The sequence below is a fragment of the Staurois parvus genome, unplaced genomic scaffold (assembly GCF_062004578.1).
Source record: "Staurois parvus isolate SC_StPar_1 unplaced genomic scaffold, SC_StPar_1.0 ptg000080l, whole genome shotgun sequence".
Classification (NCBI taxonomy): Eukaryota; Metazoa; Chordata; class Amphibia; order Anura; family Ranidae; genus Staurois; species Staurois parvus.
In genome coordinates this window covers 1-503,842 of record NW_028317876.1, presented here as the reverse complement: position 1 = coordinate 503,842, position 503,842 = coordinate 1, and the positions used below count along the sequence as shown (strand labels likewise).

Genomic DNA, 503,842 nt, shown 5'->3' with positions numbered 1-503,842 from the left:
CACCTCAAGCAAAGTGCGTCTTTAAAACTAATCAATAAATGCGCGTATTTTTGAAGCTAAAATGGTGCATTGATTAGTTTTGTACAGTGCAGGCGGTAAAGCATTGTAATCACAGCAAATCATGGGTGCAATGTGTGGATCCTGCAGACTCAGCTGAGGTAGTTACTGAACAGCAGGGAGAATCCATGAACTACAAGAGTGCTCCCCAGCTCCCTCACTGAGAACTACAACATATTGACCGCGACAGCCAGTAGTACTTGTAGTTCCTTCATGTGACCACAGCCTGCATAGCCATGCGGAATTCAAAATGTGACAGCGGGGAGAAAACCCCCGCCTGCTGTCACAAAGCAGGGAACGTGGGAGGTGGGTGTATTGGAGCATGTTATACCCTAAATATGAGTGTACCATGTAACATGCTCCCAAAGGTGAACTTAGCCTTCAGAGGCGGACTGTTCATTTAGAAACTCGGGCACTGCCCGAGGGCCCGGGGTCAGTAGGGGGCCCCATGAAATGCCCCTGGTACCTTTTTCATAGGCTTTTTTGAGTTTGGGCAAGGACACAGGGGCACCATGATCCCCTATTGCCTGGAGGCCCCATGAGTTGTCAGTCCACCCCTGGTACACACACAGTACACACAGTACACAAAACATGGAAATGCAATTATTTTCGCAAATTTAACCACTTGCCCTCTAGAGGATTTACCCCCCTTCATGACCAGGCCTCTTTTTGCTACTCGACGCTACACTAATTCAACTGATAATTGCGCGGTCATGCAATGCTTCACCCAAACAAAATTTATGTCCTTTTTTCCCACAAATAGAGCTTTCTTTCGGTGGTATTTGATCACCTGTGCACTTTTTATTTTCCGCGCTATAAACAAAAAAAGATCGAACATTTTCAAGAAAAACAATATTTTTTACTTTTGGCTTTTTTTACATTTTTAGTAAAAAAAATCCCAATAAGTGTATATTGATTGCTTTGTGTGAAAGTTATAGCGTCTACAAACTTTGGTATAGATACTGCAATTTATGCCATTTGTTTGCTATACAGCGCTGCGCTAGTTTAACTGACAATTGCGTGGTCATGCAATACGGTACATAAATGAAATTTATGTCCTTTTTTCACACATATAGAGCTTTCTTTTGGTGGTATTTTATCACCTGTGTGCTTTTTATTTGTGGTGCTATAAACAAAAAAAGTTTTGAGAAAAAAAAACGATATTTTCTCATTTCTGTCATAAAAAATATCCAGAAAAACTAAAATTTCATCATAACTTTAGGCCAAAATGTATTCTGCTACATGTTTTTGGTTAAAAAAATCCAAAAAAGTGTATATTGATTGCTTTGTGTGAAAGTTATAGCGTCTACAAACTATGGTATAGATAATGGAATTTACACATCTTTTACTTTCTGACTGCCCATCACATTTCTTGAGATGCTAAAATACCAGGATAGTACAAACACCCTCAAATTACCCCTTTTCGGAACATAAACACCCTAAGCTATCTGCTGAGAGGCATATTGAGTCCATGGAAGATTTATTTTTTTCCACAAGTTTCTGGAAAATGACAAAAACGTTTTTGTTTTACACAAAGTTGTCATTTAAATTATATATTTCTCACACAAGTCATGGGTATATGTGGAATTACATCCCAAAATACATTCTTCTACTTCTACCGAGTATGGGGATATCACATGTGTGGGACTTTTTGGGAGCCTAGCCACATACAGGAGCCTGAAATCCAATGACCACTTTGAAAGCCTGAAGGTGCGTAACTTCCTCATTTCACTTCCTCACTACCTATCACAGTTTCGGAGGCCCTGAAATGCCAGGATAGCACCAACCCCCCCCCCCCCCAAATTACCCCTTTTTGGAAAGTAGACACCCCAAGGAATTTCAAAAGTTGCATGGTGAGTATTTTTCAGATCTCATTTTTTTCTCACAAGGTTTTGAAATATAAAAAAAGAAAAGAAAAAATGTTTTTGTGTTTTTTCTTCAATTTTCAAAAACCCGTGGCAACAAACGAGATCTGCAAAATACTCACCATGCTTCTGATCAAATTCTTTGGGGTGTCTACTTTCCAAAAAGTGGTCATTTGGGGGGGTTTGGTGCTATCCTGGCATTTCAGGGCCTCCGAAACTGTGATAGGTAGTCTGGAAGTGTAATGAGGAAATAAAGGCCTTTAAAAGCATGATGGTGCTTATTGGATTTTGGGGTCCTGTACTTGGCTAGACTGTCAAAACGTCTCTCACATGTGGTACCCCCATACTCAGGAGAAGTAGCAGAATGTATTTTGGGGAGTAATTCCACATGTACCCATGGCATGTGTTAGCAATAAATCAAGTGACAAATAAATAAAGTGACAATTTTGTGCAAAAAAAGACATTTTTTGTTTGTTCTTTTTTCAATAATTTGTGGTAAAAAAAATAAATTCTTCTATTGATTCAATATGCCTCTCAGCAAATAGTTTGGGGTGTCTACATTCCTCAAAGGGGTCATTTTTGGGGTTGGGGGCATTTTATGCCCAGCATTAGAAGTTTATGCCACACATCATTCACTCTTCTAACCACCTGAAGGCCAAGCCTTTTCTGACACTTTTTGTTCACATGAAAAAAATCTGTATTTTTTGCAAGGAAATTAATATAAACCCCAAACATTATATATTTGTTTTAAAGCAAACACCCTAGTGAATAAAATATAGGGGGCTTCAATTTTTTATGTCACATAATACGCAGCAATTTTTCAAACATATTTTTTTTTTAAAAAAACACTTTTTTTTACTTTAATGCACAAAAACACTACATATTGGCCAATTATTTGGTAAAATATAACAGATGATGGTATGATGAGTAAATTGATACCAAACATGACATGCTTTAAAACTGCGCATGCCCCGTACAATGGCGACAAACTGCATACGTTTTTAATATCCATAGGAAACGTTTTAAAAGCCTTTACAAGCTACCATTTTAGATTTACAGAGGAGGTCTAGTGTTAGAATTACTGCCCTTGATCTGACCTTCACAGCGATACCTCACATGTGTGGTGCAACCGCTGTTTCCATACTGGCACAGGGTCAATACTCACGAACGCAGATGCGCGCGTGTGCAGGGGGGCAAGGGTACTTTTTTTTTAAGTTATTTTGTTTTTTTTAATTATTTTTACACTGTTCCTTCATTTTTGTTTTGATCACTTTTAATGCTATCACAGGGAATGCAAATATCCCCTATAACGTCAATGGGCATTGTCATATATTCTTTTTTGAGAAATCTGGGTTCTATCAGACTCTAGATATCTCCTCTGCCCTTACATTATCTAATCAACCAAGATCGGTGTGATCAGATGCTTTCCCAATTTACAAATGGCGCTGTTTACAGTCAGGTCCATAAATATTAGGACATTGACACAATTCTAACATTTTTGGCTCTATACACCACCACAATGGATTTGAAATGAAACGAACAAGATGTGCTTTAACCACTTGCCTACCAGGCACTTATACCCCCTTATTTACCAGGCCAATTTTCAGCTTTCAGCGCTGCCGCACTTTGATTGACAATTGCGCGGTCATGCAACATTGTACCCATATGAAATTTTGATCATTTTTTTCTCACAAATAGAGCTTTCTTTTGGTGGTATTTAATCGCCACTGGGCGCTTTACTTTTTGCGCTATAAATAAAAAAAGTGCAAAAAATTTGAAAAAAAAAAAAAGTTTCTTTGTTTCTTTTATAAAATTTTTCAAACAGGTATTTTTCCTCCTTCACTGATGTGCGTTGATGAGGCAGCACTGATGGGCACTGATAGGCGGCACTGATAGGCAGCACTAAAGGGCACTGATAGGCAGTACTAATGAGGTGGCACGGATAGGCGGCACTGATAGACAGCACTAATGAGGTGTCACGGATAGGCGGCACTATTATGCAGCACTGATAGGCGGCACTGATAGGTGACACTGATTATGGGTACTGATAGACGGCACTGACTGGCATCACTGCTGGGCACTGACTGGCGGCACTGACTGGCACAACCCCTGGGCACTGACTGGTGGAACTGACTGGCAGCACTGCTGGGCTGCACTGGTGGGTGGCACTGGTGGGTGGGCACAGATGGGTGGCACTGGTGGGCACAGGTGGGTGGGCACAGGTGGGTGGCACTGCTGGGCACAGGTAGGTGGCACTTCTGGGCACAGGTAGGTGGCACTGCAGAGTGGCACAGGTGGGTGCACTGCTGGGCACAGGTGGGTGCACTGCTGGGCACAGGTGGGTGATCTGCTGGGCATGGGTGGGCGGAGCTAGTGGGCGCACTGCTGGCCATAGGTGGGCGGAACTTGCGGGTGGCACTGCTGGGCACCGATCATCAGGGCACTGATCATCAGTGCCCTGATGATCGGTGCCGATCCCCGCTCTGACAACTGCCGGTTCTCGGCAGTACTTTCCTCACGATCTGACAGCGTGAGGAAAGTGCAGCCGAGAACCGGCACTTGCATTTCCCTCTGATCAGCGTGTCATTGGACACCGCTGATCACGTGGTAAAAGGCCGCTGTGATTGGCCTTTTACCACATCACGTGATCAGCTGTGTCCGTAGGACACAGCAATCACGGAGATCGCCGGGAGAGCGCGTTCTGGGAGGACGTCATATGACGTCCACCCAGAACTGGCCGGCCGCAGTGCAGCCGTCATTCGGCTATCTGCGGTCGGCAGCTAGTTAACTTCAGACTGTCAGCTTCAATTTGAGGGTATTTACATCCAAATCAGGTGAATGGTGTAGGAATTACAACAGTTTGCATATGTGCCTCCCACTTGTTAAGGGACCAAAAGTAATGGGACAGAATAATATTCATAAATCAAACTTTCACTTTTTAATACTTGGCTGCAAATCCTTTGAAGTCAATTACAGCCTGAGGTCTGGAACGCATAGACATCACCAGACGTTGGGTTTCATCCCTGGTGATGCTCTGCCAGGCCTCTACTGCAACTGTCTTCAGTTCCTGCTTGTTCTTGGGGCATTTTCCCTTCAGATTTGTCTTCAGCAAGTGAAATGCATGCTCAATCAGATTCAGGTCAGGTGATTGACTTGGCCATTGCATAACATTCCGCTTCTTTCCCTTAAAAAAACTCTTTGGTTGCTCTTGCAGTATGCTTTGGGTCATTGTCCATCTGCACTGTGAAGCGGCGTCCAATGAGTTCTGAAGCATTTGGCTAAATATGAGCAGATAATATTGCCTGAAACACTTCAGAATTCATCCTGCTGCTTTTGTCAGCAGTCACATCATCAATAAATACAAGAGAACCAGTTCCATTGGCAGCCATACTTACAGTTGCAAGAAAAAGTATGTGAACCCCTTGGGATTACGTGGAGTTTTGCATGAATTGGGCATAAAATGTGCTCTGAACGTCATCTAAGTCACAACAATAGAAGAACACAGTCTGCTGAACATAATACTACACAAATATTAGATGTTGCCATGGTTTAATTGCACATAACATGTAAACATTCACAGTGCAGGGAGGAAAAAGTATGTGAGGCCCTAGCTTAATGACTTCTCCCAGAGCTAATTGGAGCCAGGAGCGAGCCAACCTTGACTCCAATCAGTGTGATGATATTGGATGTGTTGCTGACAGCTGTTCTGCCCTTAAAAAACACACACCTTTTGGGTTTACTGGTTTCAAGAAGCACTGTCTTATGTGAACCATGCCTCGCAGAAAAGAGCTCTCAGAAGACCTACAATCAAGAATTGTTGACTTGCATGAAGCTGGAAAGGGTTACAAAAGGATCTCCAAAAGCCTTGATGTTCATGTGTCCACGGTAAGACAGACTGTCTACAAATGGAGAAAGTTTAGCACTGTTGCTACTCTCCCTAGTCGTGGTCGTCCTGTAAAAATGACTGCAAGAGCACAGCGCAGAATGCTGCATGAGGTAAAGAAGAATCCCAGAGTGTCAGCTAAAGACCTACAGAACTCTCTGGCAAATGCTAACATTTTTGTTGACACATCTACAATAAGGAAAACATTAAACAAGGATGGAGTACATGGGGGGACACCACGGAGGAAGCCATTGCTGTCCAAAAAGAATATTGCAGCACGTTTGAAGTTTGCAAAAGAGCACCTGGATGTTCCACAGCACTACTGGCAAAATATACTGTGGACAGATGAAACCAAGATTGAGTTGTTTGGGAAGAACACACAACACTATGTGTGGAGAAAAAAAGGCAGAGCACACCAACATCAAAACCTCATCCCCACTGTAAAACATGGCGGAGGGAGCATCATGGTTTGGGGCTGCTTTGCTGCCTTAGGGCCTGGACGGATTGTTGTCATTGATGGGAAAATGAATTCCAGAGTTTATCAAGACATTTTGCAGGAAAACGTACGACCATCTGTCCGCCAACTGAAGCTTCGCATAGGATGGGTGATGCAACAGGACAATGACCCAAAGCATACAAGTAATTCAACAAAACAATGGCTGCAACAGCACAGAATATGCCTTCTGGAGTGGCCCAGTCAGAGTCCTGACCTCAACCCGATTGAAATGCTGTGGCATGACCTTAAGAGAGCGTGTCAGGGATCGCGGCTCCGTGGTCCACGATCGCGGCTCTGTCCCCCGCGCATGCGCATTGACGGCAGATCGCGCCAGGACACAGGCACTAGGTCCCGGCGAGCCACGGCTGACAGGACGCCGCGCATGCGCAGTAGGTGCCGCGGGCGCGCCTCAGGCGTCCAATGACAGCTGGGGGCGCGTCCTAGCCGGCCAATGACAGTGCAGGGCGCACTATTTAAAGATGCCCTGCACTGTCACAGATTGCCGCAAGGATCTTCCTGTGATCCTGAGTTCCTGCACCTGTCTAGTGACCCTGATTGACCCTGACTACGCTGCCTGCCCCTGTGATTGACCCGGATTGCCCTGACTATTCTGCCTGCTCCTGCATTTGACCCGGATTGCCCTGACCATTCTACGGATTGACTTTCCTGCTGACCCTGCGTGTGACCCGACTACTCTTCGCCTACCGATTCTGTACCCCGCTTACCCTCACGGGCCCACGATCCGTTACTACCCTGCTGGGGCTGCCATCCTCTTCATATCTGGCTCTCCCGGTACCTGTCCCCAAAGGTCTCCTCAGCCACTGGTGGGCCTGCTCGGAGGTCGTGACCTGGCCCGGGACTGTTTCAAGTCCATCCCCACCATCAGGGGCTCTGGTGAAAGCACAGCCCGGGCTTAGACCCCACGCTCTGAGTAGGTCTGTCAGTTGGCAGCCTGAGGCACCACCTGGCGGATCATAACAGTACCTTGCGGCCATGACAGAGCCAGGAAGTGGACCGGCGTCCCTAGAGGATATTTGTCAGCACCTGGCAACCTTGACCCAGGCTTTCCAGAACTTCCACAGTCGCTGCGCCCGACTGGAGGACCGCATGGAGTCATTAGCTTCCCTGATTCCCCCTGCTCAGAGTCCTCCACCTGCAGAACCTCCCGCTAACCCGGTATCCGGAGCGGTTGCCACACCCCTAGCTCCTGAACCCCGCGTTCCTCTGCCGGAACGATTCCGTGGTGACCGGAGCCGCTTCCGAGCCTTCTGGAACGCTTGCACCCTGTACTTTGACTTACAGCCCCGCACGTTCACCACAGAGACCGTCAAGGTGGGGTTTATAGTCTCCCTCCTTCAGGATGAGCCCCAGGATTGGGCTCACCGTCTGATGGAGAAGCACGACCCCCATCTTGACTCCGTGACCGAGTTCTTTCGGGCCATGGCCGTCTTGTATGACGACCCTCAGCGAGCTGCTTCCGCAGAGGCTACTCTATACTCTCTGCGGCAGGGCCGCCGGACAGCCGAAGAATACGCGTCCGATTTTAGGCGTTGCATGGGAGACACCAGATGGAACGATGCGGCCTTATGTCACCAGTTCCACATCGGGCTGTCTGAGTCTCTCAAAGACGAACTAGCACGAGTAGGCCTACCTGACTCCCTGGAAAAACTGATTGAGTTGGCCATTCAAATTGACCGTAGACTAAGGGAACGTCGGCTGGAAAGGAGCAGCCAGGGTCAAAGGGTGGCATGGATTCCATCCAGAGATACAGCTCCAACCCCAGGGAACCATCCGCGAAGCACGGAAACAGGGGACAACCCGGAACCCATGCAGCTGGGATTGGCCCGTTCCCACTTATCGGTCGAGGAACGTCAGAGGAGACTATCACAGAACCTATGTCTGTACTGCGGGGAAGCTGGTCATCAGGTGCGCTCCTGTCCTGCTAAAATGAGTAAGTCCACGCCCGTTTCTTTTACTTTACCTGCAGGAAGGGATGATCAGTCGAGTTACCTGGCCATTCCTGTGTCTTTACAGCTCCCCGGAGGAACATTGTCGGTGACCGCAATCGTTGACTCAGGAGCCTGTAGTTGCTTCATCGATCTGACTTTTTCCCACCGGCAAAAAATCCCTCTCCAGACCAAAGAAAGGGGGTTCAACATCTTCTTGGCAAATGGGTCCCGTATAAAATCAGGGGTGGTGGACCAGGAGACACCACCCATTTTCACCACAATGGCAGACCATCACCAGGAGTTCCTCCGTTTGGATGCCATCGCATCCCCCCTTTTTCCAGTCATTCTGGGGCTCCCTTGGCTGAGGGCCCATAACCCCCAGATTGACTGGGAAAAGGGAACAATTCAATTTCGCTCACCCTATTGTTTGAGTCACTGCCACGTCACAGGATCCGTGGTTCCCCGGTTCCTCCTGTGCTTGGATGGCGACAATAATCTATCCAAGGTTATTCCTCCGGCCTACCATGACTTCTTAGACGTCTTTAGTAAGCGAGGAGCTGATGTTCTCCCTCCGCACCGTTCCTACGACTGCCCCATAGACCTCCTACCCGGATCTGAAATCTCATTCGGCCGTATCTTTCCCTTGTCCGAAACAGAATCGGGAGTACTGAGGGAATACATTGACGAAAACCTTCGGAAGGGATTTATTCGTCCATCCACATCCCCAGCCGGGGCCGGGTTATTCTTCGTAGAGAAGAAGGACAAATCGTTACGGCCCTGCATAGACTACCGTGACCTGAACAAAATAACAGTAAAGAATCGTTATCCCTTACCCCTAGTCCCCGAGCTCCTCCAGAGATTGAGATCGGCAACGATATTTACTAAATTAGACCTGCGGGGGGCCTATAACCTTGTCCGTATCAGGGAGGGGGATGAGTGGAAGACGGCGTTCCGTACGAGATTCGGTCACTACAAGTATTTGGTGATGCCGTTCGGGCTCTGTAATGCTCCGGCGACCTTTCAGCACTTTATCAACGATGTTTTTCGTGACTTTCTCGATATTTTCGTGGTGGTTTATTTGGATGACATCCTAATTTTTTCCCCCTCACTGGAGGTTCATCGGGGTCACGTGATACGGGTATTAGAACGGTTGCGTCAACACGGGCTATACGCGAAGGCAGAAAAGTGCTGTTTCGAACAGCACGAAATCACGTTCTTGGGACTGGTTCTCTCTTCCGCGGGGGTCGCGATGGATCCCCAGAAAGTCACGGCGATCTTAGATTGGCCAATACCCGCCGACAAAAAGGGGGTACAGCGTTTCATCGGTTTTTCCAACTTTTACAGGAAGTTTATTAGGAACTTCTCTGGTCTGGTCTCCCCGATCACGCAACTGACGAAACAAGGGGTCCGCTTTAAGTGGACTCCCGAAGCGCAGACAGCATTCGAAAAGCTCAAGGAATTGTTCACCTCTGCTCCCATTCTCTGCCATCCAGATGCTTCTCTCCCATATGTTTTGGAAGTGGACGCCTCCGAAAATGCGGTAGGAGCGGTTTTGTCCCAAAGGAATGGTACCAAGGAACTACTGCACCCTGTGGCGTTCTTCTCCAGGAAGTTGACACCAGCGGAACGTAACTATGACATTGGAGATCGGGAGCTCCTGGCCATTAAAACTGCTCTTGAAGAATGGAGGTATTTACTGGAAGGAGCCACACACCCAATCCTAATATTCACAGATCACAAAAACCTTGAATATTTAAGAACGGCAAAACGACTGAGACCTCGCCAAGCGAGATGGGCTCTTTTCTTCTCTCGATTCTCATTCCATATAACGTACCGACCCGGTACTAAGAACACTAAACCAGACGCTCTGTCCCGCATGTTTGAGGACCCCGACGACGCTGTGGTACCTGACACCATCTTACCTTCTGGGAGTTTCCTCGCTCTACAAACGGAACTTTGCTCCCGGCTTCTCGATGCTTCTGTAGGACTACCAGTTCCGTCTGGGTCACCCCTCCAGAGCCATGGTGGGCTATTTTGGAAGGAAGACCGGATCATGGTCCCAGAAGAAGTGCGAACCTTGGTCCTAGGGCACTGCCACGACCATCCAATGGCGGGCCACTTCGGGGTAACGAAAACTCTGGATCTACTACGGCGCTCGTTCTGGTGGCCAGACATGATCAAGGATTGTGAGCATTACGTCCGAACTTGTCCCACCTGTCAAAGGAACAAGCCCTCCAGGAGCAGGGCATGGGGATTGTTACATCCATTACCCATACCCAAGTGGGCCTGGCAAATGATAGCCATGGATTTCGTGGTCGAACTTCCACCATCCCAGGGCTACACTGCAATAATGGTGATCGTCGACCGCTTCTCAAAGATGGCACATTTCGTGCCCCTGGAGAAGACCCCATCAGCACCAGAAACGGCACGGATCTTCATCAAGGAAGTGGTGAGGCTTCATGGTGTTCCCGAAGATATAGTGTCAGATCGGGGGGTCCAATTCACCTCCAGGTTCTGGAACGCCTTATGTAAATCGCTGGGAATCAAGCTGTCGCATTCATCCGCCTACCATCCACAGACCAACGGCCAAACTGAGAGGACAAACCAGACGCTGGAACAGTACTTACGGTGCTACACATCCTACCTTCAGGAGGACTGGCTGTCGTTGCTGCCTTCCGCGGAATTCTCATACAACAACTCGAGTCACTCAGCTACGGGTCAATCCCCGTTCTTTTCCAATTACGGGTATCATCCCACATTCCTCCCTGATCTGATGCCTGAGAATCCGGTACCGGCATCTCAAGACATCTTGAACTTCTTTTCTGTCAATAACAAGACAATTCAGGAAGCCATCGCTAAAGCCCAAGAGGACAGTAAAAGGGCATTCGACAGAAAGAGAAGAGGAGAATTACTGCTTCAACCAGGGGATCAGGTTTGGCTAGCAACAACCAACTTGAAGATGCTGTGTCCTTCAAGGAAGCTGGGACCCAAGTACATTGGCCCATTTCCGATAAAACGAGTAGTTAACGAGGTGGCCTACGAACTCGAGCTTCCGCAGACCTTCAAGATACATCCTGTGTTCCATGTATCTCTCCTGAAGCCATCCAGACCGGATCCCTTCCCGGACCGTGAATCCGGACCTCCCGAGGCAGTCACCATAGGTGACCAGGAGGAATATGAAGTGGAGACTATCCTCAGTTGCCGAAGGAGGGGGGGCCAGACACAGTTCCTGATAAAATGGAAGGGGTATGGCCCTGAGGAGAACTCATGGGAACCCGCCCAGAACGTCCACGCACCCAGGCTCATCCGGGAATTTTGTCGTGCTCACCCGCGGTGGAGAGATCAGTGGGGCTCCCGGAGGGTGCCCATTGGGGGGGGGCAATGTCAGGGATTGCGGCTCCGTGGTCCACGATCGCGGCTCTGTCCCCCGTGCATGCGCATTGGCGGCAGATCGCGCCGGCTAGGTCCCGGCAAGCCGCGGCTGACAGGACGCCGCGCATGCGCAGTAGGTGCCGCGGGCGCGCCTCAGGCGTCCAATGACAGCCGGGGGCGCGTCCTAGCCGGCCAATGACAGTGCAGGGCGCACTATTTAAAGATGCCCTGCACTGTCACAGATTGCCGCAAGGGCTTCCTGTGATCCTGAGTTCCTGCACCTGTCTAGTGACCCTGATTGACCCTGACTACGCTGCCTGCCCCTGTGATTGACCCGGATTGCCCTGACTATTCTGCCTGCTCCTGTGATTGACCCGTATTGTCCTGACTACTCTGCCTGCTCCTGCGTTTGACCCGGATTGCCCTGACCATTCTACGGATTGACTTTCCTGCTGACCCTGCGTGTGACCCGACTACTCTTCGCCTACCGATTCTGTACCCCGCTTACCCTCACGGGCCCACGATCCGTTACTACCCTGCTGGGGCCGCCATCCTCTTCATATCTGGCTCTCCCGGTACCTGTCCCCAAAGGTCTCCTCAGCCACTGGTGGGCCTGCTCGGAGGTCGTGACCTGGCCCGGGACTGTTTCAAGTCCATCCCCACCATCAGGGGCTCTGGTGAAAGCACAGCCCGGGCTTAGACCCCACGCTCTGAGTAGGTCTGTCAGTTGGCAGCCTGAGGCACCACCTGGCGGATCATAACAGAGCGATTCACACCAGACATCCCAAGAATATTGCTACACTGAAACAGTTTTGTGAAGAGGAGTGGTCCAAAATGACTTCAGATCGTTGTGCAGGTCTGATCTGCAACTACAGGAAACGTTTGGTTGAGGTTATTGCTGCCAAAGGAGGGTCAACCAGTTATTAAGTCCAAAGGTTCACATACTTTTTCCTCCCTGCACTGTGAATATTTACATGTTATGTGCAGTTAAACCATGGCAACATCTAATGTTTGTGTAGTATTATGTTCAGCAGACTGTGTTCTTCTATTGTTGTGACTTAGAGCAGAATTTATGCCCAATTCATGAAAAACTCCACGTAATCCCAAGGGGTTCACATACTTTTTCTTGCAACTGTATATGTGAATTTAGGTGTATTATTAATTATATTTTATTCTAGCGCTGCATGCACTTTATTTATATTTGGCAGCCATACATGCCCACGCCATGACACTACCACCACCATGCTTCACTGATGAGGTGGTATGCTTAGGATCATGAGCAGTTCCTTTCCTTCTCCATACTCTTCTCTTCCCATCACTCTGGTACAAGTTGATCTTGGTCTCATCTGTCCATAGGATGTTGTTCCAGAACTGTGAAGGCTTTTTTAGATGTCGTTTGGCAAACTCTAATCTGGCCTTCCTGTTTTTGAGGCTCACCAATGGTTTACATCTTGTGGTGAACCCTCTGTATTCACTCTGGTGAAGTCTTCTCTTCATTGTTGACTTTGACACACATACACCTACCTCCTGGAGAATGTTCTTGATCTGGCCAACTATTGTGAAGGGTGTTTTCTTCACCAGAGAAAGAATTCTTCGGTCATCCACCACAGTTGTTTTCCGTGGTCTTCCGGGTCTTTTGGTGTTGCTGAGCTCACCGGTGCGTTCCTTCTTTTTAAGAATGTTCCAAACAGTTGTTTTGACCACGCCTAATGTTTTTGCAATCTCTCTGATGGGTTTGTTTTGTTTTTTCAGCCTAATGATGGCTTACTTCACTGATAGTGACAGCTCTTTGAAACTCATCTTGAGAGTTGACAGCAACAGATTCCAAATGCAAATAGCACACTTGAAATGCACTCTGGACCTTTTATCTGCTCATTGTAATTGGGATAATGAGGGAATAACACACACCTGGCCATGGAACAACTGAGAAGCCAATTGTCCCATTACTTTTGGTCCCTTAACAAGTGGGAGACACGTATGCAAACTGTTGTAATTCCTACACCGTTCACCTGATTTGGATGTAAATACCCTTAAATTAAAGCTGACAGTCTGCAGTTAAAGCGCATCTTGTTTGTTTAATTTCAAATCCATTGTGGTGGTGTATAGAGCCAAATATGTTAGTATTGTGTTGATGTCCCAATATTTACGGACCTGACTGTATATCTCCTAGATTGTAAGCTCCAAGGAACAGGGCCCTCGAACCCTTTGTGTATTGCATTGTTTTGTTATTGTACTGTCACATGTTCTGTCTCCCATTGTAATGTACAGCACTGAGCGAACTGTTGGCGCTTTATAAATACTGTATAATAATAATAATAATATCCTGTGAAACAGAAGTGATGAAATGCTCGTAGCTTCCGATTTCTTAGGCTATAGAGATGATTGGCACCATTCTGGTTTCCAATCAGCTCTATGGTCAGCTGGCAAAAACACCGGCTGCATTCTCAGGTTGCCCTGATGGCACGGGACTGCCTGAGAAGGCAGTGGGGGGGGGGGGGGCATTGTCTTCTGCTGCTTGTAAAAACAATCCTGCAGCTAATTAGCCACTAGGATTGCTTTTACATGAAAGCCGATCGCCGGCTGAAAGGCAGCTGTAGGCATCATCCTGGTATAACCATTCAAAGTCCAGTGATGTACCAGTACCTCGGTTTACGAATTTAATTTGTTCTGCAGGACATTTCATATAGCGAAAAATTTGTAAACCAAAACACTGTTTACCATAGGAATGCATTGAAAACCAATTAATTCCGTTCAGAAGGTCAGAAAAACAGTAAACGCTACTAAAATACTGCATGAGTTATTTTATTAACGCATGCAGTATTTTAGTAGTGACAACCATGTGTTAATATTGCAATGTAAAAAAATTTTTAATTGCAGGTAATTCACTCAGCTGTCAGGTGCCAGTTTTTATATGTAATTACCGTTTTTTTTGCCCTTCACTATACAGTAGTTAAGAAATTCAGCAGTTACTTTCCCCCTCCAGCTGAAAGAGAGAAAGTTTATTTTAGTTTTTTTCCCCAAGTTAAAAGATACAATGTTTCCTTTCAGTTTCTTAAAATATACAATGTATCCTTTCAGTTTCTTAAAATATACAAAGTATCCTTTAGCTTTGGGAAACTGATATCTAATGTTGTGAGCTATACTGAAAAAAAAAAAGATGGCAATTGCATTTAAAAACCAGCACTGATACACTTACTATTGTGAAAAAAATTAGTAAAACATTTGTAAATCGAGGCATTATTTTCAATGGATTTTCATTCGTAAACAGAAAATTACGTTAACAGAGGCATTCGTAAACCATGGTATTACTGTATATGATATGTTCTTTTTTTTTGTATGCAGCCTGTGGACTGAATGAAAAAAAGAGAAGAAATTTCTGCCAGAAAAAGTGTGTGGTATGCCCACCATTGGAATATACCACCCTGCATCCACCCACTTCTAATGGTGGGCACACATTAGGTCACACTTTGCCACATGCGCCAGTTCCAAGATTGTACAAATGTCTAAATAGTGGCATGCTTGAATAAAAATTGTCAACGTATAAGTAGTACCCCATATGGAGAAGGATGACACCAAGTCCCAAACTATCTTGCCACCTCTCCCTATGTAGTCTTGGCATCTGGGGGGCTCCACGTGACTATCTTTTCCCTCATAAATGTGAACAATACTTGTGCTCACCACCGCACCAGCTTGTACTACACTTATGGGACTCGCCATGTCACCAAGTCATACTGCAGTGCTGGTATTAATATTATTATACAGGATTTATATAGCGCCAACAGTTTGCGCAGCACTTTACAATATAATGGAAGACAAAACAGCAACAATACAGTTCAATACAAGAGGGTTAGGAGTGCCTGATCCTGGGACCTTACAATCTAAGAGGTATGTGAAAGACCAAGATGTACTAGACCGCTGGTGTCGCCAGTTCACAAAAAGGTAGCGCGGCACTAGTACTGGCACTCTGCTGCATATGAGAGTCATCAAAATTTACCGACAAGTGCTAGCAGAGATCAGGCCTGATTCTGCCAACACTGCGGTTTTGTGTGTAATGTATCAAGTGACAGTGACCTACTGGCACTGCACTTGCTGGGGGAGAAGGGGGGGGGGTAAGCGTAGGGGCTAAACGCAGGTGTTGGCAGGTGCAGGGGCTGATCCCGCTAACGCTGCATTTTTGGGGATGCTATACTAATGTGAACGCTGGTATAGTGCTGATCTGATCAGAGATATTGATCCGTTCAGACACTATACTAGCAATGGAGGTTTATTGTGTATGAGCGTGCTCCTGGCAATCAAGGGGTTAAATGTGATGACTGGTGTACTGACGGGCAATCTGACACCATGTGATAGGGGCGTGAAAACCACAGGAGCACCAATCACGTATATATATGTGATTTTGTGCACCCGTGCCGCCCTGTAGCAGTATTTCTGCTACAGGGTGGTCAGGAAGCGGTTACATAAGCGGTTTGTGTTACGTCGCTGCGTTACTTTAACTGACAATTGCGCAGTCATGCAACGCTGCACCAAAATAAAATTTACATCTTTTTTTCCCCACAAATTGAGATTTCTTTTGGTGGTATTAATCGCCAGTGCATTTTTTATTTTTCGCGCTATAAAAACCAAATGACAGTTTTGAAAAAAAAAACATATTTTGGACTTTTTGCTATTAAAATGTCCAGTAAAAAAATTTAAAATCAAATTTTGGCATACATTTCAGCCATAATGTATTCTGCAACATGTCTTTGCTAAAAAAAAATCCCCATACGTGTAAATTAATTGGTTTACGTGAACGTTATAGCATTTACAAATGGCGGTATAGATACTGGATTTAAATTTTTTTTTATACTAATAATGGCGGTGATCAGCGACTTATGGCGGCGATCAATGACTTATGGCGGGACTGCGGGACTGCAGCGGACCTTCTGACACTGGGGGGGAACTGACTTGGGGTCACTGACATCCCCAATGACACCAATACAGTGATCAGTGCAAAAAAAAACCACTGACAGTGTACTAATGGCACTGGGGAGGAAGGGGTTAACTTTTTTAGGCAATCAAAGGGTTAACTGTGTGAGAGGAGTGTTTTACTAGTGGGTGGGGGGTGTGTACTTCACAGGAACACACTAATCCAGAGAGCTAAACTCTGCTCTCACGAACAGTGTGTTGGGAACTGACAGGGAGCAGAGCTGCATTGAAAACGATGCAGCTGTGCCCTGTGTCACTGCCGGCAATCGCCGGGAACCGGCGGGTAATGACCGGCTGGGACCTGGTGATTGACACCAGCAGCCGCGATCGGCAGCGCGGGTAGGGCGGTCACACGCCTCGTGCCCGCCCCCTACCTGTTTTGCAAAATGACGTTTTAACACGTGATTTTGCGCAGCGATGCCGCCCTATCGCCGTTTATATATGGTGGCTAGTCGGCAACCGGTTAAACTGCTAAATACCTTTTCTCATCAGCAGTATATAGCTGTCAGGAATGGACTGGCCAGCAATGGTGGGACTCACCTGCCTTTTGATCTGCAGTACCAGGGCTGGCCAGCGGATGCTCCCAGCAATCAGAGACTCAACTTTGCAGCCAGCTAACACCTGGAACTGATTATGCTGGGGTATTTAAGGGATGGCCAGACTCACAGACTCTGCCTTGGTGTTGTGTTTGTCCTGGGCCCTGTATCCTGTGTCTGTCCTGCATCCTGTTTCTGAACCGCTGCTGACTTCTCCTGCTCTGATCCCGGCTCGCTCCTGACCATCCCTCTGCCTGACCCTCTGTACCACGCTGCTTGCTACCTGTTCTGATCCCTGGCTTGTGACCCTGACCATCCCTCTGCTTGACCCTCTGTACTACGCTGCTTGCTACCTGCTGAACCTGGCCTGTGACCCCGACCAATCTCCGCTTGCTCCCCTTGTACCTACCTGCCCTATTGATATTGACCCGGCCTGCCTGACAACGCTTGCTTGTATGTACTGTTATCTGTGGGTGGTTGGTTTGGTTTGGTTGCACTGTATTATGTTTTAGTATTGCACTGCGTTTATGTTTGTATTGTTAGTGTTAATAAATTATATTGTTTATAACATATCTGAGGTCTGCGTTTCCCTGCGTCAGCCACACACCTCTGGTCACACCTGGGAGCCCTGACATTACACTTAGGCCAATCCTGACCAGAAGTGGCTGCACAGGGAAGCCATCTTGGCTTGTTGCTGGGAAGGATGGATCTGGATGAGGTTGTGTATTTATATCTGCTAGTGTTTGATGACAGGGAGTATGCTTATCAAACTCTGAAGGAGTATCCCAAGGATCAACTACTAGAATGTATACGGCTCGCTCATGTTCTAGTAGATCAGGGCACAGAGTTCTCTGAGGTGCAGCCTTTGATTGAGGTTTGTGCTGAGTTGGTTTCATCTGGTTCCCCCGAATGCAGGGATGAATTTTTGCCACCATTTAGTGCAGACCAGGTAGAGTCCCTGGTGTGGTTATTAGAGGATGATGTGGGTTACTTTCTGGAGCGTTATTCCACATGTTCACCACAGACACTAAGAGATTGTATAAACGCAGTGCAGTCATTGACCAGACAGGCTTTGTGTAAGCTCAGCTTTGTTCAACCCCTACTGCAGACATGGACAGACTTGTTGCACCCAGCCCCAGTCAGCTTACAAAAACCCAGTCCTGCTTCTAACTTTACTCCTGTATTCCCACCAGCTCCTCCAGTTACAGCCCAGTATACTTGGCTATCTACCGCATGTCAGTACCCTGTTCCCACTCGCTGCACCTATCCTGCCTTTAACCCTGTAAAAAAGCCCTCTGTAGCAACTGCTCCCTCTCCTGTTCCATCCTCCAGTTTTTCTCTGTCTCCAGCTGCTCCATTCGTTTGCAGACCTGCGTTTACTTGCAGTGCTCCAGTAGTTAAAACCAGAAAAAAGCGAAAATTCTTTCCAACCAATACCATCCTGCCAGTATCCAAACCGGTGAACCTGCCTTCCGTGACTCAGCCTGAAGCCTCTACTCAGCCTGAAGCCTCTACTCAGCCTGAAGCCTCTCTTCAGCCGGATGCCTCTCTTCAGCCGGATGCCTCTCTTCAGCCGGATGCCTCTACTCAGCCTGAAGCCTCTACTCAGCCTGAAGCCTCTACTCAGCCTGAAGCCTGCATTCAGCCTGATGCCGCTACTCAGCATGATGAACTGATCCAGCCCGACGATCCTATTAGGCCAGTTGACTCGATGCCCGCTGTTGATCCAGATGATCCGGTACCTGATCCAGTGCCCGCTGTCGTGCCAATTGACTCAGAGCCCGCTGTCATACCTGGTGACCCGGTGCCCACTGCCTTGCCAGATGACGCGGTGCCCGCTGGCAAGCCGAATGACCTGATGCCTGGTGACCCAGTGCCCGCTGTCATACCTGGTGACCCGATGCCCGCTGTCGAGCCAGACAATCCGATACCTGATGACCCGGTGCCCACTGTCGTGCCTGTTGACTCAGAGCCCACTGTCTTGCCAGACGACTCGAAGCCTGCTGTTCCGCCAGTTGGCTCGGTGCCCGCAGTCTTGCCAGACGACTCGGTGCCCGCAGTCTTGCCAGACGACTCGGTGCCCGCAGTCTTACCAGACGACTCGGTGCCCGCAGTCTTGCCAGACGACTCGGTGCCCGCAGTCTTGCCAGACGACTCGGTGCCCGCAGTCTTGCCAGACGACTCGGTGCCCGCAGTTCCGCCAGACGACTCGGTGCCCGCAGTCTTGCCAGACGACTCGATGCCCGCTGTTCCGCCAGTTGACTCGATGCCCGCAGTCTTGCCAGACGACTCGGTGCCCGCAGTCTTGCCAGACGACTCGGTGCCCGCAGTCTTGCCAGACGACTCGGTGCCCGCTGTTCCGCCAGTTGACTCGGTGCCCGCAGTCTTGCCAGACGACTCGGTGCCCACTGTCGTGCCTGGGGACTCGGTGCCCGCCGCTTCGTCTGGGGGCCCGTGGCCTGTCGCCCCGCCCGGGGGCCCGTGGCCTGTCGCCCCGCCCGGGGGCCCGAGGCCTGTCGCCCCGCCCGGGGGCCCGGTGCCTGTCGCCCCGCCCGGGGGCCCGGTGCCTGTCGCCCCGCCCGGGGGCCCGGTGCCTGTCGCCCCGCCCGGGGGCCCGGTGCCTCTGCCCGGAGTCCAGCCCGATGTGCCTCTGCCCGGAGTCCAGCCCGATGTGCCTCTGCCCGGAGTCCAGCCCGATGTGCCTCTGCCCGGAGTCCAGCCCGATGTGCCTCTGCCCGATGTGCCTCTGCCCGGTGTACCGCTGCCCGGAGTCCTGCCCGGTGTGCCAGTCTTTGATATCCCGCCAGTTACCAGACCCGGGCGGTGGAACATTTTTCCCAGCTAGGACTGTTTGGAGCGTCCTGAGGCCGCTCCTTGAGGGGGGGGTACTGTCAGGAATGGACTGGCCAGCAATGGTGGGACTCACCTGCCTTTTGATCTGCAGTACCAGGGCTGGCCAGCGGATGCTCCCAGCAATCAGAGACTCAACTTTGCAGCCAGCTAACACCTGGAACTGATTATGCTGGGGTATTTAAGGGATGGCCAGACCCACAGACTCTGCCTTGGTGTTGTGTTTGTCCTGGGCCCTGTATCCTGTGTCTGTCCTGCATCCTGTTTCTGAACCGCTGCTGACTTCTCCTGCTCTGATCCCGGCTCGCTCCTGACCATCCCTCTGCCTGACCCTCTGTACCACGCTGCTTGCTACCTGTTCTGATCCCTGGCTTGTGACCCTGACCATCCCTCTGCTTGACCCTCTGTACTACGCTGCTTGCTACCTGCTGAACCTGGCCTGTGACCCCGACCATTCTCTGCTTGCTCCCCCTGTACCTACCTGCCCTATTGATATTGACCCGGCCTGCCTGACGACGCTTGCTTGTATGTACTGTTATCTGTGGGTGGTTGGTTTGGTTGCACTGTATTATGTTTTAGTATTGCACTGCGTTTATGTTTGTATTGTTAGTGTTAATAAATTATATTGTTTATAACATATCTGAGGTCTGCGTTTCCCTGCGTCAGCCACACACCTCTGGTCACACCTGGGAGCCCTGACAATAGCAGTCTTGTGGCTTCTATCACTTTCCAGCAGAGCACTGGTTAAAGCTCGTAGGAGGAGTTTTCATTCTGCTCTGACTGTCCTATGAGGCTGTCTCTCTTAGGCACATGTGCTCGACCGCATTCCCAGATGCTTGAGTCTATGGGTCATTTATTGGTCACCCATTTTTTCATTCAGTTTCCATATATGTATGTATATATATGTTTTTTAACAAGAAAGCAGTTACTCATATGGACGTGTTACACACACACATGTGCGCACGCATGTGGTCCAGTGAGCTCTCTCCGGGCACTGCTTTCTCGTCATGCAGGTGCTTGTTCCATAACACCTTTGACATCCATATATAATTCTTATATATAACAAACCGTATGCATATCTTTTATGCATTTTTTAAAATTTTTTATTTATTTCTTATATATTTTATAATTGTTATGCTTCCATGATTATGCATACACACGTATACCATACATTATACCAATTGTACCAGATATTATATTATATTGTAACATTATTTATTACATTTTATTTTATTTACACTTTGTAAACCATATTAAGAAGTTTTTTGCAACATTTTATATTAACATTTATGTTTATACCAGTGATTTATCTCCTTTTTCCTCATATATAATATTGCATATGTACATCCATCTTTGGTTCACTGCATTGCCACACATGCTTCAGTTTCATCACATACGACTATACTAGAATAACAGTACACACCCTGTAGGCTGCATTTCTATAAATCAGGGGCGGACTGACAATTTGGAAACTTGGGCACTGCCCGAGGGCCCGGGGTCAGTAGGGGTCCCCATGAGATGCCCCTGGTACCTTTTTCATAGGCTTTTTTGAGTTTGGGCAAAGACACAGGGGCCCCATGATCCCCTATTGCCCGGGGGCCCCATGAGTTGTCAGTCCGCCCCTGCTATGAATTAATAAGTGTCACTGCTGGGTTCCAGATCTACTCTCTTCAATAAATCCATGTCCCATGGTTGTCTATGGCAAGCAGAGCACTAGGCAGCATCGCAGTGTTGTTCATCCATCCATTTATTTAAATGCGAGCGGTGCAGTGCATCATCAGGGAAGGATTTTTAATAAATATATGTGTAATTTTTTTAAAAAAAATTTTTGCACACTTCTAATGGTTCTTATGAATTTATGATTGTCACCAGTTTCAGTGATGTTATTTATATATATGTATATATTTATATATTTTTATAGATCTTTTGTGTTTACTTATACTGTGTCAATTGCCCCTGTGACCCCTTCCCCTGCATAGGGGAGTGTCCAGGATGGCTCATGTGACCTTTGGTTCAGCTAGTAGTGTGCATATAAAAGAGGGAGCAGACATTTGGTCAGTTGACTCTGAGGAAGAGGCTAGTCCTCAAAACGCGTCAGCCTGTTGGATGTCTACACTTCCTATTGCGGACTGTTACTCAGCGCAGTGTTGACCAAGCTGTTTTTTTATGACGTGCCTTGACTTTATTGTTGTTTGTGAGTACAACACCTACTTTATTTCTAATTAAACATTTTTTATGGTACTGCACTAGGTTTGTGCACCCTCTGTTTGTTCTTTCAGTATATTTGGATTACCCCTAACCCTCTGTCTGGAACTGCTGGTTGGCCCTTTGCTGATCACATGCACCTTCCCAAAAAAGAAAACCTCTCTAGCAATGCACACGCTGATCATGTGCATAGTGTCTCCTAGAGCTCTGTGCTATCAGAAGATGGTTTGGGGACAGTAGAAGGGGATGATCAGTGAAGACAGTATCAAACAGCCTCTACAGAAGATTAACCCCTTAGGTTCCACAGTGAGTATAACAAGCATGCTTTACTGCATATACAGACTGATTTTACTGCTGTGGGTTTAGTAACACTTTAAGGAAGGGATGTCAAACTGGTGGCCCTCCAGCTGTTGCGAAACTACAAGTCCCATCATGTCTCTACCTTTGGGAATCATGCTTGTAACTGTCAATCTTGCAATGCCTCATGGGACTTGTAGTTTGGAAACAGTTGGAGGGCCGCCAGTTTGACACCTGCGCTTTAATGTCTTTGGCACATGGACACCTAAACTGCAGCATTTTAAGGCGTTCAGGCATTTTTTTACTGATATTAATGCAGCCCATTGTTTTTGATGGGCCTCTTCAGGCAGCTGCATAAACCTGTGCTGCACATAGATTAGTAAAAAAAATAAATAAAATTATTAATCATATACTCATTTGTATTTTATGTCCTAAATAAAGAAATGGCAAAAAAAAAATCTGTGTTATTGGACAGTATTTTGTGAATGTCATCCATGCGTACATGGTCTCACACTCAGGGTGCCAGTAAACACAGCCCTGCTTGGGGCATGGATTAAAATGCCCTGTGTGAATGAGACCTTATAATGGACATAAATGAAACAGACGTAAATGGAGGACAACTGCTTACTTGTGTTTGGATCCATTCAGATCAGTCTAAACGGGAAAGGATGCAGGCTTGTTCCATTTTAAAAAATGGCTCTGAGGGAGCGTGGCCAGCTTTGCATGCAGTAGGACCTGTGCTCGGTGAGCTCCGCTCTGCATCCTGTTAATTATCCTGAGTGGCACCTCGTTCTCTGGCTACTTATCCTGGCCAGTTATCCTGATCTGAGATGGCTAAAAGGGGGAAAGAAATTTGAGCCTTGCCTGAGTCGGCTGGGCAAGATGGCAGTACCCCGATCCATGCATCCAAGGAGAAGCAGAGGGAGGCTTCTCAAAAGTTCTTTGCCAGGCAGCTCACCAGGGAAACATCCCAGAAACTACTTTTGGACTCCACTACTGATCCAGACAGACTGTACAGGCTGTACTCAGACCCCTCTTGCACTGGCAGACTGAGAGGTCCCATCCTGCAGTCCCGCAGTTAGTATCCCACCATCCCAGTCTCATGGGACACAGCCTGCTGTTTCCATTGAAGATCATCCTGAGCACACCCTTAGAGAGATTCTCTTCACAGTCACTACATGCACCTCATCTGTGGCGGTTCTTACAGGGGAAGGTGTAGGGGATGAGGATGGAATTGACCCTGGTGCGTCAAGATATGCAGAAACTGTGGGATCGCACTGCAGCTTTGGAGGGGAGAGTGAGTACCCTGGAAGATGATTGGCAACCATTACATAGGGACCTGCAATATGTGCAATCAATCGCTTCTACTAATGCCTCTAGATTGGAAGATTTGGAATATCGGTTACACCGCAACAATGTGCACGCAGTGGCGCGCTGAAGGTAAAAATCCCAGGGGCGAACTGACCATTTGGAAACTCCGGCATGGCCCGAGGGCCCCGGGGTCAGTAGGGGCCCCATGAGATGCCCTCGATACCTTTTTTGAGTTTGGGCAAGGACACAGGGGCCCCATGATCCCCTATTGCCTGGGGGCCCCATGAGTTGTCAGTCCGCCCCTGAAAAATCCTGTAGCCTTTATTGAAGCTTTGGCATTGATGCATTCTCCCCTATATTTGCAGTAGAACGTGCACACAGAATCCCAGCATGTGCTCCTCCGGTCGGCGCTCCTCCTCGACCCACTTTGTTCAGACTCTTCAATTATCAGGACAGAGATACCATTCTCTCCAGGGCCAGAAGCAAGGGCAACCTGTCAGTTCACAATGTTCAAGTATCCTTATTTCCAGATTTTTTTGTGGAAGTTCAAAAGCAATGTGCAAAGTTCCTGGATGGCAAGAAACGTTTTCTGGCATTTGGCCTTCAATATTCCATGCTATATCCGGCTAAACTTTGCGTGCTTGCGGATGACACTTCTCACTTTTTTGATAATCCTAATACAGCCTTACAGTGGTTGGATGGAGCAGAACATCGCCTGGCAAACTCCCCTGAACCTTACCTTAGGAACCTGGTTGATCCTTAGTGCCTTAAACTCAGCTTAGCAGAACAGCGGGGTATTGCTCTCACATTTCCTTCCCTTTTTGTATCAGATTTTTTTCCCGCTTAAGTTGGGGCTCTTCCCCTTTTGGGCTTTCCTTACATTTACCTGCTGTGTGCTTGTCTACGAGACATTGTGCAAACCCCAACCTGCATTTGGTCCTGAGGGGACCTTTTGGCCTCCTGCCAGTGTCTTCAGTTATTATTATTATGGCTCTCTTGGCCTACATGCCAGTAATAATTTCAGTATTCTTTCATGTTTTGTTGATGGTTCACCTGGGATGTCTGTGTTTAGTGGAGTGCATGTTGCTGAGTTTATCTTCCCTGCTTCCTGCGGCTGTCCTCCTGGTCACCCGGACCCATGTGATCTGGGCCCCTCCTACTGCCTACCCGCTCATTGCTCCCCTCGGGGGGCGCTATATCTGTCCACGATTGAGTTATCCTTCCCATTTTACACATATGTATTATGTCTGTCTCCCATAAAGAATTGATGTTTTTATCCTGGAATGTAAGGGACCTGGGTGATAAAACCAAACGGGGTGCTGTCTTCCATGTACTTAACCCCTTCGTGTTGATGTCACATAAATATGCGGCCTCACAGATCTGGGCTTTTTTCCATGGGGCTGCATATTTGCATACCTGTCATTCTGCTGGGAGCGTGTCGCAGCACAAAGACCGGGGTGTTACATGATCACATGATCGCGGTGATAGCCTCTGATTGACTATCCCAGTGATAAGTCACTGTATAGCCTGCCCCCTTGTTTTTTTTATCTCTATGAATGGAGGAGAGAGATACATTGTATCTATCTAACTCCTGGCATAGAGAAGAAAAATGTTTGATAAAAAAAAGATAAACAAATATTAAAAAATAAAGAAAAAATACCTAGTTCAAGGTTTGATCTAGTTCAGTGCTTTGTGTCTAGGTCAGGGTTAAAGGTCAAGGTCAAATGGTCAGGGTCAAAGGTCAGGATTTTTTTTTTTTTTTTTTTATTGGTATCAGTGTCAGTGTGTTTTCGGTAAAAAAAAAAAACGAAAACATAAAATGTGCACTATTTTTTCTGGGCTGTACTACGGGTACAAACAACAAATAACAGACACATACATGGTATCACTGCAATCGTCAAGAGCTGGAAAATTTATTTTTGGTTGTTCTTTGGTGGTAGGTTATGGTAGTAACAAGAAACACACAGCTAAATTTAAAAACAATTATTTTTTTTACAATTTGGGCCAGTTTTCCTTTGATGATAAAAACAATCAGGAGATATCCATTTACCACCAAATGAAAGCCCAATTTGTCCTAAAAAAAACAAGATATAATCCACCTGGATGTACAGTTGTGATGATATGTACGGTTTTACTAACACATGTCAAAATTGCAAAATTGTGCTTAGGCATTAAGATTTGTTTTACCCTTAGGCACGAAAGGGTTAAACATTTAAAACCATCTGTAGTACGTTTGCAGGAAACCCATTTGAAATCTGACACTTTCGGTACCCTCCATTCTCATTGATTATTGGTAGTATCGTACATAAAGATCAATTGGGGTTTATTCTGTCAGCACCTGTGGTAGTGAGCTCTTATTGGTCTTCAACTTGGGGTTCTCCAGGGCACGGAGTCTAAGCCCCAGCTTGCTTGTTCACCAGAGCCCCTGATGGTGGGGATGGACTTCCAGCAGGCTGGGACCAGGTTGCGGCCCCCAGGTACACTCAGCTGAGGTGGAGGAGACCGTACGTGGGAGCAGAGTATAACGGGAGAAGACAAGGGAATCCAATAGGCAGGCCGAGGTCAGGACAGTTGGAAAACAAGCAAAGTCAGGAACGAAGCTGGTGTCAGACAATATAGGATTCACAGCAGAAACACACGGGAGCTCCAACAACTAGGAAGTTGCTCAGGCAAAGTGGCCTAGTCTGAGCATGTCTTATATAGACAGGCAGACAAGGAGGCGGGAAAAGAAGTGATGGAAGGGAAGGAAATAAAACCCAGAGGACAGCAGACGACGCCCATAGGTGAGCACAGACAAACACATGAGAAGGAATCAGGAAACAGGGCTGTAGCAAAAAGGTAAGAACACAAACAAACTGCAGGCTAACTTGTGACAGTATTCCCCCCCCCCCCCTTATGAGGTCTCCCCACTCTTTTAGGGCCAGGCTTAAGGGGAAACTTCTGATGAAAAATTTCCACCAGACAGAGTGCAGGAACATCAGAGGAAGGAATCCAACACCTCTCCTCAGGACCATATCCCTTCTAGTCAATTAGATACAAGAGCTTCCCTCTGATGAATTTTGAATCCAAGATTTGCTTCATACTGATCCAAAGTACTCGCTATTGGGGAAGGATGATGATGACGACTGGAAAATCTGTTGACATTAGGGATTCTCAAATGTGAAGGGAGGCGAAGTTTAAAAGCAACATGATTGACCTGGCGAAGGATGGTAAAGGGACCAATGAACCGAGGAGCAAATTTCATAGAGGGTACCCGTAGATGGATATTCTTGATAGAGAACCAGACCTTGTCACCAGGGAGAAATTTGGGACTCACGCAGCGATGGCGATCTGCAGCCGTTTTGTACTTGAAAGCTGCCAGATGTAAATTCTTGGAAACCTCTGCCCAGATGGAATTGAATGATCATTGTTAATCTGCAGCCACGGGTACTGTAGAGGAGATAGGAACAGGAAATGGCACCGAAGGATGATGACCATACACCGTGAAAAAGGGGGACTCACCAGTACTGGCACTGGCATGGTTATTAAGGGCAAACTCAGCCCATGGTAGAAGGTCTACCCAATCATCCTGATAGGCCGAAATGAAGGCACGAATATAGCACTCCAAGTTCTGGTTGACCCTTTCGGTTTGGCCATTAGACTGCAGATGAAAGGCTGAGGAGAAGTCCTACTCGACTCCGAAGGACGTGGCTAGAGCCCTCCAGAAGCGAGCTGTAAATTGAACACCTCTATCAGAAACAATGTGTGAAGGCATACCGTGAAGATGGAAGATTTCCTTAATTAAGTTGGAGGCCAACATGACGGCCGAAGGAAGTCCTGTAAGTGGAGTTAGGTGGCACATTTTTGAAAACCTGTCCACAACCACCCAGATAACCGTGGAACCAGCTGAAGGGGGTAGTTCAGAAATAAAGTCCATGGAAATGCATCTCCAAGGTTCATCTGGAACAGGTAGAGGTAAAAGGAGACCTGCTGGAGCAGACGTGGGGGAATTAGATTGCACACAAATGGAGCAAGCCTGGACATATTCTTCAACATCCTTCCGCAGTGAGGGCACCAGAAATGACGCTGCAGGAAGGCACAGGTGCGTTGCACCCCAGGATGTCCAGAAAGTTTAGAGTCATGTGTCCATTTGAGTAGCTTGGGATGAAGGGTAGGGACCACAAAGGTCTTTCCGGGTGGGATGCGTTTAGGCTGAAGATGAGTGGTGGCCAGGATACGATTGGCAGAAATGATAGGCTCTGGTTCAGTATGACACACTGACAAATGATCTGGACAAGGCATCTGCATGGGCATTTTTGGAATGTAGTGTCGAAATTAATTCTGGCAAAGAAGAGGGCCCATCGTGCTTGTCTGGGGGTTCAAACGCCGGGCAGACTGGAGATACTGGAGGTTCTTATGATCAGTATAAATCAGAATGCGATGTGGGGATCCCTCCAGCAGATGTCGCCATTCTTGCAGTGCCAGCTTTATTGCCAGCAATTCCAGATCACCGATGGTGTAATTCTTTTCAGCATCCGAAAATTTCTTAGAGAAGAAGGCACAAGGATGGAGCTTACCATCATGCATTTGGAGCAGGACGGCCGCCACTCCCAAAGATGAAGCATCCACGTCCAAGAAAAAAGGCTGAAAAATGCCCGGACGTATGAGAATCGATGCAGAGAGAAAGGTGGACTTTAATCTGTGGAATGCGTCGACTGCCTCAGGAGGCAAGGTTCTGGCGTTGGAACCCTTTCGAGTCAAAGAAGTGATTGGGGCCACCAGCGAAGAATAGTCAGGAATGAACTGGCGATAGAAGTTGGCGAATCCCAAAAAACTCGGTGTGGCTTTCAACCCAGAGGGCTGAGGCCAGTTGGAGATGGCTTGGAGTTTGTCAGGATCCATAAGCAGCCCTATAGCTGTGATTATGTAGCCTAGGAAAGGAACCTGGGTTTGTTCAAAGAGACACTTCTCCAACTTTGCATACAGGTGGTGGTCCTGAAGACATAGGAGAACAGTACACACGTGCTGACGATGAGTTTCTAAATCTGGAGAAAAAATGAGTCATCCAGATAGACAATGACACAAACATACAGAAGATCAGAAAAAATGTCATTAACAAAGTTCTGAGAGACAGCTGGGGCATTACACAAGCCAAAGGGCATTACAAGATATTCATAATGCCCATCTCTGGTATTGAAAGCTGCGGATAGATTATGTTAATTCTTTACTCCCACAGGAGAAACTCACATACCAACATCACAATGCTTATTGTAAGTTCCAGCAGGTATGGCAGGGTTGGCTGGATACACCTGGGCTCGCCCCTCCTCAATTGATAGCTGGACCAACTTTTGTGTGACATTTTATATCAGGTGTGTGGCCCCACTCCTCCCCTTGAGGGAGTTCATGTGCATCTCCCATTCTTTCTGATGAGACATTTCTGGTGAACCAGTGGTTGTTAATATGGGGTTTTTTGTATTGTTTGAAGGCATGTCTTGGGCTTTGTTCCTTTCCCCCATTTCTGTTTACATCTGGACAGGAAGGAATAAAAAGGAAAGAGCAAGGTATTGTCAAGAAATTTTTGGATCCTTATGGTCTCTGTTTTGTTTGATTACTATTTCTGTTATTATTTCCATTACGGGATCTGCGTATCCATGTTTTTCTATTTATGTGTAATCCTGCTGTTGCAGTAATGTCATTGTGGATTCTGTAAGTACTGTTCCATTTTCTCTATTATCTTGACAATAAAAGTTGTTTGTGTTGAAAAACAAATGGCTCTGAACAGACATGGATGTAGGCAGATGTAATCAAATTATCATCTATTTACATCCACCTGCCCATTGACATACATTGTGGTACAGTCTGGATCCATTTGAAAAACTGACAAACAGATCTTGACAGAACGCCCATGAGAATGCCCTGAAAGGACAGTGAGAGCTGATTCACACATGTGCGGTGCAGATTGAAGCTCAGGTTTCACAGCTACAGTTGTGACCAAAATTATTCAACCCCCACTGAAATTGAGTGTTTTGGCCAGTTTGACATTGCTTTTGATCATTCAGTCATCTTGCTTACATTTACATTAAAGAGGCACTTGTAGGTCAGACAAATATAACATAACAGTTATAATGAAATAACCACAAATGTCTTTTCTGTGCTCACAGCATTATCAGTTTTATTCAACCCCCAAGTGACATTCAATCTTAGTACTTAGTACAGCATCCTTTTACAGTTATAACAGCTTTTAAACGTGAAGCATAGCTTGACACAAGTGTCTTGCAGCGATCTACGGGTATCTTCGCCCATTCTTCATGGGCAAAGGCCTCCAGTTCAGTCACATTCTTAGGCTTGCGCACTGCAACTGCTTTCTTTAAGTCCCACCAGAGGTTCTCAATCGGATTTAAGTCTGGTGACTGCGATGGCCACTCCAAAATGTTCCAGCCTTTCCTCTGCAACCATGCTCTAGTGGACTTGGAGGTATGCTTGGGATCATTGTCCTGTTGAAAGGTCCAACGTCTCCCAAGCCTCAGGTGTGTGACGGACTGCATCACGTTTCCATCCAATATCTCCTGGTACTGAAGAGAATTCATGGTACCTTGCACACGCTGAAGCTTCCCTGTACCTGCAGAAGCAAAACAGCCCCAAAGCATGATTGACCCTCCACCATGCTTCACAGTAGGCAAGGTGTTCTTTTCATCATAGGCCTTGTTCTTCCTCCTCCAAACATAGCGTTGATCCATGGGCCCAAACAGTTCTAATTTTGTTTCATCAGTCCACAGAACACTATCCCACAACTTTTGTGGTTTGTCCACATGGCTTTTGGCATACTGCAGTCGACTCTTCTTATTCTTTGGAGACAGCAAGGGGGTACGCCTGGGAGTTCTGGCACGGAGGCCTTCATTACGCAGTGTGCGTCTTATTGTCTGGGCTGAAACTTCTGTACCCACATCTGACAAATCTTTTCTCAGTTCCTCAGCAGTCACACGGGGACTTCTCTCCACTCTACGCTTCAGGTAGCGCACAGCAGTCGAAGTCAGCATCTTCTTTCTGCCACGACCAGGTAGCGTTTCAACAGTGCCCTTTGCCTTGAATTTGCGAATGATGCTTCCTAAGGTGTCTCTTGGTATGTTTAACATCTTTGCAATCTTCTTATAGCCATTGCCCTTCCTGTGAAGAGAAATCACCTCTTCTCTTGTCTTCCTGGACCATTCTCTTGCCTTCACCATGTTTGTAACCACACCAGTAAATGTCTAGAAGGAGCTGAGTATCACAGTCATTTTAAAGCTGCCTAATTGGTGCTTATTATGCTTGATTGCTGCTCGGTGACATCCACAGGTGTTTTCAATACCTGATGGAAAGCACCTGTATGAACCTCTGTTCTTCAGAGTGGTAGTCTTTAAGGGGTTGAATAATTGTGGCAATGAAGAAACCACATAAGAACCATTTACTACTGTATTACATAAACAATTGATGTCATTTTAGTTGCATTTGGGTAGTTACAACGTCCTTGTAGGATTTGATTCTGAATACAATTCCAAATGTACACTATAGTCCCTAAACCCCTTTACAGCATTGGGGGTTGAATAATTTTGGTCACAACTGTAATTGATACAGTAGTTGTTCAGCGGTTCAGGTCAGGTTTACATGAAGTTCAGGACAGGTTTTGAGTGCAAACCTCCTTCCATCAGCAAGGGCATTGAAGATGAAACGTGGCTGGGTCTTCCAACATGACAATGATCCCAAACATACCACCCGGGCAATGAAGGAGTGGCTTCGTAAGAAGCATTTCAAGGTCCTGGAGTGGCCTAGCCAGTCTCCAGATCTCCACCCCATAGAAAACCTTTGGAGGGAGTTGAAAGTTCATGTTGCCCAGCGACAGCCCCAAAACATCACTGCTCTAGAGGAGATCTGCATGGAGGAATGGGCCAACATACCAGCAACAGTGTGTGCCAACCTTGTGAAGACTTACAGGAAACGTTTGACCTCTGTCATTGCCAACAAAGGATATATAACAAAGTATTGAGATGAACTTTTGATATTGACCAAATACTTATTTTCCACCATAATTTGCAAATAAATTCTTTCCAAATCAGCCAATGTGATTCTCTGGATTTTTTTTCTCATTTTGTCTCTCATAGTTGAGGTCTACCTATGATGCCAATTACAGGCCTCTCATCTTTTTAAGTGGGAGAACTTGCACAATTGGTGGCTGACTAAATACTTTTTTGCCCCACTGTATGTGAACAGGCACCATAGGAAGCAATGGTATTTCACATGACATGCGGATTGGATGTGGTTCAAACCACATCCAATCCTCATATATGTGAACTGGCACTCAGGCAAAATTCACATGGGTGGGCAGGAGCGCAGAGTTTTCTGCTTTCAGAGAAAGCTAATGGGTGCAAAATCACAGTTAATGACTGGATCACCAAGTGAAAATACAGAAAAAAAGAAAACAAATGCAACCACCACATTAAAGGACCAGTAAGCCGTACTCTTAAGAAGTTAGCCACAGAGGCAGTGCATTTTTTGTATTGAGCAAGCTGACTCAGAGACATACATTGTGGGAAGGAGCAGTAAAACAATAAGAAGAAAAGAAAGCTTGTATATACAGTATGTAATGAGCAAATATGGCTGGCCCATGAGTGTATATAAGGAACTATACATAGAACCATGTTGTTAACAAAGTCACATTGATAACACTATTTACACCAGTATAAAAAATTATTGAAAAAAGCATTCCTCATGGTGGATCAACAATGGTCTCTATAGAATAGCTCCCTTTATAGACCACAAGGGAATTAGACAACCCTCTTATTTACAGAATACCCTACAAATGTCCCCTTCAGAGACTTTCCACCTTTGCCAAATCATTCATTTTTTAAGGACTTTGTGTCTAGATCAGAGGGACATTACTATCAGAACCCTACATGAGAATAGATGCCTGCGCAGCCTGGGCACTCGCGGCAGTACCTCAGAATTATACTGCCTGTTTGAAGACCAAGGTCCCAAACTTTCCTACCAAGCAGTTTGGGAATCGGAGTTAGAGGAATCCATAAGAGGAAGGAATTCTTGTTTCACTGGTCAACTGTGCTGCACAAGGGAATCCTCAATGCCTCCCTAGTGGAGGCAAATTAAAAAGCATTATCCCAATGATATCTCATTCCGGCACAATTAGCTAAGATCTATCCTGATGCCTCACCTTATGTTTCAGGGGGTGTGGGCAAGAAGGCACTATGTTCCACATATGGTGGAAATGCACAAAGGTCCTGTGGTTTTGGACCAGAATATTTAACCTACTTTATTCGGTAACTGGGGTGAATATCCCCAAAAATGCCAAGACAGTGCTATTCTCAAACCTGTCGAGTGAGTTGCCCAAACACCTCAAATCCTAGCCTTCTACTGTATATCTTTTCAGCGGCCAAGATCACAGTGGAACAAGCATGGTCAACCTTGCACTTGACAAACACAAAATCTCCTGGATTATGATTAATGAAAAGCTGGTCAGTATCCTCCAGGACAAACAACCTTGATTCAAAAATATTTGGAATCCCTGGATCAGGTGTCTTCACTCTCCCTAGTGGGCAGGGTGGCCTGGGGGTTGATAGGCAGGGACAGAGTGATCGGACTCATTCTTTATCTTTCTTTTCTCTTATAACTATTTTATTCCTCCTTTTTTCTATATCTTCATTCTTCTTCTGAAGAAGTCCTAACCCAATATCATGATAGCTGGTTAATGGGAAGTTCATGCAGTTGCCTAGATATAGTTTACAACATTTATTAGTTTCTTTACATATGGACCTCTCAGCTACTCTGTGATACTTGAACCTCTATGTCTTCTATCTAGGCATAGATGCGTCCACTCTTGTATAATCAATAAGAATTACCCTACTCCTTAAGGAGTAGTTAATGATAGTCATCATCTCCATGATGCTGTCCTGCTGCAGAGTGAGGATTGGAGGGAAGGATCCTGTCTTGATGATTAAAGAAATGTAGTGGGTATCTGTCATTTATTTTGTTGGATCCTGTACCACACTGTCTTGAAAAACTTGTTTTCAATAAACAATTACTGAAAGAGAAAAAAGCATTCCTGCCCTGAAATCCTGACTGAACAGTAAAGAAGCAACCACAGACTGATGCACTTAATATTTTAATTATTATATAACTGTATTCCTTGGCAATTATTTATATTTGCCTGGCAGCCAGTTGTAAGTCAGTTGTAAAATAAATGTTAAAAATGTGTTTATTTTGAAAATAATAAAGAAACTAAGACTATATATACAAAATTATTATACACAATTATAATGTAATAACATGAAGTTTCATATGTTCATTTTTCTCATCACTGGAAACCTCATTTTCACAGTGAAAAAAATAGTTTGGTAACACAAGTGCAATATTCAACATCACCACTAGATGTCAATGTAAGCCAACACTTACTCTGGGTGTTCACATCCCCACAGCTTAGTTATGAGGGCACAGTGGGGGAGATTCTACTAAGGGCTCATGTACACTGCAGCTGATAAACTGACATTCACGAGCTTTACTGCATTTTTTTTAGCAGCCCCTGAACTCTCCCTAATGTTTTCCTATGTGTCCATGTACACATAGCCGTTTACAGGCAGTTGAGTTTACAGTAGTTTTTTTGAATGCTCCAAACTTGTGTTCAGGAGTAGATTTTACCGGTGTTTCAAACGCCAAATGCTTGAAAATGCGTGTAAACGCAGCTAACTACATTTAAAAGCGTTTGCATGTAGAAGCATTTTTTAACTGTTCCATATCCAGATGCTGTCCAGAGCAGGGGCGGACTGACCATTTGGAAACTCGGGCACTGCCCGAGTGCCAGGGGTCAGTAGGGGGCCCCATGAGATGCCCCTGGTACCTTTTTTATAGGCTTTTTTGAGTTTGGGCAAGGAAACAGGGGCCCCATTCTCCCCTATTGCCCGGGGGCCCCATGAGTTGTCAGTCCGCCCCTGGTCCAGATGCTTTTTTCATCATCAGAAATGCATGCAAAGTGCTTTCCATGTATTTAAAGGGACCTAGTATACCAGCACAGTAATTTCCAGGTTTTGCATGAAGGAAAAAATGGTAGAACGTGCTGCATTATTCTCGTGATGGGATCCAGAGTGAATACAACCAGAAGAGACAGGCAATCTCAACACATACTGCTCTCTCTGCTTCTGCTCTCTCTATTTCTCTCAAAATGTCTGAAATAGTTAATATTTTACTGTTTTTCAGTGCTTTCTGGGCATTTTGGAAGGTCTCCTGAGGTTATCTTTAAAAAACACTTCTAAACGCAAACGCTCATAAACACGCATAAATGCCGTATGCAAACGCGGCTAAACAGACGTTTTTTAACCTACGTTTTCCAGCAGTCAGTTTCCATCGTTCAGAAGAGTTTTCCAAACGTCCCGTGTACATGGAGTCTAAAACTGGTGTACACAGGATCTGGAGTAGCTGTGCCAATAACCAGTAAGCTTCAAACATAGGGTTGTTCAATTTAGTTTTGGTACTAAAACCTAAAAGCTGATTGGTTACTTTGCACAGCTGCACCAGATGCACCGGTTTTAGTAAATATCCCCAGCATGTATTTTTGGTACTGGCCTATGCGCAAAGTGTTTGGTTGTAATTGAGCAAGTAATGTTATGTAAACTCCCATTGTTGTTTTGCATTAGCATGTACATTCATGAGGCTCCTATTAGTCAATGATTACACAGCTCAACAAAAAAAAATCTTTTTTCTTGGTGTCTTGCTTTTTAGACCTGTTCTTGGGGTTATTTGTGATGTTTACATTAAATTACATTCACTAGACTGCACCAGCTCTAGCTTCTTAGATATGGTTGAATTTTTATAATTTTTACTCCGTTTTTGAAAAGATCTTGCTGATGAATTTGTTCTTCTGTTACCTAGTTTGTGTTTTGGCGTACAAATTAGAAGATATAGTGAGTGTTTATATATTTCCAACTGTCATTTTACATCGGAAACATTGTATGTTAAAGTGTAAGTTATTACACTGGTGCTGTGAATTCCGTACCGCATCAGTGTGAACCAGGGCTTACACTATTATAGTTATGATCATATAGGAGGTGTGTGTATATTGTCACTTATAGCTTTACATTTTTGCAGATCCATCACCATAGGTTATGGTGACATTTTATGTTTCTTTCATGCTACAAGGAGATTAAATAAAATGCTACATTAAAATATCCTGATTGTTGATGGGCTACCAGAGTGAAGAGTGGTATATGACATTATTTTATATATCAAAAACTAGAGCTGGTAGGGAATAATTGGTGCCATTTTTGGAATCAGCAATCAGGTCAAATATAATCAGGAACAAGTCTAACATTTGAGGCACCAAAATGTGTGTTGGCCTCTGTAATGTGACAAGATGTTGGAGCATTTAACCACTTAGTAAACTAAGAAATTGCAAATGAGTATTAATCTTAGGGGTCTATTTATAAAACAAAATGTGCTGTGCGAATGTCTGGTCATTTACAGAAAAGTAACAAATAATACCGGTAATGTTTGTAATATGTGTGTAATGTCAGTTTCAGTTTGTTGCCTTTTGCCATGGAATGTAGCATTCACTCATCCTAAGAGAAAATGGCCATAAGAAAATGTGACCATAAGAGTTAAACAACATTCACAAAGACAGAAAATAGCCTGACACTATAGAATTAGAACATTTGACCAGAAGAGGAAATAATATGAGGGAGATGTAAAAAATGTACAGTTTGCACAGCCTATGAAGATTCTAGTGCAAACAGCTGAACTAATGGGTGTTTGGCCGAGCAAACCTACAGTTGCTTGCAGTTTGAAGTGAAAAATGATTACAATATTATTATTGCCACGGCTAAATGTGACAGTTTCCTGCTCAGGACTGTACCCACCTACATGCTAAGAACCAGTGACTTACCTTTCTTCCGAAATATTCAGCTTGTCAGCTGGGTAACATTTGGTAGTAAACAAAGGGATAGTGTAAAAACAAAAAAACGGTACCCTCCCCCAGATAAAATCACATTGGAAGGCCCCCCCCCCCACAAAAAAGAATGCATGATTAAAAAAAAACCCATACCAGATCCGTATCAGAGACTGCAGCCTGGCTGGCCATCATGCAGCTTCCTTCCTTCTGAACAAAACCAGGCCATATACCCTCAACATGGAGAGGTACCTCTCAAATGAGGATTACCAGTGCTTGTGGGGGTCTGCAGGTCTGCTTATGGGAATCTGGAAGACCCTTTTAAATAAAAAGGGGCCCCCAGATACTCACACACACACACGTAAATGGGGGGAGGCAACATTCTCTTAGAATTTGAGGGACATCTATGATACTTAAAGTGGAGTTCCAATGAAAATAAAAAAAAAATAAAAGTCAGCAGCTACAAAAACTGTAGCTGCTGACTTTTAAAAAATGGTCACTTACCTGTCCCTCGATCCCACGGTGTCCTCCCCGCAGCCTGTTTCACCGGCCACCCTGTGTTCCTGGTGCCCGCATCTTCAGTGTGGGCACCCGGCTGTGACAGCTTGCGGCTTCCCAGCCAGGTTCTCACTGCGCATGCACAAGTAGCACTGTGCTTTGTGAATGGTCCCGTAGTCTTCTACGTGTCCCAGAAGACTACAGGAGGGAGGGGGGAGGACAACTTCGCAGCGGAAATGGGAGCAGGTACCTGTCAATAACGGGTACCCATTCTCCCCCTGCTCCTCAAAGGTGCCAATCTTTAATGGGGAGCAGGGGACCAGTCCTTAAAGCAGAACATCTCCTTTTAGGTGGAGCTCCACTTTAAGCTGCCCGTAAATTATACAATTTTCTAGTTCAATTACCGTCAAATACTGTATGTAGTAGAAGAGTCTGCCCAACTGCACGCAGATTGGAAATGTTTAGCTTTGACCTTTAGTTTTGGTAAATCTAAAGAAAAATTGTACAAGAAAAATGTATAATGTATGGCCAGCCTTAGTGCTATCTAGTGGCCAATTGCAGTATTTTCTATTTTAAATCAAAAACATACCACCAACACAGGAAATAGCCTAACAACCAGGGGCAGACTGACCATTTGGAAACTCAGGCACTGCCCGAGGGCCCGGGGTCAGTAGGGGGCCCCATGAGATGCCCCTGGTACCTTTATCATAGGCTTTTTTGAGTTTGGGCAAGGATACAGGGGCCCCATGATCCCCTATTGCCCGGGGGCCCCATGAGTTGTCAGTCCGCCCCTGCTAACAACATTCACATTCCCTGGGTGAATCGCTATGCATTTATTTAATACTCACCTAAAAGTTGTAAACAGGATCACAAAAATCTTCAGCTATTAAAAAAGGGCAAAGAGCAATATATGCAGCGTAGCATCCCAAAATAGTCTGGAAGCATCTCAGTACTACTATCTGTATTCCTTGTTATGGTTTACAGCAATTGCAAATTGCAGATCATCGCTGCTCATCAACAAAATAAATGGGCATAAATGAACATATCATCCCCTTTATTCTCTAACTTCTATTAGTTATTTCTTACAGCGCCTTTAAAAGGTTTTATAAGCTTTAGGTTTGATGTAATCATTTTCCCTCTTGTGTATTAGAACCTCTTGCCCATGTCATGCATTCATTGTATTCCCTGTGAATTTGGATAATCCAAGACATTCTTGGCCCCTGACTCACAGAAAATCTGTTTTACTGCATTGCTTAACCAGCAACATAGACAGCAGAAGTTTGGAAAAAGCAGAGACACAACACCGCAAAGAAAGAAAAAGCACAACATTCTGACAGGAGGGTAAGACTCTTTTCTTTCTCCAGTTACAGTACTACTGCATGTAATTGTCATAATATGCTTGCAGCTCACCAACAATTGGGACTGGGGTCAGTATGAGAATCTATGGACTTAACATATATCGTGTTTTACATTTAATATGGTGTTTTACTATGAAAAAAAATGTATTGTCAAAACAACGGGCAAAAAAGTTAAATGACCTACATCTCAGGGAATAGGCGCACAGTGCCACATCCCAAAGAACCAAACAATCCACAACGGAGGAACAAACCTTCAAAAATGAAGGGACTTTAAAGGCATCACACATTTGTTAAAATACATTTAATTTATAGAAGTCCATTAAAAAGGTGGACAATATATACCACCATATTATGCCTAATTATATGATTTTAATGTTTAATACTTTATAATTCTATGTTACAATGTAAGCATTGGGTGGTATCTATTGTCCACCTTTTTAATGGACTTCAATAAGTTATGTGTATTTTTAACAAATATTTGATTCTTTAGGCACAGTGCCTTTAAAGTCCCTTAATTTTTGAAGGTTTGTTCCTTCGTTGTGGATTGTATTGTTAAAACAACAGAACACTGCAAAAGTAGCTTTTTAAAATTAAAAAAAATTTATGATGCAGTAGGCACCATAGGTACCAGCATCTCTCCAGCTTATGAGGAGAGCACTTGTAATTACACTATCATAATCACAAACAAAAGTTCAATGGGTTTTTTGTTTATTTGTTTACATACTTTCTTTGTTTTTTTTACTAGGGAATAACATTCTATTATATTTCAGGTTGTTTTACTAATATTATGTTATTATTAATTACGATTAATGTCATTATTCATACTTTTAAGAAAAACAATTTAACTACTGTAACGGTGGGGCAGCACAGTGGCTGAGTGGTTAGCACTTCCGCCTGGCAGCACTAGGGTCATTGGTGCAAATCCCAGTCTCGGCACTACCTGCATGGAGTTTGCATGTTCTCCTTGTGCCTGAGTGAGTTTCCTCCCAGCACTCTAGTTTCCTTCCACTCTCCAAAGACATTGTCAGGGCTCCCGGGTATGACCAGAGGTGTGTGACTGACGCAGGGAAACGCAGACTTCAGATATGTGATAAACAATATAATTTATTAACACTAACAATACAAACATAAACGCAGTGCAATACTAAAACATAATACAGTGCAAACAAACCAAACCAACCACCCACAGATAACAGTACATACAAGCAAGCGTCGTCAGGCAGGCCGGGTCAATATCAATAGGGCAGGTAGGTACAGAGGGAGCAAGCGGAGATTGGTCGGGGTCACAGGCCAGGTTCAGCAGGTAGCAAGCAGCATAGTACAGAGGGTCAGGCAGAGGGATGGTCAGGGTTACAAGCCAGGGATCAGAACAGGTAGCAAGCAGCGTGGTACAGAGGGTCAGGCAGAGGGATGGTCAGGAGCGAGCCGGGATCAGAGCAGGAGAAGTCAGCAGCGGTTCAGATCAGGCAGGGTCAGCAAAGGAACAGAAACAGGATGCAGGACAGATACAGGGCCCAGGACAAACACAACACCAAGGCAGAGTCTGCAGGTCTGGCCATCCCTTAAATACACCAGTATAATCAGTTCCAGGTGTTAGCTGGCTGACAGGTTGAGTCTCTGATTGCTGGGAGCACCCGCTGGCCAGCCCTGGTACTGCAGATCAAAAGGCAGGTGAGTCCCACCATTGCTGGCCAGTCCATTCCTGACAGACATGCTGGTAGGTTAATTGGCTCCTGTCTAAATAGGCCCTAGAATATGTATGAATGTGAGTTAGGGACCTTAGATTGTATGCTCCTTGTGGGTTAGGCACTGATGTGAATGTACAATATATATGTAAAGTGCTGCATAAATTGGCAGAGCTTAATAAGTACTCGTAATAAATAAATAGAAGCCTCCTCATGAGAAATAAGATATCCGTGTAGACCTACTTGGAGAATGCTATCCAAAAACAGCATTTTGTTAATGGTTTTAATATTTATGTGTCTATAAAAATGAGTGGAATTATTGAGGATGGAAGATAATACAAGATGCTATCTACAATTGGTACTGAGATTCAACAAAGACCATATTGCACCCCTTGTTTTCTGTTCAGTCTTTATATTGAAAGAGTCTTTAAAGGTACAATGGTTTCAAGTGTGCAATTGTAGAACATTGGTTGAAGAACTGCACAACGTAGACCACATAAAAGTTTGAGCTGCATATGTATCTGGACTAAACCTGGTTCGTTGTCTTCTATGGCGGCATCCACCTACTTGCCTTATTGTTGTATGTTTTTTCTGTGAAAAAGCTTTATAAATAAAGAGTGTTCAAGAAAAAAAAAAGTTTGAGCTGCATAGGTAGCGTAATGGAGGTCTTATATCTAGGTAGGGCTGCAGCAGTATTCATGTAGAAAAATGAAGGAAAAGGAATATAGTAACATTGGTCAATGTAAGGTAAAGTGTCAGAAAGTGTAGCTTTGGGGCAGGTCAATCCACTGATTAAGTTAGAGCATAGAGCACTACTGTTCTAGATGAACAAAGCGCCTATTGAAGTATGCAGGCAGGAAGCACATTTTTTCATAAGGGGTCCCAAATATATTTAAAGTTGGACATAATTGGGTTGGTTTATTAAAGGCAAACAGCCTGTTCATTTTCCAAGGGACATTATCCTGTGCAAACAAATTATCCCCAGAGCTTAGTAAATGGAGTGAAGCTCTGTTGATGTCCATCATCCAATCATGTGCAAGCAAAAACGCTTTTTTTTCTATTTTCCTTGTGCATGATTGGGTATCCCTTGCAAAGTGAAATTTCACCACTTTTACTAAGCTCTGGGGAAAATTCCCCTGCAGAGTGCAACTTCCTTTGCAAAGTGAACAGCCTATTTGCAGTTAGTAAATCAACTACTGATCTTTTCAACAGCAGCTGACCAATCAGATGCCGTCTAGCCTGAACTGTCATCGCTGCAAGTGGAGGTAAGAAAGTGGCAGGGATTTCAACTCTCCACCGCCTTCTCTCCTCTCCTACCACTGACACTCAGCATGGGATGGCTGCTGGCAGCTTTCCCGCACCACTCTGTCTAAACTCGAGCTAGGAGATGCCTGTGTACACACAAGAGCAGTGGGGAAACTGCATGTGATTTGGACAGGAATCGCATTCCTGTTCAAATTGCATGCTATTCTTTGTGGTGCAATTTGCACCCATTAATGCAAATTGCACTGCAAAGTATTGGTACTTGCTATTGGCGAGTACTTGACAAAAGTATCAGTAGTACTCGCCAATAAAAAACTGGTATCAGTGCATCCCTAGTGTAAACGTTTCAAAGATGGCTCTACGCCCGCCAATGTCAATCCCGGTCATAGTGGTTCCCAGCCCACAGCACTCATTCCTATGAACAAAACAGTGGAAGAATGTGGACTCACCACCACCAAAAAAATTTTGAACAATTGAGTCTGCAGGTAAAGTGATGGCAAGTATTGTTTGGGACAACTGTGGCGTTATTCATGTGGATATTTTGCTCCATGGTGGCCACTATCAACAGTGAATATTGCTGTTGTGTCCTGAGTGATGTGCATACGTGTCTGCGAAAAAAACAGCCTGGTTTGACCATTAAGGGCGTCCTATTTCTCCAGGAGAACACACAAGCTCATACTGGTCACCACACTACGTGCACATTACAGAAACTCGGCTGGGAGGTATTGTCACATCGCCCTTACAGCCCGGACCTTGCTCCAAGTGATTTCCACCTTTTTGGACCCCTTGTTATAGCTGTGGTGATGGGCAGTGCCTTGCATTGTTACAATGCAAGGTACCATTTACCGTTTTTCTTTTTGTTTATGCTGCTGTGGAAACAAGGGTAATAAGAAAACAATTGATTTCCATTTATTCTTGTGGTGAGCAGATTAACACAGGTCACCACTGCACATGGTATGAATAAGCCCCGATTTCTGATTGATAGTATGAATCAGGACCAGGAGTCAGCAAAAATACAGTCTCACAGGTAGGAGCTCACACAGTTGCATGCTCCCTACTGTGAAAGACGTTGTAGATTGATGTTCTCTTGCCACAGGACATCATGGAGGAATCTTAAGATCATAGTCTTGAACTGTTTAAGTGTTCCTCAAAATGATTGCAAAACTACCTTTCTCAAATAAAAACATTGTATAAACAAAAGAAGGAAAACATAAGATAATATATAATCATGCTTACTTCTGTTGCAGATGTAGCGCCCTCTAGTTTAGCTAGATAGGATTTTTGTGAGTCAGAGGCTTGCTAGAAGCCTGGGATGAATCCGCCTGGGGGTAAGGTAGAGAGGTCACCTCAGGAGAGACTGGGAGGCTTTACAGGTCAGGGCTCCCGGAGTCTGCTGAAACTTTCTGGAAAAGGGGTGGAGGCCCAGATTTGCATGTTTAAGGGAACTTGGCCAATCCCCAGGCAGGAGACCGGGCTATGAGCAATTCTTAAATGTGGCAGAGCCTGTGCAGCAGGGGAGTCATGTGGAAAATTAACTGAGAAAAGGTGTTGGAGTGTGGAGCCTGGGAGGGGTCCCTTAGGGAGGGGTACCTAGCTAGATGGAAGGATCTCCACTGTGCTACAAGTCTCCTAGGGAGGACATCCTGTCAGCAGGGAAGGAGCCAGCCCAGGGTAAGGTCTGAAAGCAACTACAACCCAGTAATCTAACAGGGCAGAACAGTGTGAGTACTTCTACTCCCGCTGGGCCAGAGAAGGGAGAGGACAATCAGGTGCAATACCCAACTAGTTCTCATCTACTACTTAATTGCAGATCTTGAAATCTCTTGACAAGGGATACCCGCAGAACAGCCTGGTGAAGGAGGAATGATTCATCTGAGGTCTGAGGAGGTACACCAAAGGGGAAATCAGTTCTTCTTAACCACTGGGGGACCGCCCACAGTACATATACTGCGGCAAGGCGGCACCTGTGCGCAGAATCACGTTTATAAACATCATCCTGATTTCAAGGTAGGGGGCGTGCACAAGTTGCATGACCGCCCTACCCGCAGCACTGATCGCGGCCGTGGGTGTCAATCACCGGGTCCCGGTTGGTGATTACCTGCCGGAGCCTGGCGGTTGCCGGCAAACACTGCCAGGGAGCACAGCTGCATTGTTTTCAATGGAGCTCTTCTCCCTGTCAATTCCAGGAACTGGAACTTCTCCACTTCATCAGGAGCTAAATTCATTTGCAGGATCCCTGTAGTGTTCACTTACCACCACCAGAGGGACGGAGCTTTGGATTCTGGCTGATAACCATACCATCCTTAAGGGGACCTCCGGACCTCTGATATACCTTCCCAGGCTGATTGATCCACAGATTGGAGTTTACCCTCTTCATCTACTTTAAGGATTCCAGGGGATATTCATTTATGCGCATTTTCCATGCGCGTCCGGTGAGTGCGCACTCTTTCCATTGTTTCCTGGTCTTCATCAGCTATTTCTTGGGACTTATTCATTTATATTCATTTAATAACCACGGACTATTTGCTTTTGCACTTATTTTTTAGCGCTGCACTCTGTTTTTATTCTGTTTTTTATGGGTACACTGTGATTACCTTTAGTGCTATAGCTGCTTGGTCAGGAGCGCTCACTTTATACCATTTTTATCAATCACATGACATGTGCATGTGACCTGCTGTGACCATTCACAGCTAGACACTAGTATACAATGGATGGCATGAATGAAGCCATCCATTGTGTACAACTGTCATGTGACCTGCTGTGATTGGTCACAGCAGGTCACATGGTACCGGCAACAGGGGCCGGTACTCAGATCTGTCATCGGCCATGTCCGAGGTATATGGCCGGTGAGAGATCACGCCGCTGCGTGGCTCTGCAACCTCGCGAACTGCGCATGTGCGGGAGGACGCCAAATGGCGTACACCCCGGAAAGGTAATGCATTTTTGCGGACGCCAAATGGCTATAGGCCGGGCGGCAAATGGTTAAAGACACCTGTCCACCCCACAGTCAGTCAGACACCAACTACTACCATGGGCAAGACCAAAGAGCTGTCAAAAGACACCAGAGACAAAATTGTGGACCTCCACAAGGCTGTAAAGCATTCCATCATTTCAGTTTCGCAGGATATAAACAGCGCCATTTGTAAATTGGGAAAGCATCTGATCACACCGATCGGACCATTGGACTATCACAGTTTCTGAGGCCCTGAAATGCCAGGATAGCACCAAACCCCCCAAGTGACCCCTTTTTGGAAAGTAGACACCCCAAGGAATTTGATAAGAAGCATGGTGAGTAATTTTCAGATCTTGTTTGTTGCCACAAGTTTTTGGAATATGAAGAAAGAAAACAAAAACATATTTTTTTGTTTTCTTTTTTTATATTTCAAAACCTTGTGAGAAAAATGAGATCTGTAAAATACCCACCATGCCTCTTTTTAAATTCCTTGGGGTGTCTGCTTTCCAAAAAGGGGTCATTTGGGGGGGATTTGATGTTATCATGGCATTATAGGGACTTCGAAACTGTGATAGTGAGGAAGTGAAATGAGGAAGTTACGCACCTTCAGGTTTTCAAAGTGGTAATTGGATTTCAGGCTTCTATATGTGGCTAGGCTCCCAAAAAGTTTCACACATGTGGTATCCCCATACTCAGTAGAAGTAGAAGAATGTATTTTGGAGTGTAATTCCACATCATATCATTTAATTGACAACTTTGCATAAGGCTAAGTTCACACTAGCTTTGTCAGCAGGCGTCAGACAGACTTTTGGGAAGCGTTTTTAACACTTCTCAAACGCCTCTGAAAATTCTGCACATGGCAGCACATAGTGCTGTTCACACGGAAGCGTTAGCCTCTAATTGAGTCAGGAGGAGTTGAAGCCTCTCATTCAAGTCTATATTGCCGCTCTGCAAATGCCTGGCCAGCAGTTGTGGTGCGGTTGTGACGCGGTTGCGAGGCATTTGCGGAGCGTTAATACCATTTAAACTTCATTATAGGAGTTTGTGGTGCGGTTTTAATGCTTGGCAAATGCCTATTCAACCGCCTCAAAACCATGCATAGGGCATTTTGGGAGCGTTTGAGGAGCATTAAAAATGCTTCACAAATGCCTAACGCTTGTCAAATGCTATAGGGGCGTTTGGCAAAAGTTAGAAATAAAGTCAAGTGTGAACGAGCCTTAAAAAAAAAATGTTTTTGTAATTTTCCAGAAAAAAAAAAAATCTTCCATGGACTCAATATGCTTCTTGCAGATAGCTTAGGGTGTCTACTTTCCGAAAAGGGGTCATTTGGGGCTGTTTGTACTATCCTGGTATTTTAGCACCTCAAGAAATGTGATGGGCAGTCAGAAAGTAAAATCTGTGTAAATTCCATTATCTATACCATAGTTTGTAGACGCTATAACTTTCACACAAAGCAATCAATATACACTTATTGGGATTTTTTAACCAAAAACATGTAGCAGAATACATTTTAGCCTTAATTTATGACAAAATTTTAGTTTTTTTGGATATTTTTATGACAGAAATGAGAAAATACCATTTTTTTAAAAAAAAAACAATTTTCTCAAAACTTTTTTTGTTTATAGCGCCAAAAATAAAAAGCACACAAGTGATCAAATACCACCAAAAGAAAGCTATATTTATGTGAAAAAAAGGACATAAATTTTATTTATGTACCGTATGATGTAAATTTCATTTGGGTGCAGCATTGCATGACCGCGTAATTATCAGTTGAATTAGTGCAGCACCGAGTAGCAAAAAGAGGCCTGGTCATTAAGGGGGTAAATCCTCAGGAGGGCAAGTGGTTAAAGAGACAGTTGCTACTTTTTTTGGTCCACATTTTTGTACAATGTACAGTGTTTGCTGAGAAGTTGTCTTCAAGTTTTACAGTTCCTTGGGCATCCCATATACCCCTAGACTCTATCCAAGTTGTTAACCCTTAATAAAGACAACAAAAACAAGCTCAAGGACTGTTTTACTGCCTCAGAGAAAAAAAGTGTGGAGAATGCGTGTTGCCTGGCTGTGCGGAGCTTAGGGGACACACCCAACTCAGCGGCCTTTAAGAGGGTAAGCGCTACACATTTATTTTTTTAAATATTGCAGTAGATGTATGAACTGTTATTCCTCAAAAGGAGGAAGGAACGATGGCTCTTACACTTACCGCAAAGGTAAGTTGTAGTAGGGCAGTGTTTTACTTTCACTAGCAATATCATAATACAAATGGTGGCATTTTGGGGGGAAAAAGATGAGCCTTTGTTGACAACCTCTAAAATTTGAAGTGTGTTAAGGAGATATATTCCTCTATACCAGCCAACTTTTGTTTTATTGGGGGAGAGAGTACAGACAGGAATACCAAGTTGGAATAATTCCACTGAAATTGTGCTCACCACTGAAAGCAAGAATGTGATATTGTATATACATTATGGTTTCCGTTTATGAACCAGCGATAAATGATCGCTGCTCAGTTCTCCGGCAATCTCGGAGAACACAGTTCTCCTGTGAATGCCTTTTATGAAGCAGTTCTTTGAACAAAGGGAGAATGGTCTCCAAACGCTGGAGAACGGTCTACAAATGGTGGAAAACGGCTGATTTTACTATAATCTCGCGAGATTATAGTAAAAGATCAGTTTACTAAACAGAGGTAAATTATCGCTGCTTAGTTTGCGGTCCCTCTGATTCTCCAGCTCTGAGCTGGAGAATCTGGAGGGAGAACACAGATCTCCAGTGAAGGGCTGAACATGTTCTCCACTGATCTTCTGAGTGTCATAAACTGTGAATGACCAGATAATAGCTGCGATCCTCTGAATCGCAGCTATTCTCTGTGTCATAAATGGACACCTATATTGCCAAAAGTATTGGGACATCCCTCCAAATCATTGGATTCGGGTATTCCAATCACTCCATGGCCACAGGTGTATAAAATCAAGCACCTAGGCATGCAGACTGCTTCTACAAACATTTGTGAAAGAATGGGTCGCTCTCAGGAGCTCAGTAAATTCAAGCATAGTACTGTGATAAGTTACCACCTGTGCAATAAGTCCATCTCTGAAATTTCCTTACTGCTAAATATTCCACAGTCAACTGTTGGTGGTATTATAACAAAGTGGAAGCAACAACAGCAACTCAGCCGCCAAGTGGTAGGCCATGTAAAATGACAGAGCGGGGTCAGCGCATGCTGAAGCACACAGTGTGCAGAAGTTGCCAACTGTCTGCAGAATCAAAAGCTAAAGACCTTCAAACTTCATGTGGCCTTTGGATTAGCACAACAACAGTGCCTAGAGAGCTTCAAGGAATGGCAGCTGCATCCAAGCCTTACATCACCAAGTGCAATGCAAAGCGTCGGATGCAGTGGTGTAAAGCACACTGTCTTTGAACGCCAGAGCAGTGGAGACATGTTCTCTGGAGTGACTAATCACACTTCTCTGTCTGGCAATCCGATGGATGTGTCTGGGTTTGGCAGTTGCAAGGAGAACGGTACTTGCCTGACTGCATTGTGCCAAGTATAAAGTTTGGTGGAAGGGGGATTATGGTGTGGGGTTGTTTTTCAGTGGTTGGGCTTGGCCCCTTATTTCCAGTGAAGGGAACTCTTAAGGCGTCAGCATACCAAGACATTTTGAATAATTTAATTCTCCCAACTTTGTGGGAACAGAGTGGGGATGGCCCCTTCCTGTTCCAACATGACTGCGTACCAGGTCCAAAAAGACATAAATGAGCAAGTTTTGGGTAGAGGAACTTAACTGGCCTGCACAGAGTCCTGACCTCAACCCGATAGAACACCTTTGGGATGAATTAGAGCTGAGACTACGAGCCAGGCCTTCTTGTCTGACATTAGTGCCTGACCTCACAAATGCACTTCTGGAGGATTGGTCAAACATTCCCATAGACACACTCCTAAACCTTGTGGACAGCCTTCCCAGAAGAGTTGAAGCTGTTACAGCTGCAAAGGGTGGGCCAACGCAACATTGGATCCTACAGACTTAGACTGGAATGCCATTGACATTCATGTGCGTGTAAAGGCAGGCGTCCCAATACTTTTGGCAATATAGTGTACCTCTTCAGTTTACAAAACCTCTGATTATGAATAAACAATAGAATAGAACTGTGTAGGTTTTAATTGTCTCAGCTCGTGTATAACATAAGACCATTCCCACTTCCATGGAAAATCCTGCATTTAGTATTCCACATAGACATGAAGTTAAATTCTAGTATAAGAATGTGTTTCAAGTGAACTGGAAAGATATGAAATAAGAGCAACAAGCTGTGGATTCAAGATGACGTCTGAAACTCGACTATTGCAACATTAACTTAAATGGGAAGCATATGTGCCTAGAGAGACCCACACCCTGGAAATTGGGTCCAGGTTTGCCTGTGCTGACTTTTCTTGGGTATCAGAAAAGCAAAACAATCCATTTCTCAGAGGACAAAGCCAATACATTAAGTCTTTGTGGCACCTCTTTAAAGAAAACCAATTGAACCAATTACAACATTCAAATGCTCTCCAAAGTATTGATGTAGAGATATAGTTTTAATACTGTTCTGTACTTATTTCTAATCAGGGCAACTGAAAATGTTTATTTTCATCTACTCCCTATGTTATATTTTATTTGAAGTGAGAGCAGGTCTCTGTCAATTTCACCTTGTATTTATTTTGCCTCTAGACTGTTGTATTGATTTCTATTACTCCCAAGGCCTCATCCACACTTGCTTTTCCCTCTCAAGTGTGATTCACATTTTATTGCTTTCCAGAGGGCAGGTGGCGAGGGGGCGTGGAGAATACTGCCCACTGTCACATGACAGTGAGCATCATTTTGTAGCGCTGATCTGCAAAGCATGGCATATGTATAACCCCCTCCGCTGCTTTTGCAGTTTAAGGGGGGGAGTGGTTGGGCATTCAAAACATGACTCAACTGCATGTTTTTACCACCCTTCCCTGAGCCACAAGTGTAAACGTGCCATCGAATTGGCCTCAGATCTTATTCTGAACCTGCAACCCCTTCCCCCCCAGTTCTCAATGGAGCTTAAAAGTATTTACACTTTAATATTCAAAGCCTGAGGATAGTTGCCCTTTCAATTTGCAAAGATATACACCATGTTATATAATAAACACATTCAGGGGAATTCAAAAAGAGTGTCTACAGGTAAGTAAATCTGGGGCAAGCACCACCTGCGGAGGTGATATGAAGCTGGAGTACAGTGTTCCCTCCTTGCCACTGTACCTGTCACAGAGACAGTGCATTAGACACAGAGTTTTGAAGCTGAGTGAGTGGAGTCTGATAGGAGAATTAGTATCTTTGAATCCCCATCAGGTCCCCTCCCCTTGTAATTGACAGCAGGCAATGGGAGGATCCCTAGCCAATAGACAGCCTGAAAATGGCTATAGAATCCACCCACTGCCTGCTCTCAATCATAAGGAGAGGGCAGACTTGATTGTCTGAGCTTCCCCATCAGGTGCCGACCACGGTCATCATCACTGGATGCTATGAGCCTGTCAGCTATGACGCCAACAGCATCTTTAGCAGCTTCCTGCCTGGCCTATAATAATATGAGGGCCAAGTGGCAGCGTTACCATCCTGCTTGGAAGTCATATGACATCCTCCCAGGATCGGACCAAGCGGCAGCATAATCTATCAATCACCAGCTGTGTCAACTGGGCACAGCGGATGATAGATCAGTGTACTGGATCGCTGCCAATACCATGTGATTGATGTGATCAATCACAGCAGATCACATGGCAATAGTAGACAATGAATGGCTTCCATTCATAGCCTTTCATTGTGTACTATTGTGTTGATCTCTGTTATTGGTCACAGTAATCACATGGTACAGACAGGGCCAATCACAGTGTATCTGTACCATGTGATAGCTGTGCCCAATCACAGCTTCACAATAGTGCACACTGGATGAATAGATGTCATTCATAAAAAATGGTTGATTATCACTGTTATAAGCAATCAAAGTGTGTGATCACCTCCCCAGAGTACAATGTGCTATGGTAACACTGTTTCTCTGGTCACAATATTTTTTGAAAAAATCTTAAAAAAAAAAAAATTGTAATAAAAAAAACTTTTTTCAAAAAATTGAAAAAAAAAATATTTTTTTGTTTTTACCTAATGTCTCAAGTTTCCCTGATCACCAGTACACCTGTTTTCTGAGGATGCTGAAAAAAAAAACATTTTCAATTTTTCCCAAAAATTATGACAAAAAAATTGCTACTTCAAAAAATGTAAGCCTTTTATTAACCACTTGCCTGTCAGGCATATTTACCCCCTTCCTGCCCAGGCCATTTTTTCAGCTTTCAGCACTGTCGCATTTTGAATGACAATTGCATGGTCATGATAATGTGTCCAAACAAAGATCAATTTCTTGATAGGAAGACACTGAAGAAGATGCAAATCAATCACAGGTGCTCTTCAAATACCTCAAAAAACAAAATCTCAACATAGTATATTACCTTTTAAATCCCAGAACTAAAGTGCCACACGTGTATCATGCAAAAAAAAAAACACTCCAGTGTCACAGCACTCATGTGAAAAAAAAATAAATTAATAAATATCACTGCAAACTATATATAAAGTGCATAATTACCCTAAAACAAACAGATTCCAATTGTAATCAACCACATATGTACAGAGTGTCCTTAGATTGGTATCCTCTTGTTCCTCAGGACCTCACAAACAGACCAGGAATCAATATGTGAATTATAATCATATATAAAATTTATTGTAGCCACTTACATTTAAAAACAATAAGATCAGCAAGACAGCATCAAACTCCTCATGCCCAGTATACGATCCCCTTTCCGTGTGTAGAGGGTCTCCCGATCACCAGGTAATTCCCCCTTGCTACTCCTATCCAGCACTATCACTTTGTAGCTCTGGGGGACACCTGAAGTGCTCCGTTACTCTCCAGACCTCCAACACACAGGGATTCCAGAATCCAAAATGGCTGCCGCAGCACTTCCGGGAACGTCACGTGCCCTGGACGCGTTTCGTCTCTTCCGGACTTTGTCAACAAGGATGTTGACAAAGTCCGGAAGAGACGAAACGCGTCCAGGGCACGTGATGATTTATTAAATTTTTTTTTTTTTTTCACATGAGTGCTGTGACACTGGAGTGTTTTTTTTTTTTGCATGATACACGTGTGGCACTTTAGTTCTGGGATTTAAAAGGTAATATACTATGTTGAGATTTTGTTTTTTGAGGTATTTGAAGAGCACCTGTGATTGATTTGCATCTTCTTCAGTGGAGTAGGAAGTGTCTTCCTATCAAGAAATTGATCTTTGTTTGGACACATTATTTGGACACTTTGCATATTGGGACTTTATTTTATTTTTGTTCTTTTATATATATTTGATATTTTTGGGTAATCTCTTTGGGTCTTGATTTTTTCACTATAATTGTGGGTTTTTGGGTTTAAGTCAATGAATATATATTTTATTAGTACTTCAGGGGAAGGATATTGATATGACTTTAAGGGATTTCTGAGGATTTTATATATATGTGTGCTGATTTATACTTATTCAATTGCACGGTCATGCAACATTGTACGAAAACAAAATTTTTATCATTTTTTTGAGACAGAGCTTTCTTTTGGTGGTGTTTAATCACCACTGGGTTTTTTTATTTTTTGCTAAACCATCTAAAAAACTAAAATTTTGGAAAAAAGGTTTTTTCTAAGTTTCTGTTATAAAATTTTGTAATTAAGTAATTGTTCTCCTTCACTGATGTGTGCTAATGAGGCTGCAGTGATGGGCACTGATGGGCACTGATAGGTGGCACTGATGAGGAGGCACTCATATATGACACTGATAGGTGGAACTGATGGGCACTGAGAGGCGGCACTTACTGCCACTGATAGGCGGCACTGATTGGAACTGTTAGGCAGCACTGATTGGCACTGATAAGTGGCACTGATAGACGGCAGTGACTGGCACTGATAGGCAGGACTGACTGGCCGCACTGACTGGCACTGATAATTGGCACTGAAAGGCAGCTCTGATGGGCACTGATATGTGGCATTGATGTGCACTGATATGTGGAATTGATGTGCACTGGTATGTTATATTGATGGGCACTGACAGGTGGCAATTATGGGCACTGACAGGTGGCACTGATGGGGCTACACTGGTCATCAGGGCACTTATGATTAGTGCCCTGATAATCAGTGTAGATGTCCCCTCTGAGGAATGCCGCTTACCTGCTCCCCTCTCCTCACGCACTGTCAGCGTGAGGAGAGGACTGTCGATAACCAGCATTTCCTATTTACATGCGATCAGCTGTGATTGGACACAGCTATTCACATGCTAGAGCCAACATCATCGGCTCTTTACTATGATCGGTGATCCGCTGTGTCCCAGGGACACAGCGCACCACCGATCACCGAGCAGCGTGCCCCCCAGGGACGCGCATGTGCAGCTAGAGTGGGAGGACATCATATGATGTCCTCCTGCAACGAGAGAACCGCTGCCCTCCCATCATTTCCTTATGTGCTGGAGGCAGTTAAATACCTTTAACTATCTACTTTCCAAAAAGGGGTAATTTGAGGAGTATATGTACTGTCCTGGCATTTTCGGGCCTCAAGAAATGAGATAGGCCATCAGTACAGCAGGACTGATCAATTTTTAAATATACATTCCATAGTATGTAGACTCTATAACTTTCCTACAGACTAAATAATATACATTGGTTTGGGTTGTTTTTACCAGAATATAGCAGTATACATTTTGGCCTAAATTTATGAAGAAAGATTATTTATCTACAAATATTTATAACAGAAAAGAAGAAAAATACATTTTTATTTTAAATTTTTTTGTGTCATAAGTCAACAGCTATGACTTCATACATGGCAATAAGGTAAATTTCTCAAATTGGATGCAGATGATTAAAATTAACAAAAATTCCTGAACCTTAAAGTAACAATTAACGATATCCTTATTTTCCCAAAAAAATAATCCATACACATTCAGTAGTTAATGTGTTTTTCAGGAATTTATTTCTTGCTGTGTTTTTCTGCCTTTACTGTGAGTTCCCAAACCTCTTCTTTTGTCTATCACCAAGCAGTGCAAATTAGTTGTGGTCATGTGCACAGGTCTATACACACTACAAATCTTATAGTTCATAGTACGTCTCCAAAGTGAGCAAAAGACAGTGGCTACCTTCCTACATACAGTGGGACTATGGAGAACAAATGTAGTAACAGGAAGATGGACCACCACAACAAAAAAAGGAGGAGCATTTTTAGTTCAGAACACTTGACTAGAATTTAGTGTCATTTTAACCTTTCCCCACTGTATCCAAAATGAAAGAAAATGTTTGCCTTTAGATACAATTTAGTAATTAGCATTTAACAGCTCTTTTTATGCATTAACATGTTAACATTATGTCATTTGTTATTTTTCTAGATTTCTTACAATGGAGATTTATCATTATTCACAATATTTTGTGTGCATCCTTGCCTTTTTTGGACTGGTTGCACAGGTAAGGTATTTTTTTCAAGTACCTAAGATTATCATATCATAAAATATATTACAAGTAATGTGGTTGTCCCCAGAGGACTGATATGTTCTCTGTAGAAAAGGAGAGTGGTTGCTTCTGGCGTGAAGGTAGTGGTGTTACAACTGGAAACTGTGAAGGAGGAGGTGGCACTGGCAGCATGGATTATAGGGGTTGTCTGTGTGCATGGGGAGGACAGAGAAACCCCTTGATGGACGCCCCCAAATAGAGACCCCCATTCTCAGGGTCATCTGTGTGTAAGAGAGAGTAAGAGACCCCCTAATAGACAACTCCCGATGAAGACCCCCAGATGGAGATTCCCATTCTCATGGGTGTCTGTGTGTATGGGGGGGGTATTATTGCTGGGGACATTGGGGGTTATTTTTGCTGATGGGGTTGTTATTACTGGGGACAGTGAGGATTATTCTACTTGGGAGTTGTTATTGCAGCTGGGGGTTATTATTTTAGGGGGCAGCAGAGGTTATTATAGCTGGGGATGATGGGGGTTGTTATTACTGCAGGGGTATATTATTGCTGCTGAAGGTTATTATTACAGTGGGGGTTGATTTTGAGGATAGTGAAGTTTATAATTACTGTGGACAGTGGGGGTTATTAACTTTGCTGGGGGTTAATATTGCTGCGGGAGGTTATTATTGCAGTGAACAGTGGAGGCTGTTATTTTTGGTGGGGACAGTGGAAGGTATTATTGCTGCTAGGGGTTATTGTTGTGCTGAGGGTTAATATTGTGCAGCAGGTTACTGCTTGTCCTGACTCTTCCTGTGGTTATTATTGTGTGGTGGATTATTGCTTGCCCAGACACTTACTAAGAGGGTTGGGCTGTTAATTGTGCTGGTAATTGCTGGGGATTTTCATTACTGACCCTGGCACTTGTTGGGAGTTATCATTTCTGGCCCTGTCACTTTCTTGGGGTGATCACTGCTAGCTTGGGGAGAATGGTTTAGCATAACATCATGTATATTAGACAATAGGGTTGATTTACTAAAATTGGAGAGTGCAAAATAGTCGTCCTCTGTGGCCCTCCCGCTGCAGTGGGCGAGCACGTTTACTTATCTTAGGATAGTGATCTCCCATAATGTTTCTGATTTTAAATTGCATAATTTACAACCAGTCCTGGATGAGGTCAACGGTAAACCTAAATGAGTTAATTCTGCTTCCCTGTTAGAGGCTGCCATTCTTAACTCAGTAGAAGCCCTTCAGTGTCTGTAATTTAGAGGTTCAAAAGACCCCTATACATTACCCCATCCATGCACAATACACTAAAAGCCTGGACAATGGGCCTACGGTATGAGTTTATCCCACTTAGTACACTGTCCCCTCTTACTCTTCTCTGGCTCAACCCTTCTCTCTACCACTTCTACTGCGTGGGCCAAATACAAAATAAAAAATTAGAATATATTGTTGAGAATCATAGACTGCTACCATTTTCCTCTCTAAGAGTTAAATTCAACCTTCCCTTCCACTATGAGTTAAGGTACTTTCAAGTTGCCCATGCCTTCAGTGCCCAATTCCCAGGTCTTCGGCTAGTACTCTTCTACTCAGAGTTGGAGTCTACCTTATGAGTGCCTGACTTGGAGAAGCCCACATCTGAGCTATACCGCTACCCGGTAAATGCAGATTTACCTGAATTGACCTCACTTAACCAGAAGTGGAGTACTGATGTACCTGAGTTGGATGATGAGGTCTGGTCATATGGAGCTGGACTGGAGATATGGGACTTCCCCTTCAACCATCTGGTGTTCGCCAGAGATAAACTGATTCAGTTTAAAATTATTCATAGACAATATTTTACCCTATACAGGCTCCATAAGATGGATTATTCCACATATCCAGCTTACTGGAGATGTTCAGAATTGTGGGGGACTACATACATGTATTTTGGTCATGTCCTGCAATTGTTATGTATTGGTGGCAGGTCCTAAATGTTATCACTTCTGTGGTTCATGTTCCTATTGCCTTATCACCAAGTTTGTGTCTCCTAGGCCTGGTCAAAGAACTGGCCCCTAAGCTATCAAGAATTCTTTTAAGTCTCCTTTTTAACACCCGAAAAATAATAGCCCTCCATTGGAAAAAAACCCTCTCCTCCCTAAGTCTCTTTTTGGATGAAATTGATTAACTCAGTTCTACCCTGGTACCAAGACACCTACCATAACATGGGCTGCCCGACAAAACTCCTGTTGGTTGGAAAATTCTTCCACTGCTACCCCATCTGATACTTAAGTATCCGCTACCAAAACGTTTGGTGACATAGTCTCTGACTGCTTATTGTTCCTGTATGTGACTTTATTTTGTGCTTGAGCCTTGCAAATTCATTTAGTTTGTTTTGCTGTCTTATGTTGTTTTCCATGTACCATTATATGTCTGTAAATCCAAATAAAAAAAAAATGGAGACTGCAAAATGTGTTGCAGCTGTGAATGGTAGCCAATCAGCCTTAAACTTCAGCTTAAGCTTTGACAATAAAACTTTGAAGCTGATCGGTTTCTATGCAGAGCTGCCACAGATTTTGCACTCTCCAGTTTTAGTAAATCAACCCCAATGCCTCCTTCATATTGCATTAACCCAGCACCTGGCTACATATAGTTGTGTTTGGGCCTGGAGTGCGGCTTCATTTATGACAGCATGACTCCTGGAACACTTCTTATGGTTCTTATGAAATGACCTTACTGTTTTTCCAAGCTGTTGGTTCTGGAGAGCTTATTACAAGAATGTAAGCATTTCCTGGGAGGTCTGTTTTCACTCACGACCACAACACTAAAACTTTTCAAATGTCACCGGTAAACATTTACCGGATGTGGATTTATGTTCCCATTAATATGGATAGATCCGTGGTCAGGCCAGAAGAAACTTTATTACCTAGCCAAGCAACATAGTTCTACTACAGTTTTGAATTTGCCAAAGTACATCTTGGAACTCATAATTCCACAGCAGAGTCCTGCAGCATTAAAGCAACCAAAATAACAAGATTAAAATTAATAGCCCATTAAAAGATACCACAACAAAACTATATTTTGCCAAATTATTCTTAATGGAGCTTTATTATTATTATACAGTATTTATATAGCGCCAACAGTTTGCTCAGCGCTGTACATTATAATGGGAGACAGTACACGAGACAGCACAGTAACAATACAATAATACACGAGGGGTTCGAGGGCCCTGCTCCTTGGAGCTTACAATCTAGGAGGGGGGGATAGTGGTACAGGAGGAAATAGGTGTGGGGGATGGAGTGGTAGGAAGAGTGGAGGAGATTGGCAATTAGGTGAGGACGGGGTAGGCTTCCCTGAAGAGATGGGATTTCAGGGTGCTCCTAAAGGTGAGGAGGGTAGGTGACAGTCTGATGGATTGGGGTAGTGAGTTCCAGAGGATGGGGGAAGCCCTGGAGAAGTCCTGGAGACGGGCATGGGAGGAGGCGACTAGGGAACTAGAGAGTAGGAGGTCTTGTGAGGAGCGGAGAGTACGTTTTGGGTGGTAAATGGATATCAGGTTGGTGATGTAGTTTGGGGCACTGTTATGAACAGCTTTGTACGTCAATGTTAGTAATTTGAATTTTATGCTTTGGGCAATGGGAAGCCAGTGGAGGGATTGGCAGAGGGGGGTGGCGGATACGGAGCGGTTAGTAAGGTGGATGAGTCTGGACGCAGAATTCAGGATAGTCTGAAGCGGAGATAGTCTCAAATGAGGTAGGCCGGTGAGGAGGGAGTTACAGTAGTCAAGTCGTGATATAATAATAGTCGTGATTATTGCAGAGATTGTTCCTGAAGTAGTTTTTCTGCATCATTCAACCCCCTTCCTCCTAGCCCTGGTCATTCTGGACCCTCAGAGAAAGACCCAACTGATGACTGTGTCCTGACAAGCTCAACCCCAAAGTTATGTTGGACTTCCTCTTTAAATTCATAAGGCTAGGCTTCTTTGCAGCTTTGGGACCCTTTCTTATGTGCTAATCCCATTTCTAATAAAATACTTGTTGCAAAGTGCAGATACATTTTTTTCACAATAGCCATCTACTTGGTGACCTTGATTAGTGCAGTACATACAATATTGATATTGGAATTATATGCTACTGGGGAATGCATGCCTATTATTATTGTTGTTTGCATTATCATTCAGTTTATTTTATTTAGTTGCTTAATACCCCGTTTTTCTGTTATGGAAGGCTTTGGATGCCTGTTTACAAGAACAGCTGAGACTAAAGGCCCAAGTGAGACTTCTTGAGCAGCAAACAAAGTTGCAGCAAATAAAGATTGAGAATCTGTTACGAGAAAGGGAACTGCAGTTTATGGACCGGGGAGATGAGATGCTAGTTAACAACTTAGGAGAAATCCGAAGTTATGCAGGTAAATTCATTCTACTTTCTTCTTTTAACCGTTTGCATAGCATTTTCCACTAAGATCATTGCACATATTTAGTAAGGAAAACAGCAGTCTATACTGTACAGTAAACCAGAGCAACCAATGAGAATTGTTTTTCTGATCTGACAATGACAAACTAGTTATGAATAATTACTAAGGGCAACTGTAGTTTGTGCATCATGGTTACTTTGTATAACTCTTGACTAATTTGTCCTTAAAAACCTGTATTTTTTTTCCAATTTATGTCAAAGTAATAGGTTTTCTTTATAGCCCACCTCTGAAAATAATATTTACCTTCCCTGTGCTTCAATGCTATTTTGTTTGCTGACTGGAGACATTGGAAATACTTGGTACTTCTGAGCATGGGGAGCATGATTAAATACAGTAACAGGCTCATACAATGTCAAATGAGGGCTGGGGGAAGATTCAGTGTAAGCTTCAAAATAAATAGCGGTCCTTAACACAGATCTCCTCAATTCACAAAAATGTGCCTGTGCAATGCATGGTGTAATGTATGGCCATACATTATACAGTTTTCTTGTTCAATTCCCTTTATATTGACTGGTATCAACCTTCCTTGATGACTTCCCTGCCAGGCTACCCTACGTTCTCTCTTCTGAAATCCACACAATCATTCTTCGAGAATGCTAACACTTCTGCTACTTCTAAATTTCTCAGTCTAACCTCCTCTTTTGACCTGAAGCAATGGATACATGTTTCTACTCATTCTGACAGCAACACCCTTGACCTTGTTTTGTTCTACCTATGCACTCCGTGCAACCTCAGCAGCAATCCTTTCCCTCTCTCTAATCACTACCTTATTAGCTTTGCTCTCTCCCTGTATTCTACCTCTTCTCCCTTCAACCGCCTAGCAGTTACTCACTGAAACCTCCGCCACCTTAACCTTCACTTCTCTACTCTGCTACTGACCAAATCTATGACAAAATCTCACCTCTGTTCTGCCCCAACCTTGCCACTTTTGTCTATAATAGTTCTTACTACAAACAGAATCAGGTCCCAAACCCTACAACCTTAGCAAGCAGATAACACCAGAAGTCTGAAAAAATGTAGCCGTGCTGTTGAGCGCCTGTGACGCAAGACTAGGTCTCAGAAAGATTTCAACTAATATAGATCTGCCTTCAGAAATACTACTACTGCCTCTGCACTGCCAAGCAGACCTATTTTATCACTCTCATTAACACCTTCTCATACAGTCCCTGTCAATTCTTCTCTACCTTCAACCCTTTACTTCGTCCTCCACTGCCTGCACCCACTACCTCAATCACTACCCAGGTGATCGCCAATCGCTTCAAAAATAAGATTGATATAATTTATGATGAGATCTCCACTGTACAGACATCTCCCCCACTTATCACTCCATGTCTACAGGTACACTCACTAGTTTCCTCATTCAACCCTGCTACTATAGATGAGGTTGCTAAACTTTTTTCTAATGGCCACTTAGCCACTTGCCCCCTGGGCCTTGTTCCCTCACAAATGCTACCATCACCTGCTGGCTCTATCCTACAATCTCTAACTCACATCTTCAATCTCTCCCTCTCTTCTGGCATCTTCCCTAACTCTCTAAAATATGCACTAGTCACCTCCATACTTAAAATGCCCTCACTGGACCCCACCAACCTTAACAACCTATGACCTATCTCCTTGCTCCCTTTTTCCTCCAAACTCCTTGAGCACTTAGTCTACAACCAAATGAGCGACTATCTTACTGAAAATAACCTTCTTGATCCTCTTCAGTCTGCATTTTTCTCTCAACACTCCACAGAAACTGCTCTCCTAAAACTCACAAATGATCTACTAACAGCTAAAACCAATAGACACTATTCTGTACTCCTACTCCTGGACCTCTCTGCTGCCTTTGATACAGTGGACCACCCCCTCCTCCTCACAAAACTCCACTTCATTAATCTCTGTGACTGTACTCTTCACTGGTTTTCTTCCTACCTATCTCATCGTACCTTCAGCATCAATTACAATCTCACTTTCTCCTCTCCTCTTCCTTTCTCCATTGAGGTCCCCCAAGGTTCTGTTCTTGGACCTCTCCTATTCTTCATCTACACCTCCCTGGGTCAGTTGATAGCCTCCCATGGCTTCCAATACAGTTTCTACGCTGACATCACCAAAATTTATCTTTCTGCCCCACAGCCCACTCCATCAGTCTCCACACGCATCACTAATCTACTAACGGACATATCAGCCTGGATGTCACACCACTTCCTCAAACTCCATCTATTCAAAACTGACCTCTTAATATTTCCTCCCCCACGCGCCCCTTCCCTTGACTTGTCTGTCAGGATTGAAGGCACAACTATCAACTCGTCCCTGCATGCGAAGGTTCTAGGTGTTATCCTGGACACTGATTTATCCTATGGGCCTCACATCCAATCACTGTCCAAAGCTTGCTGCCTCAACCGCCGCAACATCTCAAAATATGCCTCTTCTTAACCAATGACACCCCAAAGCTCCTCGTCCACTCTCTGGTCATCTCTAACCTTGACTACTGCAACTCCCTTCTCATTGGATTACCTTTACATACAGTAGGCTAGCCCCTCTTCAGTCCATCATGAATGCTGCTGCCAGACTCATCCACTTTAGCAGCCATTCAGCGACTTTTACTCCTCTTTGCCAGTCCCTCCACTGGCTTCCACTCTCCCAATGAGTTCAATTCAAAACAGTAACAACTTACAAAGCCATCCACAGCTCGGTGCTCAGCTACATCACTACCCTAGTCTCAAAATACCAACCAAATTGTTCTCTTCATTCCTCCTAAGACATCCTGCTCTTTAGCTCCCTTGTCATCTCCTCCCATGCTTGCCTCCAAGACTTCTCGTGAGTCTCTCCCATCCTAAAGAATTCCCTACCCCAATCTGTCCAATTGTCTCTTACTCTGTCTACATTTAGACGGTTCCTGAACACCTATCTCTTCAGACAAGCCTTTCCTGCCCTCACCTAATAGCTGTACTTTATTTTATCCATCAGCTCATCCCCCACAGTTATTACCTTTTGTATCAATTGACCCTCCCTTTTAGATTGGAAGCTCTAACAAGCAGGGCCCTCTGTTTCCTACAGTATTAAAATGTATTGTAATTGTACTGTCTGCCCCTCACGTTGTAAAGTGGTGCGCAAACTGTTGGCACTATATAAATCGTGAATAATAATAATAATTTACCTTCAATCAGGGCCTGTCTAATTGGTTAAAATTGATGGTGTTTAGGTTGGACCTCATATTATATCGGTCTGGTAAATCTAAACAAAAATAATACAAGAAAATTGTATAATGTATGGCCAGCCTAAATGGGTTCTTAGTGTTTATTGCAGTTTGCATTGGGTTATATTATTTTTCTAGTCTAGATGTAAATAATGCTAGGTGGGGTTCTTCTTTAGCCTGGGTCATATGCCCAAAGCAGTTCCCTGCAAAGGAAGAGAAAGTATATTTATTACCCTGGCGAACTATTCGTTCAAGTGTTGCAGCCTCCGCCAGACATTTCAGCATTTGACACTTCTGCGACACTTCTGCTATATGCTGTGGTTCCATCAACTAACCTCCACATCTCTACAGGTGACCTAGGACTGAAGGATGGAACCACAGCATATGTAAGGGTCACTCCCAGGTAAAAGATAGGAGACATGAGCCTCTGAACAGATAAATATACTATTTCTTCTTTAACAGGGAACTGAACAATTTTTGGGGCAAAGTCATTTTAACCAGCAGTACAATATTAGTATTGTTCTAGCCATTTCTTTGATCATCCATCAACATGAAAAAACTATTAATCCAATAGTAGCTCTTTAGGAAGAATAATTTAGCATTCTATTAATTACTGTCATTTTTTTGTAGATGCTAAAGAGTTAACACTAAACTCCAAGATAGAGAGAAACGTTTGGACATTACTGCACCTGTTCATTAATCATTTTAGTGACAGTTCACATATATGCGGATTGGATGCAGTTTTGAACTGCATCCAATCTGCATGACATGTGAGATAACATTGTTTCCTATGGTGCCTGTTCACATACGTCCAGTGCACTGGCAGTGCGGATTCAGTGCAGATTGAAAAAGAGTGCTGTCCCATTTCTGAGCAGTGTGGTCTGGTTCAGGTATGGATTACAGGCTATTGACTTCTATGGGGCCCGCTTCTATACCGGATATGTCATCAGTTGTGAACAGGATTGCAGTTCAGGATCAGGATTTCAGTTCAAGATGAGGTTTTAGCACAGGTTGCTCTCCTCTCCACCTCAGCACAACCAAAAAAGCCTTGCAAAACCACATCCAAACCGGCCTTAAAGCTGTGAACAGTACGAACCACAAACACTGGTCCTAAACTGGCTCTGAGCCGCTGAACAAGTAGATTGCTAATCCACACTGAAACCTGACTTTGAAATCCAGGAAGCACATGTGTGAATCGGCCATCAGGGTCTCAGAAACAGCCTTGTTTTCTCACCTATATCCACTGTTACGTGATCAGCAGCAGCACATTCCGTAATGGAAACTGGTCATTGCAACCTACTCTCTCGGCAAGTGACCAGGCGCTCTTTAATGTCTTAGTGTTCACTACAGTACTCTTGGATAGAGTAGCTTCTCAGCAAATAGGCAAAGTCCACATCAGCAGGAAGTAGCATAAGCACTAGTAGAACTCTCCTTTCACATTATATTAGTGGTGCCCAATTATATTACTGAGAAAAAGCAGCTATTTTTATTCTCTCTATATAAAAGAATCAGAATATGTAAAAAAATGCAAACAAATTTGGCAATTATACATCAAGGAGTCACAATCTTTATTAGTCACTAATTTATTCTTTTTTTTTTTTTTGCTTTTTGTGCAGACTGTGGTGACATTTACAACGATGGACATAAACAGAGTGGTTTTTACAAAATTAAACCATTGCAAAGCCGTACATCATTTTATGTGTACTGCGATATGTCTGATGGAGGGGGATGGACTGTTTTTCAGAGACGCTTGGATGGAAGCCAAAATTTCTTTCGGTAAACCTTTTTCTGAAATTGTGGCATTTTATAGGTACATTTTTGGGTGATGCTGGAACACACAAGTTGGGTGGTAACACTCAGGACTCCCAGGTGGACAAGAACAGAGTTGGTATTGTTGGCAAGAAGATCTCAATAATGAAGCACCTGGGACATATAAGAAGCCAGAGGCTGACAAGCCAACCTAGCTCTATCTACAAACAGATCTCACTTTTGGCTATGCCAAAATATTCTACCCTTACCTAGGCTGGTTAAATTTAGTTTTTGGCTCTGCTGTAGCTAGCTAAGCAGCAATTTATTTTCTTTGTCTGGTAAGGTCTCCGTAAACCTGGTGGTTGATTACTCCTACCTGCCTTTGAAGAAGCTTCCAGAAATATCTTAGAAGAGTCAGCCACTGGGTTATGAGTATTTATCAAATCCCAGCTAATCGCTGGGAGTGGGGCCCAGATGTGGCTGGGCAGAAGGTAAATGTTTTGGCAGGGTCTGTTCAGCTCTATTTCTCTCCTAGGCAGCCATTAAAGAGCTGTTGCAGTTAGGCCTCAGCATGTGCTTGGCTGAGGGTCTTGAAGTAACCTGGACTTAAAGAAACTTGCTAGAGGATACTAAATTAGGAAGCTGGGCAGGAGAAGGGCCCCTTTCACTGACGAGTGTCACAAGGGAGCTGGTTATGTGTAAGACCTTTCACCTAGAGGTCCAAGTGTGCTTGTGTTTTGAGGGTTAGATGCCAGAGGTTGCTAAAAGGACTGTGGCCGCTCTTACAGAGTCACAGACTAGCTGGATGTCCCCTCTACCTCCAGCAATACTTAGAGCTGCTATTGAAGGGCTTTGCTTAAGAAACTCTCCAGTCCTCTTATAATTGTGTTTTGGAGTATCCAGTACCCTTATCCCTCTACCTGCTTGTGTTTAAGTACTGCAATCTACCTTCAAAAAGACACCCTTAGATTGAGCCTGTGTTTTGTCGGTGTGCTCTGATATTGGTATCTGGGCCTAGAAGCCATTGAACTGGTAAGGGAGACCCAGTATATTTCCAGCGGCCCCTTCAGGGATAAGTGCTACATACATAACTATGAAAAATACTGTATATGAATTTTTCAAATTCAAGAAGCTAGCAAGTGGAGCTTAAGAGCTATGGCTCTTTACCTCTATGCTGCAAGGAGACAGCTCTCTTGACATTCAGGTTTGCTGTACAATACACATGCTAAATCAGAGACATAACACCATGCTTGCCTTTAGTTTATGGAGTATCAATGAGACAGGGACAGTTTACAAGTGAAAAGCTACTGCTGGTCATCTTATTAGAAAGCTCAGCAGACAGTGTTATTGAAGCACTTGTAGATTTTATGCAAATAATTAAAAAATTACATACTGTAAAGAAGCCGTTCTCAACCAGAGTGCCAAGGCACCCTGGGGTGCCTTGAGGTTTCTTCAGGGGTGCCTTGGCAAAATATCTAAAAACTGCCCAAAATTTGTATACAAGCCAGCGGGTGGAACAAGCCTGCCTTTTAGTTACACAAAGCCACAGGTTTTCATTTTACACCATTAAAACCTTCTAGCCACCAGCATCCTGACAACCAATGACATCATCAGTTGATGAGGATGTCAGCTTCCTGCACAGCATCCTAGTTTAACCCTCCCCTGCCCCTCTCCATCAGTGCTGGGGTCACATTAGTTGAGTGATGGAGAAAAACTGAGGGAGAAAAAAAACATGGGAATACTAGTCATTACCAGTGAGCAGGGGTGGACTGACCATTCGGGCACTTGGGCACTGCCCGAGGGCCCTGGGTCAGTAGGGGGCCCCATGAGATGCCCCTGGTACCTTTTATAGGCTTTTTGGGTGTGCTTTGAGTATGGGCCAGGACACAGGGGCCCCATGATCCCCTATTGCCCAGGGGCCCCATGTGTTGTCAGTCTGCCCCTGCCAGTGAGTGAAAGTGTATTTTCTTTGGAAGAATAAATCACCTCTAATGTTGGGTGTCCTCCGTGTGTGGATGTTGCTGCATTATATAAAACTATTAGAATAGTTTTTCCCATTTTAAAATGGAGTGCCTCAAGACCGTCCATAATTTGAAAGGGTGCCTTGGGACTGTGCATAATTTGAAAGGGTGCCTTGACTGAAAAAAGTTTGAGAAACACTGCTGTATAGGATCAGTTTCTAAAATTGCAATTATTCAAAAACTACTAGAAAAGTTGAGCAAAACCATTATATTTTTCTTAACATGGGGCCAGTTTTGCCTGACCATGGATTAGCAAACAGATATTAGCTTGCATCAAAATTCTTTTGTGTGTTAATAAGTATCATGTCCATTCATCCATCCAGCTGCAAAATAAATATTTAAATATTGTAGATAAAATAAAACTATAATTGTAGATATTAAACATACACATAAACACTTTATTTTCTGTTCCATTAGGAATTGGACTGACTATAAACAAGGATTTGGGGATTTCGCTTCAGCGAGGGGAGAATTTTGGCTAGGAAATGATAACTTGCACTTCTTGACATTGCAAGGTACTTTACATTACCATTTACAGACCTATTATTCTGCCACCTATTAATGACTTGAATCCCAGTCTGAATTTAAGGACATAAATCTGATATGCACATTTTCATAGATTATGTAAAGAAAGCAATTTAGTGTACTACTACTACTACTGATGGTGCTGAACTGTAAGCAAGAACTGTATTTTTTTTTTTTTTTTTTGCTAGGGTTAGGAAGTATGAGGATGTTAGAGTTTCCTCGTATGTTCTGTGTATTGCTTTGCAAGAATGGGTCGTCTTTTGTGTGGTAGAGGTTTGGGTACTTGATCAGGTGGTGCCATTTTGGAAACATGGGACATCTACCATCTACAGAACGGGAAAACAATTATCAGTGTGACTGCAGAATTCTTATCTACTGACCTTTTCAATCAACTCCAACCACTTAACTTTCTTAACAATACTTCTGATTAGTAAATGATAAGATTCAGGGAAATCACAGCGTGTCTAAAGCCGGCCATAGATGGATAGAATCTCCGCCGGTTCAGCAAGAACCAGCCAAGATTCAATCTACATATGAGAAGGCTGGTTGTACTGAAGTCAATCCATCGATCGACTTCAGTACAACCAGCCTGTTGGATTTTTTTGCATGCGATCACTGCCAACAGCTATAGCCGCTAGCAGTGATCATTTTGTTCTGCCGACAGGGAAGGCTCCCCACAGGCAGAACACAATAGGACTGCAGGAGGTATTCCATCATTTACACTGACTATGTGGATGGGGAAATCAAGTGATTTTCTTTCCTGCAACCTGTGGTTGCAGGAAAGAAAAGTGCATCATCTATGGCTTGCTTTAGACACCCTTTAGAATTTTGACATGCTTCCACATGACAAATGTCAGTGTGGAAGACAGATTCATATTGTAGACAGGTACATGAATCCAGGGCATGCAAAGTATGTGGAAGCACACTAAGATTGGGGCATCCATATGGACACTTTGCCCTCAACTCAGTGTCAAGGTCAGGGGTTAGGCTTGAAGACCAGTAGCTATAGCAGTAGAGAGGTTCAAAAAGACCAGCAGGATAAGTATACAAGTAGGTCACCCTGGCAGATGATGCTGGCTCACCTGAGGAGTGGGGTATAAGCACTAACTGGTCTTCAGCTGAGCTCCTGATGGTGGAGATGGGTATTGCTGCATGCTCATGCCAGGTCATGGTCCTCAGGATCACCTTGCCAGGTGATGAGCAAGCTGGGTCCGGTGACAGATGGAGCAGGTAGGGAGGGATAAAGCAGAAGTGAATTCAGTAAACAAGCCAAAGGTCAGTAACAAGCGCTCGCAGGTTGGGATCAAGCAAACACGTAGTAAAGAAACAAGTCAAAGGTCAGTAACACATGGTTGCAGGTTGAGATCAAGCAGAAGTGTAGTCAAGGAACAGGACAAAGTTCAGTAACAAATGGTTGTGAAGATACGGATGGCAGCATGAGTGAAAGGAGCAAGATATTGGCTGGAAAGGAGCACAATAATCTGGCAAACGGGCAATGCAGAGGCATGGCTTAAAGCAGAACTTTACCCAAAAAGGGAAGTTTTGTCTATTTGCATCCTCCCCCTCTTTAATATTTGTCACTTTTTAGGAGAGTGAGGAGCGGGTACCTGGTTTTGACAGGTATCTACTCCCACTTCTGCTCCAACCGCCTAGGCAATTGGAGTGGAAGTTCAGCCCCTCCTCCTTCCCCTGCAGCCTTCTGGGACACATCACAGGTCCCAGAAACCTGCGGGATCATTCACAAAGCGCAGCATGGCTCACACATGCATAGTGGGAAACTGGCTGTGAAGCCATGATGCTTCAATGCTTGTTTCCCTTAGTTAAGAAGCTGGACCCGAAGCCAGTTAAAGAATCGACTCAGGTGAGAACAGCACTGGATCCCTGGATAGGTAAGTGTCCTTATATTAAAAGTCAGCAGCTAAAGTATTTGTAGCTGCTGACTTTTTATTTTTTGGGGGGGGAGACTGGAGATTGGCTTTAAATCAGGAAGTTTATGAGAGGAGCAAAGAGTTTAAGGTTCACCAGAAACAAGACACAAAGCAAGCATGTCCAAATCATCAATTAGGGAGCTGCCTAGCATTTCAGGTGGCATAGAGAGAAAAAAACACAGCCAGACACCACAGAGATTCCTCCTCACCACTGCACTTGTCAGAAAGCACAGCAGCATGGAATTTTGTACCTGAGGGGGCGGAGCCTGATGGGGATTCACAGATATTAGTTCCCCATCAGGTCTGCTTTTGGTTGGTAATTGACAGCAGTCAGTGGCCCGATCTTTGGCCAATATCAGCCTGCTGTTGGCTATAGAATCTGCCCACTGCCTGATGTCAATTACAAGACAAGAGAGGACATGATGGGGAACTAGTGTCTCAGTTTCCCCTTCAGGTTCTGCCAACTGGTTGCTAGCAGGTCGATAGCTGCGAAGCCGACAGCTTCACTAACAACTATTGATGGGGAGGGGGTAATGTAATATGCATAAAGGAAAAGACAGTCTGCCTGTCTCTGTACACCAACTTAGAGTAGGTCTTAATTACCTCCAGCTTCTTTATATACAAACTGGTGGTAAATATGTTTTAATTTGTTGAATTAATAGCACCACTTTGTAAAAGAACTACCAAAGTTACCAAAATAGTTAGTATGGATTTTTTTAATCAGGACAGGCCCTTTTAAAGGGCAATAGCAATAGAAAACTATTGGTAGTGCTTTCTAGAATTCTTTGAATATGTTTTACCACTGGGATGTTGTAGTTTTAATTTTCTGCTTTTTTTTGTTAAAATAAAACATGTTTTACTGTATGTTAAACTAGGAGGGACACAAATAGGCCCTCTGCTAGTTCACTTTATAAATTAAACCACAATTATATTTAGGACAAAAAAAGCCATAAAACTATCATACAAATTTAAATACCAGCAGTTGACTAGTAAAATTCTGGTTTATGCAGCTGGTGATGAGATTTATGTCCAACTGGTAGAGAGGTCCAGTATATTTAGGAGGAACAATACTATAACTTTTTATAAAATTACACCAATTTTTAATTTAAAAAAGATTGCGGCTCAATTAAATAACAGAGGCTGGCTACATTTTTCATGGGTCATTTAGTTTTCAACTGGTTGGATCCACATCTCTCATAAATACTGAAGTAAATATGAAATGTATTTGACAATGGGTAGCAAAGTAAAAAACAATTGGTAGCAAAGTAAAAAATATCTGAAATCAAAACTCTAAATTAGCATTTTACACACCTCAAAAACTTGCGTAAAGCAATCAAAATGTCAGCAAAATGGATAAATGATATGATTTTAATAAATTTAGGATGCCCTATAGGTGTGAGCTTTTATGGTAATATTATACATCCCATATTTGTCTGCACATGAGCTTGCTGTCTGAAATAACTATATCATTAACATCACACCCTCCAGTTATAATACTCATGAAAAATGAAAGAAATTATTCATACAGATAACAATACTTCATTTTCACATATCTTGTGGGCCTGTCCGAGCATGTCCTAGTGTTGTTGTGCATTTAGAATGTATTTTTACCAGACCAAGAGTGTAACATATTTTTATTGTGTTTTTTTTCGTAACCAGATGACTACATATTAAGAATTGACCTCCAGGATTTTGAAGGACAAAGACGAACTGCTGACTACAAAAGTTTCAGAGTTAGTGATGAAGAGGTAATGGAAGGATTGGGAAAACTTAAAATGTATCTACACCTTTGGTGCAGTTACACTTGTATTGTAGTTCTTCCAGTCACTCCCATAAGTCTTATACTCACCTGTTCCCAGTCCACTCAGCCATGACTAAATCTTCCTGACCAGTCCATCTCATGTACCTTGCACTTTCATAGATACCTATAGATCAGGGATCCACAAACTTTCTCCTTTTTTGGTAGGCTAACAAGATTTTTTGGTAGGCTAACATTGCTGGCAGTCAGGCATAACAGGAAATAACATCCACAGAAGATAAGGTGGTAGCTAATGAACAATCTCAAAACATGGGGCCACAGCTCCAAATGGAAATGGAAGGGGTAATATAAAATGGAAGAATAGAACAACATCTGTATTCTGAGTGAGATAGAGGGGTATAAATGGATCAATACATTTAGCTGTAGTTTATCGGGGTGTTCGCTCCCACTGAGTGTGGTAGAAATATATAAGGAGGCTGGTGGCATGGGAGGGAAAACTCAGGTCTGCAAACTTTCCAAACAGTTTAGTGTTTTTCATACTTAAGGGGGGGCCAGACTGTGGCCAGTGGGAGTAGAAAATGCATCAGCATCAATGAGAGTACACAATGTCCCAGGATTGGTGATTAATGGGAGTAAAAAAATTATAAAGCGCCTGTGATCAGGAATCAGGAGGAGGAATAGTGCCCCATCATTCATGTCAGTTGGAGATTTGGTGCCCCATTGTTGGTATCAGTGGCGGACTGACAACTCATGGGGCCACCGGGCAATAGGGGATCATGGGGCCCCTATTTCCTTGCCCAAACTCAAAAAAGCCTATGAAAAAGGTACCAGGGGCATCTCATGGGGCCCCCTACTGACCCCGGGCCCTCGAGCAGTGCCCGAGTTTCCAAATGGTCAGTCCACCCCTGGTTGGTATCTGTGGAAGAAATAGTGCTTCCTTGTTGGTGTCAATGGAAAGGAGTAGTGCCCCACCGTTGGTGTCAGTGGAAGAAATAGTGCCCCCTTGTTGGTGTCAATTGAAGGAATAGTGCCCCATTGTTGATGTCAGTGGAAGGAATAATGCCTCAAGGGTTGGATAAAAGCAAACAAAGATTCACATCTGGCCCCAGGACTGCAGGAGACAACTGCCTTAGAACATCACCTACTGGGTATAGTGCCACCTGCAGGAGTAGGACATTAGGTACAACTAAAAAAACAAAAGACAGTGCAGAAGTAGCCCAAAACAAGACTGGAGTCATATCTGGGAACCACAGCCTCTGCTCTATAAATTCGATGGTCTGGTCATTGAACATTGAGACCAATTATAAGGTGTTAATGCAAGTGCACATGTTGTCCTACAGGCTGACCAAATTTATTCCTGGGGCCTCTGCTTGCTATTTCTGGGGATGCACTGCCATGGGCACATTCCTCCATGTCTGGTGGGACTGGACTGCCCTAAAATTAGATGCTATTGCATAGGTGTCTACCCAATGATATTTATATGATTTTTGGAAAAATATCTGGAAAAAATTCATGGAATTTTCTGTTAATTCTAAAACCAGAGGGATGTTCTAGCTCCAAACTTGTACATTTTGTCTTTATGGCTGCTAACCAAAAGCTTGGAAATTTACTATCTCAATACAACAATCTCAAAGGTACAATAAGTTATGTAAAGATATCTCGGAAGCTAATGAGAAACGTTTTGCGATACCACTTGACTCAATGCATACATTCCAAAGGGTCTGTACACTATGAATAATGCATTACATATCTCCAGACTTTGACCAAAATATTTCTCACTAGATGAAGAGCTCTGGGGTTTGTGTTTGGAAAGACTTTACCACCCCAGGCTTCCTCCCCCTCCTCCTTCCCACTTCCCTTTGTTTCCCTTTCCTTCTACCCCCTTCCCTCTTTCTCTCCTCCTTTCCAACTATCTTCTTGTCCCCATTCTCTTGTTAGTTTTTATCTTCCTCACTCTCTGCACCTTTATCATTAATTTCTTTGTTGTCTCTCCTTATTTAGATCTATGCTGGCACCATGCTGGCAAGCAAAGGGCCACATGTGCAGTTGGAGACGTGATAGATTGCTAGTCCAAAACAGGGCTTGCCAAATCTGCTTTGAATCTAGGAGCCAGCTAAAAAAGTTAGGAGCCAGTTTTTTTAAATTGGCTGCCTGTTCCCAGAACTGCATGTATGGGGCATCGGGCAATAGGAATTGCTCATATCTGGATTTGGCAGAGGAGTTCTATTCTCCTCTCTACTGCTGAGACAAGGTGGGAGCAGAGACAAGGGGGTACCTGCAGGTGAGGTACAAGGGCCACATAAAATGGCTTGGAGGGCCGGATTCTTGTGTTTGACACCTGTGCCGTAGAGAATCTGTGGGGTATTATCAAGAGGAAGATGAGAGACACCAGACCCAACAATGCAGATGAGCTGAAGGTCGCTATCAAAGCAACCTGGGCTTCCATAACACCTCAGCAGTGTCGCAGGCTGATTGCCTCCACGCCACACCGCATTGATGCAGTAATTTATGCAAAAGGAGTCCCGACCAATTGTTGAGTGCATACTATACTGTACATGGACAATACTTTTTAGCAAGCCAACATTTCTTTATTAAAAATCGTTTTTTATTGGTCTTATGTAATATTCTAATTTTCTGAGATACTGAATTTTGGGTTTTCACTAGCTGTAAGCCATAATTGTCACAATTAAAAGAAAGAAATGCCTGAACTATATCACTCTGTGTGCAATGAATCTATATAATATACGAGTTTCACTTTTTGAATTGAATTACTGAAATAAAAAATGTTATGATATTATAATTTATTGAGATGCACCTGTATGTGCTCCTTTTATTCTTTGTAATAACCATAAAAGAGCCTTTGTCTTACTGGATTTAGTTGCAAATGTCCAGAGAAGGATATAAAAAAAATAAGGAATAAGTTCTTACAATATGTACATTTTTAGGCTTTATTCTACCCCCTCTAATGTTGTTGCACTAAGCACAGGCCTAAAAAAGTGGAATTATAGTGAATACAACCATGTAGTGAAACATGATCTATAAATAGAGGTCTGCATATGTCTTTCTGTCATAAAGAATCATTAAGGGGCACTACTGTTCTCAGCACACAATATAGCGTCAATGTATCATTTTCATGTACAAAGTCAATACATAGACACTTTTGGTCTGAGAGGGTTGCCTTCAAAGATGACCATAAGAAGTCTTAGTTTAGACCCCCAAGTTATTATTATTATACAGGATTTATGTAGCGCCAACAGTGCTTTACAAAATGAAGGTAGACATTACAGTTACAATACAATTTGGTACAAGAGGAAATAGAGGGCCCTGCTCTTTAGAGCTTACAATCTAGGAGGAAAGTTCTATATTGCTTTAAAAAACAAATTGAAAATAAACAAGTAGGTAAAAAAAAATTTTACCCACATACATTTTCAATTTTATAATGTGCATCAGATATTGAACTATAACATCCTTCATTGTTTTCAGAGCGGTTACCAGATTAGTTGTGGAGTGTATTCAGGTACAGCTGGAGACTCTCTCACTGGAGGATTTAACCCAGAAGTACAATGGTGGGCCAACCATAATGGGATGAAATTCAGCACTTGGGATCGAGACAATGACAACTATGAGGAGAACTGTGCTGAGCAGGATAAAGGTGGATGGTGGTATAACAGGTAACATTTGGATAGGAAAGATAATATACTGTTAAGTTCCCTGTATTATTCTTTTTCAAATACAGTATTTCCAACATTTGAATGTAACATTATTGTGGCCTTACCACATCTAGCTGTCATCTGTAAACCTGCCATTCCCAATTCAGAGTAACTTCAAAGAGTACATATACTGTGTCTTTTGAGTTGTACATGATAACTCAGCCACTTGATTGATGTGACATTGCAGCATGAGCTTATTAGCCAAATATGTTGGTAAAAGCAAGCAGTTCTTTTATTTAAAGAAAGACAGGCAAACTCTCCCTCACAGATTGGTGCTGTTTCCTCTTCCTTTTCTGGACTCAGATGAACACAGGTTAATTCAGGACCAAAGTCTTTGTAGTCAGGGTTGAAGGTTCTGTCGCACCCAAATATCTCCCCAAACTTCCAAATTCTGGGTCCCAAAATGAAGATTTATTAATCCAGAGAGCACTGAAAGTCAGTCCTCTCTTTTCTATCTGGACTACCCTGGAAACCGCTCACCCTGCATGGATGAGAACCACTGAGTACTAAAAATGTCTCTCCAGCAGCCCTGTAATAGGACCACAACCCAAATTGTGGGGAAATATATCTGCCATCCAGGACCCATCCCTAGTGTACACTACACAGACTCTCCCACCTGCCCTTCTCATTATCATGCAGATATCTTATTGTCCTGGAGCCATGTTATCTATCCAAAACACTACCCACTCCAAAACTGCAACTGGAGATACATTAGCAGATTATTTCAGTTTGCTCTACAGCTAGTGACAGCTAGCCCTCATTATGCCAATGAAATTATAATACTGTTGTCCTTTCAGATAGAGAACCTTCAATCATCAATATCAGCCAACTGGAAATAAAAGTTCCACATTTTGCTCTTTTTATCTGCTAGAAGTGTATCTATATCCAACTTAAACAAAGTTGGTATAAATATCTAGCACATTTCTCAAATAAATAAATAGGAATCTCAGTAAAGCCTTCTACTTTAATTAGTTCCAGACTTTAGTTGTGCTACACACACCCAAAAAAGATCATCATTGTACACAGGGCATGTGTAGCAAGCCTAGTTATTCTGCCCTCCCCCTCCAGTGCACAGCAATTCTGATTAATCAAAGCCACATTGATGTGTGTACAATACACAGTAAAGGTTGGCAGCTTTAGCTGTCAAAAAAAGCAGTCTGACAGTGTTTATAAATAACACTTACTTAGAAGCTACAGAAAGATACAATTGAACATATAGTTACTTTTGTATCATCCTGTTTATTCATCTGCAGATGAAAGGGATAAACCTTGATCTGCAGATGAGGTCAGTTAAAGCAACCTAACAATTTTATAAATAAAATGTTTCTCTGTTTAACCCCTTATTAACCCTTAGTCTACTCTAACCAGCCCTTATTATTTTCTTATTCTCATGCACCCAGATATTATTTTCCTTCTGATTTAGTTTTTTTTTCATTACTATTTTATTAACCACTTCAGCCATCGCTAAGTTGAAGTGGTATTACTGGGATGATACAAAAATTGGTCACTGCCCCAGTCTATAACTGGCCTTCACAGCAAGGAACACATGGACGGGAGACGCATGTCAAACAACAAAAGAGAAAAGTTCCCAGCTCAACTTGCCAGTCAGCCTGCAAACAAACCGAATTAACCTGTCTAACAGTATGTGTTAAAAACAGGGGTTTAGTTAGCACACATTTGCCAATACGTATGTAAGCTACAGAGCCACATCATGGCACCCCAATATTCTGTAGTCCTAACTCTACATATTTTGAGAGCCCCATAGTAGAGGCACATGTATATAATGGATAGACCAAGGGCAGGTGGACCTGAGAGAGCCCACCCCTCCTTAAAGGGACAGGAGCTCACTGGACACCCAGCATGAAGCACAATTGTAGCTAGGGTGTCCAGTGCTCCCCCTCACCAACGATTCAAAAGTACAAAAAATGGCCGCCGCCCCAGTCTATAACTCAGTAAAATAGGCCGAACTCAGTAAAATAGGCCGAAATTGCACTGGATTGCACAAGAAGTAGTGTATGCAATACTTTGGAAAATTGCGCAGTACCACATTGCATGGCACCGTGGTACCATGTGATTTGACAATTACAGTATATAAACTATTGCATAGTCTTTGCATAGGTGATTTGATACAGCAGGTGCAACACCTCTTAGAATTTGTCTTACAGCATTGTTCAATTGGACCATGGAAAATGTGACAATATTTACAGCATGCAATTTATTTTTAGCCCCCCCCTCTCCAATGCAGCAATTTCATTACATTGTAATTAGCTGCAGATTTTACATGTAGATAGTAGCTATTTCCTAAGATGTTGCCTGAGAGTCCATTCACATTTGTGCAACTTGCCATGAGACTTTGAACAAGTCGCACCCCATGTTTCCCAATGAGTACCATTCAAATCTGTGCGACTTGCAGTGACGTGAAAGTAGTTTCTGCACTAGTTTGATATTACTTTTGATGTGACTTTAGTCGTAATGAATATGAATGTAAAGCTAGATCAAAGTTGCACCACAAGTCACATTCCAAAGTTGCACTGGAAATCACGTGACTTTGGAGACGCTCTAATGTGAATGGAGCCTAAGGCAGGAACTATAGCTGGTGATTGTTTCTGACTTTAGCAGCCCCTGTTCTCTTTAGGAAAGCAGGCCTACTGGTACTTGGTTGCCCCCATTTATATACAATGCTGTTGCACCTGGCAAGACGGTACCAGGATCAAATTAAAGTTGTAAGATACGGTATCTGTAATCCTGAGGTTGGTAAGAGCAGGTCAGGGGCGGACTGACAACTCATGGGGCCCCCGGGCAATAGGGGATCATGGGGCCCCTGTGTCCTTGCCCAAACTCAAAAAAGCCTATGAAAAAGGTACCAGGGGCATCTGATGGGGCCCCCTACTGACTCAGGCCCTCGGGCAGTGCCCGAGTTTCCAAATGGTCAGTCTGCCCCTGGAGCAGGTGTAATCCTGTTAACAATTCCAAGGTCATGTCAGGCAGCAATCCAAAAGAGTGGTACAAGACAAGGGTCAGCAAGGAGTAGTCTACCAATAAGTAGCCCAGGAGGCAGGGAACAAGGGGTAGGGAGCTAGGTAGCCGACCTGGGCTTGTGATGCTTAAAGTAATTGTGAACCAGGGGCGGACTGACCATTTGGAAACTTGGGCACTGCCCGAGGGCCCGGGGTCAGTAGGGGGCCCCATGATATGCCCCTGGTACCTTTTTCATAGGCTTTTTTGAGTTTAGGCAAGGACACAGGGGCCCCATGATCCCCTATTGCCCGGGAGCCCCATGAGTTGTCAGTCCACTCTGTTGTGAACCCTCACCTTGTAAAACAACTCATTTAGTTTAAAATAGAAATGAAAGGCAAACACACATTAGGAGAGCAGGCTGAATTGAACACACTGTGCTCTCCTGTCTAGTGTGGTCAGTTTTTAATAGGAAAGCAGAGGGACTGGCAGGACCACCAGGGATTTCACACAAAGGAAGTAATACAAAGAGAAGAGGATACTTATTCATACAAGTACATGGTACAGCAGGCACATATCAGGAATGTGAAATGTTAGGTTTACATGTGAAATGTTAGTTTTTAAATAAATTACCAGGAACACAGCCATCCAGGGGCAGGAATCAGAATCAACTCCTGATGTACACCTAATTAACCTTAATCATTTTTTTCTTCTCTCCTAATTTTTCAATGAAGTATTTATTTTTTGTGTGTTTTTTTCTCATTTTCATTTCTTAATTCTTTTTTTTTTTTTGCATGTTTATATAAATAAAAAATGTAATTACAAAAGATGGTAAATGCCTTTGCCATGTTTTGCACCACAAAGATAATTTTCGTGTAACAAAAAAAGAGACAAAAGAGTAAAATACAATTTGTTCTTTGTATCTACAGTAATCCTAATTGTTTAAAACCTTAATTTACTGAAATTCAGTAGATTTGCTTATTAACATTGCATAATTATTACAAATATTTTGTAGCTATTTTGTTAGTGAACATTTTATACTTCACATTCAGATGCATGAGTAACCATTCTTAATAATAAAATACTGGATTTAACATTATAGAAATGATCACTTAGTCTATGCTAAATCTTTTTCATATTTCCACCAGGTGTCACTCTGCTAATCTGAATGGTCTGTACTACAAAGGACCTTACACATCCAGAACAGATGATGGGATTGTTTGGTACACATGGCATGGATGGTGGTATTCTTTAAAATATGTTGCCATGAAGATAAGATCTGCAAACTTTGAACCAAATGTTGTCTGAGTTCTTTTTTTAACCCTAACATTTCCAGAGGTCTATTTAGTAACACACTTGTAATACATTTGGGGTGATACTCTGTATTATGCTGTATGAAGCATATGGTTACTCTTAGAGATCTCTAGCTTCATCTGTTAAATAAACAGAAATGAGGAATTATATATCAACCAACAGCTTCTCTCCTTTCCTATAAGCCCTCTTGTAAGTATAGACTAGATACCACAACTGTGGATCATTCAACTGCACATGTTCTTAAGGCCAGTTCACACTACAAAAACGCACTCCAGATGCATTTTTGCTTACAGTTCACACCACACGCAGTTCTGGTGCAGTTTTGATGCAGTTTGCTATGTTCCGGTATGATTCTGTGCAGAAAAACTGCAGCATGTTCTACTTTTGTTTCTGCACCGGAAACTGACTGGGACTGACTGCACGGGTGTGAACTAGGGCCATTGGAATACATGGAAAACACTGTGCATGCATTTTTGATGCAGAAAAAAATGCACTGGACTGCATCTAGTGTGAACTAGCCCTTAAGGTCTATATATATATATATATATATATATATATATATATATATATATATAGATAGATAGAGAGAGAGAGAGAGTATATACATTATGCATTTAGTGTATATACTATATATATATATTGTTATGAAAGTGGATAAAAGTATTTAAAGAAATACTAAAATATACTTTGGTCACCTGTAGTTTTTTTAAATATTAACATATGTTTTATGTACTATTTAATTACACATTAAAAACACTTTATTTTATAAATAAATCTTTATTACCTTTTACACCTGTGACATTCAGTTTGCAATACTGAGCATTTTAATAAGAAAGTCTACCATTGCTTGTACTTTGTGGCAGCCTCTTTATATTCATTGGTCAGATTCTTATGGTGGGTGGGTAAGTGTATGCTATTAAGATCTGCTTGTAGCACAACAGCTCCTCTCTATGAAACTTCCCATGCCATGGGGACTCTGGTATAGAGCTCCACTTGCTTTCAACCTTTCAACCAGTCATATATATATATATATAGTGGTATATATAACATGTTTGCATACAATTTTTTTTTACATTTACCTGATTAAAAGTAGGTTTGAAGCTTTTATAAGTGCAGAAAATAATATCTTAGGGAAAAAATATACACATATATATTACTCTTCAATAATTCTTCATGGGAGTGAAGCAAGAGTCAACTCTCTACAAATTTTACTTACACACATAGGTGTCCGTTCATGAACCAGCGGTAATAGATCGCTGCTCAGTTCTCCGGCATTCTCGGAGAACACGGTTCTCCTGTGAATGCAGTTTATGAAGCAGTTCTCCGAACGAAGGGAGAACGGTCTCCAAACGCTGGAGAACGGTCTACAAACTCTGGAAAACGGCTGATTTTACTATAATCTCACGAGATTACAGTAAAAGATCAGTTTACTAAACAGAGGTAAATTATCTCTGCTTAGTTTGCGGTCCCTCTGATTCTCCAGCTCTGGGCTGGAGAATCTGGAAGGAGAACACAGATCTCCAGTGAAGGGCTGACATGATCTCCTGAGTGTCATAAACTGTGAATGACCAGAGAATAGCTGAGATCCGTTGAATCGCAGCTATTCTCTGTGTAATAAACGGACACCTATGCCCACTTAAAATACCCATATTTCTTCCATCTACTAATGCTGAAAAGGCATTTGCCTGTGTAGATTGCTCTTTGTGTTTATGACTTTCCTATGTATGGGCCTGAGATCTAACATGCTGTCTAATATAATGGCCTTATATAAACAACTACTGATCTTTGTAATGGCACCAGGCAGAATTTGCTTTTTTATATCTCACTGGAGCCTTTGTTGGCCACATTATGCCGTAACAACAACATTAGAAGAGACTACAATCAGGGCAAACTGTTTATAAGCTGCCAGCGTTTATTGACAATGTCCTATTATATCTACATGCCCAAAACCAAGACATATTTCTATTAGTACTAACATATCATAGAGCAATTATAAGCTCCTTGGGACTCAGTCTGTCTAAGTAGATGGGACTTCCAGACCTTGCCATTGTGCCTAAGGTGCGGACTTCCCCTTGTACCATTTCTCATATTTGATGGGTGTTTTCATTACTAAATCCTTTTGGTGACAAATTGTAAATTTAATAGCAAAGATCAATACAGTGACTATTTCACATGACCCATTGGTACTATTATTCCATGATACACCCATGTCCAATCCCAAATATGAGAAATCAGTGACTCCCACCCTCTTAAATGCAGCCAAGAGTCTGATCCCAAAATACTGGAAGACTTATAGATCACTAGTATCTAAACAGATACTGCAAGTAGGTAAAATATACTTAATGGAAAAGACTGCTGTCCTAAAAACACTGATTATGAAACTTGCTATAATACTTGGGTGAGCTGGTAACATTTTAAAAACTCTGATTGTGGTGGATCACTATTGAAGACAGCCTCACATCTCATTTTACAGTAACAAATATTCAATCAAAATTCTGATTGTGATGGATCATTATTGAAGACAGTCTCATTTTACAGTAAAATGTGTTCAATCACATACCCAGAGAGATAAATAAAAATCACCCCACCCTACAAGATCCACAATCAAAACTAGTGACCCAGGTGCTTAAGCAGAGATATTTTCCTTTCCCACAGTCCTTATGTCCACTTTGTCTTCATGCCATATATATATTTCTTGTTTAAATATTTTGTTTTTCCCATGCAATGTATGCAAGAGCTGTAAAAAAAAAAACAACTACTATTGTGAAACTGCTTTGCTTTTTTATATAATTTCTATTCCATGTATCCATAAAAAGGTAATAAAACTTTATTATGAAAACAATAAAAGGTAATAAAAAAGAAAAATGAAAAAGGGTGTTAGTGGTGATAAATACGTATACAACCAAAACTGTCAACTTAAAATTAAGTTTTTGTCAAAAATTATTTAGCACCTTAAAAAAATTAGAGCTCATGAAAAAAATATCAAAATCATTATTTAAAGGTTGTAATACATTTATAACATGTGGATTATTCCAAGCGGGCAAATGCAGACCATCTGAATCCACATGTTTGGATGATTAAAGTCAGCAGATCTTCCCTCATCTACTAAGATCTGTGCAACAGCACTTCCATAGTGCACAGTCTTTTCGCCATTAGTAAATTCATCCCTATGTCTAAGCCTACCTTAAAGAAGAACTTCATTAAAATAGTCAGAGACTGCCTAATAATTTGCAACTGTGTGCAGTGGTCAGAGGTATAAAATGCACAGGTATAAGTGATATGTTACACAAAGGGGTCAGGGGTGTGTAAAACACAGAATGGGTCAGGAGTATATGATTAGTATGTGTTGTAGAGAGTGCAAGGGTCAGGGTTATGTAACTGTGAGTGATGAATGGTGTGTAATGGTGTGCAGAGGTCAGGGGTGTGTAACACACTGAGTGCAGGGGTCAGTGGGGTACAACATTCCTGCATGCATGGACACTTCTCCCTTTGCAAGCCAAAATTCCCTTCTTCTGGTACAATTATTCCCCCCTCTGCTGAAATTCTTACTCCCAGCACAAATCTCCCCTCTGAAATCTCTCCTCTCAGTGCATGTCTTCACTCTCCCCAAAAAATTATTCCTTCCAGCAGAAGGCTTTACCCCCCCTAAAAAAAAAAATTAAGAGCCAAAGATTATAAGCTGTGAATTTTATTTCTCTAACAAACAGTGCAGGAGGGCTGCTGCACTGGTGAGCAGTCTCAGTTTTGCAACTCAGAGCACCCGGCAAGAGATGTGGTGCAAGCATCTGATTGCATGCACTGCCTCCTACCTCACCAGTAAATCCATTATATAAATTGTACCTTTTACTTATGCTGTGCCTCATGATTTTTGGGCCAATGCACAACATTGATCATTGGTAATGGATTATAAACAGTTTACTCCAAATCAAGCATGACCACGTTTTGAGTTTCTGGAAAGGGAACAATCCTGTAGCTGAAAGATTATCCAATACTACAGGTCTGCCTACATTACAACCACCTGGTCAGTCTCAGTGCTGTAAAGACAAAAGGAACAAGAAAGGTGTAATACCAGGTGCCCAGAGAGGGAAGCAGATTGTGCCCCAACGACTTTTGTTAAAGATACCTTAATGCAGAGACAGTAACTTAAATTCTGAGGATCCCATGGAAATTATTCAGGTGGTCCATATGCTCATATAAATGCTATAGAAATCATGAAGCTGGGTAGTCAACTCCTATATACATTAAAGGTGAGATTTATTGAAAAATCATTCTTTTATTGTTGAGATATATGTGTTTTTTCACAGACTTGGAATTACTTCCCTGGTAACTAAAATGAAAAATGGAGAAGATTTTTTTGGCCAGAGATGGAGACACAGAAATGTTTGAGCACATCACTGCTTTATATGTTAGAAAAACTTGTGTTTCTGTCAGTGCTTTGTTTAACTGCTTAAGGACTGCCCTATAGCAGATATACTGCTACAGGGAGGCACCTGTGCACAAAATCACATATAAATAAATGTACAAATTTACAAACAATTTTCCTCCTTGTTAACTTGAGCACACTGCTCGGGATGGCTACGCACAGTACAGCCATCCCGATCAGTGTGCTTACAGTGAAGAACACCCCACCCCCTAGTAAAACACACACAACACAGTTAACCCTTTGATCGCCCTTCACATTAACTCCTTCCTACCCAGTGCCATTAGTACAGTGTCAGTGCTTATATTTAGCACTGATCACTGTATTGGTGTCACTGGAGATGTCAGTGACACCAAGTTAGTTCACCCCCCCAGTGTCCACCGTAGTCCCACTAAAAGTCACTGATCGCCACCATTACTAGTAGAAAAGAAAATCCCATTATCTTTACCGCCATTTGTAAACGCTATAACTTTCACATAAACCAATTAATTTACATGTATTGGGATTTTTTTTAGCAAAGACATGTAGACGAATACATTTTGGGCTACATTTATGATGAAATTTGATTTTTTTAATTTTTTTACTAGACATGTTTAATAGCAAAAAGTCCAAAATAATGTTTTTTTTTTCTCAAAATTGACAGTATTGTTTTGCTTATAGTGCAAAAAATAAAAAACGCACATGTGATCAAATGCCACCAAAAGAAAGCTCAATTTGTGGGGAAAAAAAAGGACATAAATTTCATTTGGGTGCAGCATTGCATGACCGCACATTTGTCAGTTAAAATAATGCAGCGCCGTACAAAAAATGGCCTGGTTATGAAGGGGGGTAAATCCTCAGGAGGGCAAGTGGTTAAAGAAAGAGGAAATAGGAAATGTGGCCAGCAGAGAAATGAGGCAACATGAAGCTCTGATGGAAAAGCTGAGTTCCCTGTAATCGGGGTCATTAGACCCACTTGGGAAGAGATAGTACAATGTCCAATCATATAGTCACTAACCTAATTGACAGAAGGGATGGAGACAAGAAAGAGGAATGGTGTTGTCCATGCTTGGGGATGACTCCATAGTAGAGAGGCAAAAAAAGAGTAAAAAAGAGCATACTGGTAGTTTTGGTAAATTTACTACCTCATGTATTTTCTTGATGATAAATATAATAAGTGAATACCACTTTTTGTCTATTCTACAATCAAGCTTTCCTTTATCCCTTATAATAAGAATATTAAACCAAATAATGAGACAATTACAGAAAAACAAAGTTACAGATAAAGAAATGATGGAGTTGTTACACAGACATCCTTATGTTACATCGTGTGGCTAGAGCAAAAAATATTTGTGTTCTGATATTATATACGCTTGCAAAGGCCACCCCTATACCCACCCATCCAGGTATAAACACACCCTTCTAAATATTTCAATTTCAATTCCTGCAGAAAGTTCTATTACAATACTTCCTAGGAGGTGTTAGAAATGACAATGAGTCCAGGGCTTACTTCTTTAAATCAGCTGGGTGGCCTGACCAAAAGAAACTCCTTCAAAAACCCTTCCAGTGGTGTTTAATGGTGACAAAGCTAATGGTAAATTGCTGTCTTTATGACCCCTATTCTGAGATTTTCCAGTTAATGTCCAACCAGTGTATGTTGTGAGTGAGCCATAGAGCCCTGTGTCAAAAGTTTACTATGTGCTCCGGTTCCCTCCGACACTCCAAAGACATGCTGGTAGGTTAATTGAATCCTGTCTAAACTGGCCCTAATATGTGTATGTATGAATGTGAGTTAGGGACCTTAGATTGTACACCCCTTGAGGGTTAGGGACTGATGTGAATGTTCAATATAAGTGTGTAAAGCGCTGCGTAAATTGACAGCGCTATATAAGTACCTGAAATAAATAAATAAATATTAATAAAATTCACGAAAGCAAAAAAAAAATCATTGTAGGCGCATATTTCCACTTCACCACAACTTGTCTTTACCATGGAAAATCCAGTCCAATATATGAAGTGTATTAAGGAACAATGTGTAAGGAGGCCCCATCCTCCTAGTTGTTTTGACCTAGCCAGTATATCATAACAGAAGCACCCTGGGGTGTTTACCCAAACGTATCACAGAAATGCTGATTTCAAAGTGGAAAATAAACTTTGTAAGACAAAAATCGTTCAAAAAAGACATAGAGCATATATGGTAGGATTCATTTTAAAGAGTGCTTTTACGGCTGAACCAATAGTGTTTATTATCCGACTACTCCCTAAGTCTGTTAAGTGACGTATGTAAGGGAAGTGTTTATTTCAGTCTATATAAGTGTGTAAGATCAGAATCTGCACCTCTAAATACCTATTTGTTGTGGAAACACATTGGAAAGGAAAATGACCTATGAGATGTTGCTTATGACCTTTAAGGAGGCAGATGTCAAGCATGACTGATTTGTAGGCATTGACCTTAAAATTACCAAAGGCCTCGAATGTGGCAAATTCCCAAATGATAACAAGAAAGGCTACGGTAGGGTTGGAAACAAAAAGGAGGAGATGATCTGTATGTTAAGCTATTTTGTGGTACTGTTTGCCTATCCATATACCCTGTGTAATTTAACCCTTCACGACAACTCGGAGGATAAGGCGGGAGTGGACAACCTTGGAGAGTGCCATTGTGAATCATGACTGGGTCAAAAGGGATCCATTAACACAAGTAGTTTCTTAATAGAGAATTCTTAAAAAGTCATTATTTTCTCAAGTAAAGGTTGGGGCATCCCAATTATTCTCTGTTTTCCTGGGTTATGGGCGGTATTTTCTCTGGCTAACAGTGGCTGCAGGACAACCTTACAAGTGTCCTATATTTTCTCTCTCTCTCCTCCTCTCATTGGTAGCCAAAGAGAGGAAGAAAAGCTGTAACACTGGCTGTTGTCAGTGAGAGATTGTCATTGAGAATGTTGCACATGCTGCAGTAGCTCACACTGCGGCATGTGCAACACTCTCAATAACAACCTGGTCTGAGCAATGGCAGGCAGGAGTGCCATGGACCCGGGCTACAATTAGGATCAAGACCAAGACTGAAGCTAGAAATCCAAACTCGTAAGGGGATACCAACAGCTCATAGGGTGATTGGGGAAGGAGGGGTCTAGGTAACTCAAGCAGGGACAGACACATGACACTGCAATCTCTGCACTCTTATAGAAAGGTCAGAACTTTATGTAGCACCCTCATAGGTAGGCTGCTAGGATGTAGGTAGTTTAGTATAGCGTGATCTCCTGCTTAACAGGAGACTGATAGGCAAAACATAGCAGCTTTTCTGCTTAACAGGAAGCTAAAATTGTTAATATCATCATGGGTGTCCATGGGAGGAAAAGTGCCCCATCATTGGTTTCAATAAGAGGAATAGGGCCCCATAATTGGTATAAATAGGAGGAATAGTGCCCCACCATGGGTGTCAATAGGAGGAATAGTTCCCCATCATTGGTATCAATAGGAGGAATAATGCCACATCATGGGTGTCAATGGGAGGAATAGTGCCCCATAACTGGTATAAATAGGAGGAATAGTGCCCCATCATGGGTGTCAATAGGAGAAATAGTTCCCCCATCATTGGTATCAATAGGAGGAATAGTGCACCATCATTGGTTTCAATAGGAGGAATAGTGCTCCATAATTGGTATAAATAGGAGGAGTACTGCCCCATCATGGGTGTTAATAGGAGGAATAGTGCCCCGCCATTGGTATCAATAGGAGGAATAGTGCCCCATCATGGGTGTCAATAGGAGGAAATGTGCCCCATCATGGGTGTTAATAGGAGGAATAGTGCCCTGTCATTGGTATCAATAGGAAGAATAGTGCCCAATAATTGGTATTAATAGGAGGAATAGCACCCCATCGTCGGTATCAATAGGAGGAATAGTGTCCCTTTTGTCAGTGTCAGTAACTATGAGGGGAATAATGCCCCAAGGGTCACATAAAAGCAAGCAAAGGGTCACATCCAGCACTCGGGCCACAGTTTGGAGACCACTGATCTAGAGGAAAGCCCGAGCAAGATGGGTAGCACTACATTTAGAACCCTCTAAATGGTAGAAAGGAGGTTAATACAAGATGGGTTCCAACTTAAGGCCCCAAAGTCCTTCCTTCTATTTGGTGGGGGTTGGGGGTGGGGGGCACAGAGCAGCCAGAAAATGAGAAACAAAATGTTAAGGTGCAGGCATGTACACCACTCACAATGGAGCCACAGCTAAAAAACATGTAGGAGTGACAGAAATGGGGACGCAATGTATGTATGTGTATCGCACTTAATAAACATAACCATTCCCACAAAAAAGCAATACCAAGGAAGGAAATGTTACCTTAAGTAAGAACCATTCTCAAGCAAAAGTCTTATAGTAGTGGGACATATTCCATGGTAAGAGAGCACAAGGAGTTTTTATTATAAGAAGAATATATTACAAAGTGGTTTGTAATGATACCTGTATATGTTACATTGATTTTATAGTGAAAGTGGAACAAAATCCCAAATAAATGCCAAATGAAAATGCTACATTCTTTTCTTCCCAGCAAAAGGAAAACAATCTGATATACAAATAGATTGTCACATGAGTGGTCACATGCCATCACAGGATAATTAATTTAGGACACAGTTAACTAGCAAATCAATACTTGGAAGGAGAACACTGGAATCACACCAATGTTCTGTACTGTGCCTGGTATTGCAGGTCTGATGTAACAATTCCTGACAGGCTCAGACATGCACAGGAATCAAATGTTCTGAACGCCAGCCCTCGCTGTGCTGAAGGATCAGACCCTCTTACAATAAAACCATGCACAATCTAATCAAGCATGTCAACAGCGTTTACATAATGAACTGGCAATGCGCTGTGCACTGAAGCTCAGCATGATAAATCTGATTGTGTTGCAATAGTTCTGGTATTTTAGCCTGTTTTGTAAGTTGTGTTGTAAGATGCTTTTTTATTACTATAAAACTGTCATAGAAACAGTTCCTAATTCCCAAGGACTGTCAGGAGTTATCACATCATGTTGTTGAAAAATGGCACAGTTTAACCACTTGCCCTCCAGAGGATTTACCCCCCTTCTTGATCAGGCCATTTTTTTTGCGATATGGTGCTGTTTTACTTTACCTGACAGTTGCACGGTCATGCAATGCTGCACCCAAATGAAATATACAGTATGTCCTTTTTCCTTAAAAGTGGAGCTTTCTTTCAGTGGTATTTGTTCGCCTCTGCGTATTTTATTTAAACAAAAAAAGACCGACAATTTAAAATAAAAAAAACAATATTGTTGACTTTTTGCTATAAAACATATCCAGTGAAAAATTTTAAAAATCAAATTTCGTCATAAATTTAGGAAAAAAATGTATTCTGCTACAGGTCTTTGCCAAAAAAAAAATCCTAATACGTGTAAATGAATTGGTTTATGTGAAAGTTATAGCATCTACAAATGGCGGTATATATACAGGAGCTTTTGTTTTATACTAGTAATGGTGGTGAAAAGCGATTTATAGCGGGACTGTGGCAGGCATTCTGACACTGGGGGGGGGGAACTGACTAACTGTCATCCCCAATCCCCAATGACACTAATACAGTGATCAGTGATAATAAAAAGCATTGACACTGTACTAATGACACTGGGCAGGAAGGGGTTAACATCTGGGGTGATCAAAGGGTTAACTGTGTGCTGTGTGTTTAACTGTGTAAGCACACTGCTTTGTAGTGCTCTGCTATGCAGAGCACTACAAAGCAATGTGCTGGAGCTGACAGGGGCCAGATCTGTGTTGTTTATATACAGACCTCTCCCCGTCAGTGTTCCTTGACGATCGCCGGGTGCTGGTGGGGAATCTCCATCCGGGACCCAGTGACCAACAGCTGTAGCCGTCATTGGCGACGTGGGTAGGGCGTGCTTGCGCCCCCTACCCAGAAATACAAAATCACATATATATATGGGATTTTGCACGGCCCTGCCGCCCTGTAGCAGTAGTTCTGCTATAGGGAGGTTGGAAAGTGGTTAAAAGGAACCTTTCCATGCCCCAAGCATCTAACCTTAGTAGTACAGTACCTGAGGTCCAAACAGACTAAATCACAATGTTGTGCACACTGGACATTTTTAACACTGCTGTTAGGGGCGTCTGGCTTTTTTTTTGTGCCTCTAAATGCCCCTATATATTTGCCTATGTGTTCATGCACACATAGGGATTTAGGGGCGAGTCAGAAAAAAACCACAACCAGTGCATCCAGGTGCAGCAGCGTTTTGGAAAAAAAAAAAACGCTTTTCTGTAAATTACTATTATGGCCAATGTGTTTAATTAACACCAAAGTGCTTGATGAGCCAAAACGCATTTACATGCATTCAAAAGCATCAAGCGTTTTTTCTGCCAAAACGCTGCTGTCAGGAGGAAAGGCATCTGATAGCAATTGACACCCCGGTCACATTGGGTGCGACTTGGCATGCGATTTGCATGCCATGCAACTTGGATATCGTATGCCAAGTTGCATCCTATTGTCCGCAATGACATTGGTCAAATCGAATGATTTCTAAAGTAGTACATATACTACTTTTGGTGTGATTTGCATAGACATCTGTGTCAAATCGCACCTGAAATCAGCATCTCACCTGACTCACTCAACTTCACTGTAAGTCGCACGATTTCAAATTGCTCCACAATTATGCAAATTTTTCCTTTTCAACAGCTTGTTTACCACCACTAACCACTTGCCCTGACCATTGCTGTGCAGAAGGATACACATTTGTCACAGGCAGAACTGGGGGTTTTAATGTGCAGGCTGTAGCTGACAATTTGGATTCTCCATCTCAGTGCTGTTTTAAAAGACAAGATGGTAGCCCCAGCAGGAGAATAAATGTGTCTCTGCAGAAAGATGAGCTTAGTTTGTGTTCACTGATTACACACTAGTGATTTGTTTATCAGTGTATATTTTTATATTTATTGTATATACTGTAGCGGTGGTCTCTGGAAACACTGGTAAAAAAATATGGTTGCTTAAGGGCCAGTTTACATCACACCAGCGATTCACATGAGGCTCTGTGCGGTGCGATTTCCAGCTCATTCTTTTTGAATGGGCTCAAATGGCACCATGCCAGAAGTAGTGCATGCGCTACTTTGTAAAACACACTGTAACCGGATCACATTGGACAAAAGTACCATGCAATCTGGTGTGAGCAGGTTTGGGCAAACGCACTGCATTCGTGACCTGCATTTGGGGTGTCATTAACATTTTATTGACACCCTCTGCAGATTGCAGAAGCAGTGCATTTTGAATGTGGATTGCATCAGACAGGAAAGAACAATGTGTTCCTGTGTGATTCTAGTGTGGGCATGGAGTGAATGGGCACTTAAAGGGTATTTTGGCTTATGATGAGAAAAAAAGAAAAAAACAATTCTCCCCAATCTCATAGCATTGCAAGAAATTTAGCAAACCCAAAGCTGAACTTTAGGCAGATGCAAAAAAAAAAATATGAACGCGGGTGTTAAAAAATGATTAAAGTATGTAATCTCTCACCTTGTAAAACACCCCTCCCTTTTAACCCCTCCCCACCCACCACCGCCTCCTGGCCCTTCAAGAGTTTCTAAATGCAGGGAGGTGGCGGTGGGCAGTCCGATCATGTGACAGCTGTGACTGGCAGTCATAGTGGTCACGTGATCAGAAAGCTCCCAAATCCAAGTATGCATTGAGAGCTTTCCAGTGCCCGCCAGTAACTGTGTCGATATAGTGCCCACCGAACAGCACAGAGGGTATAATTCCTGCTGCGGCCGCAAAGCATTGAGGCCCTGGCATATGTTAAGGGAGCTCAGTTGAGGAGTGGTAAAAATGTGGCTTTGCATCCCCCAACTGCAAGTGTAAATGAGGCCTAAGTGTATTTTTCAAAGCAGCTAGTGTAAGTACCTGAATTTGACTTGGTATCAGCCTCTTGCAATCCCCTAAACAGTAGTTCAGACTGAGATATGGAGTCTGCTGATTTTTCTTCTTTGCCACTCACAGGTTGCGGGCAAGGAGGAGATGTAGTATTTTTTAACTATAGTAAAGGCCGGGTACCAGCCCGGCTCCGCTGTCTAGGAGGGCTGTGTACATTTTAGAAATGTATGAACATGGACAGGGGCGGACTGACAACTCATGGGGCCCCCGTGCAATAGGGGATTATGGGGCCCCTGTGTCCTAGCCCACACTCAAACCACACCCAAAAAAGCCTATGAAAGGTACCAGGGGCATCTCATGGGGCCCCCTCTGACCCCAGGCCCTCGGGCAGTGCCCGAGCTCCCAAATGGTCAGTCTGCCCCTGAACATGTAATTACTGGAGCGGCGTTGATTATTTGCAGGCTTTAAAGGATAAGTTCACCTTTTGTAACATGTTACGTGTTATACCAATATTCAGAGTGTAAAATGTAACATGTTACGATCGGACCCCCCCTCTGATCCTCATTGTGACAGCTACTGGGGAATCTTCTCCTCCCCACTAGCTCTCCCAATTTTAGCTCTCTGCCTGCTTGGCTGCTTCACTCATTCACAGTATTCTGTGAATGGGAAAACTACAAGTCCCAGTAGCCTTTGGGGCTGTTGGCTTGTAGTTTTCAAAGAACTACCATGGTGCTCCACAGCTCCATGGTAGTTCATTGAGCCTTGCTATCAGTAAGTACCTGCTTGCCCCAGTGGTGTATTTAGGTTTTGTGCTGCCCCTGCAGAAAGAGCCTGACATTGACCAACAACACCCCTGCCTCCCACCCAAGACAGCCTTTCACTACCACTGCCCCCAATACACCAGCCACCAGAGAGTCGGGCTGTGCATACACCATCATGAAACCCGCAGCCTCTCTCGGAACCCACCAGGTCCCCATGCCGCGTGCGTCCCTTCTTCCGTCCCTTCTTCCAAGGGGCAGTGCTGCCCCCCCTGAAAAATGCCGTCCTAGGTAAATGCTTTGCTTGCCTTGTGGTAAATACACCACTGGCTCGCCCGTATGGGACGAGAGGAGTCCGGAAATGAAGAGGACTTTAGACCTTAGTAGACATAAAGGAGTCAAAGTTAGAAGAGAATCTAAAATGAGACCATACCATCCACGTGAAGTTGAACGAGTCAGCTTTATCTTCATCCTTTGCGATCATCCATTCCATGTACTCAATCTTCTCCACCTCACAAGCCCGTTCAGCTAATGATGGAGCCTTGGTATGGCGCCAACGCCTGGCTATCACAGAATGAGCAGCTGTGATAAAGTGCCTAAATAACTTCCTTTTGATTTGTCTCCAGGAGCCTGGCAACATAGACAATACAGTAATCAACCAACTTGTCTAACAAATGTAATATTCTAGCCCAAAATGGGAGAATTTTGGGACAGGTGCCCCAAATATGGGTCATGGTGCCAGGCTCCCGTAGCCATCTTGGCCTACATTTATGAAGAAATTAGATTTTTAATTTTTTTTTATTGAATATTGTGACATAAATGTGACATGAATGTACAGATTTGAGTAGATAAGATGTGACTTGTAGCAATAAGTAATCGTAAATGTAGTTGCATGCCTTGTCAGTAAAGAAATATTCAGTCAGAGGTACTCAGACAGAAATGGTCATCAATTAGCATCTGAAAAGCCTAGCTTCCTCTGGAAGTGGCACCTGGGTGCTAATAAGATTTTTTCACCTTCTGGGGAAACCCGTTGGAAGGAAACGGCTGGAGACAGGTTTCTCCCTGACATCGGGAGCTCTAAAAGAATATACATACATCAAAGGGGTATGTTTTATCCTTCATAAAAGCTAAAATATTAGTTGCAGAGAGATGAAAATACTTCCTTCTGATGGGGCATTCTGTGGGTCACATTGACATATAAAAACCGTATTTGTGGATTAGGTAGAATACCAAGAAAATGCAGGAAATGGTTATGTGGCGCTGGAGTGTGATAGCCAAACAGTGATTGGTACTGTCGCGATCGGACTGATGCACTGGTGTCAGAAATCCAATCCCCGACTTGGTGATTCAAGCCGGTCTTGGTCCAATTGACTTTGGGCAGTTCGGCACCCAGAACATCCTGTGGGCGGGTACAGAAACACCCCCCAGGGTCAATTGGCCGAGGACTAATGTGCCACCTATGTCCATATCCCCATAAATTGAGGTCACGGACATTTGGGCAGGGTAATTCATATGGAGCCAGTTGTATTTGACTGACGGATTGCTGACGCTCTGACTTGCTCCAGTTGCAGGGTAAATCTTGGTAAAGTTTTATTCTGTTTTATTCCCTTTTATTTTATAGTGAATAGTCTATGTGTGTCTTCTTGTATTTTTTGTACCTTTTTATACTTTGTACATATTTTATGCACTGCCCAGTTTCGGGATATTAAATCTTAAAATTAATAAGTGACTTGTGTATTTAAGCATGTGCTGATATCTCCGGAGAGATTAGATTGGAGAGATTAGATTGGATTAGATTGTATTGTATTTTAGTGCCTTTAAACGCTCGGTCAAGCTAATTGCCAATGTGTATGCAATTGCACTGCATGTGGGCAGATTGCGTGCAGATTGTAAAAGGTAACAGATCTGCCAGACGGAGATCTATGTGTGTGGGGTGTCCCAGCAGACCGTTTTGCGGATAAACTGTTGGGTGGTGGCAGGCTACCTGTTGTTGTGTGTCTGGTGTGGGAGTGTTTGGACAGTGGAAGAGTGATTAACACCGGGGTTCTAGCTGTAGGATAGCTGGAGGGATCCTAGACGGGTGTGTGATTGCTAAGCTGCTCCTCAACTCTAATCAGTGCACCAGATTGTATATAAGATTTGTATCTGCCAGCGTGTGTGGTCGACCAGCTGGACTGGAGTGGAGTCTCCCTCCGGTGGTGGCCAAGCGGTAGTGCGGGCTGTGAAAGTGTATCACGGCTGGTCTTATATACGGTTTTATATATGCAAATTAAGTCCCCTTTTTTCCCTCTTACCCCAAGTCACGGCCACATGTGCGCTCCTCGGTTAGCTGGTCGCTATGAGCGTGGCGTGTGGGGAATCCGTGACAAATATGTTTTATAGCTGAAAATAAAAAATATTGTGTTTTTTTTTCAAAATGTTTATTTTTTTGTCTATGTAATAAAAAATAATTTAAAAAAACCCCCAGTGGTGATCAAATACCAACAAAAGAAAGCTCTCTTTGTGTGAAAAATTGATATAAATTTCATTTGGGCCCAGTGTTGCATGTCGGAATTGTCAGTTAACAACTTCCCGCCCGGCCTATAGCAGATTGACAGCCAGGCGGGACACTCGCTGTTATGACTAGGCGTCATATGACGTCCTGTCAAAACAAGCAGCTCATGTGGCGGTAGGGCCACACAGCTGCGCGATCTGTCACCGGCTGTGTCCTGTGTACACAGCCAATGACATATCACTACACCAGGCCGTTGTCAGTGTCATGTGATCGCTGTGACCAATCAGAGCAGATCACATGTCAATTGTATAGAATGGATGGCTTCCTGTTATGCCATCCATTCTATACAATTATGTTGTTAGCTGTGACTGGTCAAGGCAGTCACATGACACAGACAAGGCCAATCACAGCCCATCTATATCATGTGATCGGCTTTGCCCAATCACAGCTAATCACAACAAAAGACTGAATGAATCAGTTTCATTCAGTAACAATGATTGCAAATATCAAAGAAATACATTAGTATTAGTAATCATAATGTGTTAAAAAAAAAAAATCCTGATCACCTGCCCCGAGTAGATTAATGTTACTATGCTAACATTGTATTGCTTTGGTCACAGTGTGCTGAAAAATAAAATAGTAAAAAAAAGAAAAAATGTAATAAAAAATAAAAAAATAATAGAAACATTTGAAAAAAAAAATACAAATTCAATTATTGTTATTCTCACCAAAGAAATGTAGCAGAATATATTTTGACCTAAATTTATGAAGAAATTATATTTATTTGCAAAATTTTATAACAGAAACAAAGAAAAGTGCATTTTTTTTTCAAAAGTTTCAGGTGTTTAATTGTTTTATTTAGCAAAAAATAAAAAAAATTCAGTGGTGATTAACCGTTTCAATACCGTGCAATTTTTCACCTTCCTGCCCAGGCCATTTTTCAGGTTTCAGCGCTCTCACACTTTGAATGACAATTGCGCAGTCATACAACACTGTACCCAAACTAAAATTTTATCATTTTCTTCACACAACTAGAGCTTTCTTTTGGTGGTATTTAATCACCGCTGGGATTTTTATTTTTTGCTAAATTAACAAAAAAAGACCAAAAATTTTGAAAAAAAACCACATTTTTCTTTGTTTCTGTTATAAAAGTTTACAAATAAATAATTGTTCTTCATAAATTTAGGCCGAGATGTATTCTGCTACATGTCTTTGGTGAAAATAACCCAAATTAGGATGTATTTTTTAGTTTGTAGGAAAGTTATAGAGTTCACAAACTATGGTATAGATCTGAATATTGATCAATCCTGAAGTACTGACAGCCAATCTAATTTCTTGAGGTCCAAGAATGTCAGAATAGTACAGATATCCCCCAAATGACCCCTTTTTGCAGAGTAGACAGTCCGACGTACTTCATAAGAGGAATGGCGAGTTTTTTGAAGTTGTATTTTTATGTCATAATTTTTCGGAAAATGAAAAAATTAAAAAAATTATTTTCACTATTTTTTTTTTACATACTGTCACCAGTGCAGTACAGCGTCATCATATAACTGGCATGGCGGTTAACAGGGACACTGACTGGTGACAGTATGAAAAAAAAAATATATATATATATATTTTTTTTTTATTATATTTAATTTTTTATTAAATTTTTTTTATTTTTTTATGATTTTTTTTTCATATTTTACTATGACTAAAGTAGTACAATGTTACCATAGTAACACTGTACTACTTTGGGGAAGTGATCAGTATTTTTTTTTTACACAATTTGCTTATAGCAAAGAATTACTTTGCTATAAGCAAGCATTTACCTGAATGAAATCGATTCATTCAGCTTTTTTTTTTTTTTTTTTTTTTTTTTTTTGTGCTTAGCTGTGATTTGGTCACAGCTAATCACATGACATGTGCATGTGATTAGCTGTGACCATTCACAGTTAGGCACTAGTATACAATGGATGGCATCATGAATGAAGCCATCCATTGTATACAACTGTCATGTGACCTGCTGTGATTGGTCACAGCAGGTCACATGGTACCAGCAACGGGAGCCGCTACTCGGATCTGTCATCGGCCGTGTCCGAGGTGCACGGCCCGTGACAGATCCCGCTGCTGCGCCGCTCTGCATTACCGCAAGCGGTGCATGTGCGGGAGCACGCCAAATGGCGTGCACCCGGAATGAAGAGGCACGTCTGAAGCCGCCAAACGGCCATTGGCCGGGCGGCTAATGGTTAAATACCACCAAAAGAAAGTTCTATTTGTGTGAAAAAATTGATACAAACTTCATATGGGTACAGTGTTGCATGACCGCGCAATTGTAATTCACAGTGCGACAGCGCTGAAAGTTGGCCTGGGCAGGAAGAGGGTATAAGTGTCCGGTATTGAAGTGGTTAAAGTAACATGGTGCCACAAATTGGCATGGTCATGAAGGGGATCAAATCTTCTGGAGGGCGAGTGGTTAATGTAACCGCACATACCATCTCACTGTACAGTCTCCTTTAGATTTATTAGCACCTCTGTTGTACAATCCATTCACTTTACATGGTATTTGACAAACATGCACTGCATAGTCGGCAAATCTGAAGGGGATTGTAGTGTGTGCGGCCAGTTTTAGTCTGTAACTTAGAGATGGTCTGTCACATAAACTGTAAAATTAGTAGGTGGATTAGAATAATGAAGACTGGTTTTCAGTTGTCATTAACTCCGTGAGTCACCGCTAAATCTTCCCTTCCATTAGTGTACACACCTCCACTGAGTAAGCGTGTTCGTATGTGCTAATAGCTTAAGCTGTCATTAGCAGATGTATAAGGGCTAGTAACCTGTGAGCCACAACCTGCACGCATGTAGGGGAACATGTCGTGTACCTGTACACCAGCAATTTGATGGCTGGCTGTTAACACATTGAAACCTGCTGTAGATGTTCATGCAGTTGTTGGCTATTTATGATTCACATGATGGAGCTCCTAGTGTTATTATTATTATACAGGATTTATATAGCACCAACAGTTTGTGCAGCACTTTACAAAATGAAGGTAAACATTACAGTTACAATACAATTTGGTACAAGAGGAAACAGAGGGCCCTGCTCGTTAGAGCTTACAATCTAGGAGGAAAGGTTGAGTGATACAAACGGTAATAGCTGTGGGGGGGATGAGCTGATGGAGGAAATAAATGGCGGTTTACTAGGTAAAAGCAGGATAGGCTTCTTTACAGAGAAAGGTTTTCAGGGATTGTCTAAAGGTGGATAGATTAGGAAACAGATTGGGGTAGGGAGTTCCATAGGATGGGAGAAGCTTGGGAGAAGTCTTGGAGGCAAACATGGGACGAGGTGACACGGGAGCTAGAGAGCAGAAGGTCTTGGGAACATTGAAGAGAGCGGTTTGGTTGATATTTTGAAACCAGGTTAGTAATGTAGCTGGGGGCAGAGTTGTGGATGGCTTTGTAAGTTGTTGTTAGTATTTTGAATTTTATTCGTTGAGCGAGTGGAAGCCAGTGGAGTACTTGCAATGGTCATCTGGAATGCTAAGGACACTGTGCTTGCTGCATAAGGTTCGTTTCACACTGCCATGACTTGGGATCTGACTTGTGGGACCCCCAAGTCGCATGACATGTGAAATCCCATGTTAGTCAATGACAGCTGTCACTTGCCCTCCAGAGGCTTTACCCCCCTTCCTGATCAGGCCATTTTTTGTGATACAGCGCTGCGTTACTTTAACTGACAATTGCGCAGTCATGCAATGCTGCACCCAAAAGAAATCGATGTCATTTTTTCCCACAAATGGAGCTTTCTTTTGGTGGTATTTGATCACCTCTGTGGTTTTTATTTTTTGCGCTATAAACAAAAAAAGACGGACAATTTTGAAAAAAAACAATACCTTTGACTTTTTGCTATTAAACATATCCAGTAAAAAAAAGCAGGACTGCGGTACGTGTAAATTAATTGGTTTATGTGAAAGTTATAGCGTTTACAAATGGTGGTATAGATACTGGAATTTTGTTTTTCTTTATACCAGTAATGGCAGTGATCAGACACTTATAGCAGGACTGCAGCAGGCATTCTGACACTGGGTGGGAACTGACTGACACTGACATCCCCAGTGACACTAATACAGTGATCAGTGCTAATAAAAATGGGAGGGGTTAACACCTTGGGCGATCGAAGGGTTAACTGCGTGCTGTGTGTTTTACTAGGGAAACATGCTGCTGTGTATTTCTCTGCTGTGCAGAGAGATACAAAGCAGCATGTCCATGCTGACAGGAGAGAGACCTGTGTTGTTTACACATAGGTCTCTCCCCTGTTAGCTTTCCCTGATGATCGATGAGTGCCGGCGGGGATTCGCCAGCTGGGACCTGGTGTTTGACATCTTTAGCCGCCAATAGCGGCGCTGGTAGGGCGGTGCGTGCGCACGTGCCCCCTACCTGGAAATGTAAATCACATATATATATATATATATATACGTGATTTTGCACAGCCCTGCCGTCCTGTAGCAGTACTTCTGCTATAGGGCGGAGGGCAAGCGGTTAATAACCACTACTGAATTTGCTCCGACTTTAGAAAAGGCTCCTGTATTACTTCAAGGCAGCTTCTACCCGACTTGCACCCATAGTCTTTAATGGAAGTCATCTCCAAGTCGGATCTTCATCTATATTGATGTGGTTTGGATCAGACATTGCAGGAAGGTTATCCAGGCAAAGTAGCATGGCATGAAAATCGCCCATCAAGTTGCATCAAAGTCATACTCAGGTCACATCAAGTCACCAGGAAGTTGCCTGGCAAAGTCGCACCGTAAGTCACGTGACTTTCAGGTCGCAGTAGTGTGAACTGAGCCTTAAGGTTTTTTTTGTGTTCTGAAACCCAGGAAGTGATAGGAAATGTCTAATATGGGAACGCAAACAACACTATAACACATAGAAGTTGGAGCCCAATTCAGTCCAGGGCAGGGGCGGACTGTCCATTTGGAAACTCGGGCACTGCCCGAGGGCCCGGGGTCAGTAGGGGGCCCCATGAGATGCCCCTGGTACCTTTTTCATAGGCTTTTTTGAGTTTGGGCAAGGACACAGGGGCCCCATGATCCCCTATTGCCCGGGGGCCCCATGAGTTGTCAGTCTGCCCCTGGTCCAGGGGTTTTAGATGGTGTACTGCTTTAAATGATTAAGTCCACCTTTACCAAAAACTGCAGATATGGAACATCTGTAGATAGAAATAAACTGTGCAGCTCTGTAATAATGCCCTTGTTATAGGTGTGCAGTACAGACCAGTGCAGAAAAAATGCAGCATGTTCTACTTTTTTTCTGGAACTGGAAAGCACTGGAACTGACCGCGCTGGTGTGAACTATGCCATTGGAAACCATGTAACCTACAATGCAGAACAAAAAACGCACTTGACTGCACGTGGTGTGAACTGGCAATAGGGGACGGTGCACACTCTAGAAACGCAGTCCAGATGCATTCTGGATGTGTTTCTGCATGCACGTTTTTGATGCGTGATGCGCTCCGGTGAGTTTTTGATGCGTTCCAGTACATTTTTTCCCCTCTTTTTTTGCATCACAACGCACATGTCCCTATTTAAATTGCAGAAAAAGAGAGAGGGAAAAATGAACCGGAACGCATATAAAACGCACCATAATGCACCAAAATAAATGTTAATAATAGCACCGCAAGGGTGATATGCATTTTGGCGCGTTCTTGAAAACACGCCAAAATGTGCATTGCGCTTCGATGAACGGACGGGTGTGAATGGGGCCTGAATAAACACTTGTATACACGACGTATGCTGGCACTTATGTACTCTGGTCTGTGGGTGACGTGACCCCGGGGGGCTGCTGACAGGTATGGGACTGCAATGTGGAGGAAGAAACTTCTCTTCTGTCAGCAGTGAGTGCCGTGTCCTGCAGGGGGCGCCAGTGTCGCAGCAGGAGAAGTGATTTAAATGAGGTGGGCCGTGTGTGTGCCGGTCTCTGCAGGAAGCTGAGCTCAGCACTTCTCACGTGTAAGTGGCCGGCATCTCCCGGGGGCGCCCCCAGCAGCAGCACGGATCAGGCAGGTGCAGTCCCCTGCTCATTCCCTTCTTCCGCCATGACCTTGCTGAGTCCTTTGTAGGTGTGTGATCAATGGAGGTCGGGGCACCTGGAGCCTTAGCACTGTCCTAGCGGTGCCCTCCATCCCGGTAATAGAGCTACAGTGTACGGTCACCTGATCTCGGTGCACTGTGCCGGAGGTTATAGAGGACAATTGCTGGCCATTGTGTGTGTTGGGTAGGGAATACATTGCCCGTGATGTGGGGGGTATACGTTACGCGTGATGGGGGGGTATACGTTACACGTGATGGGGGGGTATACGTTCCGCATGATGGGGGGGGTATGATACGTTGCGCGTGATGGGGGGGTATACGTTACACGTGATGGGGGGGTATACGTTACACGTGATGGGGGGGTATACGTTACGCGTGATGGGGGGGTATGATACGTTGCGCGTGATGGGGGGGTATGATACGTTGCGCGTGATGGAGGGGTATGATACGTTGCGCGTGATGGGGGGGTATGATACGTTGCGCGTGATGGGGGGGTATGATACGTTGCGCGTGATGGGGGGGTATGATACGTTGCGCGTGATGGGGGGGTATGATACGTTGCGCGTGATGGGGGGGTATGATACGTTGCGCGTGATGGGGGGGTATGATACGTTGCGCGTGATGGGGGGGTATGATACGTTGCGCGTGATGGGGGGGTATGATACGTTGCGCGTGATGGGGGGGTATGATACGTTGCGCGTGATGGGGGGGGGGGTATGATACGTTGCGCGTGATGGGGGGGGTATGATACGTTGCGCGTGATGGGGGGGGTATGATACGTTGCGCGTGATGGGGGGGGGGGGGGGTATGATACGTTGCGCGTGATGGGGGGGGGTATGATACGTTGCGCGTTTTGGGGGGGGGGGGGGGGTATGATACGTTGCGCGTGATGGGGGGGGGGGGGTATGATACGTTGCGCGTGATGGGGGGGGGGGTGGTATGATACGTTGCGCGTGATGGGGGGGGGGGTGGTATGATACGTTGCGTGTGATGGGGGGGGGGGGGAGGGGTATGATACGTTGCGCGTGATGGGGAGGGGTATGATACGTTGCGCGTGATGGGGGGGGTATGATACGTTGCGCGTGATGGGGGGGGTATGATACGTTGCGCGTGATGGGGGGGGTATGATACGTTGCGCGTGATGGGGGGGTGGTATGATACGTTGCGCGTGATGGGGGGGGGGTATGATACGTTGCGCGTGATGGGGGGGGGGTATGATACGTTGCGCGTGATGGGGGGGGGGGGTATGATACGTTGCGCGTGATGGGGGGGGGGGGTATGATACGTTGCGCGTGATGGGGGGGGGGGGTATGATACGTTGCGCGTGATGGGGGGGGGGGGTATGATACGTTGCGCGTGATGGGGGGGGGGGGTATGATACGTTGCGCGTGATGGGGGGGGGGGGTATGATACGTTGCGCGTGATGGGGGGGGGGTATGATACGTTGCGCGTGATGGGGGGGGGTATGATACGTTGCGCGTGATTGGGGGGGGAAACGCATTGCGTGTGAGGAGCATTAAGTATGATGGAGGAATACATTGCATTATTGGATCCCTCCACTCTCCTCAGTCCCAGACAATGGCTCTGCCGCCTCCTGTTTCCGGACCTCCTACAGAGGAGAGCAGACAGGTAATATACAGGCACTGATGGCGGTGGCCCCAGGTCCTTGTCAGGAGGGCCCCCTCTATACCAAAATATCATGAAGGATTTTATGATCTCAGGAAATACTATTCTGCCTATAGTAGTTGTGGGGTCACTTGCACCACATGTGTTGGGTGGCATTGGGATAATGCGTTCTTAAAGTGATAGTAAACTGCTACCTAAACCAAAAAAAAACCCTGCAAGACCTTAAGTATGCACCGCACATGAACGGTTTACACTGACAGGACTTCCATCTTCACTCAGCCTTCCTTTCAGGTTTGCAGGCTCCGGCTGTTTGAATGGCCGAGCTGTGATGAGGTCACTCTTGCGCTTGCACGTGGGAGTTTCAACCACAGCACACGGAGCTCTGAAGGGATGGTACAGATATCCGGTCCCCTCAGAGCACATATGCTGGTGATATCACTGGCTACATGCAGTGCGATCATCTCCTAAACACTGCAAGATTAGAAGATATTCAGCTCCTACAGGTAAGCTTTATTATAGGCTTACCTATAGGTACAAGTTAAAGACTTTACTTACACTTTAACCACTTCAGCTCTGGAAGATTTTAACCCCTTCCTGACCAGGTCATGTTTTGCTTTTCAGCACTGCAGTACTTTTACCGGTAATTGCGCAGTCATGCAGCACTTTACCTGCATGAATAGAGGTTTCTTTTGGTTGTATTTGATCACCACTTGACTCCAGGTGGGAATTGACTAAATGACCCTGACATCTCCAGTGACACTGTCAATGTACTAATGACACTGGCTGGGAAGGGGTCGACATCTAGGAGCAATCAAAGGGTTAACTGTGTGCTTAAGTGTGTGCTGTTTTTGCTAAACAATGTACAAGTTTTTACTCCCTGCTTTAAATGGAGGAAAAAAAGGTAAATCGCTGCTGTATGTAGAGAGCCATGTGATTACCAATACAGGGTTCTCTTCTGTCATTTGTTCAACCGATCAGTGGGTCCTGGCCATAAATCATTGCCGCTGATCGGCTTGTGCTGTAGCGAATGACCGCACAGTCTTCTGGGTCTTGTCTTGGAAATTCGCTTTAACGAATTTCTCCTTACCGTGAGTACTCGCAGTTGGATGCGCAGAAATCCCCCATAAAGCTGTGCGAATCTCGCTTACCACGACTGCAGCCAAACTACACGATTCCTGCCCATCCAAATACTTTGGTTCTGTTGAATTTGTGGGTGATTGGAGCTCCGTTACCCTAGAATGATCACACGACACTCTAGGCTGGTTGCAATCCACATAAGGGCCGGCTTTAGGCTCAGCTCTCTGTTTTATTAAGAATACACACATGCCCCCCACATGAATAAAGTCAATCCCTCCCACCGAACAATACAATGGGGATTGCCTATACAGAGGATGTACATTCCAATTGGAGCATAGCCTTTGCTATTATCTATCACTGGTCCTCCCCCATGAGTCTTCTGAGGTCAGCAGACTTCCTCCCCTTCCCCCCTATGAGCCATCTGAGGTCATATTTCCTGTCCTACTAGCTTCTATTGGTATGCAAAATTCTCTGCACAAGCATCTCCCTAAAAATATCAGTCTGTACCTGGATGGGCCCGATACGATCTTTATTAAAACACATCCATCCCAGATACAGTTCAGATTAGTAATGGGTTGTAAGATATGCACAAGCCTACACGTGGAGTTCACACCGCTTGCGCCTTGCGTTATGAAGCCCACGTGGTACCATGCTGCTGATATGTGGATACAGGCCCACGGTCTACTGACAGCAGCATTCGCATGGAATGCCGTGGTGGTATACACGCCGGTCTATAAGCGCAGATCTGCCATCTCATCCATTACCAAGCTGAGTACTGTAATACATACATTGTACATGCGCATGGCCCAATTGCAGCCTTCAGAGCTTTAATTAAGCCACACGAGAGACATATGAATAACACGAATATATGACACATTTAAAGTTCGACCAACAATACAAAATTTCCATGACAGTCTGTGCGCGTGCACAGCTGCACCGGACTGCGTGGATTGTAAAATTGTATCACCTATAGAGGAAAGTGCAACAGGGACCAGGGTTGGGAAGGGTGTAGGCAGGGCCGGTGTTTCCACTAGGCAAACTAGGCGGCCATATAGGGTGCACTGCCACCTAGGTGCGCCTGGGCGCAGCTCAGGCCGGTGCTCTCTTTGTGGGATGCCATCACGTCCTGAATGATCCTCCAGCTGAGAGCAGGGGTGGCAGAGGGGAGGAAGATGCCCGGTGTCTGTGGCCAGTGTATCAGCTATTGCTCCTTCCAGTGTTCCTCTCAGATTCAGTGCCTTACTGGAAGCTGGTTGGTGGCTGCTGATCACTGTGAAGTTCCAGCCCTTCTCTTCCCATTCATCAGCGTTTGTGCTTGTGTGTGTGTCACAGCATTTTATCTCTCTCCCCCCAACCCCCCCCTCCCAATTGCCTGGCAAATTCCAGCATGGGATCTGTCAATGTGGATCCATCATCCACCACTCACTACAACTGACACCTTGCCACAGATACAATCTGTCCGTGACATTGATTATGTCTTTAATGACCACCTGCCTACCGGGCACTTATACCTCCTTCCCACCCAGGCCAATTTTCAGCTTTCAGTGCTGTCGCACTTTCGTGGTCATGCAACATTGTACCCATATGAGATTTTTATTATTTTTTTCACACAAATAGAGCTTTCTTTTGGTAGTATTTAATTGCCACTGGGTGTTTTTATTTTTGCGCTGTAAACAAAAAAAGCAAAAAATTTGAAAAAAATAGTTTTTCTTTGTTTCTATTATAAAGTTTTGCAAACAGGTAATTTGTGTCCTTCACTGATGTGCATTAATGAGGCTGCACTGATAGGCAGCACTGATGGGCACAGGTTGGCGACACTGATGGGCACTGATCATCAGTGCTGATCACTTCTCTGACAATTGCTGGTTACCGGCAGTATGTTCTCGTGAGGAAAGTGCAGCCGATAACCGGCAACTGTATTCACTCGGTGATCTGCTGTGTCATTGGACACAGCTGATCATGTGGTTAAAGGCTGCTGTGATTGGCCGTTTACCTTATCACATGACGACACAGTGATCACTGGGGGCGTGTTCTGGAATGACGTCAGTGGATGTCGTCTCAGAACTTTTTCTGCTGTAGCTGTCTTTCGGCTATAGCACGGTAGGGAAGAGGTTAATATTGGTGCTGGTGGCATCTTGCGGCACTTACTTGCAAATTAAAATAAATTTAGCAGCTTCATGTTTTGTTGATTTAATACTTTCCACTGTTTTTAAAATTTATTTTTTTGGGGGGATACAAGTAGCTGGTCTTGCCTAGGGTGAAAAATAGTCTAGCACCAGCCCTGGGTATAGTTTTAATTCACCTTTTAATTTTTTCTGCAAAGTTGATCTAACAATTTTAGGGCCAATTCACAATAGACTGCAGTGCAGGAAACTGTTCAGTTTGTTTTTCCCACACCACATTCAAAACACACTGCAGTTTCTATCTGCAAAAAGTGTCAATGTAAACTTAATGACACCCCGAATGCAGGTCACACACAGTGTATTGCCTGCAGTGGATCACATTTTACATTAGTACCAATTGCTCTGCATTTTATAAAGTAGTGCATTAGTTACTCTAATGAATGGGCTGAAATTGCACTGCACATGGATCGCAACTGAATCACACAGGAACACACAGTGCGTGATGTGAACTAGCCCTCAGACATTTCAGATGGGCATTGGCACCATCCTGGGTTTAGGATGACTTTGTTTTTGCACCTTGATTTGCCCCAGGCTGTGTGCAGGCAACCTGTAGAAGTGTACGCATATGCAGCAGCTGCGCACACTGTCTGCGTTCAGGCTTGTGCATAACTGTCAAATTTTGACACGTGGCTTTGTCCATGTGTACCTCTATGTATTCTCTGCCACGAATACACCCTATATCACAGAGCTCCCTGCGATATATATCTTTCAATTTGGGAAGCTTTGGGGCAGTCACAGGTACTCTGCATGCACAGCAACGTGTCATCAGGACCTGGGAGAAAGAACATAAGAAACACCCGGCCCCCTGATGTTATAGAAGATGACAGCCCAGGATGTGGAGTGTAGCACTAAAGGAGGGGGGAGTTTCAGCAGATAATACTGGATTCAATGGCTGTGTGAGTATGATTTGTGAGGATAAACAGCCATACAGGAAACACCGCAAAGCCGCTCCAGGTGAGTAGTATGGATCATCCACTGACAGAATGAAGGTGCACTCATCGCTCAGCTGAAACTGAAAGGTAAAGAAAATCCAGAATCTGCGTCACTCTTTAATCTTTATTCATTGTAAGTAAAATCCATATCAGACCGTGTCGGGGACAAAAAGGTTCACATGTTTCATGCTAAAAGCTAGCTCCAATTCATAACCGCAGAGTGGTTGAGATTGAAGAGTGCAGCGGATTCTGGATTTTCTTTAGCTAGCGGTACAGGTAAGAGGACAAGAGGACAAGGGGGGAAAAAAGGAAAAGGATATTCTTTATTTCAATTTTTATGGGGGTAAATCTCCAGCAGTGGTGTCTGTACATAAGGTGCAAATACCAAAATCTCACTAGGGCCCCTTCTGGTTACTGAGAGTTAGTTGCCTGGTCTCCTCTGGTTGCCGACCAAAAAGAATTATATAGTTAGTGAAGTCAGAAATATTAAAGTTGGCCTACATACAGGCTATCAGTTTTCTGCATACCGTAGCCAGGTAACTAGCATTTTCAACAGTATAGGTCACGGTTGAGCACAACAAAGATAGAGTAATGACAGGATAATTTGACTGTACGGAATATTTGGTGGCAAGAGTTGTGTAGCAGTGTGTGTGCACCCAGTATATCTTGTAAAAACACTTGTTTTATCTGAGATTTCCAGTGATATTGTATAGTGTGGTGTGACAGATCTGGGCAATGGGCCACCATTCCAGGTTTGTAGCTGCGATCTGCAGGATGACTTTCCTGTATTTGCGATAAATACACAGCATGCAAATACTCTGGGGAATTGAATAAAGCATGTAACACATTTCTTAAATCTATCTGCACCTAATTCAGGCAAGAATTTCCAATGCTTCAGTAACATTACTGGCTTGTGGGGTACGTCTAACTGCCCTCACTGCCACGATGGCAACCGGTTCCTAAACAAATTAACAGCAGCTCTCAGGCAATTAAACTGGCGGTAATTTAAATATGCGTTCACCTTTTTGTAGATAAAATAAATGACTGCACATCTTTTTTTCAGGTGAAAAAAGTGCATTTATTATATATCTATATAGATATTTTTTATCAGTAGCCTGATTGCGCTTGCGATCAGCAGATCGCCGATGCAATCTCAGGCTCCTGTGGACTGTCAGTTCAGCTGTCTGCTTGCAGCTCCTACAGGCAGGCAGTTAATGACAGGAAGATTCAATTAACTACTAGAGTGTTCACCAACACTCTCCGGTAGTTGATTGAAAACTACAAACCATCAGCCACAATCTCTAATGGTAGTTGTGGAACTCTATAAATGATGCGACTGGGTGGGTGGAGCCCTGCAAAATTTTTCTTTTCTTTTTTTTTTTTTTTTTTTTTTTAATTGTGACAGTAGGTGCAGGGAAAATATCTGCAGCCTGCTGTCACGGGGGTTTGGGGGGGGGGGGAGCTTGCTGCGTCAGTAACTTTTTACATATTCCCCAATGAATACAGGTGTAACATGTTGGGAAAGGTGAACTTATCCTTTAAGATTAGCATTGACTTCTGGTTCCGGCGCCATGTGAGGATGGAGTGATCGGTCGCTGCTCCACCGACCTCTGCACATTGAAACCGCGCCAGAACTCCAGCCACCTGGGCGGACCGTGTACCCCCCGCCCTAGGAGACCGGATGGATCACTATTTGGAGAGCTCCGCTCCTCGACCATCGCAGGGATCCCGGCAGGATCCTGACTTCAAGCCTGAAGTAACATCCAAGATGGCTGCCGCTATACAGCAAGCACAGCATATGGATGTTCTTATTCCACCATCTCTACAGCAGGTGGAAGACAGCGCTTTCTCACACACCAAGATTGCTCTGACCATGGCAAACATACTCCACTGATCATTGAAGCGGTCAACAAAGCGGTGCAACAAGGCGTGGAACAGCTGCGGCAGGAATTTCACAGATCCATAGACTGGAGGATGCAGAACAGTTTTTTTTTTTTTTTGTTTTTTTTTTTATCCGTAGAGAAGCAATTACACCAGGTAAATATGACCCTTACTACACAGGGAAGTGTGCCCCAATCAATCCTTAAAAAAAAAAAAAAAGATTTGAAGAACAGATCTTATAGGAATAACCTACGTATTATCTGTTTACTAGAAACCTATAAGCCATCCTCTTTAATGGAGCTCGGCAGTCACCTCATCCCTGAGGCTTTGGGTCTTCATTACCCCTGCATTGTGGAAAGAGCCCATCGGGTAGGACCACCGCAAGACCCAGATCAACAACTGAGACCCAGACCTGTTCTTGTTAGATACCTCAACTATGCGAACAAGCAACTCATTCTACAATATTACCGCAAAGGTGGGAACTTTTCCATAGACAATCACAAATTACTACTGTTTGCTGACTACTCTGTGGAAGTGTCGAAACTAAGCAAATTTTTTGCCTCAACCTGTTTGCTTCTCTACCAGCACAATCTGTGGTTCTCCTTAGCCTACCCGGCGGTGTTACGCCTGCGTTCTCCTGAGGGAAACCAGCTATCGTTCAACTCTCCTGAGGCGGCTAAACAATATGTAGAATCTATGCTGGCCAGTGAACTGCCCTCCAATCATCGTATGAACGATGCCATTACAGATATACCACCTGTGGGAAACAACCCCACCAAACACCACAGTAGTCCAACGAAGCATCCATCCAAACGCTGACGCTATGCTACTGGCTGTAAACAGAGGGGAACTACCTGACGTGATCAGGCTGTGTCTGCTTATCCTATTGAGGGTTTGTTCTCCCCCGGCCATAACGTGCCTAAATGTCTTCTGATGTTTTTCTTTTTTTTTATAATCACCTCGTTGTATGCGTGTATCATGAAAGTTTTCTTCCTTTGGTCCTACTGTATGTATCATATCCTGTCGCATTGACATTAAGTTGTAGCACTATTTTTATCATTATGCCCTCCGCATTGGCTTAGAATATTTAGCTTCAATACCATGGGGCAGAGCGCCCACCCTGCACGGTATGATTCCTGGCGTTCTATATATCTCATTATTGTGAGTCCCTTTTCAACACAGGGGTCTGGAAGCTGGATGTTCTGATTGTGGAGTACACCTCACATGGAAAAAAGTGAAGTCCATGGACCTTCTCAGGTTTCCTTGGTTATTGCTTTTACTTTTGATTTGATGTTTTTGTTCTTTTATACGCCTACTCATTGTGATATTGTCTCTGCTTGCAAGTTGCACCCTATACCATTTCTGATATCTGTTCTAAGGAGGGGACCAAGCCTACGGTCCTCGTTTTTCTTTCCAGCACTGGTGTATCTACCTCACCCTGGGAGCTCTATACGGATATCGCACTTGGTTGAGTCTTCTCCCTGCCCCCCATCCTCTTGCCTGGGAGCACTATTTTGGTATAACGTGTGATTACTTTACCAGGTATCATGCGGGTTATCTCCTGGAACATTAAGGGCCTTCACTCTCCAGGCAAAAGGATGAAAATCCTACGGCATCTAAAACGCCTGAAGGCGGACATTGCCCTTTTACAAGAGAATCTGATCTCCATGGTCTCAAACTATATGGGTGGGGGGCGTTATTGGCTCCTCGGGCACAGGGTGGGTGTGGCCGTCCTTTTATATAAACGTTTTCCTACTTTGTTCGCTTGATAGTAATCAAGAGGGACGTAAACTTACCGCTCACTTGTCTATAGCATCCAAAGACATAGCTATTACTAATATTTATGCTGTTAACTCTCCAGGTATTTCATTTTTCTACCTTGTGGGACTTGCGCTCACCTGAATCCCTCCATCTGATGGGCAGGGATTTTAGTAGTCTAATGCTTCCTGTTGAGGATAAAAGCTTGCGACATGTGGGACCTCATTTGCTGCCCTCGAACATCCTCGCACTTAACAGATGCTTTGTCCCATTTACACATGGCAGGCGTCTGGCGCCTCTCTCACCCAACTGATGGGGAATTCAGATACTACTCGCCTCCACATGACAGCATGTCCCGTGTTGATTTTTTCCTCTGTTCCTTCACCCTGTGGTACGACACTCAGAGATTTTTGAGATGACTATCTCGGATCACAGTCCTGTTGTAGTTACTCTTGACGATTTCCAACCCGGTGGTAACCCTCCCCCCTTGCGGTTCCCCTCTTATCTCGCGGATAATGAGGTTTTTTGCCATATGGTCCTCAATGCTTGATATGATTATGCCCTCACTAATGCGGAACATGCTGCTGACCCCAATCTATTTTGGGAAACGGCTAAGGCGGTCTTGCGGACTAAAATTATATCCTATGTTTCCCGGTATAAGCGTCACTCCTTGGACCAGTTTTTTGCCAGGCTAGTACAGCCCTTTGGAATTCCCAAATAGAGCTATGTCAAAATAGATCCTCGAAAGCGAGAAAGCAATGGCAGGAGGCCACGAGATGTTTTGAGCTGTGGGTGGAGCAAAGGAAGCGAGTTAAATTCTTATCGTTCTCTGCAATTCCATAAATATGGGAATAAAGCTGGAAAACTTTTGGCCAACCTCTGTCACGGTCCCTATGCCCCTACCCATATTATGGCGCTTAAGGATCCTAAGGGAACCCTGACGACCTCTTTGCACGAAATATCCTTTTTATTAATGCATTTCTACCAACATCTGTACTCGGAGGAAGCAGTGGATATGGACAGGGCGGAGTCGCTTCTGCAGTCCATTCATATACCCCATCTTTCCCAGCCTCAACGCACTGAACACACCCATTTCCTCGGAAGAGATTTTGGTGACCATTGCTAGCCTTTCCAATAGTAAGGCCCCTGGCCTGGACGGCTGTTCTTCTGAATTTTATAAATTGTCCAGAGATTGTATTCATCATACATTATTGTAAGTGTACAATAATATATGGCAGGGAGGACCCTACCTCCCTACGGGATCCACAGCATTTATAAAGCCAATAGCCAAAAAGGGCAAAGACCCCACTCTCCCCGGTTCATACCACCCTATCTCGCTTATCAACGTTGATTTTAAGATCTTGTCCAAATTTGTCGCTTCATGTTTGGCGGGCATCCTCCCTGCCCTTCTACACCCTGCTCAGGCAGGGTTTGTCAAAGGTAGATCAGCTGTTCTACATATCTGCAAAGCCATTATGGCTCTAGAACAGGCTAAGCTCCATCCTGATCAAGACACGGCCATCCTCTCTCTTGACGTGGAAAAAGAATTCAATAATAATCTTCAGTGGCTATTCTTGGTGCTGAGGAAATTCGGCTTTGGAAATCTTCAGTTTCCTCCAGGCATGGCCCATGAAGCCTTCGTTTCCTGGGGGCTCAAAGTTGTCACCTCTTTATGGGATCCTAGATCTTGTGCTCTTCGCTCCTTCACGGTGATTTCCCAACGGTTCTGCCTCCCCCCACACCACCTGTTCCACTACATGGAACTGGCCAATTTCCTTCGGTCACAAATAAGAGGAGGTTGGATGAATTTTGCTCTCCCACTCTTAGTGCACTAAATTGCAACCAGTACTCTCTTCCTTGGATCCACAGCTTTTACGATACAACTCGTCCTTGGTTTGTGGCTCCCTTATTTCAAGGCTGGTCCAAGGACATCCTGGAGCTGGATGATTTCACTACACTTCTGGGGGGGTTACAACACGATACGTAAACTTCTTATTAATGAACAGTGGAGGGAAACCCAATTTTAAACTTATGCACAGGGCATTCCAGCATTGGACGGGTCATCCCTGTCCCTAGCAGTGTGTCCTTGGTGCGGGGTCCCCAGGCTCACCTATTCTGACATACTGGACTAATATTGTGAAGTATATTTTTGGAATCCTCAAAATACATGTTCCCCATGACCCGCTACTCTGTCTTTTCAGTATCTCGGTACAAATGCCCAGTGCCACACACAGCACAGTTAAGCCCAAGCCCTTACCCCTGTGGATTCATTTGTGTCTCTTATCTGTTAGGAGAGTGCTATTGAGGGCCTGGATCTCCCTGCACAGTCCAACATTATCATCTGTTAAAGACCTTGAAGTCTTTTATACCTGTAAAAATTGGATACCCTGGTTTAGAATTTTGGTCCCACCAAACTTTTTTTTTCACACGATGGAGGGCATTTATAGAACATATAGAACGGGAAATAAAACGCCTTATGACCACTTTTCAGTATACTGCTTGGTATGCTAAATCCAAGCTGGCAAACACATTAGGTCGACTGAAAGTTTGACTCCTCACCTACTGTAGGGAACGACCCCCCCCCCAACCCTGGGGGGATACTTACTACACCTATTGGGTAAACAGAGAAGGAGTTGGGAGTCCTGGACCCCTCTTTTCCACCAGGAGCCTTTTTGAACTGGCCATTACGAACCTACTTGACTCAGATAGACCCTTGAACATGTAAAGTTAACTTGTGTTATCATGAGCCCGATTATGTGCTAATTTGGGATGGAGCTGATGTTTCCAGTCCCGAGTTCAACCTTCCTTTATACATATCCCTGTATGCTATGTCTCTAATTGGGATGGTAGGCCTCCCATTGACTATGATATGATGTGCAACTTTCTTTGTTAATCTGTCGCTTTTTTTTTTTTTTTTGACTATTTCTTTTTTTGTTTCCTCGTTTTTCTTTTTTTCTTTCTATGATGGGAAATATGACCGCTCACAACTGATGTTTTCTTTCTCCCTCAATATGTAAATTGCAAGTGCTGTATGGTATGCCTTCTACCTGCTTCCTCTCCATCAGAATTTGTATTTTCTTTTCTTTTTGTTAATTTGTGCAAAACTGTGAAAATATGAATAAAGATAACTTTAAAAAAAAAAATGATTAGCATTGAGTTGGTGTACAGAAAGATGCCAATGCCCAAAACTGGGTATGTCTGTGCAGTTGAGTGATCAACAATGTGACCGCTTCCCACAATCATTCACTGCATGTTTTAGATGTAACTGTTTGGGAAACCGTTGAATCAATGGGTTTAATTCCACTTAAGTGTGAACGGGGCATATAGACAGCAATGGTATTTGCCGTGTCCTTGTGTTGAGTTTACATTCATCAACGTACTAGTTGTGAACGATCCCTTAGGGATCGTTCACATGATTTTGTGAATTGCTCATGTCTGCCTTGATGGCTGCAGTTGCGTTGTGTATACTTTATTCTGTAACATGAAGACTGGTATTTTCACAATGCCAAGCTATTAATGTGCTTTTATTTTGACGAGTAAGCTGTAAATAGGATTTATATAAATATATATTGAATGGCAGAATAGGCCCTATTCCTGGAGCTGCATGTGTCATAGGGTACACTGTTGTAGGTCGTGCTTTGTAAGAATCCTGTGTCTCATTACCCCCTTGTGGTATCAATTTACAGACCTTATTTAATAGTTAGGTAGAGGTCAGGTTACGGGATGTATGGATGCCGTCTGGATGCATTCTTTATGTATAAGATTTCAGCTGCCAACTCTGGTGGTAGACAGGAATTGCTCTTACAGCACAGGAGTCTGCTATGGCATGTCATGAGGTCAGTGCGGTGTATAATCCGTCAAGTGACTAAAAGTGAAAAATCGAGTGTTGAGTTTCTTTTATGACCCAGGATTGAAATAGCATTGTGTTTTGATGCCTTCTGCAATTTTCAGAAGAGTTGTGGCTGGTGTCCTACATAACAGGTTTCAGTGAAAGTCTGTGTTGGGTTCTAGCTCTGGAGTAGATCTTGGTGGGGGAGATTTGAAAATGCATTACTTTCCCAGATCTGGGGAAAAAAAAATAAAATATATATATCATCTTTTTTTTTTTTTTTTCTTTGCAAATAATTCATGTTCACATGTGTTTATTATGGAGAGCGAAGCAACACTTATTAACTTGCCTATAGCTTGTTTTTGTTATGCTTTTTTTTTAAAGCATTGAAAAAGCAGCAAGAATTGTTAATAGCACATGAAAGTCTTTAAAGGAGAAGCGATTTAGAGGAAATGATCTGCTTTGCGTCTTTAGGTTGTGGTATGATAGACATTTTGTGAATTATCTGCCAAATGGGTTTGTCTACATTGATCTTTGACTCTTGGCTTGGTCCAACTCAAGAGGATCATAGAAAGATTAGCCTATAGGAAAAAGAGGAGGGTGTTGCAGTGGTATTCGGGGTCTTTCAGAGAGTTTACAAGGGACATTTCCATACTCTTTACAAACTGAAGGCTTACCCCCTAAAGTTCTTTGATTATACCAGCATGAAGGTTTCCACGTTTGATGCTCTCCTTGTGATTGATGCAAGCGTCAGCTGATCCTGTGTCAGCAGAATATTTAAATTTGTCATCTCTAGGTATTTTTTATTGTCATTTCTGAAGACAACCACCCCATCAAGTCCATCTGCTTGTGATTGGCAGTGATCAGATTCCATAGTTGATATTTATCTCAATGTTAAGTTTTCTGCTCACTGCCCACCTCTTTTAGAAGTATTACTACATTAATATCGGCCATCTTAACACTTGCTGGCACCATCACTTCCATGTACTTGACACTTGCTGGTGAGGTCGCTTGCTGGCCCTGACACAAAAAGCTTTGCCACTGGCAATTGTGCTTAGTGTCTCGGCTTCTGCCTGGCATTGTCCGTATTGCTGGCTGGTAATGCTTTTGCCTGCACACAGCTGTTCTGTAGAACTGGGAAGTGGCTGGAGCTGTTTTGCTCTAGTTTTTATTTCACAATGCATTCTCGGTTGCAGGAACCTCCATTGCCTCTCCCATAGTACCCAGCTAACCCTTCATGCATGCTTCACTAACCTGCTGTAAATGCTATAGGCGTGGTTACTGTACACTACTATTTAACGTACTGGAAACACCTTTTGAAAGCAATATACTTCTTAATTTTTAACACAACACTACCACACCTATGTGTACTGCACTGTGCGGTGCCCATTGTAATGTTCATGGCAGGCATTGAAGGGCAGGTATGAGGCTTAAAAACTTCTTCTTAAATGCTGCTTAAACACAGGGTAGTGATGCACGTGAGAACAAGCCCTTAGAGATAACTGAGATTTAGTGAAGAACAGCTTTTTGAGCCAATTGAAGCTAAATCTATGTTGCTCAGCATTGTACTCCTCTCCTTCAAGGTGTTTTAGAGGCAGGGAGAGTAGACGGATGACACTTGTGCAGATAATCCACCTTGTTCCATGGACTTTAGTGGGCTGGTGACACGGCTTTGTTTAACTGCAATAGTGGAAATTAATATCACAAGATTAATTGCTGCCTGGCAGAGGTGTCTAAAGGAGTAGATGAACAGAATTGGGACTTGTGCTGATGGACAAGCTGATATGGGCCACCGTGCCCTTGCAACCATTGATAGTGTTTTTTGTGCCATTTCCCTGTATTTTTGACTGCAGTTTCTTTTTCCCATTGTAAAACTTGGAAACATAATCATTTTTGTACAACAATTGAAACAAGCTTTCGAGTACGTTCAATTTGCATTTTAGATTTGGGAAAATGCTTCAGAGTTCTTTCAGTATTCCTTCAGTTCCTTTTAACCAGTGTTCATCTTTCAAGCTACTTTTGCATCTCCATTGGGTTAAATTGGGGACAAAAGCAGTTCTAACATAAACAAAAGCGCCAGGATAGAATTCCACACAAACACTTTGGCAGTTATCATGGTTCCCATCTATGTAATTCATGTCCTAGAAACATCACCTATGACTTAAACTAAAATGCCAATGAGTCCTATCCTGTAGCCTAACACCGTAACACTTGATCCTACACTATCTCAGAGCTAACCTTCAAGGGTCCATGCACACTAGCTTAACTTTCTTTTTATTTAATAATCTTCCTTCATATGTGATTTGTACTTCATCCACCAAATGTCATCCTCAAAAGAAAGAAAAACACCGCACATAGTGTATTATCCTTAATATATTCGCATAGATCATAGGAAATACACTCTCAAAATCTGTGAAAAACCGTCCTAAATCATTCCATCATGTGTCCACTTTCATGTGTCTATAATCCTTACTCTTACCCTCAATAAACTTGAAAAAGGCATTGTGATATGATATATTCCTCCAATGGTCTCCTTCAAACGATGTACCTCTGGAAAAAGTAAATTATAGTGCACTATCTTCCAAATCCTTCAACTATGTGCACCCGTGCTCTCCTCACTCCTCAAACGTGATGACCAGTGCTGCGTGGGTGAACACTCCACCACCTCACAAACCATGCACCTTATCAGACAGCTATGGTCCACAAGCATAAGATACAAATGGCTCCTCTCAATCAGTAATATTTCCGGTTTCCAAATGGCATCATATCATGTATTAGAATGAAAGGCAATATAGTGCAGTTTCTTTAAAATTCAACCATTTATTAAGAAAAAGAGCTTACAGCCAGCATGTAATGCACATCTCATCTCCAAATTTGCAACAGCTTTTGTTAGCTCAGAACCACTTCCAAGATGGCCACTCCGTGACTTCCGGTCCAACATCTGACTTCACATTCTGATGTGTTTTGTCACTTCCAGCTTTCTCAAAGGATCATACCATAATTGCCTTATCTGCAACATAAGTTACCACTGTGCAGAAATCAAGAAATCAAACCCCTAATTGCTTGAAAATTGGGACAAGAGGCGGGGGGGGGGGGGCAAGTTGGTGTATTTGTGGCCTTTGTAAACATAGTTTTGGGTCATTGTACACTGTTGGGCAAAAGTTTTAGGCAGGTGTAGAGAGATATTGAAAATCAAAGTGCTTCAAAAATGTTTATTTTGATCAGTTTACAAAATGCAAAATGAGCAAACCGAAGAAAAATCTAAATCAAACAAATATTTAGTGTGATTACCCTTTTTGGCATCAAACTAACCTTAATTCTTAAACTTGCACACTGTATGCTTGTACAAAGTCAGGAATTTTGTGGGATTAGAGTCAGGTTGATGGTTAATAAGTAATACCAAGCAGGTGCTAATGGTCATCTAACACTAACTTTAACAAACAGTTGTGTAGGAGGCTTAAATTTGGATGGGGAACAGTCAAACTCTGCTAGTAAGGTAAGGTTGTGGAAGACAGATTCATGTCACAGGTCATCACCATGGCAAAACTGAGCACAGCAACAAAACACAAGGTAATTCTACTGCATCAGCAAGGGTTCTCCCAGGCAAATATTTCAAAGCAGGCAGGGTTTCAAGATGGTGAGGACCATAGATACAGTGGTCAGCCACGGAAGCTTAATACACCAGATGAGACACGTCATGCGTACTTCACTTTGACATCAGAAGATGTCCAGCAGGGCCATCAGCCCAGAACTGGCGGGACCTAGGTACACCCATCTACTGTCTAGAGAAGTCTGGCCAGAAGTGGTCTTCATTGAAGAATTGTTATCAAAAAGCCATTCCTTCACAATGGAAACAAGGCTAACCGACTCAACTATGAACGAACACCTAGAAACTGGGGTGCAGAAAAATGACGGTAGGTGCTCTGAAATGAGGAATTAAAAATTTTAATCTTTGGCTGTAGAGGGAGGCAGTTTGTTCCCCAAAGGGCTTAAGAGTGGTACAAAGAGTGTCTGCAGGCAATAGTGAAGCATGGTGGAGGTTCCTTTCAAGTTTGGGGCTTGCTTCTGCCAATGGAGTTCAAGTTTTGGTCAGGATCAATGGTGTCCTCAATGCTGAGCAATACAGGAAGATACATATCCATCATGTTATACCATCAGGGAGGCATGTGATTGACCCTAAATTTATTCTGCAGCAGGACCAACCCTTTAGCCTAAAGAAGAAAAAGGAGTCCTGAAAGTGATTGGCCTTCACAGAGCTCTGATCTTAACATGAAATCTATCTGGTGGAATTACATGAAACGAAAGGATATGTGGCTGCCTACACCCACAGAAGACCTGTGGTTCCTTTTCCAAGATCTTTGGAACAATTTACCTGCTGAGTTCCTTCAAAAACTGTGCAAGTGTACCTAGAAGAATTTATGCTGTTTTGAAGGCAAAGGGTCGTCACACCATATTTTGATTTGTATTACTCTTCCACTTTGATAAAAAAATAAATAAAAATAAACTATTAACACTTCTATTTCTGAAAGCATTCTTCTTTTACAGTATTTTTTAAAACTTGCCTAAAACTTTTGCCCCAGTAATGTATGTTTTTGCCTTTTGACTTGTTTTCGAAAGATAGGCATTTATTACATGCCAAATAATTCAAAGAACACTTTTGGTTTTCTAAAAAGAGCATAGCAATAGTCATGTGCTTTTAGGTAGGTTGTCTCATTGACTTCAGAGGAAGGGGGTGAGTTGGCATAGTCACTGCTCTGACAAATGCACTTTGTGTAAATTGCAGCTTGAGCTGTTGAAACATGCAGAGCAAAGCCATAAATGCTTCCTGGATAAGAAATCACAATATTTTTATTCATAATTTCAGATTTACCTGATTCAATTTTTTTTTAAACATTTTATATATAGTTCTGACCTTTTTTAAAAAAAAAACAAACAAACAAAAAACGCATATACTGCTGTTTTACATTCCCGTTCACAAACTAGAGCTTACCTTCAGTGACAACTGCATGATTTGGGGCTCGTTCACACCAGTGCAAGCTAGCGGCAATTTACCTTTCTTTTTAACTTTTGGAATGTCACAAAGTGAAAGTTCATTCATTTCTATGGTGGGGGTGTGGTACTTTAAAACAAAACAAAAAAAACTATTTTTTAACTATGCTTCTCAACCCTTCCTTAAAGTGTTACTAAAGCCAGGACCCTGCATTCACTATAGCTTCTTTCCCACAGTACACAGAACATGGAAATGTATTGTGTTAGTAAATATAAACTGCTAAATGCCTTTTCTCAGCCGTTAGAACAGTTTTGTGACTTCTAGAAGTGTTTGGCAGAGCACTGGTTAAAGCTGGTAGGGTTTTTTTTCATTCTGTTCTAGCAGTATGCAGAACCCCTGACCTCTGGACAGTGCTGATTGGCCCTGTACTGATCACATGCACTCTCCCAAGAAAAAACTCCTCTCTAGCAATACACAACAAACTGAGCATGTGCAGAGTGTCTCAACATGATATGTCTTGAGATGGGCACTGGAGTAAGGGGAGGATCAGAGAAGTCAGGATCAAACCACATTTTTACACAAAGAATTAACCCCTTAGGTTTCACAGTGAGTATAACCAGTATGCTTTACTGCATTTATAGACTGATTTTACTGTTGTAGGTTTAGTAACCCTTTAAAGGACAGCATTGTGGCAAGAACTGGGAACTTAAACATTGCTTTTCTATGTACCCTGGTATTGAGCTGGGAAAATCAACTCTGTTCAACTTATGCAGTCTTAACTATCCGTTAACAATCAGGTGTGGAGAGGTAAAGTAAGAAGACCTGTTACAGAAGTAAAGACTTGCAATTTATTTCAGCTGCCTGTATATTGGATTTACAGATTTGATTTTTTTTTTTTTTTTACGATTTTGACCTCTGCTTAAATTACTTTGGTTTCCGATGAGCTTTTAAAACAGACCTTTAGTGAGAGATGGTGTCATCAAAATATTCTGTGTTTTAGAGTATAGTGAAATACAAGGGGCGTTCAAGTCAAACCGGGACTTTTGAGTTTGTATAATAAAAACACATTTCCAGGAGTGAACATATTCCCCTGCTACATTTTAACACTTATCTCAGCCTTTATCTAATGCTTGGAAAGCTTCAGCGTAGAAGGATTTGTCAGTACGCCTGAACCATCCTAGGACAGCCTGCTTCACCTTATTGTGTTCAGCGTTCCCACAGAAAGATTTGTCTCTTGTGCAATTTCATGACAGGTTATGTGTTGATTATCCAGGATCAGGCATTCCACGTGCTAAATGTTTACAGGAATGGCTGCTATGGGCTGGGAACCACCATGGCTGGTATTGTCACTGATGAACGTGTAACCATCTTTGAAACGTTTACACCATTTAAATGTCTTACTGCGGTTGAGTGTCTCTTCACCATACTGTGCTTGAAGTCTTCTGTAGATATCCGTAAGTTTTATGCCTTCATTATCGTATGCTTGTCCATGCACTCACTAACACTGTTGTCTTCCATGTTGATTAATGGTCTCTGGACTAGCCCATGACTTGTGCTCCGCCTATCAGTATTAGGACACACTTGCCACTTACTGCTGTGTTTTACCGCCGCGCTTTCATCCTTTTTATACCTTTTAAATTAAAAGAACCGGTTTGACTTGAAGGGCCCTCATAGCTGGAAAAATCACTTTGTTGTAATAAAGGGTGACCTGCACCCCAAGGCATTGGTAATGTGGTCTTTGCCAGAGAATTTTAGGAGCTGACAGCAGGACATCTAGGCAGAATCACACTGGTCGCACAACCAATGTGCTGGACTGATGCAGAATTTTCTTGTTTGGTTGTTTTCTAAACTTATTGCTTTTACTGTGCAGGTAGAATAGTAACATACCCCTGCCTTCATTTCTCCCTGTAGGTCCACTTTATAACTTTTGATAAGGGAACGTGGGTGACAAGGTAATGGAGCTCCAAGTAGCTAAGAATCTAAACAAATTGCAATTTCCCTGTAATTGGCAATAAAATCTGTGCACACTTACTGTATTTTATATATGTAATATTTAAAGATGGATTTCCCTACCTGGCTTGTCTGGAAGCCTGTGCCCTCTTGTCCTTATTTTTGCTGCTGCCCTCTGTGCTTGGAATGTATCTGACAGTTAATATGAAGACACTATTACTCTTCATTTTCTATCTGCCTTTCAGCGCTCTGCTCTATTTTCAGCTGTTCATTCACTTTCTAAAGCATGAAGACTTGTCTCTACCTGTGTGCTTGTCAGTGGTAGATTTGCCACATATCTCCCTTTTTGATTGTCTCCTCCCTTCTGCCTTCGTGTTTTGTGCACCATCACATCTGCACCCTTAATGCACAAGGTCATTTTGTACATTAAACGTTGTATAGCATCATTGCTGACTGAATTGTATTAATACTATAACTAGTATTTCAGCTTTATATTGTGCAGTATGCCATTTGTTCTCCCCAGAATTCTTTTAGTCCAATGCAATGCAGTTGTCCGTGTCAACACATGGTTAGAGGATGTCTTCTCATTTTCATGATCTGTGTACATCTTCTTGGTAAGGATTCTAAAAGTATTAAAAGTAGAGATGAGGTCAGCAGAGGTGGCCTACATATTTTTTCAGTACAGGCACGCGTTTCTTTGATATATACCTTTTTTATGCAGTGGACAGAATGACAAACACTTGTTAGTCAAAACCTTATAAATTCTTTCTACTCTGTGACCACAGACAGTGGTTTCTTCTCTGTGCCTCTATATCCTGCTATGCCCTCTCTTCCTTAATGGAGTTGCCAAATCGGTGTCCTTCTCACCCCTGCCTAGGCTGAGATGATCATACCTGAAAACTTTATGGATTGAAGCGGGGAACTCCTGGCTAATTAATTACTGGGACTCCCAGACAGAACTTTCACCAGTCCATTGATCTTCTTACTGGCTAACAGGAGTAATGACATCAGTTTCACGATTGCATTTATGTAGGGGCTGCAACAGTGAGCTACTTCTGTAGTGGAGGAGAGAATCGAAAAGAGGTACCTGCTGTTTTCTCCTCACAACGAAGGATGTGTGCAAGGAACTACAGAATCAGAAACCTGGAACGTGGGGTGAAAACTAGGCTGAAGTTATTATTTTGACTGGATGTGTAGTTTCATATTTGCTTTGCCTGTTTAGTGTCATGTTAATTAATTGGTACGCCACTATAATTAAAGACATACAGCCAGGCACTGTGCAAGCATCAAATTTTACATCTTTATCTCTGCTTGAGAAGTAGGTCTTTGACGTACAGCCAAAGCTCTTTTGGCTGTACTTCTCCTGTGAAACACAGGAGTGCAGTGTGTTCTGCACTCCTGTGACCCATTTTCAGTGGGCTGAAACCTGCCGTTGGCTGATGTCACTCAGCCTATCCAGGCTGGGGAAGATCCCGACTTCAAAGCTGGGATCCACTCCACCCCAAAGTCTGGAACGGCACCTGGCTCAGCCTCTCAATGAGCCTGAGCTAGCCTCTTCCTCCCCGTTCCAGTGTGCGCTGGGGGGGGCAGAGAAGACAGTAGTGACTTAGATACCGCTTTCTGCTTGGAGTGGTTATGAGAACTCAGGAATCAGTGGTCATGTTATCGTTTAACTCCTACGCTTCGAGCCGGCTGGGGGACAGATGCTGCATCCAGTTAGGTAACAATAAATAGGGGGGCACACTTCTTTTAAGCTATACACTGATCAACCTTAACATTAAGATCACTAACATGTAAAGTGAATACCATTGATTGTCTTTTTACAATCGCATCTGAAATTGGGTGGGATATATTGGGCAGCAAGTAAACGCCTTGTCACAAGGTAATGTGTTGTAAGCAGAAACATGGCAGACCAGTCAGGGTGCTCATGCTGACCCGTGTCCACAGCCAAAAGTGCCTACAATGGGCATGAGTACATCAGACCTGGACCACGGAAAAATAGGTGGTGGCTGATTTTAGGTTTTCTTTTACATAATGTGGATGGCCAGGTGTGTGTGCGTGTCACTTCCCTGGGGAAGAGATGGCACCAGGATGCAGTATGGGAAGAAGGCAAGTTGGTGGAGGCACTGTGATGCTTAGGGCAATCTTCTGCTGGAAAACCTTGGGTCTTGCCATTATTTGGATGTTACTTTGATACTCCTCCCCTACCTAAACAAACATTGTTGCTGTCCAAGTACATCCCTTCATGGAAATGGTATTCCCTGATGGCAGTGGCCTCTTTCAGCAGTATAATGCTCCCTGCCATACTGCAAAAACAATTCAAGAGTGGTTTGGAACATGACAAGTTTGAGGTGTTTGGCCTCCAGATCTGAGTGGAATGGAGCATTTGTGTGATGTGCTGGAAAAACAAGTCTGATCCATGGAGGCCCCACCTCACAACAGGACTTAAAAGGTCTGCTGCTGACTGCTTGGTGCCAGATACCATGGCATACTTTCAGAAGTCTATTGTTCATGCCTTGATAAGCCATGGCTGTTTTGGAAGCAAAATGGGGGGCTTCTTATTATTAAGTGGGTGGTCATAATGTTATGGCTGATCAGTGTATGTTAGTAGTTTAACTTATGTAGGGTGTCATTAGAAAACTGGGTATGATATTCCATAGATGTAAGAATTTGTATGTCTAGAGGAAGGTAGTGGTAATTGGACCAACAGCTTATTTGACCATATTCCATTTTTCTAAATTTTTCATGTATGAGTTCTGGTCTGATGACATTCTTTTACAGTCAAAGTAGAGAAAACATGGTAGCCGTGTAGTGGATTGGGATGCCACCAATAACCATACAATTTGAGATCTAGAATAGTGCAGTCTGGGGACTTGTATTGCATGGTTAGAATTCACGTATAATTATAATCATTAATTTTCTTGTATGTACTTGCTCTGGAACATGCAATGTTTTTGTCAGTAAACCAGTTTTCTTTGTTTGCCGTCCATTTTTCTAAATTATTCAGAAATTAGCTAGGTCTTTAACGGTTGAAAGACTGATTAGCGATGTTTATTCTGTTTTTTGTGTCTTTTCGTTATGCTTTTTATGTAAACCCCTTTTCACATTCTGTAAACTGGGTTGCAGGTAACATTTTCTTTGTAGCTGTGACACACTTCGGATTGGATTTCTATTTTAGTTGCATGCAAATGCCAAGGCAAGTGTACCTAAAATGATTAGGAAAAATTTTCATCTGAAAGGTTTAAATAAAGTTCAGGAGGATCATTTAATTTTCTGTTGTATCGTTGGCACAGGAAGTAAACCAGGTCATGGCAAAGAAAACCTTATTTTTTGTATATTCTGGAAGGGTTGGACCTGTAAAGTGTCTCCATAGTCAATCTTTTTATTCTGTAATATGATCCATGTGCAGGCTACTATAGCTGACCACCTTCTTATAATGGCCATTTGCCTTGCTAAGTCTCTGGCTGTACTGCTTTGTGACATTATAGCAGAACAAGTATTTACTGTAGAAAAGATGCTTTAGGCTCCATGCACGTTAGCGGTTTTTATAAGCTCAAAAAAACACTAGAAAAAAAGTTGGATGAAAACCGCTGATAATAGTGTTTTCCCAAGTCATCTTCCAGGGCTGCTTACATGAGAGGTTCCTCCTCCCACCATTAAACACCTAATCCACTTTTTCCACTATAAGTAGCCTCTATATTTCTGGGTCCTCCGTTTTGGTGTTTCCCTCTGGCCAGGTTAGACACTACCCCTGTTTATTTTCTAGGTTGTCTGGCGGGGTACAGAGGCCTCCTGGATGTGGCAGCCCTTCTACCGGGCAAGGCAGGGGCTTTGCGGACAGACTGCATGCAGGAAAATCCCTAGGAATTCCCTTATTTTCCAGGAAGACTAGGGGGGTACCCTTCTCTTGTAAAGCTCCAGGCAGGCGCACCAGGGGTGTTATTGAGCCGCATGAGCCTTGGGTACCTGAGGGCCCTGCCATCTTTATCATCTTTATCTTACTAAGGATACTAACAGTGATTCCTTCATGAATAACTCTGCATCTTTACATATGGGCATTTCCACTGTGAATCTGTACATGTTCACCACTCACTCGTGCCCTACATAGGTGCTGCATTTCTATCATTCCATCATCCTGCCATTATAGGAGCATCCGAACCCCCCTTTTTACATTTCCAATTTTTTCACCCACATTGCCTTGATTGGGTTATTGGTCATTTCATTAATATATGGTGCCTGTTATCAGCCGTTATTGCGTAGCGTTGTACAGTATTATACCTGATGGTACAATTTTTTGACACACCCCCTGCTGGTGGTGTAACCAATATGTTGGTGCTGCAAATGCACTAGACAGGTTTCTGTCATTGCGTATGCAGCACATTTATATTAAGACCGGTCATGATGTTCCTTTTATGTGATTTTAGGTCTGTGTGTATTATCTCATACTGAGGTGATGGTGAACCAGGGTATTTACCCTATTGTCTATAATTCTTTTGTAATAAAGCATAATTTTTGGGAATTCTTCTGAGTATCGCATTCTGTCCATGATGTAACCACTTTTTCTGTGAATTTGTTTTCACAACCCCTCTTTTTTGTATGCATGTATTTTGGTTACTGGGCAGAAACCATATACTGGGTGATACAGCATATTTCTGAACCTCTACCCTCTTATTCTTTGTGTTATTGAGCCGCATGAGCCATGAGTGCCTGAGGGCCTCATCCCTGTTGGTGCTTCCTACCTTGCAGCAGAATGCCGGCTTGCTGTTCTGCGCCATCGTGGCAATGTCAGAGCTCTGGACCGGACGTTACTTCCAGTTTGCTGGCATACACGTGATATCACTTCCGGTCGTGCATGTGCTCCGTCAACAAGGAAGTGCCCGCCACCATCTTGGAATTTGTGTACAGGACACCAGCCCACGCCACAGCTGCTCATGATCCACAGTGGCTGTGAGGGGAGGTCAGTGTCACTGGACCAGGGGCGAGGGCATGGCCAAACATATAAAATCGCCGCTGAGGGCGGCCATTGACCACAATGGAGGCAGATCTGTTAGAGCAGGGGGAGGCCAGCACCAAGGTAGGAGCCGTACGGTTGGCTAAATGCTTTTCCACTGTTTCAGCATGCCAGTTTTTTTTTTTTTTTCCTGTTGTCTCACTGTGCAGTAGTTGCACCTTTTTTTTGTGTTTGCAAGGTGGAACCCCTGGGTGGCAAATGCAAGAGTGCCCCAGCTTACTAGGGGATTCTGTGCGCTCCGTTTCTCCCGTTAGGTGACCTCTTTAGAGGAAGAAAGGAAAGAGAAAGAGGGCCTAGAGGAGGCTAGATTGTTAAGCTCATGGAAAAAGCAACTTTGCCAGGAATGCATCAGCAAGCTGGTTAAAATAGAATCGATGGTCCCTTTTTAAATATTTCCTGCATTCCGTGACTAAGGAAATGTCTAAAACCTTCCAAAACCTCAGGGAGCAAATGCATGAGTCTGTGCCAGATGAACCTCAGCAAGGCACATCAAGAACCTACTTACAAGTCAAAAAGAAAAGACCAGTCCCTATACCTGTGGACCCAGATGAAGAATCTTACAGCTTCGTGGACTCTAAGAGGGTGAAATCGAGAAACCGGACCACAGGGTTCAAAGATTCCTTTTCCTGGCGGAGGACAGGGAAAGCCTCCTAAAAATAAATTGACACTCTAGATGTAGAAGAGGAGCAGCAAGATCTTAGTCCAGCTGTATGCAGGACTCCAAAAGAAGGGAGGTCGCACATTTCCGGTTCATGCCACCTTATGGGACACCATTAAAAGGGAATGGAAAGAACCAGAAAGGAAAGCGTTCTTCCCCAAAGATTTGAAGAGGAGATTTCCCTTTAGGGAGGAGGATGCCTCAATTTGGGAAGCCTGCCCAAAACATGACGACCAATGGACTGGAAAGCCGATATTTTCATCAGTAGAGTTCGGGAAGCATCTGCGGTAAATTTTAAAATGGTGGCATCCAACTGTGTTGCACGCATGCTGGATGTGTGGCTAGGTCCGCTCTGGTTCCACCTAGAACAAGGCACCCCAGCAGAGGAGATTGCCAAATCACTTCCGGTGCTGGAGAAAGCGGTAGCCTACATAGCAAACGCATCGACTGAGACCATTAAATAACGGCCAGGTCGATCAGCCTTATTAATTCAGCAAGAAGGGAAATTTGGCTAAAGTCTTGGCAGGGAGGCACAGCATCCAAGTCCAGACTGTGTGGCCTGCCCTTTGAAAGAAAACTCCTCTTTGGTTCAGAATTTACCTTCGTGCTCAAAAGATTGGCCGATAAGAAAAAGGGATTTCCTATCCCCAACAGGCAAACAAGAAGGAAGTTTTTTAGTCCCTACAGGCAGCAGACGACGAGAAACCCCAAGGCCAAAAGAAAAACTGGCTTGGCAAGAGACAAAGGAGGGTTCCTATTCAACCCCAACCAAGACAAACCCAAAAGTGAGCCCAAATTACTGCCAGGGCCAGGTGGGAGGAAGCCTAGGTAACTTCCACACGCAATGGCTACACACCACTTTGAACGCATTTATACTGGACATAATCAAGAATGGTTACAGTATAGCGTTCTCACCTTCCCCATCGCAGGTTCTTTGCGACACCCCCCCCCCCCTTTACCGAAGTAAAAGGCAGAAGCACTAGTAAACCTTCTGGAGGAGATGCTCCAACAGAAGCTGATAAGCCTGCCGTGAGAAGAAGAGAAGAGAGCAGGATTACACTTCCATTTTTTCCTGAGTAGGAAACCATGAGGGAAATACCGAATGATCCTGAACCTGAAAAAAGTGAACGAATACGTCAAGCTCAAAAAGTTCTGGATGGAAATTATGTATACAGTCAAAGAAATACTCTACCCGGGCGTGTTCATGGCATCCATAAATTTTAAAAGATGCTTACCTTCCTATCCCAATAAGAAAAACCTCAAGGAAGTTTTGAGGTTTGCGCTAAAAGGACCCGAGGAGACCCTCTTGTTTCAATTCAACACCCTTCCCTTCAGCCTATCTTCAAGCCTAATTATGTTCACAAAGGTCTTGGCGGAGGCACTGCAAACTGTGAGACTGAAGGGGATAAACATCATCCCCTACTTAGATGATCTCCTCCTATTAGCAGACACGAAGGAAGTATTAGAAAGTCAGGTAGCGGATACAATATCTTTCTTGACGAGCCCAGATGGCTAATCAACTTAGAAAAATCCCAATTAGTACCTTCCAACAGAATTACAAATTTGGGGTACATCCTGGATTCAACGAACTCACAGCTATACCTGAAAAAAGAGAAAAAATTCTCAAACTGCAAGACACAGGAAGTTTCATTGAAGCATCAGACTGTACAATCAGGAACGCGATGAAGCTGATCTACAGGATGACTGCAGCCATACCAGGGGTGCAGTGGGCACAATTTGCACTTGAGAGTAATATAAAACCATGTGCTCTCCCTCTGAGATGGCTGCCAAACCTCTCTGGACTCCAGGATTCTGCTAACACAGAAAGTGAAAGCATCACTGCCATGGTGGAACAACACACGGACCCTGGATTAGGGAAGGAAATGGAAACGGGTCAATCCTCTGAAGATCACAACGGATGGGAGTGGCTGGGGAGCTCATACAGAAGAGCGCCTGGCCCAAGGTAAATGGGATCCAGAGACAGCAAGAAGTTCCTTAAACTTCAGAGAACTGATTGGTGGTCATCAAGTGCTTCAAGGAAAAGGTAAAGGGAAAAGTTCAAGTCCTGTCGGACAGCATAACCGTTGCCTACCTAAACAGGCAAGGGGGTACAAGATCACGAAGCCTAATACAGCTAGCTGGGACCCTGTTGGCTTGGGCGGAAGAAAACTTAGTCAATTACGGCGATTCATCTGAAGGGGCGCCTGAACTTGCTGGCAGACCAGCTAGGTCGAGAGGAAATCAACCAGTCTAAGTGGGGCCTCAGCCAGGAGATATTCGACTGGATTTGTGACAGATGGGGCATTCCATCAATAGACCTCTTCGCCAACAAAAAGAATGCGAAATTAGACATACTTCTGCCTACAAAGAGACTCCAAAGAGAGGGCACGGACGCACTGGCCCAGTATTGGAAGGGGGATCTCCTCTAGGCCTTCCCACCCTTCAGGCTGCTACCCAGAGTCTTACAGAACATACAGTTGTCTCACACCAAGGTCATCCTAATAGCCCCCTTCTGGCCGAAGAGGTCATGGTTTTCCCTAGCGAAGAAACGAAGTATGACAGACCCCTGGATAATACCACCCAGAGCAAAATCATCCTTTTAGTAGCGGTAGTCTTGGCACGCAGAGTCACCGAATTACAGGCGCTATCAGTAGTGGAACCATACTGCATGATTATCTTGATTAAGATTATTCTAAATACAGACCCTACGTTACTGCTTAAAGTGGCGTCTCGCTTCCATAGGAAGGAAGACGTTGTGATACCATCCTTCTGCTGGAACCCTAACCGCACCAAAGAGGAGTGCTACAACAAGATTGACGTAAGAAGGTGCCCAATCACGTATATCGAACCTACAAAGGAGTAGAGGAACTGGAGCTGCCTTTTTATCCTGTTCCAAGGTCCAAGGAAGGGTTTCCAAGCCTCTAAAAGTACCATAGCAAGATGGCTAAAGGAAGACATCTCAGAAGGATGTAAAATTGCAGGCCTGACCCCACCACCAGGTCTCTAGGCACACTCAACAAGAGCGACGACAGCCTCATGGTTGTAAAAAGCTGGAGCCTCCCCTGGACAGATCTGCAAGGCAGCAACATAGTCCAACTTCAGTACGTTCGCCAGGCACTACCGGTTTGACCTAGCCAATAGAACAAGCATTTGGCAGGAAGGTCTTACAAGCAACAGTCCCACCCTAATGTATGTATTTCTATTAATCCTCTCATGTAAGCTGTCCTGGAAGATTACTTGAGAAAATGCAGTTATTACCTATTAACTGCATTTCCAGGAATCTGACAGGACAGCGTAATTCCCGCCCGATTCATGAAGTGTTAGGAGTGGTCATGTTGTCATGGGAAAGACCATCTCTATATGTATACATGTATACATAAATGCTGTTGCAACTGTTATACTCATCTCTCCTAGACCTTCGGTTATATTCCTATACTGAGGACCCAGAGATGGAGATGACGCTTATAGTGGAAAAAGTGGATCAGGTGTTTCCTGGTGGGAGGAGGAACCTCTATCATGTAAGCTGTCCTGGAAGATTCCTGGAAATACAGTTAACAGGTAATGACTGCGTTTTTGTCCCAGCTAATAGCGTTTAGGAGCATTTGCGTTTAGTGTTTTTACAGTGCATGGAAAAAAAAAGCTTTTAGGAGTGTTCAGCATTTTTTTTTTTCTTTTTTTCTGCTGCAAAATGCTCCAAATAACTCTACAAAAGCAATTTTTTTTTTCTGCCCCTAGATGCTGAAGCTCAAAATACGCTAATAGCCTAAAGTAGTGTGCATGGACACATAGAATAACACTACCTTCTAGGAGCAGAAAAATATGCTAATAGCTTCAAGGAGCTTAAAAAAACGCTTGTTTATCGGAGTTATGTAGCGCCAACAGTTTGTGCAGCGCTTTACAAAATGAATGTAGACATAAGTTACAATACAATTTGGTACAAGAGGAAACAGAGGGCCCTGCTCGTTGGCGCTTACAATCAAGGAGGAAGGGTTGAGTGATACAAAAGGTAATAGCTGTGGGGGATAGGCTTCTTTAACTACCTCCCGCCCGCCATAGAAGGAAATGACGGGCACAAGGCAGTTCTCTCGTTATGGGAGGACATCATATGACGTCCTCCCACTCTAACCGCGCGTGCACGTCTCCGAGGGCGCGCAGTGCGGCGATAGGTGGTGCATTGTGTGCCTGGGGCACAGCGGATCACCAATCAACGGAAAGCGCTGAAGATGTCAGCTCTGTCATGTGATCAGCTGTGTCCAATCACAGCTGATCGCATGTAAATAAGGAAATGTCGGTTAACGGCATTTCTCTCCTCATGAGCTGTCACGCGGACAGAGGAGAGCTGGTAATCTGCATTCCTCAGAGGGGACATGTACACTGATCATCAGGGCACTGATCAGTGTAGCCCCTGCAGTGCCACATCAATGCCACATGTCAGTGTCCATCTGTGCTGCCTGTCAGTGCCCATCACTGCAGCCTCATTGGCGCACATCAGTGAAGGAGAAAAATCACTTTACAAAATTTTATAACAAACTAAGAACTTTTTTTTTTCAAAATTTTCAGTTGCTTTTTGGTTTAGCAAAAAATAAAAAACCCAGAGGTGATTAAATACCACCAAAAGAAAGCTCTATCTGTCTGAAAAAAGATTACAATTTCATATGGATACAGTGTTGCATGACTGCGCAATTGTCTTTCGAAGTGTGACAGCGCTGAAAGCTGAAAATTTGCCTGGGCAGGAAGGGGGTATAAGTGCCCAGTAGGCAAGTGGTTAAAGAGCGGTTTTCAGGGATTGTCTAAAGGTGGATAGATTAGGAGATAGACAGATTGGGGTAGGGAGTTCCATAGGATGGGAGAAGCTCGGGAGAAGTCCTGGAGGTGAGCATGGGAGGAGGTGACATGGGAACTAGAGAGCAGAAGGTCTTGGGAAGATCCAAGAGAGCGGTTTGGTAGATATTTTGAGACCAGGCTAGCGATGTGGATAGAGTTGTGAATGGCTTTGTACGTTGTTATTTTGAATTTTATTCATTGGATGAGTAGAAGCAGTCTGTGCTCATCTCCTGTAGTGTGTCCACAGTCTCTGGTCATCTCCTGTAGTGTGTCCGCAGTCTCTGGTCATCCCCTGTAGTGTGTCCGCAGTCTCTGGTCATCCCCTGTAGTGTGTCCGCAGTCTCTGGTCATCCCCTGTAGTGTGTCCGCAGTCTCTGGTCATCCCCTGTAGTGTGTCCGCAGTCTCTGGTCATCCCCTGTAGTGTGTCCGCAGTCTCTGGTCATCCCCTGTAGTGTGTCCGCAGTCTCTGGTCATCCCCTGTAGTGTGTCCGCAGTCTCTGGTCACCCCCTGTACTGTGTCCGCAGTCTCTGGTCACCCCCTGTACTGTGTCCGCAGTCTCTGGTCACCCCCTGTACTGTGTCCGCAGTCTCTGGTCACCCCCTGTACTGTGTCCGCAGTCTCTGGTCACCCCCTGTACTGTGTCCGCAGTCTCTGGTCACCCCCTGTACTGTGTCCGCAGTCTCTGGTCACCCCCTGTAGTGTGTCCGCAGTCTCTGGTCATCCCCTGTAGTGTGTCCGCAGTCTCTGGTCACCCCCTGTAGTGTGTCCGCAGTCTCTGGTCACCCCCTGTAGTGTGTCCGCAGTCTCTGGTCACCCCCTGTAGTGTGTCCGCAGTCTCTGGTCACCCCCTGTAGTGTGTCCGCAGTCTCTGGTCACCCCCTGTAGTGTGTCCGCAGTCTCTGGTCACCCCCTGTACTGTGTCCGCAGTCTCTGGTCATCCCCTGTAGTGTGTCCGCAGTCTCTGGTCATCCCCTGTAGTGTGTCCGCAGTCTCTGGTCATCCCCTGTAGTGTGTCCGCAGTCTCTGGTCATCCCCTGTAGTGTGTCCGCAGTCTCTGGTCATCCCCTGTAGTGTGTCCGCAGTCTCTGGTCATCCCCTGTAGTGTGTCCGCAGTCTCTGGTCATCCCCTGTAGTGTGTCCGCAGTCTCTGGTCATCCCCTGTAGTGTGTCCGCAGTCTCTGGTCATCCCCTGTAGTGTGTCCGCAGTCCATTTTGGTTCAGAATATTTTTTTTTTTTTTTCCTCCTCTAAAACCTAGGTGCGTCTTATGGTCAGGTGTGTCTTATGGAGCGAAAAATACGGTAGTTTCTAGGAGCAAAAAAAAAAAAAATGTTAACATCTTTTAGGAGCTTAAAAAAACGCTAGTATGCATGGAGCCTAAAACCTGGAGACATAGATTGATGGGTGAGTTTGCTTTGAATATAAAAAAATTAATTGAATAGTGTTTTTTGGTTTGTTGTGCTCAGATGCAGTGTAGTTCCACTTTAAAGGATAAGATTACTTTATAACAAAAAATAAATGCACATTTTTTTTATTTGTTTGCAGGTAAAAAAATGTGCATTTAGTATTGTTTTGGGAGCCTGTAAAGAATTGCACCAGTAATCGGCAGATGGCTTGTGCCACAGACCTGTCAGTGTTATCTGCTCGTACATCGTATGGGAAGGCAGATACACATTGACAGGAAGAATCAATGAACCATCACAGCACTCAACTGAGCCATAATAGCTCATTGAGAAATGCAAGCAAACGGCTGCAGAGGCTGTTGGAACTGCGAATGAGTGATGCTGCCAGGTTTTTTAAAAATTGTGACAGATCCCCTGCTGTCTGTCACGATGGGGGACTGTCCTTTTTTCGTTACGTGTTACACCTTGAATATGGCTATTACGTGTAACATGTTATGAAAGGTGAACTTCTCCTTTAACTTTTGAAATGGACCACCAGGTTGGGGTAAGTTTATATATGTACTATGTTTAAAAAGATATAGAAGAGAGAAAAGGGTCACACAACGGAAACTCAGGGAAACACACTGGTTTTCTTTCTGAACTTTCTGAATCCAGGCAGATTAAATCCTAATTTAATCCATGTATCTGTAAAAAAAAAAAAAAAAAATGCTTGCTATGTTTTCACATTAAACTAGCATAGGCTCCTGCATCTGACTTTAAAAGCATGTTCTATCTAAAATATAATTGCACCCGCATTAATAATAATAATAATAATAATAATAATAAAAAAAAAAGTGCCGATCTTAATGCTGGACTACACTGCACCTGAACACCGCAAACCAAAAAATGCTGTTTATTTTTACTATTCAAAGAAATCTCACCCATCCACCCATGTCTACATGCTTTATTTTGCTGAGAAACCACTTGAATCTTGAGTAAGGGCAGATGATTTATGTAGCATTTACTTCCTGGGATCCATCTGCCCTTAGCTGAGGCATGCAGGCAGGAGGGTGTGCTAAGGTGGCAGACCCCTCCTCCCCTCTTGAAGACTTCTTGGGATGTATGACATTTGTTAAGCATGGAAACCAGGAATAAAACTGAAGAAATTAAGAAAAAAAAAAGTTTATAACAAGTAATTATGATCTGCTTTCCTCTCTATCCTATTTACAAATGCTAGGAGCATAAGAATTAAAAAAGTCCATGTTGATTGAGAGAGTGAAGTTACACTTTTAAGTGCTTTTCATTTTGATAATATTTTGGTATATTCATTTAGGTTGCTTTTGTTACAAAAGATATACCACTCACTGCTTGTGACGAGTATATGAACATCTTGTCATAGATTTCCTAATCAGCAGGAAAAGTACACTTGTAAACATGTCTAAGAGGAAAACCCTGCCAGGAAATATTATGAACTTTTTATACACATGTGCTATTGGCAGCATTCTCTTTTCTAAGCCCCATGTACACTAGCGTGTGTGCTTTAAATACTGGCATTTCTGGGCACCTGGGCATAGATGCAGCATCCAGCCCCATAGCCAGCACCCTGTCAAAATCTATGACAAGTCAATATACGTTGCAGGAGGACACTGTTGTACTCTGTGCATTGGGCCATATGCATTTAGGATTTTAGTTATACACACCAGGCATTTATTAGTGGCTCTGTTGGTACAATGAAATGGCAGAAAACTGCAATAAAGACTACTACTGCTGGCTATAGATTGATTGCATTTCGGCTGGTTCAGCAAGGACTGGCAAACTTTTGATCCATCTATGGCCGTCCCCACGCAAAAGAAGTCCCTTTTTAACAAAAGACAGGAATGTTTGAAAATTTTCATTGGATCAGCAGCTGCAGTGCTGACCAGTGTATTTTGACAATGGAGGATTCCTGCTTTCAGAATACAGTAGCACAGCAGGGAGCATTCCTCCATCCACTTCACTTGTGTGGATGAGGGAATCTGTTTGTTTTTGATGCTTTGATGTTTTGCTGGCTAATTGATAAAAATTACCCATATCTGGGCATCCTTAATGGGATTTGGCGTGGGGGGGTTGTTCTTTTAAGAGACTCTAACTTTGCCCTGAATGGTCAAGAGTAATCCGTGATAGTCAAGAGTAATACAAGGGTTTCAACACCCTGCAGGCGTCTTTGCAAAAATGTAATACTTGGATTCTCTTAGCTTGTTATAGTCAGTGTTTATTTTTAAAGTGAACTTGTGAAGGTGCAGATATTGGAGCTGGCTTTTCTAACTTGCTTTGCATAGGTGCAGCTAGTTAAGTCTGAAAAGTATTGAATTGGGTCCATAATCTGCATTTTCAAGGGATCCGGATTTGTAATGTGTACTTATTTAAAGTGTTTAGCCACATTAGTCCACCTATCTGCTTTAATATCTTGTAGATGGTCTTGTAATCTATCAGTCTTTTTGTTATGTCTTGTATTGTAGTTAACGGTTTGATCTTGTGTGTTTTTCTTGTGGATTTGGGGACTATATCATGGGCATGTCCCAAATGGTTACACCATGAACATCTGGTTCCTCCATATCTATTAACACCTGAATTTTTGACCAATCACTGCCATCCATCTTAGGCTTGGTGATCATGCTCCCCGATGTTAGGTGTTTTGTAAGACACAATCTTTAAGGTGATTACTGAGGCCATCTGACGTTGGCCATGTGTGTACAGTTTCTTCTCAGCCTAAAATATTGGCCCCTCAGAATTGCTTTATTAGTGTGTGGCGAATGGCAGCTATGTGTATCTACCAAACCTTTTGGCTATAAGTTTCTTTAAAGTCCTAAAACAAATCTTTTAACCAAATCTCCTTGGATCACCAGATCTAGATATTGGTGGTATATGGGGGGTGTTTACCTTTTTAAAATGTATATTTAAGTAATTTATGTTTAAATAATCCAAACTTTTCTGGCCATTCAGATCTGCATCCACTATAACTACAAGTCCCATGAGGCATGGCAAGGCTCACAGTCACAAGCATGACTCCCAAAGCCTATAGCGTGATGGAACTTGTAGTTATGCAACAGCTGGAGGGCCACAGGTTGGGCACCCATTCACTATAAAGTTGTGGTCATTTTGTGTGTAGTATAGCTTGATGTACTGAATGGATTTTCCTCTCTCGAGACATAGTGCTGTTCTCACCAACCCCTAAACAGGTTGGCTTATGTGGGCATCAATTTGGTCCCCTTCAAAGCGCTGTGTTTCTGAAGAGAGAACACTCCATCGAATTGAAAGTAATTGTGTCAATATCAAGTGGGTGTAACGGAACCGGAACCCAGACCGCACTGAGTTTTTCCGTTATAGCACAACTTCCCCTGTCCGAACACCATCCACGGACCACACCCTTGAAATCCCTCAGGAAAAAGACAGCACCCAACTCTTCTTAATACAGGAAGCCAACTCTTTATTTTAACACAAAACACAGAATATATACAGAGGGCGGGGAAACACAACCAGGAACAGGAAATACATCATCAGCCCGCCCTATCAGTGGGAAGGGCTACAGGGAACCACCCCAACCAACCCAAGACACAGAACAATGGGATGCAGCCATGCGGCAAAGGACATTGACCAACCCCCACACCAATACACAAACAGTACATCCCATAATAGTTTGCTGGACAGGAAGGCACAGCACCATGGGGGGGAGCACATGGTAAACAAACAATGGACAGCCATGTGGCCTAGACAAAGGACAACACACAAATGCACAATACTGGGACATTCACATGTACACCCTGTACCCTTAAACAGGCACAGGGTGGGTTAAACATAACGATTTGGGGAGATGATACAGGGGTCCCCCCACCCCCAAAAGTCGCTCTCGTCACAGTGGGTTCCCTCAATAACATTTTGCAGATCCTGTGTACCTCAACACTACTTTTCAACATGGTATTTCAACACTCTTAAGGCCTAAATCATGGGGAATCAAAGAAACTGGCGGCTGTGTTTTTATATGTTCTTCTGTAATCATCCTTTTACTTTTAATCAATTTGTTATGATAGGTTGACATTAACTTGGTTATGATATTCATATATGTATTTTTTTATGAATGTTGTGTGAAATGTTTTAAGATTACCACAAGTGAATAAGAACCCTTCTTTTGGATTCGACACAATGTAGCATTCTAAATAGGTCTGTAACAATTTGGAAAATTTGGTAACAATGGGGGGGGGGGGGGGGGAAGATCCAGTAATGCTGCTGCACAATTTTTTATATGCTCTTGCTAATGTGTTGCGCTTAATTTAAAAAAATTTACAGCAGTTTTTGGTTTTAATGGCTTGCAACTCGTGCATCAAACTTGGGTAGTTAAACTTGGTTCAACTTTTACACTATGGCCCAACAAATCCAAAATAAAATACTGACAGTTCATATCTTACAAAAGAGGAGTTAATGAAGTCTAACTGTCTTTTGGCATACAGAGACTTTTGCAAGTGTGTTTTTGAATTTGTTCAAGCATTCACCAAATACAAGTTGTAGACAGGTACATGAATTAGGCGCATGCTGTTACTTTTAGAATGCATGTGATATACTTTTTCTAAGTCTGTCTGTACCAGTCTGAGTTCCAGGGAATGAGTTTTTGGGAGGAGTATGTGTTAGACACTTGCATTGGTGCACGTTTAGTAGGAGCGAGCTGTCCATCCAGCATGTTCATTTGTTTTTAGTGGTCACAGCTGGTAATGATGCAACTCTACTAATATAAGGGCAGTTTTTTACCCTGAGACCTTTACCATATAATTATACTCTGTTTTGAGCAAAACCATGTTAGAGGTTGTATATAACAGGAGGCACAGCCAGCACGATGGAGAGTTCATGTGTGAATAAACCTGCTGCTCTAAAATACACTATATTGCCACCTGCCTTTACACGCACAAACTTTAATAGCGTCCCAGTCTTGGTCTGTAGAGATCAATATTCAGTTGGTCCACCCTTTGCAGCTATAACAGCTTCAACTCTTCTGGGAAGGCTGTCCACAAGGTTTAGGAGTGTGTCTATGGGAATGTTTGACCATTCTTCCAGAAGCGCATTTCTGAGGTCAGGCACTGATATCAGACAAGAAGGCCTAGCTCACAGTCTCTGCTCTAATTCATCCCAAAGGTGTTCTATCGGGTTGAGGCCAGGACTCTGTGCAGGCCAGTCACGTTCTTCCACCCCAAACTCGCTCACCCATGTCTTTTATGGACCTTGCTTTGTGCACTGGTGTGCAGTCATGTTGAAACAGGAAGGGGCCATCCCCAAACTATAAATATAAAGTGCAGCGCTCTCCCTAAACTAATTATATATAAATATAAAGTGCACACTTAACTGAAAAGTGCTCTACATAATAACACAAAATACTAAACATATGTGTAAAAATGGTGCATTTACAAATATGTGCATAAGCAAAAGGTAGTGCAAACCGTGTGCTTCAAATGAGAATGAAGTGCAATCAAAAAATGAGAATAAAGTGCAATAAAATCACTCCAATCATCTATTATAAATAATGATAAATCCAAAGTAAGATAAAGTGTCCAAATGCAACAAAAAGACTAACAATCTTCATGCATGTGTCACACGTGTCCACACTGTGTGAATCCAAACTTTGGCCGTGATGTCTCCTCACCTCCTTGCCAAGACCCTACAGGGTCAGCTCGCTTTACAACAGGACACCCTTTAGATGACTCACCAGGACCTTCCCCGCCTCTTACACTCTAACAGCAATCTCCTCCTCGGTTCATATACAAACAAAAACTCACATAGTGTAATCCTGTTTATTAGGTCAGTAGATGTATAGTAAAATTGCCCACTCACATTTAAAATAGTCTTGTAACAAGCCTTCAGTACCCCATGCTATGAATCTCCTGCATGGGTATATGAATACAGGGGTTTCAAATATGGCCGCCACGCCGGAAATTACGTCACCGCGCTCCCAGAATCCTCGCGTTCCGACGTGTTGCGTCACGGTAACACGTGACTTCCTCAGGGTTCACCCCAAACTGTTCCCACAAAGTTAGAAGCATGAAATTGGCCAAAATGTCTTGGTGTGTTGATGCCTTAAGAGTTCCCTTCACTGAAACTAAGGGGCCAAGCCCAAAGAAACAACTCCACACCATAATCTCCCCTCCACCAAACTTTACACTTGGCACAGTTCAGTCAGGCAAGGAGCATTCTCCTGGCAACCATCAAACCCAAATGCATACATTGGATTGCCAGACAGAGAAGTGTGATTAGTCACTCCAGAGAACACAAGTCCAGTGGCGGCATGTTTTACACCACTGCATCTGACGCTTTGCATTGCACTCGGTGATGTAAAGCTTGGATGCAACCGCTCTGCTATGGAAACACATTCCATGAAGCTCTCTACTTTGATAATATCACTAACAGTTGACCATGTAATATTTAGTAGCCGGGAAATTTCATGGATGGACTTATTGCACAGGTGGCAACCTATCACTGTACCACTCTTGAGCTCCTGAGAGCGACCTGTTCTTTCACAAATGTTTGTGGAAGCAGTCTGCATGCCTAGGTGCTTGATTTTGGGTGTCCAATACTTCTGGAAGTATAGTGTAAATATTATATATTATTCATGTAATAAATGCAAATGTACTATTTTTAAAACAATTGTCAGTTGCTGTGGGTCAATCATGCAGTCCCTTTGCTAATGGATTGAATTTAACTTTTGGGTACATAGACAGCAATGGCAACCTGACAGCAGGTACAACACATCGCCACTCTGTCCAAAGCTAAAAAGGAAAAGGTTTAAGCTTTTCATACATTATGTAGCTTCACATCTTTTCTGTAGCATTCAGTGTAACTGGAATAAGTGAAGGTTTACAGTTACAAAGTGTTGGTATTGAATGCATCAGCAAAGCTGAATACAGCGTGGTCACCAGAGCTATGTATATCCAGTGTGGTTTGGCTGGCTGTGTTGTGCTGTGTGTTTATCTGCCTGTCATTCCATAGTACATCTACTATATATAGCAGAGAGTTGGTAATAGCACTGTGCCATTCATGGTGAGGGCACTAGGCATACACTGCTGTTTTATGAAAAATAAAAATGTCTCTGGGTGTCGGCTTTTAAATGCAAGAGCTCTAAATTGTTTTCTGAGGTGGACTATTGGTACTGTTTCCAAGGCAGGCTGTATGCATGTGTGTATAAACTATAATACAAAGAATTTGATACAGTGTTTAGGTCTGTGGGGATTCACAGTAAGGGTTTGTTCAGAGACGTGGCCAAAGGTCAGTAAAATCAGGCAGTGGTGCTTTCCTGCCACCTCCAACCACCCGACTAAATGAGGGCATGCAACTGCTCAAGGTTGTACACATGTCATGTGTGGTTTTTTTTTTTTTTTTTCCTACAGCCCATATCTTCATCTAATCGGGTCCCCCACCGGCGTTGCTGGCCCCTCCTGCCTGTCAGGTGCCCCCTTAGCAAACCACTTGCTATGGGGGCACCCGAGCAGGCGTGCTCCCAAACCACATGACTTTTCACATACAGAACCATGGCTCAGCCCCACCCTTCCCTCTCCTGATTGGCTCACTGGCTGTAATTAACAGCAGTGGGAACCAATGGCTCCCGCTGTTGCCTCAGCCAATCAGGAGTGAGTGTCCCGGAGAACTGAGGCTTTCGTGGACATTGCTGGATCAAGAGGGGGCTCAGGTAAGTGTTGGGAAGGTTGCTGCACACAGAAGATTTTTTACCTTCATGCATAGAATTCATGAAAGTAAAAAACCTTTATTTTAGAACCACTTTAAAACCGGTGGTGAAGAGAGGATGTGCCGCCCCCTCATCGTGTACCTAATGTCTGGCTGTTGGGGCACAAGTGTACGAGCCTAAAGGGCTCTTTGACCCTTAGCTGCGTACTAAAATGCTGCCTGGTAATGTGCAGACTGCTGTTCCTCTGAAGATCTGTGATGGACAGTGTGGGGTTTATTTACTAAAGCTGGAGAGTCCAAAATCAGACTCCCTTCTGCATAGAAACCAATCAGCTTCCAGGTTTCATTGCCAAAGCTTCATTGAACAAGCTGAGGTTAGAACTGATTGGTTTCTATGCAGAAGGGAGTCTGATTTTGGACTCTCCAGCTTTAGTAAATAAACCCCTGTGTTTGTTAACCACTTCCCGACCGGCCGTTGTATATAAACGGCCGGACGGTGGCACTGCAGGGTCGGGTGGCCGTCTATAAACGGCCTCCCCGCACCCTGCTTGTGCGCGCTCCCTGGGAGCATGCAGCACCGCGATCCGGTGCCCGCTGTGTCCTCCGGACACAGTGAAACACCGATCGTCGGACGGGACCTCTGTACGAGGTCCCAATCATGTGATCACTGATTGGCGAATCAGTGATCACATGCAAAGTAGTAAGCAAGATGTCACTTCTGACATCATTGCTTACTATGTGTTAAATCTGTGAATGATCACAGAGGTCACATGGTACAAGACTGTTCACAAAAGCCTTGTACCATGTGACAAGCTGTGACCAATCACAGCTCACTCTGTATTTCTCAATGAGTGCAGGAATGCACACAGAGAGAAAGAGAAATGATTGCTTTTACATCCTATATGGGTGTAAAAGCAATCAGTGTAAAAAACAAAAAAAATCTTTATCACCCCCCACAAGTAGTACAGTGTCACCATGATGACACTGTACTGCTAGGGTGACAGTATGTAAAAAAAAAAAAAATAATAATATAAAAAAATAAAATAAAAATGTAAAAAAAAATATTTAAAAATTATAATTTTTGCTTATAAACTAATTTGGATTTTTTTTTTTTTTACTAAAAAAATAACGGAATAAATTTTGGCTAAGATTTATGATAAAATATTATTTATTTGCAAAATTTTATAAAAAAAACACTTTTTTAAAAAAATTTTGGACATTTCATTTACATAGCAAAAAAAATACAAATTCCAGTGGTGAATAAATACCACCAAAATAAAGCTTTATCTATCTAAAAAAAAAGGTAAAAAATTCATTTGGGTACAGTGTTGCATGACCGCGCAATTGTCATTCAAAGTGTGATAGCGCTAAAAGCTGAAAATTGCCCTGGTCAGGAAGGGGGTAAAAGTGTCCGGTCTGGAAGTGGTTAAAAAAAAAAAAAAAAAAACTTTATTCAAATCTGTATGTTGCAGTATGGCAACAAGCAGCTCTGTGCAGTGTGCTGAGAGAAAATGCAGCATGCCTGCAGTCTTCCACAGGAAATGGTGCTGCACATTGCGGTGTGTAAGTAGTATACAGGAAACCATTGTTTTCTATGTGCCCTTGTGACCTGCATTGGTCCATTTGTGGGTTGATGCCAAGTTACTGCATATGAACGAGCCCTAAAGAACATAAAAGGATACTTGTTAAATACAGCCATTTTTGTGGGGTTTATTTTACACAAGATTCATTCAATGTTTTACCCAGGATTTATCGAATCAAATTTAAAGTGTGAATCTTAGGCTACATTCACACCAGCGATTAAGGCCAGTGTGGATTGTAGCTGCAGTTCCTGCTGCGGCTCTCAGTAGCTAGGTGCAGCTGCTGACCCCACTTGCTATATTGGCAGGTCACCAGCAGCTACAACTATTCGTGGTGCTCTCCACAGCCAACAATTATCTGCGGTAATCTCTACTGGATGCGTTTTGTGTGCATGATCATTGCAAGTAATTGCTGGCTGTGCAGAGCTGCAAATAGCTGTGGTTACCGGTGACCTGTGATTATTAACAGCCAGTGCAATTCATGCCGGTGTGAGTAAAGTTTTAGGTGAAAACATAAATAGACCCGATACGGTTTCAACCTGTGTTCTATGTTTCTCTTTTGCTAATCTTCGCCTTTGAAGAAATCAGAATGTAGCTTTAGGTACTTTAGACTTCAGTCACAGGAAATGTTTAGGCCACGTTCTGTACAATGTTAGTTCAGCCCATAGAATACATTCTTCCATAATGTCCAGTACTCATGAAGAGTCAGTATGATAAACATTCCAGACAAACTAGAACGTTCAGCAATGAGTCATTTATTGGGACTTTACTGCAAATTCAGTTACTGTCAGTTGTGAGTAAAGCAAGCAAAAGGACTGACTTGGTTTACATGTCCCCCTCCTGTATAGTGCAAGGCTGAACGTTAATGATCAACAAGGGACGTCAATCAATTTCTAGTGACCTGTCACGGTGGATGTTGTACCTTCTGTGTAGAGTCCGGGCCATTGTGCCATTAGAATGATTGTACAAGGTGTACTCCCAGCTGGTTGAGGTAAGCCCTGTTTGTGAGAAATGCATTTTTGTACTTAGTCTTACCATGTTTGTGTACCAAAATTCACTTTTACGCTTTGTTCTTTAACTTGTTTTGTGCTACAGAGCATTCCCAGCTGGCACAATAAATGTACTTGTATAAATATTTCATGAGAATGTTCTGGTTACAAATGCTGACAGACAACTAGTCACATTTGTAACGTTCTGCAATTTTTTTCTTATAAGTTTCTTGAAGTGTGAAATATTTTGTAATTTGAGACTCCACTGGGTTCTCGGCCTCACTTTCTCCCTATTTCAGGAGAAAATGGAATGTTGGGTCTCGCACACTAATGGCAAGGGCCATTGGGCACTTATAGCTGAAGTCACTGAATCATGGTGCCCTAGTTATTGTCTGCCAGGGAAGAGTAGATGTGCAGATATGTAATCAAACTTTGCTGCTTTTTCTGACGAAGCAGTTAAAAAAAAAAAAAAAAAAAAAAAAAAAAAGTGCTTCTGAAACGGAGAGTTGGTAAATGGTGAGACCTGGTTTATTGTAACGTATCTGTTTGCCAGTAGAAGTTATAAGGGGGAATTTTCTAGACTTGAAGATTACTACTATTCTGTGAAAATGGGAAGGACTCTGCTAAATAGAATATTCAGAGTATAATATAATATGCCTTCACAATTGATAACTTTTTAATAAAAGGTTTTTAAAGTGATTGTAAAGGGAATTTTATTTTTTTTCTAACAAACATCTCATATTTACCTGCTCTGTGCAATGGTTTTGCACAGAGCAGTCCAAATCCTCCTCTTCTGGGGTACCCTACTGGTGCTCCTCCTATCTGAGCCTCACAAACTGAAAGTGCTATTTCATTATTTTTTAATTATTAAAAGTAAACTCATTCATTCATCTGTCCATGTTCCCATGCTTTTTTGCTGGGAAATAAATTTGAAGAATACCCTCTAGCATTTCAAATCATGGCCATCATGAATCAGGATAGGTGATTCATGTAACACTTTCTGGAATCCCTCTGACTTTGGATCAGACATGCTTAGCTGAGAAAGCTTCCTCCTCCTTCTTTGAGACTTCTGGGATGTATATACTTTTGGCCTAGGCCAAAAACCAGGAAGCACCTGAAGAAATATAAAAAAAAAAACAAGTGTTTAAAACCCGTAAAGATATAATTCTGCAACTCTTCTCTCCCCTCAATTCCTGGTCTGTCTTTATTAAGCAGGAGCTACTGACAAAGCCAGTGACGATGGAGGGGGGTAGTGGGACTGAGTCCCACTGTGTGCCTATAGATGCAAGCATTAGCGGTTCAGGAGCAAGCCTGCACGAGTGCCTTCATAGGAAGCTGCTTCCTATGGAGCACTAACCAGGGAGGAGGAGCCAGGAGTGCCAGTGTGGGACCCGAGAAGAGGAGGTTCGGATTCCACTGCACAGAGCAGGCAAGTGTAAACCCATTCTTTTAAAAATATTAAATTTGCAATCACTTTAATGTTGATTGAGTCAGTGAAGTTCCTCTTTAACTGGAGAGCAATTTTGCCGTTAGGGGTTCAAAGACTATGGCAAATGTGGTTTATTTGGGAGTTGAAAGATTGAGGTTTTGTGATGTGATGAATGGCTGGTAAGTGCTTGTTGGAAGCTAGAGAACCACAGTGGAAGGAAGGTGGTGGGGAATAGGATTCATACATGCTTAAATGGCAGAGGACTATATGACCCCTTCTACTTTCACAGTGAGGTGAGCGAAGGCCTGCAACCTAGTGGATTTCTGCATCAAATTGTCTCTATGAAGAACTAGAGCGCAGAGAAGAGCATGAGAAGAGCAAAACATATGAAACCTGAGGGGGGTAGTAATAGGACACGGCACAGAGAGGCAGTCCACATGGTAATAATATGGCACAGCACAGATGAACAGTTCACAAAGTGGCTATATGGCATACCAAAGGGGATGAGCCATGGGACAGTAATGAACAGCAAGGGTTAACAGTCCATGGAGCGGAAATATGGCACAGCAAAGGGAGAGAGTCCATAGGACAAATGCAAAGGGAAATTGTCCTTGGTGGTAATATGGCACAGCAAGGGCAGAGAGACTGGAGGGTTTGGGGACTCACGGTCCCTGAATGGCACTGTAGGGGCGTGCGTTAGCACTAGTCTGATCATTGGAGGACATGCAGGCTGTTCTCCTAGCACAGAAAGAAAACTGGCTACTCTGGGATGGATGTACTAAGAAAGCAGGGGACTGGCAAGATCAGGCATTTCACACAAAGGAAACAATACAAAGAGAACAGGATACCTTTTAACCCAAGTACAAGATACAATAGACACACATTAGGAAAATGAGATGTTGGGGTAACATTTTTTAACCACTTGCCTACAGGGCACTTATACCCCCTTCCTGCCGAGGCCAGTTTTCAGCTTTCAGTACTGTCGCATTTTGACTGACAATTGCGTGGTCATGCAACACTGTACCCATATGAAATTTTTATCATTTTTTTGAGACGGATAGAGCTTTCTTTTGGTGGTATTTATTCACGTCTGGGTTTTTTATTTTTTGCTAAACAAACCAAAAACAACTGACAATTGTGAAAAAAAATTTTTTTTTCTTAGTTTTTGTTATAAACTGATAGGCTGCACTGAAAGGTGGCACTGATGGGCACTGATGGGGAGGCACTAGTAGGTGGCACTGATGGGCATTGACAGGCATCACTGATGGGCACTGAAAGGCGGCACTTGTATATGGCACTGTTAGGCCGCACTGATGGACACTGACAGGTGGCACTGCTGGGGCTACACTAATCATCAGGGCACACTGATCATCAGTGCCCTGATGATCAGTATACATGTCCTCTCTGTGGAATGCCAATTACTGGCTCTCCTCTCAAACTGTCAGCGTGACCGCTCATGAGGAGAGAAATGCCGATAACCGGCATTTCCCTATTTACATGTGATCAGCTGTGATTAAACACAGCTGATCACATGACCGTGCTGACATCTTCGGCTCTTTCCGTTGATTGGTGATCCAAGAAACACCGCACACTACCGATTGCCGCACTACCAGAGCCGCGCACGTACGGTTAGAGTGGGAGGACGTCATATGACGTCGTCCCAGAATGAGAGAACCACTTTGCGCCCGTCGTTTCCTTATATGGTGGGCGGGAGGCAGTCAAAGTGATAGTAAAGTTGACAAAAAACCCCTTCCTCCTGCACTTTAAGAGCATAATGTCGTAGTATGCATCGTATACTAGTACAATATGAAAGACTTTCCTTAAAATGAAGACCTCCAGCAAAATGCTATCGCTGCTGACAGCTTCCATCTTCACCTGATCTTCCTTCTGGGTTTATGGGCTCCAGTTATTTGAATGGCTGAGCTACGACGATGTCACTTCTGTGCATACACACAGGAGCCAAGATTGCAGCGCACTGAAGGGGCGGCATACTCACTGCGCTTCAGAGTGTAGTGACGTCACCAGTTGCAGAATTAGTGAATATCTTCTACAGAGTGTACATTTAGGAGCAATTCCTTGTACCTACTGGTGAACATTATTATAAGCTTACCTGTAGGTACCAAGTGGGGTTTACTGCCGATATAATACATTTCACATCTTCTAAAAGTCATCTGTACCACTACAAAACCTATTGGATTCTATGGAGCAAAGCATGCCACAGGTTGAAAACTAATTCTGCATATAATATTCCATGTGTTTGCTTCCTATAAACAATCTTTTCACAATATCGTGTGTAACTGATATTCAAACATGACAAATCTACCAATTGAACACGCATAGTTCAGCAGAAAGTAGTTGTTTTGAAATTCTTGAAGCCATCCTATATTTATAAAATATTACCGTGCCTGAATGTAAATATCCAGGGTTCTGTGTGCCATGCATATTTAAGCCATGAAGCATTCAGTACGCAGCTGTCTGTCACCGGGTCGTTTTGCGGCTGTGCCTGAACACGATCGCTTTGTGCTTTGTTACATATGTTCTATTTACACATGGTCTTGGAGAAACCTCTGATTGTACGTAATAACGCTGTCCTGGATTCCTCCTCCGTCAGTGTTTACTAAAGCCTTAATGGGTCATGTGACTTGGCTGTCAGCTGCGTAGGATGTTGGCTGTGTGTGCATGTCCTAGCCATGTGTATTCACACGTAAATAAGCAAATGGCTCTGTGTTCTGTTACTATGTTACTCATGGTCTTTGCTCATGTTTGTTGTTGCTAGTTGAACTACATAATCAGCCTCTCCCTTCGCTTTTAGGTATTGAATACACCAAACTGAAGCATATCAACTTTCAGTTTTTGCCTGCTGTCATCGCTGATTTGTTTTGTTTTTTTTTTGTTTTTTTTTTTGTTTTGCTTGTGCTTATAAGGAAAAAGTGGTGTTGGACATATTGGGAGGAAGTGGCCTAGCGTAATGGCCTCACACACGGGTGTAAAGGAGTGCTCTACAAACAATGCTGATGTATGGAGAGAACCCAAAGGTCCGGTCACAAAGTGTATGGGCACAAATACAGTGAGAAGTGAATGCTCCAAAACTGAAAGAAAATAAATATATTGCAGTTTATTAATCCTTTAACCACTAGCCTACAGGGCACTTATACCCCCTTCCTGCCACTGATAGGCTGCACTGATGGGCATTGACAGGCATCACTTATGGGCTCTGAAAGGCAGCACTCGTATATGTCATTCTTAGGCGGCACTGACTGGCACTCTTAGGCGGCATGGGTAGGCGGCACTGATGGGCACAGATAGGCGGCACTGGTTAGCAGCATTGATAGGTGGCATTGATATGTGGCACTGAAAGGCAGTTCAGATGGGCACTGATGTGGGATTGATGTGCACTGGTAGGCACTGGCAGGTGGCATTGATGGGCACTGGCAGGTGGCACTGCTGGGGCTACACTGATCATCAGTGCCCTGATGATCAATGTACATGTTCCCTCCGAGGAATACCGATTATCGGCTGTCCTCTCCTCATGAGCTGTCAGCGTGACAGCTCGTGAGGAGAGAAATGCCGATAACAGGCATTTCCCTATTTACATACGATCAGCTGTGATTGGACATAGCTGATCACATGACTGAGCCGACATCTTCGGCTCTTTCCGTTGATCGGTGATCGCCACGCTGAGAGCTTCCAGAACGAGAGAACCGCCTTGCGCGCGTCATTACCATATATGGCAGGCGGGAGGCGGTTAAATGTGTTTGGTTGCATTTGCTTTCTGTTTTGTTTTTTCTTTTTTTTTTTTTTTTCACTTGATGAATTGACCAGTAATACACTTCCTGTCTTGTGGTGGGTGTCTCCACTTTACTGGAGGAGCAACGGAGACCCCTTTGGACATCAGCATTGCCAGTTTGAGAAGAGGGTGGTGTTGGATGGACTAGAAGATTTAGATTAACTTGATTAAAAAAAATCAAAACCGAACTCCAGCTAATACTTGCTAAAGAGTAAGTTCCCTTTCACACGAGCGGACCGATAAGGTCCGCCTGTCTAGTTGTCAGGCAGACCTGATCAGACCACCCATTGTCCTCTATGGGAAGGCAGATGCATACAGGCATGTATCTGTTTACACCCACCTGCATCCGATCCTCCAGAAACAGATGGATGGGGGTATGTTCCCCATTTGGCGATCAGAAGATAGTCTGATGTAAACAGACAGTCCATTTCCATCTGACTGCCCAATAGAGAACGGTGAGCTTGTGCAGTGCAGACATGAACCTGTCCTCCGTCTGCTCAATGGGATCAGCAGACAGATCCCCCACTGAGCAGGCCGATCCACTTGACTGAGTCTGCCCCATGTGAAAGGGGCCTTGAAGTAACAGTTTTTTCCTTTTTGGAGATTAAGGTTTTACTAAATGAATAAAAGCTGACCATTGTAAGTGCTTCGCTCGTGTTAAACTGGAACTGAAGTTCCTCTTTAACCCCTTGACGCCGACCGCACGCAAAGTAGCGGCCTCACAGAACTGGGCTTACATGGGGCCGATAATTTTGTGTACTGGGTTTTTTTTTTCTTTTGGGACCTTACCGGACTGTGCTCTCCCATCACAAAGACCAGGGTGTCACTGAGAGCCCGGGTCCTGTTCGAACAATTGAGACCCGGAAATCCCACATCCGGATAACCTGATCACTAAAATAGCCTCTGGTTGGCTATCACAGTGATCGGGAACTGTGAAACCTGCCCCCCTTGTTTTCTCTCTGAATAGAGGAGAGAGATGCATTGTATCGCTCTCTCTCCTCTCTCGCTCTCTCTTTCTCTCCTTTCAGAGAGAGAAAAAAAAAAGAAAGGGTCAGTTTTCTATTTATTTTATTTTTTCTTTGGTCAGGTTTTGTTTTTTTTTTATTTTTTTTTTTAATAAAAATTCGTCTCAGTGGCAGTTGCTGGATGAAGAAAAAAAAAAAAGCAAATTTTTTTTAGTTTCTTGGCTGTACTACAGGTACAAACAACTAACATACACATATGTTGTATTTCTCGTCATGAGCAGGAGAATTTATTTTGGGTTGTTGTTCTTTGGTGGTAGGTTATGGTATTAGCAAGAAATATATAGTTACATTTTAAGTTTTTTTTTTTTTTTTGTTTGCTAATAAAAAGAAAAAAAAAATCAGGAGATATCCATTATTTACCACCAAATGAAAGCCCGATTTGTCCAAAAGAAAAACAAGGTATAATCCACCTAGATGCACAAAGGTAGTTATGATATATGTACGGTTTTGCTAATAGATGTCAAAGTTGCAAAATTGTGCTTGGGCATTAAGATTTGTTTTACCCTTAGGGAGGAAGGGGTTCAAGTGGCTGTAAAGGCTCAATTTTTTTACCTTCATGTATTCTATGCATGAGGTAAAAAAAAAAAAACCTGTGTGCAGCAACGCCCCCAGCCCCTCTAAAACTTACCTGAGCCATATTCCGATCCAGCAACGTGCACGAGAGCCTCGGCTCTCCCAGGTCTCTCCCTCCTCATTGGCTGAGATAGCAGTGGTAGCCATTGGCCTCTGCTACTGTCAATCACAGCCAGTGAGGCAGAGAGGAGAGAGCAGGGGCAGAGCCTAGCCATGTTTTGCTTGTGAATGGACACTTAGAGCAGCGGCTCAGGAGCAAGCCTGCTCGTTTGCCCCTATAGTAAGCTGCTTGCTATGGGGGCATTAGGCAGGAGGGAGGGACCTGGAGCATCGACGGTGGGACTCGAGAAGAGGAGGATCAGAGCTGCTTTGTGCAAAACCACTGCACGGAGCAGCTAAGTATGACATGTTTAAAAAAAAAAACCAGAAAAATACCCCACCAAAACTTTGTTACTTTAAGAAACTGAGAGCAGGTAGGTTTTTTTTTTTTTTTTTTTTTTTTTTCCCAGAAGACACATATATCGTCTCCACTGCAATTAAAAAGACCCTGCCTGCCTGCTCAATATCTTCTCCAGAGTTGTAAGCAGAGCTTTTATTTCAGCCTATTCTTTTTGAATGGGCTGAAATCATACCACACCAACTACTTCTGGATATTCACTGGATACTCCCTGCAACCCCATCACATGTTACTTCTGTACCATATAATCCGGTGTGGGCAAACGCATTGAGTTTGCAACTTGTTTGGGTTGTCATTAAGTTAATATTGACACCTGCTGCAGAGGGCATATGCAGAGTGTGTTTTGAACGTGGTGTGGGAAACATGTATGAAACACTAGTTTCCCGCACCACGTTCTGGTGTGAACAGGTCCTAAATTGTTTGTCTTAGCGCCAGTTCACACCAGAACGTAGTGTAGGAAACCCAGTGTTCCGTATGCGTTTTCTGCACTGCTTTTAGAACTCACTGCACTTGTGATCTACAGCGAGTGTTTGTGCAATGCTAACACCCCAAATGCAGGTTACAAATGCAGTGCCTTTGTCTCATCGGGTTTTATGATACAGAAGTATCAAGTGATATGGATGCTCTGCATGTTGTAAAGTAGTGTATGCACTACTTTTGCTATAGTTCTGTGCAACATCAGCCTATTCAAATAAATGAGCTGCACTGCACCTGGATCGCTTGTGAATCGCACAAACTCACAGTGCTTTTCTGTGCAATTCATGGTGTGAACTGGCCCTTAAAGCTCTAACTGCCACTTTTACTGGAAAGCTTGGTCTCTTAAAGCAAGCTGAAAAATAGAACTTGCTGGGCAGAAAGCCAGGTGGAAATGAAATGGCAAAAAAACCCCACATCTAAGAATTGGTCAGTTGTAATATATTAAAGTTTGGGGTTTAATACTGCTTTCACTTTGCCCAGTGGCACCTTACAAGTAAAAGTGCTTCAAGTTTGTTTCACCAGAGATCTCACAAGAAGGATCTGTAGATGTAGATGATGACCTAGTGCCTGGACACAACACTGCCCTCAGTTATCAATGTAGACCTGGTTTATGGTAGTGCCTATGGTGTTCTTGTGTTTTTTTTTTTTTTTCTCCTGGAGGCTGTTCAGCTTTTCATATCTAAGAAATGCATTTTCAAATAATGCTTAGAGAAGACTCCTCCTTTTTACACCTTCAGGCTACTGAACTTTAATCAGTAACAAAGCCAGCACACCGCACCCCTCTTTCACTTTCCTGCGCCAAGTTCGCTCGGTGTCCTGTAATGATTGCAAAACCTGATTCACCGCTAGGCATGCAATGTTTACGTGGTATAAGTTTGCATTCCTTTCTCTCCCTGAGATCAATGCTTCATGGTTTTTTTTTGTAATCTTCTGTTTACTTAACCAACCCTGTTTCTATGCATTACTGTCAGATGAGACCAGGTAGAACACAGGTACAAGGCCTTTTGGCTAAGATCAAGTGTAGTATCTGTTCTTATCAGTGTCCAGTAGGGGTGCTCCACCATCATTCCTGCTTGCGGGGATGTTTGGTTGTATAGTACTCCTGCTGGTAGTATGGGGGTCCTGATGGTTAATACAGGGTGGAACAGAAACTGAGGTGCCCACAGGCAGTTGGGGCCCGGGAGTAATTCCCCCCCCAGGAACGCCAGAGGGGCCCAGTTCCTCCTGGTTTGAACAGATCTACCTTGGCTGGCCAGGGGTCGGGGAGGCAGAGAGTCCGCAGAACAGTGCCCCCTGAGTGGTCGCCTCAGGGGTGCTCTTAGTAGCACATGGGGATTGGATCCCATGTGTGAAACGTGCACATGGTCACTGATCCAAACTACTTTTTCTGCACTGCGCCTTTTAGGGCTAGGCCTTTTGGCTAAGTCCAGGGCAATTTTTTTTTTTTTTTTTTTTTTATGTTACAGTCTTCAGGGCCTAGCCAGTGCACAATTGCACGGCCACTTTTTTATTTTTCTTATTTAATTTCTTTTTCTCCCATGTTTGTTTCACTTACGTGTGTGTTTTCTTTTATCACGGATGGTAGGGTGTGGGTCCTCGGGCCTACCCTGAAGTCTAGGGGGAGGATGTGTGGCCTTTTGGTTCCTTCCTCCCCTGTACCTAGGGGGTTTTCTCTTTGGGAGAGCCCCCTTACCTAGTACTTGGTGGCTGGCTTAGGCTAGCCACAAGGAAAGGGGTCCACCAGGCCTTTTGGCTAGGAGGACCACATGGGAACCTTAGTCCCTGTCAGGAGCTTCGTGCCCCGGGGGATCAGGGTAAAGATCCTACCCCTTCGGGGGGTGGACAAAGCACACCCCTAAGTGCACTTTTTTGTGTTTGGTTTTGCACTAGCACGTTCTTTGTTCACTTACGGGTTTTTGTTTTTCGCACTTCCGCGGACTTAAAAAAAACAAAAAACAAACCGGTACAAGAAAAGGATTAGTTAAACTCCATTTTCCTTCTGTTCAGGTGGACCCATATTTACCCGATACTTTGAAGGCAGTACATATGCATAGCAGATTATTGCTAAAAAAGTTTGGAAAGTTTCCTTTCATTACTGAGAAAACCCTTGAAGTGTCATTCAGGTTGTTATATGAGAAGTGCCTAGGGCCTAATGATGTTCTTATGTATGCTGTGCATGTGTCAGTTATCTAAAAGGCAAATTCTCTGTATAACAGACGTGAGGGACATCTAGTTTAGCAGTAATCACAGCTGTTCTCAACATATCTGAAATATGAACTGTCTGTATTGCTCACAGGACAGTAGCCTAGTGGTAAGCTACCTTGCTTTGCAGCTCTGGATTCTTAGTGTCACTTCCCACTAGCGCCATTCTCTTGAAGCAATTTGAATTTTCTTTTTTGGTTTTCCTTGGCCATCTAACCTCCTAAACATTTCAAAACATCAGTTATGTTATACCCATCCCACAATTGTCCCTTCCTCTATGTTTCTGTGTGGCGTGGTTTATACAGGCTTCAGCTTCTACAAGAAGAGTGTGTACAGCAAGCTTTTTGCTGAGCATTTGTCAACCTTTTTTTTTGTAAGTTTCAAGAAATGAAGACTGTGAGGCCCAACTTTGTTTAAATCAACTAAATTCCATTTGCATTATAACAAAGGGTGTGCAGAGTTTGGTGTTTCTGTATGTAGCCTGAGAGAAGAGCCTGTTCCCTAGCATTAGGCGGCAGTAGACCTTTGCTCCATTCAGAAGCAGTGCAGAAGACTCCTTACAGAGTCAGGCCTATAGAATGCTCTCTGCAGATGTCCCATTGCTGAGCCAGTCCTATAGCCTTATGCAAAGAGAGGGTGCAGCGCTAATAGATTAAACAATATCAAAGTATCAATATAAACGCATATATAAGGTGACAAGTTGCAAATGCATAGGCCACTATATGGTGGTCAAAAGTGCTAAAGGGTGTAGACTCCGTTATACAGTCCAGAAAGAAGAGGTGCTCTTGAGATTCCCAATGATCTCGGATGTCCAGTGATCCAGACCACGGATCTGGTGATAAATAATAAGAATGCACTCTCACCAGATACGCATTTTTAAATGCGTATAAATAGTAGTAAGCCTCTGGTCATCCAGATGTCATCACAGAATTAGTCTGGTCAGATCAAGTCAATCCTCATTCTCTGGCGATGTTGTTACTCATAGGGGGTCTCCACTTAATGGATACAGCCTGCTCACATGGGGTCCCCTCACAAGGATGTAGCTGGTTCTCATAATCTACAGAAATAGCAAGACTCACATTCCCAGTGACAGCATTGCAGCTAAAGTAATATGAATCTAATCCTTCTAAGACATATGTCAAGGTGTCACCATCAGCATCTGTAGCAGGGATATTGAATATATGTGCCCCTGTTCCTCGCTCCAGCGCTGTACAGTCTTCCCACGGCGGCTTCTGTGACAGCCGGTTGGGCACCTTGACATGATTGGAGAATTCTAGCTTTTTTTTTAGGGTGTGTTTTTCCAAGGAGACTGGCAAGCCCCCTGTGTAGTAGTGTAATGCAGATGACAGGTCCTCTTTAAGGATAAAATTGTGGTCTATTAGAACCTCTGTCACCCCTGCACTCTGCTGAAGCTGATTGAGCACAGACTGTGGTTGATCAGCTGTTTCCCCAACCAGAGCTGCCTATATTGAACAACTGAACCTGGAAGTTCTCAGAGCTTTAGAATACCCAGGGAAGATCAGCGAATGGAAGTTCACTGTTCTCCCACTTCTCTTCATCCAAATTGGTCCTTGCTGGACCAATGTAACTACAGGTTGCCATAGTTAGAATTCATCTTTAAAGTCTTCATCAAAGTTCCATTAAAGGAGTAGTAAACTCACCTGTATGATTTTTACCTACAGGTAAACCTATAATGCTGTAAGCATCTCCTGAACGTGCGCAGGAGATATTTTAGTAGCAGCTGGTGACCTCACCGGCACATCCGCACTGGCTGTGAATGGACTATGCCATCCATTCAGAAGTCTGTACTGTGGCCGTGACTTCTGCGCGCAATGGCAGGAATGTCGTGATCGTGGCTCTGCCATTCATACAGCTGAAGCCCGGGAACCCGGAAAGAAAACCAGGTGAAGATGGAAGCGCCTATAGCGGTGACAGTGCTCCATTGGAGGGCTTTGTTTCAAGGCAAGTCTGGCATCATGCTAGTATGCGATGCATTCTAGCACATTGACATTATCCTGCAGGAACCCAATTTTTTTTTTTTTTCAGTTTACGCTTTAAAGCTCTGCAAATGCTTGCAAAGACTTGCTGTACAAACTGAAGCCCATTAGGAAGGGCAAGCTTCTAAAAGATCAGGGATGGATACGAATTTGTGTTGTGTAAAATGCAGCATACAGTAATTTAAATCCAGTAGAACAAGCGTCTACATATCCTCCTCAACTTCAGTTTTTCAATGTAGATTAAAATTTGGGGTCTCTGGGTAAATTACTTTTTCTTTTTTTTTTTTTTCCTCCAACTGTTTTGTATTGGCATCCATATAACCAATTTGAAGTTTTATTATGGGAATATTCATTCATTGTAGGAATATTTTGCATTAAAGTGAATCTGTGGATTTAATAACTATTTACATATTCTTAACAAGGAGTGCATCAGTTTTACCAAAGGCAGACCTCTTTTGATAACGTGCGTGTGCACAAAATGCGTCGAGGAGCCGTACACCTTGACGTTCACGCCATCGGATCCTCACAAAGGTCCAGCGGCCATCTTAGAGAGTGGCTGTTAAGCCCCATTGATTTTATACTTGGATTTTTTGCTTCATTCCACGTGGAAGGTTTATAACTTTTTTTTTTTTTTTTTTTTTTTTACTCAATAACTCGGAAATAATACTACATTTTGAGCGCCTTCTTTTTTGGCTCTTTATTGAACTAATTATTCCTAGGACCCCAGTGGGATTACGGTTGCTGAGTATTCTCATCCAGAGGAGGGAGTCTCTTCCCATGCTGTCTGGTCCATCTAAAGGGGGCTTCCTGCAGATCCTTGGTTTATATACCGTTCAACATATTACGCTTTAATTATGCGCATCTGGTGAGTGCGCATTTTTATCAATCTCCCGCATGGATAAAATTCACGTAGAATAATCTGATACCACCTGTGCAATAGGACTCTTTTGCAACACTATATTCTGACCGGTGCATGTCAGACCTTCACCATCTTATGAACACTTTTTGCTTGAAGACTTTCACAGCTGCACTTATTTTACTGCGCCAGTCATAGCACTTCATCCACTTATATTTGCTATCATGTATATTGATTTATTATTATTACTATTATTTTCACTAATTATTTTTGTCCTGCACTGTATTATATATTTTTTTTTATCTGTATTATATACAAGGTCTAGGGTTCCTTTTTAGTGCATTTGCTTCTGATCTTATTGGATCCCTGAGTGCTCGCTGTCCTGTTCAGTTTTTATCCAAACCTGCTTTTTTTTTTTTTTTTTTTTTATTGTCCAAGTTTACAGTAGAAGCACCGGAGTCATTCCTTTCAGAACTCAACCTGCTTATCCCTGAAGGTTCTTTCTCTGGTCTCTATACGCATCTATGATTGCGTACATTAAAGTGTTACTAAACCCAGGGGCCTGCATTCACTATACCTGATCTCCCACAGTACACAGACCATGGAAATGCAATTATTTTAGTAAATATAAACTGCTAAATACCTTTTCTCATTAGCAGGTAGAGCAGTTTTCTGACTTCATCAGAGCACTGGTTAAAACTTTTTGTAGGAGTTTTCTTTCTGCTCTAGGAGGATGTGAAACCTCTGACCCTCTGTCTGGACAGTGCTGATTGGCCCTGTGCTGATCACATGCACACTCCCAAGAAAAAAACCTCTCTAGCAATACACACCAAACTGAGCATGTGTATGTGGCTACGGATTCAGTCTGTATCAGGTGGTCATTTCCACAAGAGAAGGGGCAGAGAAGAAAGGATCAAACCATCTTTTTTACACAATGCAGAGGATTAACCCCTTAGGTTCCACAGTGAGTATAACAAACATGCTTTACTGCATATACAGACTGATTTTACTGTTGTGGGTTTAGTAACCCTTTAAATAGTCTGAGGGGAGAACTGTAAAAAAAAAAAAAAAAATGGATATTCACTTGGGTAGTTAGGCAAATCCCTCGCTGGCTCTAAGACTGAGCACTGAGCGATCAAGCACTTCTGATCAGTCAGTCATGGCTCTTTGCTCAGAGCGGAGTGGAGAACTGTCGCCAGCTCTCTGCTCTGCCCCTCCAGGGCTCACTGGAGTGCTGGGCTGGGGAGGGAGTGACTGGCTCAGTCTCCCAGCAATGCAGTTGAGAGGCTGAGTCAGCTGCTAGGCCAGGTATTTGGTCCGTTTTGACATCAGCCCGCTGTCGCCTGAAAACAAGTCACAGGAGTGGAGAACGAACCTAGTCCAGATTACCCTTCAATCGTTAACTTTCAGTTTACTGGTAAAACAGATACAAATGAATGTGACCTTCAGGGGACCACTGTGTCTTCTGGGGAATGGAGAGCCCTGCATGAAGTTATGATTACATTTGAAATTGCTTAGAAAAGCCCCACAGCTGCTTCCGAGACCATGTAGGCAGTAATCTTTCAACAGCATCCTAAGATTTGCTGATATCACTCACACACAATGTCTCATTTCATGGTATTGTTAGTAGTTGCTAGGGAAATAATGAGCTGAATATTGTATCTACAGTTGCTGTCAGTAATGTGCTCACTGAAGCGTGGATTTATTTCCCATTTTCTCTTCTTTTTACATCTTATATATGCAGCACAGTGCGTGTCATGTACAGTGTTTTGTAATTTCAGAGTTTTGTTTGGATTGTACACACTCAAATATCAGCCATAGAAGTTGTTTGGTGTGCTGTGATTTATCTACCGGGTACGCTACTGCCAAGATCCCTGCACAGTGAAATAACACCTTTTTGGATTGAGCAACTTCAATCCAGCCTAGAACAATAAGTGATTGTAGTTTCAGAGCTGTCACTAGCCAGTTGGTGCCTTCTGTGTGTGTGTTGGCCCTCAGATCCTTTGTTACAGGGATTTCTCTTGTGCAGAATAAGCTGTACAACTTTGCCACTCAAACAGGGTCTGGAATAAAACTCATTGGGTAGACCTTTCAGGAACTTTACATTTTTACCCTTTTAAATATAAAAAGCATGACTTGCCACAATACAAACCTATCCTTCTTTTTTTTTTTTTTTTTTTTTTTTTTTGGAAAGCAGTCCTTAAACCTCAGGTAAAGTTGAACTCTAGGCAAGCTGATAAAAATGAGTACTGTTTTAACTGCTTAGTGATTTCTATGTACTTTCTTTCCTGATACTTGCACAGCTCTGGCAGTTAACATAGGCAGAGCAGTATTAGACCCACAAGCAAACATTTATTATATTGCAACCTATCAATTCTTAGATGTGATGGCTACATTCATTTAAATTTGTAGGCTTTCTTTTATTTTCACCTTGTGATCCAGAAAAAGCTGTCCTACAGATGTATCAGTTAGACATGAGACAAGTCATCGAATACTGACAGGGGTGCTTGCAACGGTCAGCTTTTATTTATGTGAAACCTTTATCCTAAAAGGTAAGAAAATAACTGTTGTAACTGCTTATAAAGTATTAGCTGGAGTTTGGCCTCAATTTGTTAGGACTAGCAGATTTAAATACACTCAAAAGTTGCACTGCACCATGTTGCATTGATGTGAACAGGTACGAATGAAAATTGATTTCTACTGCTCCATTGGCAGCGTGACCGCAAACGCAGGAGAACTTGCACTAGTGTGAATGGGGTCTTGGTGTGCAGGAGCAGGCAGCCTGCCCTGCCTAGACTTTTCTGAGCAGGACTGCAGATAGTGCACAAGTAAGCAATTCCTACATGCCTTTTCCCCATCTGATCACATGGCAACGTTGTATCAATATTACAGGTCAAAAAGTGAGCTGTAAAAGCATGTGGTGATCTGTGTTGAAACACATTTAAATGTTCAAGAACTGCATGGACAAAAGGATTTTTAAAGAGAAGTATGACCAGAACTGCTGTTTTGGGTTGTTGGGAGTGCCCTAACTTTTTTGTTTTTCTTTGAGCCAGAATCAGCTGACAGCAGGCTGTAGCCCACATGACAGAGCTGCTCCAGTCTCAGGAAGGATCCTGACCATATTGTCTGGATCCACCCAGTTTCTGATTGACAGCTGGCTTCGGGTCTTAGGTTGTCATAAGAACAGGAGTTTAGGAAAAATACCTTCAAATGGGTTCTGCAGTTCTAGTGACAACATTCTAAAGGGATGTCTTTATTGTCATTTGAGAGACACCGGAATGTAGTAATTGTTTGACTTATGGGTTTTACTTCTGCTTTCAGGAGGTTTGGGCATGGCCCAAAATATGGGAATTAATCCAGCCTCTGTATAACTCCACCTGCATGCGTTTTTTTCCTTAACTCTGCTGAGAAAGTCTAACTACAATTTTGCATTAGTTGCGAGTCAACTGAATCCATACCACTGTGGACAACTCTCTTAACCAACATGGGTCCATCAGAAGGAAAAACTTTTGTGTCCTGGAGCTTTGAAACAGTTGACTAGTGCCCTGCATTTTGGTTGCGATGGTCTCTTGCTAACATCTGTGCTTGTCTCTTGCATGGGCATAGTGTCAGTCCATATGAGTAGGGTGTTTTTTGCTTTGTCTGGCACCTTGAGGATATGCTAAAGAACAATTAAAAGCAGAAATGAAGGTCCACTGTAAGAAAGCAGGCTTTTATGGCAGAAGAGACAGGCAAGATCTCTTCAATAAAATGCCCCTACCTACCTGTTTGCTGTTTTTCATCAGCTTACGGTGCTGGGATGAGTAGCTTCAGCACATGTGAAGGAGTGACATTATCCCTCACTGGTCTATGAAGACCACTCGGGAGAAGGTGGCGGTGAAAGAACCTTTTTGACAGGTCAATATTTTAGCTTTTAGTTCTGCTTTAATTCACTTTTCCTTTTGGGGGAGTTGTATTTGGTTCTGCTGTTATTTCTGATGCCTCGGGTGCTCAGGATGTGCACTTGCGTGAACGCAAGAGATTTTGGAACAAGTTCTCCGCGCCCTGGAATATCTGATTTCTACCGAGGTAAAATGTTAACGTTTGAAAGTGGTATTCTATTTATTCCCACACTCCTATCTGCATTGGAGTGCTTCAAGCACACTTCCTGCTGCATCAACAGGGATCAGTTCCCACTACACCCTTGCCTTTGTGAGACCCTGATTCATCAGTGTGCTTTTGCGCCCTACCTGCTGAACAGAGTACCATATTCACTTTAGTGCACCTTTCTATCTTCACCATTGTGGGAATGCTTGAGGGGCTTTCTGACGAGAACCGGTGTCCTAGCTTTTGAAATTTCTTCTAAGCCAAGGATCATATCTCTTATACTCTGGACATTAGCAGATTTTTTATCATTTTACCTTTGTAGGTACTTATGGGATTGTGTTGGAGTTTTTGTTTTTCTTCAAGCATCTGATACTTGAGTTGCTCTGGTCCACCAATATCAGGGGACATGCAGTCCTGTCAATTGTACTTTTCACTCCACTGTGCTGTGCAATCATAGCTCTGACCCTTGCACTAATCATTTCTATCGTAATCCTAGAATCAATGGATAAACTTTTTTTTTTTTTTCTATTGATGGGGCATGGAAGCTTTTTACAAGAATTTACCGGGCCCTGGTCTTACAAATGTTGACAACCACTGGTCTATACTATTTCCTTCCTAGACTTGAGTATTACTTCCAGGTTCTTGCATTAAAAAGTTTCATTCTCACGATGGTGCATTCTTTTTTTTCTTACAAGGAAATGTCCATCTTTCAAAGCCCTGTACTTCCTATAAGGTCAGCAGACAAGACCTTCTTGCTGTTGAGTTCCCCTCAGTGGGATAGATGTCTGTAGGCCTTTGTGGCGCCTACTCTTCTATCCTTTATCAGGCTAATTGTTCTTTGTGGCATTGCATGTATACCTATGGGGAGATCTTTGCCCATTAAAAAAATTATAATTCAAGTTTCATGATTCCAAGAATCATGGGCAGGCTGGTTATACTATGACTGCCACCCCACCCTGTTAACACACCTTTTGGGGTTCAGTTAGAGGGTCTCTTTATTCTCGTGCTGCAGAGGGCTGTTTACATCCATGCATATCTCTTGAGAGAATTGTTATTTATCCAGATTACCTGTCCTTTCTCTGTTCAATAAGTTGTATAAAAGGTTAAAGCATACTTACTGTAGTGAACAGTCAGATTTCTGAATATTACATGACGTGGAACCTCTTTGAGAAAAAGGGTTACAGTAATGAGGTTATGTTTGGTCAAGAAGATCCCGCAAGAGAAGTAGTGCTCAAAGACTTAACTGTGCAAATTCACACCGTTTGAGGCAATGAAGTGTTGGCAGGAAAGGAAACAGGTGGGATAAGAGTGGGGGAGGGGCAATAGTTGGTCTGTAGGTGATGCAAGGTTTCAATCTACTCGAGTGTTTCATTTAAATTGTATGGCTGTTAACAGGTTAGTTGTTTTGTGTGGACATACTTTTTGTTTATCCTTCTTTTCCCTGAAGTAAAAAGTAAGGGGGGGGGGGGCACTTTGGCCTACAACATTTACTTAGTTGACCTTTTTTATTTGAATACAAATTGTCTGTTTAACTTTTCCTTTACTTGCAGGCAATAGGCGATTTACCTTTACTTTAGCCTTTACCCCAGTAAACATCCTTTCTGCTCATTCAGAAGATATTTCCTAAAACAGGCAGTGAAAAGAAATCTCCCCAATGGGACAGCAGAAAAACCTGACCAGTTGGTTAACTATTCTTTTCTTATCCAAAGAAAGCTTCGGCTCAGGATCTGCTTTAACGTATAGACAACATATCCATGCTATGCAAGGCAGCTGCATAGAAGGCTTGATAAAACTCTCAAATACCTCCAGTAAAGCCTAGTACACATAGACCGAATGTCGGGCGGCAACCGCAGGTTCAACAGAAACCAGCTGACATTCGGTTTGTGTAGGGCAGCCGATCCAACAGAAGCTGGCTATTCGGCGGCATTCCCCCCTATCAGAACACAATAGCAGAGAAGGGGAGATCGCCGCACTAACATGTATGGTTAGTACAGAGGCTTCTCCTGAGCTGTCAGTTTTTTTTGTTTTTTTTTGTTCAGCCCGCTGAGTTGAATGAAAAAAGACTAGTAGTGTGTGCCAGGCTTTAGGCCCCTTTTACAATGACTGTCCGGTCGGGTCTGCCTGTCAGGTTTTCAGGCAGACTTGATTGGATCAGCCATAGTCCTCTATGGACCTGTCGAAATCCAATCCTGTACACTAAAAACAGACGGCTGGGGATCCGTTCCCCATCTGTCTGTCGGATCTGCATGAGAGTCAAGTGGAAACGGACAGGTGGTTTCCATTCAAGTGCCCCATAGAAAACAGCAGGCTGTGCCTGCACTGCAGCAGCAGAGCAGGCACAGACCTGTCTTCCGCTTGCTTAGCTGAGAGATCACCCGCTGAGCGCACACACACACGCGCACGCGCACGCGCACGCACACGCACACGCGCACACACACACACGCACACGTCCTCTTATGCTGGGTTGATCCTAACTGCAAATTGGCACCCTCTCTATAGGATGCTCTTGTGATTCCAGGGCAGAAGTGGAGCTGCTTAGTCAGGAACTACATGTGTCACACATCTTTGTGTAATATGGAAAATGTGAAAAGATCACAAGATTGGCTATACAACATTTTCAAACCTGTAAAAGCTAAATCAGTTAACCTATATACAAGGAAGACTGACCATTTTTGTCCTGAGGCAAACGCTGTCCTTTCACAGCAAACTGTAGAGTGTATTTAAATGTGGATGTGGTTTCACATATACATGCTATGTTGAGAAAAAAAAATATTGGGAATTATAAAGGATGCATTTTAAATGTTAAGTATCTTTATGAACTAAGCAAGACCTCTCCTGTTAGAAAATTACCCATTTCAAATAAATGGTCATGTGCATCCTAGTGCAGGGTTGTTTTTGTGTCCCTATATCATAAAATGTTAGGCATCAGAGAGTATGAGAGTGGTAAGTGAGAATGAGAGAGAATAGTGGCAAATAATGGAGAACCAGATTATGCGTTAATGGAGGGGGGGGAGGAAGGGGCAGCATAAATGGATAGTGGATAAGAGAGCAAAGTGTGCAACATAATTATGAAAAGTAGAGTGCATGAGAACGCAGGGAGGCTACCCTTTTCGGGTGGGGGAAAAGCAGCAAAGAGACTTTTTTAGAGGAGGCGGCAAGAATGGATTGTGGAAGAGAGGACAAGGAGCAACAAGATCTGTTTGTGGTTAAAGGCAGTGAGACCGGGGTATGGAGGTGGGAGGGTGGCAGTAAGCTTGGATTATGGATGAGGGGCAAAAAAAACTGCAAACTTTTGATGGTCTGACAGGGGTCTCCAAACTTTCTTTAAGGGGGCCTGACTGTTCCTAGTGGCAGTAAAAAGTGCCCTGATATCAGTGCCCTTCATTTGTTTTAATGGGAGGAATAGTGCCCCATCGTTCTCAATGAGAAAAATGGTGCCCTATTGATGTCTCTAGGGGGGAATAGTACCCCAAGGTCAAGGAGCATAACAGAAGAGAGGACAAAACTGTAGAAGAGGGATAGAGAAGGCTGCAAGCAGGGGCAGACTGACAGTTCATGGGGCCCGTGTCCTTGCCCACACTCAAAGCACACCCAAAAAAGCCTTTAAAAGGTACCGGGGCATTTCATGGGGCCCCCTACTGACCCCGGGCAGTGCCAGAGTGCTCGAATGGTTAGTCTGCCCCTGGCTGCAACGCTATACTGTAGAGGAGGAGAGATTATTGCAGGACTGGTTTGTGAAAAGTTGAGCAGTGAGAATGGATTGTAAAAGGGGGATCAGAAGTATGGATCGCAAGGTGGCTCCTCCATTTCCATTGCATTGGGTCTCACTAATATACTACACCCTAAAAATTGTTTGATAGGAGTATTTGGTGATATAACGGTCTCTAAATATGTAAAGTGTCTGCTGTGAATCCTGTGTTTTTGATGTGGTTTTTTTTTTGGTAAAATTTTTTTTTACTATACTGGAAAAAGGGGTATCTTTTTCTATATTAAGCCCCTGGCTCAAACTGATATTCTTCCTTTTGTACAGACTCCCCTTCGAACATACAGACCAAAACTTGGATAAACTATGGGTTAAGTGGATTTTTAGCTAGCTCGTGCTAACCTCTCTAGCTCTAGGATACTAAAATTGGTTTTTGACCTCTAATATTGTAGTACCCAAAGCATTAATAGTTCTTGTGGTTTATTTGACTCCATGATCCATTGTTGGTTTGTTTACTGTATTGGAAGGAAAGGAGAAGACGGCAAGATTAGATAGTATAGTATAGGAGTAGAGATGTGATACTGAGATCAGATTGTAAAGGAGGGAGGAGAGGGATACCTGTTTGGGAAGGAAAGAGGGATGAGGTAACAAGACTGGTTGTGGAAGAGGGAGGAGAAAAGAGACCAGAGAGACCAGATTACAGAGGCATAAAAGAGGAGACCATTTAACTGGACTGAAAGATGGAGAGACGAGGCAGCAAGGTTAAAGTGAAAATTTGCTAGGATCTGTTATGTAGTATGGGGGAGCAAGTTGTAGGAACAGCATCTATCACCAGCTTAGGGTGCTGCTGCGAAAGAGGGCTGTAGAGAGAATGTTACCATTCTAAACTGTTGGTGGCTGGCCTAGTATTGCAGAGAAACAATTAGGAGTGTTCTACATTGGTAGGTGAAAACATTTAAGAGGGAAAATGTGTTGGAGTGCTGATAGGGGAGATTGTTTACTACTGGAATTCCCAAGAAATACAAGATGAGTCCTTAGCCCACCAGCACCCACTCATTAATGAAAATGGACTAGAAATTGCAAATTTTTGGTTAGACTTGTCCTTGTTAATGTTGCTTAAGGCAGGGCTGGATTTGGAAAGGCAAATACTAATAGGGTCTATAAAATCAATAAGGTTACCAATAGTCATCTAAAGCTGGCCATACATATCAACCGATTCCCGACCGCCCTATAGCAGATATACTGCTATAGGGCGGCAGGGATGCACAAAATCACTTGTGTATACTGTATATACATGATTTTGTGTTTCTGGGTAGGGGCACGCGTGCCCTACCTGAGCTGTGGCTGTCAATAACTGGGTACCAGCTGGCGATCTGCCACTGGCGCCCGGTTATTACTAAGCATCTCCGATGGGGAGAAAGACTGCTTTGTTTACCAACAGTCCTCTTCCCTGTCAGCTCGGGAAGAGGACTGCCATCCAGAGCAGTGTGATTACAGTAAAGCCCACACACACCGCCCCTATGTTAAACACTTCCTGCACACGATTAACCCTTTGATCGCCCCTCATGTTAACCCCTTCTTGCCCAGTGCCATTAGTTCAGTGTCAGTGGTGTTTTTTTTTTTTTTTTTGTTAGCACTGATCACTGTATTGGTGTCACTGGGAATGTCATGTTAGTGACACCAAGTCCATTCCCCCCATTGTCAGAATGCCCGCTGCAGTCCTGCTATAAGTTGCTGATCACCACCATTACTAGTAAAACAAAGAAAAATTCCATTATATATGCTGCCATTTGTAAATGCTATAACTTTCATGTAAACCAATTAATTTAATTTACATGTATTGGAGTTTTTTTTTTTTTTCAAAGACATGTAGCATAGCAGAACACATGTTGGCATAAATTTATGACGAAATTAGATTTTTTTTACTGGACATGTTTTAATAGCAAAAAGTCAAAAAAATTTTATTCTTCTCAATGTTGTCCTTTTTTTTTTTTTTTTTTATAGCCCAAAAAATTAAACCCACAGGCGATCAAATACCACCAAAAGAAAGCTCAATTTGTGAGGGGAAAAAGACGTAAATTTCATTTGTTTGCGGCGTTGTATGACCGCACAATTGTCAGTTAAAATAACGCAGTGCCGTAACGCAAAAAATGGCCTGGTCAGGAAGGGGGGTAAATCCTCAGGAGGGCTAGTGGTTAATATATCTCTAGTTCAGCCCTGCTAGCTGAAATTCTTCATGCTAAACAGCATGGATGGATCTGCAGTACAAGCTATTTTATTCTGTCAGCTGGCACCTATGACTCTCAGAATACCTGAACAGTGCCTGCATCTAATAGGAAGAAGCCACCGTGCAGCTGAAAAATTTCTGCCCTGCTTCAAGTCAATTTGGAATATAGGTTTTGTCATGATGAAATTAGTCAAAATTTTGATCTTTTAGAGGTAGGTGTGGGATTTGAAGTATGTATGAGAGCATCTCACTTACTGCCCAAAATCGGGAAGCACAGGCCTGTCTTTAGTGTTACTAAACCCACAACAGTAAAATCAGTCTGTATATGCAGTAGAGCATGCTTGTTATACTCACTGTGGAACCTAAGGGGTTAATTGTGTAAAAAGGCTGTTTGATCCTTTCTTCTCTTTTCCTCCCCTTTTTCAAGTACCACCTCTTATTTCCAGACTGAACCATAGACATGCACATGCTCAGTTTGGTGTGTATTGCTAGGTTTTTTTCTTTTTTTTCTGGAGAGAATGCATGTGATTAACACAGGGCCAATCAGCACTGTCCAAACAGAGGTCAGAGGATTTCCATCCTCCTAGAGCAGAAAGAAAACTCCTTCTACAAGCTTTAGCTAGTGGTGGGCTGGACACAGAAGTCACAAGACTGTTCTAACTGCTGATTAGAAAAGGTATTTAGCAGTTTATATGTACTAAAATTGCATTTCCATGTTCTGTGTACTGTGGGAGACCAGATATAGCGAATGCAGGTTCCAGGGTTTAGTAATTTAATGTTGACTTGGTGTGCCAAACTTCACCAATGGGAGCCTTTTAGCACACTTATTAGCCTCTGAACTGGTTTCACTGGACAGGGAGGTGCTAGGTCAGGGGTGTCCAAACTTTTTTCAAAGAGGGCCAGATTGGATGAAGTGAACATGGTGGAGGCCGAACATTTTTCCAAACATTCTTTGAACCATTACAATTAAATGCAAATAAATTATTTTATGCCAAGTTACCGTATTTTTCGCCGTATAAGACGCACCTAGGTTTTAGAGGCAGAAAACAGGAAAAAAAAATTCTTAACTAATGGACTGCAGACACAGTACAGGAGATGACCAGAGACTGCGGACAGCACAGGGATGACCAGAGACTGCGGACAGCACAGGGATGACCAGAGACTGCGGACAGCACAGGGATGACCAGAGACTGCGGACAGCACAGGGATGACCAGAGACTGCGGACAGCACAGGGATGACCAGAGACTGCGGACAGCACAGGGATGACCAGAGACTGCGGACAGCACAGGGATGACCAGAGACTGCGGACAGCACAGATGACTGCTGACCTTTGGGGAGGTGGGGAGCGGGTACCTGAATTTGACAGGTACCCGCTCTTACTTCCGCAGTTGTTCTTTGATCTTACCTGTTACTCGATCCAGCCGCGCGCTGTCTTCCCGGCTTCTGTAATGGCGCTCGGCATGACATCCGGGTGCCCAGTGCGCATGAGCGAGAAGCACTTGCGCTTTGTGATTGGTCCGGCGGCTTCTGGGATCTGTCATGTGTCCCAGGTACCGCCTTACCATTCACAAAAAGCACCACTTCTTGCGCATGCGCACTTGGCACCCGGCTGTCATGCCCAGCGCCCACACTACAGAAGCCGGGAAGACAGCGCGCCGCTGGATAGAGGAACAGGTAAGGTCCCGCTGCAGAGCTGAGCGGCCGGCCCGGTGTTCTGACACGGCCGCGGTGGAAATACCTGACCGGCCGCTCCATATTCGCTCCATAAGACACACTGACACACTGACATGGAGGGCCGTATTAAACCGACCCTCGGGCCGTAAATGGCCCGCGGGCCGGACTTTGGACATGCCTGTGCTAGGTGGATGGAATCAATTAATTAGTATTGGGACTAGTCTGGAGGTCAGACCCTTAAAGTGATACTAAAGCTTCAGGTTTTTATTTTTGTTTAAATAACCTTGATCCTCTTCATTTCTGGTCCCTGCCAGAAACCCACTCGCCCTGGCGGCACTGCTGCGTGCCCACCCTTGAGCTGCTGCTCTATTCGTCCATAAGACACACAGAGCTGTGGCTCGGCCCTGCCTCCTGCTCTCTCCTTATTGGCTGACTGGCTGTGATTGACAGCAGTGGGAGCAAATGGGCAGGGAGGATTCCTCAATCTACCTTGCTTGGATGGTGAAATCAACTTTTTTTTTTCTTTTCCTTTTTTTTTTTTTTTTATCCATCTATGGCCAGCCTTATTTACAAGCTAGGGTATATAAACCCTGCATTTCACATTTCTGATATATGCCTGCTGTACCATGTACTTGTATGAAAAAGTATCCCGTTCTTTGTGTTGCTTCCTTTTGTGTGAAATTCCTTCCAGTCCCTCTGCTTTCCTTTTAAAAACGGACTACACTAGGCATCAGAGCAAAGCTTGGTCACTTTTCTAGCTGTGCTGTAAACTGTGCCCTCTTCCAGTGATCAGACTTATGCTGACATTCCCATCCAAACACAGCCATTCACTGGGAAGTTTGGTGTGCTGCTATTTTTTCCTCCCATATCTCTCTGTTCTCAGCTGCATAAGGAGCTTAGAGGGTATGTGATCACTTATAAAAGAGGTGTATATATAATGTGCTTTATTTCTATAAATGTTTTCTTTTCATTAATGTTTTAAACTGAATGGGTTGTTTTACATATACTTTAAAGCAGACCTCCACCCAAAATTTTGCTCCCGGTGAGGAATTGGCACCTTTGGGGACCACCTAGGCAATTGGACATGGAGGTTGTCCTCCCTCCCCGTAGTCTTCTGGGACACGTGATGGGTCCCAGACTACGGGATCATTCAGAAGGCACAGTGCTACTTGAGCATGTGCTGTGGGCACCCGGCGGTGAAGCTGCAAGCTGTCAGATGGATGCCCGCACTAAGGATGCCAGGGAGCAAGGACAGCCGATGAGTGCACTGCTGGATCGGGACAGGTAAGTGGCTGTTTTTTAAAAGTCAGCAGCTACAGTTTTTTTTTTTTTTTTTTTTTTTTTCTTTTCCATTTTAGGTTTGTCTGGAGCTCCGCTTTAAAGCAAGAACAAAGAGTGGTTTTCTGAATAGGCGATATACATTCTTTGTGGTACTTGCTCATTAGACGAGACCCTCTGCTTTGGTAGAACTACAGTGCATCTGAGCACCACAAACTAAAATACTATTTAATATTCCAAGCAAACTCACCCATCTATCTATGTTTCCATTCTTTATTTTGCTGAGATCACTTTGAAAAACATCCCTCTAGCATTTCTGTCCACAGCCATTTTGAGCAGGGACTTATGAATTATGTTGCGTTTACTTCCTGGAATCCATCTACACTTAGCTCAGGAAGGAGGGTGTGCTTAGCTGAGAACTCTTCCTGGAGACTCCTGAAATGTATAAAGACATTTGCCTAGTCCTGGAAACCGGAAGTAACTGAGGAAATGTATGAAGGGGAAAAAAAAAAAGTTTAAAACCCGTAAATATGATATACTTTCCTATCTATTTATTAATGCTAGCAGCATAAAGATTAAAAATAAACAATATTGATTGAGAGAAGTTTAGCTTTAAAATTAAAATAAATGTTTCTTAGGTTTGCCTAAAATAAAAATGTTTCATAAGTTTGCTTTAAAGTGTTGCCCCAAACCAATCCACATTGGCTGTAGTTGTATATTTTGTGTGTGGGTCCACTACTAGATAAATTGTAGGTTTTCTTCATCATCTGATGTCTGGCACAGAATCCGGTGTGCTCTGCCTTCCCTTTTTAATAATGCAGACATTTCCTATGCCAAGCATTAGCTGGAGTTGTGGGAGGTAGAAAACGCTTACTCTGCATCCTCTTTACAAGACTGTACAAGGCAGATTATAATTAGACACAGTTGACTAGGAAGCTGGAATCGCTGGTGGCCTCTCATTTAGAAAGACTCTATAGGACGGCATAAGATGAGATTTCCTAGCTTCCTAACTTTTATTCCATCTCCCCTTTCCCTCCACCTCTTTCATTTAATGCTTTCTTTCAGAGTGATCAGTGTCATTGCTAGGCAACTGGGAATGCTGATATGCCTGGCCTCCCGTCCCTCCCCCTTTGTCCGACAAGGATAGACTCTGCCTTTGCCCACTTTGAAAGGCAGCTCTCTCCCTGCCACACATCCCACGGTGGACCTTGATCTTGGAATGGATGAACGTCAATGTTTTTCTATGAAAGAGCGAAGCGTGTGCTCAGTCATCTGGCAGAGGGTATGACTAATGCTGGCAGGCTTTCTAAAGGAAATTCTTGTACAATCCAGGAGCAAGTCACTGATCTGCTCCTGCACACACAGCTCACAAAGTGCCTTCTGAATTCCTTCCCATAAGCTGGGAATACTGCAGAGCTGGAGCATCTGTGACTGCAGAAGAGTGGTGCTCCGACACCGCGTACCGCGTCTTTGTCTGCGCATTCTGGGAGGAAGGTGAGTGCCGTGTACCCTTACTGGTGTCATGCATGCAGCTGTATTCATGGAAGGGAAATGAAGCCTGCAAGGACTTGGATTTACTAAAATGCAAGGACACTGCAGTGGGGTCCTGCTGGCTCTGCAGCAGCGGGACTGCTTACAGGGAAGATAGGGCTTTGTGAACATGGAGGGAAAAAGAGTTAATATATAGGATCTTTGATGCCATTGCCACAAGGGTAGATTTATTGCCTTTACCAGTAGCAACCATTTGAACTTGTGTCATTGGTGCGGTTAGACCAGTACTGGTTCCCGTAAATGACTATGATCATTATGATGTCTCTGCACTGCCCTGGTTTTCACAGCAGAACAAAGTTAGTCCTGAAATGTTCAATAACATAATGTAAACACATTAATCCTGTTGGATTCTCTATGATCTTTGTATACACTAAACTGGCCATGACAGGGTTTTATAGACTCCAATGCCGGAAAGAATGCTCTTGGCTCTGCTTTCATAACAGTGCTCTGAAAAGTGATGCGTGTCCCATGGAAGACGCGTTAGAAAACCCACGGTTCGTCCAGACAAGTAAGGGAGTGTGGTGTGCTAGGATGCAGATATTTGTGTGTGGAGATGGGTGTGCTAATGACGCTGTGTGTCACTTCTATTCTAATCCTCATCAACACTTGCCACTGACAGCACATATTGGAATGTTGTGTTCATGCAGAAGAAAACACAGCTCTGGCTGGTGTGTTGTCTCCTCTAGAGTGTCCCCTCTCTGGATGTTCACCCTCCTTCCACTAAACAGCCAGCCTGTGATCTACCAGTGAGGCGAGGCGTTCTTCTACTACATGGGGTAATACCTAGAGATGGGTTAGCCCTGGCCTAAAGGAAACTTGTACAGAGAGGCATATGGAGACCGCCATTACTGTCACTCATTTCAAAATACTAGATGCCTGACTTCTAGAGTTATCAACTTTCAAAAGTAAAGTTGGTAATATCAGAGCATCTAATGTGTTTGTTTTAGGTAAAGGACTTGGAAAACATTGACTTTATTGGGTCTGCATGGTAGCATTTTCAAGGTAAGCAATGGAAGCCTGCACCTCCCTACTGCAGAGTTTTGTGTAAGTAGACCATGCATGGCAAAGCTGGTTCATGTAGTGGACCTACACAGCATCTGAGCATCACAAACCAACAATACTTTTGTTTCTTTTTAATACTCTGAATAGGTGATATACACCATTCTTTTTGGTACTTGCTTATTAGACAAGACCTCTGCTTAGTAGAATTACAGTGCATCTCAGCACTACAAACTAAAATGCTATTTAATATTCAAAGCAAACTCGCCCATTCATCCATGTCTCCATGCGTTATTTTGCTGAGAAATCACTTTGAAAAACACCCCCCAGCGTTTCTGGCCATGGCCATCTTGAGTTGGGGCAGATGATTCATGTAGCAATTACTTTTTGGAATCCATCTGCTCTTAGCTCAGGCATGCAGGCAGGAGGGTGTGCTTGGCTAAGAAAACCCCTCCTGAAGACTCCTGGCATGTTTAAAAAAAAATGTGGTTAGACCTGAAAACCAAGACGGAACTGAAAAATAAACTAATTATGTGCTTTTTCTATGTATTTAATAATGCATGCAGAATAAATATGTAAAATAGTCAATTGTGATTGAGAGAGTAAAGTTATGCTTTAAAGCCCAGTTTCAGAGCTGTGCATACGCTCCTTTTCTTTCATTAGCCCAGGAACCCAAAAAAGACAACCTGTGTTTCTAGTCCCTGCAGTCGCAGCTTACACAGGGCTTAGCTTGCGTACCCCAAACCATTGCCTTTATTTATTTTTATAGTGGTAATGTGCTGATTATTAACTTCAACCTTTTTTCAGCCACTTTCTGTCTATGCACTTGCACCAGCGTTGGCTATACATCATTGCTCTGAACTGCCTCCCTAGTTGCTGTAATGTTGAGTTAGGCCTGTGCTGTCAGCATGGCCACGTTTAGGGCTTGTATACAACGTATGTAGGTGTATGCAGTACAGAACAAATGCTTATGCAAGAAAATATTTATGTAAGTCAATGAGCCTAGTGTAAAGTGTTGTGGTGTGATTCAAAAAAGTACAGAATACATTTTTTTTTCCCACAGGAACGCTGTTAATGCAACTCGGCTTTAAAAAAAACAAAACAAAAAAAAAACAAATGCCAGTAGTTTAACTGAGCGACAATGCAGGAGAACCATTAAGAGAAAATTGATGCATTATAACAGGATGTGCTTGAATAAGGGCCTTTATGGCAGAATCACCAGGTATTCTTAAAAGCTGCATCTTAAATTTTAAAAAATATTTGAAATTACATTTAAAAGCCAATTTAAATGTAAAAAGCCAAGGTGTACAGATGGGTAGAGGAGGGAAAAAAGCGGCTTTATTGCATTACTTACTGTTACATGGCCCCTTAATGTGGCCCAGCTTCATTCCGCTAACTTGCATTATCATGGTACCCTGCCTTCAGTGCAGTTCTATGGGAAATGATGCCAATGCTCTCTGCATCACTGAGGGCCACCCAGTAGAAGTGAGGCAAAAGAGGACCCTATGTGTCAGATGACCATCCAGAAGACCTCAAAGGCAATTGTGCAAACAACAAAAAACGCACATGGAGGGGAGGGGAGGGGAATGTGTGTGGCTTAATAATTTTCTTTAAAATGTTAAAAAAAAAATCTAAGCCTAATCTCATACACTTTGGGGTACATTATTTCACATGAGTAAAAACCAAAAAAGGGTTGTAAAGTTTGCACGATCAAATAAAGTTTGAAGAAACAATACTGAACCATATAGTGAACTAATTCCATAGAGTAATACCAGCCAAGTACAAGAAACGGTTTTAGACATCCTTGAGGTTCCTCAGGCATATACGTATCTTAAAGCTGAACTACACAGCACCTGCGCATTACAATCCAAAAATGCGATTTACTTATATTTTTTTTAATATTCAAAGCAAGCACCCCATCCATGTCTCCATACTTTATTTTTCTGGGAAATCACTTTGAAAAACACCCTCTTAGTATTTCTAGCCATGGCTATCTTGATTCATGAACAATTTACTTCCTGGAATCCATTTGCCCTTAGCTCAGGCATGCAGGCAGGTGGTTGTGCTTGGTTGAGAAAACCCCTCCTCCCCTTAGGAAGACTAATGGGAAGTATGACCTAGATTGTAAGCTCGAAAGAGCAGGGCCCTCAATCCCCTCATGTTTTGCATTGTGTTGGTATTGTTCTGTCACATGTTCTGTCCCCCTTTGTAATGTACAGCGCTGAGCGAACTATTGACGCTTTATAAATACTGTATAATAATAATTATAAAATGACATAATTTGCCTAGGCATGGAAACCAGGAAGTAACTGAAGAAATATATTAAAAAAAGGTTAAAACAATTAAATATTTACTTTATTTACTAATGCTAGCAGCAAAGGGATTAGAAAATGTTGATTGAGAGAGTCAAGTTCTGCTTTGAGACATCCCAAAGAAAGCATGTACTTACCAGGTGAACATTGCCATTTCTATAGAAAATATTACAGCATTAAGGCCCTTTACACAGGGTAGAATCTGCTTGTTGAGTGGGGGATCTATTTGCTGATCTGGAGCGGGTGGATGACAGGTCTGTACCCGCTCTGTGTAAGCCTGCTCTGCTCTGTGGACAGTTGGATGTAAATGGACAGGCTGTCTATTTTACACCTGACTTCCCTCCTATCCTGTCCACACAGATGGAGAACACACAAGTCTGTTTTACATCCACCGCTCCACAGAGGAGAATAGCGGATCCGTTGAGGTCTGCTTGAAAAAGACAGTTGGACCCAATTGGACCAATCGTGAGAAAGGGTCTTTAAAAATGTGCATTTGTACAAGAAACCAACATTATTCCATATACAGATAGTTCATATACAGTTGGTGTTTTAGACTGTTTCTAGCCAGAGGGACCAAAGCTTGTCCAAACTTTTTTGGGCAGCCTCAGGCCTTGTAGGTTAATTTATACATGGGGATCACTTGGTTAAGAAGTCCAAGCCACTGTATTAAAGTAGGAGGGTTTGGTGATTTCTAGTGAAGTGCTATAACATTTAGGTTAGGGGTTCTATTTACGTTCATGATTAACATTTATTAAGCTGTTGAAAATGTTTGGGTCTACTAGATTGTTGTTTAGACGTGTATAGAATAGAATCTGTGTCCCAAGCTGTTTTGATGAACTATACCTCTTCCCCACCATGAACTTGTACTTTGTGGTTATCATAGGAAATAATGGGTTGTGGTTTGAAGACTAGATGTGGTCAAAAAATTATGTATGTTAGGAGCCACGTAGTGGTTGGTGAAATTCATGTTGAACAAAAAACTAAGATTCCTCCATCTACACAAATAAGGTGGATGGAGGAATCCTCCCCCTCTGTGACATTGTATTCTGACAGCTGCACCCGCCTCTGTCACAATATACTGAAAAAAGGTTTCCAGCATATCCCTTTTGACAGAAGTTGATCAAACGATTGATTTCCAGCAAGCAGGGATGTCACACACTGAAATTCGGCCGGTTATTTTGATAGTGTATGGCTAGCTACAGCATGGCTGCTACCTTAACCAACTTCTGTTTTTTTTTTTTTTCCTGAATCTTACCTTTTTACACCAGTCAAAAAACGGTAATCATCCAATGTATTTGAATATTAGCAGTGCAATTAGTTATACTTTAGTGAAATTTTATCCAAAACTTTGTTTGTGGTCTTGTGGAAGGACACCCAACCCCCCCCCCCCCCCCCCTGCCGCCACCATCACCACCACACACCCTGGTCCTGCTGTGAAGGGCTCTGCTTTCTTTGGAAGTTCTGATTTCTCTCCTTGGTATTCTCCGTATATTCCTATTCATATATGGAATTCATTAGGAGGTCTGGAATATAATCTTGGACTCCTGGTTATTTTGTTTGTTTTTTTTTTGTTTTTGTTTTTTTTAGATTATATGCAGAAATATACACCAGAGAGGAATTTGTAACTTTTGGAAGGTTGTGGTAGCAATAAGTTAGGTGAAACCCCCTCCTCAGTGCACACAATTGTTAGAGCTCTGCATTAAAGAACAGTCCCTGCTAATGCTTTCCAGGAAACTGTGCTAAATATACTCAACTTCATTAATCTGATTTCTCTTTGAGGTATTCTGTGAATTCAGGCTGCTATACATTGGAGTTCAAAGGGGAGTACTTCATTAAAGTAGGACGTTGACCAGGCTATCAACCGTTGTGAAGCTAGTGTAAAAAAAACTTCAGCCTTTACAACCACTTTGACCCTTTCAGGACCACAGTACCTGTAGTCTGCTTTGGAGTATCTTTTCCACCTAATCTCTTTTTAGCCTCTGAGTTCCAAGACTTAATTTGAGGCCTTCATAATCCTAGAAAAGCTGCATAAACAGTTTTCCCTTTTTTATCTGTTCAAACTGGACCCCCTCACAATCCAAAAATAGGGACACATACCATTCATCCAGGATCTGTCCCTGCCATCTTGTACAATAGTTTAATAGAACAATTTACATTTTTAATAAGGATAACACTCTGTTTTCAAGCCCTAACACAGCAGAATAAGTGGTAAAGAAAAAAACCCCATAAAAGTACATACATTTTTTTTTCCCCTTAAATTCCTCAAATCCATACCACTGAATCTCGTGGCAGTTTTAAGATGCAGCACATATAAATAATGTGTTTGTTAAAATAGAATTATTTGTTTTATTAATAAGTGTATACGGCAGGGGTCTCCAAACTTTCTAAACTAAGGGCCAGCTTACTGTCCTCTAGACTTTGAGGGGGCTGGACTGTGGCCAGTGGGAGTAGAAAAGGTCCAGATGTCAGTGGGAGTAAACATGCCCCTTTGTTGGTGTCAGTGGGAGGAATAGCACCTCATTGTTGGTGTCATTGTGAGGAATAAGGAATAGTGTCCCATAATTGGTGTCAGTGGAGGGAACTATGCCCCGTTGTTGGTATCAGTGGATAAATTAGTGCCTCAAGTTCGAGATAAAAGCAAGTCAAGGGCCACATTTGGCCCACGGGTTGCAGTTTGGAGACCACTGGTATACAGCAAGGGTGTCCAACCTTTTGACTTTCCTGGGCTACATTGGAAGAAGAGGAATTGTCCACACATAAAAAAACACTAACAATAGGGATAGCTGATGAGCAGAAAGTCAGGCGGATCATGTTAACTGATGATAATGTACCTATGTGAGAAATAAAACTTACATTTTTTGTTATGTTGTAAAAGGGCAACATTTGTCAGTATTTTTGATAAGGTAACGCACCAATATCTGGTTTGATGGATGTCACATTTCTCAATGAATTCTCAAGGTTCTGATCAGATATATGGATTCTAATTTTACCCTTCATGTGCTTCATCCTTCAGAAAAGTTGCTGACACATATGTGGGGCTGCTGAAAACTGATGACATGAATAAGAGCCCATTCACAATTGTGCGACTTGTCATGCCCAAATTCGCATGACAAGTCACACCCCATGTTTCCTGTTGTGTACCATTCATATGTTTACTTCTCCTCAAGGTAGAGAGACTCCCAATCTCCAAGCACAACTCCTCCTGTAGGTGCTAGTCCAGCTCATGAGCTGCATAGATGAGAAGAAAGGAAGTCCGATCGGATGCACTTCAAACAATCCACTTTATTGAACCAAGATAAAACCAATACATACAGTGGAGGACTGGCAGGTAAACGCGTTTCACACTAAAGACAGCGCTTATTTCTTACCCATAATGAATAAGAGCTGTCTTTAGTGTGAAACACGTTTACTTGCCAGTCCCCCACCATATTTCCACTGTCTGTATTGGTTTTATCTTGGTTCAGTAAAGTGGATTGTTTGGAGTGCAGCTGATCAGACTTCCTTTGTTCTCCTATCATTCATAAGAAAAAGAGAGGAAGGAGCCTCTAAGTGCCCTATTGATAATTTATTTAGTAAACAATGGATAAATTGCACTTACAAGATAAATAGTTAAAAAGACCCATCATGTGGTGTAATAAGATCCAGGTGGGACATCCAGCCCTCCAGCAGCAAAATCGGTCTATAGGACCAGGAAGTAGAGTTCAGGATGTGCCTGTGCATCAAAATGAAGCTAGGAGAGCAGAGTCAGATGTAGGAGGTGAAGGGGGCGGTAATGCATTTCGGAGCATGCTCAATAGGCTCCTTCAGACCTGAGCCCCAGTAGAATCCTACAGCTACAGAGGTTGGGCTCCAACAAGCGCGCCCTATATAATATAGATTTTCTCGTATCATTCATATACTTTGGTCTGACTTTAATGACACTTGAAGGCCACTTCCAAAGTTGCATGAAAGTTGCACCTGAATTATATACATGTGACTTGTGTGCAACTTTGTACAGCTCCAACAATCGTTCTTGACCAAGGCCAAAGTTGAACCAAAGTCTCACTCGTTAACCACGTGCCTTCTGGGCACTTCTACCTCCTTCCTGCCCAGGCCAATTTTCAGCTTTCAGCATTGTTGCACTTTGACAATTGCGCAGTCATACAACATTATACCCATATGAAATTTTTATCATTTTTTTTTTCACACAAATAGCTTTATTTTGGTGGTATTTAATCGCCGCTGGGTATTTTTATTTTTTGCACTATAAAAAAAAAAAAATTGCAGTAAAGAGACACGATTAAATTTATATTTGGCTGCATGTGTTTTCTAAGTGTAAATGCATTTTTACAAAATAATTCTCCCAAATATTAAAAGTTCTAAGTAAGTTTACGATTTTGTGTTGGGCTGCATTTATAGTGGTCTTGGGCTGCAGATTGTATACCCATGTTACAGTAAATGAGCAATAGTGCAAGTAAGTTACAGCATGATGAACAATGTACTTGTAAACTACCCTTAAACACTCCCTAATACAACTAATATATTCTGAGATGGGCAAAGGATCCTTCCAAAATACCCTGAAGATCAATAAAAAGTAGTCAAGGTGTTGGTTGTCGGATGTATTTTATAGCACAAGTCTGTTTTCAGAAATGCGGGACATAGCAATGATAAATATGGGGAGTATTCATATTTGGTTTTATGTATAGTCTTCTATTTTACAGTATTCATAAGAAGTGTTGATGGAGCATTACATTTAGATATTCAATAATTTATTACATTTACATGTCCCATTATGCCTAAGCCAGTATGACAAAACGATCTCCACTCCTAGAGCAGTCGGGTCTATAAATACAAATTTATTCCAAGAGGTGAGGTGTTGTCATGATCATCACCTTGTCCAATTCAAGAACACCTTGTAGTCATTAAAAAAAAAAAAAGTGTTCAATGAATGTCAGTGGTGTTGAATGATTGACACTCCCCCCTCTTTATCTTTTTCTTTGGACAGTGTGCGGAGAAGAAGCTGCTTACACAGAACTGGAGCAGGGCTAGAAAGGTTGCTGCTTTCACTGTAGTAGCTCCAACTACTACAGTGATTTCCAGCTTCTCCAGTGGACCTTTCATACATAGTCCTAAAGCAGCCTTTAACGTGCCAATTTTTTTAATGTGTTAAACACACCTATAGCGCTTGCTCACTGTCTGTCAAATGCTCTCTAAAGAGTGATCCGAATTGGGATCTAGAAAAGACTACCCTTCTATTGCTCTCTGCATACTGTAGATCTCCAGATTTTTTTTTTTTTTTTTAAATGTTGCACTAATCTGACTTCCTGGTAAAAGGGTGGCTATGTTGGTACTTTATGGCCCCACTGTGTTGCTTCTGAGATACGCTGGGCGTTACGAGGAGGCAAAAAAATACTGTAAGAAATTTAACGGAAAATAGAGAGTTGTTAAATCCAACTTTGATTGAACGTTAAATGGTTTTAGTCCAAGCTTGTCCAAATGGATTTTTTCCCTGCATCAGCTACATACAGTATACAACACTGTTCTGGCAGTGGTAAGGAGACTTTCCTAGAACAATATGGTCAGGCTTAGTGCAGCTCCACCATTCGCAGGAAGCTTTGTGTCTTTATGAATGAATACAAGGCTTTCTCTGATGGAGGTGGCGAGGCCGGCAGATTATGTCACAATCTCCACCTCAACCATTCAGAGGAAGATTCATGTGCACTGACAGAGGGTGCAGCTGTTAAAGTCCTTTCACATCTGTTTGCTGGAGCGGTGCCCTTGAATGTCAATGATGGTGAATGAAAACACATGTATGATGCATGTTCAGGCCTTGGTGACAAGTCTACATTTTTTTTATTGGCCAAAACGGAAAGCGCGTGACACATGAAAACACAAACACATACATCAGCCCACATTGAAAACATGTTGTAGGAAAACAGAAGTACAAATGTATTAACTAGCTGAAGTTCTGTCATTCTACTCTTTGGGCACAATTCACATTCAGTACAAGCAATAATACTTTTGCACTGCTGTTGGACCACATTATATACAGTATCAGTATCATATCATTGTCTTTAAACTGTTTGAGAAATCACCCTAAAATCCCAAAAGAAGCACGGCGGAGCTGTGCCATCACGTGACTGTTCCAAAGATGACTATAAAGAGTTAATTTTTTCAGCACAGTGTCTAAGTGGTTAGCACTTCGCCCTGGCAGTACTAGGGTCATTGGTTCAAATCCCAACCACGGCACCACCTGCCTTGAATTTGCATGTTCTCCCTGTGTGTGCGTGGGTTTCCTCCGGGTACTCGGGTTTCCTCCCACACTCCAAAGACATGCTGGCAGGTTAATTGGCTCCTGTCTAAATTGGCCCTAGTATGTGTATGTATGAATGTGAGTTAGGGACCTTAGACTGCACACCACTTGAGGGTTAGGGACTGATGTGAATGTACAATATATATGTAAAGCGCTGCGTAAATTGACGGCGCTATATAATTACCTAAAATAAATAATGCTGTGTACCCTAGTTAAAACAAGAGATCCCTGCTCAATCTAGTTAATGGCTCAGAGCAAACAGTGGGGAGATGTGAGCAGTTGGGTGCTTTTAGTGATGTTTAACTGACAACCCACAGACAGGCTAATTTGTTTTATTTATCTGATTTGACATTGGAATCTTCTCCAGTACTTGACACAACTAGCCAAATAATATAATGGGTTCTAGTGCTAATTTTATTGCCCAGTACCAGTAGTCTCAATGTTAATTGAGAAATCTATTCTGCCACCATCACATGATGGGTCAGTGGATAAAAATGCTACTTACATTTAGGGTCTTTAGGAAGAATACCCACTTTAAAGATGGCTTAGAAGATCATTGGTGTCAGTAGTTGCTCAGAGACAGAACTTAATGATCAAGGAACCCCTAGCAAACCTCTGGAGAAACACTGGTTGAGAGTCTTCCTAGATCTATAAAGATCTGGTTTTGGTATGCTCTGTGGCATGTTTGGGATACTTTTGCACTGCTGTTGGACCACGTTACTTACAGTATCAGTACCATATCACCCTCTTTAAACTGTTTGAGAAATCACCCTAAAATCCCAAAAGAATCATGGAGGAGCTCTGCCATCACGTGACTGTTCCAAAGATGACTATAAAGAGTTCATTTTTTTTTTTTTTCTCTTTACGAAATGTATAAAGCATGTATAAAAGTAGCGAATAGGAAACATTTTAAGCTTTCAGCAGTTTAATATAAAGAAGCATAATTAATTGAAAGTCAAGATATTTCATACTAAAGTGATTTCAAAGCGTTTACATTTTTATTTAAAAAACAAACTCTCATACAATTGTGCAGTCATGCAATGCTGTACATAAATGAAATTTTATGTAATTTTTCCCCCAGAAATAGAGCTTTCTTTTGGTGGTATTTGATCACCTCTGGGTTTTTTTTATTTTTTAAGCTTTTAAACAAAAAAAAGACTGAAAATGTTGAACCCCCCCCAAATGTTTACTTTCTGCTATAAAACCTATCCAATAAGAAAAATTTAAAAAAAAATCAAATTCCTCTATAAATTTAGGCCAATATGTGTTCGGCTACATATTTTTGATAAATTCCCAATAATTGTAAATTGATTGGTTTACATAAAGTTACAGCATCTACATATCATGTTGTGTGTAATATATACTGGAATTTTCATTTTATTTTACACTGGTAATGGCAGCGATCAGTGACTTACGGCAGGACTGTGATATAGCAGCAGACAATTGAACACTAATAGACATGAACTGGCACTTTGTGGGAACCAGTGATACTAATACAGTGATCAGTGCTACAAAATATGCACGGACACTGCACTAATGACAATGGCTGTGAGGGGGTTAAAATTTAGGATGAACAGGGGGTCAACTGTGTGTACTTTTTACTGTGTGTGCTGTTTTCACTAGGTAATGTGCTGGATTCTCTTTGCCTGCTTGAAGATAGAAAGTCTAAAACAGAAAATGAATGCAGCCATCACATCTAAGAAATGTCAAGATGCAATATGAGTTTGCCTTTGGGTTACTACTGCTGTAAGGTGCAATGTGCAACAGAACTAGCTTTTCTTATGGGCAGTGCTAGCCTCTTCAGTAGATGGGAGCCTGGATTCTACTAGGTCACAGCTGTTCTTTTATACAACAGAATCAGAAATTCTTTTGTTTTTTGCTCGGTTTTCCATGAAATGTCAATGTGTATTGAGGAAGCATTTACTCACATCAATGATCCCTATTTTCCGCTGTGTACCTAGTCTACATGTGGGGGCATGTTATCTGTATTTGAAGTGTCCATGCATTCTAGATATTTTTCTTTGCAGATGCTGGATCAGTCTATACTTTGTTTTATAAGTTTATTTTAACATGACAATCCTTTAGTCTTTTTGGTGTAGAAATGTCAATATGTTCAGGTTCTGAACATCGATGTCTATTTTAGTCGACTTGTATTCTTGCATGCTAGCTAAAGTTTGCTTTTCAAAGTGAGGAAAGCTTTTCTGTTTAACTATATGAAGCAGATAGGTACAAGATTTTTTTTTTTTTTTTTATTTTTTATTTAGATTAGAAAATGAAATACCATATACAATGGATATAAAAAGTCTACACGCCCCCGTTTAAATGTCAGGTTTCTGTGATGTAAAAAAAAAAAAATGAGACAAAGATAAATCATTTCACAACTTTTTCCACCTTTTTTAATGTGACTTATAAACTGTACAAATCCATTGAAAAACTGAAATGTTTTAGGGGGTGGAAGTAAACCTAAAAAACTAAAATAATGTGGTTGCATAAGTGTGCACACCCTCTTTTAACTGCGGGATGTATCTGTGTTCAGAAATTAACATGATTTTGAATGTGATTGCTTAATAGGAGTCAGTACACATCTGCCATCGTTTAAAGTGCCTCTGATTAACTCCAAATAAAGTTCAGCTGTTCTAGTAGGTCTTTCCTGACATTTTCTTGCATCCTACAGCAAAAGCCATGGTCCGCAGAGAGCTTCCAAAGCATCAGAGGGATCTCATTGTTAAAAGGTATCAGTCAGGAGAAGGCTACAAAAGAATTACCAAGGCATTAGATATACCATGGAACACAGTGAAGACAGTCATCAAGTGGAGAAAATATATTGCAACATTAACATTACCAAGACCTGGACATCCCTCCAAAATAGATTTGAAGAAAACTGGTCTGGGAGGCTGCCAAGAGGCCTACTGCAATATTAAAGGAGCTGCAGGAATATCTGGAAAGTACTGGCTGTGTGGTACATGTGACCACAATCTCCCGTATTCTTCATATGTCTGGGCTATGGGGTAGAGTGGCAAGACGGAAGCCTTTTCTTACGAAGAGACATCCAAGCCCTGCTAAATTTTGCAAAAACACATATGAAGTCTCCCAAAAGCATGTGGGAAAATGTGTTCTGGTCTGATGAAACCAAGGTTGAACATTTTGGCCATAATTCCAAAAGATATGTTTGGTGCAAAAACACTGCACATCACCAAAGAACACCATACCCACAGTGAAGCATGGTGGTGGCAGCATCATGCTTTGGGGCTGTTTTTTTCTTCAGCTGGAACTGGGGCCTTAGTCAAGGTAGAGGGAATTATGAACAGTTCCAACTGTCAGTCAATATTGGCACAAAAACTTTAGGCTTCTGCTAGAAGCTGAACATGCTGAGGAACTTCCTCTTTCAGCATGACAACGACCCAAAGCATACATCCAGACCAACAAAGGAATGGCTTAACCAGAAGAAGATTTGGAATGGCCCAGCCAGAGCCCAGATCTGAATCCGATCAAACATCTGTGGGGTGACCTGAAGAGGGCTGTGCACAGGAGATGCCCTCACAATCTAACATTTGGAGTGTTTTTGCAAGGAAGAGTGGGCAAATATTGCAAAGTCAAGATGTGCCATGCTGATAGACTCATACCCAGAAAGACTGAGTGCTGGAATCAAATCAAAAGGTGCTTCAACAAAGTATTAGTTTTAATGCTGTGCACACTTCTGCAACCATATGATTTTAGTTTTGTTTACTTCCCTCCACTTAAAATATTTCAGTTTGTTGTTCAACTGAGTTGTACTGTTTATAGGTTACATTGACCGCTTTAGCTCTGCCCCATAGCAGAAATACTGCTACAGGGTGGCAGCTGTGTGCGCAAAATCACGTGTGTGTGTACTTGATTTTTCATTGCTGGGTAGGGGGCACACATGCCCTACCTGCGCCGCCTTTTGCGGCCGCAGCTGTCAATTACTGGGTCCTGCCCGGTGATCTCCGGCGCTGAGGTTTTCTGACGGGGGGGGGGGAATGGTTAGTAAACAAAACAGTTCTCCTCCCTGTCAGCTCCTGCTCACTGTTTTGCATGGCTGTGCCATGCAAAGCAATGTGCTTATTTTGAAGCGCACACACAGCCCCCTATGGAAATCTGTTAACCCTTGGATCGCCCCACATGTTAACCTTTGGATCGCCCCACATGTTAACCTTTCCTGCCCAGTGCAATTAGTACAGTGTCAATGCTTATTAGCACTGATCACTGTATTGGTGTCACTGGAGATGTCAGTGACACCAAGTTAGTTCCCCCAGTGTCAGCCAGCCGTAGTCTTGCTATAAGTCGCTGATCGCTGCCATTACTGGTAAAAAATTTTTAAAACCAGTATGTATACTGTCATTTGTAAGCGCTATAACTTTCACGTAAACCAATTAATTTACATGTATTGGGATTTTTTTTTTTTTAGCAAAGACATGTAGCAGAATACATTTTGGCCTACTAAATTTATTACTAAATTTGATTTTTAAAATTTTTTTTACAGGACATGTTTAATAGCAAAAAGTCAATGTTCTCAAAATTGCCTGCCGTGTTTTTTTTTTTTTTTTTTTTTTTGCTATAGCGCAAAAAATAAACACAAGCGATCAAATACCACCAAAAGAAAGATCTATTCATGTGAACAAAAGGATGTAAGTTTCATTTGGGTGCAGTGTTGCATTACCGTGCAGTTGTCAGTTAAAGTAATGTAGCGCCGTAACGCAAAGAATGGCCTGGTCAGGGGGGTGGGGGGGGGGGGGGGGGGGGTAAATCCTCTGGAGGGAAAGTGGCTGAAGGTGTAAAAAATTGAGGTAAAGAAATAATTTCAGAACTTTTTCCATCACAGAAACCTGACATGTTAACGGGTGTGTAGACTTTTTATATCCACTGTATTGGTGGTAAGTGTAACCTCTATTTTGACTAGTTTCTAGCGCTGATGTACTTTCCTCAGTATTTGTCTGCACATGATCATCCATAGCAGCCTACATTCACCGCTACTGTGAATGATCATGTGCAAACACTGTAAAAGTAATGTTTCAAGGTGTTTGATGGACTCATCCTTTGTTCTTCCTGAAAGCCAAAACTCTGCTTTCAACGCTTGTAGATAAATCGTGTTCTCTGATATTACTAGTGGTCCAACATTATTTTTAGCTGTGCAACTTCATCACTGTAGCCAAACACTCGGCCATAACCACAGCTTTTTCAAGTTGCAGCAGGCATACTGCGACAGTGCCTTTTAACCCCTTCCCTCCCACGTGGTTGATGACTCTCAATCCAGACTAACACAGCCCCAGTACCCATTGAAGTATGAGAATTAATCAGTGGATGAACATGGCTACTTTCAGGCTACAGTTGTATCTAATGCTGTACTCGGATACAATTACAGTGTTAGGGTACAGTCCTTATGTAATTTAAATTTTTTTTTCTTAAGTAAGCAAAATACAGTACTTGTCAAATGAACTGACACATGCTGATGTTTCTAAACGTTGACATCTGGTCATAGAGTTGAAGACGCTTGACCAATGATCCTTATTGCTTCGTTACTTGGAGTCACCAACCTGAAACAAGTATCCAAACTGGATGTTCTAATTCTGAAAAGTAACTGGGTGCAGACCTGTTCATGTCAGTAACTCGCAAAGTAAAACATTGAGAATGATAGCCCTGGATGTTGTACCGTAAACGAGTGAGCGATGATGTACTTCTATTTTGACAGTTGAGATGCCTATAGACTGAATCTCAGCCGGTTCAGCAGGGAACGGCCGAGATTCAAACCACGTTTGGGCAGGCTGACCATACCCAAGTGATCAAGCGATCAACTTTGGTACAGCCAGCCTGTTGGATTTTACATGTGATTGCTGGCGGCTAATATAGCTGGTAACAGTATTCGCTTTGTTCTCCCGGCGGGGACACGGTGGCTCTGTGGGAGGGATTCCCCTATCAACATTGAACCGTGGTTGTGGGAAAGAAAATTGCTCAGTCTATGGCCGGCTTTAGATTTTTTTTTTTTTTTTTTTTTTTTAGATTTTTTTGAACACACCAAGTCAACTGCTTTTGATTTTGTCTCATATAAGGTCTTTGACCACTGATGGGAGGCAGTTGGTCCAGTTAAGGAAAGCCCATGTAAAGTTAAACTTTTTATTCTCCTATTTGTTTTCTTATGTAGGATGCATATAGGACTGAGTTTAAATAAAATGTGTGAATTAATAAGGACTGAACCGATAAGATTTTACAGTAAATCTATTTCATTCATATCACACAGCATTTATTTAAAGCAGAAATTTACTTTCAACTTGGTGGTTTTCAGGGCTTCCTGGATAACAGTATAACAAATATGCAGCACTATGAAATAAAGTGACGTAAAGTGAGTGCAAAAGGCGCAAAAAAATGACTGCACAAGATTAGTGAAACTATAGAAATGTGGTCAACAAGGTGACGAGTGCAAATGTGAATGGATGAGTAAAAACAAATGATTAAATAAAGTGAAATTCCAGTGGTCAACATTAAGATTACAGAACACATACAATAATATACTCAATTATGTGCTCTTAAATCATTAGTCCAATAAACTTGTGACTGGATGAAATCAGATGGTGATCGATATAATGCTCGAAATCACAGAAGCACTTTCAGTGACAGAGAAACAAGGACATTGAATCAAAATTCTGTGCAGTTGACTTGTTATGGAGAAGGAATGAGGTGTGCTTGCACTTACCAGAAGCGCAAGTTATATGCGCATATAATAATCTCCAAAGAGGACACTGGTAGTCATCATGGATCTGGTTAGCGACAAGGGGGGCACAAACACAAGGGAAGCACTCCAGACCTCACTGCCGAACCAATCCAGTATATAGGGACAGCTCCTTAAATCTGACTCCGCCAAAATACACGGACTGTACCAGATCACGATCCTCCACCTTTAAATGTCTCGAAATCAAGCCACCAAACAAAGGTATTGATAGTGTAGTATGCTTTAATGAGAATTGGCACAGTTTCCAGAAATTACAAGAAGAAAATTGCCAGCTTACATAAAGAGTTTATAAGATGGCCGCCAGACCAACATGCGGCATGACATCAGCGCGGCAAGGCTCCTCCCTAACGCGTTTCGTGCGAAGGCACGTTCTCAAAGGGATTTAAGAGCACATAATTGAGTATATTATTGTACATGGTCTGTAATCTTACAGTTGACCATTGGAATTTTTTCACTATATTTAGTCATTTGTTTTTACTCATCCATTCACATTTGCACTCGTCACCTTGTTGACCACATTTCTATAGTTTCACTAATCTTGCGCAGTCATTTTATGCGCCTTTTGCACTCGGTCACTTTATTTCAGAGCGCTGCATATTTGTTATATGGTTTATTTGAGGATTAAGGGGTCCATCCTTTTATGCTAGCAGCTCATTTGGGTTTGTGCGCTCACATTTTACTTATTTTTATTTCTTCCTGGATAATAGGTTAATGGATATTTCATACCTGAGCCTTTCCTTACTTTGCATTGTTGATTGCTGGTAGTGAAGTAACTTGTTGTTTTGTTTTTGGCAGTTATCCCTTACTAAGACGTTAAAATAACATACCGAAACAGGAGTCTGAGGAATCTTACCAGGTTGTGCATTAATGATTAACTAGTCAACATATTTAATAATGATTAGCTAGTCAACATATTTAATAATGATTAGCTAGTCAACATATTTGACATAAAATTCCAAACAAGTGGTGTAACATGTCACTAAAATCAGATATAATGGAAACAAATTTAATCAAGCTCTGTAATAACTAATGGGTTTCTAAAGTCTAATTTGTTTTACCTTTCAATAGGAGCTCCCTGGCTCAACAAAAATTAAGTTAGCAGCTAGAAGTACTGTAGCTGCTGACTTTTAATATAAAGACATTTACCTGCCCAGCGGTCCAGTGTTGTCCTCACCTGGCCTAGTTCTTCACTAGCCTCCGGGTTCCTGGCTCCAGCATAGTAAGTAAGGGAAACCGGAAATGAAGTCTTGTGGCTTCAGACTGTTTCCTGCTTTGCAAGTCACACTGTCCCTGTAAATGGTCCTGTAGTCTTCTGGGACATGTAAAGTGGAAGGAGGGACAGCAGGAGGGGGGGGGGGGAGCAGCAAACTGAACCATAAGTGAGAGTAGGTACCTGTCAAAAGCAGGTACCCCCCCTTCAACCCCAAAAAAGTGCCAGATGTGGCAGTGGAGGGCAAACAAGCTTCCCCTTTTTGGTGGAGCTGCTTTAAATCTGTATTGAACCCAAGACAAAAATATGTCATGCAAGTTACAAATCATTAGTTTGAGGGCTGCATTCATTTTAGTCTGGGTGGAGAGTAGTTAGATATATGCAAATGAATGTAGTCCTCACATCTAAGAATTGCTAAGCTGTAATATTAAATGTTTTTGCTTTTGGGTTTAATACTGCTTTAATGCATTCCATGGTGAGAAAACACTTGCCACTACTTGATGTGTAAACCCTGCAAGTTCTGCTTTAACTCCTCCTGTGGTCCTCGTATGCCCCTTTCTGGGTATTGGTTGCAGCCACTCCGGTCCTGTGATCTTTGAAGCCATGTGTTCACATTATTTGGGTGTAGTATCTTTGTCAAGCAGTACCTCTTCCTGAAGAAGTTTATTATGAAACGCGTTGAAGAAACTACTTGTTATAAACGTATTAACTGCGTTCAGTGATTTATGTCGGGTTATACTATGTGGGATGTAAGGATCCATTTACCCGAGAATTCTTTTATTGTCAAAAGGTTTTAACTGATATCTATTGAAAAAATAAAAAGTATATTTTTAAACAGTTTATTATATTCTATATTAACCCTATGACTAAGCCCAAGTGGGCAAAGCGAAATGAATCAGTGTGTGTGGTTTGGTGGAGACCTGTAGACTGAAGCCCCTTTTTATACACTGATTAAAAAGTGTTCCTTTTAATTTTTTTGAGCAGAGTATAGCATCAAGTCAATTAAACTCCTGGGATATTGATCTGGTCAGTTAAGTAGCAGAGGAGGTTGTTAATCAGTTTCAGCTGCTTTGGTGTTAATGAAATTCACATGTACATTAGATGGGCAACAATGAGAAGACCCCCAAAACAGGAATGGTTTTACAGGTGGGGGCCACTGACATTTTTTTTCCCTACTTATCTTTTTCACTAATTTTGCATTAGGCTAAGGTCAGTGTCACTACTGGTAACATGAGGCGATACCTGGACCCTACAGAGGTTGCACAGGCAGTCCAAATCCTCCAGGATAGCACATCAATATGTGCCATTGCCAGAAGGTTTGCTGTGTCTCCCACCTCAGTCTCAAGAGCATGGAGGAGATTCCAGGAGGCAGGCAGTTACTCTGAGAGCTGGACAAGGCCATAGAAGGTCCTTAACCCATCAGCAGGACCAATATCTGCTTCTTTGTTCAAGGAGGGAACAGGATGAGCACTGACAGTCCTACAAAATGACCTCCAGCAGACCACTGGTGTGAATGGATCCTTTAAAAATTGTAGTGTGAATGGATCCTCAATGCTGCTTTTAGCTTCTGTTGAGTTTGACTCATGTTTGTCTTTTAGTTTTCTTTATTATAACAGCAGAGTTTTAAGGATTATTGGTCATTTATGAAATCAGAAGATTTAGAGTCGGTTATTTTCTTTAACTGCAGTCTGTTTTGGTTTTGTTTAGACATGCTTATCTAATGAGAAGACCTAATACCAGAATGAACTTTCAGCCATTTTGTAGTTGTGATGGTGCATTGTGTCGAGCCACTGAGTGGAGTCAAAGGCCACATGACAAGGCTCGGGTAATGATCTATGAGCTGGAAAACATTTAATTCCTCTGAGAGGACATTGATTGAGACATTTAAACATTTTGTACTGGGCACATCTGGTGTAATCTTTAATCCACTGTGCACATTAAAAATGCTTGTGATTTTGCTCTTACTGGTGGCTGGCAATTGCCAGAAATGGCAAATTACATTTGTCACTGCTGTATCTCTCTGTACTTTGGGCTTGGTCAGAATGTTTCCATCTGTTGAGATGCCAGTAGCTGGCTTGTGTATGAAAACTATGATACCAATAAATTTCTTATCCACCATAGTAACCAATCATCTTCCAGCTGTCATTTTTGCATCACATAAGTGAAAAATATGAAAGGATTCTATTGGATTTCCATGAGAAACAAAATTTTTTTTTTGTAGTGAACTTTAATACAGCATCTCAATAAAGGGCAAGGTCACCTTTTGAAAAAAAAAACAAAGTTCAAATTTTTTGCCTGTTAAAAAAAAGTGCATTTTATTTCTTTCTAAAGTGCCTGCAGAGCATTGCACCTGCAATCAGCAGATCGCGGGTGCATTGTTAGACTGCTGCAGACTCTGAGATTAGCTGTCTGCCCATACGTTGTATGGGCAGGCAGTTACCTGAGAGTAGGAAGATCTATTTACTATCAGAGTGCTCACCAGCACCCTCGAAGTTCATGGAGAACTATAAGCTGTCAGCCTGAATGGCTGCTGGTACTTGTAGTCTATCCATTCACAGGAAACTATGAATGAATGATGCAGCAGCCATGTGAGCAGAGCCCTGCACAGCCATGCTGTTTTTAAATTGTGACAGCGGATGCTGTCACAAAGAGGAGGGGGGGGGTAATTGGGGGGAGACGCTGCAGATCGCATGTTCCACCCTAATAACGGGTGCAGCATGTAACACGTTCCAATGTGAACTCCTCCTGTAAGTAAGTCTGAACTCTGATCGGATGATTATGAGCTTGCTAAAATGCTCTCTATCATAAGCAAATACCATTTTTCACTATAAAATACAGTTTCCACACTGTGCATGTCAGGAATCTAGGAATGACCAGAAAGGTGTGGACTGACACAGGGAAACGCAGGTTTCAGGTATAGTATAATAATACAGTTGATTATTAGCCACCCAGATATATATATATAAACGCACAGTGAACAAACCAACCTTCCACTAATCTTAGTAGGTGCAGGAACACAGGCGTAGTCAGGGCTGGAGAGGTGGAACGGTCAGGCCGGCCATAGGGTTCTGTAATGACCGTTTGGTGGTACCTCTAGTGGTCCCCAGGACAGGATTCCCCAGGGCGCGGAGTCTAAGTCCCAGTCTGCTTATTCACCAGGGCCCCTGATGGTGGGGATGGACTTGAAGCAGACTGGAACCAGGTCGCAGCCCCTGAGTACACCTGCTAGTGGTAGAGGGATCCGCCAGAGGTATGTGCAGGTACGGCTGGATCCGTGCAGGATGGATGGATGGCAGAGTAGTTAGCGTGGTCAGACGGGCCAAGTCAGCAACGTGCAGGTAGCAAGGTACCAAAGGAGCTGGCAGAGAATGGTCAAGGTCACAAGCCGGGTTCAGTAACTCACGGGCAGCGCGGTACAGGGGATCAGGCAGAAGGATGGTCAGGCAAGCCAGGGGTTCAACAGGAGACGGTCAGCAGAGGTCAGGATCAAGCTGGGTCAGCAACGAAGCAGGAACACAGGATACCAGGTACAGAGGCTCATGGGAAAACATACACCAAGGCCAAGAGCACAGGCCTGGTCATGCCTTAAATACACCTTTCTGCAATCAGCCCCAGGTTTGGCTGATTGCACGTGTGAGCTTCTGGCTGCTGAGAGCACCCGCTGGTCAGCTCTGGTACTGCAGCCCACACGGCAGGTGAGTCCCACCACCAGTGCGGAGTCCATTCCTGACAGTGCACCTCATTGTTGCTGATTTCCTCCCTTGGCTGCACTTCATTGTTCAACACTAGCTTCCTGATGGCGACCATGCCAGAGCAGTGCCCGATGGTGTATGTGACAGGGTGACGTAGATTTAAGAGTGAATTGTCACCCCATAACAGGAAGTGTTTGGATTAAGTTACTAAGTGGTATTTTAATAAAATCAGAAGGCTTAAATAAACTTAAGAAAATTACAGAAATCACACTAAAGCAGAACTAAAATCTTTCAATTGGCATTTACTATCATTAATCCTTCTACTGCTATTAGTGGTGCACTTAAATGGAAATTCTGGTGCTGAAACCGATAATTCAGAATACTTGTGGCTGCAAACCAAACCGAACCGAAATGTCTGCATATGTGGGGGTGGGGAGACTCCAATTTTTTTTTCTACTTTCATGTATATTTTTATTTTTTATAACTTATGATTTTATTGCTATCACATAGGGGACCAATAGTCACCTATGTAATAGCATATGAGTGATAAGTCCTCTTTGTAGGGGAGAGGGGGTGGGGAGAGTAGCAGAGGAGGGGCAGGAGAGGAGCAGTGTATACAGAGAGGCTCCCTCACTGGCTTTCACTATATGTCAGTGCAGATTTTTTAAATGCCATTGCCGGCTTTTTTTTTTCTTCACTTCAGCTCACAGAATTAGCTGTCACTTTCCCAGGAGCTAAAGAAAACAGTTTCTTTTATCTCAGGAAAGAAACTAAAAGGAAACTTTGTTTCTTTGAGCTCGGGGAATGTGACAGCTGATTCTGTGAGCTACAGTGAAGAAAAAAAAGCCGGTAATCACATTTAAAAATCGGCACTGACAGCCAGTCACTGTATATACTGCTCCTCTCCTGCCTTTAACAAAATAAAGAAAATTTCCAGTTTGCATATAAAAACAAACAAAAAAAAAAATAACTTCAGTCCAGATGTAAAAAAAAAAAAATGCATCTCTCCCTGCAATGTGACTAGTTTGTATTGCAGTCCTCTGCAATTATTCAATCCACCCACTTCCTGTGAGCCTAGGCAGTCATGGACACACCCCCTGCACATTACCACATTGGTCTGGAATCTCTACAGTAGTGAACAGAGTGGCATTGACACCCCATCAGCCCTGCTCACTTCAGTATTGGGTATCATTGCTGCAGAGAAGACTCAGGGGAAAGTCTGTATAAAGTGAATGGGTACAGCTCTGTTTTAACGCTTTGTAAAGTTCCTGTTCACTTTACACCCTGTCTATGGATGGCACAGATTACATTACCCCTGGCTGGTATATTTCATTCCTCCTGATTCAATAAACATAAGTCCGATACATTTGTGTGACCATCGCACTTCTAAAAGTGCAGAGCAGCTGCATAAGTTATGTGGTTCAGGATCTGAGAGAAAAGGCTTGTCCTTTGTCTTAGTCTTGGCTTTGTCACAATAGGAAAAAGGTTCCTTTCTGCTCATATATCCCGTGTGTGAATGAATCATTCATGAGGTTTGCAATTACAATGCTTACTGAAGCCAGCATGTCAGATACAAAGATACCTAGGTTAGTGTTGCATACGATCAAATTACATATTCTTGTAGAGTAAAATGCAAGTGGATTTCTTTGCAGCAGGAATGCTGTTTAGGTTTCCTTCTATGGCAGGCTCTAGCAACGTAAAATACATACAATCACCATGTATAAATGAATGTTAGATGACCCACGGCACTGGTGCTTATGTCTACAATTGTGGGAGCAGTCATCGTCTGTACTAGAACTTTGTTTAATTCATCACGATTACCATTTTGCAAAGAAAAGAGTCCTCATGCACACTGGACATTTTTACAGCGGCTGTTTTTGGCTTTTGACATTTTTTTTCTACAGCTAGTAAACCCCCCAGCATATTATCCTATGTGTCCATGCACACACAGACTGTAATCAACGGTTTTTGGCAGGGATGCTTTTTGGCTGAAAAAAAAAAAACCAGGACTAGTGGGTTTCTAGAGGAGTTTTTTAGCTGTAAAAATTCGGTTTTTGGATGGGTTTTTTTTTTAAACCGAAAAATCCCAGCAAAAAACTGCAAATGCTGCTAAATGTGGGAAACCGCCGCTACAGAAAAAAATGCTTTTTTTTGGCTATGCAAAAATGCTACAGAAAATCACGTTTTTAACGTGACTTTACACATCTTCTGTTACCAACATTATCAGAGCGTCCAGTGTGCATGAGGATTTAGGATTAGCTAAGTTTAGTTTAAATCGGATCTTCAGTCTCTGGTTAAAAAATACATCCGCAGCTACAAAAACTGTAGCTGCTGACTTTTAAAAAAAACAAAAAAAAAACAAAAAAAAAACAGCCACTCACCTGTCCTAGAATCCAGCGGTGTGCTCACTACAGCTGGGTTCCCTTGTCGTTCTATGTCCCAGGTGTCCACTGCGCATGGGCGAATGGCACTGCACATTGTGAATGGTCCTACAGTCCTCTGGGACCTGTCACATGTCCCAGAAGACTGTGGGGAGGGGGATGAGAACTTTCGCTTCTGATCGTCTAGGCCAGTGGTTCTCAACCTTCCTAATGCCGCGACCCTTTAATACAGTTTCTCATGTTGTGGTGACCCCCAACCATAAAATTATTTTCGTTGCTACTTCATAACTGTAATTTTGCAGTGGGAGGAGTAGTGCCACATCATTGGTGTCAGTGAGAGGAGTAGTGCTACATCACTGATGTCAGTGGGAGGAATAGTGTCCCATCGTTGGTATCAGTGGGAGGAATAGTGCCACATTGTTGGTGTCAGTGGGGGTGGGGGGGAATTGTGCCCCATCATTGGTGTCGGGGGGGGTAGTGCCCCATCGTTGGCGTCAGTGGGGGGAGGAATAGTGCCCCATCGTTGGTGTCAGTGGGGAAAGGAATAGTGCCCCATCGTTGGTGTCAGTGGGGGGAGGAACAGTTCCCCATCATTGGTGTTAGTGGGGGAGGGGGAAGGAAATAGTGCCCCATCATTGGTGTCAGTGGGAGGAATAGTGCCCCATCATTGGTATTAGTGACACCAATGATGGGGCACTATTCCTCCTACTGACACCAATGATACTTACCTTGCTGACTCCTGCTCCAGCGTGGGCTCGCTCCCTCCCTCTCCCATCTACAGCCAGCATACCTGGCTTCAGCAGCACCATCTGCACGCTACAGACACCTGTCAGCTGTCTTCCTTCTCCGGCCGCTCCCTTGCTCGATCTTCTTTGATCTTCGCGCTGCTGCTCGGCTCCTCAACGGTGATTGGCCGCCTGTGTGCCTCTCCTGAGCTACAGTTCCGGCGGCCAATCACTGGCGAGGAGGCGGAGCTGTTGAGTGATCCCAGGGATGTGGCCAGATGACAGGGGCGGCATGTCATCCCGTCGCGTCCAGGGAAATGTGGACGTATCTGCATGTGGGCGGACCCGCCTGAAAACTGATAGAGAAGCGGTGTCTCGGTTCCTAAGACCATCGGAAATGTGTTTTTCCGATGGTCTTAGGAGACCCCTGTGAAAGGGTTGTTTGACAGCCAAAGGGGTCGCGACCCACAGGTTGAGAACCGCTGGTCTAGGCGATTGCAGCAGAAGTGGGAGTTGGTACCTGTCAAAATCAGGTACCCGCTCCCCAAAGGTGCCAAACCTTAACGGGGAGCTGGGGATGAGGCCTTAAAGTGGAGCTCCACTTAATGTTGCACATCTGCTACAGATCAGATTTGGTTATATATACTGTATGTACGTCTCTGAACTGACGATTTTTTTCTTGAGTTGACCAAACAAGGGTTATACTTTAAAAATGGAAGTATGGCCAATGCTTTTTTGACCATATATCTCTTGTTCGTGGACTTATTTTGGCACTTCTGTGCCCGGAATCAGCTGACAGCGAGCTATAGCCCACTGTCAGCTGACGTCACACAGAGCTGCTGCAGGTTCTGGAAGTTTCCTGACCATATAAATGGTGTCCACCCAGCTGCCTAATTGACAGCTGGCTCTTTCTCTCAGCGCACAGCTGAGAGCTGAAGCGAACTGTGACCACGCTCCAGTGAGTGCTGGAGGGCCAGAACAGAGAGCAGTGACTGAGAGTTACTGCTCTCCATTCTGAGCAGACCAAGAACTGAATGATCAGTGGTCATGTGATTGCTGTGCTTTAAGTTGCAATTTGCTATTGTGAATAGAACATTGTTTTATTGGAAACCTCAGCAGTAGAGTTACATTTTAAGTAAATTAACAACATGATTTAGTGTTGCGGTTTTAAGGAAAAAAATTCTTAATTGTAAAGAATTCCTAAAGTGCTCTGGGTTAACTAAAAAGCTTAAAGCATGATTAAGTTCTTGCATATATAGCAATAAATATGGGCTGCTTTTTACTTTTTTACACTGAGTGCTACAGCAAGGGTTAAAATACATTTGTCCTGACAGCACGCAGCTTTTTGGGGGTGTTGTGTTGGATGTCTGGTTATCTGGGTTTCTGCTATGTGTAAGTGTGATCTGACTGTTATTAGCACAGGTCATTTTAACCCGTGTTGCCACATGTAATGAAAGTAGTAAAAAAGAATGCACAAATATTGCTGTGTTTGTAGCCTTGCTGCATTCTAGTAATTAATGGGGATGGAGCTGACCTAAGCGGTTTGCTTGCAGCTCCATTTTTCTGATCAATACTCTGCTAAAAGCTGAAAAAGTGAAAAGGGGACTAGAGCTCCATCTTTTGGCTAGATAGATAATCATCTTGCTACTGGAGATGTGCAAAAGCAGAGGACACTTGATGTAGACCTAAAGGATAAATTCACCTTTTGGGGCAGAAGTTTACTTTTCATAATAAATAAGCATTTTCCAATGCCATTTCTGGCCCAGCCATCCCAATGTGCTTTTTCTCTTGCTCACCTAATCCACAGGACATTTATTTTTTGTCTGTTTATGCAAGATATTGAACAGATTTTCAGATTGCATCATTTCCCGCTAATGGTCTCTCAGCATTCACTTCCTGTAGGCCACTTCCCAGAAGCCTTCACTTTCTTTTTGCATGACAGAAGAGGGTGTGATAGTGTACTCACCACTCTGGACCACACCTCCCTCATTCCAATACTACCTTCCTCCCATCGGCTATGTAGTACAAGGGCCTGTCTTGATTTGATACAAATTGAATGAATTGTTCAGGTGTGTCCTCCTATTCCATAGTTTTGGTAAATCTAAAGGAAATTGTACAGAGATTGTCAAAGCAAATTGCAGAGTGTATGGCCATCTTTATACAAGTACATAGGAGGGAGAAGACAGTCGCTCAGTTGTCAGGCCCCATTCATATCCCCTCATAGTGCAGATGCACATTCCTGCATGTGTTTTTTTTATTTTTTTATTTTTTTTTTGTTTTGGGTGTTTTAGAGCATTTTCACTCGTCACGTATAGGGCAGCCAATTCTCTTGAACGAGCTGCTATACACGCAACAGTCACCCCAGAAAAGCTTCAGAACTTTTTGAAGCAGAGCACGGTGCGTTACCGCAGTATTTGTGTTGTCATAACGTGCGGCAAATGAAGGAAACGCGATGCACATTTGCATTGTGTTTCTGAAACGCATGGCAAAGCGTGCATTTTCTGTGCAGATTGCCATGCATTCGGAAACACACAGATGTGAATTGGAGCCTCTTCGTTATGTGTAGACTCACCAATTTCACTTTCCGGCCCCATTCACACCTAGAGTAGCAGGAGCGCATGTTTTTTTGGCTCGTTTTCCTAGTGACACACTAGGAAAATCAACACAGCCTGTTGATTGCAATGGGCCACCCTACATGTGGCAAAGAAGCTCATGGGACATTTTGGCATGATGCGTGTTGCACATTCTTTACTGTGCGTTTTGCTGCATTTGTCACCAGTTTTTCTTGTGGCAAAATACGTGCTTGTTTCTGTGTTTGGTGTGCTGGTAACAATTACACTGAAAGCGCAACTAGGTAATTTTAGGTGTATAAAGGTGGCCATACACTATACAATCTATGTACGATCTCTTTTAGATTTACCAAAGCTATATAATAGGAGGACACGGCATCTATCCAATCACTCGGCCTGAGCCCATCTGTAGAGACGCTGGGGTAGCCAGGCAAATGCACATGGGAAGAGTTCCCGGGGATGCTGTGAAAATAGTTGATGGGTGAAGGGTGTGTATTAATGAGGTCAGTGCAGGATGTGTGTGCTAATGAGATCAGCTGGTATTCTGCTTCCAGGGTCCTATTGGCCTCTCTGTCCTCTGTCTACATTCCAGGAAATTGAAAAAGCATTCCAAAAAAATTTGCTAAAGGCTAAGGTAAGGCCTTGCTCTCCAGATCAACGAGAGCTTGTATATTTTTGCAACTGAGGTATATTAATGGTATATTGGCGTGTGGGGAAGCTGGATTTTATTTATATGAAAAAAAAAAAGTGAACTTGGCCTTTAATTTTGAAGGAACACTTTTTGTTATGATATCAGAATGCATGGCCTCATAAAAACTCCATATGCAGAACTTTCTGCAGAATGGACATGGACCTAGCCCACTCTCCTCTTTGGGTAGTCGTATGGAAATGGATCGACTGTCTGCTTGAAAGGGGCAAAAATGGTGTTTATATTACCATTGAGACAAATGTAGTTTATGTAGTTTACACCTAAAATGTTTCCAGAGACAAACTATTTCTGGGTAGTATCTGTCCTTTTATATGTAGATCATTTACTTGAAAAATACAACCAATTCATCTTTCCATAAACACAGTTCTTTCAGTGTATGATTAGTTTGCCTTGTGTGACTGGCTGCTTTTCCTTTCCTGGTGTTATTTTAGGCTCTGAATGTAAAACTCAGTTGATCATTTCACAGGAGAAGCCAGGCTTTTCATTTTTGAGTCATTTTGGAATAGTTGATGCTAGAATAATTCTGTCTCATTCTGGAGTGGAAAAAACAGAGCATCTTGATGCCAAGAACTCATTGCTTTCATAGTATGAGCATTCTGCATTTTTTCTTTCACATTTTGTTCCCCATCCACTGAAAAAATTAACACCAAAAACACCCTCTAAAGTGACAGAAATAAGGGTTCTGTTTATCTGATTACATTAATGTGTTGAATAATAACTATAATAAAATCTCAGAATGCTTCATTACTAATTAACAATGTATCTGCAGACCTTAATATCTGAAGGCCCCATGTTATCTGTAATATTACCATGGCAACATTTAAGGTGGTATCTTGGCAAGTGGGTGAACTTGAATTTCCAAAGGGGAAATTGTCACAATGATGCTCCTGATACTGTAGAAACTTAAAATATACCATAAGTATAGCTTACATGTAGTTAAAAAAAAAAAAAAAATGTAAATAGGAAAAAAGTTGTAGAGTCTCATGCACACACATACACACACTACAGTAAAAAAAATAAATTGCAGCTTGTGGTGGAACCGTTCCGCCTGGGCTTCCTTGTGCGGAGCGATGCATATCACCCAATGGTCCCCTTTTCCAGCAAGTCTTCCAGTGCTCTGTCAAGGCAGGTATTAGAGCTCAAAACCAATCCTTCCCAGCTATCCCAAACCATGAGTCGGAACTTTGTGTAGGGTGAAATGAATTGATCTTTATTAAACACAGCTCAGTATATACAGCTTCACCCCCACCCGGCAGCCTGGCACCGGGCTTTCCCCACCCGCAACAAAACCCTACAACACAACAATACAGTATGAACTCTATAGAAGTGAAAGACTACAATGTCACATTTCCCTAAACAAACCGTGTCGAATGTCTGCCTATTTAACAGCTGCTAAACATATACAGCTTTACAAAGGGGAGAAAACTGAAACCGAAAGGGCAAAATGTTATCACAAATGGACGGTTCGTCACACAGCTTACCAATTTTTTTTTTTATGGTGATTGCATTAGTTTACTTTTTAGGCTTTTTACAGACCAAGCTGTCCAGGCAAAGCAGCAGTTGGAGGGTTGAGACAAACCATTCAACAATGATGTATTTTTACATTTTGTGCAAAACTGTTATCCGGAAAGGAAAAAAGGTTTGCTGTAACTACCTAAAAAATTGTAAGCTGGAGTCCAGTTTATATGTTTTTTTTGTCAGTCAAGTCCATTTAAATCTGCTAGTCTAAAGCTGGCCATAGAATTGTTTTTTTTTTTTTTTGGGCTGAACATAGTCCTGCTTTCTAGATTGACAGCACATTCTTACATGGCTCACTCAGAGGGTGTGTGTGTTTTTTTTTTTTTTTTTTTTTTTTTTGCATCATTCTTTCTGCATTATACGTCTCCCAGATAAAATGTGTTCTAATTAAATTGGAACTGCACTACATCTGTGCACCACAAACCAAAAATGCTATATAAATAATTTTGTCAAATTCAAAGCAAACTCCCCCATCCATCTCTGCTTTATTTAGCTAAGAAATCATTTTGAAAAACGCCCCTGACATTTCAGGCAGTGTCCGTCTTGAGTAAGGGCAGATAATTAATGTATCATTACTTCCTGGAATTTATCTTCCCTTAGCTCAGGCATAGGCTGAGCTGAGAAACATCCCTCCTGTCCTGAAGACTATTGGGATGTATGCCATCGTTTGCCTAGGCATGGAAACCTGTAAGTAAATGAAGAAATGTGAAGGAAAAAAAAAAGTTTAAAACCAGTAAATATAATATTCCTTCCTGTGTATTTACTAATGCTAGCGCATAAGGATTAAAGATAGTCCATGTTGATTGAGAAAGTGAAGTTCCGCTTTAAATAGTGATTTTGTTTTTTTAACTGCACCCTCGATCACTAGTATTCCAGGAAAGTGTAGAACTGAGCATGGATGGGTGCGAAGTTGTTTTTCAGAATGTTTTAATGATAAATATTCCAATACATTTTTTTTTATATAAATATTTATGATAAATATTGCAATACTTTTTTTAATACTTTTTGACTTTCTACTGTGTACATTTCCCCATGTTGAATACTAGCATTCACCTAACATACTGTTCAAACAAAGCATCTACTACTTTAGCAGTGGCTTTGGGTATTGGATATCATCTGATGTGCTGTCTGTTTTGCTTTTGGGTAGTTTTTATCCACATCTTCCACAAATCACTTTACTGGTAATCCCTGTGGCTGCTGCAAGTGTATTACATACTGCAGTGTTTACCACAACAGCACACAGATGCTTTAACTGCTGTAGTTCATTGTACACATGAGGCCATACAGCAGAAATTGTAGGCATACTGCTCATGCTCAGGAGACACAGCTGCCCATAGTAATGAATGGCTGTACATGGGTATATATGCTGTTCTTCTTTAAACATGTATATGGGTGTAAATATCTGGATGTGGCTTGTGTGTGTGGCCAGGGATTTGCTTCTGTACATGTGTTTTATGCAAGATGTATACCTGCTTTCAGCCATTCATTACTATGGTGGGGGATATGTTCAACATATGTAAATCCATCAGTGGTTCATATAGTGAACTCTGTGTAGAGTTATTCACCTTGAGATCATCACAGAGGACAAGGGGGCACTCTTTACATCTGGAGGAAAAGAAATTTAATCTCCAACACAGGTTTCTTCACAGTGAGAGCTGTGAAAATGTGGAATAGACTCCCTCAAGAGTTGGTTCTGGCCAACTCAGTGGATTGCTTTAAATAAGCCCTGGATTCTTTCCTAGATACACAGAATATAACTGGATACTAACATTTATAGGTAAAGTTGATCCAGGGAATATCTGATTGCCTCTAGGGGGATCAGGAAGGAATTTCTTTCCCAGCAGGAGCAAATTGGATCATGCTTTGCTGAGGGTTTTTTTTGCCTTCCTCTGGATCAACTGTGGGTATAGGATTTTAACTTTTTTTTTTTATTTAAATGGTTGAACTGGATGGACTTTTGTCTTTTTTCAGCCAGACTAACTATGTATGTGTCACCCGGGCACAGAAATATTACCACATTTTACGCTGTACAGCCTCATGTGCTTGTGTGCATGAAGCCTACAAATTGCTAGCAGTGACCTTGGTTAACTTGCATCGACCTTGCTTAGACAGAGAATGGCACATTGGGAAATAATGCTGATCCACAGTACCAGCTCTCTGATATCCATTACTAAGCTGTCACTTAGGCGGTATGATTTCATTTTTGGTCAGTTTGTTGCAGGCAGTGGAAGAATCACTGAAATTCAGTTTCTCTCGGATCATTAATAGTAGTCGTTGCCTGAAACATTGCAGAAATTCAACCGCTACCAAGGAAATGGCAAGGTGAAGATTAAATGTTATCCAGGAAATGTTTAATGTTTCAGGTGATGTGTAGCCAGCAGTTGAATTGCCTATCTGACATGAATTTAATGCTGGCATGTAGCAATTGCGGGAGCGGAGAGATGATTTTGTACAATAACTTACCACTTCTTACTCCCTTTTCAGATCCCCATCCTGGAGCATGTATAGGTTCTGTGATATGTGATATATATATATATATAATATTTTTTTTTTTTTTTTTTTTTTTGAAGACCTCTTTAGGTCTGACACCTAGTGACAGGGTATGGTAGTACAAACAGCCAGATTTAAGGCTTTGGTTCAAATTGTTAGGCATACTAAAGGATGTCCAGAAGTCAGTGTTATGCCAACCTTATATTGTCGTCTTAACGCTCCATTGTTGCTTGAAGAACTTACTATATAGAGCAAAACGGTACTGCTTTGCCTATGACCATCACCGAGTGGATTTCACTATTAGCTGGTAATGGCTATTTTTGGTTTCAACTGTTTGCCACTGAGCAAATGGTGGCACTGTTGATTGTGCTCCTATTTAAATGGCAGTGTACCCCAGAGTTGGATGGGTCATAACACTGAAGGTTAAAAATCATGAGTATATGTACAGATCTGTACTTGTTTTGCATGTTTTGTTCTCGAGATGCATTAAGTTGCTATAGAGAGGTTATTGCTCTGTAATAGGATTAGTAAGGATTAACAAGTTTTTTTACGTTCCTAAGCATTTTTCTTTTTCCCTTCCCAGGGCCTGATGCTTGATCACCTCAGTAGTGGTTCACTGTCTTCTGTAAGTTCAACTCTTTGTAAATGTCTGATTTTGGTACGGAATCTCTGCACAAAACTCTTTTAAAACAGTTTCTTTATAAAACTTTGAAATACCAGACTGTCATATCACTTTCAGTCCTGTCGCTGGTGACAACTTGCAAGTGACAAGATCAATATAAAAGAACAGGGACAACACCCATGGAGTTTCTCCCTTGCAGGCTGCATCAGGGAGGCGTTGTTTCTCTTACTGCAGATTCTGCAGCATTTCCACAGACGAGGGAGCAATGCAGTAAAAACAAGTAGTTGCTGTGTAATCACTAGCGGGACATAGGCCTTCCCACATGGAAGAAAAATAATTTTAACCACTTGCCTACTGGGCACTTATACCCCCTTCCTGTCCAGGCCAATTTTCAGCTTTCAGTGCTGTCGCACTTTGAATGACAATTGCGCGGTCATGCAACATTGTACCCATATATGAATTTTTTATCATTTTTTTGAGACAGAGCTTTCTTTTGGTGTTATTTAATCACCTCTGGGTTTTTTATTTTTTCGCTAAACAAACCAAAAACAACTGAAAATGTTATAAGTTTTTTTTTTTCTTAGTTTTTGTTCTAAAATTTTGTAAATAAAGTGATTTTTCAACTTCACTGATATGCGCTAATGAGACTGCACTGGTAGGTGGCACTGATGGGCACTGGTAGGTGGCACTGATGGGCCTTGACAGGCATCACTGATGGGCATTGAAAGGCAGCACTCATATATGGCACTGTTAGGCGGCACTGACTGGCACTGATATGTGGCACTGAAAGGCAGCTCAGATGAGCACTGATATGTGGCATTGATGTGCACTGACAGCTGGCATTGATGGACACTTGACAGGTGGCACTGCTGGGGCTACACTGATCATCAGGGCACACTGATGATCAGTGCCCTGATGATTAGTGTACATGTCCCCTCCGAGGAATGCCGATTACCTGCTCTCCTCTCCTCTTGAGCTGTCAGCGTGACATCTCATGAGGAAATGCCAATAACCAGCATTTCCCTATTTACATGAGATCAGCTGTTATTGGACACAGCTGATCACATGACCAAGCCGACATCTTCAGCTCTTTCCATTGATCGGTGATCCGCTGTGTTCGAGGGACAGAGTGCACCGCCGATTGCCGCGCTACGCACTCCCGGAGCCGCGTATGCGTGGTTAGAATGGGAAGACGTCATATGACGTCCTCCCAGAATGAGAGAACCACCTTGCGCCCATCATTTCCTTATATGGTGGTTAAATATATTTAAAAAAATATTCTTCCCAAATATATTGACATATATTTGAAATACTACAATTTTGGATGTATTCAATATATTTCAATATCTATCTCTCGCTCTCTCGCTCTATATATTGTGGGAACTTGCTTCAAAGTGGTAGAGCTTTTAAACGCACCCAGCAACTCGCTTGCTTTTTTTAAGGCCTTTTTTAGCCCACTTTTATTTAAATGAAAGTTCAAAACAGAAGTTTCCCACACAGGGGTATCGATCATCCACAAAACAACGGTTCAGCCTCCTGGCTTATACTCAGCTTGCTGTCTGTCTCCTGCAGACTTGTTCAAGAATTATGGCTCGTGCACACTGCTGGCCACTAGCACACAGCTAGTCTCTAGCAGCCCCTTGCTGCTTTTGGCTTCCACCTCTCCTAGGTGGAGCCCACCTGACTTACAGTCTTCCAGATGGAGCCCTCCTGACTCCTGTCTGCCGGGGTGGAGCCCTCCTGACTCCTGTCTGCCGGGGTGGAGCCCTCCTGACTCCTGTCTGCCGGGGTGGAGCCCTCCTGACTCCTGTCTGCCGGGGTGGAGCCCTCCTGACTCCTGTCTGCCGGGGTGGAGCCCTCCTGACTCCTGTCTGCCGGGGTGGAGCCCTCCTGACTCCTGTCTGCCGGGGTGGAGCCCTCCTGACTCCTGTCTGCCGGGGTGGAGCCCTCCTGACTCCTGTCTGCCGGGGTGGAGCCCTCCTGACTCCTGTCTGCCGGGGTGGAGCCCTCCTGACTCCTGTCTGCCGGGGTGGAGCCCTCCTGACTCCTGTCTGCCGGGGTGGAGCCCTCCTGACTCCTGTCTGCCGGGGTGGAGCCCTCCTGACTCCTGTCTGCCGGGGTGGAGCCCTCCTGACTCCTGTCTGCCGGGGTGGAGCCCTCCTGACTCCTGTCTGCCGGGGTGGAGCCCTCCTGACTCCTGTCTGCCGGGGTGGAGCCCAGAGCCCTGGTCCTGACTCTATCTAAAGGCCTGCACACACCTGTGCAATCAGTCTCCTGGCCTATTCAAACACCTGGTCCCAGGATTGGAGATTTCATCCCTCCCAAATCGCTTCGAAATCTCCAGGCTCCAGATCCCAAAATGGACCTTACAAACAAAGGAGGAAAGTGAAAAGCCACTTTCCTCCATATCAAACCTTTACCCTGGAGCCCCTCAACCTGCCTTGTTGAGAATCCAGGGTGACAGATCGCCACACTGTCACAATATATATATATATATATATATATATATATATATATATATATATATATATATATATATATCTATATCTGTATATATATCTACTGTATGTTGAAATGCGTTTTTATATATTACAAAATATTTTTAAAAATATATATTTTTTTAACATCTAAAAAAAAGTAATTTTAACATGTTTTTACATATATTTGTAAATGTATTCCACAAAGGTAGCTTAAAATGTCTTTTTAAAGACCTACAGTATATTTGAAAATGTATTTTTAAAAATTTTCAGATTTTGTAATATATAAAAAAAGCATTTCAACATACTGTGTGTGTGTATATTTGGAAAGAATATTTTTAAAATATATTTTTTCTTCCTTGTGGATTAAAGCAGAACTCCAGGTTTCCGTGAACTTTAAATGGTTCATTTGAACCAGGCTTGGTCCAAATGAACGATTTACTTCACAGATGCAGTGCCTGAGTGCGCTCTATAAACTGTATGTAACCTCGCCTACAGAACTGTTCCTGCAGCGGGACAGGAACTTCCCTTCCCACTCCCAAATAAAATCTTGTTGGGCTAAGTGCTGCTACAAAGCTTCCTCTGTCTGATATGGAGACAGTGACATCTTCTGCCCGCTTCTCTGTCTTAGCCTATCGGAGATTCATTCATAAAATACAAAGCTCCCATACCTTCTTTTGGGAGGACACCCACCACAAGTAGTTCCTGCCCATTTAAATGAAAGAACCTGTAATGTGGCCTTATCTCCATCTCCTTCTCTTGTATAGTTAGAATAGTCTACTTATACTGATCAGGTAGAACCGTTTGAATGAATTGTTCAGTTGGTCTCTTAATTACCTTCATTGTCTCCTGCCTTAATACAGTCCTGATGCTTTTTCTGGGCTTGGAGAGCAGAGTCCACATGCTCATGACTGTGCATAAGGAAAGCAGTGTTTAACAGATAAGTAATTAAAGGCTTTTTTTAATTACATTAGCGTTTTGTCACCTCAGCAGCTTAAAGAGGGCATCTAGCACTGAGCTCAGGACATAAGTAGAGGCTTACAGCTGGGCTCAGGAGCAGAAGTCTTGACCTTAAAGGGAAGAATATAGATTATAGGATGAATAATTATCTCTGTCCAGAGTTCTTTGAAACAATACTGCGCATAAAAACTCACAGCAACACATTGGAAATGCATGTGAATTTATCATACATTGTTATGCTCTTTGCGTTGGTTTTTTGCAAATTGGTGTGCGTTTTCATGTCATCTATTGTCATGACAGATCCCTGGAAGGATCAAAATATGAAAAGTTTTCTTTATATTTTTGTTTTCAGTTGCTTTGCATTTATATGCATTGAGGTGCATTGCATTAAAATGCTGATTTGTTACATTTTAATGCAACTCGCCTGAACCCAAGGTTGTTGTATGAAAGAGGCACATAGAAAACCATTTTCTATGTGCTAATGCAATTACCTCTTTTCCATTGTGGAAAATCACAGGTCATTGCATATAGTGTGAATGAGCCCTAATACTAGGAAATTAGTTACATAAAGTTTGTCTGAAATTGTTCCAAGTGTAAAGGCACATTCATACAGGTGCTCAGCCCTGTGCAGCAGCCAGAGATGTCTGTTTACTTTGTTTTTCAGCATTCAGCCATGTGCAGGCAGCCCATAGAAAGGGAATAGGAGCACATTGGCACCATGGACCTCATGCACAGTAGAGTTTGAGAGGCGTGCAGTGACAGGTGCACAGATATTGAATGCACAGGCTCTGCGTCCAGGTGTGTGCACCTGTACCTGTCAAAAATGGCTGTGCCAAGTCCGTAAAGCCAATGTGCTCCCATTTATATTCTATGGGCTGCCTGGATGCGCAACATCCTGAAAAAGACAAACCTCTCTGACCACTGCAGAGGGCTGAGCACCCTTATGAATGAGCAGCTAGGGGTGAAACTCTTGGTCACATTTTATGTCCTGAAAAAGAAATTCTGCCAGTCTAAAGTTAGATCCTCGTCTTCTTCAACAGGTAATTGCACAAGCAAGAGTTTAGTTCTGGCTTTATGTATGAAAGCCTAGAGGGAATCTGGGGCTGGGATTAATCCAGGAAAGGAAAGCAACTCAGATCTTCTATTACTTCTGTTCATCCCAGCAAGGCTAAGAATATTGCTTTAACATTTGAGTAGTGGAAATTCTGATTACATATGCTCATTCATGGCTTGTTGATGATTTTTCCTTTTTTCCTTTCATTTCAAACTTTGAAGAAATCCGTATAAGCAATCTTACTTTATTATGGAGTTACAATGACAGGGGAAAATGTGGGCACTGAAATACTGAAGAATTTTTATAAAAGGACTCTCCATGACTAGCTATGAATTTGTGCACATAGAGCTCCTTAGTAAATTCTAGTACTTGCATGTATTACAGACTAGGATGTGTTTCCTTTTATACACTCACTGGCCACTTTATGTACAACTGTTCAATTGCTTGGTAACACAAATTGCTAATCAGCTGGCAGGAACTCAATGCATTTAGGCATCTAGATGTGGTGAAGACAACTTGCTAAAGTTCAGAGTATCAGAATGGGGAATAAAGGGGATTTAAGTGACTTTGAACGTGGGATAGTTGTTGGTGCCAGATGAGCTGGTCTGAGTATTTCAAAAACTGCTGATCTCCTAGGATTTTCACGCACAACTATATCTAGGGTTTTCAGAGAATGGACAGAAAAAGAGAAAATATCCAGTAAGTGGCAGTTTTGTGGACAAAAATGCATTGTTGATGTCAGAGGAGAATGGGCAGACTGGTTTAAGATGATAGAAAGGACACAGTAACTCAAATAACCACTCGTTTGCAGCCAAGGTGTGCAGAATACAGTCTCTGAACGCACAACACATCAAAATCTTTAAGCAGATGGGGTACAGCAGCAGAAGACCACACCGGGTGCCACTCCTGTCAGCTAAGAACACTATACAGCAGTTACAATTTACACAGGCTCACCTTAATAGAAGATTGGAAAAATGTTCCCTGGTCTGAGGAGTCTCGATTTCAGCTGCAACTTTCAGACAGTTGGGTCACAATTTGGCTTCAACACAAGGCATGATGGATTCATGCTTTCATGTTATCAATGGTTCATGAATATGCAGCTGACAATCTGCAGCAACTACGTGATGCAATCATGTTAATATGGAACAAAATCAGAGGAATGTTTCCAACACCTTGTTGAATCTATGCCACAAAGAAGGCAATTCTGAAGGCAAAAGGGGGTTCAACCTGGTACTAGGAAGGTGTACCTAATAAAGTGGCTGGTGAGTATAGTGGAGTGGTTTGTTGGTCACTGGTTCTAGTAAATGCTAAATAGCAGCACGTGACAGGCTACATGTGATAAGTAGAGAACATGCAAGCATGTCTTCTTTCAGCATTTGACACGTTAGCCAGCATTGAAGAGTATATGGAACACTCCCTGTCCATCATAGACTGCACACAATCTAATGTACCTGCAACACTCCTACATGCCATCTAGTGTTTAGTTGCTCACAGACCTGTCAACCTAGCAGTTTGTTGGTTTAAAGTAGTGTATGTCAACCCCGGGTTCTGAAAGTACGGGACCCTGTTTGTTCTAGATCATTGTCTTTAGTTGGCATAGTGCGGGCAGACTGGCCAGCCACCAGCAACATAACCAATGACTCTAGTGCCAGGACACACAGCATTATGTATTGCTCTGGTCATCTTGACCAGCTTGCCCACACCTTGGCAATGGATGACTCTGAGCCAGGGCATGCAGGGCCGCCCCCAGCATTCAGGGGAAGACAGAAGTCCACCTCCTCCTCCTTCTGCCCTCTGCTGTGCTGCTGATGCCAAAAGGTAGGGATCTACACAAAACAAGTCATAAACACAGATAGTGTCCTTGGTGGTAGTGGAACCCTCTTCAGGCTTTCTCAATAATTCAAACGCGTTAACAGTCGCGCACACTTTTTTTTTTTTCTTTGTATTTTGTACACTTCCAATATATTGAGTTCTAGATACTGGGTACTTTTACTTTGGATTAGTGTACTCTTCTTTTATATTGCACTATGGACTAAGCTAAATTCTGTCCCTTATTGTATTAGTGCGCTCAGGTTTCCAATGCCATAAGATTATCTTTGTCAATTGGGAAATGTCAATAGTACACAAAAAATAACTAAAAATAGAAAATTCCCACATGCCTTCAGAAATATATATTTTTCCCATCCTTGTTTGTAAGAGCCAGATGAACAGGAAATTGTTTTTAGTCAGCTTTGAGCACTGTTCTTTTGAGATAACTACTTTTATATGAGCAATAAAAGCTTTTGTATTTGAATCCTTATATGCTTTTACATTGACAAACCCCATCTTAGATCCAGAAACCAAAAACGAATTTGCAGCTTACCAGTTCTTGGATGTGATGGCTGCTTTTATTTTTAATTTGTTTTAATTTTTTAGAATGTTCTTTCTCTTTCCTCTTTAATCTCGTGATCCAACCAGTATGTTCTTTTTCAACTTCCTTTAAGTGTGCCTTACCTGCTCTTCAATAACTACACATGTGAAGTGATATGTCTTTTATCAGTAATTATCTCTCCTCTATCAATAAATGCTGATTTGAATAAAAAAGTGTTAACTGATGAATCAAATTCGAACTCCAGTTAAGTCTATCTAAGGGTACTTGCACATGGTACTGATGTTTGAACATCCGTATTTCTGGCTAAAAATGTTCTTGCATTTATTTTGCACTTTATTTGCGTGCATTTGTGCAGAATAAGTTCTAGCTCCTTAAATGCAATTCTGAGGTCTTCAAATTAAGGCTTCACCCACACAGCCATTTACAAGATCTGAATGCAGCTGCATTGTTTTCAATTGAGACATTCACACAAGTGCGTAAACATGCACTGCCTTAAGGTCTGAAACACAAACCACAAAATGCAGCATCTGTGAACTTGCGGGGGAGTTTGGACAATTTTACCCAAGTATATAATGATCGTTACGCACTTATGTGCTAGAACAAAAATTGTAATAAGAAAATTCAAGTAGAACTATAGGAAAATCTTTTTTTTTTTTTTTTTTTTCATTTTGGATAGAGCAAGGGAAGGTTATTTTCCCGTCTTTTTTTTTTTTTTTTGTCATATGTGTCCCATTAGGGAGATCTCCCTTCACTTCCTGTCCCATAGCGAAACAGGAAGTGCAATGAATTCCCTGCAAATTAAGGAACTAGTGTCTCAATTGGAAGATTTCCCCTCTATTACTTTTCTGGGAAGAGCCCAAATTTTGGGTTTTTCTTTTACTTTCAATGATAATGATAAAATGACAAATAGTGAAGGTGATTCTCCCTAACTGGGGCACAGACCGCAATAAAAACCGTAAAATGTTCTAATCCCTCTCCACTCTATCCAAGACTAAAAAAAAGAAAGTTTTGCCTTTTTTAGTTGAGCTTTAAACTTTCAGATCTATAGGCAGTTGTAGTCTACATGCAGGCACATTGAAAACAATGGTCTGCATTTACAACCATATAAAAAATTGTCTGCATGCCTAAAACATTTACATTTAGACATCTATGTTCAAGTGGCCTAAATCTGCTAGTCCATCAAACATAAAGACTGACAGTACTGCTGTTCAAAGTTGTCTCCATTGCTCACCCATAGCGGGAAGCCACCCTAAGACCGGAGGTGTTACTGCGTGGATCATCAGGTGGAAATAAATGATTGGTAGGCTGCAATGAATTAAGAGATGTATGAGAATAAAAAATGTACTGCGGTTGTCCCCTGCTGATTGTACACTGAGAACTGAGTGATCAAAAAACGCTAAAAGGCTGAGCCTGCCCCCTGTCATGCAACTGGGCAGAGCCCAACATTGTTGTCAGGATCCCTGCAGAGCCTGGACCTGCTCTGAGATGTCAGCTGACGGCGGACTAAGTACTCTCCTGTGATCCATGAGTATAGCCCAAAAAGCTTTGACCATACTTCTCCTTATTAAATTTTTTTTTTTGCGTTTGATAACAGTATACAGTATATACACAGTACCAAAAAAAAAAGAAGCAGTGATGCCTTAATACAGTGCTCAGCATAAATGAGTACACCCCAACAGAGTTGTCAGAAAACCTTTATCTTCCTTTCTGAATCTACACTTTCTATGGGACACTATACTACAAAATACTCCCACAATTATTGATTGCAAACAAGATTTGTTAATTTAAACACACAAACTGTTTTTCCCAACAAATGTATTCAAAGCCTTGTTGCAAAAATGAATACACCCCAATGAAAGTTTTAGGAGAAAAGTTAAATTTTAGACAAAATTGTAATTAACAAGAATACAACTACGGGGGAGTCTAATCATTCATGAAACAGGTGTCTAGCAGACCATTTATTATGAAGTAACGCTCTTTTATAAAGAAAACTCCTTCCCATTTCATGCTGTCAACAATGGCACCACATGGAAGAGAAATGTCACAAGGCCTGAGAGAGAAAATAATTTCTTTACACAAGAAAGGTGAAGGCTACAAGAAGATCAGAAAAATTTTACTTAGTCAAAATACTGTAACAAAAGTGATACAAAAATTTAACAAAGATGGAACTGCAACCATCTCACAGAGACATCCAGGCCATCCACGGAAGTTCATGCCTCAACAGGAGCGTCTTTTAATGAGAAGGGTTGAAAAAAAATTGCTGTGCAAGTTCACTACAGTTAGCTAAAGAAGTAGAAAGCCAAACTGGGGTGATTGTTTCCCGAGACACAATACGACGTACACCGCAGAGGAATGGCATGCATGAGTGTCGTCCACAAGGGAAGCCTCTCCTAAAGCCCACCTAGAATTTGCCAGGGCCCATGCAGAAAAAGACTACTGGGACTCTACTCTGGAGTGATGAGACCAAGATACAGTATCTCCCAGAAGTGAGTACGCCCCTCAAATTTTTGTAAATATTTTATTCTATCTTTTCATGTGACAACATTGAAGAAATTACACTTTGGTACAATGTAAAGTAGTGAGTGTACAGCTTGTACAACAGTGCAAATTTGCTGTCCCCTAAAAATAACACCACTTACAGCTATTAATGTCTAAACCGCTGGCAACAAGAGTGAGTACACCCCTAAGCGAAAATGTCCAAATTGGACCCAAAGTGTCAATATTTTGTGTGGCCACCATTATTTTCCAGCACTGCCTTAACCCTCATGGCCATGGAGTTCACCAGAGCTTCACAGGTTGCCACTGGAGTCCTCTTCCACTCCTCCATGACGACATCACAGATCTGGTGGATGTTAGAGACCTTGCGCTCTTCCACCTTCCATTTGGGGACGCCCCACAGATGCTCAATAGGGTTTAGGTCTGGAGACTTGCTTGACCAGTCCATCACCTTTACCCTCAGCTTCTTTAGCAAGGCAGTGGTCATCTTGGAGGTGTGTTCTGGGGTCGTTATCATTTTGGAATACTGCCCTGCGGCCCAGTCTCCGAAGGGAGGGGATCATGCTCTGCTTCAGTATGTCACAGTACATGTTGGCATTCATGGTTCCCTCAATGAACTGAAGCTCCCCAGAACCAGCAGCACTCGTGCAGCTCCAGACCATGACACTCCCACTACCATGCTTGACTGTAGGCAGGACACTTGTCTTTGTACTCTTCACACACGCTTGGCACCGTCTAAACCAAACAAGTTTTATCTTGGTCTTATCAGACCACAGGACATGGTTCCAGTAATCCATGTCCTTAGTCTGCTTTTCTTAAGAAATAATGGTAGTGCAAGTGCGTCACATGTTTTGTTGTGGTTCTGGAATTGCAGGCAGAATCGCACTATTCTGCCCATAATTCCAGTACACGAAAGTGTGAATGGAGGCTTAAATAACCGATTGTGATACATTAAGTCAGAGATTCCTGGACACTTCTGCACATGTATATTGTATGGTACAGTAAGTTTACTTTGCTTGGAGTGAGATCTGTGGTGTACGCAGTTATTAGTAAAGGAGTACACAGGCTAATTTTTTAGTAGTTCATGATTCATCACTCGTGACTTTAACTTGATTGAAGTTCCCTTGTAGATGTTGCATTAACAGTCTGTTACCTCTTCGTGACTCCAAAATGCCTTTCGTGCATGTCCACATAAAAATGGATTGGCAGCACACCTAAATGCACATCGTAACGCACGGCATGTTTGTATAACTACAACGCATGAGTATGGCTTGACTCAAAAACTTACCACTCGTGTTACAATTTGTACAATTTCCTTTCGATCTATCAGTAATTATGTTTTATATTAGAAATATCTTGCGAGCCAGAAAATGAACAAAAACTCCTTATTAATACACTCTAATGCTGGATCGCAAACCTCTAGCACATAACTACCAATGTGATAAACCGCAAAAAATAAATCTATAGTGTTGCGCTCCCAATCCTTAAATCAATATTTTGTTATTTGAATATGATCTCTATAATAAAGATCACAATAATTAAGAATGATGTGTGTAAATAAACATAAATACTAATATTCTTAAACTTTGAATTGATACAAATAAATAATGTGCATGAAAAATGAACAATGACAATAAATCACTAAAAAATATTTAAATAAAAATAAAAAAATAAAATATAAAGATAAAAATAAAATAAAATAAAAATAATGTCCCAAAAAGTGACTTTGTGCTGGAAAATCTTCAATCTAAAATAATTGTAAATCGGTGACTGCTTGTGAATCCTCCCTCCAGTGAAGATGTGCGCTCACCTCATGAGAAGCCTGCAATTAGGCTATAAAAGCTTGCGGTTCACCTCCTTTGGAACCTGCTAGTTTAGAACTCCTGCTTGAAGATAGGATGAATCTCCTCTCCAGAGGGTGCAACTCCTCTATACTTTCATCTCCATGCGATTCTCCACATATAAAAAAGATCTCGACATGGTGCTTTATCTTTTATATAAGTATGCCTTTTATTTGCTTATGATATGGCACTCACATATAAAGTGTGCGGATAGTGGTAGCACAAATGCAATCCCAAACTGCCGCTGATTGTCGGAGCTGTGTACTCGTGGTCCGGCAAACAAACTGACTCCCTCCGAGTGACGTTGCAGTCCCACCCCTACGCGTTACGCCACTGGTCACGTGGCTTCATCAGGGGGATTTGATTGGAATCAAATCAAATCAAATCCCCCTGATGAAGCCACGTGACCAGTGGCGTAACGCGTAGGGGTGGGACTGCAACGTCACTCGGAGGGAGTCAGTTTGTTTGCCGGACCACGAGTACACAGCTCCGACAATCAGCGGCAGTTTGGGATTGCATTTGTGCTACCACTATCCGCACACTTTATATGTGAGTGCCATATCATAAGCAAATAAAAGGCATACTTATATAAAAGATAAAGCACCATGTCGAGATCTTTTTTATATGTGGAGAATCGCATGGAGATGAAAGTATAGAGGAGTTGCACCCTCTGGAGAGGAGATTCATCCTATCTTCAAGCAGGAGTTCTAAACTAGCAGGTTCCAAAGGAGGTGAACCGCAAGCTTTTATAGCCTAATTGCAGGCTTCTCATGAGGTGAGCGCACATCTTCACTGGAGGGAGGATTCACAAGCAGTCACCGATTTACAATTATTTTAGATTGAAGATTTTCCAGCACAAAGTCACTTTTTGGGACATTATTTTTATTTTATTTTATTTTTATCTTTATATTTTATTTTTTTATTTTTATTTAAATATTTTTTAGTGATTTATTGTCATTGTTCATTTTTCATGCACATTATTTATTTGTATCAATTCAAAGTTTAAGAATATTAGTATTTATGTTTATTTACACACATCATTCTTAATTATTGTGATCTTTATTATAGAGATCATATTCAAATAACAAAATATTGATTTAAGGATTGGGAGCGCAACACTATAGATTTATTTTTTGAAGTAATTATGTTTTGCAAGGTAATGCCTTGATTGAATATAAATTAACTGGTTAGATTTGGCAGGTCCTCATATATAATATGCAAATTAAAAATAAATAAGTTATACAGCGCTGCTAAATAATAGCTACAAAAATGAGTGACATGACTGAATAAAACGTCCATAATGAGTCCATATATGTAAAATCAATCAATTGGTAATAAAGATTCTTCCATAATTCATGTGTTTTCTTCTTGTGCTGATATCCCAAACACCATCAAGTAAATTAGTGCACATAACATATAGTGCCACCTCCGTACTCGCAGAACTCACCTCAGAGCACATGGAAATGCGCTTTGATATCAAATGGGCAAAAGGATTCTTCACTTTTTCAATCCACAGCCATGTGATAGTAAACAAACACCTTTGAGCTTGCAATAGATTGTCAAACCAGAGCCAGGGATCGGTCCCTTTTAAGGGTAATGGAGGGCACACATTCATGTCTGCCCAGAGCCAAGCTCCTTACGCATTACATCACTCCCACATGACTTCATCAGAGGGATCCCTCTGATGAAAGTATTTTCTTGTCTAGCCCACCTTCATTTATCTGCCCTGGTACCTGTTTCCGAGGATGCACTACCCCGGGAAGTGTCCTACACACATGGTGGACATGCCCTATGCGCTCTTGGTTCTAGTCAAAGGTCCTTAAATGCCTGCTTTCATTATTAACTTGCCCCTTCTCAAGATATGTATGGCAAGTCCTGCTCCACCTGATACCCCTGGCCTTTCAAAACACCAATTCAAACTGGCTACATATGTATTATTGGTGGCTAAACAAACCATAACAAAAGCCTGGAAACAGTTCATATCCTTTACGGAAGTCAATCGTCACCTAGACTTTTTCCTGGTTAATGAAACTCTCTAGCATTCTTTCAGATACCCATGAGAGATTCCTTAAAACTTGGACTCCATGGATCCCACATGCCCATCCTTCCATACCGATACATCATTTTACTTCGCTATAATTTTGGAGGCCCCATAATCCAGACTGATGTTTTTCTCTTGTTTTTGACATGTTCATTACATTGACACCATTTACAGGTATGTTTTTATCTGTGCATGACTGCCATTGACTGTTACTGTTCATTGTTGAATCTTTGCTTGTACATATGATGGCGGTTGCATTTGCATCTTCTAAAATCAAAACTATTCTATAAAACTTTATTGAAAGTAAAGTATCCTTTTCTTTTTGTATTGCTTCCTTTGTGTGAAATTCCTGTTATTCCTGCCAGTCCCTCTGCTTTCCTATTAAAAACTGACCATACTAGTCATGAGAACATAGCGTGGTCAGTTTTCTGGCTTTGCTGGGAGTTGGTCCAGTAATCAGGCTTGTGCTGAAAAGCCACATCCCTCCCTGCCTAGCCATTCACTGGGAATACCAGTGTGTTGCTGTTTCACCTCCCCTAGCCCCTGTATGCAGCTGGGAACAGGGGGTATGTGATAACTTTAACGTATTGAAAAAGTTTTTTTGTTTTTTTAATATATATGCATTTACAAATGTTTTGCCTTTCATTTCTATTTTAAACTGAATGGGTTGTGTTACAAGATGAGGATTTAAATTTGGGGGCTTAATTAGTTTTTTTCTTTTTCACCTGGTGATCCAACCACTAACACTTTCTGTCTTATGGTGTCTACACCCTGGATGGAGGAGCTATAGACACCTTTTGGACAGCAGTATTCTCCTTCTGGGGAGGACATAACTAACAAATTAACATCAAAGCTAACCCTGTTACTGTGCAGTTGCATCAACAGTTTGATTTTTCATTTTGAGATAAAGGTTTTTGAATAAAAGCTGACTATTGTAAACCACCCCAGTCAGTAAGATAGGATGGTTGGGGGCCTAAAAAATTAAACCTACAGCAGCCATCCTATCTAATGACTCCTTCACATGGGCTCTGAGACACGTAATACCTGAATGGGTTGTGTTTATGCTCTTTGAGCTGCCAGGTCCTGCATGCAGGCAGCCCATATATGTTTATGGGAATGTGGCCTCTGCAAGGACACAGTTGATGATCCTAAATGGACAGGCATGTGGGTGCCAGCAAGTGGCACTAAACCCTCATCGTCTGCACTGGGGCTGTGCACCTGCATGCCTGTTATTGTTCTCAAGCAGTTGTTTATATGCAGCCCCTGTATTCCAATACACTTGATGGGTTTCCAGCAAGTAATACCTGGCAGCTCAAGGCTCTCATGTACGTAGCAGTCTATGCAGAATTCTGAGCACAGGCTATGGGCAAGCTAAAGAGAGTCCACAACAACCTGGACTCTCGTAAAAAGGTTGGATGTTCTTGGGTGTCATTCAAATATTAATTGGTTTTTCGGGAACCAAGTAAGGTGGATGCATGGAATAGGGCTGCAGAGTGGGCATTAAAAACTTTGTTTATCCCACAAAAGGGCACAAAAACCCAAAGATATCGAACTTGATCATTTCTATCAGGGGTGCATCGGTACTGATGATTTTTGTCAGTGCTGGTGTACTTTTCTAAAGTCTTACAAATTCTGGGCTAGGTTATGTACAATGTGGTCAAAAATTTTTTTTTGTGTACAATTCATAGTATTCTTTTCTTCATTTACAGATGTCATTTCCCGATGTCCTGATGAAAACATAACTGCAATAATTACTATCTGATGACTCTGCCCTGCATGGATCAGCTCCTTAGCATCTCAATAAGACAAAAATGTCCTGACTGAGGTGTATAAAGCTGTAAAGCAGCAGGATGAATTTACAAAATCTGGCGGAATCCCCCAAGAATGAATATGGCTCCCCATTACTTTTTGACAACAGCAATGGAAATGAGGAGCAAAAGGCAAATTGTTCTGAATGTGAATGGAACATGAACTCTCATGATTCAGCATGGAGCAAATATCAGCCAGGTGGTGATTGTGTTCCCCAAGGGCCTAATGGACTGGAACTTGAGAATACAATAGACTATTTGCATAACAAAACTGATGAAGATGTTTCAGCAGTCAAAAGTCCTAACTGTATTGGTAATATAGAGTTAGAAGAGACTATAGACTATGTTAATAAGCAGGCGCAGAGCGTTTTACCCCCAAGGACCCATATTTGTTCCCATCCTGAAGTTTCCTCCTATTGCAGTCATTTTCAATATATGCACAACCTCCAGAATGTTGAACAGCCTATGCCTTACTTAAAGCACTCATCTGACACCTATTACAATAAACCTGAGCAGCTGAGGACTTATCCATGCACTGTAAATCAAAGCGATGATGCCTATGGGAATCTCGCATCTGAGCTGGTGGATATGGATTCAATCTGTAAGCACAAAGACATGGCGACAACCCTGAGTTTGTTCTCTTTGTCATGTGACACAAGCAGTGAAATGCGTATGAGGAAAAATAGCTTGGTTTCAAGTGGCTCTGAAAAGCCAATGAGTACCTCTTTATTAGAAAGCTCTGCATTACCGAATACTTCCACTGAGGTTTTCTCAACATCCGTAAAATGGGTGAATAATGTACAGGATTGCTGCCAGTCCGATGAGCAATCCAATAAAGACTTGAATTATTTTGAAGTGCCTCCACACATCCCTAAAGATACCAAAGAAAGGGTGCTACTCAATAAAGGGCCTGAATCTGAAAACCAGGTATCTGCCATTCATAGGGATGTTATTACATGCAGTACACCAGAAGAGGACGCTGAAAAGGTTCTTGAAAATCTTGGTGACTTTGGTACAGCCATGAAAATTAAGGATGATAGCAACAAAAATAGTGTTGGGTATCTCCCTGTGACGGGTCAAGAAGCCATTATTCAAGTTTTACATTCAAAAGATAATGACCTTGAAGCCAAAGATATGAATGGTGCTCTTGATGAGGACACTAGTTCTTCCCCATGTAAAACACAATCGTGTAGTTTAGAATCAAAAGACCTGTTGAATATCTTATCTGGGCTTAACTGTGAAGACACATTTTTAGTAGCTAGTTCCAGTTCACACACAGATGACAAGGCTTATACTTCCACTCCTTTGCCAGAGTCCAAGAATATGACTTTTGCTTTACCAGCGTTAGACGATTTGGGGCAAATCGAGATGCTGAAGAAACCTGAGAATGTCAAGGAGCCCATGAAAGCGAATGGTCTAGAAACTAAAATTGGTCCTGGCACTGTTACAGCAAAACAAGTTGGTAGAAGGCTTCCCGCTATGACAACTGTTAAAACCAAGAAACCTGAGGTGGTCAGCTTTCCCAAACCAAACTTCAAGAATGTGAAGGCAAAAGTTCTGTCCAGACCTGCGTTATTGGGAAGGGATTGCTCCATGCCTGTCTCCAAGGTGTCTCCTAGGTCTCCACAGTCTGCATCTAATGCATCCTCACCAGTGGCGTCTCCTAGAGCCGTATGCTCTACTGTCAGACTTGTGAAAAAGAAATCTGCTCTCGATCAGGACTCGAAAGCAGAGGCAGCTATTGCTAAACTTCACAAACAACCAATTAATAAGCAGCTCTTCCCCAGCCAACATGCACATGCCCCAACCCATACAAAAAATGCTTCAGGTAAAGTTCCCAGAACGGCTGTCTTAAAGCAGACTCAGGATGAGAACGAGAGAGCAAGTTCTTCAAATTCTACACGCTCTTCTAGCTCGGCTGCTGCCTTAACCTGCACGGCCAGCTCCAAAGTGACAGAAAACAAAGCAGACAAGGCGAAGCCCACTTCTAAGCCTGCTGCTGTGAATGGTGTACATATGGGGCCGGACACAATTAATCAGAATGGCATTGCTGGTGGTGTCTATGAGAAATCTGAACCCCACAAGGAAGGCTTCACTTCGGCTGACATATTTGCCAGTGTGGAGGTAAGTGTCATGTTACTTTTCTTCTGTCATTAAAGCTTGTTTATGTATACTTGGCATATGAAAAAGGTTTGTCATGCATACAGATCTTTTGCCCCACGTGTTTTTATGTCATGTACTTTTTCCCTTCTAGAAGATTTCTAGCTATGTGTATATCTTTACATTTCAGTATTCACCAATTGCTGCAATTGTAGGTATACCCCCTGTTATATAACTGATGTCTGTGCTTATTATAGAACATTGTTCGGTTGATGTTTGCATTTGCACATACGGATCTCGTTGCTGTGCAGTAGTGGGCCCCTGTGCTGCACTCATGTAAACTTCCCTGATGACTGTAAGGATCAGATTTCAGACTGTCACTGCCAAAACCACAAATTTTGCTGTAGTAGCCAAATAAATTCCAGATCGAGCAGCCCCAGCTCTGCGTTTGTTTTTCTTCTTACTTTCCCTTTATATGTGCATTTGCCAATCTACAAATACATATATAGGGCTCATACACTTGTCCATTTAGGGCTGTACACTGCCCAGGTCGCCTGTTTCTGCGACTGGTACAGTCAGGCAGCCATCAGCTGCCAATAGAGCCTGTACAGATCAATGACAGGCTGACACTGTCTGCAGCTGTTTACATGCAGTCGTACAGGGTGTAGTTACCTGCGATTAGAACGCTTTCTGCATCCAGTAACACATGTGGACAGTGTCACCCTGTCATTGATCTGTACAGGTGGTCTGTCCATGGCTGATCACCTGGCTGTAGCTGCTGCAGGAATACGCTGATCTGGGCAGTGTATGGGCCTCATCAGGCTCTTAGAGGTTGGATTGTCTCAGGATTTGTTTTGGTCAAAATCATAGCTGCAGATGGGGTCAGTCCACCATCAGAAATGCTTTATTTAACTGATGTGATTTCTTTTCTCAGGCTTTCTGGTGGCAGTGTCTGCATAATTGCAGAGTCTTAAGCTCAGTTCACACTAGCTTTGTCAGCAGGCGTTAGGGAAGCGTTTTTAACGCTTCTCAAATGCCTAAGAACATTCTGCACATGGCAGCACACATTGCTGTTCACACTGAAGCGTTCGCGTTACGGCAAAACTGACACCTCGTGTTGAGTCAGGAGGAGTTGAAGCCTCCCATTCAAGTCTATGGTGCTGCTCCGCAAACGCCTGGCAGGTTTGTGGTGAGGTGGTTGCGAGGCGGTTGTGGAGCTCTTCATACCATTTAACTCCATTATAGGCATTTGTGGTGCGGTTGTAATGCTTGGCAAACGCCTATCAACCACCTCAAAACCACGCATAGGGCGTTTGGGGAGCATTTGAGTGTTAAAAACATTTCCCAAATGCCATTCAAACGCTATAGGGGTGTTTGGCAAGAGTTAGAAATAGTCGAGTGTGAGCGAGCCCTAAGGGTTCCTTTTTCCTCCTTTTTAGGACCAGTTTACACCAGAGCGCGGTGCAGGAAACCCGAGTTCTGTGCCTGTTTCCCCACACCGCAGTTGTGACTACAGTGGGTATCAATATTAAGTTAATGACACCCAAACACAGGTCGCAAATGCAGTGTTTACCTGCACCAGATCACATGGTACAGAAGTACCATGTGATCCAGTTGTAAAGGGTTTCCAAAAGTACTGTGTGCACCGCTTTTGGTGCGGTGCCTCACGCAGAACTGCACGTGAATCACAATGGAACAAATGAAGATTTAGTTTCTGTGGGAAATTGAAGAGAGCAGACTCATAAACCATGAGGTTCCAAAGGGGTAACAAGACAGCAGGTGACACCTCTAACTGAAGTGTCACTTGTGGGTGGACTGGGCCTTTAAACCATTCAGCATATATCAAACGCCCTTTTTGGTAAGTGAAAAATGCCGTAACGTAAAGCCCCTTATTAGAGATCATACACTGATCTTACGAGAGAAATACAATGAAATCTGCTTTCTGTGGCTTACAGCACTTTGTACAGCATTGTTGCAATTGTCATTGTTTTATTGCAATTCCAAGGATTTTTCTGTTGTTTTTAAGCTCTTTATGCTTCATCTTTAAACTTAAAGCATGCAAACGTAGAAGTATTTTGTTTTCTGTCAGATGAGAGTGACAGCACATTTGTGTTTTTCGATTCCCCCTTAGGGAAAGTGCTTCAGATCTAGGTCTGAATGTCCTGTTCTACAGGCTTATACGTGATCTTTTATACGTGCTTTTTTTTTTAAAAGATTCAACATAGAACAGTTTGAAAGTCCTCTGGTGTTTTGTTCAGAAAAGCTTCAGCATATACTGTGAAATGTTGTTGCAGATATAATTTTACGATCTGGTTTGTTGAATTGCATTTACGGTTGCCCTTACTTACTGGTAGCTACAAACAAACCTATTATCTTTACTACACGGCTCCAGTTTTGTTTCTAGAATTAGGTTGCTTAAACCTGGTTCCATGCATTGAGTGATCCTGTAATGTCTGTGTGCTGTCTGTAATCCTGTGTCCTGATTGGAGTGACAAGATACAAATCCTTTTTATCAGCTTAGATTTGTCTCCTTTTATTTCAGCAATGGTTTAACACATTCCACACGCTGGTTAATGTCTGACGTGTGTGCTCTCATTCCAACCACATCTGTTAAAGGGTCAGATCACTCCTACTGATAATTTTGGTAATTTGTGGACAATGTTGAAATCAGAACCTGGCCTATACTATCATTAAGGGCTCTCACACAATGCATCTTTTTGCTCTAGATCAGGGGTGTCAAACTGGCATCCCTCCAGCTGTTGCGAAACTACAAGTCCCATCATGCCTCTGCCTTTGGGACTCATGCTTGTAACTGTCAATCTTGCAATGCAACTGTCAATCTTGCAATGCCTCATGGGACTTGTAATTTGGCAACAGCTGAAGGGCCGCCAGTTTGACACCCGTGTTCTAGATAAATGCAGGTAACTGCAAGGGCAATTGAAACAAGGCTTTTTTTTTTTCTTTTTTTTGTTTTTTTTTACTTTAAGCACTTTGAGCACAATAAAACAAATAATTTATCAGTTAACTATTTGAGATTCTTCTCACAGTACATGTAGTTTACAGCTTTCAGTGCTGATGACTCCTGCTCCCTCAGCGCTGCTTCCCTGAATTTTGACCCTTACAATAAACAGTTAACATTGTTCAGTGCAGTCTCCGGCCAATCACTTTAGAAGAGAGGTGGGATAAGGACGGGGCAGTGCTTTGTCATCCTAAGCTACAGGGCTATGTTTCTATTGATGCACAGTAGAAAAACACTGCTTGAGGCCTATATAAAAGACTGGCTTCATAGGGCACAAAAAAGGAGCCTAACTGAAACCTGGATTAATGTTCACAGCACTAGCTTGAACAGGAGCAGAGACTAGGTTAAAAGATAAAGGAGTTGCATATTCAGTGAGTGGTTAAATCAGCTGCTGAAAGTGCGTTTAAAACACTTTAATGCAAATAAATGCAACAGAACCTGCATAACAATACATGCAAATGCACATTACTGCACATGTATACATCATTATGTGCGCTGCTATCTTCACCAGGGTGGAAGAGTTGGGGAGAGCAAGGTGTTGTCTTAACGTCATCTGCGGGCCCCGGCTGAGCCGTGTCGGGTTGGGCTCTTCCCAGACTCTGTATATACTTTGGAGGATGTCCTGCCATCTAATCAGTCTTTAATTGACGATGGGCTAAGTGATTGAGGATCCTTATAATGTCTGACACTCACCATAAGTGCGATTGCCTATCAAGTTTAGATGGACCACGATATCTGGGGAGTGCCACTGAATTGGGGGAGGTTTTCCTCTGGAGCACTTGGTGACACTTGAGTGAAGTTTTATGCACATATTCAAGTAATCTTTTTTGCTTGCGTGACTTTTAGTGGATCAGAAGGACTTTTTATTCAATCACATTTTTTGTTAATTTTTTTTCTTGGTGGACTTATCTTACGTTTTTATGTGTTTTTATGAATTGGACTTTTACTGATTTAATGTTATTGATTTTTATATATTTGCTATAGCACATTATTTAATTGTATATTTGTGTCACCGTGTTATACTTGATTTCTTCCGCTGCTTTCACTGGTCATTGTAAAGAATTATGTGCATTATGGTGTGAAATAGCCGTCATGGACTTAAGCATGGGTTTTTACCCTGCAACCCCCTCTTGGAGTATTTGGCTGTGCCCCTACCTATCAAGGTTCTCTTCCTTAATCTGTATTTTGGGGAAGGAGATCTCCTTTAGCATCATTTTGATTAATATGGAAAATGTAACTGGAATGTGATACTCTGTCTTGGATATTGCAGTCAGTGGAGCTGGAAACATGAAATGCAGACTGGAAGATGAAAAATTACTGGGGGACTCCATCACCCCATTATCCTCCAATAATGGAACCATTATCAGTGTGCTTAATTATGTCTTATCGTTTGTCCGTGGATATTCTGACTTAAATCTGAAAAGCTTACAAGCAGACAGGCTATTTATTTCAAAAGAGACATGCAAGATCGGTCCTGCAATAAAATACACATACTCTTCTGCTCAGTGCTTTGTAGAATGTACACTGAACTGTGCTTGTGCAGCTTTGTTTACATTTCTGGTGCAGCTTTGTTTACATTTCTGGTGCATGTGTAGCTCAGTTTACATTTCCTTTGGTGCCGGGATGACTGACCTTTGTGCACATGCCACCAGGGAGAAGTCAGGGAGATGATGCTGGCGAGGGGCCTCATGGACCAGCGCTGCACTGTCAGAGAGGCAGTAGATATTGTCGATCTTCGTTCCACTTAAATGCGTGTGTACGGCCAAAACTTGTTTTGGGTAGAGTAAAGAAGTTGAAACCCCTGTGAGTTCATTATCTGCTTTCTATGCTTCTGGCGAGATTACACTTTAGTCAGAGATGCCACAGGAAGGGGGAGGTAGTGTCTACAAAATACGGGACATTTTATCTTGGACATTTGTCAGCAAAACAGGTGTCCCCTTTAAGGATTTACCTTCACATCGTGTTCTGGTAACAAATGTAAAATGTTGGTTTTCCCAACACTTTCTGTCTTGCCTATATTTGTCACCAGAATGCATAGAGAGAGTGAATTCACCCATTGGGAAATCACGCAGCAATACAAACTTAACAGGGCTTTTAATTCTTCCCTACTCCTATTAAAAACTAAAGAAAAAAAAATTGTTTTGGCTTTAGATACGTTAATTATCCAGCAGAGTTGCTTATGGTGTGCCTTTTGGTTAAAGCTGTCTGATCAGCATTTTTTAGGTTAATATTTTTATTCCTGAGTTGGAATTGCTTAAAGTGTTGCAAAAAACAATCCAATTTAAGGTTTAACAGGCGCTTTAAAGCGGTAGTAAACCATGTGTGTGTGTGTGTGTGTGTGTGTGTGTGTGTGTATGTGTATATATATATATATACACACACACACACACACACACACGCAACATAAAGGCATAATGTGCTAGTACTGTATGCATTTCATAATAGCAAATTGTGAAGAACTTACTTTGAAACAAAGCCCTCCAGCAAAGTGCTGTCACGGCTCCCCGGGGCTTCCATCTTCACCCAGTCTTCCTTCCAGGTTCACGAGCTCTGACTGGCCAAGCCTCGATGACGTCACCCCCAAGCATGCGTATGAGTTCTGGGCCACGGCACAGTCCTCTGAAGGAACAGCACAGGTATGCCGTAACTTCAGAGAGCATGCACCAGCTATCAGAAAGGGCTAATATTTCCTAAATGGTTCACATCTAGGAGAGATTAATTTTACCTACAGATGGCCTTTGTTATAAGCTTACCTTACCTGTGGGTACAATTATTAAAGAACAGTTTACTATCACTTTAAATGGGTCTTTAAATATGGTTGAAAACATTATACGCAAACTGTAATTTTCAAGTATGGCTACCTTACTCCTATGAATTGTCCAGCTGTGGCTATTTAAGCCATTCATTGCAATCTGTTTGCTTTTGAAGATTCCTGAAGTAAGTGGAAATATCGCCAAAGCTGGAGAAATGCCAGTTATGACTGTTGTCAACAGAAGATGTTCAATCACTAGGTCCCGGCCGGTGATTGCTCGCTGGCGCCTGATGATTACCGAGGATCTCCGATGGGGAGGAGGACTGTTTTGTTTACTAACAGTTCTCCTCCCTGTCAGCTCGGGCACTGCTTTGGATGGCTGTGCACAGCCATCCAAAACAGTGTGCTTACAGTGAAGCACACTGACATGGACTCCCTGCACACATTTACCTTTTTGATTGCTTCTCAAGTTAACCCCTCCCTGCCCAGTGCCATTAGTACAGGGTCAGTGCTTTTTTTTTTTTTTTTAAGCACTGGTCACTGTATTGGCATCACTGGTGATGTCATTGACATCAAGTCAGTTTCCCCCCCAGTGTCAGAATGTCTGCTGAAATCCCGCTATAAGTTGCTGATCGCCGCCATTACTAGTAAAAAAATAAATAAAATCCAGTATCTGTACTGTCATTTGTAAACGCTATAACTTTCATGTAAATAAATTAATTTACACATATTGGGTTTTTATTTTTAGCAAAGACGTAGCCGAATACATTTTGGCCTAAATTTATGATTACATTTTTTTTACATTTTTTTTACTGGACAGGTTTAATACCAAACAGACAAAAATTTAGTTTTTCTCAAAATTGTCGGTCTTTATTTTAAACGCAAAAAAATAAAACTGCACAGGCGATCAAATACCACCAAAAGAAAGCTCAGTTCGTTGGGGGAAAAAAAGGACATAAATTTCATTTGGGTGCAGCATTGCATGACCACGCAATTGTCAGTTACAGTAAGGCAGCACTGTAATGCAAAAAATGGCCTGGTCAGGAAGGGGGGTAAATCCTCTGGAGGTCAAGTGGTTAAGCTTGTGAGAAGTCATACTTACAGGTGAAACTCAAAAAATTAGAATATCGTGCAAAAGTTTATTTCAGTAATGCACCTTAAAAGGTGAAACTAATATATGAGATAGACTCATTACATGCAAAGCAAGATAGTTCAAGCTGTGATTTGTCATAATTGTGATGATTATGGCTTACAGCTCATGAAAACCCCAAATCCACAATCTCAGAAAAATAGAATATTGTGAAAAGGTGCAATATTCTAGGCTCAAAGTGTCCCACTCTAATCAGCTAATTAAGCCATAACACCTGCAAAGGGTTCCTGAGCCTTTAAATGGTCTCTCAGTCTGGTTCAGTAGGAATCTCAATCATGGGAAAGACTGACCTGACAGTTGTGCAGAAAACCATCATTGACACCCTCCATAAGGAGGGAAAGCCTCAAAAGGTAATTGCAAGAGAAGCTGGATGTTCCCAAAGTGCTATATCAAAGCACATTAATAGAAAGTTATGTGGAAGGGAAAAGTGTAGAAAAAAAAAGGTGCGCAAGCAGCAGGGATGACCGCAGCCTGGAGAGATTGTCAGGAAAAGGCCATTCAAAAGTGCTGGGGACTTTCACAAGGAGTGGACTGAGGCTGGAGTCAGTGCATCAAGAGCCACCACACACAGACGGATCCTGGACATGAGCTTAAAATTTCGTATTCCTCTTGTCAAGCCACTCCTGAACAACAAACAACATCAGAAACGTCTTACATGGGCTAAAGAAAAACAGACCTGGTCTGTTGCTCAGTGGTCCAAAGTCCTCTTTTTCTCATGAGAGCAACTTTTGCATCTTATTTGGAAACCAAGGACCCAGAGTATGGAGGAAGAATGGAGAGGCACACACTGCAAGATGCTTGAAGTCCAGTGTGAAGTTTCCACAGTCTGTGTTGATTTGGGGAGCCATGTCATCTGCTGGTGTTGGTCCACTGTGCTTCATTAAGTCCAGGGTCAACGCAGCCGTCTACCAGGAGATTTTGGAGCACTTCATGCTTCCTTCCGCAGACGAGCTCTATGGGGATGCTGACTTCATTTTCCAGCAGGACTTGGCACCTGCCCACACTGCCAAAAGCACCAAAACCTGGTTCAATGACCGTGTGATTACTGTGCTTGATTGGCCAGCAAACTCGCCAGACCTGAACCCCATAGAGAATCTATGGGGCATTGCCAATAGAAAAATGAAGGACATGAGACCAAACAATGCAGAAGAGCTGAAGGCTGCTATTGAAGCATCCTGGTCTTCCATAACACCTCAGCAGTGCCACAGGCTGATGGCTTCCATGCCATGCCGCATTGAGGCTGTAATTGCTGCAAAAGGGGCCCAAACCAAGTACTGAGTACATATGCATGCTAATACTTTTCAGAGGTCCGATATTGTTGCATGTCCAATCCTTGTTTTATTGATTGCATGTAATAATCTAATTTTCTGAGATTGTGGATTTGGGGTTTTCATGAGCTATAAGCCATAATCATCACAATTATGACAAATCACAGCTTGAACTATCTTGCTTTGCATGTAATGAGTCTATCTCATATATTAGTTTCACCTTTTAAGTTGCATTACTGAAATAAATGAACTTTTGCACGATATTCTAATTTTTCGAGTTTCACCTGTATACTGATTTTCAGCAGAGGTAATATAGTACAGCATGAAAGCAGGCCTATACAGCTAAGCTGCACATTTCTACTAGCATTTTTTTGGAGCCCTAGTTTCCAAACTAATAAAGGGTTGTTAGCTACCAATAGCTGATGCAGACAGTCCCTCCTGTTCTATGATAGGGGTGTATCCATGTCTGTCTTGCAGGGTTTGTGCACAGGTGCCATAGAAAAGGTGACAGGTCATTGAATGCAGCAGTGAAAGGAGCAGTTCAGGGTTGTCCGCATACTTATATTCCATCCCCCTAGGCAAGAATCTGCACTGGGTGTGCAAACAAAGACTTGAAGGTCAAAGCATGATCCCAGTAATTCTGGCTTCATAATGTCAAGTGCAGAAGGATATATTGTATACATAACCATTTGCTACTTCTTATTTGATCTCGCTCTCAAAACAAGTGACAACAAACTGTTACTAATGGCAGGTATACTTGCCCTCCAGAGGATTTCCCCCATTCCAGGACATATTTTCCGATATGGTGCTGCGTTACTTTAACTGACAGTTGTGCGGTCATGCAATGCTGCACCCAAATGAAATTCCCCCCCCCCCCCCACAAATGGAGATTTTTTTTGCTGGTATTTGATCGCCTGTGCGGTTTTTTATTTTATTGCGCTGTAAACAAAAACAGGCCGACAATTTTGCAAAAAAACCCACTATTTTTGACTTTTTGCTATAAAACATATCCAGTAAAAAGATTTTAAAAATCAGATTTTGTCATAAATGTAGGCCAAAATGTATTCTGCTACATCTTTGCTAAATAAATAATCCCAATACGTGTAAATTAACTGGTTTATGTGGAAGTTATAGCGTCTACAAATGGCAGTATATACTGGAATTTTTAATTTATTTTTTTAATACCAGTAATGGGGGGGCGATCAGCGACTTATAGTGGGACTATGTCGGGCATTCTGACACAGGGTGAAAACTGACTGTCACTGACATCCCCAGTGACACTAATACAGTGATCAGTGCTAATAAAAAGCACTGACACTGTACGAATGACACTGGGCAGGAAAGGGTTAACATCTGGGGCGATCAAAGGGTAACTGTGTGCTGTGCGTGTTTTTACTAGGGAGGTAAGCTGTTTTGTATTGCTCTGCACACAGAGATTCCCCGCCCGCACTTGGTGATCACAGAGTATCACTGACAGGGGAGAGATCTGTATTGTTTATTACAGACCTCTCCCCCATCAGTGATACTCTGTGATCGCCAAGTGCTGGAGGGGAATCTCCGGCCGGGACCCGGTGATTGATTGCTGTAGCTGCCGATGGCAGTGAGGGTAAGGCATGTGCGTGTGTACCCCTTTATCCGTAAATACAAAATCACTTGTATATATGTGATTTTGTGCAGCCCTGCTGCCCTGTAGCAGTATTTTGCCATAGGGCGTCTGGGAAGCGGTTAAAATAGCAAGGTATTGCACAGAGTGGCCCTGATCCTCCTCTTCTTGGGTTCCCCGGCGGTGGTCCTGGCTCCTCCTCTGTGTGTCCCCATAGCAAGACGTTTGCTAGGCACACGCTGCTTTCTTGCTTCTGACCTGTGTGTCTATGAAGACACACACAGCCGGACTTTTGTTTTTGATTGACAGCAGGAAGAACCAATGTCTCCTGCTGCTGTTAGAGTCCCTGTGTGAATAGGAAGAGATGCATTCGTGCAGAAGAACTCTGATGTCTTCTCCCCTCTCTTCCCCTACACACAAGGAAACCAAAAAAGTTTTTTGTTTTTTTGTTTGTTTTTTTAAACCTTAATGCAAGCAATGCGTGAAGGCAAAAAAAAAGTTTACGTTTAGTATCACTTTATATTTGAAGGATACCATAACATGATTCCAACTTGAAATAATTGCATCTTTTCTGCTTCAGCTGAGCTAATGAATCACAATTAGATTAGTTATTAGGTAAATGTAGCAAGCTCACAAATGCGGCAATTTTAATCTGTCATAAGTAACACTGTTTTAGCCACGCATGGTAAAGGTGACAAGTTATGCTAGCAGGAAGGCATTTATTTATAAACTGTGCTATATGTTATATTCTACGTAGCCCTGTTCTGTATACTGTTGTACATTTATATACTCCTCAATGCTAGTCTTGTTTTATACTGTACTATACATTCTATTCTACATAGCCCTGTTCTCTATACTGTTGTACATTTATATACTCCCCAATGCTAGGCTTTTTTTTTTTTTTTAATACTGTATTATACATTCTATTCTACATAGCCCTGTTTTGTGTACTGCTACACATCATATATTCCCCAGTGCTCCTCTTTTTATACTGTGCTGTATTGTATGCTTGGCACTCATCACTATATACTGTACATTACAATTTCCATACTGTCTAAACTACGCTTTAGAGATTGTTGTTTTTTTTTTCTGTGAGGATAGTGTTATATATTATGTAATCTGTAAAGCTAGGTAGTTCTTGTTTGTGTTTTTTTTTTTTTTTTTTTTTCTCCATTGTCAGAATACACCGATCAACGCTGCATCAGATTATCAAAAGGTGGTTTTCCAGCAGGACCATTTGACACCAGCTGATCTATCAATGAGCTTCTGTCGAACTGGGAGGGCTATACTCAGATCAGAGTATAGCTGGTCCCTGTTGTACTGGCTGATTTTTCGATGTATATGTACCCAGCTTTAGGTATGAAATGGAGTAAAGAGCCATCAGTTATCTAGAATTATCAGTTTGTAGATTGCCATTACTAAACCTTACTTAAAGATGCTTTTGATTATAATTTTTATGATAAGGGTGATGTTTCTCTTTAGGAGGGGGCTTCCAAAAATGGCAAGCGGCATTTGTTATAAGAACGTTTGCTTTATTTAATCTTAGCTGCCTCATTTAACAGCAAACCTCTTTTGTTGCAAGATCAAATATGTGAGCAGATTGCAGCCACGCAGAATCCTTTTACCCTTCAAAGTAGTACTAGACCACATGTGTCAAACGCAAGGCCTGCAGTCAGAATCTGTCTGGGCAGGCCATTTTCATGTGGCCCTTGCACTTTTCCTCTTGCAGCTTGAGGCATCACCCCCCTCATCTACCCCAACCCCCCTTTGTTACTGCAGTCAGCAGCAGAGAGGAAAAATTTAGGAAATTAAAAAAATATATGTGCTGGTGCTGTACTGCACTAGTGACTGTGTGTAAAAAGAAGAAAAAACAATTGTGAAAAAATATAAATATATACCGGTAACTGGTGTGGTGGTGATCAGGGAAACCGACTGGTGACAGTATGTATTTGAAAAAAAAATTTACTTTAACTTCTTTTTTTTTAACATCATTTTACCAGAGCAATACAGTGTTACCATAGTAGCATTGTACTATTCTGGGGAAGAGCTCAGGATTTTTTTTTTTTTTTTACACTGATTGCTAATACCAGTTAATTTCACTGGTATAAGCAACCATTTTACTGAAATGAAATTGATTCATTCACTATGTATTGTAATTACCTGTGACTGGCCACAGCTAATTACATGGTACAGATGGGCTGTAATTGGCATGGCCTGTACCATGTGATCTTTGTGACCAATCACAGCTTGCAATATAATTGTATGCAATGACTGGCATGAATCAAAGCCATTCATTGTTTTACAATTGCCTTGTGATCTGCTGTGATTGGTCACAGCAATTACATGGTACCAGCAGCGGGAGTCACAACTGGTGACAGATCGCGCCACAGCATGGCCCAGAAGGACATCATATGACGTCCACTCAGCCTATTGTTAAATGGCAAGTGGTTAATATGATAGAGTAGATATTCATATACAGTACTGTGCAAAAGTCTTATGCAGGTGTGAAAAAACGATGTAAATACTTTCAGAAGTAGAAGTGTTAATAGTTTATTTTTAGCAATTAACAAAACAGAAAGTAAACAGAGGGGAAATTCAAAACCATATTTGATGTGTCCACTCTGTGCCTGGAAAATGGCATCAGTTCTTCTAGGTACACTTGCACACAATCTTTGAAGTAATCCTGGAGGTAGGTTGTTGCAAGCAACCCTGGAGACCTAACCACAGATGTTCGGTGGGTTTAGGCTACCTCAAACCCTCCTGTCTCCATGTAATCCCAGACAGACTTGATAATGTTGAGATTGGGGCTCTGGGGGGGGGGGGTCAAACCATCCTTTCAAGACTCCTTGTTCTTCTTTACACTGAGGATAGTTCTTAAAAAGTCTCCAACTCCATTTGCAGAAATGCAGACTCAAACTTGCAAGAAACCACCACCATGCTTCACTGTTGATTGCAGATCCTTGTACCGCTCTCCAGCCCTTCACAAACAAACTGCCTCCTGATATAGACAAATATTCAAATTTTGACTCATCAGTCCAGAGCACATGCTGCTATTTTTCTGCACCCCAGTTCCTATGTTTTTGTGCTTAACTGAGTGGCTTGGCCTTGTTTCCATGTCCTATGCATGAAAATATAGGAACTTGGATGCAGAAGAATGGTAGCAGGGTCTCTAGACTATGGAGTCAAAATCTGAAATAGGTGGTGTAATTGGTCCCAAATATACACTGCAGCAGCGCAACAACCCCAAACATACAGTCAAAGAACTAAATTCAGTGTAAAGAAGTAGGAGTCCTGGAAGTGATAGTTTGGCCCACACAGACCTCTGGTCTCAACATTGCGTCTGTCTTGGATTACATGAAAGATTTGAGGCAGCCTACATCCACTGAAGATCTGTGGTTAGTTCTCTAAGATGTTTGGCACAACCTACCTGCCGAGTTCCTTCAAAAACTGTGTGCAAGTGTACCTAGGATAATTGATGCTGAAGGCAAAGGGTGGATTTCTCTGTTATCCATTTACTTTCCATTTTGTTAATTGATAAAATTAAAACTATTTAACACTTCTACTTCTGAAAGCATTCTTAATTTACAGCATTTTTTCTCACCTGCCTAAAACTTTAGCACAGTACTGTAGTCTTACAGATGCATCTGGCCATTTTGAGGGCAACTATAATGCTGATGTGTAGGAGTATTATGTGAAGAGCCGGCAACTCGTTCTCCCGATAAAAGTACTTTATTCATAAAGGGTACAGCGTGCAAGTTACAGCAGCTTACGCATATCAGTAAAAAACTATGGCTATGAACAAGGGTTTTTACTGAAATGTGTAAGCTGCGCTAACTTGCACACTGTACCTCTTATGAATAAAGTACAAGTTAGCGCAGCTTACACATTTCAGTAAAAACCCTTGTTCATAGCCATAGTTTTTTACTGATATGCGTAAGCTGCTGTAACTTGCACGCTGTACCCTTTATGAATAAAGTACTTTTATCGGGAGAAGGAGTTGCCGGCTATTCACCTTATACTCCTGTGCTGTTAAAAGTGCCAGAAAGGCATTGTGAACTTTTGGAGCACTGTTGGTCTACCTCTAGGGGAAATCAACGTAGGCGTACATTTTCAATAATGCCGATGTGACCTTCAATGCAATTGAGTTTGTCACCCCTGTACTAGACAGTAATTTAGCCAGCTTTAACTGCTGGTATACAGCAGATAACTGTTACTGACTGATCTCTGGGTGAATTTAGTGGTCTGGCATTAAAGGAAATGTATGAAACAAACATGGCAGCTGCCATTGTTGACCTTTCCTGCTGGTTGCCTAGCTGCCATACTGTCTCCAGTTCTTTGAAGAACTGACTGACCTTCCTGATCTGAATATATGTTCTAGGTCAAGGACTAGACAACAAAGCTTGATGGTTAGAATAACAGCCAGGTAGGTAGGATTTTTTGGAACTATTCAGTGACCCACCTTGTGGTTCTTTCATGATGTAGACTTGGATTCAATGGCAAAACTGCATTTGTTGAATTGGTGACTTGTAACTTGCAGTACGTCCTAGGCCTAGAGTCTTCGCTTGATCATATTCTCTGTACGGCATTGGTCACATAGCCTGCAGGGAAAACAATTCCCATCTTCACTTACTGTGTGGGGTGTTTGGAAAGATTTACAGCTGGGAACTTGTGAGCAGGCAGTCTTGTCTAGTTCTTAAACAGAGCTAATTGTTTATTTTGCAGATTGCAGTCCAATCTACCGGAATACCTAAAATCACAGTGCTTCATTTGTAGTACAGGGTGACCCAAAACCCAAAATATGGCTTCTCTCAAAGAATGCAACTGTGTGAGTGCTGTGATTGGGCAATATGGTCCAATTGTATTCAGTATTCAAAACCTTTTGCCATTAAGAAGCACAAAGTCAGGCTGGTCAATGCAGATGTAGACCTTGTCCAGTTTGATTGGCCAGGATCTTGATAGCAATCTATTCTAGATCTAAAGCAGTGGTTGTTTGCCTGGCTTTGCTGATCTTCAAAATTCCACTTGCCCGGATGTCTGACTATTGAGGGTGTAAATCTCGGGTGTATTTCCCGGCTGCAGTCAATGATCTGGAATTATGCAGCAAATTAATTCACAGCACTTGTTCTGTGTACAAGTTCTAGCTGTTGTGACTCAAATAACTGAACCAGTGAATCATAAAGCTGCTATGATGGCAAGTAATGGCAGATTACATACTTGGTAATGGCTTACTTTGAAGCTTGCACTGCACTGCACTTTTTTCCTATTGCCTCAGAGTTTTGCTTGCAGTGATTGGGTTTGGATTGGATTTGAGTGTAACCTACTGTGCAGTGAGGTCTTTTCTTCTCTTCCACCGTGATGCATGCTAACCATGAGGCTAAATTAACACCGATGTGTGTTGCAATTGATGTTTTTTCCAGCATGTTATGTAGTGCATGTTGCATTTTTGAACATGCATTTTTTTCTACATTTTGCCCTTTTTTTTCTGGCCAATAGCAAAGTACTGAGTGCGTCATTGATGCGATTTTCTGCTCCCTGGCACTCGATTTGCATTAAAGGCACATACACCTCTTCAAACTTGCCACGATTTTTAAGTTGCATTGATTTGTAGGGGTTCCATTACAATCAATGGGCTGCCACTGTGTCAAATATCACATGTTATGGTTAACACCCCGGTCACATCAAGCCCGATTTTAGAAATTGTGCGACTTGCAGTGAAGACGCACAATTTCAAAGTCTGGGGACATACCGATTTCAGGTGCGATTTGAAAGACATCTGACACAGATGTATTTTCAAATCGCACCAAAAGTAGTGCATGTGCTACTTTTGAAATTGGTGCAGCTCCAATCGAGTCAGAACCGCACCGATTTGAAAGCTGTAACTGCAGACAATAGGGTGTGACTGTGCATACAATTTGCAAGTCGCATGACATGCAAAGTGCGACTGGGGCTTAATTGTTTGGGTTAGGGGTTGGGATTAGATTAAATTAAAAAAAAATATATGTATAAAAACTTGAACATGCTGCACAATAAAAAGAACAAGCAGAGTAATGGCCGCAGAGACAGAACAGTGTCTGTGGAGGCTGCACATTACAGCATGACACTGGCCATAATGTGTGAGGTAAGCTAATCTTAAAAGCTATTATAGGCGGGTTTTTTTGTTTTGTTTTTTTTCCTATTCGCAAAACGCTGATAACCCTATTTTTGCCTAATAATTTTTGGCGATATTTTGGTGCTTCACTAATAAAAATACTTCCTTGTAGGTGCCTTAGAAACAGCTTGATCTTGCACAATGTAGTGTTCACTGGCATTGGCTTAAGCTGATGACGTAATTGGTGCACATTGAGTGTGCTATGGATGCTTAGAGCACCGTTTTGCTATTGTGGCTCCTGTGCGCATACACAGGAGTGATGCCATTGTGGCCCAGCCATTCAAACGGCTGGTGGGTACAAACCTAGATGGAACCAGACGAAGATGGACTTGTTTGCAGCAGTGACAGTGATCCTCTGTAGGGCTCCATTTCTAAGGCAAATCTTCTAGTCTATGGTGCATACTGGCACTTTATGGCATTCGCATGCAGGGAAACATTTATTTATTTTTTAAATTTACTACTACTTTAAGACATCACTCAGGCTTTGTAACAGGTTCCCTTTATGCTTTGGCAGCAGGTTTTTGATTCAATAAAAGCAGTCTTCAGTAATTCTGTTGCTTTTGTTACATAATCAGTTTGCTTTAGTTGCCGCTTGTTCTACCTGGAGCCATTTGGAAGATTTAAACTTGGACTCGTTACATGTTTTGATGGGGAGTGTTGGGGCATAGAGCAGAAAATAGGATTGTCTTCAGCTTGAAAGCCTCGAGGGATTGTAACTCTCTGTAGAGAGAAGCCATTTCTCCATCTCAGTGGGACGAAAATATTATATGTGTGTGTGTGTGTGTGTGTGTGTACATGTGTATATATGTATGTACTCGTGTAGCTCCACTATAGTGGGCTGTTTTTTTCATTCATGTTTAGAACTGTTCAGAACAGTGTGCACTCACAAGTTTAGTTTTAACAGATATCATTTACATTACAGGGTCGGTTTAAGCATTTGCTTTTTAACCTGCTTGGCTTTAAAGTGGACCTGTGCCCAGTTGTTGAACACTACAGTATTCAGATATTTTGAACGAGCAGTAGAAGTACTTCAAAAAACACAGTTACAGAAAGGAATGCGTGTTTCTTTTAAAGAAATTTTAAAGTCCGTTTTTTTTGCTTTTTTTTTGTAATCACAAGTTACTTTTAATTAAGACTACTGTAGCTCCCAATGGCTGCTGGTCACCGCAGAAATCATAGCTGGTTTGTTGCTTCATCCTACACACACAGCAGTATACCTGTTGTAAATATGATGAAGAGCTGAAAGTTTAACTAAAGGCAAAACTTTTTTTTTTTTTTTGCATAGTGGAGATGGATTAGAACACCTGTCAGGTTTTTATTGCCATCTGTGCCCCCCGTTAGGTAGAGTCCCCCCTTTCGATTTGTCCTGTTTACATTATCAAATTTTGTGTTGTCCCTAGAAAAGTAAGAGTGGAAATTTTCCAATGGGGACTCTAACTCCAGTGACCTGGGGGTCCCCAAGGAATTCCTTTAATTTGCGGGGATTATCCCCCACTTCCTGTTTTGGCTATGGGACTGGAAGTGAAGTTAAATCTACAGATGGCAAAAAATGAAATCACAGGGGTTAAAACCCTCCCTTTTTTTTTTTTTTTTTTACTCTATCCAAAATGAAAAGTTTTGCCTGTAGATAAATATAAAGTAAAATGTACAATTGTATGGCTTTATAACGTATTGGGGTCAAATCTGGCTTGATTTGCAGTCACAACCCTAACTAGTTTTCTGGTAATAATGGACATAAATTACATCTTCCCTTAAGTGGTGGAGTTTTGCTTCTGTTACCTTTTTTGCATTTGGTGGCACGCTTCACAGATACATTCTCCATGAACTCAAACATTATGGAGAATTCACCAATATTAGACATACTTTTCAAATATTACTGTCCTGAGTGCGTAACAATTGGATTTCCACACTCACTTCTGTGTCTACAGACTTCCATTATTTTTAATATAATTACAATCCTATTCAATTTAGATTTGATCCTAATGCATCGTTACGCGGTCAGTTTTTGTTGGCTATAGTATCTGCAGAATTGGTCTCCAAATTCTTTTACAGAGAGTTTGACAGCATTCGTAAAACAGAAGAGAAACTGTCAATATAAAGGAGTACAAAAAGGATGCAAAAGGCTGTAACATAGGTGGATCGGGTTTAGAATGGTGATTTGGTCTCCAAATTAATTTGACAATGTAAAAGGGCCTGACTTACAAAATTCTTAGGCACTTAATAATGTCTGGAAGACTAGCAGTTTCGGATTTTATGACCTAGAATGTGGCAGCAGTAATGAAAAAAATGGCAGAATGGATTTATACTGTAGTGCCTTGCAAAAAACAAAAAGCTGGGTAGGTAAAAAAAAACAAAACCATAGAGTATTGTCCATAATACTTTTCTTCTTTCTTCAGTAATTTTCCGGATAAGCTTCCACGGTGTACCCCACTCTTAAAGGTAAAAATGGTACTAATACACAACGTTTTAGCAGTTTTAGAATGTTAATAAGTATCATGGACAGTACTCAATTGTGTTTTTCAAGGTAGATGAAGAACAAACTTGAAGGTATCACTTGAGCAAATCATTTGGATTCTACCCTAGAAGTTATTTCTCTCTCCCTCAGCCTCTCCAGTGACCTTGTTTACTTGAAAGATTTGGGAATCTCTCCATCGTAAATATGCATCACTTTATAACCCAGTGCTCATGGCCTTGATGGGTATTGATTTTTTTTTTTCTACTGGTTAAAAATGATCAATTGTTTCTCATATGGTCTCATTCTTCGAAGTTAAAATAGCAAGACCTGCTTGGCAGATCTGACCTTAAACCTTTGCAATATATACAAAATCAAAGGCGCACCCATACATTAGACTTTGAGGATACTGTCAATTATTTCACGTCATTAAAGTGGAACTTTAGTCAGAAAATTAAAGTGGTTCTAAAAGCTCAAGGTTTTTTACCTTCCTGCATTGTATGCATGAAGGAAAAAGCCTTCTGTGTGTACTAGCCCCCATAACACTTACCTGAGCCTCATCTCGATCCAGTAATGTCCATGGGAGCCTCGGTTCTCTGGAGACTCAGCCATTCAGTAGTGAATCACAGCCAGTGAGCCAATCAGGAGAGGGGGGGGGGGGGGGGCGGGGCCGAGCCCTGTGTGTGAATAGACACCCAAAGCTGTGTTTCAGGATCGCTCTGACTCTGGTGCCTCCATAGCAAGTTGGAGAGTGGCCAGGAGTGCCAGCGGACCTGAGAAGAGGAGGATCCAGGCTGCTCTGTGCAAAACTGCTGCACAGAGTAGGTGCATATGACATGTTTGTAAAAGAAAACATAAACTTTAGTATCACTTTAAATCCTGCTAGATCACTTCAGGCTTTTGCTGGTATAGCTATGTAAAAACCTTACAAATAAGCATCTATACTGTTTAAAATCCAATAATACTCTCACCCTGTTCTGCACATGCTCAGTTGCTCTCTATTTTTAGACATTTTTAGGACTGCTAAATATCTAGATGCCAATTTGCGGCGTTAAACCCTCGAAACCGCTTCAGCCAAGGAAGGCGTGTCTGCATGCCTGAGCTTGGGAGGCGTAGTCGTGACCTCACTGAACACTCCTCCCATCTCTACACTTCTTCCTGCCTGACAGCGGGACAGTGTGAACCCTTGGTGGCTGGCCGCGCCCCTTCACATGTACCGACCAATCGGAACTCGTGGAAGGCACCACCTGACTTCAGCATGGCCAATAATGCTGAGGTGCGCAGCAGCCAATCGTGGTCAGCCAGAGGAGGTAGGGGGAGCGATCTGTTGCTGAAATGCTGGGCATACGGCCCCTTCTCTCATGTTTGTGTGTGAGAGAATTAGGTATTCTGTCAGTCACAGGAGGGGGTTGTGGTGACACCATTTTTTGTCGCATGTCGCTTTTTAACGCTGCAAGAAAGCGGAAAGGATTTAACAATGCTGGATTCACTTTTCTTTGCAAGACTAGGGACAGATGGCTTCTGATGCTTAACTGTACCAAGTAAACTGTTTTTAGTTTACTTTTTATTTTTCAGGTTTACAACCACTTTAAGGTCTAGCTTGGAGAAATCAATAGGGTAGCTGGAGGAGCTAACCCACACTCAAACAATTATGAAGCATAGTCTATTATTTGGGCTGGTTAGCTAGAACTGAAAAGACCAGAGCTGCACTGATCGTGTGATACAGTGGTAGTACATGTATCCTCAGATTTTCTGCTATGTATTTTTTTGGACATGTTTGGCTAATACCCCCAACCCCCATCTTTTCTGCCACTTTCTGTGATTTTGTATTTTTGGTTGTTTCTCCTTTATATTGTTGTATAAGCTTATCCTCCAGATCCGTTCTGGATGGGTTTCTGCGCTCGCTTTAACACTTCTTCGATGTATTCCAGTGCATTTTTTTAATGGTTTTTTAATGCATTTCCAAATGCGTTCCAGATGCTTTTTTCCTCCCTTTCTTTTGGGTATTTTCAATTGCAAAATTTTTATTTAATGAAGATAATGCTTTTTCTTTGCTTCCTTTTTCCTGTTTTTTTTCCCTTTGCTGGGGTCCGGTGCTTTTTTGATGCATGTTTGATGCTTTTAACTGCGTTCCAGTACAGTTCTGTGCAGAAAAAAAGCATATTGTACATTTTAAATTTTTTTTTTTTTTCTGGAACTGAAAAGCACCAGGACGGACTCCACTGGTGTGAACAGGCCCTTACAGAGACAACATAGCTTGACAACACCATTCCCAACTGTGCTTGTACATCCTCTTTCTTAAAATAAAAAGTAAATACGTGACCATATACAATTTTTCTGAATTCAGATTGAGTATTAGAAAAAAAAAAACACGTAAAGCTTTATAACAAATTGTAGTGGTATCAGATGGGTTGATTTTCCTATGACCCCCAACTAGAATATCTTCAGTCAATATACAGTAGTACACAAATTGTATCTATTCTCATAAAATCAATGTGGTGATGTGGAAGGTGGTTTAGAATATTGCCTTTGTTGCTTTGATGCATTTTGCAAATAAAACTCCTTCCTGCCTCTAAGGCAGGGGTAGGCAACCTTTGAGCATGGTGTGCCGAAAAATGTTTTCGAAGAAATGGACAGTGCCAGTTATATAAGAAATGTTAACTTTACACATTCAATCACGAAAAGGAATTTTTATACAGTAAATGCTGTAAACTATTTAAATAATAGTAAGAAAACATTGAGCTATTAAGGATGGTAAATGTTAACTTACCGCTTTTCCAGAACACATGTGCAGAAGACATTTGCTGTGAGGCAACTATGTTAAGGTTGAAATGAATGTCAGCCGAGGACGTCTGCGAAATACACAGTTGAAAATTATGTGTGAGGTGATGCTGGTCACCCTAATAAAAGTCTCTCAAATAAAACCCAATTTTTGCACCTTCAGACCCTAAATCAGCCCTCTTTCCTGCACCTTTACCCCTTAGATCACCGCAATTCTTGCACTTTCACAACTCAGATCAGCCCCAAATCCTGCATCTTCATACAGTACTTCAGATTAGTCAAATTCCTGCACCTTCACACCTCCGATCACCCCAAATCCTGCACTTTTACCCCCCAAATCAAGCCCAATTCATGTTTCCTCAGGCCTCAGATCAGTTCCAGTTTATACACTTTAACTGCTTGCCGACCCTCCGCAGTGTTTTTACTGCGGCAGGGCGGCACCTGTGCACAGCGCCGTCTTTTAACGTTGCTGTGCAAAACAGGTAGGGGGCGCGCGCCCGCCCTACCCATCCTGCCGATCGTGGCAGTGGGTGTCTGTCACCGGCTCCCGGTCATTTCCCTCCAGGTGCCGGCGATTACAAGTAATCACTGACAGATAGCAGGGCTGCATTGTTTACACTGCACCTCCTATCTGTCAGTTCAGAGCACTCTGAACCTGAGAGAAGACTTGATCTCTCGGGATCAGCATGATCCTGTGAAGTACACCCCCCCCGCCCCCTAGTAAAACACTCAACTCACACAGTTAACCCTTTCATTACCTAATAAAAGTTAACCCCTTCCTGCCCAGTGCCATTAGTACAGTGTCAGTGTTTTTTTTTTTGCACTGATCACTGTATTGGTGTCACTGGGGATGTCAGTGACCCCAAGTCAGTTCCCCCCAGTGTCAAAGTGTCCACCGTAGTCCCGCCATAAGTCGCTGATTGCCGCCATTATTAGTATAATAAAATAAACTTTAACATAAACCAATTAATTTACACATATTGGGATTTTTTTTTAAGCAAAGACATGTCGCAGAATACATTTTGGTAGAAATTTATGACTAAATTTTTATTTTTACATTTTTGTTTTTTTTTTCTCAAAATTGTCAGGTTTTTTTTTTTTTTTTATTGCGCAAAAAATAAACGCACAGGCGATCAAATACCACCGAAAGAAAGCTCAATTTGTGGGAAAAAAAGGATGTAAATTTCATTTATGTACCGTATTGCATGACTTCGCAATTGTCCGTTAAACTAGCGCAGCGCTGTATAGCAAAAAAAGGCGTAAATTGCTATACCATAGTTTTGTAGACGCTATAACTTTCACACAAAGCAATCAATATACACTTATTGGGATATTTTTTTACCAAAAATATGTAGCAGAATACATTTTGGCCTAAAAGTATAACTTTGAGTTTACTATATATTTTTTATAGCTATTGTATAGCTAAAGTAAAAAATATCGTTTTTCAAAATTTTTGGTCTTTTTTTGTTTATAGTGTGAAAAATAAAAGCGCACAGGTGATCAAATACCACCGAAAGAAAGCTCTATTTGTGTGAAAAAAGCACTTAAATTTTGTTTGGGTGAAGCATTGCATGACCACGCAATTATCAGTTGAATTAGTGTAGCGCCAAGTAGCAAAAAGAGGTCAGGAAGGGGGGTAAATCCTCAGGAGTGCAAGTGGCTAATGCACCAGATCAACCCCAATTTCTGTACCTTCACACCCCAGACAACCTCAATTCCTTTTTCTTCAGGCCTCAGATCAGCTCCTATTCCCTCACCTTTACACTTCAGATTAGCTTCTATTCCTGCACTTTCACACCTCAGATCATTCCTATTCCTGTACCTCCAGACCTCAGCTCAACTCCAATTCTGCATCTCCAGGCCTCAGATCAGCCTCAATTCCTGCACCTTCACATTTCAGCTTTCACCAATGTCTGCGCCTTCACCCATCAGATCACGACAATGTCTCTACTTTCACACACCAGATCAGACCCAAATCCTGCACCTTCACCCCTTAGATCACCCCACGTTCTGCTCATTTACACCTCAGCTCACCCCAATTCTTGCAACTTCACATCCCAGTCCCCAGCAATAATTCCTGTCTCTTCAGGCCTCAGATCACCACAATTCTGCACCTCCAGACCTCAGATCAGCCCCAACTTGTGCACCTTCACACCTCAGATCGCCCAAATCCCTGCACCTTTACACCTCAGATAACCCTAATTCTTGCACCTTCACAAATCAGATCAGTCCCAATTTCTGCTTCTTCACACCTCAGGTTACCCCAATTTGTGCACCTCCGGACCTCAGTTCACCCCAATTCCTGCAGTTTACAACCTAGATCAACCCCCATTCCTGTTCCTTCACGCATCAGATTAGTCCCAATTCCTGCAGTTTCCCACCTCCTATCAAGCGAATTACCTGCATCTTTACACCTCTGATCATCTCCAATTCCTGCACCTTCACACCTGAGATGAGCCCCAATCTCTGCACCTCCAGGCCTCAGATCAGCCCCAATGTCTGCAACTTCACAACCCATTCTTCAGTGACCATTCCTGTGCCTTCAGGCCTCAGATCAGCTCCAATTCCTGCACCTCCAGGCCTCAGATCAGCCCTAATGTCTGCACCTTCACACCCCATTCTTTAGCAACATTTCCTGTTTCTTTAAGCATCAGGTCAGTCCTGCTCCATTACTGCTCCATTAGGCCTCAGTTAAGCCCCAATTCTTGAACCTCAGAACTCTGATCACCATTCCTGCACCTTCACACCTCAGATCACCCCCAATTCCTGCACCTCCAAACCTCAAATCAGCCCCAATCCCTGCACCTCCACTTCAGTTCACCCCAATTCCTGCATTTTTACAACCCAGTTCAGCCCAAATTCCTGTACCTTCAGGCTTCAAGATTAGTCCCTATTCTTGCAGTTTTCCACCACCGATCATCCAAATACCTGTACATTTATCACCCCAATTACAGCATCTTCACACTTCAGCTCACTTCAAATCCTGCACTCACACCTCTGATCTCCTAATTCACTTTCACACCTTAGCCCACCCCAGTTCCTGCACTTTCACACCCCAGATCAGCCCTAATTTCTGCTCCTTCAGGTCTCCGATCAGCCCCAATTCCTGCACCTTCTAGCTTAAATGGAGCAAGCCATTTACAGATAGATGCTCCAGCAATAAACACCAGCCAATGCTCCAGTCAAGACCGCACTGCCTGTACCATGTAGTAAAATTGGAAAATTGAGTCCCAATTCCTGCAGTTCCTAATTACTTTTTCTAAGGTTGTAGTTCCCAATAGAAGTCCTAAAGTAGTAATTACCAAACCTTGTTTTAAAGTTGTAGTTCCTTCTATTTAGATTCCATGGCGAATAGCAGCAGCAGGAATCTGCTGATTTCTACTGCTGTTTTTTGACACCCGAGTACTGCTAGCTGCAGCCACCGAGCCTGTACATTACACTTTTATGACAAGTTGCCGGAGGCCGTAGCTATTTCTGGCTGTTCACACAACTGGCGATTACCTGTGGTGATCACTGTTTGAACACACACAGTGTGCGTTCAGCTGCCATCAGCGCTGGTAATCACTGATTGTGTGAACAGTCACGAATAGCTGCAGCACCAAGTAACCTGTCATTGTAACGTACTGTACAGGCTTGGCGGCTGCAGCTAACTACTCACTGGTGTCAAAAACAGCAGCAGGAACTGACAGATTCCTGCTGCTTCCATTCACACTGTAAAATACTGTAATGCCTCGATATTTTGTTAACTTGTATTGGTGAGAAAATTTCAAAATAGAAAGTCCTTTCAACTCTTGCATAAATCAAAAATGTATTTAATAATATTGTATAAAATTAGAAATAAAATATTGGAATACAGAATGTTTAAATGTCCAAAAAATATAGTAAAGTTCTTGAGATATTGTATGTAATTGTGTGTGTGTGTGTGTGTGTGTGTGGTCAATCTAGGCTTCTAAAAGAGTGCCTCAAAAACCTTTATTCTGCTCTTTAAGGAGCAATTCAGCCCCCACCTTCCTAAAAATTGGCTGGTCTACTCCTCTGTCCCTTGTAGTCCCACAAGGATTAATGCCAATAGATGTATATAACAAAACCTCAGACTTCTTCTCTCCTAGGAGTCTGAAATGCAATCCTTAAAGCCTTTAAACAAAGCTTCACTGACATTCCATCAATCAGGGTAAATTAGATGTATAACACATATATAATAATCTCCTAAAAGTAATCTTATTAGAAGAGTTATATCATATATAAATATCGTAATCAAGAAATATTACAGTATACATCTTGTAAGCTTAACATGTATGAAATAGATTCTTACAATTCTCTTATTAGTGAAACATTCTCTTGCTTACAGAGATGGGGGAAGATGGGGGAGGGACAGCTAGACTAATTACTACCACATGTTGCTTGAATGTAGAGAAAAAACCCAAGATATATATACATATGTATACACATACATATATGTATATTCACATAGACTATAAAAAGTCTATTTATTTTACTTTTCCCAATCTAGAACAAATAGAAATATAACAACTCAATTATTCTATTAAGATCCAACTCATTCATACATATGTTAGTACTGTTAATAAGCAAATATTAGATATTCGGTTGAGGAAAGATTCCAACACACACCATGGCTAAATGCCTGTGTGAATGATGCCTAAATTGGTCATTTCCAATAGCTGTTATGTCAGACAAGCCTTCAAAACCCTTCTCCCTCCACATTAAATCCTTCTTTGCATTGAGCTACTCATAAAAGATTGCTGTGGAAGGGATTAATAGCCATTTGAACAAAAACCTCTCTGGCTATATCCCCTCCAAGCTGAGCTAGGTGCATGGATGCTGAGGGAGAGAAAAGTTCAGAAGGAGGGCAGGTACATTGATGGTAAAAGCCTGGCCATGAGCTGGTTCAGACTAAAGGAGTGCTTTACCACAGAGGGGGAAACATACTGAATATAATTACCCTTCCAAAGTGAGAACAAGCAGCCTGGGGAAACTGACTAGACACAGCTTCAGTGTGAAGAGGGCAACACAAGAACTGACACCATCGGGAATAGAGGTGGGCTTCTTCAGTATGCAGCTGCTGGCCAGCTTTACTGTTTGAGAGGTGGGTCTCCCCAGGACTGGCCTTGTGTGCCGTCCTTGATATTGTCAAGTGCCACCTCCGGCACTAGTATTGGAGGTTTCATACCCCTGCTCTACGGGATTGGATAGTGTCACGTTTGCCCACTGTTCGCTCCCTCCCCCCTCGCCGCATCCTCTCATTCTGCACACAGCCTTTGAAGCAGGCTGTGCAGGATGAGGGGAGGGGACCACTGCGGCAAGGATCACAGCCCCCGGCAATATAGCCGGGGGAGCTGTGACCCCCCCCCCCCCAGGAGACCCTGGCGAGGGGCTGCCGAGAGGTCTCTGCGCGCCCCTGCTGGCATGGCTTCCCGCGCTCTGTGCCCATCAGTGACAAAGTGTCAGGGAGTGAGGAGCCAGACGCACAAGGAGGTGCAATTAAAGGTAGGTTTATTTACACAAAAACAAGGCAAGAGTCTATGCAAGTCCGACAGCAGCAGCGGATGACTTGGTAGGACAGAAGTTCTCCTGCCGAGGTCGTCTTCCAGGATAATCAAATCGAGAACCAGCAGGAATCGTAGCCAAAGCCGGGGTCAGAAGCCAGGAAGAATGGTTGGTTGCCAGAGCCGGGGTCAGAAGCCAGGAAGAATGGTCACCAGGGTCAGAAGCCAGGAAGAATGGTCGCCAGAGCCGGGGTCAGAAGCCAGGAGTCGTCGTAGCCAAAGCCAAGTCGGTATCCAGGAGAGTAAAGAGTTAACTAAAGAGGAGCTTGCTGCTGTGCAACAGACACCAATGCAATGGACAGCTGCAAACAGCAGACTTAAATGTGATAAGCAGCCACCTCCTGGGAGGAGCCGCAGAGGGCTGAAAGCATAAGGGATCCCACAATGCTTTGCAGACCCAAGATGGATGCCAGCACATGGAGCAGCACAAGCCCTGAGGAGAGGTAGGACCTTGATACAAAGGCCTCGCTCACGAGAGCGTGGCCCGAGTCAAGGGGGCGTGCCTCGTTGCCCCGGCAACGTGGCGCTGGGCCGGATGTTGCTGGGGCGCGGGAGCTGGCCGGTCTCTTCCTCCTGTGCTGTCCGCCGCTGCTGGACTTGCAAGCCGCTGGGAGGTCTGGGTGGGGAGACCAGGCCTCCACAGCCATCCCCGCTGAGCACTCTGCAGGAGACCCCCCCAAAGGTCAGCACTATTACCCGCTGCCACTCTGCTCAATACACCAGGTTTGGGAGTACCCGCTGCCCCTCTGCTAAATACCCCCAGGGTTGGGAGTACCTGCTGCCCCTCTGCTAATACTCCAGGGCTGGGAGTATCTGCTGTCACCCCCCTAATGCTCTGGGGCCCGGATTACCTGCTGTGCTGTGTGCTGGAACTGCTTTGCTGGGGGCCCCACGATACCCTGCCTAATACTCTGGGACCTGGGTTATCTGCTCTGCTGTGTGCTGAGGAGGTTCGCCCCCCCCCTTTTTCTGTCACCTGCTGCTGAGTGTCTGCTAGCTGCCTACCGTGAGTGTCCCTACAAGCCACATGTTGCGGAGTGCCCTGGACTGCCCCTATTGTGTGCCCAGACTACCCTTGTCATGAACTGCCCCTATTGTGTGCTCAGACTACCCTTGTTTAAACTGCCCCACGGCGTGCCCGGAGTATAGCTACCTGGACTGCCCCCCCGAGGGCTTGAGCCATCGCTACTCGAACCAGATCCCATCGCCAAGGTCTCGCTGTGTCCCCGTGAGCCTGATGTTGTCCCTAGAAAGCTGTGTGGGAGCTGTGCTGAGGTCAGACCCCACAGCCAAGGTCTCGCTGAGTCCCCGTGAGCCTGATGTTGTCCCTAGAAAGCTGTGTGGTAGCTGTGCTGAGGTCAGACCATATAGCCAAGGTCCCGTTTGAATCCCCGTGAGCCCGCTTACTGTGAGTGTCCCTACAAGCCGCGTGTTGCGGAGTGCCAAGAGCTGCCCCGATTGAGTGCCTTCCATAGTTCAATAAAGCTTTGTGTGTTTACCATCTTCTTTGTGTGTTCTGTCTTGCCTACGCTTCCGTCACAGATAGATTTACATACAATGTTCCCAATCCCAGGGACTGGGAGCAAAAGCTAGGAGTGCAATTTGTATACTGTTGACTCAAGACATTCCACCATTTCCTACAATGTAAAAGTAATCCTAGTGGCAAAAGGGGGTCCCACGCAGGAGAGCCCAGTAAGAATGCCACAAGAAGCATTTGCTTCCCAGGGATGTTTTTCCTTCAACTGTGACGTCAAAAACTAGAATCAACGAATCCCTTCTGGTTTTGGTTCCTTTGTTTACAAGCCGTTGCTGGCTTCTGCAGCAGCAGATCAAACTGATCTTGGTTTGATCTGCTGCATTGGAGGCCAGAGGACAGCTCTGGGGTCTTCATAAAGAGGACCTGTCATGGCCCACATTATCACAATGTTTGTTCCTTGTGATAACAATAAAAGTGATCTTAAACCAAATGTAAGGGTACAGTGTAAAAATAAAAAAAAATTGAATACAATTTTTTTAAAGTGTTCACACATAAAGGCAAACACACGCATTGGTCCTGTGCACATGCGTAAACAACAATCGCAGCACAAATGCGGTATCCCTGTGAACGGCAGAGCGAGAGCAATAATTCTAGCACCAGAGCTCCTGTGTAAAAGCTGTTACAGGGTACCACGTAATATTTTAAAGTGTCACCTAAGGATAATTTAATGTACCGTAGTTATGTTGCTGTTTCACGGACAGCGTGACATGTTTGGTGTCTATTTACTTGGCATAGCATCATCTTTTATATTTTAGCAAAGTTGGGTAACATGTTTGTGTGCACAGAAATATGGATTTGAAAAATCGCTACGCAATTACTGCATGACCTGACGTGCAACACCCACCACTTTATTCTCTAGGACCTTTGCTTAAATACAAATGTATTGTTTGGGGTTTGAAAATTTTCTAGCAAAAAAGCAGTTCAACCTTTTTAATGTATTTAATAATTTAATGTACCGTAGTTTTGTTGCTGTTCCACAGACAGCGTGACATGTTTGGTGTCATTTTTACTTTGCATAGCATCATCTTTTATATTTTAGCAAAGTTGGGTAACATGTTGTTTGTGTGCACAAAAATTCAATAAAATGTATTCCAAGAAATTTGGATTTGAAAAATCGCTACGCAATTACTGCATGACCTGACGTGCAACACCCACCATTTTTATTCTCTAGGACCTTTGCTTAAATGCAAAAGTATTATGTTTTGGGGTTTGAAATTTTTCTAGCAAAAAAGCAGTTAAACCTTTTTTTCCCCTCGTGTGTATCACTGTTACTGCTCCTTAGATGTCCACTATTAATGTACATGAGTGAAAAGTTAATAAAATTGGGCCGTATGTGTGGTACAAACTGAAGCATTGATTGATCTCTGTATGCTGCTATGAAGAAAGGGCTCAATGTACTAGTTGCATAGTTCTTATTGTTCTAGCTATCGGAGCATAAAGTTTATTGGCTGTTCAATATATTGGGGCAGATTTTTCTGCCAAGCCATGTATCCACAAGCTAAATTGTGAGCCAAGTATATCCGTTAGACTTGTTACTGATTATTCTGCTATGAATAGAGTTCTGTTTTACTGAATATGTAAAAGTAGTAGTAAACCCTCCCTTATTATTCCCCAGTTCATCTCTAGATCACTGTTAATAACTGCACCTTCATTTTTTTAAGTTTTAGGGCTTGTTAACTCTTGACTCAAAATGTGGACTCTTGGGGGGGGGGGGGGGAGCACATATAGCATTGATACACATTAATAGGTGTGTTTTGACTTGCATTTAACGTGTCTTAAAAATGTTTCCTGAAATGCCCTATGTGCATTTTTGCAGCATTTTTTTTTAATTTGTTATTAATGCACTGCAAATTCATGCCAGCGCATTTGTGGTGCGGTTCCCTAGACTTGAATGGAAGGAATTGAAAGGCTTCAACTCCTTCAAAATCCACATGAAACTTAAATTTTGAAGCAAAACAATGCGGTGCTAGCACTTCATGTTTTGATAATGTGAACTATATGCTGTCCATATTATCATTTTGCATAGGAGTTTGAGGTGCATTAAAAAGCAGACTTCTGCTTTCAATGCCAGTGTGAAAAAAGCCTTAGCTTGCTCTCAAACATTTTTTTTTCTTTTTCCCCTTCTACAAAGATGACCTCCTGCTATGACTCTCAGCTCTGCTTCCCTGAACTTCTGATCCGGAGGGAGAACTGTACAAGTCGCACATTCACAGTGGGTTCACACTATGCTGTGTGGGACACCGCATGTAATTAGCACAGGAATCACACTGCATACCTGTGCGAATTACATGCAAATGTCTGTGCAGTGTGATTTGAGCCGTACACTTTGTATGGCTCAAATTACATCTGCACCAAAAAAGGCTGGTGTGGACCCTGGCTCAAAAGATAAACCAACTGTCAAAGAGCTGGTGACAAAGCAGCTTTGTAGTTACCAAGGAGGCTTTCTGTGTCTGTGTTGGCTTAACCATACCGCTGTAGTCTCAGGGGAGTGCAAATATGGTGGCTCCAGGGAGACCCCTGCAAAACAATGGTGCTACTCTAAAAGCAGATATCCGGACCAGTGCTCGGGGTATCGGCTCTGAGTAGAAAACAAACGTTACTATAACAAGGAGCTGCAGTAGTTGTGACTGTCATTGATCTTTTACCTCTTGCAGACCACATAACTTATAGATACAGTGGAAGGAAAAAGTGCATTCCCTGCGTGATCCCTACACACTGACCAAGCTGTGGATGATCACTCTTGGTTACACCTTCTGAGTGGTAGCCAGTGGTAGAAAAGCAGTTCCGCCTTCTAATAAAGCCTGCTTAAAGGGCTGATGGGAGACAGCTTGAAAGGGTTAAAATCATCTTAAGTGGAACTTTAGCCAAGATGATCTGTTTTATATCGAATTGGGAAGGATTAGTGTCCCCCCCCCCCCCCCCCCGTAAAATCTTTCACTCTAAAAGTTCACACTTGCTGAAAAGGGATTTAAAGAGTTACATTTTCTCTTGGATCTAAAAAATTGGTGTGCTGGCTTTCTTCTTGTTGGACATACACTATATTGCCGAAGGTATTGGGCCGCCTGCCTTTACACACACACATGAACTTTAATGACATCCCATCTCAGTCCGTAGGGTTCAACATTGAGTTGGCCCACCTTTTTCAGCTAGAACAGCTTTAACTCTACTAGGAAGACTGTCCACAAGGTTTAGGAGTGTGTCTATGGGAATGTTTGACCATTCTTCCGAAGCACATTTGTGCAATCAGGCACTGATGTCTGACAAGAAGGCCTGGCTCGCAGTTTCCACTCCAATTCATCCCAAAGGTGTTCTACTGGGTTGAGGTCAGGACTCTGTGCAGGCCAGTCAAGTTCCTCCATCCCAAACTCGCTCATCCATATCTTTATGGACCTTGCTTTGTGCATTGGTGCACAGTTATGTTGGAACAGGAAAGGGCAATCCCAAAACTGTTCCCACTAAGTTGGGAGCATGAAATTGTCCAAAATGTCTTGGTATGCGAACGCCTTAAGAGATCCCTTCACTGGAACTAAAGGGCCAAGCTCAACCCCACACCATTATTCCCTCTTCACCAAACTTTACACCTGGCACAATGCAGTCAGGCAAGTACTGTTCTCCTGGCAACCACCAAACCCAGACACGTCCATTGGATTGCCAGACAGAGAAGCGTGATTAGTCACTCCAGAGAACACGTCTCCGCTGCTCTAGAGTCCAGTGGTGGCGTGCTTTACACCACTGTATCCGACGCTTTGCATTGCGCTTGACGATGTAAGGTTTGCATGCAGCTGCTTGGCCATGGAAACCCATTCCATGAAGCTCTCTACGCACTCTTGTGCTAATCTGAAGGCCACATGAAGCTTGGAGATCTTTAGCTATTGACTCTGCAGACAGTTGGTGCATGTGCTGATCCTGCCTACAACTTCGTGGCTGAGTTGCTGCTGTTCTCAGTTGCTTCCACTTTGTTATAATACCACTAACAGTTGACCGTGAAGTATTCAGTAGCAAGGAAATTTCACGGATTTATTGCACAGGTGGCAACCTATCACACTACCATTCTTGAATGCACTGAGCTCCTGAGAGTGACCCATTCTTTCACAAATGTTTGTAGAAGCAGTCTGTATGCCTAGGTGCTTGATTTTATATACCTGTGGCCATGGAGGTGATTGGAACACCTGAATGATTTGGCGGCATGTCCCAATACCTTTGGCAGTATAGTGTACATGATACCCTGGTTCATCCACACCTATTCAGGAATCCTCAGATGTCTGGTACATTATTGTTTTGTGGGTTGTCAGCAATAAAAATCTGACAGGTTGCATCTCCACAGAATAAATGTTTTTTTTGGCTGTAGTTCTACTTTATGGCCCCCTTCACATCTCTATGTTCTGGTGTGTAGCAGTAAGGCTCCATTCACACTAGGGTGTTATTCAGCTCGATGCCTGACTCTCAACAAGCAAAATCCAATTCATTTCTATGGCCCTTGTTCACATACGAGCATTTAGTCTCCTATAGGAAAATGCCTGTCACTCAAAAAAAAAAAGTACTTGTGCTACTTTTCAGGCAGATCAGGGTGTTTTTGTCCCCATAGACGTGAATGAAAAATACCTGAACAGTGGGAATGAGCGTTTTTTTTTCAAGTGTGTTTTCAGCTCAAACAGAAGCGATTTCTATTTATATTGGCCACAGCAAAAACACTTGAAAAAACACCTGGAAAAATGCTCAGCTCCGTGTGAATGGAGACTAAGGCAGCTCATTCATTTTAGGTAGGCTGGCAACGCTGAAGAAGCCAAACCTGCAGCAAACTTTAAGGCAACATCCATCCGTCAACCGCTATATTTGTATGTTAGGGTGCCAATCTGCATTAATGGCAATGTACCTTGCATAGGGATGAAGCCAGCCTAAAGGTTTAGGTGATATGTAATATGCCCAAAGCATCTCTCTACAAATTTCATAAGAGATCTGAAAAGGGGTTTATAGTGTGCGATGGCTACATTATGACTGTTCTGAGGAAGGGATTCCTGAGAATACAGAATGTTCCATATTAAGGGTGTGTTTTCTGTAAGGAGGGTTCACCAAAGTGTTTATCCTCTGTCTTGCATCTTCAGATCAGTATGTTTCCATTTCTCCTCTAACACGCCCCGTCCTGTGTATATTCATGTTACGTGTTTGAACCATATTGTTGTTTTTCATCATTGCTAAAACAATCAAAACACCTAATTATTGTTGAAGCCTAAAACTTTCTACTTCATACTTAGATGTTATGGATTTTATAAAGGTGCATCTCTTGTAAATCAAACCTCATCTGTCAAGAGGTTAGCAAGGATAAGATTAGTAGAAAAATGCTGCAGTTTATATGGATGTGCCAGCATGCTAAATGTGACAGCTGACCTTCATGTAATCCCCCAAAAAGCCCTACATTATAATTTAAAAAGTACAAAATGGACTGCTTGCCCAAAGAGCTAGCAATCAAAATTTAAAGTACAATCTTTGAAGTGTCGAATCCTATCATCTTCTGGCTCTTCACACAGCTGTCACAGCTCATGCTGACAGTTAACCACTTCCTGTCCGGACACTTTTACCCCCTTCCTGTCTAGGCCAATTTTCAGCTTTCGGCGCTCTCACATTGTGAATGACAATTACTCAGGCATACAACACTGTATCTAAATGAAATTATTATAATTTTTTTCAAACAAATAGAGCTTTAATTTGGTGGTATTTAATCATCACTGGGGTTTTTATTTTTTGCTAGAAAAATGAAAAAAGACTGAAAATTTTGAAAAAAAACATGTTTTTCTTAGTATTTGATACTAAATTTTGCAAATAAATATACTTTCTTCATAAATTTAGGCCAAAATCCATTGTGCTACATTTTGTTGGTAGACATAACCCAAATCAGTGTGTATTATTTAGTCTTTGTGAAAGTTATAGAGTCCACAGACCACGGTATATATATTTGATATATTTGAAAATGTATCAATCCTGATGCACGGACTACCTATATAATTTCTTGGGGCCCTAAAATGCCAGGACAGTACAAATACCCCCCAAACGACCCCTTTTTGGAAAGTAGACAGTCTGAGGTATTTAATGAGAGGCATGGGGAGTTTTTTGAAGTTGTCATTTTTTGCCAATTTTTTAAGGAAATGATGAAAGTAAAAAAAATTCTTTTTTTTTTTCCCACAAAGTTATCATTTAACAAGTTCTTTCTCTCACACGGCATAGGCATACTTGCAATTACACCCCAAAACACATTCTGCTACTCATCCTGAGTATGGCGATACCATATGTGTAAAACTTTTTCACAGCCTAACCACATAGAAGGGCCCCACATCCAATAAGCACCCTTAGGCGTTCTAGGGGCAAAAATTACAAATCTAATTTCTTGACTGTCTATCACAGTTTTGGAGGTCCTGGAGCACCAGGACAATTGAATTACCCACAAAATGACCCCATTTTCGAAAGAAAACACCTCAAGGTATGTTTTAAGAGGCATGGGGAGTCCTCTGAAGACTTCATTTTTTGCCACATGTTTTTGGAAAATGTGAAAAGAAAATGTATTTTTTTTTACGCAAAGTTGTCAATCTATGAGATATTTCTATTACACAGCATAGGCATACTTAAAATGATACCTCAAAACGCATTCTTTAACTCCTGTTGAATATGGCGATACCAAATGTGTGAGACTTTTTCACAGTCTGGCCACATAGAGGGGTTCCACATCCAATAAGCACCTGTTAGCGTTCTAAGGGCAAAAATTACACATCTAATTTCTTGACTACCTATTGCCGTTTTGGAGGTCCTGGAGCATCAGGGCAATGGAATTATCTACAAAATGACCCCATTTTGGAAAGCAAACACCCCAAGGTATGTTTTAAGTTCTCCGTCACTCTCATCTGTCATACTCAGAATTTGAAATGCCTCCTCGCTTGTATATGATCTTTTGGCCATATTTTTGACACTGATCAGGACCCACTGGTATGGCAGTGATCAGGCTGGTGTTGCAGTGAGGGACAGATATCTGGCTGCAGTTGGTTCACACTAGTCACTGTTGGGCAAAAATCAGAGATACAGTGAGGTGGCTGGTAATGTTTTGTGAGTGTGTGTAAACTCTGTGCAAAGGCTGAAAATTACTCAGTTAGCTGTACTGGATCTCTCTCCTCACAGACGATGGCAGTGAACAGGATCCACTGGTGTGGCAGAGATCAGGGACACTTTATGAACAGGCACACTGTAAGGTGATCAGGGACACTGATTGGGCCACTGTATGGTGATCAGGGACACTGATTGGGCCACTGTATGGTGATCAGGGACACTGATTGGGCCACTGTATGGTGATCAGGGACACTGCTGGGCCACTGCGGTGATCAGGGACACTGCTGGGCCACTTGTGTGGCGATCAGGGACACTGTGGCAATCAGGGACACTGTGGCGATCAGGGACACTGCTGGCCACTTGTGTGGTGATCAGGGACACTGCTGGGCCACTTGTGTGGTGATCTGGGCCACTGCGGCAATCAGGGACACTGCGGTGATCAGGGACACTGCTGGGACACTGCGGCGATCAGGGACACTGCTGGACCACTTCTGCGGCGATCAGGGACACTGCTGGGCCACTGCGATGATCAGGACACTGCTGGGCCACTTGTGTGGCAATCAGAAACACTGCTGGACTACTGCGGTGATCAGGGACACTTCGGTGATCAGGGGCACTGCTGGACCACTTGTCCGGCGATCAGGGACACTGCTGGGCCACTTGTGTGGTGATCAGGAACACTGCTGGGCCAATGTGGGGATCAGGGACACTGCTGGGCCACTTGTGTGGTGATCAGGAACACTGCTGGGCCAATGCGGTGATCAGGGACACTGCTGGGCCACTTGTGTGGTGGTCAGGGACACTGCTGGGCCACTGTGGCAATCAGGGCCACTGCGGCGATCAGGGACACTGCTGGACCACTTGTGCGGCAATCAGGGACACTGCGGTGATCAGGGACACTGCTGGACCACTTGTGCGGCAATCGGGGACAATGCTGGGTTACTTGTGCGGCGATCAGGGACACTGCTGGGCCACTTGTGTGGCGATCAGGGACACTGCTGGGCCACTGCGGCAATCAGGGACACTGCTGGACCACTTGTGCGGCAATCGGGGCCACTGCGGTGATCAGGGACACTGCTGGGCCACTGCGGCGATCAGGGACACTGCTGGACCACTTGTGCGGCAATCAGGGACACTGCGGTGATCAGGAACACTGCTGGGCCACTGTGGTGATCAGGGACACTGCTGGACCACTTGTGCGGCAATCGGGGACAATGCTGGGTTACTTGTGCGGCGATCAGGGACACTGCTGGGCCACTTGTGTGGCGATCAGGGCCACTGCTGGGCCACTGCGGCAATCAGGGACACTGCTGGACCACTTGTGCGGCAATCAGGGACACTGTGGCGATCAGGAACACTGCTGGACCACTTGTGCGGCAATCAGGGACACTGCGGTGATCAGGGACACTGCTGGGCCACTGCGGCGATCAGGGACACTGCTGGACCACTTGTGCGGCAATCAGGGACACTGCGGTGATCAGGGACACTGCTGGGCCACTGCGGCAATCAGGGACACTTCTGGGCCACTTGTGTGGCAATCAGGGACACTGCTTGGCCACTGCGGCGATCAGGGATACTGTGACGATCAGGGACACTGTGGCGATCAGGAACACTGCTGGGCCACTATGTGGTGATCAGGGACACTGACAATCAGGGACACTGCTGGGCCACTTGTTGGGCGATCAGGGCCACTTGTGGGCAATCAGGGCCACTTGTGGGCAATCGGGGCCACTTGTGGGCAATCAGGGCCACTTGGGGCGATCAGGGCCACTTGGGGCGATCAGGGCCACTTGGGGCGATCAGGACCACTTGGGGGGGCAATCAGGGCCACTTAAGGGGGCAATCAGGGCCACTTGGGGGGGGGGGCAATCAGGGCCACTTGGGGGGGCAATCAGGGCCACTTGGGGGGGCAATCAGGGCCACTTGGGGGGGCAATCAGGGCCACTTGGGGGGGCAATCAGGGCCACTTGGGGGGGCAATCAGGGCCACTTGGGGGGGGGGGCAATCAGGGCCACTTGGGGGGGGGGGCAATCAGGGCCACTTGGGGGGGGGGGCAATCAGGGCCACTTTAGGGGCAATCAGGTGTCACTGAGGTGGAGGGCAGTTAGCTACAACCCTCTTCTTCGCTGTTTCTCCTCTCACAGACAACTCCGTGAGAGGAGAAGGAGGCGGAAGCCGCACCATGCGGCTTTTGTTTACACTTAAGCTGTGTCCTTATTGGACACAGCTGATCACATGGTATGGGACCGATTTCATTGGTCCCATACCATGTCACGTAATCCACCGTGTCCGTCGGACTCGGCGATCATCGGGCTCGCGGGTGCGCGCTCTAGGAGCCGTGCACGAGCCTCACATACAAGGTGCCGTTTAGAGACGGCAACCCGCTCCTGTAGGTGTCCCTGTCTTGGAAATTCGCTTTAACGAATTTCTCCTTACCGTGAGTACTCGCAGTTGGATGCGCAGAAATCCCCCATAAAGCTGTGCGAATCTCGCTTACCACGACTGCAGCCAAACTACACGATTCCTGCCCATCCAAATACTTTGGTTCTGTTGAATTTGTGGGTGATGGAGCTCCGTTACCCTGGAATGATCACACGACACTCTAAGGCTGGTTGCAACTCACATAAGGGCCGGCTTTAGGCTCAGCTCTCTGTTTTTATTAAGAATACACACATGCCCCCCCACATGAATAAAGTCAAACCCTCCCACCGAACAATACAATGGGGATTGCCTATACAGAGGATATACATTCCAATTGGAGCATAGCCTTTGCTATTATCTATCACTGGTCCTCCCCCATGAGTCTTCTGAGGTCAGCAGACTTCCTCCCCTTCCCCCCTATGAGCCATCTGAGGTCATATTTCCTGTCCTACTAGCTTCTATTGGTATGCAAAATTCTCTGCACAAGCACTCCCTAAAAATATCAGTCTGTACCTGGATGGGCCCGATACGATCTTTATTAAAACACATCCATCCAAGATACAGTTTCAAGTTGGTAATGGGTTGTAAGATATGCATAAGCCTACACGTGGAGTTCACACCGCTTGCGCATTGCGTTATGAAGCCCACGTGGTACCATGCTGCTGATATGTGGATACAGGCCCACGGTCTACTGACAGCAGCATTCGCATGGAATGCCGTGGTGGTATACACGCCGGTCTATAAGCGCAGATCTGCCATCTCATCCATTACCAAGCCGAGTACTGTAATACATACATTGTACATGCGCATGGCCCAATTGCAGCCTTCAGAGCTTTAATTAAGCCACACGAGAGACATATGAATAACACGAATACATGACACATTTAAAGTTCGACCAACAATACAAAATTTCCATGACATTCCCTCCTGTTTTATCATATTCTCCTCGTGTCCCTTCTTGATCTTCTTCAGCTTGATGGGTGTAGTCTCAAACTTCAAAGAGTTCCTGTAGTTGTCCCTGAGAATAAAGCTCCACGGGGTACCTGAAACAACAAGACCCGACGCAGACTCGACGCAAACAGGCTTGATTGAAGCGATGATCCTCAAGAGCGTTGGAACCTTCACTACAGGAAGGCTCTTGCAAAAACCACAAACAGACTTGTGGTATGAATAAAGCTTGTGATCCCACGGTGGTCTGGGGAGATCCAGCAACAGATTCTCAAATTGCCCCTGCAGACGGGGCCACACAAGGCTGGTCTCGACCCAGACAGTTTTCCAAATCGCAGACACAAACCATGATGAGGCTTGAAGCTTGCTTGAAGGTCTTGGAGAATGTGGTCTTCAGAGAGATAAATTAGAGGGAAGCCAGGACGTAATCTGTAGAGAAGGTGGATGGTTGGTGAGGTCTTCCTCCGATCAGTGGTTGGAGTGGGATCCCAGGAGCGGGCATGGAGATGTGGTCGTCTGCCCGAGCTTGGTTTACACGGTCGATGAGGCAACAGGAACATCTCACCGCGGCATATAAAAGGCAGATGAAAAAGAGAAGCATCAGGATATACACTCCCACTTCCTTCAACCAAGATCCGATGGAGAACAGGAAATCTCCCAATCCTCCCAAACCCTTGAACGGATTCCAACCCTCACTAGCTATAGCTCTAGCTTTTCCCTGTAGTTCACTAACTTTGTCCATATGGGCCTGGACCTTGTCATCGGTGTCTTCTATCCAAGTACAACAATCCTCTCCGATGAACTCACAGAACCCCCCTTTGGCGGCTAAAAGATAATCGAGGGCCATCTTCTCCTGAAGCACTAAAATTCCCATCTGCCGTTGTTCTTGGGCAATTTCTCTGACAGCCTCTACGGTCTCGTTAAACATACTATCCACGATGACAGAAAAATTGTTCAGGCGCTTCATAAGTTCTATTCCCCATCCTGTCCATGAGGGGAACCAAGCCCATGCCTGGTCGCCCTCAGAGAACAGCTCCCTGCGAACTCTCCCTGCCATCCTTACCTTCTTGTGGACCATCAACTCTTCATGGTCCATCACTACATAGGATGCGGGGACTAGCTTTATGAGGGCACACGAACCTTTTGCGTTCTGGGGAAATGTTCTATAGGCTGCCGAACCACACAGAAAATAGTATGGACCTGTCAGAGCAGAACAGGAGGAGTTCCTCGTTCGGCCTCTGGTACTGAGCAACAGTTGCACAGACTGGGGGATTGCTCCCTCAGTCTGCACATCACATCCGTCCTTCCAACACACGTGGTCTGGTCGGTCAGTGTGGTTACTCAGAAGGGAAGTCTGGTTAGTCAGATTGACAGTTATACCTCCCTCGCAGGTGGTAATCCCAACAAACTTGTTACCTGTGCCAAAGCTGATGTTAAAGCACACCTGAGGGCTGCCTAGCTGCCCAGTTACCCATAATGGACTGGTGAGGGCCCTACAGGAGCTAGAGCTAATATTGGTGCTGAAACTGATGTTACCTGCTAAAAATGTGTCATTAAGTTCTACCGACAAATGTCTACGTGGGGGCTGACCAGGGGTCCCTTGCTTTCTCATGCCGACGCGGATGTCATATAGGGCATGAACAGCGGCCATTGCGGACATGTGATGACTGGGTGGGGGCTTTGAGCATACCCAACAGTTGGTTTTGTTGGCGGTTCTGGCTAAACGCAGGTGCATTTTAAATAAAAGGTTGGGGTATCTGCCGTCTTTTCCTCCGTTCACACACATGTATGACATACAAACAAAAAGAAAAAGGAAAATGACACCCCTCATTCTCTGGTGTAGCTGAAAAGCTTCTTGCAGTGGCTTGCGTGCACCCAGTTGTCTCGTCCCTCGAGTTTGAGTGAGGTAGGTGTCGTCAGCTGGACTTGGTATGGTCCGGTGAACCGTGGCTCGAGTCCGGTTCTTTGATGTTTCTTTAGGACGACCCAATCACCTGGCTCAATAGAAAGAACACCTGTTATTGTATTTGGATCGGGGAGCGATTCGCGAACCCGATGGTGTATCTTCTGCAGCTCCCGTTGCAGAGATTGCACATAACCTGTAAGCTGTGAATGCAAAGACAACAACTGTTGAGGAAAGTACAACCCTGTTTTGGGAGGTCCCCCAAACAACACCTCGTAGGGTGACAGCCCATGTGGTTGCCGAGGGGCATTCCGGATGGAATAGGGGGCAATGGGGAGACACTCAGGCCAAGGTTTTTGGGTATCGGAAGACGTTCAACCTTACCGCTACTCTCGGGGTGATATGGGGTGTGTCGCCGCTGACTCCAGTTCCACCAAAGAAATGCAGTCGTGTCCTTTGGAAGAGAGATTAGTAGTGGACAAAGAAGACATGTTAGCAGAAGAGGTGTTAGTATTGTTAGTCGTGTTGCAAAATTCAGCACTGTCATTGCTGTCCTCCCCCCCCCTTCTCATCTTCCGACACAGGAAGAAGAGAAGCTGGGTTAAGAATAGTGCATCGTTTGATAGTGAGGTTAGTAGGGGTTAGGAGGGCTTTCCCCTGAGAGGGGTACCTTGCCTTGGATGTCCTGTTTTCGCAGGACCGTTCTTGCTGCACCGGTGTCAGTGAGGCAAGGGAGGGGATATTTTAATTCCTCTAGAAAAAGATGGATCTGGGCCGACACCGATTTGTCAACTTCCTATGAGAATTCATAGGAGTTACTTACCATGGTGGTCATAGGGGCGGAGGACTCATCAGGAATGAACTGCCACCGACATTTAGGTAATTGGGGACAGCTCCTCCTCATGTGCCCCGTTTGGTGGCACTGGAAGCACCTGGGTGGGGGCCTATCCTTCTTGTGACCCAGATCCCTTGGTTTTTTGTGTGGGGTCTGGGACATAAGAACTTTGGCCTTGTCTTGTTTTCTTCTATCCATTTCCCTCTCTATTGCCGCAAGAGTGGAAAGGATAGCAGGGATAGACATCTCATTATATTCGGGTCGGGCCAGAACCAGCCTTTCCCGAATTTTAGTATCGATGCCTTCCAAAAATTTGGCCCGCAACAGAATGTGCGTCGCGGTCACCTTTACCCCTTCAGTTGGAGCATCAGGTCCAACTTCCAGATCCGCATCCAGTGCCGTCTGCTTGAGACGGCGCCAGAAGCAGGCGCTTTCCTCATTAGGACCCTGGGTGAGCTTCATCATGTCCGTAGTAGAGGTAGCACCATACATTTCTGGAAGCTTTGCCTTTAGCTGTGTACAGAACTCTTTGCCCCCTGAAGTCATCTCCTCATGCGTGGTTATAGAGCACCCTGCAATCACTGTACTGGCCACTTCCATGCCCACCTTTGCCCGTAGGATCTGTGCACAATCTGACCCGCTCATACCATAGCTGAACTGGTTTTGTCCAAACATTCGAGCAAATCCTCTCGGATTGACTCGATAGTCCGGGAGCTCAGCCAGAATAGTGCGGATCTCTGCCGGGGTGAAGGGGACATGCCAAACTACCCGTTCCCCTAAAGTCCGTTCCCCCCGTGCATTGGGAGGACCTTCAAATTGCTGCACCCTGACTGGATAGGCCTCGGTCCGGGAAGAGTGCAAGGGCTGACCCAGCATCATCGGTGGGCTTAGATTAACCACCTCGCTTACTGCACCTTCAGGTTTGAGGTCCCTCAGATCAGGGTATAGCTGGGGGGCAGGGGTCTGATCAGTGGTTCGTAGCGCTTTGATGCAATCCGCCCTGTTTTTTAACCGGGTGTCTATTCCCCTTGATTCACAGATGGTCTGCAAATCGGTTGTTGAGAAGGCTTCATAGTTGGAAACAGAAGGAGCTGGGGTGAAGCAGGGAGAAGGGAGAGGTAGAGGCAGAGGCATAGAGACAGAAGACACAGAAGGTACATCAAGAGTGACGTCACTAACAGAAGAGACAGGTGCAGTTATACTTATCTCAGCCACTGTTGGTTGTTGGGGGACCCCAGCAGACCCTGATCCTGCCTGCCTTAGTAGAGTCAGCCCTGAAAGAGCTTCCTCCACCTCTGACACTGGATCCTCCTGTTTTATTCCCTCTGGAGGCCAGGTATACATCACCTGGTTCTTCCGGACAGACACCAGTTTATGTATGCCCTGCCTCCCTAATCGGATTGACCTGTGAAGCCATAGCTGTGCGATCTCTAGTTCTGACGCCTGCATCCGTGGTTCAAATTCAGAGATGAATTTTTCCCACCTCCATGCGTCAAATGTACCTTCCCGGGGAATTTCCCATCTGGTACCCTTCGACCATTTATTCCACCTTTTGAGGGGTTCTGTAGACTTCCCCCCCAAACTCACCTTCATCAGTTGTGCAGCTGTCCTTACCCTGAAGAGGGCTGCTTCCCCCTCTCTCTTCATGGACTGACTACTGCCCATCGTGACTAGTCACTGGTATATATCCCGCGTCCGGGTACCTGTTTACCCCCTGGAGCACTCGGTGGGATCCTACCGAGAGGCCTGATTCCACCACTTTCCCAGCACAGCGTAATTTATGTGATACTTATCGATCACCCGAAGCGCATCAAGTGGCGGTCAGACTGAGAGCACACCTCCCACTCCCACAGCGCAATTTGTGTGATCCTGACCACCCGAAGTGTTTGTGGTAACCAGGACTTCCCTGGACCGCCCACTCGCACAGCGTAATTTATGTGGTTCTCATCACCCACTGTGTTTGGCAGGCCACACCGCACAATGATGAAAGTGGCTTTTCTCTCCCTGCACACAGTAGCTAACACAAGTCAAAACAAAAAGAGGGGTTCTTGGATGTTACTTAGGGGTCACTGGTTGGGCAGAAACCTGCTAACTGACCTTTAGGAAATTTGTGTAAAGAAAAAAACTTTCCTAATACACACAGAAAAACCCTTTTTCAACCTGAAAAACTGTTAAAAAGGACAAAGTGGATCCTTATGAAAAACACGGGACGTTTCACAGTAAAACAATTACACAGAGGTAAACCGAAAAACTGCGCCAAAAGTAACCTTGTTGCTGACGCAAAAATCACTCCTATCAGCACCGCTAAACGATCCACGTTATACACGCAATCTTTACTGCAACCACCTAGAACCGTTTACACAAAAAGTCTGCTGGACGTGAAACACGCGACACAGCAGCTTAAAACAAACCCGCTTTACAATAAGGAACTACTTTTAACAGGAAAAACACAAGAAAAACATAATCACTATACAAGAAATCTATGTGCAAAAACCCAGACTTCACCGCGCTCATTAAATGTGGAACACGTGAAGGGAAAACTCGCTTAATACACTTTAAATTGGCTGGCAATACGCAAATTTAAAGCTAAAAGCAAACAAATGAAACTGTAAAAAATTTGGATTAAAAACACAATATGGGTCAAATGCATATAGGAAACTTCATGCACATTGCATAGAGATTACTGCACATTTGGTAGCCAACAAAATGGCCACCAAACAAAAGGAGTCCATGTGGTTTGTCAAGAAGATGACCCCCCACAGAGGAGCACATGGCAGATACTAGAATGACCCCCCACAGAGGAGCACACGGCAGACTCTAGCCTCAAAATTGCCTCTTACATAAAACAGACTTTTAGACAGAACATACACTGGACAATTACACAACAATATGAAGCACACATACAACACAATTTGGGCACAATCACAGAACGGACATAAAACACCAACATATCACACTAACATGCACATGTAACAAAAAGGACCCCCTGCTGCATGCTTGCTGGGAGCATTAGTACCACAAAACATTGTACAGACCACATAACACAGATCTTACAACAGTTAACAATTAACCTAAGCCTTTCAGCACTGTAATAATTACCTCACGTGGAGGGGGGTAAAGCAATCACCACAGTACCTACAACCCGCAAATACTTACCTAACACTATGCAACAACTTTTACCCACTAAAACATATACCCGTTTAATTTTTGGTTGGAAGATTTTTTAAACTTGACCAAATCCAGCCAACCAAAACCCCCCCCTCTGCTGCGTTCCGCAGAGACAAACCCTTGTCTTTCACCCACAAATCAAGAGTTTAGGACAAAAAACGAGGTCCTTGTTAAGCGGTATTTCTTGTTAGCTAACAGAGAGCGAAATCAGCCACACGAACACGCAAAAAGCGATCCTCTTAATGGCAGAGAGACCTGAAATGTGCCGGCATACTTTTTGCTAGTTCATGATGGCCATTCCCCCCTCGTTCTAGGTTAGCTACGCAAGAATACGCGTTAGTATCCACCAGGCTCGCCAAACTGTCTTGGAAATTCGCTTTAACGAATTTCTCCTTACCGTGAGTACTCGCAGTTGGATGCGCAGAAATCCCCCATAAAGCTGTGCGAATCTCGCTTACCACGACTGCAGCCAAACTACACGATTCCTGCCCATCCAAATACTTTGGTTCTGTTGAATTTGTGGGTGATGGAGCTCCGTTACCCTGGAATGATCACACGACACTCTAAGGCTGGTTGCAACTCACATAAGGGCCGGCTTTAGGCTCAGCTCTCTGTTTTTATTAAGAATACACACATGCCCCCCCACATGAATAAAGTCAAACCCTCCCACCGAACAATACAATGGGGATTGCCTATACAGAGGATATACATTCCAATTGGAGCATAGCCTTTGCTATTATCTATCACTGGTCCTCCCCCATGAGTCTTCTGAGGTCAGCAGACTTCCTCCCCTTCCCCCCTATGAGCCATCTGAGGTCATATTTCCTGTCCTACTAGCTTCTATTGGTATGCAAAATTCTCTGCACAAGCACTCCCTAAAAATATCAGTCTGTACCTGGATGGGCCCGATACGATCTTTATTAAAACACATCCATCCAAGATACAGTTTCAAGTTGGTAATGGGTTGTAAGATATGCATAAGCCTACACGTGGAGTTCACACCGCTTGCGCATTGCGTTATGAAGCCCACGTGGTACCATGCTGCTGATATGTGGATACAGGCCCACGGTCTACTGACAGCAGCATTCGCATGGAATGCCGTGGTGGTATACACGCCGGTCTATAAGCGCAGATCTGCCATCTCATCCATTACCAAGCCGAGTACTGTAATACATACATTGTACATGCGCATGGCCCAATTGCAGCCTTCAGAGCTTTAATTAAGCCACACGAGAGACATATGAATAACACGAATACATGACACATTTAAAGTTCGACCAACAATACAAAATTTCCATGACACCCGTCCTGCTGTTTATAAACAGCGGCCGGACGGGAAGTGGTTAAAATGTTTGCTAATGTGAATGAATAAAGCCAGGTACGCACAAGTTTTTTTTTTTTTTTTTTTGTGGTGTTTTCTTTGTTTTGCTGGGCTGTACGAAAAAAAAAAGGGGAGCTCTGGAAGAGGCCATATTAATTTATCCTGGCCATTAAAGTGAGTACTCAAGTGCTGAACACGTTTAGGTGAGGCAGTTTTTGTGCTCACTCTCCTCTCCTGTACATTATTTTGGTGCATTCAGATTTTTGCCCCTAAACACTCCTGCCTATGTGTGCATGGGTGCATAGACTAACATATAGGTGCGTTTAGAGGCAGAAAAAGTCAAATGTCTGCAAAATGGGCATTTTTTTTTTTTGAGGCCTAAAATGGTTTTAATCCTGCACCCCTGGTTGCTCCTGGGAAAATATCTCTTTGGAGCTGTTGGGGTTGCAAACTGAAAAAAAAAACGTGAATTCCTATAATCTGCAAGTGTCTCTTGCTTTTAGCGTGTGCACGAAGTGTGCAGCTTTGCAGGGAGCAGTGGTATGCTGCAGGCATGATTCAGCTCTGTTCTTTCTGCTTGCACACAGCTCTGGAGAGATTCCTTGTCAAGTTGCACACTAAAGGATAAGTTCACCTTGGGAACATAATACATATTCCACCCGTTTTTAGGGTGGAACATGTAACATGTTCCCATAGCCGCAGCCGCCCCCCTCTGTCTGACAGATATGGGGAGAAGCCTCCCCATACTATCTGTCAAATGTGAAAACAGCGCTGTCTTATAGGGCTCCACCCACACTGCCGCATCATTCATTCACGGACTGTGAATGAATGAACTGCAAGTCACAGTAGCCTTAGCATCTGTTTGGCGTGTAGTTTTCAGTGAACTACCATGGCACTGTGGAACAGTGTGGTAGTTCATTGAAGCTTCTTGTCAGAATATCTGCTTGCTTGTACATCCCATACTGCAAGCAGATATTCTGACAGGTCTGCAGGAGCCCTGCATGGCATCAGCGATCTACTGATTGGGGTCTCCAAACTTTCTAAACAAAGGGCCAGTTAATGGTCTTTCAGACTTTTAATGGGAGGAATAGTGATTTGTTATTGGTGTCAGTGGGAGGTGTGTTGGCATTTTTGCCACCGCACTTATTCACTAATAAGTGATAACAACCTTTTTGTCTATACATGAATTTAGCCAATCCTGATGTGGGTAATACCAATAAAGTTAATACCAAATGATAACTGTGCAAAAAAATAAAGATCTAATTTATTTACACAGAAAAGCTATATTAATCAAATATAATGAAATATAATGTAACTGGTATAATTTTAAAAGTAGTAATATTACAATGCAAATACAGAATGTTCCCAATAAAAAGAGATGACTACAGGAAAGAAAGTTACAGAAAAGAAACCGAGAAGAATACGTTATGCAGACATCCTGATGACTGGGCTTCCAAAGAGGCAAAGGGACAAAGAGGGGGTGTGAGTCTCGTTTTGGTGTTATATACTCTTTGCAAAGACCACTCCTAGACCCACCAACCCAGGTAAAGGCACACCCTTCCACATATCTTAACCTCCAATGGGTGGGCTCAGAACACTGGTCAGTTTAGTAAAAAGACAGGAAGTCCCAGCTGCCTTCCTTCCCCCTCACCTCAATTGAGTCTTTTGAAGTGGCATCCCCCACAGAGCTATTTGCCACATTCCCCTGTAGTGTTATTTAACATGACAGCCAGAGAATTCCAAGGCTGGCTTATACTTAGATCCCTATCAAAAGTTCACAATGTTCATGAAGGTGAAAATTATTATAGGCCTAAAATAGCCATTACAGAGGAATAGTGACTTGTCAGTGGGAGGAACAGTGCCCCACCATTAGTGTTAATTGGAGGAATGGTGCCCCATTGTTGGTGTAATTGGAAGGAATTGTATCCTAGCACTGGTGTCAGTGAGAGGAATTGTGTTCTACTGTAGATGTCAGTGGAATAGATAGTGCCCAACTGCTGCGGTCAGTGGAAGGAAGTGTGCCCCATTGTAGGCGTCCGCAAGAGAAATGGTGCCACATCGTTAATGCCATTGGGAGGAATAGTGCCCCATTGTTGGTGATATTGGGTGGAATTGTATACTATCATTCGTATAAATGGGAGGATTTGTGCCCCATTGTTGGTGCCAGTGGCAGGAATGATGTCCTTATGTTGGAATCAGTGGATGGAATAGTGCCCCAAGGGCAGGATAAAACCAAGCAAAGGGCCACATCTGGCCCCCGGGCTGCAGTTTGGAGACCACTGGTCTAAAAGGTGAACTTATCCTTTAAAGGCATGTATAGAGTAAGAACCACACTTATTACCCTCAGTGGTCCCTGCACTTTGACAAGTAAATGTGGTGGCTGACAGGTTTACTGTGCAGTTTTTCTGTTAAGGCAGATGTATGAAGGCAAGTAACATCTGGTACTGGAAAGGCAGAAGAATCCCTTCCCTTGATGCAGTTTTATTGTACAATAAATGTAGCCAGAGAGGCTATGGGCAGTGCAGCTCATATTTATTACCTATGAAGGTGGTTTCCAATTATGAAGCCAAACTGTAGTCGTAAGATGTGCCATGGCAATTTTTGAATAGTCTTTTGTGACAATGTATGACATTGACGTGGCTCTGGAAATGTCTATTATTTTTGCATTGTGTTTTTGTTCTTAATGATTTGAAATGCTTTTACTTGGAATGTTCTGTCATTGCTGCTGAGACGGTGTCCTCGGCTGCACTGATCAGCTTTTCTACGAAGTGTGCGGTCATATATCCATTATCTGAAGGAATTTGAGGTTTTGTTTCTCCTGCAGTTAATCCCTTGACAAGGGTGCCGTTGTGTCCTTGAGACGTGGAGGTGTGTCTGGTCTGCACATACTTGGCAGCGTATCCGTTTTTTTAATTGCTGCAGCAAATGAGCAAATTTGTCCAATATTGTCCATCAGAAGTGGAGAGCAGAAAATGTAGAGGAAAGTGACCACAAGGCAGCCTGCCTGAGTATGTGCTGGTATGAACCATGATCAGACAAAGCTGCTGCAGTGTGTGCATTGGGCCAAGCATCTATTCAGGTGAGTCAGCACATGGCTCATTCTCAGCAGTTTATCAGATTCCTGCAGCATACTGAAAATAGATCCACTCTTTAAATGTCACTAGAAGGACTGCAGAGGTGTAAAGCTTGCTGTGTTGGCCGCTGTGCCCATTGATGGTACTTGAACGGAGTTGTTTAGAAACATCCAGATCTTTTTGTATCCTTGTGATTTTCATCACGCAATACTTCATGGCAGCTTGAGTCTCAAGTTGTTTGCACTGAAGTTGGCTTTATCTGATTACTCTATACAGATAATAGCACTTCAGCCTGTGGCCTCTAAGAGGCAGATGCAGCTGTGAGCCCTCCTTGCCCTTAAAGTGTGCACATGTATTTGTCATGCCTCCTAGGTTTTGAAAAGCACAGCTTGACGGCTGGTATGAACCATTATATATGGCAGTACAGTAACTAAATGGTTAGCACTTCCATCTAGCAGTACTAGGGTCGTTGGTTCGAATCCCAACCACGGCACCACCTGCCTAGAGTTTGTATGTTCTCCCTGCGCCTACGTGGGGTTCCTCCGGGTACTCTGGTTTTCTCCGACACTAAAAAGACATGCTGGTAGGTTAATTGGATCCTGTCTAAATTGACCCTTGTATATGAATGTGAGTTAGGGACCTTAGATTGTACACCTCTTGAAAGTTAGGGACTGATGTGAATGTACAATTATATATGTAAAGCGCTGCGTAAATTGATGGCACTATAAAAGTACCTGAAATAAATAAATTCTTCAGCATCAAGATTCAGTACAAATACTTTTATTGGACTATTGAACGGTGGGGATATCCATTGCCGATTGTGTTCTGCAAGTGCTAGATGCTTGGCTGTAAAGCTGGGTACACACTATATGAATTTCCTCTGGTTCCTAAGGAAGCAGATGAAATTCTTTGATTGTCACTACTGACCACCTCCCATTGACATTCTGCAAAAAAATTAAATTGGGTGGAAAATTATTGGCTGAACAGCAGCTGCATCCAGTCACATACGTCTGCTGTTCATGTATTGACAAGTGTCGTTTGCAGCTGTCAGAGTACACTAGCCACAGCAGAAGATTCCTCCATCAGCGCTGTATAACATGGATAGGGGAGTCTGTTAAGTAAAAATCATTCAGCATGCAGGTTGAACAAAAAATCTGTCTGTATACATTGCATTAAAGTGGAACGTTGCCCATAACTTGAAAAAAACTCCATATGTTCTACATTATGCTACCAACATTTGTGTGTGTTGTAAATTGTCTCCAGCATTGCTCTGGTTTCTTCTTGCTGGAGGCTGCCATTTTGCAGAAGCCCAGAGTCTTTGAACAGCAGTAAATCTTTAGCAGTTCAGCCTTTACACTTTCGGCAGTGTCAAAAAATAGAGCAACTAAGCATGTGCAGAACAGAGTGAGACCGTGTGCATGCACTTGTTTTTAATGCTTTACATACTGGCCACCTGCTGAAGGGGCCAGCCTGAAGTGATTTAGCAGGACTTAATTTTCTGACTAATGTTCACTTTAAGCTGATGACCCTCTTGTGGCCATGCTTTAAAGTGGTTGTAAACCCTAGCATATACCCAGCAAAGTGACTGGCCTCAGGTGATACACAGAGATGAAACAAATCCTCCTACATTAACTATACTTGCCTATCTGCAGTCTTCTCTTCTCTACATCTGTTCCAAGTCCAGAATTTATACAGCTTGTCTGGGCTTTCAGAGAGCAGAGGGTGGAGAGCTGAAGTTACTTTGCAGAGCTCTGTGAGGAGAGCTCTGAGAGATTCACCTAGATTGTAAGCTCTAATGAGCAGGGCCCTCTGTTTCCTCTTGTACCAAATTGTATTGTAACTGTAATGTGTACCTTCATTTTGTAAAGTGCTGCACAAACTGTTGGCACTATATAAATCCTGTATAATAATGATTGGAGGGAAGGCACATACCCCCCTCCTCACAGGAACAGAGACGAGGCTAGTTCTTTTCAATTACAGAACAAGTCCTTTTGAATATTCTGAATGATTATGGTTTTCCATGACCTGAATAAAGGCAGGGCGACTGGTTTGCTTTCCACACTGAATCAATATCAGTCATCACAGAAGCACATAGAAAACATTTGTTTTCTATGTACCACATTCACACCACAGTGCTCAGTTTTTCTGCAGTTCACTGGATGGCACCGCATGTCACCCTTACGCAGGGTACCACACCATGTGCGCTTCCTTAAACCTCCCTGGCGGTATTCCCAAGTGTAGCTCGGGGTAAAGTTTCAGCACCACAAGCGGTAATCCCGAGGAATACCTTGAATACCTTGTCCTGCGCTCCCGCGATGTCCCTCCTGCAGTATCCCCGGCAATGTCCTCTGGGCGATGTCGGCATCTGCCTTCTGGGTTCCGTTCCCTGCGACGTCGGGACGTACGGGGACAGAACTGGTGGGAAATTTAAAAATGTGAAAAAGTGACATTCACTAAATACACTAAAATCACATAGTAAAACATTACTGTATCAAACCATTTCACATACATTTTGTCCCTAGTGACTTGTCCTGTGCGCTGACTGATATTTACTGTTCTTTCTGCCTGGAAACTGAGAAACGTCCATGGCATCCAAAAAGTGTCCCTTTTAGGTCAAAAGCGGTTTTAGACCAGCTAGAGAACAGCGATAGTAAATTAGAACCACTTGCAGAATTGAGTGATAATGATTCGTGGGGAAATTCGTCATCAGACACTGAAAACAATTTTGCGACTTTGCTCAGTGATGTGCGAACTTGGCGCTATATTTCAAATTTCAGTGTTTTTGGTTTGATTATATTATTGAATTAAATGTATTATATTATTTTTTATGATTATTTATTAGATTTTAATTTATGATTTTGTGTTTCAAGCTTTATCCTACCCAGAATGTTTACTAGACTCTTGTTCAGACAGATTTCAGTGAGTTATTCCTAAGAATTACAAGCCTACAATCTAAAATGCCAAATTTCCATGCATAATAATGGTACCGCTTTCAGCACCAAAAATCTGAAATAATCATACCGCCAGGAAGGTTAAATAAAATCTTCCTTTAAGGAAGCATTCCTTATGTCTCTTTATAACCTGATACAGTATGTTAACTTTTATCTTTGAATGTGTGTCATTTTGGCTGTTTGACAAAGTTTAACTCCTCATGTCACAAGTCTAGACCTCTGCATTCTTACCCGCATTGACAGTTTTGGATAAACCCACTTTAACCTTTGTGTCTTGCAGCCATTTTCTGGAAAGTTAACTACTCCCAGCAAGAACTTGCATAATCAGCTTCTGTCTTCCCTGAAGAACACAACCTCTCAGCCAGTTCCTACCTCCAAAGCCAGACTTCACTCCAGTGAACAGCGACGGGGAAGTGTGGGGAGGAGCACAGTGACTGTCAGAGTGAAATCACCACCCAGAGGAAACCAGCAACCAAGTGCCGGTAAGAGGATGATGGGATATTTTGTTATATGGAACTCTCTTAGGGCATTATATTGTCTCTTAAATGCTGCAAAAAAAGAAAATGGTGGGATAGCCCATAGCAGTCCGTTGCTCTAGTTTTCTGTTGCGCACTCAGAATGTTATAACATGAATATGGCTGGATTGTCACCAATCGTGTACATAAACAACACAACTGGACAGATTAGTGGGGTTGCAATGACTGTCTTTTCCCTGCACTCCAACATTAGCAAGATGGGCTTATGGGGCTGTCCAGATAAAGATGGAATGACCCTGAATCATTTTCCCCAAATCAATTGTATTCTTCACCACCATTGTGCTTAATTCCCACTTTCTTGCTCAGAGCATTTTGTATGGGATTAGCTCATTCTGGTTTATATAGATAATATCTGCAAATTACAGTCATACAAAGAAGATATAAGCAGAAATGTTTTTATGAGTGTTTTTTTTTTTTTTTTTTAAACTTTAATGGAAAAGTTCTCCTTTTGGGAACATGTTACATGTTCCACCTGTTTTTAGGGCTTGCGGCTTGGCGATTTGAGTCCTCTGTGTGACAGCAGTATGGGGAAAGGTTCCCAGTACCAGCTGTCACCCCACAAGGCCGCCTCCTTTTATTAAGAGTTCTGTGAATGAATAAACGTACTGACCTAATTTGCAGATGTGGGCTGTAGTTTTCAATGAATTATCGCAGAGTGCTGTGGTAGTTCATTGAACCTTCCTGCCAGTATGAAACCATCTGCCAGTACAATACTGAATGCTGGTGCAATGCTTTGCAAGCTCCTAAACCAACAAAAAAAACCTGCAAAAAAGTGCATTTTTTAATTTTTTTTATTTTATAAAGGTGAACAACTTCTTTAATGCATTCTCTGCATTAAGGTGAAACACCCCCTGTGTTTGGCTTCTTCCCCCAGGCATGCTCCAGATCAGGGGCGGACTGACCATTTGGAAACCCGGGCACTGCCCGAGGGCCCGGGGTCAATAGGGGGCCCCATGAGATACCTTTTTCATAGGCTTTTTTGAATTTGGGCAAGGACATAGGGGCCTCATGATCCCCTATTGCCCGGGGGCCCCATGAGTTGTCAGTCCGCCCCTGCTCCAGATACTTGACCCTGATCTCAATTCAGTGCTGTGCCTGAGAGCAGCGGCTGTCTCCTCTTTCTCCTCGTTGGACATGTAGGCAGCAGCGAGATCCTGTTGCTGTCATTCAAATCCAGTGAAGAGGGAGCAGGAGGCATGGCTGAGCTGCACTGTATCAGTAGATGCACACAGCCCTGCTCAGGATCAAGCCTGCCTGTGTGCCACCATAGGAAGTGGCCTCTATGGTGGCACATGGAGATGAGAAGGAGTGAAGAGCGCTGGTGTTGGACCCGAGAAGAGGAGGATCAGGGACGCTCTGTACAGGTAAGTTTGAATTTTATTTTTTTTAATTTTTTTACAATCACTCTAAAAATGCACTGTAGCAAAACATGATGATACAGAAGGTTAAACTCCGGTTTGATTGCTGCTCATGAATATATTCCTTATTTCTACTAGTTTTGTTCCTAGTAGTGCCACTAAGGCAGCAATTGGGAGAAAATCTCAAGACTATAATTTTATAGCATTTTTCAGAATGTATATTTTTTTCCTATGAAAAAGGCCATGACAATGGACTCTCTGTAGGTGTAAATTGAGATTCTTTCACATGTTTGGAAATAGCAGGTTTGGGATTAGAGGACTTGTAAACAGACTGCTCATCTCTCAGTGGGCTTCTCATTGAGCATCTCAGAGGAACAGGGGCAGGCATGTATAAGGCTTAGGTGGGTGGATGGAGGACTTCAAACCTGGCTTTTTACTTCTATAAAAAAGGAAAACTTCAAATTAAGATTCTTTTGGCTGAAGTTCCTCAAAAATAAATCTCAACTTGAAGGTGCCCTTTTAAAGATTATGGGTGGCATAATTTCCTTTTTTCAAAGATCATTTTTGCTTTTTCGATTTTGATTCCAGGTTATTTTTGGAGCTTTGCCCTGTTATGTTCTGAGATCATCATACATGAAGAGGCATGCTGACGTTCTTTGAACAGTTGTAATGGGTTGCTCCAGTGTCTGTTGACACAAACTGCTGTCTAGTGATAAATTAGTGATTGGCCATAATCAGGGCTTATATAGCAGTTTTTAATGCTGTGGCTTGTAAACACATAATTTAGTATGTCACAAATGATAGGGACTTGTAAGCAAAATACATGTACATCTACAAAAGAAACTTGGTACATTGTATAACATGTATTTTTTTTTAAATTGGTGTATGAACAATTTATCCCTGCTTAATTATGTTACATCTCGGCTCATTAATGTTGTTGTTTTTCTTTGGAAATTATCCAGCATTTAAAAAATTTGGTCTTTCACTTTTTCATTGTTCTGTCCCAGGATTCTCAAATCTGTCATTCCAGATTAGCTAATGCTGGCCAAGAACAAAGTTGGATAGAGGAATCCAAATTATCAACTTCTTTCAAGCGGGTACAGCCACACGCTGATTGAAATATGTTTGATTCCTGCTGAACAGTCTGCATTTCGATCAGCGTGTGGCCATGGTCAGCTTAAAGTGGAACTTTACCAATAACAACTTGATAAAAAAAAATGTTCATCAGCAAGGAACATACGTTCCATGTTAATAATTAGGCCACCAAAATTAGTCTGTGCTGTAAATTGTCTCCAGCATTGCTCCTGCTTCTTCTTGCTGACATTTTGCTGAAGCCCAGTGCCCCTGAGCAGCAGTAAATCTTTAGGTATTCAGCTGATCGGTCTCTAAATTTTCGGCACAGTGTCAAATAGAGAGCAACTGAGTATGTGCAGAGCAGGATGAGATAGTGTATTACTGGATTTGTCACCATATAAGCACTTTAATGTTTCACATAGTTATATCTGCAAAAGGGGCCAGCCTTTAGTAATCTAGCAGTGATCGAGGGTCGCACAAGCAAACCTATAAAATAAAATATGCAGAAGCATATTTAAAGGGCAATGCAACCATTAGGTCCGCCAGACAGTATTTTCTGAAATTGAGGTGAAGATTGAAAGTCTCCATACTTCTCTCTGCATAGGCTGATCTGTTTTTACAGATCGTTATTTTATGTCACCATGTTTGTATGCATGTTTATGATGGGGACAAATAGGGGTTAGACAAAAAAATGGAAACACTACATGATTTGCAGGAGTGAAAGTGATGACATGTTTCACTTTGAAAGTGGAAGTGATGTAACATATTTTTGCTTCTGCTGTGTGATGAGACACCTAGCTAACAGGTGGGAAGCCTCACTTTTGTTATTGTGTGTGCGCTGCTAGTAATACTGCTAGTAATACAGAGTCATATCAGAGCTTACTGAACCTTCAAAGAGGGGAAATTGTTGGTGCCTCTGTGACTAAAGTTGCCAATTATTTGCCATGTCATGAAGTACAGTATCAAAGGTTATGACGACACATACAGTTCCTGGGAAAAGTTCTCTGATACGCATAAGCACGGTCAACATGGTTAACCAACAGACAAAAGGACATTGTGCAGGATTGTGACCCGGAATAAGAAACAACTGCTGCAAAAGTGACTGCAGAGCTCAATCTCAGTCCCTTAAAGACTGAGATTGAGCGCTGCAGTCACTTTTGCAGCAGTTGTTTCTTATTCCAGGTCACAATCCTGCGCAATGTCCTTTTGTCTGTCGGTTGACCGTGCTTATGCGTATCAGAGAACTTTTCCCAGGAACTGTATGTGTCGTCATAACCTTTGATACTCTGATGTCTCTGTCGGTCAGTTGACCATGTTGACTGCTTTTGGGCTGCTTTCAAACTGATCTGTTTGGTGCATTTTTAGGTTAAAAATAAAAACAGAAGAAAAGCGGAAGAAAATGACATTCCTTTAAATCCTATCTTCACACTGATCCATTGCGCTGCAGTTGCAGTGAAAAAAAATCCTTCTTGCTGCATTTTTAGTGCATGTTTGTTCAATAAAAAAAAGCACCAAAAATGCATCCCTCCATTGGAATGAATGATTAACGCATCAAACACACCTGTACCTGTGGGAAGTGCTTTGTTCAGTGGCGAAAAATGCAACACAAAAGCATCATAAAACACATAAAAAAAGCAACGCACTGAATTTTTTTCAGCGGAGCAGTGTGAAAGTATTCTTATGCTGATCAAACGACGGTTCCCCGGAAACTGTGTATACCATCATAACCTTTGATACTGCATCTCGCGACTTGGTAAATAATTAGGCATCTTCACTCACAGAGGCACCAGCTAAGTGGATACCAACAATTTGCCTTTTTTTTGAAGCTCCAAGAGCTCTGACACGACTCCGCATTACTAGCAGCATTACTAGCAGCTCACGCAGTGAATGACTAAAGTGAGGCTTCCCACCTGTAGGCTAAAACCCTCTAGCAATACACACCAAGCTGAACATGTGCAGCTTGCCTCCAAGGCTCTGTTCTATCAGGAGATGAGTTGGGGACAGTAGAAGGGGAGGATCAGAGAAGACAGGATCAAACCTCTTTTACACAATGCAGAGGATTAACTCCTTAGGTTCCACAGTGAGTATAACAAGCATGCTTTACTGCATATACAGACTGATTTTACTGTTAGTTTAGTAACACATTAAGTGCTGTATATCATTTTACAGGACATATACAGAGAGTTACTGCATTCCTCATCTTTTGCTGTTGTCAATTGCATGCAGTGCTAGATACTGCCACCCTGTGTCCAGTCTTAGTATATATTAACCAATAGGAAAGAAAATGTACCCTTATGCTAACAGCTGATCAGTGCTTGTAAGGGTTAAGCTGGCCATTGATGGGTGGATTTCAGATGAAAATTCTTAGGAAGTCATAGGAAAATTTGCATGAAATTTCTCAGAATGTTTGAATATCATTGGAAAGATTTGGTTTGCTTTTAACATTAGATTTCGGAATGAAAGGTCTTTTCTGCATGAAAAATACATAAACTGTTAGAAATAGGTTAATTTAATAAAAAACATTCCACCCTACGCTTTCAAATTTTATTGTCCCTGCATTCAATAATAAACACTGATTTGACCCCACTAATGATTAGAAACACTAACAGACTTTCAAACAACATTCCATTCCTAAATAATTTAATTCTAAATTCTACCCATCTATGGCCAGCTTTAATGTGAAGTGTGCCATTTATTATTTATTTATTTATCTATCGAGTTTATATAGCGCCAAAGGGTTTGCTCAGCGCTGTACAATAGAGGGGGGACAATACATGAAACAGTACAGTAACATCAAACAGCACACAAGGGGTAAGAGGGCCCTACTCTTTCAAGCTTACAATCTAGGAGGGAGGGGGTAGAGGTACAGGAGGAAATGGCTGTGGGGGATGGAGTGGTAGGAGGAGGGAAGGGCAGCGGCTGTTAGGTGAGGGTGGGGTAGGCTTCCCTAAAGAGGTGGGTTTTCAGGGAGCGCCTGAAGGTGAGGAGGGAAGGTGACAGTCTGATGGATTGGGGCAGTGAGTTCCAGAGGATGGGGGAGGACCTGGAGAAGTCTTGCAGTCGTGCATGGGAGGAGGAGACCAGGGAGCAAGATAGAAGGAGGTCCTGTGAAGAGCGAAGGGTACGGGTAGGGTGGTACCTGGGAATCAGGTCGGTGAGGTAGTTAGGGGCAGTGTTGTGAATGGCCTTATAGGTCAGAGTGAGCAGTTTGAATTTAATGCGTTGGGCAATGGGGAGCCAGTGGAGGGAGAGGCAGAGGGGGGTGGCAGAGGTGGAGCGGCTGGTGAGGTGGATGAGTCTGGCAGCTGAGTTCAGGATGGTCTGAAGCGGGGAGAGTTTGCACTGGGGTAGGCCGGTGAGGAGGGAGTTGCAGTAGTCAAGGCGTGAGATGATCAGGGAGTGTACGAGTAGTTTAGTGGTGTCTGGGGTAAGGAAGGAGCGTATCTTGGCAATGTTCCGGAGGTGGAGCCTGCATGTGTTTGTGAGTGATTTGACATGAGGTTGAAAGGAAAGGTTTGAGTCCAGAATGACGCCAAGGACCTTGGCTTGCTGGGCGGGATTGATGGTGGTGGTGTTGGTAGTGATGGAAAGGATGGGGGGGGGGCGCGGGAAGGGGGAAAGACGAGAAGCTCGGTTTTGGAGAGGTTGAGCTTGAGGAAATGAAGCGACATCCAGTCAGAGATGTCGTTTAGGAGGTGAGTGATGCGGGCGGAGAATGTGTGGGTGAGGTGAGGGGTGGATAGGTAGATTTGAGTATCATCAGCGTAGAGGTGGTAGTTGAAGCTGTGGGAGTGTATGAGTTTGCCAAGGGAGGAGGTGTAGATGGAGAAGAGAAGGGGCCCAAGGACAGAGCCCTGGGGGACCCCGACAGAGAGGGGGAGGGAAGAGGAGGTGGCACTGCTGTAGGAAACGCTGAAGGAGCGTTGGAATAGATAGGACGAGAACCAGGAGAGAGCGGTGTCTCTGATGCCAAGGGAGCGTAGTTTATTAAGGAGGAGGGGGCGGTCGACTGTGTCAAAGGCCGCGGAGAGGTCTAGGAGAAGGAGGACAGAGTAGTCGCCTTTGGATTTGGAGGTTAGTAGATCGTTGGTGATTTTGAGGAGGGCAGTTTCGGTGGAGTGTAGGGGACGGAAGCCGGACTGTAGTGGGTCAAGGAGGTTGCTGTCAGTTAGGTGGGCGCTTAAGCGATCGTAGACCAAGCGCTCAAGGAGCTTGGAAGTGAGTGGCAGCAGGGAAATTGGTCTGAGGTTGTTGAGGTCAGTGGGGTCCAGGGAGGGCTTTTTGAGTATGGGGGTGATGTGCGCATGTTTTAGGGGGGAGGGGAAGACGCCAGTAGAGAGGGAGAGATTGAAGATGTGGGTAAGGGAGCGGATGAGGGAAGAGGGGGGTGACCGGAGGAGTTGAGAGGGGATAGGGTCCAGGGGGCAGGTGGTGAGGCGGGCTTCTGAGAAGACTCTGGTGACTTCCTCAGTGGTAGTAGGGCTGAAGGAGTGCAGTGATGGGGGGGTTACGGTAGGCAGGGCCATGGGTGTGGTGGGGGGCAGTGCCGTTGCGAGGTCAGAGGAGGGGAGAGATGAGGGGGTGATGGAAGGGGGGAGGCTAGATGGGGAGGTGGATTGCAAGTTGACTATGTCCTTGCGGATTGCGTCAATCTTGTTGTGGGGATGAGTGGCAATCTCGTGGGCGGTAAGTGAGGTACTGAGTGGAGGAGGGGGGGGAGAGAGCAGGGAGTTGAAGGTGGAGAAGAGTCGGCGAGGGCACTTGGAGAGGGTGTTGATAAGGTCAACGAAGTAGGCCTGTTAGGCCGCGTGGAGGGAGGAGGTGTAGGTGAGGAAGGCAGATTTGTAGAGGGAGAATGCGTGAGGGGACCTGGTTTTGCGCCATAGTCTCTCCAGCGCACGACTGCGACGTTTGAGGCATTTAGTATGGTCGTTCTGCCATGGTTGGAGCGGTCTGGGTTTGATGTTGCGTGTGGTTAGGGGTGCCAGAGAGTCTAGGGTAGCTGATAGTGAGTCGTTGTACGCGGTGGTGGCTAAGTCAGGACATGACAGTGGGAGGATGCTGTCGTGTAAGCGGTTGGCAGCCGAGTGGAGGGGGGCCGGGTGCAGGTTGCGGAGGTTGCGGCTGGTGATGGTTTGGCGCACTGGGGGGGGGGGGGGGAGTTAGGGGAAGGGGAGATGGAGAACGTGAGGAGGTGGTGGTTGGAGAGCGGGAAGGGGGTGTTAGTGAAGCGGTTAAGGGTACAGAGGTGGGAGAAGACGAGGTCCAGGGTGTTCCCATTGATGTGGGTGGAGGATTGAGTGTGTTGTGTGAGCGCGAAGGAGGAGGTTAGGTGGAGGAGTTGGGAGGTAGCTGGGGTGTTGTCGTTGATGGGGATGTTGAAGTCTCCGAGGATGATGCTCGGTAGCTCAGAGGAGAGGAAGAAGGGAAGCCAGGCGGCGAAGTCATCCAGGAAGCTGGCTAGGGATCCGGGGGGCCTGTAGATCACTGCGATCCTTAGGGGGTGGGTGAGAAGAGCCGGATGCAGTGAGCCTTGAAGGAGGAGAAGGTTAGGGAGGGGGGGTTAGGGAGGACCTGGAAGGTGCTCAGAGGTGATAGGAGCAGGCCGACACCACCACCTTTGTGACCGCCCAGTCTTGGTGAATGGGACCAGATGAGACCTCCATGGGAGAGTGCCGCAGGGGAGGTAGAGTCAGTGGCCTGTACCCAGGTTTCGGTGATGGCTAGGAGGTTGAGGGAGCGGGAGATAAAGAGGTCATGGATGGCAGTTAGTTTGTTGCAAACCGAACGGGCGTTCAGAAGTGCAACCGAGAGAGGGGGGATGGATGCGGGGAGGAGGTGCACAGGTATGAGGTTGAGGGGGTTGCGGCGGCTGGCGGGAGCAGGGGGGTCCCTGGAGGGGGGGTTTCTGGGGGGGGGGGGGGGGGGGGGAGGTGGTGAGGGGCCAGGGTTCGGGGAGATGTCCCCAGCGGATAGGAGAAGGGTGAGGAGGGTGGCATGGGAATGGGAGGTGCAGGAGCGTGTGGGTCTGGTAGTGGTGGCACGTGGGTCGACCGGGGAGTGGAGTACCAGGAGGAGGTGGTGAGTGCCGTAGTGGGGAGAAGGCAGAAGTGAAGGGGCAATGTAGAGCTGTTTTGGGGGGGAGGGCGGGTAGAGGGAGGCCATTTTTGGGATGGAGGAGAGGAAAACGAGGAGAAGTGCAGGTGGCATGCTGGGTGGGTGCAGTGCTGTTCGGGTCAGGGGAGGTGAAGGGGTATGGGTCAGGGCGAGGTGATGTGGAGAGTCTGTATCACCGTGGAGGAGTCCACTAGAGTCCTTCTGTAGGGGGAGAGTGGGAGTAAAGTCCAGCAGCTGGCTGGCTGCAATCTGTGGGTGCAGTATGTTGGCGTCCGAGGGGTCTTCAGTGGGTCCGGTGGATTGGCGAGTGGAGGGGTCGTAGGGTGCGATGTCTGGGGGCGTTGGTAGGCACGGCGTCTGGTGACGCTGGCGGCTCGGTGACTGGAGATTTGCTGGGTGGTACGGGTCCGGGAGATTCGCTGGGCGACGTCTCGATTCGCTGGGTGGTCCAAGTGTTGGGTGTCCAGAGGTGGTAGCTGGGTGCCCGGTAGCTGGGTGCTGGGTGTCCAGGGGTGGTAGCTGGGAGCCTGGTAGCTGGGTGTCCAGGGGTGGTGGCTGGGAGCCTGGTAGCTGGGTGCTGGGTGTCCAGGGGTGGTAGCTGGGTGCCCGGTAGCTGGGTGCTGGGTGCCCAGAGGTGTTAGCTGAGTGCCCGGTAGCTGGGTGCAGGGTGTCCAGGGGTGGGCCCAGAGCCGATGTATGGGCTGGGCAGCGGAGCAGCGATCAGTGGGCCTGAGCTGGTTCCTGGTGGTCAGGGATGGACACAGGGCTAGTGAGGAGGGCCCTGCGGAGGCTGGCAAGTCTGTGGGGATCGGTGGTGGCAGCTTACCCTTTCTGGTGGTGCTGCCGTGCAGGTATCCTGGGGTGGTCCTGGGCTGCTGTCAGCTTGGTGGTCCTTGCTAGGCAGATCTTTGGTTTAGTGAGGTGGTCGTTGTCGCCTTGCGTCAGGTTGCTGTGGCCCTGGAGACGGTGGAGAGGGTCAGGGGCCGCCTGGGAAGGACCACCCCGCTGTGTGTCAGAGGGCAGGAGCCGAGGGACGGAGCGGCGGCGCCGCAAGTCGGCCCGCGAATAAATCGAGGCCGCGGCTTCGCCGGTTTTAGTAGGCCGCGATTTTCAGAGGGGGACAAAACTGCTCGGGACCCCTCCCGGGTGCTTCGCTAGGGGCCGCAGGTGTGTCGGGGCCCTTGCAGTGCCATGGTCATTGATACATTTAGCAAGCCTCAGAAAGCTATTACTGCTAAAGTGTTGATTGCCTGTGGAGTTCAGCCAAGTAGAATTTCAAAGCTTTGTACATGAGGCTGGCCATACATTATGCAGTTTTCTTTCCTTCAACCATGTGTTGAAGGTAAGAGAACCACTCCATTCCTCTGTCAACATATTCAGTGTGGATGGGGGAATCCCTCCCGCTCTATTGTGTTCTGACAGTGGGAGGTTTCCCCACGATCAGAATACAATGATCACTGCTGCAAGCTATAGCCAGCGTCGGTCATCATATGAAAAAAACAGGCTGGTTATACTGAAGTTGATCGATTTAGATAGACTTCAGTACAACCAGCCTGCCTAAAGATGGGTCAAAATTCATCGGAATCGGTCCAATTTCGAACTGTACTTGTAACTTTTACTTTTTTTTTTTTTTTTTTTTAAACCCCCCTAACATCCAAATTTTCAGGACAAGCTTTCAGGGTATACCACCCTCCTCAAGGTCTAGGCCAGGGGTGGGCAAACTTTTTGACTTTGACATATAGTAATTCATCCCCCCTATAGTAATTCATCCCCCCTATAGTAATTCATCCCCCCTATAGTAATTCATCCCCCATATTAAGTCCCCAAGTCCCCCCTGTGTCAATTCACTTACCTTTGCTCCGCACGTTCCTCTCGCCGTTTTCCCGCGCCGTTCCGGTGTAGCATGAAAATCTGTCTCCTATGAGGATCTGTCCCCCTCGACGTATCTGCGCATGTGCCAGTTTCAGGCATTAGCAGCCGATCGGCGTTCTCCGGCACATGCGCAGATACGTCGAGGGGGACAGATCCTCATAGCTCCGCGGGCCGGATTAAAAGGTCCGCCGGGCCGTAGTTTGCCCATTGCTGGTCTAGGCAATACTAATACAGAATGATTAGTATCATAATTTGTAAAATCTAGAACTGGCACTCTCTCAGACCGGGTTCACACTAATGCGATGCAGGAACCACTGCAAATCCTGTGCGTTTCCCGCATCTCATTGCAGTTGCATGACATTGATGCAGTCTGGTGCGGGTGTCAGTGCTAGATTAATGACACCCTGAAACAGATCGAAAAACGCAGTGCAATTGCCAGAAATTGCATGGGTGGGAGCACCCATACGATTCGGGCGCAGGGAAAAAAAGGATCCTGCACCTTTTTGGTGCGGAGGTGATTTGAATTGAGCCATGCAAAATGTTTGGCTCAAATCGTACCACAGAGACATTGCATGTAATTCGCACAGTAATGCGTTGTGATTCCTGTACTAATTACATACGTGGCCCGCACACCATATTCGTGTGATTCCGGTCTCAAACCTTCTCAGAAATATAGAGGCTTGCTTTTAATGTAGTTTAATTCTCTATTTGCTTGCCTTACCTTGATGGGCCTACATGTTGAGGTTGCAGGTTGTATTGTCACGGCTGATCAACCCCCCTATGTCCATAATAAATGTGTAGTGAGTGCAAAGAAATGAGCAAGCAGCTAGCACAAAGTGGCAAACCCTCCTATTCCACTAAACTAGAAATGCATAACACAAAGGTGCAGCAATGTATATGAACAAAAGACAAACATGTGAACTAATAGTCGATGTCCTGAATAATAAAGTCCAAAAGAAAAATTGCAGTATCCAACAATGTGTGAATCAATGCTGATCAGTGATGTGAACTGACAGCTGTGACAATCCTCCACCACTATGCACTCACCAGAAGTAAGAAATAAACAGTCTCTGTATGGAAATCCCTCCAAGGGATACATCTTTTCCACTGCAGGAAATGGAGAAATACCCAAATGACATCCACTGCAAAATGGGCTCTATATAGGTATTCCTGGAAATCGACCTCCCTGCACCGGTCAGCGATCGATCCAAATGTGGCACATCCTGAAAGGAGCTCACATAACAGAGCCCAAAGACAACGGCATATAGTGTAGTATTTTATTTAAAATTACAAAGCGGCCACGTGTAGCATAAAACAACAAAACAAACACAAAGATGGCGTCAGCTCGTAGGCTCCTTTTGACGCGTTTTGTGCACACACGTTATCAAAGGGACTCGCCTCATACATATGGTATGGATGACGTACCTGTTGATAAATGTGGAAAGCCGGAACCAGGAAAGTATAAGCAAATTAAACTTCAGCTTTAAATGCCTTCTTTCCACATTCTTGTGTCCTTCAGATGTCTTCAAAGGCTTTATTCACATAGGAGTCCTTATCCTTACACACGATTTTTAAGGGCTGTCTTTTTCCTCACCATATTCACAGGTGTATATGCTGTGGGCAAAAGATGACCCTTTGCACAGGTGTATGGATAAGTAAGCCCCGTGTGAACAAGGCCAAAACTGATAACATATGCCCAGCTTTAGCAAAAAAATGTTAAGTAGAATGTCAAACAAAAATGCTTATGAAAATTCTCAGAACATGCAAATGTCAATCAAAATTAGTTAAAAATTTCAATTGCTTAAGATTTTATTTTGTAATGAATGGAATATACCAAACGTAAAACACAGTTTTCATACAATTTCCATCCTCCTTGAATTTTTTTGTCACTGCGGTCAAAAACTAACATCGATGTAACCCCACTAATGATCAGAAAAACAAACAACGTCCTTCCAACAAAAATTGTTGAAAAAAATTCTAGTAATGTACACCCAGCTTTTTTAACCCTGTGCAATTTGAGAACCAGCAATCTAAGCAAGCAGATCCATGCTCTTACCTTTTGGCTTTATAGCACAAACGTTCTGATCAGAACCTATTTAAAATGAACCTTTTATATTGTAACTAGGAGTGCTGAAAATCGGTATAGAGGAGTTAAGATCATAACAAGGACTCCCTATTTCTAAATTCAGACTTCTTTTGTTGTGTTCATCGCTGAGCACAGCAAATTTAGTCTCATCTGTACACCAGGTGGCAGCCTTATCCTACAACATTACAGATAACGAGCCTTCTTGGAATGAAAACAACATGGCATAACTCGCCCACCTGTGCTTTTCTGCTCTGGATAGAAACATGTGGTAGTAAAGACCACAAATGGAATTGAAAACTTGAATCCTGACAGTTGACCTTGGCGTCTGGTTTTTCTAACTTTTTTTTTTTTTTTTTTACTTTATGTAGTTTTTTTGCCCTACTAGTTGACTTTTTAGGACAGGCTCTTAACAGAAACGCACGCCAGAAACACTGCTAACCCAGAGAGGATTTGCAGACAAGGTGGCAAAAGTAGATTTTACAATTAAAATTAGTGGAAGGGGAGAAAAAAGAAAACTGCAAGAAGTCATAAAGAGAGCCAGACACCTGCACAAGGCTGGAATGGGCTACAAGACCATCAGCAAGAAACTTGGTGAGAAGGAGACAACTATTTGATGTTTATTTTGTATTTCTTCCATTTGCAATCACCCTCGGTCTGGAGCTCCATGCAAGGTTTTGCCTCATGGGGTAAGGATGATCATGAAAAAAGTGAGGGATCAACCCAGAACTACACAGCTTTGAGTATGATCTCAAGGCAGTTGGGACCACAGCCCCAAACAAACCATTGGTGACACCATACGCCTCCATGGATTGAAATCCTGCAGTGCCAGCAAGGTCCCCCTCTTCAAGAAGGCACATGTACAGGCCCGCCTGAAGTTTGTCATTGAACATCTAAATCAGGGCTTGACGGTTCCCAGGTTGCCATGGCTACCAGAAACTGGGACCCCCGTCAGCCCACACTGTTCTGTGTTCCCCCACTCCACGTACTCTGCTGGCACCTCTTCCCCACCCCACAGAGTGGAATCCAACATTCCAGGACCTTCGGAGTCTCCCCATCCCTTCCCATGCACAAGCGAAACACAGAGCTGCACAGATCCCTGGAGAACACAAGCCCCCACCCCCCAGAGCCAATGGAGCGGAGGACCCGGCCTCCCACACCGACCTCCCCAACCACACAACAGAGCCCATCAATGCCTCCTTCATCTTTGTTGGTGCTCTCTACAAGAGGACCAGAGTCACTAGGGCCACCAAGTCCCGCCACTTGTGCAACAGCAGACAGCCCCACCTCCAGCACGGTGCAGACCCTCCCAACCGACCACAATAACCAGGTGGACATCTGGAAGAGCCACTGCTGGACAGGTGAGAACTGTCCTGCTGCCTCCTCCAGTGACGCTGCCTCCTACCAGTCCTTCTGCCCCCTGCCTGTCCCGCCTGTGACACTGCTCCCTCCTCCTCCGGTTATGCTGCCCCCTTCCTGTGACACCCCCCTCCTATGATGCTGCCCCCCTCCTATCTCTCTGTTCTGCTGCACCCCCTCCTGTCACTCTGCCCCTCCACCTGGCTCCTAACTTTTTTCAGCTGCTCCTAGATTCAAAGCAAATTTGTCTAGCCCTGATCTAAATGATTTAGAGAAGGATTGGGAGAAAATGTTGTGGTCAGATGAGACTAAAATTGAGCTCTTTGGCATTAACTCGATTTGCCATGTTTGGGGGAAGGAGAATGCTGACTTTGACCGCAAGAATACCATCCCTGCAGTCAAGCACGGAGGTGGAAACTTGCTTTGAGGCGGTTTCTTCTAAAGGTACAGGCCGACTTTGCCGCATTGAGGGGCCAATGGACAGGGCCATGTATTGTAAAATCTTGGGTGAGAACCTTCTTCCCTCAGCCAGAATACTCGAGATGGGTTGTGGATGGGTCTTCCATCATGACAGTGACCCAAAAGATACCGCCAAGGCAACAAAGGACTCTCAAGAAGAAACACATTAAGGTCTCAGTGTGCACTAGTCAGTCTCCAGACCTTAATCCTATAGAAAATTTATTGAAACTTCGAGTTGCCAAGCAACAGCCAAGAAACCTTAAGGATTTAGAGAGAGTTTACCAAAATCCCTCCTGAGATGTGTGCAAACCTGGTAACCAACTATAAGAAACCTCTTACCTCTGTGCTTGCCAACAAGGGTTTCTCCACCAAGTACTGAGTCATGTTTTGCTTGGGGATCAAATACTTTTTTTACTCACTGAACTGCAACTCAATTTATAACATTTGTATCATGTGTTTTTTTTTTTCTGAATTTTTGGTTGATGTTCTGTCTATCACACTTGTGATAAAAATTGACCTTTCATTTCATTCAAGTGGGCAAACATACAGAATCTGCAGTGGATCAAATAATTTTTTTCACCACTGTATCTAAATGTGAACATTACCCAGGTGGCATTTTTTTTTTAAACCAGTCTGGAAAAATGTAATTGTTGCCCATATAATGTCCTTATCTTCCTATTTCAGCAAATTAATAAAACCATGTCCTTCTGGTATTTGAGCTAAGCAGTATCGATCCGTCAACGCCAAGCTTTTGCTGGAAATGCTCAGAGCATGGTACATGTATGTACATTTGGTGGAACCTTGACTTTATCATCTACTTTTTGGAGGACTGTCTTTAATGCATACAATAACGTGCGTATCTAGTATTTTGGCCTGGGTCCCTAGCCAAGCCAAAATTAAGAAAGGCATCCCAAGACAGCCACGTAGTAACTTGCGTTGCCATTTCTCCTCACTGGAATCTCAATGAAATTATGAATGGTGGCAGCTGGCAGTAACAACCTGGAAGGGACTTTCTCCTCTTGGATTTGCTGGCTGGCTCATAGAGCCCTGAATCTGTCATAAGCTGCTTTATACTATCTGTTGTCACACCCCGTTGCAACTCGGGTGTATATTTTTCTACAAAACACAGTATAGTCCACTAGCATTCCATTTTTATTTTTCAGACTTTTTAATTCTACCATTCCTGAAAGATACAAACATTTTAGCACATTCCACATCTGCAAAAAAGTTGGATTGGTTTAACAGTCTCTGCAAATAAACATTTTTTGCCAAACAATTTGCCATGTTTTTGCTTAAGACTGGGCTATACCTATGAAGTCCAATTTGTCACTGGGAACTGCTATGGTATGTGGAGAAAAATGTGCCTCAAAAGTTTGGCGTCATGGTGAATATTTTCTCTCCTCTCTTGTGGCTGTTGCTGCCACACAAGCCCGTCCCAGGAGAGAACTGCTGCTGATGCTGCTACATGTGTTGTCTTGGTGAGGAGCAGAGGATGGGTTCGATAAGTGCATAAACATGAAGGAAGAGCTGCTCAGGGACTGAACTAAGGCTACATTAATACCAGCAATGATAATGTGGTTTGTGAGATAAAAGCACTTTAAATGGGGAGAGGAGCTGAGCAGAGTAAAATACTGGCAGAGGAGGAACATTGATAAATAACATTATGAAGGCTGAACTGCTTAAAGGAGAACCTTTAATAGTGAGATATGAAGACCAGGCAGTGTGCAGAGGAGAATCGGAGCTTGGATTATAAATTATTCTGGACTTTTCCCATGCCAGCTAGGGAGCAGAGTAACTTGTGATTACTTCTAAGCTGTTCTGTGTAGGGTTTAAGCTGCATAGTTTCACTTCATTATGGCAATGCTGGGCTACAAGAAGCCGGAATGTAAACGACCTTCTGTGTTATGGCCTTTGCAGTTCAATCTACATCTCCCATCGTCTGTCAAATTCCAGAACTATGATGGTGAGTTCTGCATTTCCAAATGTAATTTCTACATTTTTATGTATGCCTTATTTATTCAGTCATGACTTGCATTTTTGTAGTGTTTAGTTTTTTATTTTGTTAAAATGGTAGGATTGAACTGTCCTATGTGTTGGCTGCATCCATAAATCCAATAGAATATGAGCACAGGAAAGTGTACTTCAGCTGATATGGAGATCTATAATCATTCTCTATTTCTGAACCTCTCCCTAAAGTCGTGTAATGTGTTACCGAAGTTCTTCCACGGCCTCTTCTCTTGGTTTGATTATGCTGGTGCAAGTAAAAATAGTGATTTATTTTCTGGCTTGTGACATGCACCCGAATTTTAGTTCCACAATATCCAATGGTAAACTGACGTTGATATGAACCTTTACCCAAATATATGCATTTTTACTAGTAATTCTAGGTGATATAAACCTCATGGCTGCTCTAATTTCTGATAGTCAAATAATGCTCTGACCTGTCATTGTCATGTGATAAATTGAAGGTTACTGTACCTTTCTGTTGTAATTTATTGTAATGGAAGGATTCCAGAATAGACTAATACCACTAAATCCGATTATTTAAAATCATTAAACTGTTGTATTACGTTTAGTAGACATGCTGTCTCAAGCAGCAGTAATATGTACTGTTGTCATCTTTGCTTGAAAAGAGATTCATTGCATATGTTTTTCAACTAAAAAGTGGATGTGGCTTGTTAGGGCATGGCCTTAAAGGAAACCTGTACTGAGCAAAATGCAGACTACTTCAAAATGCTCTTTTACACTGGAGTACACTGCACCACTTGTGTCCTATCCCATTTTTTTTTTTAAGTGTAACACACAGGACAGTATGTATCTGCAGATTGTGGAGCAGTTTAATACAGGTGTGCTACATCACACTGTGGATATTCATTGGGGGGCAATTACCTTTGCATTTCAATAAACACCTACAGTGCAGTACCATATATTTGTTCTCTTTATAATGCAGATAACGATACTAGTATTTAATGAATAATTTATTAAATGAATATTTAGTAAATTACTTATTCAAGTGATAAACTGATTCTGCAGTTCTCATTTCACTGGATGCATGCATATCCTGGGTCGGTTAATTTTTTGGCTGCTTGATTTAAATCTGGTTAGCACATCCACCTGTTAGGCTTGAGGAAGAGGCAGAGCCCTGAAACATAGCTAGTGACTCAGAGGAAGTGTTCTTTCTGAGGCCTTCCCAACTAACAAATCCTGCATATGTCATCTAAAGCGGGTCCAGCAAGTCAATGACATGACAGCACGAAGCTCGCCGTCAGAGAAGAAGCTCTGGGGCTCACACCTGTGTTGCAAATTTAAACATGTCAGGGGAGCCAATTGTCCTTTTACCTTTTAAAATGATACTAAATTATTTTTTTTTAAAATAACATATTATACTTACCTGCTCTGTGCAATGGTTTTGCACAGAACATCCTTGATCCTCCTCTTCTCGGGTACCCCACTGGTGCTCCTGACTCCTCACTGCTGAGTGCTCTCATGAATGCTTACTCCTGAGCCCTGTTCCCTCCTCACTGACTGTGATTGACAGCAGTGTGAGTCAGTGGCTCCTACTGCTGTTTATGAGCCAATGAGGAGGTAGAGAGACTGGAGAACAGTTGCTCTCCTACTCTTCGTATTGAGATCAGACTCGGGTAAGTATAAGTGGGGACTCGAGGGGAGGGGCTGCACACAGAAGAGTTTTTACCTTCATGCATAGCAAAACCTTCAGGCAATAGAACCCCCTTAAGCTGGCCATACATATGTTTCAAATTTTTCATTTAAAGAGCATTTGTTTTTTATCATTAGTGGGTCAAATAGACATGATTGTTTTACCACTGTGACAAAATTCAAAGGTGGGTGGAAAATGTTTCTCGAGCAAAAGAATTTCTAACGGTGTATGTGGTTTTCATTCAGGAAATTGCATTCACCCTAAAATTTTGTTTGCTTTGCAATGAATTTTTGTATGAGTGTTCGTATGAAGGTTCCTTTGAAAATGTACTTGTGCGTGGTCCTCTTTACTGTAACTGGAAGATTGTGGGTTTTTTTTCCCTGGGGACGCCTGTTACTTTAACAACGCTTTTAAAATGGAAATTCTGTTCCCTTTGGAGCGATGTCCCCATTTCTCATTCTATCTTTTTAGTGCGACACAACCAGAAATAAAATCCAAAAAAGTTGAAGTCCTTCCTTTCTTTTATCCAAAATGTAAATAAGGAATCTAAAATAATTTGGTTATATTCTCCATATCTAGATGATCCATATCTAGATGTCTGGAAGACTGGCTGGACAATAATCCTAAAATGTGTTTCAGTTTTGGGCATGACCAAAAACTATGTAAGCTGAAGCTTTAACATTTACCTATGAAATAATAGTGATTGCAATCCAAGAAATAAGGATTGACAGATTTTATCCTATCTAACCCTGCATTTGTTTGTTTTTTAAATGTTTTGTGGGTAGATTTGAGTTTATGAAATGTGAATTAGGGCTTGTTCTCATTATGTCTAGTGAGTTGTATATTTCTGCATGCCAATGCATGTGTATGGGGTGAACAATGCATAGAGAGAACCATTGTTTTCTCTGAGCCTCCTTCAAACTATACATGTGAGGTGGTGTGCAAAAAAGGTACTCGATGGACATGGTGTGAACGAGCACTAAAACATAGGATTGCACGGATACTGGCAGAGGTGCCAATACTAAGCAGTTTGCACAAGTACTCGTGCAAATGCTCCGACACCTGAAACCGATACCTTTGCTGTGCAATTTGAGCTCATACCAAATGAATTGGCTCAAATCACACTGCAAACAATCGCATAGGTTTTGAACAGGAATGCCGTTCGATTCCTGTCTGAATCACATGCGGTTTCCCTACAGGTTCGGTTTGATTTGTGCCATTCATGTTGTATGGCTCAGATCACACTGCAAATCGCACTGCAACCACATGTGATTCAGACAGGAATCGCACCACATTCCTGTTCAAATCACATGCAATTCTTTGCAGTGTGATATGAGCCTATTCATATTGTACGGGCTAAAATGGCACTGCAAAGGTATCTGTAATTGGTATCGGCGAGTACTTGAGCACAAGTACTCGCCGATGGTATCAACGCAACCCTATTAAAATAGAATTTAGACAAGAATCATTTTACTTTTTGTTTTAGCTTATCATGGTGTCTGGAAAAGTTGTGCCTAATTCAGGAGACCTTTCCTTGCAGAAATAAACTTTGGGATCTGTTTCCTATAGAGTTCAGCTGTAATGCAGAGTTGGGATATATGTCCTGAGACTAGTATTGGTTAGCTGGTGAACAGAACAGTCCTAAGAAGGCCATGTTCTGCAGTGCATGTTAAGGCTCCATGCACACTGGGCGTTTTAATAATCTTGGTAACGTTCGCTGTGTAAAATCACGTTAAAAACAGGAGTTTTTTTGCATTTTTATATCGGCGTTTTGCTGCGTTTTTTGTTTCATTTTTAGAGGCTTTTTTGACCAAAAAAAATTTTTTTTTTTTTTAGTTAAATGTCCAAAATTGTGGTTTTCTGCAATTTACAACATTTTTCAGCGTTAGAGCGGTTTTATAGCTAAAAAAAACTCCTCTAGAAACACACTAGTCCAGGGTTTTTTTTTTTTTTTTTGGTTTTTTTTTTTTGCAGCCAAAAAACATCCCTGCCAAAAAAATGTTGATTACAGTCAGTGTGCATGGACACATACGAAAACATGCTGGGGGGTTTACTAGCTGTAGAAAAAAATGTCAAAAGCCAAAAACGGCAGCTGTAAAAATGTCCAGTGTGTATGAGGACTTAAATGTTGCCAAATCTCTTCCTCTTAGTAGTTGGCAATGTCTTGGTTTTGTTGCAAGGGTATGGCTCAGAGATGCCTCCCCAGGATCGCACAGGCCATTATGACGAATCTTGCTGTGCCTCCATTTGCCTTTCTTTGCGCAGGCCGGCACAGTGAAATGTAAGATTGTCAGAACTGAGCTGTTTAATATACATTAATAAAATTTTGGGCTAGGTAACTAATAATTTCAGCTTTTTATTCTCCTTTATTGCACTTGCATGATTGAAAACATAGCCTGGGGCATTCCCTCCCTTTTTTTCTAATTTAACTACCTTAGAATAAAGGAGTGTTGGTTGGGGGCAGTGCTTCTAATTGTGTCATTCATGGTAATCAGGCCATTATAACAATTGTTTATTTTTTGTCTGTGATTTGTTATGCACCTCTTATTTAGTGGCATGTTTATTTACTATACACGGTAGCTGCATATTACTGTATAAAAGCTGTGGAAGAACCACTAATCCCAGATTACTCTGACAGGTCCTCTGTACATTGCCAGCATCCCAGATTTCTTCTGATTTTATTTACAGAACTACTGCAATAGTTGTTTTTAAAGCACAACTTACTCCATTTTAAAGTACTGTCATGTTTTGTCTCTTTAACCAGTGAAAATGTTTTGTTCTCCCCAGAGACTTCCATCATACAGCCCATTATAACCGGAAACATAATGTATAATTTATACAGGTTAAAGCCTAAATTTAGTGTAAAAAATAAAAAAAGCTTGAGGGACATGACTTGCCTTCAGTGTGATGTGTCCCTTGTACTGCTGTCTTCCTCCTCCTCCAATGCCGCCGCCGCTGTTGCCATTCTCTTCCAGTATGGCAGGGGTTAATAGAACTAATGATGCTGTGATAGGCAACTGACTCAAATAAATAAAGGAGCTGCCCAGAAAGGGAAGCAGGCATAATCAGACTCTCTGGATGAGTACCTGTCACAGCTCATTCAGTTCTATTAACCCCCGCCACACCAGAGGATTACAATATGGCGGAGGGTGTCATCGAAGGAGGATGAGTTCACCTAAACCAGGAGACAGCAGCACAAGGGACACATCACATGTATGCCTAGTAATGTCCCTTGTTTGTTTGTTTTTTGTTTTGTTCTTTATTTTTTTTATACCAAGCTTAGTCTTTAAATGTATCTAAATCATTATATGGCAGTACATTTGTCCATGCACCTGCACCACCAGAAAAAAATGTGTGTTACACCTTAGTGGTCCTTCGCTATGGTGACTGCATTTGTGGGGGTTTTTTTCCCTTTTTTACCTTTTTAGACCTCATTTTCACTTTTTTTTTTTGCCAAAGCCCCCTGAGCTCAACTCAAAGCCTTTTTGTACATGTACACATAGGCTTTTACCAATGTTTAGGAGCAGCAGAGTTTAGAGGCAGTTAAGTCCCTTTTACTAAACGCAGAATCTCGTTCAGAAGAATAACGTTTTGGCCAAAAAATGCCAGACACAGCCAAAGCGCTAGCAACATTTAGCGGTAGGGCTTTTATTCATTTTAGTGTCAAGTACACCAATGAAATGAATATACGTCCAAGCGTTAAACACTGGTAAACGAGGTATAGTATTTACACACGTTTTTTTTTCCACGTTTTTCCAGTAGTTAACATCTGTGGCAGTCCCAGGGTACATGTAGCCTTACATGGTAAGCCTGCCAGCAATACACTTCCTGTCCTAGGGTGACCACCGTGCTGAGCAGCGTTGTCACCCTAGAACAGGAAGTGTTAGGACTACATGTCACTGCATAACACCTCCCTCTCTTCTCCTTAACAGGGGTAGGTGTGTTGTAGTCCATGGAGATTGGGAACAATGCTAACTGATACCAGTCCAAAGGCAGAGAGCACAGGAAATTTTCAGCTCACAAGACTTCTGGCTCAACATTTATTTTTCTTTTTTGCACTTGTTGAACAGAACAGGTCTAAAACTATGTTTGGCATGCATTTATTTGCTCCCATTTGTTTTTTTACATACACTTTAGGAACAAAGGCACTGAAAATATTTGTAGACTTTTCTTGTTGCAGCGTTTATTTGTGGCCATGAGTATATCCACAATGTACTGTGTTCACAATTTCTTGCTGCGATGTGGCTATGATGTACTTCTAAAAAGAAGATAAATATGTACTATTATTATGTGTTCCTTTGTTCTGGTGCGGCCTATATGTGCAGCACTGTATATATAAATGGTGTGGTCCCTGTGTTAGAATTGTTTCTTGCTGTGTATCTCTGATGGACTTCTTCTGGTCTTTATCTTTGTTAGGGGGAGGTTTAATCTCTCCCAAAGGGAAATCTAGCACTCTTAAAGCTTCAGCACTGATTGGGACAAGATCACTACCTAGAACAAGAATCCCATGCAAAGGACCTACCATCCAGAGAACACCTAGCGTGTCTTCATTGTGCAGTGTACAGAGTGATCACAGCTCTGTCAGCACAAGATGTAAGTACTGTGGTTGTACTGGGCACGGATTTTGGCTGAGCACTTCTCTACACTTGTCTGTGTCTGAGCACCGAGTAATGTACAGTAGGGGTGGCTGTTATTTCTGTTTCTGTTAACCCGCAGAACAAATAATTTCACTTGTCTGTGTCTGAGCACCAATAAATGTTTAACATGGTGGCTGTCTTTTCTGTTCAAGCACAGAATAACTCCTTACATCCTATAGTCACTCTTTGAGGCTCTATGAATGCTGTACTTGTGCTGAGCACTTTATAACATGTGCAGGTTCTTTTTGTACGTAAATATTTGCAGGCAATGAAGTGTTACTAGGATGTAAAATACTTTAAAGTGGTTGTAAACCATTACATACCATGTGAAGTGACTGGCCTCTGGTCATAAGAAGATGAAACTAATAACCTTACATAAGTTGTACCTGTTTATCTATAATTGTTTTTCCTTTATATCCAATCAAAGTGCAGAATTTAGCTAGGATCTCTCAGATCTAATAAAAATAAAATAAAAAAATTGGGGGTGAGAAGCTAATGTTTCATCGGTGAGGAGAGGTCTGAGAGCTGATTGGAGGGAAGGGGCACACTGCCCTTCACACAGGAACTCCCATGTCACCATTTTTCTCTTGGTCTCAGAAAAATGCATCTGCTGACTCGTGCTTATAGCAAAGGAAGGCAATGGACAGAAATGACACTTAGTGCTCTGGATTGAGACAAACATACCTTATAGAGAGATATGCTTTGTTCATATTTAATGTCAGAGGTTTCCAACCACTGTAAATGCTTGCTTATCTTGCCCTGTATCTCTGTTGTTTGTTTGTCATTTTGAAGACCTGCATGCAATCAGGTATGTACAACATTAAAAATACAAATTGGCTCCAGGCATCCATCTGCTCTACTTTGGGCCTCATGGAGTTTTTATTATTTAGCTAGTTATAAAAAAAAAATGTGCGGTTAGAGTGTTACTAAATCCAGGATCCTGCATTCACTATATCTGGTTTCCCACTGTACACAGAACCTGGAAATGCTATTATTTTAGTAAATATAAACTGCTAAATACCTTTTCTCATCAGCAGTTAGAGCAGTCTTGTGACTTCTCTGTGTCCAGCCTAGCACTTGTTAAAGCTTGTAGGAGTTTTCATTCTCCCCTGATTGGTCCTATGAGGCTGCAGGACCCCTTACCCTCTGTCTGGACAGCGTTGATTGGCCCTGTGCTGATCACATGCACTCTCCGAAGAAAAAAAAAAACTCTAGCAATATGCACCAAACTGGGAATGTGCAGCTTGTCCCCAAGGCTCTGTAGTATCAGCAGATGGATTTTGGACTCTGGAAGAAGGGCAGGATCAGAGAAGACAGGATCAAAAATCCTTTACACAGTGCAGAGGATTAACCCCTTAGATTCCGCTGTGAGTATAACAAGCATGCTTTAATGCATATACAGACTGATTGATTTTACTGTTGTGGGTTTAGTAACACTTTAAAGAAATTACACTGAAAGGAGACCTTCTACAGAAGATGGGACGTAACTTGTTTTACACAATTTAGGAGCTGAATAGATCATAAAAATGTTTCTAAACACATCTATTATGGCTATGTTTGTGAGGTTCAGTTGTCTAAAAATCAAATCCAATTGATAAGATAGGTGCAGCTTTGTAATAAAGAAAATTGTTTCCCCCATATCTGGCTTATTCAATGCTAGATGTGGATTACTATGCAGCACATGCCTTCAGTGGACTAAGAAGGTAAGTGCTGATAAACAGAAGAACAGCTGTAGTAGGTGGCTTCCATCCCATGCCAAATGATTAAGAACACGTTTTAGAATTCTACAAATACAAAGAGATGTTGATATTCCTTGCTTGATATAGCTCTGTACCAGATAGTACACTTGTTAAATATAAGGTTATATTGTAAATCGGTTTAATTTTCTTTATGATTTTAGGGTAGTAACGTGTAATTAAATATGCACTTTTAGGGCTCCTTTCACACACTTGTTCTCTGTTCCATCTCATAGACTGCTGAGTTGGATCAGAACATCAACTGATATCACTTATGACATCCATGGCCATTAGGTGTTTTCTTCCATCTTGTGATGGAGGAAAAATGGACCCATATAATGCCTTTTGGGTGGCCAAATGGTAATCGAAGGGCATCCGCCTATATCCACCCATATCCATTCACGTTTGCAAAATTGTTTGGGGTTGTATATATTCAGACATGCCTATGTAAGAATACAGCCCTGAAATGTACGTACCACTTGGTACAGCATCCAGCTATTGCATGTTTCAGGTTGTCATAGATTTTGACAAGCTGCTGGCAATGTGGTTGAATGCTGCACCTTTTCTTTCCCAGGTGCCCAAAGACTACAGACTTTTATTCTGAGTCCTCATGCACACTGGACATTTTTACAGCTGCTTCTTTTGGCTTTTGACATTTTTGTTTTTTTCTTCAGCCAATAAACCCCCAGTATGTTATCCTATGTGTCCCATATAATGCCTCTGGGTGGCCATAGACTGTAATCAACGTTTTTTGGCTGGCAAAAAAACCCAGGACTAGTGGGTTTCTAGAGGAGTTTTTTAGCTGTAAAAACGTTCTAACGCTGCAAAACGCGGTAAATCTCAGCAAACCAGCGTTTTTGGACTTTTTTTGACAAAAAAAAAAATTTGGGGGGGTAAAAAAAAAACTCCCCTAAAAAACACAAAACACCACTAAATGCTAATACAAAAACACGCTGAAAAAGTACACAGCTGACATTACCAGCGTTCTTAAAACGCCCAGTGTGCATGGAGCCTGATGGTCTGAACCACCCATGTGCAAGAGGCCTAAGACAGTACAAATGTGTGTTTCAATAGCTAGGCCCCATAAATACAACCATCAAAATGAAAAACATGACCTGTCCAGCGAGTGCCCCTTGTGCATAATTTCTGTACACAAATCTCATACAGTTCTCAGCCAAGACTAACATGATGATAGCCTGCTCTTTGCAAATACAAACATGGAATGTGAAAGTTGGCCAAACATGAATCTCAAATACAGGGAATGATTATTAATTCTGTAGCATGTATTGTTCAATGAGAAATGTTTCACTATACAAGCTTTTTTGCTGGGAGCATAATAGGAGCATGACATCTGAAATGGAGATGAAATTGTAAAACTCCAACATGTATTTAATGATTTTGGTTGTTACTGTTTCACCTAGGGGCCTGAAGATTTTCACCTTGTTAGTTGTCATTGTAGTGATGAAATCTTCACATCCGAGTTCACAGCTCCACTCACTGCCTCATACAATACAACAGGTGTCAGACTCTGGTACCCACAGCTGGGGTACCTAAGAAAAGAGCTGGTGAATGTTTTATCCTAACAGCATCCCTCCATAACTGAAATGTTTGTCTGGGTGAACCAACCAACCCATGACATTTTTTTGAAAATACAGCTTTCAGTATGCATAACTCCACGGGTGTTTTAGATCTCCTTGTCTTCTGATGTAGCTATATTGCTTGAGGTGATTGTAGCCGTATTAGTGCATTTGCGACAGAAACAATTGAGTACTGTCCGTGATACTTTTTTTATTTGCACTAACATACAATTTTGAGGACAAGCTTTCGGGGTATGTCCCCTTCTTCAAGGTCTAAGCAGTACTATTACAAATCACAAAGTTTAAGCAGAATGTTAAAAGGGATTGAGAAAAAAAAAAAGGGCTACAGATAAGATACATCAAAAGCTAGGGGGGAGGGGAAATACTACACTCACACAGAGGGGGTCAAGCTTGAGCTGATGGTCATAAAACTGTTGGATAATGGTTGAGGAATCCCATGTCCAAATTAAGGCCGTTCTCTTTTGTGTCAAATAGAATTATCATTCTTAGTTCAAATGTTTTTCTTTCCTGGATGGATTTGAATTTTCCTTTCAGAACTAAAATATTGAGGTCTTCCATATTGTGGCCTGGTTGTGAGAAATGGTGTCCTACAGGTGTGCAGAGGTCATCTTCTTTATGTTCCTTGATGGAATGTCTGTGCAAATTCATCCTTGTTTGCAACTTCTGTCCTGTTTCGCCAACATAACATGCATTTTCTGCACTGGATAAGGTACACAACATTACTGGAGGTGCAGCTGTATGATCCGGAAATAATGAAGATTCCTTTTGAGTGTCTGACACTTTTTGATGGATTGATTTGGTTGCACAGCTTGCAGCATTTCTTATTGCAGGGTTTGGTTCCATTATTTGTGACATCATAATCAGAAGGAAGTTTGAAACCCTAACATCATTGGACCCTACCAACATTAACCAAATCAAGAATGAATTGGAAACTTTACAAAGACAAACACAAAAACTTGCCATGAATGGGAAACAAAAAAATCTTCAGAAGCTGCACCAAGAGCAGACCTTTTGGATACAACCTAAACATAAAAGCAACCCAACATCTATACCTCCTACGATCAGTGACCTGGAATCTAATCGAGAATCCCAAGGGATCCCTTGTGTAAATGCTGACTTGACTGAAAATGTAGATATAACAGAGGAACTTGGAATCATCAACTTGTCAAAGCATAAACTTTCCGAACCAGAATTAACCATCCTTTCCAAAGGCCTTACATTCTGCCCAACCACCAAATTGGATCATTTACAAGTATTGTCAGATATGGAGGATTTCTTCAGGAGACTAAGGCTCAAAGAATATTTCCACAATAATGAAAGGAATCCTAGGACAATGGAGTGCTACACAAAGAAAAAAACAGCTGCTTCACACCTCCACAAGGACGCAACCCCAAACTGGACACCTATATTGATAGCTTCAGATTGCGAGCTACATCCCTGATATCCACCCAGCAAAAGAAAATTCTGTACAATCTTTCACCACAAGAGCGAAGGGCTTTACACGATTTGCGCAACAATCAGGCCATCACCATCAAACCAGCGGACAAAGGGGGAGCAGTTGTGATGGATACAAACAAATACATACAAGAAGGCCAGAGGCAGCTGGAAAATGCCATTTACTATAAAAAACTGGATTATGATCCGACCCAGGACTTTACAAAGCAATTAAAAGGTCTCATTAAAACACTTCCAGCCCACCTACATTCAGAACTTATAAATGCGATTCCAGATCATCCAGAAATCGGGGACTTCTACATGCTGCCCAAAATCCACAAGCCAGGAAATCCAGGCAGATCCATCATAACAGGTATGAATACACTCACCGAACAAATCTCAGGCTTTGTAGAAAATTTTTTAAAACTGTTAGTCATGAATACTGCTAGTTTCCTGCAAGACACAACTGACTTTCTGAACAAGATCAACAACATACAGCAATTACCATCTAATACACTTCTAGTGACTATGGATGTAGTATCCCTGTATAGTAATTTCCCTCACAAGGTTGGGTTGGCTGCATGTCAGAGATCCTTATCATCTTCACCAAACCACAAATAAACCGCTGAGGATGTTACACAGCTCATTGAATTCATACTTACACACAACTACTTTGCTTTCAATAAAGACATCTATCTTCAATGTATGGGCACTGCGATGGGAAGTAAAATGGCACCCCAATATGCAAATTTATTTATGGCGGACATGGAGGAACAATTCCTGAACAGCATGGAACAAAAATCATACAGATACTTTCGCTATATTGATGATATTTTCATCATATGGACAGAAGGTGAAGAAAATCTAAAACAATTTTACTCATTGATGAACACTTTTCATCCATCAATCAAACTAACAATGGAATACTGAAACACACGTCAACTTCCTAGACACCATAGTATACATCAGGGATGATACGCTTCACACCTCAATATACAGGAAACCCACTGACAGATGCAACTACCTCCACAGTTCTAGCTTCCACCCCCAACACACGAAACGTGCCATCATACACAGTCAGGCCATTAGATACCACCGAATATGTTCTGACCCAAGAGACAGAGATAAACATCTCGGGACACTAGCAGACTCCTTCCATAAGAAAGGTTACAAGGACAAAACTATCAACACCAGCATAACCACAGCCTTGAGAACCCGAAGGGAAAATCTACTTCAGTACAAGGAGAAAAAAACAAACAACCGTGTACCTCTAGTAACCACATACAACCGAGCACTAGAAGGAATAAGAAAAATAAGATTTACAACCCATCATAACAGAGGATGGAACTCTGAAAGAAATATTCCAGCAACCCCCAATACTGGCTTTCAGACAACCCCCCAACCTCAGAAATAAACTAATCAGTAGAAAACTTCCTTCTGATTATGATGTCACAAATAATGGAACCAAACCCTGCAATAAGAAACGCTGCAAGCTGTGCAACCAAATCAATCCATCAAAAAGTGTCAGACACTCAAAAGGAATCTTCAATATTTCCGGATCATACAGCTGCACCTCCAGTAATGTTGTGTACCTTATCCAGTGCAGAAAATGCAGCAAAGGATCTTATGTTGGCGAAACAGGACAGAAGTTGCAAACAAGGATGAATTTGCACAGACATTCCATCAAGGAACATAAAGAAGATGACCTCTGCACACCTGTAGGACACCATTTCACACAACCAGGCCACAATATGGAAGACCTCAATATTTTAGTTCTGAAAGGAAAATTCAAATCCATCCAGGAAAGAAAAACATTTGAACTAAGAATGATAATTCTATTTGACACAAAAGATAACGCCTTAATTTGGACATGGGATTCCTCAACCATTATCCGACAGCTTTATGACTATCTATTAGCTAAAGCTTGACCTCCTCTGTGTGAGTGTAGTATTTCCCCCCCTCCCCCCCCTAGCTTTTGATGTATCTTATCTGTAGCCCTTTTTTTTTTTTTTTCTTAATCCCTTTTAACATTCTGCTTAAACTTTGTGATTTGTAATAGTACTGCTTAGACCAGTGGTTCTCAACCTTTCTAATGCCGCGACCCCTTAATACAGTTCCTCATGTTGTGGTGACCCCCAACCATAAAATTATTTTCGTTGCTACTTCATAACTGTAATTTTGCAGTGGGAGGACTAGTGCGACATCATTGGTGTCAGTGGAAGGAGTAGTGCCCCATCACTGATGTCAGTGGGAGGAATAGTGCCCCATCGTTGGTGTCAGTGGGAGGAATAGTGCCCCATCGTTGGTGTCAGTGGGAGGAATAGTGCCCCATCGTTGGTGTCAGTGGGAGGAATAGTGCCCCATCGTTGGTGTCAGTGGGGGGAATAGTGCCCCATCGTTGGTGTCATTGGGAGGAATAGTGCCCCATCGTTGGTGTCAGTGGGGGGGAATAGTGCCCCATCATTGGTGTCAGTGGGGGGAATAGTGCCCCATCATTGGTGTCAGTGGGGGGAATAGTGCCCCATCATTGGTGTCAGTGGGGGGAATAGTGCCCCATCATTGGTGTCAGTGGGAGGAATAGTGCCCCATCATTGGTGTCAGTGGGGGGAATAGTGCCCCAACATTGGTGTCAGTGGGGGGAATAGTGCCCCATCATTGGTGTCAGTGGGGGGAATAGTGCCCCATCATTGGTGTCAGTGGGGGGAATAGTGCCCCATCATTGGTGTCAGTGGGGGGAATAGTGCCCCATCATTGGTGTCAGTGGGGGGAATAGTGCCCCATCATTGGTGTCAGTGGGGGGAATAGTGCCCCATCATTGGTGTCAGTGGGGGGAATAGTGCCCCATCATTGGTGCCAGTGGGAGGAATAGTGCCCCATCATTGGTGTCAGTGGGAGGAATAGTGCCCCATCATTGATGTCAGTGTGGTGGAGGGGGAAATAGTGCCCCATCATTGGTGTCGGTGGGGGGGGGAAATAGTGTCCCATCGTTGGTGTCGGTGGGGGGGGGAAATAGTGTCCCATCGTTGGTGTCGGTGGGGGGAGGAATAGTGCCCCATTCTTGGTGTCAGTGGGGGGGGGAATAGTGCCCCATCTTTGGTGTCGGTGGGGGGAGGAATAGTGCCCCATCTTTGGTGTCGGTGGGGGGAGGAATAGTGCCCTATCGTTGGTGTCAGTGGGGGGAGGAATAGTGCCCCATCGTTGGTGTCAGTGGGGGGAGGAATAGTGCCCCATCGTTGGTGTCAGTGGGGGGAGGAATAGTGCCCCATCGTTGGTGTCAGTGGGAGAAATAGTGCCCCATCGTTGGTATTAGTGACACAAATGATGGGGCACTATTCCTCCCACTGACACCAATGATACTTACCTTGCTGACCCCTGCTCCAGCCTGGGCTTGCTCTCTCACTTACCTGTCAGCTGTCTTCCTTCTCTGGCCGCTCTTCTCTTCACTTACTCCGGCAGCTCCCTCGATCTTCTTTGATCTACGCGCGCTGCCGCTCGGCTCCTCCTCTCCAAGCTCCACCTCCTCGCCGGTGATTGGCCGCCTGTGTGCCTCTCCTGAGCTACAGTTCCGGTGGCCAATCAACGGCGAGGAGGCGGAGCTGTTGAGTGATCCCGGAGGTGTGGCCAGGTGACAGGGCAGCGTATCATCCCGCCCACACATCGCCTGAGTCAGAGGAGCGGTGTCTCGGTTCCTAAGACCATCGGAAATATGTGTTTTCCGATGGTCTTAGGCGACCCCTGTGAAATGGTCGTTCGACCCCCAAAGGGGTCGCGACCCCCAGGTTGAGAACCGCTGGCTTAGACCTTGAAGAAAGGGACATACCCCGAAAGCTTGTCCTCAAAATTGTATGTTAATGCAAATAAAAAAGTATCACGGACAGTACTCAATTGTTGATGTAGCTATATGAAACTATATTCTCCACATTTAGAAACCTTTATAGAAAGCGAACAAATTGGCCACATTAGCTTGCATTCATCCTGCAGCAAACCTGCATTGTGTGAGCAAAAATGATGTGGGAGCTCTTCTGACCTGCTCTATGTACTCGCTCCGTGGACATCCCCATGGCCTATTGCCTATTTTTGTTCAGGGAAGTATGACTCCTGGTTTGGGGGAGGGGGGGGGGGTTGTGTTTTTGGTGTTTTTTTGTTTTTCTTCTCTGTTGCAAGGTGCATTTGATTATTTTATGTTCTTCAGTCTGTGCAGGGTATTCAGCTAATATACTGATCTTTCTGATGTATTGGTTGCGGTTCTCTGTTTCCTTCCCGGGGTTCAGCCTGAGTGGTTACAAATTGGTTCTCCAATATTTCTCTTATGGCGCCTCCTGATTTGAAATGTATCTCCTGGAATGTGCGGTGCCCCAACTCCCCCATTAAGCTCTCCTTGGTCTTCCAATTTCTCAAATCCTATGCCCCACATATTTGTATTTTGCAAGAAACACATTTGATGGACCATAGGATACTGGGTCTCAGGAGAGCTTGGGTTGGTCATTATTATAATGCTATGTACTCTTCTTATGCTCGAGGGGTTATACACAAGGCCCCTCTTATACACAAGAAGTTGCCATTCACTCTCCTTCATCTCAGGCTGGATCCCAAGTGTAAGTATGTTATAATCTATGTGACAGTTAACTGCTTTGAAATGGTAATAGTTGGGCTTCGCACATTTGCTTGCTGCCTTGACCCCGCTCCTGGCCTCGTATCCCACATGCCATATTCTTCTTGCTGGTGATTTTAATCTTATTCTGGACCTTAGTGTTGATAAATTATATTTGGACACCAGAGGGTTGTTGGAGTTGGCCAAATGAACGGAGCTTTACCAGTTTACGGATGTATGGCGCTGTAAAAATCCTGGGACCAGGGCATACACTTGTAATTCGGCATCGCATAGAACTTTGTCTAGAATTGACCTTTTTTATGTTACACCTGCACTTTTAGCGAGGGTTCGGGAGATTTCTATCCTGCCACTAGGGTTTTCTGATCATGTTCCACTTCTTCTTACATTTCTGATGCCCCGGGGGAAAAAGTCTAGAGGTTATCTCTGTATTGGATCACTGATCCTGATGTAGAACCCTCTATAGGGAAGGCATTGGCGCTTTATTGGGTCTCTAATGAGAATACTGCTGCGCCTACTACTACCTGGGAGGCTTGTAAGGCTACTCTTAGGGGTCAATATCAAACCCTGATAGGGGGGCTACAGGTTAGACGGCAGGAAGAACTGGACTTGGTGGACCAGAGGGTACAGGAAGCTGAATCTAATTATGTGCTCTATCCAGGTCCTGTTAGTCATCACGACTTACAGCTGGCTACTAGGGATGCCTTGTTGCTTCGCACTGAGGCCTCCCGAAAGGCTATGCTGCATCAAAAACAACATATTGAACAAGATGACAAAGCAGGCTGCCTTCTGGCTTGGTTGGCTAGGGAACAATCTGCCCTGTCCAATATTGCCCTTATACAAGCCAAAGACTGTTCCAGGATTCTTGATCCACTTTCCATTAACCAGCGGTTTGCTGACTGTTTTATTCCTGTCTGTAATCCTTCAGAGCTGCTTTTTATGCCACAGGATTTGTCCCAATATCTGGATCAGGTTGACCTGCCGTCTCTCACTGTTGTCCAGAGGGAGCGCTTGGAGGTACCAATTTCCTTGGAGGAGATCCAGCAGGGGATTAGCGCTCTTCAGTCGTAGAAAACGCTGGGCCTGGATGGCTTTGCAATTGAATTCTATAAAACATACATTGAGCAAATGGCTCCCTGTTTTCAAACACTTTTTAACACACTCCTTGAGACTGGAACTTTGCCCTCTGACATGCTTCAAACGGTGATAATGGTGATTTTGAAGCTCGGGAAGGACCCAACTCAATGCTCCTCATACCGGCCAATCTCCCACCTAAATACTGATGCAAAGTTACTCGCTAAGGTGCTGGCAGGGAGACTGGGTTTGGTTATCTCTGCGGTGGTGCATCATGATCAGACGGGTTTTATGCCGGGGAAGGGTACGGATATTAACATATGGAGACTTCTCATCCATATTTCTGCGGCTCGCAATAGGGTTGTCCCTTGGGTGGTGCTGTCCCTGGATGCCGAGAAGGCCTTCAATTCGGTTTAGTGGGAGTATCTATGGGAAACACTGCGTCGATTTGGATTTGGCCCTCATTTAATTTCATGGATTAGGTGCCTTTGCAGTGTGCCACTTGCGAGAGTACGTGGTAACCATATCCTTTCCCCCCCTTTTGCTCTCCATAGGGGCACTCTGCAGGGCTGTCCGCTTTTGCCGGGATTGTTTACCCTGGTGATTGAGCCCTTGGCCTGCTTGATCCGCTCTTCCGATTCTTTACATGGCCAACCGGTGGGCGATTGGGAGGATAGGGTTTCCCTGTATGTGGATGACACTCTTATATTTGAGGGACTGTAATTCATTTCTTAGAGAGGCGCTGAGTCTTATCGATCGCTTTGTCAGGTACTCTGGTATTTGCATTAATTGGGAGAAGTCCATACTGTTTCCTCTTGCGTCAGGGGCCCTTTCCTGATCTTTCCTTCGACCCTGTTAGATCGGTCTCTCGCTTTTGGTACTTAGGTGAAACGGTGCAACGTGACTTGAAGTATCTAGCGGACATTCTTCATCCCCTTGTGCAACAGTTGCAGACTAAAATGTACTGCTTGGTCTTCCCTTCATAATTAATTCATAGAGGTCCAAAGTCTAACTCGGCCATCACTCTTCCTCTGCTGATGACCTTGGGGATGTGGAGTCAGGCTAGAGTTCAATTATGTGTAAATATCACAAACTCCCCTCACACGCCACTTTGGGGCAACCCTGCCCTCCCCAATTTGCATACGATACCGGATCCAGTGGCGTGGGCTTGATATGGCATTAAAACGTTGTACCATATTATGCCTACTGGTGTCCTCCTTCTGTTTGATGAACTCAAACTCAATCATGGTCTGCCTAACCGAATGTTTTTGTGGTTTTTACAATTGCGTCATCCGGTGGTCGCTCAATTTCATTCTCCGTTCATTCAGACGGATCCATTAGAAAACTTGTTAATGGAGGATTTTCCTAAGCGGTTATCCGCTCTCCATTCCCTGTTAATACCTCTCTACCCCTAGAATACAGGTGCTTTTGGATAAATGGCACACAGACATCCCTTCACTATCGGAGGGCGATTAGGAGGATTGTCTTCTACAGTGCCTCCCTACCATGATCTCAGCCAGGGACTGCTTTATACAGCTTAAATTTTATCATAGAGTATATTACACCCCGTGGCGCTTGGCTGTGATCTATCCTGATAGATCGACCACATACCCTCACTGTGATATAAAGGTGGGCACATTTCTCAATATGTTTTGGTAATGTTCAAAGCTTTTACCCTTCTGGGTCGGGGTGCTAGATACTGTTAATACTATTAGTAAACTGTCTATTCCCATGGATTTGCTGATATTGGACCCTTGGACCTTTTGGAGATATTTAAGCATAATAGACTGTTTGTCTTCTATGCTTTTTACTATGCTAGAAGAGAAATTTTGTTAAAATGGAAACGGTTGTCTCCGCCGACAGTCTCGGGAGGAAAATCGGCAATCCGTTGTACAAACTTACTTATATGAGCCGTCATTGTCCAGCTAATTTTGATAAAATATGGGCTGGGTGGGTGGAGGCTCTCAGGGCTTTACAGTGTAATACTTGGATTATTCTCTTGTGGGTATGTCCAGTTTATACTGTTTGCTTGGTTATTGTTTGTTTATGATTTACTTTTCCTCTTTGCTCTTCTTCTTCCCCCTCCCGTTCACTCAAGATGACCAGTTGACTCTGTATGATCTTTGGCTTTGGAGTGACGATTTCAATAAACACAACTGTTAAAAGAAAAAAAAAAAATTTGCTGTCCATAGTCAGTACCTAATAGACACGGATCAGGGCCACTGGCAAGTATTTGTCACCACAGTAAAAGATCTGGTCTTGTTAGGACAGTCTTAAACATTGAATGTTGCTTTTATTACCTCAAGCACTAGAAACTGATTTAGTATTGCCTTTTTCTTCCCTTCTTATTTTTGCTGGTTTCAGCTGTTATTTTTTTTTAATTGGATTTGAGATGAGGAATGAGTGCTGCTCTCTCCAATCCTCTGCAGAGCTGACAATAGTGCTGGATGCTTCACTCCCATGTCTGCGTATGCTGAATCTCCACTAGCAAAAGAAGCCTTGAGCAGCTTCTAAATGTGCTTATTGTTTCAGTTTTCCATTGAAATGCCATACAAACAGCTACTTTATTATGAATAAAGTGCCCTTTGAAACAAAGCTTCATATTCACCATGTGGCCAAGATTACACAGCCTACCCGATGCCTGGTTAGACTTTCAGACTGGATTAATGTGTCCTGCCCACCGCCTCAAAGCCTCTGATTAGTTTCCAGTCTAATTCATCGAGAGCGGCACGAGAAACACAAAGGGGTGAACATGGCTGATACCCTTTCATCTCTTATCTCGTCGTGAGCCTTTGTCTTAAATGACAGTACCAGGCGGGCACCGCAGTTGCACAGCAAGTGCATGGCCCATACACCCTCCTTTCAATTTCACTCTAAGATTGGTTGCAGATTCAGGGAAAGCCTGTGATGTTACCTTGCTGACCTTGCTGCTTGTGGCGTCCTGCAGCTTTTGCATAATTCCTTTGTTGGCTTCGGTTGCTGGGAAAAGAAGTAGGTCATTCCAGATTTTATTCTTTAATATAGCAAAGTCCTAACTTGGCAAGATGTCATGTATTTGGGTTTTTTTTTTCTTTTTTTCTTCAGTTTTTATTGGGTAGCCTTCTAACCATAACAATACCATAGCTTTATAGCAGTGTAATAGATAAATGCCATTTAGTACTACTACATTAGTTATTCAGTGAATCCCTCCAGGACTTTATTGCATGCATCACCCAATTGCCTTTGTCTGCAGCGTTCAATTATTTAAGCTCTTTCTTCCTTTTACAAGATGAATTATTTCTACTCCACATGCTTCTAAACACAAGCATTCTATGCACGTATGTCTTGTGCGAATGGGGCATATTTTTAAAGCAATGAATGTCACTTTTACCAAACATTCACTGGCGGTGAACCAGTTACTCATTTAAAACATATACTGCAGTCAGATTTGCCTGCAGTCAATGTTTAATACATGTCAAGTTGCACTGCTTTTTAAATATGCCCTGGATGGGGTACCTTAAATTATTTGCTTCAGCGGCTCAAAAACCTGCATGCTTATCTTTGCAACTATATTTGCTATCTTTTTGGGTAAATCTTTAAAAGAGCAGTTAGTTGTAGGTGCCCCTCATATTCAAGTAGATTTTTTATTTTTTTTTAATTAAGTTCTTATGTAGATCATATTATACGTTGATTCCTTATGGTTGCTTTGTGCTTGTTTGATAAAAAGGGCCAGACATGCATGAAGACACATCATTTTACAGTCATCTGATGTGTTGACTAGTGTCTGTTCCATGGAAGGAAAAAGCACAGTAAATTTACATTACATTAATTAAAACTCTGCTTGAGGCATTTTACACCTTCAGATGATGCTTTTCAAGGCTCATTATATTTTAACAGTTCTGTCCGTTATTTGGATCATGTTGTGTATCCTGTTCTTCTGTAATACACCATAGATTTATGAAAAAGCATGTCACGTATTCATAAAATTTGGTGCTTTACCAAAAAAGTAGCTAAATGAACCTTTGAGAATTGGCATTTTCTTTACAGATTCCTCATTGAAGTTAACAGTTGGGACCATTCTGGCATGCAACTGCTGATTTTTAAGAAACGATTAGATATGAGTCTCATGATCAGGGGCGGACTGACCATTTGGACACTCGGGCACTGCCCGAGGGCCCGGGGTCAGTAGGGGGACCCATGAGATGCCCCTGGTACCTTTTTCATAGGCTTTTTTGAGTTTGGGCAAGGGCACAGGGGCCCCATGATCCCCTAGGGGGGATGAGTTGTCATTCTGCCCCTGCTCATGATAGTTGCTCAGGGCTACTGACAAAAGTATAATTTTACAAACACAATGCTATAATAATTCTCTGCATAGTACACATTTAGGTTTGAGTAGAGGTCCACTTTAAGCATCACATGTCTTATTAAAGCTGCAGTTTTTAATCTAGGAATTGCTGCACAGTACTAGTCCACTTCTTTTATTGGTAACCTGGATACTTAATTGAATGCTGAAGCACCCACTTGCTGATTTACAGCTCAGCTCCATTGTTTACTTTTTAGTAGTTGAATGCTGTTGTCTGAAATTGTTCTTTTATGTTTTTGCCATTTTCTTATAACACATTTTAGCAAATCATTCTGCCAAAAATATATATCAGATAATATTGTAGGCCAATTATTGATGTTTGTGTATTAGTGATACTTTTTGCTTATATACTGTATGTGTGTGTGTATATGTATGTATCCTGGACTTTGACCTATCCTTTCAGCCCCAAATCCAGTCTTTGTCCAAATCTTGCACACTTCACATCTGTAACCTTTCTGAAAAGTGCCCCTGATCTCTTTCTGCAACTATTGCTACCCCCCTTCAATCTATTATGAATTCTGCTGCCAGACTGCCTTCCAATTACTCAACAAATAAAATTCAAAATACGAACATATAAAGTATTTTATGACGACGTCCCAAGCTACATCCTCATTCTTGTCTCAATATATCATCCAAACCATCCTCTCCGATCCTCCCAAGACCTCCTGCTCTCTAACTCCCTTGTGTTATCCTCCCATGCTTGCATCCAGGAGTTGTTCAGAGCATCTCCCATCCTCCCTACCCCAGTCTGTCTGGTTATTTCCTACTCTGTCCACCTTTAGGCAATCCCTGAAAACATCCATTCAGGGATGCCTATCCTGCCTCCACCTAAAAGATGAACTTTACTTTCTACATCAGCTAATCCCTCTCACAGTTAATACCTTTGTACCACTTGCCCATACCTATTAGATTGTAAGCTGTCATGAGCAGGGCCCTCCTAACTCTCTTGTATTGGAATGTTTTGTACCTGTAATATCTTCCTGTATATTATAAAAAGCTGAGAAAACCGTGCTATAAAAATCCTGTATAATAATAGTAACAGGACTAGAGCATATAAATGGCATGGTATTCATTACTTTTTAATTTGGGCTTTTTAAGAACCTGTTCCTCTTATTTCATATCTGACGTTCACGTGTTTATTCATGTATTTGTCTTATTTTATCAACAGCTACAACTGCCACAAACAGCATCAAGACTGATGAAGTTCCAGCAAAATGCATGAGACAGAATGGCATTGGTACTACTCAGCCAGCTAAAGTTACACTGTCAAGAGTAAGAGCTCAGTCACTGAAAACTGCACAGACAGGTGGGTTTTCCAGAAATGTAGGAAAGCTCAGAGGGACATGAACTGTCATTCCTATGATCGTTTGGTAGAAGAGCAAGTTCCTACACTTGGCTCATGTGCGTGTTTTAGCATGACATGTACTGCACATTTGTCACATAGAGAAGGGGCTCAGGCTATGTTAGACTGGGAAATGTTAGAAAACAATTCAGAAGTGCAGTATGATATAACTCCACTAATGCAACCCTCGTCTGCTGTAGATGAACACATACAATATTTATTTCACAGAAGCCAACATGCATCTTAATGAGTCTTTATTCTTCATATGCTGCAAGTTAGGATTACAAATTCAAGTTCATGGATGCTTGATCTGTGGAGTTAGTTAATGATAATAGTTGGGGAAGAGAAGTATTATTAAATATTTTCAAGTTTTTTTTATTTTAACTTTCCCAATTCAAGTCTAAATAATTGTAGTTGAGAGACTTTAACTCATTCTATGATAAACCATAGTTTAAATGTGTTAAAAAAAAAAAAAAAAAAACCCTCAAATCATTTTGGCTGAACTTGTTTGGATTACTGTGAGGTCTGAGGCTCCTTTTCATTAGGAATGTTTGCATTAAATAGACCATTTGGTCAATAAACAAATCATCCTTAAGGAGGTTGTAAACTCAAACTCTGTTCACTAAAATAAAAAAAAAATGTTATACTTAGCTGCTCTGTGCGGTGTATTGCTAAGAGCTACCCTAAACCTCTTCTGCCCCCCCTTGCCAGCACTCTCCACTCCACCTCTCGTCCATGTGCCATCTTAGGAAGCTGCTTCCAATGGGGTCACATGTGCAGGCGCGATCCCAAACCTGGCTATCAAATACATAAGAACATACAGCGTGGCTCGAGCCCACCCCTCCCCACTGGATTTGACTTGCAGCAACAGTGGCCAATGGCTCCCACCGCTCTCAGCCAAGCTTGGGGGAGAGGACAAGAAACTTGGGACTGACACAGCACTTGATTGATGTGTAGATGGGTGAGCAGTGGGCGGGGGACCAGAAATGGAAGGTTTTTACCTTAATACATTAAGGTAAAAACTTTTTGACTTTAAAACGAATTAGGGCTTGTTCACACTAGTTGTTGGGGGGCAGTAAAACCCTGTTGGCCGAGCTGCACTTTTACTGCCCACCCAACCACTACTCCTTTTAGCTACAGAGGCAGCAGCCAGGGGCATGCACATGCTGCAAAATAAACTACCTTTCAGCAGGCACAGCATCTGCTGAATGCAACCAATTCAAGTCAACTGAGCAGCTCTTCAGGCACCCTTCAACCGTGTACATTGCCTGTGACTGCAGCTTGCTAGTGTGGTCATTAAGGGGTGTTTTTGTGCAGAAGAAAAATGCAGCTATCCACAAAGGCACACATATATGGTTTTCTGTGTGATCCATTCATAGTTGCATACAGCAGTCAGATGCAGGGCACAATGGTGCAGGAAACTGCTAAATGTCTGCATTTTTCAGCTCTGTCGCACCCTGCCTCTGTAAAGTTAGGGGGAAAAAGGGGGGAGAACAATGCTGTGTGGTGTAAAAATGCAAGGCATTGTCCTCCAAAGCCTGCCCAACATAGAACATTTTTCTTTTCAGGCAGTGTGAACCCAAAGAAAGACACAATGTTTTTTACCTTAATGCATGAAGGTAAAAAAAACACCTGTGTGCAGCAGCCCCCCCAAATTCTTGCCTAAGCCCCTTCTCGATCTAGCAATGTGCACAAGAGCAGCAGCTCTCCCAGGATTCTCTGCCCCCATTGGCTGAGACAGCAGCGGGAGCTATTGGCTTCCTCTACTCTCAATGACAGCCAGTGAGCCAATGAGAAGAGCAGGGGCCGGGCTGAGTCGCACTCTGTGTATGACTGGACATGCAGAGCAACAGCTTGAGAGTTTGCTATGGGGGCATCCAAGCAGGCTAACTGCAGCAGGAGGAAGGGGCAAGGAGCGCTGGCAGGGAACCTAAGAGAAGGAGGATCTGGGGCTGCTCTGTGCGCAACACCACTGCACAGAATAGGTAAGTATAACATTATTATTATTTTTTTCAAAGTGATATTAAAGGCAATTTTTAAGTGCAAGGCCAGCCTAAGAGACCTAATCATAGTAGCTTTCTTTGGTTATCTCCTGTGCTTGTGAAATTGTTGTATGACTTGAAAATCATGAACATAAAGATGTAAATATTGTCTTGTACTTGGGTGTTGCCAGGTATTGACAATTTTCTGCTTAAAACCAGAGACTGTTTCATCACAAAGGGCTAAGTGTGTAATTTCAGGCTGCCACACCCTTAAAACACTTTTTCAAAGAAGTGTATGAGAACAGTTTTCCCTAATGGAAAAGATGCTTCAACTAGGTCCATGACCACAAATATTCTATACTAGAGCAACGCTGTCAACCTGTGGAGAGGGTAGTGTTAGACTATTAGATTTAGATATGACAAACAAATTAAAGCTAAACTTCACCAGTTAAAGAAACTTTTTTTTTTTTTTTCCTTTTGGGTTTTATGTAAATAAAAGCTGACCATTGTAAGCACTCCTGTAAATGGTTTGTCTCCACCCACATTTGCTGGACAGCTTGGTCGGTTAAGTGCAGCATTACGAAGAAAAAAAAGACAGGCTTTCTAATACAAAAGAGACATCCTATGGGGAATTTATTACAAGTGGAACTTGGAGAAATTGTGCATAGTAACCAATCGGCTTCTATCTTCAGGTTGTTCAACTTTGAAAAAGAAAGACTGAAGCTGGTTGGTTGCTATGCACATATGCTCCAGTCCTTTGTATCCTGAGCTGTGCATACAAAGTTTACTATTTTGGCACCTGCTTAGATGATTGAATGCCAGGAGTGATGCCCTCTCGGCCTAGCCAATCAAAACTGTCGAAGATTGCAACCTGAGAAGACTGGGTAAAGATGTCAGTGGCGGGTAGGGAACTTCGGCACACCGTGTCATTGAAGCACAGGTGAGTATAGTTTCCAGTTTAAAGGAAGTTGAAAGGTAAAAGGCTTACTGGATGGATCATCTGGCAAAAGGGAAATCAAAAGTCTAGAAAAAGAAAACAAATGCAGTCACCACATGCATTCACTTTAAAGAAAGAACTCCATCCCAGACTTTGTTTTGGATAGTAGGCATTGGCTAGAATCATAGATGATTTTTACTGCGGTTGGTGTTGCCTTGGGGGGAATATTTTTGTGACTTTGAGTGGTCACAATAATTGGAGGTGAGCAACAAGTGCAAGGAAAGCAAGAAACCTTATTAAAAAAATAAAATACAATTTCTAGGTCCTTTTTAGTCCAAACTTTGACCCCTTTGAGGAGGTGTCTTCAGTGTTCCTGTATGATCACTGGGCAGAAAGCCAGGGGAAATCTTGACGGGCATAAACCACTTACTAAAAGCAGAAATTTTGTAATGCTTTAATGTTAACCCACCTTCATACATTCTTTACACCGCTTAGCTGGTCCCAGTTCTAGCTTTATATTTTTCTTTGTCACCTGCCTGAGGGTCTTGTAGGCAACATAACAGCTGTTGGGTGTTAATGTATGGAAACAGAGGAGGGGACTGAATGTGTTGCCTTAAAGCAGATCAACAAATTACTTCTTTAAAAAATTCAAAGCATGGCATTACTTTTTGTGTCTTTTACATATTACTTATTAAACACTCATTAAAAAATGAATACATTTGTATTTTGAGCATCCAAGACTAATTGTGAATGTATTTCCTATTGTCACAGTTTATCTTAAAGTGATATTAGCCCTTTGTTAAAGTGAGAAGTTACAATTTCGCTGCCAGGTCCCTACAACGTAAGGACCTCTGCAGCACTGCTTCCAGGTACGGACCGGACATTCCTCACATTCCTGCGTCTGCTATAAGCTCATGGTCACGTCAGTGATCATAAACTTACAGCAGAAATTTTCGGCAGACTCTGCTGAACAAAATAGCTCTGATTAGTGGCTAACAAGCCACTGATCAGAGTTATTAACTTAAAATGTGACACCCCTTCCCCCAACCCGCTGCCGCTACTGTGTCTCACCCACTGCCTTCTCCCCTACAGTTCTGCCTAGCTCCTAAACTGCACCCCTTTTCCTGCCTTACTGGCCCCTTCCTCCCCCCTTATCTGTGTCCCACAGCACAGGTCCTCTGTGGCTCCCATGCAATTACCAGCTTCCTCCGGCTGTCCCTCCAGAAGTTGCATGGGAGCCACCCCGCTCTCCATCCTGACAGCAGGGTTAGGAAGGAGAACTGCTTCTGACTGATGTGACTCCACACCCCCCCATGCAGTGCTGCTAGCTGGCTGTCCCTCCTCAGCCTCTCACCGCCTGCAGCTGCTGACAGCTGTCGGGATGCAGAGTCGGGGCTGGTAAACACACTCAAGTGTTCAAGCCCTGCTCTGTGTCTGTGAGACACACTGAACTCAGCTAGGCCCTGACACCCACTCTGTCTTTACTGGCTGTGATTGACAGCAACGGGAGCCAATGGCTCCTGCTGCTGTCTCTGTCTATAAATGCAGAGATGTGCACGAGAGCAGTTGCTCTCCTGGGTCTCTGCATTCATAGGCTGAGACAGCAGCGAGAGCCATTGGCTTCCGCTGTTGTCAATCACGGCCAGTGAGCAAATGACGAGAGCAGGGGTGGGGCGAAGCCGCAGCTCCATGTGTGAATGGACACACGGAGCAGCAGGTGCCCCTGTAGCAATTTGACGGGAGGGAGGGGCCAGGAGCGCCATTGGGGGACATGAGAAGATGAGGATCCGGGCTGCTCTGTGCAGAAGGAAGTATAGACATGTTTGTTTGCTTTTTTTAATATTTAAGCCTTTAGAATCACTTTTAGGGGTTTTGGTAATTTCTGTTCAATGACATGGCTTCCTACTGCCTCTTGTTCTTCAATGGATAGCTGGCTCTCTAACAGCACCAATTAGTGGTAAAATCTGGTATTACATCTTGAACACAGCAATGCACTAAAATGTGGCAAAGCAAGTGTGTTGCAGTGCATTGGGGTGCCATTCCAATTTAATGGCACTGCTAAATGGAGAAATTGTACACATATATGTTATATGTAAATATACTAGGCTGAATAAACACAACAGTGATTTGGAAAGATGCTGAGTGTATTTTTGTGTGTCTGTTCCCTACTGCAGCAGTTATTAATTTGGAACCACTAATCAATATGAGGATTGGAGTTGCCTATCTGTGAAATTTTCAATAATAATGTCCAGAACATAGATTATTTTAAAAATGTGAAACAAATAATGGGTTTATCAGAAACCTGGATCTAGAGCAAACATAGGCAATTATTGAAAACTCATGTAGAAACAATCAGTAGATCCAGAGATCTAAGCAGCTGAACATTTAAGAAAATCTTGACATTTTTTCTAAATTGTCCTGGCTCTGCACCCTCCTATCTGTTGCCCATTGAGGATGCCCATCATCCTCTGGTATTTACATCCAAACTCGAACGCTTAGCCTATAATCGCCTAAGCTCCCATCTCATCGACAACAACCTCCTTGATCCCCTACAATCTGGCTTCCGTCCCCTACACTCCACCGAAACCGCCCTGCTCAAACTCAGCAACGACCTGCTAATCGCCAAAGCCAATGGCCACTACTCAGTGCTACTACTCCTCAACCTCTCTGCGGCTTTTGACGCGGTCGACCACCCCCTCCTCCTCAAAAAACTATACTCTCTTGGCCTCAGACTCCGCTCTCTCCTGACTCTCTTCCTATCTATCACAACGCTCCTTCAGTGTTACCTATAACGCTGCCACCTCCCCCTCACTCCCCCTCTCTGTTGGGGTCCCCCAAGGTTCTGTCCTCGGGCTCCTTCTCTTCTCCATCTATACCTCCTCCCTTGGTCAACTGATACACTCCCACGGCTTCAACTACCATCTCTATGCTGATTACACTCAAATCTATCTCTCTACCCCCCACCTCACCCCTTCAGTCTCTGCCCGAATCACTAGTCTTCTGAATGACATATCAGACTGGATGTCACTCCACTTCCTCAAATTAAACCTTGCCAAAACTGAGCTCCTAGTTCCCCCCCCCCCAGCCTGTGCCCCCCGACCTCTCCATTACGACCAACAACGCCACCATCAGCCCCACCCCGCAAGCCAGAGTACTAGGTGTCATTCTAGACTCCAATCTGTCTTTCCAGCCCCAGGTCCAATTGCTGACAAATTCATGCAGACTCCACCTTCGCAACATCTCCAAAATATGCACATTCCTAACTCCAGAAACCTACAAAGCAACTCATTCACTCCCTTATTATATCATGACTTGACTACTGTAACTCCCTCCTCGCTGGCCTACCTCAACACAGGCTATCCCTGCTTAAGTCTATCCTGAATTCTGTGGCCAGACTCATCCACCTTACTAACCGCTCTGTATCTGCCACCCCCCTCTGCCAATCTCTCCACTGGCTTTCGATTGCCCAACGAATTAAAATTCAAATTATTAACATTGACGTACAAAGCTGTTCATAACAGTGCCCCAAACTACATCACCGACCTGATATCCATCTTCCACCCAAAACGCCCTCTCCGCTCCTCACAAGACCTCCTACTCTCTAGTTCCCTGGTCTCCTCCTCCCATGCCCGTCTACAGGACTTCTCCAGGGCTTCCCCCATCCTCTGGAACTCGCTACCCCAATCCATCAGACTGTCATCTACCCTCCTCACCTTTTAGGCGCACCCTGAAAACTCATCTCTTCAGAGAAGCCTACCCCGCCCTCACCTAACTGCCCATTTCCTCCGCTGTTCCCACCACTCCATCCCCCACAGCTATTTCCTCCTGTACCACTCTCCCCTCCCTCCTAGATTGTAAGCTCCAAGGAGCAGGGCCCTCGAACCCCTCGTGTATTGTATTGTTACTGTGCTGTCTCGTTTACTGTCTCCCATTTATAATGTAGAGCGCTGAGCAAACTGTTGGCGCTATATAAATACTGTATAATAATAAAAAATAATAATAATCTAGACCAATAGAGCTTTTCATTATTCATTGAAGGTGACCTTTTTGAATTTTTCTTCATGTACTTAGTATAAATTGTCAGAGGTTGTGACAGGTGTACTTTTAGAACCCTGAAATCATCTGTTGAATATATTACATGCTTCCTATTGTGATATATTTCAGTATAGTGTTTTGATTTAACTTTTCTAGCTTCCAGTACTAAGAAAAGTCCTCTTTCAAACCAAGCTGTCCCAAAGTCTGGATCTTCGGCATTTTTATCAAAGCGGGCAGAAGGCAAGACTGTGAATGGAGGTGAGAGAACCAGGGTGGACTTATTTTATATATTTTTTTTTTTTGCATACCGAATGAAAGAAGCATAAAACGTTAGCATTTCCCATTCCAGTATAAACATGTATTCACAGTTCAGTTTTTACCATATTTAACTTGTACTGAATTATCCAGAATCATTTTGTCTCGGCAGGGCTGCTTGCAATTGCCGGCTTTTTTTTCTTTTTTTTCTTCACTATAGCTCACATAATTAGCTGTCACTTTCCCCGGAGTTAACGGAAAGTTTGTTTCTAAGAAACTAAAAGGAAACATTGTTTCTCTTAGGAAATAAACTAAAAGAAAATTTTCTCTCTTTTAGCTGGGGGGAAAGTGACAGCTGAATTTCTGAGCTTATAGTGAAGAAAGAAAAAAGCGGTAATTACATTTAAAAACCAGCACCATAATAGATTAAAAAAAAAGGCATAGGGACCCCCTCCTGTCCATACCAAGCCCTTTGGAGGGTCTGGTATGGTATGGATTTTGATGGAGTCTGGTATGGATTTTGAGGGAAACTCCCATGCCAAAATTAAAAAAAAAAAAAAAATATGGCGCGGAGGTTCCCCCCCAAACCCATACCAGACCCTTATCCGAGCATGCAGCTCGGCAGGGGGGTGCTTTGGGGCTGGGTGGCTACCCCCCAAGCACCTTGCCCCTATGTTGATGGGTACAAGGGCCTCTTCCTCTCAACCCTGGCTGGTGGTTGTGGGGGTCTGCGGGCAGAGGACTTATCGGAATCTGGAAGCCCCAAGATCCCCCCCCCCCCGTGTATGAGTATGGGGTACATGGTGTAGTGTGAAAAAAGACAGGACATGGTCTTTGACAAGTCCTTTATTAAAAGAAAAAAAACCTAAAAATGTCCCCCGCAGTAGATTCAATGACAATCACGATGACCGCTGCCGCCAACCTGAAATAACCCCAATGACCTAAAAGAATAAAAAAAAGGCTCTGCTTCCGACTATGGCTTCGAGCCTTCTGCCTGCTCTGGTGGTTTGACAGTTCTTAAATATGTAAGGGGCAGGGCCACCAGGGGACATCACCCAAGTGACCCCACCCTATGGGACATCATTGATGTCACATGGTGTGGGGTTGCGTGCCTTTTTTTTTTTTTTCAAAATGGCCTTTTTGGTTTTTTTGTTTATAGCGCTAAAGATAAAAAATGCAGAGGTGATCAAATACCACCGAAAGAAAGCTCTATTTGTGGGAAAAAAAGGATATACGTTTCATTTATGTTCAGCGATGCATGCCTGCGCAGTTGTCAGTTAAAATAATGCATTGCAAAAAATGGCCTGGTCAGGAAGGGGGGTAAATCCTCTGGAGGGCAAGTGGTTGAAGTATAACTAAAAGTAAAACTTTTTTTTTTTTTTTGTGATAAAGTGCAGAGATTAGAACACCTGTCAGGCTTTTATTGCTGTGTCCCCATAGGGAGATTTGCCCTCTCTGTTTGTCCTGTTTACCATTATCATTGAAAGTGAAAATAAAAGAAAATCCTACGTTTTGAGTTGTCCCCAGAGAAGTAATAGAGGGGAAATTTTCCAATGGGGACACTAGTTCTGGTGACCTGGGGGTCCCTGAGGAATTTCCTTTATTTGCAAAGATTTCCTTTCACTTCCTGTTTGGCTATGGGACAGAAAGTGAAGGGAAATTTCTTCAATGGGAGACAATGGGAAAATCTGACTGGGGTTATAACCCTATCTTGCTCTATCCAAAATGGAAAAAAAAATTTGCCTATAGTTCTAATTTAACAATGGCTTTGAATTCTGTATCTGATGATGACGTTACACGGTTTTTCTTTGCAAAATTTGCACTTCTGCTTGTAAGATGTTCATTTGGAGATGTGCAAATGTTCAGTAATTTTCATCCTGTAATGCTGTTAAGGTTGTGATAACTGATTTTAGCTAGCGCTGTCTTGGGTACATGAAATGCACTGTGCCAAGGCCTTCCATGTTGTTCATGGTCATAAAATTATTACTGAAAAGGGAAATTAAGGTTTTTCTGATGACATCATGTCTTGTTAACAGACAGAACTTCTATTAGACTAGATCAGAAGTCTGCAGACATACCATGAGCTGATGTCCTTTCCGTGGGGAACATTGTAGATTATGTTAGGTACATCCTTCCTGGGTTGAAGGTCTAGCTTCAGTATTACTTCTGAACAGTTTAACTTCATATCTTGTACACCTTTTTAGCCTCATGCGCACAGGCATATGAATTTATGCACCTAATATGCTGCTAGAAGTTGGCGGGAAAAAATGCCTCTAAGCTCACTTTTTATTTTTTTCACTTGCATTTAGAAGCATTTGAGCATAAACTCATTCTTTTAGCTAGAATATTCATGTATTCTAGCCAGTAAGATAAATGTAGGCGTATAACCGCATGTTTATGCTCGTTCACATGTAAATTATTCTCATATGCTCCTCTGCATCTACAGCTTTGGGGCATTTTTTACTTCTCTGAATGCTACTCTTAAAGTACAGATGTAAACACCCTATGTGTATGACCACATAGGCTAACACTGAATTTAGTTTAAAGGCATTAAAAAAAAAAAAAAATCTGCTGGATGCCTGTAAAAGCGGTAGCTTTTTTTTTTACTCCCGTGTGCATGAGGCCTTGGAGTTTAAGCAGTAGTATATAATCCTGCAGAAGAAAATGTTCTTATAATGTGCAGTACATTAAGATTTGCCAGTGCCAGTACACAAGATTTGCCAATGCACAGGACTAATAAACCCTAGTAACTATTTATTGAAAGAAAATATCCACTCTTTACATTAAAGTACAGGGTGTGCAGCTTGAACACAGAGGGAGACGGCATTAGAGGTGAAGGGGTGGGTGAAATGACAAGCAGCCGCTAATACAGGAGAATTATATTTATGGAACAAAAAAATACAGGAAACTCGCAGCTAGCAGTGTATGCCAGTCCCGCCAGAATCCTCAGCAAACAGTGGTGGCGTTTCTGGCTGTCCTCTACGTTTATGGTAGACACCAGGATCAGAAAGTGGATGAACACGATCTTTTGGGGACTCCGCCCCCTTTGTCAAGTCCTGTCATACAGCAAATTACCTCTGTCTTTTTGTTGCTACTTCATTGTTTATATGTGAACTCCAGTACATACTGACTGTGAATCATCTGTTGCTTTAAGTGAGCCTTATAATATGCAGTTAACTGATCAATTTATTTTATTCCAGGCTCCTATGGGCTCCAGGGAATTAGAAATGCTGTATCAGGTTTGTTTTCTTATTTTTCTTTGGTTACATAAATTTGTCTTGTATCTAAATCACTTTACATAGAAATGTTTTCCCCACTTCTGTACACTCAATGTAGAAGTGGTTACTTTGTGTAGTCTAGATCAGTGGTCTCCAAACTATGGCCCTGGACCTTTGCTTGCCTTTATCCAACCCTTGGGGCACTATTCCTTCCACTGATACAAGACACTATTCTGCAACTGATACCAACAATAGGGCACCATTTCTCCAACTGACACTAGTAATGATTTCTCTCAATGAAAACTATAGGGCACTATTCCTTCCCCTAATACCAAATATGGCGATGTTTACTCCCACTGATGCCAGGAAAATGTCTACTTCTGCTGGCCACAGTCCGGCCCCCTTAAAGTTTGTAGGACAATAAACTGGCCCTTGGTTTAGAAAGATTGAAGACCCCCTGGGCTAGATGATCTGTACACTTTGTGTTGCCTCTGTGGTAGCAATTACAATTTTTGAATTGGTATAGTACAAGATGCTGCATTTGTGGCAGTTTAGAGAGCTTCCTACTGACTCCTACACTGAGATGATGCAGGATGATTCTTAAAGTTTAAGCTTCACTCTGTCAACATTGACTTTTTTAATTCTTGCGCTGCTAGTGTTGGATAGGAAGATATCATCACATATACTTATTTTAACCGCTTCCACGCTGCCCTATAGCAGATTCTACCGGGCAGCATGGGTGTGCAAAATCACATGTGTGCATATATACGTCATTTGGCAGTTATGGGTAGAGGGAGCGCGCGTCCTACCCACACTGCCATTCGCGGCCTTGGCTGTCAATCACCGGGTCCCGAGTATTACCGACGGGAGAGACAGTCGGTGTCACTGACACGAAGTCCGTTCTCCCTAGTGTCAGAATTCCTGCCGCAGTCACGCTATAAGTCGCTGATCGCTGCCATTACTAGTAAATAAAAATTCCAGTATATATGCCGCCATTTGTAAAAGCTATAACTTGCACATAAATTTATTTACACATATTGGGATTTTTTTTTGTAAAGACATGTAGCAGAATACATTTTAGCCTAAATTTATGACAAAATTTTTATTTTTTTAAAAACTTTTTTTACTGGACATGTTTAACAGCAAAAAAAGTAATAAATATAGTTTTTACTTAAAAATTATCAGTCTTTTTTGGATTATAGCGCAAAACATAACACATAGGCGATCAAATACTGTCTGTGGGGGAAAAAAAGACGACATAAATTTTAATTTGGGTGCAGCGTTACACGACTGTGCAGTTGACAGTTAAAGTAACGTAGCGCCATATCGCAAAAAATGGCCTGGTCAGGAAGGGGGGTAAAACCTCTGGAGGGCAAGTGGTTAGACTTTTTTTTTTTTTTGTTTTAAATTTCAAATGTCATACGTCCCAGGAGTCTTCAGGAGGGTTTTTCTTAGCTAAGCACACCCCCCTGCCTGCATGCCTGAGCTAAGAAATGATGGATTCCTGGAAGTAAATGTAACATGAGTCATCTGCCCTTACTCAAGCTAGGCGTGCTGAGGGGTTATTTTTCAAAATGATTTCTCAGCAAAGCATGGAGACGTGGGTGGGAAAGTTTGCTTTGAAAATAAAAATGAATTAAATTATGTTTTTGGTTTGTGGTAGTGTAGTTCCTCTTTATGGTAACTGATGTATACTGTTGCATGATACTTTAAGCCAATGTCACATTAATAATCCTGTTGCTGGTGCACCTCATCAGTGATGACCTTTGCAAACCAGAAATGTATCCTCCACCTCTGCACTTGTTTATTTTGGAGGGGGATTCAAGACGGAGAGGGAGTGACAGTGTAGAAAGAGCAAAGAGTTCTATTTCGTGATCCTTTCACTGGCAAGTTGCCTCCAGGAGCAGGTTACTAGTGTGAAGCTGAATAAAGACCGTACGCCATGCCACATCCTTGTGTTTAAATTACCAGGAAAAAAGAAAAAGATCTTGAAATAGCAGAGTTCAGATTCCTTTACAGACTGCTGTACTATACTACAGACTGTGTAGCTGGCTGCTATGTCGCCGTTCTGACCACTGAGGCGGTTTTCACTTTCTACACACACAGGGTCTTTTTGGGATGTGCGGCTTATGAGACTTTTCCTTCCTTGTGTGGTCTAAAAGGTGGAGTTAGCTTTAAGGTTGACATAAAATATCCCCTTACCCCAACCTTAATCCATCAGTGTGTAAAGAGCAAAAGACAGAGAGCACCAGCCGTGCGCATTCGCTCAGTAATTTATTGATTTAGGAGACATACTCACAAACATAGTAGTAAAACAAGCATGTAAAGTCCAAAGTTGAACCACACGATAAGGAAACGCGTGCGTGTCTCATCAGAAGGAGAGATGCTGCTGCGTTTCAAGGGGGGTCCCTTCCTCATCAGAGCTGGTGCGCTCTGTTGTGTTTTTTTTCTTCACTACAGTTTGTATTGAGCTTACGCAGCTTTTTGTTTGAGCTGCACAGCCTTTGATCGGTCCTGGACGAATCTCCATACTCTTCAAGAGTGCTGGTCCATCGGTCCCCTACAGATCTGGGTTCCTGAGTGTAGGAGGAGTTGTTGCATTTGTGGCCCATAAAAGTGTGTACTTCTATTAATGGAAAATAGAGGAAATCTTGATGCTGGGATCCTCATTTTCTTTCCACCTAAATAATAAAGTGGGCAGCTGCTTAATCTGCTCTCTCATTAATCCAGCAGTATTTTTCCTATTTCTTTATACATTCTTATACTCATTGTGGGAAAATGAGTTGGATTAGAATAATTACAGCATGACAATGAAAGGAAGTGTTACATGTAATTTATGACCATTTGTAAATGTGTGATCTCCGCTCCTATCCTATACTCAAATTTGCAAGAATGCCTATCTGTCAGAAAATGGGGGAAGCCATATTCACATGTAAATTACATCTGTGGCTTTGCTCATAAGTAAGGTTTCTGGCTTTTGCTGTGTTGGGAAGATAACGGTTCATAAATACTGATCCGGCATTTCTGCTTAAGCTGGAGCTTTTATAGGTATGACATGAGTGAGCATTGTACACTTTTTTAATAGAAAGTGGCTTAACTGTATCCAGATGGTATACAGTCAGGTCCATAAATATTGGGACATCGACACAATTCTAACATTTTTGGCTCTATACATCACCACAATGGATTTGAAATGAAACAACCAAGATGTGCTTTAACTGCAGACTGTCAGCTTTAATTTGAGGGTATTTACATCCAAATCAGGTGAACGGTGTAGGAATTACAACAGTTTGCATATGTGCCTCCCACTTGTTAAGGGACCAAAAGTAATGGGACAGAATAATAATCATAAATCAAACTTTCAATTTTTAATACTTGGTTGCAAATCCTTTGCAGTCAATTACAGCCTGAAGTCTGGAACGCATAGACATCACCAGATGCTGGATTTCATCCCTGGTGATGCTCTGCCAGGCCTCTACTGCAACTGTCTTCAGTTCCTGCTTGTTCTTGGGGCATTTTCCCTTCAGTTTTGTCTTCAGCAAGTGAAATGCATGCTCAATCGGATTCAGGTCAGGTGATTGACTTGGCCATTGCATAACATTCCACTTCTTTCCCTTAAACTCTTTGGTTGCTTTTGCAGTATACTTTGGGTCATTGTCCATCTGCACTGTGCAGCTGCGTCCAATGAGTTCTGAAGCATTTGGCTGAATATGAGCAGATAATATTGCCCGAAACACTTCAGAATTCATCCTGCTGCTTTTGTCAGCAGTCACATCATCAATAAATACAAGAGAACCAGTTCCATTGGCAGCCACACATGCCCACGCCATGACACTACCACCACCATGCTTCACTGATGAGGTGGTATGCTTAAGATAATGAGCAGTTCGTTTCCTTCTCCATACTCTTCTCTTCCCATCACTCTGGTACAAGTTGATCTTGGTCTCATCTGTCCATAGGATGTTGTTCCAGAACTGTGAAGGCTTTTTTAGATGTCGTTTGGCAAACTCTAATCTGGCCTTCCTGTTTTTGAGGCTCTCCAATGGCTTACATCTTGTGGTGAACCCTCTGTATTCACTCTGGTGAAGTCTTCTCTTGATTGTTGACTTTGACACACATACACCTACCTCCTGGAGAGTGTTCTTGACAAGTGGGAGGCACATATGCAAAGGTAAAGGGGGAGAGTGGGTTAGATCACCACACTGTTAGGGGAGGCATAAATGCTTTTTGAATTTCCATTTAATTTGTGCAGCAGATCAAAAATGTTTTAATTAAAGCAGAACTAGAAAACTAGAATTTGCCAGCCGGTTAAGATTTAATTGCAACAGAAACTCTCTTCTACAATACAAACCGCTCACCTGCCTGCTAACAGATTTCTTATGTTTGTACACCAAATTGCTCATGGTGATGTCATGATGTGCAGATCACGGGTCCGTTAGATGGACAGAAAGTTGTACTGGAGGACCTAAGCTGAGTACACATGAAGTTTCTTTTTGTTTAACCCAGTGGGCTGCACAGAAAATCTGTGAGATTGCTGTACTAAAACAAATGATGTGGAGATCTCCTCAGCTGTTCCTTTGCGTTCTAACCAGCCATTGACTGCCGGTTCTGATCCGATGCGGTTTTCCCTGCATGCCTGTTCAACAGAAGCCGGCTGGTTGTTTTTTTTATGTTTTTTGTTCTCATTATATAACACCAGCAAGTAGATGGCTGGACCGTTAACAGGATTGTTTCTCCCTGAGACATTACATTGACTTCCTGTTGAAAGTTTATAATCTTGATTCTTGGAATGACTGTTTAATTTTCTTGCTTATATAATGGTTGTAAACTATACTTTATGCAGGTTTCGATCGTACATAGAAAGCAGGCATTCAATAAGTGCAATGAATTATGCTGTCTGAAAGCAGTATTCCTGCCCCTTAGGGTAGTTTTCGTGATTGCATCTTCTGTGAACAAATGGATCTGTCATCCGTTTTTTGTATTATTGAGCAGCAAAGATATTAATCACATGACTTCAATTTAGAAGAAAGAAACTGCCAGCATTAAACAGGATTTAAAATGGCTAAAGATATTTTCTTGTTTGTTTTAGAATTGATAGTGAAGCGTATATGCGGTGTACATTATGTGTCAAAACGGAAATGCATAGGTTGTTTAAATAAACCTCTACAGTTTTAGGTGTTGGGGGGGAATGCTGTCTAAGGCAGTCGATAGCATCTTTTTTTCAATATAGAGCAGTACATCTGTGTATTCATGATATCAATAAAATGCAGCTCCCCGACACCAGCAGTACTCATGCAGCCCCACAGGAGGACACTGCCACCACCTTGTTTCACTGTAGGCACCATGCATTTTTCTTTGTACCCCTCACACCATACAGTTTTGAAGCCATCAGTTCCAAAAATATTTAATTTGGTCTTATCACTCCAGAATACAGAGTCCCAGTAGTAGTCTTTTTCAGCATGGGCTCTGGCAAATTATAGGTGTGCATGGGCTTTAGGAGAGGCTTCCTTTGTGGATGACACCCATGCATGCCTTTCCTCTGCATCCCCATACTGTGTCATGGGAAACAATCACCCCAGTTTGACTTTCTACTTTAGCTAACTGCAGTGAACTTGCATGGTGCTTTCCTTCAACCCTTCTCATCAGACACTCCTAGCGAGGTGTTAACTTACATGGACGGCCTGGACGTCTCTGTGAGAGAGTTGCAGTTCCATCTTTTTTAAATTTTTGTATCACTTTTGCTACAGTATTCTGACCAATAAGTAAAGCTTTTGGCTGATCTTCTTGTAGCCTTCACCTTTCTTGTGTAAAAAATGAGTTTCTTTCTCAGGCATTGTGACATTTCTCTTCCATGTGGTGCCATTGCTGACAGCATGAAATGGGAAGGGTTTTTTTAAGTAACGCCCTTTTACAATCAGCTGTCTGCTGGACACCTGTTTAATGAATAGTTAGACTCAACTGTAGTTGAATACTTGTTAATTAGGATTTTGTTGTCTAAAAGACTTTATTGGGGTGTTTTCATTTTTGCAACATGGTCGTGAATGAATTTGTTAGGAAATACAATTTTGTGTGTGCAAATTACCAAATCTCGTTTGCAATCAATGGCCTGCATTTGTGGGAATATTTTGTAGTTGTGGGTTGCTCAGACTTCACCTTTATGGGATAAGGAGTGACTGTCTGTAGTAGTTCTCTAGTATGGGGAAGAGGGGGGGAGGGGGTCGTAGGCATTGTAAAGATGAAATCTGGGACATTTTGAATGCTAACAAACCACCTGCAACTCAAATGTTTAATGTTATGCCTTTGGCTAATTCAGAATAATAGAGCATGACTGCATTCAGTATCTTTTCTACAATAAGTGAACTGCAAAAGAGAAGAAATGTACTACTAGTAGATCACCCATGAATGATTTGCAGCATTCACATGAAATCTTTTGGCTTTTCTTTCACTCTTTCTTTTACTCTCCTACAATGAATGTGTTTGAAATATCCACAAAATAAGATGTGTTCTGTTACTCAGTGTTTACCCCAGAGACTTTGTCTCCACTTGTTTACCTTTCATTTAAATTTTCCCTTTTGTTGAAGAGTGTCTGTTGCGCTTTTGTAGTTTGTATCATTTAAGATGCAAAATGTACCTTGAAAGAGTGGTTGTAGAAAGTCTTTTAACGTTGAACAAAATGTATGATTTATAGGTGTTCTGTATTTTTTGCTGTATAGGATTTTACTTTACAGATTACGTTCTATTTTGTCTAGTCACACACAAGACTTTTTTTTTTTTTTACTAAGGTTATAGAATTCCCAGTATAAAACTTGGTCGGAGCAAAAACTTTCATAAATGGCTAAATATTTTAGACTTTAACCACTTGCCTACCGGGCACTTATACCGTCTTCCTGCCCAGGCCAATTTTCAGCTTTCAGTGCTGTCGCACTTTGAATGACAATTGTGCGGTCATGCAACACTGTACCCATATGAAATTTTTATAATATTTTTTTCACACAAATAGAGCTTTCTTTTGGTGGTATGTACTCACCACTGGGTGTTTTTCTGCTATAAACAAAAAAATGAGCAAACGTTGAAAAGTTTTTCTTTTGTTTCTATCATAAAATTTTGCAAACAGGTAATTTTTCTCCTTCACTGATGTGCGCTGATGAGGCAGCACTGACGGGCACTGATCATCAGTGCTGATCCATCCTCTGACAATTGCCGGTTATCGGCAGTACTTTCCTCACGGTGTGACAGCGTGTGGAAAGTGCAGCCGATAACCGGCAACTGCATTTTCCAGTGATCTTCTGTGTCATTGGACACGCCTGATCACGTGGTAAAAGGCCGCTGTGATTGGCCTTTTACCACATCACGTGATCAGCTGTGTCCGTAGGACACAGCAATCATGGAGATCGCTGGGTATGCACTGAAGGACGTCATATGATGTCCTCCCAGAACTGGCTGGCCGCAGTATAGCGGTTATTCGGCTATCTGCGGTCAGCAAGTGGTTAAAATGCAAACCTGGTCACTGTCAGAAGTGCGCACACACACTTTACCATTTTTGACTTTTCAGAATCGGTTAAATTTATTTATTTTTTAGTCCATTTTGCCGGAGGAAAAGACGCTGCCTAATAATTATGCACACCTTGATGTAGGGTTTTGAGATCGCCTTAGGCCACACCCTCCCTCATTACACAAATACACATCACCTGATATACTTAGATCCAATAAGCATTCAAGTTTATACAGCTTGGAGTTGGATAGTATGCATGTAAATGAGGATTTGGTCAAAAAACTTGCTTAATTGTGCACACAGTGTATGTTCCCCACATTCTTCTCCTTTTTTTTGGCAATGACAGTGGGCAAAAAATGGAAAGCAATATCCCCAGGATATACACTACAGGTTATGTCTCAAATGGAGCTCCTGGTTTGTGCACCCTATGCCATGTTACTCCAGGCCTTGCCCCATTCCTATTGGTTTTAATGTGAAAAAATTGAAAAAACAGCTTTAAACGTTAGAGTGCTAGTATGATCTTTCACCATAAAGCAATACACATGCTTGGCTAAGGACCACCAACGTTTACAAATGGCAGCACTTCTAGATAATGCAAATCAGAAAGCATCCGCCTGGAATCCTCCTCTTTGTGATTCTGCTGCTGTCAGGCTTGCCATGTCTTGTGAGTGAATTCTTATCCACCTCTCCAGCCTCCTTCCCAGTAAACCTCAATAAGACAGTTCATTTAGCACGCTGTTATTGCGGATTGCATTTGACTGATTTCCATCACTGTATACCAAATGCTGACAAGCATTTCTGAACTGCGTTCACATCTAAGCTATTTTGCAGCTTAATATTATGGGTTTTTCTGGGGTTTTTTTGTGTTCCTTTACAGATGTATGCAAAAGAATAAAATGTGAATATTTAACATCTGGCTATATATTTGTGCTATTAAAGTGGAACTTCACTCTCCCAATTAACATGGACTATTTATGGCTAGTTCACATTAGAGGCAGTCCAGTGGGTTTTTGTTTCTGCTTCAAAAATGCATGCACTGTTTTCCATGTATTCCAATGGCCCTAATTCATACCAGTGCAGTCAATTTCTGGTGCAGAAAAAAAAGAACATGCTGCATTTTTTTTCTGAGCAGAAATGTACTGGGACATAGCAAACTGCGCCAGAACGCAGTATGGTGTCAACTGTACGCAAAAACATCTGGAATGCATCTGGAGCGCGTTTTGGTGGTGTGAACGGCCCTTAATCCTTAGTCCTCGTGCATACTTGATGTTTTTACAGCTGCTATTTTTGGCTTTTTACATTTTTTTTCTACAGCTAGTAAACCCCCCAGCATGTTCTATGTGTCCATGCACACATAGACTGTAATCAACGTTTTTTGGCTGGAAAAAAACCCAGGACTAGTGGGTTTCTAGAGGAGTTTTTTAAGCTGTAAAAACGCTCCAATGCTGAGAAATGCTGCAAACTGGCGTTTTTGGACTTTTTTTGACACCCCCCCATTTTTTTTTTGTTAAAATAAACCACTAAAAAACTCAAGCATGGGAAAATGCCGCTAAACGTTAATGCAAAAACGCTAAAGAAAACTGAAAAACTTTGCGTTTTTAACGTGACTTTACACAGCTAACGTTACCTGCATTATTAGAACACCAAGTGTGCATGAAGGCTTATGCTGCTGGCATTAGTAAATAGAAAGGAAAGTATATCATTTACTTGTTTTAAACTTTTTTTTTTTTTTCTTTTTTTTTTTTACATTCCTTCAGTTACTTCCTGGTTTCCATGCCTAGGCAAATGATGTCGTACATCCCAGGAGTCTTCTATAGAGGAGGGTTCTAAGCTCAGCGTATGCCTGAGCTAAGGGGAGATGAATTTGAGGAAGTAAATGATACATGAATCATCTGCCCTTACCCCAGACTGCCATGGCCAGAAATGGTAGTGTGTTTTTCAAAATGATTTCTCAGCAGAATAAAGCATGTAGGCATGGATGAGGGAATTTGCTTTGATTATTAACAATGAATTAAATAGAATTTTTTGGTTTGTGGTGCTCAGGTGCAGTGTAGTTCCACTTTAAGGAGGCATATTCAACAGTTTGTGTATTCCCACCAGTCTGACCATTTTTAATTAAAGAAGTGCAGTAAAATAATAAACTTTGTAAATTCTCATAACTTCCTATGGAGCCTTGTAAAGGGTTTTGTAATACTAATCATATGAAATGAATATTTCCTAGGTAAGTGCAGGAAACCAGGTTCTTACAGGTCTGCTGTAAAGGGACTTTGTGATGCTGATATGATGTCAAATTGAGCTACTTAAAGCCAACCTTCCCTGAAAAGGGAAAGTTCCACTTGTTTGCATCCCCCCATTCACACATACTTTATCAATTGCCACTTTTCTTTTTGGGCGGGACAGGTACCTGGTTTTGATGTCCCAGTGATCAGTGTGGAAGTTCGCCCCCCTTTCCCCTGCAGCTTCTGGGACACATCTCACATCCCAGTAGACTGCGGGACTATTCACAGAGCATAGCGCGGCTCATGAATGTGCAGTCAGAAACTGGCTGTGAAACCATCGCCTGAACCAGAAGCTGTTTAAAAAATGCCTTGGGTGAGGACCGCACTAGATCCCTGGACAGGTAAGTGTCCTTATATTAAAGGTCAGCAGCTACAGTATTTGTAGTTGCTGACCTTTAATTTTTTTTTTGGGGGGGGGGGACTGGAGCTCCTCTTTAAGCCCAGTACACGCATATGAACCGGCCAAATTTCAGTATGTGTGTGTACTCCTCTCTGTTCAGCAGAAGCCAGTCTAACCGTCATGCTGGAAAACTAGCAATTGATGAGCTCTGGCAGCCAATGATCTGTGGTCTTATTGTGTGCAGTTTTGTGTCTGTCAGGAGTTGAGCTTTAGGAAGGCCCTGTAGCTGGCCAGCTAAGACCAGTCCTAGGTTGCTAATATGGTTCACATATATGTGTATACCAAACCTGCCAATAACCTCAGTACAGTGTATATGTGCATATGTTAAAGCCAAAAGCAGAATCATTGCTGTAATTTGTCTTTGAATGTTATATGACATTTATATATTCATTGTGTTAGCAGAAAAGGAAAATATGCCTTTAAGAGTCAGTATAGAGCTGAGCCAATCACAGACAGCCTCACACTGTACAGAGCCTTAACCAATCCCAGCCAATTTCACATTTATGCCTGTGTAAAACTCCCTGCTAGATTGTTCTAGAGACACATGCTCACCAGACAGAAGAAGAAACAGACAAGTTCCAGTCAGAGAAGCTTTATGAAGGCAGAGAAGGCCAACTAGGTATTTAATGCACCTGTGTGTTCCTCTGTTTAACAGTGCAGGTAGATCTGTGTGTAAAATTTGTTATATGTGTTTACTTGTAGTTCCACCGAAATAATCTAACAAGATAAGTTATCGAACCTATCAAATCTAACGAAATAAGTAATTGAATCTATCGAAATAACCTATCGAATTAAACCATTGTAATACGAAAGAAATAAGTCACTGTAGGATAAACGAAACAAGCCATTGTAAGCAGTGTTATATGAAGAAGATTGAAGTTATTAAAGAATTTAACTAAAGTATTCGGTGTGCTCTTTAAACCTACTGCATCCATAGAGCGGCATTGGAGGAATTACAGAGTAAAGTCAGTCTAATCAAACAAAGAAACAGCAAGTGCATAATTGTTCTAATGCTACAGCGCACAAGGCACTACAAGGTGCTGCGCCTGCCACAGGCCCTGTAAATCTGATACTGGGTAAGCTAAAACAGATTGAGGGCCAGTTCACGCTGAAAGGTACACATTACGTATGTGGTGCATTTTTGCAGTCCATTCATTTGAATAGGCTGCAAAACCCACATGAACACAGAAAAGTAGTACAAGCACTTGGTATTTGTGAACCAATTGCACCAAACTGCTTTTTACTGCAGTAATGCAGTATGGTGCCCCTAAATGTACTGCATTTGCGGGATGCGTTTGGGGCGCTATTAGCAATTAGCACCCGCATGCTCTCGCAAAGGCATAGCATTTTTCTGTGGTGTGGGAAATGCACACAGAACGCACCATTTTTAATGTGGACCAACTCTCAATTTTAAACAATCTGCTGATCCTTCTCGTCTTAATTAGTGCAAATACTGTTTGAAGAATTTATTCTACAGGAATGCTGTCCTGCCACTCTTCTCCACATGTCATTGGAATTCATTCACTTTAAAGAGATTTTTGTTCTGTACCGCCATGCAGGAAGTGCAGGTAAATGCTCCTTAGTTACACACAGCAAACAATTATTATTATACAGGATTTATATATCGCCAACAGTGTGCTCAGCATTTTACAATATAACGGGAGACAATACAGCAACAATACAGTTCAATACAAGAGGGTTCGGAGGGCCTGGTCCTTGGAGCTTACAATCTAAGAGTAACCATATAGGGTTTTAATCCTTCCCTAAACTATATAAAACTAAAAAAAAAAAATTACTTTTTTGACCTATGCTTTATAACCTGTGTTGTACTCAAATGAATTCTCTGTCTTAACATGAAACCCTGCACTGCAATGTAGCAGAAAGCTCTGATTATTCCCTTATTGCTAAATAACAGGCTTTGTTTTCTATACTGTTTTATATTCACTGATCAGAGTCTTAAGCCGGCCATAGACTGTTGGAATCTCCTGCTGAACCAGCTGAGATTCTAACCAGGTGTGGGCAGGCTGAATGTACTTCAGTGATCGATCGATCAACTTGGGCACAACCATCCTGGTGGATTTTGCATCCAGCAGCTGTTACAGCCACTCGCAATAATAAATGTCTTCATCCAGTGGGGATGGCTACCCCCTCAAACACCCCCACCCACCCCTGCCGCCTGGGAGGACACTGGCTGGAGGGGAAGGGGTTCCCTTGTCAACACTATCTGTGTTGGTGGAATCAACCTCTGGTTTCAAGAGAAATTTGCAATGTCTGTGGCCTGCTTTAACTACTTCCAGACCGGACACTTTTCCCCCCTTCCTGACCAGGGCAATTTTCAGCTTTCAGCACTATCACACTTTGAATGACAATTGCACGGTCATGCAACACTGTACCCATATGAGTTTTTTACCATTTTTTTGAGACAGATGAAACTTTATTTTGGTGGTATTTATTCACCGCTGGGATTTTTATTTTTTTTGCTATGTAAATGAAAATGTCCAAAAATTTTGAAAAGTGTTTTTCCTATAAAATTTTGCAAATAATATTTCATCATAAATCTTGGCCAAAATGTATTCCGTTATCTTTTTAGTAAAAAAAAAAAAAAAATTAGTTTATAACCAAAAATTATAATTTTTAAACTTTTTTTTTTTTACATTTTTTTATTTTTTTTTTACATACTGTCACCCTAGCAGTACAGTGTCACCATGTTGACACTGTACTACTTTTGGGGGGTGATGATTTTTTTTTTTTTTTTACACAGATTGCTTTTACACCCATATAGGATGTAAAAGCAATAATTTCTCTTTTCTCTGTCTGCATTCTTGCAGCCATTGAGAACTACTGAGTGAGCTGTGATTGGTCACAGCTTGTCACATGGTACAAGGCTGTTTTGAATAGCCTTGTACCATGTGACTTCTGTGATCATTCACAGATTTCACATGTAGTAAGCAATGATGTCAGAAGTGACATCTTGCTTACTACTTTGCATGTGATCACTGATTGGCCAATCAGTGATCACATGATCGGGACCTCGTACAGAGGTCCCGTCCGACGATCAGTGTTTCACTGTGTGTGGAGGACACAGCGGGCACCAGATCGCATTGTTGCGCGCTCCCGGGGAGCGTGCACAAGCAGGGTGTGGGGAGGCCATTTATCAACGGCCAACCGACCCTGCACTGCCACCGTCCGGCCGTTTATATACAACGGCCGGTCGGGAAGTGGTTAAGTGGGGATTTCTCACTCTTTTGTGCAAGGATAGGGAGGGCATTTTTTCTACAGTACCACCAGGCACTCCATTATTGGCACAGCAGATTGCTAAAGTACAACGTAATGTAGCTAGATCCTTGATTACAAATGTTTGCTCATTAAATGCCGGAATGGGATGTGTCTAAGGCTCCATGCACACTGGGAATTTTAAGAACGCTGGTAATGTTAGCTGTGTAAAGTCACGTTAAAAACGTGAGGTTTTTAGTGTTTTTGTATTAGCGTTTAGCCGCGTTTTTTTTCGTGTTTGCAGTTTTTTAGAGGCTTTTTTTTTTTTAGTAAAAAAAGGTCCAAAAACTCTGGTTTGCTGCATTTTTCAGAGGTAGAGCATTTTTACAGCTATAAAACTCCTCTAGAAACCCACTAGTCCTGGGGTTTATTTCCAGCCAAAAAACGTCCCTGCCAAAAAAATGGTGATTACAGTCAGTGTGCATGGACACATAGGCTAACATGCTGGGGAGTTTACTGGCTGTAGAAAAAAAATGTCAAAAGCCAAAAACAGCAGCTGTAAAAATGTCCAGTGTGTATGAGGACTTAGCCCTTGTTCACATGCAGCCGTGTGGGCCACGTTTTGCGGGGGCAAGAGAGCCCATTCATTTGAATGGACTCCCATGCCCCGGGACACGCAGGGAAGAAGTCCCTGCACTTCTTTGGAAACCGCAGCCCACACGGGAACCTCGGTTCCCAGTGTGGTTGCGATTTCCAGTGCGGGCGCTCGCGGGTCTGCATTCTTCTGTGTGGTTGGTGTGGCTGCATGGATTTTTGTGCGGATCTGCAACTGTACCACCCGCACATATGTGAACCTAGCCTTAATGAGGGACACTAGGATAATATTTACAATTTCTGATCTCTGCTAAGCAGGAAAACCTGTGCATTCTTGATTTCCTGTCTTTTATTTGTTTGCTTATTGTACAACTAATTATCACCTGCTGTAATTGCTCCAGTTAACACCCAAATGCCTTTAGCTAAGAGGTAGAATGTTTGATCCCTGAATCCCTGGCTTTTATAAATTGTTATATACCGATTACTTGGCATATTGTCACGTCATCGCACCAGTTAAACAATCGTTTTTATGTTGAAAAGGCTTTCTTAAAGTAGGAAACTGATTACCTTTTTTTACATGCCCATTTCCCAATATCCGAGCAGCTAAATTGTAGTCCAGGGCAACCTTATTTGTCTACCCCAACATTACTTTGTTCCATCTGATAGCTTGTGTACGAGAGAAGCAGGAAGCTCCCATTGCATCACAGGAGAGAATTTTGCCTAAATTGTAACAGACAGGCTAATAAAGCAATTCAGCAAGCTTCAGATTCATTTATATCAGGTATCCTGAAATGCCCGTGTCACTGAATAAAAAAATGACTTGTGGGTTTGTGGTGAGCAGTAGAAGGAATTATGAACCAACCTTGATGTCAGTGGAAGAAACCGTGACCATTGTTGGTGTCAGTGGATAAAAAAGCAAGATATCAGTGGAAGAAATGGTGCCTAATCTTAGATTTCATTGGGAGGAATAGCGCCCCTTGTCTGGAGTCTGTGGCAGGAACTGTGCCCATTGTTGGTGTCAGTAGACGGAATAGTGCCCTGTCTTTAGTATCAATTGGAGTAATAGTTCTCCTCCTTGGTGCCAGTGGGAGGAATAGTGATGCATTTGTGTTGTTGAAAGGAATAGTGCCCCATAATGGGCGCCAGTAGAAAGAATATAGTGCCTCGTCATTGGGTGTCAATGGAGGGAATGGTGCTCCAGGGACCAGTGAAGGGAAGCATAAGGACACAGGTTGGAAGCCACTGCTGTATGTGTTTTAGCTTTTGAACTTTCGTTGAAAGAGTATTGGATTTTCTGAAATGAGCCACTTTGTGTTCAGCTGGATCTCAGTGGAGTTGTCCTTTTTAAGATGGGTTGTATGATGAACAATTACTGTGCAGATGTGTTGACACATACTACGCACAATTTTTAGACAGTTTGATACAGCAGAGGCAAGTTGGCACCATACTACTTTGATTTTAGGGAACAAAGATGAGATTGTTTAGGATCCACTGCAATTATTTTCCATTTTTTTTTAAATTAAATTCTACTGGTTTTGAAAGCTGCTTAAAAAAAAAAGCGTATCTTGTTAGAGGCTGCTTATATTTCGGCTATTCCTACACAATTAAACTATGTCCAACCAAAAATAGAGCTAGGTAGATTAGAACTCTCACTTCCCGTCCTGCTGACAAGTTTCACAAGACCGGAAGAGAGGATGGGAAAATCTACGACTCCGAGAAAAATAAGTGACACGGGTTTTAGCCCTCCCCATACTGTGCTAATAAAACTGTTTTGTTTGTCGCTGTTAGATTTTCCCTCACTTCTTGTTTGAAACCTTGTCGGCAGCACAGGAAGTGAGGGTGAAATCTCTCTAATTGAGCCCCGTAAAGCAGTAAAAGCCTGACAGGTGTATCCTTCCCAACTCTTTCCAAAACTCAGAACATACATTTTAAATGCTTTCATAAAGTTTACCTTGAAATGTTTCATCCCAAAAACATTTTTAGTTTTGAGTGGAGAAGGATCAGTAAAAGAAATTTTAAATTGCCTGTCAAAAGCATGTCAGCGTGATCGAGCTGTGACATGTCACCCCATTGATCCCTGGGTTTCATTTTGGTTACTCTGGCTGGCTAGGTGGGTGTCCTCCCACACCACTCTGACCATCCTGCCTGAAGCTCCATGCTTAATGATGGTCATTTCCCATAAAAGCATGGATCTTGGATTAAGGGTATATAAGTAGCTGCACCCTGTTAGCAGCTCCAAACACGATCCCATTGTAGGAGAAATGTAGGGTGACAGGTACTCAAAGTGCCACCTCTGCTGCTCTTTCCATCCTTGTGCTCTGCTGCTCTTTCCATCCTTGTGCTCCATTCATACAAGCTGTGCTGTCTTTTCCCACAATGAAAAGCAATCTACGAACATAGAAAGCTGACCTTTCATCCGTCTGTCCTCCCATTCATAGAATGCTTTTTTTTTTTTCCAAAGCCATAACACAGCTTTTATGAATGGAGGAATGAATGGAAAGGGCGGACACAGTCGATGTGATGAACACTGTCAGACCCCAGCTAACTTCACCAACTTGTGGCAAATGGCTAGTTAAACTTGTGCCCTTATCTTGCTGTACTTTTTTCATGTCGGGGGTTATGAAACCTCGAAAGGTATTTTTGGGGGGTTTTTTGGTGGGGGGGTTGTTTTTTTAAAGCTCTGCAGGTAGTAATAGTCAGCCAGGAATGTGTATCCAATTATTATACCAGCTGAATGATTTATAACAGGTAATAAGGCTGGTACTATTCAAGCCCTTTCGCACTGGCTGAATCCCCCAAGTAGAGGATCTGTCCAATGAGCGGGCGAATGACAGGTCCGTGTCTGCTCTGCTTGTTCTGAGTGGACATAGCCCTCTGTTCTCTATGGGGTGGTTGGATGTATACGAGCCACCAGTCTCTTTACATCCAACTGTCATCCAATCTGCTAGACAGATGAGGAACGATCCCCATCCATCAGGGTTTTTTTCGAATCGGATGCAGGCAGGTGTAAACAAGCACCTCTCCATAGAGAACAACATATGGTCCAATTGTAGCCACCTGAAAAACACAGGCTAACCCGATGGGTCCACCCACATGAAAGGGGCCTTCGCTAGTGTGAAAGCCTGCTTAAGATTCTGATTACTTAAGCCTGGAAACTTGAATGTTTTATGATCTCTATTAACGCAGATTAGGATGTGTTTAAGGTTCTGTTAACGAGGTTTATGATGGCCTAATCAAAGGATTATCTGTTTGCCATGCTTTGTTTTGATGTTCGTTAATATAGTTAGAAGGTTCTGCTGTGTTCTATGAATGTACTGATATGGATGTTTTTGGAATACATCTAAAAGTTTATTTGTAGAAGAGGCAGTCTTGATGGTAGTCATGTCTTGTAAGAGTGGTCACTGCTGCTATGTGCCCCCTATTCTAAACAATGTAATTACTGACTTGAGAATTTTGAACAACATGGCTGCTCTGTGTCCTCTCATACAGTTTTTGGGGCTCCCAGTTCACATCATTATCGCAGCTGGCTTTTTTGACCAGTGCCTGTGACCAATGCAACCACTCCTATTAACTGATATTGTGGGGGTGGGGGTAGAGAACTGAAAATTTAAAGCATCACAGCCACCACCAGCCAAGGGACACTTTTTTTGTTTTTTTCTTCATTGTAAGTACTATCCCTGGTTTATGAAACATAGGCTAAAATTGGGGCTCGTTCACACAGCTCATATGCTAAAACAGTCCATTTTATTACATGGGCTGCTGTCTTTTCTGTCCTGATGAAGGACACAGAGTGCCTTGCATTTTTACACACGCCGCTGTTTGCTTTTTTTTTTTTTTCCTAACTTGCCATAATATTTAATTCATCTCTATGTACCACGGTATGCAGAAACAGTCATACAAAGCCTTCAGGTGAGCTCTGGTCCATTGCAGAGAGGGCTAAGGGTGTCTGCTATTCATAGTAAGGAAAGCTTTAAATAACTTGCCCAATGGATAAAATTCAAAACATTAACAATAACATATAAAGCCATTCATAACTCTGCCCCAAATTACATCATCGATCTTGTCTCCAAATATCACCCAAACTGTGCTCTCCGCTCCTCGTACTACTTCCTGCCTACTGGCTCCCTTGTCTCCTCCCATGCTCGTCTCCAGGACTTCTCCAGAGCTTCCCCCATCCTCTGGAACTCTCCAACCCAATTTACCAGACTATCGCCTACTCTGCTCACTTTTAGGCCATCTCTAAAAACCTATCTCTTCAGGGAAGCCTATCCTGCCCTCAGCTAATAGTGGAATCTTCTACTCTTCCAACCAGTCCATCCCCCACAGTTACTACCTTTTGTACCACTAGCCCCTCACTCCTAGATTGTAAGCTCCTAGGAGCAGGGCCCTCCTATCCCTCTTGTATTGAACTGTATTGTCTTTTGTTATATTGTAAAGCACTGAGCAAACTGTTGGAGTTATATAAATCCTGTATAATAATAATAATAACTTCACCACAGGTAAGCAGATGTTTAAAATGAGTGCACATCCTATGACCACGTGCAGGTTCATCTGATACTGCTAGTAAAGGTTAATGTAGTAGTAGTATAGTAGTAAATCGCCTGGCACAGCCGGCACCTCCCATGCTGGATATGTTTATCCTTTAGATTGCTGTCAGAGTTCGGTTCTGTGTGTGGCAGGGTGTGGATACATTTGCTACTGTAGTAAACCGGGGCTGGATTTGAGAATTACACAACCTGGCATTTAAGTGTGGTCAGGCATGCTACAATTGAGGTGTGACATGTTCTGCAAAGTCCTGCAATTGTTATCCTCTGACATAGCTTTGTAAGAAGATGAATACACCCGGCAGGCAGCTGTACAAAGTAAACAGGATTTATTTTGATTTGGCGCTATTGAATGGGCTTTATTTGTGTTTTACAAACCTATTTCATGCTTATCACAATGCAGAAGTTTTTATGCTTTAGCCAGTTGTGCGTTATATTCCTTTAAACACCTGAAGGGCTTATTTAGCTCTATTTTGTGGTTTTTTATTTCTTTAGTTTTTTTCATAGCCTGATATGTTCATTTTGTCTTTAAGGGCTCATTCACACTTTACTTTATTTCTAACTCTTGCCAAACGCCTGTGTAGCGTTAGATAGGCGTTTGGGAAGCGTTTCTGATGCTCCACAAACTCCTCATGCACGGTTTTGAGGCGGTTGATAGGCATTTGCCAAGCGTTAAGACCGCTCCACAAACGCCTCTAATGAAGTTAAATAGTATTAACGCTCTACAACCGCAACGCAAACGCCTGCCATGTGTTTGCGGAGCTGCACTATATACTTGAATGGGAGGCTTCAACTCCTCCTGACTCAACATGAGGCATCAGTTTTGCCAGAACGCTAACACTTCCATGTGAACAGCAATGTGTGCTGCCATGTGCAGAATTTTCATCGGTGTTTGAGAAGTATTAAAAACGCTTCCCAAATGCCTGTCTGATACCTGCTGACAAAGTGTGAACTGAGCCCAATATATAATACTGAGTAATTCTTTGTCCCGACTATTCACTTTCTACAACTTCTCTATCAGATTTAAGGTGGCCATACACTATACAATCTGATATACTTTCCCTGCACAACCTCCTTTAGCCCCGGTTCACATATATGCGGCCGTGCAGGTCGTGTTTTGCGTGGGCACGAGAGCCCATTCATTTGCCACATGACATGCAGGGAAGAAGTCCCTGTACCACTTCTGAAAATGCAGCCTGCATGAAAACCTCCGTTCCTAGTGTGGTTGCGTTTTCCAGTGCAGGTGGTGTGCCATTAGAACTAATGGCACCCACCCTCGGGTCTGCATTTCTCTGTGCTGGTGGTGCGGCTGCACGGATTTTTGTGCGGATCCGCAGTGGCACCACCCGCACATATGTGAACCTAGCCTTAGTCTGTAGCCAATCTGGCTGACCCTTGTACTGCTCAGTTGATGGTAGATCTAAAGGAGATTGTATAGTCACTTTGTATAGTTTATGGTGAGCTTTACTTGACACACATGATAGTACATTTTCTTTGGACAGTTAGCAAAAAAAAAAAGTCCAGTATGCTGGAAGATTTTTGATTGGTAATACAAATTGTGTTGCCTTACTGCTTAATACCAGGCCAGCAGCTGAATGTGTTGGAGTTAAGTTTAGAAGAACAGTTTTAAATGTTAGAAATGTTTATTTTTCTTTGCTGCCAATCTTGTGGTCCAGGCACCCCGGCCAACCAGCACTGCCAGGTTCTCTTTCACTGCAGCAGTAGTACAGGTTGGTCAAGAACACCCTGAAGCCCGCTGATTGGCCTATGAGGCATCTGATGAGTTGTCATGCTCTCGCTTGTCAGAGTATTCCTTCTCTGCACATGTTCGCTGCAGCAGAGCCTGACTTGGTTTAGGTGGTTGGCCATCTTTTTTCCAGTCTGTTCTGCTGTTGAAGGTGCAACAGAAGGCTCCCAAAAAGTCATATTCAAGTATAGGAGTGATATTTAAAAATGCAGTGTTTGTATGTATATATTTTAGTCCTATTCAAGTATAGGAGTGATATTTAAAAATGCAGTGTTTGTATGTATATATTTTAAAACAACTTTTTTTTTAAAGCTGCTTAATAGACTCCAGTATTGCCCACTTATAGCTAGCAGCTCCTGTATCTTCACTACAAAAAAGTCTATAGAATATGAAGACACCAAAGAGCTAAAAACAACGAAGTCTTGTTGTCCTTACGAATATTCACCTGAAGAACTGTTAATATAAAAACCTGTCAAATGTGTTTTTTTTTTTTTCCATCCCTCTGAACTGTCGCTTGGAAACCATTCACCTGAGCTGTTACGTTAACCCTGCCAGCCACCAGTATGAATGTTCTTATATATAGACTGAAGAATCCCCATTGTGTCCATTTTGTTTGAGTGTTCTCTCCCCCCCCCATAATCCTGCATATGTAAGAGGGGACAATCTCGAGGGACCGCTTCCACCATTTTGTTTTGGATTCCTCCCATTCTGCTCCCAGGAATAAAATTAAGGCAGCCTGCGGGATTGCTGGAGTCCTTGTCACCGTGTCTGTCTGGAGGAGGCAGCGACTGGATGCGGCTCTTTGATCACCACCTCCCACCTTTCTCCTTTTAATCACTTGACTGCACACCTCTGAGCTGTGATAAGACTGACGTTTCCCTCTTCTCCTGTCTATAGCTGCCTGTCAAGCACTTGTTTCCTTAGCGCCATTGTCTTGGTGCAGCAGCAGCATCCTTTCTATCTTTGTACAGCTACCCCTGTAGGATTCCTGTCAGTGCACAGGGACCAGTCTACGTGTGAGAGGCTTTCTAATCGTGCCTGAACGGTGTATTGCTGACAGCGAGAAGGGTTAACCAGGCTGCATAATAGATTGTTATGCATGGACATGGTGTGATGTAATTCAGCGGCTGCCTGTCTTCACAGGCTCTGGGAGGAGGGCTCATTCTAAGGGCACGCTTTGTTTCTGCAACATCTGGTTGGGGGAGTAGTGCCGGACAGATTTGCATAGTGGATTTCTGCTTTCTTGGATGGGTTATGTGTGTGCCTGGCAGTCGGGGTGATGGAATGAACTGGCTTTTTCAATTGCTTTTTTCTGCCTTCCTTCTGCTTGGCTCCGGATCATTGGTGGTGAGCTAAAAATATAGTGTGGCAGTACATGGAGGCAGTTTCTTGCTGGGTTTCCCTCCACTTCCTCTGAAGAAATGTTATGGTCTCCCAAATTTTCCTTATCCAATATGCGTGTTCGGCTGACTGCGAGCGGACTGCTCCGAAACCTGCGTCTGCCTTCTGGCTACCGGAAAAGCACAGTTATATTCCACACAGGTTAGTTCTAGCTGCAGGTCTGGTGCTGCTGTCTATGTGCTACTAATAGCTGGGGACATCTTGTTTACTGCTCCAGCTGATAGCTGAGACACACATTTAGATGTGTGCCTATATAAATAAGGGCTTATGGTATGTAGATGTGGAAATGCCACCTGTGTGTATTCAGCACGGAATCCTATGTTCACAATGTTTGTTTTTTTTAGATTTGTGTTTTTTATATCTTTTTTTTTTTCCTTGCATATTTGTTTTTATGTTTTATTATGCATAGTGTTGTCATTTTTCTTTATAGTGGCTTGGCTGTGTTTTTGTTTTTTTGTTTTTTTTCCCCACAGTATCCACATTAGAACCTTTGACATGTAGTAAAATGGACCTGACATCATGCAGTCTGGGATTATGTATGGTGATATGGTTGGTGCAAACACACAGATTTGACACGCTTAGTAACCTGATCATGTTTAGAGCTGCAGAGTTGTAGATTTGCTATTTTCATGTCATTCGGTGGATTTGTCATGTCGTGATTGCTTTGTAATGACATTGGTTATATTTAGCACATGCCATAAGGAAATCTGCTGGTCTGTTAATTTGATGCATAAAGGAGGGGTGGAATCATTATTGATCATAAAGAACCGTGATGATGGATCTCCGGTGCAATTCTTAGATTCTGGAAACTGGTTATTGTAAATGTCTTGTATGAGCGGCTCAGTGTGGCTGCTGGGTTTAATGGAGGACTTATTTATCTCACCTCCATCCTCCTCCATGCAGCATTTCACCCTTGCACATCTCTGCGTTAAATTGCTCCTCGGGTTTCCAGATCTCTGTAGAATTGTCACAGATCGTTCTGCGTTTCCTAGGTGACTGCTAAATATCAGCTGGAAAGATGTACATGGGTATAAACCGCACACAGCCTTTAATTACTTTCTTTCCCAGTGCTAGTGGCTGTCACTTTGTGTCTGCAGCACAATATCATGATAAGGGTTGTAGCAATAGATGAACATCTTATAAGGTGGTTAAAGAACAAGAATGGTTTGTGGTTACCTATCACAACAAATGGATCCCAGCTTAGTGACAGATGGGTCGCTATGTGTTACTGCTCTTTACACAATATATATGCGTTCAGGCTAGCGTAAACGGGTGATAGTGGTTAGTTGGAGATCCATTTTGTATTTTGCTTCCATTCTGCCATAAAAGGTAGCATGATCTTTAATGTATATGTGAACCCAATCACTGCAAACTCATTGAAGCGTTCTCATGTTAGTCTACATTCAAAAATAATGTGCATTTTTTTTTGTACATTTGCAGCATACATTAAAATACCTGGTGTCCTGCTATGAATTTCTTAGTTCAGGTACTTCCTCCTTTAGGGTGGCAACACTGTCCCCATCTTCCAACTATTCTCCTGAGTTGTCACCTTGTTTCAATAGCTTCCGAGACTGCAAGTGGCCATGGAGACACTCACACTGCACAGGCATGGTCCTCTGTCGCCATAGAGAAACCCAGTCTAGTAAATGCCATGCAGCTATTGCTGGAACACATGCAGTAGCCAAGATGTGGCTGCATAGAGGCATCAGGAAATCAGCAGCACGGAGATGCAAAAAAAGAAAAAGTGAAAGTATTTTTAAAAATTGCCATTTCTTACACAGTTCTTTTGCAGACTAAAGGTTGTTCAGTTAGGGCAGGGGACCCTAAGCTGCGACATGCAGGCCGGATGTGACCCTTTGCCTTTATCCAGCCCTTGGGTTACTAATCCTTTCATGATATGTGGCATTATTCATTCCACTGACACCAAAGCAGGGCACTATTTTTTCCATGATATTATGAATGGTATACTGTTCCTCCCACTGACACCAGAGATGGGGAGCTAATTCTACCACTGACCCCAATTGTGGGGCTTTAATCCCCCCTCCGACACCAATGATTGAGCACTATTCCTCCCACTGACCACCAAACCTATGGCATTGTTTGCTCCCACTGATGCAAGGACATTTTTAACTCCCACTGGCTACAATCCAGCCCCCCTAAACTTTGAAGAGCAGTAAACTGGCCCTTTGTTTTGAAAACTTGGAGACCCCTGAATTATGGTATTTATCTGCTTTTAAAGGATACATTCACCTTTTGCACAAGAATAATAAATGCCCTTTTTTTTTTTTTTCTCTTTGCAGGTAAAAAAAATGTGTATTTATTATGTTTGGCTGCAGGAGCTTGTAAAGCATTGCACCAGCGATAAGGAGATCACTGGTGCCGTGCAGGTCTCCTGTAGACCTGTCAGTATATATGCTTGCCCTATGGGATGTACAGGCAAGCAGATATACTGAGAGGAAGAGTCAATGAGCTACCACAGTGCTGCACAGCGCCATGGTAGTTCATTGAGAACTACAAGCTGACAGCCACTAAGGCTGTCGGGACCTGTAGTTCATTCATTCACAGAACACTGAATGAATGATACGACTGTGTGGGCGGAGACCTGCACTGCCGCACTGTTTTTAAAAATGACAGCTAGTACAGGAAACTTCTCCACGTACTTCTGTCACATGGAGGGGGGGGGCAGTGGGTGACGACTGTAGCATTGGGAACATGTTACACCCTAAAAAGGGGTGGAACATGTAACAAGTTACCAAAGGTGAACTTATTCTTTAATACATAAGGGCCCATTTACACAATGCATTGGGCTGTGATTGATAGCCTTTCTTAATGCAGTCCTAATCCATAGGTAAGGCAATCTTCCTTAAGTTCTCTCAGTTCAGCGCACAGTGGTATGTGCTGCAAAAATGTTGGGCATTCTGCATTTTTGCATTGCATTTTGTGGCAAAACGCATACACATTGCAGTGCCTCACAATCAATCAATGTCTTTTTGTGGCTTTTTAATAAATACAAAAAAGAAAAGGTAAACAGTGTGATATGTTCTAACAAAGCACCGCACCTTCAGAGTGCCAACTAACTGTCACACTGTTGTGTGCTGCAGGTGTGAATCAGCCCCTGAAGTGGAGCTAAATTCTGCAATACTTTCCATCAATAGTCCATGGCCAGCATCCTATACCCTTCTTCTGGGAGCCGGGGCTGAAGCTGTTCTCTATGGTCGGCGCAAGATGTTACTCCTCTGCATGCGCAGGGGTGCAGTCATCTGGTACACATCCGCTGTGCCAGAATGTAAATGGCGCTGTGCTTGTGCAGCTCAGTGTATATGCCAAAATAGACTGAGCAGGCAGGTCGGTTTCTTTTCTTGCAGTGGAGACATGGGACTGGTGCAGCTGTGCATGGTAGCTAATGCACTTCTAACTTCAGCTTGTTCAAGTTAAGCTTTGACTATAAAACCTTGAAGCTGATTGGTTTCTGTGCAGATTTTGCACTTTCCGATTTTAGTAAATCAACCCCATATTCTTCTGCAGTAAAAAACCTGCCTGCTCAAAAACCTGCTTAAAAAGCTGGATTTTGGTTTGGCTTTAATGTGAGCATTTAGGCAAGGTATCTGCCTTATACAATTTATGCCAATAGTTTTCCATGACTGGTAATAATCTTGGACTAGCGTAAGAGCAAACATCTGCAGGAACAGTCCAGATGCACATTAATAACTTGGGCTCTATGGTGTTCCTGAAGAAACTACAGGTTTTTGTTTGTCTGATTGTGGCTTGCTATGATTTAAATTGAAGAATCTGACCTGGGTTTTAGCACTGAGGTGTCTTGGTGTCATTTCCCAGGGTTGCTGATGTTCTTTCAAGGAGGAGCCATTATGTGAAATGCTGGTACTGATGATGGCAGTCCACATAGAGTACAGAGAAGACTTTCACATGGTGCTGGTGACTGCATCTGCAGAAGGTTATTAGACAAGTCACAAACTGCACCTCCAGTAATCGGGTCATAATTGGTTGATCAACTCCTCCCCACCTAATTATACTGTTTTCACATTGTACACCCAGACTAAAATGAAAAAATTGGTGGCAGTTCATGTTTTAACATTGATAATTGAGATACTGTAGTGAAGGATAGTCAGGTCAGCAATCTCTGGTCCAATTCCCAGCCTCTGCTTAATATGGTGTTAGCGTGCCTGTAAAATTCTCTTTTTTTTTGCCAGTTGTACATCAGAGCATTCTGTTGAAATATACCTTTTTGTCAAATGCCAATAGTATATAAACCCAAATGGGCATGAACTGTTGAACTGTCCAAATCAATCTGACAGTTGAGCTTCGAGTAGGAGCACAGAGAGGTTGCTGCAAAATAGGGGCCAGGCTGAAAATGAGGACTTGCTGCTGTGTGCTGACTAAGCGGACTTGGAGCACAGGTTTTGACCTTGTAGGTACTATATAATTAATATAATTGGGGTCAAAAACCCAACCATTTAGCTCTGATTGTTCTTAAATTAACCACACAAAGCTTTAGTTATTAGAACTGCCATGCATTGGCAGACCTTTGGGGTGAAATGATAGTGAGGAGATCTTTTCGTGGTTGGGTACATCATGGAAACTGCACCATGCTTTCTCGCTAATGGGCATGGTGCTGTGAAGGGATGGTCGCCTTTGTAAAGAAAAGTGAGATTTTCCAAGATTTTTGCCTGCTACTTGAGCTCTGTTTGAAAGATTTTGTGATCACTGGTCAGTTGATCATACAGTCTTGGTATTCAGAGCTGGAAATCTACTTGTAAATATCAGATTGTGTATGGCCACTTTTAGGTGGGTAGCCAGTAACCAAACAAAGTGGAAGTTTTTATCAACCTCTAAGGAGTCTGTAAAACTGCAAAATTGTTTGTAATAAAGCAGAAGCTAGTATAATAAAACAAATAATCGTATCGCTGATCCTGGTGATCTTCTTTACACGTATGACATCATGGAAATAGTGTAGTAGATTTACACAGCCAGCCACAAGTGTCTCACGTGCACAGTGATCAAATCTGATTTTGGCAGTTTGAAAAGAGTGACAGATGCAGTTTGTTTCTTTGTGGAATATATGCAGCTAACAAACAAAGCCAGAGATTCTCCTTGAAAGTTGGTTACGTATGTGATCTTGCAAGGCTGGTCCTGTTACCAGCATGTGTCGACATGGTCTGATCATTCTGTTCATTTTAGAGTTTTCAGATGGTGGGAAAATCTTCCCTAATGTATAATGAATGCATGGTAGGAGGGTGTATCAGCAAAGCTGTTAACTACAACAGAAGTTTTTCTTCTTTACTACCATGTAGGGGCACAACTGCACTGGTAATCTGTTTTAAAGGCTTTGTCACACAAGTTTTCATTGCAGTCTGTAGCCTTTGTATTTTACTTATCAATTCATTTTTTCTTTTAATTGACTGATGGCAAATTCACACTGTTCCATCTTAGAGAGTTGTGTTACCACACATTGAGCTAAGGCAGACCATTCATGTGGGTTGGATTCACACTGTTGTGGTGTGTTAATGTATGCACATTCTGTTAAGTCAACCCATTCATTTGAAAGAACTGCCTAACATACCAGAACAGTCACATGCACTACCGTGCAATGTGGTGCTGTCTAATGCACAGCCGTTGTTAAGGTGCAATAGAATGCCATTAAAAATTCCACTGCAGTACACCAGTGTTGCCTTCAGTGTGTTGGGATGCCATTGATAATGAATGACACAGCAACACATGTTTTGTGTTCTTGGAATGCAAAATGTGGGTCAGGCATTAAGGTTTTATCTCTAGGCATTTTTTTTTTTACCATTTACAATGCATTCTTAAAGTATTGCAGTGTGATACTACAGTACTAAAGTGTTGCAGCCTGATACTACAGTTGAGCCACTTGCCTTCTGGAAGGTTTACCCCCCCCCCCCTTCCTGACCAGGCCTTTTTTTGTGATACGGCGCTACAGTACTTTTAGTGACAGTTGTGCGGTCATGCAAAGCTGTACGTAAATGCACAAATAGACTTTTCTTTTGGTGGTATTTGATCACCTCTGTGATTTTTACTTTTTGTCTAATAAACAAAAAAGGGTCAACAATTTTGAAAAAAAAAACAATATTTTTTATTTTCTACTATAAAAACCTATCCAGTAAACATTTTAAAAATCGGATTTCTTCATAAATTTAGGCCAAAACATATTCTGCTACATATATAAATTATTGTGCTGCGCTCCCTAAAAACAAAAACAGCATGTGCATATATATCAATTTTCAGAAACGTGCAATAACCATCTTAATTGTGTTCCACTAAAAATCCACCAATACAGCAAAAACATCCCAATATAACACACAAAAAATACTCACAAAAAAATCACCCATGCATCAAAAAACATCCCAGTGTAATAAACAAAAGTCCTCTTTCCCATAAATCAGCTTCAATCAAATGGATTAATTCCAGGTTTCCAAGTTCCTTATAGCAACACTGCTGCTCTATTATGTGCTTACCTATATTCACAGCCTATCAGAAAAATAAACGTAGTTTATCCCACCCATGCATCAAAAATAATCACAGTATAATAAACTTAAGTCCTCTTTCCCATAAATCAGCTTCAATCAAATGGATTAATTCCAGGTTTCCAAGTTCCTTATAGGAACACTGCTCCTCTATTATGCGCTCACCTCAATTCATAGCCTATCAGGCTAATAAACGCAGTTTATCCCACATGAGGATGAAGGATCCCTTGGATGACCACCACCTTCTTTGGATCTCTCCACACTTCAGTGTTCCTGATTAACCATCTGGACACTTAATCCTCTTCTATGGACAACTGGATAAATGGATATAATATGCCTCTTCCACCCCTCCTGGGGAATGAACCTCCTAAAGATTACTCCAGCAATCTCCACATGTATGGTAATAAAGGGATTGGGGGATTTTCTGTCAATTCTCTCAAGCTCAGTCAGGTTGCATTGGGATCATCAGTGAACAGCCATTTTCAGGTCTCTCCAAAGTTTTTCAGTGGGGTTCAAGTCGGGGCTCTGGCTGGGCCACTCTAGGACATTAACAGAGTTGTCCTTAAGCCACTCCTGTGTTGTCTTGGCTGTGTGCTTTGGATGGTTGTCATGTTGGAAGATAAATATTCGGCCCAGTCTGAGGTCCTGAGTGCTGTAGAACAAGTTCTCATTGAGGATATCTCTGTACTTTGCTCCATTCAGCTTTTTCCCTGCTGCTGAAAAACACCCCCACAGCATGATGCTGCCACTACCACGCTTCACTGTTGGAGTGGTATTTGGCAGGTGATGAGCTGTACCTGGTTTCTTCCTGACTTAACATTTATAATTGATGCCAAACAGTTCAACCTTGGCTTCATCAGACCAGAGAATCTTGTTCCTCACGGTCTGAGTGTCTTTCTAGTGCCTTTTTGAGAACTCCAAGTAAGTTTTTGTGTGTTTTTGTACTGCACTGTGTTTTGCTTCCAGCTAGCCACTCTGCCATAAAGCCCAGATTGGTGGAGGGCTGTAGTGATGGTTGTCCTTATGGAACTTTGTCTCATTTCCACACAGGATATCTGGAGCTCAGTCAGAGTGACCATCAGGTTCTTGATCACCTCTTACTAAGGCCCTTCTCCCCCAATTGCTCAGTTTGGTTGGCGACCAGCTCTTGGAAGAGTCCTGGTTGTGCCAAACTTCTTACATTTCAGAAATATGGAGGCCACTGTGCTCTTGGGAACCTGAATTGCAGCAGAATTTTTTTGTGTAGTCTTCCCGAGATCTGTATCTTGCAATAATCCTGTCTCTGAGCTCTGCAGGCAATTCCTTTTTGACCTCATGGCTTTTGCTCTGATACAGTATGCATTGTCAGCTGTGAGGCCATTTATACAGAGGTGTGTGCCTTTCCAGATAATGTCCAATCAGTTTAATTTACCACAGGCGGCCTTCAATCAGGGTGTAGAAACATCTCAGCAATAATCAAGAGAAATATGATGCACCTGGGCTAAATTTCAAGTGTTGTTGCAAAGGGTCTGAATACTTGGGCTAATGTGACATTTCAGTGTTTCATTTCATGCATTTGCAATCATTTTTCTAAAATTCTGTTTTCACTTTGTCGTTATGAGATACTGTGTGTAGATTAATGAGAAAAAATTAAACAACTGTAGTATCTGGCTGCAATGTAGCAAATTTTTTGAAGGGGGTCTGAATACATTATGAATGCACTTTAAGTTGTATAATATGGATTATTGCTATATTTTGCATGAAAAAAGTCATTTCGGGTGTCCTTTTTTTGTAGCGTTTTTTTTTTTTTTTCCTAACCGCAAGTTTCTCTTAAAATGTCTGTTGAGAACAACAGGAAAAGTAGCTGTTGGAGGTGGTGATAAAAGAACAATAAAATGAAGATTAATATGAAATGGTGGATTGCAGTTAAATGTTTTTCATGCTGAAAATTCATGTAATCTTTTTATTACAAAGTTTTTTGATTTGAAAGGTGTCATGAGATTAAAAACAATGTCAGTGTTGTCAGACATTCCTTGTGGAGTGTTTGATTTTTGTTTTTTGCCTTCACATTGGCTTACAGAGTCACCCAACCAAGTAACTATTGGTGTCATCCAATGCAGCTCTTGGCCATCATGGCACATCAGCGAAGTGTAAATGCACAGATGTGCCAGTTAGCAGCTATGAATGACTGCTACAAAGTGGTAGTTTATCCATGGCTCTAGGGAGTGCAGAAAAGAACTGAAGAAGCTCTACCCCTGAGCCTCAGTGTTCTTCTGTTTGTGCCTCTTGCAAGTCCTTGCCTGAACAAAAATCATGAAAAAATACATTGTTTCAACACCGAGAATGATATGAACAATTTCCCATGTAGCTCCAGCCAAAACAGTTTTACACCACTACTGCTTTAATATACATTTTAAAATAAAACCGTTTTAATTTTCAGTGTTTTTGTAATCTACACAAATGAGTTGATTTTATATATCTGCAATTTCTGCATATTAGCAATTCCACTGTTCACACTTGAAATTCCTCCAGAACTTGACAGGTTGGTGGTACGTAAAGCAGAACTTCACTGAAAAAACAAAGGTTCTGCTGCTCCTTCTTGAAACCAACTTCTTCATCTATCATAATTTAGAATTTTTTACTAATATTATGCAGAGACAAAGCATATTGTCAAGCATAGGCTTATATTGAATTTCTTATGTAGAGTTATTGGAGAGGGGAAAAAATCTACCTGTGTGTATGTACAGTTAGCCCATATATTAGCAACAAAATCCCATATATAGAGGTGGGGAAAATTAAACAAATACTCCTTTCTTTTTTTTGTGTAAGGTCCACTTTAGATGACCTGAATTGTGGAGACTTAGTCCAAAACGCAAGCTGAGGATAAAAGACTTGTGCCCAATATTGCTTGTGACCTTCCTGTAACTGATGTTTTCCCTTGTTCTGCACTTTGTCTCTGTTTAGCAGAGATACTTTGTCCAGATATTCATCCCCGATGACTGATGTTCTGATATGGTGTGCGAAAATTTAAGACGTAGCAAGAGGGAGAGACAGTTCAACAGAATAGATGATGTACTAGACCAGTGGCCTCCAAACTGCTGCCCATGGGGCACTGTTCCTTCTACTGACCCCAGCAATGGGGCACTACTCCTTCCATTGACACCAATGATGGGGCACTATTCATCCCAGTGACACCATCGCTGGGGCACTATTCCTCCCAATGACACCAATGGTGATGTACTAATGCTCTACTACCAATTATGACGCACTGTTACTACTCCTATTGACCAGGAGCGCTATGTCCTATGTTTACTTGTTTACTCCCAATTACACTTGGGCATCTTCTAGTCCCGGAGGCCCACTGCCCCCCCCCCCCTTCCCCAGATGTCTGAAGGACAATAAACTGGCCCTTTGTTTATAAAGTTTGACGAATCCTATACCAGATGAATGCTGTGTAGAATCCTCCATCAAAACCATGCTATTGGCACCACCAATTCTCATTCCAAATCTCATGAGACTAGCAGTCTGAGGCAGTAGGGCCTCTCATAGAGCATTTATACAGCTATGAGGCTGTTCATGCAAGAGTGCCTGGGCACCCTCATACCATAAAATGAGTGCTCTGTTTTGTAGGAGGAATTGAACACAAAAGATCACTTTTACATTTACTACTTAGGAACGATAAACATTTCCAGATGTTTGCTATAACATAGCAAATCTTTTACTTTTTGAGTTCCAGACCACTTTAACATAGTCATTAGTGCAGACTAAGCTTAGTAAGAGCCTAGTCATATTAGGACCTTTCAAGTCAAAGGATAATTTATGTTGATGTCCCAAAATTGATTCAGTCTGTAGTAATGTTTTCCTGGAGCAGACCCTTTAAACACTGTTTTTTGGCACTTGTGCGGGAGCAGAGCCTCATGGGGATGTGTGACTCAAATTTAGACTCCGAATACATAGCTGTAGCATGATTTAAACAATAAGTCAGGAAGACTGGGTCTCTGTGGTCATATACAGACAGGAAGCTTGTAGTTATAACCGAGAGGAATAAACAGATGTCAGAAAACAATAGGACCATTTAATTATGCTGTCCTTGTTAACATGTAATAGTATACGTTGTTCTGTCTCCTATAATATTCAGGCCGGTGTAGCAATCACTTTTACTTTTTCCCATTTTATCCTGCCCTTTCCAAGTAAATACATTGTTATAGCAGAAATTTGCATGGAGTTTGGATTTCTTTTGAGGGAATTTGCACATTTTTTCTGGTTATCAAATTTTTTTTTATTTGTTTTTTTTGTTTTTTTTTTTTTTTACTTTGTATAAGCAAGCAAAGCCAATTCAGGCTGGTTGAGCTTTGCTCTGATGAGGAGGTGGAGTGGCACTAGTAAGAGGAAGAAAAAAAAATCTGTGTCTGTACAAGGATCTGGCGGTAACGATGAGCCACTGAAAGATGCTTTCTTGTGAAATTTCGTACTTCTGCCAAGACCAGTCATGTATATAGATTAAAAAGTTTTTTGTAATCAGGTTTTTTTAATCAAACAACTGTATTGTGTGCATTATGAGCCAAAGATGCATCAAACATTCTCGGAAAAGAAGTCTCTGCACTGAAAGGGCTGTATTTTTTTCCAAAATACTTTATGGGGGGCTGATTTAGATACAGCAGTGAATTAACGGTGTCTAGGTTGTAATGACTGGAATTCTCAGTATTGTGTTTACATTGGGTTTCATTTAGACATAACAATTTACAATATGAAATTCTTCCTTGCAAGAGGGAAAATACGAAGTGATTATTAATAAGGATGTACAAGACAGGTTTAGATTGGCTGTAATGTATGTAGCACTGCACCATGATGATGCTGTATAGATGCACATTGCTCCTGAATTTAATACAATGTTCTGTGTTGTGGAATGGCATTATCCAGTGCTGGAAAAGAACCTAGGTTTTGAGAGGCACAGCTATTCTGACATATACTCCTTATAGTGACACCAAACAATATCCGTATTTATAGTAAGACACCTCCACTACATAATTACCCTATGATCTAGTTTTTAATAAAATTCTTACTTTTTTTTTTTTTTTGGCCTTCAAACATACTTCTCTCTCACATTGATGCTGCAGCTGTCCCACATCTGCTGTTAGCCCAAAAACTGAGCGATCACATTACCACCGATCACTCACTTCCGTCTGCTCATAGTGGAGAGCAGTGACTGTCAGTCACTTCTGTCAGCTCTGCTGCTCCAGCGCTCACTGGAGTGCCAAACTGGAGAGGGGTCACAGTTGGCTTCAGCTCTCAGCCTTATACAAAGAAGAGGTGCCATCTGTCATTTAGGTAGCTGGGTGGATCCCTCCAGTATTGTCCAGATTCTTCCAGAGCCTGGAGCAGCTCTGTCACATCAGCTGATAGTAGGCAATGGCCAGCTGTTAGCCTACTCTGGGTCACTGGAGGACAAAAGTATGTGCACGCCTATCACGCACAAGAGAAGTATGGGCAAACAAGATTTGGCTGTATTTCTTTTGAGAATACATACTTGAGTAGATTTTTTTTTTTCTAATGTTTAGTGGCACGTGGCAGCTCTGCATAAGCGGAGCGGACACAAACCTTTTATCTGCCTGCTCAGCTTGGATCAGTGGACAAATCCCCCACTGAGCTGGCTGAGTCTGCCCGTGTGAAGGGGTCTTAACCGATTCCTTCATCCATGCTTGGATGAATCTCCCGCTGTGGGCTGTCCTATTATGACAGCGTATTTGGATAGTGCCTGCATCTGATTGGATCCATGCACTGTCTAACCATGATTTTTCTGCCCAGCTCCAAATGTTGACAGTGCCACCCTGTTGAAATCAGCCAAAATATGATGCATGTATGGTCAGTTTAAAGTGGAGTACACACTGGGAAAAAAATTCCTAAACGAGGAAAGGTCATTCATTTTTTGTTTAGTGTGCACACAACTTTCGACATCCGATTCAGACTTTCCAAATGAAAAATTCCAAAGGGATCAATGCCAATTTTTCTCGTACGTGAACAGAACAAATAATTTTTGTTTTGATGTGTACTGTTTTTATATGAGAAAAAAACGATTTGAAAGACTGCACATGATCAGAAACAATAATAATCTATACAACGTTTCTACGTCAAACCAAAAAAAAGCCTTTCTCATTCGAGAATTTTTTTACAATTCGTACCATCCTCAGGTTGAACTTGCTGTGAAACATCGAGGTAAACCAGACAATCGTTAGCCCGATTTTCTTGTATTTATCCAGCTTAATAGTCAGATGAGAATGTTAATAAAAGTTTGGGAGTGACTCATTGGTCATAGTGACTGATAACAAGTTTGAAAAACACTAACAGGTAGATGCTATGGCTCACATCCCCAGCTGTTTACAACAGCCCATACACTAAACTACATGTGGCTGTTCAGATTGGCTGGCTCTGTGATGTACACTTGAAAAACTGACAAGCGGTATTCTCATGAGTGGGCAAGTCTGCTGCATGGTAGTGAAAGGGATACTCAGTGTATACTGTATATCTTCCTGGGTGATGGCAGCATTAGACTCTTTGCTGTTTCTGTTAGACATAGGTTTGTACTGTTGGTAGGTGTAACCTCCACTTAGTGTTACTAAACCCAGAAGCCTGTGTTCACTCAGTCTGGTCTCCCACAGTACACACAACATGGAAATGCAATTATTTCAGTAAATATAAACTGCTAAATACCTTTTTCCCATCAGCAGTTAGAGCAGTCTTCTGACTTCTATCAGTGACCAGCTAAGCACTGGTTAAAGCTTAAATATATAAAGAAGTTGTGAGCGCTATGAAAACAAAAAGCAGCCACAGCATCAAAAAGGATACCAAAAAGCCTTAGAAACCATACAATATAAAAGATGCGGCGCTATAGATAAAATGTCCAAAATATCAATATATGGTGGTTTAGGTGATTAATGTGATCACAAAAGAGTTATATCACAAGCAAAGTGACATGCGGTGCAAAACCAGTCTTTGTGACAATTATTTTTCTTCAAAGTGCTGCTTCCATGCAGTAAAACGTGAAAAGGATAAGGCTGTGCACTCACCAGATGCACAGTGTAACTGCGCATTTAGAGATATATTATCTCCACTAAATCCACAAATGGCTTCAAAAGGTCAGGTCAGGCCGGATATTCCTCCATCCGCTGAATGTTGCTAGTAATCCACGGTCTCTCTCTTAGGTGGCTCTATAGGTGATGAGTGACTGAGGAAGCCAAAATCCTTTTTGGGAGAATGTGCTGCGGGTCATGTGCTGAAACATGCAATTTCCCAAGAAGAAGAAAAAAAAAAACCTCTCCAGCAATGCACACCAAACTGAGCATGTACAGAGTGTCTCCACATATGTCTTATCAGGGGACAAGAGGGGGGCGCTGGAAGGGGAGGATCAGAGAAGTCAGGATCAAACAGCATTTTTACACAATGCAGATGATTAACCCCTTAGGTTCCACAGTGACTATAACAAGCATGCTTTACTGCATATACAGACTGATTTTACTGTTGTGGGTTTAGTAACACTTTGATTTTCAGTCTCCGGGGGATAGTCCTATACTGTCTGTCCTCTGCAGTCCTTCTGTATATGTGTCTTATCTCAACTCCTGTGCAATGCAAATATTTATGGAAAAGAAATTGCTTTTTATTTATGGCTGTCAATGTGGAATTAAGTCACTAGTAAAGTGTACAAACTGTACATAATTGTCTTATTTTATACAAGTTCTCATTGTTTTGTAAGCATTTTAATTTCTCATCTTTTAACCCTGTGTGCTCAGGTATTTTGTGCTATAGACGTTTGCCCTATATTGCCCCTACTAAAACGCAAGTGAATACCTATACTTCATAATATATTCGTATTAATATGAGGGCGGCTGCAGTACACCATAGCAATTCATAAAGTAAATATGTACATTCAAATATGAGGCTGCCATTATAGACCTCTTTCTGAAAATGAGTTGTTCAATAACTGAGCTAACAGTTGCTCCCCACTGCGCATGGGGGGGGGGGGCGAACTTTCATTGGAATCACCTAGACAATTCTATTACAGATGGGGAGTGGGTACCTTTTTGAGACCTAGGACTCGCCTCTGCAAATAAAAAAAAAAAAGTCATGTTCCAAAAGTAGAAGAGTGGGGTGAGTAGAAGGAAGAGCAGAACTTCCATTTTTTCCAAGTTCTACTTTAACATGGTTTTTTCTAGCACAAGTTTTCATTGTAAACAGTTCCAGCTCATTCAGAACACATTTACTTTACTAATTGAACCTCCTCTACTTGTCATGTTATGCAGAATAATGTTGAGGTTTGTATGCAGCAGTATGGTGCATGCCATAGTGGCTGTGTCATATCGCACACCTATTGCAGCATCCTCCTGCCAGCATGTTCCAAAGTTAGCTCAGAAACTGGATACTGTTAGAAGGTGCCAGTGCCCCTGACACATTTAATCTGGGACTAGATGATCTAATTATGTACTTCAACCCAGGCATTCGTTTACTGTGAACTCTGTTGTGAAAAGTTAGCCTATCCACAGAAGGCAATGTGCTTTAGATGTGTTATAACGTTGCTGGTTTTCTGTTTTTAAACCAGAGAAATGGTACCAGTTAGGATGTCTACAGTACAGTAATTCCCTTACATATGAACATTCAAGTTGCGAACTTTCAAAGATGCGAACATGTGTTTTACATGTCCAATCATGCATAGCTGGGTACACACACTCAAACCCAGCAGGCTGAAAATATAAAATAAAAAAATACAGACAGATCGCCATACTAAACCTACTAACACAAGTGATGTTGGTGCAGTGATCTCCCCACACTGTGCCTTTGTATTCTGACTGGGGGATCCCCCTCCCTGTCGGAGCGCACTGATCCGCACTCGCAGCCATTGGCTGCAATCACTGACTTTGTTAGGCTTACAAACAAATTGAACTTACAAACGTGCTCTTGGAATGGAACTCATTCATATGAAGGGGACTTGCTATACTGAGAAATGTTGCTGCTTTGAAAGTGTATTGGTTGGTTAGTTTCAGTTTAAAAATACGTTGGCAGCATTTTTTGCAATAGGTAAAATATACCTAAAGCCAAATTCTTTTTAGTTTTGGATAGAGTGGGTAATGATTAAAACACCTTTCAGACTTTCCTTTTGCTGTTCGTGCCCCATTTGGGAGGGATACCTTCACTTTCTGTCTCATAAAAGTAACAGAAAGCAAAAGGGGAATCCCCTATTAGATACAGTGCCTTGATAAAGTATTCATACCCCTTGAAATTTTCCACATTTGGTCATGTGACAACCAAAAACGTAAATGTATTTTATTGGGATTTTGTGATAGACCAACATAAAGTGGCACATAATTGTGAAGTGGAAGGAAAATGATAAATTGTTTTCAAACTTTTTTACAAATATCTGAAAAGTGTGGCATGCATTTGTAATCGGCCCCCTTTACTCTGATGCCCCTAACAAAAATCTATGGAACCAATTGCCTTCAGATGACACCGAATTAGTAAGTAGAGTCCACCTGTGTGTAATTTAATCTGAGTATAAATACAGCTGTTCTGTGAAGCCCTCAGAGGTTTGTTAGAGAACATTAGTGAAGAAACCACATCATGAAAGCCAAGGAACACACCAGACAGGTCAGGGATAAAGTCATGGAGAGGTTTAAAGCACGGTTTGGTTATAAAAAAAAATCCCAAGCTTTGAATATCTCACTGGAGCACTGTTAAATCCATCATCTGATAATGGAAAGAGTGGCACAAATGCAAACCTACCAAGACCTGGCTGTCCACCTAAACTGAGAGGCCGGTCAAGGACAGCATTAATCAGAGAAGCAGCCAAGAGGCCCATGGTAACTCTGGAGGAGCTGCAGAGATTCAAAGCTCCGGTGGGAGAATCTGTCCACAGGACAACTATTAGTCATGCACTCCACAAATCTGGCTTATATGGAAGAGTGGAAGGAAAGCCATAAGAAGTCCAGCTTGCAGTTTGCGAGAAGCCATGTGGGGGAAGCAAACGTGGAAGAATGTGCTCTGCTCAGATGAGACCAAAATTGAACTTTTTGGCTTAAAAGCAAAATGCTATGTGTGATGGAACACTAACACTACATCACCCTGTACACACCATCCCCACCATGAAGAATGGTGGTGGCAGCATCCTGTTGTGGGGATGCTTTTCTTCAGCAGGGATATGGAAGCTTGTCAGAGTTGATGGGAAGATGGATGGAGCCAAAAAAGGGCAATCTTAGAAAAAACCTTTTTGAGTCTGAAAAAGACTTGTCCTGCTGGAAGGTAAACCTCTGCCCCAGTCTCAACGACCCTAAACATACAGCTAGAGCTACAATGGATTGATTTAGATCAAAGCATATTCATGTGTTAGAATGGCCCAGTCAAAGTCCAGACCTAAATCCAATTGAGAATCTGTGGCAAGACTTGAAAATTGCTGTTCAGACGCTCTCAATACAATCTTACAGAGCTTGAGCTATTTTGCAAAGAAGAATGGGCAAAAATGTCCCTCTCTAGATTTACAAAGCTGGTCGAGACATACCCAAAAAAACTTGCAGCTGTAATTGCAGCGAAAAGTGGTTCTACACTCCTTGTTATAAGAGGTATAGACTCCAGAGAGAGAGAGATATCATTCTACCCCTGTACAAATCATTAGTAAGACCTCATCTGGAATATGCAATTCAGTTTTGGGCACCAATTCACAAAAAGAACATTGGGGAACTGGAGAAAGTACAGGGAAGAGCAACCAAACTGATGAGAGGCATGGAGGAGCTCCGCTATGAGGAAAGATTAGAGGAACCAAATTTATTCTCTTGAAGAGGAGATTAAGGGGGGATATGATCAACATGTATAAATACATCAGTGGTTCATATAGTGAACTTGGTGTAGAGTTATTCACCCTGAGGTCATCACAGAGGACAAGGGGGCACTCTTTACATCTGGAGGAAAAGAAATATAATCTCCAAGCACAGAAAGGTTTCTTCACAGTGAGAGCTGTGAGAATGTGGAATGGACTCCCTCAAGAGTTGGTTCTGGCCAGCTCAGTGGATTGCTTCAAAAAAGGCCTGGATTCTTTCCTAGATACACAGAATATAACTGGGTACTAACATTTATAGGTAAAGTAGATCCAGAGAATATCCGATTGCTTCTCGGGAGATCAGGAAGGATTTTTTTCCCCTGCAGGAGAAAATTGGATCATGCTTTGCTGGGTTTTTTTTTGCCTTCCTCTGGATCAACTGTGGGTATAGGATTATAATTTTTTTTTTTTTAATGGTTGAAATTTGGACTTTTGTCCTTCTTCCTTTTTTTTTTTTTTTTTTTTTTTTTTTTTTTCTAGCCAGACTAACTAAAACTATGTAACTACAAAGTATTGACTCCGGGGGGGCTGAATACAAATATACACCACACTTTTCTGATAGTTATTTGTATAAAATTTTGAAAACCATTAATCATTTTCCTTCCACTTCACAATTATGTGCCACTTTGTGTTGGTCTATCACATAAAATCCCAATAAAATAAATTTACATTTTTGGTTGTAACATGACAAAATGTGAGAATTTTCAAAGGGTATGAATACTTTTTCAAGGCATTGTATCCATCACCAGAGCAATAAATTGGTTTAGATAGATGTTAAGATCCATCCATAATGGCTAATGCTATCTTGGATAGATCTATGAAGGCTAGACTGCTACTGTCATAGTAGTCAGAAGGTCTTCTGAATTTAAGTATGTAATTTACCACTACTGCCATATTCAGCAGGCCTTTCTGTGTTTCATTATGAGGCTGTATGGATGTAAAATTACACTGCCATGCTTCCCAGATAGGTAAATGCAAAAAATAAAGATGGATAACTGCACACTTTGAAGATTAAAACTCCTTTATTTAAATGGTTGACGTAAAAAAGCTGGAGTTTTAATCACTTGACCTCCAGAAGGTTTTACCCCCTTCATGACCAGGGCATTTTTTTTGCTATTCAGCACTGTGCTACTTTAACTGGCAATTGCTTGGTCATGCAACACTGTACCCAAATGAAATTCATATATTTGTTTTACACAAATATTTCTTTTGGTGGTATTTGGTCCCTGTTTATTTTATAAACGAAAATAACCATTTTTTTGGGGGGGGGGGGGGGAAACATTTTCTGCTTTCTGTTATAGAACATATCTAGAGATGAGCGAATCGAACCAGGCGAACCGGAATTCGATACGAATTTCAGGAAAAATTTGATTCGCGTCAAATCCGAATATTTGTTGAAACCGCTGTATGGAGTGAATGTCCCAGAACTGTCAGAAATAGGCTATTTCTGACAGTTCTGGGACACTCACTCCATACAGCGGTTGAAACATTGTATCTATTTGTTTCCATAAATGGATCCATTTATGGAAACAAATAGATACAATGTTTCAACCGCTGTATGGAGTGAATGTCCCAGAACTGTCAGAAATAGGCTATTTCTGACAGTTCTGGGACACTCACTCCATACAGCGGTTGAAACATTGTATCTATTTGTTTCCATAAATGGATCCATTTATGGAAACAAATAGATACAATGTTTCAACCGCTGTATGGAGTGAATGTCCCAGAACTGTCAGAAATAGGCTATTTCTGACAGTTCTGTGACATTCACTCCATACAGCGGTTGAAACCGCTGTGTGGAGTGAATGTCACAGAACTGTCAGAAATAGCCTATTTCTGACAGTTCTGGGACATTCATTTCACTCCATACAGCGGTTGAAACCGCTGTATGGAGTGAATGTCACAGAACTGTCAGAAATAGACAGAAACTGTCACAGAACTGTCCTTCTCATCCTTCTCCTTCTTCTCATCCTTCTTCTCATCCTTCTTCTCATCCTTCTCCTTCTTCTCATCCTTCTCCTTCTTCTCATCCTTCTCCTTCTTCTCATCCTTCTCCTTCTTCTCATCCTTCTCCTTCTTCTCATCCTTCTCCTTCTTCTCATCCTTCTCCTTCTTCTCATCCTTCTCCTTCTTCTCATCCTTCTCCTTCTTCTCATCCTTCTCCTTCTTCTCATCCTTCTCCTTCTTCTCATCCTTCTCCTTCTTCTCATCCTTCTCCTTCTTCTTCTCATCCTTCTCCTTCTTCTCATCCTTCTCCTTCTCCTTCTTCTCACACCTTCTCCTTCTTCTCATCCTTCTTCTCATCCTTCTCCTTCTTCTCATCCTTCTCCTTCTCCTTCTTCTCATCCTTCTCCTTCTTCTCATCCTTCTTCTCATCCTTCTCCTTCTTCTCATCCTTCTTCTCATCCTTCTCCTTCTTCTCATCCTTCTTCTCATCCTTCTCCTTATCCTTCTCCTTCTTCTCATCCTTCTCCTTCTTCTCATCCTTCTCCTCCTTCTCCTTCTTCTCATCCTTCTCCTTCTCCTTCTTCTCATCCTTCTCCTTCTTCTCATCCTTCTCCTTCTCCTTCTTCTCATCCTTCTCCTTCTCCTTCTTCTCATCCTTCTCCTTCTTCTCATCCTTCTCCTTCTCCTTCCTCATCTCCAAGGGCATTTAAATTAAAGGTACAGTGTTCTGCACTAATTTAAAGGCTCTCTGAAGCCTAGAAACCTTTTATAAGTTAACTTCTTAGCGAATTAATTCGCATCGAATCGAATTTCTTCTTGAAATTCGGCGAATCAGCCGAATCGAATTTTTCGCTCATCTCTAAACATATCCAATGAAAATTAAAAAAACAAATCCTATTTCTTGATTAAATTTATGCCAAAATGTGTTCTGCTATGTGTTTCTTTGGTAAAAAAAAATATATATATAAAAAAATTCAGTAAGTGTGTATTATATGGTTTGTGTGAAAGTTGGCTACAAATGATGGTGTATATACTGGAATTTACGCAGCTATGATGCTATACTGGTAATGGTGGTGATCCACAACTGATAGAGGGACTGTGATAGTGTTCCAGGCAATCTTGCGCTAACAGATAGTCACTGGAGGTCCACTCATGGACATCAATAGTTACAGTAATACAGTGTTCGGGTATAATACTGCACACTCTCACTGTACTATTGACACTGGCTGGGAAGGGGTTACCATCGGGGCAATCAAAGGGTTAACTGTGTGCCAAACAAGTGTAATGTGTGCTGCTTTTAGGTGCAGATCTGGCTGTTTGGGTTTTTTCCCCCAGCTTTGCAGGGAGAAGAAACAGTCCAATCACTGATCTGTGTACAGAGTTCCTGTGTGTTTGTAAACTTTGTGCTTTGATTTACTACAGCCAATCAGCTGACAAAATCCTGCTGTAGCCAGTGACAACACAAAAGTAGGTGCATGCATGTGTGCCCCCAAACGCGGAACAGATGATTTACATGTCCTTGATTCAGTCTGCCTGTGTCACCCATCCGCAGTAAATGTACTGTGGGCAGGCGGGAACTGGTTAATCTTCAAGGTGTGCAGTTATCCATCTTTATTTTTGCATTGGACAATACAAAGGCGGATGCTTTTTTTTTTTTTTTTTCTCTGCACAAGTCCAAGATATGGAAGGCCATCATAACGATAAATAGGGATTCAAATTTCAATACACCTTATCCCCTTCATGACCAAGGGTAAAACAAGTCTTAACATCCAGACCCAATTTTTCTACTTTGACATGTTCGTAAAACTGCTCATATGATCGCAACTACTTTGTGTGCCTAGGTGGATTATACCTTGTTTTTTTCAGGACCGGTTGGGCTTACTTTTGGTGGTAAATGGAAATGGAGATCTCCTGGTTGTTTTTTTTTTTAAATCAAAGGAAACTTGGCCAAAAATATTAAAAAAGGTTTTTTTTTTGTTTTTTTTTACTAAACTGTATATTGCTTGCTGATACCACCAAAGAACAACCCAAAATAAATTCTACTTCTGACGATCGCAGCGATACTACATATGGTTATAATACTTATTGTATGTGTTTGTAACTGTAATATGGCCCTGTAACAATAGTGTGCGTTTTTGTTTTGTTTTTTGTCCTACATAAAACATACTGACACTGATACTAATTTAAAAAAGGCAGTTTTATTTAAAAATCCTACCTGAAATATACTGGCTATGGCCTTTTACTCTGGTCTTGACCTTTGACCCTTACCTTGATCCCAACACTAACCCTGCAATTGACCTTGATCTAGCTTTTTTTTTTTTTCTTTTCTTTAACACATTTGTTTTACATCTTTCTCATCTGCAAAAAAAGAGATACAATGTATCTTTGTCTCCATTTGGAGGAGAAAGAGGCTATCACGTGACCAGAAACCGGGAGTCCCGGGTCCCGATTGTTAGTATGAGACCTGGGGATCTCGGTGAGAGCCCAGTCTCTGTGCTGGGAGGGTGCTACACAGCTCCCAGCACAAACACGAACGCATATATGCGGTGCCCAGGTTTAAAGTCCATTTTGCCATGTCCTAAAAAGGGAAATTTATATTTGCACAAAAATCCATATTTCTCTTCTCAAAATTGGCTAAATATTCGACTTAAGACTAGTCCTCTACTGATGTCTTTTTTGTGGCCTGCCCTGGTCCAGGCACTGTTTACAGGCCATAGCATACATTTTTTTTTTGTTTGTGAGCCAGGACCAGCCATAGCAAACAGTGTACATAAAACCAAAACCTTTTGTTTTTTTTTGTGTCAGTGCTAAAAACTGAATTATACAAAAAAGCCCCCGGCGTGATTTTCAGCTGACCAGCCATAAAGAAAAGAAATGATCTGTTGTAACTATGTGGGTTGAACAACAAGGTTTATGCTGTGTACATACAAATATATGTTGAAGCCCACACAGTCTAGTCAAGGCACCTCTGAAAAGTGTGGTCTCCATTTATGGGACCCATTCAACAATTAACAAACGGAACAAACTCACCTGGAATTGGTTCTTTCCACAAGTGTACAGCTATACATGTCCCATAGTTTGAAACGCAAATAGTTTTGAGATGTGGTTCAGGCTTTTTATGTTGCTTTTTAGAGGTGTCTGACTACAGTAGTGTGGCCTCAACATGCATTTGGATACTTAGTATATTTACCTGCCTATGTGCACCTTTTTTAGCTTCAAACTGAAGAGTTTGACAGCCTTGTTGCTTTTTGAGGTCTTATTGCTGTCTGTGTCCTCACTGCAGATTTATCCTTTTTGCCCAGTGACCATTGCTGGATAGAAAATGATAGGAGAATGTCTACTGAAGTCACCAGAAGCTGAGGGGAATCTCTTCAGTAGGGATGCCTGTTTCAGTGACAGCTAAGTGGAGACTTCCATCACGTTTGAATACATTTCCTCCCCTATGTTCTTGGTACAGGAATTTGAGGGAAGTCTCCAAGTTGATCATTCCAGTAGTTTCAACAAATTTAGCAGGAGCCACTTTACTCAGATTTGTTACATTACTAAAGACTTGTTATCTTGACTTGTCTGATGTTTTGGTTTACGGTTGTTCAGTAGAACATTTCTGAATATGTGTATGGTGGTGGGGGGGGGGTGTAAATTGTCTAAATGCTTTAACAATTAGGTGGAATATTTAATCTGCTTTTAATCATTCCAGACAAAAACACAGTAGGTATGCCACTAAATTTGGAAGATGTTTTCTACTCGACATTTCTACTCATAGGATTACCTTTGCATACCCATTACATTTCCTGCATATTGGTGGGCAAGCAACTCTTAATACGTAAGGCTTCTATGCTTGGTCCTTAAAGCTTGGCAGCAGACAATCGTTTTATCTCTCAGCAGCAGCAATAAGTGTTCTTAGTCAGTGCATGATTCTTAGAACCTTATATCAGGCTAAAAGATGATGGTGAATGACCTCAAGAGTGTGGAAAACAGTAGCAGATGGGTTGCTATTGAGACAGTTTCTGCAATTTTTGGGCATATGTTTATTAAATGCAAATTCTCAGTAAATCTAAATGATTTTAATGCACACAAACACAATGCAATACCCATTTTTTTTTTTTTAAATATAAAGGATGGGCTTAGGTTGAGTAAGAAGATGCCAAACATGTCAATCCTTAAAATTGTGCATGCCTGTGAAATAGCAACAAACTGTGGTACCCAGAATTGTCCATAAGTGATATTTTAAGCCTTTACATGGTATCACTTTAGAGGTAACAGCAAATAAAGTTACTAGAAATATTGCTCTCGTTCCATAATTAGGGACGATGCGTCACATGTGGTGCTATCACTCCATGCGTGCAATGCCTATTTAAATGTGTATGCTTGGACACTGGGTTGCTTTAAAAAAAATTTTTTTATTTAAAACGTTTTTAAACACATATAAAAAAATATGTTTTTCATTCCATTTTATTGCTATCAGAAGGGAATCCACAATCTCTTGTTTTAACCCTGTTCGGTTTAATGCCAGAAGCCTGTTACCTAATTCCATGGTGTCCTTAGCTGGAAAGGCTACAGTGAAATCTGACTCTTCAAACAGTTCATACACTGCCTGTACACTTCTGGTCCTGGTGATCTGCATTATTTAAACTTTACGTATCATTCTCATAGAGTTTATAAAAACTGCTTCAGCTCAAATGGTAGGGCCAGGAGGGGAGGAGATAAAATTATAGTCCAGCTAAGCGTACTCCAAAAATATTTGTAATTTGCACGTTACGTATCCCCAAAGGCTGCTGTAACAGCCTTCCTGGAGCTTTTCTTTTAACAGTATGTCAAGTTAATTACAAAAAAGTAACTGTATATTTGATAAATTGTGCATGATTTTTTATCCTCATAACAGAATTCTCATGCATTCATACAGAAATTTCTAATTAAAAGCAGGGGACCTTGATTCTCCTTATAGAGCCCTCCCTTGCAAGCTTTTCTATGTAAGAGAAATAAGGAAACCTCAGCTCATGAATCATTATCCTCCTGAAAATGGATTTTTTGTTAATATTTGAGGTTTAAAGGATGGAAGTTCACCTTAAAAAAAAAAAAAAAAAAAAAAAAAAAAACATTTTTGCTGGTAAGAATATGCATTAATTATTCAATAATTTAAATTAATTTTTTGTTAGGCGCTTGTAAAGCATTGCACCCTTGGACAGCAGATCATGGGTGGGATCTCAGGCTTCCACAAACTATCAGTATAGCTGTCTGCTCATACCTTGTACAGGCAGGCAGTTGTTGAATGCCCGGAAGGATCCGTGATCTACCTGGAGCACTCATCATCTCCCTGTTAGTTAATGGAGAACTACAGCTGCAATGGCTGACAGTAGTTGTAGTTCGCCCATTCAGAGAACTCTGTAAATGCAGTGATGCAGCCAGGTGGGCGGAGCCCTGCACGGCCACTTTTTTCAATACTGTGATAGCGCTTGCTGGGAGATGATCCCCGGCCCACTGTCACAAGAGGGGGGCAGTTGTGTGGGGGCTGCTCATTTAGTAACATGTTACACTCTAAATATGGGTGTAATGTGTTACTAAATATAAACTTATCCTTTAACAGATGAGAGCAAGGTTGTCTTGAGTTATTGTCTTAAAGGCCTACTGCAGCCCAAACTTTTTCTTTCGCATAGATTAAATACCTCCATCAAGTCTTTATTCCTCTCTATGACCCCATTGGGGAGATTTCACCTCCCTTCCACAGAAAGGAATATTTGGTGGCAGTCTTTCCCCAGCTAAAGAGATTTTCCATTACTTCCTGTACCGATGGGAAGTGAAAGGAAAATCTCACTATTGGCACAGACCACAGTATAAATCTGATAGTGGGATCAATTTTCTTCCTACTCTATTCAAGTGTTCTTGCTGGAATGGTATTTGAATATATTTGTACCTCAATCTGCAGCTTTGCATGAACGAAAGATGCATATCGAATATAGCTCCGTATTTATAGAGCTTACTAGTTATGGATCTGCTCATTCCATGGCTGTTATTCTGCACTTCATAGTAAAACACGAGCCATAGTAGGAGGCATTCAACATTTATGCATACAGCATATGGAGTGCGGTTCAGACCATTCAGTGCCTAGTGACTTTTATATTTTATGGTAAATTTTGTGTAATTATATATGTACTAATCATAATTAGTCGCTACATCCCAGGGCTTTCCTATTCCCTTACTACATAATCTTAATCAGGTGAAAGGATTTACTTCCAGCCAAGTTCTCAATAATAAAAAATTAAATGTTTAATTATGCCTATCTAAAACCAGTTTTAAAATGCTACATATTAGGAATGCAGGTAACCCTTTGTATTACTATTAAAGTTCATATGAGCCGTTATGTTAGTCATTGTACAAGCACATTCTACTTGCAATTTGGATTGACACACAAATGTATGTTTATGTGGACTTGCAGTGTTGGACTTTACGTGATTACCTCAGCGGATATGGCTAAAGACCACTTCTCTGCAACCCCCTCTGAGACCACCCACTCTGTATCTGTTCAGAGAGAGTCTGCTCCCAGCAATTTGCCCTATTCCCAGGCTCATCTGCACATACCGTGTGTCTCCTCAATAAGGCTCCTCCAAGAAAACAGTTGTTCCCTTGTTCCATATCCATATGTGAGCATTTGGCAATCTAGTTCACATCCCCAGTGTTCAGCCATTGATGTATTGGTCACGCTTGTGCTCTGTCCTGTGGTCTCTAACATAGACAACCAATGTTTTGCCTGGAGAACCAACTTTTGCAAGATAATCAAAGCCTTAAATCAAATTGCTGACCATTGCGATAACACCATTGGCTTTCTTTTCTTTCTTTAACACGGTGGTGATCAAATTTACCAACCATATTTACTTCCGCTCTGCCTTCTATTCTACAGTGCTATCCTCTAGTTTTTGTTGCTCCTTTCTACAATACAGATCTACACGTTTGCTGACCCACTGAAACTACAATCCCTGTGTGACTGCTATCTTTATAAGCAGGGAGGCTCAGAAAATGCTGAGAATACAAAACCCCTAGTGGCTAATCTAGAAATACACCATATTGCCAAAAGTATTAGGATACCGTTCCAAATCATTGGATTCAGGTGTTCCTATCACCTCCATGGCCACAAGTATATAAAATCAAGCATCTTGACATGCAGACTGCTTCTACAAACATTTGTGAAATAGTGGGTCACTCTCAGGAGCTCAGTGAATTCAAGCATGGTAACGTGATAGACCATCCGTGAAATGTCCTTGTTACTAACTAGCAAGGTCAATAGTTAGTGGTATTATGAAAAAAAGTGGAAGCAACTGGGAAGAACAGCAACTCCGCCATGAAGTAGGCCATGAAAAATGACATGACAGAAGCCACCAACTGTTTGCAGGGCCAATAGCTAAAGACCACCAAACTTTGTGTGGCCTTCAGATTAGCACAACTGTGCGTAGAGAGCTTCATAGAATGGGTTTCCATGTCCTAGCAGCTGCATCCAAGCCTTACATTACCAAGTGCAATGCAAAGTATCAGATGCAGTGGTGTAAAGCATGCCGCCACAAGACACTAGAGCAGTGGAGGCGTGTTCTCTGGAGTGATGAATCACACTTCTGCCTGGCAATCTGATGGATGTGTCTGGGTTTGGCGGTTGCCAGGAGAACGGTACTTGCCTGACTGCATTGTGCCAAATGTAACATTTGGTGGAGGGGGATTATGGTGTGGGGTTGTTTTTCAGGGGTTAGGCTTGGCCCGTTCGTTCCTGTGAAGGGAACTCTTAAGGTGTCAGCATACCAAGACATTTTGGAAAACTTCATTCTCCTAATTTTTTGGGAACCATTTGGGGATGGCCCCTTCCTGTTCCAACATGACTGCGCACCAGTGCACAAGGCAAGGTCCATAAAGACACGGATGAGTGAGTTTGTGCAGGCCAGACGAGTTCTTCCACCCCAGAGTCCTGACCTCAACCCGATAAAACACCTTTGGGATGAATTAGCGCAGAAACCACGAGCCAGGCCTTCTTGTCCTACATCAGTGCCTGGCCTCACCTGGAAGAATGGTCAAACATTCCCATAGACACACTCCTAAACCTTGACTGCTTTCCCAGAAGATTTAAAGCCGTTATAGCTGCAAAGGGTGGACCAACTCAATCTTGAACCCTACGGACTAAGACTAGTATGCCATTAAAATTCATTTGTGTAAAGGCAGGCGTCCCAATGCCTTTGGCAATATAGTGTGTTAAATGCAAGAATAAGCTATGGAAGAGCATAAGCATTTAAATATCACATCTTTAAAATGGTAAACACTGAAATAAGTCAAAGTATCATCATGAAAATACTGTATACTTTCCCTTTTAAAGACGTATGATCAAAGTGTTTTTTTAGCCCTACTTTTCCTGTTAATCACAGGAGTGCACTAGTTCTGCACTCCTTTGACCCATGTTCAGCTGTCAGTGGGCTAAAGCCTGCTGTTGGCTGACATCAGCCAGTCCAGACTCTGAAAAGATCCTGACCATATGGTCAGGATCCACCCAGAAACTTGGACCAGCAGCTGGTTTAGCCATCTCCACCCACTCCACAGCCCAGCACTTAAGTGAGCACTGGAGGGGCAGAACAGAGAGCTGGTGACTGACAGCCACTGGCTTACTGAAGACTGAGAACTGAGCTATTAGCAGTTTTAGAAGCGGTGGGGAACAGATGCGGCAATGGACCAATAGTGCATCCACCTAGGCAAGTTTTTTTTTTTTTTTTTTTTTTAAACCCATACTTCTCTCTTAAAATAGACTTGGAAGAGAGTTTGGCCATGTGTATATTCAGATAGACTGGGTGTTGCACTGTCCCCTAAAATACCCAAGTAAAGAATATTGTGTAAACTGAATGACAAGGAACACAAAAAGAATGCTATTCACTAAATGTAAAATGCTGCTCAAACAAGATACAGTCCACTCAATAGGTGCAGGCAGTGATTTGCACATCCAATGTGTTTCCTTCTTCCACCACACTAGTGATACAAACCTGCTTACCACAAAGAGCCCAATAACAAGGTAGTCTAAATGCAGTCAATGAAGGATCTCTGTCTACTCAGGCAATATTGCATCTCCAAAGGCAGATTACACCTACTCCAATCCCACAATGGTAAACATTAGAGAGAAACCGAGAGGAATCCCCATGGTGTAGTACCAAATTGCTTACATTTATTGCATCAAATAGAAATGTACTCACAAGAAGCAAAAGCAAACAGAACAGCGGTTTGCTTCAGCTGATGAGCAAGCTGCGGTCACTGCTATAACCCCGCCCAACACATGTTTCGTCAACACCTACATTGTCCAGGGCACAGGCATATCGGTGTATAGACCATCTGCTCTATATAAAGAATATCACAGGACAGCAGCAGGAGGCGTGTTCAACAGTTTTTTGTATAGATCACAGGTGTCAAGCTGGCGGCCTTCCAGCTGTTGTCAAACTACAAGTCCCATGAGGCATTGCAAGATTGACAGTTACAAGCATGACTCCCAAAGGCAGAGGCATGATGGGACTGGAGGGCCGCTGGTTTGACACCCTTGTCCTAGAGCAAAATGCGGGAACTTGTAGTTTTGAAACAGCTGGAGGGCCACCAGTTTGACACCCCTGGTATAGAGGCACCTATGTGCACTACCCAGCTGGAGCCCATGTTTTTGTAGACCACTATGAAGACTGTAATGGGAGTCACATTTTCGTGCTCATACCTCAGCTGGAGCAAAACACTGTTCCGTTTTTGCTTCTTGTGAGTACATTTCTATTTGATGCAATAAACGTAAGCATTTCAGTACTACACCATTGGAGTTTGTGTGATCTTTAGAGATGGGATATTGTCTGAGTGGACCAAGATTCTTTTTTGACTGTACTAAGCACATCCAGACCTTGTTATCGGCGTCTGATTTTGTGGTAAGCTGCTGTATCATTGGTGTGGTAGAAGAAGGAAAAACATATGATGTGCAGACCATTGCCTGCACCTATGGAGTAGACTTTATTTTACTTGTTTGAGCATTAACTTACATTTTCTATTAATACTGTAATTTTTGTAGTAGTGTTACATTTGTACAATATTATATACATGGTTCTTTTAGGGGATCACGCAATATCCTGTCTGTCTGTTTTGGTGGATTTACTGTATGCGTCTTTGTACACTGCTCAAAAAAAATTAAAGGAACACTTTTTAATCAGAGTATAGCATCAAGTCAATTAAACTCCTGGGATATTAATCTGGTCCGTTAAGTAGCAGAGGGGATTGTTAATTTCAGCTGTTATTGAAATTACCAGGCGCTCTAGATGGGCAACAATGAGACTACCCCCACAACAGGAATGGTTTTACAGGTGGAGGCCAGTGACATTTTTTTCTTTACTCCTCTCTTCTGTTTTTCACTAGTTTTGCATTTGGCTAGGGTCAGTGTCCCTACTAGTAGCATGAGGCAAAACCTGGACCCTACAGAGGTTGCAAAGGCAGCCCAACTCCTCCAGGAAGGCACATCAATATGTGCCATTGCCAGAAGGTTTGCTGTGTCTCCCAGCACAGTCTCAAGAGTATGGAGGAGATTTCAGGAGACAGGCAGTTACTCTAGGAGAGCTGGGCAGGGCAGCAGAAGTTCCTTAACCCATCTGTAGGACCAGTATCTGTTCCTTTGTGCAAGAAGGAACAGGGTGAGCACTGCCAGAGCCCTACAAAATGACCTCCAGCAGGCCACTGGTGTGAATGTCTTTGACCAAACAATCAGAAGCCGACTTCATGAGGGTGGCCTGACGGCCTGTCATCTTCCTGTGCTCACTACCCGGCACCCTAGAGCTTGACTGGCATTTGCATTGAACACCAGAATTGGCAGGTCTGGCCTTGGCACACTGTTCTTTTTACAAACGAGAGCAGGTTCACCCTGAGTACATGTGACACATGTGAAAGGGTCTAGAGGAGCCGTGGGCAACATTATGCTGCCTGTAACGTTGTGTTCAGCATGAATGTTTTGGTGGTGGGTCAATGATGGTCTGGGGAGGCATATGCAAGGAGGGATGCACAGACCTCTACAGGCTAAACAATGGCACCCTGACTGATAAAATCGTTGGACCCATTGTCAGACCCTACACTGGTGCAGTGGGTCCTGGGTTCCTCCTGGTGCATGACAATGCCCGGCCTCGTGTCGAGAGTATGGAGGCAGTTCCTGGAGGATGAAGGAATTGATACCATTGAATGGTCCCCACACTCGCCTGACCTAAATCCAACAGAACACCTCTGGGATATCATGTTTTGGTCCATCTGACGCCACCAGGTTGTACCTCAGACTGTCCAGGAGCTCAGTGGTCCAGATCTGGGAGGAAATACCCCAGTACACCATTTGTCGTCTCTTTAGGAGCATGCCCCGGCATTGTCAGGCATGAACACAAGCACATGGGGGCCATACAAACTACTGAGTACCATTTTGAGTTGCTGCAATGAATTTTCAGCAAAATGGAATAGCCTGCTGTATCATTTTTTCACTTTGATTTTTGGGGGCGTTTTTGAATTCAGTCCTCTGTAGGTTGATAATTTTAATTTCCATCAAACAATGGGGCATCCTTACGTTCCTAACACATTACCCAGTCCATATCAGTATAGATATACAGCTTGATCTTTTTCCCCATCGAGATCTGATTTGTTTTCAGAGTGTTCCTTTAATTTTTTTTTGAGCAGTCTTATCAGTGAGTGCTGTTGACCCAATTGCTATTTATAATCATTGATTTTTTTTCTTATATATTTATCATTGTTTATAGATTGTGTCACAATATTTGTTTGGTAACATTCTTGTATGACATAATTGTATTTTGATACTCATCCATATAACGCTGAGCGCAGATATTTTTGGTTTCTCATATGTATATTCAAACCTCAGCTTGACATATGCCAGTAGGGAGGAGGTGACGGGTTCTTTCAGCATTGCTCATTACGTAGCAAAGACGGTAACCATCAGAACTGTCCAACTGATGGCCTCTCCCCGAAGATCTGTCAGCCTCTGGTGTCTGCAGACTAACATAGGTAAGAAATCCCCAAGGTATACTTGTAATGAGACTAATACGAGGGGCTGCCTTTGCTGAAAACGCTGGCTGTCATTGGATATTCTGCCTTTTTTACTGCCCTAGTCACTGACTTGGAGCTGGGTCTAAAAGTTTGTTTGCAGTGGTTCAAATTATTGAGGCAAGAGGGTCAGCATGACAGCCAGACAGTCTGTATTTCCAGAAAGGAAGTTCTGCATGTTTCCTTTATATTGGAGCTCCAAACTGTTGGGGAGCATCCTCATTTTTGTTTTTAGATTCTCTTCATTTTTACCTGGTGATCCTTCCATTAAGTCTGTTGATTTTCAACAGAACAAATCTTCTATATGTAGCAGTTAGGGGTTTGGGACCAACCATTTAACATTGACAGGGGTGCTTACAATCTGTTTTTTATGCATGTAAAACCATTATCCCAAACAAAAATAAAAATGTTCCCATAACTGCTTATAAAGTATTAGATGTACGAAACGAACAAATTGAAGCCAAATTCCAGCTAACTTCACCCTCCACAGGCTGACAAAGGTACCCCTGTGCTCCTTCATCTAAAGAAGGGGCAAGTTATTACAGGAGGTGTGTTACTGGCAAGATCCTCAAGAGAAAAGAGGGGAAAAAAGACTAAAAAGAAAACACATCCACAACTTCTGACTGAAAAGATGCAATATATGACATTTTTGGTTTTGGACTTAATACAGTTTTAAGAAATTAAAGGATAAGTTCATCTTATCCCTTTAAAAATAAAAAACACGCTTTTCTTTCAATAAAAAAATGTACATTTACAATTTTTATTTTTTTTTCCCCCCCTAAGGATCCTGGAAAGCATTGCACCCATGATCAGCAGATTGCAGGTGCAATGTCAGGCTCCTGCAAACTGTCAGTGTAGCTGTCTGCCCATACCTCCAATACGGGCAGGGAGATGCTTAATTTCAGGAGGAATCAATGAGCTACAAGGTTGCTCACCAGCACCCTCCTAGTTTACTGAGAACTACAAGTCATCAGCTGTAAAAGCTGTTCGTACTTGTGGTCTATTCAGTCACGGAACATTGTGAATTAATTACGCAGCCTTGTGGTCGGAGCCCTGTACAGACATGATTTTTTTCCAATTGTGGCAGTGGGGAGCAGATTCCTGGGCCAATTTAACAGGGGGGCAGAGCTGCAGGAGTGGGAAAATGTTACATGTTGCACCCTGAGAACAGATGGCACATGTTCCGTAGGTGAACTTATCCTTTAAAAAAATCTTCACACTATAAATTATGACCATTCACTTTAACTGCTTCAATACCACTGTATGCATCACCCAGTGACCCTGGCGGTCAGCTTTCGTGCGGGCTCTCCTGTCCCACTAGGAGACCCGAGCAACCAGCCAGCATGTCCTTCTGCTGGCGAGACAGCTGAACAAAGCCAGGATCGGATTTGATCACTCTCCCCTATAGTAACCCGAAAGCGATGACCTGAAATCAATTCTGGTTTACCCGGATGTCAATGATGCCATTTTTAAAAAACTGAAAGCATTCGAACACCAATCTTTGTGTTTTGAATGCTTTTAAGGGCAGAGGAGGGATTTGGGGTCTTAAAGGGCCCCATATCTCTCCATAAAGAGTACCCGTCACATGCCTATTTCTGTCACAAAGATTCCTTGTGACAGCAATAAAAGTGATAGAAAAAAAACTTTTTTTCTTTTAAATTAAGTGCTCCTGTGCAAAGGCAAATATTTTATATAAAATTAGGATATATGCATTTTTTTTTTTCATTGAAATTCAAAAAGTGTATTTTTTTTCCCCAAAATTCTCTAGGGCGTCTGCTTTAAAAATATATATTTATAATGTGTCACAAAAGGGCATTTGCTAAAAAAAAAAAAATCTGTTTGTAATTTTCTAGCAAGAACATGCTGACTTTTGCATGTATGACAGAAATATCAAAATTGGCCTGGGGGGGGGTTAAATATTTACGTATCCAAGCATGTGAATGAATGTGTCATCATATATTACAATTTTGGGAAGTCTGTAAGCGATTGTACAGAGGGTGTACAATCAGATTGTATAGTTTAAAGCTAGGTATACACGTGTTGCTTTTTTTTTTTTTTTTGGTTCAACCTACTTGAGTCTTGTTGAATGGATAACAACTGACAGATCCCTGCACCAACACATGTTCTGCCAGAAATCCAGTGAGATTCTCACTTGCTGTTTGCAGTGACCACAACGCAGTGCCGTGGCTGCACTGAAATCCCTTGAAGTGTTCTCAGCCCTGCCTGGTTCTTTCATGCTGGACTTCAGAACAAACACTTCCCTCTCTTCTCATCTCCATGTCATGAGGAGGTGGTGTTCTGTAGTTCAAGGCAGGACTCAGACAGGGCTGGCAACACTGCTTGGGATTCCAGTGCATCAGAGACAGCGTTGTCAGGAAGTAATGAGCTCCCTCAAATTTTTATTTTAGTCAGATCAGCAGGATTTTTTAGTACTTGCAGTATTTCTTAACCAGTTCCATTCCAGGCCACTTCTGATATTTCTCTCATACATGAGAAAAAAAAATCGAAATTTGTAACTAGAAAATTACTTGGAAACTCCAAACATTATATAATTTTTTAAAGCAGAGACCCTAGAGAATACAATTGTAGCTGTTGCATTTTTTTTATGCCATGCAATTTTTGTGCAGCAGTTTATCAAATGCAAATTTTCAGAAAAAAAAAACTTTAATGAGCTTTAGTGAACACAAACACAATACCCATTTTTTGGCAAAACCTAAAAGCTGTTACATCAAGTAAATAGACACCTAGCATTTCACACTTTAAAATTGTATACGTCCGTAGAATGGTGCCTATGGTACCAAAAAAAAAAAATCTCCATAGGTGATGCTTTAGCCTTTACAGGTTACAGTTACACAGGATTTCCGGCTGCAAAGATTGATACCAGGATCATGATTAGCTGCAGTTAGGATCCGGGTATAACCACTTCAATCCAGAGCCATTTATAAACCGCCTATAGACAGGAAGTGGTTAAAGAGACTTTAGATACACCCCTTGAGGGTTAGGGATTGATGTGAATGTACAATATATATGTAAAGCACTGCGTAAATTGACGGCGCTATAGAAGTATCTATAATACTCTCTGTAGGGGTCCCTCAAGGTTCTGTCCTTGGACCCCTTCTCTTCTCCATCTACAGCTCCTCCCTTGGTCACTTGATAAACTCCCATGGCTTCAATTACCATCTCTATACTGATGACACACAAATCTGTCTTTCTACCCCTCACCTCACCCCTTCAGTCTCCTCTCACATTACTAACCTACTAAGTGACATATCAGCATGGATGTCACTCCACTTCCTCATACTCAATCTTTCCAAAACTGAGCTCTTAGTATTCCCCCCAGCCCGTGCCCCCTCCCCTGACTTCACCATCACGATCAATAACACAATCATCAGTCCCTCCCCTCATGCCAGGGTACTAGGTGTAATCCTAGACTCCCATCTGTCCTTTCAGCCCCAAATCCAATCACTGACAAAATCTTGTAGACTTCACCTCCGCAACATCTCCAAGATACACCCATTCTTAACCACGGAAACCACTAAGCAACTTATTCACTCCCTTGTTATATCACGCCTTGACTATTGTAACTCCCTCCTCATTGGCCTACCTCATCGCAGGCTATCCCCTCTTCAGTCTATCATGAATGCTGCTGCCGGACTGCCACCTTACTAACTGTTCTGTATCTGCCACCCCTCTCTGCCAATCCCTCCGCTGGCTTCCAGTTGCCCAACGGATAAAATTCAAAACACTAACACTGACCTATAAAGCCGTTCATAACTCTGCCCCAAGTTACATCACCGATCTTGTCTCTAAATATTACCCAAACCGTACTCTATGCTCCTTGCAAGACCTCCTACTCTCTAGCTCCCTTGTCTCCTCCTCCCATGCTCGTCTCCAGGACTTCTCCAGGGCTTCCCCCATCCTCTGGAACTCCCTACCCCAATCTTATCAGACTATCGCCTACTCTGCTCACTTTTAGGCAATCACTGAAAACCTATCTCTTCAGGGAAGCCTCCCCTGCCCTCAGCTAATACTGGAATCCTCTACTCTTCCAACCACTCCATCCCCCACAGTTATTACCTTTTGTACCACTCGCCCCTCCCTCCTAGATTGTAAGCTCCAAGGAGCAGGGCCCTCAAATCCCTCTTGTATTGAACTGTATTGTTACTGTAGTGTCTCCCACTATAATGTAAAGCGCTGCGCAAACTGTCGGCGCTATATAAATCCTGTATAATAAGAGACAGAATACTCCAATCAGCCATAACATTATGACCACTGACAGGTAAAATGAATAACATTCTCTTTTTACAAGGGCATCTGAAAGTAGGTGGGATATATTAGGCAGCAAGTGAACATGTTGCAGTCCCTGGAGTTGATGTGTGATGTGTTTTCTGTCTTTCTGCACCTGGTCTTTTCCATTTCATTGTTAAGTCTTTTCACTCTGACCTTGCCATCAGTTATATGCACTTTCCTTTTCTGTGTATAGTACATACTGTAACAAGGCTGCCCCCTAGTGGTAACTGGTCAAATACCACAGGGAGCATTAGGAGCTTTGATGTCATTCGTAATTGCATCCTGCTAATTAAAGCTAGAATTGTTTCCATTCGAGCTCTCATGGAAACACTGCCTGTCTATTCCACATTGTGTTATTAATAACTTGGGAAAACTGCAGAAAGTTTTAGCATTATTTTGAGCTCCTATTCCTGGTAAGGTGGAATAGATATTGTGTAGGATAATGCACAGCTTAACATAAATATTACAGCATAAATGTACCACTTAATATAAGACTGCACTGGCAAGAACAATGCATTTGAGTTATAATCTCGGCCCTTGGAGGGGGATAAGGCATGCTGGGAATACTCTGAGATTCCATTAACATACAAGAATTGTTCATCATATTGCTAATGGTTCTCGATGAAACACCCCCATCTACTTATGTTGTAATTAGCTGGAGAGAATAATAGAATATGCCAGTGCCAGAGCTAGCTAGGCCCCATAGCCTGTAGTAAGGCCCCTGTCTTTTTAATTTGAATCCAATGATTATGCATATCGGCCCTATTCTGTTCCTGTACTCTTCTCTTGTGAGTTTGGATATCTAGAGCAAGTTCTTAGTTTTTGTATTTTTTTTTTAAAGAATTTTTTTTTAAATCTGTGAACCAGTTGATTCTAGTCACCAAACGCAACTTTTTATAATTTGCCTAAACAGGTAATTTGAAGGTAATGGTAGATTTTTAAGGTTTAACAGTTTTATATGTAGGGTTCTCTGTAGCTGATCATACATAGTTTCTTGTAGATAAAAAAAAAAAATCTTATGAGAATTTTACCTGGAAGACGAATTGTATTCCTCCCTATACCCAGCCCACAAGAGTTAAATGCTTCCTATGACTAGGGGAAGATGGAGATGAAGAGGCTGCATTGCTTACCTTAACCACAACTCTCCTCTCCATCTGGTGCTCTACTCAGGCCTTTCTCAACTAGGATACTCAGGCTCCTTGGGGTGCCTTCAGGCATTTTCAGGGGTGCCTTGGCAAAATGTTTAAAAACTGCCCAAAAATTGTATACAAGCCAGCAGGTGGATCAAGCCTGCCTTTTAGTTACACAAAGCCACAGGTTTTCACTGTGCACTTTTACAACCTGCCAGCATCCTAACAACCAATGACCTCATTAGTTAAGGAGGCTGTCGGGTGCCTGCACAGCATCCTTGTTTGCCCCTCTCCATCAGCACTGGGGTCACATTAGCTGAGTTAAGGAGAGGAACATTGAAATACTAGTCAGTACCAGTGTGCAAAAGTGTATTTGCTTTGCAAAAATAAATCACCTTTAGCACTGGGTGTCCTACACATGTGGATGTTGCTGTGATATGTATAACTATTAGAATAATATTTTTACATTTTTAAAGGGTGCCTTGAGATTGTGCAGAATGTTAATGGGTGCCTTGACTGAAAAAGGGTTTAGAAATACTGCTCTGGTCCATGGCAGTCCCTTGCCATCATCCAGTACAATGCAGTGCAAGTACCCATCTGTTGCGCATGGAGGATGCAGGAGTGTGATGTGGCTAGTAGAGCCTTAGAGAGGTGGCAGTGTTGGAACTGTCGCACAGATTAATGGAGCCTGCCAATGCAGGGAATAAGGCAATTATTACATCTTACTCTGGCACCCCTATACATGACAATCCGCTAACCTTTGCATTGCCGTGGGGAACCACTGCAGGAATATATATTTTATCATTCTCCTGGTTGCTATGTAACAGCTTGCTGAATGGACAGTGAAGTAACCACTTGCTCTGCTGCTCCTCCTCTATGCATGTTTGCAATCAGCTCACCTTGGTGCTGACCCTCCTCTCCCAGCCTCAATGTACACGTTTTGAGATTCTTCTTAAAAATGCTAGTTGCCTGGCAATCCACTAGCTTCCAGTGGTTCTAAAGCCTAAACCTTTTTTACCGTAATGCATTCCTTGCATTACTGTAAAAAAAAAAATGTTTATGTTAAAGTATGCCCCCCCCCCCCACCCAATTGCCTACCTTAGTCTTTACTCCATCTAACACTGTGCCCCTCTGCACCAGTTCTCCACTGTTATCCTGGCTCTCGCAAGCTTTGCTGAAAGCAGCAGGGGCCCTTGGTTCGCTCTGCTGTCCAGCAGATCCTGTGATGGGGTCTGGCCTGAGCCATGCTCTCTGTCAGTGGACCCAAGAAGAGGAGGATCGAGGCCACTCTGTGCAATTCCAGTGCACATAGCACGCAAGTATAAATCTGTGTTTCTTAAAAAAAAATAAAAATTAAGGCTTGAAATTGACCCCAGACAAGCATGCAGATCATGAGCATGTATACATCCATGTCAGTGGCTCAAAATACTGTAATTGGACACAGCTTGATTGCCAAGCAGTAATGGCACATTGAGGATCTGAGGAGAGACCGATATCTCACCACCTGTCATATCTGATGAGACATCTGCCTGTGTATGGCAACTGTAAATATCGCATAGCTATCTAGCAATCTATTCTACCTGATCTGTTCTACCCTATCTATCTAGTAGAGAACTGTGTAAAGAGCTTTGTTCTGTGTGAGTAGTGGCATTAGTAGGTCAATGTTATTAAAAATTGTAACCGATATGTGTATAATTACACTATGCTAAAATCATTCCACAGGAATCTGAAATGTTTGAAATCAGGCTTAACTCATCCTAAAATATTCCGACACAAGACGGACAGATGTATTTTTCCTAAAGTGGAATATTTCCTTCCATGTTCCTCATCCAGCTATGTGGAATGTGGCTGTGTGCTGTGAAGGGAGGACAGCAGGACTCTGGTTCTGTCTGTTTTCTGCCTTCTTGCGGTGTCAATGCTGCACCTAGATGGGTACAGTATGCTGGCGTTAATGTAAATCTCATCTGCTGATTGACACCTGATGTCCTGTGCAATGACCATAACAAGTGATAACCAGTGATAATGAGCTGAATGAAAAATCGCTGTTGTGATCATCTGATGGTGTATGCCGTCCCCACGTAAATCATTCCTGCTATAAACAAATCTACGGTGGGAGCTTCCAGATCTGATTATCATTTATTGTATGACAATCTACTACATGCCTGCCCAAATTTATAGCGTTTCTAAAGGGCACAAACATGTATGCTTACTAATAGTCACTTAATTATTTTAAATACTATTGACCCAGCAAGCCAAAAAACACCTTTTGAATTCATTTCGCACTTTAATTTTAAAAAAACGAAATTCTTAATACCATTGAAATATAAAATATTGTGTCCTGCATGCTAAAAGATCCTAAATAAATGGCTCGCATGCCAACTTTTATTTGGCTGCCATTGTGCTGTGCTGGGCTCCTGGTGTGCCCCTGCCCCTTGAAGGAGGATTGAGCTACCTGCCCTCGATTGATTCATTGCTATGTTTCAAGCAGGGGCGGACTGACCATTTGAAAACTCGGGCAGTGCCCGAGGGCCCGGGGTCAGTAGGGGGCCCCATGAGATTCCCCTGGTACCTCTTTCATAGGCTTTTTTGAGTTTGGGTAAGGACACAGGGGCCCCATGGTCCCATATTGCCCGGGGGGCCCCATGAGTTGTCACTCCGCCCCTGGTTCCAAGATGAAGGCTTCCCTAGATTAGTTTTAGGGACCACAGTATACAGGTGCGTCTTGACGAGGCAGTGCCTCTTCTGCATGTATTTGCAAATGTATGCAACCAAACACCCCCCCCCCCCCTTCTTTTTTTTTTTTTTTTTTTTTTTTTTTATTTTAAGGTAGTACAGCCAAAGCGGATTAATTGCATTTTTTAAAGTCCTCCATGCTGCATTTTTGGCACGTTTGGTGTGGTAAAAAACCTACACCAAAAACACACCTCTATTGCGATGAATGAAAAACGTGGGCAAGAACGCACCTGCACATAGAGTTTTTGGTGTGTTCTCTAAGTCAGATGTCCTTTTTTTTTTCACAGGTGCAGACTGATGTCAGGCAACCAGAAACATGGCAAAACGCATATTCTTTTTGACTGCATTTTTGTAATGGAGCTGTGTAAAACCAACCTTAGGGTGTTCATTTTTGTTTTTTCTAGCTAAGTGCTAGGGAAATTTTATTTTGGTCTGTTGCGCTACTTTCCCATTGATCTGTAGGGAAAAGTGTTAACAAAAAAAAAAAAAAAAAAAAAAAATTTTGCCCAATTTTTTTGCATTTTACACAGGACATGTGACTCAAATGCATCAAAAACGGGTGAGTTTTTGATGCATTTTTTTGCTGTGTTTTCCATGTATTTCAGTGGCGAGGCGTGTTATTGGGGTTTTTTTTTTACTGCACCAAACCACCAAAAATGCAGCCAGCAGGGTTTTGTTAAATGCAGCGGATCAGTGTGAAGAGTTCCATAGGGCTACATGGTCACACATTTTTCTTCCGTGTTTTTTTTGTTTTTCTTTACGCAAAAGCGGTAGGAAAGCGGATCAGTGTGAAAGCAGCCTTAAAAGTCCTTTCATGTGCACCTTGCTTTAAAATGATAGTTATACATTGATTGGAGTGGTTTGCTGTGTTTTTTGTTTTTTTAGATGACATGCTCATTGTCTCAACATAAGAACTGGACATGGGAGAAGTTTATCACGTACTGCTATGTTGCTTTATTGTACTTTTACATGTGCTTCACTCAGTAAGTCTCAAGAGGGCAGCAGTCTGTTATGTAATAGAGGACAAATGTATATATTGCAGCTGAAAAAGCAAAGTGATGGGAGGTGCCTGAATAGCAGAATCTGTCAGATATGGGTTATTTATGACCTTTGAAAGTCCCTCAATGACACTTCAGGCACCTGCCTGGTAAAATATCCAATACATATACATACAGGTAAATACTGTGTATCTCCTACTCTAGCAGCTATCGGTTGTCAGAATCACTCGTTTTCTCAGGCTCAGAGAATTTGTATCCAGCAAGGAGAATGTGATGCATAGGTACCGTACATCCCTTATTCTACCAAGAGATTGTACGTTGTTCCACCAAGAGGTTATACATTTGTCCAGTAAGGGCGATGGCTTCCATAAAGGGAAACACTGCAGGATTATCTTTAAACTTTGAAAGCACGTGCTCATTTTCAAAAGTATTTCAATTTGTGATTTGTTTTTTTCTTTTTTTAGTTGATAAAGGCAAGCAGAAGACAAGCCCTCGTAGTCCCAGTACACAGGCACAGGCTGCCCCAGTGGACTTGCAAGCTCTCGAGTTATCCCAGTGTAAAGCGGTATGTGAACAGCAGAAGGGATTCATACAGCAACTGAAAAGTCTCCTCACCTGCAGCAACAAAAAGTTTGAGGCCCTGACGGTGGTCATCCAACATGTGATAAACGAGGTACATTCTATTCTGTTTCCACACTATAAATCTATTCAATGCTTTGTTTATACATCTTTATGCTTAAGCTTGGCAACCTAAAGATATGAAAGAATGGGAATTGTGGTCAATAGGTGTAAAGAAGACAGTATAGTGTATCTAAAGCCTACACTACTTCTTTTTTTTTTCTTTTTTTTTATGTTGGGGTTTATTCTAGTCTGTGTCCCTAGTGAGAAGATTTGCCCCTCTTTTGAGTCTCACAAAGAATTGGACATCATTCCCGCTGGCATACTTAGTGACATTAAACCTTTTGGGGTTTTTTGTTTTTTTAATTTAAATAATAAACATGTTATACTTACCTGCCACAAAGCAGCCCCAATCCTCCCCTTCTGGGGTCCCTGCCAGCATTCCTGGCTCCTCCTCTTCAGCGAGTGCCCCTGTGGCAAGTCGCTTGCTATGGGGGCACTTATGCATGCTTGCACCCGAGCTGCACTGTCTGTAATTATTTCCACAAATTCGGCAGCTCAGCCCTGCCCCTGCTCCCTGCTCTCTCATCACAGAATTTGATTGACAGCAGCGGGAACCATTGGATCCTACTGCTCTGTCTGCCCAGTGAGGAGGGACAGCAGCACAAGCTGCTGTTCTCATGCATATAGCTGGATCGGGCTCAGATAAGCATAAGGGGGGTTGGAGGATCTTGCAGCACAGCATAGAATGCATTAAGGTAAAAAGCCTTATGGCTGAACTTCACCCAAAAGGGTAAGTTCTGCTGTTCCTCCTCCCCACCTCCTCCATCACATTTTGACCAAAAATTTTTTCGGGGGGAGTGGGTACCTGGTTTTGACAGGTACCCGCTTGCCCACTTATAGCCGGATCAGGGCTGTGAAATTTGGCCACTGCTCCTTCCCCCATCTGTCATAGGTCCCAAAAAGCTGGTGGACCAATCAGCACAGCGCGGCTCACGCAAGCATTCACAGCTGGATGCCCACAGTTAGTATGCGGGGGACCGAAGCCAGGTGAAAAAAGCAGCTGAGTGAGGATTGTGGGACAGGTGAAAGCCTGTTTATTAAAACTAAGCAGCTAGTTTTTGTAGCTGCTGACTTTTAATTTTTCCACAGATGACTAAAATACCACTTTAAGGCTTTAAAACCACTTTAAGTCCTGGTTCACATATATGCGGCCGTGCGGGCTGTGTTTTGTGCAGGCACGAGAGCCCATTCATTTGAATGGACTCCCGTGTCCCGTGACACGCAGGGAAGAAGTCCCTGCACTACTTTGGAAACCGCAGCCTGCACAGGAACCTCGGTTCCCAGTGTGGTTGTGATTTCCAGTGCGGGCGGCGTGCCATTAGAATTAATGGCACTCGCCCGTGGGTCCGCTTTCTTCTGTGTGGGTGGTGTGGCTGCACGGATTTTTGTGCGGATCGGCAGCGGCACCACCCTCACATACAGTTGCAAGAAAAAGTATGTGAACCCCTTGGGATTACATGGAGTTTTGCATGAATTGGGCATAAAATGTGCTCTGAACGTCATATAAGTCACAACAATAGAAGAACACAGTCTGCTGAACATAATACTACACAAACAGATGTTGCCATGGTTTAATTGCACATAACATGTAAACATTCACAGTGCAGGGAGGAAAAAGTATGTGAGCCCCTAGCTTAATGACTTCTCCCAGAGCTAATTGGAGCCAGGAGTGAGCCAACCTTGACTCCAATCAGTGTGATGATATTGGATATGTTGCCGACAGCTGTCCTGCCCTTAAAAAACACACACCTGTTTTGGGTTTACTGGTTTCAAGAAGCACTGTCTGATGTGAACCATGCCTCGCAGAAAAGAGCTCTCAGAAGACCTACCATCAAGAATTGTTGACTTGCATGAAGCTGGAAAGGGTTAGAAAAGTATCTCCAAAAGCCTTGATGTTCATGTGTCCATGGTAAGACAGACTGTCTACAAATGGAGAAAGTTTAGCACTGTTGCTACTCTCCCTAGGCGTGGTCGTCCTGTAAAAATGACTGCAAGAGCACAGTGCAGAATGCTGCGTGAGGTAAAGAAGAATCCCAGAGTGTCAGCTAAAGACCTACAGAAATCTCTGGCACATGCTAACATTTTTGTTGACACATCTACAATAAGGAAAACATTCAACAAGAATGGAGTACATGGGAGGACACCACGGAGGAAGCCATTGCTGTCCAAAAAGAATATTGCAGCATGTTTGAAGTTTGCAAAAGAGCACCTGGATGTTCCACAGCACTACTGGCAAAATATACTGTGGACAGATGAAACCAAGATTGAGTTGTTTGGGAAGAACACACAACACTATGTGTGGAGAAAAAAAGGCAGAGCACACCAACATCAAAGCCTCATCCCCACTGTAAAACATGGCAGAGGGAGCATCATGGTTTGGGGCTGCTTTGCTGCCTCAGGGCCTGGACGGATTGTTGTCATTGATGGGAAAATGAATTCCAGAGTTTATCAAGACATTTTGCAGGAAAATGTACGACCATCTGTCTGCCAACTGAAGCTCCGCAGAGGATGGGTGATGCAACAGGACAATGACCCAAAGCATACAAGTAATTCAACAAAACAATGGCTGCAACAGCACAGAATACGCCTTCTGTAGTGGCCCAGTCAGAGTCCTGACCTCAACCCGATTGAAATGCTGTGGCATGACCTTAAGAGAGCAATTCACACCAGACATCCCAAGAATATTGCTACACTGAAACAGTTTTGTGAAGAGGAGTGGTCCAAAATTACTCCAGATCGTTGTGCAGGTCTGATCTGCAACTACAGGAAATGTTTGAGGTTATTGCTGCCAAAGGAGGGTCAACCAGTTAAGTCCAAAGGTTCACATTCTTTTTCCTCCCTGCACTGTGAATGTTTACATGTTATGTGCAATTAAACTATGGCATCATCTAATGTTTGTGTAGTATTATCTTCAGCAGACTGTGTTCTTCTATTGTTGTGACTTAGATGACGTTCACAGCACATTTTATGCCCAATTCATGAAAAACTCCAGGTAATACCAAGGGGTTCACATACTTTTTCTTGCAATTGTATGTGAACCTAGCCCAAGCATAAAACTGTGCAAGGATTGTTTTCTCGAATGAGAAGGCTGAGGTATTCGTGCCACCTCTAATGTCAAATGGGACACAGCGGTTGCATGGACACAGCCACTGCTCCCAGTTTGACAGCTGTGCAGGTTTGTGTCCCCAAATGCAGACAATGTGCATCTGGGGACATGCACCCACACACATATATAATTGGTAGCAGCAGCTCTGTCCTTGTGGCTACTGTGTCCAATTTGACAGCTGTTGGATTGACAGCATGGTGTTGCATGGAACAACCTGGTCTTTTCATAGGTGAAGGATTAAGTAAGCCTATGTGGACAAGACGTAAAAGTGAGGCAAAAGTCTAATTCTGTTACAGTGACAACATAACATTTTTGAGTGAAAGCTCTAATAAGGACTGGTTCTGGTGACAAAAAGGTTTGCCTACTTTGGAAAGATTTCTTCTCACTTTCTGTTGTCAGGACAGGAGGTAAAGTAAAATCTCCCCAGTGGGACACAAATTATTTCCCTTTTAGATTGTAAGCTCTAATGAGCAGGACCTTCTGATTTCTCCTGTAGTGGATTATATTGTAACCAGGGGCGGACTGACCCTTTGGAAACCCGGGCAGTGCCCGAGGGCCCGGGGTAAGTAGGGGGCCCCATGAGATGCCCCTGGTACCTTTTTCATAGGCTTTTTTGAGTTTGGTCAAGGACACGGGCCCCATGATCCCATATTGCCCTGGGGCCCCATGAGTTGTCAGTCCGCCCCTGATTGTAACTGTAATATTTGCCTCATATTGTAAAGCACTGTGCAAACTGTTGGCACAATTTAGGGGTTTTAACCTTTCCCCATGCCAATCAAAGCTTAAAAAGCTGTTTTGGTTTTAGATAGCGTAGGTGGTATTTTTATCTTTTGCAGTCTTGGTGTGACTATTCCTCCTTTGCTCACAGTGCCACTGCCAGCCACCTTTTACTGGATTCCTAGGACAGGCATCGGGAAAATGTTTCAGTACTGGACTGTCACTTTGATTCTGTAGAGGGTCTGGTTATCGTTCGATTTTAGTTTTCATGCATGTAGTAATAGAACACACTTTTCCAAATGTCTTTGTGCTACAGAAAAGGATTTGAGTTGCTTATTTATGTATCATGGCCTTTAAATTCATGTTTGCAGAGTTTGATTATACTGTTGAGTGTCTGTACTGGCAGTTTAAAATGTCCTAAAGAGCATTTTGTGGGTCAGTAGCGTGTTAGTCCTGGTTTGTCAGATGCCCTTGTAGATTAGTGGATTTGGAAAGCTTCCCACAAACTTGGAAAGTGTAGATGTTGCCACAACAAACCGATGTGTGAAATCCTTTGAGAATGGGTGGAGGTGGATCAGAGGAAATAGGAAAGCTGAACACTGAAGATATGAAGAAGAGAATGATAAAAGATCTGTGCAGTATTAACTTTAAAAATAGCTCTTTTCAAGTGTGTGTGTTAGTGGAGAGTAGGACTTCATGTATCATTAACCCATTACCTTGTTACAAATGAGCGAGAAGCACAATGGCTCAGTGGTTAGTACTTCTGCCCTGCAACACTGAGATCCCTGATTTAAATCCCAGCAAAGATACTGTCTGCATGTAATTTGCATGCCTTTCCTCCGACACATCAAAAACGTGCAGAAAAGGTAATCTGCTCCTGTGTATATTGGCCCTAGTGTGTGTATGCATGCAAGATCAGAACCTTAGATTGTAAGCTCTTTGAGGGCAGGGATTGATGTGAATATGTAAAGTACTGTGTAAATTTAAAACATGCCTGCATGCTCAGGATTAGTCATTTAATTTTTAATTCTTTGTGCTTCACTTAATGTGATTGTAAATGCTTTGTCTTGTGTGCTTCTTTAGTTTTGTTTTGTTTTTTTGTTTTTTTAATAACATACAGGTTTATTCTTGCCTGCTCTGTGCAATAGAATCTCCTCTTCTTGGGTCCTCCGCCGGTGCTCCTGGCTTCTCCCCTCTGCCGAATGCCCCATAGAAAGCCGCTTCTTGTTGGGGCACGTATGTGGGCTGTCCTAAGCCTTGTTGTCTGCATATATTGACACAGGCAGTGGGACTCTGCCCCGCCCCCACTCCCTCATCATTGGCTTTGATTGCCTCCACAAAGCCAGAAAGACCACGAAGTGAGGGGAAAGAGATGCTGATGGGCACAAGGCTGCATTGAATGAGGGCTCAAGTAAGTAGAAGGGGGGGGGGGGAACTGATGCCAAATCAATTTTTACTTTAACCGCTCCCTGACTGCCCTATAGCAGAAATACTGCTACAGGGTGGCATGGGTGCGCAAAATCATGTGTGTTTATGTACGTGATTTTGCATTTTCGGGTAGGGGCGGGTGCGCACCCTACCCACGCCGTCATTTGCAGCCGTTGCTGTCAATCACTGGGTCCCGGCCGGTGATTACTGAGCATCTCTGATGGGGAGGAGAACTGTTTGTAAACAAAACAGTTCTCCTCCCTGTCAGCTCATGTACACTGCTTTGGATGGCTGTGCACAGCCATCCAAAGCAGTGCGCTTACAGTGAAGCGCACACACGCAAGTAAAACAGCACACAGTTAACCCTTTTGATCACCCCTCATGTTAACCCCTTCATGCCCAGTGCCATTAGAGTACAGTCAGTGCTTTTTTTTTTTTAATTACTTATCACTGTATTGGTGTCACTGGGGATGTCAATGACGCCAAGTCAGTTCCCCTCAGTGTTAGACTGCCCGCCACAGACCCAATATAAATCGCTGATCGCCATCATTACAAGTAAAAAATTTAAAAAAAAATCCCAGTATATATACCGCCATTTGTACATGCTATAACTTTCACATAAACCAATTAATGTACACGTATAGGGATATTTTTTTTTTTCAGCAAAGACGTAGCACAGGCAATCAAATACCACCAAAATAAATCTTGGTTCGTGGGAAAAAAAAAAAGTCAACTTGGGTGCAGCGTTGCATGACCGCGCGAATGGTTAAAGTAACGCAGAAACGTAACACAAAAAATGGCCTGGTCAAGAAGGGGGGTAAATCCTCAGGAGGGCAAGTGGTTAATGCAAGGAATGCTTTACGGTAAAAAATGTTTAGGAATTATAAACACTTTAAATATTTTTCACTTTTCTAAGACACACACATGCATATAGTTTGAAGCCTGATGGGATCACCTTGCCAAATCCTCACAGTAGAATAGGAAAGCTTCCTGCACCCCACTTATAGCCTGCTGTACTTAATCTGTAAGTAAAATTTATCCTCCGTCATTTATTAGTCCATACATGTATCGAAATTTGGCCGGTTCAGCAGGGCTTCTATGGTTTAACAGTGTTCATCTGCCCTGTTGGAAAAAAAGCCACTCAATCAGCGCTGCAGGCTACTGACAGCAGCACTGATAGATGTATTCTGATGGCGGGAAGTCTTTGTGCTGTCAGAATAGAACGACGCAGCGGGGAGGATTATACGCCAAAAAATGGTGCACCGCCCCTTTGAGTTTGCTCAATCACAGAATACACGTAAAACCCTTTGGTTGAACACAAACACTGACTCCTCTATGGCAATCATAAGCCTCCCAGCCCTTATGTTGGACAAAACCGCTTTTATTTAGTTGTTTGCTACAAGATACTGTTGTATGGGGCATTATCTATATACATTAGCATAATGCCAGCCCTGCCTTTAGAGGTCCACACTGCCAGGCAGACAGATCATTCTGCTCGCAATTCGTTTGTGCTGTATGCAGGGTATAGTCCACAGATTGGTGAATGAAATATTCTCTATAATACATGGAATGTCATGTCTAATAATCCAGTGACTCAGGATTAGTTGGGGCAGCACAACAAGGAATGTACCTCAGGCTTAAAGAATGATAGAATAGCCTTGTGAGTCTGGCAGAAGTATTGAAATTAGAATCTTTACAAGCACACCTTGTTATAGTGGTAGTCTGGTTCTTAAAGTGTTACTAAACCCAGGAGCCTGCGTTCACTATATCTGCTCTCCCACAGTACACAGAACATGGAAATGCAAGTATTTTAGTACATATAAACGGCTAAATACCTTTTCTCATCAGCAGTTAGAGCTGTCTGGTGACTTCTATCAGTGTCCAGTCGAGCACTAGTTAAAGCTTGTAGCAAGAGTTTTCATTTTGCTCTAGAACAAGGGTGTCAAACCGGCGGCCCTGCAGCTGTTGCGAAACTACAAGTCCCATCATACCTCTGCCTTCGGGAGTCATGCTTGTACCTGTCTCTTGCAATGCCTCATGGGACTTGTAGCTTGGCAACAGCTGGAGGGCTGTCTGTTTGACACCCGTACTCTAGGAGGACGCAGAACCCCTGACCTCTGTTGGGACTGTGCTAATTGGCCCTGTCCTAATCACATACAATCCCCCCCCCCCCCCCCCCCCCCGCCAAAAAAAAAAAAAAACACATCTCTAGCAATGCACACAAACTGAGCATGTGCAGAGTGACTCCATACGACATGTCTCATCAGGAGATAAGAGGGGGACACTGGAAAAAGGGCGGGATCAGAGAAGTCAGGATCAAATGGTGTCTTTACACAATGCAGAGGATTAACCCTTTTAGGTTCCACAATAAGTATAACCAGCATGTTTTACTACATATACAGACTGATTTTACTGTTGTGGGTTTAGTAACACTTTAATGCACATAAAGCAACAGGCAACATAAACCAAAGTTTTGGGACTTCACGGGATTATTTTCTCAAAGCAGAGCAAGGTCCCAAAATGTCTGCTTGTGATGCTTGTTGCTTTATGTGAAAAGGACAAGACTATCCTGGTGTGTACTGGTGAAGATTTTCATTTTCGGATGATTGTATGGAGGTGTCATCTACCAGTTCACTTTAGCACCTGCATGAACTGTGGACAAGCCTGAAAGCTGTGTGACAGATACAATACAACGTCTCTTGGCGGCAGTACTTATTTCTGCTCCAGGCCAGTGTATTATTGCAGCTAGTTTACTGTTAGGAGATTCTTTCCATGAACAGAAGTAAAGGTTTGAATAGATTTTCAGTATAGCATTCATAGATCTAATTTTAGATTTCTGGGTGTAAAACAAGAAAGGCGCAATGATCTATGGAGAAAACTGATGCAACCGTCACAAGCCAGCCAAGTGTCTTTTTATAGCACGCTTCGTACTGTGTACATACTACTGTACATTGGATGCCGACTGCTCCATAGTGTACTCTCTCTAATGGGCTCAGCCTTCAGTGCCACACAAAACTGATATTGCAATTTATTTGTTTTGTGGTTAAAAAAAGATGTAATGCGTGCTGGCTTGTTATATCTGATAAAGGATGCATTGGTTCTCATGTGCTCCAAGGAGCTCTCGTAGAATAGTAATCTGCAGTCTACAAGAGATGAAGACAGCCAGACAATTCAACCATCTGGTGCCCTCACAAAGCTGCAATGTTGGTTTCTGTTTGAGTTGACCTTTCTAAGTTAAAATAATTCATGATTAGTTCACAAGCAGTTTTGGCCTTGTAGTTGGGTTTGAATTCATTTTTTTTTTAATAGAATGGGGAGGAGTAATCTATTTCTCAATACAACTCCATTAAAATGTTCTTTCACTTCCTATGCATGTAACAGCACAAGAAATAAGGGTGTGGCTATCACTGGGACAGAATGAAACGGGCATCAAAAAACAATTAACAAAAGCTCCAGTCTTCACCTTTTTTGCTAAAAATGTGCCATTTTTTGTTTCCCTGTTGGGGAGATTCCCATGATTTCCTGCCTCAAAAGCACATAAAGAAATATCTCTTCTATGGAGACAAACAGCAGTATAAACCTGAACAGTGGCTTCAAACCTTTCTTGCTCCATATAAAACAATGATTTGCTTAAAGGGAGCAGGTCAGTCATTTTTTTCAGATGCTAAAGTTCATGCTATGATCAGGCCTTTGTTGCCTGCATTTTCTCTTCATTAGCCAGAAATCTTGGGCTTGTTTCACTTCATTACTTAAGGCCTGGCTTTGGGGCTAAGCACCGTCACCCATTGCCCAATGTCTGATAACTGCTTCAGTGGCTAATAAAGCTTCTTTACTTGGGTGGGCACAACTCAGCCCTACAGGCAATCCTTCATATACTGAATCCTGCGCACATTGTGGCGCATGCTTTTGGGTCAGATTTGTTTAAGTTTAGAAATAGTAATTCGGTTTGCTCTAAATATCTGTATGTTGTGTGTGAGAATTGTATTGTCTTATTTTATTTGTTTTTTTGGTTTTTTTTAGTGTTTGGATTGTGACTGTTTTTGTGCTGATACACTGAGGTGTTTAGGCCCAGCGCCTGTTATTTTAATGGGTGGAAGAATGGGCACATTAACTAAAGTGGTTGGAAATGTCAAATATGGAATATGAACAAAACACATCCATCTATAATGTGTACTCCTCTCAATTAGAAACACTAAATGTAATTGCTGTTTGTTGCCTCCTTCCTCTATCAGCATGGATCACATCTGACTCCTTCTGACACCATGAAAAAAGTGGTGACAGTGGAGGGACCTCCAGCAGATTCACAGCCTCAGATCTGTCCATGTGAGCTGTGTGGAGGGGAGTGTCTATCTTCCCCCCCAATCCTCTCTCAGAGCTCTCCACACTAAGCTCTGCAGAGTACAAATTCAGTTCTCTCCCACTTTTTTCTCAACTTCCAGACAAACGTTATAAATTCAGCACTTTGAACAGCTGTAGAGAAGAGTAGATGCAGATAAACGGGTACAACTTATGTTGGAGGCTTTGTTTCATCTGTGTATCACTTGAGGATAGTCTCTTCACTGGGTATATGTAAGGGTGTACAGCCACTTAAAGGATAAGTTCACCTTTTGTAACATGTTCTATCCATATTCATGGTGTAATATGTTATGAATGGAATGCCCCCCTTCCCCATTCCCGTTGAGACAGCTAGCGGGAGATCTTGAAAAAAACTATTTCATGGTGTTCTGTGAATGAGAACACTGCAAGTTCCGACAGCCTTTGCGGCTGTCAGTTTGTAGATCTCAATGAACTACCACAGCACTCTGGAGTGCCATGGTCGTTCATTGAATCTTCCTGTCAGTAAGTATCTGCCTGCCTGTACCAGATATACAGGCACACCGATATATTGACAGGTCTGCAGGAGACCTGCATGGCACCAGTGATCTCCTGATTGCTGGTACAATACTTTAGAGGCTCCAGAAACAAAAAATAATAAATGCACTTTTTTTTACCTGCAAAAAAAGTGCATTTATTATTTTTTGTTAAAAGGTGAACTTATCCTTTAAAGTAAGGAAGCATTAATTCCCATAACCCAATCAGAATGTGTGTTTTTGCTGTTCTTTCTGTATGCATGTAATTGCATGTATAGAAGTGCAATGTTGGTACAGCCAAAGTGCATGCAGATGTGCTTGAGATCAACAAAAGTGTTATGGAAAACCTCATGCTGGAGATCAGAATGGTTAAAATGTCGATTAAACGTGGATTTAATTTAACATGTTATTGCTCTGCTGTAGCACATAGTTTAAACTTTAGTAGATACAGTATATTAACTGTTGACCCATGCGGCCCATCTTCTCCTCTGTCAGGGAATACTGTACTAGTTGTCAGGCTTGACAGGTGATTTTAGCCAGATTTTTTGCATTTCTCAAAGATCCAGTGTTTACACATTGTAGAATTGAGCCAGTGTCTTCTTGCATTCCTCTAGTCATCCATGTTTAAAAAGCTTCATCAATAGAGGGGAGGAAAGTAACCAGCAGACATAATAATATGGCTGTATTCAAAAAGTGCATTGTGTCTTTGGGGGAGGGGGGGTTGTTTTTGCTCGTTTGCAATAACGATTTTGGTTAGTGTAGTTTAATCTCCCCCAGTACCGGCAGTGTGGCATAGCCCATAGATTTTATTAATGAAATGTACAGCACAGACATTATACAGAGCTTTACAGTCCAAGTTGGTTTAAAGTGCTATATTAATATACAGTATCTGAGTACACCCATCACATTTTTGTTAATATTTTATTATATTTTTTCATGTGACAACACTGAAGAAATGACCCTTTGTTACAATGTGACATAGTGAGTGTACAGCTTGTATAACAGTGTAAGTTTGCTGTCCCCTCAATATAACTCAGCACACAGCCATTAATGTTTAAACCGCTGGCAACAAAATGAGTACACCCCTAAGTGAAAATGTCCACATTGGGCCCAAAGTGTCAATATGTTGTGTGGCCACCATTATTTTCCAGCACTGCCTTAACCCTCTTGGGCATGGAGTTCACCAGAGCTTTACAGGTTGCCACTGGAGTCGTCTTCCACTCCTCGATGACAACATCACGGAGCTGGTGGATGTTGGAGACCTTGTGCTCCTCCACCCTCCGTTTGCCCCACAGATGCTCAATAGGGTTTCATGACTTTTACCCTCAGCTTCTTTAGCAAGGCAGTGGTCATCTTGGAAGTGTGTTTGGGGTCATTATCATGTTGGAATACTGCCCTGCGGCCCAGTCTCCGAAGAGCGGGGATCATGCTCTGCTTCAGTATGTCACAGTACATGTTGGCATTTATGGTTCCCTCTATGAACTGTAGCTCCCCAGTGCTGGCAGCACTCATGCAACCCCAGACCGTGACACTCCCACCACCATGCTTGACTGTAGGCAAGACACACTTGTCATTGTACTCCTCACCTTTTTGAAGCCACACACACTTGACACCATCTGAATCAAATCAGTTGATCTTCGTTTCATCAGACCACAGGACATGGTTCCAGTAATCCATGTCCTTAGTCTGCTTGTCTTCAGCAAACTGTTTGCAGGCTTTCTTGTGCATCATCTTTAGAAGAGGTGTCCTTCTGGGATGACAGCCATGCAGACCAATTTTGATGAAGTGTGCAGCGTATGGTCTGAACACTGACAGGCTGACACCCACCCCTTCAACCTCTGCTGCAATGCTGGCATTACTCATACAGAGGTTGTCTTTGGCAAATAGACATATATGACACTGAGCACGTGCACTCAACTGCTTTGGTTGACCATGGCGATGCCTGTTTTAAGTGGAACCTGTCTTGTTAAACCACTGTATGGTCTTGGCCACTGTGCTGTAGCTCAGTTTCAGGATCTTGGCAATCTTCTTATAGCCTAGGCCATCTTTATGTAGAGCAGCAATTCTTTTTTTCAGATCCTCACACTTCTTTGCCATGAGGTGCCATGTTGAACTTCCAGTGACCAGTATGAGAGAGTGAGAGTGATAACACACCTGCTCCCCATTCACACCTGAGACCTTGTAACACTTAACGAGTTACATGACAGAGGGAGGGAAAATGGCTAGTTGGGCCCAATTTGGACATTTTCACTTAGGGGTGTACTCACTTTTGTTGCCAGCAGTTTAGACATTAATGGCTGTGTGTGGCATTATTTTGAGGGGACAGCAAATTTACACTGTTATACAAGCTGTACACTCACTACTTTACATTGTAGCAAAGGGTCATTTCTTCAGTGTTGTCACATGAAAAGGTATAATATTTACAAAAATGTGAAGGGTGTACTCACTTCTGGGAGAAAATGAAAACCTGCAAGGGTTTATTTATGTTTTCTAATTCCAGAAGTTTAGCTTGAAAATTTAAAGAGGACTGTGAATTTTAAGAATTATTTTTATTTTTCAGTTTTTTTGTCTAAAACCATTCAGGGCAATTTAGTAGCACAGTACCAAGTAAAATATATTATTGCATGTTGCAGTGTAAACATTTCTCAGAAGGCCAAATTGGTCTTTGTCAAGGTGATTACTAAATTTGGAGTGGGCGTCTATGTCGCATACATTCCCTATGGCTAGGGTTTGGTCAGATTAAACACCAGTGTTTTTGGATTGTGTGCGGGGGGGGGGGGGGGGGGTGGGAATTAGTACTCTGGAGGAAGTCTACAGAAACATGAGTAGAAAATACTAAATCCATAAATATAATATTTCAAGTTGTATTTGCAGTTGATGCTCATTAAGGACAAGATTGCTAACCACATAACATAGTTAGTCCGGCTAAAAAAAGACAAAAGAAAAGAAAAAAGTCCATCTGGCTCAACCATACAAAAAAAAAAGTTATCCTATGCCCACAGTTGATCCAGAGGAAGGCAAAAAAACCCAGCAAAGCATGAATCAATTTGCTCCCGCAGGGGAAAAAAATAATTCCTGACTCCCTGAGAGGCAATTGGTTATTACCTGGATCAACTTTTACCTATAAATGTCAGTATCCAGTTATATTCTGTGTATCTAAGAAATAATCCAGGCCTTTTTTAACCTCCCTAGCGGTCTGATTATGTCCATATTTCTGTGCTCAAAGCGGTACATTTTTTTGCATGGAAATATGTATTTTTTTTATTGTAGGCCTGTAATTTTTAGGAATAACTCAGTGAAATCTGTCCGAACCAGAGTCTAGTAAACATCCCGGGTAGGTTACAATTTGAAACACGAAATTATAAATTATAATTTAAAAAATAATAATAAATTTAATTCAATAATATAATCAAACCAAAAACACTGAAATTTGAAATAGAGCGCCAAGTTCGCACATCACTGAGCAAAGTCGCAAAATCAGTTTCAGTGTCTGATGAATTTCCCCACGAATCATTACACTGTTCAACAGGTAAAAAGTTTTGGGCATAAAATTAGCTAATCTTATATAATTTTGGGGTGCTGAAAACGAAAATGACCCTAAAAAATGTTGATTGGCTCTAGTTTCCATGATATATTCACCCATCTAATGACGTAAGCCATTCAAAATTATGATGCAACTTCAGCTGCATATTGCGCAATTGATACTGGTGACCAATAGAAAATTGCATGTATACTGAGATGATGCAATATTAGCCTTTAATTGCATCACTTCACTGCATAAAAGCTGCAGTATCTGTAGCTGATTGTAGTTTGACAGCGTCTTTACATTTCGTTTTATGCTTATATAGGCTACTCAGTAATGCCTCGAACTTGTGTGAATAAAGCAGATAATTTCTGCTATATCTGCGGTGAAATAACTTTTATCTCACAAAAAAGGAGGATAACAGGAATGATTAAGAAAGCCTACAACTTGTATTTTGGCTGCAAGATAGGAGACCAGGACAAGAGCTGAGCACCACATATATCCTGCAATTCTTGTGGGACGGCACTGGAGCAATGGTTGAATGGAAAAAAGGCATCTATGCCTTTCGCTGTGCCAATGATTTGGAGAGAGCCAACAGATCATGTTAGTAATTGTTACTTTTGTATGGTGCCTCCAATTGTAAAAGGGCTAAATAAGAAGAAAAAGTTATCTGTGCACTATCCAAATATTCCATCGGCAATACGTCCAGTTCCTCATGGAGAGGGGCTACCAATTCCTAAAGCACCAGAATCCTTCGTGGTTGAGTCAAGTGAGGAAGAACCTGAAGCGTGTAGTCATCAACCGTCAACCTCACATGACCCAGACTTTCTTCCATCCACACCCACTGATGAGTTTCTTTCTCTGTTGCGTGGAAAGGAAAAGGCTGCCTGGACAGCATTTGTATCAGTGACATCAAATTTTCTTGGAAACAATAAAACATCAGACTACAAGAAAGTGGTAGAAAAACTCATCCAGACTTACAGAAATCTGGGTTGCAACATGTCTCTAAAAATTCATTTTCTACATTCGCATCTGGATTTTTTCCCACCAAACTGTGGAGCAGTGAGTGATGAACACGGAGAGCGCTTCCATCAAGACATTGCAGCTATGGAAAGAAGATATCAAGGTAAATGGAGCCCATCAATGCTTGCTGACTATTGCTGGACAGTTGTAAGAGATAGCCCTTTCCTCGAATACAAGAGAAAAGCCAAGAGAAGCAAAACCGACACAAACTGAAGACAAAACTAGTGAGAATCCTAAGTATTAAAATGATTCAACTTAGCTTATGGCTATAATTTTTCTTGGTAATCCTATGCAATATATTATGCCATTTAGGCTTTGTTATGTAGTCAATATCACTTGCTTTATATTTGTGGAAAGACATCTATCTATATAATTATTGTGCATTATGTAGTCATTACACCTATAGTAGAAAACTTTCCGTTTACAGAAAAACTAGAGCCAATTGACAAATTTCATTGTTATATTTGAACTCAGAATGTGAAATTCATTAAGAAATGGATCCTTTTGTTTCCAAAACTGGCAAAAAATAAAAATTTGTTGAACAGTGTTATCATTCAATTCTGCAAGTAGTTCTGATTTACTATCGCTGTTCTCTAGCTGGTCTAAAACCGCTTTTGACCTAAAGGGACGTTTTTTTGGACACCATGGACATTTCTAAGTTTCCATTCAGAAAGAACAGTAAAAATGCAGGCAGGGCACAGGACAAAGCACTAGGGGCAAAATGTATGTGAAATGGTTTGATACAGTAATGTTTTACTGTGTGATTTTAGTGAATGTCACTTTTTGTCATTTTCAAATTTCCCGCCGTTCCGTCCCCGTACGTCCCGAAGCTCGCAGGGGACGGAACCCAGAAGACAGATGCCGGCATCCACTGGATTACATTGCCGGGGACATTGTAGGAGGGACATCGCGGGAGTGCAGGACGAGGTAAGAGAAGAACAGATCCCAGGGCAGCGCCGCATGGTAAGTGTAGCTCAGGGTTACCGCTTGTGGTACTGAAACTTTACCCCGAGCTATGCTCGGGAATACCGCCAGGGAGGTTAAAGCAATCCACTGAGCTGGCCAGAACCAACTCTTGAGGGAGACTATTCCACATTTTCACAGCTCTTACTGTGAAGAAACCTTTTCGTATTTGGAAATTAAATCTCTTTCCCTCCAGACATAAAGAGTGCCCCCTCTTAAACTACCAAATGTGCACACATTCCAGCAACAACCAAAAAAAAACACATTTTCAAGGTTGTCCTGTAGAATGTTCCTGCATCATTGGGTTTGTGACAACCAATATAGATATGTCTAATATGCTTGTCTGCCCCCTGCTCCTCAGTCTACTCCTTCTAATTGCACATTAATAACGGTCAGTATATTTTATTCTCCCGGATACAGTGTTCCTCCTCCTAGCCTTTGAGATATGGTGTTTACATTGTTAATTTTTGCTGTAAATCTCCATCTGCTGGCACTGCTATGAAATCAAGCCGCTTCTATTTGCTGAAGGGTGTGTGTGTTCCAGGAAACAGAGACTTATTAACACTTATTTACACAGTTCCACTGTTGCTGATTAAATAGGTTTGCAGAAATGAAATTCTGATACTAAATGTAAATGTTTATATGTTATGTCCTGTAATTTTTGTACTCAAAGGTAAAGGGCATAGGCTCTTGGTAAGGCTCATAACTTAAAGTAGAACTAAAGGCAAAACTTTTATTTGGGATAGAGCAAGAGAGGGTTAAAACCCCTGTTGTTTTTTGGTGTCCCATTGGGTGATTTCCCTTCACTTCATGTTCCATAGCCACAGCAGGAAGTGAATGGAAAGCTTAGTGTCCCCATTGAAAGATTATCCCCACTATTCCTGGCCTGGGGCTTTTCTCTGATGATGGCAGGGCTAATGGAGAGGGTAAATTTGCATAACATGAGCACAAACATCAATAAAAAAAACCTGACAGGTGTTCTTTTCCCCCTCTGTCCAAAACTTAAAAAAAAAAACAAAAAAAAAACGTTTTGCCTGTAGTCATGCTTAGTTACAAATGGAGCAATATTGGGACAAGAATCATATAGCACCCAGGACAAAGATGACAAACTGCAGTACTCCCTACCCCCCCCCTCCCCCAATCCCACCACAAAACCTCCTCGGCTCCTAGCACGAATCCCCCATCCCCCAAATCACCCCTCCTAGCACAAATCACCCCCTCCCAACCCTGGTTTTACAGGTGAAGGCCACTGACATTTTTTTTCCTACTTCTCTGACCACTTGACCCTAGCCAAATGCAAATCTAGTGAAAGTGTCACTACTGGTAGCTTGAGGCGATACCTGGACCCTACAGAGGTTGCACAGGCAGTCCAACTCCTCCAGCATGGCACATCCAATATGTGCCATTGCCAGAAGATTGGCTGCGTCTCCCAGCACAGTCTCAAGAGCATGGAGGAGATTCCAAGAGACTGGCAGTTACTCTAGGAGAGCTGGACAGGGTCATAGAAGGTCCTTAAACCATCAGCAGGACCGGTATCTGCTCCTGTGTGAAGAACAGGATGAGCACTGCCGGAGCCCTGCAAAATTACCTCCTGCAGGCCACTGGTGTGAATGTTTCTGACCAAACAATCAGAAACAGATTTCATGAGGGTAGCCTGAGGGCCCGACATCCTCTAGTGGGTGCTGTCCTCACTGCCCGGTACCAAAGAGCTCGATTGTCATTTGCCATTGAACACCAGAATTGGCAGGTCCACCATTGGCGCCCTGTGCTTTTCAGATGAGAGCAGGTTCACCCTGAGCACATGTGACAGATGTGAAAGGGTCTAGAGAAGCCGTGGAGAATGTTATGCTGCCTGTAACAACATTCAGCATGATTGTTTTGGTGGTGGGTCAGTTATGGTCTGGGGAGGCATATCCATGGAGGGACACACAGACTTCTACAGGCTATACAATGGCACCCTGACTGCCATTAGGTTTTGGGGTGAAATCCTTGGACCCATTGTCAGACCCTACACTGGTCCTGGGCTCCTCCTGGTGCATGACAATGCCCGGCCTCATGTGGCGAGAGTATGCAGGCAGTTCCTGGACGATTAAGGAATTGATACCATTGAATGGCCCCCACGCTCGCCTGACCTAAATCCAATAGGACACCTCTAGGATATCATGTTTTGGTCCGTCCAATGCTGCCAAGTTGTACCTCAGACTGTCCAGAAGCTGTTTGATGTCCTGGTCCAGATCTGGGAGGAAATACCCCAGGACACCATCCATCGTCTCAATAATAGAGCATGCCCCGATATTGTCAGACATGCATACAAGCACGTGGGGGCCATACAAACTACTGAGTACCATTTTGAGTTGCCGCGATTAAATTTCAGCGAAATGGATTAGCCTGCTGCATAATTTTTTCACTTTGATTTTCATTCATTCATCTGTAGGTTGATAATTTTCATTTCCATCAAACAATGGGGCATCCTTACATTCTTAACACATTACCCAGTCCATATCAGTAAAAAAATCCAACATGCTATTTTTCCTCATTGAGATCTCATGCGTTTTCAAAAGTGTTTTTGAGCAGTGTATTAACAGCAAAGGCAGTTGTGGCTCTGGCATTCTCCATTGGGGACTGTATACTGTTGATTTTTAGTCCATATATGTGCCAACCAAGTAAAAGATTATAGTTGCCCGACTGTAAGTGGCATAAATACAGTCACTGGTCTGGACCAGGAATTGAAATCGGTCAGAAACCCCAGTCTTCATATTTTCATTTCAGTCTCTTGGCCTTTAGATCAGAGTTACAGCGAGACTATTAGAATTATAATGCCAATAATGGCAACCTGCATATCTGCACCTAGACCCTAGAAGCAGAACACCCCCTAATCTTTCCCTACCAGTCTAGGCTCCAGAAGTGCATTGCTATTTTCAGTAGCAATTTAAGTAGTACCTCTAAAAGATTCACCTTTTGTCTTAGACTTTTTGAAATCCTTAAGTGTTCTCTGTGCCTCTCTTTGCTTACTTTAACTGAACATTAACCCCTTATACTCCAAATACTCCCAAATGCTGGCGTATAGTACAGAATGTTTCCTGTGCATTACCTTACGTTCTCTTCTGACATCTTACAGAACAGGGCCTCTGCATCAATATCAGTTGGCTGACTTTTTACAGACTCATAAAATGTAACTTTTTAAAAAGGTTCAGAGTTCTGGGGAATTGAAAGGTTTTATTACTAGCTTGGCTAGTCAATGCAAATATGGTGGTTCTGTTTATAAAGCTAAATAGCTGTTGCCTGCATTTGCAAACACAGCCCTATTTGTAATGCCAAATTTTATTATACTTTTAAAGAATTGCATCATTAGAAATGAGTCAGCAGGTGTCAAACCTATAAAACTACATCTTGAAAATATTTGCTTATTTTGGGCGCAGCTAGTCTGTCTCCTCTGAAGGGTCATGCACAGGTAGTGGTTACTAAAATAGTTAGCAATTCATCACGAAGTGCCTTTTTATACATTTACCACAGCGCACTGTGTTCTGTGTACATTGCCATGAATAAATCAATACGCCAATACATATACAGTATACAAAGCTAGTGTACTGCATGTGCTGCATTGGGACTCATTCAGAATTAATGGGCTGTGATAATGCAGCATGTAGGTAGCAGTGCGTGATGTATCATGTGGCTTATGCACTTCCACAAAGCAATATAGTGTAAACAGACCCTAAAGTTAGTGATTGATCACTACACAACAAAAGACCACCTATAGTGTGATCAACACAATTGGCATGTAGTAGCTGTTAATGGCACACATTTTGTACAACAGATGATTGCTTCTAAATGATTTTTGTAGCTCACACCATAGGCACACATTTTGTACAACAGATGATGGCTTCTAAATGTTTTTGTAGCTCACCCCATAGGCACACATTTCTTATTTTATATTGATAAGTTGCTAAACTTGGCGATTTGTGTTTAGCGATTTTAGTAGAACTGAGCTATGAAGTCGGCTAAAAATCTAACGGTTCTCTGGAGGCTGATGCCATCACGTTTTATGGTGTGAGCTGGTGGTGGCATTTTTCTCTGTTTTTAGCCTTATTTTAGATAGTAAAAATACAGAGAAACATCACCACACCATACAAAATGATAGCATCCAAAGAGCAGTCCTACGCGATTCATTCGCACATCATCGGGGCTATGGTACTTTTAAATAAATCTCTTGGATTACCTGCACTATTGGGAGTTTGACTTCTTATGTCCTCAAATATGTATAAGAAAGGAACTTATTGTTGTGATTGGGATAGCGACTGGTTCAGTCATCCACTTTAGGGATTTATCCATACGCTAGCAATATTTTACCTCCTTAAATGTGGGGATCCAGCCACCTTGTAAGTGCTGTGGAGGAGCGTGAACCACAGAGGAGTTTTGCTGAAACATGGCACAATGGATTGGAAAACCTTTGAATATACCAAGTATACACATTGGGACATTTTACACTCTAATTAGTGCTAAATGTATTATTTCAGATTTGGATTGGACTTTTTATCAGGCTCTTACATATGTGGCTTCCTTTAGGGTCCATGCATACTGGCTTAAAAAAAAACACCAGTGTCTTTTTTTTTTTTTTTTTTTTTGTACTAACGTTTAGCGTTTCTTTTTTTTTGTTTTTTTCAGCCGGAAAACTACTTTTAGAAGAGCAAAACAGAAGGGTTTTTTTTCTGCCTGTAAACTGTGAGGTTAAAAAAATGCCTCTAAATGACCTAATGTGCTTGGACACATAGGATAACATTAGTTTCTTCTATCGACAAAACGATAAACTCCTCTATGAGGAGCTTTTTTTAATTTTAATATTTTTTTTTTTTAAGCCAGTGCGTATTTACCTTTGCTTATTATATTATTATTTTTAGGGAAGATGCAGTATTTTATTTTATTGAATATTACAATTACAATTTGGTGAGGACTTTGTTTGTCTTGAATGCCCCTGATTGAAAATCCCATTTTCTGTTATTATTCTTTCTAACAACACTTGATAATGTTGTCTCATGATAACATTGTTATTGTGTTGGCGGCCTGTTTAAGCTCAACTGTCTTTCCTTTGTTTTGTCACAGTGCCTACCACTTGACATAATCTCATTGCACTGAAGGAGAAAATGTTCCCATGCTTCAGAGCCAGAGATCTGTTTTTCTGTGTGGCCACCACTAATCTGTCCCCTTGTCTAGATGTACACCAGATATGAATCACAGCTATAATCAAATCTGTGCTATGTTCAGCTCTTTCTGTACAGAAACATGGCTGGCTCTTCTAATTTCCTGATACCAGATGTTAAAGTGGATCTCTAAAGAAAAGACTTATAGCAATACCAAAGGTTCATATTTTTTTTTTAATAAATATGTCTATACTTACCTGCTGTGTGCAGTGGTTTTGCACAGAGCAGCCTGGAACCTCCTCTTCTCAGGTCCCCCACAGGCTCTCCTGGCTCCTCCTTTCTGGCAGGTGCCCCCATAGCAAGCAGCTTGCTTTGGGGGCACCCATTGCTCTGTGGGTCCATTCACACACGGAGCCGCGGCTTGGCCCTGTCTCTTCTCTCCCAACATTGGCTGACTGGCTGTGATTGACAGCAGCGGGAGCCAATGGCTCCTGCATGCTGTCTCAGCCAATGAGGGGGCATAGACCCAGGACAGCCGAGGTTGTTGTGCACATTGCTGGATCGTTATGGGGCTCAGGTAAATATTGAGGGGAGCTAAGGGCACTGCTGCACAGAGAAGGTTTTTTTTACCTTCACATATAGACAATTAATAGGACGATAGGAAAAACTGGCAGGCGAATCTAATTGGTCCACTTGGGTGGAAGGGGGCTATAACTTAACACTATATTTAACTTTCCTCCTTACCGACGCTAACACATATTTCCCCCCCCCCCCCCCTTTTTTTTTTTTTTTTTTTTTTCTTTTTTTAAGTCACACTCTGGCCTGCCTCCTAATCCATTCTGGCCTAGATCAGAATGACATGCTGAGCTCCCCGAGCATCCTGGGGTTTGCACTTTCCTCCCATACCTGAAAGGAGCAGGAGTGCGAGCCTGGTGGTGTAGAATCAGGAGGCAGCTACTGAAACTGAAAGATCACTGCTTCCCAATGTCATTGGTGGAAGATGGAAGCACAATACCCAATCAGCGGGAGTGGAGAAGTGGATCACAGCGGGACTGCGCTGGATCCACTGGGTGGATAACTATTTGAATTTAGAACAAGTCCATAACAGGTAAGGTGAAGGTTAAAAAAAAAAATAAAAAGTGGGGGGAAAGAGGTTCTTTTTGTCAGCAAAGGGTATAAAGGTAAGAGAGCTTAACTGGTTACAATAAATACATGACTGCATTTGTGTGTGCCTGTCTGCCTGGAGTCCATCTTTAAGTGCAATATTAACACCTTAGTAGTTACATTTGTATCTATATATTCAGGTATATACATAATTCTAATACCCAAAAGAGGATCATTGGAGGAGAAGGGAGATGACATGGTTCAAATAGGGGACAAAAGGGAGCTACAGTATGTGCCAGTCATGTATAAGGCCTCATACACACAGGAGTTTTTTGTTTTTAATTTTAAACTCTAATAGAAGCCAGCAGCGTTTTTCAGAAAAAACACCTGACGCTTGTAAAAGTGTTTTTACAAGCGCTTTTGCATGTTTAGAGTGGCGTCAAGCCTCTAACCTCTCCTGCCACTAAATGCTGCTAAAAGCTTGTGTATATGGATTCATAGCCTAACATGAAGGAGAGAAAAAAAAAAACCGCCTGCCCGCATCTAGTAGCAGCTGTGAAAACATCCTGTGTATATGAGACCTTAGAGTGGCACTGGGATGATATTCATTGATGGAGAATGAGTTAGAAAATTCTCAACCCAGGAGATGAACTTTTCTCCTGATTTTAGCCAGGGTTGCATGGTAATTGACCTGGCTGATGCCACCTAAACCATGGTAATATGATAATTACCAGTGTTTCTATGATGTTTACATGGATATGTGATTTGTTACAGTACACATGATGATTACTGCTAATCAATTGCCCTTGAGGTGCAGCTTACAGAAGTAAACGTGATCTACTGTGCAGGATGCTGGGACTTGTCAGAGATATAGTGATGCTGCAGGTACTTCATCATCATACAAAGTCCCTGTGATCTGTGTAGCAGCCCCTATTCATTTCAGTGACTTTGGAAGCTTCCTGTCAATGTGTACAACATTTGGGAAATCACACTGGGGGTAGTCATAAGCTCTTGCTTGCTAATTGTTGACCTTGTCTTGATGGTGTAAAGGGAAGATCAGATATGTTTGGTAGTCTCTGGCTTGTATCCTGTGTACAGAGCTTCATTGCCAATTTCAGTGTAAATAATGCAGACAGTTCTTTGGACATCTTCCCATGTATTGCTGTAGCATGTTGGCATCTGTAAATTCATTCTTGTTGAAAGTCCATGTTGATCTCTAATAGACTTCTAACTGCAAACTTCTGGTGCTTTTTTTCAAGACCAATTACAATTATGAAAGTTTATAGCACAGGTATGCTAAAGCCTAGCGCACACGATAAGAGTATTGGACAAATAATTGTCCGTTTTTTTTGTTTGTTTGTTTTTTTTTTCTTTTCATACTAGCCTCATATCAAAAATCAATAGGTTACTAAAACTACGAAAATTCTTGTAAGACTGAATAAAACTTCGGAAGTGATGTATTGTAATGTATTCTTTAGTTTCCAAGCATGCTCGGTCTTCGTCACTCGATTCTTTTCCTACAAATACTATACGAATTACGTGAAAATTGTTTGTTCTGTTAACTTACAGGAAAAAATTTTGTGTTTGTCCCTTTTGGATATATTTGCATGAACTGTTGTGATCATCTCTCAAAAGCTGCGTGCTAATGATTAGGTTATCAGACAAACCCTCTGAATGCGTTTTTGTTTTTCATCAGATTTTCTCATCCTGTGTACTAGGCATAAGGCTCTGTTCACACTAGTGCGATTTCAGATGCAACTACAGAATTACACGACAATGGAAATCACATTGTTTTAATGTTGCCCATTCACATCAATGCAACTCGGCACAGCATGATTTTGGACAAGGTTCCTGTGCTAATCAGGAACTCAGATTGCAGTATTGTGAATCTAGAATCAACATTCTATCTGAGCCATCCAAGAATAAAACATGATTCTAGATACTCTAGTTGTGGATGATGATTATTTATGGTACACATTGGCTTGCTGATAAATACCTACCCGTGTTTTGTTTGCTCTTTTATTATTCCAGTAAATCCAATTTCTGATTTAATTCTACGTAATCACAAGCCTGAAAAGGTCCCTGGAGCTAACCTAAACCTATAATTGGTGACAAATTCCTCTTGGTGCCTGATGTATGGTGTTTGAGTGCACAATGGAAAAGGATATTTTTGGCTTGTACTTGGATGTCTAGGGAGCATCTGATTTCCTTACCTCTATACTTGTACTTGTTCTGGAGCAGAGACTTTTAAAGCATTAAGGCATACCAGCCAGGGAATTAGCATTATCAAAATGAGATCAGTAATGGCAGCCTACAGAGTTCACACTTTGGTGTAATCTGTTATTTCTCACCTGTGATGTTTGTTGATTTTTTTCAGTCCTTCATTTTTAGAGGTTAAACTTATTACCAGTGTTTGGCTCCTAGCAGGGATATTGATAGGTTAGTGATCATGTTTTTTGGGGGCCAGTGTTAATCCTCATACACACAGGCTGAATATTGGTAGGTATTGGATGGTTTAACAGAAACTAGCTGACATTAGGCCTGTGTGTACAACAGCCTGTCAGACAGAAGCTGGACCAACAGCCGGCCGGGTGGCTTCTGTCAAACGGGCATGCTAGAAAATCAGCATCCGTTCACTGCTGGTGGCCAATGACTGAGAGTGCCTACCTGGTGTGTTTTGGTGGGGGGGGCTCTCAGAACACAATAGTTCAGTGGGGAGATCAGATCTACTAACATTAGATACTTAGTACAGTGGCTCCTTCCGAGCTCTTTGATTTTTTTCATTCAGCCAACTGGGTTGAAAGAAAAAAAAATAAAAGATGGTGTGTACTAGGGATACATCTGTTACCAGGGCTTCAGTACTGGATCAGTCCATCAAATTGTAGTTACATCATATCCCTGGGGATTTGATCTTTGCACAGACCATTAAGTCTCATTAAATTGTATCTAAGCTGAGAAACAAATGGAGCGTACTGCACTTTTAGTCCTTGGATGTGGTGGCTGCATCAGTTTTTTTTTTTTCCATCCTATTCCACTTTTTCACCTGGTGATTCAACAAGATACACACTGCCTGTCCTAAAATGACAATGCTCACTTGGTTTCTGTATCAAGACCACAGATGGGACTAAGGATCTCTTCCCCTCTTTTTCTTCATAACATAGGGGGGAAAGGGGGTTCTGTAGTTAGCTGAGAACACGGTAATGGTTAGAATAGGCAGCAAGTGGGGTTGTCTCACAAAATTTCTTAGGTCAGCAGTAATTTTGTTTTATCAAGCTGATATAACAGTTTAAATACTACAGTATATTTAGCAGAGCAAAATGAACCAAATAAGACAATTTAATTTTTAGCGTTTACCCTTTAAAATCTGTCTGGACTGACTCTTGAAAGTATAACTGAAGACAAAACTGTTTTTAGTTTAGGATAGAGTGGAGAGGGATTAGGACCCATGTCAGTTGTTGCTGTCTGTGGCCCCTATAAGGAAATTCACTCTCTGGTTACCCTGTTTACCATTTTATTATCGAAAGGAAAAGGAAAATCCTAAAATTTTTTTTGGTTGTCCCTAAAAAAGTAAGAAGGGAAATCTTCCAATGGGGTCACATGTTCTGGTGACCGGGGGGTCCTCAAGGAATTCTCTTAATCTGCAGGTATTTCCTCTCACTCCCTGTTTGGCTATGGGACAAGAAGTGAAGAGAAATTTCCATGATGGGACACAGGTGGCGGAAAAAAAATCTGACCGGTTTTAACCCTCACTTGCTGTATCCAAAATGAAAACAAAGTTCTACTTTAAGGCGGTTTGCTTTGCCTTTTTTCTCTTATGTATACATTTTCCTTTATGCTGAGGACTTAAATGCTTGTAAATTTACATTTGATTGTCAATCTTTAAGAACACAGGTCAGACCAGTTATAAGAAAAAAACACACTTATGTACAGTTAGCTTGGCTTACTACCTTGCAAGGCAACCCTCCACCCCGCTAAATTGCATTTTTTTGTTTTTTTTGGTAAAAGGTGAGCCTATCCTATGAAGTGGCAATCAACACACCAATTAGGATCTGTTAAACCTTTACAAACTGGAACTGAATGGTACTTTCAGCAAGCTTTGTTGAAGCTTTTAAAGTTCTGGAAATGCTCTGTCATAGCTTGCTGTTCACACTGCTCTTATACAAGCTGGAGCCCATGTAAGACAGACCTTAGATCTGATTAGAGATGCATTGAAAGTAATTGGGCACAAAGAAGGGCAAACGGACCCCCAAAATGTAATCAAGGTGTGTAAAACATTATAAATGTATTGCAAATCCATAGAGCCACACATAATATTAAAAACATAATGGCTTTCATGACATACTGTATATATCATAACCCATATCTACTCATAATTCTACTTCCTGCATGATGTACAGTCATATCAAATCTGGTATACTGAATAAAGACGTATATGTGAGATGGTCCTGTTGGTTTGGAGATACAGTATGTACAAGGAGTAAATCTGGTTATACCCGGTAGATTTTCACATGAACGTTCCTACAAATATCCACAGTGGCGAAATGGTTAGCACTTCCACCTGGCAGTACTAAGGTCATTGGTTTGAATCCCAACCACGGCACCACCTGCCTGGAGTTTGCATGTTTTCTCTGTGCCTGTGTGAGTTTCCTCCGGGTACTCCGGTTTCCTCCCACACTCCAAAGACATGCTGGTAGGTTAATTGGATCCTGTCTAAATTGCCCCTAGTCTGTGTATGAATGTGAGTTAGGGACCTTAGATTGTGCACCCCTTGAAGGTCAAGGACTAATGTGAATGTACAATATATATGTAAAATTCTGCTAACATTGATGGCGCTATAGAAGTATCTGAAATAAAATAAATATCTGCACAAAAATTCTTCGTACGTTTTGACTGTTGTTCAAAATTTCATTTGCTTTTATTACTTTGATTTTGGAATAAACACAGTTTCTTGAACAAAAAACACACTTTTAGAAACTTTTCCATTCTTCTCCTTTGAGTTTTCTTATCACTGTAGCTGAAAATGAACATGTGATTTCACCCCACTAATGATTAGTAAATTAAACTAATGTTTTTAAAATTAAAGATTTTAATCAAAATTCTGCTAGTGTATGGCCAGCAGAAGTTACACAGTGCAGGCTTCAGGATGCAGACCCTGCCACTGAACAGATAAGGAGCCCTTTTGAATCTGTACAGTGGAGTACAGAACACCGTATAGTGTAACTTTTGCACAGCTGCAGGGTTTACTAGACAGCATTAGAAGTATGCTGGAAACGATTGCTCAGCCTGGTCTCCTCGTGGTGATTAGTACATGGTATGTGGCCAGCAATGGTTTCTGGACTTTGAATGTAATAATACATTGTCAAGAAGCTTTAGGTTTTTAAATATACTCTTCCTGTAAGATTTGAAGCTTCGTTGTGACTAATGTGCATTTTCATGTAGGTTTTATTTGCAGTCTTGCCTTGAAACGTATTACAAGCTTATTTGCTTTTTCAAACAGTTTTATTGACATTTGGAACTCTACCCCCCCCCCCCCCCCCCATTATAAATCAGCAGCTCTGTTTCCGGGATCTCCTTACTTGATCTTGGTGTCATTGCTTGGTGAGTAGACTAGCTGCTCATAATCAATTCACCTGACCAGAGAAGTCGTTTATCTGGCTTACAGTGTTCTCCCCTGAGGATTATACGCCTACTTAGTGTTATGACTGAAGGAGTTAAAGGACTTGCTATAGGTCTGCTGTATAAATAATGTATAGGAGAATGTACATCACAGCTCAATGCTCTAGTCTCTGTGGGCATTATCTATTACATAATACAGCATAATAATGTTAAAGCTTTCTGATCTGCAGACTGGCCATGCATTCTTGTCTCTTCTCCTCTCTTTTGTAATGTAATTAAGTTGTTCTACCTATACATATGTTAATACTACCTGGAGCCTTCCCAACAGTCCTTGCTGACTTGTATGCCTTCCAAAGTGGGTGTGCCATATGGAGTTTACCAGTCCTCCTATAACTAGTGCAAATAACTGCCTAAAATAAGTTTTCTTTCACACAGTCCTGCTGACAGCCGAGGTATGAGGCACTTGATACCTCGTGAATGAATGACATCTGATGTATGAGGCATTTGAAGCCTTTGAATGAACAATGTTTTTCCCTGCATGCAGTCAACCAATCATCCAGGGTATGAGTTTCCTGCTCTATGCTGCTCTCTCAAATTAAATGAATAAGCTGATTGGCTGCCTAGAGGAAAATCTGTCACACATTTCATGCATGAAGCTGATTGTGCCCTATGCCCCATTCAAGTTCTTAATGTATATAGTACCAGGAGTATCCATTGCAAAAATGTCAAGTGGAGGAGATATATATATATATATATATATATATATATATATATATATATATATATTTCTGTCACTATATTGCCAAACCTCCACCTCCATGGCCACAGGTATATAAAATCAAGCACCTAGGCATGCAGACTTCTTCTACAAACATTTGTGAAAGAATGGGTCGCTTTCAGGAGTTCAGTGAATTCAAGCGTGGTACCATGATAGGTTGCCACCTGTGCAATAAGTCCACCCATGAAATTTCTTTGCTACTAAATATTCCACGTATAACTGTTAGTGATATTATAAAAAAGTGGAAGCAACTGGGAACAGCAACTCAGCCACGAAGTGGTAGGACATGTAAAATGACAGAGCTGGGTCAGCACATGCTGAAGTGCGCAGACGTCGCCAACTGTCTGCAGAGTCAATAGCTAAAGACTTCCAAACTTCATGTGGCCTTCAGATGAGCACAACATCAGTGTGTAGAGAGCTTCATGGAATGGGTTTCCATGGCCGAGCAGCTGCATCCAAGTCTTATATAACCAAGTGCAATGCAAAGCGTCAGATGCAGTGGTGTAAAGCACGCTGCCACTAGACTAGAGCAGTGAAGACGTGTTTTCTGGAGTGATGAATCCCGCTTCTATATCTGGCAATCCGATGTATGTGTCTGGGTTTGGTGGTTGCCAGGAGAATGGTACTTGCCTGACGGCATTGTGCCAAGTGTAAAGTTTGGTGGAGGGGGATTATGGTGTGGGGTTTGCCCCTTCCTGTTCCAACATGACTGCAAGGTCCATAAAGACATGGATGAGCGAGTTTGGGGGTGGAAGAACTTGACTGGCCTGCACAGAGTCCTGACCTAAACCCTATTAGAACACCTTTGGGATGAATTAGAGTGGAGACTGTGAGCCAGACCTTCTCATGCGACATCAGTGCCTGACCTTAGAAATGCATTTCTGGAAGAATGGTCAAACATTCCCATAGACACTCCTAAACCGAGTGTGTGTGTAATCTTTTTTTTCTTTTTTTCTTTTTTCTGACAGCTGCAATTGTACTGTCATAATCCTTGCATGTTAAAGCAGTACTTTATGCTAAATCCTAAATTAAAAAAAATACTGATATTAGAAAATATGTATCTATAAACTTAAAATAAAAAAATCCAACAGGTTTTAAAGATGTTAGTCATGCGTGCCTATAAATGAGTTAAACAGAGGGGCCCGTATATGCTAAATATAAGCCTCACTTAGCGCGGAGGTCAGCCCTCTCTCTTGCCATCCAAGCTGATATTTGAGTAAGTGGCAATCGATCAGGCTAATGTCTGCCTCTCGTTTTTCATATTCGAAAGGGGTTGTGGCTTAAAGTAATCACTAGCTGCCTGTGCCAGGAGTCAGGACTGCAGTATGTGTTGGGAGCTGGGAGGGATCAGTAGAAGGAGCACAGGAAACCTGCAAAGCATGAGTGTCAGGCAGACAGGCTGAGTCCTATGGAACTCCTATCAGCTGCTCTTTAAATGTGGCCAGACCAGTTGTGTCTGCAGTGTGTCCTCCAGGAGTGTGCACCTTGGGAATACAGAAGCTGGGAAATGGGCTGCTCAAGCAGCAAATTGTGCGTCTATCCCCCATGTGATACATCCCGGGTAATTACAGTTTTTATTTTTTTATCTACGTTTTTTCCCCCCCTCTTTGGTCATGGAGTTCTCACAGTTGCTGCAGCAAGGGAGGAATGCCAGCGTAGGACGTTATTTTTTTATTTTTTATTTTTTGAAAACAGAAGATCGTTTAAGGCAGCAGTTACTTGTTCTGCTTTGACTGTACTGTTTACATCTAGGAGTGTCTGAAGCAGGATATTGAATATAAGCGGTGAGACTGATCATACTCCTTTGTCATCCTAAGACTGCAGTGTACTATATGTAAATGCATTTTTCCTTTTAGGACGTTTTTATGCATGCTTTGCAATCCTATTTGTGCTTTAACATATACTGTGTTTACATCTGAAGAATGAAATACATTTGCGTTGCACTATGCAAACTTGCCTGTCCCTGCAGACCTAATAGAATTATGTTCCCCGGGGAATAGATTGTGGCCATTCAATTAGACTAATAAGAATTTCTGAGCTAGGACAGAGTCTATGTTGTGCATAGAGAAGAGCAAGCAAAGGACATTGCTTTAGAGGTTGCTACTTCATTCTGTTAAGTAGGCAGAATAGGTGTTTCTGGTGGATCCATCCTAGTGTCTGGTACAAAGATTCTCCTCTTGGCATGCTATTACTCTGCGATTTTTCTTGGCTCCCTGTCAGCAGCTGTATTTTAACATATGTTTCTGTGTCTTTGTTACAGTGTATTGCAGCAAATGATTTGAAAGCTGATCAGGGCTGTTTAGCCTTTTGATATATTTCTCATCTGTGTCTATGGAAAGTTTTGCTTTTCTAGTCTTTCAGTAACTGAGAAAGAAAAGAAAACAGACATAGGCAAACATCATCTGTTTTGTTAAATGTGTGTATAACATAGCTTGCTGAATGCTAGTGAATGAAAGCTGATGGCTGATGCTTACAAAGCTGAACTGTAGTAATGTTGCATCTGGCCAGGAAAAGGTTACAGAGCAACATGCTGGTTTTATAGGCCTTAAGATGCCCAACATTGTGCTTGTGTTGTAGCTTGCTTACAGCATTGTAAATGGTGATATAGCAACATACTCAATAAATGCTTGTTTTTACAGCGTGAAGAGGCCCTGAAGAAACGCAAAGAGATCTCTCAGGAACTTCAGAGTTTGCGAGGAGACTTGGGTAAGGACAGATCCTCATAACCTCACAAAGCAAAGTTTAGCCATAGATGATTAAGTGTAGTATCCCATAGAAACCAATTAGATTTCAGTTGGCTATAGTTGGATCCTCAAGATTGTTTGCTCTGGCTCATTAAACCTTGCACAGAATTTTGTCCTATTGAATAAGCCTGGTTATGTGGGTAAATACCTGTGTATATGTATTGACATGTTTTCTTTCTGTGATATACCAAATTCCTGGGTTATGTTTATTTGCAAGTTTAAGGTTCAAACTATGCAGGAAGTATCTATGCCTACCCAAAATTGATACTTTAGTTTTGGCAGATACTAGAGTGAAAGCACCTAACAGTGTCAAGTATTGATGAAGGACTTTATCGGGGAGATATTGGTGCTGGAGATTCTGGGTGTGATCTATTGCAGCCATTATAAGGGATTCTCAAGCTCATTGCAATATTTATATTATGGGGGTTCAAACACACAGGTGGCAACACCAATATACTTGCAGGTAGAAAGGAACAGAGCTTTAAACTATAGCAGGGAGTTTTCATCAATGGGGTATCAGAGATGCTGTGCTGTTCAGTATCTTCTGGTTTGGTAAAGCAGGCCATAGACATGAGGTGAGCATCGCCCATCTATTGTGCATCTAGGAAAAAACTTTTCCTGCGGAGTCTACATGCTGCTCCACCTTCATTCAAAGGCATTGACATTTTTATGCCTGTATCTGGCCCATAATATCTAATCCCCCCATGTACAATCATTGTCTGAGCATTGTCAGAGGTTTAGGGGCAACCTAAGGCCCATAAATCTCTGTATGTGGTATGTGTTTTTTTTTTTTTTATTTATTATTTTATTGCAGTAGAATCAGCTAGGGTAGAGAGCTTTGATTAAATTAGAACCACATAACATCATGATTGGCATGCTTTATATCAGTGATATGTAGCATTTAGCGGATATGTTGAAGGAGAGAAGTACAGCCAAAGCTCTTTTGGCTGAAGTTTTCCTGTGGATCACATGAGTGCAGTTTGTTCTGCACTCCTGTGACCTGTTTTTGCCCACTGTCGGTGATATCACCGGGGAAAGATCCCAACTTCACCTAAGAGTCTGGAGTGGCACCTGGCTCAGCCTCTCAGTGAGCCGCTGAGAGCCTGAGCCAGCCGCTCCCTCCCTCTCAACAGCCCAGTGCTCCAGTGAGTATTGGGGGGGGGGGGGGGCAGACAGCGGTGACTGACGGTCACCGCTCTCTGCTCAGGGCGGCTGTGAGAGCTCCGCTATCAGCGGTCATGTGATTGCTGAGTTCTCACACTTAAAAGCCGGTGGGGGACAGATGCAGCATCAGACCAATGCGGCATCCACCTAGTTAAGTATAATTGGGGAAAATAAAATAAGTCCACCCTTCTTTTAAATCAGTTGCATAGCAGATGTTTTGCCTGGAATAGTGATGGATTCCATCATGAGCAGAGGGATATAGAGCTCCATTGTTTTCGACGTAATTATTTTTGCTTCTACATGTTGCTTGTCAATAAATAAAACAGATTATTGATGGAGGACAAGCACTGATTTGACAGATAATGAATTTGTATGGTATAGTTGAATATTGTATACCAGCTGTCTTTCCAGGCATTAGTTTTCAGAACCTGTGCCATTGGAACTGAGATGATTTATAAGGCCACTCATGTATGTTCCATGTATTCAAAGGTGGTGTCCTCAATAGGGGATTCTCCAACCTTTTGTCTTATGAAGATCTGCCATCCTATGGCCATTTATCTGAACTGGTTACCTGATCAAAATCAGTCTCATGTATTGTTTTCTCAGATCTTAACTATCTCATCTTTATTTTATTTTTTTTTACTGCAAAGAGTTAAAGTTTTTGAAAGTGTTGTAAATGGTTTTTCCCCTGAGGCAGATTCCCATGGAAACTCTGGAGTTGTGAATTTCTCTAGAGCCTGTTAGCTGACCCAGGGTTCATCAGATTCCTGGCAGTTATCTTACTGCCTTGGAAATGGGTTTGCACTTTTCCAGCCCCATCCATAAAGTGAAGTCAGTGCCTGTCTAAACCCATTTCATGATACTTAAGTAAACTTAATTTCTTCTTCTGCAAGAGGGATGCTGGATTTTCCACTGAATAAGATTGAACACCAGGTATTTGGAAGCAGAGCCTTAATTACACAAATCTGCTCATTTCATGCCAGGAATGTATTGTTTTTATGCAGTTGTCAGAACTGGTCAGACTGTCCTCAGTTCTGTAATGAACTTGGCATTTGGTGTTCAAAAAATGTAGGAATAAACTAAAGTTGACCATCAGACGTTCAATTGCCTGCAAATCAGTTTATGAATATGCCTGCTCTGGTCACCTGTGTGCAGATTGGCATCTACAGAGGTCTTGTTTCATTGGTAAATAAGGGTGGTTGGTTGCAAAACAATTCTGTGATGTTTCCTGAAAATGAACCTTTAAAAGTGTCTGCTCTTAGTCAGTGACAATCTCGTGATCTGGCTAAAAGCAGCCAGACTGAGCAAAGGTCATCTTATGCCTTTTGGTAACTTAAAGCCCAAACCCAAAAATAATGGTTATGGCTGATTGGTGTAAAGTGAATAACATTAATGATGTCATCACAATGGCATCTGAAAATTGGTGGGATATGTTAGGCTTTGCAGTTTGTTGTTTATGGGGCTGCGTAACTTCCAACCGGTCAGGGTGCCCATGCTGTGTCCACAGCTAAAAGCACCTACAAGGGACACGTGAGCATCAGAACTGGACCGTGGAGAAATGAAAGAAGGTGGCCTGATCTAATGAATCAGGTTTTCTTTAACGTTATATGGATGGCTGGGTATGTGCGTTGCTTACATGGGGAAGATATGGCACCCTGGTGCACTATGGGGGAAAAGGCAAGCCAGAGGATGTAGTGTGGTGCTTTAGGCAATGTTCTGCTGGGAATCCTTGGGTCCTGCCATTCATGTGGTTGTTACTTGACGTGTAATACATGCCTAAACATTGTTGGTGACCAAGTACACCCTATCATGGAAATGGTATTCCCTCATGGCAGGAGCCTCTTTCAGCAGGACCTAAGGAATCTGCTATTGAAGACTTGGTGATCGATCCCACAGCAAATCTTCAAAGGTTACGGCTGTTAAGGTGGCAAATGGGGACTTAATATTAGTGGGTGCTCAATATTATGGCTGATTTGTGTATCTATGGAGGAGTAGCGGTATCACCTTGGACTGCTCTCCTGGTTTAAGCTATAAACGCCTCCCCCACTCTAACTGTATTACGTAGGGTGATATGTGGGAGGAGTTGGTAGATGAATGGAAAATTTGGACAAATAATGAACTATAGAAATTATATCTACATTTTAAGAATTGTGATTGTAGTAAAAGAACTCCAGTAGAACTATTGGAATCATATTTAGATTTTCGAAAGAAGTATGGAATAAAATTATGAGGAAACCAGGTCACACTGAGAGCTGTATTACCACAGAGGCATTCATATCCATTCCTCTTCTTGAAGCTGCTTGCAGTCGAACATCCCTAACAGTCATACCAGCACATGTACATACTAGGGCCAGTTCTCGTGAGACATTTTGTTTTTCATTTTTGAGAGTAAATCCAGAATCATTCAAAAGAAACCAGCTGTAAGGCAAAGCATTCATGTGATTTCTCTTATTCAGGCTTGTTGGCTGAACAAGAGATATCCGTAGATTTCCCCCATCCATGCTGAATAGAGAGGATGGAAGAATCTCCCCTGCCACCTATTGTATCCTGACAGCAGCTTCTCCCATGGCTGTCAATACTCAAGCTGCAACTGTATCAGATTGGCTGCATTCTCACTGTTTGGTCAAGAATTTTCTACCCGACTCCTTTGATTTTCAGTTTGTCAAGCTAGGTGGTGTTGACAGGGTTACCTATGGCTTAAATTTGAGCCGTCTGTTGCCGGCATAACATGTATACAGTTAATGGTGAAATTGGCATCACCACAGGTCTAGTGGACTGTTGAAAACAATCCCTGTGCAAACCTGAATGCTTTTTAATCTTCACATACTTGCCTCAAGGCTACTGAAGAGGCTGCCCTCTTTACTTTATCTTTGTTGCACATCAGATTAAAATGTCCACAAACCTTGAAGTATATAGGTGTCTGCAGACAAGTCTCTCTCTGGAGAGCAGTTTTCCTAGGAGAAGATGGACATACTTTGTAATATAGGTAATGGTTTATATATTCGCTGCATTTTTATTTTATGTTGTTGCCTGTGTTCTTATTAGGAAGTCTTGTCATTGCCATTTTTTCATTTGTAACCTAGATAATAGTTTAGTGCTGAAGACTACGTAGATATGTGTCCTTCATATAGATCTTGGTTCACAGCTCCTTGTTGCCTTTGCACTGCAGATGTAGTTCAGAAATCTCTCTCCATGGACTCACAGGTGCCTAATGTACCTTTTTGTAGTATGCTTGACCCCCCCCCCCCCCCCTCAACCATTATGTCCTTTGTTCTTTCCTTTTAACCCTACTCTTATTGCTGCTGGTCATTTGAACCTTAAAATAGTTTTGTTCCATGGTAAAAAAAAAAAAGATATTGCTGGATGTGGCTGAGAGAGAAAAGCAGACAGTATATACCTTGCTAAATCTTGGCTTATAGTTGTGGTCCGACTGAGTGCTAAACCTGTAGGAGATGGAACAATTCTTATCTACAAGACAATATTGTTTCCATATGACCTTCTCCTAATTTATAAAGGCATACAATAAACCCATGACCAAATATTTTCCACCCATAGCAGAGCATTGGGGAAATGCCTGGAAATACCTACACAGGCTTAAAATAATGAAGGAGCTTTTCTGACATAGGGAGAAAAGCTGCAGCTAGCATGGTAAATGGTCTACATTTGCTACAGTTTCCAATGTGTACATTCTACACTCAATGTGGGAAAGCAGAAAGTTTGTGTAAGCTGTTTATCATGAAACTGAAAGGTCATTCTGCCTTTGTGATAAATCAGCACATTGTGACTGCTGTGTTCCATGACCTATAGAAGTTGAATAGGTGTGGACAGAGTGTTTAATGCACCAGGGTTACTAAGCATGTGTTGCCACTAGCAGGCGCTAGACTGGAAGTAATAGATCCGGTCATTGGCTGCAGACCACTGCACTGGATTGTATGTTTAAGGGTCGATTCACACCAGAAACTGCACGTAACTGCGTTTCTTCCATGTGCCTATGCATGAAGTTGATGTGCGCTCCTCTATCTGCATTTGACCTTGAGGTCTTTTCCTTTTTTTTTTTTTTCTTGCCTCGGGCTTCTGTGGGCACAGCGATGCGTTGCAGTGCATTTGCATGCATTTTTGCGCGTTTGCAGTGCAGAAAAATGCAGCGTGTGGTACTTTTCTGCACTGTACTGCAATGGTGTGAACTATGCCCATAATATAGCCTGGATTTTGGACTGTCTGTGCAGTGCAAATGCAGTCCAAAATTCACCCAACTGCATCCCACTGCGTTAGGTGAGAAAGGGGCCCTAAATGCAACCTGTACTGCCATCACTGACCGCCTTCTGTCTGGTTATTACACTTGCTCACTGGCTTTAATAGTTTGAGTCATTTGACATCAAACAGGCATGCAAATTAGAAAGTCAGTAATTGACAAACCCATAAATCGGCATGCTATCCAAGCAACTAGAATTTTTGAAAGTCTGCAGTGGCAACCCTCATGTTCTGAGTCAGTACAGTTTTCCTTCAAACACAATTAGGTAGACCTAATAAAGGACTCAATGGAGCATGTGTCAGTGTTATCAGATCACATTTTCAAAAGTGCCTTCTAATCCTGATTACAGAATTTCTTGCAGAAATTGGAGACTGTTCACCTAGCTGTAATCAGTCTGATCAGGGAAACATACCTGTTGTAGGGCTTCATTCTCCAGCGCTATGTTCCCCAGGCAGGGACCAGTCAGTAGGACAGGATAGATTTTTACTGCCAGTTGCCATTAGTTCCATCAAGACAACCACCACCAGTAAACCCAGCTCCTTTTTTTTTTTTTTTTTTTTTTTACATAAACATATAAGACACCTGTATAATTTCTACAATTTCAGGCACCATAAATTTAATTACTGCTCTACACTTTAGAAACCACACACTCCTTGGGGAAAAAAAAAAGCCTTGACACTTTTCTGTCCTGGTGAACGTACACAGGAGATACCTATTTTCTTCCAGGAAATAAAAAAATGTCCCAGTAGTTGATGGTAATGCTTGAAATCCAGTGCATAGATTTTTTTTTTTCATGGCCAACCTGTGAGTGGCCCCATGCAACACAAACCCACCCATCACCAGCCTGATAGGCACATCAGATGCTCTTTGGGCAATCTATGTGTTTTTAGGTGTGTGTGGGCATTTTCAGACCCCAGCTAACATTCCTACCCAATGGTATGCAGTGCTGGGACTCATTCTGTATTGACCACAAATGTTTCATGCGTTCTTCAGCTGGACATTACTGATTGCTTGACAGAATTGACAGGGCCTTTGTCACCTCGTAAATGTCTTCAATGTATTGTATGAAAGTTAAATAAAAATACTGTATACATTTTTCTCCATTTGATTTTTTCATAGTATATATTGTTTATCTCCCACTGTGTCCTTCCGTATGAGTAGATTACCAGAAATCTATATATGGAGCAGGGTATGGAGTGCCAGGGCCCTGAGGGGTGCCAAGAGCAGCTACAGTACAGTACTAGGAGCTCTCACTGCAGCCAGCTCATAATGGAGCCAGTGTCAAGTTTATGCCTACTCTAGCCAAGTTCAGGAACTGTAATCTACATTCTCATCTTCTCTAAGTGAAAACTAAATATAGAGTGTTATGAATGGCACTTTGAAGATATCAGATATTCCGGTCTTGTGCTCTATTTCTCTATTTACATTTTTTGGATGCCTTTTTTTTTTTTTTTTGCATGTTACTTTTTACCAACTGAAAACTGTTGTAGATTGTACATTTTGGTATTAGGTTGCTAATATGGACATAATCACATGATTTCTCAGCAATGTCTGTAAGGCTGCTCTAACCTTTAGTGGAGTGCTGTATGAGGTCATGTTAAGGGTTTTCTTTGGGTTCCAGTGTAATAGATGAATAGGAAGTCATGTTGCATTTTCTATATCAGCCTTTCTCAACCAGGGTGCCTTGGAAAAATGTCTAAAAATTGCTCAAAACTTGTATACAAGCCAGGGGGTGGGAAAAGCCTGCCTTTTAGTTACACAAAGCCACAGGTTTTCATTGTGCACCAGTACAACTTTCTAGCAGCCAGCGTCCTGACAACCAATGACATAAGTTGATAAGGAAGGTGTCATTTACCTGCACAGCATCCTAGTTTGACCCTTCCGTGCCTCTCTCCATCAGTGCTGGGGTCACATTAGCTCAGTGATGGAGGAAAAACTGAGGGAGAAGAGAAACATTGGAATACTAGTCAGTACCAGTGTGCAAAAGTGTGTTTGCTTTGGGAGAAGAAATCACCTCTAATGTTGGGTGTCCTACATGTGTGGATTTTGCTGCGTTATATAAAACTATTAGAATAGTTTTTCGTATTTTAGAATGGGTTGTTCTTTTAAGTTGATGGACAGTCTTGAGGCACCCCATTTTAAAGGGTGCCTAGGGACTGTCCATAATTGTAAAGGGTGCCTCAGAACTGCCCATCATTTTAAAGGGTGCCTTGACTGAAAAAAGGTTGAGAAACACTGATCTATATAATAACATATAGAGGTACAATATACAGTATTTATAAAGCAGTGAATGTGACATTCACTAGACAGGCATTACAGGTGAATCGTCCTGGTGCATGTGTTTTTAAATTTTATGAATCACATGTAGTAAATATCAGATGCACTGCTTCATAATTATTCCAAATAGAGCAGTGAATACAAAGTGTGAGTAGTTGTTTTTTTGTTTTTTTGTTTTTTTGTTTTTTACCAACCACCTCACGGTTTTCCACATGGCATTTATTCTATTGTATCTTTATTCGCAGTAGGGCTGCTTTCACACTGATCCGTTTTTCTTCTGCTTTTGCATTAAAAAAAAGCACAAGAAAAATGTTAGCATGTATTCCTATGGAACTCTTGCTGCGTTTTTGGCGTGGCAAAAAAACTGCACCAAAAATGCACCTCCCCATTGAAATCAATAGAAAACACATCAGATGCACCCGAGGTGCTTTTTAGTGTGGTTTGAGCCACATGTCAAAAACGCACCACAAACTGAGTAATGTGAAAGTTGTCGAAGGGTAATTTATCGTTGTGTAAATGTTCAATATTTTCTGAGTTAGAAATGTGACCTATAGGCCTCGTTTAGGAATTATACCCCCCCTAGTGCTTGGCTGGTGGTACTGCCCTCTGAGCACCAACCAAGTGAATGGAGTCATGCCGTAACTTTGTGCGGTTGCACCCCTATTCATTTGAATGGGTTGAGCTCATCAAGTGGTACCACCCACTGAACACTAGAGGAAGTATAGTTCCTGCCCTTAAGTAGGGGATTAAAACAGGAGGTGAAACAGAACCTCTTCACACATTGCTGTCTGAAGAGCGTTTTGAATGCAGATCGTGCTTTAGACAGCAAAGCAGATCTAAACGAAGACTTAAGTGACACTAAAGCTTTAGTTTTTTTTTTTCTTCTAAAATATCAAACATGTCATACTTGCCTCCTCTGTGCAATGGTTTTGAACAGAGCAGCCCTGATCCTCTCCTTTTCGGGTCCCCACTGCGTTTCTGGCTACTCCCTTTGAGCAGTGTCCCAAGGAAAAGCTGCTTGCCCTGGGGGCACTGCTGTGTGCTCATCGGTGAGCTGCTGCTCAGTGCATCCATAGGACACAGATCTGCAGCTCGTCCCCCTCTCTCCTCATTGGCTCACTGGCTGTGTTTGACAGCAGTGGGAGCCAATGGGCTCCTGTTGCTGTCTCAGCCAGTGAGGAGGAAGAGTCCCCAGACAGCAGAGGCTGTGGAGAACATCGCTGGATCGGAGGAGGATCAGGTAAGGACTAAGGTTGGGGTGTACTGCACACAGGTTTTTTTCCTTGAGCCTTTAGAACCACTGTACAGTTGGTATTGCAGTGTAAGTGCAAGGCTAGCTTTATCACCACAAGCCAAAATCAATATCTTTTAGTACTAAAATAAATCTAACCCCTCCATAGTACAAGTATTACGTTCATACACTAGGCCCACTTCATGCAGCTTAATTCTGCAAATTGGTTCTGACATGATCTAATTTATTTGTCTGAAGGCACTAGGTGGCCAATACAATCTACACTGAGTGGATGTTTATCTGTAGATTTGTTTTGTGGGGTTTTTTTTGTTTTTTTGGAGGGGGGGAGGCTTTTGCTTGGATAACTTTACTAACACTGATGTAACAGTCAGTGACATCAAGGTCATGAATCTGGCTACAGCAAGACAGAGAGGGCAAGAGAGGTGAAAGCAATATCCATCTAACCTCCACTGGCATTCTAATTTCCCTCTTTGCTTTACTTGTAACAACAAAATAAAATTAAGGAAATTGCATGTGCCAGGCTTTAATACATTGATATGTTAGGCCGTGCATACAAAAAGGGGAGTTGTGGTATCCATACCAGTCACTTCTAGTTGTTTCACTGGTTATAAACTAGCCAAAACACATAGCAGAGTTAAGATTGATGTGGGTGATTCTGCTTTACCTGTGTATGTCTTCAGAATATATGTTCACGTGCACATACCTTTATAGAAAAACTTTGCATACTAAATGGTAGATCACAAGTATGATGGGTTCAAAACATCAGGTTGTATGATAAATGGGGTTGAATTTAACAAATCCACTTCAGGTTTATTGGCTTGATATATAGAGTTGGGCTGTCCATAGATGGGTAGGTCTATCTCGAAGAACAAGCGTTGAGTTTTTGCTGCACTTTGTTTTTTGATTTAGAGAATGTAGGATTTGGAGCACTTACCGGAAGATTCTACATCAAGTGGTAAAATATATGTACATTTTGAAGCTCATCTGATTGGCAGAGACGATCATTGTTACCATCTGCTTCAAAATCAGCTACATAATAGCAAGCAGTAGGCCATCTATTTTAGTTGCCAAAAAGTCTATACCAAACCTTAGGTTTGCCTTAAACAACCCAAGTCTGACAGTGTGGTCAAGATTTATATATTTCGGGTACTTAAATAGCGTCTTCAATTTATGCAGTGCACACCAATCCCTGCCCTCAAGGAGCTTACTGTCTAAGGTCCCCAACTCACATTTGTACATACACATACAAGGGCCAGTTACCTACCAGCATGTCTTTGGAGTATAGCAGGAAACGGGAGTACCCAGGGGAAACCCACACAGGCACAGAGAGAACATGCAAACTCCAGGCAGGTAGCGACATGGTTGGGGTACAAACCAATGACCCTAGTTCTTCTAGGCAGAAATGCGAACCACTTGGCCACTGTGTTGTCCCATTGATGGCCTGTGATTTCAAATATTAAGTCCTCATTTCAAAGAGATTCAGGGACAATGGTTGCTTTTCACCTGGTTGAGTGTTTAGAAATCAATAATTGTTTACTGTTCTTCTTAAAACTGTTTCCTTTAGTAAGAAGTACAAATGTAGAAAGGTAGAAAGCGACTTTGTCCTGAAAGGTGCTCATCACATTTGTATAAGGCAGTTCTCAGTTCTGCACATGAATGCACAGCAGTTATTGAGGTTAAACAGTAGCAATCTTATGTGAAATGTCTATTTACAACATTCACAGATATGTACAGTATGTAGAGGTTTGAACATTGTGTGGAAACTGAAGTTATTTCAAGTATGCCATCTACTGTATGCCCTTGTTATGATTGTATGCATGCTGTGTGCCTCTTTCAAGGTATTTTAATTTCCAAAACCAATTTGATATTGCAATACAGAAAACCTTCTGTTTTTATTTTTCTGAAATATGTCTTCTTTATAAAGCACAGTTCATATCCTGGCAAGGTTTAATTATTCTAACCAAAAGTGATATTTTGCTTATGGGTGTGGTCTGAGCCATCTAATGGATTCTTGAATCTCTCGATTACAGGAGTGAGATCGTTTTGCTATGGCTTCCAGCTCTGCTCTGCCCAAAACCGCAGGACTGGTGTTCCCATAACTTTAATTTTTTTCAAAATATAAAATGTAAAGCTTTACTAAAAGAGTGGCACTCCATTGGCAACTGCCTCGTCAGGTGTGCAGACCTGTAACACAGAGGATTCGCTATTGATTGATGAGCAATAACAAAAGATAGCACAACTTGTAAACCTAGTAAATGTGTCCAAACTTCCTTTGGTAGTCTAAATAGACCTGAACGCTGTGCACTAGGATTTGTCCTGAGGAATCAAGCCATTACATAGTAATGTTTTTACACAAGGCACACTGTACCTACTGCACATATTTATTTATTTCAGGTACTTGTATAGCGCCATCAATTTACGCAACACTTTACACATATATATTGTACATTCGCATCTGTCCCTAACCCTCAAGGGGTGTACAATCTAAGGTCCCTAACTTACATTCATACATACACATACTAGGGCCAATTTAGACAGGATCCAATTAACCTACCAGCATGTCTTTGGAGTGTAGGAGGAAACCGGAGTACCCGGAGGAAACCCACGCTGGCACACGGAGAACATGCAAACTCCAGGCAGGTGGTGCCATGGCTGGGATTCGAACCAACGACCCTAGTACTGCCAGGCGGAAGTGCTAACTATTTAGCCACTGTGCTGCCCATATGTGGTCATATCTGTTAATCAGATTGCCTCTATTGAACTTTTGGACCATATGTGGACAGGGGTTAACACCTGCAAGCTTCTGCATAATGACCACCTACACAAGGAGATGCAGTCACTTGTAACTGGATAATACGTTTTCTTAATTAGGTGGGACAGTCATTGGTTGGCATACATTTTTCTCTACAATATGTTTGGTTATAAAGGTGTTAAGTATCTTCGGTTTTAAATCCTTGTTTGAACTTTGTGTACTGCATGGTGGTAAGCAGAGTACCAGTTTCACATGATTCATTCAGCCTAATGGATAAATCCCTAATGTAGGCTAATGTGAACGTAGTTTAACAAGATAATTAGGAAGACTTCTCCATGACAAAATCCAGGCAGCAGAGTTTAGTGAGATCAGCTCTTGCTAATGTACTTACATTAGAACATTGTCCAAGGAAGACAGGCAGACAAAGTGTGTGACTTCCAACCTGTTCTTAGCGCTGTGAATGAACCAAGCAAAGTCTGTGTTCCTGCAAGTTGCTTCAAGGGCTTGCTGTAAACTTTAACTTTTGCCTTCATTGAATAGGCATGCTTTAACATGTATAAAATGGTAATGTTTGCTATAACTATGATTTACAGAATTGGCTTTGCATAGAATCTAGGCCCTTGGGAGTCAAATTCCAGCTTTAGTCAGCCAATTGAGCCTTTAGAAAATGAAAGCATGTGCTTGCTTTGGGCAACCCCACTGCTGTTCAGCTACTTTAATTTTCATAGTTAAAAGTGCTTATCTGGGTTATTAGTGATGCTCATGACTACAAGAATACAAGCCAATTCTGCACTATTTCATATTTGTAAAATATAGTATTTCCTACAGTGTTACATTGATACTGCGTATTTAAGGGTTTTCATGGTATGTGGCCCATCTAACAGCTCATAAAAGCTTTACTTATGTGGTATGCATTGCTAACCTGTTTTAATTTATGTAATACAACTAAGATTGTTCTAGGAAATCTAAAATTGATATTTAAAGAATTTTTATAGCTAGCACTTCATTTCTTTTATTTATATGTCTCCAACATATTATGCAGTGAAGTACTGAGTGCTTAGAGGCATTCCCTGTTCTGTGAAAGAGCCCATAATTTTATTTTAGTTCTGCATTCATGCACATTAGAGCCAATTTTGGAGGAATCCACTCAACCTTCCAGTAAGTTTATGGGAGGAAACGGAGCACCTGGTAAAAACTGACGCAGGCATGGAAAGGACGTAAACTTTATTGGTTTGGAAAGCTCACCCAGGCAGATTATAAAACAGTACAATTCTTGTGCCCATTATAGTCTGGCCATTATCATTCCTCACCTGTTCCATTCAAATAAACCAAAATAGTGTCATTAGAGATCATTCACCTGATCTGGCCGTGTATGGACAAATAAGGGAACATTTGTTGAGATCGGATTTTCTTGACTGGTCACACCTTTTGCATAAGAAGACTGGAGCCCAAAGTGCTCCTATACATAGTGGAAAACTTTCATATTTGTAGAACACTCATTCCAACAGCACATGTCTTTAGGTAGATTTAGGCCAGTCACTCTGTTTACTTGTTCCTCTAGTTATCCTCTTGGTTCTTCAGCCAGCTTTAGGGTTTGTGTACATGTGCATTTGTTGTTCTCAGAAATGCATTACTCCCCATACAACCCAATAGGAATTCAAAAGCAGTCAGAGGAGATCAGAATATAGTCAGGAGCATCTCAAATGCAATCTGAATACAGCTGAAAAGTGCTGATTTTGCCCATCTACTAACGCCTTTTTCTTTTACAACCAGGCGGACCTGCAAGGGCAAATGGCAATCTATAACCAGGGAATTTGGAATAGGGGCTTGTGCGTGTGTGATATCTTTTACATGCTACGTTTACCATTTTTAGTGGTGTTGCCCTCTGGCCTTGAATGGAAGGGAGCAGATTTCAATTAATTTTGTTTTATAAAGCAACCCAATTTTAGGTTTTTGGTGTGGTGTGTACATCAATAAATGTGCCTTTTTCTTTTCTTTCTATATTCAAGTGTGTACAGGCACTCTGGTGGCAGAAAGATAGTCTGCATTTATGTTTGTGATGGTCTACATTTTTCTTTTCTTTTTTTTCGTTCTATATGAGCAGGATTCAACAAGAATGTGTTCTTGATAATCTTTCATGTCTTGGGTCTGATTTGATAGATGGCCCTAGTAGGAGCTTTATTTTTATCTGCCTAGAATATAAACTTCAGTAATATGAGCCTTTTAACTTTATGTATTTCAGATTATAGAATTGTGTACTATTTTCTGAGCAAAAGCAGTAGTTTAAAGAAAGGAAACTGCTTCAAATAGATATTGACTGCTGCCTGCGAGACTTTTTTTTTTTTCTTTTTTTTTTTTTTTAAAACAAGAAGTTTGAAGGATAACTAATGTAGTTCTACCCCCCGGGGGAGCCACTTGTATTTTTGCCCAGGTCTTCTTTTTCTTCACCCCACTTCCAGGCACAAAGTACTTTCCACAGCCAGGTGCACACACACTTTCGCTCATTGTCTCCAATGACCAGTCTAGGTGATGTTGTTGTTTTTGGAGATTTATTGTAGAATTGGGGTTGGGGATTTTAGTAGGATACTCCAAAATTAGAACTATTCACACCGAGGGCATCAAAGTGTTCTCTTAAGTACTGTTTAAGTCCTTGCTGAAGGCAGATAGAGGACTTCTCTTTAGATTACATCAGCAAGTCATTCAGAATTGAGCAAAGTCCCTTCCAGTAGCAACAGTAGGACAAGCTCTTCAGAACACCAGCCACTGTTCCTTTTTCTCTGACCCATGATAACTATCAAGCACCAGAAGGGTAGCCAAGCACAGAGTCCCCAAGATCTCTGTCTATACTCAAAAGGCCCAAGGACAGAATATCAATCTCCTTCCTATCTTCCAAGTGATACCTTCCAGACAGGTCCTTGGCAGACAGCTCCCCTCAGTCAATGTACTGAGGAACCAGAGTCATTCTTTCTAGCTCCAGGCCGTCAGGTCGCCCACCTGAGGCCACGTGGTAGCAAGTGCTAGGCAAGTCTGACTCCAGCCTGGCTTGGTGCAATCCTCTCCAGGAAAACACCCTTAGCCCATGTGCCCACAGAATATATAAATACAATTCCCAGCATGCAATGTGGTCACCCTCCCCTGCAAATTGGCCAGGGCTGTATCCATATCCATGCTGTTCATTTGCCTAGCCCCTACCTATGTTTTGGAAGGCTCTCATAGCTTCTAGAAGGCAGGTGGAGCTCAAGACAAACTTAAGCAGAACTTAGAGCTTCGTGAGCAGTCCCGACTAATCAATTACAGCACTATGTTAAGCAGAATACCAAACTGAATTTACCTCTCAGGCAGAGAAACACAGCTATTTTATCTTAACTATACAAATCCTAGTATCTATCTAGGAGGGTGCTACACTAATGGGGCATAAAAATCCTTTGCAATACATAGGGCATATTTGAAAACTTAGTTGAATTGTTAATTGGGTCTGTAAGAAAGACCCAACTAGTCTCCATGGTTAATATTCTTGGGTCTTCCAAGCTAAGCTAACAGCTAAGCCAACTGTTTGACATCTGTTTCAGAGAATATGGAATGCAAAGCAAAAAAAAAAAAATCAGCCTTACCCTTCATCTAAAATGAAAGCGAATTGGAACAATCCAGCCTGTACATAATTCAAAATCAATATTCTATTTATGCCCTTAATTGAGTTTGTACCAGTGTTATTGGGTCGCAACAAAAAAAATCACAAATTGTGTTCTTGTAGCTATATGATGTTATTAAATGTTGTATTTCAACTCTCCAGTGTGTGTGCCCTCACAAATGGTTATTATACCTCTAGAGCAGTGGTTCTCAACCTTTCTAACGCCGCGACCCCTTAATACAGTTCCTCATGTTGTGGTGACCCCCAACCATAAAATTATTTTCGTTGCTACTTCAGAACTGTAATTTTGCAGTGGGAGGAATAGTGCCCCATCATTGGTATCAGTGGGAGGAATAGTGTCCCATCGTTGGTATCAGTGGGAGGAATAGTGCCCCATCACTGATGTCAGTGGGAGGAATAGTGTCCCATCGTTGGTATCAGTGGGAGGAATAGTGTCCCGCCATTGGTGTCAGTGGGAGGAATAGTGCCCCATCATTGGTATCAGTGGGAGGAATAGTGCCCCATCATTGGTATCAGTGGGAGGACTAGCGCCCCATCACTGATGTCAGTGGGAGGAATAGTGTCCCATCGTTGGTATCAGTGGGAGGAATAGTGTCCCATCGTTGGTGTCAGTGGGAGGAATAGTGCCCCATCATTGGTATCAGTGGGAGGAATAGTGCCCCATCATTGGTGTCAGTGGGAGGAATAGTGCCCCATCATTGGTGTCAGTGGGGGGGAATAGTGCTCCATCATTGGTGTCAGTGGGAGGAATAGTGTCCCATCATTGGTGTCAGTGGGAGGAATAGTGCCCCATCATTGGTGTCAGTGGGAGGAATAGTGTCCCATCATTGGTGTCAGTGGGAGGAATAGTGCCCCATCATTGGTGTCAGTGGGAGGAATAGTGCCCCATCATTGGTGTCAGTGGGAGGAATAGTGCCCCATCATTGGTGTCAGTGGGAGGAATAGTGCCCCATCATTGGTGTCAGTGGGAGGAATAGTGCCCCATCATTGGTATCAGTGGGAGGAATAGTGCCCAATCATTGGTGTCAGTGGGAGGAATAGTGCCCCATCATTGGTATCAGTGGGAGGAATAGTGCCCCATCATTGGTATCAGTGGGAGGAATAGTGCCCCATCATTGGTATCAGTGGGAGGAATAGTGCCCCATCATTGGTGTCAGTGGGAGGAATAGTGCCTATCATTGGTGTCAGTGGGGGGAGGAATAGTGCCCCATCATTGGTATCAGTGGGAGGAATAGTGCCCCATCATTGGTGTCAGTGGGAGGAATAGTGCCCCATCATTGGTGTCAGTGGGAGGAATAGTGCCTATCATTGGTGTCAGTGGGGGGAGGAATAGTGCCCCATCGTTGGTGTCAGTGGGGGGAGGAATAGCGCCTATCATTGGTGTCAGTGGGGGGAGGAATAGTGCCCCATCGTTGGTGTCAGTGGGGGGAGGAATAGTGCCCCATCGTTGGTGTCAGTGGGGGGAGGAATAGTGCCCCATCGTTGGTGTCAGTGGGGGGAGGAATAGTGCCCCATCGTTGGTATTAGTGACACAAATGATGGGGCACTATTCCTCCCACTGACACCAATGATACTTACCTTGCTGACCCCTGCTCCAGCCTGGGCTCGCTCTCTCCCTCTCCCATCTACAGCCTGCAGAAGCAAAATTTGCACTTACCTGTCAGCTGTCTTCCTTCTCTGGCCTCTCTCCTCTTCACTCGGTCCTGCAGCTCCCTCGATCTTCTTTGATCTGCGCGCTCTGCCGCTCGGCTCCTCCTCTCCAAGCTCCACCTCCTCGCCGGTGATTGGCCGCCTGTGTGCCTCTCCTGAGCTACAGTTCCGGCGGCCAATCAGCGGCGAGGAGGCGGAGCTGTTGAGTGATCCCGGAGGTGTGGCCAGGTTACAGGGGCAGCATATCATCCCGCCCACAGATCGCGAGACAGAGCAGCGGTGTCTCGGTTCCTAAGACCATCGGAAATATGTGTTTTCCGATGGTCTTAGGCGACCCCTGGGAAATGGTCGTTCGACCCCCAGGTTGAGAACCGCTGCTCTAGAGCCAACACCAAGGGCCCATGGTATTTGCCACAGATTTAATAATAATTTTCATGGCATATATCGGCTTCAGCACTTTTTTTTTTACATTTTATTTTTTTTTTCATCTAGTACTGTGGAATAAGCGGTACAAGCTCCATTCACAGGCAGTTCTGCTGTTCAAGCTGCAGTGTCATGATGACTTGCTATTGTCGTGAGACAGTGGCACTGGCACTGACTCTAATCTGCTTTACTACACATCATATCCCTGCCCAATCTCGTATGCATCCCACGAGTCAGAAAAGCAACTTCCAGCTGAGAATTTTCATGTAGGTATTTTGCTTTGACTGTTTCTCTTTAAACCAGTGAATAAAGAGAAATCTTTCTTCAGGGGTTTCTCTGCAAATGCTCCTTATTTTAATGAGAAATTAGAAATTGTGAGTTGGCATTTCGAATTATTTGTGCTTGCCAATATTTTGATTGGTATTAAATAACACCACTATCCTTGATCCACTTAAATAAATGGATATGCTTTTAGAAAGGTAATTGCTACATTTGTACTGAAGGTTTTGGTAAGTGCTGAGGATTTTAAAGTGAGTGCGTTTGGATGGCAATTCATTTGGTAATCTATTTTTCTGCTTTTGCATTTAAGCTTAAGGCCCGTCTACAAGATTGCACAGATACTGCAGTATAACCAGAACTTCTTATTCCAGTAAAACCTGAAAAGTTTTCATTAAAAGGAAACCAAAAATCTTGCCTGTTTGACAGCCCGGAGAGTATAGATCTTTCAGTGATATTGTTGGGCAAGATGTTTGCTTAAATTCCTGCACATCTGCTTTGACCATTTTAATACATCCCACTTGCCTCCTTGGATAATTTATTTTCAAATTCAGGAGAATGCAACAGACAGGACCTGTCACACAAAAAATCTTCTAAGTAGATAGGGACAGAATCTTAAAGTATAATATGGCTGGCAGATGTGATTTTTAAATATCTAAATTACATAAGATGCCAAGGTCTAGCTAGCTCCACCTCCTAACAAACACTTTGTAAGGAAAATTAAAAACAAAGGTTTATTTTTCAGGGTTCTGCTTGGCCACAATCAACAGTTCCAGGTATTCTTTATAAGAAAGCAAATCTTCACTTTTGGAGTTCAGATCCACCTTAAGCTTCCTCATTGTTCTTCATGGCTCGGTTTCCTTCTTGAATTTAGCCCTTAATCCGATTTCGTTGGTTTCCTCACATACCTGATCCTTGCCAGGATCAATTTTTTAATTAGTTTGTAATGTTGGAGTTTTGGATCCTCTCAATTAATAGGCTAAGTGGTTCTCGTCTTCAGCTTCAATGTTGATGAATGGAGAGGTCTTTAGGTCTTTCCCTTTTTCTTTTCTTGAAAATCTCCTTGGAAGTATACAGCTGTGGACTTCCTTTTCTGGAAAGGCTTCAAGATGGAGACTTTCAAATACGTGTTCCATTTTTGTTTCAGATTTCAAACATGAACTTATTGCAAGAAGATAGAGGTTTGCGTTTAAAAAAAAAAAAAAAAAAGCGGGGAGTGATGATATGAAAAGATAGATTGTTTCTCCTTCTGCCTTTTTAACAATTAATGCAAGTGACCGTAATAAAGATTGTTAGCATTTTTTAGGAGTTTTTCGCTTCTAGAGAAGAGAAAAATGGGAACCAAAGTGAATAATCTGTTGATGCTGATCAGTCAGGTTGGTTATTTAATTTTGCCAGAGAATAAATCTGGGACCTGATTAAGCAGTATAGATCAGTTCCTAAAGTGTTACTAAATCCAGGATCCTGCATTCACTATATATGGTCTCCCAAAGTACACAGAACATGGAGATGCAATTATTTTAGTAAATATAAACTGCTAAATACCATTTCTCATCAGCAGTTGGAGCAGTCTTGTGACTTCTATCCGTGTCCAGCAGAGCACTGGTTAAGGCTTGTAGGAGGAGTTTACATTCTTCTCTGATTGTCCTATGAGGCTGCATAACCCCTGATCCACTGTCTAGATAGCGCTGACCCTGTGCTGGTCACATGCTCTCTCCCAAGGAAAAAAACTCTCTAGCAATACACACCAAATTGAGCATGTGCAGCTTGCTCCCAAGGCTGTGTTCTATCAGCAGATGGATTGGGGACAGTAGAAGGGGAGGATCAGAAAATGCAGGATCAAACATTCTTTTATCACAATGCGGAGGATTAACCCCTTAGGTTCCACAGTGAGTATAACACGCATGCTTTACTGCATATACTGACTACGTTTGCTGTTGCAGGTTTAGTAACACTTTTTAACTTTGTTCCACTTTCTCTGTTCCACTTTCTCTTTTCTCTACTTAATGTAGTGTACTGTACTAACCTACAAAATATTTATCCATTGTGAACATTTAATTTTAAAGAGCAATCAGAAGCAACAAATAACCTGTCATAACATGTACTGTTGGGTTAGAAAAAGGAGTTTTAGCGTAACTATTCGTCACAAATGCTCATCATGTGTTGCCATTGCCCTACTCGGTTGTCTTCTCCTGTAGAGCCATGTGGAGAGGTCTAAACCTAGATTGGTCATGTAATAAAATATATTTAAGGCTCTCGAATGACTTTTACAGAGAGGTTCATATTTCACATGAAGCAAATTCAATTACGTTTCTCATTATGTTCTGTCTTAGAGCATATTTTATTAATAGCTGGATTTTTTTTATTGCAAGTCTTTTATTCTTCTGACAAAAACAAACATATTTAAAAGGGTCAGACCTAGTCCTCTTCTGCTCACTTTTGTTTACTATGCAGAATGTACTCTCTTCACTTAATAATGAGGGAATATCTCTATAGCTATAGTAATGTGATAAAAATGCATAAGTGGGATTTGCTTAAAGTGTTAATAAACCCCGGACCCTACATTCACTATATCTGATCTCCCACAGTACACAGAACATGGAAATGCGATTCTTTTAGTAAATATAAACTCCTAAATAACTTTTTCTCATCAGCAATATATAGCAGTTTTGTGACTTCTATCAGTGTCCAATTGAGCACTGGTTAAAGCTTGTCAGAGGCGTTTTCATTCTGCTCTGACTCTCCTATGAGGCCGCATAACCCCTGACCCTCTGTCTGGATAGTGCTGATTGGTCTGTGCTGATCACTTGTACCATCCCAAAGAAAAAAAAAACTCTATGCACATGCTTAGTTTGGTGTGTATTGCTAGAGTGACTCCTAGAGCTCTGTACTGTCAGCAGATGGACTGGGGACATTTGAAGAAGAGGAGGATCAGAGAAGACAAGATAAAATAGATTTTTAACACAATGTGGATTAACCCCTTAGATTCCACAGTGAGTATAACCAGCATGCTTTACTGCATATACAGACTGATTTTACTGATGTGGGTTTAGTAACTCTTTAAGTGCAAACAAAAAGTCAAGTCAATCAATAGACTATTTTATATAGTAAAAATTAATGCAGCTTTATGTTAAATTGTTTATTGCAGCTGAAAATTTCCTAAATTATGGGAAAAATACAGAAATATAGCCATGTATAGTTATAAATAATTTTAGCTACACCATCTCCTAATCCTCCGAAGCCAGCCATATGCATTATAGAACCAATGGACTTGCCTGGAGAGGGGAGGGGTGGCAGCTTTGGGTGAGGATTGAGCTGAACACTACAGAAATTGGTGAGGTTCAAACTCAACTTTACAGAGTTGAACTCTGTATAGAGACTCAGATGATCAAATCTCTAGGTTTGCTGATCATTTGGGCTTTCAGTTTTACTGAAGGCCGTCCCTAGGTACTGTGTCATAGTGTAATTGTCAAGGTTTGTGACAGGTTAGTCCAGGGGTTCTCCACCTATGCTCATCAATCACTGCTGTGTGGCAACATTCTTAGTGAAGTCAGTAAGGAGAATACTACATTCTAGCATTCTTTTTCACCAGCCAGTATAGGTGATCCTACTCTCTGGATGGGAATCTTCAGCTGCTGTGCAGGGGGGGGGGGTTTGATGGGGATTTATTACAAAGGAGGAAGGAGGGCTACTGTTAATAGAACACAACAGATCTTACAAATATCTAGCAGGTTTTCATTGATTGTGTACGTGATGCATATTGGTTTTTACAATTACCTTGAATTTTTCTTCACACAAGTGCACTCCTTAACACTGCAAGGCAGTTATACTCTGGTAAATTCCATTCTCTGCATTTTGACAGATGTATATAGACAAGTGCTCACAAGTAAACTGCCTGACTAGAGATATGAATAACTTGTGATTAGAACATACAGTACTTTTCCACATTTATGTTCAGAGAGGTTTTCATTTTGTGTGTCTGCAGGTGAAAAGCAGACTCAAATCTTGATATGTGTATATTGTAGTAGTATTATTATTATACAGGATTTATACAGCGCCAACAGTTTGCTCCGCGCTTTACAATATATCCACAATACAGTTCAATACAAGAGGGTTAGGAGGGTCCTGCTCCATGGAGCTTACAATCTAAGAGATTGAATATTAAAAATTAATTAAAGTCTGTTAATAAAAAAAAAAATTAAATAGCATTTTTGGCTTGTGGTGCTCAGATGCAGTGCAGTTCCACTTATTGTCACTATTAATGAGGTGATGTTTTCATCATAATGAAGATCAATTTGCAAGACTGCTTTTTACACTCATTTTGTGGTAAGTGAGGCCTTGCAAACCCTATACACAGTCAAATCCTGATATGAGGGTTCACGTGCAGCCCCAAAAGATTGGCAAAGTACAAGGGGAACTAGACACTTGCCAAGGTACATGAGTCAAAACGACTCTGACCTTCTGAGAATGCTTGCTGCCTAGCTGCCATTCTAATGCTTTTGCTTCACTACTGTCACTTACTCCAAACCACTATGCAGATGAGAAATTGTGACTTTACCTGACTTTGCTGATCTGCTTACTGATGCCAATTGAGTGACTTAGATTACTGAAGTCATCAAAAGGACTGCCTGTTTTCAGATGCAGGAACAATGACAGAACCATAGTTACCTGCGGAGAAGTTCACCATAGCGCTGCACAAAGTTCATATACTCTACAGCAGCCTTTCTCAACTAAGGTTCCCAGGCACCCTGGGGTGCCTTGATGTTTCTTCAGGGGTGCCTTGGTAAAATGTGTAGAGATTGCCCAAAACATGTATACAAGCCAGCGGGTGGAACAAGCCTGCCTTTTAGTTACACAAAGCCACAGGTTTTCATTGTACACCATTATGATCTTCTAGCCACCGGCGTCCTGGTAACCAATGACATCAGTTGATAAGGAGGATGTCCGCTGCTTACATAGCATCTTAGTTTGACCCTCCCCGGCCCCTCTCCATCAGTGCTGGGGTCACGTTAGCTCAGTGATGGAGAAAAACTGCGGGAGAAGGGAAACACTGGAATACTAGTCAGTACCAGTGTGAAAAAGTGTATTTGCTTTGGAAGAATAAATCCTCTCTAATGTTGGGTGTCCTACATGTGTGGATGTTGCTGCATTATATAAAACTATTACAATAGTTTTTCATATTTTAGAATGGAGTGCTTTAAGATTGTCCATAATTTAAAGGGTGTCTCAGGACTGTCCATAGTTTTAATGGGTGCCTTGACTGAAAAAAGGTTGAGAAACACTGCTACAGTATACCTGACATAAGTGCAGATTCAGTTGTGGAAATGGAAACCACACTCTTATTTAAATTCACTGTTAGGGTTTATTGTAATTCTTAAGCCCTGTACACACGGGCTCAATATCTGCCGAAATCACCGTAGATTACGGCCAACATTTGGCCCCTGTGTACAGGTCTTTGTTTGACAGAAGCCGATCTCGCAACCAGCTTTTGTTGAACGAGCATGCTGGAAAACCAGCATCTGATCAGTGTTCAAAGCCAATGGCTGTACTAACATTGTACATCAGAGAGCCAGACGGGTGAGTAGTCCCGCTGGGCAATTCCAGACTACGCAGGTAAGGAATTATTACACATAAAAATTCACTTGCCGCTTTAGGAGGTGATCAGTCTCCAAGTCTGGAATGCTCCACGGTCCCCCTCGTCCACTCTCGGTCGGCTGATCCGGTGTTCAGAACCCTGGCTCCACACTGGGCGCTAAAATGTTTTGGACTAGGTCTCCTACAGACCATTTACAGTGATCAACCAGTGAGCCAAATTAATATAGAATTACGTGCACGTGGAAGCAAGACACTGACACTGTTGCAGTTTGCCAACTTCCTAAAATTCTGTTTTCTTGAGGAACTAACAGTATCATTTATAGGGCTTATGATGCAGGCGAAGCATATACATTGATTGGGTGAAAAGTCCACTGGGTTTCTGCGTGTTCTTCCATCCGTGTTGATATCTTCCAATCATTGTCCCCAAAAAGACTCATTCCCTTTTATGGGGGTTGTTTACATTAAAAGATACTTTTCTCCTAATGAGTCACCTAGGGTGAGACTCTGGATGAAGGCGCCATCTTAATTATCATCATTGTTCTGTCAACCTATATCTGATTGTTTACTTAAGAGAGTAAGGAATTTAAAGAGCAAGAAGCAGATAGTAGCAATACTATAAAATTGTCATTTTACTGATCATCTAATAGAACGTGGACAGTCTATCACAATCCACTACATCACTGTACTGACATTAATGAATTAGTACAGAGATTTCTCTCAAGCTGCTCAGTGTTTTTTTTCCTACAGCCTGCTGGACTGAAGGAAATAAACTTACCATGTGTACCAGGCTTAAGACAGCAGAACACCCACCTGGGCTCCTTCGAATGCGTTTCATACATAGTGCGCTTATTGGAGTATTTGTTCCTTATGTAGGGTTTCTTTAGGATAACAAAGTTACCTTAAAACTAAGGATTAAGGCTTTATAAATAAAGATCATATGAGGTTCAACAGTCCCGTCAGTACTCCTTGCAATGGGTTTTTTTTGTTTTGTTTTTTTTTGAGAAGACAAGCCAAGGACTTAAACCTAAAAATGTTTACTGTAGACTTCCAATTAAATCTTGCCTTTCTCTTGTGCAGTATCTGCATCCAGTACCTGTGAGAAGTTAGAGAAGGAGAAGAATGATCTACTGATTGCTTATGAAGGCATCCTACAAAAGGTGAAGGATGAGCACATCGCTGAACTGTCTGACTTGGAGGAGAAGCTCAAGCAATTCTACACAGGAGAGTGCGAGAAACTACAGACCATCTTTATCGAGGAAGCCGAAAAGTACAAGAATGAGCTTCAGGAGAAGGTAAACTTTGCCTTTACTCTCAAACAGTGGTCTCCAAACTGTGGCCCTGGGGACAGATGCAGCCCTTTGCTTGCCTTTATCTGGCCCTTGAGACATTATTCCTGCCACTGAAAACCACAATGGGGCACTACTCCTTCCACTGACACCCACGATGGGGCATAATATCTTCCACTGACAACAAAATGAGGCACTATTCCTCCCACTGACACCATTTCTCCCCCTAATGCCAAAGATCGGAATTGTTTACTCCCAGTCTGGCCCCCTTAAAGTCTATAGGACCATAAACTGGCCCTTTCTTTAGAAAGTTTAGCGACCCCCTGATCTAAAATAAGCTTGTGGTTTTTTTGTTTACATGCATATTTATACATTTATTTACATTTGCCCTACTTGTTCTCTTACCGGGTTCCTTGGAAAGTTTTACAGTAAAGCATTTTCTTGTCTTGGGAATATCCTTGGTTCAGTGTTTAAACATTGCCCACTATTAGACAACTGTTGTTTAGACATGACATCTGCCTTTCTGCCTCCTTGTAATATTGGTGAATAGTGCAGTACAAAGACTGGGCCTTTTTTAGTTTTGGAAAAAGGGGGTAAGGGAGAGATCCATTATCAACTATTTAATGCGTTCTGTGATCTTTTGGGAAATTCACTTCTGTTTTGTTCTGCTTATCATTGTTACCAAGCGAAAAAGTGAGGGAAAATCTAAAACATTCGAGTTGCCACCAAAAAGTAAGACCCCATTCACACTTGAGTGTTCTGATCCTTGAAGTTCAAAAACACTCAAGCCAAAGCCCAATTTTTTTTGGAGTGTTTTATGTGCATTTTCTGTCCAAACGGCAGCTTTCCACCATTAATCTTCTCCTCCTAGTGTGTTCTATTGGCTAAAACAAAAACACTTGAAGCTTGAACACACATGCAAAATGCTTGTAATACACTTCTAAAATGCTTGCATACCCTTGCAAAAACGCTGAAAAACCTTCATAAATAAGCCTGAAAATCGCTCTGCTCAGGTGTAAATGCAGCCAAAGAGGTGACTGTTAACCATCAAGTGGTGGGAAATGTACACGTGGTCTATGCTGCGAATTTCTCAAATTTTTTTAAGATTTCCTCTAATATCCCTGTTTTGTCTCCGGACAGGAATGTGACAGAAATCATCTCAGTGGGGAGATGGCAAAAATTAACCTAGGATTAACAAATACCCATCTATTAACAACAAAATAGGTTGTGCTAGTACATACACTTTAATGTGGTACATCTAAATATCTTGCATTACTCTTACAGGTTGATGATCTGAATTCCACTCATGAAGCCTACAGGCTAGCAGCAGAAGTTAGTCATGTTGAAGATCTAGAACACATAAAGAGAGAATCTGAGAAGTCCTTAACAGGTATGATGTTTTGCCCCATGCTGATAGCACGAATCAAACCTAGTTGTCAGTTGAATTATATTTTTTATTCAACATCAGTGCTTAGAGGAGCCCATTGACTCTTTCATGATTCTGAATGTACCTCAGGGGACCTAGGGGTGTGATTTGCATTACCTGTCATTTTTTTCAGTGGCAATGGCAGATTTAGCTGGAATGGGGTAGCTTTCTTTTGAATGTTAATGTAAATGGTAGTGAAATGCTGGGAAACATTAAGCGCCAATTGCTAATGATATATTTGCTAGATAGCAGCACTATGTTTAGCTCTTCAGTGGATCCCTTCAGCTTTCTTTTCATCCTAAAGAAATGGCTTTTATATTTTTTTTATTTTATTTTATTTTACAATCCCAAGTTTTGGACAATCTCAATTTTTATTGTTTTTGCCTATGTAACATGTTTATCCTTTTCCCTAGACCTGAAAGACAGCCAAGAACGTGAGAATAAAGCATTAGAAGAATCCTTTAAAGAAAAACAGGCTGAGCTAGAGGTTTGTTTTTTTGTTTTGTTTTTTAGATTTAAATCTCATCTATTTTTCTACTTTTTAAGTAGAGTAACTAAGTTTAGATTTCCCTTCCTTCCTTTTACAAGAAAAAAATAGAGGAACTGAAACAGGAGAATGAATCTCTAAGGGAGAAACTAAAAGTTGAGGAAGAACAAAGAAAGCAATCCAAAGAAAAAGCAGCCCAGGTCAGTATTTCTTCTGCTGTTATGTCCTCCTGATCCTCTGAATATAATCATTGTTCAAGATGACTTGTTCCCCTATAGCAGGATTCTCTAAACTGCGGCCTAGGGACTGGAATCTGGTCCTTGAGGCACTATTCCTCTCACTGGCACAGACAATATAGCACTATTGCTCCCACTAACACTGATGAGGCACTATTACTTCCACTGAAAATGATGGGGCACCATTTCTCCCATGGACACCGGTGATGGGGTAATATTTCTCCCACTAAGACCAGTGATTGGGCACCAATCTACCCCCCAATACTATAGATGGGGCATTGTTTACCCCTACTGGTGCCATAACATTTTCTGCTCCCACTGGCCACACTCTTGCCCCCCTGTAGCCTGAAAGACAGTAATCTGGCCCTTTGTTTAGAAAGTGTTGAGATTCTTGCCCTTTAGCAACACAGGCTGGAGGAACATGACCTGCTGCTGCGTAGTCTAATTAAACTGTGGTGGATGCAAATATGAGTGAATATAAACTACCTTAACTGTGCAGCAGGACAATGCACAATGTATTTGTTCTGTATCAGAGGCATTCCATCTTGGCTGGTTATCCAAAAGGATTTTGCCCTTTGAGACTAGCTCATGTGTACAACCAATATAAGGTAAAGATGGAAGTGCTGTTTGTTACAGACCTTGAAATACTTACTTTTTTTTTTTTTTTTTTTTTTTTTTTTTTTTTATTAGATAGAATAAGGCCGCTTTCACACAGGCAGAATTCTGTTTTTCTCAGTAGGGGGTCCGTTTGCTGATCCCCTTCTGAGCTGTGCATAGCTGCTGAATGATGGGTTCTTGTCCGCTCCCCTTATGCAGAGTGGACACAGGCACACACCAATCTTCTCTATGGCCAGTTGGACATAAACAAACCAGGTGTCCATTTACAGCCGACTGTCCTCCAATTTGACAGATGGAGGGAAATGGATGCCCCTTCCATTTGTTTTTGCCAGATCAGAGGTAACTGGGTGTAAACAGACACAAGTCTGTTTACATCCGGCTGCCCATAGAGGAAAATGAAGGGTCTGGTCGCGTCTGCCTGTCAGTTCTTCAACCTCCTATGTGAAAGAGACCCAAGGGAGGTTTATAAACACTGTCAACATCTGTTTTTTTTTTTGCCATCTGTGTCCGATTGGGGAGACTCTTTAATTTTTAGTGATAACTGTAAACATGACAAACAGAGAAGGCTAATCTCCCTAATGAGACAATAAAAATGTGACAGATGTTCTAATCACTCTTCAATCCATCTGAATCCAAAAAAATGCAGTTCTACTTTACATGAAATTTATACAGATTACAGTAGTAAATGAATTTCTGGAAGTCGCCCAGTGTGATAATCATTCCATTACTTCATCTGCATGGGCTCCTATTTCTCTAGAGCTAGAGCATTTTCCCAGCAGATCACCTATAATGGCAAGTAGTATTTGTCAAACCTGTGATCTTTCTAAAGAATTTGGTTTACCCTGATTATGGGGGAATAACAAGTTTTTCTATTCTCTGCAGAAAAACCCCCAGGTGATGTATCTGGAACAGGAGTTGGAGAGTCTTAAGGCAGTTTTGGAAATTAAAAATGAGAAATTACACCAACAAGACAAAAAACTGATGCAGATTGAGAAACTGGTAAGTGTTTTCATCAATTTCCTTTTGGGTAGGGACCATTTACTTTCCTTAAACCATTCTGCTATTCCCTGAAATATAGCGCACAACTTTGTTCCTGGGTTGCCTGCAAAAAAAAAAAAAATTGAAAATAAATTGATATCAGGGTTAACTGTTCAGATCACTGCACTAAAATGCAGTGCAGGGGGAAAATATTTCTGCGCCATTTATTTTTCTGCAGCTGCACACATTAATGTGATACTAAAGGCCTAAATTTAAAATTTAAAAAAAAAAAATGTTATACCTACCTGCTCTGTGCAGTGGATTTGCACTGAGCAGCCCAGTACCTCCTCCTCCCAGGTCCCTTGCCTGCGCTCCTGGACCCTCCCTCCTGTCGGGTGCCCCCTTAGCAAGTGGCTTGCTATGAGGGCACCCGAGCAGGCACGTTTCCAAACCACTGCTCCGTGTGACTATTCACACATGAAGTCATGGCTCGGCCCCACGCCCTCTCTCTTCTCATTGGCTCACTGGCTGTGATTGACAGCAGTGGGAGCTAATGGCCTTTAGCGAGTGAGTCCTGGGATAGCCGAGACTGCAGTGCACATTGCTGGATGGAGAGGGGGCTGAGGTGAGTATGGGGGGGACGCTGCACAGAAAAGTGTTTTTACTTTCATGCATAGAATGCATGATGGTAAAAAACCTTAAGCCTTTACAACCACTTTAAATAAGGCCATTACTTATATGCATATAAGATGCAGGACTTATTTATTTTTTGTTTATTAAGTAACACAGGGATTCTTAGACTGTTGGGGTCATACTGCCGCCTACTGAAATAATTAACACTGGCACTAATAAAACACTGGCCAGCACGGGATAACCCCACCTAAAACAATCATGCCTCCATTTTTTGCTGGTGTGCTCAGGAGAATGCACGTGTTTCTTTGTATCTTCTGTTTTCTGTTTGGATGTTTTTTTATACGATCAACAGCTGCTGGTATATTCATGCCAGGTACTTAAACCCTGAAAGTCTCGTCGGTCAGCCAGCAAGCACTGGAGGGTGTTTTTTCTTCTTTTTTTTTTTTTAATGGCGTTCTCTGCGACAGATTTGAATTTGTAGTAAGCTACAGCTGCTGGTAGATTTAGGCCAGGTTTGGAAGTTCTAGTCTGCTCTCCAGCCAAGCAGTGCAGGCTTCTAGTTCATTATCTTTACTGGTGGTTTCTCTGTGACAGACCTGCAGTTGGCAGTGACTACCCATCTGTTCCAGTTCACACTGAACTCCGCTATTCGGGTCAGGCCTGTACGTCTGAGGATTTCTTATTGTCAGTCAGAGCTAAGGTGGTTTTCCTGTTCCTGTAATTCCAATTCATTGTGTGAGGGCTCTCTGTGCCTCTGGTTTTCTGACTGACAATGTAATTGCCCCAGTTTATGTGGTAGAACAGGTTCAGGAGTTGTACTACAATTTGTTCCCATACCAAAAAGGGGACATTCATCCAATTTTGGATTGCAAAGTTTTGATTGTCTTCATTTGACTACAGAAATTCCACATGAAATCCTCCATATATTGACTCCTTGCCTAGGAGACATTTTAACTTCTGTGAACTTCCCATATGGGTAGCTAAGATGGTAAAAAAATGTCGCAATCACTATGGTATGGGCAGAGTGACCCCAAACTTATTAAAAAACTGAAGATATGTAAATATGAATGTGCGATTGCCTCAGGAAAGGGGTGTATCTGATTATACATCCGAATACTGCTGCATACAGTCTGTGTTCCTACATGTGACAAGCAAATAATAGTGCTGCACAGTATAGGACAAATTAAACTATAAATGAACTTTTTATAATACCACAAATTGTATATCCAAAAAATGTGCAAGCCCACAATTATAAAATAAGTCATTCAATTATCACTATTTGTGTCCATTATTATTTTCTTTCACTTGTGCCATAAATACTGTATCCATTCTATAATACATTTGTGAATCACTCCAACTTGTATTGTGCAAAGCCCATCATCAACATTCTAATATTCTCACCTTGTGGTTTGGCCCAATAAAAATTAGGCCTTTTGCGCTTTCCATTTAAACAGGGTATAATATACCAGAAGTGTTATTCCCTTCTGCTGTATATGGATGTCATTCAGTCCACCTCCATCCACAGGGATCCTTCAGCAGTTGTATATAGGAAGCTCAAAGAAAGATATATAGTGCTCTCTGTATGTATTTAAGATTTTTATTAAAAATAAAGCCCCTAATTAAAAACTTAACCTAAATGCAATTTACTGGTGCACATTAGATTACATGCAAGTACATTAGAAATGACTCACACAAAATGGCAGCTTGTACACTTCCTGTTTGCAGTCTGATGTCATAGACTTCTCCTAATGTGTTGCTTCACAGTCATGTGACTTCCTCCAGGGATATCCCCTATGTATGGGCTCCTGTTTATGGAAGGCTCTGTCAGACAATGTGGCTTTGGCTGTCCAGAATTTGCAGTGGTTGAGGTGAATCCTGAACTTTAAATTGTTGCTGGAACCAACTCATCAGTTGCAGTATCTATGTCTAGTCCTGGGCTCTGCTCAGGCCAGTATGTTTCTTCCATGGGTGAAACTGCAGGCTCTCTGTTCAGTTTGAGATTTCCAGTCCAGGAGTCCTTAAACTCTCTGCTTTTGCATGAGAGTCGTGATGTTAGCCTTCTTTGTGGAAGTTTTAATTTGCCCAGTTTCATTCCAGGACTCTACAATGCGACATTCTGTCATTATGGGAAATTTGTGTCAATTCGGTCCATGGACAAATCAATTAATTTGCAACTGAGGACCAGATTGTTCTTGGCCTGGTGGCTCAGGAAGCTAGCTTTGGTATCATGGAAGTCCCTTCTCATCTTTTGAAAGATCGTTGACAGATGCTTTTGAGCTGGGAAGGAGTCCTGGGCACCCTGTAAGTGGTGGAGTCTGTTCTTGCTATCAGTATCTTGGAACTTCAGATGGTTTGTTTGTCTCTGCAGTGTTGGACCGCCGGTTGGAAGTTCATCCTGTCCAAATAGAGTAGACAATGCTATGGTGTTGGAGTACATCAAGCTTCAAAAATGAACTAGAAGTGTAATTGCAACAAGGCAGCTAATTCAGGTCCTGTCATGGGCAAGTCCCACCTCTTCCGCCAGATGTAGACAATTACCAGGAAAACTTTGTTAGCCAACAGGACCTGGACCCAATGGAGTAGACCCTACACCAGAGGGTGTTCAAGGATATGTGTCGCAAGTGGGTTATGGTCAATCTGGACCTCCAAATTCAACAACTGGACAGTTTTGTCTGTCTGTAAAGGTATCCTCTAGCAAAAGTGTTGAATGTTTTGGTGGCTCAGTGGGATCAGTACAGCCTCAGCTGCGCCATTCCTCCTCTGAAACCCCTACATTGTCTGCTTTGCAGAATCCAGATGGAGGGCATTTTAGTGACCCTCATTGCTCCATAATGCCATAATTTTCCAGCCTGCTTCATGGTTGCTGAACCAGTATCGGCTCTCAGCACTTTCAAGGGTCTGGTATATGCCCAGTTTATCTTGTTTCAGAGCCTATTGGCTTTTCACTCCATTTGATTCTGAAGGATCTAAATCTGGTTCTCTCTGCACTTTTAGAAACTGCTGTTTTAAGCTAATTGGAGGCTTGTTTTTTGTTTTATTTTCTCTCCCTATATCCCTCGCTCCCTCTCTCTCCCTAAATTGTCTGGATGGGACCCTTGTCATAAGACTATTCTACGTGGCTCTTAAATTAATCGAACATAAATGGTTGTTCCCCACCCCCAGATAGCTGAGTGGAAGACTCAAGTAAGTTATCACTCCGGTAAAGTTAATATCTCGGCACAGAAAATGCTCCTGTTAATTTGAAAAAATATGGAATCACTGGCTAAGCAGTACCTGGTTTAGCTCCATTTCGTCTTAATGTAGATGGGTTATTCTCTCTGATTCAGGGGCTTGCACCCACTCCTAAAGTTCTATTGTCAAAACACTAATTTTTATTGTAAGCATGTACGAACATACAGTGTGCAGGTTAATGGGAAACATTTGTATATACAAGGGATGCACCAATACCAGATTAAGACTCAAGTACAAGTACCCATGCTTACTTCAAGTACTCGCCGGTTCAATTACCAATACCCATTTTTAGTGTCGTGACAGTTTTTTAGACAAACGAAAAATGATCATTTCTTTATAATTACTGTAACTATAACTCAAGACCGTATGAAACAAAACCTTTTTATTTTTCAAATGTCACAGAACATGTTTAAATGATTATATATATATAAATAACATGTAAACACCACATGTTCACAACTAACCTATAAAGTGCAATACAGAAGTACACAAAGGAACATGTAAAAGAACTCATCACCATGTAGAGGAACATAGCTCTATCTGCACCCAAGCTGACGCCACTTCCGGTATTGGTGCATTTGCAAATGCTTAGTAATGGTACCACCCCGGTACATACCTGTAATACAAGGAATTATCGTTGCAGTAAAAATGTCATCTGCCAACTATTGGGACAAATCAGTGTTATCAGTATGATTATGGGATAAGTATAAATCCTTATGCACCAATTGTATTGATATCACTATATGGCCATTGATGTTGGTTTTGTGAGTTTTTGGTTGCGCACAAGTTGTGCATGAGTGTGGAAAAACATAATAAAAAGGATCTGATTTAAAAAAAAAAAAAAAAAATTGGATGGGTTTCAAGCGGAAAAGGTCTGTTTCAGCTACTGTCTCTTTCAGGAAGTATGTTTCTCCTTTGCAATCCTGGATGGACCCTTCAATACTTCCACAATGAAGGACACTCGTCGGACTTGTCTAACCTGCATCTAAAGAGTAACAACTGGAATGTGATTGGCAGATGACCAAACCTTATCCTTCCTGCAGTTCTTAAAACGTATCCCCTGGGTCTTATCTGTCAATACCAAAATGATAGCAGGCCACCCTATAACAAATAAGTGTCAGGATTTACTTTATTTCAACTCCCTTTTTGCATTAATGTTGCTAGACATTATAATCTGCGGATGACAGAAAATATTTAAAACTGTACAAAGTGTCTTGTACATGATTCTTCAAGCACTTTGAAAGTAAACAAGTATATGCAATTTCCCTGCCCGTCGGCATTAGAAGCATGTTCAGCAGTGGCACCTGCTTGTCCCTCATTCCATTGCTGGTGTTATGTCAGTGATCTCATAGTGTTGGTATTTCTGTTTGATGATGTCATGTGCATTCTACAAATGGCTTGCTAAATGTAAATGAGTGCCCTCCACAGCAGTATACAGTATAGTACTGCCTTGTTCCTTGTATTAACATTATTCTGGTACTGTGAAAGCAATACATTCTCCTTGTGGCTACGTATGACTACAGTAATAATAAAAGGGAGTATTTCTGCAGTTTAGACTTCCAAAAACACACATTGCTTCTCAGCATACAGCTGGATGTGTGAACATTGCAGGAGTTCACTCAATTTGTTGCTTTGGCCTGGCCACAGCACTTACTTGTTTGTTGTATTCCTTGTGTTCTTGTGCTTCTCCACCCTTAATTCTGGGAACAATGAATGAATATTTATTTTATGTAATTAGACTCACATGTGCCAATCCCCATGCCTTTTTCAAACACAATATCCTTCTTTAAGGTTGACCTGGCAGGCCTTGCATTTACAATGACTTGTTTTTTTTTTTGTTTAGGTGGAGACTAACACAACGCTGGTAGAACGGCTGAACAAGTGCCAGCAGGAGAATGAGGATCTCAAAGCTCGAATGGCGAATCACATAGCAATCTCAAGGTAAAAGCGTCATCTGATTTGTAGTGCATAGTAGCTGAATAATCTCAGTTAATTTTACTTTATCTGTTCAGTGGATTCTAGTTAGTGTTACTAAACCCACAACAGTAAAATCAGTCTGCATATGCAGTAAAGCATGCTTGTTCTACTTGCTGTGGAACCTAAGGGTTCAATCCTCTGCATTGTGTTAAAAGGATGTTTGATCCTGTCCTTTTTTTTTTTTTTTTTTTATATATGTTATATCTTTATTATTTTTTTTATATACAACCCCATATTAAACCAGTGACATACAGTATAAAAATCCATATTTAATTTCCACCCCCCTTCTCGTATCTTCTTGGTCCTATCCTCCTTGTTCTTCTTTTATTAATCTCTCTCACTATTACCCCTCTCTTTCTTTATCCGTTATCTTCCTTTTTGTTTCCAAATCCTTGTTTGTTTTCCTTTTTTTTTCCCTATACTCCAGCCACTTCTAAAAATCTCCTTGTTTTTTAAAACTATACCATCCTTCCCAAGTCTACTTGAATTTCCCATTTTATCTTCATCTATATCAGGGGTGTCCAAACTTTTTTCAAAGAGGGCCAGATTGGATGAAGTGAACATGGTGGAGGGCCGAACATTTTTCCGAACATTCTTTGAACCATTACAATTAAATGCAAATAAATTATTTTATGCCAAGTTAATTGCAAACAACATACTTTTCATTTCATAACATTAAGATCAACTGACAGCTGAGTTTTCACAATGTATTGAAAATAAATTAAAAAAAAACTTACCTGCACTAATGAAAAAGGTAGCTGGAGCTGAAGTCTCTGCTCGGCAGCCGGGAGGGGAAGAGAAACACACTTCACGCTGGAAGCCCGGCCCTGACGGCACCGCCCTCTGTCGCTGCCAGCGCGGTGCAGTCACGCATGCGCACTGCTCTCAAGCAGAAGATTGTCTGCCACAGAAGGGAGGGCCGTGCGACAGCCGCATTTACACAGACCAGGGAGAATGCGCCGCAGTCAGGCATGCGCACTGCCCTCTGCTCTCAAGCAGAAGACTGTCTGCCATAGAAGGGAGGGTCGTGGGAGGGCCACATTACACAGACCAGGGAGGGCTGTTGGAGGGCCGTATGAAACCGACCCCCGGGCCGTAAATGGCTCGCGGGCCGGACTTTGGACATGCCTGATCTATATGATACAATTCTTCCATTCTATATATATATTCCACCCTGTCCATCCAATCTCTCTTATTTTTGGGGGTTCTAATGTTTGCCAATATTTAGGAATCAGACCTTTTGGCTGCATTTAAAATATGAAACAAAATCGGATTTTTATATTGCTTCACCGAAAGCTCTGATTTATAAAATAGGCAAGCCCACAAGTCCATCGGTATACTAATCTTCTGGATCTCTTGTATGCATTGCATTATCTCCCTCCAAAACTCATGTATTTTGGGACAGTCCCACTAGATGTGTGCCATTGTTCCCTTACTCCCACATCCTCTCCAGCACTGAGATTAAATGTCTGTCCTTAATGTATGCATCATGTTGGGTGTAATATACCATCCTACTAGGCACTTATAATTCATTTCAACTATATTCACATTCACCCCCTCATGTGTTAAACTAAACATTTTATTTTTTTGTTGCTCATTCAATTTTGTTCCAAATTCCACTTCCCACATGTCCAAAAATGTTGGGGATGTTAATCCCTCTATTTCAGTAAGTATTCTATATATCCTTGAGGTACTACGTTTCTTTATTCCATTTATACTTAGCAATTGCTTAAATGGATACATTTCATCCTCATTCCTTAGTCGTTGTGGAAGCTTTGCAACAAAATGTCTTATTGACAGTATTGCCACTCATCCAGCGTGGAAAATATTTCCTTTTTACTCTTCAACTCGTGTAACGAACATAATACTCCTCTATCCACAATATCTTTTAAACTTGCATTTTTATCTAATATCCATTTCCCTGAAATATTGTCATTTCCGGGCGGGAAAAATCTAGTTCCCGCCAACGGGATTGACAGTGAATTGAATTTCCATTCCTTCTGCTTGTGTATTTCCCAAATCCCAAATCCTAAATACATTCTGTGTCAAAGTGCTTGTGTCCTCATCCCAAGTGAGAAATTCCTGTGGTATCCAAATAAACTTTTCTAATGGTGCCTTACTACGTGCACCTTCCATTCTTACCTAACTTCTCTACTTTATATTGTGTATCCAATCCACAATTCGTGATAATAGCACCGAATTATAATACCTCCTAAAATCTGGCATATTTAATCCCCCTTTTTTTTATTACAGCACAAAACTTCATACTTAACTCTTGTTTTTTTGTTAGTCCACACATATCTAAGTATCATTTTTTTGAGAACCTTGAAGAAAGATCCGGGAAGGTATATTGGAATCGTATTAAATTTATATAACACTTTTGGTACTATAATCTTCACTATGTTTATCTGACCTATCCAAGACAGTTTTCCCATAGACCTTTTCCTCTGTTCATCTTTTACCTCATTTAGTAATGGGATATAATTTGCCTGATACAGATTTTTTATATGTGATGTTAATTTTATTCCCAAGTACTTTAATTCTTTTTCTCTCCATTTTAAAGGGGGGCTCTTTTTGTAGAATTTTTTCTCAGCCTTTGGAACGTTTATATTTAATATCCCACTTTTTGAGGGGTTAAATTTCAAGTTGGCTCCCCATATTTTTTCATTAGGTTCGGTGATGTTAATCTGGGATTTTTGATATAAAACAGCATATGCTGCCACTTTTTGTTTAACATCCCCTGTCCACATTCCCCAAATATCTACACTATTTCTAACAGTTGCTAATAGCAGTTCCGTGGAGGTAACAAACTGCAATGGGGACAGGGGACATCCCTGTTTTGTACTGCTTTTTCAGCATCTACTGCCAGAATAATTCCCGGTTCCTCTCAATTCCTTTCATTCTTTTGTAGGCTAAGCATTTTTCTTAAACCATTTATCCTTTCCCTCTCTACCCGGTATAAATCCCACTTGGTCTAAATGTATCCCGTCAGACACCAGCTCTTTCATCCTGGTGGCTAGTACCTTCGAATATCATTTTGTATCAGTATTCAGCAAAGATATGGGTCTATAGCTGGGACACTGAGACTAATCTTTCCCCTCCTTGGGTATTACTGTTATATATGCCTGTAACAATTCCTCCCTCATCTTTGTCTCCTCTCCTAGTGCGTTCATATATGAACTTAGTTTAGGGGCTAAATTTTCTTTAAACTTCTTATAGTATCTTCCAGTAAACCCATCAGGTCCGGGACTCCTTCCTACATCTCTACTTTTTAATGCCAAGTTGGCTTCTATTAATATTGGATTATCCAAAGCTGCTAGTCTAGTTTTATCTAATCTAGGTACACCGGCTTTGTTTAGTTAAGTCTGCCTCCTTTTCTTCCTCTCTTCCTCAGTCTTTCTGGTTCTTCTCTTCTATTCCATATAAACCTATAGTGCCTCTGGAATATATTAGTGGTATGAGTGGTTGAATATACCATTTCACCTTTTTTGTTTTTTATTTCATCTATACAATTTCTTAATTTTTTTTTCTTTCAACTTCTTCATCAGACATTTCCCTGGTTTATTCCCCCACCGATATCTTTCCTTCAAAACCCCATTAAAAATCTTCCTTGTTTCTTGTTCCAGAGATTCCTTTAACTCTTCTCTTTTTAATATCTTTTGTTGTAATTCTATAGTTATTTTCTTTTTATGCAGTTGTTCCAGCTGATATAGTTCTTCTGTTAATGTCCTAATTCTTTTTCCCTGTTCGTTTTTTTTTTTTATCCCCGCCCCTATTGCGATCAGTATACCCCTAATATAGGCTTTATGTGCTTCCCATATAATAGCAATAGAAACCTCCTCGGGTTTGTTTATCTCAAAGGTCTATTTCCTGCTTTACTTTTATTTCTGCTTCCTGGTTTTGTAATATGGACTCTTTTAAACGCCACAAATTTATTCCGTTCTGTTCCATTCCAAACTGTAGTCTTATTGTGATAGGGGCATGGTCTGATATAGACATTAATTCTATGTTTGTTTTCATCAGAGACTCCAAGGGGTTTATTTACTAAAGCTGGAAAGTCCAAAATCAGACTCCCTTCTGCATAAACCAATCAGCTTCTAACCTCAGCTTGTTCAATGAAGCTTTGGCAATGAAACTTGGAAGCTGATTGGTTTCTATGCAGAAGGGAGTCTGATTTTGGACTCTCCAGCTTTAGTAAATAAACCCCCAAGAGTCTATGTTCAGTCAATATATAATCTAGTGTTGAATATATCCTATGCGCTGTAGAGAAGAAGGTATAGTCTTTTTCCTTTGGGTGTTTAACCCTCCAGGCATCCATCAATTGACATTGATGTAACTTTTTTTTTTTTTATATATATTCTTTAGGCTCCTATCTCCTTCTCTCCACATGCATGTTGAGGCATCCATCTCTGGGTCCATGCAAAAATTAAAATCACCTGCCACAATCATACTACCCCTTTTAAAGTTTATACCTCCCCTCCCCTCCCTTCCTCTCCTCCCCTCCCTTCCTCTCCTCCCCTCCCTTCATCTCCTCCCCTCCCTCTCCTCCCTTCCCTCCTCTCCTCCCCTCCCTCTCCTCCCCTCCCTTCCTCTCCTCCCCTCCCCTCTCCTCTCTACTCCCCTCTCCTCTTCTCTCCTCTCCCCTCTACTCTCTCCTCCCCTCCCCTCTCCTCTCCCCTCTCCCTTCTCCCCTCTCCTCTCCCCTCTCCCTTCTCCCCTCCCCTCTCCTCTCCCCTCTCCCTTCTCCCCTCCCCCCTCCCTTCTCCCCTCCCCCCTCCCTTCTCCCCTCCCCCCTCCCTTCTCCCCTCCCCCCTCCCTTCTCCCCTCTCCCCTCCCCTCTCCCCTCCCCTCTCCCCTCCCCTCTCCTCTCCCCTCCCCTCTCCTCTCCCCTCTCCTTTCCTCTCTCCTCTCCTCTCTCCTCTCCTCTCCTCTCCCCTCCCCTCCCCTCCCCTCCCCTCCCCTCTCCCCTCCCCTCCCCTCTCCCCTCCCCTCTCCCCTCCTCTCCCCTCCTCTCCCCTCCTCTCCCCTCCCCTCCCCTCCTTTCCCCTCCCCTCCTTTCCCCTCCCCTCCTTTCCCCTCCCCTCCTCTCCTTCCTTTCCCCTCCCCTCCTCTCCTTCCTTTCCCCTCCCCTCCTCCTTCCTTCCTTCCCTCCCCTCCCCTCCTCTCCTTCCCTCCCCTCCCCTCCTCTCCTTCCCTCCCCTCCCCTCCCCTCCTCTCCTTCCCTCCCCTCCCCTCCTCTCCTTCCCTCCCCTCCCCTCCTCTCCTTCCTTCCCTCCCCTCCCCTCCTCTCCTTCCTTCCCTCCCCTCCCCTCCTCTCCTTCCCTCCCCTCCCCTCCTCTCCTTCCTTCCCTCCCTCCCTCTCTCCCTCTCTCCCTCTCTCCCTCTCTCTTCCTTTCCCTCCCTCCTCTCCTCCCTCTCCTCCCTCCCTCCCTCCCTCCCTCCTCTCCTCCCTCCCTCCTCTCCTCCCTCCCTCCCTCTTCCCCTCCCTCCTCTCTTCCCTCCATAAACCCCCCTGACCTATTTTTGGTCCTTGAATCGACTGTGGCCCACAGCCACAGTTGATTCCTTCATCTGGGTAATGCTTTAAACACACATGCTCACTCAAACCTTGATCTCCCATATTAGGTCTGATAGCTAGCATCATAATAGGCCTCCCTACTACCCACCGTGGTGCTCCCCCCTTCTACCCATACCTGCCCAACCTTCTTTCTAACCATTCTCTTACCTGTCTAACCATCCTTCTTTCTTAGAGAGAAGGACAGAAAAAAAAAAAGAATAAAAAAACACAAGGGAAGGGGGAAGGAGACCCCCAGTCTGGATCCTCCCAAGTGCCTATCTTTTTTTAGAGACTCTTTGCCAGTTCTCCTCCCACCCATTAATTTTAAAGTTTTCACAAAAGTCACTTAGTTCTTCTGGGAATCTCAGGACTGCCGATTTCCCATCTTTCCATCCAATCAAGCAAGCTATTTCTGCTTTTGTGGGCATTGTGAATTTACTTCTTGCTCCTCCATGCTTCTTTTCCCCCCCTCTCTCTGACTTTGTCTTTAGAGGCATCGGAAGGACACCAGCTGAAAAATTTCAGTCTCCCATGACCTCTAAAATTACTCTCTTCTCCTTGACTTTCTATAGTTGGCTTCTGTGAACTTTTCTCTTGTAGAGGCATGAATTTTTTTTTATCGTACTTGTATTTAAGTTTGACTGGGGGGTTTTCCCTCCCCCTCCTCTAACAGAGCTACTCTTCATTTCCTCAGGCTTACGGGAAATGATGCTGTTAGATGCAGATTTATATTTCAATCTGAATCCTTGGTACACTGTCCCATCCTCCTCTTGGCCTCTAAGACCCCCCCAAGACACTGATATTATTTCTTTTTTCCACACAGCCTTCACAGTACCATACAAGGGCTCAGTTTGGGTGTTTAACACCTCCCCCGGCAACTCACCCTCTCCTGAGTACTGTACCCGTTGCCACCATAAAAAGTTCTTATTTACTTTCCAGGTTGAGCTTACTGACTTTTAGAGTTGGGGGGGCTCGTCTCAGCCCAGGTGGTCCTTCTCCCAAGGACACTGCTTTTTAGCTGGCTCCACTAAGCTCTCCCCTCGCTTCTCGCACCGCAAACAATCGCCGCTCACACTCTCCTCCCAGCAGAGCCTCTGCCACAACAGCTCAAAGGTACAAGCTTAAGGTCCATTGGGAAAGGTGCAGCGGAGCTCCATCTACCTGGTTCCTACTCTCATCTCCCAGGCTTCGCTGTCCAGTCACCTGACCTATCATTCGGGTCCTCCTGGTCTTTTTCCACCTCCTTCCGGGTCCTTCCTCTGATAGCAGGCGGCTGAACTGGTACTACCCGCCTGCACGGCTCTCTCCACTCGCCAGTGCCACCACCACACCTGACTTTCCACACCCAGGACTCCCGGGCCTTGGGAGCAAGCTGCACATGCGCAGCTTGGTGTATATTGCTAGAGTGTTTTTTTGGGGTTCTTTTGTTTGTTTTTCTTGGGAGAGTGTATGTGATCACCACTGTCCAGACAGAGGGTCAGGGGTCCTGCAGCTTCAAAGGACAATCAGGGGAGAATGAGAACTCCTCCTACAAGCTTTTACCAGTGCTCTGCTGGGCACTGACAGTAGTCACAAGACTGCTGATGAGAAAAGGTATTTAACCGTTTATATTTTACTAAAATAAATGCATTTCCATGTTCTGTGGGAGACCAGATATAGTGAATGCAGGGTCCTGGGTTTAGTAACACTTTAAGTGCAAGATCTTCAATGTAGAGTCCAAGTTGAGTTATAATGGATGTGATTTACATACTATTTTTCTTGGCATCTTTGGTGTGTTTATAGTGAGTTGGTATTGCAGAAATTTTAGTAATCTATTAATATTTTTGCAAGGACTTGAAAAATTGAGAAAGCAGCGTTATATGAGAAGAATTTTTGTAACTACTCCTGGAACTGGGTGATTGTATCGCCCAGTTATTTCCCCACTTGTGAAGAACCCAAACGCTTTATATTGTGACGTTTGCCTGTAAGATCTACTCCTTTTACTTTCTGATATAAATGGGGAGGGACCAGTAGCATTTCACAGGCCACATGTTACAGACTATACAAGTTGCTTAAAGAAAAACTCTAAGCATAGAAATATTGGTGCTGTCATCCTCCCCCCTAGCTATATTTCGTAGACATTGTCACTGACCTTGAATGATTATGCGTATTTTGGATGTTCCTATACTTCACTGCTTGTTCCAGTTCAGTGGCTCACTACATAGTGACATAAGGATGAGGTTAGCCATAGAGATTGCTTCATCAAAAACAATCCATGGTTGGCTGTGTCTGTATTGGTTTCACTATAACAGCCAACTATACCACTATGACAAAAGACAATATAACAGATTTACAGGTTTGTCATCCAGCTGTCATCCTTTTGTCTATTTATATTAGTACACAAAATTGACTTACAAATTTTGCCATTATAGGCAGCTGTCTACGGAGCAGGAGGTTCTGCAGCGATCTCTAGAGAAAGAGTCCAAAGCGAACAAGCGGCTCTCGATGGAAAATGAAGAACTCCTATGGAAGTTGCACAATGGTGACCTATGCAGTCCTAAAAAATTGTCTCCATCCTCCCCTGGAATCCCATTTCACCCATCACGGAACTCGGGCACCTTTTCCAGCCCAACAGTGTCACCCAGATGACACCCCTACAGTGGTTAGACTTCACCGAAACATTTCAGGACATAGCGGTGAGATTGCTTTGGATATGTACAGTGGAAAATAAAAGCTATATTAGCTATCTAACCATTACACATGACTGGAATTTGGGAGAAGGCTTCTTCAACCTACTGGAAATGAAGGGGCAACTTGTTCTTGTTGCTCTTTTACCTAAAGAGAAGACTTTGGACTGGGAAATGAATACCTGTATAGACATTGTTGCACAAAGCACTTACCTAGCAAGATACAGCCGTTTCTTGCGTTTTTGCCTTTTTTCACCTACAGCGAGTGTATAGGGAAAAAAGCTCAGGGCTTGTAGATAAAAGATCACAAACTTTCTAGTTTCTTTATCACCTGTAATTTTTTTTCTCCTGTTGGATGGGGTGGTTGTAAAGTGAATGAGATGGATGGTAACACACCTGAATTGTGTGCCTCATGCTGCCTGTGTTTTTGTTTTGTTAGGGTTTTTTTTTTCTGTCTTTTGTACAGGACTATATTCATGAAACATGTCTGTATTTAAAAAAAAAATGTGTTACTGCTTTAGGAATTCAGCACAATACATGGTTGCCTATTCCTGTTGTGAACCTCTTTATGGAAGCATCAGAACACTATCTAGTAAGTTTTTCGGGCCTTCATGTTGTGCCCCTGTGACTGTCTTGGTCTTTAAAATGTAGAAATGGTGTGAGTTTGAGTCTGTTAAATAGACACTCTGCACTTCTACTGTGCTGAACATCTGCTACATAACGCTGTTACTTTTCGGGTCTATGCAAAAGACATCGCATGGTGTATTTGTAACATTGTCTGTATCAAGCTTGTGTCTTTGCAGAAGTTAGTTATCAGTTCATTTATCAGGGTTGAATTGACATCTTAAAAGGTACATACATCAAAAGACCATATATAAGGGGAACTGCCACTAACAGGATAATTTAATAACTGCAGTGATGTGCAATAACTCCCAGCAACCAATTGGATTCAGTTTACTGGAGTTAACCAGTAAAAGGTTAAATCTGGCTGCTGTCGATCAATAGTTAATTTGCACGATACATAATTAAATAAGTCTTTATTTGCCTTACAATAAGGTCAACTTTATCACAGACTGGAGTATAAAGAAGGAGAAAGGCTTGAATACGGTTTAATGCGGCTCATCTCTTCTTCAGCAAACAGAAGTCCTGCAGGAACTGTCAGATGACTTGTGTAATGGTTTTACCTCCTGTTGACCTGGCTATTGCAGTGTGGTTTAGTTTAAATTGTTTGCAGAGTTTCCAAAAAATAATTTCCAAAGAGTTTTATTACCCAGCAAAAATTGGTTTTCTGTTAATTTTCGTTTTGTGTTCACTTCTTAGGCATTGAAGTCCTGCTCATACTGCCACTGGGCTTTCTGGGTAAGACGGTCCAGGGCTGTCACCAATTTGTATTGGTTTGTACCCCTGTTCCGTCTTTCTTATCATAGGACTTTGATGTTGTCACTGATAGGACAAATATGGGCACAGGATAAATTTTGTGTTTTTGTTTTATCTGTTTTTTCATCTGCATCATTCAAATGTGTGTAGCTTCTAGCAAACTTGGATGTAAAAAGAAATAATAAAGCTGTAGTTGCTTGGTTTGTAATGATGGAAATATATTCTGACATGTAATAAGAGAATAAATTTATTGGTGCAGTAATTTACTTCATACAGTTCTGTTGAGTCATTTTTCTTGTGCATTGTTATCCTCTGCTTCAGATGATGTACAGTGGTCCAATTTTTAGTACATAGAAAATTCAGGAGAGAAAAGAAGGGGCTCGTCATTGTTGAATTATTTTTAAAGGTGCATACTCCAGAGCAGACATCTTGGTGAATCACTGGCTTGAAACCAGCAGCAGCTGGAGTGAAGATAAAGATATGTCAGCAACCATAGTTCCTATATTTCTCTTCTGACAGGTCCTCTTCAAAAATACCTTCAGAATTGTTTTAAATATTGACCATTACAGCCTTGATCATCTACAAGAATAGACATAGAGGTGCCTATACGGATATTGTGAGTGCTCACCATTCCCTGGGATCTCGTCCACAGGAGAATCATGTCACCCTTTGCACAATGGAAGCTGGGGGAAAGGTATGTAAATAATTTATCCCCCACCCCACCTCCCACAGGTGTCTTTTGAAATGAGTATGATGATTTTCAGTAAAGGGGAGGGTCCTTTTTTAAAGAGAAGTCCAGTTTACCCAGAAAAAGCAAATTCTTCATCAGATTCTTTGCAATGGATTCTCAGCTAGCAGAGCAGAAGGGGTTTAAAGCACAGTGCTCAACAGCAGTGCTTACCAGGGTGGAAAGACCATTTAAATAATTCCTTTCTGGCAACAATGCAGAACTGAATAGAATGTAGGCAAACCCATTGGGAGATCTCTAAATTTAGCAGTGAGGATCTAACATCATCAATGATTTAAGTAGATATTGCTACCACATAACCACCATTTCTTGTATACAAAGAGTTTAATTTTAAGCTGCTAGAGATGTACTTCAAACTTGCTGTCATAGGCAAACAAAAATCTATTTTCACCCACCCTGTAATGTAAATGCAATTGGATAATGATCATTGGTACTGCCCATGACACACCACAAGGTATATATACCCATAGGTGGAGCAAGAAGGCATTCACGTATCAACTATTGCACAGCACGTTTTGGCTCTTCTCGAGACTGAGGGAAGGAAACTAGTGGAAAAGTACTTTTTTTGTACATGCCTTGAATGCAGCGGGTGGCTCCAGACAATTGTTTCTGGGGATGTTGTCCTGAGGAGTATAGGTGACCCAAAGACTGTTATAATAAAAGCAAACATAATGTAACTGTATACCTTATAATGCTGGTCAGCAAGTGAAAAAAAAAGTTATACTGTGTAACGCAGTACATGTAGCATGCCGTCTGCTGCATGCTTATTGGTTTGGTCAATAAAGTGCGTGTTGCCTCATGATGTATGGCTTGTAGTGTGCCACCTTTTCCCCTTTGGTTTGCCCTGCTCTAGACAAAATTGGGCTATGGGGGTAACGTGGGCCAGCAAAATAACAATGACCTCCCAGTAGCAATAAGACTACCACTGTGTCCAGCAATGATAGACCCCCAGCAACAATAGCTTTAGGATTTAGTGATTTTACTTACCTGAGCACCCTCTCACGGAGCTCCCTCTTTCCCACCATTCTTGCCAAAACTTGTCAGGCAGGACATGTTGTGCTGGAACTCACAGCATTACAAGCACTTTTTTTTTTTGCTTCCAGGATGGTTACCAACTTGTGTTTGCACTAGTGTGCAGATCTCACATCACACAGTTTCCTTTTTGTTTTTTAATGTCTCAAGTGATATTTTAATATAGCGCTATTCACTGTATAGAGGCTGCAATGTGGTGATTTGTGTTGTAACTTGCTACACTGAAAAAAATGCTGCATATAGTACTTTATTATTGTAGACTTCAGCAACACTGGTGTGAACAGACACCAAAGGAAACAAAGCATCATGGCACATTTGTGTTGACAGTCCTGAAAATAGCTGCCAGCATAGCCCCAACACATCTGGTGTGAATGAGCCCTAAAGAAGAAAAACATAACTGTCAATTCTGCGTGTGGTTGATGTGTAAATAAAGCACTGACCATGTACAGAGCAAATAAAGAACATTTGAAACTGACAGCAGAGCTTTTCTCTGCTGGACACCACTGGGTTTACTCCACACTACACCTGCATGTTTTACAATGCATTTATAAAGTGCTGGCCACTGTGTTCACAAACCTACTGCCAATCTTTAGAAGACACTTTTTTTTTTTTTTTTTTCAAGCAGTGGTACAGGAAAAGTCTGCATCAAGAAGACCATGATATTTATGCAGGATAGTGCTTCATCACATGCAAGTACTCCCGCATGGCTAGCCAGTAAAGGCCTTAAAAATGAGAGAATGACATGATCCTCTTCCTTACCTGACCTAAACCCTATTGAGAACTTGTGTGCCCTTCTTAAATGGGAGATTTACGGTAAAGGAAAACAGTACACTTCTCTGAACAGTGTCTGGGAGGCTGTGGTTGCTGCTGCACAAAAAGTTGATCGTCAACAGATCAAGAAACTGACAATGGAAGACTTTCGACTGTTATTGAAAAGAATGGTGGCTATATTGATTACTGTTTTTTTTTTTTTTTTTTTCTTTTTATTTGTGCATTTTTTTAATTCTTATTTTAACAGATAAAAATAAACAAGTAAGATGAGAGCATTTTCATTTAGTTGCATAATAATTCTGTACACTAATAGTTGCCTATTGTGCACACACAGATTTTGTCCCAGGAAAGCCCAAACCTCATTTTCTTTCTTAAATATTCAGGTTTGAGGTTTACAGTTTTGGTTTGACCAAGAGTTTTTCAATAATGAAATTAATCCTAAAAATAAAACTTGCCTAATTGTGCACACCATGTAGGTCACTTCATTTATTTACAGTTGTAGCACCGAGATTGCTATCAATGACCTCTCCTTTCAAGTTCGTTCCCTGGCTATCATTCTGATCCAATGGCTTCAGAACTTTCGAAGTCTCAGAACACATATGCAGATCCAGAGTTCTGACCTTCTTGGTCTTCATGCTTATGTATTGGAGTTGGAGACAATCAGGTAAATGGCATTTTTAGAAAATGGACAATGCATTTCTTTGTTAGATTTCCTTCAAACGTTTTGAAAATTGCAGCAAAGGGGTTAAAAGCTCTTTCAGGTTTTGATTGTTTATTGCAGATAGCTTTTCCTGGTCTAGTGTCCACTTAAAATAGTCAGACAAAGTGAGCAGAATTGTTTTCCAATGAGAACAAACAGCAATACAAATCTGGCAGGGCTTCCAACTTTTCCCTGCTCCAAACGTTTTACATTTTAGCTGGAGTTGCACTTTAATATACCAGTAATGTCATTGTACCACATGCAGCAATTTTATTGATTATTGGTGGAATTAGATACTGTTCCAAAGAGTCAGCCAGCCATGTAAACTGATATTCTTGTTGTCTCATTTAGCATATTATAGAAAACTGTAAATGGTGAAGAAAGGATACAAAATCCCTGGAGTTTGCACCTTTTAAAACTCTCTGTGCTTTTGTTCAATCCTTTCACAATCAGAGGTCATTATGTGAATGCGCAACCCACATCAAGCAGCATCTGCATATATGGGTTAACGTGACAAATGGACATATCTAAATCATTTTTAAAGGATACAAAAATGTTTTTATTTGATAAACTGTTTTACAGTGGTACCTTGACCTACGAGTGAATTTAATGTATGAGTTTTCTGAGGTACAAATCGTCACTTGGTTGATTTTTTTTTTTTTTTTTTGCTTTGTTACGCGAGCAAAAACTTGAGGTATGAGCTCGAGACGCCGCTGCTAGATGGCGTAGTGAGCAGGGACGCCACAGAATCCCCCAGCCTCCAACACGCTCTCTCGTTCTCTTCACGTGCTCACCTCGTAGAGTAAACACTGTGATTCGTTGTGCTCACGGTTTCTTGCTTTGTGTTTTGTGCAAATTCCTTCTTCTAACTTTCTTGTAACCATGGGGTGGCATTTTGAGGGTTGAAATGGATTAAGGGCATTTTAAGTATTTTCAATGGGGAAAATTGATTTGATGTGCGAGCAAATTGAGCTACGAGCTCGGCCACAGAACGAATTAAACAAATTAAACTTGTAGGTCAAGGTACCACTGTATAGCTAATGTTAGGTTTTATTAGAAGCTTATTCATTTAACCTCCCTGGCGGTATTCCCGAGTGTAGCTCGGGGTAAAGTTTCAGTACCACAAGCAGTAACCCCGAGCTACAGTCGGGAATACCATGCGGCGCTGCTCCGCGATCCCTCGATCACATACCTTGTCCTGCGGTCCCGCGATGTCCCTCCTGCAGTGTCCCCGGCAATGTAATCCGGAGGATGCCGGCATTTGTCATCTGGGTTCCATCCCCTGCGAGCATCGGGACGTACGGGGACAGAACGATGGGAAATTTGAAAATGACAAAAAGTGACATTCACTAAAATCATAGTAAAACATTACTGTATCAAACCATTTCACATACATTTTGTCCTTTGCCCTGCCTGCATTTTTACTGTTCTTTCTGCCTGGAAACTGAGAAACATCCATGGCATCCAAAAAGTGTCCCTTTAGGTCAAAAGTGGTTTTATACCAGCTAGAGAACAGCGATAGTAAATCAGAACCACTTGCAGAATTGAGTGATAATGATTCGTGGAGAAATTTGTCGTCAGACACTGAAAACGACTTTGCTCAGTGATATATTTCAAATTTCAGTGTTCTTGGTTTGATTATATTATTGAATTAAATTTATTATTATATTATTTTTTATGATTATTTATTAAATTATAATTTATGATTTCGTGTTTCAAGTTTTATCCTACCCGGGATGTTTACTAGACTCTTGTTCGGACAGATTTCAGTGAGTTATTCCTAGGAATTACAGGCCTACAATATAAAATGCCAAATTTCCATGCAAAATAATGGTACTGCTTTCAGCATCAAAAATCTGAAATAATCATACCGCCAGGGAGGTTAATACTGCTATTGTATCTGACAATTACAGTCAAAGTAACTCTGTGGAAAGGTTCAGTAATAAAGTGCAATGCCATCTACAGGCTGGAAAACAGAAGGTGGAAACGCTGCACACCAGAACCCAGCCACTATTTCAAGAGGTCATTGATTTCAGATTAAGCCCAGTAGGTGGGGTGAAACATGTCAGAGGAGCATAGCCAGGAGAAGTTAAGGCTGAAGCCACATCTTTACCCCTCTATATAGAGGGTGGGTTCTGGTGTGCAGTATTTCCTCCTATTTGTTTTCCTATCTGTTTCAGCTAGCCTGGACGAGCTTGTTTGAACGTTAGTGGCTGATCTGTGCTTTGGACTACAGGGAAAAGCCTTGCAGTGCTTTGAGTGGTGCTCTAAGTTGTTTTGTGAATGAAGGGTCCAGCCTGGTTACTGATCATCAGTGTGGACCACAGTTGTCAATGTGATAGCTTAGTGTGACAGCTAGCAGCCATGTACAGTATTGGCTGCTTATGGTGGAACATACCCTCAGCACAGGGCATTGTGGTATTTAATCTAAACAATGCAGGTCTATGAAAAGATGGCTGTGCAGACCTGCTGGAGGCTATTCCTGTAGACAGGAGGTCATTCTCCAACCAAACCAAAAACAACCCTAGAAACAAAGAAATAAATGATGCATGTGAAAAGCAGGGGTTCCTTTTACCTGCTTGGGTAGATACTAAGACAGGTCAGTTACATTCACAAACCAGAGTACTAGGTAGGGTCTTCTTTCTATAATCACGTAATTAGTGCTAGCATCCCTGCAAGCCTTTGGGACATGTATTGTAATGATGAGGCTCACTTTCGTAAACCTAAAACTGACCAAAAAACATTAGTTTTCCTTTTATGTGTAATTGCAGCAGCAAAAGAATCTGGCTCATTCAATTTTCCACCATTCTGTACTAAGGGACTGAAGAAATATTGATGCATGCTTGCTTAATGAAAGCTATATATGAAGACTTGGTGAGTGATAATACTGCTGCTTTCATCCCCTTTATAAGATGATTTGTAACGATGAAATCAGGCAGAGAAATGCAAGATCTGGTATGTTTGCTAACAGGAATTAGATGTTTAAGATACATAAATTACATGTTTGTGGAATGTATTTGTTCTTTCTAGTCATGGTAATTATGGGTCTGTTCGTGTTTACGCTGAAATGATTTCTGGAATAATAGCCACTTTAAAATCCCATATAGCAGTATTGAAGCTACAATATGCAGAGGGGAGAAATGTAATGGATGTGCTAGGAATGTTTGGAGTATTCACTCTGACGCAGGACAGGTTAATTACCAGGATCTAGTACATGTAATTACTGTGGTTTTTTTGTTTTTGTTTTTTTTTGTTTAATAATTTACAACCTTACTATTTAATCCATTCCACACTTGTGTTTTTTGAGGCATTTTTTTCAATAGGTACATTACTATGTATCGGTAAGTAGTTGCAAGGGAGAGCTCCAAATAGGTTGTAAAGCTATGTATGAGGTCTGTTTTCTGTGCTTGGGTTTGTGGTTTGGAATTAAAAAAAACTGTAAAGCGGAACTTTGCTTTCTCAATCAGCATAGACTATTTTTAATCTGTATGCTGCTAACATTCGTAAATAGAGGGGAAAGTATATCATATGTACTTTTTTTAAACTTTTTTTTTTTTTTTTTTTAACAATTCTTCAGCTACTTCCTAGGCAAATGATGCGGATACATCCAAGGAGTCTTCAAGATCATCTCTTAGCTAAGCACACCCTCTCGCCTGCATGCCTGAGCTAAGGGCAGATGGATTCCAGGATGAAAATGCTACATGAATCCTCTGCCCTTGTTTGTAGAAGATGTGAGATGCCGCTCACCCAGCCCAGTTCATGTAAGTGATGGCCTCAGCCAGCCCTGCTCAACTGGCCACGCTCCCTGGTGTTTTGCCCCACTCACTGCGGAATTAGTCATAGATTGCTATGACTAGGCCCCATTGGCTGGGATGAAACACGTCAGGGGGGTGGTAAGTGGAGCAGCACTGACTGATGCCATCTCTTACATAAACCAGGCTGGGTGAGCGTCGTCCCACATCTTCTATATACATATCGGCATGTCTGGGTGAGTGACAGGAAACCAGCACCCTGACTCCTGAGCTCCAGCAGGCAGCACATCACACGCTTGGAGCGGCACTAATAATGTCTTTGAGGTTGCAATCATCTGCCCTTACTAAAGATGGCCACGGCCAGAAATGCTAGGGGGGTGTTTTTCAAAGTGATTTCTCAGCAAAATAAAGCATGGAGACCTGGATTAATGGGTGAGTTTTCTTTTGAATAGCGTTTTTGGCTTGTGGTGCTCAGATGCAGTGTAGGTCCCCTTTTAGGCCTCTATCAGGAGATCGCTGAACCTGAACTCCGGCAAAATAAACATATGGGAAATCCCATAGGATTTGTTATTCTGTTCAGCCTGTCTTGTGACTCAGATACCCTTTGCAGACAGGGCAGTCAGACTTACATTCTGAGACCTTTCTGCAGATTATGTTCCAAATGAGCAATACAGCATCACAAAATACACGTGGGATAACATAAAAGGCAGCAGTGTAAGGAGGAATAATAGTGCTTTCCCTGAATTCTACAAGGTAATACAGAAATAAATCTGATATATATATAATAGATATATATCTGTAAATACAGATATAATTGTATCCATCTCAAAGACTCTGACCTCCATTTATTTGATTTATTATCAGACAATTAGGCTTCATGCACACTGGGTGTAAAAACACAGCTTTCATAAACGTTTGCTTTTTTTTTTTCCTGCCTCTAAACACCCCTGTGTTAGCCTGTGTCCATGCGCACACAGGGATTTACAGGCATATTTGAAGAGGTTAAGGGCAGGTGTGCCTGGAGGAGCCCATCCCTCAAAGGTACAGGGACACACATGATGCCCAGCTATAGCCAAATGGCAGCAAAGGCATCCAGTGCGTCCCTGCATCCAAATTGTCCGACTGCACAAAACACTGGCAACCGTCCCAACCTATAATTTTAGAGTTAGGTCCACAGTATACAGAGGACCCATGACGCAGGACTGTGGCTTACGCATGTTTTTGCAAATATGTGCAAACAAAGCCCTGTTTTTAATGCTGTTACATGGGGCCAAATTGGTTGTTTGCAGGCTGGCTGATAAGTGTGGCTGGGAAATCCTTTGTGATATTTGAAGATGAGTTTCTGCAGAAAAAAACATCACCAGTGCGGTCAGGAGAGGAGCATTTGAGCAGAAAAGATGCAGAGCACACATAAACTCTCCTAAGTGTGTTTATGCGTGTTCCCTCATTTAATGCATTTCAGTGGCCAGAATAAATTAATATTCTGGCTAAAAGAATACATTAATATGTGAAAAATACACAGCTTTTATCTCATTTTAAGTAGCTTTTCTCTTGCCAGGCAAAAAGGCGTTCAGGGGAGCTAAGCAAAATGCTCAATGTAAATGAGGCGTTCTTTACATTATTCATGCAGTAATCACAAACTAGATATACAGATTTGTACAGCAAATCACCACCCCATGCCTACATGGATGAAGATGTTATGTTACAATACAAAGCTTTGGCCAGCTTTTTTTTTTTTTTCTTCAGTATTGCGGTTAAATGTGTGCTAAAAAAAAAAAAAAGGGTAGATATTCTGCTGCCATTCTTGTTGCTCCAGCCTGACTTCACAGCTCCCCTCCCTGGCCCTGAGATCACCTGTTCTCCAGACAGTGGCCTACTAAGCATTTTCATGTCATCTGTATGAACAGTCTGTACTGGGTGAACAACATTGTGTAGTGCCGTAGAGTCCTGATTGATCCACACTACTGTTCACTGTGTTGCTGTTCAGGGTATTGCAAGAGGCCATCAGGTTTTTTTGCCAGTTATGTATAAGGATGCGAAATAGTGATTCACAAGCATGCACACTTGGCTCACTTGAATGAAAGGAGGAAGTTGTGAGAAGGAGATAACCTCTTCTGGGGGCATTAGTTATTGGCCAGAAAAATATTGCCTAGTTTTGTTCTGATCCTAATTGGCCATACTAAGTTCTGACTGTTTAAGAGTGCCTATTGGCACAATTTACACAACGCGCCATTTCTGCAGGTCTTCATTTGGTAACAAACCAGTCATTACCATCAATGCTATTTTTTTTTTCCTTCCCCCAAAAGGACCCTCACACCTAGTAACACTGAGCTCATTTGTAAATTATCTGTGTAGATCTGTGTTTTCCAAAAGAACAAGCTCTCTTGCAGTTCCAGGAATAAGACAAACCATTATTACTGGCAGGGGTGCCTAAACTAATCTGCTTTTGTTCATGTAAAACTTTTATATTCAGTTACAGCAGTTTTTTCCTTTTGGGATAAAGTATTAACTGGCGTTTGGCTTCAATTTGTTACTGTATTTATATCCGGTAGTGCATCTAACTCCCCCTTCTACCCAGACTGACAATGCTGCTGTCCTAATCTGCCCCCCAGTGCTCCTTCATCCTGAGTGGGGGCACTTTATAACAGTAGGTGGGTTACTGTCCAGATCACCAAGTGAAAACATCTAATGATTGGTAAGCTGAACTATAATACATTTTTGGTTTTGGATTTAATAACACTTTAAGGTATAACAAAAGGCAAAACATTTGTTTTAGTTTTGGATTGAATCGAGATGGATTAACATCTGTCAGGTTTTTATTGTGGTCTCTGCAATCATTAGGGAGATTCACCCTCACTATTTGTCTTGTTTACCATTGACATTAAAAGAAAATCCTGAATTTTTGGTTGTCCCCAGAATAGGTTTAGTGATTAAATCTTCCAATGGGTACATTAGTTCTGATGACCTTGGTGACAATTAGGGATTTTCTCTCACTTCCAGTTTTGGCTGTGGAACAGAAAGGGAAATCTCCCCAGTGGGAAACAGATGGCAGAAAAGAAACCCGACAAGGGTTATACCCTTCTCTTTACTCAACTTGTATGTTGCTGGACTTTCAGTAGTTGCTCCACGCATCACCCTGGTACAGTTTTTAGAGCAGTCAGTTGGCTCTCTAGTACAAGCAGCCGGAGGGGATGTCCTGCCACCTTCCACGGCTCTCTCGGTATCTCCCGTCCCACCGAGATTGGCTCTCCCATATAGTAAACCGCCATTTTTGAAAAACTGAAAGCATTCAAAAACACCAATCTTGGTGTTTTAAATGCTTTCAAGTGCAGAAAAGGGATTTGGGGTCTTATAGACCCCAGATCTCTCCATAAAGAGTACTTATCACATGTCTATTCCTGTCCAAAAGGGATGTTTGATCACTTTTCTTGCTGTCACAAGGAATGTAAAGTGAAACAGACAGGTCCTCCTGCAAGCAATTTGGTCTGTTTCTAAAGAGTTTTTGTGTTTGTACCCCTTGCATTGTGGGCAAGTAAACTATCATTCATGGATGAATACCACCATACAGTGTCACCTTAGACCTACAAATAAGATGCTGGCCACAAATAAGTATAGTTATAACAGATATGTTTGCTACAGTGCCATTGATCAAAAACACAATGGTGAGATCATTCCCGTAAATGGTGTAGTGATGACAGAAGCACCAGTGAGACCCGTGGAGGACTCTGTAGATTGACACTTCCAGAAGTGTCAGCTTCCCAGCACACTCCGGCTTCCGAGCAACATAGCCAGCAAGAACAGACTGAGGTTGTATGTCACTCTGTAAAATATCTTTGTTTTATAATTATGTTTCAATGCATCTTTATCTCTAAATGTATATTCAAGATAATAAAACACCAAGGTTAACTTACAAACACCCTTTATTGTATATTTAGCTTATGTGTGATATTGCATTTGGATTGACTTCTAAGACGTACAGTATATAGGCAGGAATGATGAGAAGATGTTCAAGTGTTCAATAAATGCATTCCCTCTAATGTTCTTCCATGATCAAAAGAGCTTTGCGTGATTCTTGGCAATTGTCAGCGATCTAATGCAGTTCAGAGGAACAGGTCACCCCCACAGAGCAAAGGCAGCTTTGATCTGAAACTTTTTTTTTTTTAATGCACCTCAGGAAATATTTCACAACATGCTTAAAAAAAAAAAAAAAAAAAAAAAAAGTTGTGTACTGCAAGAGACACAAATACCATGATGCTTTTAATAATGTTGTAAAATGTTATAAAGATATTAAACTTTGGTATTAAAAGGGACATATGCATCCTATCCTTAGGAACTGTTGGAAGGCATACAATAAACAGTAATGAAGAATTGTATAATTGAGCTATTGGGTAACTTGCTCTGCACAGATGGTAGCAGCTGGCCTAAAGTCATATTGTGTTCCTGGTTATTTGGCCTTTCAGTGACTTTTCTGTGAGGCGACCTGGGAAAAAGACCTCATGGTACTGTCATGGGGAAGGCTAAAGCTGGCTGTACACTAGTAGAATTTCAAGGGAAAATTTATACAAAAATTCTTAGAAAATTTTGTATGAAAATTCTCAGTACATTCAAATGTTATTTCAAGGTTTCATTTGCTTTTAAAAATTTGATCTTGGAATGAATGGATTCTACAGATTAAAAACCACATACACTGTGAGAAATTTGTGTATTAAAGATACATTTTTGATCCTGCTCCTTCAAATTTTTACTTGTCTCTGTGGTTGAAAATGAACATCAATTTGACCCCACTAATGATTAGAAAATTAAGGTTTTTACAACATTCTTGTAACGAAAAATGATGTACGAAATTCTACTAATGTGAAACTACTGTTGCTCTATTAAACAAACAAGCATATGTGATTGATGTATAACACAAGCACTGACTTCTGTAATTCCCTCTTTTCCATGGACCATAAGAAATTCAGAACCAGACCAACCATCCTGCCTTCCTGAATACGGAGTCCTGCCCATTGTGAATAGCGCTTCCATCCTGTCATCCAGTAACATAATGGAATGCCCATCTACATATTTATCTACACGCCTACAGGGAAAATGACAAGCTATATACAGTATATATACCATCAATGCTGATTATATATTACAGTGCCTTGAAAAAGTATTCACACCCCTTGAAATTTTCCACATTTTGTCATGTTACAACCAAAAACATAAATGTATTTTATTGGAATTGTATGTGATAGACCAACATAAAGTGGCACATAAATGTGAAATGAAAATGATAAATGGTTTTTAAAATTTTTGCACATCTAAAGAATTAAATTTTAGCCCATTCTTCTTTGCAAAATAGCTCAAGCTCTGTCCGACTGGATGCAGAGAGTCTGTGAACAGCAATCTTCAAGTCTTCCACAGATTCTCAATTGGGTTTAGGTCTAAACTTTGGGCCATTCTAACACATGAATATACTTTGATCTAAACCATTCCATTGTAGCTCTGGCTGTATGTTTAGGGTCGTTGTCCTGCTGGAACGTGAACCTCCACCCCAGTCTCAAGTCTTCTGCAGACTCTAACAGGTTTTGTTCTAAGATTGCCCTGTATTTGGCACCATCCATCTTCCCATCAATTCTGACCAGCTTCCCTGTCCCGCTGAAGAAAAGCATCCTCACATCATGATGCTACCGCCACAATGTTTCATGGTGGGAATGGTGTGTTCAGGGTGATATGCAGTGTTCGTTTTCCACCATACATAGTGTTTTGCTTCTTTAACATTTTCTGTGTCCCCCACATGGCTTCTCCCAAACTGCAAATGGGACTTCTTATGGCTGTCTTTCAACAATGGCTTTCTTCTTGCCACTCTTCCATAAAGGCCATATTTGTGGAGTGCACGACTAATAGTTGTCCTATGGACAGATTTTCCCACCTGAGCTTTGAATCTCTGCAGCTCCTCTAGAGTTACCATGGGGCTCTTGGCTGCTTCTCTGATTAATGCTCTCCTTGCCTGGCCTGTCAGTTTAGCTGGACAGCCATGTAGGTTTACAGTTGTGCCATACTCTTTCAATTTTTGTATGATGGATTGAACAGTGCTCTGTGAGATTTTCAAAGCTTGGAATATTCTTTTCTAACCTAACCCTGCTTTAAACTTCTCCACAACTGTATCCCTGACCTGTCTGGTATGTTCCTTGGCCTTCATGATGCTGTATGTTCACTAATGTTCTCTAACAAACCTCTGAGGGCTTCACAGAACAGCTATATTTGTATTGAGATTAAATTACACACAGGTGGACTCTATTTACTAATTAGGTGACTTCTGAAGGCAATTGGTTCCACTAGATTTTAGTTAGGGGTATCGGAGTAAAGGGGGCTGAATACAAATGCATGGCACACTTTTCCGTTATTTATTTGTAAAAAAATCTTGAAAATCATTGATCATTTTCCTTCCACTTCACAATTATGTGCCACTTTGTGTTAGTCTATCACATAACATCCCAATAAAATATATTTACATTTTTGGTTGTAACATGACAAAATGTGGAAAATTTCAAGGGGTATGAATATTTTTTTCCAAGGCACTGTATATACAAAATATAGATGTGTTTAAAGATACACATATTGTACATATATATAATTTTAGGCATCTGGGAGTGAAAGGAAAAATCTTCCCTCTTCTGTGGTCCTGATTATTTCATGCATCATGTGATTACATTCCCAGAATTTGAGAGAAAGGGGGAGGTTTATCCTTCATTCCCATGGAGTGCCTGAAATAGAAATGGCTACAAAATGTAAGGCTGTCATACTGTTGGGATTAAGATTATTTGGGTTGCTTGGACATAATTACAATTAGTTTGAATATAAGGAAATTAATGTTTTATTTTATGTAGAATACATATTTTATTTGCAGTGTATCTTAATTATTAGCTGCATAGGCTCATCTGTGGCCATGGGAGCACATAACATGTCCAAAGGTCCTAGAGTATTTCGGCTACTCTGGTGGTAGCTTGACAATCGAGGAGCTGTAAAAAGATGACAATAGCTTAAATTAAACTAAATTTGAAGCCATTCTGCTACTCATTTAGAAAGTTGGCAGCAAAATAGTTTCTGATGAAGTCACATAGCTTGGTGGTTAAATTAAAGATTATTTGACTGAGTTTAGTAAATTGCAAAGGTCGCCTTGTCCGGGACTTTCTGAAATGTTTGAAAAACAGTCACACGTAGGATAGTGACAGTGTTTTTCTGATTGCATTGTCTGTTAAGTACACCGATATTTTACAGCTCTAGGCTGATCATGGTCACATATAGAGCAATAGCAGATTTACAGTGTAAAGTAATATTTTCTTCTTGAAGGATCATATAAAGAAGGGAAATGAGAAAACCCAAAGGACGTGTTTGCCATCAGTCCACCCTAGAACCCAGACTTTGTTGCCATCCACAGATCCAGTCATGGTCTTGATTGGAGATAAAATCTGGTACAGAATCTTTTTAAACCATGTCCAGCTAAAGTAATGCCTAAAGAGTGATTTTTACTGATAGCTCTTCCTGCCATTGATCTATGCATATCAAAGATTGTATCATTCTAATGTACATATAATAGGAGGCAGTGTCATCAGAATGCTATCTAATAGTTCATTGTGAATGACCACGGTTTCTTTTTCTGGAAAATAAATGCCATGGTTGAGTTACAATGTTAAATCATGTCGTTCCCACTAAAGCAAGATTTCTTTCAGCCTAAGTATTGCACTTGCCGGTGTCACTTTGAAATCACAACTTTCTCAATGGGTTTTTATATTACTAATATAAAGTCATTTGGCTGAAGTATAACTATAGCCAAAATAAAAAATGACATGCAGTATACGATATGGTCTGTCACTAGTATTAACACAGCGGTCTTTGTTTTTCTGATTTCACCCATTACATAGCTTATTACCTGGTGATCAGACCGTTAAGTCTGTAGTTTTATTTATTTATTTATATTTTTTTTTTAACTTCCCTTAACAGACCAAGCTGTCCAGCAAATGTGGCAGTTAAAGGGCCAAGGCAAACCATTTAATGTTGATAGGGGTGCTTACAATGTTCACCTTTTATTCATTTATGTAAAATCCCAAAAGGAAAAAACACTTTCTCTAACTGCTTAAAAAGTGTTCGCTGGAGTTTAGCTTTAAAATGGTTAGTCACATGTAAAGTCTATTTATATCTACTGGTTCATTTTACACCACCCTCTCCACTAATTGACTTTGCTGCTGTCCAGGTATGGCTATGTTGCTCCTCCATAGATACAGTATATTGTATATAATATATTATTTTTTTGTTTTTGGGTTCATTTACACTTTAAGGGTTGTCTGCTGCAGCCGTAGATATGAAGATACAGACACCTAACAATTATTTCATATCTCTGCCATCTTAAAGGAGAACTGTAAACAAACGCAGTGATAGCCATTGCTTGAACAAGTATATATTTCAAGAGGAAATAAATCACTGCACTCCAGACTCCAGCACTTTTCCACCAGGGGTCACCTCTGACATGTATCATGTAAAAGTGCTCCCTCAGAGACCCAGAATATAAAGGTAACCCCTGCTGCTGGAGTACAATGAACTAGACCTCCATCTTGGAATTTTGCAGTGCAGCCTGTGGTGAACCACTTACTATGGTATACACAGACTATATTGCCGAAAGTATTGGGACACCCCTCCAAAACAAGCACCTAGGCATGCAGGTTGCTGCTACAAACATTTGTGAAAGAATGGGTCGCTCTCAGGAGCTCAGTGAATTCAAGCATGGTACTGTGATAGGTTGCCACCTGTGCAATAAGCCCATCCGTGAAATTTTCTTGCTACTAAATATTCCATGGTCAACTGTTAGTGGTACTATAACGAAGTGGAAGCAACTGGGAACAACAGCAACTCAGCCATGAAGTGGTAGGCCACATAAAATGATAGAGTGGGGTCAGTACATGCTGAAGCGCACAGTGCGTAGAAAGTGCCAACTGTCTGCAGAGTCAATATCTAAAGCCCTTCAAACTTTATGTGGCCTTCAGATTAGCACAGCAGTGCGTAGAGAGCTTCATGGAATGGATTTCCATGGCTGAGCAGCTGCATCCAAGCCTTATATATCACCAAGTGCAATGCAAAGCATCGGATGAAGTGGTGCAAAGCACTCTGCCACTGGATTCTAGAGCAGTGGAGACACGTTCTCTGGAGTGACGAATCGCACTACTCTGTCTGGCAATCCAGTGGACTTTTCTGGGTTTGGTGGTTGCCAGGAGAACGGTACTTGCCTGACTGAATTGTGCCAAGTGTAGCGTTTGGTGGAAGGGGGATTATGGTGTGGGGTTGTTTTTCAGGGGTTTGGCTTGGCCCCTTAGTTCCAGTGAAGGGAAATCTTAGGGTGTCAGTATACTAAAACATTTTGGACAATTTCTTGCTCCCATCTTTGTGGGAACAGTTTGGGGATGGCCCCTACCTGTTCCAACATGACTGTGCACCAGTGCACAAAGCAAGGTTCATAGAGACATGGATGAGCAAGTTTGGGGTGGAGGAACTTGACTGGCCTGCACAGAGACCTGACCTCAACCCGATAGAACACCTTTGCGATGAATTAGAGCAGAAACTGTGAGCCAGTCCTTCTTGTCTGACATCAGTGCCTGACCTCACAAATGTGCTTCTTTCCCATAGACACACTCAAACCGTGTGGACAGCCTTCCCAGAAGAGTTGCAGCTGTTATAGCTGCAAAGGGTGGGCCAACTCAATATTGAACCCTACAGACTAAGACTGAGATGCCATTAAAGTTCATGTGCATGTAAAGGCAGGCAACCCAATATTTTTGGCAATATAGTGCATCTTCTAATACACATCATGGTTTCTGAATTGACTTTACTTGTTACATGCTTATTCCAGGTTAGTGAATGAGAAAGTGTAGAGGTCTGAGGGTCAACGTAACAGCCAAGAAACAGATCTATAGCCCTGGTTCACACTGAATCCGACTTTGAAATTGTGCGACTTCACTTGAAGTTGCACAATTTCAAAGCTACAAGTCAGTGTGATATCAAGTGCGACTGTCTATGCAAGTTGCACGTGAAACCACAAAAAATTGCAGGAACCTTTTTTTCAAATCGGTATGGCACCGCAAAGTCATAGTTGAATTCATTTGAACAGTTCCATTGTCGACAATAGGTTGTGACTTTTCATGAGATTTGGAACTGACAAATTGCATGACAAGTTGCACCGTGTGAACCAGGGCTTAAAAGTCAGCGCTGAAAGTCTATAGAGATCCCTAAGGACAGGTTTACTTTGGAGATTAACTCCATCCACAGTGTATTATTTAGTTTTGGTTAGAGTAGGTCAGGGTTTGTTCCTATGTCACTATTGGGAATATCTCCTTACTTGTTAGGACAGGAAGAGATGAGAAATTTCTAGAACAAGGACACAGACAAATCAAAAGCACATATTTTAATAGTGTGAGAGAGGGTCAAAACGTTTGACTGTCTGCCTGCCCCAATGATAACTGCTCCTGCATTTCTTGTATTATGGGGACTGAAGGTGAGGAGGAAGATCAAAACAAGCTATTGAGAGAACATGAAAAAAGGAGTTTTTACTGAAAAATGTGAAAATGAATTGCTCCACATTGTCTGCAGCTACAATTGCCAGGGAAGGTTTACGTTTAAGCTTATTAAATATTTAATGCCCATGGCCTGGCCACAGTTCTACTTTAAACTAATTCAATAAGTATTTTTTGATATCTGGCTTTAAGCTAGAGGGCTCTAGAATGAAAAATAATATTTATTTAGCATTTTTATATGAACCATGATTAAATGGAATGATATACATAATGTATTTGACTGAATACAGATAAATATCTATGTTCATGATTATTTACCGTAATGGTCAAAAGGGCCTAAGAATTACACCCCAGAGATTGACAAGGAATTGAGTCTTCTCAGTCCAGTATGTTCCACATGTAGTGTTCTATATACAGGGAAACCATGAATGAAATGGAAATGGTCTTGCTGGTAACATATTTGTGCAGAGAATACAATAAGCTTTGCCTGTAAGGCAATATTGTCTGGAATGGAATGGGTTTAGTATCTGTCCACTCGGGTAGCAAGTGATGTCTGTCCTCTGAGGTTTTGTGCTCTGCAAATGTAGTATCCAGCATCAATGGTTTCAAAGTCTTCCACAGTTATGATGCTTTTTGAGACTCTTGTGGTGTGTCCAATGCCACGGTTAACCAGCCTCCAGGAGTCTTGGATGGTCACAGGCCTTTGATACTGTGCAAATAAACAAAATGTTTGTCAATCTTTATTACCCAAAGTTCATCAAATGGTAATTGCATTATCCATTGAGAATCTGTCTTTGAAAAAAACTGCTGCATACAAAAAGTGCAACCCTTGGATGTAACTATACATATCTGCAACATTTTCCAAAAGATTGAAAACCAAATGTCAGGCCACTCTGATAGGAAAAGATCCAGCACTCCCTGATAGTGTTAAAGCTTGCCCATGCCCCACAACACATTTCTGTTGGCCATTGATGCATCATAGTAATGAGTAATGGGTCAATGGGAATGTGGAGGCAGCAGTAGGTTCCAACAGTACCTGGAAGCATCAGAGCTTTGCTAGTTGGAGCAGCCCAGTATTCCCCTGTCACTGTAGGATTTAAAGGGTGCTGCAGACATGTGCAGGAACCTCTAGGTGCCTGTGCTTTTAAACCTGTAGCAGTTTTCCCCCAGGTCTCTTAAACCAAAGAACTTATTAGTCCATCTTGATACATATTAGCTGATCCTTTATTCATTACAGTTTATGCCAGGTTGGTAAAGAACATGCATGGTTTAAAATATTGCTCTGCTTTATTTTCCATTCTTTAGTAGTGTTACTGCTCCTTCTTGGACTAGGCTATGGTTGTAATAAATGTGATAAATCAGTGCCATGTTTATAACCTGTGGCCTTTGAGTAATACCATAAGTATCATATACATTATAAAGTCAGATGTGCAGGTGTAATATGATTATTGACATCGACATACACCCTTGAATTGCCTGGGCAACAAAACAAAAACTAATTTCAGCCAGTAGCTGGATACACCTAGATTAGTTAACCATGAATGCCTTGAGCCATCTGTTGGTGCCCAGGGACTTGGGGAAAGGCAGTTTTAAACTTTCCAGCCAAAGACCTCATTATTATGTCTTTGGGTAATTATAGTAAATAGCAGAAAGTGCTTATTGCATTTCTAATTGGATAATGAAATACATCTAATACATCCCATAAGTGCTACATAGCATATATGAGGAACGTGACCTATCATGCTGTACTTATCAGTGGTTATGTTGAGGTTAGCCAATGACATTAGATTTTGACAATACTTCTTTTGGTTATTGAAATAATTCTTCACAACAGGAAACAAATATATTTTGCACTAAGAAAAGTAGCATAGGACTCGTACACTAGACTGGGAAATATCTGCAACACGTAGTGTAGATCCACCTTGGGTTTCCTACTATATAAAATTGTCTAGCTATGAATTTTTAACCAGTAAATGTTGTAAAAATTAATATCAGTTCTTTTTCAGAGTATACATGTAAGCTCTTAATAGGAAAAGTATTGATGTCTTTGAACTTTGGTGTTGGTAAAACATTCCAAGAATAATTGGACAGTAAAGGATGGATCCTTCAACAAATCAAGCTAGATTCCCAGATGACTGGACAGATAGTGTCTTATTTTGGACAAATTATGAGAAGAACCAATTCCTCGGAAAAGACAATTATGCTTGAAAAAGGAGTAAAACCAGCAATAGGATAGTTGCATACAATCAAGAGAAGTATGAGCATATGGTTGTGAAGACTGAAGACCCAAAAAAGGTATTCTGGAGAAAGACTGTCTATGTAGTTGACATTGACTGGATGACACCTGATAATATAATACATCAGCTAGGATATAACTAGAACCTTTGCAAATGGTGAGACTGCTGATGGGCCCATTGTGTGCAAGTACTATTTTTCTTTACCAGCTACATGTTCACATTACAGTCGTTACAAGACAAATGGGTTGATTTACTAAAAAGGGAGAGTGCTAAATCTGGTGCAGCTGTGCATGGTAGCCTATCAGCTTCTAACTTCAGCTTGTTCTATTAAGCTTTGACAATACAGCCTGGAAGGTGATTGGTTTCTATGCACAGCTGCACCAGATTTTGCACTCTCCAGTTTTAGTAAATCTATCTGTTATTCGCTGTTTGAGGCTCGGACACACATATTGTATAATGTTTGGTGTAAAGGTGATGTATAATATCATTGGGAATGGACAGTGAATCTGCCTACTACTGCCGCTACTGGACAGACACTTGTGCTCAGACCACAATTACTGATTTACTAGAGTAATTTGTTTTCTTTGTGAAGTCACTGAAGTAGCCAGAAATAATAAGGAAAGTGAGATGGCATCGCTGTGAAGCCTACTGAGCTTATCTTCAGGAAAAGCACTCCAACAGAACAGTCTGGAGGCATCTGGCTTCAGTGTATATCCTTGTAAGCATCCACAAGAGACACTTAACTGCAACTGTTCTCCAAGAAAGCATTTTACAACTCAACATTAAATTTGTTTTAAATGGCATTTGGCTATCTTAGCCATATTGATAAAAAGCATCTCACAATACAAGTCTAATAAGAAAAGCTTTGGGTGCAAACTGGGAAAACAAAATCTATTAAGCAGTAGAAAATGACATTTCCTTTCTACTTTATGAAGATAATTTTCATCTACAGTGCAATGCTATAGAGCTAATTACAGGACTCTGGAAACGTATTAGAACATCTGGAGCAGCTGTACAGATATGTCTGTGTTATTCCCATATGTCCAATGAGTCATATCCCTCTCATCACAGAACACAGCTAATCCTTCCTGTCAGGGTATGCCTTCCTGAGCTCTTACCAGCCTTATCTTAGTGATGTTCTCTGTCTGCTTCATCCTTTACCACTGAAATCATAGCCACATCTTCTGTTTCTGCTGGTCAAAAGTGATCAGCCAAGACAAGATGTCCATTTGGCAAGGAAAATGTGTATTAGACCTCATAGTGTGTCAATGGAAATTTACGAATATACTGTAGGAACATTCACATATCTGAATAAGCATGTCATTGTTAGAAGAACAGTAAAAAAAAAAAAAAACAAGATGAGATGTCCGCAAGCTCCATTGTCACCACTGACATCTTCACCTTTTTAAGGGTATGGTGACTTTGGTCACCTTTATTAGTAGGCCTGGGATGATGCAACTCCCTCCCATGCACATGGGAAATAAGTCATAGCAGCACCCAAGACATGACAGAATAGCAAACTGGGCTGCACATGCACTGCTTAGTGAACAGTCTAAGGAACCTTGATACCAGGCAAGTAAAAAGCATTTATTGCAGAATATACATACATAGTCTCCTCTGCAATTAAATTCTATGGGATAGCAATTTCTTCATTTACACACTAAAGTTCCACTTTAAGGGGCATGACTCAATGCACACAGTATAACCCCTGGTTCACATATCTGTGGCTGTATGGGCCGCGTTTTGCACGTGCAAGAGTACCCATTCAATTCAATGGACTCCTGTGCCCCGGGACACGCAGGGAAGGAGTCCCTTCACTTCTTCTGAAAATGCAGCCCGCACAGGAACCTCGGTTCCCAGTACTGTTGCGATTTCCAGTGCAGGCGGCACGCCATTAGAATTAATGGCACCCGCCCGCCGGTCCGCATTCCTTTGTGCGGCTGGTCGGCTGCACGTATTTTTGTGCAGATCCGCAGCGGCACCACCCGCTTAGATATGAACCTAGCCTTAAGGAGATTTCTGAATACATACTGTAAGAAATCTGTTTAGCAGACATTGCAAACTATGTAGTGTGCTTAGAATAAAAACAGATACTAAAAGCCACATGAAGTGTACATGCAGACATATACTGAGAATTACACCAATCATACACAACGAGAGCAGTGTTGCAGCATCCATACAAACAGAGCTGGAACAGATACTGAAAACTATACGCAGCATACAGAAGGTCTGAAGCAGTATTGTGTCACATTTACTACAAAGAACAAAAACAGAACATTATTATAACCAGTGTGTATACTAAAAAAAAAAGCTGTTAAAATAAAACAAGTATATTTTCCCTTTAATAATTCAATACAATAGTAACAACGCTATTTAGGAAGAATAAACCATACTTACAACTTTTTTATTTTTACTAGACCAATCAGTTGGAGAATGTTTGTTTTTGCTTTTTTCTTATTGGTTACTCTGGGGCACCATATTGCACTTTGCAAAGGTGAGTTTGTTTTTCTGTTATAAATAATTTTCCCATAAAAGTTGACAGACCACAAGAGAGAGCCACACACATTATCCATTTCCAGCACTGCAGCCCGTCAGAATCAATTTATGTATAATTTACATGAAAATGTGATTAATATCTGTCACCTACTTGTTGTTGTGCTTATTGTGAACACATTGGGGTTGATTTACTAAAACTGGAGAGTGCAAAATCTGGTGCAGCTCTACATGGAAACCGATTAGCATCCAGGTTTTTTCTATCAAAACTTAATTGAACAAGCTGACGATAGAAGCTGATTGGCTACCATACATAGCTGCACAAGATTTTTGCTTTCTCCAGTTTTAGTAAATCAACCCCATTGCATAAGCAATATAAGCTCTATTTTGCTACCAGCCTGCAGAATGCAGGCAGGAATCCAGAAATGGAATGAGAGAGGGCGCCACACGGTTGCAGTGAAGTGGAATAATGGTGAATGCCAAGAGTTTGCAGGAACTATCTGATGCTGTACTGCCCAGGAGAAGACTGCTGCTGCCATCATACACTGTGCAATGCTACATGTGAGCGGATAGTCCTTGAAGCAAGCAGGTGTGTGGGAAAGTGACTGTCTTGTCTATATTCCCATCGCACACGTTCCTGGAAACAGGGCTCATCAATAGTGGGTGCTGCCACAATTACCAGCTGCGTACTGGAAACATCATAGATAAATTCACATATTCACCAGCACACGAAAGTTCTCCAAATGTGGTCCAAAAAAAGGCTTTTATTGCAGAATGATTACTTCACAACGCAACAAGTGCAAAGTTTCAGAGCCGTACAGGACCCCTTCATCAGACATGTGGGAAAGAGACTGAGCTGCTGCTGCTAGATGAACAAATCTCTGCCATAGCTGACCACAGTTGGATGAGAACTCAGAGACGCAGAGAGATTAATAATCTTAAGAGGTGTGATTTGGATGCCTTGTGAGATCAGACTGCTCTAGAGAGCACTTCCACAAATTGTAAGGAAGGAATGGAGGGACCAGGGGCGGACTGACCATTTAGAAACTCGGGCACTGCCTGAGGGCCCGGGGTCAGTAGGGGGCCCCATGAGATGCCCCTGGTACCTTTTTCATAGGCTTTTTTGAGTTTGGGCAAGGACACAGGGGCCCCATGATCCCCCATTGCCCGGGGCCCCCATGAGTTGTCAGTCCGCCCCTGGGAGGGACACTCTCATAAGGATTAAAACAGGGAGATCCTCAGCAACTTCTATCCCTGACTTGAACTGGACTTTTATTAAATCAGAGCACATGTCTGGAGACAGGTCCAGAAGAGGGTGCTCTTGAACTGGTAAGAGACTAACATCAAACAAGGGTAATCTATTGTCTGCTGGGAACTGTTGTGCTCTCTTCAAGGGCCCCAGCTTTGCTGGCCAACTTTTTTTCTATCAATCACTAGCCTGTGGAATAGAACTAAGACTGTTTATACAAAGTTAGGATTGTCTTTATATACTGTTGCTAAGTAAATGTAGTTCAGTTCTGTTAATTACTGTTATGCAGAGTACTGGAGGTGTTGACCGTATCTCTCAGAGTAATGTTGTTGTCTTATTAATTGCATAAATGCACTTGCTAAACCTCTCTTCTTTTAGGTTATGCTTGGCTTGATATTGAAATACCTCAAGGTGTGTTATCTTCAGGTGTGCAGAGAAATCTCAAAATAATTCAGCAGCTTCTCTGAGGATAGTGCTACATATGTATTTCTACAGAAGACTGTTGCAGACTGAAACCTACTGGATGATATGGTAAGGGACTGTGCTACTGGAGAATAATGGAGCTATGTTGTTGGAGACATTGAGACTGAGGACATTTTACATGAGACTGCTAGTACCTTTAACAAATCATTGCTTCCACTACTGACTGCTGCCAAAGGGCCACATTAACATGAAAGGGCCGTGGGTTTCCATGGGTTGGACACCAAGGCCTTACCTCCACTTCATCAAAGCCTGTCTGGTTGTACATTCTTTTTAATAAAACATGCGGACACCTTGAGGCTGGCTTACCTTCAAAAAGTACAATAACTATTGCATGAGAGAATTTAGCCTGGGTTAAGATTGGCTGAACAGGAATTTTGCACAAATCATATAGCACTACAGATATCCCCAATACCTGACCCAAAATTGCCCAATATGTACTACAGTCATTGTATGTCTCTGAGCACCTTAAGGACATATGTACAAATTAGGCAGGCTCACAATAACTAGTGTAAAGTAGCAAGCTTGTTGCCAATATCAGGAGCTCGGCTTGTTCAATAATCTTATTCTATTCATGCTGCAGTTAAAAATGAATGAATTGCTATGGGTTGCTGCCTGTACATATCATTGCTCCTTGTGCTGCCTTACACACTTGGCAATCTTTTATCTGCAAGAAAAGGCTGAGCATTGTTGTGTAAAGAGAAGCTTTCTTATTGACAAGAACAGTATAAGGTCACATCCAGCTTTATTATTGAAACCAGAAGTCATGATCACCATTATTATTACTGCCAATATCAACATTACATAGTAGATCTCACACAATCCCACCCAGATTTCCATGTGTAGCAGGAACACAATCGTCTCAGTTTTGAAAGAAAGATGTATCAGAAAAGGTCAAAACACAATACATGGAATGTCCTGAATGAGAGAATTCCTCTGGGTGTGTGCTTTTATCATTTGATATACTGTATTGTCATCCCAGGAAAACTGCATCATGCTTTTTGTTTCAACTTGTTTTGCTTTTTTTATGTTTTGTTGTAGTTCTTTGTAAGTAATGATAAGGCGAGCAGAACAGCAAATATTAGGACTGGTTTCTTAAAGGGCATGGATTGATCACAGATGGTTTCTTAGCAAGTTATACCAGTGTTTCTTAACCTTTTTTCACTCAAGGCACCCTTTACAATTATGGATAATCTCAAGGCACCCTTTAAATTCTGCACAATCTCAAGGCACCCCATTCCAAAATGTAAAAAACTTTTCTACACATATCCAAACACATGGTACACCCAGCAGAAGAGGTGATTTATTCTTCCAAAGCAAATATACCTTTGCACACTGGTACTGACTAGTATCCCAGTGTGTCTGTTTATCTCTTACTCAGCTAATGTGACCCCCCCCATTGCTGATAGAAAGGGGCAGGGGAAGCCAAACAAGGATGCTGTGCATGCAGCGGATGTCCTCCTTATCAACTGATGTCATTGGTTGTTAGGATGGTCATAAAAGTGCACAATGAAAATCTGTGGCTTTGTGTAACTAAAAGATTGATTCACCTGCTGGCTTGTATACAATTTCTGGGCAATTTTTAGGCATTTTGCCAAGGCACCCCCAAAGGTGCCTGGGCACGCTGGTTGAAAAAGGCTGAGTTAGTCCACACAAAATATATATTTTTAGTATTAGGTAAAAGCAAACCCATTATATTAGACAGTCAACGGTTCACTTTATAGCATGTATAAGAACCTTTTGTTCCTTTCTGCACTTACCCTCCAACCTATCAGATAATTCTGTGTAGGTTTTGACTTCCAGAGAAAATCTATATTGACAGAGCAGTGTGGCAATGCTGGGGTTTGGCAACTAGCAGCTAAGCCCATAGTGTTCTATTTGTAAGAGACTGGAAAAGGGTCAGGTTTCACCACACCCTAAACTACTGAGTATTTCTCATAGTTGCATAGTCTGGTTGAAAAAAAGACACAAGTCCATCTAGTTCAACCAATAACAGGGAAAAAAAATTAAATTTAAACAATTCTTTACCTACAGTCGATCCAGGGGAAGGCAAAATAACCCAATTTGCTCCTGCAAGGGGACACAATTCCTTCCTGACTCTCCAAGAGGCAATTGGATATTCCCTGGATCAAGTTTACGTATAAATGTTAGTACCCAGTTATATTCTGTGTATCTAGGAAAGAATCCAGGCCTTTTTTAAAGCAATCCACTGAGCTGGTCAGAACCAACTCTCGATGGAGTCTTTTCCACATTTTCACAGCTCTTACTTTGAAGAAACCTTTCCGTATTTTGGAGATTAAATCTCTCTTCCTCCAGATGTAAAGAGTGCCCCCTTGCCCTCTGTGATGACCTTTAAGTGAATAACTCTACACCCAGTTCACTATATGAACCACTGATGTATTTATACATGTTGATCATATCCCCCCTTAATCTTCTCTTCTCATGAAAGAATATCAGTTCCTATAATCTTTCCTCATAGCTGAGCTCCTCCATGCTATATCAGTTTGGTTGCCTTTCTCTGTACTTTCTCCATTTTCCCAAAATCCTTTTTGTGAATTGGTGAAAACTGAAATGCATATTCCAGATGAGGTCTTACTAATGATTTGTACTGGGTAAAATGATATCTCTCTCTGGAGTCTATACTTTTCGTAATTCAGGAGAGGAATTTGCTCACTTTGGAAACCGCAGCTTGGCATTGCATGCCATTATTAAGCTTGTGATCTACCAGAACTCCCAGATCCTTCTTCACCATTGATTCCTCCAGTTGTACCCCCCCTAGTATGTATGATGCATGCATATTCTTAGCCCCCAAGTGCATAACCTTACATTTATCAACATTAAATCTCATTTGCCATCACGATCAATAACACAATCATCAGTCCCGCCCCTCATGCCCGGGTGCTTGGTGTAATCCTAGACTCCCATCTGTCCTTCCAGCCCCAAATCCAATCACTGTCCAAATCTTGTAGACTTCACCTCCGCAACATCTCCAAGATACGACCGTTCCTGACCTCGGAAACCACTAAGCAACCTATTCACTCCCTTATTATATCACGCCTTGACTATTGTAACTCCCTCTTCATTGGCCTACCTCATCACAGGCTATCCCCTCTTTAGTTTATCATGAATGCTGCTGCCAGAATCATCCACCTTACTAACCGTTCTGTATCTGCCACCCCTCTCTGCCAATCCCTCCACTGGCTTCCCGTTGCCCAACGGATAAAATTCAAAACATTAACAATAACATATAAAGCCATTTATAACTCAATTACATCAGCAATCTTGTCTCCAAATATCACCCAAACCATACCCTCCGCTCCTCACAAGACCTCCTGCTCTCTAGCTCCCTTGTCTCCTCCTCCCATGCTCATCTCCAGAGCTTCCCCCATCCTCTGGAACTCTCTACCCCAATTTATCAGATGATCACCTACTCTGCTCACTTTTAGGCAATCTCTGAAAACCTATCTCTTCAGGAAAGCCTATCCTGCCCTCAGCTAATAATGGAATCTTCTACTCTTCCTACCAGTCCATCCCCCACAGTTACTACTTCTTGTACCACTAGCCCCTCCCTCCTAGATTGTAAGCTCCAAGGAGCAGGGCCCTCCTATCCCTCTTGTATTGAACTGTATTGTTGCTGTATTGTCTCCCGTTATATTGTAAAGCGCTGAGCAAACTGTTGACGCTATATAAATCCTGTATAATAATAATAATAATTTGCCACATAGTTGCCCAATTAAACAGAGCATTGAGGTTGGCTTGTAAGTTGGAGACATCCTATAAGAACGGTATTCCACTGCACAGCTTGGTGTCTGTCAAGGTCCTACCTTTTCCCAGAGGTTATGTTACTCCATGTGCTAGCATCCATCTTGGATTTCTGCTGAGCATGATGGGAATCTTTTATGCCTTCAGGTCTCTGAGGTCCATCTCCCAGAGGGGTGTGGCTGAGTACATATAAGCCTGGGATCTGCACATGCTCTTTGCACTTGTGTCTTGTGTCTTTGTCTTGCTACAGCTCTGTGTATACGCTCGTGACTCTTCTGGTATTCTGACTCGGCTTGTGACTAAGACCATTCTCTGTGTTTTCCTTCGATCTGACCTTTCGTTGCTGAACCCGGCCCGTGACCTGTGATTCTCTGTCTACTGTTCTGTACTGTTTTGTCCCGTTGTTATTGACCCGGCTTGTCTGACTACGCTATTGTCATTCTCACCAGCTACACGCCATTGGCGGCGGCCATTACCGCAGCTGGGGTGTCTCGGGGGCCGCGACCTGGTCCCTGGTTGCGTCAAGTCCATCCCCACCATCAGGGGCCCTGGTGAAGGGCAGCCTGGGACTTAGACTCCGCGCCCTGAGGGACTTCAGTCTGTTGGTGGTGGTTGTCGTCAGCAAGTGCGTTACCCTGCCACTAGGCCTACCTGTCCGTTCCACAGCCCTGCCCTGACAGTGTCATCTGCAAACACTGAAATGGCACTTTTAATCCCAGACCCTATATCATTTATAAATATAAAATAGTAAGCGTCCCAACACTGAACCTTGGAGTACTCCACTAATAACCTCAGACAATTCAAAGTATGACTCATTGACCACTACTTTCTGAATATGATCTTTTAGCCAGTTTTCTATCCATTTACAAACTGATTTTTCCAAGCCTGTGTATCCAAGTATGCCATGTCCACACCCACTCCTTTTGTCTAAGGTTATGCTTACCTCCTCATAAAACGAAATCAGATTTGTTTGACAACGTCTATCTTTCATGAATCCATGCCTAAAATATTTTTTTCCAGTATCTATGTGGTCTTTTATTAAACTCTCTGGTATCTTGCCAACTATAGAAGTTCAACTAACAGGTCTATAATTACTTGGTAAAGACTTTGTTCCCTTTTTAAATATAGGTACCACATTGGCCTTACACCAATCCAGTGGTACTATGTCAGTCATTAAAGAGTCCCTAAAAATTAGAAACAATGGCTTTGAAATGACGGAGCTAATTTTTGTAGGCCCCGTGGATGTATGCCATCCAGTCCAGGTGCTTTTGTCACTTTTATTCTGTCTAAAAATTTCAAGTTTGAGCCATAGTGGATCATTTGGGGCTGTGTCATTATCATCCCTATTGTGGGCATGAGCTCCTCCATGCTCCTTTGAGCTGAAGAAGGTACTTAATAAATTTGTCTTCTCTTTGTTCCCAGTCACCCACTCTAGATTATTTTGTTTGTACATGCTCAGACCTGAGCTTTTTACTATTAATATATTTGAAGAATTTTTGGGGGGTTGTCCTACTATCTTTTACAAACTATCGTTTGTTTTCCATTTTTTTTCTCTCCATTCTAACAGCAGATCAAGGCAGTGGGGTATCAATAAGCAGGTTAGTATGTGCTCATTGTGCATGTTACCTGCTATACAATGTACCTATTACTTGACCTACCATTGAAAAGCAAAGGTTCACTTTGAAACACCCAGTGGTTCCTTATGTCCATTCACGCAGTCTTTGTCCTTGTGTTTCTAAACCTGCATCCCCTTGGTGATTATTGTAAGGGGGTTCTATGCTGATTGTTGCAATTTGTAACTGTATTTCATATTATGGAACATGCAACAGGAGTGGGAACACCTTCAAGGTTTAAAAAACAGAAAATGGCCAATCATCCCATACTGCACGACTGGCTCCACCACAGTCATAGATCACAACAAGGATATTTTGTACAGGTCTATAGTGCCACATACTATGGAAGAAATCTGGGTGCAAATGGTGCGTCCCACAGAGCAAGCTGAACGGCAAGAAAGGCAGTAGATAACAAACTCTGTGGGGCAGATGCCGGTCTGACAGTGAGAGCTTGTGACATGCTTGATCCAAGTGTTATTCTTGTGAGTTTAAAAATAAATATGTTGCTTTTAAATGCTGGACTCAGATTGCACTGCTTTTTATCCTGTGTTGAATCTTTCCAGAGTCGCTTCTACAGTAGCTCCTCCAGCTGGTGGTCATTACACAGTACAGCATTTTATGGACTTTTGTTGGACTTTTTAACCACTTGCCCTCCTGAGGATTTACCCCCCGTAATGACCAGGCCTCTTTTTGCTACTCGGCGCTGCACTAATTCAACTGATAATTGCGCGGTCATGCAGTGCTGCTTCCAAACGAAATTTACGTCCTTTTTTCACACAAATAGAGCTTTCTTTTGGTGGTATTTGATCACCTGTGCGCTTTTTATTTTTCACGCTATAAACAAAAAAAGACCAAAACTTTTGAAGAAAAACGATATTTTTTACTTTCAGCTATAAAAAATATATAGTAAACTCAAAGTTGGTCATAAATTTAGGCCAAAATGCATTCTGCTACATGTTTTTGGTAAACAAAATCCCAATAAGTGTATATTGATTGCTTTGTGTGAACGTTATAGCGTCTACAAACTATGGTATAGATACTGCAATTTACGCATTTTTTTTGCTATACAGCGCTGCGCTAGTTTAACGGACAATTGCGCGGTCATGCAATACGGTACATAAATGAACTTTACATCCTTTTTTTTTCCCACAAATTGAACTTTCTTTCGGTGGTATTTGATCGCATGTGTATTTTTTATTTTTTGCGCTATAAAAAAAAGGCTGACAATTTTGAGGAAAAAAAAAACAATATTTTGGACTTTTTGCTATAAAACATGTCCAGTAAAAAAATGTAAAAATCAAATTTAGTCATAAATTTCTGCCAAAATGTATTCTGCGACATGTCTTTGCTACAAAAAACCCAATACATGTAAATTAATTGGTTTACGTGAAAGTTATAGCGTTTACAAATGGCAGGAAAGATACTGGGATTTTTTTTTTTTTTTATACTAATAATGGCGGCGATCAGCGACTTATGGCGGCGATCAGTGACTTATGGCGGCGATCAGCAACTTATGGTGGGACTGCAGCGGACATTCTGACACTGGGGGGGAACTGACTTGGGGTCACTGACATCCCCAGTGACACCAATACAGTGATCAGTCCAAAAAAAAAAACACTGACACTGTACTAATGGCACTGGGGAGGAAGGGGTTAACTTTATTATTCGGTGAAAGGGTTAACTGTGTGAGGGGAGTGTTTTACTAGGGGGCGGGGGTGTGTACTGCAGGGAACACCGCTGATCGGGACAGAAACTCTTCTCTCCCGATCAGCCTGGCAGCAGCTGTCAGGGAACTGACAGAAAGCACAGCTACTTCAGCTGTGCTCTCTGTCACTGATTGCTGCTAATCGCCGGGACATAGCCGGTAACGACCGGCTGTGACCCGGCGACTGACATCCGCGGCCGTGATCGGCGGGACAGGTAGGGCGGCGGCGTGCCTCGCGCGCCCCCTACTTGTTTTGAAAACACACGTTTTAAAACGTGGTTTTGCCCAGCCGTGCCGCCCTGCCGCCATATTTCTACAGTGGCTGGGCGGCATGTGGTTAAATCCTTTTATATTTGTCCATTGGTTTGTGTCTCCCAATTCCCCTATGTGTCACTCTCTCTCTCTCCACTGCATAGAAACCAATCAGCTTCCAATTTTGTTTTTTGTTTTATTTGTCAAAGCTTAACTGAGCAAGCTGAAGTTAGAAGCTGATTGGACACCATGCACAGCCGCACAAGATATTGCACTTTCCAGTTATAGTAAGTCAACTCCACTGTGTCCTTGGTGTGAAATCATTTTATAGGTATTATGTCATATAACATATAATGTTAGTATATACTGTAAATATTACATAATAATGGCAAAAAAACAAAATAATCTATAAACTTCTGCAATATGTAATGCCAGTACAGAAAAATAATTTTTGATTCAGGTTATGAATATTGTAGTTACTAACAAAAGTGTGTGCTTAACCACTTCCCGACCGCCCTATAGCAGAACTAGGGCTGCGCAAAATCACGTATAGATACTTTTTTTGCAATTCTGGGTAAGGGGCGCGCACACCGCCCTACCCATGCCGCCATTGGAGGCTACAGCTATCGATCACCGGGACAAGCTACAGCTGTCGATCACTGGATCCCTCCCCTGTCAGCACCAGCATGCTGCTTTGTATTGCTCTGCATAGCAAAGCAATACAAAGCAGCATGCTTACATAGTAAAACACACACAGGCCACATAGTAAAACAGCACACAGTTAACCCTTTGCCCCAGATGTTAACCCCTTCCTGCCCAGTGTCAGTAGTACAGTGTGAGTGCTTTTTGTTAGCACTGATCACTTTATTAGTGTCACTGGGGATGTTAGTGGCAGTTAGTTTGCCCCCAGTGTCAGAATGTCCGCTGCAGTCCTGCAGTACCGCTATAAGTCACTGATTACCGCCATTACTAGTATATTCCAGTATATATACAGTCATTTGTAAACACTATAACTTTCACATAAACCAATTAATTTACACCTATTGGGATTTTTTTCTTAGCAAAGACATGTAGCAGAATACATTTTGGCCTAAATTTATGGCGAAATTTGATTTTTTCAAAATTTTTTACTGGATATGTAAAATAGCAGAAAGTCAAAAATATTGGATTTTTTTTTCAAAATTGTCAGTTTTTTTGTTTATAGCGCAAAAAATAAAAACCGCACAGGTGATCAAACTCCACCAAAAGAAAGCTCTATTTGTGGGGAAAAAAAGGACATAATTTCATTTAGGTGCAGCATTGCTTGACCGCGCAATTATTAGTTAAAGTAGCGTAGCACCGTATCGCAAAAAATGGCCTGCTCAGGAAGGGAGGTAAATCCTCTATAGGGCAAGTGGTTAATATGTTATTGATGTTTTATTATAGCCTTGAACCTCCTAGAAGACTTAAGATGAGTTCCAGACTAAAAAAAGGTATATCCGTAAAGGACAAAAATCCTAACCTCCTTATGCTTATATAATATTGGGACAGCAAAAATAAAGCCTAAGTATTTGGGCATAAGTATTTGGGCTACCAAAAGCTACATTTAGTTTCCAATCATGTAAATGTACAATTGTATTCTTACTTCTTGTCCTGGGTAGATCCATGTAAATTCTACTTCTACATCAGGCTCTCCTAAGACGGTGCAGTAGATGCTGAAGTCCCCTCCACTATGAACCTTGTTGGTAGAGGAAGTAATTGTTGCAGAGGGTGGACCACTCGGAACTAAACAAAAAGCACATATTAAAGAAAAGCTACATTTGTAATCATCCAAGCATTGCACACTACCATCATTGGTAAAATGATATCTTACCATTTTTACATACAAAAAGCATAAGTGCCTGAATCTGTGTTCATATCAACCTTTTGTAATCCACCACAGCAGCATTCCCACTGGGAAAGGAAGGATCAGTTTACAGCCATTTCAGGATGTTGTCTTTTGCTACAGTTGTGTCCAAAATTATTCAACCCCCAATGCTGTAAAGGGGTTTAGGGACTATAGTGTACATTTGGAATTGTATTCAGAATCAAATCCTACAAGGACGTTGTAACTACCCAAATGCAACTAAAATGACATCAATTGTTTATGTAATACAGTAGTAAATGGTTCTTATGTGGTTTCTTCATTGCCACAATTATTCAACCCCTTAAAGACTACCACTCTGAAGAACAGAGGTTCATACAGGTGCTTTCCATCAGGTATTGAAAACACCTGTGGATGTCACCGAGCAGCAATCAAGCATAATAAGCACCAATTAGGCAGCTTTAAAATGACTGTGATACTCAGCTCCTTCTAGACATTTACTGGTGTGGTTACAAACATGGTGAAGGCAAGAGAATGGTCCAGGAAGACAAGAGAAGAGGTGATTTCTCTTCACAGGAAGGGCAATGGCTATAAGAAGATTGCAAAGATGTTAAACATACCAAGAGACACCTTAGGAAGCATCATTCGCAAATTCAAGGCAAAGGGCACTGTTGAAATGCTACCTGGTCGTGGCAGAAAGAAGATGCTGACTTCGACTGCTGTGCGCTACCTGAAGCGTAGAGTGGAGAGAAGTCCCCGTGTGACTGCTGAGGAACTGAGAAAAGATTTGTCAGATGTGGGTACAGAAGTTTCAGCCCAGACAATAAGACGCACACTGCGTAATGAAGGCCTCCGTGCCAGAACTCCCAGGCGTACCCCCTTGCTGTCTCCAAAGAATAAGAAGAGTCGACTGCAGTATGCCAAAAGCCATGTGGACAAACCACAAAAGTTGTGGGATAGTGTTCTGTGGACTGATGAAACAAAATTAGAACTGTTTGGGCCCATGGATCAACGCTATGTTTGGAGGAGGAAGAACAAGGCCTATGATGAAAAGAACACCTTGCCTACTGTGAAGCATGGTGGAGGGTCAATCATGCTTTGGGGCTGTTTTGCTTCTGCAGGTACAGGGAAGCTTCAGCGTGTGCAAGGTACCATGAATTCTCTTCAGTACCAGGAGATATTGGATGGAAACGTGATGCAGTCCGTCACACACCTGAGGCTTGGGAGACGTTGGACCTTTCAACAGGACAATGATCCCAAGCATACCTCCAAGTCCACTAGAGCATGGTTGCAGAGGAAAGGCTGGAACATTTTGGAGTGGCCATCGCAGTCACCAGACTTAAATCCGATTGAGAACCTCTGGTGGGACTTAAAGAAAGCAGTTGCAGTGCGCAAGCCTAAGAATGTGACTGAACTGGAGGCCTTTGCCCATGAAGAATGGGCGAAGATACCCGTAGATCGCTGCAAGACACTTGTGTCAAGCTATGCTTCACGTTTAAAAGCTGTTATAACTGTAAAAGGATGCTGTACTAAGTACTAAGATTGAATGTCACTTGGGGGTTGAATAAAACTGATAATGCTGTGAGCACAGAAAAGACATTTGTGGTTATTTCATTATAACTGTTATGTTATATTTGTCTGACCTACAAGTGCCTCTTTAATGTAAATGTAAGCAAGATGACTGAATGATCAAAAGCAATGTCAAACTGGCCAAAACACTCAATTTCAGTGGGGGTTGAATAATTTTGGACACAACTGTATGTAGTTTGTGAACATAGAAGAGCAGAGGGAAAACTCATCAGTGTGCCTCTGCTCCTTTCACAGATTAAGGTGGGTTTTGGGCCAAGCTGCCTTGCTTAACTGTAGGGTAGTTTGCAGGGAGGACCAGGCTGTATGGCTGGAATGTGTAGGCCACAATAAGAGCTGAAATTCCTAGCAGATAAAACATTTTCAAAATGTGTTTTTGACTGTGTATGAAACTCATTGCCTAGCGTTCATCTTTTAGTAATTTTAACTAGGGATGCAAGTACCAATACTTTCGGTCAAGTACTCACCGATACTGAGTACCGATACCTTTGATGCGATTTGAGCCGATACAAAATCATTGTCTCAAATCACACTACAGAGAATCGGATGTGATTTGAACAGGAATTCATTGCGATTCCTGTCCAAATTGCATGCGGTTTCCCCCACTGCTCCGGAGCTGTCATTTGTCTGCAGTGCTGAGTCATGACCAACATGTGCTGGATATGAACGCTTGGCACAGTGGATGATTTATTATATCATAATCACTTATTATACAGGTAAGATCCCCTGACTATTTTCATCTTTGTTAGGCCCCTATGTAATTTTTTATTTTAACCCTGTAGCTGCCACCCTTCGTGTGCCCCCCTCCTGGATCTAGTATCTTTGACTTTCTGGTGGTCTGCAGATCACCATTCTCTCCCATCATCTAGGATCTGCACCATTGTTCCCAGTAATCAGAGGCCCCCCTTTTGTTAGCAAGGCATTACCTGATCAGGCATGGAATGCTCGACTGCTTGTGGTGCTTGCAAGGCTGGAGGAGATGCATAGGCAGTCCGGCTCCAAGCTGACACTTCTACCCTATACCTACAGGTATCTCTACAGCTATATGGCAGAAGTGAAGTCAGAAGGGGGCCGCCGATCGCTGAGAGCATTGCTGCAGATCCTCGATGATGGGAAGGAACGGTGATTTACAGGCCACTAGAAAGTCAAAGGCACCAGACCTTGGAGTGGCACACTGGGTAGCAGTTACAGGGTTAAAAAAAAAAAAAAATGCATAGGAGCTTAACAGAGAGGAAAATAGTGAGGGGACTTTACCTGTGTAATATGTGTGTGGCCAGAATAATCCATAGTCCACTGTGCCAAGCCAAGGGTTTATATCCAGCACATGTTGGTCATGACTCAGAGTGTTCAGCACTGCAGACAAATGACAGCTCCAGAGCAGTGGGGGAAACCGCATGCGATTTGGACAGGAATCACACCGCATTTCTGTTCAACTCGCATCTGATTCTTTGCAGTGTGATTTGAGCCCATTCATTTTGTATCTGCTCAAATCACACCACAGAGGTATCGGTTATCCAGAGCATTTTCATAAGTACTCGGTATCGGCATTGGTGCATCCCTAATTTTATCATCTATTTTTGAAATGCATATTTTAGTAAAAACAGATTTGAATTTTCATGCCTACATACTTGTATGTTATAAGTAGAGATGAGCGAATCGAACCAGGCGAAGTGGAATTCGTTTCGAATTTCAGGAAAAATTCGATTCGCGTCGAATCCGAATATTTGCATAATTCGGGTGCGCGAATCGGATTTTTCCCGATCAGCCGGCAAAAGTGTCCCTGCAGAGAGCTCCGCTATTTCTGACAGTTCTCTGACAGTTCCTTCACATTTACAGCGGTTGAAACATTGTATCTATTTGTTTCCATTTAGGATACAGATGTTTTTATTCGGAAATAAATAGATACAATGTTTCAACCGCTGTCAACCGCTGGAACTGTCAGAGAACTGTCAGAAATAGCGGAGCTCTCTGCAGATACACTTTTTGCTGTACTGGAATACTTCTTCTTTTCATTCTTCTTTTCATTCTTCTCATTCTTCTTCATGAAAAGAAGAATGAGAAGAAGAATGAAAAGAAGAATGAGAAGAATGAAAAGAAGAATGAAAAGAAGAAGAAGAATGAAAAGAAGAATTAGAAGAAGAATGAAAAGAAGAATGAGAAGAAGAATGAGAAGAATAAAAAGAAGAATGAAAAGAAGCAGAAGAAGAATGAAAAGAAGAAGAAGAATGAAAAGAAGAATGAAAAGAAGAAGAAGAAGAATCTTTTCATTCTTCTCATTCTTCTTTTCATTCTTCTTCTTTTCATTCTTCTTCTTCTTCTTCTTTTCATTCTTCTCATTCTTCTTTTCATTCTTCTTCTTCTTCTTTTCATTCTTCTCATTCTTCTTTTCATTCTTCTTCTTCTTCTTTTAATTCTTCTTCTTCTTTTCATTCTTCTTCTTTTCATTCTTCTTCTTCTTCTTTTCATTCTTCTTTTCATTCTTCTTCTTTTCATTCATCTTTTTCTTTTCATTCTTCTCATTCTTCTTTTCATTCTTCTTCTTCTTTTCATTCTTCTTCTTCTTTTCATTCTTCTTTTCATGAAGAAGAAAAGAAGAATGAGAAGAATGAAAAGAAGAATGAGAAGAAGAATGAAAAGAAGAATGAAAAGAAGAAGAATGAAAAGAAGAAGAATGAATGAAAAGAAGAATGAATGAAAAGAAGAATGAAAAGAAGAAGAATGAAAAGAAGAATGAAAAGAAGAATGAGAAGAATGAAAAGAAGAATGAGAAGAATGAAAAGAAGAAGAAGAATGAAAAGAAGAATGAGAAGAATGAGAAGAATGAAAAGAAGAATGAAAAGAAGAAGAAGAAGAATGAAAAGAAGAAGAAGAAGAATGAAAAGAAGAAGAAGAATCTTTTCATTCTTCTTCTTTTCATTCTTTTTCTTCTTTTCATTCTTATTTTCATCCTACTTCTTCTTCTTCTTCTTCATCCTCATCTTCTTCTTCTTCATCCTCATCTTCTTCTTCTTCATCCTCATCCTCATCTTCTTCTTCTGAGGATGAGGATGAGGATGAAGAAGAAGAAGAAGAAGAAGAAGTAGGATGAAAATAAGAAGAATTCCAAGCCGGCAAAAAGTGTATCTGCAGAGCTCCTCTAAGTGTATCTGCAGAATAGAGGAGCTCTGCAGATACACTTTTTGCCGACTTGGAATTCTTCTTATTTTCATCCTACTTCTTCTTCTTCTTCTTCCTCTTCATCCTCATCCTCTTCATCCTACTTCTTCTTCTTCTTCCTCTTCATCCTCATCCTCAGAAGAAGAGGATGAGGATGAGGATGAAGAGGAAGAAGAAGAAGAAGAAGAAGAAGAAGAAGAAGAAGAAGTAGGATGAAAATAAGAAGAATTCCAAGCCGGCAAAAAGTGTATCTGCAGAGCTCCTCTATTCTGCAGATACACTTAGAGGAGCTCTGCAGATACACTTTTTGCCGGTTTGGAATTCTTCTTATTTTCATCCTACTTCTTCTTCTTCTTCTTCTTCTTCTTCATCCTCATCCTCGGAAGAAGAAGAAGAGGATGAGGATGAAGAAGAAGAAGAAGTAGGATGAAAATAAGAAGAATTCCAAGCCGTCAAAAAGTGTATCTGCAGAGCTCCTCTATTTCTGACAGTTCTCTGACATAGAACTGTCAGAAATAGAGGAGCTCTGCAGATACACTTTTTGCCGGCTTGGAATTCTTCTTATTTTCATCCTACTTCTTCTTCTTCATCCTCATCCTCATCCTCTTCTTCTTCTGAGGATGAGGATGAAGAAGAAGAAGAAGAAGTAGGATGAAAATAAGAAGAATTCCAAGCCGGCAAAAAGTGTATCTGCAGAGCTCCGCTAAGTGTATCTGCAGAGCTCAGCGGTTGAAACATTGTATCTATTTGTTTCCATTTATGGAAACAAATAGATACAATGTTTCAACCGCTGTAAATGTGAATGTCAGAGAACTGTCAGAAATAGAGGAGCTCTGCAGATACACTTAGCGGAGCTCTGCAGATACACTTTTTGCCGGTTTGGAATTCTTCTTATTTTCATCCTACTTCTTCTTCTTCTTCTTCATCCTCATCCTCATCCTCAGAAGAAGAAGAAGAAGAGGATGAGAATGAAGAAGAAGAAGAAGAAGAGGATGAGAATGAAGAAGAAGAAGTAGGATGAAAATAAGAAGAATTCCAAGCCGGCAAAAAGTGTATCTGCAGAGCTCCTCTAAGTGTATCTGCAGAATAGAGGAGCTCTGCAGATACACTTTTTGCCGGCTTGGAATTCTTCTTATTTTCATCCTACTTCTTCTTCTTCTTCTTCTTCCTCTTCATCCTCATCCTCATCCTCTTCTTCTTCTGAGGATGAGGATGAAGAAGAAGAAGTAGGATGAAAATAAGAAGAATTCCAAGCCGGCAAAAAGTGTATCTGCAGAGCTCCGCTAAGTGTATCTGCAGAGCTCCGCTAAGTGTATCTGCAGAGCTCAGCGGTTGAAACATTGTATCTATTTGTTTCCATTTATGGAAACAAATAGATACAATGTTTCAACCGCTGTATGGAGTGAATGTCAGAGAACTGTCAGAAATAGGCTATTTCTGACAGTTCTCTGACATTCAATACTCCATACAGCGGTTGAGGAGTGAATGTCAGAGAACTGTCAGAAATAGCCTATTTCTGACAGTTCTCTGACATTCACTCCATACAGCGGTTGAAACATTGTATCTATTTGTTTCCATTTATGGAAACAAATAGATACAATGTTTCAACCGCTGTATGGAGTGAATGTCAGAGAACTGTCAGAAATAGCGGAGCTCTGCAGATACACTTAGCGGAGCTCTGCAGATACACTTTTTGCCGGCTTGGAATTCTTCTTATTTTCATCCTACTTCTTCTTCTTCTTCTTCTTCTTCTTCATCCTCATCCTCTTCTTCTGAGGATGAGGATGAAGAAGAAGAAGAAGAAGTAGGATGAAAATAAGAAGAATTCCAAGCCGGCAAAAAGTGTATCTGCAGAGCTCCTCTAAGTGTATCTGCAGAATAGAGGAGCTCTGCAGATACACTTTTTGCCGGCTTGGAATTCTTCTTATTTTCATCCTACTTCTTCTTCTTCTTCTTCCTCTTCATCCTCATCCTCATCCTCTTCTTCTGAGGATGAGGATGAAGAAGAAGAAGAAGTAGGATGAAAATAAGAAGAATTCCAAGCCAGCAAAAAGTGTATCTGCAGAGCTCCGCTAAGTGTATCTGCAGAGCTCCGCTAAGTGTATCTGCAGAGCTCCGCTAAGAAATAGCGGAGCTCTGCAGATACACTTTTTGCCGGCTTGGAATTCTCCTTCTTCTCATCCTTCTTCTTCTCATCCTTCTTCTTCTTCTTCTCATCCTTCTTCTTCTTCTTCTTCTTCTCATCCTTCTTCTTCTCATCCTTCTTCTTCTTCTCATCCTTCTCCTTCTTCTCATCCTTCTTCTTCTTCTCATCCTTCTTCTTCTTCTTCTCATCCTTCTTCTTCTCATCCTTCTTCTTCTTCTTCTCATCCTTCTTCTTCTTCTCATCCTTCTCCTTCTTCTCATCCTTCTCCTTCTTCTCATCCTTCTCCTTCTTCTCATCCTTCTCCTTCTTCTCATCCTTCTCCTTCTTCTCATCCTTCTTCTCATCCTTCTTCTCATCCTTCTCCTTCTTCTCATCCTTCTCCTTCTCCTTCTTCTCATCCTTCTCCTTCTTCTCATCCTTCTCCTTCTTCTCATCCTTCTCCTTCTTCTCATCCTTCTCCTTCTTCTCATCCTTCTCCTTCTTCTCATCCTTCTCCTTCTCCTTCTTCTCATCCTTCTCCTTCTCCTTCTTCTCATCCTTCTCCTTCTTCTCATCCTTCTTCTCATCCTTCTCCTTCTTCTCATCCTTCTCCTTCTCATCCTTCTTCTTCTTCTCATCCTTCTCCTTCTTCTCATCCTTCTCCTTCTTCTCATCCTTCTCCTTCTTCTCATCCTTCTCCTTCTTCTCATCCTTCTCCTTCTTCTCATCCTTCTCCTTCTTCTCATCCTTCTCCTTCTTCTCATCCTTCTCCTTCTTCTCATCCTTCTCCTTCTTCTCATCCTTCTCCTTCTTCTCATCCTTCTCCTTCTTCTCATCCTTCTCCTTCTTCTCATCCTTCTCCTTCTTCTCATCCTTCTTCTTCTTCTCATCCTTCTTCTTCTTCTCATCCTTCTTCTTCTCATCCTTCTCCTGCTTCTCATCCTTCTTCTCATCCTTCTCCTTCTTCTCATCCTTCTTCTCATCCTTCTCCTTCTTCTCATCCTTCTCCTTCTCATCCTTCTCCTTCTCCTTCTTCTCATCCTTCTCCTTCTTCTCATCCTTCTCCTTCTCCTTCTTCTCATCCTTCTCCTTCTTCTCATCCTTCTCCTTCTTCTCATCCTTCTCCTTCTTCTCATCCTTCTCCTTCTCCTTCTCATCCTTCTCCTTCTTCTCATCCTTCTCCTTCTCCTTCTTCTCATCCTTCTCCTTCTCATCCTTCTCCTTCTCCTTCTCATCCTTCTCCTTCTCCTTCTTCTCATCCTTCTCCTTCTCCAAGGGCATTTAAATTAAAGGTACAGTGTTCTGCACTAATTTAAAGGCTCTCTGAAGCCTAGAAACCCTTTTTATAAGTTAAATTCGTAGTGAATAAATTCGCATCGAATCGAATTTCTTCCTCAAATTCGGCGAATCAGCCGAATCGAATTTTTGAATAATTCGCTCATCTCTAGTTATAAGAACAGCTGTTTATCATTTCCATGATAAGTATTTTAACCTGCCTTGTACCCTCTGAAAACCTGGCCTTAACTCTGACCACAAACGTAAGTATAGTATGATACACATCATTGCCTATTTTTCTAATTTTAAAAGAACATGAAAAGATTGTGAAGGTCTTCTTTAGCAAGCTTCAGGTAACCACATCAATGGTAGTTTAAGTAGTCATGCAATTGCTTCACCTTCTACATAAAGTAACTGGTATTTGATAGATATTTGTGGTGCTCCTCTGGCCTCTGCTCGGCAGTAGACCACTCCACTTTGGTTGGTAGTGGGATGTTGGTAAACAAAACCTTTTTTCACATCATAGGTCATCTCCGTGCCATCAGCCTTGATCTCCTCAGCTGGGAACTCCCTGTGTAGGGTTACTTTGGCAGACGCAGTGGTCACTCGGCATGGAATGATGGCCGGTTTATCTGGGTGCAGGTAGACAATCTCAAAGTAACTAGAAGATGGCACAAATAGTTCCCCTTTATCTGTGGAAAAGACATTACATTTGTTAAGAACATGTAGGTTTACATCATCATTGTTAACTGAGTGCAATGTTTCTAATTTAATACTGCTCTCCATCATGCTGTTTCAATCTTATCTGTGGGTTTGGCTTTACACAAGCTGTGTTATCAGCAAAGTGGCCAATTTATTCATATGCCTAATGAAGGTACCACTGGAGTGCCTGAAAGCTGGAGGTCAAAAACTAATATCTACGAGCCTGGGGATATTAATATCTATTGAGAACAACAATAAGGACTCGGAAATAGGAGCCACTGTAATGTGCCATCCTTGAAAGCAGTGGTATGACCTAACCACGACCATACCACTGCTTTTAAAAGCCACACATAAAGGACATCAATGTACTTGTTTAGCACTTCAGAGTCCTAAAGCAAGTAGGTTCACATTCAGAAGAATAAGTGGGAAGAAAAAGAGGGGAAGAAAAGTTCTTAGTCACATGACCTTTCAAAATCATGTAACTGGCCTTGCTAACAATCCTAGAATACTTTGTGTCAGCATTATGTAGAAAATACTCTATGGGAGAACGCAAGCTTCACACTGCGTCCTGCGCTTTATGAATGGCACTTTAAATGTTGGTTTAGTGGAGAGCAGTATCTGCCACATGGGATATCTCTCATGTTCATGTTTTCTGTTTTAATGAGTACAAAGAAAAATGGAGTAGCCCCTGAAAACTCATCTCTTCTGGGAAGCCTATCCAACTAAAAAATGTACTTTTACCTTCTCCATCAGCTCATCCCTCACAGTTATCATATGTACCACTTACCCTTCTCTTTTAGATTGTAAGCTCCCAGGAGCAGGGCCCTTCTAATCCTCTTGTATTGAATTGTATTATAACTTTATCATCTCCCTTTATATATTAACATGCTGTGCAAACTGTTATTGCTATATAAATCTTGTATTAGAATAGTAATATTAGTTTTTTGAGAGTATTGCTTGGAAAAAGATTTAACCTGTACTCATTTTAAATGGTACAGACTATAACTAGCATATATCAGAAGTTTCTGATAAATATCTCCTGTGGGGAAGCTTGCATGGAATAGTAAAACAGAAACTCTGTTATTGGAGATCAAAAGAAACTATAATAATAATAATCAGTATATCTGAACCAAACTAGGGCTTGATTTAAACCATGTTCCCCTGGTCACTTTTGTGGTGCTTTTCCTGTAGCCAAAAGTTCTTTAATCAAACAGTCCTCATTTTGGTACATTTAGTAGGGTTAGCAGTGTCACAACATAAAGATATATATATATATATATATATATATATATATATATAGTTTAATTGTAGCCTGAAGGTGCCTTTGTAGCCTAAAAATAATAATGACTCATTGAAAAGCATGTTTATTACATCAAGGTCCTGTACATCCTGAGGGAGATTTCCATTTTAGAGGTTCCATATGACATATCTTGCCTCTTGTATTGGTCAGGTTTGGTCAGTTTTTCTCAACATTTTTGTTTCTTAGCTATATTAGTTGTTGTAATCGCAAGCTGTGCTTCAATACCACTGGCACCTTTTGAAATATATTTGCAACTGAATCTAATTTTGGAATTCTAGCTGATGTTATCTTTTCCTGTCTTTGTTCTTTCAGTGGTGTCTGCATATACACTGCACACTGCTGATTGTACAGCTGATACATGTTTTTTATTACATTTAGTTTAGTCCATGTATAAGAATACATGCTTCCTGCCAGGCTTGTATATTATACATAGCAAATAATACATTAGCATTTTTTTTCCTTGTAACAATGATATGTTTGCATCTATCTTAACCCTTGACTGACTCTTTCCTGAACATAATATTACAGAAAGACTTTACCCTAAAGCAGAAGTACACTCAAATTTATTAGCTCAGTTTTGGTTGAGAGCTAGCAGACTGAATCATCCACATAATTCATGTAAAGTTTCACAAGCCTTGGACATCTTTTGATCCTCTGTACTTACGGGTGCCCCTGACACAGCTGAAATATATAATGAGATATTGAAGGCCAAAGCACTGGCTGAGAGCAATGGCTTAGTGTGAGTTGTAGATCAGAAATGTTTGAGATCTGCTTGATTAAACCCTTATAAAAGCACCCCTCTTTTCCCATCTGATTGTTTGATACCTCCAACATGTGGGTCATTGTGACCATTCATTTGGGCTGCTAAGGGTTACAAGGGAGTAATTCAAGGGCCTTGGACATTGTTGCCCATAACTAAGGCTGACCATACCTATACAATTTTCTGTCCAATTTCTGCCCAATTTCCTCTACATTTACCTTCAACTATGTAGTGCAAAGGCCTGCCTAATTGGATGCAATTGAAAGTGTTGTTTAGGTTTGCCTTCCTATTACATGGTTTTTGGTAAATCTAAAGCAAAATTCTCAAGAGAATTGTATAATGTATGGCCAGCCCAAGTAAGATGCTCATACAGCTAGGACAGTGGTCGGCAAGCCGCGGCTCGCGAGCCACATGCGGCTCTTTACACATTTTAATGCGGCTCTTCTGTGTGCCGGGCGCCTGCTCCCCTCCCTCCTCTCGGGCGGCCGCCCCAAAAGTCAGGACTCTGCAGCTAGCCCAGCAATGGGCAAACTACGGCCCGGCGGACCTTTTAATCCGGCCCGCGGAGCGTGGCAAACATTGGCTGTCAGGATGTAGGCGAGGCAGCGTGACGAACTCCTCTCCTCTCACAGTCAGCCCTGAAGACCGGAACGGTGCGGGAACACGGCGAGAGGAGCGCGCGGAGCAAAGGTAAGTGAATTGACACAATATGGGGAATGAATTACTATAGGGGGGATGAATTACTATATGGAGGATGAATTACTATAGGGGGGATGAATTACTAGTGGGGATGAATTACTATATGGGGGATGAATTACTATATGGGGGATGAATTACTATATGGGGGATGAATTACTATATGGGGGATGAATTACTATGGGGGATGAATTACTATGGGGGATGAATTACTATATGGGGGATGAATTACTATATGGGGGATGAATTACTATATGGGGGATGAATTACTATATGGGGGATGAATTACTATATGGGGGATGAATTACTATATGGGGGATGAATTACTATGGGGGATGAATTACTATATGGGGGATGTATTTTCAGTTTTAAAAATGTGGCTCTCAAAATAAATTTCAATCGTGGTTTTGGCGAGATTTGGCTCAGTTGAAAAAAAAGGTTGCCCACCACTGAGCTAGGAGAAAGCCCTGTCTTAGTATAATGACATTGTTATACTTTGTCCAAACCTTAAAACCCTCATTACCCTTTGAGTTTATATACAGTATATGCCCTAATACACTAAGATTGTGCAACAATACATTTAAAATAAAAATGTCTGTAAGTATTTAAAAGATTAATGTCATAATATATATAAAATTATTCCTCCCATCTCAACATGGCAAACTTTGTATCAGTAGAGTCATTCTCGTTTTCACTAAAGTACTTACACCTTGAAATTTGGGTACCCTAAACTAAAGGTGCCAGTATGGAATTACATTTATGGCACAGTGTAGTATGCAAATTTAGAAGTCAACAAGATGGGTTGGAAAAGTACACACAAGTAGATTTTACTGCAATATGTTCTTTTTTTTGGCACCCATAACTTTTACTGCATGTGTATTGAAGGATTTGTGTAGATGTGAAAATTCAGCATGCTTTCAGTTGCATTAGAGATTCTACTGAATTTCGTTATAATCAAATGTGAGATACTTTTGTCTTCCTGTTAATTTGTGTGAGAAGAACAGTTCTGACCCTAAAAAATATACATGTAAACCTGAAACATTAATTAGTCCTCCCAAATAACCTCTAAAGCTACCCTACAGCCTACCATTAGATCTGAGACAAATCGTATTCAGCTACAGCAATAAATACTAGATTAAGATGGTGGTAAATACTATGTGGGAACTCGCTTCAAAGTGGTAGAGCTTTTCATTTAAAGCACACAGCGACTCGCTTCTTTAAGGGCCTTTTTTCCCAATTTTATTTAAACAAATGTCCCATAACATAAAGCTTCCCACGCAGGGGTATCCACCATCAAACAAAACAACGATTCAGCCTCCTGGCTTATACTCAGCTTGATGTCTGTCTCCTGCAGACTTCTTCAAGAATTATGGCTCTTGCACACCACTGGCCACTAGCACACAGCTAGTCTCTAGCAGCCCCTTGCTGCTTTTGGCTTCCACCTCTCATAGGTGGAGCCCTGCTGACTCCCATCTGCCGGGGTGGAGCCCTCCTGACTCCCATCTGCCGGGGTGGAGCCCTCCTGACTCCCATCTGCCGGGG

The 503,842-nt window shown here is 42.4% G+C and overlaps 3 protein-coding genes across 6 annotated transcripts; 2 read left to right on the top strand and 1 right to left on the bottom strand.

The window, feature by feature from the left end:
• Positions 1–38,388: 38,388 nt before the first annotated feature.
• FGL1 (fibrinogen like 1) lies at positions 38,389–77,684 on the top strand. Of its 2 annotated transcripts, XM_089669559.1 has the most exons (9): positions 38,453–38,523; positions 43,675–43,920; positions 53,881–53,956; positions 58,144–58,324; positions 63,185–63,344; positions 65,756–65,853; positions 69,451–69,539; positions 73,034–73,221; positions 77,364–77,684. In XM_089669559.1, the coding sequence occupies exons 2-9, from the start codon at positions 43,910–43,912 to the stop codon at positions 77,521–77,523; spliced, it is 963 nt and encodes a 320-aa protein (XP_089525685.1). In that variant the 5' UTR covers positions 38,453–38,523; positions 43,675–43,909; the 3' UTR covers positions 77,524–77,684. The 2 variants fall into 2 exon arrangements, with proteins under 2 accessions (XP_089525686.1, XP_089525685.1); XM_089669560.1 differs by lacking the exon at positions 43,675–43,920 and having other exon boundaries at positions 38,389–38,523.
• A 90,721-nt stretch (positions 77,685–168,405) lies between these two features.
• Positions 168,406–457,789, top strand: MTUS1 (microtubule associated scaffold protein 1). 3 transcript variants are annotated; one of them, XM_089669556.1, is made up of 15 exons: positions 168,406–168,757; positions 216,026–218,248; positions 270,489–270,690; positions 309,323–309,460; positions 316,607–316,708; positions 319,906–319,944; positions 382,553–382,761; positions 413,652–413,718; positions 438,124–438,338; positions 439,617–439,722; positions 440,172–440,245; positions 440,347–440,445; positions 441,982–442,098; positions 447,785–447,882; positions 455,887–457,789. In XM_089669556.1, exons 2-15 carry the CDS (start codon positions 216,167–216,169, stop codon positions 456,101–456,103), a joined length of 3,765 nt encoding a protein of 1,254 aa, XP_089525682.1. In that variant the 5' UTR covers positions 168,406–168,757; positions 216,026–216,166; the 3' UTR covers positions 456,104–457,789. The 3 variants fall into 3 exon arrangements, with proteins under 3 accessions (XP_089525682.1, XP_089525683.1, XP_089525684.1); XM_089669557.1 differs by lacking the exons at positions 168,406–168,757; positions 216,026–218,248; positions 270,489–270,690 and adding an exon at positions 306,599–306,803; XM_089669558.1 differs by lacking the exons at positions 168,406–168,757; positions 216,026–218,248; positions 270,489–270,690; ... (1 more) ...; positions 316,607–316,708; positions 319,906–319,944 and adding an exon at positions 340,932–341,734.
• Positions 457,790–468,423: 10,634 nt separating this feature from the next.
• Positions 468,424–499,631, bottom strand: PDGFRL (platelet derived growth factor receptor like). The gene is made up of 3 exons (XM_089669661.1): positions 499,241–499,631; positions 490,481–490,620; positions 468,424–475,774 (listed from the first exon to the last, which is right to left on the bottom strand). The coding sequence occupies exons 1-3, from the start codon at positions 499,629–499,631 to the stop codon at positions 475,586–475,588; spliced, it is 720 nt and encodes a 239-aa protein (XP_089525787.1). The 3' UTR covers positions 468,424–475,585.
• Positions 499,632–503,842: the final 4,211 nt, after the last annotated feature.

Excerpts from the sequence above, each read along its gene's own strand:
- FGL1 (XM_089669559.1), top strand. Across the intron at positions 65,854-69,450 it reads GCACTTCTTGACATTGCAAG|ATGACTACATATTAAGAATT; the intron begins GTACTTTACATT and ends TTTCGTAACCAG. Across the intron at positions 69,540-73,033 it reads TCAGAGTTAGTGATGAAGAG|AGCGGTTACCAGATTAGTTG; the intron begins GTAATGGAAGGA and ends CATTGTTTTCAG.
- MTUS1 (XM_089669556.1), top strand. The coding sequence starts at position 216,167 with ATGAATTTACAAAATCTGGCGGAATCCCCCAAGAATGAATATGGCTCC. Across the intron at positions 319,945-382,552 it reads AATTAGAAATGCTGTATCAG|TTGATAAAGGCAAGCAGAAG; the intron begins GTTTGTTTTCTT and ends TTCTTTTTTTAG. Across the intron at positions 439,723-440,171 it reads ATCTGAGAAGTCCTTAACAG|ACCTGAAAGACAGCCAAGAA; the intron begins GTATGATGTTTT and ends CCTTTTCCCTAG.
- PDGFRL (XM_089669661.1), bottom strand. The coding sequence starts at position 499,631 with ATGATGGAGAGCAGTATTAAATTAGAAACATTGCACTCAGTTAACAAT. Across the intron at positions 490,621-499,240 it reads CCAGTTACTTTATGTAGAAG|TTCCGAGTGGTCCACCCTCT; the intron begins GTGAAGCAATTG and ends CTTTTTGTTTAG. Across the intron at positions 475,775-490,480 it reads GGATCTACCCAGGACAAGAA|TATCAAAGGCCTGTGACCAT; the intron begins GTAAGAATACAA and ends TTATTTGCACAG.